This window comes from Bombus pascuorum, chromosome 11 (assembly GCF_905332965.1).
Source record: "Bombus pascuorum chromosome 11, iyBomPasc1.1, whole genome shotgun sequence".
NCBI classification, from domain to species: Eukaryota; Metazoa; Arthropoda; class Insecta; order Hymenoptera; family Apidae; genus Bombus; species Bombus pascuorum.
Window position 1 is genome coordinate 8,059,511 of NC_083498.1, and position 502,856 is coordinate 8,562,366.

The 502,856-nt window shown below is 36.9% G+C and overlaps 15 protein-coding genes, 5 long non-coding RNA genes and 2 other non-coding genes across 31 annotated transcripts in view; 12 read left to right on the top strand and 10 right to left on the bottom strand.

Moving 5' to 3' along the window:
* The window catches only part of LOC132912040 (dnaJ homolog subfamily C member 9), a 12,473-nt gene extending 729 nt beyond the window's left edge, over positions 1-11,744 (top strand). Inside the window, exons 3-4 of one of the 2 annotated variants that reach the window (XM_060969138.1) lie at positions 1-166; positions 11,212-11,744. The exon at positions 1-166 is cut by the window's left edge and continues 1 nt beyond it. In XM_060969138.1, the coding sequence (XP_060825121.1) occupies positions 1-166; positions 11,212-11,475 (430 nt within the window). In that variant the 3' untranslated portion in view covers positions 11,476-11,744. Of the gene's footprint in view, positions 167-808; positions 3,085-11,211 lie in introns of those variants that run through there. The other variant, XR_009659137.1, reaches the window with a different exon arrangement.
* Positions 11,745-18,884: 7,140 nt separating this feature from the next.
* Positions 18,885-22,906, top strand: LOC132911975 (uncharacterized). 2 transcript variants are annotated; one of them, XR_009659132.1, is made up of 4 exons: positions 18,885-20,289; positions 20,423-21,666; positions 21,974-22,129; positions 22,393-22,906. It is a non-coding gene; the product is annotated as an uncharacterized LOC132911975 (long non-coding RNA). The 2 variants fall into 2 exon arrangements; XR_009659131.1 differs by having other exon boundaries at positions 20,423-22,129.
* Positions 22,907-27,722: 4,816 nt separating this feature from the next.
* LOC132912285 (sonic hedgehog protein) lies at positions 27,723-113,903 on the top strand. 3 transcript variants are annotated; one of them, XM_060969644.1, is made up of 4 exons: positions 27,723-28,487; positions 30,328-32,914; positions 105,015-105,276; positions 111,527-113,903. In XM_060969644.1, exons 2-4 carry the CDS (start codon positions 32,534-32,536, stop codon positions 112,210-112,212), a joined length of 1,329 nt encoding a protein of 442 aa, XP_060825627.1. In that variant the 5' UTR covers positions 27,723-28,487; positions 30,328-32,533; the 3' UTR covers positions 112,213-113,903. The 3 variants fall into 3 exon arrangements, with proteins under 3 accessions (XP_060825627.1, XP_060825628.1, XP_060825629.1); XM_060969645.1 differs by having other exon boundaries at positions 30,458-32,914; XM_060969646.1 differs by having other exon boundaries at positions 30,472-32,914.
* An 11,742-nt stretch (positions 113,904-125,645) lies between these two features.
* LOC132911948 (short transient receptor potential channel 4-like) lies at positions 125,646-129,931 on the top strand. Its single transcript, XM_060969002.1, has 5 exons — positions 125,646-126,009; positions 126,415-126,666; positions 127,785-127,900; positions 127,983-128,141; positions 129,203-129,931. Exons 1-5 carry the CDS (start codon positions 125,715-125,717, stop codon positions 129,371-129,373), a joined length of 993 nt encoding a protein of 330 aa, XP_060824985.1. The 5' UTR covers positions 125,646-125,714; the 3' UTR covers positions 129,374-129,931.
* Positions 129,932-148,182: 18,251 nt separating this feature from the next.
* On the bottom strand, positions 148,183-150,346 carry LOC132912042 (max-like protein X). Its single transcript, XM_060969143.1, has 5 exons — positions 149,993-150,346; positions 149,624-149,770; positions 149,160-149,539; positions 148,953-149,066; positions 148,183-148,872 (listed from the first exon to the last, which is right to left on the bottom strand). The coding sequence occupies exons 1-5, from the start codon at positions 150,027-150,029 to the stop codon at positions 148,816-148,818; spliced, it is 735 nt and encodes a 244-aa protein (XP_060825126.1). The 5' UTR covers positions 150,030-150,346; the 3' UTR covers positions 148,183-148,815.
* A 208-nt stretch (positions 150,347-150,554) lies between these two features.
* Positions 150,555-157,516, bottom strand: LOC132912041 (F-box only protein 28). Of its 4 annotated transcripts, XM_060969142.1 has the most exons (7): positions 156,918-157,516; positions 155,459-155,738; positions 155,099-155,347; positions 154,816-155,011; positions 154,339-154,700; positions 153,738-154,161; positions 150,555-152,814 (listed from the first exon to the last, which is right to left on the bottom strand). In XM_060969142.1, exons 2-6 carry the CDS (start codon positions 155,699-155,701, stop codon positions 153,754-153,756), a joined length of 1,458 nt encoding a protein of 485 aa, XP_060825125.1. In that variant the 5' UTR covers positions 155,702-155,738; positions 156,918-157,516; the 3' UTR covers positions 150,555-152,814; positions 153,738-153,753. The 4 variants fall into 4 exon arrangements, with proteins under 4 accessions (XP_060825125.1, XP_060825122.1, XP_060825124.1 ...); XM_060969139.1 differs by having other exon boundaries at positions 150,555-154,161; positions 156,918-157,515; XM_060969141.1 differs by lacking the exon at positions 156,918-157,516 and adding an exon at positions 156,522-156,897 and having other exon boundaries at positions 150,555-154,161.
* Positions 157,517-161,324: 3,808 nt separating this feature from the next.
* On the top strand, positions 161,325-178,388 carry LOC132912301 (carbonic anhydrase 2-like). Its single transcript, XM_060969684.1, has 7 exons — positions 161,325-161,587; positions 171,395-171,436; positions 173,725-173,889; positions 175,117-175,361; positions 176,537-176,773; positions 177,276-177,534; positions 177,712-178,388. Exons 1-7 carry the CDS (start codon positions 161,545-161,547, stop codon positions 177,750-177,752), a joined length of 1,032 nt encoding a protein of 343 aa, XP_060825667.1. The 5' UTR covers positions 161,325-161,544; the 3' UTR covers positions 177,753-178,388.
* Positions 178,389-178,439: 51 nt separating this feature from the next.
* On the bottom strand, positions 178,440-179,135 carry LOC132912321 (coiled-coil domain-containing protein 12). The gene is made up of 3 exons (XM_060969731.1): positions 178,979-179,135; positions 178,722-178,860; positions 178,440-178,651 (listed from the first exon to the last, which is right to left on the bottom strand). The coding sequence occupies exons 1-3, from the start codon at positions 179,104-179,106 to the stop codon at positions 178,457-178,459; spliced, it is 462 nt and encodes a 153-aa protein (XP_060825714.1). The 5' UTR covers positions 179,107-179,135; the 3' UTR covers positions 178,440-178,456.
* A 4,233-nt stretch (positions 179,136-183,368) lies between these two features.
* LOC132912272 (putative mediator of RNA polymerase II transcription subunit 12) lies at positions 183,369-202,171 on the bottom strand. The gene is made up of 3 exons (XM_060969608.1): positions 202,074-202,171; positions 200,939-201,312; positions 183,369-185,692 (listed from the first exon to the last, which is right to left on the bottom strand). Exons 2-3 carry the CDS (start codon positions 200,945-200,947, stop codon positions 183,833-183,835), a joined length of 1,869 nt encoding a protein of 622 aa, XP_060825591.1. The 5' UTR covers positions 200,948-201,312; positions 202,074-202,171; the 3' UTR covers positions 183,369-183,832.
* Positions 202,172-202,235: 64 nt separating this feature from the next.
* Positions 202,236-204,938, top strand: LOC132912283 (F-box only protein 9). The gene is made up of 7 exons (XM_060969638.1): positions 202,236-202,384; positions 202,616-202,837; positions 202,912-203,211; positions 203,297-203,460; positions 203,532-203,723; positions 203,796-204,030; positions 204,119-204,938. The coding sequence occupies exons 1-7, from the start codon at positions 202,382-202,384 to the stop codon at positions 204,338-204,340; spliced, it is 1,338 nt and encodes a 445-aa protein (XP_060825621.1). The 5' UTR covers positions 202,236-202,381; the 3' UTR covers positions 204,341-204,938.
* Positions 204,939-205,323: 385 nt separating this feature from the next.
* On the bottom strand, positions 205,324-208,918 carry LOC132912303 (progestin and adipoQ receptor family member 4). Of its 2 annotated transcripts, none has more exons than XM_060969688.1 (5): positions 208,516-208,918; positions 207,017-207,076; positions 206,526-206,629; positions 206,313-206,450; positions 205,324-206,065 (listed from the first exon to the last, which is right to left on the bottom strand). In XM_060969688.1, the coding sequence occupies exons 1-5, from the start codon at positions 208,700-208,702 to the stop codon at positions 205,838-205,840; spliced, it is 717 nt and encodes a 238-aa protein (XP_060825671.1). In that variant the 5' UTR covers positions 208,703-208,918; the 3' UTR covers positions 205,324-205,837. The 2 variants fall into 2 exon arrangements, with proteins under 2 accessions (XP_060825671.1, XP_060825670.1); XM_060969687.1 differs by having other exon boundaries at positions 206,852-207,076; positions 208,516-208,916.
* A 17,635-nt stretch (positions 208,919-226,553) lies between these two features.
* On the top strand, positions 226,554-232,422 carry LOC132912335 (uncharacterized). The gene is made up of 2 exons (XR_009659173.1): positions 226,554-228,301; positions 232,318-232,422. It is a non-coding gene; the product is annotated as an uncharacterized LOC132912335 (long non-coding RNA).
* An 8,506-nt stretch (positions 232,423-240,928) lies between these two features.
* LOC132912263 (dual specificity protein kinase CLK2) lies at positions 240,929-253,351 on the top strand. Of its 2 annotated transcripts, none has more exons than XM_060969579.1 (9): positions 240,929-243,764; positions 247,672-247,750; positions 249,371-249,437; positions 250,840-250,953; positions 251,544-251,634; positions 251,691-251,870; positions 252,344-252,473; positions 252,548-252,798; positions 252,960-253,351. In XM_060969579.1, exons 1-9 carry the CDS (start codon positions 242,682-242,684, stop codon positions 253,170-253,172), a joined length of 2,208 nt encoding a protein of 735 aa, XP_060825562.1. In that variant the 5' UTR covers positions 240,929-242,681; the 3' UTR covers positions 253,173-253,351. The 2 variants fall into 2 exon arrangements, with proteins under 2 accessions (XP_060825562.1, XP_060825563.1); XM_060969580.1 differs by having other exon boundaries at positions 240,937-243,764; positions 251,700-251,870.
* Positions 253,352-254,504: 1,153 nt separating this feature from the next.
* LOC132912273 (NADP-dependent malic enzyme) lies at positions 254,505-270,094 on the bottom strand. The gene is made up of 8 exons (XM_060969609.1): positions 269,844-270,094; positions 266,940-267,096; positions 257,144-257,302; positions 256,553-256,915; positions 255,941-256,252; positions 255,435-255,803; positions 255,035-255,329; positions 254,505-254,949 (listed from the first exon to the last, which is right to left on the bottom strand). Exons 1-8 carry the CDS (start codon positions 269,891-269,893, stop codon positions 254,834-254,836), a joined length of 1,821 nt encoding a protein of 606 aa, XP_060825592.1. The 5' UTR covers positions 269,894-270,094; the 3' UTR covers positions 254,505-254,833.
* Positions 264,191-266,931, bottom strand: LOC132912340 (uncharacterized). The gene is made up of 2 exons (XR_009659182.1): positions 265,775-266,931; positions 264,191-265,676 (listed from the first exon to the last, which is right to left on the bottom strand). It is a non-coding gene; the product is annotated as an uncharacterized LOC132912340 (long non-coding RNA).
* On the top strand, positions 267,055-267,847 carry LOC132912338 (uncharacterized). The gene is made up of 2 exons (XR_009659178.1): positions 267,055-267,195; positions 267,487-267,847. It is a non-coding gene; the product is annotated as an uncharacterized LOC132912338 (long non-coding RNA).
* A 2,684-nt stretch (positions 270,095-272,778) lies between the features above and the next one.
* Positions 272,779-272,850, top strand: Trnap-cgg (transfer RNA proline (anticodon CGG)). Its single transcript has one exon. It is a non-coding gene; the product is annotated as a tRNA-Pro (tRNA).
* A 56-nt stretch (positions 272,851-272,906) lies between these two features.
* On the top strand, positions 272,907-273,809 carry LOC132912115 (signal recognition particle 19 kDa protein). Its single transcript, XM_060969230.1, has 2 exons — positions 272,907-273,061; positions 273,245-273,809. The coding sequence occupies exons 1-2, from the start codon at positions 272,991-272,993 to the stop codon at positions 273,636-273,638; spliced, it is 465 nt and encodes a 154-aa protein (XP_060825213.1). The 5' UTR covers positions 272,907-272,990; the 3' UTR covers positions 273,639-273,809.
* Positions 273,810-273,914: 105 nt separating this feature from the next.
* Positions 273,915-274,866, bottom strand: LOC132912116 (uncharacterized; the record flags this gene model as incomplete). The annotated part of the gene is made up of 3 exons (XM_060969231.1): positions 273,915-274,089; positions 274,160-274,264; positions 274,345-274,866. Coding segments are annotated over 3 exons (756 nt in total), but the record flags the coding sequence as incomplete, so codon positions are not given.
* An 896-nt stretch (positions 274,867-275,762) lies between these two features.
* Trnah-gug (transfer RNA histidin (anticodon GUG)) lies at positions 275,763-275,834 on the bottom strand. Its single transcript has one exon. It is a non-coding gene; the product is annotated as a tRNA-His (tRNA).
* A 421-nt stretch (positions 275,835-276,255) lies between these two features.
* On the top strand, positions 276,256-486,998 carry LOC132912334 (uncharacterized). The gene is made up of 4 exons (XR_009659172.1): positions 276,256-276,447; positions 293,583-293,730; positions 434,990-435,147; positions 486,696-486,998. It is a non-coding gene; the product is annotated as an uncharacterized LOC132912334 (long non-coding RNA).
* Positions 278,662-280,188, bottom strand: LOC132911665 (uncharacterized). The gene is made up of 4 exons (XM_060968438.1): positions 280,036-280,188; positions 279,665-279,961; positions 279,033-279,302; positions 278,662-278,950 (listed from the first exon to the last, which is right to left on the bottom strand). The coding sequence occupies exons 2-4, from the start codon at positions 279,935-279,937 to the stop codon at positions 278,855-278,857; spliced, it is 639 nt and encodes a 212-aa protein (XP_060824421.1). The 5' UTR covers positions 279,938-279,961; positions 280,036-280,188; the 3' UTR covers positions 278,662-278,854.
* Positions 486,999-502,856: the final 15,858 nt, after the last annotated feature.

Sequence of the window (502,856 nt, forward strand, 5' to 3'; positions counted from 1 at the left end):
TAAAGGAGATATGGATTATATCTTAGAAACTGTCCCATTTACTAGTTGTGATGATGAACCAAGGTTACATAGTATTATCCAAGGTCTCATAGAGAAGGGCGAAGTTCCAGAATACAAAGCTTTTACGGAAGAAAATGACAAGAAGAAGCAACGTAGAAAACGCAAGGTAAGTATCAAACAAGCAGAATTTAAAATGTTACCTACGAATTTTATTCGTATAATTAAACTACAAATAGTTATGCGGATTTATACTTTTATGAACACAAGCAGAAGAATGAAACGTCAGCAGAAATTTAATTTTACATATTAGACATTATAATAAATACTCATTTAGATATCTCACATATTTTTGCGTATCGTGCATATTCTGTCTATTTTGGTATCTTTAAAAATCTGCAGTTATAATCTTATGAAACAAAGATTTCTAATACTTTAAATATTTCTATATGATTACATTTGAAACCTATGTAAAAATTATACTTACATATAATCACTTAACGTAAGTAAGTACTGCGTTTTTTACATACTTCCATTGTGCATACCTAACAAGTGTGATTTTCTCGATGTCAAATTTGTCGAAAGTAAACGGTGTGCATTCGAATGGCTCGTAAATTTAATCGCGGCACCTCACCCCTTCAATTCCGCTATAGATCACTTTAGAGATCCTATGAACAAGTGAGCAGTACGTTATTTTCAAGCTTTTCTATTTTTATCAATACATAGTACTGGTTCACGATTGGAAGCAGTAGTAGGAGGTGGACTAGTAGTACGATTGGGAGGGGGGAATACTAGTAAATAAGTAAAGAGGGAACGCAAGAGAGGATTCAGTCTACAGAACAATTAGATCGGTTCTAGCTGATCGCTAGACGTCGCAGAATTTTCGGCTAAAATCCCTACCACGATGACTGCGATTCTTTAAGTTATTCAAACATATGAGAGCAAAATAATGATATCCATATAAAACTTTAATTAAAACGTATGATATTTTAAACAGTGCAATTGTACAATTATTCAAAATTAACAAAAATGGTTGGCATCGTCGGACTATTCCTATGCGCTTTATTGTGTGCTAGTGTCAGTGATGTACAAGGGGCGTGCAAGCAGTTAAAGAACGACGATATGATAGAATATTCCTGTACGGGTGGACAATTGTCCGATTTGGACAATCTTCCCGCATCGACTGGAAAAATTCGAATTTCTCACATGCCGATTCAACGAATAACTGCGGATACCTTTTCAAGGTTTGGTTTGGATCTCTGGGTCCTAGGGTGTTCTTACTGTGGTATAATGGACATTGAACCGGGAGCCTTTGAACATCTAAGTAACCTTCAACAATTAAGCTTCGACAACAACCGTTTAACCACTATAAAGGTATCTTGGTTCAAAAACTTAAATTACTTGACGTACTTGGACTTGAATTACAATAACATAGAGTCTATTGAGGATGGCTTGTTCAAAAATCTACCCGGCCTTGTTGACCTAAGATTATCTGGTAATCGTTTAGAATGCCTAAATCTTGTAGACATGTCAAATTTAAAGGGATTAAAAAGAATCTTTCTGAGTGAAAATTCTGAATTCAAGTGTCCAAAAGCTGTCAGTGCTTTTCTCGAGAAGCATGGAGTAAGTTTCGATAGCGATCCAGAATGGAGTAGAATTCCAAACGATTTAATTTATCCGGAAATACCATACGATTACGATGAAGAGAGTAGCATAGAGGGACAGAGTATAGAGGAGCAGTCCACGCCACTACCTGCTTATCACGAAAGATTGCATCCAACTATAACACCATCTCCAATGGCAACAACACAATATACCCCACCACCGTTCCGTACAACCGAAGAAGTAGTTTATCGTCCACATAATTCTCCAGATTGGAGAACAACTCCAAGAACAGACGCAGACCCCTACGAAAACAGACCAAAAGCTACAGTTCCACCATACGACATCAACATGATATATCAACAACCAGTCCCAGAGGAATATTGGAGAACAACTACAATCTTGTACGGAAGTGGAGGAGAAGCTACAAATCCGTCATATTACGAAAATACAAGAGCACCATATATTCCACCAAGAACCGTTGCACCAATCGAACGGGTAACATATCCACAACGTGAAACGACGGACTACAGCAGCCAAGACATAACGACCTTGAGTTCTTGGCCAAGAACCTCGGAATCCATTGGTGCCGGTGGCGAATACGAGGTCTATCCACCCCACAGAAACCAAGACAAACATTACACAGAACAGCCGGATTATTCAAACCCACCTAACTCAGTCCTTTTGGCATCGAGCCAAATACCACCTCATGTGGAGCTTAACACAGAGCGTTCTATGGATCCCTACTCTGGTTGGTCTGCAAAGAATAGTATGCCATCAAACGAAAAGTATCCACCTACATCTGTACCCAATATCGAAAACAAAGCATCAGAAATTTCGGTTCCTTCTTTACACACGACTCAATCCATTCACTCTATCCCACATATACCAACTGTAATGGTTCAACCTGCTCACCCTGAAAATGTCTATCAACCGCCATATTACGACCCCGCAGTCACTGTTCATTCACCGCCATCGGTGAATAATTGGCCACAGCAGGAGGAAGGGACATCGGCAATCGTGCAAATTGAAACGACTACCGATAAGCCATTGCCTAATTGTTCAACCAGGAGTTTATCATCGTCAAAACAGAGCTCCATCACGATGATCATCGTTTCCGTTCTTTTTGCGATTCGCGTCCTTGTGGAGGGATTTTAGCTAAAAGTCTCGTTAAACTATTTAATATTTATCTATATATTCCGATGGAATCTCCGACAATGAATCAAGTTTTCGTTGACGAATCGAATGTTTGCGTGAACCTGTGCGGGTGTATTTGCTCTCGCAAGCACCGAACTAGAGTTGAACGGAAAGACGTTTATCTAATCGCAGACTATAAATCGGGTGATTTTATAAGTGCTGTTGGTTTCGTTCGTTTTCGGTTTTGGATCAATCTTCAAGACTTTGTTTATCGCGATTCGCTGTCAGAGGAACCAAACGAATTGATTGATTCTTCAGAAGCACCGCGGAGCCTGCAAAACCCAAAGCGTATGTATAGTATACTGCAATCTTGTCGTTTGTGGTTTCATTGACTTAATTTTGGTCTGTTCTAGACGAACTACGTGATCTTATTGTTATTCTGTATAGGTGAAGAAACTGTATGGTTTGGTACATTAACGTTTTTAATGATGCAATGCACAGGAATGTGTATAATTTACCAAATCATACAGCATCATTGTTATGAAATTACAATGGTGTCACATTGGTCGTGTTGTAGGACCTTAAGCGGTTTATTTGCTAGTTCTGCACGCTCTAGAACGTATCGAGAAGATGTGCATCGTTTGTTTGCCAAGGAGGAGCGCCAAATATGATATCCACGGGGCGCGATGCTGAATATCAATTGAAACAGTAACAAGCGACGAGGGCCAATGCAATGTATCCGGTGTGCTAATGAAATAATTACTAATGTCGTTCAATCTAATGCTGAGCGTTATGTAACGACCTTGACTGGTGTACTTTATCGAGATGTGCTGCGTTTCATGTTTTGTCAAAGAGCTCAACCCTTTCGTATCTGTGGCGAGATATCTCAGCAATATACGGCTGAATCATACTATGAATCATACGTTATATCTTGCGTGTTTCTTTTTCTTTTTTAAATCATTAATGGCCAAAGTAAAGCGAGGAAATTGCGTAAATGTACATGTAATAACTTACATGTTGATTTGTGAGAAATCAGAGATGTTTAGCTAAAGTATTTTGTATAGCTTAAATTAATTACGTTAGGATTAAATTGTCATCTTTCGCAGATCTCAAAAATTTGTTCTTTTTTATATTAGGAGAAAAACTGTGAATCAGAAGTCACTCTAGGTCGAAGGATAAGGGTTAAGTGCAGTGTAGAAATTATATATTGATTTGTACAGGTAAAAAAGTATTAGGATAGTAAATATTTTGCAGATGTTTAATTTATAAGTCAGAGATTAGAACGAGAAAATTTTCATAATTAAAAAAGAAGAGTTTACCATAATGCGATAAATATTTTATGATTTAAATGATTTCCAAATCTTCGGAATAATTGAAGGGAAATGAACGGATGAAATATCGACTCTTAATGGGGCAAGGTACGACGTAACTTATCCATAAATTGGGGTAAAAATCAATTCGCGAAACATCTCGTGCGCAGATGCGAAGGGGTTAACGGTGCTAAAGGTAGAGCATATCATACTGTCAAAAAAAATATTCATATTCGTATTGGATATCAAGGAGATATTCCATCGTAGATTTTTTAAAGAATCAGTCCGTTTTTATACTCGTTCTTCTGGGGTGCTATAATTTTTCTTGCGTCGTTAAGATCTGTTGAGTTTCCACCACAAATGGAATTAAATATTCCATTAAAGAAATTGTATAATTTCTTCAAAATTCAGTGTATTTTATTTTATATTGTTATATTATTACGTTTCTGTAAATTACGTAATAGAAATTAATGTGTAATGTTAATTCTTAACTCTAATATTAATTGCGAAAGAATTAATTTATTAAAACTATATACAACTGGAAAAGCTATTTGTATTCAACATTAAATTCGCGTTCTCTTCATTGCAACAGGTGTACTTCACTCGTGTTAACTGATCGATGCTCTCTTGACAGCCCTAAACAGTAAACAGGCATCGAGAGCGCTTGTCGGAAGTCCCGATTGCGACATTCAAATCTTGAAGCGTATCGGTTGAAGGGTCCATCATGGACTTGGTATCTATCGATCTGAACAACAAGTGCATGCACGTGCATTCATAATGAGCGTAATAGCAATGACGTCGTGAAAACTGAGGAAACTGATAGGAAATGCGAGACAGAGCACAGTACAAAACACGGTTTAATTTCTACGTTTTTTATTTTTTATTTTTTTTTCCCATAGACGTATCAACAATTAATAGACAACAATTAATAAAAGAAATTCTTTTCAAGAATTTTAAAGAATTTCTTTTTTGATCATTTTCCAGATTATAGTTAGCGAGATCTTTCTATGAAATTGTGCAATTTTATATCGATATTTTATATATATTTAGGAGTTTTATAGTATCGTTATCGTAGATTGTAGACTGGTATAAGGTTTTTTAGAAAGAGTGATATAACTTTCTGGTTTTTTTGATCTTATTTTTGTAATCTTCTGATCGATCTGTAAACAACGGTTCTTGACAGATTCTTAGAATCGTTTCCTGCTGAATTTCTTTCAGTTTACAGGTAGATTGACATTCCATTAAGTTGTCAAATTAAACAGGAGTTCGAAGTTTGATGAATTATTTCATCGATCAAATTAAACCTTTCCCCTTTCTTCTAAAATAATAAACGAATCGAATGTCTGTATGAGTAATATTAAGAATATCACAAAGATACACGAAAGCTAATAGCTCATATCGTTTATTTAAAAATTGGAATTTGTTGATTAGATTTTGAATCTAATTTACCAGGCATTTATTGGTACTTTTCGAGCAAATCTCCCATTTTCTGAAGCATCATCGTAATAAATGAGAGATCATTTATTGCAAACAATCATGTTCAAAAATACCGTCAGATGGACGTTGCCAGCATCATTTTTAATTTTCAACTTGTGTGTAGTTTCGAAGAACTTGTAAAATTTCATTTTGTCCATCATGCAATTTAAGAAAGACAAAAACCCGTAAAGAATATAAATCGCAACCTTCGCTTCTATGTAAGAAAATATATGTATTTTGCCAAGATTAAAATATCTTCTAAACTAGTGATTTTTCGACATAAATATTTGAATGCTATTTTGTAAGAAATAATAAACTACATCGATTATGCACGAAAAATTACATACATGATGTACAAATTAAAAAAAAGCGTATGTTATCTTCTATTACGTATACGCGTCCATCTGTGGAACAACTAATTATAGCAGATTGTGTTCCCCTCGAAACCATTCGCTTTCTTCTTTGTCTGAACTATTTCTTTATGTAGCAGATAATTTATCAATAATTTGCATTTATAGATTAAAATTGGACACCCTGTATATACATTACCATCTAGAAGTCATCGGACACTTGCTTACTTTGAGCAAAACGACTGTTGGAGCGTCTACAAATACGATACTTCCGACGTTATGTAATTTCAACATTTGACGTAAAAACTAACTTTAGCTAACTTTATCTCGTAATAAAAATTACATGGTAGTATAAACTCGTGCATATTTTAATTCGACTGACTGACTTATGGGTAGACGGTAAAATCAGTTCAGAAGATCGTATCTACGTGCTAACAATCATTTTGCCCAAAATAAACAAGTGTCCAGTGACCTATGGATGGGAGTGTAAATGGTTGCTCTAATAAAATTTGTCTCGACTTTACGGAACTGTTCGTTTGTGCGATAGCTAAATCGATCGATAATACATTGTAGCGAGTTATTTGCGAATGAAAGGTGTGCCAAAATATCCACGTTTGACGTGCACACGCGTGCATCCGAACGAGTGCAGAGGGTCGCGCTTCCGCAACCTTGAATTACCTCGTCTCCCAGTGTCTAGAGCGAACGATACATCTGGCCGCGAGCCTGGCGCTCCGGAAATCACTCGAATCACGAAATAATTGAAAATAGTCATCGGGTTCGAGGCAGCGCGTACCGTTGCATAACGAATTTCCTTCGAGACCAGTCATCGTTCTGGAATTTTGTGAGAATTAACCCTGCTAACATTCTCGATGATCTAGAGCCATCGATGTTACGACTGCTGCTGCTCGTTCAACAACGCGTTAATATTATCCAGTGATAATGACAGACCTTCGTTTCAATTTTCCTCGATGATGTTTACACGATGTGACGCATCTTTGGCCTTTCTTCGACATGGTTAATTATTGCTTCAATAACACGAGTATGTTTGAAAAAAAGAGAAGAAAAGGAGAGGAAATAGCTATGGTAATTACATGGATTTTATCATCAAGCGATGGTTTATGAATGGATCTCTGGTTTTCTTCCAGATGATATCTCATATTTGATTTCCTTGTTTCTAACATCTGTAATTTTTTTAAGCTGAAAGATCGTTTTCTTACCTTGTTCCATTGTTTGATATTATATACCGTAATTAATATGCACTGTTGGCGGTAAGTATCAGGGCACCTACTAATATTTGGGACAAATTGAATGTCTTTCATTGCTTTTATTTTTTAGGTATTTTATAATATAAGATACCAAATAAAATAAAATCTGTTTTTCAATAAATGTAGTAAGTAGGCACTGTAATCCTTATGGTCGACAGTGTATCTTCATCGTTCTATTCATATTATTCATAAATGTAATTCATTCAAATGTAAACGCGCTTCACAAGGAAGTGAGGACAAACGAGGCATTATGAACAGCTAGCTTCGCATCTGGTGGTCGAGGTTTAACATTGGCATGTATCGAGCTGCATTTCAATTCCTACTAGTAATAATAATAGTTCCTTCGCCGCTTGACGTTTGAATCATGCAGCTCGCTCGAATACTTAAACAAATATATCACAGTCCTTTTAGACTCCATCTTAAAATTGTAACAGAGATGCAGAAGAAGAAGTAGTTCATCACGAAGGAGCCTCATTTATTCCCACGTTACATTTGTCGAGTAAATAAATAATAATTTTTCAAATAAGAGAGAGAGAAAATAAAAGCGAACAATTTACGAAAATGGAATGTTGGTAATATGAGATTGATTGACAAAACGTATGAAATATGAAAAATGTGACTTTGAAAATATTTGAAACTAGAAATCTCATCAGCAAAGACAAATTGATCTTCCATTGCACTTTCTCAAATCATTATTACATAACAAACGTATTTGTTTAGTTGCACGAATCTTTGCATGAAAATAACAATGATGTCAACGGGTCGGAAATAAATCTTCCTATCTTGATCTAAAAATTGTTTCAAAGTGTTCGTATCATCACACGTACAATTAGATCAGACAACGAGAACGAATCTAGGTAAAAGCAACAAGATTTTGCCGATTAGATCACTGCCTAACTGTAGTAATACCAATGGTATTATGTAGTGGTAACCAGAAAGGCTACGATTATAAACTATTACATGATTTAGAATATTTTAGTTAATTTGATAGTTCTTATATTGATTTATGATTCTCCAAATTGTCCTTTACAGTGGATCTATTGAATTCTCGTCTATAGGTAGAATATTTCCTGCATTGAAAAATGAGGTGCTCTATTATGTTTGCAGCAATTGGTACTTATGATTGTTCAATACGTAGAAATCTAAAATTGACTTATTTGCTCACCTTTTCTTCGAGAATGTCTCCTCTTACATACGATTAGCCATTTTTGCATAGATGCAGAAAACGCGTTATGAAAAGGGTAACGGTGGTGCGAGTTTATTGGACAAGTAAATAAATTTTTTTACACAAATTTATTAACCGCTTTGTAAATAATCAAAATATTGGGATTACTTAATAAGCCCGTAAGCAAATTCTAGACTCAGAACTTTATATTTATATTGAATATTTGTATTTATTTATTTCTAAGGTTCCGATATTTCCATTTACTGTTTTAATATCTAAAACTTCGTATAAATTTCGATGTAAAAATATCCGAAGGATGGGAGTTTGCCGCAGTTTCGTGATATCATATATTTACTAGAAAGTAAAAGATTGTAAAAAGAAATATTTGTGCGAATAATTCGCACACTTGATACAACCTTCTGATAAATTTACTATGTATACGAGTCTATTTTGTGTACTCCACACTTTTCATGAATAAACTATATAAAGAAGAAGTAAAAGGAATAACTTGCGTCAGATCGATCTGTCAATTTGTCACTGCCTTCGTAGTTGGACCAGGCCAGTTCTCTAACAATGAATTTGTGTTCTCTCATCGAATTTCAAGTCGAATGTCATTTCGATAAGCGAGTGCATTTAAAATTTCGCGAAGCGTTGTGTAATCGCCTAACATTAGGCCGCTCCTCAGATGTACTTGCCAGAAATTATAAATAACGGAATTTCCTCAGCACCGAATTATGGAGTAGGTCACTGGGAATATGGAACATCATCAACAAGCATGAACCATGAACAGTCGCGTCTACTTTTAATGAGACAGGCGTGTGTTATGCTTCAAAGATTGTAGGAACCCCTCTATTTATAAGGCTCTGTTCCTTTTAACTAAACAACAAATTATATATAGGCAGTTTTGTGTATTTTGGTGCGAACATGAAACGGATCATTCCACAATGCAATTTAGGTTGAATATTGTAATAAATTTGTCGAAACGCAGAGATTAATCGGTTCAGATTGTGAGTGACCTGGACAAGCTATTATATATTGGTATATTGGTTTTGTCGATAATCCACACTGTCTAAAAGAATTATCTTTAACAGTATACTATGTGTGTTATAGGAAATATTTTGAAATTTCGTTAGTACCACAGTGAAACTCGATTGTCATCACTATATTGGCAAGATTTGAAGGGAATCCGAAAATGTATGTAGACGTTCAAAGATATTTATTGCAAGTGTACATTTCACAAATATTTGGACAGTGAATTATCGTATATTAATAAGCAGTCAGTTATATTAATATTATATATTTGAGACAACTATGTTTTCATACTGTATCAATTTTTCGCCAAATTTATGTTTGCAGTAACTGTCTTATGAGTTTTATACACATTCTCAGCTTGTGTTTAAGTTTTACCAATATAATTATGGTAGTTGTGTCTCGTTATAGTGTTAATGAAATTTCAAAATGTTTTATGTGTATAGGTACATAGAAGCTTTTATGGTAAGTGTCCAATGCTTCCATGAATCATTATATATTGATTTATTCTACTGATAGATCGTAAAGATATTTCTTGAATATGTACATATAATACATAAATATTTTTTCAGTTAATCTTAAGCTGTCTAATTAATTTATACACTTCTATAATAATCGTGAATTACGAATGACTGATATTTGCAAGGTGTTCCAAAAAGTTGGAGTCAAATTACAGTAGCATGCAATGCTCATCAGAACAGGCAAAGAAATCTTAATATTTACAAGTCCTAATATCATCAGTAGACTACGGATTTTTATGCATTTATGAAAAATATAAAATTGTAAAAATATACATAATATACAAAAATGTACAAAATATTCAAAGTATAATAGTTGTTATGATATTTAGTGGATAAAATTAATTTCCACTTAATAGACTTCATTTGTTTAATTAGAATTATTTATAGAAATAGAAATTTGCATAAAAAGAGCCGAAGTGTAATCATCAGTCTCGGAATTATAACATCCATTTAATGAGTTAATAAGAAGCTCGATTAACTAGCAGCAGCAGATACCAAGAGATCGATAAATTTGAAGCTGTGCAGCTCCAGTACACTTATTAAATAAGTTAATTACGCGCACTTGACGACACGCGTAACCCTATTTTCGATGCTTAGCCATACGCCTATCCTCGAGATTATCGGAACCGGTTGCCTTTCGACTTCGTTTCTGCTCGTCAGCGAACACAAGTTAATTTTAACGAGGGGTCATCAAAAGTGGAAGATAATAAAGAATCTGGTTCCTCGATTCGACTTCTGGCGGAATACCGACCGTTTCTATTTTCTACGCGAAAATTTTTCAACGGGTCAAGTCCGTGATTTTTGCGTACACTTCGCACTCAACATCAGAAATGTTCAATGTTTCCGATGAAATCATTATTCACTCTCTACACTGTTTGAATAATATTACAGTCAGAGTCAAGAATTAGAATTGAAAATTGAGACGGTTATTATACTTGGCTGAGAGTAGCAGTGTTGGATAAAAATCGATTGCAATTGGACGATAATTGGTTAATTTAAAAATGTGGATCGAATTTGGGGAGAATGAAGTATTCATGAAAACAAGGAAAAAGGTCTTAAGATACACGAGTCCAAATATCATTAGTTAGTTTTTGTCTCTTTTCTAATAAAAATATCTAATTTCTAGACTGTAATAAATACTTTTACATTTTATTATGTTATTATATAACGAAGTATTAAATTTGTGAAAAGAAATGTTTTATTCTTTAAATAACTCCAAATAACAATTATTCCACAAACGAATGAGTCGATTTTCTAACAAAATATATTAAAAATATATGTCAATAAAATATATAAATTAATTGTAAAAATTATTGCATATTATCAAGGAAATTAATGGCGTTCATTTTTTATTTCTAGTGGGCGAAAGAAGCAGAGGAAGCTGAACGTCTAGAAAAGATGCTGAAGATCGAAAACGAAGAAAACGCAGTTGCAAACAATTTGGCGTTGGCGATTCAGAGCCGTAACGAGGCCAGAGCGAGTCAATCTGACAAATTCTTCGATTCTCTGATCGACAAATACGCGAACATGGCTGGAAAATCGACGAAGAAGAAGAACTCGTCGTCGGCTATGAAAACTGTAAAAACCGCGAAAGTTACGAAGAAAACAAAGAGGAAGACGTAGGACGATAGACTTTTTTCGCACGAATCTCTCCCTCCATGTTAGAATATTCGCGCGACTTTTATAACTTAAGTATGAATGATTGAGAAGAGCCATTTTATTGTACATCTTTTTTAAAGGAGGAAGTAATGATCATATTTAAGTTTTGTAAATTTGAACCGTGTATATCATCTTTTGAAGCCATTGTACTGATTAGAAATCCATAAATCAGTGATGGAATTCTTTGTAATTATATGTAGGTATGTCCCACTCAAATATAAAATTTAAATATATATATTAGTTTTAAAATTTATTACGGAAAATATAAAGATATTGAATGTGATTGATAATAAGAATAAAATAAAATATGACAGCGTACACTCGGCCACTATATATAATCAGACAATTTATTATACATAAATAATGTATGTTAATTAATGATTTATTAAGTTAATTTTAAGACAGGTCCTCCTATTTCAGCGGTCGATATTTACAAGAGCTTACCACACTATGGTGATGTGTAATCTACATTATCGACTAGACCTGTAATACGATTTGCGGATTTCTTCCATATTACGCCTCATGGGGTAAAACTGTTTCAGTAGTTCTCATTCCTTTTTAATTGTCAATTTAAATTTCACTATCGATACAATCGTCGATTTTAGATAATATAAATATATTAAAATGAAAACAAAAATAAGAATTTTACAAATACTAACAGGAATCAGGAGCTACTAATGTAACAATACATCAAAAATTCACATCATTCATCTTGAAATAAAGATAAAAACATTTTTATCGATTATGTTAACATCATCATTGAAGTAATCGATCTGTCACATCACTGATCGTTGGTCATTAGTTGTTCGACTAGATCGACCATAGTGTCAAAGACAAATAAGGGAAAGGAGAAGATGAGAAAAAGAAGCAGGCGTTGGCCTACCTGTTTTCTCGCTCTCGTTAGGCTTAAATTTGATAAGCCGTGATAGCGATGGCAGCGAGAATGGTGTGTTAGTGCTTTCTGATCGGTGTTAGTGGACATGGTATATATCCGGCATCATAAGTGGCCACCTCATATGGTCAATCTCGTATTACGTCTGGGCTAACTCGGACAACACACTACACATCGGGTGACACACTTTAAGGTAAACGGTACATCACATTTTTCTTTAGTATAATTCAGAACACTCCTTATGGAGGAGGTGTGTAAATCTATTAATTATGGAATCGTGGATTATCGTTTTGCTAATGACTATTAATGGCGTGTATTCATTATATCGATAAAAAGTTATTAAAAAATAAAGATAAAACACGCATTTTTGACGAAATAAGTTACTCACGAAAAGGATTTTTAAGATCTGCGACTGTTTAAGAAAAATGTCATAAAAGTACCGATTTCCAAAGTTTTGAATTTCGTCACTAAAGTAATATAAATTTCTTCATATTGAAAATTATTTGAAAAGCCTAAAAAAGCTTGATTATATTCAATTTTAGATTACCCTCATGGAATATTTTGAACTATATATTTTGTACAGTCAGGCAGAAGTCGCGGGAATTTTAAATCGTAAATTTCGAAAGGTGTCACCCGTTGTGCACGTAATCGACGCACACCTTCGTGCAATCAGCAACGGGCGACCATCTTATTACGGGTGTGTGGTACAAACATGGGTAGCAAAGTGTAAACCACCATTATTATTAGCGAAACGTGTAATAAGAGACATTCTGCGCCAGTTCGAGAAAGAATACCGAAACACAATGGGGATATTGCAGACGTTGCTTTGAACAATATTTTTCGAGGTTAGGCATAAACATCAATTAGATCCAAATTGTTGCTTTTAAAAGAATAATCCACCATGGATGGCCGATTGTTTCCATCAATATCGATTCGATTTCAATGGCGCCAAACAACGATGAAATTACAAAGCAAAAGGAGAAGATTGGTATCACGCAAAACATCCTGCCGAAGTGGTAAGCCAACGGAGCGTAAAATGAAACATTGTTCGTGGTACCAATTTGCTGGGAATTAATTAAATACAAATTTAACACTTTGAAGGGAAAAGAGAACCCGAAGCCAAAAAACAGGTTAAGTGGTTACATTGTTCTTTGTTAAATGGAATCGCGATGGTCGCATCGATGACGCATCATTCTTGTTACATTTTAACATACACTAATAATACTTTTATTATTTTAGATCTTCCCATCTTTCTTTATATGAGTTATTAATATTTTCTTATTATTTAGTTTATTGTTAGATTTATTATAGGTATAATTTATTATTTAATATATTAATTATTTTTTACTGTTTCCTTCACCATATTTATTTTTTTCATCATTATTAATAAATATTCGCTTTGAAAGGTAGATAAGAAATACATATAAAATGTTGTTAATTGTTAACATTTTTTAAGCTTTGGCTTATATATTTTTATGCTTAAGCAATAGAGATGCTTTTATAAATATACTTTTATAATTATATGTATATCTAAGTTATAATATCCAATTAATATGATCAGTAAGTATTTAACTCTCATATTGAATTTATCACATAAACTTATATACTTATATACTTGTGTGTGTATGTTTCATTGAGAGATGAAAGGAGAATGAAAGGTTTTAAGAATTGAAGCTCTTGGTCAGTGGATTCACATGGTATAAACCTGCTACAGGGAATCCTAATGTTGCACCTAGTGCAATAAATACACGGTAACAAAGCAAGCACGAACGTTTATAGATGAATGATAGTAACAAGATAATGTCACAATGGACCAAAAGGTCTTTGTCGCGTAAAGTTATATAATCAGCGAGCTATAAAGAATTCACGGTCGTAAACCATTGTGCGTGTCTTACTCAACGTTTAACTCTCCCGCGATTCGCGCGTAGTTTCTTGTTTATGGATCAATAAATTTGGCGAAGTGGAGAGGAATGGAAGGGATAAATGAAATCTAACATCGACCATGACATTTACTGGAGTCACACTTTCGGAATTATCGGTTCAATTACAACGCTTTCCCTTCTATTGCTTCTTTCTATCAATTTTCTCAATTATTATTATTTATTTTTAGTATTTATTTAATATCGCAAATTTTCATTTTTAATGGAGAAACATAGAATTCAAACTGTATATTTATTTAGAATAATTCCTCTGTGTTAGCAAATAAACGAAATAAACTAAATTTTCAAACTAAACCGAGTGTTGCAACGATAGTTTGTTTTAGCAATTCCCATGCCTGGTGAGGGATCAGCGGCGGAAAAAAAGAAACAGAGGAGGAGAACGACTACAATGCTTAGACCACGATCAACGCGCCAATATTTTAAACACGGCCCCTTAACTTCGCAGGTTCTTCTTTTCCCATATGCACTCCTAATCACGAGTCGCATCGGCAGATATAGCGTGTACCACGATGCACCCCGTTAAATCTCGAGAGGGAATCAAGGGAGAGAGCGAGGGAGAGTCGGAAAGGGAGAAAGGAAGGAAAGACGAAGAGGAAGAGAGAAGTAAAAGAGATAGAATGGGAAGAGCCGGGGTTGTAAGCGACACGATAGAAGGAGAGAGAGGACATGGTGGCTCGAGGAGGAACGTTGGGCCAACGTAAGAGGAGGAGGTGGTGGCGGTCGTATCGGAGGAGGTGAAGGAGGAGGAGACGGTGGAGGAGCAGAACAGAAGGAGAAGGGGAGAGCGACATTCCAGAAGGCGGCGGCGGCGGTGGTTCTCGTGGGAAACCAAAGAGAGAGAGAGGAGAGAGATCTCGTCTCGAGGAGAGGTTGCGAGCCTTAAGGCACCGTTCTCATCTCCCGACAAGCGCGACAAGACCGCCACAGAGAGACTCCTGCCTCCGATGCCGCCGACAATCGTCGAATTTATGATTTCATAGAGACACCTGGTTTGGCCTGGTAACGTATATACGAAATCTTCTGATCCGCTTAACGAAGAACTAAGAACCTAAATGCACTCTAAAGAATCTAAATGCACGTACAAGTACTTTCACACGGATATATATGTACAGGTTTCGGAGGAGTGTTTGCGTCGAAGACTGACAAGGTATCCGAAGGTAATAGAATTTCAGGCATTCGTCCTGGGAATTTATCGTTCCATTAACTCAAATGCTCTGTAAAGGAAATTGGATATAGCATTATTCAGTGTTCCGAGCCGCGCGAACATTTATGGGTACATATGATATATTAGTGGCAACAAGCGATAGCTGCACCCTCGCATGCGTTCACTTCTTCTGTTTATTAAGCAAGGATCGACTACTGCGTTATTCCTCGCCGATAAAGCGGCGTCGATGCACCGGGTTGGTCGAGCGTAACGTGATTCTTCGCTGCAGAACGAAGAAAAAAAAAAAGAAATGATTACGATAAGGAGCCTGGGCCTCGATCGCGTTGCTTGCAAGAACGAACTCGATCGATGGATCGAGATTACGTCAAACGTGTTGAAACACGTGTATATGTATAAAATAATTTATTTGAAACAAGTTACAGATTCGTTTGTGTCAGGTTTCTTTGTAAGGTAAAATGCTATTTAAATGTGTTGATTGGAGTACATTTAGATTTATACGTTGTACAAGATTGAACGAGGAAGCTCTAATAAGATGTTACAGAGACTCTGTGAATCGGCCCTTAGGGTGAATCTTCACGGAGCACGGGACAAGTGATTTCAAGCCAAACGAACACACGAGGAGAGGATGATGTTTAAGCCCACGAGGTTTTGGATCATCGCGAATGATCGAAGCTCGTCTGTCCCCCGGCATAATTTTCTCACAGGGTTCTTTTCAGGAATGAATCGACAAAAAATTTAATTTTTACTGAATACATAAACCTTTTTGTATGCCATTTATAATTTTTTTTTAGCGAATCTCCATTCCTAGTTTCCAACAAATCTACACGCTTTATTCTACAAAAAGGAAGAATGTGAAATAAGCCGAAAGAAAACAAAATAATTGATAAATTTTACATTACTTAAACAATGATGAATGAATAGATACACATGAAAGACGAAACTAATAACGATAAGGAACAAATTGAATATAAAGAAAACGTCTTTAACACATTTTATTGAAACAATTAAGATAAGATACATGAAACACATCCATAGAACTCGATCACACAGCAGCAACTGTTTGATTCTTAATACATTAATTACTCGTTTAATGTGTGGCTGTATCGTGATAGGTAGCTGGGACATTTCAAATAACAGTCTCTTTATCTCATGCATGGTTATTCGCCATGCAATGACAGCAGAATTGACAACAACTTGTCGTCGTGACGGTTGGATGTTATATAGTGGCAATAAAGCAGCTCATTATTATTATTACGATCGTAAGTCAAACTAGGCGTCTGAACTGCGTGCTTTATAGCACGATAATCGGTCAGCGTGCGCATCGGTATCGGCAACGACATGCACGCGCTTGATTATGCGAAAGGATAACGTCCAGTTAAACGGCGTTCAGAAATTCAACACCGATTCATTGGCGGGAATATCCATTTCTCTGACCGTTGACGTCGCACTACCGTATCCTGAGTCTTCATCCTTGCTTTTGTCGAGTGGCGATCGCTCTGCTCATACTTCCGTGAAACCTTCGTCAGGAAATATTATTGATTATTATAGTATTATTAGCTATTATTGCTATCAATACATGGGAAGATTACTTAATTGGGATCGCATTATTGAAGTTAAGGTGACTATTATACATTGACTCTTATATTGATAAGAAAATATTGACCTTTTTAATAGCATGCTATATTCATTAATTTTTATAGGATTGAAAGCAAGTAGCTGCTAATTATTATATGATTTCTTCAGAAAATTACTTGTTCAAATCTACGAGGAATAATTAAATATTCAACTTGTAATTTGTAATTTGTAGTATTCTGTAAAAAGTGCATAAATTCTACCTTTTTCACTATTCCCTTACATGTATAAATATACTTATATTATATAAAATAAACATAAATTTTCAAATATGTAATCACATATCCTATAAGTCAGTGTGCAAGCACAAAAGGCAAAATAAAACATGCCAAACTTTAATTTATAAAGTTAGATTTATTCCAAAAATTTCATTACTCCAAAGGATACAGGTATTAACAATTAAAAGCTACTAAAGCCTCCAAAGAAATACATATCCTTGAAAATCTAAAATACTACTAACATTCCACGTCGTTAACCAGTTTCCAGAAAGTTCCTGCATCCCTTCGTCAAACATTCGCAGCATTCTCCAAGTCAAGTTCAGGACACGAAGTTTCGTCAACGATGTCACCGGAACACTTCGGACGAGACAAAGGTGTGTCCAGCTTGTGCAATGAACATTTTTGACAAGGGTCACGGTGATACGTGCGCGTGCAGACGAACACCCTGTATAAGGCAGGGCGCAGAGGCACGCCGGGCAGCGCGATGAGATGAAGAAGGAGGGAAGAAGGTGGAGAGTTAATTGAATCCGAGCAGCGTATAAGTGGAATGGCCTATTCCTCCTCTGGTTCGCTCCTCTTATTCTTCTTTCTTCCCGCGTGCCTCTTCTCCTCCCATACCCTTCTTCTTCTACCGTGTCTCCCTTGCCTTACCTCGCGTCGTCCTTCGTAGCTCCTTGTACCCCCTTCGAACGGGGTACCGAGGTAGATCGGTAGGTGGAAGGACGCCGGAGGACGGAGGGAGGAAGCATTCCTTTGTCTCTGCGCGCACGGACCTAGATCATATAGTATATAATGTGTATAATGTGCATAAGGATGTGCAACTATGTAAAGTCCAACTTGACTGCATTGCACGTGTCTCTGGGTACCTGGTTGCGACCAGAATCGCGTAATTTGTCGAGTCGAAGAGAAATTTTGAATTTGGATGTGCTTTGAAGTACGAGGAATAAAAGAAGGATATTTGTAACACCTGCTTTTGTATTGTAGATTATTTCTATTCTATTCTATTTTTTTGTATTGTTTTATTTCTCGACATATAAATCCGATATCCAAATCTTTGTCCATTTTTTTGAAAACATCCTGTATATTCTAAACTAGTTCTCCTTCCTATTTCCAGATACCTGAAGTTCCCTTCGTGCTGTCAAAGAAGCGTACTCCAGTGAGTAAGACATAAGTCATGTTCACCAAATTTGTATTCGTCCTTTTTAAAACGTTCAATATACTCCAAAGTAATTTTCTTTCCCACTTCTAGTTACCAGAAGTTTCCTTGATCCTGTCAGAAACGCGTGTTTCAGCGAGCAAGACGTAAGTCACGTTCACATCGTCGAGGAGTCTGGTACCCGCGAACACCATATCGCGACACAATACCTCACGGTTACACGCACACGTACGCGTGCTTTTAAAACTGTTGTGCCGCCTATATTCCCTCCGGGAAGAATCCAGAGGGAGTCGGTAAGGCTGGCGTGCGACGGGCTTCGTCGCGAATTGGACTTTCAACCATATGTTTCTACGTGTCCTTAAAGATCTTTGGACGTTCTCCACGTAGGACTGGATGCGGGACTCCACACGCCAGCTCCTCTATCGGCAAAAATCCACCCGGTTCTCGGATGTGGACGTCTCTGCAAATGATTTTTGTCGATGACAGTGCTGCTGGGTTCTCACCGTGGGTGCTCACCGGTGAGCATCCCTCGCACACGCACTCCGCGTATTTGCGTACCCCGAAATAGCCGTACCCTCCTCCCTGCTTCGTCAGACGGCCCAGGGGACGAGGATGAGGACGCTGAAGAGGTGGACCAAGCAGCGAGGCCGGGGCGAGGGGGTAGGAACCGAGCGTGTATACCGCAAAACCAGTTCGCTGGTGAGTAAACAAAAAACGAGAAGAAGCCAACGCCGCGGCACGGCCTCGTTGTCCGTCGCGAGGGGAAGAGAATCACTGCTTTATTGCTAATTCGAAGACATTCGCCCGGCAGAAATGAAATTTTATAGTCCGCCTTGCGGACCGGGAGGGGCATCCGCGTCACCGAACATACGTGGGAGCTGGTATACATCGGGCGCCCGGCCCCACGGCTACGCTCCTGCCAGGACAAATGCCTCCGCTACGTGGATCACTCCGACGTGAGTCTCTTCGAATCTCGAAATAGGATCCGTTATCGTTACCTACGCGCCCTTGACATCGACATATAGGTAAACGGTTTGGACATGTATTATAACACTCGTTTTTCAGAAGCTCGAAACTCTCGAGCAAATAAGATCACCGATAAAGCAGAAGGGAAGAGGACAATTGTAAGATAGGAGATGGTAAGGCTGATATTTAACAAAAGAGATAGTAAAATCGTCGGGTTGATGGGTTTTAGATTTTCCGTTTTTGAGATATGTGGAGATGAGATTAGTGGAGACTTTTGCTAGATTGGAAACATGATCATATGTCATCATAGCTTGATTATAATTATCTATATATATTATAATATATATAGATAGATATTGTTTGCTGCCTTATGTTGTTGCTATTCTGTTTCATCTGTTTTATTTTTTCACTGGACTTGTTACTGCTATGCTAAGAAACAGTTATCAACACTAGTAATATGTAATTTTCGAATGTTTAATTATCAAAAAGTACCATTTCGATGCCTGAATCTAGAACATGCCTTTAAATTTCAATAACGTAAAGAAGTACCGAGTCACAAAGTTCGAAGATCTTCGAATTACGAGGGGAATGTTACTGAGAAATCTGACGATTATTTTCTCCGAAATCGTTCTCGGTTTCCAGCACGATCTCGAGCGAGAAGACCCAGCGGGTGGCTCGCGTCACGAGAATGCAGCTCGTAGCGGCGAAGCTCATTACGTTGACGTGTGCGTAAGAACTTCGTACACGCGATGTAATCGCGCTGATGAAACTGACGCGCGGAATGATGCGCTACACGGCTCGTCATATCGGTGAGAAACGTTTGTCTCCTTACTGTTAATAAAAGAAAACTAGACAAACATAAGATAAAATACGAATAAGGTTCCCTTTTATAAACAATCTTAAAGTAATTGGTCCTAAACAATTTGAAATTTTCTTTCTTAGAAACAAGAGAAAAAGGAGGAAAGAAAAAAATGGCAGCGGTGTATGGAGAGTATCTATCTCGAAGCGCGGAACGGTGCTGGTTTAAATCGCGCAGGAAGATCGGCCAGAGATTACGTCGCGTACGGCAGCCACTCAAGTGTCGCAGTTGCACGTCGTTAATGCGAGGCAGGTGCTAACGCGGAGAGAAAGAGACGACAGGGAGAAGGTGGCGGTGAAGGAGAAGAAGAGAAGATGCGCCCGGATCCCGTCCTCCCCCTAATTGACAAATTGGAATCTTATTAGAAGCTCGTGATGCCGGAGGTACCCGAGGCAGGAGGAGCCTCGAGGCCTCTCTCGTTGGCAGGGAAGAGAAAGACCGAGTAGCGTAAAGGAGATAGAGAAAGTGAGACAGGTAGCGACAGAGTAGCCGTGAAAGACGAGGAAAGAATGAGGGGCATAATGCGTGGATGGCACGACACTAACAGGTTGTACGGCCCACGGTGGAACGGAGAGAAGAAGTACCTTATGCTCGGCCTGCCGGCCGGCAGGCGAATGCCACCCAGGAAGCGTTCGCGCGTGCGCGATCTGTGTGGCCTCGGCTGGACTCGACCACCGGGCCCAGCCGAGGACGCACGAGCTGGGCCGATTTAGCACGAGGACGCCCGAAGCCGACGTGTGCTGGCCCACCCGGTAGAGCGCGCGCGTGCCGCGTCCTGTGTGGTCTTACGTTCGCTTCTTCGCTCTTCCTATTCTTCCTTACTGGCTCTTCCCTCTCCGTTACGCTCTCGTCGTGTCCTTTTTCTCGCTCCTCTCTCTCCGTTTCACCTTCCTCCTTCTCTCTCTCTCCCGCATTCCATTTTTTTTCTTACTCCTCGCGTCGTCCCTCTTTTTTTTTCTTCTTTTGTTTCTTCCGCGCACTCTTTTTTCTCTTTTTGTACGGATTCACCGCGTTTTTCTCGTTTTCTCGCTGCTTGCACGTCTCTCCTCTCTTTCCACCATGGAATTCTTGCTTGTTCCACTGCGAGAACTTCTTGCTCAACTTCGCTCTCCTTCCCAGCCGACTGCTGCTCTTCGCTGCTCCGAGACACGGCTACGTGCTCGTCGTCCTTTCTCTCCTGGCGGATCGCGGGGTTCGCCCCCACCTTCTTCTTCGACTGCGACGCTGCTACACATGGTCCACGCTGTCTCTTGGCTCGGTCCGGGCCGCGAAGATGAGGTGGCCCCGAAGACGAACACTGAAGGAGGGTGGAGGTGCTGACAGTGGCGTAAGTAACGAAGGATCGTGTAGATCGCGCGATATTGCCGCCGACAGGACCGCGAAATGGAATTCTAATTAGGTGGCCTCCTCGTTACCAACCACGAAACGGGACAGTCAGCCTGGGAATCTAAACGGCCGCGCCAATTTGTACACGATCATGGAGTTATTGTATACTTTTCCATTGTGTCGCGTCAATACAAGTTGACTCTCAAAGGATTTATCGAATCTGTTTTCTATTAGTAGAAAAGGGGATCCCATTCGGTAGCCCTTTTGTTGTTTTTCACGTTTCACTTCTTCTGTGGAATATTTTTCAGGTCTAACGCGGTGATCTACGTAAAAGAGCTACGCTTGAAAGGGGCCATGCGTCTCCATTATTGCTATTCGTAGCGAGAAACGGTTCCTCGTGTCACGTTCACAAGGGCCATGTAGAATTTTATCTACGTCAGTGGGCAAAGAAAGGAGATGAGGTGGTAAGCCCACTCGACTCGTTCCACCTCTCCTTTCCCGCTTCTCGGTTTCCTTCGCACGGCTCGACTCGACCACGTGCTAACTTACGAGCTACGATCTCTGTACCCTTCCACCTTTCTTTCCTCTTTTATCCTTCTTGCTAGTTGTCTCTTTCCTGTCTCTGTAACCTGCCTCTGTCTTTTTACTTTTCCGTGAGGGAGCACGGCTCCCTCTGCCAGTTTTTTATCTCTGTTTGTCTTTTTATGTCTCCTATGTCTCTCCTTAGGTTCCGATCCAAGCTCTGCGCCGTCTTGCTTTTTCACTCCCTCGGAACTTCTCGGATTATTAATCCAGCGACGAGAGAGGATCCGTGGCGTTCGCGGAGATTATGGGCTCGAGAGCATGGCCAAGGTGCTGCTACGTTAACAAGCATCAATAGGACGAAAGAGGAACGAGAAGGCGCAGGGATCGTAAAATGTGATTCCGAGGATGAAAGATCACGCTTTGCTCTGTCCCTTTATCTACGCGATATCCTTTCGACAAAGTAGCGAAACGGGAGTATACGTGCAAAATTGATCCATAGGCAGAATCGATTTGATTTTAGAAATGGATTTTAGATTCTTCGTTGGCCATGTATGTATTATTTTCTTACTGGTTAGAATTTAGTTTTTCTTTGGTTCTGAGTGAATTCTCTATTCGTAGATTATTGCGGACAAATGTAATGTATTTAGGAGGAAATAACCGTATGAAAGATAGGAGGAAATAACAAAACCATTAAGAAAGATTCTGATAAACATCTAATCCACTGGCGAAGAAATTAGATTCAATTAGTTAATTCTTATTGGATATAAGACATAGAGTTTCATATTATGTTAATTTTTTTTCAAATTGAATATTGTATAATACTTGAACCAAATGGAAAGTCTTCACTTCTATCTGTGTGCAAGTAAGGAATATCCAGTTATTTTTCTATACTCAAATTCTTTCTCGCTTTGTTTTATTACATTTTGTTTCATTCTTACAGAATTGTCTTCGACAATAATTTATCACCTATAACATGAACCAAGAGTAAACAAATAGTAATGTAATATTATTATTCATCATTCTAACGTACTATTACTATTTCATACTTTGATTTAACTTTCCACAATCAGGCTGCAATTTTTCCATCTCGTCCCATTCCATCACTATACATCATCTGAGATTTCCTTGTCATTAACGCAATTCCACGCATACACATTCCCTTTCGTTCACCTTTCACATTCCACACATCACCTTCTTACCATCATAATATCCATACAAACCTATAAATTCGAAACAAATTTATTTCGAAAAAACAATGATGCAGCTTCAATATTTACATTGTATCTATCGGAGAAGAAAGAAAGGTATAGGTTTTTATATCAAAAAGTGCAAAAGTCTATCGTTACGAAGATTAGTCGACTATGAACTTATAACGCGTTTGTAAAAGTGATTTAATTTTGGTTAATGTTTTAGTTGTTTTTTGTTAATTTATTCGAATCATAGGAAAGTGAAGGTGCCTTCTCGTTGCAGCATCCTTTCAATTTCTTAACAAGCTAAGAATGAACAATATATTCGATCGAGCCGCGATCTATCATCGAAACGCGCGAACAGATGCGTTCCCCGTGGCGATTCGCACGGTACGAGCTCTTGTTCGTCTGGATCGCGAGGGCAGCGTGCGCGCGTGACGCGGATAAACTGTCAGGATGGGGCGCGATGATTGGCCCCGGCCCGTAAAGCGTATTTTCGCGTGTAAAATGTAAATGGCGCTGTTCTGTGTTCCTGGATCCGCTCGGCCAGTTTCCCGTCTGTACGTGTGCGTGTGCACACGAGGAAGAAGCGTGGAACTCGTGGAAAGGAGAAATGTAGTCGAGCTTGTCAAAGGAAGAACGAAGAGATGGTTGAAGAAAGAAAGAGACGAAGAAGGTTCAAAGAGCCGACAGTGGTTAAAGAGCCTTCTTCCTCTCTCCATCTCGACACGCACAAGTACAAGGCGCAACCTTTCGAGCTACCCAGAAGAGTATCATCCTTCTACCTTTCTCCCTCCTTCCATCTCGTCGCCCCTCTTCACCGCTTTCCATCCTTATTTATCTTGCTACCTCGACTCTCCTCGTTCCTTATCCTGCTGGCAGAGCAAATTTATTTCACGATCCTGCCTTTTCTGGACCTTTCACAATATTTGGCCGTGCTTTGGCATCCAGCACCGGTCACGGCGGGCACCGGTCACCAGAAGATACGGCTTTGAGCCCTCGGTGATGGATGGTTCGCTCTCCAGCCCGCCACGAATTGCTGCTTCTACTCTCATCCCATCTCTCTTCTGCTTACAGATTCACCATCCTTCTTCATCCATCTAAGTTCGTTCCTCTTGCTCGCACCGTGAGCCCCTTGCCGGGCTCTTCTTCCCTCTGTAGAGGATGCTAGACCGCCGCTGATGGGGTCCAGGGCCGGTCAGTCCTAAGGTGTATACACGTGAAGTTCCTTGTCGTGATCGGTCGATCTACCTCGCCTCTACCTTGGAGGTTTCGGTTATCCGAGCTTAAGTCCCCAACCGAGATTCATTATGTTCGTCATCTTCGATCAAGGTTCTCCAACTTGTTACAAGTTACATTCACGAAGATCACGCGCTACGCTTAGGTGTCAAATAGTTCAGTGACCGCGCGTGAATGGGAAATCGATCCATGCTGTTGGTAAACCGTTTGAGCTAACAGAGAGGGAGTAAATCGAGGTTAAACGCGGTCGAAGAAGGAAATGAATCGTGGAAGAATGGGCCCTCTGTTCGGCTATTGCAACAAGCCGTCCCTGGGTCCGTGGACCCGCAGCCCCGGGACCGTTCCACCGAGTTCGTGCAGGTATATAAATTCTGGTGCTATTATTGGGGTTTGTGCCTTCTCACAGAGCCCTCTGGGGCCCGCGGCGGTCCCTTTGAGCTACTCTTTCTACCTCTGTCGTTTTCCCCTTCGTCTTGCTCTTACACTGTCGTTTCTACTCTCTCTCTCTTTCTCTCTCTACCTTGCTGGCCCCCTCTCCTCTTGTAGACCTTATCCTACCACTACCTCCTTTCCTCTGTCTTCATCCTCCTCCTCCACCTCCACCTCCTTGGATCACCCTTTAACTCGCCCGCCCTACCCTTTTACGTACCCATTCTCCACCTCGCTGCCGATCCTTACACCGCCCCTGAGACTTGTTTGTTTTCCCTTCGCGTCGTCTTCCGTTTGCTAAACGCACCTTAAATTACGCGGCCGATGATAAATATTTGAGCCGTCCATTACGCGAAAGGGCCACTACGGACAGAGGTCCGAACCGGTGTTACCTTCTCCGAGCTGGCGCAGCTTCCTCCGTGGATCGTGTTACTTTGTAAAAGGGACACTCGGGACCCGGATAGCCCGCGATGGTGTCGTCACATGGAATTCTTTTTTTTTTCTCTCGTCTTTCTTCTTTTGGTTCATTGAGGATGATCGTGGAGTTTGTGCATTCAGTTGTGATTACTTTTTGATGTTTGGTTTCTTCTACATTTTGTTAGGCACTGTATTCATTCATTGTACAGTTGTACACGAAACGCAATGTCGATCCTTATTGGCCTAAGTAATTTTAGCCACGTCAAGAGAGAGTTTGCAATTGAGAAAATAGTTCGAATAGACTAATGGTTTAGTAGTTTAGTAGATGGCAATTATCCCGCAAATTTGAAATTCGAGGATTAAAGTGAAATAAAGTTTTCTAACTTAATGTTGATTCTTATAGATTACCTATGATCCAACGATCCAAAAGAAAATTCCAATTAAAAAAGCCATCCACGAAATAATTGAAATCACTATCTCCTGCGTAACCCAATGATGATAACTGAGGGTTAACTCCATATACGAAATGTGATTTCAAATAAGTAATTATCCAAACAGTAATTCAAATAATTGCATTTAGCGTTCGATGGTAATGGTGGATCGAAACTATCCCGCGAATTTCAAACATAGTGCATTATAACGAAACGTTTTCTAACTTAATTGAAATTCATGCAGATTGGCTACAACCCAATGATGCAAACTGAGGGTTAGTTCCAATATCGAAAAACAGATTTCATACAATGATTTTATCGCGTCTGGCATATAATTGCATCGTAATCGTGGAACGAAATAATCCCGTGAAATTCGAATGCAAGGCGTCTTCTAATTTAATTTAAAATTTTGTAGACCGAAGGTTAACTCCGTCTCCAGACAGAATAGTCCCGATAAAAGAACAATTCGAATGACCGCGCGCTAGCGTTCAATAGTATCCGCGGAACGAAATAATGCCGCGAAATTCAAATATAACGTGTCTTTGGAATGCGCGGCAACAGAGCGTTGGTGTTACTCGCGCCTTGATAGCGCACTTTTATTTCCGCCACTGTAGCCGCCACAAAAGTCAAAGTGCCTCGTAACAGGATTATGAAATGTTCCGGAGTAGCGTTCCACGGATGTTTACAACTATCGCGAATACTCGTTACCTTTTATTGCCGGCGGGTTTCAGCGATTCTGGCATCGGCTTCGTTAACGAGCGACGTTTATGCTTTCATTCGGCCGTAATTCTACCCCCTCGTGTCTCTCCCTACGATTCGTTATTCGTTGTACATATGCCTACACATCATAACACCGACTACATATTGCTTTTCCATAGGTCATTCATGCCGATTCATTCTCACGCTTTCGAGGCGAATCCTATTAATACAAGCGTGTCCGTCGATTCTTCGACACGAAAGCGTGTTTGTGAGTTTGATGGGTTCTTAGTTATGTGGTTCGTCGATGGGGTTTGTTTGGCGAACACCGTCTTTATCTACGCAGGTCAGCCACACTAATCTCTGGTCCGCCTGTTGTCTTCGCCTTTGCTTGCTCTAACAGTTGCTGGTGTTGTTACTATTGTTAGAGGATTTCTTCAGGTTGTTTCTTGATGCTTATGTATCTCGACGCTTTTAGTTTCTGGGAAATATACGTATGAAGATTCTGTTGTCTGGTCACGTTTCTAGTTTATAGGGTGGTTTTTTGTCAGAAGAATTTTTAATGGCATTTACATAGCATTGTCTCGAAATTATTATTATTATTCGAGTTTGGAAAAAAATTGAGTGGAAGTTATCCGAAGAAAAATCTGTATCCTCATTCCATATTGAGAAATTAAGCTGTAAATATGGTTATTTTCAGTAGCTCGAGCAACATATCGGTAATGCAAAGAATTCGTACAATTCGATAGAAAGCCTCGTACACAGAAATGTTAAAAATTTTGTCCGACATGTGTAGCTACATGCTGTAAAGTCCAAGAGCAATTGACTATATCGTTCACTAACTCCTAAAGAACATTCTTTCTGTTTGAAAATTTCCTCTCATATTCTTCTTCGAATAGTAGAAGTTCTACGGAATATAATTCCTTTTTGTGCTTGCGTTATCAGAGAAACTATTATTGTTTAATGTTCATCGCAAATCGACAAATTTTTCAAAATTGGTTCACAATAAATCATAGTTGTATAACTACATATTTTTGAAAGAAAAATTTTTAATCGCTCATCTGGTGTTTTTAGTTTTGCATGGATGAATTTCTTATAATTATTATTAATTATTTCCTAATTTATAACTATATAATAGGCTGTTACTTTCTATTTAATTCTTGCGAAATTTTCATTTCCTCTTCTTACACGACTTTTCCCCAAAACAGCGATTTTTGGGTCCCTTAAATCCTCATCTGTTCCAGTCTAAACTAAACAACTCAAACATCATCGCACTACAAAAATTTATCCTTTCTTCGAGCTATTTCAAAAAATCTCTCTGATTCGTGTAACATTAAAATTACCGATCGTTAATAACTAAATAAAAATTAACGTTACTAAAAACATTTGCGTATCCAGTAGTTGCAGAAACGAGAAATTTGATATAAGATCAGTTTCATTAATCTGTTCTTTCTAGTTTTAATACAATCATTACATAAGAATCACGAGAGAAAAGTTCTGGCCCAGACGTATCCAAATACAACTATCTCTATTATCTCTATCTTATTTCCCAAAGGAAAGGAAGTAAGTATTTTCCTGGTAGACGGCGTAAATTCCCTGTTACTATCGACGATTCCAAGGATTTTGTATATACCGTGTAAATTCGGGTATGTCAATGATAGATTGCCGCTGGAACGACTTTGGTGGGGCGACCAGTTATTCACAAAAGATGTTTATTATCAGTAAACCGAACACTTTGGTAGGCCGTGGCTCGTCCCTCTCCTCCTCGTCCTTCGCTAGACTTCGACTTTCATATCAGTTGGCTCATAGCTGTGGCTGGTGACGTTCCACCCGTGGTTCGCGTTTCTCGTCACAAAATTCTTCACGTTCGAGTGCGGTTATCGTCGCGATCGTATCAGGTATATAGTACGTGCTGTTCCACGTTGCGTAGCGCGAGATTCGATACCTGCACGATATTTAGTCACCGGTATTTTTTTTTTCGCTTTCTCCGTTTTCTATTTTTCGCAGTTGTTTTCTTCAATTGATATAAACCGAGTGTTTGTTCGTTGGCAATTTGGAAGAAGTGATTATCGACGCATTAACAAACGGCCAATGTATTCTTATTTTTCTCGTAGTTACATAGTTCACGTAGATTAATTTATCAGTGACTTCGAGGAAAGGGGATTTTCTTATATTTATTTTAACTAATAATAATTAATTGTCGCTAATACGATGCGTGATATCGTAGAACAAACTTCAAATTTTTGTTCGTTCCTTAATTATTTATACGGAACATCGTAATCTTCTCGTTTAATCTCAATAAAGTAACGGCAGAATATTCTGGAATATATATTCACTCGTTTCTACCGTTTTATTCACGTTTGGTACATCGCTTTTCTTTTTTTTTTCAATTTTGGAGCAGATACATGCAATAATCATCTTGAGATTTCTGACTGTACGAGTGTATGCGTAGGAAGCTCTAATTATTGTCAACGTATGGATGCATATCGCTGTTCGAAGTTAAAATGTTAATGCATATTTGAGACGTTGTTTTTGGTGTTTAACACGTTCACTGTGTATGTCTCGGGCGAGAGACGGCAGGCAATCGACTGGAGAGCGGAACACGCGTTAAAAGTCACGAAATTTTGAAGCCTTCGTATTGTAATAATTTATATACCTAAAGAATAAATATATAGAAAGTTTCATTTTAGAAATAGAAATAGTTACACAAAAATTATTTGCTATCTAGTATTATTCTATATATTCTACGTAATTAATAGCGTAGCAATCTTCATCGTGATTTCATTTATTTCATTTTCATAGAATAATATAGAAAACCGTAAAATTTTATGGACACAAGGAAAGAAAGAACACGTTTTAAAGACAAAAATCTGAAGTTTTAATTTTGACGTTTTACACGTGACGGTTATTGTTGATAGAATAAATTAATAAAAATATTATTATTTGATACCAATGCGTTTAGGAAAAATATTAATTTTACAAAGACGTCATTGAATCATACCTGCTGTGATTGTTGGAATTTCGTGCGTTGGTACTACGGCGAGTATGCATATTTTAGAAATACTTGAAAGAAAAGTTGGTCTTAAGAAAGTGTTACATTGTGTAACGCACGAATGCATGACAGATGTTCGGTTACTCACACAGCCTACAAATATCCGTTATTGTGAACTTCATTATTCTCTCGATCTTCCTAAAATTACCCCGTTCTTTTTACAAAATGCAAACCGATTGAAATTAGTGTCGTTTCTTAAATATCTCGAATTATATTTTAATAGGACACTTTATAAGTTTTAGTTATTCTTGACCAGCTACTCTACACTTAATAGATTTCGATAACGTTATTTTCACTGTATATTTTAATAAATTTTGCGTAAATCGATTTATTGTATATGTGAGCACACTGGTCAATAACACGCGAAGATACTCTAGAAAGCAAAGGAAACGGGAGATGTCTTTAAATTAATTCCTAGAGTTGCATTTAATTTTTCAAGAACGCGAATAGCATTCCATTACATTAAAAAGGCCAAGATTTTACGAAGATCATTTTCCAAACTCCATCAACAAACCTCACGATTTTCCTCGAAAAAAAAAGAGGAAAGAAGGAAAAGAAAAATGGAGAAAAACGCGAATAACCTCGCGCGATTCAAGGTGGATCAGCTCGCGGCGTGATTATCTGTGCCGAAGAGCCGATAACCGTAGCGCCACTTATAACCGAAGATCGATCACTTCCTTTCACAGTTCGATCGAATGTTCCAAGTGTACACCGACCTTGGATTCGTTCCATCTATAATAACAACACACGTTTTCAAACTCCATCAAAGCAGAAACGACGATCTATCCGATCTGTATAACCGTGATACACGAGTAGAAGCTTGATTGCAGGCGGAAGATGGACGAAGAATCGAAGAGGTCGTTCGTCACCAGGAACTCGGGGAATCGAGGAGCGTCGCGTTTAATAAGATCCCGGGAGTCTGCCGACACGGCGTAGGAATGTGACAAAAGCGGTAATCGGGCGAAGCAACGAAGAACAAGCAAGCTGGAACAAGCGGCAAGAGGAAAGAAGAAGTAAGACGAAGAAAAAGAGAAGATAAGAATAAAACGTCGAAAATTGTAAAGAAGAGCGAAACTTGACGAAGAAGTGAAGGTCACAGCCCACCCTACGTCTCGAGATGTACACGCTGCCGCCTCGGGGGTAGAGAAGACACGGTCATTGAGAATCTTGGCGCAACGCGCGGTACTTTCTTGGAGCGTAAAGTCCCCCTCCGAGAAGGCGAGAGAGGGAATCTTTTGGAGGAGAGAAGGAGAGGCGAGTAACAAGGTAGAACGTTGTTGCGACGACAACGACGACAACGAAAAGGACGAAAAGGAAGGATCAATCGAACGCGAAGAGGGGCAAAAGAGGAGATCGGTACGTAAAAGGAAGAGGGACAGGCTGCGTGGCAAAGAAGCCGAAGAAACGGAAAGATTCGAAGGAGGAAGGAGCAACGTTGGCGAATAAAGAGCGAGAGGAAGAGAGGCGAAGAAGTAAGAGAGAAGATAGGCTACGATCAAACCGAATCGAACGAGGAGAAAGTTGAAAAGACTCTCTTACTCTCTCCTCCTTGTTACCATCTCTTTTTATATATTCCTGTCTTTGTTTAATCAATTCGATCTCTGTCCAGCGTAGTACACCTGTCTTCGTTTACCTCGCGCACGCCCCGCCCCGACCAATCGAGACTCTTGGGGCCTAGTGACGTCGCTAACGCGCACTACAAGGCCCTGTCGTGGTGGGGCCAGTATCATCTCCCCACTACCTCCAAGATCGGAGGCCGTGAGAGCCCCACGGGGGCCAGCAGCTAGCTGCAACCAGCGCCAGCGGCCCGGCTGGCCGTTGGCCACCTTGGTGGGGGCAGGAAGAGGGGCACCCTGCTGCCCAAGAACAGGCCGAAGGAACAACGCAAGGGTACCTACTGAAACCCATCCCGCATTTCCCACCACTGACTCGTCCGGAAAACGTGCGCCACAGAGCTTCCGGACTACTCGGATATCGAGTTCAGTCAAGTGAGTCAGATCGATCGGGTACACTGGCAAAGAGTCCGACATCTCGGACCGCTATCGTATCGAAGGAAAGTTTCATCTCTGTTTGTCGTCGGTTTTGCGCGTTTCATTCAATTGCGCGTGGTTTGGTCTTGGAGAACGTGGTTCGATTTTGGAGAACGTAGTTTGAGAAATTTTCTTTCTCACGAGGGTGCGTGGTGCTACGGTTAGCCGGTCAAGCAGCATAGCAATGGCTCCTGTTGATTTCTGATGTACGATGAAAACATTTGACACTAAAGCAAGCTTGGAGTATATCGTCGCATTATCGCTGACGCGTGATAGTTAACGCGCACCACCCACAGGTGGACATCGAGCCTTCGTTGACTAGCGATAGCATACACGCACCAATGTCACAACCACCGATAGAAGGGATAAAAAGAGAAAGGGAAGTCGAACAGTGAGAGAGGATCTCCCCCGGAGGCTTTCGTGCAGTGGCTCTCGTTTATAGTTTCTTATCGCGGCGATCGATTACCATCGACGTGTAGTAATCCTTCGTAATCCTAGTGGATTATTTTGGCTCTCGCGTGTGGTGATTAGACGCAGCTACGACGGTCACAACGGTGATAAGAGTGCGTGCAGGGGAGGTGTGTGATGCCCTGGTTATGGTTAAGCGTGAGTGAGGTCAGTGGCAAGAGGAGGAGAAGAAGGACCGGCAGCTCGTCAAACGCGTCGTCTTCGTCGTCGTTGTCTAGGTCGTCGTCGTCGTTCTGTCAGCCGTGGAGGAGGAGGATAGCCGGCGGCGGTGGTGGTGGCGAGGACTCGGTGGTACCGTCGACGTGCTCGACAAACACGAGCGCAGCAGGGTCCGCGAGGTGCACGAGGTACCAGTGACCGAACAGGGTCGTCCTCGAGGCAGAGCCACGTGATTATGGTGCACCATCATCATCGTCGCGGCCTTCAGGCGAGCAATCATTGCACGATTAGGAGGCGAGGAACGACACCCTCGCTGCTCCAGGTGTTCCTGCTGGTATTGTACCTTTGGCTACCGCTGCTGGACAACAGTGGCCTCGTCCTGGCTTGTGGACCGGGCAGAGGCGGTGGACGACGTCCTGGTCTAAGGAAGCTCACGCCTCTGGTGTTCAAGCAGCATGTGCCGAACGTTAGCGAGAACACGCTGCCGGCCAGCGGGATCAGCGAGGGTCGCGTGTCCAGGCACGATTCCAGGTTCCGGGATCTCGTGCCCAACTACAACGCAGACATCATCTTCAAGGACGAAGAGGGCACCGGAGCCGATCGGCTGATGACACAGGTGAACAAACGCTCTCAAACATTGATTAATCTTCGTTTGAGGAAAGCTGGCTCATTTTTATCGCGAACGTCTGATGTTTATTTTACAACGCTAAGGCAAAGAGTTGAATGAAAAGACTTCTTATGCAATAATAGAATCTAGCTGAAAAGTAAAAGATTATCGTAGAACTCCGTTTATAGAACTTATCAAGGGACGAGTTTACGTAACTGGAGTTCATTGATTTTGCATAATACCAGTGATTTTTCTTTCGTATAATGGCAGTTGACGTTCAAATGAACGGAGACAACGAACAAAAGTTCCTCCAATTGGACATTAAAATTTGATTTCTATAAATGGAGTATGGATAAATGGACTTGTATAATTCGATAAAATAGTCATACGTAAATGTAACTCGCAAAGCAAAGACGTGGAATATATGTACGAGCCAAAATTGACCCAGCCATCGCCATCCGAAGGTTAATTGCTTGCTTGTCATGAGTGCTTTATGTCTCGGTATATAACATAGTTTTTAATCCCTGTTTGGGAGAGGATAGTATTATGCGTTTCAATGCGAAGCGCAGGAGACGCGATGGACGAACGTGTTCTCACACGGCCTCGTGGTTGATCGGTACTGTCTACGGTAAACGAACTTTGGGAGCTTCCTTTGGTTTAAGAATACATTTGGGAGATGGTAGCAACGTAAATATCGTTGAGTATAGTTTTATCTGTGTCAAATATTGGTATTGGTGAGGGAGATCGTTTTCAGGGGAACTAAAGTACTTGAACGTTCTGTTTGTAATATTTTTGCGCCAACCGTGAACGTGGCTGCTCCTGTTTCAACCTTAAAAACACTTCATTTGCGAGAAAATGAATTCGTCTTTGCCGAAGATACATACATGACACGTTAAATTAGTATAATACGAGCAAAAAATCGAAGAATTCTCTTTTCTTCAAAATTCATTCGATTCTTCTCGGTTTTAATATGTACAACATCTATTTCTATCATAAATGAATTGATAAATGCAGTAGAATTTCCAATATAGATATTTTATTAATTATATTCGTTCAAATTAAAGAAGAGATTTTGGAATTACCTTGACAGGTACGAGCCCCGGTTCAGATGAAATGTCAAACGTGACTCTGACTGCAAAAGGTCAAGAATAATTGATAAACCGACTGATAAAGACTGTATCTGTAGACAGTACCTAACCAACCCCTACGATTCTTCTTATTCTCTCGCGAAAAACGATATCTAACGACTGTCAATATGTATCAATTGAAATACATCAACGATTAGCTCTTTAGATCAATAATCTTGAAATCGTTGATCACTTCTTATTAGAGCTACGTATAAAATCGAACAGGTCAGTGACGAGACCTATAGCAATCGAAATACTTCTTATTCTATCATGCTCTCTTGGTTAACAAGAGAAACGAGCCGTGAACGTTACGACAACTCGATAACAGTGTCCAGAAGATTCGTCACTTCTGGTCGAGGGTGTTTTCGCCGCGGTGATCGCCGATAATATGTGTCGTGTGTCAGGCAGCGATAAAGATTGTCCTTGAAGGAGCCCGTCGGTAAATCATGACGCGTCCAAGAGTTTCAAGCGTCGGTATCGTCGTTCCTATCGACCTGTAGATTTGGTTCGGCGAGTGCCGATAGCAAATACTCGCGAGAAAACGGCGCGGTATACTCTTTCGATCGCGTTGCTTCACGTAGGAGTAGGGAACTCACCTAGAGGATTCTAGAAAGAGTGCAGTCAGTGACCTTTACGCCTCGAATCCGATAATAGTTGGCTGATTCACGCGCGAATAGGAACGTGGCGTGTTTCGCGTCGAGAAATTTGGTTATTCAGTGAAATGATGTATGGCGGGTTTGGTCATGAATCGTCGAGGCGGTATGATGCCCCATGGGGACGCAACAGCGGATTTCAAAGGAAATATGAATCGGGAATCGGTGATTGATTGCGTTTGTTTTGTAGTCAAAAGGATGGAAAATATGTTTTCTATATTTTCACCGCCGATGCATCGCTTGCGAGGTTGCTATTGATGGATTTCATGAGAAATATCGTGGACCCGCAATCGTCGATTCTATTCGTTGCATTGTAGAAATGATGATGAATGGTGTTTTTTCAATTTTCTCTTGTAAATATATGCCTCACATTCATATACGTCCAAACTCGAATCCTGTCAGTATTTGACACGATTAGTTTGATATCAGTATTAATTTTGTAGAGGTTTATGTGCAGAGGATGGTTGGTCAGTGAGGTTTAATGGACGAGATTGCTCGTTGTTAAAACCGTCGAATATACTTAAGATGATAAATTAGTATACAGATAATGTTCGCAAAGACGCTCGTACTAACCGATTCGCTAAGACAGTGTATAAGGATCGCTAATGACTCGTTAATTAGACCGCTGATAATTTGTTGATAACTGGTTGATAACCGACAACTGACTGTAACTCCTTTCCTTGCGATCGCATCCGCTTATTTATACTGGTCGGGGGAGAGTCGAAAAATTCAAATTCGTCTTTGTTCGACGGTTGCACGTAGCGGCAATATTGTTTTGCTCGGAGTTTATTTATTCTTACATTACGTGTATCTTAACGATCTTGATATTCCGAGGCAAAACAGCATTATTTGAATTGTCCTCTGACTCATGTGTAGCTAAAATTTTTTAATCCTAGAAATTACGGTGTGTCGTCAGTGAAACGTAGAATTGATTACAAAAACTTAGACGTCGAATTTTCTTCGTCAAATCTTTGGTCATCAAATATTTAGTTATTTCTAGAATTTAACACTGGTTGAAGCTATTATTGACGATAGATCTCTGATAAAAGAGTTATATGTACCTAGTAATAAATGGCTTTTTATATAATACGTTAAAAAACGAAGGATCCTTGAGTAAAGATATTATCAGGTACATTCAGGTATATCTCGATTAATTATATCAAGTGATAAATTAATTTAGCGATAAAACCTTATGCTCATGTTCACATTCTATGTTCATTTTCATTAAATTTAATATTTTTCATTTGGCTAAACTTCATTCACGATTAGTCACGAATAGATATGTTTTATCCTATGGAATTATTTTTATGGCTGATTATCAACGATTAGTATTACTAAACCGATGATTATTGTAGATTATTGTCAACTATTTATTAAATAAGATTCTAGAATTTCAGTTACGTTTTTCATGACTTCAGTTCATAAAGTAAATTGTTTAAGCATTACTTTACAACATAGAATATGTGTTCACAATTAACGGATTATCTTATGAAGTAGGAAAAATTTTATGTTAAACGCAAATATTTGAAGTTTTAAAATATGGCATAAGGGCCGTGAATTGCTATTTAATCGCGGCGTTCTTCGTAAAAAGCGGCTCAAAAAAGGCAAACGTATCAAATCGTTCGTGGTCAAGCAGTAGTTCTTGCAATTTCACCTTAATGGATTTATTCTGCTGGCTTTATCCAATAGAGAAAATGGTTTTATTCCAATAATAGTCCGACGTTCCACCGAGTTATCAACTCGTGAACATAAATCCGTAAATGATGGAATCAAATCTCTCAATATATACAGTTTTATATTTTAATATGAAAGAAATATTGAACCGCAAATTTTTACGCGATTAAATATTTCTACAGAAACAGACGAAGAATTGAAATTGGAGTACAAATATCTTTCAAAAACGTTTATTAAATATCTTTGAAACTTTTATTTCGAGTATTAATTACGAAACGGATTAAATTGTATTTCAACAGAGATTTTTAATATCTGTACAGACGTTATGAATGATAAATATTGGTCTATTAATCATTATACTAAAAATTATGTAAATTTCAGCAGCTGTTTTGCTGCAAGACACAACGAAATAGAATAACAAACTTTCACAATCTAGATTTCTATGTTGATTTAACTATTTGTACTTTCTCGGTATCATTATCGGAAAATAGTCTGTTTAAACAGAATTCAGTAATCAAACAACATACGTAATCTAAATGTACATTCATATCTTTAACTCAAAGAAACTAATTTATTATTTCTAGCTAATCCATTACTAGACAATGCTCGCAAGGCTCGTAATTTGCAATCCTTTTTCTCTTTTTCCACGGCACTTTACGAGCAGATCTTGCTAAAATTAGAATGTTAGAACATGCATGGGATATCAAGGATCCTCGATTCCCCGAGGAGATTGATTGCGTTTCTCGTTTAAAGTACAGGCTGACGGCCGCGTTAACCGCAGCAACGCGTGTTATTACTTCAACGCGTGTCACCGTGCTCCACGGCCGTATGACAAATTAGCTACTGCACGTCGTTAAACGTCGGCAGGTGATTCACGCGAAACGCTATCCACCCGATAAGACTGCCTCGATCGTTCTTGAATACGTTTCACGTGCACACAGGACCGATACTCGTTGAAACTCGAATTACGTCCTAGAATTTCACGCGAACCTGCCTTCTGTGTATGTATGCAATTCTATGTGCACGTGTTCTTCTGTCCGGTTTTTGATTAATTGCAAATTTTCCGTGCATCCTTTTGCTCAATTCTCTGGTTTGTCCGTAGAACGTCTTTCTGGTTTTTACTATTTACTTTTTAGATGATACGAAGGCATAGGGGAAAGACGATAAGCAGATTGCGGATTTTTATGAAAGAAGAAATTAAACGGAGATTCGTCTTACTTGTTAAAAATGATAAGAAATATTCCGCTTTGGATATTTTATATTTTTTCATATTATAACGAATTCTGTGCATTTCCGCGTCTTGAAATTTTGTAGAAATGCACGAGAATCCGGATTCTAATAAATTTTTTTTTGTTTTCATTTTAGCGAGTAATTTTAAAAGCCAATACTTCGTTAAGCGTTTAAATATTTCCAAAACTGTCTCTTTATCAAGTTTGGCTATGGGCTTCTGTTAAAAAATATTGAATTTCTCTTTCAAGAGTATATTGATTATCATATTCAATAGAGTTATTAAACTTGCACTTTAACGTCGGAAACGATACCTCCAAAATCTTTCTTGGATCGAAGCAACAAACCGGACAATAGAGCAACTATTGATTTTAGTAGCGTTTCTCTCCTATTGAAAGATTTCTGCCGTTTCAGAAGGATACAATAGAATTATTGACATGTCTGATCGCTTATTTCCACTGTACTTTAAAGTTTGTCCTAAAACGTTAAAAGTTCTTTTATTGACTGCGACGAAAGTAAAGTTAGGATAATAAACATTCAAGGACCAATAACAAGTATCTAGAAACGAAAAAAGACACTGGGAAATTGTTCTTCCACCTGCGTCACGTTTCGTGATTGTTCGTATGTTTATTTCTCAGTCCATGGTGGTTCCATTAGTGCTTTATTCATGCAGTTTTTATCGGTGTTTGCCTTCCACTTGGCGCCCCCGCGAAGCGTGAAACGATTCTCCTAACTCTGGGCCTGTTGTATTCCAATTTGTAAGTCCCACGTTTCGTGGCGCGGCGAACAAAAGAGCGGCTCGGCGCCGGTTTCCGCTCGTAAAGCATCCCCGTCGTTCGAACGTCGTCGACAGGCCGCGTGTTTCGCGTGTTTACCCGCGTTTCTTCGCAAAATTCCCCGGCTGCTCGTTTTATCGGCGCGATGAACGTTGAACAGGCGCCGAATCTATCGCGACTCCCGATTTCACTCGTACAAATATTGCTTCAAGACCGGATAAAGGTCGACTTTAGAAAATAAACCTCTTTACGCGTAAGTTCGTCGTGCAGTTTTCAGGATAATCTATGTCGCCCGAATATTCTGGACGATATCCGTAGCTGGGATAAATAACATCGTAGAATCGAGTATTATCGAGAGTTCGGTATTGGAGTTGTCGTTTGTCAGTATTCTCAAGCATGTTTCTCTTTTCTTTCCTCATTAGTAGTTTAAAGTTGTATCAATTGATGCGATGGGTTATCAGACGTACAATTGAAATTAAAGTTGAGTTTCACAATTTTTGAGAAAGATCGGTGTTTGTTTTAAAGATTTGAATAGCCAGAACGACCAATTAAAATCTTTTAAGGTACGTTTGATCGTATCTAAAATAAGCAAAGTAATGCATTCCTTACCGAAAGATTAGATTTTTAGTAGGTAATAAAACGAATCTTCACTTAGGTTTCGTTTCTTTAACATTATACTGACTATTGATATGGTACTATCGTTAGTTATATTCAAATATAACGTGCACGATATAACATATACCAGTAATACATGATAAACAGTAAGATAATAATATGACAATAATAAGAAAACAGATAACAATATGTATCTATTTTATACATTAGAAAAATCCTAAATCACACGAAAATTATATTCTAACCCAAAGCGTTGTTTTAACCAGTCAACTATCACGTACGAAGCGTGCAAAAGCGACGTTTTCACGAGCTATCGTTCAATTTACGAGAGAGGAAATCGTGATTTTCCGCTCGACAGACGCGTCGATTGATTTGCGGCGAGACTGTAAGTAGCTATGTATAGAAGTTGCCGGCAGATCGAACCGTGTTGTCCAGGCATCGATGTCTCCCGAGTGAAGGGATCCGTCGCTGAGTTGCCGGGGCCGCTCGTTAACGCCGTGTTTTGCGAGCATGAATCTCGTGTCAGACGAGAACACGCTTCTTGGTCGCGATCGTAAAATGACGGTATCCCGGCCAATTAGCTGGGTAGACCGACAAATTTAAGTACAACGAATAGCGAGACGTTCTTGCGATGTTCCTTCGACGTTCGTCCTGTCCAACTTGTCTTACGACGACGTGAAGTTGCAAAAATCGAACGTGTTTCATGACGATGCTGGTTTCTTTATGAACTTGATTACTGACTGATCTATTCTTATAGATTTTTATATTTAGCCATTTCCCAATGATATTTTTTCTCTATTGTGCCATTTATATCGCTATTTTATCGAGCTATTAACGAGATTCTAATAATGTGTATATATATACATCTGGTTTCATAAGTATTGGAACTTGACAAAGATCAGATGCAAAAAGTCTGAAAAATCATTTGGAACTTTTTAATATCTTTATGATTATTGGACCGTGTATGTTTACGTACGTATGGGAAATTTAATGCGTAATACGCATCAAGGAATATAATATTTCAAGCATTTAGTAGATCAACAAGTATTTAGCAGATCAAGCAGAATCTCTGTTTAATTTTCATTTTTATATTTACGTCGATAAAAATAGGAATTTGCATAAACGTGTAACACATAACACAAGTAAGAACGTCATAAATAATTAGAGAAACATTCTGAAATTTTATCAACGCTGTAATGAGACACGACTGTCATGATTATACTGGTCATTTGAAACCAATCTGAGAATGTATATAGAAATTACAAGATATTTACTGCAAACGTATATTCATTAAAAAGTCGGTATACATCATAAATAGCTATCTTAAGGTACATAAGAAGTGCTAAATATGGTCTCGCTGAATATTAAGGCTTCTCAATGTAACGGATAATGACCGGCCGTTCAAAAATACTTTGGGATCTCCGTGAAATATATACTTGCACTAAGTGCCTTGTAAATTGTAATATATATTTTTATATTCGTTTCAAACTTGACCAATATAGTCATGATAATCGAATCTCGTCACAGTGCCAATGAAATTTCAAGACGTTTCGCGTAATACAGCCAATATATTGGGAAAATGTCTTTACAAGCGTCCCATTAACTTTGCGATCGTCTGTGTTTCAACGGTATTAAACTACGTATCTTCCATCGTCGCTATGCCGCGCCAAATTCAAACTATGCCCGTCTTCTTTTCACGATCAACGACAAAGTGAATGTGGGGGTAACGAGAAACGTGGCAAAAACGGCACGCAAGAAACGAAGAGAGGAAACAGGGTAGGCCGGCAAATTGCTGGCAGCTCTCGTTCCCTCTTTTCGTCCTGTTCTTAGCTGTCCTGGTGATCGCGCGGCACTAGGAGCGCCGGTCGCGCGGAATAAATAGGGGAAAAAGCGCGTACCGTGCGCCGGCTCTAAGTGATTGTGGGTAGGTTTATGGCGGCCATAACCGGTGTTTGGTTTGGCGCGTTAAAGCTCCCCCAATTATGGCAAATAAACCTAATGGCCGTGCTACTCGTTCTCCTCTCTCCTGGTCTCTCTCGTCTCTAATTCTCTCTATTTCTCTCTCTCTCCTCTCTCTCTCTCTTTCATCGGCCGATGAACAGCAAATGCTTGGAGCGATTCCTCGATTTCTCGATATCGATCGGTCTGTCATCGAAATTGATCTTCCCGGCGCTGTTGAACGCGGTTTCGACGCACTTTTATCGAGCTCGCCGTGATAAATGAAACGATCGTGCGATCGAAATTCAATATACACGGTGTCGTTTGTCAATTGTGTTGGTTAAACGAGCCGCAGTAACCAGTTAATTGTTATTGATATCGATTGATGTCGATGAACCGTAATTGAGATTTATTTTCTTTCGATATGTGGAAGAGTGGCTGGGTATCGAATTTGTCGTGGTTTTATTTTAAACCAGTGGTTTTGTGGATTCTATGGAGAATGTTTTAAATATTGAACGACGTTAATGAGTTGGAAGAATGCAGTAAAGAAGGGAAATATAGGCTGACCAAGGAGAGGCTTCAAGTTGGTAGTAAAGTCGGAGAGACATTTCTGAATGGGTAGGTATGTTGTGTTTGGAATTTTTGTTTTATGAAGTAAACGAATATGTAAACGTGGATACTATTTGATTATAATATCCAATATCTGTATTGGAGTACTCGAATACTTACTCGAAGGCTTGAGAAATTTTACAGAAGTATTTTAGGGTATGAAAATTTGCATTGAATTAAAAGGAGACTAATGTTTCGTAGTAAAAAACAGCAATAAGATAGCGTACGCTATTATTTTTAATTGTTACAATCTATCGTTAATTTAATCAATAATTATAGATTCTCTGAAGCTTTTTGGTTTAGGGATACATATATGTATTCTGAATATATTCAGAAAAAATTATACTTCGTTTTTTGCGATGGTGCATTATTAGAATCATTTTATGGATCCGATTAATACGAGCGAAATATAAAACTCGTTAGTGAAAGATAAGTTTTGTTAGCTTTTTTGTGGAAATTGACACGTTTTCTAGATAATCATAAATTTTGCAGATTCTAAATCCATTAACTCTCTTATAAATTATAAATGAATAGCAGGTCGAAGCAATCCCGCGGCTAGACCACCATGTGGCTACACCCTTGGACAAAAAGATAGCACATGTGTGCTATCATTAATTTCTCATAGATAGAGTCCGAATTTCCCAAGTTTGACGAATGGCATATAAACAGTACCTTGTAGTAATAAGGTATATGAGCTTGAAACTGTATCTTCGCTATTCCTCTTGTATTTATCAACAATGATTGTGAAATCCGGTCGGCGAAATGATAGCACACCAAGCATTTTGTTTCCATTCCTTAGTATTTCTGTGTATTCTGAGTGGTGTAGACGTAGTGAAAAGTAGAAGAATTTCATTAGAAACCTTACAAATTTCGATTCAAACAATGGGACGTGGAAAACAGCTAAATAGTGAAGAGATTCAAACAGTTTTGAAATTAAAGAAAGAAAACTTTACTATTTCTAAAATTGCAAAAGTTCTCAGTAGAAGTCGGAAAGTCATTTATAATTTACTGAAAGATGTAAATAATTATGGAACAAAAAAAAGCAGTGGGAGACCTTCCGCGATTAGTACTCGTGAAAAACGTGCAATTTTACGTGCCGCGTCAAATTCGCTTCTCACGTCACGTGAAATTGCAGAAAAAGTTGGCGTAAAAACTAATCCTCGGAATGTCAGACGTGTACTACAACAATCCGCGCACATAAAGCGGATGAAATTAAAACGAAGACCAGCTCTAAAGCAGATTCACAAGGAGCATCGATTATATTTTGCAAAAGAACATATACGGTGGAACAAGAAGTGGAGGAAAGTTATATTTACAGATAAAAAAAGATTTAATTTAGATGGCCCAGATGGATTCAATTTTTACTATCATGATGTAAGAAAAAAAAAATTGTCACAAATACGGCGTCAAATGGGTGGAGGTAGCATTATGCTTTGGGCAGGTATTGGGTATAACGGAAAGACTGATTTAATATCAATTCGCAGCAAGATGAATGCTATAACCTATCGTAATTTGATACAAAATCAAATTGCAAAGTACGCAACACATATTGCGAGACAAGATTTTATTTTTCAGCAAGATAATGCTGCAGTTCACACCGCTAAGGTTGTGAAAGAATATTTTTCAACAGAAAATATTGCAGTTTTGGACTGGCCTGCATGCTCCCCCGATTTAAACATAATCGAAAACTGTTGGAGTAAATTAAGCAATGCCGTTTATAGAGAAAATAGGCAATTTGAAAGTATTAATCAGTTAAAAAAGTGCCTTGAAGAGGAATGGAGAAATATATCGCTGGATTATATTAGAAAACTATATCGTTCTTTGCCGAAACGAATGCTGGAGGTGGTGGAGAATAAGGGAGGATCCACACATTATTAAATTTTAAAAGGTTTTTTATTTTTGTACAATTTAGTAGATAATAAACACTACAACTTTTGAAAGTGTGCTATCATTTCGCCGACCGGATTTCACAATCATTGTTGATAAATACAAGAGGAATAGCGAAGATACAGTTTCAAGCTCATATACCTTATTACTACAAGGTACTGTTTATATGCCATTCGTCAAACTTGGGAAATTCGGACTCTATCTATGAGAAATTAATGATAGCACACATGTGCTATCTTTTTGTCCAAGGGTGTATGTTCAATAACCATATAACAGACTCATAATCATAAAATACAACTAGCCACCGTGTCCTGAATTACAGTGTACTGTGTCTTAAAAGTCCGGAGATGACCAAATTATCGAACTGTTCTTCAGACGTGATATTCGAAGATAAAAGTTACAAAAAGAGATATTTTCCAGTTCCGAAAAATATTACCTATTACACATACGTATATCCATTTTCTTTCCCTTTATATTACGCCCTTTTTGCAATTTCTTTTAGGTATTTTAAATTTATTGCAACATCGAATAGTGGCATTCGTCTTGTAACAGATAGTATTTTTGTCATTTTTATAATGATTCAGTGCAAAATTTATCGGCGAAAAGTGATACTATACGATGCAGACTATTATTTCTGAATAATGATCGGTGCTCAACTATTCAAGCACAACTGCGATTGTAGTTACACACATTGTACTTTACGCATGTAATCGACCTGATCGAAACGAGATAAGAAATAACACGCGAAAGCAAATCATAACTGCAGTCGCCCCTGGTAATTTGCAATGAGCGTCTATTTTTCCAAATAAGTATCGATACTTTATTTCTAAAGACTGCAATAGTTGCATGATAGACCATTGTGTGTCAGTTAGATATCCGCAAAAAAATCTTGGAGCTCCTGTAATTTTTCAACAAGGCACGCTATAAATGGCCATTATACGTCAATGGTCGTAATTTTATGACCCGTAATCGATACGATTGCAACGAGATAAGCGATAACATACCAGAGAAAATTGTGACTGTAAATGAAACTACTTGCTATGCGTTAGAAGGCGTATCAAACTACAAACAATTGTCATACCGGTTGTAATAATTTTCCGTCGTTATTGATCATTAATTTGTCAAAGTTACAAAAATACCAGGATATAATCCATATGCAGTATAGCAGAACTTTCAATCTATATTTATATAACCGGCATCGGTTTAGGTAGGTGTCTCGGAAAAGTTTTCGACGTTTCGCAACTGTGAAATCTATGCTTGGGCGACCGTAATATACTTCGATAATTGACATGATCGCTGGATAAGGAGTAGAACACGATCGTATATCATACGTAAATCCAGCCAATTGTAGCGGATTGTAATAAATATCTGCTATTTTGAAATAACCATTAGTATTGAACTTCCTAATCTGATTTGGAATATTAAAAACCGAAATTCACCTCGCGGAGCTTTGATAGAAGACCAGCGATTCAGATTTTTGAATCCTTCGTTCACAATTTATAATTTTCTCGTGCAGAATGGAAAATTATATTCTACGATCCATAGAAACTATGTATGTTTATACTTCACTTTGAGATATCCTATATTTCATGTGTATTATAATTATAGTCTTTGGTAATCAAGATATATGCAAGATAAATAATAACACATAAGGATAAATCATGTTATAATGATTCGACACTACCGATAAGAACGATATAAAAATAGAAATTTATACAAGCGGGTAAATCATTCAGTATCCAGTACTTCACCAAAGACTACTTCAAATACTTTGCTACGATATTTCTCAAAATCCTCTGACAATTCTAAGATAGCTTTTATTTCGCAACGTGTTGTATTTCGCCAAGTATAATCGTACTTCCTATAGTAATTCGCATGATTGTGAGATAAAGAAGACCAGACGGGGCCAGATCACGGTTACAGCAAGTTGCAGTGACTTGCACTGGGTGTCTAATGACGGGCAACGACCAACCAGGTAACCCGATAGGCGCACGTGGCGCTACGTGATATGTTTCTGACTCCAGGAGTGCTCGTCGACAACGTTATCGTTCTCGTCGAAGGATCGAGAAATGGTAGAGGCGTAATCAAGGTGAACCTTCGTCAGAGAATCCGAAACTCGTCCTATTTTCGTTGGGAATTCGCTCCGACGTGTTAACTCTCTAACGACAAATGGTGAATGCTGGTGATCACGATGATTTTGATCCATTTCCAAAGCTGTGAGATTGTATCATTGTTTTATTATATTACAATGTACAATTCGATGTTTGATAAGCAAATTTTATTAGCGCAAAGTGGGAAATTATACAGCTACGAATTTCGGTAAATAATTAAATATATTTGTCTGTCGTTATTGAGTTTTGACTGTAGAGCTTGTAAAAATTATGACATTATAAAAGGTGCTAGGTCGTAATATTCATATCCTGAAATTGTGAAAAAATCAAAAGGGTTATACGATAACGAAAACGATGGAATTATCAAAATTGTACTAAATAACGAAATGTATATTTCCTGAAGGAACTTTGAAGATGCGTTTCTTTATTTCGTTCGATATTAATCCTTTGGTAATGAATGTCTGGTACCCAAATTTTATATAGAACCAAAGAAAAATGAAAGACAAGGAACAGATTGTTAATATTCTGTCTCATAAACTTTACTTACTATTATGTTTCAATAAACATTATCCTTTTCAGTACGTGCCATGTTATATAAATATGACGTACTTATGTACTGTTCCAATATATTCTTTACCAAAGAATCCAAGTCAGATATCCTTCTTTGTAATTCGATATAAACCAGCAATCAGGGTGGCAGAAAATAAACTACGTTACATAAACATTAAAAAATGAATTTAGAAGTGTGCAAAATTAGAACGATATCTTAGAAAGATTTTTGCATGTTCACGCAATTACCACCTGTTACTACTAACTGCGTTATCAGATGATTTTATAACATGATTTATACACGTATCGGATCACCTATTATTTAGATATCTGGTTTTTAAGAGTGTTATTTCATTGCTAACGATAGATAGATTAATGTCGTAAGTATCGATAAACTGGTTCCTGGTTGAAGTAAAATGTCAAACGATCGAACTCGGTGTTGTACAACTATGACGCACAGTCGTTGCTACGTTTCATACATTTCTTACATAAAATGCCTTCATTTGTCACATATCTTCTCGTATCGTGCGTATTTATGCGCCCGTAAGTAACTCCTTCGTTCTGTTTATCTACACGATCTCCGTTCTTCGAGGTATAATTCTCCGGAATGAATCGTAAATTTCATCAAAACATCCACAATTAACCTTTACGAGTAACAGTACTTAAATCATCCCCGATGCCGCGGCTAAACGATTATGAATTCTAGGATTTAGATTAGAGAACTGCGAAATGGATAGCTCGTAGTAGGTACTTTGTAAACGATTATTTCTATTTAATAACATCGTAGCCATTGAGAATTTGTTCGACGTGGGAAGTTTATGACAGGCTTGTCCGCCAACTGCAAATCTCCATAGAGCTCATTTTTCTAGCAGGAATATTATTGTTCACGTTGGAATGGTTTTCGTTTAGATTTATAGAAGGTACGTTGCTTTCAAATTCGGACAAAATTTCAACGAAGGGGCGACATTTTTCACTCGAATTTCTTTTCTTGAAATTTTTAGTTTCGACGAAAAATGACACGTAAATTGTCCAGAATATCTTCTGATCTTTTTGAATGTGTTACAATTTTATGATAATGACGTAACGGGATTAGAATTTTGTTTGCTTATTAGAAAAACATATTGTTCAGTTTAGTAGAAAATTTGACAAATGGAATGAAATTGAGAAGATGTAAATACATGAATACATTACAAGTTTATTAAACTTCTATAATTAGGATTTTATTTGCTTATGAGGGAGGCATAATTTACCACAATTTTTTACTTTGATGTAAATTTCATTAAATACCTACAAGCAAACAGTACAAAATTTATGGACATACGGTTAATGGCTTATTTCATTGATGGCCTATCGCAATTTCACAGTTCAATTCAAAAGTAATTAATTAATCGCAGTCTCAACAGCACTTTGCGCTTGCAACGTGCAATAACTCGCGCTTACGCAAACAAGAAAAACGAGCGTGTCCATCAGTTCAAAATGACGAGTTGCAGTCCGTGAAATTTACGACTTCTATTTAATACGACCGATCGCATAGCCGCGACTATTTATTTTCCAACGATTGTCAAGCATCGACAATCGATCGACGATTTATCAGCGTGCTGTACCTAATGCGATATTTCTCGCCTTTAAAGATAACCAATCAAAACGATCTTGATAAAATGAGAATTTACTCACATTAAATATCAGACGAATCCGTTCGAGGCGATCTGTTGCCTTTGATCGATCGTCGTACGTTGTACATATGGTGTCCCATAGAACAGGACCAAGTCATAACTCCAAGAAAATAGAAAATAAAAAGATTATATTAGGCGAAATTGAACAATGTCGAACAGTACTCGTGAAGACTCGATTTTTATTGATTTTTTAAATTTTTATTTCAATTTATGAGAAAATTAGAGGATTTTAATATGAAAAATCTATTAGATTCATAGGTAAGTTTTGTAAAAATAGCGGACAAGTTAAAATTTTGCAGAAGTCGAGAGCGTAATTATTAAGACGAGGAATATTTGGAAAATTTTGGAGAGGATGAAAACACGTTTTGCTGCTGAATTTTGAAACAAATTCCTTATAAAAAATACGATATGTAAATTACCGTGTTTTTCCTCTACAGTCTTTGCATATCTACATATGTATCAAGTTTGACAAAATTAAAGTTGAAATATATTTTGCCTGAGCATTTGCAGGCACAAATACATTCGGATAATAATTTCTTTATTTATAGACCATATCTTCTCACTATGTATATCTATCTTTTTACCGTATACCTGTAATTGGTTCTTTCCTTACAATAAATTGTATCATTACAATAAATTGTATCTACACTTGCAAAGATTAAAACTGACTCTCGTTCGTCCTTGCTATCAGTTTCTACTTTCGTAACCGTAAGAGTTTCTCGTTAATGAATGATTCGATTAACTGGTTGAACTATTGAAATAGGTATATACAATACATCAAATCACACACTATTCGAAATCATTTAATTTCGCCTGAAAAAAACGTTGTTCTCATCTATCTTCTATTCCTTTGAATAAGTGTCTCTGTTCAATTGCACGGAATATCCTGTTTCTCTATCTTCTATTCGTTTAAAACTATAACTCTGCTCGATCGCATAGAACAACCTGTATGCGCGACACGTACATATTTCAGTTGATCTCTACTCGGATCGATTTTCTACTCGGATCATTATCGATTTTCGAGATCGATTCTGGCTCCGTTCTCGACGTCGTTCGTTGTCCAGCGTCTGAGTTATGGCTGTTCCACGCGGTATGAAATATAATACGAATATCGTTTTGCCAATGGTAATTAGCGGCGAGGGCAGATTTGTTTCGTTTGATTTCTCTTAGCCTCTCGCGCGTTGGAAGCTCGGAGTTAAAACGCTAATTGTTGCTCGAGGCGGGGTCTCTCCCTGGTCGAATGCTGATTTGCCGTCCAGTACCTAGGGGTTTCCGATCGAAGACCGGGTTTAGACCTCGATAAACGTTTCTGACTTCGTTGCTTACTGTCGTCGTATATTATAACGGCGTCATATTATAGCGGCGTCATATTACGCGCGTAATATCGCGCGTGTAATTTCCGAGAGAGCACGTTTATTGCGCCAGTTCAATGGTATATGTTTGATTTATAAGGGAGTTCATTGTTCTTGGAGTTTTATATTGGCTGATCGAATGTCGCTGTAATAACCGACCGATATACGTTCTAAGTACAGATTATATTGAGATATGGTAATATGGTGTTGTTAGGTGTAGTTCGTTACAGTTGAAAAGATCAAATTTGATTTTTTATCGAGGTTTTAGAAAGACTAGAATCGTATAGCTACCACTGGTTTCTAATTGAAAGTGGTGGTAATAATGGATCGATACGTGTTCCAGATAGAGATTATAATATCGAAACGTGGTAACATTGCGTTGGATTGGTTGCCGTGATTTATCACGATTGAAAATGTCAAATTTTTGTTGTATCCAGGATTTATCGAAACTATTACTGGATACATACAGAGAAGTTTGAGAAGTTGCTACGATATCGTGTTACCTATGGTTTCTAATGGAACGGGCAAGAGAGACTGTAAGACTGGGGTGGTTAACGTATGAATAATACATGGAAGTTATTATTGCAACGTTAATTGAATAACCTAAATGGCAAGAAAATTTTATTTACCAAAATAAATCTAGGCCACAAGTAACCAGATGACGTGTTCCTCGTCTATTTCAAAACTTCCACCTGTGGATCGCGATGCCTAAAAGGATTAAGAGGTATAATCGTATTATATGTACATATCGTTATACGAACGCTTCATCGATTATATTCGTTGCTGCGTTCTCCATTCGAACTATGCCGTAGATATATTACAATCCGGTAACGATGCCAAACTTCCTACCAGATGCTACCGAAATCTCAATTTCAACTTCGAGCAGATCGTAACTATGTTTGCCCCGGATTCCCCGGGGGAAGATGGTGAATTATATATAGTATTATATACTATATACGGTAAATTATACGACAAACACAGGTACATGTAAGCTTGCTCTCGCAACTCGCTCACCAATCGTTGGCATCAGCTCGAGAGTCACGAGGGATCGGTTCGACGGTCACGAAAGATCAACGCAAAACGATTTCGCCCGCTGACCGAAAGACAAAGAGGCGAAAGACAAGAGGCTCGCAGGAAGCAGAAGGGAGACGAAGAACGTTGAGCGTAAAGAAGGAGAGGGAAGGAGACGAAGGAGCCAGCGATTTGTCGCTGTAAACGCATGAACGATCGCATCGGGGTTAACGGAGGTAACCCCGACGTCCGGCCGCGGGAAACAAATGCCCGTGGATTTACGGGGTTATGGCCGCGAAGATAACGGCGCGTCGGCCAAGAGAACGGCAGGTAGTCGCACGTTTTAAGGCGAACGCTAATCCCGCGTGGGCATTAGTAAAACGACGCCGGGGCAATAAGTTAGCCGTCGAACGTTCGCCAGCCACCGGCAGCGTTTACAGGATCCTCCACGATATTTATCGAGTATCGACTTTTCACCCGTGGACCGGTTCCCTTGATCGATCGCTGTTGAAGAGAAACCGCGACTTAAGAGCTCGTGGAGCCTCCTCCACCGAGGGAGATTCGGTTGCTTCTGAAGCAATGACGAGGTTTCGTGGCAGCATTAACTTTTAAAAATCGTCGTTGAATTATTTCAACACTTTTTGGGAGGGATGAAATTTCAAACATACGGTATATTTGTTTCTCCTTTTGCAAATCGATAAAGTTAAATAAATATAGCTTTTACTATGGAACCGAGGATTTTTATGCGAATTCTTATTTTTGAGAAACGTTCTCGTTCCATTATTTACATTCCCACGAGATATAAATTGTATATATAATATATACTATACTACTTATATAAGACACTATATTTTATATAGTTTTTTCATATTACGTACATTTCGTGGAATTCTACATTTTCAAATTTCCTATAATCTGAAAATCGGAATGATGAAAATACGCGATGCGTATTCGACGAAAAATTAAGAAATTATAGTTTGCAGTGGATATAAATAACATTGCGTATTTTTCTAATATTAAAGAATATCTCACTCGAAAGTTTGAGTAAGATATAGAAGAACCGTCGTTGGTATACGAGACTTTTCGTTTCAATTTTATAGTAAACGTTCGATTAACACGTTAAAAGTCTTGTTGTTTATTCAAATACGAGTAAAATTGAAGTATAAAAATTCAAGGATGTAATAGCAAGGTTAAGAAAAAATTCAGACGTGAGAAATTTCATCCATGATAGCATTTAAATATTGCCATTTTTTATCCAAAGATCCTGTAGCAGGCAGTTGGCTGTTAATTAAAATAGTTTATTTGAAGTTTTCTGACGAAGACAGCTTTACAACGCATTTAAAAGCAATTATAACCGGAACGAAGCATACGATACTTTAAGCAGAGACAACATAGAGGCGACAAGCCGTACACCGATGTTCTCCTCGATCAAATATCATATTTCGTTGTTTCGCTCTAATGGCTCTTCGCCGGGAATTCATTTGTCAGGGCGAAGCCCGATATGTCAGGTAAAATTTGCCGATTAATTATGTCGTTGATCGTTCAGGAAGAGCTACAACCTCGTTAAGGGATCGAGCGAACGACCAATATTATTTAGTTCGCGCAATAAACGAAACTTAACGCAAATTTTTTTGGCGTTTCATAGTCTATCAGATTCTAGATTAATGATTTTATTTAGGTTTATTTGATTTATGGTTGGCACTTCGCTATACCTTATCGAATATTATTCATAATATCAAATAGTATTCTATTAATATGTATAGCAGTATTCACTGATTTAACGAGGCTTCAAGATTATACAAAATTTAAGATTAATTCTCCATCATGATACCGAGTTTAACACGAGAACCACAAACGAAATCACTGGTACCAAAGATTAAAATAAACTAAAATGAAGAATTATACAAAATATACAACTTCCATCGAGCTCCATTCACGAATGGCGAAAGCAATTAATATATCGATAATTCTTCTATCGCGTTAGAATAAAATTGGACTAAAGCAATGAACGACTTTCCGCCGAATTTTATTCGCAAATCGATGAAACAACTGTCTTCTACGGCACAGTTGCGGTTGAAAGAAAGAATTTCTTTAACGCTAACCTTACCAGGCTCGGTTAAACGACTGATTTGAAAATTTAATTTAAAACTGTACATTCATTGTTATCTGTTCTTTGTGAGTTCATCTAACTCTGTGTAAATTCTTGTATTATTCGATCAATCAGTTTCTCAGTTTTTGTTAGTATAAAGTAAAGTTAGACGAACAAAAGAGACAACGATGAATGTACAATTTTAAATTAAATTTTCAAACCGGTCGTTTGACCGGACCTGAGTTAGGTTGGTGTTAACAGCCGGATACAGGCGCGATTTTCTGTCGTTGTTCGGCTTGATCGAGAGGTTTCCGTGCGAGGCACTGTTATCTCGATGTGCACGGTGCTTAAAGTAGAAACCGCAGACCAGGATGCGTATAGACACCAAAGGAGCACGAAGCGAAAGCCGTCGGTATTCTTACCTCTTTCTCTATCTTCCTTTCTTCTCCTCATCCTCGCCTCGTCCTCTTTCTCGCTCTGACAGCATGTTCGATTATATGTGGGATAATACGGGTGAGAACAAGGAGAGACAAAGAGGCCAAGAAGAGGAAGAAGCCGATGGAGAAAGGATAGAGCAAAGGCGAGAGAACGGGCGAAACGAGGAAAGAGAAAGAGAGAGACGTAATCTGGTTGGTCCACCGAGTTTCAACGGGGCAAGGATGAAGGAAGGGCCGAGGGCCTCGAGGCGGCCGCCATAATGCATCGTGAGAAGTGTGCATGGGGTCAAACGGGTCAAAAGAACGTCATGGCGCTGCTCGTCCCTATGGCGGAGCCCCGTACACGCGTCGAAACCCTCGTCGATGCTCGCTTAACGTCGAACCCTCGGATACGTGACGCCACGACGACTTCATCGCGATTACGCCAGTCCTTCAATCGTAAAAATCCTCTTGTATACTTTGTCACCTTGCTCGATGGATAGCCCAATTTGTTAATCCTACGATAATTCTTGTGAATCCTCTGAGTGTAGTTACAAATTGGATGGAGAATTTTGGATATCGGTCGTGGCTTGAATACGAAGTGACGAATGATTTGCGAATACTGTGGAGGTTCAAACAGTATTGAATTTTGATTGTTGTAAAATCGATATGAGAGTCGGGTATTTGGAATCGATATGTGCATAGAATCAGAAAATTAATCCCTTGGAGAATAAAGATTCTACAGAAGTGTTTTGAGAATCAACATTGAAATCATAATCATCCTCCAAGTTTGAAAGTTACTTTTAAGAAACACCTCGGCAAAGAATTATATTTTTTTAGGAGAATCATATCTGATCATATTATTTAGCTATCCTGTACCAATTTCTTTACTCTTGTTCGTCACCGTGCATTGTTCTGACGATGTGATATTACATCGGGGACAGATACGCCAATGATTGAATGTTGGTGGCGTTCAGTCGCGATTTTAAGGTCTTCTCACGTAATATAAAAAAGCTGATAGTTACAAATTGAAAAGCTCGTTCCAGAAATGACTCGACCAGCTTTTGCAAAACGAAGCACGTTGGTTGCGTGTTGCGTCTGCACGCTGGAAGAGCATGGTACTCTATTGATCAACCACAGACAGACATTCGCTCTCTAATTCCTCTCATCCGACTTAGAACCCATAAAATCCGCAGGTCCGTGCATCATGCAGTCTGCTCGCGGACAGAGAGAAATCGCTTCCTCGACGCGACAGCGAACGACTGATGGCGATGTTTCACGACCTGTTGAAAAATTGTAGAAACGTTCCTCTTCCTATACAGCGAAACACGTACTCGAGCTTTTTCTGTCGCGTGCTCATGTCAAATACCTTCTAATCTTTGCTTTTTCGACGTCGCGTTGGGCACGTCGTGCTCGAGCGATATGCTCTACGTGTATGCTATGTGCACTACGTACTATGGGTATCAATATTTAGAGATGGAGTTGATTTTTATACGAATCTCACAGTAGCGACAGATTGTAAGGTAAATTTTAAAAAAGCCGTGTCTGTAACATCTTCGCCTTTGTATACTTTTTAATGTATGAAGTTGATGTGACTTATTAACTGCTTATAAATTTCTCAGTGGTCATGCAGGAATCTCCAAGTCAATTCTGATACGAAAATTTCGTTTGGTTCCAATTTCAATAGAAAACTTTCGTTTTGTTCCTGTTCCAATATAAAACTTTTGTTCCAATGAGATTCGATGGCAATTCCTCTCATTGTTCCGTTCGTTCCATTTCTATAGATCTATGTCCGTGTTTCTACACTTACGCTTCGCAAACTAAAGAATTCATAATTCTCCATAGCTCAACATCTCCCGAATTACAAAAGAAGACACAAATTCGCATAAATATACAACATCGTATTACACCTTAAAACATTCGGAAATATTCTTCGACGCGCTATTTTCTCACGCTCAACAATCACAAGTCGAATGCATGCCGCGACACGTCTGGAGAAGCGATTCCTAACGATTCGTCAAACGACGTTCTCCATCGGCGTTCCACGCGTTCCCCGTATCGGCGATTCGTGATCCAAGCACGCCACGCGAAGGAAGACGAGGTCGTTGCGTCCGTGAATGGGGTAGACCGCGGCCGGAGAAGAAAGTTTTGCAAAATATGGGACGGTTCTCGCTGTAAAACGATCTTCCCGACCACTTCCTTCCTCCCGTAGCGAGCGTGGGGATCCGATGACCAGTTTGAGGTCGCCGATGACCGACGTGGGAAAGGATCGTCACTGGCTGGTCTTCCTTTGGCCCTCGTGCTCTTACTTCTTCTTTTCTTTCTCTTCCTTTTTTTATCCTTCTTATTGTTTCTCCCCTCGCTCTTCGCTCTTTCTCTTCTTCTTCTCCTTTTCTTGTTCTTCTTCTTCGTCGATCGCCACCGCTGAAGCTGCTACAATGTTGCTCATCGATGTCGTCTTCGTCGTTTCTTCGTCGTGCTACACGTCTACTACTCGTATAACTTATCAATTTCTTGCCATTATCGCCGCCGGGAGTGGCTCGGCATACCTTCGTTAATTTTGTAAATTCGCTACACGGCTCCTTCGATCGTTCTGCAATTTAAGCTGGCTCTCGAGTAAAAGAAGGATAGGAGATCATGGCCGAACGAGGATCGGCTCTTTGATCGATATTTATGTTTATAATGCTATTATACGCTGGCATAAAAATTGCTCGATCTTGTTTGGTTTATCGGGCGACGATCGGGTCGTGCTCGCGCTCTGGCCTCGACACGCTGCTTGTTCGCGATCCTTCACCGTCCTTACCCCTTTCTTGTTATCCCGAGAGAACCAAGGGTCGTGGTAACCGCACACCTCCGCCAGAATGTAATACAATGTTTCGCGACTTCCATACCGTTCGACAGTAATAACCGGTCATACATGTGATTCCCTGCCATAAAAATTGATTGTCGAAAATTCCGCGGGATCTTCGAGGTGCGCGGCGTGATCCTCCGGTCATCGACGCCGGCCAACGGACGGTGTTTTCCTCCGTGTGAAAATTATTCGTTCGCTGTCGGCGCCTCCGAAATTCGCTCGATGAATTACGACAAAGAGAAGACTTGGATTCAGCTTCGATTGAAGTTACTGAGAAAATAACATCGACGTGTCTGACGGACCATTTAAAATATATTTATACGTGAACCTGTTTCAGATGATTACACTAATTAATAATACCTAGCTAATTGACAAGTAACAAGTTGTAGATCGTAGATACCTGTTGCACAAACAATTTCTACAATTTTACAATTCTTATGAAATGTACTTGCATGTAATTTTAATTAAGTCGTTGCTCGTAGAACTTGTTACTCTTATACCAAACAATTTACTCTTTACTTACAATCAGATTCATGAAATTTTTCTAACAGTATGGATTCGGTTGTGCAAGAATTACTTACCTTAACTATCTGCAAAGAAAAACTTTTTCGTAGTCACCTCACGAAGCTTTTTGAATGTCCGAGAAAGGTATCAATCGTTCGACTTAATTGCCTTATTCGATGGGAAGCGTTGGTCGTTTTATTGTAGCGCTTTAACACTCGCAAATTGCAGCCGGTCTCGCGATCCATCGAATTTGAAATTCAACGCGGACGCGTTAGCGATATGGCAGGCGACATTTCTTCGCTCGGAGCGTCGCTTATCGCCTCGATGATTCGTTGGTTACCGGTTTCAAAGATACAAGCTTGTCGGAGATATTAAAGTAATTCCGCGGGCGTTCGACGCTTCGCCTGTGAAATTTCGAGCGTTTAATACGTTCGTGTCAAATTATCACCGACTGCTTCAGGGAAAAGTGGAACGATTTCCTTGCAAATATCCTTGGGCTCCGGTGTGATGTTATTCGCTCTGATGCTATTATTATACTTATTCCAACGTTGGATGACACGAAATTAATCGTTTCCGCTAGAACTAAAATCTAAAATTCTAAGAAAGATCTGGAGCTATTAAAATTTCAACGAAAGTTATATTGATTTATTGAATTGTTAAAACTTACTAGAAATTGACTAGATTGATGGAATACGAAAATTGAGCGAGGATCACAATATAAATGGAGCTCTCAAAATTGATCAAGACTATATTGATATTAATTTTTCGAATTTGAAGAATTGTCCAGGAACGAAGTTTACCTATATAAAATATTTTTAATCTATAAATCCCGGAGAAGAGACAAACAGGAAAGATCGAATAGTCGAATAAAGTAGAAAATAATTTCTTACTCTCGAGAAGTAACTGGTGAAAACGTAAATAAATTAGAGAATACAAGTTGCAACTTTTCATTTGCATTTCGATCAAGCGTCTCTTGCAATCTAAGAATTAGCTAACGTTATAATTAAATCCAGTCCACCCATCATTGTATCTACACTGTACCTACGCCGTATCTGCACAATAGGTCAATTATAGAGCCACGACATGCGAAACAAAGACAATCTCTGTCGGGGGCGATAAAACAGGGACGAAGTAGCAGCAATCGTGAAAATCTTTATTCGCGACAGTGGCATTGGGACCGATCCGATCAATGGATCTTGTTAGTGGCACAAAGCGGCGGGCCGCGCTTAATAAATAAACAAATAGCTGTATAATACGCGTTACAAGCCTATTGTGCATTGTACGGAAGGCAGCTCTACCGAGTTTGAAGCAACAGGCCCCTGCGGTAACACAATGTCCTATCTGTTGCAATGCATTATGGCTCGGGAGCCCGATTCGCTGGCCCGAGTATGCGTGTTACACGTTGCACTACAGGTACGCACAGAAGTATTTGCATTATACGATCGTTATACAACGTACTTTAGAGTACGATTCTGTTGGACGTGGAAGGTTCTTCGAACGGATAACGAACAGAGATTTTGGAAAAAACATAATTGTGCATTAGTATTTTTGAGAATCATGAATGATATCAACAATTTAAGTTAGATTATATATATGAATGTATATTATGATTTTGTAGAATTTGCTTCTTATCCCATAAAATGTAAAATATATATAAATGCGGTTGAACGTTATTAATCGAAGGTTGAGCAACGGGTAGTGAAATATGTAATGTGTAATATTACTGAAAAATGCAAAATAACTTGAACGCTGTTTTATCAAGCTACAAAATATGTAATAGAACAGTAGATTTTATAGAAATCCATTAGAGATCGGATATACAAAGATTTTCATAATTTGGAAGAGTGTAGTATTTATCAAATTGCTACTTCATTTTTATGTTACAACTTTTTATATATTTTTTTACAAAAATATACATTTTCATAAATACCCCTAATTCAATTATTAGTAACAAATAAATTAATTGGGAGAATCAATCGGAAAGTGGTATAAGTGCACCGCATTTTTCTAACAGCTAGACAAATAGTTATTCAGGGAATTTTATTGTAAATTTCTATGGACAGAATGTGTACAAACTTTCACGAGTACTTCGACAGTACGGTGCAGTAAAACTAGAATTTATGTTACTGCAGTTGCCTTCAGTACACGTGATTTCTCAATCAAGTAATACAGGAGCTCGCAATCAGACAAGTAGATTCAGCCCGCAAGAGTTTGATTAAACTAGACACTCTCTGTAGTTTGGCGTCTCTCCCTGAAAGAGACGGCCTTCAGTTTCAATTATTTTGTGAAAGAAGCTTCAATTTATTTAAATGAAAATAGTGACGAAAACATTCCGAATTTTTACGTACTTATTCTATAAAAACGCATCTTCTTTTTAACATTCAATGTAATAGAAATTGTTAAAAAATCGGACATTTCAAAAATTACAATCTAACAGTACCAACACAGGATTACTATACATTTTAACATTTGAAATACATGCAAATTTTATCTCATTAAAAATTTCCGTTCATCTACAGCGTTTTTGAATCGAAACTCTTCGTATTATATATTCGTACAAGCTTCGTATTAAAAGTTGAATTTCATGCATAGTGTTTAAAAATCCTATCATTTCTACTATTTATCTATTGAATTTTCTTCGATAGTCCCGTATTCCCTTGAAAAATGAGCAACGGCCGAGTTGAATCGTCCTGTAGAGGTTCGATTATGGCCTCGGTTTATGACTCGCGCGTGTTCGGCGTAGGTGGGCAAGTAGGAACAAGCGGCGAACAACGCACTTATTCAAATACATTCAATTAATTTCCATAGGAAGACAACAATGGCTTCCACGCCGTGTAATCGTCCTCACCGATATGGCTCGGCCGGTATACGTATGCCTCGCGTTTCCTGAGACCGTACGTAACGGCATTAAATCTTCGACCGTCTTACTTATCTCGAATCTGTTCGCGAAATATTATCCTCCCGCGCTTTCGTCAATAAACTACCAGACCTTTAGCGTGTCATTTGTAATTCTGTATGACATCGTAGATAGATATTAAGTACTTTCGATATCATTGTACGCAAATTCTCGTTACCTGTCAAGTAGAATCTCTTCAGAGAGTTATTAATTCGCGTTCCTTGGTTGAAAATTGTAAATTAATTTGTTCTCGAATTAGATCTTTAGATTTAATTTTTTTATTTAATTTTTAGAAGAACGTAACAAAGTTGATTGTTAGATGGAATATTTTGTTTCCCTTTGGTAATGTGTTCACTGCTGATAAAATTTCAATTTCGTCGGCTGTATGCTAATAGATGATCTTCGTTTCTATATTTTTAATATTTTAATAATAATTTATAATTTTCACCTTTATATTTATCATCCGTATCGTTTCATTGTACGTTTTCTATTTTAAGTAATTCCTGTCCTCGCGTTCTCTCTATATTATCTCTCTTTATGTTGTAAAATTTCACATATGAATCACTTGAAGGCCAGACTCGCCAGCTGTCCGTAAATTGGAAAGTAGCGAAAATTGATGACGTTAGCAAGCATTACGTTTTAAAATTTATCTCGGAAAATGCGTAGCATTCGGTGCTGTTAAATCGTTTCTTCCTTCAATATTTCAATATTAATCGCGTACTCGAGTAAGATCAAATCAATCAACTTGGCTCCCGAATTAAATGATCCTTTAACGACCATCTGCTTGACATGGCGCAGATTCGCTTATTATTATACAAAAATATTTATGACCCTCTTATACCTTGTGAAGTATAGTTTAATTATACAAAAAATCCTGGGGCAAAGAAAATGGAAGACGGTGAAACAGCAAACAAGACTGGCCAAGTGTGTCTCGAGGTACTATATTTGCACGCGATTCATGATTGAAACCCTTTTTCATCGGACTGACTTGTTCTACTTGTAATTAATCGCTGCCTCACAATGTATTCGACGCGGTGGTGGATCGGATCTCCGAGCTTGTAAGGAGGAAAGCAGTGGCGAGAACGGACGAGAGAAAAGGAGAAAGAGTTTTGAGAGGGGCAGAGAATATCGGCGTAGCAAGCTGTGAATGGCTACGCCCTTGATGGAACAGAAAGAGGCTACGGGAGGGGAAGTACAAGAGGGGCGGTTAATTAATGGGGCGGCACCCGACCACTTCCCTTGGCTTTATACGTTTTCTCCTTGCCTCCGCGCGCTGCTCTTCCCAGCCTCTCGTCTTCTGCTCTCCTTCTGATTAGTATTTTTTTAACATCCTCGATTTTTCGCCTTCCGCTCCTCTTCGTCTTCCGCTTTGAACGTGTTCTCCTCGCCGATTGATCGCCGGCACAATTACGTACATTGTACATAATGAGTCGTGATTTTGATCGAAATTGATTTGGCCAGGGTGTATGAAAATGGCGACTCGATTTGGCTTGAGATATCAGGTGCAGAACATCATCCGCCATTGAGACGCTGATTTTTCTCCTGACTTAATTTTGGCGATTTTCGTCTACGGAATCTTGGTTTTCAGGTGGTTCGGCATTTGACTTGTTTAACGTATTAATTTATTGGCAATTTGGTTTTATAAATTGTTTTTATTCTAGCGTAAGTTTGCAGGTAGAATAATTTTTACTGGACAGATATGTTTCTTATTTGCTATTCGATTGAGAATTTAGTTTTATAAGTCGTCCTTTTTTGTGTCGAATTCCTGTTCTTAAGACGAATACAGTTAAGATATTAATGCGTAAGGTCAAATTCTTTATTTCTTCTTTCCTTTTCGTTCATCTTTCGGAGCTCTTTTTTTGCAACGTAATTTTCATTTTTAATTAGTTTTTACGATAGTTTATTCTATTCCATCGATTGTTGCGATCTTCGTTCGGTTAGTATTTTTCATTCAATGTATTGTTAAAACAGAAGCTTAGATTGTTCGTTTCTCTTTATCTTTTTTTCAAATCTTCTTCCTATAAATTTTATTTCAATCTCTTTTAATTCGCCGTTCTAGTTGCTAATTACCATTACGTCTTGCCTCCTCTTATGAATTCATAGAAATCAAACATTTTTTATATTGCGATAGAACGTGTAATCAGAAACTTAATTCAACCTTTCTTAATCTTCCTTTCCATAATGCCGAACACGTAAACAGTAAAAGTAAAAGCTACTTAAATTTAATCACTCTAAACATTAAGACTCGGAATCGATCGTTGTTCGACATTGTCAAATACATTGATTATACACAATCAATCTGCATTTTGTTGCACGAATTTTAATATATTCGCGCGCGTGGCTAACTTAAAAAATTTTCGTAAAGTCGATTGACGCTCGATGGGTCGGATTTTGTTGCTCGTCTTTTCCATAAACTTCTCCTCCAGCCGTCAGAGATTGCTTTCAGGTATACGGCGCTATATAGTTAGTCAGCATCATGGCGAGATCGTGGTAACAGTCAGTGATTAAGGGTATTAAATCTTTCTTCGTGCACCGGCTCATCTCGTATTTTCCGTCACTTTCGAGGCTCGGCCTTTCTCCTCGCGTACATTCGCTACCCTTTCACGAGGTGACGCCTACGCCGACGACGCACCGTGGTTATTTGTCTTTGAAGATACATCGATTACTCATCGAAGACAAACGATATTAAATCGACGATCCTCCTTTCGTTTCACGCCACTTTGTTCTTGCTGTACTCCTCGAGCATTGTTTCGTGATCTTCGCTTACTGATCTTTTTTCCCCACAAGTAATCCAACAGCATTTCGCTGTGAAGTCAAGAATCTTTCCAATCTCCGTAACAAATCGTAAGCTACAGAATGAAATATCGGTGAATTGATATTTAACTATGTTAAATGCAATCGTTTGGACATTCGAAACATTTATAGAGGCCCATGAAAGTATTAGAATTTATGGATACATTGTGTGCGCTATAGGAAACATCTTGACGTTTCATTAACACTGTTACGAGACTCGACGACTATTGTGATTATATCGGTAAAGTTGATGGCAAATCTGAAAACTTGTATAAAATTAATATGCGACGAACACCGTAGAATGACTGGTTCAAATTAACGAACAACGAGCCAACAAACAATAGAAATGTTTTTTAACGTAGACCGGATATTTATCAATTTATGCAAATCCAAAGAATCGGCGCATCTAATTTAAAGATCGTTCGTGATAGTCGAAGTTCGATCGTATCGTGATTGTATGGGTAAAGCTTGAAATATATGGGAAAATATATACCTATAATATTAATAATGTGTCATCCGAATTAATAAACAACGAGGCAAAAGGCAGTTCAAATCCTTTTGTCGTTTAACGATTTACATAAATAGAGAAAATATCGACACATTTAACCGTGATGGGTGATTTGTCGAAGCAAAATCGCTCTAAGATTAGATGGGTCCCAGGAAAGGGCCATTAATATTCACGATCACCGTTAGATAGGTCGATATAATCCGGCACTTGCTGGCAAGATGTATCAAGAACACGATTCCCACGCGATACCTAACCCAAGTATGCTTCTATCCGGTATCATCGGACTCCTCCGGATCCTCGATAACATCGCTGGCATCGGATGCACGGTAATTTGTCCCGAGATGACTTCGAAGTCCATCGTTCTCGGTTATCAAATTCCTCCAAGACGGACACTGTAAAATCTGTTAAATTTACATTCTTCGGAACAAACGAACACTTCTATTCAAGACCGTTGAAGATTTATTAAACGGTTCCCCTATTAGTAACCGCCTTTCGAATTTTCCTCGAAGAACAGGCACAAATATTGATATTTGCTTCCTAGATTTCTCCTTTCTCTTTCCTCTTCTTTCTCCGTTTGCTTTTGATAAGTAGGTACGTATAGTTGAGAGAGATAATTTAAGATATAATTGGTTGTTTGAAATGGCCTTTCGAACAATTTTCTTATCTACTTATCTGGACTGCTATTATATGAACGAAAGAGCACTGATATTGGAGAGGATTATTAAACTTCTATCATATAAATTTTAATTAACACCAGTTTAGTTGACCCATTTTTTCTTTACTCAGTTCCTTTACATTTTATATACGTCGATCCATTGCTAGTTTTCATAAGGAAAGATGTCCCGTCTTTGTAATATAAAAAGTTGGTTACATTTGCTCAAAGCATAGAAACATCGATAGTCGCAAAACTACAAAAGATTATACATGCAAAAGTTCAAATACGTGACTATGTGTGTGAATTGAAATTTGCACACCATGACGATTTTCAGTCTGTCAAACGGTGTTCTTTCGCACTTCCAAATTAATTAATCACAAAATTAAAACGATCGTACGTTTGAAAGCTAAAATATACGAGGAAATTCAAATTTTGGAAATGCAGGCTCGTATCGCTCTGATTCTAAGACCTTTAAATCGACTTCTGTCGCGCTTTACCTTCTCCAAACCCTCTCTGCCGTGTATCTCTCTTTCTCTTATGGTTGGCAACTTATTTTTCTGGTTGGGAACGCGCTTTCTAAAAACCAGCCGTATTTTTCGCGGTAGAGACGCGGTACACGATCCGGGACAGGCTGGAATTCGACGACGCGAAGCCAAGCCGACGAGTGGGTCCCGTGGGGCGGTTTTTCCTCGAGCACCGGGGGCCCCCTTTATTCGTGTCGTCCTAATTCGAAGCGAGCGATCGGGGCGCGGACGACGATGGAATGTTCACCGGCATGCGGTGCCCGCTCGTTCTGCCCCCTCGTTTCTCCTTCCTCTCCAGTCCCCCTGTGTTCGTCGCGCTCCGTCCAGCTGGATAGGCTGCTTCGGAGCTGCCCCGGTAATTAATTTAACTTCTTGCCCCGACGATGGCGGCTGCTAATGGTTTTCTTGTACCCTGCGCGAAACTCTGTCCACGTCGTCTCTTCGCCTTTCGTCCTCCCTGGATCAGGCCACCGCCGCGCCACTGCTACTGCCACAACTTCAAATATTCTTTGCGAAGTACGCGACTTTGGGTCTCCCTTGTTTTAGAACTGTTGTTCCTCGCTTCTCGCTCGCATCGCTCGAAAAATTCTACTTCTTTTGTCAAGATTCTTCGCATCGCACGTTTTGATGAGACACAACGGAGATTCATTTTTCTGAACGGTTTACGATCGCATTTCGCCCATTTTCTCGCTACTTGTTATTTTTCTTCACAGAGGAAGTCGGATCAGCGAATTTAACCGGCAAAGGTTCGGTTAATAGGACGCTAATTTCGTTGTAATAAATCCAGGACAAATAAATAAAGTTCTACCGTATTAGAAAAGTTCTGTAGGGTTTGTTTGTATCGTAGGGGATGTTTTTTTCTGGGTATATGCGAAGGTTGTTATGTGGAAAGGATGTGCAGAGATAGAAGCGAGATCGATGTTAATATATAGAAATAATAGTTAATTGGAAAGATACATTTTCTTTAAAGTATATCGTAATTGAAGAGGCGGGAAAGATACTCAGATTACATGCAATGGTTTCAAAGTGCAGACTCATATACCATATTTAGATCAAATCTGTTTAACCGAGTCTATCGAAGTACTTGTTAGTATTTACGGGCAGTTTGAAACTTTTTAATCAAATTCGAAGTTATTTGCAATACATTCGTACTTAGTTCTATCTACAGTATTGTAGGAATCTATAATTCGTGAGTTTAAGCGTTTTGGATATTTCGTATTGGTATGACAGATTAGATCAAACATGGAGATAATATTTGAGCGATCGTTGATGATTGCAGGCTTGTTAAACGATTAGAAGTAAAAGAAGAGTAAAGAACTGCCGTAGTGCTTTCGAATATTTCTTCAACCGCGTGATTTAAACAATGTTTATTTAAGCGATTTTTTAGATGTCTCGTGAAGACGTGAACAAACATTAAAGACTGTGAAGTTAAATGGTTTCATGAAGCAAATTGCTCGATGTTGTTTTATTATTCTTTTATCGTTCAAATATTGACTTAAATGACCAATGCTCTGTCAACAAAATTATACGTGTCTCCTCGCAAATAATCGAACAATTTTCTAAAATTAGATTCGAGAACTTATTCATCTATAATTTGTACATCTCATCGACTTGTCATTAATATTCAATGTTATTTCTTACCATACTCAGACATTACAGGAAACACGAGTTTCCGCGGATTTACAAATACGTTCAGTGCATAAATTTAGAGAATTCCATTAAATTATAATTTAACAAAAAGAACTTCATCCTTAATTAAACAAATTTTATACCAAGTTAACAATCCTTTATGTTCCTTTAAGATAAAGTGTATGAGCATTGCAGCCATTAGTCTTTCAATTAACACAGATTCCACTAAAGGCCAATAACTTGATAAAACGAAATACTTCAGTGAATTATTCCGTAACTAATCAGACGTACCTGGTTATTTCCACAAACCATTAAACCATTACATACAATCGTACGATCTTCGATTTAAAAGATGTGTACATCGGAATCAATTTGTTCTTTTCTTCGTTTCCTCTATTCACGCTAATCGTTGGAATTAGCACCTTAACGAAGATAGAGGCAGCGTCACGATGTTTATCGACGTGAATCATAATTTTCCGGAGGTGATCAGTCGGGAGTAATTAGTAGTGGCGTTAGCAGAGCGTCATCGTAACACGATATTTCGGTCGAAGAGCTAACAGCTGGGGTGGATCGATGGAAATGACGTAAATAGAAGCAAGAGGTCAGTAAGGATTTTTTTGGCACACCTTTATACTAAGCCTTAAGGAATGTTATTTATATGACTCTAGCGAATGCGTGGAACTCGCTTTGTTTCAAAGAAGTGATCAGTCATCGATTAGTCTTCGTAATGGAATTTATTGAATTTGTTGCTGAATGATCGCCAGGATGATCATCATACGCCAATCACGTAGAGCGATCGTATGGTAAAATGTAAGAAATATTTAAGTTAATGTTGAGAAATATTTAAATAGTATTTGGGAAAAGTGTCTTTAAATTTGTGTTTCTCGAGGTTATTAGAGCCATGATTTTATGATGGCTAAATAACCTGCAAGCTTTTATTCATATGGTGTAGCAAGATATTTATGATAGGCGAAAGAAAATGTATCAACGATAGCTTTTTCACGATATATTTCTATCTTGATATTTAAAATTGTTTTATATTGAACAGATTTTTAATACTTTTCAGGTACTCTTATTTCCTTTCGTTTGTCAAAAATTGTTATTAACTATTACAATCACTGGTAGAGTATTGCAGTAAAGTCTTCAATCCTCTATGGATTATTTTTATAGTTTTCTTCGACACTAGCGTTCATCCTACCTGGCGTTTTTTTTATCTAATCCCTTCGATTCTCAATGAAATATTATTTTCACCACCATGTTGTCTTAGGTATTAAAATAAACGAACGAGATCTGTTCCTTTCGCTCGTCACCTCCATTCCTTCTTATCTTCCGTACGCTCTTTCGACACCTTTTGCACGATAATCCACTTACCGTACACTAAATTGCCCAAGCCCGGCTACGTAATTGCCTTGCAAGACCTTAGGGACTTGCTAAACAAGATCCTACGAAAACACCCATAGGCGATAATCACTCGTCTTATAGAATACGTCTATCAATTTCTATAGCAGGCGTCGATAAGACATTCTCTTGGTGAAACGAATCGCGCGAAGAGGAAAGCTCCCCTCGCGGCCTCCATATTGCAACGTTTCCCTGTTGGAAGAGCTATTCTCTTGGGTTCCCGGAGAGAAGAGACCTTCACCTTCGATGGAGGGAGAGGGCGAAAGGCGGCCGGTAAATAGCTGCGTGTGCAATGTCCGCTCTGGCCGCGAGGCGTTAACGAGGCGGGCAAACACGAAGAGGACGAGATGGAGAGAAAGAAGGCTTAGCGAAGAGGTGCCGGAGGATGGACGAAGAATCGGCGGAGCGTGGAGAGAAGCGCGAACCAAGAGAACGACAGAGGTTGAAAGAGGGACGACGATGTAAAAGAAGGATCGAAATGGAAGAGGAGAGAAGGGACGAGGAAGGAGAGAAGAAGAAAGAAAGAGGAATGGAACAAGGCACGAAGGCGCCTTTTCAAGGCAAGGTGTGAACTCTGCCGCCCTTCGGCTCCCTCTATCAGTCTCTCCTCTTCGTGCATCCAGCACGAAACCACCTCTTTCCACCTTATTAAGACCCCCGACCCTGCCAGCATACAACAACCGGACTCTCTCACGGTTCTTTCTATTTTTCTCTCTTGCTCGTTCTCTTTCACTTTCCTCTCCTGTCTCTTCTTCTTCTTCTGACACTGCGAATGGCGCTTCTTCGTCTTCTTTAACTTCCTCTTCCTCTTCTTCTTCTTCTTCGCCTTTCTAGTTTTTGCCAGTCGGCGGTTAAGGCGAACGCGAGCGGTTTGTGCGCTATGGATAGAATTTGTAATTCTCCACAGGTTAAAATCACTGGAACGTCTCGTCGGTATGTTATCATCAGAAAACTGGGACATTGTTACATTGTTTTAACTGCTAAATGTCATGCGTAGTAGATAGTACTTTGAATATTTTGCAGATTTTTGCACACGTGCATCTCCGCACTTCTGCGCCTTTAAATTTCTCGTAAATGCACAAAAATTCCCAGTCTATCTATCGCGAAGAGAAGTCAAGAATTCGCGAATAATAATATTCAGATTCGCCGATAGGCCATTATACCTTCCATATAAAAGCAATAGATCTATCGCCTTTGAAATACCACAACGCAGCATCTCTTCTATATTTATCCAGTGTATAAGATGGACTCGCTTTCAACGATCTAGGAAGACTTTTTTGTACAAAATTTCTCACATCCCTCGTTCTATGCTCTTTTGTGCAACGCAAGAGAGTATACATCGCGCGTTTCGCCTTGAGGACGATGGAAATTTGTATTGGTCGTAGGTGTGCTTTCTTGGCGGCTCTGTGTGCCTCGAGTTCCGTTTAAATAGGCGTCTCGAAGATATTCTTTCTGGTCGCGTGTTTCTTCGGTGTTGCCCGTGGTTTCGGCCTTTCTTCATCTTTCGTTTCTCCTTTTCCCTTTTTTTCTTTTTTTTACCTTTTTTTGTTGAATTTGTTAACGCGGCGGAATCGAAGGGAAAGATGAAAGGATGCGCTGCTTTCTCGAGTAAACGCGACTTATTAGTGGAAGAGGAAAGCTCGAATATCGTTGGACGTAGCTGTCCGATGGTCCCTGTCTCTTTGACGGCTTTGTGTCTTGAATTAGAAGGAGAGTTGTTCGTTTAAAGTAATTTTCTTTTCAAGAATTTAAAATAAATCGCTGTTTTCTATTGTTATCGATATTTCACCGATATTAAGTCGATTTTAAACATACGTACTATCTTTCAGAATTCATTTTTATTTGCAGTTAGTCGAATGCCACATAATCAATGTTTCGTTATTGAATGGCTGATTGTGTGCCACAAGCGATAAATTGTTAAGATTGGATACGAACCATCCTGTAATAATCTAATACGTTTTTGATATGTTACATACGATGATATAATGCGCAGTGTACATTTGTAATATATTAACTTGTTACTTCCATCTTCGACTCGTTCGCCTCAACGAGGGACCTCGATATTCACAGGATTACAATATCAATAGAGACAAATCAATCTCAATTAAGACTATAAATAGGATATAATTTATCTGCAACAAAAATGCAGCCACACGTAAAAAAGATAGTTGCATATAATCTTTATGTCTAGAAGATGGTCGAGCAAAGATTAACAATAGCGACATACTACAATGATGCATTTATAATTACTCCAGGAGGTACATGAAGTCCTCGAGAGACAATGGAAGAAAAAGATTTCAGGGAAAACACGAACCACGTCGCCTTTCGGCGTTCCATGTAGCTTCGTAATTTCCCTTTTCGTCGGACTGTTGTCGTATTTAATAAGATCGATCGATGCTGGCCAGCGGCATGGAAAAATCACTCGTCGAGGGCGAAGTGGCGAAAATAAAAGTTTGATCAGGCTGGTTGTCGCGCGGGAATGAACACGCGGCTCTCGAGAATAAAACGAAAGTAGGAAGCCGGCTCCGTGAGGCGGCGAGCAGCACCTTGTTTATTTTAATCGAGCCTCAACGTGCCTTGGAGATTGTTTCGTCTCGCGGCACCACGATGTTTAGCTCGCCGTTTAATCGCCGTTAACGAGCGGTTATCGTTCACCAACTGGAAACACGACGATGCTAACGAGGCGATCGACCGGAAGCACGGGGCCTCTCGCGTTCGCTCGCCACGCATTTCTTCTTCCTTTTTTCATTTTTTCCAACGTTCTCCCTGCTCCCCTATCGCTATCGGTATTTTTATCGCGTATTTTAACGTACATTAAATCTTCCTTTTTCCCCTTTCTCACCCGTAAAGAATCTTTATACGCCCATATTCAGGAATTTTGAATTTTTGTCTTATATACGAGTACGTTACGCGTTCGAAGATTTGAAGTTGGTCGAGGCTTTTCTGCTTTGAACGATTAAGTGTGATTTTTTTGGTGAAATTTCAAGCTTACGAGGTTTAGTTTAGTAAGTTGTATAAGCATTCTTTACTAGGAGCCAAACTGGTGAAATTCATTTTTGTAAATTTCTCAATTTTATTATGTCGGCTATGTGATTAGCATTATTTTGTTACTTTAAAATAGAGATGTTATTCATTGGATATAAATAACGATTTTTTTTTATTTCGATATATTTCTGAACTTTTGAAAGAATTGGAGCTAACGAAATTCCAAGTGTCTTTTCTCCATGGAACATGTAACAATTCCAAACTTCGGGCCGGTGTTGTACATCTACGAAATTAATTAGTTTGTTTGTTATAAACCTCCCAATCCTTAAAATCCAACTTTATCATCAAATACACGATAAATGTAACCAAACATTTTCTAGCCCGAAAAATTCAGGACTTAAAATATACCGTTCTAAAACGTCAAAAATTTTACTAGACCATATCGAAAGAATAAAAGCAACGCGTAGAAAGTTTTCTCCCCTCTTCACTTTCGTTTACACGAAGCGACGTCGTTCTTTGAGATATTTTCTCAATGCACGCTCGCATAAACGTTCAACCCTTAAAATCAAATAACGTTACAAAATACACAATAAGTGTAATCAAACATTTCCCAACCTAAACATTCCGAACTTAAAATATACCGTCGTAGACAGTGTTTAGAAAAATGATTAGTTCTACCGAATCGTTGGGGAAAAGTAAAAGCAGCGTGCAAACAGTTTTCTCCTTTCTTCACTTGACAACACGGCGGGACGTTGTTCTTCGAGGTAACCTCTGAAGAATAACGTGTCATCGGCTGGTGGACGCGTCACGGACAGCTGACCGATATTCGAAGGTCGTTTTTGTGCCCTTTCTCTTTCAAGGCTTGCAGTAGTCGACCGGTACCCGGTTTGCAAAACAGAATTCGCGTCACTTCGTGAACAGAAAGGGGCGCCATGTCGGGCTCCTGTTTCAACTGGATTTTCACTGAGTCGTATCCTTCCCTGAGGTGAAAAATACCTCGTAAATCACCGGACGCGACTGTTACAATGCATTTGTTAGAGAAAACAGTAGCAATATTACTGGTAATAAAGGTGTCACAGAAAAGAGATTAGTAGGTGTCATCTCAGCTGTAATAGACGTTCAAATTTTCTTTGAAAATTCTCTCAAAACGTTTCTCTTATCTACACGACTAACGCGCACTCAGATGTACCTGCAAATGTTCGCTTAGGTTTTATTATAGTTCAATCATTGCAGCGATTCTATTTGTTTCGGTTACTTATGAAGCTTCGTTTGCTTATTGTATTTCAAGATTTATTGTACTTCTGGACTGAAACTTATGTTGAATGTATTTGAAGTATATCCATGATTTATTTATTCTGTGTAAAGGATGTTAAATTGTGCAAGGCAACCGGATGATTGAAATGGTTAATTAGCTGATTACTTAAGAAAACAGCAAAATAATTATGGTTCTTTTATTAATCACTACTAATTACTAATAATTAAGGAACTTTCTTTTATGAATAATTTTAATCATCTGTAATTAGAACTTGGGCTGTTTCTGAGAAGAAAGAGTTATTACGTAATTGATGTTACAGCTTTTTTAATTTAATTGAAGATTTAATACGAAATTTGCTCCCTCCGTGTAATATTGTTGGCGATAAACTTTGATATAACTTTGAAACTACGTAAAGTATCTCGTTAAAAAGATATTAAATTCCAAGATTACGTAAATTGTTATCCTGTAGATAGTGCGACGCTTGTTTATCTTTGGTAGAATGGAATTTAATTACGAAATTTACGGGTAAAAGAACTTACTGGATTTATTATAGCTGTGTATAGCAGAATATCATAATGTGATAACATTAATTTTTATAAAGTAATATGCGATAATGAAATTCACATTCGTAATCTTTAAACTTTATAAGAACTACTTTGCTATTTCAGAAGCTTTTCACCTTCAACTAATTCGTTCTCAGGACTATAAACCAAACGAGAAAAATTCCTTTAAATCGATAGAAACACTAATGCGATTAATTCAAGTAATGATCTAAAATTCTTACAATGCTTTATTAGTATACTATATATCGTGCAAATAATGAAAATCATGTATATTTTTTCCAAATCCTGTAATCGTCTCAAAATTCTCACCGAACATACGTCCGTCCACGAACATCAAACGTCCCTAAACACACGATAGTAAACTTCTGAATGTACCTTAATTTATGATTCACTGCTTCAAAAGCGGTCTCCGCCCCCGGTATTTTCCACTGTAACTCATTTATATCTAGTCTAGCTCGTCCTAGTCTAGTCCTATCTACCTCATCCTTGTCTAATCTAGCTCATATTTACCGGCTCTCGAACAATAGAACGCCTCTGTTGCAACCGTGTCGCGGCCACTTAAGTCTTAAAGAAGAAAGGAGGGAATAGGAGGCGGGAAAAAACAAGAAAGGAAAAAAGGATCTGCCGGAAAAATCGCCACGTCCGTGACTGACGTGACTCGTCACGGTTCCCGGTTCGCATACATTCGACGATGCGATTCCTCGGAACCGCCAGTCAGGGAAACACGGCCGTTTCACTCGGACGCGCGACCAATCGGCCCGCACAAATATTTAGGCCGACCCTGCGAAGGTCCCTAACTTCTGTGTTTACCGTTTAACCCGGCCGTCGCACAGTAGTTGGCCCCTTTTCAAAGCCTCGAGCAGGGCCAGCACCGTGAAGAATCGCGAATCTGATTGCGTCCACTTGTACGCTCGGCGATCCGTGACGACTTCTCAATAAATCTGCAAAAGGAACGGCCGCTTCCGTCCCTCCCATTCGTCTCACCTCGAGGACAACGTTGCTTCCACGTCCTTGGAGTTCGATTTTTGTTGCGAATTTGGCTCTGATTCCCCGAGATTTCACGCTTGTTTCGTTATATGTTGCGACATGCAATTATAAAAGCACGATAAATTTTTAATTCTTAGAGAGGATGCAAGGTATAATGGGACAAAATCTGATTAGAAAATCGAACAGTAAAATCGTAAGAGTTATTATCATGATCTCATTTTATCGTACGTTGAGCTCAATTTTTAGTGCGTTTTTAAATATGAAGTACTATGGCGGATAAGAGAAATCTTATTATTAAATAATATCGAATAAATTATTAAATAAATATAAAAATATTAAATCGATTTCTTCATTGAGATACTCAAAAAGGATAGACTGTAGAAATACTTACTACCTGAAATTAATCAGCGTACACGTATCTCCTCTGCTGATTCACGGTTCTCTCTAAAGCAACATCCTCGATAACTAATGAATAGTTATAACGCAATCGCTTCATGAAATTGTCATTGGTATAATAGCGACTGCAGAACGCTTATGGTTCTATATAGAATGGCAGGGAAGAGATAGAACAAGCAAGAGAGGCAAAGAGGGTCGAGGGATATTCTCGATAACTAATTAATAGTTGTAACACAATCGTCTGATGAAATTATTCTTGTTACAATAGCGACTACGAGGCACTTATGATTCTAAATAGAATCAAGAAGGAAAGTTAGAAGAAGAAGAAGGAAGAGAATCGAAATGGGTGAGGCTGTTATGCACATCATGATCGCGTTATGATCGCCATAAGATTTTACAGCGGTCATAACGGGGCCCCAGGCTTTATTGTTGGCCGGACAGCTTGGCAAAAAGCATGGTTGGCCTGTCTTCACGGTTGCGCCGGGGTCTCTGGGTCTCTGTAAATTCAACCTGGTTAGGCGGCGGATCTCCTCACGACCGTGTCTCTCCGACAAATATTACCCCGAGGCCGAAGATAAATAAAAATGTTTATTCTTTTTTCCTTTGTTTTCATTTTTCTTCACTTTGTTCCATTCTCTTGTCTCCCGTTGCCGCAATTTCATTCTGTCTCTCGGACGGAAGACGCTTCTCTGTGTTCTAAAATAGCATAGTCGACGAAGGTGACGAGAATTTAGATTTGCAAAAATATTTGGTGAGAATGAAACATTTACGAATGATCGTAAGATCGCGAATAGAGACGGAGTCTGTTTGGATTCGCGAGAATGTTTTAGGAAAAAGATGAAACATTTGCGAATAATCGTAGGATGAATAAGGGCCAATAGGGAGGATCATATCAGAATTAGACGAAGGTTCGTTTTGGGCGAAAGTGAAATATTTCTAAATCGTTATAATATTGCACGTAGGAATGGGATCAATTCGGATTTAGATAAATATTTGGCGATGAAATGAGACATTCGAGACTCGTATTACGAGTTATTTGTTGAAAAGATCGAGGTTAGGTTAGGTTAGTTTCAGAGGTTAAGATTAGGAGTACACGTTATTACTATATGTAAGAAATCTAATTCAATTTCATTGAATTTGATTACTGCGCGTAAGGAGTGATGTTCCATATTCTTTATTTAAAAAATACTTGGATTATATAAACTGGTTTCTTCTCGAATTGCATAACGATTTTCATGGTAGAGTGTCTTTGGGCATTTTTATTTATCTTAAATTTTAATATTTCATTTATGGATATTATACGGTACCACGATATTCCATAAACGTTTGACACATACATTTATTCGTTATAGCTATCCGATTTACTCTATAAAACTACCTGACTTTATAAAATAATGAGGAATGTGCAAAGTATCTAAATGAATACAGTATGTGAAATATCTTTATAGTTTTCACAATTTTCCCCCAAATATAAATCGTCTAAACTGTAAGATATGAAAGGAAAACATAATACAGAGCGCAGAGTAAATTTTACCCCACCGACTCGTCTATCCGACAAGCTTCAAGGAGAACAATTAATCAAACCCAAAGTTCAACTCTACTCTACCTACTTTGAAAACCACAAAAAGCGTCTTCCACCTCGATCAAATTTAAAGATCACCGTAAAGGCCCGTGACTGCGTGACAGACTGGCGCCAGTCGATTTTTCAAGCAAAATCGGTTATTCGACGATGATAGGGGAGAGAGGGATGGGGATGGGTGACAGGTTACCTCGAACGACGGATTCCTGGACGTCGATCCGGCCACACGACCGTCATTTTTTTATTTACACGTACGTCACAATAGTCTGGCTGGCAGGCGTGATAAATCCTGGTAATGGTCGGTCATCAATCTGGCAGGAATTACGCGCACCGCACGTTCCCTTCGACAATGGGCCCACACGGAGTTAGCTACGAGAATGGCTACCCAAGCTCGACAATGGGCCCTATTAATAAACCGCGGTATTAACAAAGAAACACGGTCCTCTTTGTTATTAAACGGCTCGCAAAGTACCCGGAGTTAACCAAAATCTCTCGATACTATCGATCTCTCATTGATTCGTCCGTAGTACCGATATCTCGTTTCTTGTACACCTAATCTTCCGTCTTTCGTTTCCTTAATTCGATTCGCTTCTTTGTATTAGATTGAGATAATAGCGAATCGATTTAATGAAATAAGAAATAGGTAGATTCGCGGACCTTTCGCCGCTATAGGATTATTCGAATCATCTTCTCGATTTTCATACTGTTTCTTGTTGGACCTGAGGTACTTATACCATATTTTTTTATTGTTTCACTAGTGTGTTAACCCTGTTGCGATCCCCCACTTTTTGTGTTTTAAATTTGCGTTGCGATGGAAAGAAAGACTTTTGATATTTTAAAAAGATCTTGCACGTGTAGTGGAAACAAAAAATCACGTGTATCATCCCTTCTGACCCATAGGACGCAATAGGGTTAGAGCCGAGTGACATCTCGTAATTATTCTCTTGCGCAGTTTCACTGTTTAAAAATGTCCACTTTCCTAAGTGGAAATTTATTAAATTCCATAATAAATGCTTTGCTTTGGATACTTTATACACGAGTACGTTTTACATACTGTATTATATATATATTCTGTAGATTCTTGGCACCTTAAATTCTCCAAAAATGTATAAATAATCTGCTCATAATTATACTGCTATACTTTCATACAAATTTCTATTTTTATAAACCCAATTAGACAAACGGAATCTAACTAGGAACTCGTTTCATCTACCGAATATCATAACAAGTGCTGTACTTTGAATATTTTGCACATCTTTGTATATTGATAAACCTATTGTACATCTTTGTACATTCGTACACCTCATCTACAAATGCTTTTCCCCGCAATACGCAAATCTGGTTATTCCGTGTAAAATACACGATTGAATTCCAAGCCATCCAAGTTCACGTGAATCGAACAACCCTACTTTTCTACGTCCTGAAGAGGCTCTCCGAAAACTCTCATTTATATTCCTCGTGCCTTGTATTGGTATAGTCGCGCGGATTCCTCGCGAGCCGGCGCTCGTCGAATTCCGGGCTGGTGCGTGTGGCTCGCGTGTTTTTCGCGATGTTATTGGCAGTCGATCGATCTTTAACCGGGCTTTACCGGCGCCGAATAGGTAGCCAAGTCTCCTGTTCCGAATGGGAAGGTAGCGAAGCATGGGACGCGCGGCGGGTTCGAAGCAGGCTGCAACACACAGGGGAGAAAGAAGCATTGGCCTGGCAAAGTGTTTAAGAGCGTTATCTTCCCGGCTATTAGTCTTTCTTGGTGTGTGGCCTCCGGTCTCACCGGTCCTCCTGGCCCCGGAGAGCACGAGCTCGTGGAAGGGTTAAGTTTAAGTAGCCCCCCCACCTATCTCGGCTCACCATCTACACCCCGGGAGAGATTCATGGAGAGGATCAAGCAGCCGAGAGAGATGGAGAAAGACAGAGGAAGAACACGGTTAGGGATCTCGCGTGAAGATCGACGGGAATTCCGTCGCGTACCCCTTACGCCGGGGATGCTTCGCAGTTTGATGGAATTTCGCGGCACTCCGCCTGATCAAGTACACGCTGAATATCTACGCTCGTGTATATGGATACTGAAACACACGCTGAGTATAGTTAGTTTTAACTAGAGTAGAATTTTGGAAAATTTGCAAAAATTATTATTCGTAGGATTTGGGGGAGGAACGTGATGAATCGAGGATCATTCGTATTGGGTTTTAATAATTTTCTAATTGTGTTTCCTACGAGCGTCCTGATAGCAATGAAACACGGATCGTACGTGTAAGGAAATGCTCGTCGCCATGGGCTGACTCCATGTGACTTGTGAATGATGAAACGTGGATGGATTTCAGAGGTGGAGAAAGTAAGCTGAAAGATAGACTTCGAATTTGGAGAATTGAATTAACGGAGTAAGAAGAATTCATAAGAATCAGAATGCATTGTGCGATTTAAAGTAGCTCGATATATCGAAATGGAATGTGTGTGAAAATTGAAAAAATTTGAAGGAATTTGGGAAGAGAATCGAAAGAACGATAGAAAGCTTCGAATCGAGTCGCGCAAATCCAATGAAATCATCGTAGAATTTCAACGAACGTATTGTTGAACGTTTTTAAAATATTAATCGAGTAGAAACTATGCATAGTATTACATTAAACTACTATACACGATATTACGTAGAAAACGTGTGTATACTTTCACTGCTACCATTTTAAACACTACACGGGATTATGCAGTCGTGTTTGCTCTGTTAATTCGCGGTATACTTTTAATCACGGCCTCGAATAGGAGAAGAAGAATTTCCGAGGGTAAACATTATTCTACTGTGTCTGTGCATACTCTAATTGGCCACGGCGTGCCAATATAATTAGCGTGATCGGTAAAAACGCTTAAATTAAACTGATAAACAGCGAAGTTTACAGGTAGGATACAGCTACCGTCTACGCTTTACTAGGCTTTTCTACTGTTACACAGAAGCCTATTCATCGTTTCAATTAACGTCGTCTTTGAAAGTAAAGCTCGGCTCCATTAATAACTAACGGGTGAACTTTAGAATCTGTGAACGCCGCTCACGTGATAAACGATGCTTAACCACCGTGAGAATCCTAAGTGCAGTAGCTGGCACGCTGATTTTTCAAACGATTTGAAATATGATTGTTCTACGATTTTACATAAAAGAATACGATCCATTTTCAACTAATTTATAAATATTAAAATGAAACATATTTAAAGTTAAACTGTTTCGTCTGTTATTTCCTCTTACGAGCAGCTGTTCCCAAATTTTCTATAAAATTTAAATTCAGTTTCTTATTAAGCGATAATTGCTGTTATTAATCGTAACTTCTATACACATTTTGGAATTGATCTTTTGACCAATATAATCGTGGTAATCATATGTTATTACGGTGTTAACGAAATTTCGAAATGTTTCATTGCAACACATACGATGTACGCGTAAAGAGTCGATGCAAGAGTCAAGCTAACGTTACGATGAATACGTGTTTTGATAAATAAAACATCCGAAGAAATTCGATTCTCGTAAGAACCTACACGTTTCAGTTGACGTAATTCGTAGTCTTAAACACGAACAAAACTGCGAGATGCGCTTCAACAGCATGCTTGAAACAATCAAACGAATGTAACATAAAAAGCACCAAGATCGATTTAAAATAAACAAATAAATTGCCCGATATAAAAAATGTACAATTTCAAAATCAAATTCTATTATTTATACAAAACTCTTTATCGCTGTAGAGTAAGAGCCTACATAAAACGAAAATGATTCTGAAACACGTTGATACGAAATTTATCAGGCGATTTTATATCACGATCGTTCTATAATTTTATGTAAAAGATCATTTGTATTTCATAAGCGGCTATCTCCGAATCTCCTTTAACATTCAAATGAAAGTTGAAAATTAAAGTTAATCGACCGCGGATGCAGCGATATCAAATTTTTAGTTGCTATCAAGCAACGTAATCTGGGAGAATAATCAATGTACGAGATCGGAGAGACCCCTGTTGCGCTTGGTATCTTGAAAACGCGTCAACTGGTTCTTTTTCACGGGGCCCCGATAGATTACGGCCGAAGGGGAGAGGTTCGTTATAATTCCGCGGAGCCTGCACGAGCGGCATTAATTCAATTCTTCACACTTGTACGAGCAAGCAGGTAGCGGCGCGTCTTGTCACGGGGAATTAAGATTAACATTCAGAAGCGGCGTGTACCGGAGGTCGTTAGCGATATTTACAAGTATGTACGGCCGAGCAATAAACTCGTTACTGCAGTTATCCCGGCCAACTGTAAAGCAATAATCGAGTCGTTATCCCGGTTGTAGGCGAGCATCCGAGTCGTTCACGACCAACACGTCCAAACGATCCGCGATGTCTCCTCAGCGTCGAACGCCTTACGTCACAACTTCGAGACACGTTGTTAAGGGTTCCACAGCCTATTAGATGCTGACGATATCGTTAAGTCGAGTCGACGATGCAGACTGAGATGAACAAAGTGGACGATTATAGGCACAGAAGCTTCTGTGCTGTTTCACTGTTGTTCGTAGATTCTTTGACGCTACAACAGTGTATCGACGATTAAGGCACAAAAACAGAGAAACTCGTGTGTAAGAAAATCGTTTTTATTTAATGCCACAAGGCTTGGACATATTGCGCGTTAGAACTATGAGGAGAAATGAAAGTAGAATTTACCAAGGATTTTTCAGATCTCAAGGAAATATCATTTTAAATATGAATTTCTATAAAGAATTATGAATTGGGTCGTTGTGGTCGCTTTGATACTTGTAACGTTAATATTTAATATGGCTATTCGAACTTAATTAATTAGTAGTCTTATGATAAATGCAACGGCGTGCCAGTACTTTTTGTAGCATACTGTAAGGTTTATGTGTTTGTAGAAAATTTAATCATCATTATTATTTTATTAAAATAAATTACTTGAATTTTAAAGGAGCATAGGTATCTCTCCGTGTCTTGTTTAAAGTAATATCACAGCGGATCATCGTTGAACATGTTCAGTGTTAGACGCGAGATAATACGGAATTTAGAAGCATTTAGAAATTTAACGATAAACGATTGTTCGAGAAAGTAATTGATCTGCTTGCATTATTGTTTCAAATTTATGGCAACATTGAAATTTTGCTTAATTTATTTGTTTGTCATCGGGACAGGCAGAAACGATCCAACTTTCAAGAAATCCTTCACGCGTCAACGTTCTAAATTTAGTCGGTCCTGATCATAAAGGCGTAGCGCCTCGAATCTGTTCTTACATCACCCGAATATACATACATACGTTGACTTCTGTGAAAAGAAATGGAAATAAACTCTGCCCCTGCCATTGAATTAAAAAAACATTTACACGTCTGTTTCGATCGACGCGATAAAAGAAAAAAAAAAAGAAGAAAATGCTTCTTCAAACTGTATTAAAAGATGATTCAACAGCGATTAACCCAGTTCTAGTTTAAATTTAATCCATGCTTCTGACTGTGTAACGAGGTCACGATGTTGCGAAATTGTGGAAAGATCGAAGACAACTTTTTTGAAATGTGATTGCTGTTTTTCATCTCTAGATGGATTATAACATTTCATTGCACACTTCATCGAATCATCTGTCGTTTAATAATCATATATCGGTAACATTGGAAATACGATTCTTAATAATACAAACTGGATTGTTTATGTGAATATCTTTTCCCAATTTTTTAATTCAAATTAATCCTATTACAACAAATTATATTTTGTAATTATTTTCTAACGTGCTTTAAATCATTCTTTATCCAATAGATCAATGTAGGTATAAATTATCTAACATACCCGTCGAATCTAACATTTAGAAAATTTGTGAAGCGAAATACGTTGGTATATTTTGCGATTCTTCCAAGAATATAATTTATATACTGTCTGAAATTCCAAAAGAAAAAAAAGTGTAAAAAATTCGGAAGAAAGAATATGTAAATCAGCGAAAATTTCTTCTCTGAAACGAAATTATCTCCGCTTCTCCGCATTTTCCAAATTTCTCTCATTTCCACAATTCGTCACGCGTTAACAGAGAACTCAAACAAGCCGCACGAAGCAAATTTATATTCAGCAGGAGTTCACCGATGGAGATCAAAGATAGGGCGGTTGATCCTTGGCGATTGGCTATTATGCCGACGAATCTGTCGAGGAGAAACAACAGAAAGAGAACAGGAATGGCCATCGTGAGGCCACCGGTGAAACCACGTTTCACTTTCCACTACCAAAAGCAACATCGTTCATGTTGTACAAATACAAAAGCAACAGGTGGTGAGTGGCTTTGGGTTTAGGTTACCGGTTCAGCTATTCACTTTTATTCATGACTTCAGAGACAGAGAGAAAGAAAGGAAGGGAGAGGAGAATGAGAAAAAGAGAGAAGCTGATACGTACAAATCTACATTATTCGTGGGCCACTCGACCCTTCGAATTCCTTGCTTGGTCCACCTCCGAGACCCTCACAGGTTGCACACCCTGTGGTAATGCCTTTACAATAGAGTTAACGATCGGCTCACAACACTCGAGTGTGGTCGACATCGCCGCGAAACTTATCCGAGGTATCGATATCTGGGCTCTCAGTAGCAATAGCTTTGTGTTTCGTGGACATTTGAAGGGTTGAAATTAAGGGAGGTATTACGTGAGCTAATCAGATGCCAAACTGGTCGACTCCATTCCCTGAAATTTTCTTAATTTCCCTGTCAAAATATATATATGTTTAATTTTTCTAAAACTGAACTATTGATTTCGATGGAGCAGTTTTAAGGTGACTCGTGTAGAGAGAAGATTTTTGTAGCAAGAGTAGTGGTTTTTTACGTTATTGGACGTCAAGGTTTTTATCGTTTGCACGAAAAATTTCGTTTTGCTGATTACTAATAATAGAAGCATAGCATTTTTGGTGTTTTTGTAATGGAGACGTAATGCAGTAAAATGTCCAGTCTTGTTGGTTAATAATTTATAAAATAGTAGTATGTTTCGTACAGGTATCAGCACACATGTTGGTTCATATATATATCGACACCATGTCAAGAGAAAAAATGTTTAGATTTATCACGGTAATTGTCAGTGAGACAATCGCGCGATAAACATGTCCGATTAACACATCCACTACTACCGACGCATTTGGTGCGTCAATTGAATTATTTGAGTAACTACCGACGCAACTGTTTTATTTCAAGCGATGCATGTTTCAAGGAAATAAATTAGAAATGCGGATAAAGAAAAGAGCGCCGTAGGAGACATTAAACGAAGATTACTGCTGTCGTGAAAAACATGCGACTACGAAACGATTATCTCAATCTATTTCCGATCATAGAATCTTTCACACTCCATCTATACCAGAAATTCCAGTCCACCGTATATATCAGCAGAAAGACAATCAAAAGAAGTAAAAAACACGGAGGATCTATCGAAAACAACGGAGAATAGCCCCATCAGATTTGTCGCGACAGGCCGCGTCAGTGGCCCACGGTAGTAACATGATCACGGTCCGACATAATTAAAGTCCTCCGTCATCGGTATCTCCTTGGCATCGAGGAGTGGCTATCTCGTTGCTTTTCGTAAATTTTCGAACAGAATATTCTCTCCGCTACAAAAGTCGCATTTCGTCTCACCTCTTTCATCCTCGCCTTACCATTCCTCCCATATTTCCTTTTTCTCTGGGAAATTACCGATTTCGCTGGGGCCCCATCCGCTCGAAAGATTCATAAATGAATTTATCGTAATTACACGGCTGGAATTTTATGCCCGGAATTAACATATTTATGCGCCGCTTCATTCACGCTGGCCGCGGCTTCGGGCAATTACGAATGTATATTTATTGTTACAATAATAGTCGTACCGTTAACCACGGTGGAAAACGCGCGCATTATAATTTAATCCTTCGTTATAACTGCACCGTGAATAATGGCCGACATCACAATGCCCCATAAAATACCGGAGGAACTATACGCGCCGGAGAAATGTCCGATACATTGTAACTTACGGTTAAACGTAACCGCTCTGTCAGTTTGCACGAGGGAGAGACGGAGATAGATGCGAACGTGGCGAGCGTAACCGAAGTTCTGCAACGCTTTAATCTCGATCGTAATTGAATTTATGGCTAATACGCTAGCGTTAATACGGTTCCCCGAGTTCGATCGCTGGGCCGCGAGAAAGATCGACGCTCTAGACGGCTGGACCATTTCTCAAACCGCAAGGGAGCGTTTCTTTGGACAGGGAATTCGCTGGAATTCTACTTGCTTCGTCAGCTCGTACGACTTCCTAAGAAAAATTTCGAAGTATTTAAGGTGTTATATTGGAAATTGTTCAATCTGGTTTCAATGGAGATTGATTTTAGGTTTGGAAAGGTTTTCGATTGACATTGGAAGCTTTATAGATAGTGGAGTTGAGATTTAGGATAGTGTTGGAATAGTGTTGATACTGTAGTTCGTTTAAATAGCATTTTTTCTTTCTTTTTTTCATTTTTCGAGATACTTATCTTATTTGCCCGGTGTTATTTGTAATTGATTCTTCTAATGAAATTTTTAGTTGGTAAATGAGATGGTATCGTATCATGACGCGAGTAGTAAGTTGGGCTATTGGTTAGATTTTTCAAGATACGATAAATCCCAATTTATCACGATCGTGATTTCGTGATTAATGACAATTCAACCGAGACTTCTCACTCTGTATCGGCGATTAATATGATATATTAGCCCTTGTATATATATATCATAAGGAAATTGATATGTTTGCTTAGGCAACACAGAATCGATTTCTTTTTCTACAATAAAATTTGACGACGTAATTTAACACTTTCATGCTTGAATCTCATTTTTCCTCTTAAACGAGTACAAGCGAAACCTTCAACCACAAGAGAACGGTAATAAAAATATCGTTTTCTTTGTTTAGACCTGATTAAATTAATCTAGACGTTGTTTATATGAATAGATAGCCACGTTATTTCAAGAAAAATAAAATAAAGCGTTTTAATAGCAGGAATAGTCGCAATGCTTCGCTAAATCGACGAACAAACGGTCTATTGACTCTAAATGGAAAAGGACATCGGTGATCTAATCTAAGCGATCGCGGTTTCTTTTCTCCTCGCGCAAAAATACGCAGTTTATTAATTAACACAGCAGTGTTTAAAGGCTGACATTACTTGTTGAGAGACTTCTATCAACGGATTTCTTTCATCGTCGTTGTACGATTGTAGTTTTCTTGCGTAACGGCAGCGTATAATTATCTAATTAACATTATGTGGCTCGTCGAGTCAAGTAAACGGTGGCATGTAAGTATGCTCGTACATAGCTTGAAGAAAAATGACATCAAGAATGATCGTAATCCCCCATTGTTTCAATTCTGAATTGTTTATTGGATAAACGAAAGGATGTGAATTGACGATTATATATATTTTTTTATTTGTATAAAGTATATTGAACAAACGACTCTAATTATTCTTACTTTTTGCTTAATAAGAACACTTTTTGCTTAATGTTATCCCTGAAGTGAAATTATCATTTTGGAAGTTTCAAAAAATTCCTAACAAAACTTCTTTACGAAATTCCCAACTTTTACAATTTCTAAATCTTCTATAAATGTATACGGAAACCTCAAATTTTTATTCTGCCGCGAGATTTATTTCCGTTGCGTTGCGTCATAGGTTGATACATCTAGGATCGCGTACGATCGATAGTTTCAACTCGATATTCGATGGTTAAAAACGTGCGGCGATAATACGTGACAGAATTCAAAATAACGAGCCGATTCGAAACATTCTTTATCTTAACAATCGATCGTATTGCCGGCTTCTGACGCAAACTTTCAACTAGTTCTCGTTAACAAACGTGATTAGAGTCGAGTGACTTACGGGACGAACGAAAGATCTATCGTTTGATCTCTGTTTAACGCACAGATCGTAGGATAGATTAGAAATTCTTGCTTCCGTAAATTTTCTGCCAAAGATTCTATCCTTCTAAGCTTCGATGATGGATCGCAGTGATGCGATAAATGAAAAACTTTTAGCTTTCTGTAATTTGAAAATTGTTATAGCATAATTAAATCAAATAACAATTTTTATTAATATATAAATCGTCATTATAAAAATCAATGAAGTATGAAATATCAAATATTCGATACAGAGAAGTAATTCAGTACGTTATGGTATGTTTATTGAAGACTGAAAGAGGATTAGTATAGCAATTGCTCAATTTATAGGAATGTAAAGGTAGATAAGACGCGTAATATTTGTGGATTGTCTTAGGAAATATCAGTTCTCTTATCGTTTAAATTTTATGGTCTAATTTTAGAGTATTTTAGTAACATTTTAGCTATTTATCGTCAAATATGTACTTTACTGATATATTTATCGAGCAAAAAACGAAACATCGGACGAGAAACACACAGAATATCTAGAAGCCACTTTCCCACGCGACTAAAATTTTTCATATACCAGCTTTATTAAAATCCATCTACTGCATAAAATTTCCTTTATTACGGATAGAATTCGTAACACTGCTATGTAAATGTATTCAAAGTTTTAATTGAAACTCTGAACAAAGCAGCACGTATACGAAATTAAAGTATAAAAGAAGTTAAAAATTTTACAATTTGGGATGTCACATCTTTCTGTTTCATCGTAATAAATATTCATATACGATATCAAGTTTCATCATAACTACCTTGATAGTTAATTAATGTTTACTGGACTTTATGACGCGTGTTCCATTTCATTTGTCATAACTATAACACAGTGCATTTCACCGAGGTATACTTCAAGTTCAAAACATATTAATATAATCCAAATATTGTTTAAAACGATTAGATACGTCCCATTTTCACTTCTCAAAATTCCATTAGTATAAATTTCGCTTCTTATTTGCAGGAAGGTCAGGTTTAAGGAATAGAAAACGAGCTAAACGGCGCGAACGTCGATTATAAACAAAATCGGTAATTAAACTCGATCCACGTTTATTGGATCGATTAATGTTAACTAGCACGAAGCGACTGTAGGATACTTCTGATTGATTTACTGGACGCACGTCCGACTTCAGATGTAACGTTGCAACTCGCGATTCTCACCGCTCTCTTCTCTTCGTCAGAAATCCGAAAGAGACGAAGCTCACCGGTGTGATTCACAGTCACGTGCCTTAGAAGATCTCGACCCGTGGCCACGAAGTAATTACGGGGACGACAAGATAAATAATCGTCCGCCCACGAAGCGCATAATTCCCCTGGCAAACCATAAAACGCCATGTAATTTGTTGACCGCTGCTCCGGGAAACGCTTTCCTGCTTTCAATCTTGACTTAACGTCAAAACTTCCCTAAACTATCCATACACGTACATTTCCAAAAAATTCACACATAGAAACGACTGTTCTTTTTTCGTTTCTCCATTCATATTTTCTTCTTTCATCAATCGTGTTCGTGGCTTGTATAATATAAATTATTGTTAATGAATCTATGTAAGGAAAATTATACGTTTGTCGTTGTATCAATGCTCGATTAAGATTTTGTAAGCTTTTAATTTTACAATATCTTGTGTTCAAAATTATTCAGCTCGGTTTATAAATAGAAATTTTATTGTATCATAGACATTTATACATTTAGATAAGATTTAAACGTAGGAAATTTTACTAGCAATTTTACAGCAAGATGTCCAAGCTGGTCTTTATACGTAATACATACCTTTTTTATAATACAATAGGATGAAAAAAATGTGCGAGATTTATAGTAATTTATTAAGATTTAGAAATCTTGGTGCACGAGACAGATGAACGTTCTATCTCGTTAGTTGCATTCATAAAACTATTTTTAATATAATTAGAAAAACATCCGCAGTGTATTTGTAATTATCTAAGGAATTTATGGAATGTACTTAAGTTACACGTACACAAACGTTCTGATTCATGTTCTGAAGCATGATCTCTGCTATGCTTCGCAAGCAGATCACGTGTTACAGAAACCTTGACAGAGCGTGGCGTCGTAACTGACCTATTGTCATTTAACGTTATCGAACAAAGACATCGGACACTCGGTTTCTGTGAAATGTATCTTACGGGTTATCCGGAAATATCAGGAAGACGCTAGCGTTTTATTCTTCTGTTTGTCAGTTCTTTTTACTCGACGACAAGCAGCTCATTTATACCAGCGATTAATTTCTGTTTTTCGAATCAAAGCGATATCACAACCGGTTCTAATCACTTGCTATTGTATTTCCTCATAACCAGACAATATCTTGATCAGAAACGACTACAATATTTCACGTTTGGATCTGTCGTCGCACGAATCATAGACCTAGATCACTTTCCTTTTAATACTACTCTATCAACTTTCGTATTATATCGTATTCTGTATCGCCATCAGAACTACTCTTTCAAAATCAGACAGCTACTTTTTCAAGAGAATTTTTCCAAATTATGTGCAAAATTTAAAAATATAGAATACTTCGTCGTCGTCCACTAAGATTTACGTAATTTTTAATTCGCTGTCATCACTTTGCGTTCATTCGTCATCTGTTACGTTCGTCTTTCAGGCGTTAAAGAGAATAACAATTTTCAACGTCGCAGATATACAATTAGAAAAGGATTTTTATTTCTATTGAAAATAATTTCAAACGAACAAACTTAACTCAAGCTACAAATTAAAAAATGATGTAAATATTAGCCGCGAGTAGCTAAGAGCAGCTAAACGGCGGAATTAACTGGTGATTAATCCGCGTAATTAATTAGTAGCCGGTCAATTAGCCGCGTCGATGTGTTATGCTGGTCGCAAACGAGGATCACGGGATGCTTAACGTCTTAATTGCCAACGCAGATTGTTGTTCGCACGCTCGCGAACGTTGGTTGCACAGCGAGCCAAAGAACACCAGCTGCGTTTAATGCAACCGTTTACACGATAATGCAATGCACAGCGTACTAGCTAAAGAGTTAATCAGGTCGGCTGGTTAATTGAGTTTCTCGACGATTTTTCACGACGAGCTTTCGCGATTTACGTCGTTTTCGACGCGTATAAAACGTGAAAAGGCACACGATGCAATAAAGTAGCGACGTCTAGGATAGTTAATGCAGTCGTTCGGTCGATAGTGCGATAGTTAAATCGTTTATTGCGGTTTTATGCCACTTGGCGGAATTTAAATTCAGTTTTGATAAGACTCGCTCGTTTGGGACTGAGGTAACGATCAATTTAGATAGCGTCTCTGTGATAAGTTTATTGAATGGTATTTCAATTTCATTTTTATCGCTATTACTCCCTCTCCTTTTTTTTCTTTTTCTTTAATTGTTTTTTTATTGTAAGTAGAAATTGAAAGCTTTTAAATGGACATAAGTCGAACTGAATTAAAAATCAAATCAAAATTCAATTATTTATCGGGCAGTAAAATATCATCGTATCGAATCCTGTTGGATCAAGTTGAGTTAATATTCTTCATTTTCGATATGATTTCGTATTAAATCAATCCTCTTCATAAAATGATGGTAAAAGAAGAATAATTTATTTTCTCGAAGAAAAAATTCCGAAGAAAATAATATATATTTTAATATCCCAAGCAAGGCTAAATAAAACATTGAAACAAGAAAAGAATAAAGTATACGATAACATTTCCTAATCATCTTTAAAGGGTTGAACTTGACTGTTCAATTAAGTTAGATCGATTAAGTAAGATCGAGCTACACGGTGACAACCATCTTCAAATCAATGTCAAACGTTATTCGATCGATCGATGAGCGAAATAAAAATAGAAATTGTGTAACTACTCGTCTCCATTCAAATTTTGTATACCCACAAGGACCGCATTCTATATTCGTGATCCGATCAATGGACTTTACTACGTCAGGATCCTCTTTCGCGCAAGGTCAAAGTCTCCAGTCTTTCGTTTTCATTCGTCACCTGCGAAACAAAGGTCAGTTCTATCGTATTTCGGTGCTGCGTTCAAAGTTTGTTTTCTAGAAGTCGGATTTAGAATTGGCAGAATCCGTTCGACCGTTGTTTTAGAAAACAATCGGCTTTTAGTAGCGGGTTTTAGCACGATCAATCATCCAGACTATTTTCAGATCGTTGACTCGCCAGATGCGAACACGCTCCCCTTGACATTTATTTTCTATCGCTGAATGATGGATTTATCATCGTGATACACGTGTCTTTTAATCTTGATATACGTATTTCGTTACATTGGAAATTCCAAAATTTTGTCGAGGAAGGCGGATTTTTCATCGCTTATTCTAAGATTTTTCTAAACATTTATTATACTTATTTAGCGTAGCATCTTATTAGATATAAAACTTTAAAATATTATGCGTAATTTATATTTAGAGATCTTCGATCTAACGTAACATTCGAACTAAACTTTCTTAAAAATACGATCTGTCTTCATTGTGAAAATATCGAAATAATTCCTGAGTAAGTTACTGCTTTCGATTCACGATGTATCTTTGCGAGCTGCGAGAAAAGTCGATTTTGCTTTTATCGTCGAATGCAAGCTTCAAATAAACGAAATTTCGTACGCATCGATGTAACATGACGCGTTGTACGACACATACGACCAGACAGCGGATGTTTATGCGTCTATAAGAAGTTTTTAGAAGCGCGAAACTACATGTACACGACGCGTACAGTATACAAAAATATACGACATATCGAAAGCAAAGTACTCATTGGATATATTTAGAGGGTGCGATAAGTTTCCACGATATTTAGGTTTCGTTTCTTTGGTTTTATTTTACGTTGACGAAAATGTGAATTTGCGCGAACATCGGCAATCCACGTACGAAAGCTTGACGAACAATGAAAACAACTACAGAGTAATTAAAGATAATGCCGATTGGATAACAAGTAAAACACGATTATACATGCTGATTGTACGTATTTGTAGGTTCGATTAAATCGTTTGTAGAACATTCGTGTAATTGGCCCGATTGAACTTTATCGTTTTGATTTGCATCGATAGGATCGATGTAAATGGTACGTTTCTTGTTGGCCAGTTCCGATAGACTCGATTAAATCGAGTCGATACGGGACCAGTCGATATATCAACAGGTAAAACTGTTGCTTTCACTGGAACATTGATTTCCTGCGCGTAGCAAGCTACATTGAAACGTCGCCTCGAGAAATTTGCAGCCTTGTTCCGTTATCTTCGGCTGGATCGACGTAATTTATACAAAGCATCGTAGCACGTAGATACCATTTTCTGCTAATTACAGGTATCCCGCTGTTTCTGCTTCTTTTCTTCCAGTTCTTTTCTTTTTTCTTAATACGACGTACTGTTTGTATGTTTTCCGATAAGAGGGTGAAATATATTAACAAGTAGCTAGTAATTATTAGGTTGGTCTATGCAGAGTTGGTTATCGGTGCGCGTGATTCTTCGTTTCAATTTGATGTTACACATTTCCTTAAAGTATTAGAAACCTGTCTCGTATGTTAAGATGGGCAAGATTGAAATAATAAAAATTCGAGACTCGAGAGTAGGGAAGGTAGTGAAAAAAAGAGAAAATGAATAAATAAAAGTAGTTAAGAAAGAAAATATTTAGTTATACGGAATAGCCAAGCGACCTCGGCTCCGCAATCCATCTGTTAAGCTTGTGTATATATTTACTGATATATTTACTAAATAGAATTTTATACGCAAAGCTTGTTAGGATTTTCGTATAAAATTATCGTGTGAAAGACAAGAAAGGTATAAACAAAAAGGTATAGACCGCGTTGTATTTCCTTGTCGTTCGTACGATAAGTTTTACGACATCAAAGTTGAAATGTCTTTTAAACGTCAATTTTTGATCCAAGCACCTGAATACATTTTTCTAGAGAATTAAAAAAACGAATCCTACGGTGTATAAAAAGTATAGGGTACCATTCAAAAAAATATAAAATCTCATGCAAAAGAAATGTATTGGCCTCGAGATCATACAGTCATTTCCACCTACAACGTCGCTATATACATACGTCGAAATATTTTTCCCTTGGAACCGAACATTGCTCGTTCGATCAATGTTTTCGTATCTTCTTCAATTTCGGCAGAAACGCGATCGATCATTTTATAAAGGATCACCTGAATGAAGGATGACGATGAATAAGTTTCGCTCGCCAAATTCACTTCAAGGGAGAGAGATTGACCCCATCGGGCTATTTCTCCATTTTGCATTGTCAGTGATACATTTTCTACCACATGATAGCCCCTAATTAAAAAAAAACTTTTGTCCGAAAACTATTTTCCCATCTCTTACAGCTCGCGAATTGTAACGCAAAATCGGAAAATAGCCAGGTTTTCAGAGGTGTCGTAATTTCTCCCCCTCGTAAAGTAAATTTGCGTGCGTAATACATATCCTCCATGTGACCGCAGAATTTCATAATTTTTCGAATGTATGGGTTCCCTTGTAAGGAATCATAAGGCAGAGAAGAAAAAGAAAAGAGAGAAAGTAAGGGTGACATAATTTGGGTATGCGAGGGCACGTGACGACGCTGTGTCACGTGTCTTTGGGACGTCGCGTCTCATCGGTTCGACGATTAAAAGCTCGTTAGGTCGGCCGCGCACCAGGCATTCCTTGCGGTGCGGTGTCCGCGAGAGATTTAAGGCTCGTTCACAGAGTAGATCCCCAAAGGGTCTACACTGGACGTGGAGAAGGACGAGAGATAGGATCAGGCTTCTACATCCTACAGGATCGTGGTGAGGCAGCCTCTCACAAGCCAGCATACGGTATCTAATCTGGCCACTTTCGGAGCCGCGGGTAGCCGTGTTTTGGCCGGGGATCGTGTTAAGGGGATTTACATTCATTTCGATCCTAATAACCCGATCCCTCGGATCCCGATTTGGAACACGATATCCGTCCACTCCGTGTATACGTATACCCACGGTTTTCCTTTTCTCTCTGCTCCCTCTCTTTTTCTTCTTTCGCCTTCGTCTCTCTTCTAATCCTCTTCGAGAAGAGCATGCTCCTTCTCTCGATCTCTCTTTCGTTCGTTTTTCATGGACCGCGAGATACGCGACGAGATTCTTGAGTTAAGGACATTTCGGTGGATCTGTGGTAACAGTGTGTGAATTTTATACATTGTGTGCATTATATTTCTTCCTTTTTTTTCTTTTTCTTTTTCAAATTTATAGCAAGTAATTACGAATAAAGGTCACATGGTGGAACTCTATATTTTTTGATTTTTTTTTTTTTTTTGGTTTTAATGTCGCTTTATGATTAAACAGAAGAATTTTAACGACGTACACGAAAATGGAAACCTGTTTGGTCCGAAGATATAAATCTTGTAAAAGTAGCTGATATATCGACGAAGTTTTGTGGAAGCTAAAGGTATAATTACCAAGACAAATATTTATTATTACTTTTTGCATCCTTCGAGCGAGATGAGAAAATACACATTCACCTGCAAAACTAAATGAAATGGCGATTTTAATAAAGAATAAAGTGCGTTGAGTTTTAATACTGTTTCTTGGAAAACAAGATAGAAATTGTGAAAGTGTCAAAGGTTAAAAAGCGGTGCCACAATAAAATTCATTAACCTCGAATTCTAAACTTTTCAAATAAAGAAGAGACAAGTCACACTCCTCGAATAAATCAACCTTCACAACTGCGTCCATTCATCACGAAACAGGAAACCACCGGACGATTCACCCACAGCCGTTCAAAAAGATATCTCGCCTATCCTCCTTCGCTCAGAACACGCGTCATTCTTTCGACACAATAAGGCGACACAATTACTCAACGAAACAATCACACTAACCAGACGAGACTAACCCAGTCAACCGAGTAACCCTGTCTGCCCATAAAACTCGGATGTACGCGTTTCAACAGCTTTCTCCATTGAAAAAGCGAGGGAAGCCGAGAAAAAAAGTCGGCTTTTAAATAACTCTCACGGGCCAGGTGAAAGGCGTAGGACGTTTCGTGTCCTTAACTTAAAAGCTCGTCGTGTATACTGCAGCTAAAAGATCTTAAGAGTATCCGGACACTTGCTTCTCTTCGATGGAATGTAATTCGATCAAAAATTTATTAAGAGGGGAAACTTGCAATTATTTTTTTCTTTGTCATTGTCACAGCTACTGTTTTGTTAAGTATGTAACTATTTTTAGAGTTATTACATTGTTTTATAGCTATTTTATTTGCAACCTTTTCTCTGTTTTATGCCTAATATTGCTTAGAATATTTTTAATTGTTATTGGATTAGTCGCTCCGTTGATTTTATATGAAACTTTTTTGACTTTTACATTCGCACCAGCGAATCGTTCTTCTCTTTCATCGGATCTTGTGAAAATAATCCGTTTTAGGCATCGAGTAAATGAAAATAAATTAAAAATAACTTTCCCTCCGTGAATGTTACTTATTTAGTTTGTGATTAAACGTACGCTCGTCGAAACGATAAAATTCACGTTTAATAAACTTTCAAGCTACGGTTTACGAGTCGATTCATCGATATTTTAACAAACTTTTATGATAAGAAGAATAATTGATCATCTGGATATATCTGACCTTTGCCCCGCACAATGCCGTTACGTGTGTCAATAATATTACCGGCTTTCTTCGCCGGAATGCGAAAGATGTGTTCCGCCTTTAATGGTCTTCTTGTGTTCTCTTGTTTCGAGTTTATTGCTTTGCTCGACGTTTCTTCCGTGTTCTGTTTGGAATAGAATATTCCAGCATCGAGTAGTTGTTCCCTGGAAGTGTATTCTACTTGACGGCAATTTCTCGATGTTCAGTCCTTTTGTTTCGCTTCTTTCTTTTCTTTCCACTTCCAGCATTTTAGGTGACGGTGAAAGTATTTCGAGGATGCACACACACTCGAGGAACCAAGTGTAAAAGCCTTCTCTCTCCTCTTCTTCGCGCGAGTGGCCGAGTGACGAGTGGAACGTTGGAGACGTTTTTAGAATGCTTCACGTAATTGGAGGGTTTCGTTGACAATTAATGGACTCGATAAATAGAATAACCGCTACCGTAAATAGCCGTGTTAATGTATTTACGGAGTACGGACTGTTTGGAATTTCGAAATAGTATCTCATCTTGGTTATTTGAAGAGCATATAGAACGTGGAATTAGGTGCGAATCGCTTAGATAGAACGCGACTCGAGACTGTAACCCAACACGTTGTGTGTTGCTCAGTTTTATTATTGATTTATTATTCATTTATTAACGTTATACGACTTACCATACGTGCGTCGACTAGAACGATAAATAATTATGACGCTGTTGGACGCTATAATTAATTGACAATTATTTGAAACAGCAGGTAATTTATTTTCAAGAATCTACCGCAAAGAGGTAAGCATAGTAAACAGCTTCGTGAGAAATTTGGAAACACAGCGCCGGTAATTGTCGTTTCTCTGCATTTCAATTTGCCAGCTTCATCGGTATGGCTTTCGACCGATCCCTATGATACCTATCAAGAGAAACATCTTCGAGCCGAATAAAAAAGGATACAGCGTAGGGAGAGGGTGGTGCAAGAAGCGACGCCTAATGCGAGAAATAAATGAAAAGGAAGACAGAGGAAGGAGGAAGGAGCTGAGAAGATTGAGTGACGAGTCAGTGGACGCGACGAGGCGTGCACCGATCGCGCGGTTCGAGGCTTCATCACCCGCGGTCGCGTTCGTCGTAGTTCCTGTCGACGACGGGCGTGATGTGGCCTCAGGGCGAAAACAACACGCCCCTCTTCACCCTCACTCTCTCTTCTTTTTCTACTTTCACGTAGATTTCGGAAGAGTTCAGAGTCTCTCTCTTTCTTCGTATAGTACGTGGTCGATCGTCCCGAACGCGGTGACTCTAACTCGAGCGAACGGTAATCCGTTCCCACAGACAAAAGGGCCTCGCAGCCCGTCGACTTCGATCTTCTTTCCACCACCTCGACTGGTCCGTGCTCGTGATCGTGTCTACCGTGCAGGTATGTAATAAGGATGTAACCCGAGCTGACCGGGACAACGAGTACCACGGCCCGCGATCGGTTCCACGGGACAGGTTCGAGGCAACTTGGATCGCGTACGATCGTTCGATCCACCAAGCCGCTTCCAGGAAAAACGCTCCTCGGACTAGGCTAGAAATTAGAGAAACGATGGTGTTGGAAAAGGCTTTGGGGTGGCTGAGAAGTTAGGGTAGGTGAGGAAGTGGGGTGGTTGGGAAGTTAGGCGGTGTCAACCTTAGGGTGGAAAATGTTAATTTGGTAGGCGTTAAAAAAGGTGGAGGTTCATGCGTTTGTGGGATTTCTGAAAATGCAAAATTGCGATGATACGTAAAATGTATATAGTGCGATTGGTTATAGAGTATCGTTAAAATAATTAGTCAGTGAACGAGTTTTTGGTATCGACTGGAGAAATTTGCTCAGCGGCGAACGTCTGTTGGGAGCTTAGACTTTTTGCCAACTTTCATCTCGAAAGTGTGTTCGGTCCGTTACAGTCGTTGTAACTTTGGTGGTAATCCACTGCAATCACGTGTTATTGCTTCCATCGTAGTAACTATCAACGCAACGCAAGAGGAAGAACAGTTTGTGGGTAGAACTCACGAATTCTTGAAATGGAATTTCTCACTTACTATTTTTCTTCAAATAATTCATTTATTCAAATATTCTCTGTGTGGAAAGGAGGAGGTGGCTGTAATCTTTTCGACGATTTCATGTTCATAGGATTTCCTCTAACTTTAATTAGATAATTGTTGTAATTATTCGCAGTTGCTAAAAATCTTCTCGCGATATTCTTGTTTAATTTTTGATCATCCGTCAATAGCTCGGAATAGTTCATTTATATTGCCCCGTCAAATTGGATCTTCTGAGAAACATCTCACACGTACCAACCTCGTAATTAATAATTAACAATTGGTACTTTTCTGACTTTGAGAAAATATCCATCAGCTAAGAGCACCTTAACCATATCCTTACACAACATGTCCGTCATAAGAATGCTGACATTGACATCGATCAAGTTGGAACGCGTCGGAAGTTCAAAGTTCTTCTCGTTAGGAATCTTCCATGAATTATTTATTCGCTGATCAATCGATGGTCCCGCGTTACGTCCAATCTTCCACGATTGTGTAGCCGTGCAGGTATGCAACAAGGATGTAACCTAAGCCAGGAGGACGTCGACGAGATTCGAGACTGTCCACGAGTCTCGAAAATTCCATACGGAGATCGAAGTTCGCATTCTGTAGGCTTCCAGGAAGTATGGTCGCCTCGTTGTCCGAAATTTAATTCGAAGTTGCCGACAGTGACCGCAAAAATTGTTGTGATCGATCGAGATCATGGCTACGGGCATCTTTCGTGGCCATAAACGAAGATACGAAGGAATTTACCGGTTTGGAGTTGAAGAGCCTAGTTAGAACGCTATCGATTTATAGTCGGATTTTTCTATTTCTGGAAAGAAAGAAAGTTGAAGTTTATGGTTCATCGAGACGCAAGAAATTATCGATTCAGATTCAAAATTTCCAGTTCACCAAGCGATCTGTAAAGGAATTAATGAAACAGAACTTTCGACTCGAAGTCAAAATTCTCGATTCGCCGAACGAATTGTAAACGAAGGAAAGGAAGAGCTTGTTAACGCAAACGCGAAATTCTTTCTTTACCAAGCAATCTCTGAACGAATTTGTAGAAAGAACTATCGACTCAAAGTCGAAATTCTTAATTTACCGCGTAAGAAAACAGAAGAAACAATCGATAGAAAGTGGAAGTTGTCGGTTATTTGCCGTTCGATGCTTGTTGAAGGACTGGTAATCGTGCGCAGCTGAGGTGGAAAGAGCCGAGAGGGTGGCGGGATGAAGATGAAGAAGCGTGAGATAGGTCGTCCAGGAGCGAAGGCTCTTGCTCTTCACCTGGTACCATCTAGAGAGCTCGACAAACACTTGACGGAGCTCGCGCGAGTCTTCTTCAAAACACGGGCCCCATTGTTGCCGTGTCATCTCTTTGGGCCCTGGGCCATTGTCCTCCAACGCGTGCATTACCAATCGTTCAGATCGATCAACCTCGTGCCTGCCATGCTTGATTCAACATTTAAAAACGTCTATTTAAAAATAAGGAGGCAAAAGAAACCGACAGTGAAGATATTCCTATTGGCATACTATCAGAAGATATATCAGTGATTGTAACTGAAGAACATATTGACGTGATAAGGCTACTGTTGATGCAGTTGAATAGGAGAAAACAAGTAGTTAGTTATAAAGATAGAAAAAGAGTTTATAAAGTATAATAAGATACCAGAATTTTACAAAATGGATTTATGTGCAATAAGAGCAATGAATGTAACATATATGCCAGAGTCTGGAGACTGTTATCCACGCAACAAAACATTGTTAGCACAAAAGCTAGTAAAATTCATAGTGTTATCAATGCTAAACTTTCTTTCATCCGCTACCAGATACGTACGCACGATATTCAGCCCCAGAAGCAAATACAAAGGAAGATTTACAAATACGACAGGTTAAAAGTAAATGGAATTTTGAAATTATTTTATTCTAGGAAAAATGAAACTCGTTTTTTATTCCTGACGTCTGGAATTATTCGAACGACGTCTATACTACCCAACTCTTGCTTCTCTTCCGTACCTAAATTAAACCAGAAATCCTATACGGAACCCCTACTTGTCTTTTACGATATCAAAGCGAAGTAAAAACCCTCTGGTATTCGTGAAGAACGATCGAAAGAGCGACATGGCGCAAAATCTGCTCGGCAAAATCTTCAGGAAGCAAGAGAGTGTGGAGGGGAGGAGGGAGGAAGAGAAGAAGAAAATGACGTTTTACGCTCGAGTCGGCGTTTCTGAGTAGCGGCTAGAGGGGGGGAGGTGGGTCGTTTAAAGCCCCATAAAAGAATCATCCGGGACATCTCACTGTCTGAGAATTCGAATTCCCGATGATCAGCGAACCGATAAAGGAGCGCTCTTGGCTGAGCTTGAAGAGACGAAGTCGGAGGTGTCGAGGGATCCGTTTCCAGCGAAGCGGAAGTGACTTCCTGACCGGAGATCAGCTGACGCCTGGGCGGTTCGTCTCTAGTGAATGGAATATCGAGAGCAAAGAGTAGAAGAAGCAGACTGTGGCCGCTACTCTCTCTTTTTTCGGGGCCTCGAATCATGCTGTGAAGAGAGCTTTGGAAGAAGAGGTGGAGGAGGTGACGAGCGAAACGCCGCCTGGTGGGGAGGACCACGAAAAGAAATCGACCACGAGAGGACCAAGAGACTGGGAGAGATGGGAACGTAAGCGGGAGAGAAGAGCGGAACGTGTACGAGGCACTGAAACAAGAAGAACGGAATAAAAGGTTGGTCTGGACACGAAGGTGAAGCTGAGAAACGGGCCTGGAGGTGGAGAAGGACTGGAGAAGAGAACCGGCGGGGGCGGGGCCCAGAGTCTGGATACTGAGATGGAGCCGAGTTCACCATCTTCGTTCATCTCGGGACCCAACCCCCTTTTCAGACCCAAACCTGGCCCATCTTTTCCCTTCTCTTCTCTCTACCCTTCGTTCGTTCACTATCTATGTTCTTCTTCGTCTTCTTTATTCTTTGCGCCTTTCCTTGACCTTCTCACCTCTGCTTCCAGCGATTCCGAGGAACGGCAGGAAAGAAGATTCGAGCAAGGAGCGATACGTTTAAGAATTGAAATACGCGGCTGAATGCGAATTGTCGAAGCGAAAAGCGACTCAGGCCACTGCGATTTTCAGCCCGACATTTAACGCTGAAAACATTAGCAACGTTTCTCTTAAGTACTTGTCTTTCTTTCAAAGTTCTAAAATCCTCGAATAATAATTTTCGAATTCGTCAATGGATCGTTCAATTTCCTACAAATTCTTGCGAATCGTCCATTTGCCGCAGAAGCGATACATTAAAAAAAGACGTAGGTTTCGAGACATCCTTACACTCGCCGGCAAAATATCAGCGTATTTCTTTATAATTCCATAAGAAGTGTCAACAGTGTCAGAAACGTTTTACTTAATTCTTCGATAGTGAAAATGATGAAATAAAGGAGGACGCTTTGATTTATTCTGTCGAATGAAAATGATGCTTGAAACACGTCACGATAACTAATAACGTATCTGATACCAAGCCATAAAAAGTAATAAAGAGCTCTTCGAAGAGCAGTATAAAACGGTGGTATGAAACGGAGCAGACAGTAAACTCATAATTCGCCGATAAAAACTTGGCGTATACGGAATTAAAATTTTTCTCCAGCTGACGACGTAGTAAAGTATCGCTGATATAACCAAGCGATATCTCTTCCCTGTCCAATTCCACGAGGACCATCGTAGAAATGAAAAGTAAAAGTTAAAGTAAGAATCTAACGCGAATGACGCTGTTCGGAAATACGGAATTGAAATTGCTTGGCTAACTCGAGTTGGTTAACCGCGTAGCAGCTGGTCGTGGAATTAACACGGCCGCTCGGTCGTACGAGATAAGATACGATGCATGTAAACCAGGTGTAAGTGATAGACGCTCGATAATTAACGGGTATCGAGGTGAGAGATGAGGCAGAGATAGGTTGCTCGAGCTGGAAGACATTATCCCTGTCGTATCCATCATCCACCGAAAACTTGTTTGCTTTTTGTCTTTTATTCGCCTTTCGTAACGTTCTTCCACTCGCTAGTCGTTCGAGTTTCTTCTTCTTCTTCTTCTTCTTTTTCTTCCTCTCCTTGGCGGTGTGGAAAATTTTCGCGTAAACCTGTCGGCGGCCGTGTTTCACGCGTCGTCGACGATCGGATTGTAATATCGTGAGGTGTGTCACGCGCGTATCGCCATCGAGGAGGAGCTACGCGTCGATACGCGTCCATTCACGCTCCGCTGATTTTTCAGGCTTCGAGACAAGTTGCTCTGCACTTTCACTAACCTTTCGCAAACCAATTTCGGCGAGATCGTGTTTCGTCTGGCGACGCGCAGACGCCTGGATACCTTGGTTTCTATTTTATTGTTTAATCTTACATCGAAATGGTCGAAACTTCTATTTTGATACAACTCTCGTTATTTAACTTTCCAACGAGCAAACTGTGTAACAAGAAGGAAATAGAAGAAGTATGACACCCATAATAAAGCGATAAGTGGCCGCTGATTACAAATATTAAAACACGTGATAATATTCGACGTAGATTGAACGTGTTTCGCTGCTTTTATTTTCCGGTTACTTTATTATAAATCAGGTCGTTTCGTTCGCGTAATACGTGTCTTGCGTAAAATGCCAAATGGTACTTTTCAATAATAATCGATAAACAACAACCATTACGCGTAACCACCGTGATTATGGAGAACCAAGCCGGTAACGTTTCGACTTGCAGTTTCGTCGTTAACATAAAATGAAAAATAAGCGACTATCCGAATATCTTTGAATAGCGTGTACCTGATCGAGAATCAAATGCAAATGAAACTTCGAAAGAGTACTAAGATGACTAATAACCAATAAGAGCACGAGGGAAGATTAAAAGAAGAAAAACAGAAGGGGCATAGAAGCGGCAAGAGAAACGAGTGGGAGGATGGAGGAAGAGCACGAAGCAGGGAGGAAGGAAGAGCGAAAAAGTAGAAGGAGGTGATAGAAAATACAAAAGGTGGCCGGGAAGAATGGTGAAGAGGCCGAGAAATGTACCGGCCGTGGTGCACCATAGGGTGCCTTGTTCACCCAGCGGGGAACCCCCTGAGCCCCTCCCAGACTTTACATCTATTTACAAACATTTTGGCAGACCGGAGATAGAGTGAAACGGAGAATGGTAGAGAATGCACGCGGTCGACCAAAGTCGAGAATGTCGGCCCTTATGAAAATCCATTTCGGCTGAAAAATGGCCTGGTCCGTAATCCATTAGGGGCACAAGGGCGGAAGGGAGGCAGACACGGGGGTGAAGAGGAGGTTTAAAAAAATAAAAGAAAAAAAAGAAGGAAGGGAGAGAAAGAATAGCGATCACAAAGACCGTGCGCGAAATATTTCTCGAAACGAATCGTGATTCTTGACTTGGGTCAACGATCGAAAATACGATCAAAGTATTTTTAATTAACACGCCGTTGAGACGATTTTTCGTAACCTCGTCTGAACGAAAGAAGACTTTCCGATGTTCGTTGTTTAGTCGCGTAACTTTGACTTTGGCTTGTGAGCTTTTCCTTCTTATTTCTGTATATACATATCTGTTTTAATATTTTTCGTATTATAAACAGCCTTAGAGACAATAGTAGTTTTGAAGCTACTCTGCTTAATCTTTAGAAGTTAATGTCGAAGAAAGACACATTTAAACATGTTATCGCAAAGGAAATTCCACTCTTAGTACATTTTCTTTGGATTAAAAATCAATAAAGTCAGAGAAACGTAGTTCCTTTGTTATTTCAATATTCAATGTTATTCGATAGATAGGAAAGTTACCATTTGCAGGAATTACAAATAACATCGTAATAGCGTTTATTATGGGGTACGGTAATATCAAAATAAGTATTCATATGGGAGAAATTGAATTCGTGATAGCGTTCCAGGGTTAAAATAAAAATTTAATAGCAACATATAAATTGTCACAAATCCTAATATTATGCAGTATCCACACAGTAAATTACCAGACAAAACAGACACGTAAAATATTTCCCTGCGAGCCCGAGCATTGACTCTTTTACTCTTTCTCAAGTCTAATGTTTCCCTGTCTATTTGACAATGTGCTCTAACATAGTACACACTGTTGGCCGTGCAAATTATTAACGTCCGTTCAAACACGCGCTTTCTTCGGAAGCGATAAATCATCGGTATGAAAACACATTGTGTTTGCCCTGTGCACTTCTTCGTTGTGTAAATTTGCGCGGGTTCCACTACGAGGAACTCCGTTCCATACGCGGATTCAATGGAAATCGTGGATAACTATGGGAACAAAGGTAATTTTCGAAACTTGGGCCGCGCCCTCGAAACGGCGATTCACGGTGACAGATCGCACCCATGAGTATTCGATAACAATGGGCTTCCCCTTGTGCCGATTATCCCGCGATGAGTGCGCGATTATTCGGAGACACGCATTTTGTTGCAACATATGGCCAATCATTTTGTTCGATCTGTTGGTAAGCGGAAAAGTAAAACGGAGAAATTTAAAAGAATTATAAAAGTAATTCAAAGTTACGATTATGAAAAATATTCCAGAGGGTGCATATACTTATCGATTCGTGAAATGTTAAGTTCAGTTATTTTTACAGCTATATTTAATCTGATATATTTTCTCGTTCGGTTAAAGCCGCAATTTTCTATCGAATGACGTTCTTAGATATTTGTAATTGTAATAATACATTCTTTGATGAAAATCTGATATTCGTGTTATATGGAGAATACTTTACATAAGAAATTTTACCCTAAGGAATAATAATTTACTGTACATAATATAACTAGGTATTATAAAATTTATATAGGCATTCAATATTTATTTTTTAGTAATTTTGTAAAATATTCTTTTACGTACATAAACAATCTGATCTATTTATCTACTTATTATAATAGTTCTACTTAGGCACGACATGTTTTGTTCAACTCCTCCAACATATCCTGAAAAAGGCTCAAACTATCAGATATAGTAATACAAATATCACATCTTAAACATCGTCATACACAATTCCTACATTTTTAATTCCTATCTACCATAAAAGGTGGAAAGCGTATATCTTTTATCTCCAATATTACAAAAGCAAGAATTCCGTGAGACATTTTATTACGCCGTAAAGAGCTATAAATCCCGTGTATTCATGAATTTGCAAGGTTTAATTAAAAACATTATAACTTTTTAATTTTAAATTCAATTAAAATTTCACTGCAAAATTATCTTCACACGTTTTTATATCCAATTCTATTCTATTCTATTTTATCCTATTCTGACGCCAGGAGACCAAGAATCCTTTGTCATTTTATTGCATTGCAAAAAGTTAATATCGCTGATATTCGTGAATTTACAAAATTTATTTTCGAAATTAAAATCTTTTCAATTTTAGATTCCATTAAAACTTCGGTACAAAACCCTCCATCTCTTCTCACCTTCGCATACAATAACCGGCATCCGATATCTATTCTATTCTGACACCAGAAATTTTATTACATTGCCGAAGTTCCAACTGCAAACTAAAGTTGCGAAGCAAAAGTTTCGCCATTAGAATTTCAATGCAGAACCCTGGAAATCCTTCTCGTCGTCGCACATACTCCACCCTACGTATGCCAAAATTCGTGTGGAAATGCATGCGACGCCAGTTGCATCGGAACTCAAGTCGTGCCATTGAAACGATGGTTTAAGAAGGCGCGAGAGGCGGCCGACAATACCCGGTTCGACAGCGGGGCACGAAAACGAGACGAACCTTACAATACCGCGAATTTGCAGCTCTCCTTGCGGCAATTAGCCCCTATTGAGCGGTGCACGACAGCTCGAGGGACCGGTCCCGCCTTCTTCTTCGTTTCGTGCTGCTCGACCTCCCTTTTCCTCCCCTTTTTCGTCTCGCGGGTGAAAAGCGGGCTCGTTGCTCTCGCGGCACGGTGTCACGGCCACGTGCACGCGATCGCCACAAGCGAATCGCACGCCCATCGGCTGTCGGATGAATTTCAATTAAGCGGCACACACGCGGTCCGCCTCTCTCAATGAAACGGAGCTGCACGCCTGGTGCCGTGCCAAGCGTCGCGCCAAACATGTCACGAGATATCGTGCACTGGCTCAATAGCTATCCTTAAATCCTTTTCTCCGTGGCGGAATCGATTCAATGAGAAGAGTTCTTTCGTTGCTCTCGGTTAATGATCTTTGCGTGGGGACAGTTTGATGCAGGATTTTGAAGTTTCGATGTATATCGCAAGAGAGAGGACTATTCCAGATTCAACGTCGTAAAATTCAGAAAATCGAACTTCATACCGCACGAACAGTATGTTGTCGGCGGATTTTTACAGATACAAATTCATATTTGTGTTAATACAAGACATGGAATTCAGATTTTTTCCGTTTATTAAAGGTACTTTTATTTTGGTATTTTCTAATATATTTTTCTGTATTACATACATTATAAATTTCTCATTGATGAATAAAGATCCGTAAAGTTTACATGTCTGACTATACTTGTTGCATATTATGAGATATTAGTATTTAGTTAATAATGGAAGAATTAGAAAATATTGAGTGCTTTAGGTACAGTAAGAAATAATATGGATAAAGTGACTAAGAGTCTACAGCAATTGAAGAATTTAAATCAGTTTTCCTCGAGCCTTACAAGCTTCTTAAATTCCCCGCAAGTGCATGAACCTCTGCGCTGTAACTCTTAAACTACTCGCTGAAACTATCGACTTGCTTGTGTCATAGAACAAACCAAAAATAGTACCTGTAGTTGCCTACCAAGATTATTACATTAAACAACAATTTTCTCGAATCCCCGTAGCTTGCCAAGTGTCTCATAAATGCATAAACTTCTACACTTAATTAATATACTCGCCACAGCCATGAATAATTGACTTATGTGCAATTTACATGTGAAATAAGCTAGACACAAGCCTCGTGGTTGCCTACGAGAATTGTTAAATTAAACAAGATTTACTAAGATCCCCCATAGCTTCCCAAATTTCTCATAAACGCATAAATTTATACACTCTAACTCTTGATTAATGTACTCGCTACAAGCCACGGATAACTTACTTATATCACACAATAAACCGAAAACATCTCCCGTAGTTGGCTACGTGAATTAAACAGGGTTTACCGAAATCTCCATGGCTTCCCATAACCTAAAGTCACTGGTATCCTCGAGCACACTTTCTCGCGCGTTCCATTGACCATCAATGCTTCTCCTGTCATTCAGGTATACAACCACAATACAGAAAGCATAGAGAAGAATGTCTTCTGCTTTTAAGTCGCAAACGAGAGGAAAAAAGAAGAAGAATAAAAAAAAAAGAAGAGGATCGCCGTGACTGAATGATCCTCGATGCCGATCGTATTTATACTCCTGTTTGCCTGCTAATTCGCCACGGACACGACCCTTAAAATCCTGGTGTCCGGCCAACACACATATTCGTTTCCCGTCCTATACTCGTTCCAGGGGCTGTTGGTTTACCTGGCCGAGCAGTTGTACGCGGCGCGACGCCTTTTTCCGCGTGCATCCGCGTGAAATCGCGTAAATCCTCGTCCAGACGCGCCTGTAAGGAAAATCGCGTTAAGCGGAACTGTGAAGGAAAAACTAACTCGAAAGGAGGGTCCAGCGTGGTTCACTGTATACGGAGATGAAAAGAGGAGAAAAAGACCGTTGTTTGCGTTTCACGGATGGAAAACGAAGTCGAGGGATTGGTCTCGCGCGAGAGGGTGCCTTAAATACGAGATAGATCCAGAAGATTTTCAGAGTCATTGGTTTTCTCTGTAACTTTGACGGGAAATTTCGGCGCGATGAGGAAAAGAAATTATTATTCCACGGTTGTGTTAATATATTAGATTGTCTCTAAAGTTTCTTTAGTTTTATAAGGAAACAATAGACGCACAACATTTTTTGTTTTATATTCTTTTTACTGAATTATATATGACACATTTTGTTCTATTGAAACAGACCCAAACTTTTGGCACGACCTAATATTATGAACCTGAAATCTATCTTTAATCAATTATTGATGATTGAAATAACAAACAATAGATATACGAATTCTATTATTCATAGAAATATTCAAATTCTATTATTAATAATAGGAATTGACGATATTATGCTTTTGCAAGCAATAACGTAGTAAAATTCTGGATTTATTCGATTTTTGTTGGATTTCTAGAAAGGATTAGCTTCATGGAAAAATAAGCGCATTTGTCGTTTAGTTAGTTAATAACTTGTCAAGCGTAACTTGTACAACGTAGAAGAGTATTTCTCCTTCATTTTTGTTGCGTCGAATATCTTTAAATTATTTATGGTTTGTTAGCATTCTCGGTTCTCTAATATTTCCATTCATTGTCCTAATGTCATCATTCCACAATTACGGTTAAATTGCCAAATGTTGCAAATTATCAATCGAGTAACCCGAGGGTGCGTTTTGTTACAGAGGTGTAAGGAGAAGCTGAACACCCTGGCTATCTCGGTAATGAACCAGTGGCCGGGAGTGAAGTTAAGGGTGACAGAGGGTTGGGACGAGGAGGGAAAACACGCGACGGATTCGCTGCATTACGAGGGACGTGCCGTCGACGTGACGACGAGCGATCGGGATCGCTCGAAATACGGAATGCTGGCGAGGCTCGCTGTCGAAGCTGGTTTCGACTGGGTCTACTACGAGTCTAGGTCCCACATTCACTGTTCTGTCAAGTCTGGTTAGTATCTTTTATTCATTATTTTCTCTAATTAGATGGTCATGTTAACTAAATCATTTTTCAACTAGAAAAATTACTTCAAACATAAAATTAACTAATTAGATCTATTATAAAAAACGTTCTTCTCTCTTCCTTTTTCTTTTTCTTTTTACCTCAGATGTAGGATAATTTCTAGAAAGAAATTGTACTGAATTTTTGCATACACGTCTCAAATTTCAATACTTTAAAAGTACTTTAGATTTCATGTAATTTTTAGAGAAACGAACTACTTAAAAAAGAAAAAGAAAAAATGAAGCCACGTCGGGTTTCGATGCAATACATTCTAAATTTGTAGTATTTAAAATATTTTAGAAACACCGCTGCTGAATTTCCATTAACTTCTAAAGAAATAAATCGCGTTTGAAAAACGTTTTTCACGTTGAAATATCCTAAGTATTTTAAATGTAGGTATTTATCGATAAGAATGAAGAGGAAGTTATTGATCGATAAAAGCAACCTGCCGAGAAGCTGCAGTCGACGCTCTCGTGTAATTTGTTGTTACGCTCCTTTAATTCGGCGGCTTCGATTAAGTTCCGCGTAAATTTCAATTACCAGAGGCAAGAACGATTTGCCTTGTCAGAACCACCGGCGCAACAACGTTACACAAGTCGGTCGATAGTCTCTTGCATTCTATTTCCACGTTTCGACCGAGGAAAATTAGATTTTTTAATATCGTTATATAAAGTTATTATCTCTCTAGAAAGAAATTTAAAAAATACTTAAGAATCAATGGAATTTACACAGACATTTTTAAATACAATATTTAATATTCTCGTTATAATATTCAGTAAATGAAACAAATTTTTACTCGAATTCTGTTTCTTTAAATTACGTTCGTAAATGAGCAAAATTAAATTGCAGATATCGATGACACGGTGTTACTTGCTAATATTTTTTTCGAGAAACGATGCAATAAAAATTTATTCGCTGGTTCGAGGACATCCAGATCTATCTATCGATGCCCGATAAATTGTATTATCGCTAACAATCAACATTCCAGTGGAGACACGCGTTTGGATGTTCCGCCTTGTCACGGTAACTTCATTCGTCACGCCGAAATAACGTTAGCGAGCCAATGTCTGAGTCACCTAACCATGTTATACGTTTGTAATCGTTTCCGGCACCTAATTTCTCCTGAAATCTCTTTAAATCTCCGAATATCGCCGCGTTTTATGGGATAAACGAACGAACGATCTTCGGCGATCGTGGAACCGTTCAGAAGCGTCAAAGCTTGCAATTTACGATGCAAAGTATTGTTTCTTTTACGTGTTTCACAGTCCTATTCATACATTTATATTATATATTTATATATTATATATATTATATATTATATATTATATTTATATTTATATATATATTTTGTAAAGTTTAAACTTTATTTAAAAATAGTCTTTAAACTTTAAGCCATGATTGCCTCGCGGAATTAGAAATTAAAAATTGTCGATCGAAATTCTAATTGAACGCGGTTCCATATAATATTTAGAATATTCTATTCTATATGAATTAAATTCCACAAGGAATTATATTTCTACTCGATTCTATTTATTTATCTGCATAAATCCACAAATCGTGAAAAGACGTGACTGAACGGAAAGACACAAGATAGAAATAGAAGAACAAGAAGAGAAACCGATACAGTCGAACCTCGGTAATTCGAAGCTCAGGGAAAGAGTTAAATAAATAAGGATCTAACACAAACGAAAATTCGACGTGCGGAAGCTTCGTACAATGGCACAGTTACGCTCACTTTTCCAGAATTAAGCTTCCCCTTGAAACTCGTTTTATTCAACGCACACGTATGCAAAAGTTGACGTTGGCAAAACGAATGGCAAAAGAAAAAGACGCGGAAGATGATGGCAATTGTGCGCTCGACTGACGAAAAACGACTAGCTTCCTTGGATAAGCCCGTGATCGAAAGGCGAAGAACCAGAGGTACGGTCTGGGTCGTCTTGCGTTACTTGAAGCAACCATAACAGTTAAAGGAAAGGAGACGACACAGGATGATCGATTTCTCACATCTTGTGGACGCAGCTTAAGTACACTTCGAGTTGCAAAAGCACTGACGATAGAAGTTGGAGCTTACAGAGGTAAACTTTGATTTGTAGAGATGAACTTGGACTAGTGGAGGTCTGAGTATTCGAAAGTCGAGTTTCAGAAGTAAAAGAATGCATCTATGGATATGTGGCAAATAATTCGAGTTGAAGTAAGTTTTATTGCGACTTGCAAAGGTTTTCGCAGCGGAACGGAAAGCAACGAAGAAAATCGTAGTCTTACAGAAGCTTTCGAGTTACAGAGGTTCGACTGTGATAGAAATAAATAAAAATGAAAAAAGAAACAGTAAAGACGTGAAACTAAATTTGTATTCTATTTCTTTATAGTATCGAGGCTTCTGCTTATTACAATCTCTTCTGTGCACGTTTGATACGTTTTATTTCTATCGTAATCTATTCCTTACAGTTAAGTCTTCATTCATTATCTATCCGAATCTATAGAAATCTAAAATATCTAGCTATATCCTAACTTATCGTTTAGATTATATCGTATAAATTATTATACTTATATCTTCTAGTTCATTTCGTCTCGTTATTCCAAGACATATCGGCTAAGACATCAGCGCGTATATTTCTATGCTACAATGCTGCATGCGAGCATATGCTGTCAGTCCTTGATATTTTATTTCAGTTTTGGTCGTTGTTCTTGCTCTCTTCTCTATTCAGAGCAAGAATCTGTCGACTTCATGCTTTCCTTTGTGAAGTTTCAATATGCGCTTTGCGGTTTTTATTGTTACGATTTCTGTCCATTTCTTATTCCTCAGTGTAGTTGGTCTGATTTCTCTACACACTGTGCAGTCGCTTGGTACATGCCTTTCTATTTTCTGTTTCTCCGGCGTTACATGGTTGACATGATTGGTCCTCTTCCATTTTATATTTCAGTTCATTTTCTGTCATCGTTCTATCAACTTAGTTTGCCAGCTAGTCTTAACCACGCAATAATTTCTTTTATCGACAGCGTGCATATAGATTTAGGTAAAGATGATAAGTACGACAAAGGTAATAAAATGGCCAAATATTTCTATCGTATAATTCAACGTTGTCAATTTTCGTTACGCGACGATACGAGCGAGAAACGTTCACAGAATGGTTGGACGAAATTTCTCATAAGCTACATACACCGCGGGTAGAAAAGGAACGTTAAAAAGGACCAAACACGAGGATTCGGGGGTGCAGGCTCGTTTCGTCGGTTTGGTCGAGGCTCGAGTTTCAAAATAAATGTCAATAAATCTAGGCTTGCCTGTCGGTTCGAATTAGATTCCAGCGTAACAATCGCCGCGAAATCGATACGAGCCGAAAGAACGATATTCGAGAGACCAAGGGAACGGTCAGTTAAGAGAAACAGGTATCGTCTGTGGACGCGAGCCACGCGTATCACGATTTCGACGCCCTCGCTCCATTCTCTGATCCATCTTCCTAGATCGATCGATCGATCGATTTCCTTCCAAGATCCTTTGCCCCATTTGCCGACAGATTTTACCTCGAGACGATTCTCTACCAAATTCCCCAAATATCTCTTCTGTTAAATTTTGTAGTCTGATGTGGTTGAATTTTCGATCAATCGAAAGAAGAAACAGTTAATTCGAGGAAAATCATTTAGTGTGGGTAGTAGAGCTTAATTTTCGTGGAAAATTATTCTTCGTCAAACTATAATGGAAGGATCAATAGAAAATTAATAAAACATGTGATTGTGGGAACGCACGAAGGCTTGGATTGGTTTATCTAAGAAAACTTGAAGTATGGAAAAGATTTTGTTATCGGATCGTATCTGACTCAATATTAGCTGCGTGATATTCACCCCATCGGATGTCCGAGGGTTAATCAGCTTACCCAATCCCTTGGCGACAATTCACGCAATCGCTATTCTCCATCTTTCTCACGATCTCCCCTAAACTTTCTTCCAATCAATTCCATGCTCAACCCACTTGTGCAACGATGTGTTGAATAATTCTACGAACAAGTTTCCACCTCTTTCGAATTCATCCTCTGCTTTACTTCTATATAAAGAAAATCTGAGAATAAAAGAAAAATAAAATTTTCGTAGAACATTCAACCCCTCCAGTGTTCTTAATTTCGTTTACTGAATATTTTATCAACCTATTCCTGGTTATTCTGGTTTGGTGCATTCCGTGTTTTATATAAAGACATTTTACACACAGTTTGCCAACATCGTAAAGTCGAATAAGAAGAAAAACCTTCAAAGATAGCTAAAGATGGTTCGTTCATTAAATAGAGTAGTCACACACACACACACGCATAAAATCTGACGACTATCACTTGAGTTATAAATGAAAACATGCTTTTTATTTGCTGAGAAGGATGATCGGCCAGCTATAGCTTCGCTACCTTCAAATTTTCAGCTTCAAACTCTCTACCGTGCTCTTCATGTTCAACTTCAAACTTTCTATCGATTCCTCATTCTCAACTTCAGACTTTCTACCGATTCTTCGTTCTCAACTTCAAACTTTCTATTAGCTCTATATTTTCCACTTCAACGTTTTTACCGATTACCTGAATCCTCAACTTCGAACAGTATAGCACCTTCAAATAATTTCCATCTTCAAATATCCCGTTCGAGACTGATTTCTCAAAACGTTCGATTTCCCTGCTCGTGTCGCTCTTACAGTAAATTAACGAAACGCAACGACGTTCTCTGGCACGATGGCGATTTTCCGCCGCGAAACGTCGGAATTCATCGGTGGTTGAAGGCCTCGAACCGGAAGGGATCCGGTCCGGTTTGATCAGGTAATCGGATCCGTGGACTGCGGTGTCGTCGTTGTCGACCAGACGAATCGAACACGGTTGAGAACGCCTCGTGTGTAACGAGCTAACCGTGAGAAATTCGTGGTAATCATCCCTTGTCGACTACCCCGTTGTACCTCGTAATAACAATTGTTCGACGGGAATAATCGCGATTTCCCCTGAGAACGTGGCTCTCTATATCGCGCTGTTGCGACCCACCGACGACAGGCTTCATTTGAATTTAAATTTCTGTCCGCGACAACGTCGATACGACTTGTTATCCACGAGGTATCATTCGATGTATCTCCTCTGATATTTTTTTCGCTCTCCCTAATAGCCACGTAGACTGGGAAGATATTTTTTCACGTCAGACGCAGGGAAAATTGAGAGAATTTTTATGGATTCGTAATCTACGATTTGATAGCTGTACGTATTTGTATATTCTTTGCTGCAATTCAGGGTATCATCTATTACGATTTATAACTTGAACGATCTACGCATTCAATACGAGAAGATTTTTTATGGTTTCTAGCTTCCGTGAGGAGAAGATTGAGAAAAATTTCTTTGTTTTCAATTCTTATTTCTTTCTTTCTTTCTTTCTTTCTTTTGTTTTAATCGCTAGAATATACGCTCGATCGTTGAGAAATATTAAAGAAAAAGCAATGTCGATACATTGAACGTATTTCCATATTTTTAAATAAAAGATAATAGTATCGATTGCTGTGTGGGAGAGAAAATTCATCGAAATTTTAGCTCTTCAGTTTTTCTATGCTGTTTCGACAATCGAATCACCCCAAAATCGACGTTAAAATCGCAGTAATCGATACTTCAGTTTCATTAATCTCCTTCGCGCAATTTAATCTACGATCATCCCAAAAAAAGAATCGACTTTCATCTGTTCTATTGGGACCCGCAAGTTTATTCAAGCGACGGAGATTCGATTAAAAGATCGAGATATAGGAAGAATGATTGTCCAAAATAAAATCTTTATAGAACATTTTATACTATAAAAGACTTTCCTAAATATTCTCTTTTAAGAATGATATTGTAAATTGTTCTCTTTTCTCGTACCTGTATCTCATTTGATACTTTTTAATGAAAGTATCCAAATCGAGAAGCATCGAGGAAAAACACGAACATTATTTTTTAAGTATAAGAAATATAATTTTCTATTTTTTATGTTTATAATAAACGATGTACGATAGAACTCCATTTATCGAAGCGAAATTTTAGTTGCAACCTTCCCATTCCTTTTTCGTATTTCGGTGAAATATAATAAAAATATATTCATCATTCATTCGTCACATTCATCGCATTAACCAAACAGCATAAGCTAAATTAAATTAGCAATAAAATATCTTTGTGAAAAACCTTTCCAAAAGCTTCACATTTTCTAACCAACCACTCTCTTCTTTCAGAATCATCGTCAGCGGCGAAATCCGGAGGTTGTTTCCCGGGCAGAAGCTTAGTGCGAACTGCGGATGGTTCCTCGAAGCGGCTGGATCAAGTGCAACTTGGTGAGCGAATCGCAGCCCTGGACTCGCACGGTGACATCGTGTACAGCGAAGTAATAGCCTTCCTGGACCGTTCATTCGCCGAGAGGCGACAATTCGTCCGATTGACCACCGAATCTGGTCGAGTTCTCACCCTGACACCAGCTCACCTGGTCCCGATCGAAGGCAGATCCACTGTATTCGCTGGCAGAGTTCAGCCAGGGGACAAGATCCTGGTAAGAGATCCAGCCGATGAAAACGAGGTTCAGCATCGTCTACGATGGGACAAAGTAATCGACAATAGATTGGTTCTCGAAGAAGGCATTTATGCTCCTTTAACAACGGAGGGAACGGTGTTAGTCGACGACGTGGTCGCTTCTTGTTACGCGTTCGTAGACAACCAGGAACTGGCTCACTTCGCCTTCCTTCCGTACCGAATGTGGAGCGCTGTGAGAACGTTTTTCGAAAGGAGGCTCCTGGAAGCAGAGGACCTCAGGTACACGGATGTGAGGCAGGACTCGAGAACGGGGCAAGAAGGCATACTTGGGTATGCGTCCTTCCTGTATTGGATCTCCTCGTACGTCACGCCATCGAGGATACTGTATCAGTGAGACGCGGTCGATCGAGAGGATTTCTTCTCGGTTTTTACCTTTCTTTTTTTTCATCCAACGGACTGCGAAACGCGTCCGCGAGTGCCCCACGTGGAGTCAGGCGAAGGAGGATTTCGAAAGATGTGGAAGATCGTTCGAGGTCTGTTGACAAGAATGCACGTGTACAGGGGAAAACGATATGGAAGAACTGAGGTGGAATCGGAATGGAGTTGCAGATGTACTTCGTTTTGGAACCCAAAGAATTTGTTCCTCTTTCTTCCTTGAAATATACGACAGCTTTCGACAAGTAGAATACGAAAATCTAATGTAGCTAGAAAACTAGTACTTTTTGGATTCTACTCGTTAACCCTTAATTACAGATGTTGGTGCTTTTAATATTACCATGTACCAATATAGTCCCTTGGATTAACGTTTTATTTATTAAATCTCTCTGTTTTGAATTAGAATTAATTTAATGTAATTATTTTGCTTAATGCACGATGTTTCGTAGAAATGAAACTAAGGGAAACAAAGGACGAAGCTTCTTAGAGTGGAAGATGATCAAGCGTTGAAGCTTTTAAAATTGCATGCTAAATTGTGGTAATGAAAATTTACATTTAGTCTATAGTTGAGAGTTAAACAACCTCATATGTTACGAAAGGAAGCCACAAATTCAGTGTGTCTCAAAACCAAGTTGAACCGAAATGATAATAAAAGTAAGATAGAAAGGAACGAATGGACGAATACGGGACGGCGTGAAAGGTCCACGCACGTGTTCCTGTGCCGTAAAAAGAAGAGATCCTGGTTGTTAATAATGGAATAAACGAATGAAACGATCGTTCGTCTCCTTCTGTTGAATTTTTATTCCAGCATCGGATTTCTTCTTTTTTTATTAATTTTTCATCGAGAAATGTACTTGATGCGTGGACTGTGCGCGTAGCTCGGAGTCGAAGATGCATGCAGAAATGAAGTTTGTTCTGGCCAGTGACCTCCCCTCCATTCATTGAATTAACGTGTAGTATACTAGGTATTATTATCGAGAGGATGGAGTTGAAACGAAGCTTTAGAAGAGAAGAAGCTTGTGCTCTTGGTATAGTGCGTGTATAATACGAATATATAATATAATTATTGTAATTTTCTTCATTTTTGGCTTCCTCTCTGTCTCTGTCTCTGTCTGTCTGTCTGTCTGTCTGTCTGTCACTCTCTCTCTCTCTCTCTCTCTTCCTCGACGAATTTTATTTTTGCGCGCGAATCGTGTTTTTTCTGGATGTTTTACGAAATCCGGTTAGAATGGAACTTTGCGACGAGTTCGTCTACAAGTCGAACGAAAGAGACATAGTGCGTGTTTGAAATTTATTTATGGAACTTTTGTTAGGATGAAAGGGTCGATGTTCGACGTGATGCTTGGAATACTTGAGAAGTATGCCCCGTTTTGTACTTTGTGACGCGAGTGGAAAGTATTTGGCTGAACTTATGTAAAAATATGATTTGTTATTTTTCATGAAATGCGCGATGAAATATTTGTGTTCATTCGTGCCACGTATTCTGTGAAATAATTGATTTTTATGTGTTCACGGTTCTGCGTTTTATCGTTCTCGTAAAATACGTATACGTCCCATAAATTTTCAATGGAGAACAGGTTTTATCATGTTCATGATTTATTTCTTGACGTCTTGATCAAAGTTTTAATAATATTTTAATATTTTTCAATATTTGTAGAAAACGGAGGATTTTAGAGGATCATTTCGCTCTGTGTGTGTAATTATTTTTTGCGACTATTGGAAGTATAAATTATCGTTCATACGGAGAAAATATTATTATATGTACAAAATTTTTAGGACTTTTTTAATTAAAAATTACAGAAGTATAATCTTGATTATTTATTTCTAAAAATATTTACGTAAAACATTTATCAAGTTACGAAGATGTACATTATTCGCCTTAGAATATTTATAACGTAACATAATTCAGTTTAAAAATTCGGCACCCTTTTGTGCTTCGAATATTTCGAAAATTAATTAGACGCGTACTTAACCCAAGAATATTACGTATTACACGTAAAGAAAGATAAAGTGCGCAATTTTTTACCTACGAATCCTTTTAAAATAATAACGAAATTTTGTTAATGAAATAACGAATAAGATGATTCACGATATGTTTCCAATGCCGTTTATGCAAATTACAAATGTACTATCTAAACGAGTTACCGGCAGAAATTGAAATTATTCAGCCAAATCACAGAGACACGTTCATGTTCGTTGCAACATGCTATACCTTTCAATCGATTCTCGCCCCCAATCTTGCCTCGAGAGTAGCGTCGACTTCCATTCATCTAATATGGCATTCTAATGTTAGAAGCAATTTATTTATAGAGACTAAACGTTGACGTTCGTTCGTCGATCGATGCTTTCTTTTCGTGCTTTTGGTGCCCTGTGTATACGTATGCGAAGTAGCAGGAGAAGCTAAAAAAAAAAGAGAAAGAACTAGAAAATGGAAAAAAAGTATTACGTCCCCGTTACCTTTTCCCCAAGTGAACCAAAAGAAGAAGAAGACGGCGAAGAAGAACAGATTAGGAACGCTTCAAAGAAAAGAAGAAAAGCGTAGGAAAAGGAAAGAATCATTGTACATAGTCCGCTGTTCGCCAGTTTCTTTTTCTTCTGTAGAATTCTGCGAGCGCCGCGTTTCCCTCAACTCGATCTTTTTTTAACCGCATCCCCTATAGAATTGCTGCATTTAACGCCACCTATAAACCCGAAACAACGAATTTCTCTTCCCCTCGATGTACAGGAATCCGTAGTGTGAGATATCGCATATTCGATTTTTTCAAACATCATCGATTTATCCGGAATTGGCTGAGGATGATTCATTTTCACGCTAGAAAGATTACTGCATCGACGCCTAAGTTATCTGCAGAAATTTATATATTATATATTATAGTAATTATTATTATTATTATTATTATATTATTATTATATTATTAATATTATTATATTTTAATATTATTATTATTATTATTATTTGTACGTAGCGGAAACAAATTATAAATTATGTATATACACCATCGATAGATTGAATTACATCATTAAACACAGCAGAAACCAATGTCCCATCATTGTCTTCCACCTCCTTCTTCTTTTTTTTTTTTTTTTGCTTTCTTAAGAATTAATTGTTGATAGATATTTTATAAAGTTATTGCACAACGAAGGAATATGATTTACGTATTCATTAATGGAATGATCTTCAGATATACGGAATATGTATCTATTTTCTTCTATTTTAAATTGCTGAATGTTTAAGGGCTCTTTGTATAAACGTAAAAAATAGAAAGAAAATTGGACGAACGTTCATAGGGGATCAGAGTCCTGTATCTCTTTGCGCATCGTTGAAATGCTAATTCCAATCTTGAATTGTTTCCGATTTGCTGTGATTCAAGTTGATTTCGTCCGAAACATCCACGTACGCATTACGTCTCGATTGTAATTATAAAAATATTGTTAAAGATATGGATGAGATAATACGACAATAGTAGAAGATGATAGTATAGTTCGAGGATCGTTTTGTCGCTTTATAAAATTACTTTAAACTATATCTATTTTATTTTTAGATTTTCGAGTCTGATAAACTACAGCCAAACGCAGGTTTAAGAAGGCGATAGTTAATTTATACTCTTAGACATTGCTCGAGGTTGAAATATAATTTAAAAAGTGGCCGAAGATCGAAGCAATCGTGTCTGAATCGATGAGAAAAAGAAGGAAACGCAACGAAGTTTCCTAAAGTCGTTGCTGCTTTGTTCATTCGTTCTGTATGAAATTTACACGTCAAGCTAAACTACATCAAACTCGTTTCACGCAAAACGTGACGAACATCATTTTCTCTAACGTAATTAAGGTAGATCCGTGCTCAGAATGTCACAGGAAGTAAATCCAAGTACCTTACCAAGAGTGAGTATTTTTAAATATTAACTTTACCCTTTAGATTAGGTTATAGGTCCTCCTTTAACGTACAATTTTATTTTATTATTTTTATTTTAATTCATTATTTTAATAATGAATTATTTTAAATAATTGTACGTATCTTTCGATCGTCCTTTAACAAAATATAGAAAATTTAAAAAACCTTTTATTAAATAAAACAAAGCTCGTCCTTCCAGTTTAATTCAATTTAGGATCTTACGATTGTAGAATTAACGAGCCACTGACAGGTTTATTGATGTTTCAGGAATCTGTCGTGGCGATTTCATACTTGCAAGAACTGGAGAAACACTTTTTCGAATTGGTTGCCCATGGGAATGTTCCGGACGTGAGGGAGTTTCTTGAAAATAATCCGCAATTCAATATCAACGCTGTTGACTTTCAGGTAAGATTAATATAAATATATATATTAATATATAATATTATATAATACTAATTATTATATAATATTAATTATAAATATAATATTAATATATAATAATTTTATCAACTTTATCGAAGAACTTAATGGTCGAGTTATTAAATGTCGTGAAGGTTCCGTGTATTTTAATTCCTTTAATACCTACTTTTATGCAGAGTCTCTTTTAATTTTAATTTATCGATCGATCGTAAATTTACGAGTTTTTCAAGTATCACGTGATTGTAATATCGTTACGTGCGAGACATTATCGGTTATACTAGAAATAATTCACGGTAAATTCAATAAATAACTCATACTAAAATCGATATTACATTATACCAAAATTACATTAAACGATCGTACAGAGATATGATTTATTATACATTGAAAAATACGCCACACACATTTTTCGCTTAACATTCTTCACAAAATGTCCCGAATCTCTGCAGTTCTCTGTACCACATTCTGTATCAAGTTATGCAGCCTTATTATGCGAATTTCGTTAATCGGAAAATTATCGATTTGATCAGTACCAAAATTTTCTTCGAAATTATTCCATGATATTACGACGATGACGATATCCAATAATACGCACAATGCGATGATCTTTTACTAACTCTTCTCGTATGCCAGCTGCAAGCGTGCACTTTGAAACGTGTAGCAAAAATTTAGTGGAAGATGGTGAAAAACAGCTTCCCTTTTCGTGGGAGGTCGTAAAGATCGTCGGCTTTATCTGCTATCGCCGGTTTTCCACAACATAACCGTAAGTGGTGTCCGTCGTTCACGTGTCGATTCAGCAGAAGGCCGCAGGTAAAGTGGACATGCCGACTATTTCCTTCGTGTCACGGCTCCCCTTGACCCCTTTTCCCGAGATCATTTCCGATGATTTACACGATGGGTCGTTCCTTTTCCGAAAAGTTCAAACAGCAACGCCGTCTCTTTGTGCAAATCGCGGCAAACTATCGATAAAATTGTGAAACGAGGAAGAGGCAGAAAGAAACGAAGAAATGTTGATAGAAGACAACGACGAAGAAGACAAGAATTGAGAAACATGGATATCACAGATGCAAGAGGGGATGAGGAAACGAAAGCGGAAATGAAGTTGTAGAAGCGAGACAGAGTGGAAGAAGAAATGATAGGACAGAAGAGTACAAATGAAAGACGCAATGAGGAAGAATAGGGGAACGAAGAAACGAGGACAAGAGCAACGATGAAGATAAAATGGAAGATTGGCGCAAATATACAGAGGGTGTTTCCAAGATCGTAGTACAACCGGAGAAGAAACGATTCTTCGAGTAAAAGTAAGTCGAAAACGTAGAATACAATTTTTTCGTATAAAAGAACTTCTCATCTTCTCGGAAACGAAGCTTTGTATTTTTATTCTTACTTTCTGTTTACTTTCTCACGAGGAATCGCTCTTTTTTTTATTGTGTTACGATTTCAGAAACGTCATGTATTACGAGTAAGAGAAAGAAGACGAAGAAACATAGAAAGGAAGACAAGGTTTCACTAGCGATGAAGTCGAAGGAAGAAATACATATAAAGAAGAGCATCGATAATATACGGTGAGAAACAGAGAAACTCCAAAGAGACTGATTTAAGTCAGCAAACGTAAAAAGGAAGAGTATCGGCGAAACACAACAGAAGAAGAAGAAGAGATCGAGGAAACAAAGAAGATAGATTAGAATCGATCAAACTCCAGAACCAGAAACAACAAGATCAAACTAGAAAAAGAACTACAAAATAAGGAAACAAGAAACTAAAGAGGAAAATCAGAAGTCGACGAGTCTACGAAATGAAAAACGAGAGAAAGTGAGAAAAGTCAGGACTCGTACTAGCAAACTGAACAAACAACGTACAGAAGAAAAGAGCGAGAAAGCTGAGGGAAGAAAGAGTTGAAGAAAAATAAAGAATCGAGAAATTCGGAAGAGAACGAAAAACGACAGAAGGTGGGAAAAGCCAAGTTTTATATTATCAAGGAAGCATAGGAAAGAGAAGAACGAGAAGCCAAAAAGAAGAAAGAGTGGAAGCAAACGATGAGTCGACGAAACTCTTACGCAGAAGCACCGTAACCGAATGAGAAAAAGCAAGACGAGGTCTCGTTATCTCCGATCTTCACCCCGTCGAGATACACGTACCCCCCGTGGAATGTTACCCCCTCCTTCGGCAACGTTCGTGTCGTCCTCCTCTCTTCGGGGTTCCCAAAAAGCCCAACCCTCGTTTCGCTTTGAACCGAGGAGACACCGCCACGGCCTATCGAGGACGAAAGCGAGAAAGAAGAAACCGTACAGCGAAAGAGTGGAACAGAGGGAAGAGACGAGCGAGAGAAGTGAAGAGAAGGCCGAAGAAGAAAGAAGAGAAGAGAGGGAGGGGATAGGGCGCGAGAGAAACGGAACGAAAGAAGCGCTCTGGCACCGCTTTGCCTCCGTGTATCTACGGCCATATTTCAGGCCGTCCTTTACAAGACAATGGTTTCAGCCGAGGACCGATAAAAATTATTCAAATGACTGGTCCCGCTGTAAATTCCATCCGGGAATCCCCTTGCCGCCGCGTGTCCTCCGCGAGAGCCATCTTCTTCGTGAACGTGCGCGTGCACTTTGGAAAGAACCTGGAGGATGCTCTCGTTTTTTGCATACGACATAATATTCGTGAAGATGTCAAGGCCAGCTGGAAAATTTGAACGGCAGAGAAGGTTGCTTTATTTCGTGTATTTTTTAAGGCTAAAGACGGTGGTTGAATGGTGTTTTAGTTAGATGAAAATAGATATTGTTAGAAGGAACGTGAAGGAGACTCTTCTGATTTTGGCTACTGATTTAGGTGAAATTTTCTATGTTGGTGGGTTACGGTATTCTATTTTTCATATTATACGAGCAAATTATTAATAGTTTTCGAGACATTTACGATTACGCCAGAATAATCGGTTCTTCAAAAAATCGACATAATACTCGTTGATGAAAATTCAATCGACATTGATATACGATGCGTTCGAATCAAGGTTTCATTTTGATCGATGTGTTAAAATAAGTGGACATTCTCCACGTTCTGTTTATGAGAATATCCCGTTGCAGGAGCAGATACGTAATATTGTTAGAGATATACAAAATTACAACTAGGCGATCAGATACGTAAGAAGGTGCGTAAATTTAACGAGAATTGACGCTTGATGTCCAAAAATGCCATTCAAGCAGGAAAACTGGGGAGAATTCAGGATCATAAATTGAGTTTCGATCAGCCTAAAAATTAATGTCACTTACTCATAACAAAATACGAATATAACGTTGTTGGAAATAACGTGTTTCGTTGCACATTCACAAGCTCTGCTTCTCTCTCAAGTACGATTCTCGCAATAATTCTTCATAACTTGGCAACCATTAATCATCACCAACGACCAAACAATCCCAAACAACAAATCACTGGCTCAAAGAACCTCACCGAAACCCCACAAAAAGAATTCACCAAACATGAAATTTAAATGAACCGCGCCATCGAACCACTCCGTAAGCAATAAATTCCCTTTTCCGCACAAAATCAAGCTATATATTCCCCTCCTCCCCTTATTATTCCCTTATTTGACGTACGACGACTTCCACAAATACTGGGAATAAAACAGTCGATGCCCTAATTGCTTCGACAGCGGAGACTCGTCCGTGTTTATTCTGACGCGAAAAATCGGCAGCTGTGTCGAACTCGATTTTGGAAAAAGGTTCGGAGGCGGCGTATATCACAAGGCGGGATCGTGTCGGTTTCACAATGTCCCCTGGGAGACGGCCGAAAAGCCAGGATATCAGGAAATATTGTGACCGGTGTGTCGGCGGCAACAATGGAGTTAGCCCATTGTCGGTGGCCGCCTCTGTTAAACGCGCCGCAGATGGGCGACAAACGTCGTCGTCCCATTCTTCCTACGAAAAGGGATACGGCTGAGATATCGAGGGCCAGGAGGCAAAAAGGAGGAAGATACAGGAACGAGAGAGAAAAAAAGGGAGCAGATATAGAGAAGTTGGAAAGTCGATTTCACGAGGACCAACAAGCGAACAGGAATTCCGTGATTCCTGTGGAAAAACGTGGAACGCCTTTTTGTGACACGCGCAAGGCGATGGTCGGGGATTTCTGTCGTAGAACGAAGTAGATCGTCGTCGTTGTTGTTGAGTATTATGGACATTGTGTAAGGGAGCACGGAGAACGAGACACCAGTACGTACAATGGTTCACGAGAGTATTCTCGAACGCTTGTATTATAGAAATCTTTCAGGAATGTACCATGCTATAGGATCACGAATGTGTGAATTTTCGTTCTTTGATCGTGCGTAGAAATTAGTCGAATGCCTTTTTCTTCTTCTTGGCTATAAATTAAAGAGACGAGCGTTGCGACTGGACTGCGGAGTTTTATGAAATACATCTGGAATTTGACGATTAGATTCCGGTTAAGGGCAGGAAAGTGTCTATTTATGGTACTTGTATCGATAAAAGGGAGAGGAATGTGGTTTTTACGAGTCTTTTAGGGTCTTGGGAATTCTGTTATTTTAGATTTATGAAATTCTTCTTCTGTGTTCCTCTTTTATGTGTTTGGTAGATTATCTTCTATTAGGAACGGTTATTGGCCTACGAAATTGTGAATGAAATTTGACGAACGCGAGTGAAGATGAAACGTCGAAATTTGTCATTCCTACGTTTTTAAGAAAAATTCGCCAAGTGAAAGCGTGTTGGGAGTCGTCGAGGTGCATCTCAGATCGAGCAAAACGCAAACTAGGCGAATATTAAGCAGGCAAACCTTCAACGTACGAAAGTAACGTGACAGATTACAGAATTGGAGACGCGTCAGATGCATCTCCTGAAAGAAAAGATAAAAGAAAGACATGTGGAAATTTGTATCGTAATGAAATATACAAATCGCAGACCATTTCGACGACAACTCGAATCACGTCATCATCCTCGTTATCACGTCAAAAATTCACGAAACATCGAACATAAAAAAGGCACAAAAACAATTTCAAACCTCTTTGTATACACCTCCGATACACAAAAGAAAAATATATCAAAATTTACAGGTTCACTCTTTTTTCCACTATCACGTAAAAAAGTCCCCAAATCATCATATCAAACCATACAATATCCTCGAATATCAAAATCTCCTAGAAAAAAGACCTAAAAACATCGATTATAGAAAAAAAGCAATTCCAAACCTTTATACGCACCTGCTGCACACCGAAAGAAAGATACGTAAAATTTCGAAGGCTAAAAACGAACGAGATACGTCTGTAACAAGGTACACGTGTGACGAATGATTCTGAGCTTTCTCCCGAGCGAAACACGAGATTTTTTCTTTTTTTCGCTAACGAGAGGTCATGGCCTTTTTTCAGGGTGTCACTGCGCTTCACATCGCGGTTAGTGACAGGAACACGCCAATGGTGGAGTATCTCCTGACTCATCCAGAGATCGATCCGGGTGACACGCATCTACACGCCATCAGGGACAACGAGATAAAAATCGCCATGATTATTTTGAACAAATTGAACGATCTGTCACCCGGATTGGAGTACGCTGGTATAACGCGAAGCGCCGATTTCCCGGACGAAGCCACGCCGCTGGCGATCGCTGCTCAATACGGACACTTCGAGATGATCAGTATGCTTCGAAACAGGCTTCACTCCCTTCCGAAACCTCATCCACCCAGCTGCAATTGCGAAGAGTGCAAGTAGGGGAAAAAAAGAAACAGAATTAATCAATGTTAAAAGTAAACGGACCCCCTTACGCAGAACCCTATAGCAACTCACGATGATTCGAAAGTTAGAGAAAATTTTCGTAGTCGAAACATTTTCATCTTCGATGAGATTCAGCTCCGCTCGCATTGGGTATATTTTATTTCTGCTGTTTCTTCCACGATGCTTCTTCGCCGTTTGTTAAACGTAGCGTGTAACGTAACTAATATCATTTTGAATATTTACTCACTGTTCGTGGATGGGTATATCATTCAGAAAATTCGGCTTCGGTTACGTCCATGTCAGAGTCAAAGCGTTTTGAAGATGTTTGTATCTCCAACGATCCCATCGTCGCTGTTTAAATTGCCATGCAAATGTAAATGATCTGCGAGAACGAGACACCTCGTTTCTTGCAAATTTTTATGTTCTGTCTCTGATATGGAAAACATCGGTAGATTCGGAAAAGTATCCATAGTGTTGAAATATCTACCATGGATAACTTTCTTTGGATTTATTATTTTAAAAAGATTGGAGAATTCAGTTTGCTTGATCAAGTAGTTTGGAAGTTTTCTGCAAAATTGCTATAAGACTAAAAAAAGGTTGTAGCTTGATAATTTTGATAATTTTATAACGTAAGAGCTGTTCTATGAACTGAAACTCTTTAGAAATTTTTTTAGGCGATAACAACATCCTGGGAAATCTGTATACTGCGTTTGACTAACTTTTTGTAGTTTTGTGTGTTGAACAGGGTTCTGCATAACTGGGCCTGATTACGCTTTGCGCTCCGAATTAAATCGAACATTGAATTGTTCATCGTGATTTGTTCATGCTCAGTACATTAGATTCAAAGGCTGCTCTTAATTGTAAATTTCGATAACCAACGATTATACCGTGAATCTTTACGCGTCCATGGAGAATCTGTGAAGAATTGTAGTTTCGTAAAAGGAAAAGGAAAAGAGATTCGATCAAAGAAATTAAACTATGTTCTTGTTCGATAGCGTAGAAGCGAACGAGAGAGGAGCGACATTCTTGCGATAGAGAAGTTGCGATTATTCTCGTACAAGGCGGTAGCAAATCCAGCGTACATATGTCAAATCGTCGACGATCCGATTTTGGAAGCGTTCAATTTGTCCTACGAGCTACGAAAAGCCGCCTCCTTCGTCAGAGAATTTTACCACGATTACATAGATCTCGCTGAGGTTATTTTCCTTTTGAAGATAAAAACCCATTAATTAGTGTATCATTCTCTTAGGATGAATTTATCGTAGAATGTGTCATTCTCTTGGAATAAATTCTTGTAAAATGTATCGTTCGTCTATCGAATAAGTTCTAATAGAATGTGTTGTTGTTTTCATAGAACGTGATGCAGTTCGCGACCGATCTGATCGATTGCGCCAGAAGCGTGGACGAAGTAGAAGTCATCTTGAAACAGTCTACTGGATTTGCCCATTCGTATAAATTTATATACCCGAGGCTATTGTTCGCGCTGCACAACACGCAGAGAACCTTTGTGGCTCATCCTAATGTACAACAGGTTGTAGATAGTAATCATACTTGTATACTACTAGTAGTACTTTAGAAGAATGGCGTTAATTTAGCAAAAAAATTCTTAATTTGACGATGCCGGAAAAATTAATTCTAAATGCGAGCTACGTCAGAGTGTCTTTATAATTATCGAGTAAAATTGTATCGTTTGGCGAGAACAGCGTAACGATTCCAAATAGAGCTGTTTTAAAATAGCGAGAAATATACGTGAAGAATATTTCGTTAGAGATTTTCAAAATCCAAAGATTAATTATTCAAATTAGGAAGTTTTTCCCATTTCCAAACGATTTATATTAATCGCAAGAATTATCAACCTTTGATATATACCTAAATATATTATACGCAATTAGAAAATGAAGCAATATAATGACGAGCATAAATAGCTTCCCGTCCCAGTAAAAGTTAAACGTTAATATTACCATATTTATAAATGCTGACATATTTTTAGTAAATTACAAAAACCAACAATTTCGACCGATTTGTTAATCCTCTGGTTAAAGACACTACGAAATTTCAATTTGCAGTTAATTACGAGCAAGTGGATCGACGGCTGGTACGAATGGAAGATCATGAACCCGTGGATGAAGTCTTTATTCATACTAATGCGAGTCTTCATGCTACCGGTGATTCTGGTAGTGGTTTTGGTCGCTCCAAATTCAAAGAGGTCGAAATTTTGGCAATCACCGGTCAACAAGTTTATTTCATCCACCGCCAGTTACTTGGTGTTCCTGTTGATCGTTTTTCTTCAATCGAACGCAGACAAAACCGAACAGCTTCGTGGACCGCCTAACTCTGGTATACCCTATTACCTGATATCGACAGATCGAACAGAAATCGAACAGTAGCGCCTTGACTTCTCACCTCCGGCTGCTTCCTCAGTATACGTCTGGGTTTTGATAATTTACGTGATGTCGTACGCCTGGTCGTTGATTCGTATGTGCATAATACACGGGCCGAAGAGATTCTTCGCTGGACCGTGGTATTGGTATGACTTTGTATGTCGACTAAATACATCGACTAAATTCGTATTGTCGATGGGCGACATTTAAAATGAAAATTACTTCGTATCACATTTTATTTTCGTTTCACTTTGTAATCGTATTACTTGGTATTACATCGTATTACTTTGTATTACTTTGTATTACGTCGTATTACTTCGCATTACTTCCTCCTGTGTGACTTTTGTACATTAAAATTATCGAAATTTCTCAAGTTACGTCATATTCTATATAATCACTAGACTGCGCTCTTTATGAGATTTATGAGAAGTTTGAAAATGTAAAAATATACAGAATGAAAATAGTATGCAAAGATACACATAAAATGTCCAATGTACAGCGCATGTTATGATATTTAGTGAGTTAAACGGATCTAGATTTAGCTTCCACTCTTTCAGTTGCATTTTAAGAAATCTAAAGTTGCATAGACATTCGCAGTCTAATAACGATATATAATGACAAAAACATGAGATAAATAAGTTGTAATTATTTCTGTCTTATTTATTATCGAATTGGAACCTAAATCTGAAAACTTAAGGAAGTTGCACGTTCTTGTGTAACAACAATGAAACCAAGTGATTTTTATGAATTTTTTTTTAGACTAACTACTGATTATAACTGACCAAATATGTCGTTTAAATGTAATTTTACTTCATTAAAACATTGACAAATATTAAAAATCGAAATTCGAAATATCAAAAGAACTTTCTAACGAAAGCATAACATTTTCTTCATTTTCTATTCTCATTTCTTCATTCTTCTCGCGCAAAACTATTTTCAATTTTCCATTGATTAATTTGTCAATTATTCGATCGTTCGATCGAACGAGGTTCCATTATGTCACACTATTTTTCTAGTAACAGTTCTGTATTACCGCTTTAACGAAAAAAATTTGAAACGATGACAGGTTCGAGATGATCATGATATCCCTCTTTATTCTGACCTTCCTGTATTGGATAACTGCTGCGTTGGACGTGAGAATAAATGGTCAGCTCGAATTGGAGAGGAAATATTGGAACCAGTACGATCCCACATTGATCGCCGAAGGAATTTACTGTCTGGCAACGATAATGGCCTTCCTGAAATTATTGTACATCTGTCAGCTGGACTATCATCTGGGCCCACTTCAACTTTCTCTCGGGCAAATGATCAAGGACGTTGTCAAATTCATCATTCTCTTCAGCATAATCATTCTTGCATTTACCGCTGGTAATACTCGTAATTTATCAAAGTTTCTTTTTCTATAAATCAACGCTTACTTTCTTCTTCGTATATGAGCTATACGATATTTCCAGTTTAAATTTATACCGAAATTAAAAATTATTTCTCTGGAAATATTCAACATAGAGCTTGTTCGATTTCGCGAGGTGAAGTTAAACGAATAGTCGAATTTTCCTCTGTTTAACTAATAAAGCAATTGATGTTAAATAGAAATATATTGAGATTTATTCAGGAAATTTATTAAAATTTATCAAATAGAAAGTTCAAGTTCTTCTAATAAAGTTCGATATATTTAGTAAGGTTCATCTGATCTGTAAATTGTAAGAATAAAATTTGTTCGTTGATATTGTAGAGAATTAATAATGGAATTGTCTGTCATTGTCGTTCCTTTAGGCACGTGTAGACTTTATCAATATTACGAGGATATGGTTCAAATCGACGATGAATCGAAAATCAAGACCCAACAGGTCAACTCGTTCGTTAATTTCTCATCCACCTTGAAGACTCTTTTCTGGGCACTTTTTTGCATGAGCCCCATCGAAAGCGCTGATGTGATAATTGAGAACCTTCCGGGAGAATCGGAGAACGAGACCATCATCAATCATCACATGTTCACGGAGATTATTGGCTACATAGCCTTCGCCGGTAATACGCTTATCTAAATTTCCTTTTCGCTTCATCGGGAAATCCAGATAAAGTTCACTTGAAATTCCAGTCTTTGTCTTCCAGAACGATATTTCCTTTTATTTATTACTTTAAACTTTAACATCGTAGTTTGTAATTTATAACATCACCGATGGTCGTATCGCTTTAATATCTGATAAATTTTTTTTTTATTTTTATTTTGGTTTTTTACAATTTGTCCTGAAGGACATTTGGTAAAGTGTTATATCTTATTGGTGAGAAAACAATAAAATAAAAATAAATATAGCATGTGGGTGACTACCCCCAGCGGGGTGCCAGCTTCGTTTTTTCTAAGTTATATCTTTTATGATCTGATAAATAAACGTAAAATAAAGTGAAATACTCACGACCTAACAACACGGAAAAATAGGAAAAACAAATATGTATCTTTTAGTTATATGATATTACGTTTAATTTTAATTTACTTTACATTTACTTTTAATTTTTGTTCAATTTCTTAGAATAGGAAAATTTGCAATTTTTTCCTTTTGGGAGTAATATTTAAAAAATCTCTTGCTATTTTTCCACCTTAAGTTACTAGTGGGAAATAAGTAATAAACATCTAAAATCTTTTCAGCCAACACAACCTGTAACATACAAAATTTAAAAGAGATCAAAGTACATTTAAAATACGCGAAAGGAGATACCACGCTAAAATGTGGATGACATTATGGGAATGGAGTACAAAACAATTAATTACGGCTTTAATTAAATTTCATATTAAATATCATTCTCCCTCCCAGTTTAATGAAACAGAAATATATGTATGAATTTCGCGTATAATTTATAGGTAGTTATAGGAATCGTTAATGTGTTAAAATAAAGTAAATTTTAGCATTTTCACATATAATATAAATGATAAATTAAGAGAAAAATATCTTCCAAACGTAAATGAAATAAATGATACATATATTATTTCTTTTATTATTGATTTTTAAAACAAAACTTTCATACAAATACTATTTCAATATTCTAAATATCAGTTTTGGAAAATTATTCCTAAAAGTATCTTTTATTTAACAATACATTTTTGTTCTTCTTGTGATCTGAATAACTCCACTGTAATTTCTCTTTTTCAGGATTCACCTTCATCGGCGTGATCGTGATACTGAACATGCTAATTGCATGCATGTCCAACACGTTGACGGAAATCACAGAGAACGTGATCGTGGAATGGACATTCGGGCGAACTGAAGTTCGAAAGACAATCGATAGTTGCTTTTTAACTCGGAAACAGTAGATTCTAGGATCAAACTAATTAAATATCCGCTTTTCAGACTTACGTCGATTTCATGCTCACGACTACGCTCCCACCGCCATTTAACATTATTCCAACTTACGTTGGTATTCAACCGATTATCGAGTACCTGAAAATATGGCTGAAACCAACGTCAAACAAGCGTGCACGATGGGATCCACATCACTGTTTTTATATCGTTAGTAAATATAGCATTTAGTAAAAGTTTCAGCACTATCGGTACAAAACGTACAAAACGTTGTTTGTACATTTTGTATCTTTAACGATTTAAAAGAAGACAAGCTTACCGTTTCTTTAGAAGTATCACGTTGTTCGAAATGTAATGTCTCTTTCCTTTTATAAGGAAATAATGGATGCACATTTTTGTTTCTATTTCCAGCAGAACAAAATGGATCACACGCGATTCAATAAAATAATATAAAGCGAAAGAAGTTGTGCATCTATTTTTGTCTTATAAAACGAAAGAAACTCTTGGGACAACCTGACACATGCTTTTATTATTTGTGACCAAGAATCTTCCACTACTATATTGAAATGAGAAAATCGCAGGTCACTGAATCATTTATAATCGTCATATTTATGTTTTGTAAATAAGAAATTCTTTTTACGAAGAAGATCTTTTAAAGTTTCTTAAACTGGACTTTGAACGAAATTTGAAACTTGTTCTTAATATGTATTTAAATTCGTGGCTGCAAGCTCCTTTAATTTGAGCTTGAGTTTATTATTATTTCGATTATTCTGTTCAGAACACGCAATCCCTTTAACAATATTTATTCTCGATAAAAAATATTTCATAATATGAAGACAATCGATGAATTTTAAATAACAATGATCATCAAGCCGCTTGGCACGAGAAGAAAAGAAAAATTGGACAATCCTCTTGTCTTGCTGTTACAAATGAAGACTGCAAGGGAAGCACATCATAAATCACGTTTTCCATTTTTCACAGGAGAAAAGTTTCACAGTTCAGTAATTCCGTATTACCAAAATTGTTTTCCTACTTGATTCACACTCCATTTTCTTCACAATGTTAAAAAATGACATTTATCGTAATAAAATTAGAATAATTAAATCGTCTTTAAATTACCCTTGGTACTTTACAAAACACCTCCAACCTATCGGCTAATTTGAAAAGAATTACGTCTTTAAAAACGTATTTATGATGCTCCTTCGATCTTCAAATATTTTGCCGCTAAGAGCAGTGCATTCTAACAGAACCGGATCTCTACTTATTGACAGGAAACCTTAACGGAGGAAAACAACGATGATTTCTCGTTAGTGATGTCCCAGTTGGTACAGCGATACTTCCGGAAGAAGGATAAACAAATGGAGGAGAACGAGGTGGAGAAGGTAACGAAAGAGATCGTGGAGCTGAGAAATCTTCTAAGAGACGCTCTCACCACTGTTTGACGAAACAATCAACGAGGCCAAATTGATTTCTATGAGCTTCCCGCCGAGCTACTTGATGAGCATCCGCGACTATCCTAACGCGCAAACAAAAACGTCGTCTTCTCTTCTCGCGCGACACGTGGGCGCGGAATCGTCGAACGAAGATCGTAATTAACAGATAGATCGAAGAGAAATATCACAGCCTTGGGAAAGCACTGGCAATCTGCGCGTGAATTCAATTCACTGTATTGGCGAAGAGCGCAAAGCATTCGTCAAACGAAGAAAGAATTTCTTCCGGCTTCATCGATCCTCGAGATTCCTCGAAGGAATTCCACGCTCTTTTCTCATTCAAGATTCCTGCTTTTCGTTTGAATATCTTTGACGAGAACAGAGATTGAAATCCTGTGAAAGTCGTAGTTAAACGATGCAAGTAATAGGAGAACGATCGAAATTAAGGATAAGGATGAATTATTGTAATAAACTGTAGCTATAGCGGATGTCTTGTGCAATAAAACGTATTTTCAGTCAGTCGACCATACGCTGATGCATTATTCATGCATAAATTCGGCCTTCTTATTATCATAGCACGTCCGGTTGTTTCAGCGGAATGGAAATTTTCCATTACTACGTGACGTTTTCATGATGTGGAAACGCTGAAAATGTTATTGGCTTTGTTACGATGAAAACGTGAGCTCGTTTGATACGTGCCATACATTACGCTGTAATAATATGTATACAGAAGGATACGTGTAATCCGTCATTGGCAACATTCACACTCGCGCGAATCATCAAATTTGCGAATTTTGAACATTACGGAATACCGTTCCTCCTTTCTTGCGATTTCAACTGTTGTCCACAACGTGTAATATCTCCTCCGTTCCTTTTCTCAATTTTAAATTCAAATCCGAAAATAAATCTCTGGCCAGTAGTTTTGTCGGTTTTATATATTTTCTTTTTTTTCCAGTTTCATAACATAAATTCTATAGCGCAAATAGTACTTTAATTCCGTTCGGTGGAATACCGTTGCGTTTTACTCGCATATTCTATTTGTCTGTCCTATTTCGATTTCTGTTTGCCAGCTTCGCAAATAAATTCAGCCGGCGTACACGGCGTCTCGTTGGAAACATTAATCGTGTTGAAAAATCCCATTAACGAAACGGTTGCAGCTTCTGTTACCGTAAGAATTCGCCAGTAGTATCGACATGAATTTATTTAGAACGTCAGCCTCCGCAAATGAAACAGAGAAACCACTTTCAGGATCCATCCATATCAACTAAGTGGGAGGAATCTAATCCTGTGGTCGTTGCGTGAAGCCTATTTCCTGTGGCGAGCCCGTGGATGAAAGAGAACGTATTTATACGAGGTAGGAAAGAACGCGCGTACTCTACCAGAAACATCTAGAAACCCCGTGAATAAGAGGGTTTAACGACCCTTCGCAGTCTTGCGGAATATTCAGGACCCTATGACGACGATTTTTCTGTCCGTCTTGTAAGAAAGGACGGCTTAAAAGCTCTTTCCACTAGAGAGCTTCGCCTCTTCGGTTGTTTCGGTCTTGGAAAGCGTAGCACAGCTATGGGGTGAAATATCCCTGGCGAAGAATTATGAGTAAAGAGCGATAATGTTGGCAGAAATTAAAATATTTGTCAAATACAGCGTGAAAGGAAATAGGAAAATTTATAACGTGCATTAAAATTGAGTGCACTTTTTGTCAAAATTATGCTTCTTAATGTATCAGAGAAGAAAACGATGGAACCATAAAACGTTAACAGAAATTGAAATTTCTCAAGCGGAATATATGTACGTTCCTGATGTTGTAGAAAACATACTTGTCGATGTAGCAGAAAATACAACGGTGGAACCGTAACGTTGACAGAAATTGAAACATCTCAAGCGGAATATACAGTAGCTTTCAGTTGTTACAGAATCATACTTGTTAATGTATTAAAGAATAAATTGATGAGGCTATAACGTTGATAGAAATTGAAATTTCTTAAAAGCCATGTAGCTTTCTTTTGTTTGAAGAAATTAAAATTATATTAAGACCGAAAGTATACTCTTTGGAAAAATTATAGCTCATAGCAATTAACATGAATGAAGAGCTGTCATAGAAGATTTTTCAGATATAATTCATTCAGAATTTTTGTTCTTCTTCGTTAAATTTTAAGTGAATATTAATAAAACAGCATTATATCGAAATGAAAAGCCATGAGAAATAGCAAAGGAAGATATAAAATACGAACTTCGTCGCCTAATCCTTTTATCGGTGAATCTTTCGATCGAACCATTTTCGACAAATAAATTTCTCGCCGGAAGTCGCAATTCATTTTCCTTTCTTCCTTTATTAAATAACATTATTTACCAAACAAAACTCGATGTTCAATTTTAGGAAAACGTCATTAACTTCTTCTCTCGTCGAACAATTCATTACATCGTCGAAGCTGTTATATGTAATTAAATGAAAGGAAGAAACTTGGCTGTGGAAAACTTCTCGCCTCATAAAATATCGTCTCTCGATGGAATCCGTGAAATATTCTTTTAATCCCTGGCCGTATCAAACCGATGTGTCAACGTCAATTACTCAACCCCTTCAACCGTCTCCGCCATGTTGAGAGCGCTTCGGGCGAATTGAAATCAACGTCGACGTAAAATGTAAACACCATTAACTGTAAAACGGTGTAACCAAGGGCAACGTATTCGCCGAGCGAGCAAACCCCCGGAAATCGTATCAATCGATCGACGTCAGGAGCCAGGTAATGATTTGAGAAAGAGAAAGGTAAAAAGTTTAAAAATAGAAAAAACAGATGTAGAAAGCAAAAACGTGTCACAGGAAGCATAATAGGGGGATATAAGAATATAAACAGAGCACTCGAACGAATCGATACTCGAGCAGAAGTGAACCGAAGACTCGTGAGAGAAGTGAACTCGACCGTCTGAAATTGTTCTGGCGTCAGCTTTTTCTTTTTTTCTTTTCTCTTCGTTCTTCGTGACATAATATCAACATTTAAACAACGAAATTGGTCGCGCAGCTGGATAAGCGATATTCGATAAAACGAGACGCGTTCGTGTATCCATTAGCTAGCCGTAATATCGTAGATGAGCTAACGTCATAAGTGACAGTAATCTAGGACGCTCGCCGCTTCCCTCGATTATTGCTTTATCGATAGAGCGTTCTTGACGCGAAAAGTTGCGATGGTTTCGCAATAGTTTGTATTAGATCACCGTTATATACGTAACAACATATTAGAATGATGAAGAAACAGTTACCGATACGGAGGATCATAGTGGTGCAGCTTAGCCCACTACTATCTCTCATAAAATAGATCTCGCAAGATTAACCTGTTTATCCTTCTAAAAGATTATCGTTGTTTCCATCCCTTGAAAAATGAACTATATTCTTTTACCTAAAATTTCACTTCCACTTGTTTATCCTTCTAAAAGATTATTGTTGTTTCCATCCCTTGAAAAATGAACTATACTCTTTTACCTAAAATTTCACTTCCGCACACATACACACACGCACGCTCCTTTATGTCACTTGTCGTTGGAGGATTTAAATAAAAACTTATTATTTAAAAAAAAGCATATTGCGTCACATTTTTTAAACGGGGACGTAAAAATTACTTGAAACAAACTTTCAGCCCTTCGAAGTTTCAAGTTGTTAGTCACATCTTCCCACGGCCACGTCGGAACGTTAACCGCGCTTATAAAATCGAGCGAAAGAGACGAAGAAGAAGAGAGAAATAAGAGAGGCGAGATAAAAAAGAAAAGGAAAGATACAAATTAAAAAGGTCCACGCTGGCGATATTTCTCTCGATGTTATCTCCGATGCACCAGCGATCACGGCAATAATTCTCATATATGAGCAACGCGTGTACGATATATAAAAGTCCGGCCACTTATTTCGCCGTTTGGCGTTCCGATCGACATTCGCGTCGCGCCAGCTTTCGCTTGGTGAAATATAAAACGACCGTAGAAAGGTGCATGTCACGCACGCCGCACCCCAAAGCTTCTCTCACACCCTCTAAATCCCGACCTCGCTTTGACGAGGTCACTACGCGCGCAATTCGAGTCCTCAGAAATTGCCTCTTTTCCAGACGACCACACGATAGCAACGATTACTGTTACCCGAGATAAGGGGCGGAAGAGACGCTCGTTAAACGAGCGAGAAACTATAAACGAGGGATCCTGTTCGGTTCGAGGAAAAGGGAAGAGGGAGGAGCTTGCAATTGGCCAACTTATTGAACTGCACGTAAGGTAATTATGAGAGAAATGGACTGGCATTTTCTTTTGCAATGAGCTCTGCAGATAGTATCGTGGAATTTATTAGTTACGAGATACAGTACCGCGCGGACGATGCTTGCGACTTTACGAAATGAATCGACGATATTGTTAGTAGATTTTTCAAGCGTTCATAGCGATCGGTTGACTTGAAACGAACGAGAGTCTATTTCCGAGAAAGTCAACATGCCACGCTCGAGGAAACTTCGAATTTCAAGCTGAACATTTAACGTGTAACTATTTTTCTAATACAGAAATATCGTACAATGTGTACATTTTAACGAAGCAATAGAAAGTATAGTATATTCCCCACGTTCCGTTCCAATTACGTGTGTAACTGCAGAAATCGTACCAATTGCATGATGTAACAGCTTTCTACAGATACGCGGAGGAATCCTTCTAAAATAAATTTCACCTCCAAATGGAAAGGATGTCGTTCCGCGTCTTCGTTTCAATGCGATGAAAAGAAACACACAGGGACAAGAAATAAAATAGAACACATATAAGTATTCAGCAGCGTTCCTCCACGAAGGACGAACGATTTAAACCGACGACAATGGTCAAGAGAATCTCGACGATCGGTTATAAAACGAAGAAACGATTAATGGATTGATGGAGAACATAGTAGAGCTAAAAGGATGGCTACTGGTCAAAGGGACGCGAATCTGATTCGCTGTTTCTGATAGACTCAACACAGCCATAAAGATAACGTGTGTCGATCAAAAACGTCGGTATGTACAAATAAAACAGTATAGCAACGCGTGACGATAAACGATAGACATATGGCATTATTTGCGTGCCCTTATTGTCCGCCTCATTGGCCATTAATCATCTTTCCAGGCCTGCAGTAATTCGTGCTTTGTTAACCTCGTCAGTAGTATATCTCGTTACTGTTCAGACGAACTCGGCTACATCTAGTAGTAGTGGCTAGTAGAAATCAGACTGGCACGCGTATGTGCCATAAATATCGGACGATGCTGATATTTCCAAGCGATATCGTTCGAATTTAATCGCTGGGAAATCTTAAAAATATTTACGCGGCCTTCTAATCCGACTTGTTTTCATACGCTACGATGCTTAATCGAGTTATGGGATTTACACACATGGTGAAAAAAATAACGCATTTCGTGGTTCACACGAGATTGTTCAACGGGTGATTCAGAGGAAAAATGGAAAAATTGGATGCTTATTAGCGGTAAAGGAAAACCCGAAAAAAGCAGAGAAATAAGAATTAATATGAACGAAGCTGTTATCCACATGGTTTGTGTGGAATTGTTGGCAGTTTATAAATGTGCACTACTGTTGTTTGTATTTTAATGATTACGGAATGTCGTTCGTTTGTATTCTGGCTCCATTTGATTATTCACGAATAATTAAATGGGACGTGGTTTCAGTAAAGCTTTTCAACGTTATGGTTCAGCGATTTTTCGTAATTTAAATTTCCTTTATGAATTTAATCGTATGTTTCATTTGGGACTAAATATAAAAAAAGAAATGTTCCTATTATTTAGAATAGGATCCGAGTATTTTTGTCATAATTAATTTTAATTCTATTCAATTAATATTTTCTTCATTACATTTTTTCAAATCAAATACTTGTCGTTTTAATTATTCAATTTCTGACTCTCTTTCCAATATCAATTTAATATTTTATCAGTGTTATAACTCCAATAAAATTATACAATATATAGAATATTACATATATGTTTACGAGGACTTCTAAACGGACTATAAATAAAAATAAAAAGTGAGCTTGTCACGCAACAAATTTAATTTAAAACAAAGTACAGCTCGAAGCCTTATCGCACATTTTAATCGTCGTAATAAACTTTTACGTGGTTATGCAAGTTCAATTTTGTTTGCATAAAAAACTAATTCCACTCGGCATACTTTTAATGAAAAACCCTGCCAGGAATTCAATCGTCACTTGGAAAATTGATTCTGCTATAGTTTTCGAATTTTTACATTCCACGTAAATATTTTTCATATTAAAGAAAGAAGATAGCAACGAAACATTGAAACTAAAATTCCTGAAACCTCGATGATAAAAAACTTGTCGAATATCGTTTTCGATGATAGAAAAATGACACGGATAACATGCGTGGTTAAATAAAATTTCAATCTTCAAATTAGAATCTTCCACGGAAATATGCAAACGAGGAATTGAATAAAACTCATCGTTGGATCTATGCATTTGCTAATTCTACTTCAAGCATGCCATTTTATCCTCGTCCATCGTTCCTCGCATACCTATACATATTAAAATTTAACGATTCTCGATTGAACCTTCTACGAATTTCAAATAAACCTTTACCGTCCAATGTAATATCGCGAATGCTGTCCAAAAATATGCAAACATAAGTCCAAAATATACAAACACAGGCCATATGATATTAGGTTGGAAACAATCGACGCAAAGTTCTAGCACGTGCTTAATCAGATTAGATGAGTGTAATTAATTACAAACTTTGGAGAGTAATAATTACAAAGTTCTGGCACAAACAACGGAACATTAATCCTAGTTGGATACTAAATTGCTATTTAAATGTCGGATATTAAATTTGCTATCGTACGAATTTACTTTGTCATTAGCTATTATAGCATTGTAAATTACAATTCGAAATTACAAAATGTATCCTATTATGTACGGATGAACGCGTTTAATGTTTCAATATTTTACCTGAAACGTGATGTTAAAACGATCAATCGTAAAATAGTAAAGTCAGTGTAGAAAGTACGTTTATTATATCATAAAATAACTTTTCAATAAAACACGAATTCTGTGAGAGTAGAATTTTCTTCGTTAAGCGTAACATTTTTCAATTCATTCTCGTCCAAGTTCAGGATATTTCAACATCTTACATTACGCGCGATATTACGAGAATCATAGAATATGATAAACTTCATTTAGATAAAATAAATTCATCGAAGTAGTATCTGCAAGATCTCCAAGTGATTTAACGAAAATCCAACTCCAATCAACTATCAAAGCCGTACATCGTTAAAATTTGCATTTTATAATTATCGAACAATAAGGTTAATAAATAATAAATAACAAATAACCAAATAGTCGAATAATTAAATTCAAAGACAACACGAAACTATTTCTTTTCGCGACATTTAACCAGTTAGCTGTTGCGATCACTTTGATAAGTGTGTAGCTAAGATGTGTGGCAAAAAGTAAGCGACGACGAGTATACTCGTCGAGTACAGAGTACGTGTGTCTGTTCTAATATAGAATCAAGTTGCAACGAGATCGCTGACAGGGCTCGTCGTAACACAAAATATTGCCATTTCTTCACGACGACTATACTCGTCAAAAGCAGCTAACTGATCAACGACCATTAGTCGGTGAACATCGATAAATAAATAAATAATATTAGTAGCAAATAATAATTCTTTCCAAATTTTACACCATTCAGTAGCGAACAAAAGTAAGCTTAAAGTTACTATTTATGCATATTTTAGCCATTTTTCTATTAGCTATCTTTCGCTCTATTGCCAAATATATACGTACGTATTTTCAAATACAATTCTGCTCGGTAAAATTATGGTACTTTTGCACCATTTACTATCTAATTACCCTTTTGTCCACTGTCATAGCTATCGCGACGCGCTGTCGATTTAAGCTCGCACCGAAAGAGTTAGCGCCACGAATATTCCGTAGAATAAATTGAGAGAAATTGAGGAAATACGTGAATCACGTTTTCAGACCCGTCTACCGGGTTATTCGTCGATTACTTTCGCAGTTATCCTACGGTGTATTACCAAGGGAGGGATCGAATCTTCCCCAAGAGGATCGTAACGCGTAGTCCTGGGTTCTTCGTATTCGAAAAAGCTTACGACAGATAAGATTCGGTTATGGTATCGTAAATTTGATGTCGGAAAAGGGGCCGATAAAATGCATCTCCCGCGCTCACGCAGCGCATCCGACGACTTCCATGGAATATTTGCTTAAGATCGCTCCTATCTGTTCACCGACAACGGTTTTGTCGAAAGCCATAAAAATTGGAGCGGAACGATAAAGTCTTCGCTGTTATCCCGATTAATTGAAATCGCGCTGGCCTACGAGGAAGTTATTTGTAAATAGAACGAATCGACACTAGTCGAACGACGATTTAATCGACGTTCAAACCGTTCAAAATGACACAGAGGAGTGACGCGTGGTTATTTTGTGTGAGATTATCCTAACGGTACGATGGATTTTAACAGGAAGACGCTCGAATGGAATTCAAGTCTGGTCGAGATTTTAATCGACTAAGTATTTACCAAGTAGAACATATCGAATACTATTTATTAAACAATCGTAATTATCGTATTGCCGGATGAAAGAAGGGCGCGACTTGTAAAATGAATGATAATCGTTCTAGGAGATGACGATTGGTCTTGCTTGGATTGCACAGCCAGCATACTTTTACCAGTAAAAAAAAAAAGATACGATAGAATCAAAATTGATTTATTCGCATCTTAAACCCTTTCTACCAGAGCACGTCGCATATACGAATCGTTTCAGATTCTATCGCTATGTGTATCCCTCTCGAGGGAGGAAGACGGTCGCAGAGGGTGTCAGAGGCGGAAACTGTGAGTGTGAGGATGCGCAAGATAAACCGGTCCTGCCCGACAGTCCTCGCGCGACTCTCGTACTGTGAACATCGCTCGCTCAGCTTCCAATCAAGAACGAGAGTGTCCCAAACACTCGACGACGACGACTCGAAACTTTTCTACGATTCACCGTCCAAAGTAATTTTCACCGGCTTCCACACCCTAACCGTTTTCGCGAGATACTTTGTAAGACTTCGCGAAAACGCTGCGAGCTTTCCACCACGGACAACATGAAGAGACCTATCTCGACGCACGTGACGATGGAAATTTTCTCGCCGATGAAAAGTGAGAAAGAAGAGCGGTCGAAGTTTCAAATACGCACACGCGACGCGAACGAATGAAGAATCTGTCGGAGTAACAGGTCAGTTGATAGGGAGAGAAATTCGAGTGCATACGTTTAGCTCGAGCGATTTCCAAGTAGCTACTTGTATCGGCATATCGGTTATAGCGTTGATCGTCCACGATCCTTGTTGGTCACGTGTTGGTTACTGGTCGGATTTCTTTTTACGGGCAGCAGCAGGTGAGTCGAGTGATTTCGAAAAGATTAAACAGAATTTCGAAAGGAATTAATTACGTTTAGGCAAAATTTGTGTCGTTGTACGTGCTTGGAAGAGCTTGAGATAAGGTTTATCTTGATGTTATTCATCTTTGCTCCTTTCTTTTCTTTTTGTTTCCTTTTTTTTTTTTTTTTTTTTTTTTGTATTTTTGGTTGGATATAAAGCAGTGCGCGGTTATATATTTATAGTTAGAGTGCTGGAGCGTTAGTGGATAAATGTTTAGTTGAAACGTGAAAGAGTCTTGATAGTTGCTAAGAGGAGTGAAATATGGTTAATTAAAGCGGAGTCTAAAATCAATATTTCCACGATAAAACGTAATTTTCTGCTCGCAAGTAACTGAACTACCTGTTAAATACGCCTTGACACAATAAATGTAATTACTTTGATATATATATATACGATTGTTATATAACAATCGATCGATCTTAAGGTCTTGTTAATTTTTGACAAAACGAATCTTCGATCTTCCAGCATTTCTTTCCCCTTTTCTTCCAAAAAGCAGTGATTTTCAGAAAAATCTAGAGAACGAGTCACTCGACGGAAACGAGCAAACTTTCTAAACGAAAATAACAATTTTATCAATACGTACATCAAAATTCTTCTTCGACTTTGAAAAATCTAAATTGCCAAACTATTTGCAACTTCTCTTTGCAAATACTTCTAGGAAACTTGCCAGCTCCTGACAAAATCTATCGAACAAGTTACGCCAAGAACAAATTCCCAAACAATTTTCTAATTCGCACACACCGACTCTCTTACAATTACGAAAAGCTCGTTACATTTTCTCACCAAACAGTCGTAAAGGAAGCTACGCCAACGCTCGATAAAATGAATTCGAGTTCGTTGACCGCCCTGATGATACCTTCCCGAGAGTTAAGAAAGTCAAAACAGTAATTAATGAAACAGGTGTCGATATTGCTCGACGCTAAAAACGGTGTCACGAAAACGAAACGGAGCATCGTTAAAACCTGAAGCGTCTTCGAGGTACACCAAAACGGAAACGATAAATAACCAGCTAGTTGTTGCGATCTCTTTGAAAAGTATGTAAGTTCGTAGCTAAACTGTCTCGGAAAAAGAAAACGACGACGAGTATACTCGTCAACCACAGAGCACGTGTGACTGTTGTAACGAAATGTTGAAAAGAATTAAGTTGTAACAAAATCCCTGTCGTATCGTTTAATTTTATTACTGACATAGCTCGTCGTAACGCAAACATTGTCATATTTTTCATGACGAGTATACTCGTCAAGAACAACTAACTGGTGAAAAGAAGAATGAAAACGAGGTTGGGGAGCTAGAGACTGTGGAGATCCTTCTAGCAGCGTTCAACGCTGCTATATTTCAAAGAATTGAATGAAATTCTCTCGCTGTATGACGCGGCGGAGTATCGCAATTTCGTCGGTGAGTTTACTCGCCAGTTCGTGGGAGAAATTTACATGCAAATGGTCGTACTCGGGTCGTCGGGAAAAGGAGAAGACGCTTCTCGTCAACGGCTAGCCTCGCGACTGATACGCTGGAAATTGCTGATCCGCGTCACTGGAAAATTTTCAGATACGTTACATCGTTACGGCTCGAGCGACTGAATCGAGAAGTTTCCGCTTTTGAAGACGGAAAACGAGAAGAAGACGAATTTTAAAAAACATCCTTCGTGCAATATCAGAGGAATGGATGATTATAGAGGAAATCAGCATTTGAATAGAAAAATCTGTACGTCTCGAGACATGTTCGCAAATATAAGACGTTTGCATATCTTGGTTTCTTAAATTTTCGTTTTAATCGTGTCATTGGAAAAATTTGGTTATACTACTGGCTTAGAAGTTTTAATACGTCTTCTCAATATATTCCTCTGTAGTATTTTTTGAAACCAACACGTGTAATGTACCATTCTGTAACGTTTTGTAGCCTCCAATTTGTACTCTTTCATATTATATATTTCATTTGATTGATTAATTGTATCCTATCTCGTTATTTGTTTGGGAAGGACTATGAAAAATCGAAAATTCCTGTACCTTCTCGTCGCTAATGGAAGCGGAACTTGAAACACTATGCAATTTTCTTTGTCGCTTAATTAATACTGTTTTAAGGGCTACACAGTGACATGTTACTTTGTCCATTCGAAAAGATAGCGCAATTAATATATCACAAGAACGCACGAAATTATGGACCATTCTACTATATTAACCATCACGACAATAACAGAATTATTTACTGAGTATATCGTCCTTAAAATCGAATCTCGTTATAATTTAGTTCAACAAACAATTGATCTTTTATTTAGGGATTAATTGTGCCCCTCGAAATATCCTCGATTTAATAGCAGAATTGGTATTAATTCAAGGACATTCGTAACGAGGACCAGCTTTGTCCATCATTCTCTTCTTCCAAAAACGTACAAAGGCAATTCGATTTTGTAATTTTTCTCCAGTTTCCTTACATGCATTTGAAATGTAACGATAGATATAAAATGCAATTTTTGTGCATTCACGGTCCATGAAACGACAAGCGAGTTAAGACAAGGAGAGACTTGAGTTTCAAAGGAAGAAAAAGGAAGGAAGAATTTCATTACGGTCCTTATCTGGCCAGCCTGAATACAAAAGAATGCAAATACACGTGATCTCGTTACGTAGAATATTGTTCTTGACAGAACTGTCTCTTACTCAGACAATTCCATGCGGGGCGGACGTGACACTGATCGCCTCTATAATTATTAGTATCCCTGAAAACAATATATACGATATTCTAATCCTTAATAACGAAAATAAATATCGAACCTTATATTCTGTTAATTCTACGAGTGAAAGTACTTGAAAATACAACGAAGAACGATCGTTCGTTAAATGGTCTGAAAAATCCAATTATACCGTTATATTAACAATCACGATAACCACGGAATCGTAGGTGAAATTACAATTGTTTATTCAACATACCGTTGTTAATATCGAATCTCGTTAACGAGAATTCAAATTCAAGTTATCGTAGAATACAGAGAAATATCGTGCTTTTTGTCTCCAATTTTAACGAGGGCCTTTTCAAGGTGATTACACTGACCTGTTGCAATACGTTTCAACTTGTTAGCGAAACTACGAATCCGATTATAAATTTTCCCTTCCATTTCAGTCAGTTTAATTGAAACATCGCCGATATTTGCATTCTCGTTACGCTACTGTAATATATTCTTAAATTAAGCAACGCTAACTCCCGCGAACATTTATCTTATAGATATGGAGCCGTCTCGCCAGCCGTCCGAATGTTCCCTAACTTTAATTAATCGTAGCTTTTCGAGAAGAAAAAAGAAACGAAAGCTAACCATTGTTTCGTTACAGGCGAAATAATAGAGGGTATCGAAGCAAACAATTTTTCAACGGTACAATGCCATTGTTGCGTTTGAAGGCTATAGTTATAGAAGCTGGTTTGCATGTCAGAATGGTAAATGCTGGCTGTTAAGTAATATATAGGCTACAGCTATATAGGCTCGTATATAGGAGTAACTGTTCATAAAGGGTGGATAGTTTAACCGATAGTTTAATCGTTCGGGAGAATAATTGAGTATACGACGTGACAAACAGCTACTACGCTTGTGTGCATGTAAAATATAAATTCGTACGAATATATTTTATTTTCGATGTGAAATATTTTTGCATAAATATTCCTGCGAATATCGCATCGCACGCGTGCGTTTTACAGTTTCTCAATTTCATTTGACTCGTCCATCGTAGGTAGTATTATTATCTGTCAGATTTTAAATCAACGAACAAAATTGTAAGGAATTATTAATTCTCATTTAACGCTCATAAGCAAACGAAATTTTAATTACCGATAGGATCGATACGAATACCTGCTACTTTCCAATTATTAAAATTACTCTTCCGATGCTATTCTACGCGATAAGATCATTAAACTGTTCAAGAATTATTTACAACATAAAATCCACGTAAATGCAACATAACATTCGCACAGCACGGAATATACAATTGCAAAAAATCCTCTGAAAGTTGCAAAATCGATCTCTTTTCCTCCCTGAAAAATAGAACGAAAAATATAAACAAACGCGAACAGGCGTAACAACACAGAGTAGAGAGAAACGTAGTGGATGTGATAAACATTGAAATTTAACGAAGCACGGTATGTGGAAAAATGGTAACGTGTGATTCGATTCTGGAGAAAGTAGAACTATATATATAGCTGAACTATATTTTTCCGAGAATCGATCAAACTCATAGAGGATCCATCGCGAAGAAGCGAAACAGAAAAGTGGAGAACAGTTTTCTAATCCGATGAAAGATATTTTAATGCGTGGAATAAACGCGTGGTGTCCGTCTATTGAAGAGGAACTAGAAGGAGAACGACGGAAGCTTTTTAACGTCCATTTAAACTGTGAAAACACGGACAAAATGAGAGGTTCGCAGAGAGACGGAAAATTTTATCTGCTCGCGTTATTACATTAACATGATGCATTCTCCGTGTTATTACATCGTGTTGTCACCTTCTTCGTATCACCCTGCCTCCCTTTTAATCCGCACGATATTAAGCACGAAACATGCCGCGTTCTTGTTTAAACTTTGTACATTTTTAACATTTACCGACTGTCCTTTGTTCTCGCATTTTTCACGCAGCGACTTCCTTGTTTCATAAAACATTTCGAAATTTCATTGGGATCGGAATAAAACGCGACTGTGATGATCATATCGGTGAACTTTGAAATCAATTTGAAAATGTATCGAAGTTTATTAATGTAAGAAATAATCGATTGGTGAAATATTTTTGTAATCTATGCGAAATATATATTCACAAGAGATATTTTGTTGCTTCTATATACATTTCCAAATCTTTTTTCTTTTTTTTAATCGTTTATTTTGCCAAGATTTGTTTTTTTTATACATTTTTGAAACTCACAATAAACAATGAATTTGAGTAAAGTGTGTTAGGCAAAAGTACCCATACGCGACGGAACGACGTGGTTTTACGGTTTTACGGTTTTTGTGTTTATTTTTGTTTTTTGGATTTAAGCCGCAAGGGAGCGGAGCTTTTGTGTATTCTTGTTTGTGTTGTATTTTTGTCCTGAAACTTGGCCGCAAAACAGGACTCTTCGACATTTCCAAATCTGTCTCTGTTGAAGTGATCGCCACTTCTAAGAAAACTCTACATCTGGTTTTCGGTTTTCTCAAGCGCCGAGGTCATCGATAGCGCATAGGCCAAAGCATGCGTCGATGACAGACCATAAGGGGTACACGTACGACGTTGGCTTCAGGGTTCTTTTAGTCTCAGGGTAACATTGCTAGCGTGAGGATCTGGACCAGCTTACATTGTATTCCACACTTTGTACTTTAATATTCACAATATATATATACTTACAATACCTTACAATTTACCCACGCGTTTCTTTAATTCCACATACACCGAATAACTTTAACAGTCTCAAACTGTAATATAAAAATAATCGAGTCTCGTAACATCTCGCAGGGTTGTTAGTGAAAGTCCAAAATATTGTATATAATATACTTATTAAAATATAACATAATATAATTATAATATATTCTAATATATGTACAAGCTTTCGTATTCACGTAACAAGTTGAACTCGCAACAGAGAACAATTTAATATCCCAGACATTTAGTTTGAAATTTCACGAACGAAGGATTTGGTGCGGGTAAACGAACGATGTAAATCCTGGCGAGCTGCGGCACTGTCTCTAATGAGATATGACAATAATTCCACGAGTTAAATTTCCTAACTGCGATCTGAACGCGACGACGTAAACTACGAGTGTAATCCGTTCTAATTAATTAAAGCAACGTTTAACGATAAGGTTCATCGTGACGTTACCGTCAATCTTACTACGACGAGGATGAGATTAATTTAAAATTGGTCTGAATTTATCGAGAAAGTTCGACGGAAGAGAAGCTTTAACGCGAAACTACGAACTTTCCATTGGATTTCATGTGCGTGACATTTTCTTATTTTTGTCCTTTTCCAACATCGAGAAAGTTATCAGCTACAGGCGGAATTCGTCTTAATTTATCGGAGGAAAGCTTGGTATTAACTTTGATTTACGAAGCAATATTAGTTGAAGAAAAACAGAGTGGATTAGCCGAAATAGATTTGCCAGTCGACATGATTTATATTCCAGTTAAATCATTCTCCTTCTGTATCGTATTAATCTCTATACCGATTGTTACATTAATGGTCCCTTTTATTCTGTTATTCTTCTATCGGTCTTCTAAGAATTTGGAGAAGAAACTTGAAGAAAATTTGGTATTTGCTGAAACGTGTTTAAAGTTGAAAGTTATTTTTGTAAACTTGATTTGAAAAATTAGTAATGAAAAGAAAATAAGGTGGAGTGTCGTCGTGGTTAATGAAGAATTTTCATTCGTTTTTTAAATATCGTAGTTACCATTGTAAAAGCTTAAACGTTCTCGTTCGTGTCTTCCCTTGCGTCTTCGACTTTCTCTCTGTAAATACTACTCGTTATAATAATTCTGAAAGGAAGTGAAATATAGGTCACCTAGTATTCGCACAATGATCAAAATTTCTGTCGTAATAATTAGCTAAATTGTGCAATGCATATCGATATCTTGATGAACAGAGAAAACTGATGAAATATCTTAAGTGTATCTAGAATTACATGTTATGTGTTTTAGGGAGCAAAGATGAAGATAGGAAACGTAAAATTACGTACATACGCGTCCTTGTTATTTTAACGAACTGCTATCTCGTGTTATCGAAAAACAACAACGATAAATAAGCGATAAGTTCGTACAAAATTATTTCAAGATCTTAATTAACGCGTTTATATAATTCGTTTTAACGTTATAATGAAAAGATCTGAATTTGAATAGGCCCAAATGTGTTATTACACATGGGGTCGGATATTTTATCGTATAATTGTCATACTATAGGGACAGACAGACCGGTCTGCATTGAAAATCACGGTAATTATTATCGACGACCGAAGTTATACTGCAGCTTTGTACCTGTGTAATCGCTAGCCACAGACAGCATGCTCCCTTGTACGTCGGTTATTCGATGAATACACAGTAATCGATTAATTGTCTGCATAAACATACTCGCAGTAGCAGAAATTGCAAAATAGCGGTCCTGCTGCATACGGGTTGACCCACGCGATGAGGAAATTACATTTCTAGGCAATTTCGAGACATAATTTCAATTCCAGACGCCAACGATATTATTATTTTCCGCTGGATAGAATAATAATTTAGTCAAAATATTCTGGACTGTTAAATAATCTGATAGAAAATAATATTAATTACATGCTAATTTCTTATCGCTCGTAGTGCTTTATTATAATTAGGTAAAAGTCTGAATATTAATTATATAGTTTCAGTAATTATATATATTATCTGTTATTCTATTATTATTTAAGAAATCCTTTAACATTTCTTTAAAACCAATCCTATTGCAAATTAAAAAATGTTACCAATTAAATCGAACCAGTTAATGAGGTTGAATTTCAGTAAATAATACATTTTTCCGTGAATATTAGAACATACGATTTCCTGGATAATTCCAAGGACTGTGTTGGATGTATGTAGTAAAGTTTGTACGAGGTTTCAGCGACAGACTTTTCTTTGATATTAAATTAAAAGATTTTGTAAAACACGAAGGTAAAGCGAATAAAATGGCACGGAAACTTTAGAACGAAGGAGGACTCAGTCGGATGCTCAAACTTTAAAGTAACACGCATGAGAAAGAGTATGACTAACGTAGCGTCAAGTTCATTTTCTAAAGAACGAATGTATCCTTCTCCCTGAAAGTTATATTACTTGCTAGAATTCGTTTATGGAACAATGTAAACGAAATTTTTACTTAGAAAAAAAGAACTTTCGTTTAAACCAGAAGAACAGTAAAAGAAAGAGGAAGTATACGTACGATACATTAAAAACTTTCTCGCAGCAAAAAGAAAATTACAACACGTGCACGTGATTACTTTTAGGCTGATAGCAGGCAAATACGAACTTGCCCGATGTAATTCGCTGCTTTTCCTTACAAAGAAGATAGGATTACAGATATGATACTCGAGTTAAAATTATATCCTCCCCAAGGAGCTTTGTCTTTCTTAAGTTTTCTGCATCTATTGCAGCGAAGATTAAAGGCATATTTCTGCAAGGAGATCCGCAAATTGCAGTGATTATTTATTCATCCGTCATAAAACGTTAATACGGCCAATACGACAAAACTTCGATAGCAAGACCGATTGTAATAGAAAATGTTACAACGTGAATTAACGATATTGAACGGATTTTTATCGCATCGCTCACTTCGTTAGGCTCTTGTAGAACGAACGTGATCGTAAGGATTTTATTGAGTCGAAGCAAGAGTTTCGTCATAAAATCGCTGCCTCTCCGAAGACGAGAATGAGAAATTGCGACGGAAGCTTCTTCAGAGATATACATATTCCGATCGTTTTTCACCGATCATACTGCCAATAAGAGACAAGATATTGTTTCATAAGAAACATATGCAGCCCGTATGAGATTTTTCATCCTCTAAATTACGCTCAATATGGAACACTCATACGGGAGTAATCCGCTCAACTATTTTTCGCACGTACGTGACTATCCAGGAATAAATTGGATTATATGAAGCATGGATTGATCCTCTTGTTTCGTACCCAAGAATCTCCTTTTTCAAGAAGAAGATAGATTTCCATATGAGAATATTTTTTCGTCTATTTTATATATAATATATAAATGTCCGATGTATGTATACAAATCTTTTCTTTTTTCTAGAAAACAGATAAAGAATAGAATAAGCAATTACGATATGATGGACGATTTAATGTTTTGTTGCTAATTGCATCATTCTTTTTTTTTTTTTTTTCTTTCTTTTTAATAGACTACGCTCCGGACTCAACTTTTCAATATCAAAGAATTGAACACCAAATGGAACAGTGGTGAAGAATGACTATTCTGCTCACGTGCTACCTATAGAAAAATCGTGATGTATTCAAACGTCCTACGAATTCATTTTCACTGAAAATTATTTAAATTCTTCAGACCAACTCTGGTGATTTATTCGTAAGAATTAAAAATCAGGTCACGAGTTATATGTATTCATAGTACAAGTTAGATAGTACAACATTGAAGATTGTGTTGCGATAATTGCCCTTAGAAATTAAAAAATAGTCTATGATATTTTCTTTCTGTTGCAGATGGTGTAAACATTAATTAACAAAACACTATCCGAAATATAACATGGGGGACGAAATTTCGATATTCTTAGTGGTGATTCTTGCAATTGGTGGTTTGATGATGATGAGCGCATTGCTAGCCTGCTACGCGTGTATCTTTCGAGATCTCTGCTGTAGACCAGAGGACAGATCAAAAAGGAGACGTGCCCAGAGCCCTCACCATGAACCTGATGATCCTAACAGACCCAGATTGGAGGCAATGCTATTAAATGACATTACGCAAGGAGAAAGTATGCCTACTGAATCTGAGAAAGTTTAATCAAAAGAAACTATACGCGATATGAAATTTATATCAAGGATTATTGAACGTAAATTGATAATCTTAGGAGAAAACTAATGGAACAGAAAATAGGAGCATTTAAAGAATATGTCGTCCACGTTTTTCATTAATGGTTGTAAATACGACGTATAAACGGACATAATTTGATTTTTATTTCAAACTGCTATGTTGCAGATTATTGTATTATGTACATATTCAAATACATTTATATATGTATATACATACATTGTGTATTATATATATGCTGCAAACATCATGTAATAAAAAATCTCTGTTAAAAATATTTAACATAGTTTGGTCACCAACAAACGGCATGCCATATTATATGGCTATATCTACGTCTATAATATTAATATATAAAATAAATTTCTATTTGTATTTCTCGCACAATCATTATGCTACCCGCATTGCATATAACAACACACATACTCCCATCCTTTCTGGTAACTCTACTTAATAATTGGTCTAAGTACCCGCGAAAATGTTTTAGGTTTAAAATATTGTGCAATTACAAATGGTCTAATAATATATATACGACTAGCTGATTTGGCTATTAAGTTGTTGGAGTACGGATAGTACTACTTCACGCAAAGTCTGAAATATTTGAATTATGTTTATTAAATGCTGTATGTTTATTACCAGAAAGATGATAATTTGAGAAATAATTTACTTACCTGAGGTTTACAATGTTCTTCTAACCAACTGAACACGCATCCAGATAATTCTGCAAAATTTGCTACTGAAATATTATTGAATGTTTGAAACAAGCGATCCATAATTGCCTGAAACTATAACAATAAATAAATTACAGAGTATTCCCAAGATAAAATAGTCCAAAACTTAATTTTATGGAACGATTAAATTGTATAGTTCAATCTTACCACTTGGAATTTGGTTTCATCGGATACTCGCATTTCTGCATGACCTGGTTGGGTCTGGTGAGCTTTCACAATCTGCTCATAATTAGCTTGCATGATACGTAAGGCAACAACTTCTTTTCTTAATGCGTTACGTTCTTCTTCCTGCTTTTTCTTTTGTTGCAACAAGAATTGTATATAATCAATGGATTTTTGAAGTACGGTAGCCTTGGAAAGTTTGTAACCCGAAGAATCAGTATGTTGACAAGTAGGAACCAAATCTTGAAGAGAATCATATCCCTTCTTGATAGCATCTCTCCTTTTCTGTTCTGCCTGTGTATGAGCCTCTCTCCTGCGTTCTTTATAACTTATGGTTGAATTTTTATTATCACTATCTTCATCTTCTGCAATTAATTTCATTAAATTTACTTGTAAATTATTGTTATATTTTAAATAGTTTATTCTCACAAATTTCTTTACTTCATTACCTGTATTATGAGCAGATGAGGATGGTGTATTCACTGACCCAGTACTACTACAACGGGAAAAAGTATATTTTTCTGTAGGACTAGATGGTTCCAGCTTCATATCGCTATCTCCTCCTATATTACCTCCACTGCGCATTGCTAAATTTGCTATTTCCATAAAATACATCAAATATAATTTGCAATATCACATTTCAATATGGAACAAATCACTTACATTTTAGAATAAGAAAACATTTAAAACAGGAGATAATACGTCAAAACCATTAAACAATAACGCCTAATATCAGATAATATCAAATGAAAGCAAGATAACAATGTGGTAAAGCACAAACTGATAAAACTAAAGATATAAATTACGATTCCACTCACAGATTTCGTATCTATCTTTGTGCAACGTATCTGCCATCGCGTCAACGATTTATTTGTTGGAAAGGAAGAAATCGAATGTAATTAAAACGCGCACGTGGGAAGGTTACAACACAGTTGCAACAAGTAAGATATGCCAAAAATATATCGTAACAAATCACGGATATCCATAAAGATTCGATCGATAAACTATCACATTAACGAACACACTGACTTCGAGAGACTTCTTATGTCTATCAAAAACACGATCACGATTCCATAATAAACATCATTTCGCAACGATAACGTTATTGTCTGTGGATACTGCCATCTTCGACGGAAATGCAACTGTTGAGAGAATAGTCGACAGTGGAACAAGCAGGGTCGCCACCTATCGAAGCAAAGATAGTACAAACTGTCAAACTAAGCCACGTGCTCGCCTAGCAGACGAAAATGAAAGTCAAGGTTGCATCAAACCAATCGGAGCAGTTCAATCAACTTTCAATCGGAACAATTTTAATATCTTTGCTCTATTTCTTTCTTTTTTATATATAATCGAAATAAAAGGCATTCACAAGAGTACATATTTTTATGTTAAATTACGTTTATTATAAGGTGTATCTAATATATATATTTACAATCGCTTTAATACACGTAAAATTATTTATGATAACTCATTTTTTTTCGGCGGTACGACGTTTCGGGCCGTAACGCTGGCAATTATATTCCTATACACTTCCTCCTCATATGTGTACTTGTGACCCGGAGACCATTCAACCTGCTAATACACAGATATACTGCAAACAAACCATGGTCCTCGGATTTTTCTAATCATGATGAATGAAAATCGACAAATTATCGTTTCTGTGCTCGCATTGTTAACAATGCACAGTACTACTAATTAGGAAATTATTCTATCTCTAAATTGTGTATTCATTGTTATATTCGATTGTATATTCTTAGTAATCCATATATGTAGTACACAACGCTACATTTGTATCGTTCGGGGACGGATAATGTCGGAAAGCCGATGACTGTTAAACTATTTTAAGACCATAAACTGGCAATGTGTATCATCGGAAGTGTAAATATTTCAGTGGGAGTACATTTAGTTATTGATTCATAAATACAATTCATCTGAAGACTGTATACAGGATGCTGTTACATTCAGGGGCCTAGATTATATTCACGTAAAATGTGACTCTCGTTACACAGTTTTCTTTCATATTTTCATTCGTTCGTGTTTCTCTTCTTTTTTTTCTTTTTTATCGTTTTTCCTTCCTCTTACTATTTAATCCGTCAAAACGTATTACTATTCGCGATAATAAGCATACAATGCAAGCATTTCGAAATTTCCGACACAGTGACTTAATTACGCCCGCCCCCGCAATCCTATTCAACATAACATTAAGTAAAATTCACACATTTTTTAATTTTTATTTCATTTCTTCCGTAGCCAGAAACGCCCTACATGTATTTTATTTGAATAAAGGTCACTTTCCCGCAGTTAAATCGATAAAGCATCACATCGTAAATTCTCATTAAGTTTGAATTTAGTATTTCTAATATATATATATATATATCACGCGCACTTATATTCCTCTCGCACAATTTCTCACATACATGCATCATCGTGACGTACTCGTTATCCCGTCCGTTCGCTAAGTTCATTTTTTCCACCTTTTTTTTTCTCCTAATTAATTTTCGACATCGATAAAAAATTATATATATTTCGATAATTATTTCATCATTAATTAATTATTATATCTTATTGTTCCATTAAAGTTTAAACTAAACTGTTCTGTGTGGTATGCATATCCTGGCAAGTACCGCACTCATATATATATATTTATATATTTATAATAAAGTATCATTTTTACTTATTATCAGTATCCTTTATATTTATTACTAGAATCATGAATTGATGATTCATGACTCTATACATCTCACAATATTTCAAACTACAATTCTTTAAGATTAATTAGGATTGGTGCAAATAATATTAATCAATTGAATCTACGCAGTCCGATCATAGAGCATCGCGCACGGTAATCCGTCCGACCTTAAAAGAAATTGCATAAACGTGAACTTTTTTATTGATCTGATTTAATAACTATCGATCTCAATAATCATTCACTCCTTTCTCTCGTATTGTATTTTTTCACTTTTTTGTAAGAACGTGGCGTGAAATTTAATTATTTTTTAAATTGATATGACTGATAAATTAAGAAACCGATGTTTGGGAAATGTTTTAAAAATAATCTAATAATAATTTTCCTATAAATAATTGATCCTATAAATTATTTCCTAGCGCTATTAATATTGCAATATACACCATCTCGTGAAGAAACTCACATGTTTGAACGATGGCGACTTGAAATCAAAATAACATTCATTATGATATTTCAGCATATTTCCACTTTCTCCTTAACCTCGTATTTTTTTAAGGCTCACAAAATTTCATATTATTACAAATGTTTTGATTTCATCTAGGGTGAGCTGCTCTATTAAATTAATCTTTTTAATTACACGTACGTGCTTTAACAGCCAAGAAAGAACATAAATCGGTATATCACATCATTATGCAAAAGCAATTCAGCTTTCAAAATCTTTGACTTTCTTTTTTTTTCTTTTTTTTGTTATTTAATTGAGCAGACAGATAAATTAGACAGAAATTGATATGAATATTGATGAACTTGGAGTACCTGCGCGAACTAGTCTCATTCAGTCCTCTCAGGTACTTATTCATTGATACTGCAAAACAAAATTTGCTAGAATCATGTCTAATGTCCACTCGAAATTTTATACAAAAATTTCTACAAAGACAAGAATATCCTCTTGCCTACCTGAAACAAAATTCATCAAATTTGATAATTTTTGTTTAATTCAGAATTGTAACAAATAGCAAAGTACATAGAAAGATGAATTTTCGCGACTTGAATAGAAAGAATATTTTTTCTTTGTTCGATTATCAAATTTTCCATTTCTGTATTTGTTCTTGTGTATTGTCTAGTAGGTATTAAATTAACTTGTTAAGGACAAAATATTACGACAACAAAATTATATTAGAAACGTTTAGAAAGTAAATAATAAATCAGTGCATGATTTGTATTCAAGGAATACAGAAGGTGAATTCTTGCTTGTCGCTGTATGACATTTAATCTGCTCTATTAGCGTGATATTATTGTAAAATAAACATTTTATGCAAAATTCAACCCTTCCGTTCTCCTTATATATACCGTCACGAGAATAATAATAATTAAATGGGTTCGAAAAAAGTAGCGCTCTTGTTGCTTTACGAACGACACGAATGATCAGCTATCATTTAGAATATTTGTAGACGCCACGGTGTGTGACAAATCCGTCCGTAATAAAATAGGAAAATTAATCGCGTCAATTCCCTTCGCGCGGTAACCAACATGGCTAGAATTTTTCAAAACGAGGTTCGTTGCGCGAAATGCAGGACGTTCAGGAAAGAATTTTGTACTTTTCTAACAAGGAGAGGCACGAGGTATAACACTAATTTTTCGATCAGCTTTTGTATAATGATAGAACTGGAAATATTAATCGTCTGCCCGCAAAATGGAGTACTATATTTCAATATTTTAAATTCCATCATTACGGTAAAGCTTATCGAAAAATTAGCATCGCGCCTCAGGATCTCTCTTTGTAAGATCATTCGCTCGCTAGCGTAAAGGAACATGTTACTCCAAATAGAAAAACCTTTTTCAAGAACCCAGTAAAGATGTTTACACAGATATTTTTGTACCATGATCAGTATCGATTTATATCTTCGAGCGTTTAACCTGACGTGACTTGGCAGTACGACGAGGTTTCTTTCCGGCGTCGCTCGGTGCTTCCTCTGTGGTGGATTTCCGTTTTGAAAGTAGTGAAGGCACAGGAGCCTTTGGTGGTGCCATTTCCACGGTTGGTTGTGGCGGCGCTGGCGGTGGTGGTGACGATGGTTGTTGTGTAACTGGTGGTTGTGGTGCCACTTCGGTAAGGCTCTGTGCATCTGCTATGGGAATGAAGTCTAATCCTTCATCAAGCGTTTCTGGCAATACACCTTGATTCGTTAAAGCTTGTAAATCCTCCGTTGGGGCTAGCACAGATTGCCCACAGACAACACATACGGGTATCGCCGGAGACTTAGATCGCCAATACTGAAGCTCTGTTTTACACTTGTTCAATTCCTATGCAATATACAATCACAATTTCATAAACTATGAAATAGTAGAGAAACATACGAATAATTAGAAATATCATTTTAGATTTTAGATATGTTTAACTAATATTTTTAGCCACATTGGCACACATCTTTTCTGTTGTGTGTTATTTCTTACAAGTACCAAGAGTACCTTAGTAAATACCTGTAGGAGTGTGCTAAATTTACGAGAGGTTTCCTCGTTCTTCTTGTCGTTTTCATCAAGACGTGTAGCATATTCAACAATCTGTTTCTGTTGTTCTGCTATCTTTGCTTTGCAACTCCTCAAATCTCTACGCATTAATGTTAGTTGACTATTATATCGTTTCATGCCTTGTTTAATTTTACGAATCCGTTTTCGTAACACCATATTCGACTGTGGAGGTGACACATTAGATTCTAAGAGACCAGGATCATCCGAAGAGTGTGGAGGGGAACCTTCTCCACTATTGCTTCCTGATTTACCAGTTCCAACAGCTAAAGGTGCAGAGTCTAGGCACATGAATGGCTTATTCACAGTACTAGAAGCTGTAACATTTAAATAAATCGTATACAAAAACGTACAATTAGAAGCAAAAATTACTATATAAAGCAATACATTAATTTTGTTTTAAGAAACTTAAAATTTGTGTTCTTTGCTCACAGGAGAATGTCCCAGCAAGATCTAGGAAATCTGCTCCAAAGTAGGGAATTTCTGGCAATGTTGGTTCAATACGTTCTTTAAAGTACTCCATAGCCATAGTACTTAAATCAAACAGCTCGTCTGTAACTTTATATGGTCTGGCTAATTTTGGAGTTACTTTTATATAATGTAAAATGCGATAAACTTCATCTAAAATCTGAAATATAATTAAAAATTGGAACATATATAAATTTGTATATTGCATATTTTTATCCTTGTAACTCGCAAGAAAAACTTTATTTACCTCTCCAGGAAAAAAACAACAATGTTTACGTTCGATATGCTTCCCAAAACTCATTTGGAGCAGGGTAAGACGCATATGAAGGGTTTCAATAATGTCTGACTCACAAGCTAATGGATGATTACGGCGTGCAGATTCACGTCTAGGCATCTGTGCTTTAATTGCTTGAAAACGACTCAACATTTGTGCCTGAAGCTTTTGAAAAGTAGAATTCAATATCGATCCACAAACACGATCCATCTGATGACAAATCTACAAAAAATAAATGTAACATGAACATATATTTCTTATAAACATCAAGGAAACATTGTGTATAAAATTTTACAAGTTATATAACCATTTCATCCCATGACTTTGACTTACAGGACGTAAATGAGCCACTGTATTATAATCCAAATAGCTAAAAATCTTATCAAGGATTTCAACTGGTAAATCAAGGAGGTTTAAATTTCTATAAGGAGGTGGCTCCGAAACAGATGCTCCGCTGTATGAGCTAGTCATTGCTACGGATTGTTGTCTTCTGGATGAATTCACATCTGTAACTTCGGCAGTCGACCCACCTCCATTACTTCCACCCATACTACTTGACTGACGAGTTGACACCATAATTTTAGTTCTTTTAGCTGATCAACTCCAACAAAATCTAAAATCAAAATTCATTATGAATAAAAATTATCTTTATATAAAAATTATCAGAATATATAAAGAAGAAGGATAGGAAAATATCCATTTGACTTCAGTGATATTAGAAAATAATTTATTCATAATGTAATAAAAGGTAGGATAGTATGGTTAATGATAATGTAAACAATATACTTGTTAACAGATAAATTGCACTTAAAAAATCACTAGCTTCAAAACAAATTATGCACATATACATGCACAGATTCTTCCAGTATTTTCAAAGAACACTACATACAGTTGCATTGATTGAATAAACAATTAGATTTTATTCTGACATTCGTTTATTTACACCAATTGTTCAATTGTATAATTTCTCAAGCTTACTAAAAATTATCGATTCGAATAATATTAAATCAACTATAACAGAGAATGTTATTTTCTCTAACGCTAAATATAACAAAATTTCCCGCTGGTGCAGTTTTATGCTTTCCCAGAAGAAATTCCGAAAAACCAAATAACCAAGAACGATCGTATTAAAAGAAACACCTAAGATTTTGATACGATGAGATATCTACGTGATAACGAAAAAAGACAAATTCGTAATGTAACCTAGGGTCTTGAAGATTCACGTATGCCTCGGTTATTTTCATCGGTTCTTAAAGGACGAAAAACAACGAACGTTAGCAAAGGTGAAAGCAAAAAAATCCAAGAAAAAAGTTGAAACAAAATGGAAACTAAAATTCCCGAGATCGGACTGGAAGCTCCTCCAAGAGGAATCAAACTGACGAATTGAAAAAGGTACCTGAATAGTATGCGACTAGCGAACAGTTCAGCAACGGACGAGTACTTGGTGCATCGGAGGTACGACTGAGATCGCCGAATATCTTGATCGAATTGTATGTACAGTAACCAAGAAATGAAAAATACAAGATAGGCAAAAACAGGAGATATCTATGCTCACTACTGTAACGAGATGGCCGTGGCGTGTTATGCACACTAGTCATACAAAGTTATACAAAGCCCGCTGGAAACAAACAGAGGGAAACCGGGTGACCGTGCGCAATCGATGCATCTATGACTTTTCTATCTTTCAATGAAATAGTCGAGGAAATTGTATGTATTTTTAAACGTAAACCAATAAGAAGGATCATCGTGAAAATGTGAAAAGAATGAATCGAAGTGGAGGAAGATCACATACCCCCTGTTAAACGACGAAAAGCAATCACTGTATTCGCGTTGGTGTTTTCAGCGACATTTTGACGGAGATCCCTTCCTTCTCCTCACGACCCCTGCTTTAACGCTCTCGTTCTCACTTCGTTTCACTATCGAAGCTTTCTCGTTTCGTCTCAAGTATTCCTATCACTCTCGTTCGTTGCTGCTTTTCTATATACCTCTCTCTTTCCGTCTTACATTGAATATAACTCGTGTAACTATGGCGCACTCACACGCGTATAATCCGTACCCGGAAAAAAGCCCGCGCGTGCAGCGAAGAAGAAATGCTTCTTTTCCGTTACTTATTTCGGGACCTGTTTTCTCTCTTTCACCTTCAGAAAATCACCATCAAGTGCATTGGTTTCAGGTCTATAAATACCAGAATAAAGGATAACGATGTCACTATCTTACGAAGCTGTCTTGCTCGCAAACAAGGTTCGGTTAAACGAGACAAATTTTTATTATTTACTTTCTCTTTTTTTTTTTTTATGTGTATATGGTTTGGTTTTATTGGTGCGAATCAGTTTAGTTTCGTTTAGCTACAATCAAGATTAGCGCACAATCAACGCCGACGTCGACGATGACGACTATCACGACGACGACGGCGACCAAATGTACATGGTATATCCCGTAGTATCGTCACTTCGTTCAACGGTTGCTTACATTCCGTGAAAACGGACCCAACGACACACGAACGATTCTCAATTGGTCGACTGACAGGCTAGTTCGCAACGCGCGCTATTCGAACAGCATTTTAATGGCTATTCCACAATCTGTGCAGGTAAGAATCATCTCTGTACGGTAAAGATGTACGTCTGTTACCCATAGTAGCGTCGTGTATAGGAGAGGAACTCGTAAAAATTTTCATCCTCGAAGCTACGCTAGCGACATCTATAGATTGCGCTAATCAAGAAAAGAGCGTATAATTTAAATTTGAAAAGGATGCCAGCCCCATAACCAGGGTTATGTGATCCGATTTGGAGTTTCGATTAACGTTGGAAGTGAAACGTACGTATTATTAAAACATTATAATTGATCTAAGCTCAAATGCAGTAAATAATAGTTTCGTTTGTTTCTTTTTACAGGAATGCGGTTAGATGATTAACACCATAATTTAATGTATATCGAACATTATGTAAATATTAAACTATTAATAACAATGAAAAGAAGAGAAGAACAAAAATTTGTTGTTTAAATTTTGGTCAATCATTGTTCTAGGTATATAGTTTTGTCTTTGCAATAAATTGATCAGAAAGTCATAAAATTGGGGAGAATTTTATCGATAGAAATTTTTATTGTTAAAATTGTATAATATTGAAAATATTCTCTGTATTAAGAGATATTAAATGAACAAGTTCTATCTACATGTATCTTCATACAATATAAAATTTCATGTATAATTCAATCAAATCTATATTTATATCTATGCTTAACTATAAAATTATTTATCATTTGGTAGGGGTATTCCACGATATATAAAATCGTGTATAAATTATTAATATATAAAATATTAGGAAATCCTTATCGTACAATCCTATTGTCTTTTTTTTATGTACATGCTAATATAATGTACATATTAAAAATCTCACGAGATTAACGAATAGCTGAGGTCAACTTTCTTGTAAACCAACCAAGCCATTGTAAGATATATTAATGCTTACATCTTAAAACATTATAATATGATAACGCACGACATGAAAAGATATAGAATTGCCCGATCTATCATATACATAATCGTCTTATTGTGGCTCAAGAATGAATCTTTTTCGAGTTATGGCATATTTTTCTTTTCTATGAATTATTAGCAATAGAAATAAATTTTTACCTAATGTTTTTGTAAAGAAGGCACAGAGCTCTCGAATTTCGGGCCGATTTTATCGAGGAAGAATGCATTTACCGCTTGATTAATTAATAACTTGTCAAAGAGTTAAAAATATGGTTTGTTCTGCGAAATACAAAAATAGCCTGACTAACACCGATACGCTCAGTTAATTTCCGATTGCAATACGTTCCCCTTTTCGGAAAGAGTTGACCTTGCTGCAAAGTGCAAGGACCTAGTCGTCTCATAGATTATGCAGATTTTTCCCATATCCTTTTGTATACGGAATGCCTTTGCGTAGCGTATACCGGGATAAGTAGTGAGACAAAGCGTCAGTCATTGATTCTGAAAAATATGGCTCACATTGCCAATTCTGAATTTGTAAATCAAGATTGTATCACGAAATCAATGTCAACCTTCTTATCTCACATAATGGAAACGTCTTTAATTAAATTATACCACATGTCTTTTAAAAGCAATGTTGGGAAATCATATCGATAATGATAATCTTTTATTTTTTCTACGTTTTTATAACTGTATCACGAGACACTATCATTTGCCCTATTTAATAAAACGTTCCTCCTGCTCCTTTATTTACCTTTAATGCAACATTCTATGAAACAAATAAAATCCAATCGCTATTTAAACAATTATATATAAATATCCTTTCGCGTGTAGAAAAAGACCTATTTCTTTCTATTTATATTTTTATATTCTTTATATTCTTAAATCAATCGAATGCATGTTGTTGTTTTAAAACAGAAAATTATCAAAATGCTGTAGAGTACAAATCGCGTCATAGTCATTCTTGTCGTTTCAAAATGATTATCTCTTTGACCTCAAGCGAAAGAATTCGCCTTTGCCCTTGTCTTCTTTCCGACCGAATAGCCGAAAGATTACTTCAAATATAACAATTCTATATGTGCGCATTGCATAATGCTTGCGAAATCGAGTCGAAGAACCTAGCGGCGGTTTTCTTGAAACTTTTATTCCGAAACGTATCAAACGAGGCGACCTTCATCAAACATTTCGAAGTTTCGTTGAAGCAGCTGTAACTATCGTCGATATTTCATACTGCTAACAAGTAAGATTCAACACGAAAGCAAATATACATACCCTAATAAATACCTTGGCAGTAATCGTAGCTAACTAAGCGTTCTGCCAACTATACCGTTCTTTCCCGTTAACGATTCGTCGCTGACAACGTACATTTGACGTTTTCATTAATTACAATAACAATTTTAGCACATGTTGATCTAGTAGCCTGGAGAATTAAAATATATTGCATAAATTAATTAAAAAAATATGATTTTAATTATGATTAATACGTATGATTAATACGTGATAGTAATGGATCAAGCTTCAGGAGAATTTTTATCGAACATTTTTTCTGTTAGTGTTTAACATGTAGCAGTTGTGTAAAATATATGAAACCTCTTTAATAAGGCCTGAACGCGATAAATAAAACTGTTGAATATAATGGATGAAGCTGCAGAAAAATTTAAAAAATCTCTAACTGGAAACGGTGAGGAAAATGGTAAGCGGAAGCGATCTGACCAAACGGAAGCTGACACATTCAAAATGCAGTAATGGGTTCTTACGAACGTCAAAGTACCGCAAGCTATGGCTCACGTATGTCACGAACGTCTTCAGCACGACTGGTCTTTTCGTTGGGCCCGAAGAAAAGCAATTTAATATTTTGAGTACGATACATCCAAGTATACGTTTGAGAAGTAAGCAGAACAGATGTTATAGACTAATAACATTTTGCGATATTTGAGATAGAATGTCTACAGTGCCAAGTACAATACCTTTTTGAAATATAGTTAAGCGAGGAAGTATTGAAATTTATAAAATTATGGTATTATCTTAAATTTATTCTTACGTACGAGGCTTTGATATACGCTAAGTAGAACAAACTATCGTAAATTAGCATGAAATATTGCAACGATATTATGTACGAAGAAACTATAAAAAGGAAGAACAAATAAACTATTAAAGAGGACATGCTTCATACAGGTATATACATAGATTAAACTTTAATCAAATTATGTCGATCTTATATACAGCGAGTGCATACACTTCTAGTTTTCAATGAAACATTTTTCTTATTATTACGAAATAACACGTTCGTAATTAAATTACTATTTTTAACTCAGTGCAATCGGTACATGCCAATTGTATAGCAAACGAACCGGATTGCAAATACCACAGAAACTGAACAAACTGTATATATACAGTGATTAAATAAAATCTCAATTTTTACAAAAAAAAAATAATTTCTGATTACAAATTATTATAATCTGTAAATAACAGTACCATTTACTACAATGCCATTCTATTAGTTTAGAACCGGAAAAGGGAATAAACAATCGAGTCATTGAATCAACCCGAATAAGGAAGCTAAGACAAACTTTGAAAAACCGTGTCTCTATCGCAATTTCTGTAAACTGTGTTTGTTTCGAGATATCGGTTTGAGGGCCAGTGAATCATCAAAAATCAGCATCGAGCCTTTTATCCCCCTTCCTGACTTTCTTGATATCGCGTTTACCTGACCATCATCCGCTCTTCTTCGTCTCCACTAGCCGGTATATAAATTTGTGCAGAGTCGATAGGCTACCGCAAAATAAAAGTGGTGGTCTCTTATTTAACATAGTCGACAAGCCGGCAGTCGCTCAGTCGACCACCGACCGTAACAGAGTATTCGTATTTCTAAGTTGTCGAATCGGCAATACTTGGGTCGACCCTCGACACCATCCACTTGCAGTGAAAAGTGACAGTTGCCTCTTTCGTCATGGCTTTCTTGATCGTCACGCTGGGGCTCCTATTGTCGTCGAGTAAGTCCTTTTTTTTCTCTTCTTTCTCTTTTTAAACCGATGATTCACGGAAAGGTTAGGCAGTCGTGATTCACTGTGAAACTGGGATTTCGATCTGAAACATCGCGCATCGAACCTTTTTTGTGACACAGACGTTGAAGAATTTTTGTATGGACGTTAGCTTGGAAGATGATCGGGTCCGCAGTGAAAGATTTTTTCGCCACTTCAGGATCCTTTTTAGCTGGAAGCTTGATTATACCTTCGATCTACCGAATCTCTGTGAGAATTTAATGAGAATTCTACCGATGCGATATAAACATCGAGGGATTTTTTTATAGCAACGATAGTCGAGGTTTTGGTTTGAAATTTCACGGTGGTACGAATCCAGGATTTTTCTTTTTTTAGAATCTGCCGCTCCTAAATGCATCGCGAACGAAAATTCTTAGAACGTGACATAAAAATCGAAACATTTCTATAGCAATTAATAGATATTTATGACGAATTTCAGTTTAGAAGTTTGGCTGTAATTCGAGATTTTGTGACAATGTAAGGACCGCATGATTTCAACGATATTTCGGTATAACATACATTCAGAACTTTAGACGTTCGATGTTTACGATATTCAATGCTTGCACGGTCATAATGTAATATCTTTTCGTGTTTTATTTAAGTATTCCTGTTCTATCGTATTTGCAGCTTCGCTTTTCTAACTTTGCAATTTTATAATTCCTACTTTTATTTTCCTCTACTTATTACTACTACGTATCTACGTATTATAGGGCTAACGACCGTTTAATAGAGAAATAAATAAACCTTGAAGACGTTTAAGAAATTTGAGATTTCTCACATATTCTGATGAAAACGCTTTTGACAGTGCGACGTGAATATTAGTGAGTTTTTATGGGAATTTTGCGGTAGATGTAATTGGAGATTTTTTTGACAATACGAGATTAATAAAAATTCTCGCAATTGTTGTATATCTTCGGAGAAATATTTCTGGAACAAGACGAGATTTATTGTGTATAGTAACACAAGTATAGTATTGTGGTCGTTGGAATCTCGTTCATAGAAGTGACAATAGCGGGGTAGATATGTAACGAAATACACAGAGAGATATGAAGGCGCATTTTATTTGATAACGATATCAACAATTGAAGTGAAAGCTTAGAATATAATTAAGGTATGATAAGAAACTAGCAGTCTACGATCGTCTATATATTTTCAAACATACTAATAGTGCTCTTAAAAGTGTAATGCTTGTTCCTTTCTTTCACTTTTTTCGATTAATAAACATTACTTAATTACTTTATAGCACTAGCTGTTGGATAACGTTAAATAAATTATCTGATAACGTTATGTAATATAAAACCGAGTACGATTGTATACTAATATGTAGACTACTGATTTTTATGCAAATCCATATTTTCGAGAATAAAATTTTGAAAAGTAGGACCTCGGTAAAAAATTGCTTTACTTATCAGCTATTATAGAAAACAACTATACTTGGCATATTTTATATACTCACTGATATTGCATGGATTTTTGCAACTTTTAATTCTCTGTGTAAATGTATAAAATGTAGATAAAGAAAAGGAAGATCTTAATTATGATTATTTCAACTCGCCATACATTTTGGCATCCGGCTATAGCTGCTGCTGACAGACTATAGCTAACGCTGAATCAATTATGCTTATTATTAATATCACGAAATCGTTTAAAATTCACGATGGGGCCCCATAGCATGGTCGAAGCGTGTTCAACTCGGCTCATCGGTTGCATCGCAGCGGCAGCGTATGCTAACGACAATTAGACCCGGATTCACACTCGAACGAGATATGTTTGCGTGAAAACAGAAGTAAAAGCGTTACATAAAATTCACGAAAAGGGAAAGCTAAACACCATCGAGGCGTAATTTACGGTTCTCGGATTCATAAGCGTAAACAGAATCGCGAGCCGTTTGTAATTTACGGCGCTGCCTGCCACGTTTATTTTGATTAAAACACCATCGACTAAACTGCCAGAGTTAAATGCAACTTTTATGGTTTCGTTATATTTGCCTTCTTATCGCGTTCTAATAACCCTATATGAAATTTATGTTACCCAGAAGTACGAAAAGGCGGAGCGTTTCCTCTCCAAATTCTTCTGTTCCGATCGAAAAGTTAATCCCGCTGCGATCTTCGAATCTCTTGTATTTGAAAAAAAAACCTGTTGGCAGTTAAACAAACGTAAGATCGATACCGATCTTCCTCTTTTATCATTTTCATCGAACACGAGGCGAGGTATTTCAGTGATAGTAAATATCCGCGAAGTAATCTCGCTATTTTCGTGATCTACGCGTTACAACGGATCGATTGATGTAGAACGCGTCGTATTTCAAGGAAATACTGGCTTTGCCGGAGATACATCACGATTTGTAATTTGGTGGAAACATTTCGCGTGAAAGTGGAACGAAAAAGAAAAGAAAAAAAAAATATATATATATATGTACGTATCAGTAGAAATATTTTCGCATGTTGGTGACAATTTTGTCAAAATACTTCTTAGATAACGTTAGAAAATTACGAGTGGGAGAAAAACAATGGACGAGAAACGATAAGATCGAACAGGAAATTATAATGAAATAGGTGAGAATATGGAATAAGATACAGATCTAATCAATTTTCGATAACTTGCTTGTAATGTGCTGATATTTTCTTACGTAAGAAACACGTGCGACAACTTGGGACGATTTTACAGTACGATTAACGAAATTAATCGTGACGTCCGTGATATATACACGTGATTGCAAATCGCGATAGATCTCGTGGCCCGAAATTTTCCACAGTTATTTGGACGAATAGACCGGTCGTAGGCAGTCAATTAGAATAAAATGAGATAATTTGACGTTCCTTGAACGAGCTTAAGGTTAATTAGCGCAATTTATCGTTTAAGAAATCGAAACTATCAAGTACGGTTTTTGTTGAATCCAGCGTCGCTCGTGCTTATGGCTTCTTTCCTCTCGAGTAAAATTAGTTCGAAGAATTAGTCCTCTGTAATTTACCTGCAATTTGCGAAGAATCTCTTCGATAATTACAACTTAAATACTCCTACTTACGACGGAAGCATCCGTTGTGACATAATGATAAAGAATCAATATCATAAGAGGGGGTAAGTAGGGGTAAATCGTTCAGATATTTTTATCGGAAGACGAACGAGGATCGTTTGATCGATAAAATCTTCGCTTCTTTCGCGATTATCACGATATATACAGTTAACACGAGTGACATTTAACGGTTAATAAGATTATCTTCACCATTATGAAAAGTGAAAAAGTAGAAAAAAAAAAAAAAAAAAAACGAAGAACAGCGTCTGCATGACGTCTTTCGCGTACAAAGTATCGATACGCGAACGTTCTGCAAAATCGAGGACAAAATAGACAATGCATTTGTCACAGTGATGTCTGGAACGCAATAGCCCACTGTAATTTCGATTAAACGATTCCAATCGTAGATAGTGCGACAATAGAGTGACGCAAAAAATTGTCGTACCGCCGTTTACCGTAAAGTTCTAGTTTCCTAAGTTGCTCGATGTGTTTTCCACGTTTCCATCGACTGATAAATAACAACGGTATTAAAGTTTTCGCTCTTCCACTTTATAAACGTCAAACGTTTACGTCGTATATTTTTAAAAAAGTTGAACGACGTAAACCGCGAATCGCGACGACCAATTGGTCGGATTCCTTTGTCAAAAGGAATCTCTATTATTAGAACAGTATCTAACTTTCATTCAAAGTGGCATACTTACTCTACGATAAAAAGCTGCCAATAAAATAACTGCACACTTTCTATAAGATCGAGGCGAGGTTGATTTAGAACACCTTACCGTAATTCGTCAAGTCTTTCGCCTGATTTGCATATTGGACACGTCTGTTATTTACATAAAAAAAAAAAAAAAAAGAAAGAAGGAATACGAGTCACGCGAAGTAAATATATATCGCAAATTTAAAAATTTTCCCAAGGACTTCCTTTCTTTTTTTAACGTCTCAGTATCCTGTGCATCTTGCACGTATCAAGTAACGATACCTAAAAAAAGTTGCATAGCTGTGTTCATCTAATTTTTAAAATACCATGCTTTATTTCCCAAGAATTCGCCAGACATATTTAAAACACGTATATCGGATAACGTACGTTGTACTTAAAGCGCTTGAAGTCCGACGCAACGAATTAGCGAATGGAATGGAAGGAGAAAATAAGAAAGAAATATAGATAATGTAATTAGCGTTTAAAAGAGAGAAAATATGGTCGACGAGACGTTGCCTGTCATTTTTCACTGAAAGGACATGCGTTTGATAAACGAAGCCGACGGTATCGTTGCGTTCGATCTTCGCTACCTTTATGGAAAAAAATTACATATGCACATAGCCCGAGAAGATATGTAATACCCACAAGTACATCCGATTTCACGGCCGCATTTTTTTTCAATTTGCCTCGTGCTACTACGTGTTGCGCAATTTCCTGAAGGAAAAACGCACCGGAAAAGTCGCGGCTTATTTCCAAGGGTAGTGGTTAACGATATTTAGTCGTCGAATTAATTTACGTACGAATCACGTATTTTGATGGTTCATCGTCTTCTACACTTGCGCATATCTATTTTTTATCGAGATTTCGTTTTTCCTTAATCGAACGATTCTTCTTCCGGGATAATTATTTCTAATCGGATTAAAATATTTTTTTAAATAACAGGACATCTAAGAACGTTGGAATAAATGCAACTAGCATTGTGTACGAATCGAACTAGGAATGATAGCATAGAAAATATTTCTCGGGCAATGAATGCGAATGAAAATTGTTATAATACTGAATAAAGTTATATAAATATACGCCGTTCAAAGTATCATCGGTGGGATGTAACAAAAACACGTGGTAGACTTGTTCTTCGTACTATGAATCATTGATCGATAAAATTAATCTACGTACTCGATTATTCGCTATTTAATCCTCCATTTAACAATCTCGATCATCTTTGCGTATGAAAGCGTAACAGCCATTGAATCGAGCGTAGTATCAATGAAACGTTGAATTCTTTATCGTACGATCCTCTTATCTCGTCATTAATCCATTGTAACTTTTGCAGCCTACACATCGTAGCTTACTTTATGTTATAAACTACCAATAGATTCACCGAATCGTAAAATAAACCAGTGATCGATAATTATTTGCTATTCCGAAATATCGATCGTCTTTAGCCAGTAAAGAGTAATAGTAAAAGTCAAAATTTCGTTATTATATAAATTTCCCTGCTGGTGTTAGAATAACAGTAAATTCGCTGCATTTTGTATTTTATATCACTGCTGCTGAAATAGATGAAATATGCAAAGTATACTGCTTGCTCGATTCTTCAGTAGTGGAAATAGATGGTTCTTTAAGTTCCTTTTCTTCAATCAAGAATACAAATTTGTCTAAACATCCGTAGTCTAGATATAGCGGTTTAAACTCGAGAGATTTTCACTGTAGAGTATGTGCAGCAAAGCACACTCGATAGAGTATACTTCGATACTGTCAGGGTCGGGCTATACGTCTATAACCATTCAACATTAACGAATATTACAGACATGTCGATTTTAAGCTCGTGCAATAAACTTTCAACAAGCAGAAGTGGAATTAACAACAAGTAGATGGATATACGTGATGTATCTTTATACATGGAATATTGGTATAAGTAGGGGCGTGCTGTATGAAAGAAAGTAATACGAGACCTTCCATCGCAAACGACCAGCTAAATCGTAGATTGAAACGAACGATGAAAACTACTGGAGTGTCGATGAACGCCGTGTGTTTTATAATGTTTCATCTCTGGCCTCGATTGGAGCAGGTAATTCGAATATCGAAGTGCCTTTGAAGAATGTAAATGAATTTTTTAATGATTCGAATGATCGCTGAATCGCGGGCATTTCTGCAAATTAAATTATATTTATGAACATATTAAATTATATTAGGCGATACAAGTGTACGTCTATAGATGTACGTGTGTCTTTCATCGAAAAAATTTACATACGTGCATCTTACGCTTTTTAAATAATTCTTACGTTCTTTCATAAATAAATCGATCAATAGCGAAGGAATCTACCACGCGGTTTGGTAACTGGAAAGACAAAACTAGGTAGTTCTATTGTTTCATTCACTACATCTGCGAATATTTTGTGTAACGTTGTGTTACTCGCATTCTATGAATATGTGCATTTTGAACGTTTCCAGAATTGAATAAACATCCGCAGTCTAATAATCACGAATGTTAAAAATAGCACAAACTTCTTGCAAGGTAAAGGTGTTTCACAAGTGTGAAGTATGTGTTCTCGTAAACATACATATCACAGGTTACACCCTACAGAGAACAGTGAGTCTCTGTGCAAAAAGATATTATTATTTATTTATTACGTTTATTTATCTAATCTGCATATTTCGCCCTGTGCTTACGATTAGATAAAAATAATTACCGTTGCATTTGTTCGCTATTAACGTTCGTTTGTCAATTTCAAGCTCACATGGCAAAAAGTGAAATAAATCTATAGCACTGAACATTCGAAAAGGATTTCCCGGAAATCGTAATAATATTCTTTAACTCACTGGCATAAATAGTCGCCTGCCATTTCTTTTAACTTAAGTGTTTCTTATTAATTTAAGTGTTCTGTTAATTGCCGTTTTTCTCCTAAACATTTGCACCTCACAAATAATGGAATCCTAAATGAGAACTGCGGACTTAGAAAAAGCCTGTTAAGAGAAATAGTAATATCGGTCGAGAGAGGAACGTTCGACGCTGAAATATTGGTATGCCGATGGTTCGAGCCTGAAGTAATATCCGACTTCGATTTTAACCTAGCATCGTGAAAAATAAAATAAATCCTCGCGATAGAAGATAGAGAAGATTCTCGTCTACAGACCGTGTCCCTTGAAATCTCAACTCTTAAGTAATAACGACTAACACAGGCGATATGTAAATACTGGTATTAACGACTAAAATTAGTCGGCTCCTACTTATCGTTCTCTTTGTCAAACATTCTTCACGTTCGTACGAGATATCTCGCTGTAATTAACTATTTCAGAACGTAATAACGCGATGTTCGATCGTTCGGTGTAGCAATATCCTGCGCAATGGAACAACCAACCCAAGGTCGTCGTCCCTTTAACTTCTCTCCATCGGGAAAAAAGCAGTTTCTCGCAACGATTGCTTCACTTGCAATACACGTGCTCCCATTTTCATCGATGATCCTTGGCGTGAACATTTAGGTTTTACGAGAGAATCAGCAGCGCATCCGTGACCAATAAAATCGAATAAACGTTTCGCGTATCGGAAGGACAGGCTGCTGCTTGTACGTTCAATAGCGATGCTAAATCGGCTAAATTAGTTCATAGTCCTCGAAATGTCGTGGAAAGGACCTCCTACGTGGCTTGGCTGTCCGCCTGGCAATAATCGTCGATCCTGAAACAGAACCGCCTTTTTCTTCGTACGTTTGTCATTCGACGCACGTGTCGAGCATATGCATAGGATCTGGCAACGCGAGTATACGCGCCATATATCATTCGGAGACCGTGCAAGGGCTGACTCGTTAACCGGTAATAATCGAGAAGCGCCTTTACTGTGAGCGAGGAAGTGGCCTATTTCCCTTTCCGCTTGCAACTTCGAATTTATCGAATATATACGTTCGAATCGTGAATAATCCATACGTATGTCCGCGACTCAAGTAACCGCTGTGACATTAAATACATTTTTCCGATAACGTGAAACCTTGGGGCAATTCCTGACAAACTAGACGTTCTTTTTTATCTTCTTGTCAACGTTCATTTTAATTCTATATATTTCTTCCTGCCTTTCTTCCTCATTTTTCTTCTTCTTTCGTACGTAGTTTGCATCTCTATAACTATATCGTGTTGTATATTTCTATTACAGGCTGTAACAGAAATTTACTCCGCTTGTTGTATTTGTTATATCAAATTTTCTCGCTTCACATATAACAGACATAAAAGCACTACGAATTTACGTTACAATCTAATATCGATACGTGTGTGTGTATGCATAAGATGCGTACAATAAATTGTAGCGTTGATACATGTTTTATACGTATTACACAAGAAAGATAGGACAAGAGAGAGAAGAGAATTTTCTCGCTTCATATATAACAGACATAAAAGCACTACAAATTTACGGTATAATCTAATATCGATACGTGTGTGTGTATGCATAAGATGCGTACAATAAATTGTAGCGTTGATACACGTTTTATACGTATTACACAAGAAAGATAGAAAAAGAGAGAGAAGAGAGAGTATCTACATAATGAACCGTTCGTTTTATTAGTTTCTTGTTTCCCTCTAAGAAAGTAGTAATCTGGAAACTAAATTGTAATTTGTATAAATATGTTCTTCTAACTGTGAAAGAGATTAGTAGAAAACCGTGTTATTGCACTTTCCTCGTTCCTTTTATTTCAAATCTTACTTACTGATAATTTCAATTTATGCCACATGTAGTAGAAAGCACGTATTTGCTCGTGGATTCGCCAGTATCTGCCGATCATTAGCGGAATATTTTAACGAAGAAAAAAAGCGGAAGAAACATGAAATCGCCGTATACGACATATAACAGGTTCTTCGCGGCTAAAAACGTACTGTCCTTGTTGCATGCGTTAAACAAGTTTACATTTTATTATTCAACGGCATGTCAGCCGGACATGTATCATCCCAAGTATTTGATGTCGCGGCACGTAACGGTATAATCGGTGCAATCGAATTCATAGAGACGAATCGATATTCGTTGTCGGACGACTTACCATACAGGAGAGTAGCTGGCTTCTATATTTTAATCGACTCGGCTGGAACAATTCATCTGTGACGAGCCGAGTGCAAAAGCAGCACGCTCGCTTGTAGATCTTTCGTAAATCGACTTTCACTGGAGTCTCGCGAAGTTCCCACGGAAGTGTGAAACCGCTACAGATATCTGCCTAACCCAGATCCTTTTATCCTTCTGTTTACCGAGTTCACCGAGTTACATCAAAGTACAGTTTGTTTTATTCACGCATTTTCCTGCGATTTGTTTAATACTCGAGAGACGAGAAATGGATCAATTTTAATCTCTGCGGACAACTATTTCACGTGTATTACTTTATGAATTAGGTCTACGCGTTATTTTAGCAGAATATACCGGTGATTTTGTTTTTTTTTAATATATTCAGTTTGATATAATCGAATAGAGAAAGCGAACAGTATTTACACGTTTACTATCAGACTGTGGAATTTTACGTGTTTGTTAAAAATTTCTTAGATACAGAGATAACGAGAAAATCGCACGTGATATAGAAAAGTATGTGAAACATCGAAGATGTAAGAGCACGCTGGTTGTAGTATGCAATAAGCGAAAGAACCGTCTGTTGGGCTTTCGGTTTTCGAAGAAATGTCAGTCTAAACATCCGTAGTATATTTGTTATTTCTTAAGTTAAATTTAAGTATTTGCATGTGCTAGGTATGAAAACACAAGTATCAAATACTATGAAATTATGAAACAAAGAGGACGAGAAACGATTATTCTTTGTTTCAAGAATAATGCAAATTTCGCTGGATTTAATCTGCTCAGTTAACCGATATTCCTGTTAACAAATAAAATTCATCGTTCTATAGAATTGCTTTTATCTACGTCTATCCACAGGACGATTCATGCGCGAAGATAACGAGGCTCTCACGATTGTCGATTAATGACTGTCTAATTAAAAATGAAATCTGATCAAACCTGCTTATCTATGCGTGTGCAACGACTAGTAACATGTAAATCGACCGGTTTTACAAATTGTTGCTTGCATTTCAGATCTGATCGCCGCCAATAGTGTCAGCTACAGTGCCGCTAAAGGTGAGTTTAACTGCGAATCTTCGCGTAGAAAGAAGCGATTCATAGATACATAAAATTGATTTACGTTGAAGCTATGGGGAACTGTAAGTAAGTTGTTTACAACTTCAACGTGACCAATCAACTTTCTTCCTTAGAAAGCCTCATAAATGTCATCGTTTTAAACGCTATTACTCGTTCAACATTGTAATCTCATCACGATCTTGCTCGTATTTATGACTCAGATATGGAAACGTTTATATAATGTATAATTATTATGTTTTTATGAAACAAACTGTGTAACATTTACTTTATTTTCTCGTCAGTTTGCTCGTCCATAGATTTTGCCATTGCAAGCGATGTTTTACTCCTAACTTTCTTCGAAAACAATTTTTCTTTTTCTTCTATCCAGCATTTGATCTAACGAACAATTAGACGATACAGCAGAGACATCGATAAGTACTTAAAAATTTGTTTGCAATTTTTTGGAAACCTAGAACGGTGAACAAATTTACGTCCGAGATCGTGAAATTACGAAACGTGAAGATACAGTAGCGGACAAAAGATTAAGACGAAATGGAAAAAATAAATAATTGATTTACTTTCCATAAAAAATATAAATACAGTGTTCTACATTTGGTATTAACTAATTAGGCATTTGTTTATACACTTACAAAAAAAATTTCATTTTGATATTTTGCTCAGTAGCGAAGTTACAAAAAAAGGAACGAAATCTGTATAATATTTTGTCGGTCAAAAGTTTAAGACTACACAAAAAATATTAAGTTTTGGTAAAAAAATATGCACAATTTTTGTTTAAATTCAATATTTTGTCCAATATCCGTTATTTCTTATCACTTCGGTACATCTTCTTGGCATTGAATCTATTAATTTTTTACATTGATCTACCGTAATATTACTCCAAGCTGTTTCAATTGTAGAGTAAAGTTCATTCAAATTTTTCGGTTTATAACCTTGTACTGTCTTTTTTATGATGCTCCACAAGTTCTCGATTGGATTAATATCTGGTGATTGGGACGGCCACGGCAGCACGGTGATATTTTCTTCTTGAAAAAACTGTTTCACAACCCGAGCCGTGTGCTTCGGATCATTATCATTTTGAAAAATAAAATCATCACTCATATTGTTGCGTGCAAAAGGTAACATTGTGTTCTTGAGTATGTCCTTGTATTGAAAACGGTCCATAATTCCATTGATACGACATATCGGACCAGGGCCGCTTCGAGAAAAACACGCCCACACCATAACGTTGCCACCACCATGTTTAAGAGTTTTTAAAACGCACTGTGTTTTCAAACTTTCGCCAATTCGACGTCTAACGTACCGTATCCCGTCAGAACAGACGCGATTGAATTTCGATTCGTCAGAAAACAATACCTTTTGCCAATCTTCACTTGTCCAATGCTTATGAGCTTTAGCAAATGCAAGTCGTCTTTTTCGATTCCTAGAACTCAGCAGTGGTTTCTTTTGGGGTTTTCGTCCTCTTAAGTTAAAGTCTTCTAATCTTCTCCTAACAGTTCTAGCACTAATTTGTGTATCGTTTTCATAGTTTATCTCCGCAGCAATATTATTTGCACTACGAAAACAATCCTTTTCGCTCAATCGATGAATCCGGCGATCCATTTTCGGTGTTGTTTTCCGTGGTCTTCCGTTTTTCGGTTGATCGCAATACATGCCTGCTTTCAAAAATTTATACCAAGCTTGCTTACAAGCCGTTTCTGACTTGTTCACTATATTTGCTATTTCGGTGAAGGTTTTACTTTGCTTTCGCAGCCTTACGATTTGTTCCCTTTCGTTTTCAAGTAAATTCTTTGATTTACCCATAGTCTGTTCCTACCTAAATGAATTTTAAGCAATAAAAGGTACACTAAACAATGATTTTGACATTCCAGAATCAAAATGTTCAAAAACTGTACTCGTACTCACGTTTTACACAGATCGTCTTAAACTAATGTCCACTGTTTCCAAGTGCTAGGCGGTAACTAACTGTTGTAACTCCTACATTGTTTGTATTTAACAACTGACTGTCTGAGGTTACGAAGGTCAAACATACAGCTACGTTATTCCAAAGAGACAAACCGAATAGAAGAACAATATGCGTATAAGATGTTTGTAATCCGGTTTACAAATCATCGTCTTAAACTTTTGTCCGCTACTGTATATAGAATCAGTTAATTTGGAAATTAGTTTAATCTTTTGCCACATAATGGGATCGATAAAGTTCGTAGAAAAGTGAATCTTTGATCGCCTTGGTTTTGCTAAAAGTGTATTCTAAAAAGTATCTTTTCCAGCTTCTTCGTTATGGACCAACGACGAAGATGAGACGTGTATTGGGAAATTTCAATCTCCGATTGACATAGAAGAGAACAACGTTGAGCTTGCGTCTTACCCGAATCTGGAATTTTCCGATCTCCAGCAACCCCATAAAGCTGTCATAATGAACAATGGCCATACAGGTATGGAATAACAAGGTCGAGATATCGACGTGTAAATGAACGATGATAGTCATCGTCTATTTCGTTAAAGCGTAAACAAACACGAAAAAGACATTTTACTTTTAAAGTACATTATCTCTCGCAGATAGATTAAACGATTATTAAACAATTCTGACAAATATCGTTTTCGCTGATACTATCAAAGTCTTTTCAAAATATCGTATCACTGCAAGGGACTTATCATGTAAGCAGCTCTATGAAAGAGTATTTCGCACAAATTTGTGAAAGGAAAATAGTTGGTTAAAGAAGAAAATTAGAAAATCGAAATAAACGATCGGAAAGCGTATTGCTGCTATTACAAAGGAAAGTACAGCAGGACAAATTACAGAGACAGAGAACTTTCTGTGATGATTTATTAAGAACATAAGAGGCAATCGAATTACGCGAAGAAACATGGGACATCGGATATCCGACGATTCAAATGAATATACGTTTTGTAACGTTGCGATAGTCCTATAGTCGATAGTTAGTGGACACGATGATAATTTAAAAATTAATAATTCCTTATACGTACCTATCCTTATTCCTTTGCATACTAAAGGATGTTGCATCGTTTAATTAGAATACGAATTTCCTTGTCATTCGTGTATTTTTATATTAAGTTACGTCAGTTTTATTTCCTTTGTTACAAACACGAGCGAATATTCCTATCCGACTGCATACTGAAATACATTGCATTATCTAATTAGAATATAGATTCGTTTGTCTTGCGCGTTGTTTAATTATAAATCTCATCATTTTAATTCCCAACAGCATTCACGCGTTCTTTGATAATGTTGAATCATTCGGCAAATTAAAAGTAACGAGCATCGCGTGTAGCTATGCAAAACCCAGTAATAATCAACGCTAAGCTTTCGTTCAGCAATTGTATGTACATAGTATTGTTTAAGAGATTAGTTGATTAGTTCGCCTATCTTTCCAAGAAGGTAGAAAACTTAGAAATTGAATTAACCCGTGTAGGATCATTTCGATAGTTCTGTGCGTTCTTTGAACGTGACTCTTATCCTTGAACAGCTGCAAATTAACGTCGATTATAGCACGTTGCAGTCATTGTCTTGTCTCGATTAAGATAAAGCTTCGAGGAATCATACGCATTAGAAAAAATGACCTCCAAGAAATAAGACCGCTTCGTTAGATAAATTTTGCAAACACGATAAATTGACATCTGTATATTTTTCACGGTTTTAGTGATGATCCACAATAGCGATTCTAAACCTCTCGAGATATCTGGAGCATCCCTCAACAGCACCTACGTGTTCGAACAATTGCACTTCCACTGGGGAAACAATGACAGTCTAGGAGCCGAGGATCTGATAAACAATAACTCGTACTCCATGGAAATGCACGCAGTTTTCTGGAAGAAGGCATATGGCACCTACGACGAAGCGCTAAAACAAGACGATGGTCTCAGTGTACTTGGATACTGGTATGAGGTATATAAGTATCAAATATTGACAATTATTTATTGCTACGCCGAGCAAGTTGGTATATGCCACTTTATCGGAAATTATCACGAAAAAAATGACAACTCAGCGATTAATTCTCTTCGAAATTTCAGTAAATATTCGACAAGTTTTATCGACTGTCAAAAATGTTGCAAATTTTCTGAGAAAATGTTTCTTTCCGAAAAATATTTCTCGAGAAAATTTTTTTTCTAACGAACATAAAATCGCGAAATATTTTAATATACGATAAAAAGTCGATCTAACAGTGTAAATAAATAGACTATGGATTTCTGTACGTTTATGGGAAATTTAAAGTTCGCAAAAATGCACAGAATATAAATATAGAAATATAGAAAAGTATACTTAACGAACGATATAGATCTCTCCCCCACGCTCCGTTTCTTCAATTAGAATTATAAGAAGTACCAATTTGCATAAAAATTCACAGTTCGCGGTGCAGTATCTGTTACTAATCAAATCGATTAGTATCAATTTCGAGTAATTCCAGTCGAAGACGTAGAAAGAAGAGACTTCGTCTCGCTTTCATGCCTCCGCTATGAATATTTCTGTTTTCCTAAGAGTTTGTATACACGAATTCGCGTACTCTGTACCTAAAATCAGTTATGTAAATCGCGCAAACCGATTCTAACTGGGCGCATGTACGTAATACCTAACGTTATTTCACGTATATTCTGCATCTCTTTAAATGGTTTAAATTGATTGGGAAAACTTGGACAGAACGTTGGAGTGGAGGATAACGCGTTCATAAGTTTGTTTTTTCAAAAATAGAAATACTTTATAGAAATTCTATTCTTGTCTGTGTTTACACTTCAACAAATTCGATCGAAACGCGTTTCTAGATGAGAAACTTTAATGGACGAGAAGGCTATTGTAATCGTATTTCAGTCTGGTAATTTTATTGAGACAAACGTGAAAAACATACATTCACCAGTTTGTTTCTTTTAGAACAGAATCATTTTATGCGAAACCTATTTTTGTCTACGCTCGCATCTCGACAAGTTCGATCGAACATGTTTGATGTTAGTTGGAAGATAAAAAGGATGACTTTAATCGACGAAGAGAATATCGTAGCGAGTTTGGAAAATTCTGGATAATTGGAAAAATTGTTGGAAAAATTTTAACGAGAGAAATGTTTGTTACAGGCCACTAATGAGGCGAATCCGCTGTTCGACCTAATCGTGCCGCAAATATCGGAAATCAAAAAGGCTGGTAGCAATGAGGTATTAAGGGATAACGATATTATAAGCAAATTGATCGTTCCTGATCTTGCATCAGCGCAAGATTATTTCACATACAAAGGATCACTGACCACACCTCCTTGTCTGGAAATCGTTCAGTGGATCGACTTTGCGAGACCTCAACATATTTCCCACGAGCAGGTATTTCAAAAGCAATCGAGTTCGATGTAAATTTCGTTAGTACAAGGGTGCCTTTAGAGTATTTGTCTAGGTTTTAACGTCGTCTAACAGTGAATATGGAAGAATATTGTACAAATATCTTCTACAAACGCTTTCTTTCACGGCTGTCCAAACTTGATTATTAGAAACCTTTTACCGGAGAAAGTAATTTCTTTCGATGGTTAAATAAGCTGCTATTCTTAGTTAAGAAATTGACAAACACGTTAGAGGATGAATGAATTTTCAGTCGTAGATGTGAAATTTAAGGAGATAAGGTGGAGAAGTATTATTTAAAAAATAATTAGTATAAAATGGTAAGAGAGAGGATGAAGAATTATTTTGAATGGCAGCGTTGCAATTTATTTTTAGATCTCCTCAAACATTCTGGAAATGTTTTACGTAAATAATCCTGAAACGTGTTTCCTCTTAACTCGACTGATAGTCATAATTGATTGTCTATATTTGCTTGATTTTTTTTTTACAGCTGGCTGTATTCCGCTCTATTAAAGATTTTGATAACAAAGAAGTAACGCATAATTTCCGCCCAGTACAACCCTTAGACGGTAGAACGGTTTATCGTAATGTCCGAGATGCACAAAGTACCGTAGCTCCTGTTCTTTTCAAGAAACCAGAAATGAGTTCTCCTGCACCTAAGAAACTGAATGCTAATACACTTGAGGAGGCTCCTGTAGATAATAAGAAAAATAATGAACATTCTGGAGCAAGCATGTGGGCTGTGTCACGTATGTATCCTTTTGTATTTAGGGTCATAAATTTCTTTAATTGTATAATTGTATAACTGGGAAGTTAATTTTTATAAAATCAAAGTAGTAATTTAGCGTATGCGAAAGTAAAATATATATTAATCTCGAAAGGTAACATAATTTTAGATATTAAATAATTATTTATTTCTGTTACAGCATTTGCAGTGACACTTGCAGCCACTCTTGCCTTACCATAATCGGCTGAATGTACTGGAAACTCTAGTCAATCACATTGACTATTCTGCAATTTAAAATAATCGATAAGAATTCTAAATAGGTATTGATATAATACATTTTCTTATGAAAAGGTATTATTTATCTTCTTCAGGGCATCTGTATTCAACGGTTTTGTTATCTATGATATTTATTTCTAATCTAAATAAGAATGGAAATAAGTATTTTTTATTTTTATGCTCGCGCAATTACGCGTATATTACCATTTAATTCTAGGGATATATTAAACAATGTACATAAATACTTAAAGAAATTTTACATTGACTGATTTTAAACAGTAGATACATATGATCTTTCTTCACAATGTGACAGTCAAAGCAATAGAAATAGAAAACAAATGATAATTGAACTTGATTGCATTTTATTTGATGAATAAAGATATAGAAGTATTTTATAAGTTTTAAAGCCTACCAAAAATTCTAGTATGTATTTATTCAACAGTTCCTACCGCTGCCATGATAACATACCTTAAACTTACGATAATATACAATTACTTTAATCTTATAGATAATAAGTTCTCTTCATGAATATGTCTATGAAATATATTGTCTTGAAATTTATGGTAATCTAGATGATAATAAATAAAATTATTACTAATATATTTTATTATTGTGTTATACTTATATGCACAAAATTATTAAAATGTTATAAAACGATTTAAAACTTCTTAAGGAAGGTTCTTTGTCTGATCGTTGGTTGCCACATTTACCACAGCAGCCCAATCATGCTGCTCCTGCTTAAGACGATCTCTTATAAGCTCAGCTATTGCTTTCTGAGTCCTCCTTTCCAGTTTTTCTAATTTCTTTGCAACATCCCGCTTCAAATCCCAATCTGGTTTCCTAGGAGCAAGATTGCTAATATCCTAAAAGATTGTAATTAAATAAATATCAAATAACAACAAATACTTTGATCTATTGTAAACAATTACTTACAAGCTCCTCAATGACAACTTTTGTAACTGCAGCGCTTAATTGATCTTGCACTTCCTCTTCAACATTACCTGGCTGTGCATCTTCTAATACTTTGTCCTTGAGACTGTCATCCTGTGGTTTATAACTCCGAAATTTCGGTCTATGGCGATAAAGTAAACAAATACAAAAGTAAGTATCGATCTTTAGAGATTAGTTGAGGTTAAATAAAGTTAGATTTAAAAACTACAATTACTCAAAAGAAGAACAGCGAAACTCACTTTGGTAACGTACTAACACTATCATTTTGGTTTTCTTTGTTATCCTCGGTTTTCTTTTTCAAAGCCTGCAAGCGCTCTTTTCGTTTCAAAGCTTCCTCTTCCAATGAACCAATTTTGTCTTCCGCCATATTTGTTTTGTCACGTTTTATCACAACCATCGTAGATGGCGTTAGTATCTATTTGTGTTACAATAAAGGGTGTAAAATTGAATATTATTTTCTAATTACACATTGTCTAATCCGTCTCAAATGAACAAATAATACATATTGCATGAATGAAATTCGATATTCACAATATGATCTTCTAATTTGTAATAACCAGTTAAGTAAGTTCTTGAATTCTCTGTTATAATAATTTCATTTTAATATTAGATCCTAATAACGTTAGTAAAACCAGAATACCATTCTTTTATTCGACATTGTTCACATTATATCTTTTATTATCAATTTTTCATTATCAAAGATCTATAGAAGATTAAATTTATAAAATCAATGAAAGTAACCTAAAGATTATGAAATTCATTATCATAAAAAAAATTACTTCTTAAAAGAGAAGTTATTTTAATGTTACGTACGAATGAAATGAGTGACATATTACTTTTTTAAACGAATTAGTTTATTAACATTTTTACAAAGGACCGTAATAGTTTGGCGTCAGATAAATTACAAGCAAAACTTGTCGATTACGTCTAACATTATCTATTCTAATGTTATATATTAATTTTTAACATAAGTTCAAGTCTTAACACACGTTGAAAAACAACCTATACATTCTTTTGTTTTTACTGTATAAATTCCTCTTCACTCGTCTCGCATAAAGTGCTTCCCACACATGCTTCGTTTCGTCGTCCTCCTTACAAACAATTCCCAAAATTTTCAACAGAAATACAAACTTAAAAAAGAGGTTATTTTCTTTTATAAATATAGATCTTCATATTTATAATATTATTCGCAAATAATCGCCACTGTCTTTTAGTTTAAATTTTCACGGTTTAATATCAGACAATTATCAAAATTGATGGTTTCAGGGATCAAATAATATTACCGGAGCAAAATTATTACGCCCGGAAGACTCAAGTTTGATAATTCTTTGACATAAAGTACAATTAGTCTCGTACTGGAATTACCAACCTCTAATATGTACTCAACTATGATATATTTACTACAACTGAAAAGATATCTCATCAAATATTATTGTGGTATTTATCCAAATATTTTCATAAAAGAATTACCAATTGTTTTATTATTATCTTATAGTGTATTATAACCCATTTCCACATTTCTTTTTATTCATTTAATCATTTATTTTTAGTAATTATTTTGACTGGTTTGGTAATTCTAGCATTAATATAACAAGTAAGCCTAACTTATCGTTTCCTGAATATCGATTTATATCGAATGTCGGCTCTCAGGTCACACGAGATCCATCGATCCGTACACCAGAGAGAAAATCACGAATCTATGCCAAACGTTTGTGAAATTGAGGACATGCACGTACACACACTTGCCCTGGGACTCTTCTCTGGTGGCATTGTGAGGCGTCTTTCGTGGCGAAAGTTTATTTACAGTCGGCCAGGTATTTTCAATTCTGAAACATGGCTGGATGCACGATTTTACGAGACCCTTGATCTCAGGAGAGTTGAATTCTCGCAGTGCCGACGTCCGGCGGTTTAGATGCTTTACAGAATGTCCGTTTTCATTGTATACACGCTACTATTTCTTTAACTTAACTTGTTGAACGGTTCAGGAAGGACAGATATTAACTGGAATTTAATATCTGTCATTGATATATATGTTACATTTTATAAGAATAGTTGAATGGTATGGAATTATTTGTAAGTCGGATAGAAATACTAATTAACTAAATACATAGCTGTTATTTTTCAAGCAAACGTGTTTTAGGATATTATCACTCTATTGTTTCTAAAGTATGAGTAAATAATATTACTCAAACTAGGTATTAATACTTAGAGGGACATTTGATAAATTTTTGTTCAAAGAAGCAGTTTAATATAAGTTGTTAAACGCGCCTTGAAATCTTTAGTGAATTAGCAAGAACAGGATATATTAATGATTAAAAGTTCTATTTCTACTTTTCCATCGAATGAAATTTTGTACGAAAAATTTTTTCTACTTTTATAGTTAGGGAAATATTAACGCGTATACACTTAAATCGGACACACTGTATGCGTAGTCTGTTGCAAGAGTAACTTCGTAATTTCTTATTTTTTGTCTTTAGTAGATTCGTAGAGGTTCTTTCTATTTTACTGTATATATTATTATAACTTTGCACAGTTGATTATTCACAATTTCTGACCATATACGACTAACGTAGCATTAGACTTTCGTTTTGTTTGTGTTTAGAGTTTAGACCGTAATTGTAACTAATTCAAAAAATATATAAAACTTCAAACACACCCAGTCACATATTTTTCCATTAAAAAATTTCATAAAAATCTATAAAAAAATTCTTTCATCAAATAAATGATATATACTTTTATATAATCAAAACACTTTAACGTGCTTCATATTAATTTACTTAGATCTAATGAGGACTATAAACCTGTCTTACAAGGCAAGCAATCTTATTACTATTGAAACAGACTACATATAACTAGTAAGTACATCTAGATAAATAATGGCCTCGGCCGGGACAGTAGTTATACTGCGTGTTATCGTATATAGTATGATTGTTCATCGTTGCAGAAACATCTTATCTAAACTGCTGTCTTATCGTGTATATTATGGTTATTCGTCGTAGCAGAAACATCTTATATTGACTGCTGTGAAATAGAGACGATTTTAACGCGATGTTCCAAAAAGACTTGACTGCACAAGAATTTTGGCTTTGGCTGTTGTGCAGAGTGGTTATAGGTCTCTTCTGTATTTGCTATTGTTCCTTTTGATGAAAAATCGTGCTCGGCGGTGGAAAACAAATGACTAATTAATATTCACATCTGTGGCATTAGCAATCTGTGGATTTAGCGATTTGAAAACTGTGCCAAGGTTTTTGAAATTTTAGTATGAAACTTTAGTGAAAATTTTATCAGTTTCAAATGGAAGGATATGAGATTTTTTCTAATTGCATCAAACAGTATCAATGAAATCTCTGATTCTATAGTGAATAAAAATTTAATTAAAAAATAGTATTCGTTATAACCTAATATTCTTTATAACAAAAACATATAAGGGGCGAGCTCTATTATATTTGACTTAATCATTTATTTTCCACCACCGACACCACGTTTGACCAACAAATACCTTCCATGATACTCTGCAAGTTACTCGCCATCCTCTTATTCCTTGCACGTCTTACATTAACAATAATTATTACCAGTAAAGCCCCTCGAACACCGTCTAAATCCCTCCACGCTATCTTTACGCCGATCAGTATCCCATCAACGAAAAACTCAGTTTCGAGCCTGCACGCAGACCGTAAAGGAATTTCACGGTGCTCGGTTCTTTACGATTGAGCACATTTCACGGACAACCGTGACGAAACTTGGTAGTATAATAGTGGAGAAGAGGAAAGGAAGATAAAGAGAGAAAGATGAAGAGAGAAAAAGAGGAGGAAAAGAGGAGAAAGAAAGCGAAATTGAGGTTAGGGAATAAGGGATCGTGCGATTATGTACAGAATCTGCGTGTTGTAACGCGGATTTAAGGTTATGTAATTCCCATAATTTATGCGTGTGGTGCAAACGATGGATCCTTAAGCTAAAAATCTGCTCGATTTTAATTAATATCATCAAGATCTGTTAAGGACTTCCTTATTGCGATGACACCGTTGGAAAGTCGCGTTTTTCTTCGAGAATTGTTTCGATCCCACGCACCTTGGGATCAGTGAGTTGTTGCACGCTTGTTATGCGAACGGTTTCGATTCGATTTCACTCGGAATTGCTCGAGATCGCGCTCATGCTCGTTGATTACAGTACACCTGATGCATTCCATCCAACGAAACCTTCGGACAGAAAATATCTTCGCGAATAACCGACGTTATTCCGAATTTTTACTGTTGATCGAACTAGTATCGGTAATTGAATTATTAACCCCCTTGCGGTATATGATTTTTTCCATGAGTATTAGCTATTTATCTCAAAATATTCATATTTTTTGTGTGCAAAATATCGCATGCAATTTGTATCCAGGAATTCTTCGTTTGAAATTAAATTCAGAGTTAAAAGTGGATTTTGGTACGAGTATAGTCTGTATCTTTGATCCTACGAGTGTGACTCGATATTAAGACGCGAGAAGTTTGATTAATCCTTTCATAACGTAGCACGTGATTCAGGTAAGATATAAAATATATTAGTTTTATAAATTCTCTCCTTTCGATAATGAAATATAATATGATAATAAAAAGATATACGAGAAAACGAACGAAAAGTCACAAATAACGCACTGCTGAATAAGTAAACTCTTATCAAATATATGAATTCCAGTTATATGAGCTATTTATCCTCCAATGAGTTCAGTTAAATGAAGTTCTATTATGATCAGTATCTAATCTTTAATATGCATGTACCAATATCAAGAAGAACTAGGAAGAAACCAAATATCTAATGACGACCGGAAACTCAACTAGTAAAACATCTCCAACTTCTATCTATCTGAAGATAAATATGAATACGGATTAACACGTCATTTTCGTCATCACTATGTAGAGAAAAATTCGTACACGATACATATGTTAGATTAGAGATGAGGAAGACGGCTAAAGGGGATAAGGAAGGGAAAAAGTGGGAGCTCGATTTCACCTTGCTAATATCGTCCTGCAGCGATTTACATGACTCGTCTAACTTTAGCCTCCTTCTTCTTCTTTCTTCGCGCGGATGTCTTCTCCAACGACGGTCGTGAACTAATTCTTACTCGGCACGGCGCCCACGTTCAGTGCCAGAACTTTGGAAACGATGTTCAAATCTTCAGGACTTCCAATCCCTTGTGCGTTGTTCGGATCTCCGGCGATTCCAGACTGATAAAGAAGCTGTTGAATCTGCCTGGCCGGCGTGGGAGGGTGTGCTTGAGACTTGAACTGCGTGAAAGAAAAGAAGTTCCCTGGAGTCCTGTGTGGAGGATTAAAGCGAAGATTTGCGGTATTTGCCTTATTATCCACGTTGAATCCGAAATTTCCAATAGAATTAAAGGCTTCCTGTCTATTAAACCTCGACGCAGGTGCTAACGAAGGCTGGAAATCGTTCGAGAAAGAGCCGAAGCTCTGTTGCAGTCTCTGGTGATGCTGGGGTGGCTGCAATTGTTGAGGTTGCGGAAGTTGTTGCAATTGTTGCAATTGCTGTGGTTGAGGTAACTGAGGCAGTTGCTGTTGTTGAAGCTGATGATGTGTTTGTGGCTGTTGTCTGAATGGTTGCAGACGTTGGTCTGGTTGGAAAGTTGACTGGAAAGCTGGAGACGCTCCAACGTTTGGTACTTCCAGAGCTAAACTAGGCTGCAGGTGAACGTTCGATTCAACAGGAGGCTGGAACGTTAAGATGTTATTGCTCTGTTCAAAGAAGGACTGCTTTTGAGGTATAGGACGCTGAGGCTGGAATCTATTCAGTCTCTGCTCCTCAAACTTAAAACGTTGCTCCTCTAACTGTTTGAATCTAGCCTGTTCTTCCAATCGTTTCAGTTTAGTTTGCTCCTCCAACTGTTTGATTCTAGTCTGTTCTTCTAATTGTTTAATCCTAGCCTGTTCCTCTAGTTGCTTAATTCTAGCTTGTTCCTGCAGATAAAACTGGTGCTGTTGCTTCTGTCTCAGTTGTTGCTCATACAATTGCTGTTGCCTCACCAAAAACTGTGTCTGCTGGATCTGTTGCTGCTGAAGTTCCGCCAATTGCTTCTCCAGAAGCTGCTGTTTAAATTCCAACTGCTCTTGGAGAGTCAGAGCTTGTCCATCGTTGGGAGATCTAAATATTGGAACCACGCTTTTGGGTACACCTTGTTCATCCTGTTGCACGGTAAACGCTGCTACCAAGGGTGCCTGGAAAATCTTAACTTCCTCTGTTTTGTCTTTAGAGTCGTTAGACTCAATCACTGTTACGTTATTTCTTGTTGACACCGTAGGAGTGATTTCAGTTGGTTTTGGAGCAACCAAGGCATTGGCAGTGGCAATTCCATTGGAAGCACTTCTTGCTAAACTCTCAGAGATCTCAGTTGCTGGTTTCAAAGTTAAACTCTCCACTTTATTCACTGAAAACGTGGCTTGTGTCGTTTTCTCTTTCTGTTGCACCTTGGGTTCGGTTTTGATTCCGAAGGTCGCTGGATTTTTCACCGGTAGTATCACATTCTGCACATGAAAGCTCCTAGCGTCTTCTTGCGTGGCTTTCTCGATATTCATCATTGGTGTCTTCAAAGTTACGTAATGAACGGCGTCGATGAAACTGGAATTCTGCAGTTTATCTTCGCTCGGTATATCGTCGTCGCTTGGGAAACTCTTGAACGAGAACGTAGTTTTCTGCACGCCGAGATCATCGTTCAGATTCTTCTTTGCAACAATCTCAAAAGCGCTCGTGTCTCTTTGAGCGATGCTTTCCGATTCCTCTTTACGTTGCTCAGCGGATTCGGCCTCTAAGTCGGTCAGGGCTTTCAAGAGAGCTCGGCGAAGGTTTTTGTCCAGTTTTATTGGTGCTTGGGTCACATCCAAACTCTTGTCAGGAATCCCTGTCTCTTGAGAGTTCGTCAGGGTGATCGACACTGTCGCCAATAAAAACACTAGCGTTACCTGCAACGTTACATAAGAATATTGTCCATTAATTAGATTCTAAATTAAAGAAAATGTATTCTTGAAATTTAATAATTATCTTTTACGTCCATTATTGAAATAAAACTTTTTACAGTTATATGAATAACGTAATTGGTAAACAGGTCATCTTCTTAATTCTTAAACTTTCAAATTCCCATAAGAAGATAATTTAAATTACATAAGAAATATTCTTTGCATTATACAACACAGTACAGGTGCTCTATATGAAATTAGACATCCCATGTGCCAAAAGGCAAATTAATTTAGAAAAAAAAAAAAATTCAAGAATTATTAAAAGCTTATTGAAAAATCTCCTAAAATATTCAGGACACTTCTCAAAGGTATATCTCATATTTATTTTAAAATCTTCTATGACTCATATTAAAGTGACATTGAATGCCACAATTTATTAATACAATTTATTAATTAAAGATACAGAACTTACAAATAAGAAGAAAAAAGATATTTCAGCTAAGTAATCTTAACTAATGGACATATGTCACATCGATAAATAGAGAGAATCCGAAAGTTCCTACGCATACGTGATGAGGTAAGCGGAAATTTATTACGGCCGTTTTCGTCTTTTACTAATTGATCGAAGAGCACTACTTTATAAATTCGTACGACATGTATGAATAAATTCTGTTGGAACATCTGGACGTTTCACAATGATTTTCTCTTTTTAGAAATGTCGAACTTCGACAGGACTTTCGTCCCATGAAGAATACGAGACGTAATTCCGTTTTTACATAATTATGGAAGGAATTCCTGTATAAGTGTGTGAAAATTTGTCGTGTATATTACGTGTTTAAAATAGAACAATGAGATATGAACAAGTTTTTGAGTCATCTTTTAACTCGTTAATTGACGTATGCCTCTGAAGATCAATAAACAATAAGTTAATCGTTAATAAATAATAAAAATACTTTATATATATATTATACTTTATTAATTTATTATTTATATATATTATATTATATATATTATACTTTATACTCAATAAAGTATAATACCGTTAATAAAATAAGGCACTAATTATGGAATAATTTATTAATTAACAAAGAGAGATATAATTTACGATTCGATAAGTCTTTTTAGATTTTCTATCTTTTATTTGTTAGATCTTTTCATTCAGGTTGTTTGCTATCTTTTAACATTCTTTAATGTTCTAGAGTTACATATGCAAAGAGAATATTTCTGGAATAATTCAGTAATTAAAAGCAAATACAGTTCATGGTTGAACGAACAATGTTCACACACTAGAAAATATTGAATATTCGCCTTCATCGTTGTTTCCCATTACAACGGCTATAATGTGTGCCACTTTCTTGCTACATGTTTCTACGATACACGATCATTCATATTTCGATTCGCCTATACTTATTCGCAACCGTTTCACGCTATAATAATTCTTAATTCGATCTGAAGCAAATATCACGCAATTATTCAATGAGCCTATTTTCGAACAACGACCGTATTTTCTAATGCTAGAAAGTAGGTTGAAAAGTATAAAATCCACTAGCAATTTCTATTAGAAGAAAAAGAAGATATGGAACAAGGTAAAATGTAATTGAAATTTTCGCTTCGATTATAGTTGATTCCTGTTATTATCGCGGATCTTTATCTGAGCAGGACGCTTGTTACTTGTTATTGAAATTTACGATCGTGAATTATTCTATTTCTCTAACTGAATAGCTGTGTAAAAAAAAGAGAAAAAATTAAACACCAAGTAATTCTTACTGTTGTAGTTTCTTTCGGCATAACAGAGACGATAATTTGCATAAACGCAAAGAGTACGCATGAAATTTCAACGCAAACCTTTTACCCACGCTAGATTATTACGGATAATGACACCACATTCTTAATTTATTTCGCACTTGAGAGAAGTAAGATCCTTCGTACGAATGCTTTTCAACTTCTCAGTTATGTTACATTGTAAGAAATACGTAACACAATTTCGATTTCCATTATAATTATAATTAAAAATGAGCCGAATAAGCGCAGACACTGTAACTGTATCCTGTCTGTACATAATCTTGTTCAATGGTAATAACGTTCCCTAATACAAAATTAAATTAAACTTCCCAAATCAGATTCAAACATGTCGAAATCGTAAAAAGCATCGCGAAAACCTTCCTTGTTCTTTCAGAGATATTAATTTACACATCACCAATTACGATATTGTAAGCGATCGACATAGCTCTAACATACACTGCATCATATTCATTTAAGTTTAGATTAATTGTACCGTATCGCACTGCAATTGCACTGTGTATGATATATGTTCAGAGTGTATATATGTTATTATCTCAATTCGCAATTTTTCTTCGCTGTATTTTACACTTTCTTTTTTAAAATATTCTTGCTATATATTTTGTCAACTGCGATCGCTAATGACCACAAGAATGGTCGACGCATCTTAAATGAAATAAATAAAAAATATATATATATAGGAGAACGATTGGAACGCGAGAGAATACACGTGGACGTAAACAAAGGTGTTTGCCCGGTATTGCACCTCAGTTTGCTAATAAAAAAAAAGGAGAAGAATAATCAGCAATGCTGTCTCACGGTGTAAAAGGTGCAAAGATATAAAAGGAAGGCGGGTTATTGTTCTGATACAAAGTGGCTTTTCGAGAGAGGTAGGCTGTCTTACAGTTGAGAAACAGATCATCCGTTTGAATGCGTTTGAAACCACACCTTCGTTAGGTCGTAAGTTGCCTTGTGTTCGAGTGGATGTTACCTCAGCGGCGAACTTTCACACCGGTCGTTAAAGCAACTACGACCGAAAAGGAAAAGCAATTTTCATTTCTGGCCGGCGAAGGAATGCCTAGGGGGCTCGGGATGAAACGCCTCTGTTCGTCAACGACGTTACAACGTCGGCGTTTCGTGCGTTTAACGAGCCGAGTGTCAACCGCGTGCCCAAAAGAGAAAAATTCAGCTGTACGAATATTGCATCTGTAAGAATACCGTCTTGTGGTATCTCGTGTGACTCTTGACATTTCTGATGAAAGTGCCACTTTGGGAAGAGTTCGCACGCAGATGCATCGAGTAGCGTGTAACAAAGCGACGTGTACAAATATTCGGATCGTGAGATGGGATAATGAAGAATTCGTAGAAGTGGGTTGGTTAATGGTAGCCTTTGTGGTCTATGAATAGGGAAATTAATTCTGCAGGATGGACGTTGATGGCTATTGATATTAGGAGTAGGACACAAGTACCATAAGCTTGGGCAGGATTTTCATTTTTGTATAGAATTGTCTTCCTTTTTTTTTTTTTTTTGTAAATATTTCTATAATTCTATAAACTGCACCTTCGTCGGATTTTATTTTACAAGAGAGGAATTTTCTAGTTTGGTTTTGCCCTTCTCTTCTTCTTAGATTTAATTAGCGGTTTTGCAATTTTATTTGTAATTAATTCGAATATGTAATGTAGGATGTATGAAATCAAAATGTACAGCAAGCAAGCTGATCGTTATGAAATTTCCTTTTCATGGAATATTATTTTAGAATAATATCGGTGCAAATTTGTATCAGAAGCATAATATTGGTATTTGTATTAAAAGTATAGTATATAGAGAATAATGGATTGATTATTTTGAATATAATTTGGAAACTATAAAATAAAAGTGTAGGAAGGATAATAATTTCTCTAGGCTTTCTCTTTCATGGAATTTCATTTGGAATAATGAATGGACAAACATTTATTGAATTGAAATACCGTACTATCGCATAGTATAATATATTCAATGTAAATAATATTGAAATAATAAGTTTAATTACAAACACAAAATTTATTCCAATAATTTCTTCAATTTCTCTTTCATAGAATTTTAGTTCGAAAGAGGAATGTTTTGCAATATAGCTTTGCTGTTGTCTACTTTATGGACTTACTATTAGTAGTCGTTTTGTAATAGTCTAGTTATCTCGGATGTAATCTAGGATGTATAAAACGAAGAAGTTTTGTAAAGTGGTGTATACACGAGATAAAAATAATCTATATAATCTGGAATGCAGAAAACGATGAAATATCTTTAAGTTACAGTCCTGAAATTAATCCTGCGAGTGGAAGATGAATTTGCTTAGAATGTGCCTTCGTGTGAATAAAGATGCTGTTCGTTCGCATTATTCTTCTCTACTTAGATTAGAATTATGATTTCATTATTTTTATTTGAAAGGATGATTTTCATTTGCATTTGATTAAAAAGCCATACCTATTTTTTTTTTTTTTTTTTAAGAATTTCTACAAAATATTGTAGAAATATGTTTCATGGTTGATGGATCTATCAAATTAAAAAAAAAAAAAAATATGACAAAGGGGGAAAGTATGCAAAGAAAGTGATTATTTAAGAATCCTAATTGTGAATTCAGTTTGAGCAGCGTGGAATTCATAAAACGACACGCAACCAGCATGTCCAACATTTGCATTATCGATTTCACTCTTTTACGCTTATGGTTACCATAGAACGTATGCTTCGAAATTTGTCACGCAGCTATATTTATCTTATTATCTAATCTACGACTGACAGCATATTTTAAGCAAAATATAAGTTGTTACTGTTGTATTATGTTGCAGATAAATACCAGAGAAAATAGTCAAGGATGAAGAAAGTTCAACGATGCAAAGGAATATAAAGAGGTGTATTATATTCGACGTCTAACAATTCAAAAAGAATAACATAAACCGAACGATGCTAATTAAAACATAATTGAATTTTTTAATCATAATTGACGATGAATATAGTAACAAATAGCGTAAGATTTAAAGAAAAAATAGTACAAAATAGTACGTAGTATTTTACAAATTTAAAAGAAACATAGTAAAATATAGTACTTCAGAAATATTTTTTTCCCTAGAGTATCTCATATATCCCGATAAAAGCTTGTATAATATACGATGACCTTGGAAAATAGAAATCTGAAAAACCATGACCACACGGATTAGAAAATAAAGATTAGAAGAGAGATTTTGTTACATAACTGGCAAGTACCTGTTTTTATAAATCTAACATATGTACTTCTGAAATACTTTGTTGCAAAACAAACGAGAGCGCGCACACCCCCTTTCATCTAATCTGGCATGAATCTTTAGAAAGTTTCTAAACCGCCGAATAATCTCTTAGACTCGTTTGGTCCAGCATCTCATTAATATTTTCAGCGAACACTCAGAGAACAAGACTGGAGTCGAGTCGAACATGCAGCTCGTCCACACTGTTGACGTAGATTTCACTTTTGAGAATCTTGTCCGGTGTTTGGCCATCTGACACGTGTCATTCGTGGCGTGTACGTGCACCATAAATTAAGCGGTTATAGCTAAGGAAATGTTTTCCCACGATGTTATGACGGATAAAGAATAGTAGCGGTGTAATTTTTGGTTGTTACGGTAATTAAAGATCGTGTTCGATGTCTTAATTACGCGATAAGAAATTACTTGCGAAAATGAATGTTACAGTAACGAAATGTACCACTCTCCTCTTAATAATTTGTCGTACAAGAAGAACTAGATCGTACAGGTATTCTTTGATTTTAAACGATTACAAAAAAGTGTTATAAAATGTTAGAAATTTTACATAGGAATTTATTTTTGTTGTTAAAACGAATATAATTAACGCTAATATAATTATATTGCATCGAGTCATGTTTTCCATAAAATACAGATTATTACATTCTTATGTTGTAGATGATGCAATTATTTTGTTAAACATCTCATTTTCCATAACAGGAATTTTTATTCCGATGAAATAGCGAAACGAGTTACACAAATTTTACGCAGCAATCTAATGCCTCGTAATGTACAGGAGCTCGCGAAAGAAGAATTAAATTATTTTAGCGCGTCTGTGCGTGCGACGTCTTCATTGACAATCGGCTTTCTACAAGCCGATTTTCCAGAGGACGATTCCCCAGTCCGTCATTTTCCTGCATGTGAACGGATCCGATGTGAATTTCTCCACGCCGAGCGAATACCCTGCCTATTAGAAAATAACAATGACACGCAAAAAGGCCAGCGTTAGTTCTTCCTGAAACAACGACGGTCATCTATGTCTAATTACTCACGAGAAAAATGGGTATTATCGACGATAATCTCGTAGATTAATTTGATCATTAAATACTGTTATTTGCAACGTTGAAGAAATAAGATTCGTAATCTTCGGAAAATGTATAATGTTATATAATGCTCTATGCCTCTTACGCGTTTCAAATTTCCTTTCGTTTACACACAGTTCCTTTGCAAAAGAAGTTTCTTCGTTTGGGTTAAGTTCAAAAGATAAGATTCACGATTCTCTAATACTATAAAACTTTTTGCGTCTTTAATCTATTTCTCGTCTATTCGCTCTTGGTTTCTTTAAGAAAAATCAAGATTATCAACGACAATCTCGAAGAACTATCGAAGAAACAGTAAGCAAGAGTAGTGAAAAAGAGAAAGGGAAAGAGTACAATTCCTGATGAATATTTGGACTATGAATATTTATGCAAATTCATATTTTTCGAAAGAAAATTACAGAAATAGAATCTACTAAGATATTTGCTTTGCCTACTAAATGTTACGAGTACACTGCGTTTATGCAAATTAATTAAACCACCGATTTGTACATTTACATTTGTACCTATTACGCGCGTTAATATGCACATCTTTATATCTCGAAATTTCTCACTAATGTGTAAAAACCCAAGATGCAAAATGAAAGAAGAAAATGTGCAAGTTTCACGACGCACAACGGAACGCTGTGCGTCTTTAGTTTCCTTCAAGTTCCGATTCTTTCGCTGGAAATCACCAAGGTCTTCTACAGTGAAACCTGTCCTGTACTTTTATCATCATGATAGCAGATCAATTTCATGCACTTTTCTCCGGCTTAATGATACGAGTAAACGATCTACGTACGTGGAAGAAAAAGCAACTGGTTAACTATAAAAACGTCGTGATTCTAATGGAGCGCGGGACGACGTAATAATGGACTTCCGGAATCTGATGTTCCTGGCATGGAGCACGTTATCCGACAGCAGCCACCATAACTCTTCGAATAGTAACATTCTTCTGTTGCGTCACAATCCTGATCTTACGCTCTCAATGACTGATCCTCGAAGAATAATCCACGTTAATCGAGAGACACGCTGACCGATTGGAGTAATTATAACGCAATACTAATCAAAGCGAGCGAGCCGTGCTCCAATTACGATAATAATTATTCGATAGATACCACGCGATAGCTCGTATTGCGTGATGCGGTCCCACGATTCTCTTTTCTCATTGTTAAAATCAGATTGGATTTCTTTTACACTTATATTATCTTCGTACGTTTCTGTTTCTTAGAGAGAAGAATCGTGGAATTTTAAGCGAATAACGTCGTCGTAGAAATCAGCGCGAGGTATCGAATGATTGTGTATTTCATAGAATCTACGAAAGTGTCTATATCGTTTTAATATTTTTCTCGGTGTTTAGAATAATTGCCAGTATCCTCAACTTTATTTGAACACGACTGTGTTGTACTATTAGTCTTATCAAATTCGTTCCCGAAGAGATTAAATATTCGAGTGCTTCTTGCAACAAGTTTTATTCGCAAAACTATGTATCGAAATATTTTTCAATGTTATTTGTATCGCATAATTCAACTCACAGTAACTAAAAAATTACGTATATCTATATGTCTCCAATATTATCGTTTATATTATATTATCAAATTCGTTCCCGAAGAGATTAAATATTCGAGTGCTTCTTGCAACAAGTTTTATTCGCAAAACTATGTATCGAAATATTTTTCAATGTTATTTGTATCGTATAATTCAACACTCACAGTAACTAAAAAATTACGTATATCTATATGTCTCCAATATTATCGTTTATATTATATTATCAAATTCGTTCCCGAAGAGATTAAATATTCGAGTGCTTCTTGCAACAAGTTTTATTCGCAAAACTATGTATCGAAATATTTTTCAATGTTATTTGTATCGCATAATTCAACACTCACAGTGACTAAAAAATTACGTATATCTATATGTCTCTAATATTATCGTTTATATTCTTGAAAGACACTGTAAAACACGATACGTATGATAATCGCAAAGTATGATATAGCGTTCAGAGAAGCCAGCCGTTTCATTAACTTCTCGCACGTAGGATAATAAATATAATTTTCCAATTCATTTGCAAAAAGGTATTAAGATAGCGTCTCAACCTCCTCCTATACGTATCTCATCTTATGTTTCTGCAAGTTAACAGAGTCTTAAAAACTCTTGCAGAGATAAAGTTAATGCGTAACATACATAAGTAGATACGTGTATGCTTTCTATCCAGCGAGAAAAAAGAAAAAAGAAAGAAAGATATGAATAAATGGTATTCATCTTTCATTCTCTCGATTTTTTAAAGCAAAATATTAGTCTCATTTCTCATAATTTCCATTTGCACATTATCATTGAGGAATGCATCACGTAAATCGAGGGTTAGATGCGCCTGTAACTCCTCGGATTGCTTTCTAAGACATGAAACGCACTTTCTTTCTTTAAGCGCGTGTCGTTGCGTATTTGACGGCCGCGGTATAAAACGGTTGAATTTAAAAACGGAAGTTTTTACCGACGATCGAGTTTTAACGAGAAAGATCGGTAACGTACGATTTATCGCCGAAACGATGCGCTTTCTTTCTTCCTTCCACGATTTTTGAGAAACTTTCACGTCGATTGCGAAACATCAGCTGAAAAGCGTTCTAACAAGCCCCGAAAACCTGTTTCCAGTTTTCATTCCATCGAAACGTATTACGGTTTCGTTCTCTAATTTCCTCGCTCGATGTTATTGTCGCCACTCGACGCTGGTTAATTCAACCGGCAGGAAACCCAAGATAAATTATTTAATAGATACTTTTCTCCATTTATCCGAGTGCTCTTTTAGCTCTAAAGAAATTCTAGACAGAAACACACGACGAGTGTACACAACTTTGGATATGAATTTAGTAAAGCTGCAATAAGGTCATTTCTTGTAATTCTTTTTAGTTGTTGCAAATGTTGAACGAAATATGAAACGATATTGGGAAATATTTTAGATCGTAATACTTCGCATTAGAATCATCGAAAAAAACGATCGAACAACCTCTTTGAAGATGTTTATACGCGTTTGAGATGCTTATGTTATATCCAAACGAAATATCCAAAATAGACTAATTGTAATATTCAGAAGCCGAGCCGAGTGGTATCGTTATCGAAATTCATCTGAATCCACGCTAGTTAGATCTCGTTATATTCTATCATAATTACATAAAACTTGTCTCGCAAATGCAGATTACGATTTATCGCGATCGCATAAAATTCATCCGTGTGAATTGCATCGAATCGTCTGTTTAAATCTCCATCTCGTTAAAACGAAGAATTTTATCAAACGAGAAAAAGAAAGGAAAGAAAAAAGCTTTCGTTTTATCCAAACTGCTGTACAGCTTCCGAATCGGCAGCATTAAGCTACGAAAAAAGTTTCCTGCCGATCGCCCACGCGATAATTACCTCAAACCTTCGAAATCGAGTAATAAGAATCAAGATGTGAACTTTCAAGAATCACAGGCCCCGGAGGTTCGATCGCTTAATGAACAGTTATATGGTAGCGGTCGGTTGAAAGACAAAGTGCCATAAGAGATAGCGTGATACATGCTGGTGTTTGGCCAAGGCGGATGAAGAAAGACAAGGTGAAAGAGAAGAGTGGCCGACGGCCAAAGGCGGCACTTTCACTCGGCAGTGTGTCGAGGATGTGCATGCTCATGAACTTGCTACGCGGCTTCATTCGCTGTGGCGAATGTACAAGCTCGATCACGGCGCATGCAACTCGAGTTTTGTCACGTGCAAGCCCTGGATATCCGTTTGATGTAACCAGACGCATTTGTGACCGCATTTTTGTCGGATCACTTGAAAAGCGAAACTGCTCTCGCGGAAGATAGCAAGATTCCGTTAGTCGTCGTCTGATCAATCGGAAGGTTGAGGCATCTGATAGAGCGGAGTGTGGTTTTTTAACGACAAGCGTTCGAACGTTCGTTCTATAGCGACGAGATGAACGATGGAAAGAGAACTCTTTGCTCGAGTATAATGGCAAGATTCGGTTAATTAGTCGTCGTCTGATCAGGGTTGAGGCATTTGATAGAGCGAAGTGTGGTTTTTTAACAAGCGTTCGAACGTTCGTTTTATAGCGACGAGATGAACGATGGAAAGAGAGGTGACAAAATTCGGTTAAAAAGTAAGATCGTTCGTATAAGACAGAATAATAACTGAGAGCAAAGGTATGCGTGAGAGCAACGTGACGATTTAGGCTACAAGGTATGAGGATTGTGTGGTACGATGTAAAATCTGATGAGAATGAGATGGAAGAAGGTTGGAAGTTATTAAAGCGGAGGAAGCTTCCGAGTGCAAGGCGTGTCCTTTTCGAAGATCGACTTTATATATTTGTAACAAGCTATGATTTATATTTGCAAGGCAAATTTTATGTGATTATAACATGATATAATTTCATTGCATTGGAGCTGGCTTTATCGTAGGTTGAATGACACATTGATATTGTGGTATCCGTCTTATATTGATTTCCTATTCAATCTCTTGAGAAGACCTAAGCGTCTTTTGGATTGCGAAAAAAATTGTTTCTTATCAATTATTAAGAGAAACGCGTGTCTTCTAATTTTTCCATAAAGAAGATACAAATCTGTTAAAGTTAAGACCAACTTTACTAAAGGCACGCATAAAATGCAAGGAAGGAAATAGAGCAATATTCTTCTTGTCCTTTGCTCGCTAAAGTAGACAAAATTAAGGTGAATTGAAGTTAAGATATCGTCTAAGCTAATCGTTTTCAAACACACATATCCTGCTACATTTTACGCAGGATATTCCAACAAAATTGATGTACGTAAACAGAACGTACGTATCTACTCGAGAGAAAAAAGGTTCAGCTATATTTTTGGGACGCAACGTTGAATTTATTACAAAAGTGACATTGTAAATAAAGAAATATAGAATAGAATTAAAAAGATGGGAAATAGACGTATGTGGAATTAGAATCTGAATTAGAATTCCTGTGCCGTTAATCTGTTTCTAGCTCGAAGCAGGGAAAACATATGACTCGTTCCAGTTACGTGAATCACTGCGAAGACTGTTTAAGGACGATGACGGATGCCGATGAACGAGCGATTCACATTTCGAGCAGGTTCACGCAGCAGAAACGCGGAAATCCTGGGACGCGTGAAAGCAGCGTTTCGACAATGTCGCCAACGTGGACGATTATACAACCGAGTCCTTGGCGTTGAATAATGTATAGGGTCCCGATCGGCGCGACCAGGAGATGCGACAGAATGAAGTAAAGTGCAATTAGCTTGCAAAGTACGATACTACACGTCGTATCGCGGGGCGACGAGTGAAAGTCGAGGATGACAGGTTTGTAACGACGCCGAAAGAACGTCCTCGTTCGGGACAATTTATCGGATGAGGCACATAACTCGGATGGAGTCGTCGTCGTCGATTTTGTGTCGATGAGATCGATGGAAAGCGATCGAAGAAGATGGTCCGATCAAAAGGAGAACTCGAGTAATAATATCTTAAACGAAATATAATTTCAAGTATTATAACTAATTATTATACCGTTTTTACTTGCTACTTATCGTTGGTTTTAGCCTTTGGATTTTGTAAATTTAAGATAAATTGTGATAACTTTTCAGTCTCAAGACTGTGTACATTGATAGTGGACTTCTGATTAATAATGAAATTTCTAGAGTTACAGTACCAACGATAGAAACTGGCGTCAGTCGATTCTTCAGTAATGAACAGATTAATACTATTCGTTATTTGAATTTATCAAATAAAATAGAAGGGTTAAGTCTTCCTTGAGTGGATTTTCCCTAAATTTGATTTACGTGTATAAGTATCCCTTTCCTCCAAAACGAAGAGACTGTAAGGCAATTCACCAGAGAGATGCATTTTGTAGCGAGAAACGATGAGTTCTGAATATGAAACAAAAATGATTATTAATGAAATAATAGTCAGAAAATAAAATTCAAGTCGAAAAAATAACGAATAAACCAATGAGCAAATAATACACAATTTTAGTCGAGTAAAGAATAATAAAATTGCCTTTTCTGTTATGAACCACGAATAAAAGTGTTTTGAACAATTTTTCCACACCACTAACAACTCGAATTACTCACGAACATTCGTTTAGGCATCTTAACTATCTTAAAGATATCTTCGATTGTTTCGTAACGATCTCTTAATAAGTTTCGAGACTGGCGATCGGAGGCTGATCTCGCTTTCGGATTGGGTCATGCGTCATCATCGTCGAGAGAAAAAACTTTCTTCTGGCTGAGGATGGAAAAGATGCCACCTGCTTAAGGTTCAACGAACCCATCGCCAAACGAGACGCATAGAGTGTCCACACCCTAATCAGGACTCTTGTCATAAATCGTTTGGTAATTACTTTCTCCTAGAATGTGATTACACTGAGCGGAAACGTGACAAGAGACACCTCGTCGTTGTGGCTACGCGTTGAAACTGCGCGAATAGCCATTTCTTTCAGGGGCTAACAATCCATCGTCATTTGTTTTGTCGACGGTGAAAATAAATAGCACACAGAAATGCAGCCTTTCTCAGAAGAGATGCAAATATACAGATGATTCGTGATTTGTTATTGAACGATACAAAACTTGTGTATAATTTCTGTTTTTAGTGAATACGATATATATTATGTAACTTGGTAGTTTAAAGAAGTAGAAATAGTAAGAGCGACAATAAAATATAAAATGTTGTTAAAAAGGATCATTTCAAAATTGAAATTAACGTTTGAAAATTGAAATTAATATCGTTATTTATGACGTTGTGGGTATATCGAGCTTCTCTTAGCTGCAGTTCCTTTAATTTGTCAGAGAACATCATCAGAGAATATCGTTGAAGATCTATTCACCATCTGTAAACGAGAAGAATTGTACAAAGGAATTTTCAAAGCACCTAGAAGTATCTACTGATTATAAATTGAAAAATGAATCAGATATACGAGATGTGATTAACGTAATATAATTTTTTGCTAAATATCTAAATTTGTGATACTTGAATCGTATTTTCCCTAGAATACCATTGTCTTCTCTGAATTTATATTAAAACATATTTTCTTTAGAATATCGTTCTTGTTTTTAATAAAAATTTGCTTTGATTCCCCAATTCATCTCTGAGGGATCTGTGAAGCAGATCAGAAAAGAAAAAAGAAATATCAATTTCCCTTTACTAAAGAAACACACTTTTCCTATATTTATAGATTCTATCTCTAAGATTAAAAGAAGTGAAACCATTTACAGGTTCCCTGAAGAAACGACGACTAAAACTAAAATGATAAAAGAAAAGTCGTGACCATAACCGCGATATTAAGTTCCCATACGTGTATAAATTATCACTATAAATGGACAATACCTATATCTCGAGTTACGTATCACTAACTTCGAGAAAGTGTTGGTCTGAAATGAAATTCACCAATTTTTCTCGTGGAACGAAGTTCGTTTTACGATTCGCGATCCCCTTGCGTGTTACACATCAGTTAGTAACCGTTGCATGAAGTCAATTTTAATTTCAATTAATCACTCTTGTACTAGATAATAATTAGGTTGTCCAATTTGCAAGTTTGCGAAATATACGTGTTATATTCGTGAAACTTTGATCGAAGATTAATCCGATCTTCTGGATTATTTCTTTTTTTTTTTTCTTTTTTCTCTCTATGAATAATTGAAAATGTAGGCAAATTTCAGGATAAAGATACAGTAATTTTGGATCTTTTCAAATAATTCTAAGGAGAATAACGCGGTAAGAAGGAAAAAGTTGGAGGAAAGCGGCGTGATGTTCGAAAGAAAGTTCTTCGCGATAGAAACGTGTAGCACCTTCAACAGTGAAACTAAAAGTCAACGAGGAATTGAACGATACTTTGAACGCAGTATGTGCAAACGTGGAATAGAAATTAACCCCCTTTATCTAATGATTTGTAAATTAATTTAATATGCTAAATACATAGTTCCAGGCGTATGCACCTGAGATAGAGAGAAATGTAAATTGAGAGAAAAGTATGACAAATGAGATACAGTCTTTTTTTTCTTCGTAAAACTGTCATTTAACATATAAAAGTTCTAAATATGTATTAAAAAGTTTAAATATAATGAATTCTTAGAATGCTACGTTTTATACTCTATACATGAAATTGATTTATCAGATATCATATTTATAATAGAAATATTAATATTTCCTTTGGTTCTATGAAATATATGCTTCTTTATATTTTCAAAGAAACCACTTGTATTGAAAATAGCTCTTATTTTACAGAAGAGTACTTTCATTTTTCACAAGGTTGCTAGTAATTGCATTGATAAAAATAATACTTTTTCCATACTCCAATGTTAAAGGATATAAACAAGAAAGTATTACAGCTTTATGTAAAAGATACTAAGATATAATTGAAGTAAATATTGTTCTTTTTTTTTTAATACTCAACAGCTATATAGAATTTCATTTTTCAATTAACCTAATAATATACCCCTAATTTTTTCAACGAAAGTAAGAGGAAAATGGTATTATTCTCGTATAGGAGGATGACGTTCAATTAAATACCGGTGTAAAAGGAAATTCCAGCCGCGTGTAGACCTGGAAATATTTGAATCGCGGAGCGCACGAACAGAGGAGAGAAGAAAGTCGCCTGTAACAGAATGCTCATCGGGAACTTCTTCAAACTAGAAATCTGAATTTTTCCAGCATTGAGTCGCACGGCACAGGTAACTTTCGATTGCCATTGCGTTGACTGTATTTACACGGCACGCACCGTGACACAGAAAATGTTTCTTTTAATGTAAAACTAGAACAATTATAATCAAAAGCAAATGAAACTTACTCTTATCATCCTGAATAATTTCCAAATAATTCTATGTAACAAGTCCTGGTTAATTTGAAACAAGATCAACGAAATATCAACATTCTTATGATAATCTGTTAGATAAAGAGAAATATGTTGGGACTTTCTTCTCTGCACACAATCGAGTAAAATCTCTCGGACGTCTCTTTCCACTTGCCTTTTCAAAACCAACGGTTAACACTTTTCACTGTCACACGACACGAGACCTGTCCATCACCATCGAAAAGGATATAATGTACACGAGAATAAAATAAAGAGAACCAAAGGCGATAACTATAATGAAATAGGGAAAACTTATTGAAAGAAAGGTGTACAGTGAATGAGTGGTTTCGTACTCACCAAGCTCATGATGCTGTCTGTGCCGACATTCGGTTAGCACGCGGCTTTTACTCAGGAAGATGATCTTCAAGTAGCGATAGTTCCGTGAAAGAGGAGGGGTCCACGATGTTGATCCACGTGTATGAGACGATCGAGCGAGAAACGAGTCGAATTAAGAATCGCTTCCTCCGCTATCTTCCAAATATCGTCGGGATTCGTGGGCAAAAATGTTACGTTCCCATTGTCCATTTCGAGACAGCTTCCGGTATTTTTGACGGAGAAAATCAAAAACTGACTCACGTTTTCCTAAATTTTAGAATATTTTAATCTGCTTGAAATGTTTGAAACGTTCTTCTGTTAGAATGATTTGGACAATTGAGTATTGAGAATTGAATCTATAAAATCAACAATATTATTATGAATATAATGGAACTACATGGAATGATATCATATAGAAAGTGGATGTATTCGTCTTAACAAAAGTTATATTATGAATAAAGAAATAGAAGGTTTAACAAAATTAACTTGACTTTGATAGCTTCCCCTCTGATCGTTGATACTATACTTATAATTGACACTGTTAATATGGCGATATTGTAATCTGTCATTTATATAAATACTATTATGAATGTTAAATATTTTAAGACTTTGGAAATCTCTTGATCGTTACTTCTTATTGTTCTCGATTTCATAGATATAGAAAGAATAAGATTCTAACGTAGAGTAAGAATTAGGGTAAAGTATCGTTGAAGTTGGTTATTGTTTAGAAAACCAAGTGATTTTCAAGTTATGTTATATCTCCTTAACGATCATAGTCCGATGTATGAAAAAAAGAAAAAGAAAGTAAAGAAAGTGAGAAAGTGATTATAAAGGATGAAAGGGTGTGGCAGGAAATATAATCATAGAAGCGAAGGGTTAAAAAAGGGGAAAGGAGATGAAAGAAAAATGGAAAAAGACACATATGTGTTACCCCCAGAAATTAAACTAACACATTTTCTACAAAAGTGTTCTCAAACACTTAGTACGTATTATCTCTCAAGTATTTAACCTTAAATTATCAAGTACTTGATGTTTGAACTATTAACAAGTACTCAACGTTCGGTATCATTTCAAAAAATGTATTATTTATCTTAATGGTGACGTAAAATATACATACCACAGGAAACTGGATTACGTAATCTCCATGTTGTAATTTTTGGTAACATATGTCTTTGATACTTCTCAAAAATCATCGTTTTTCAAAGTAGTACGAATTCAAACTGGATTGCATCAGCTTGAAATACACAATATAGTCTATATCTGTCGGTTCCGGTATGGCCTTTAATTGAATCGCAAAGCAGAAAGGCGAAAACCATGGCGGCGGTCTTGTTGGCGAGATTGTACTTTCGCTGTGTTGTACGCTTTTCTGACCGAGAGTACAAGCGCTGAAGGAATAATACCGTGGAAATCGAAACAGAAAGAAAAATGGTACGTAATATATGGAAAACAATGACTGTCCTTTCATTGTTACCACGTAAGAAGTTACCTACGTCAATATAACCTCAAATGGAGCGGAAAAATAAAACGTCATTTTCAGAATCATTCATAATAAAGCAGCCAAGTAATTGATATAGTCAATTTATTCTTATTTTTGTTATTAATATGTGATTTTAATAGGTGATCAGGTAATTTATAAACATTTGATCGTAATATCAATAGAACCACTCTAGTGAATCTAGCGAGTCAGATGACGGTGGAGACGATCAGGAAGGGTCTTCTTTCTCGGAAACGAACATCGAGGATGCTCTGACTTCTTTTAGAGAGCAATGGCAACGTGAATTAGAGATATCACCGAAAAGGGATCGACCAAGAACACAGTCCACAAAGACAGTTAAAGTTGATGTTTCTAATTCTAACGATGAAGAGTCTATTGAAAGCAAGGTATAATAATGACCGATGGATGTTCTAAAGATATCTCCATGTATGTATATAATATAAGGAAGTAAATATTTCAGGCAAGAAATTTGTTCCTGAAAGGAATTGAATATGAAGAAAGAAGGAAATTCTATGAAGCAATTCAATTTTACAAACGAGCTGTGTTATTAGTTCCTGACATTGAGTTACGTTTATACGAATCAACTAAAGTAAAATCAAACGATGATAATCATGAAGGATATGACAATGACATAAACAACATTGGTGAAAATGCTGAAAATCATAACGAAGAAGATGAAGAAGAAAGCGATTTATTTGTTAAATTATGCAAAATTGTAAATCAAAATAAATGCGTTTGTTTCCCTAAATTTGAACAAACTGTGAGTACCTATACTTAGAATTGTAGGGTAATCTATATTGTTGTGGAACATCATGGGAATATCATCAGGGTATTTCGTTTTTCAGACAACACATATTTCTGCCTTGCCTATGGAGATAATGCTTTATATCCTAAGATGGGTTGTATCTTCAGAACTTGACTTGAGATCTCTTGAAATGTTCTCCAGAGTATGTCGTGGATTTTATATATCTGCAAGAGATACCGAAATCTGGAGACTTGCCTGTGTTAGGTATGTCAATAAAAATCTCTTAATAGATCTCTGTAATAACAGAGTGATCACAAAATGATCAAATTGTATAGAGTATGGGGTGTAAATTGTGGAACCTATGCTCCAAAATATCAATCATGGAGAGATATGTATTTACAACGGCCTAGACTAAGATATAATGGATGTTATATTAGCAAAACCAGTTACATTCGTGATGGTGAAAATAGTTTCCAAGATCGATTTTATAGACCTTGGCATTTGGTGGAATACTTCAGGTACCTGAGGTATGTGATGATACTTGAATATATATTGATTAACAAAAATGTCAATTCTTATATTATTTCTTTAATAAACAGATTTTTTCCCGAAGGAAGAGTTTTGATGCTAACTTCAACCGATGAAGCCCAAAGTTGTGTAAATTTTTTAAAATATCGCACTCCACGCAATCCATCGGTTCTTATTGGTCATTATATATTACGCGATAATTGTGTTATTCTAATGCTCAAGAAACAGGAAATAAAAGGAGTTAGTACATATAGAAAGAAGAAGAAAGAAACTATGCATGATAGTGGGGAACAAACATTTCATATTGTAAATATCAGTGTATATTATATCAAAGTAATTAATGTTAAAAACATGATAAGACGTATCATCAAATTATATTTATGGGTATTTATAGGAATTTGAAATTCAGGATCATCATAGACGGTTAAATTCGCAATTGAAATGGCTGAGTTACACTATATTTACAAAATACAGAAATGGACATGAAGCGAAAATGTGTTTAAAGGAACCATCTGTAAGAGAATGGAGAGTATCGGCTATTGGCGGGCGATACCCGTCGCTTAAATTCAGCAGAGTTAAAAGTTATACTCAAGAAAGTGAAGCTCCTTTACAATAATTGTAATTGAACGCAAAATTATTAATCACCTGAATTGTGTAAGAGTACCTACATAATGGAACTGAAATTTAAGAGAAGACTATATTCTCCAAGCGAACGTTAAATCTTGTACAGATCACTCTTGATGTACATTCAGAGTATGCACGTTAATGTTATATTTTTCCGCTTATAAAAATGTATTATAAACAAGTTCTAATGAAAAAAATACTTTATTTTTAATTTATTATCAAACTATTTCTTAAATAGTTTTTATTAATCTACTGTACAATTCTACCGTTACAGTTTTCTCTTAAATTCTATCTACATTAATTGTAGGTGATACTTACTGAATGATTTAATATATTATTTACTATGCACTTCTACAGTGCCTTATATGCTTTCAACATAGGTGCTTTTATTTTAAAATATACTAATTGATCACTTTTTTATTTATTTATTAATTATGAAATTTTCAATAAAAATAACGTCGGAGATAAATAATTTTAACGCAATACATACATATATCGATAATTAATTTCGATCAGACTATAAGCTACTGCAGCATGCAATGTATACCAACGATCAGATCCGCAAGGACACGTTCATACGCGATATGGTACACTAAAAATATATTTATCTAGCACGCGTACTATGTATTGATAAATTTTCTCTTCAGATAAAATATTTCATTCTTCGAGACATTCTTGCGGCTCTGCTCTTTGCGAATTTCATATAGAAGTTTATCATAAACGTATACATTCAATCAAAGTACGTGAAAGAAACGAAAATACGATTAATATACATATATTAATTAAATTTATATCATTTACTTTCTAATTGTAAGATCTATCGACTGTGGATAACAGGTTAATCTATGCCTGTATGAACTATTTCAAATGTAAATGAACGGATTGTGCATTCTTCGTTCCCGATATCTCTATATGGGCGATGAATTTACGTATGAATAACCGAAACCCCTATGGATTTAAATGAATTCCAATCGATATTTTGGGATAGTTTTATTCGTTTACACGAGTGGTATCGACATTGAGAAACGATGTGTGTCTAATTAAAGAAACGAATGTCCGGGAACACGTCTTATAAATTATTGCGAATCTTAAATTCTTATAATCACAACAATAAACGTATTTTTGATGTGCTTATTCGAGTTGAATTATTTTACTCGAAAAAAATAGAATTACTCCTGATATTCGAATTAACGATAAAAATAAATATTTCTCCATTTATCTTATTCTCTGTGATATGACAAATTAATTTTTGTACTCGTACTTGTACTTCAACTATTCCACGTGCTCTCTTCTCGTTACATTTGTTTTTTTTTTTTTTTCTATATGTATTAAATTTTGGTACGTATACTTATTTCTTTCTTTGGTTTCTTTACTTAAAAAGTGGCCGTCGATTAAACAGAGTGTGTACCTATACACAAAGTAATCGACGGTTGGCGTAGGCTCGATTTATCACAGACTTCATTAGAAGATTTTCACCCACACCATTCGATCACAGTTCATCGTGTTTCAACTGATCAAGGATCGTTTTATTACACGCGGACGAGTCGGAGATCCAAGCAAGATCTTGCAGAGTCGCAGCGTGCATCGAACAAATCGCCAGGACAACCAGCACGTGCATTAAATTATGAGAATTCAACATTAGATCCAGTTTTCCTGGCATCCATTTCTCAGGAATACGCAAGGCGCCTATTATTGCTCCCACAACCGCTACAAAATCCTAAAAGAAAATAGGTATTCTTTCAATGGTTTTATTTTATATTTTAATAATACATAATTAAAAAAATTTACTAATTACATTGACTGATGTTACTAATACCTTTTTATTTAATAGATACATTTAAAACTAAGCATTTTCTCTGAAATGAGCAAATGATATTGTAATAAATTACAATTTTCATTCGCATAAACAAATAAAACTCTAGTTTTACCCTAACAGGATAAAACTAGATCCTAACAGGATTTACCTGTAGTACAATGTGAAGTAAAGCGTCTGGAGAACCACCGCCGATACCTAAGTATCGTAGAGTCATCATCAGCATTCTCATGAGAAAAAGGGGTGCGAAACATAATCTTCTCTCCCAAGGAGATCGCGCGTTCATTGCCTGTGAAATATACTTTCAAGTGTTTAAAAACTGAAGACAATGATTTTTAATTTCTAATAGATAAGTCATAGATACCTTAAGAAGACCCCAAATGCAAAAGAAGCAGTAGATAAACATACAGAAGTACCAATAAATATCAGGCAAACAGTGGATTGTTGCAGCCATCATAGGTATTGCCCCTAAGATTAGGAATGGAATTCAAGTCTATTAGAACTATTATCGTATTATTCATATAGCAATTGAATCATGCAGAAGCCACACTGATCAATCAATTCTTTGATTTCTAAGAAGTAAACGCTAATACTAAAATTAAGAATGTTTCAGAAAGTGAAGTTAATCACTTTCATTTCTAAAGTAATAAGATGATTCAATTATACTGTAATAATGACTTAAATAATTACCAAAACTTTGACACAGCCATATACCGATCATGTCTAATTTTAATAGCGTTCGGTAGAAGATCTCGTCGTAGTTCAAATTCATAAAAAGGTGATAAATAAAAGACCCGATCCACGGACTAGTGGCACCGATTAAATGACACCAAGATAAAACTGCTATGAGAATACCTTTGGTATTCCATGGGAGAAGTTGCGGAATGGTCAATAACATGTATAGGATGGCAAATCCTGTAACATAATATTTTTTAATTAATTTACATTATCAAAAGACAAGATATAAATAATAAACCTAAGAAGGGTGTCATTAACTTGTTAAAATAATTACAACTGAAAATCTATTGATCCTATGCAACAAGTAATTTCTTGTCATACAAATGAATGATATTATCATACCTTCATTGTACAAGTATATATGAAGTAGATCTTTGACTTAATGAAATTGATACTTAATTTGTACTTTAATTATAAATAAAGAGCACTCTCTCTAATTACCTACTTCTTAATTACCTCGTCGTATAAAGTATCTCGTGCAACAGCGAACAACGCTCATTTTTAGAGAATTAATGTTCATTAAATAAATGCTTTTACGTGATGTTCGTGTTTACCTTCACATACGTATAGTCTCTTTTACGCCCATTATTCTTCGGTTATTAATAAACTCTTTGTTGTTTGATATGATTGACGTAACGTGACATTCCCGTTTTAGAAATTTTCTGCATGATATTACATACATACGTAATATCGTAAAATCGTCTTATGGATTGTTTAATCGGATCGTTAAAAATTGATATAGAACATGCACATGAATATTGGATGAAGGTATTTAGGAATTTCTCATGAATTTTTCTTTTCAATATGAGATTACTATTATCAATGTCACGAATGGATCTCCGAAGGATAACGTACGGCTTCGCTGATCGATCTTTTGTTACCCCGCAGTGCGCCGATAGGAACATAACGATTTCTCGTATAAGTTGACCTTGAAATCGCTTAGTTCAAGGGTAATCCAGTTTTCTACTTTATTGAAGCACGACAGCTACGTAACTCTCCCTTTCACACCACATTCCGACATTCTAACTAAAATGATTATATCTAAAAGCTAGATACATGAAAATTTTCATATTATAGCATTTTAGATTTTTCAAAAAATAGCTCTTTCGCTTATTATTTTATTCTCATTTCAATACTGTCTAAACTCATACACGTGTAGTAGTGTCACATGTATCTAGGTAAATGTCTTTCTCCTTTATTCTGATTTCCTTATTTTGAAGTTTGAGAAGAAATGATTACCATGTATAAATGTACAGATGATTTGTATCGATGTATAGATCAATCTGATGTACTCATGAAAATAACTACGTTTCTATCTCACTAAAAGTCAACATTAATCTTGCCAAAAGAACCTGCTTGCATTTAATAATTATAAAAAGATTTCAATGGATTTAGTATCGAAAGAAAATAAAGACACAGGTATGTAACTCTTCTATATCACATAGGTATAGAGGGCTTAATACCAATCATCTGACATTTGATAAAACATTTTAGATCTCCCAATCTCAACTACATCCAGCATTTCACGAAAGACATCCATCCACCATAGCAGAATCCAAGTATCACCACAGCTTCCTAAAGGACTCGCTTTCTATTTTCTACAGCTTAGAACTTACCATGTGTTATGATATTAACAGTCTCATTGTGTATATAAAAGAGACTGCGAAGACACTGTCCGACGGTCATGAGCGGTCTGTAACCAGTGCGGATATGGGGATTGAATTGCAGGTGTTGAGGCATGTCGCTCCATCGTCGCAGAAGGCGAACCTTCGGTTTCTCTTCTTGCGATGGCTCCTCGTGCATTCTTCTCTGATTGTCGTCCTGGCGATAAAATACTTTCGCGTTGCTAATATCCTGGAGCGGAGGATCTGCCGCCTCCGCATGATGCTCGTCGTTTCGAAGCAACGTCGTGCAAACGAAGTGCCCGTGAGGAATGTTAGAAGCACGGAGCCGCACGCGGGGCACGGATCAACCTCTAGGAACGAGTGTCTTGGACGTCGGTGGTGTCGTTACTGCATCAGTTGCGTACTCGATGCTCTCTGTCCACCACCATCCGTAGTTCCGACCTCTCTGACGGTGCCGTTACCACGGAGACCGCATCGATCCTTTTCATTGCCAAAGAGAACGCACCCCTCGAATACACGCGACCAGTTTCCGCGGGCTTGGTCACGGATTTAGCCCAGAAATGCAGTTCAGAGGGACTTGCTTAATTCGTAGAACCACGCCGGTTTTAGAAATTACACGCGTAATGAACGTATGAGGAGAATCGGCTGTGAGGATTATTTCTAAGGTAGAACACGTGAACATGGGTTTTCGATAGAAGTCTATTGAAATGGAATTAAGTGATGAACCGATTGACCGAACTCTTGCCAATCGAATACACTTTCAGTAGCTTGCGAACGTATTTGAACTCTCGCGAAAACCTTTTACGAATATATTGTGAGTGTATATACACTTATAATGAGATTATCTTTAACTCTTATTATACATTTAGAGTGACTTTTCATGCTATTACACTAACTTTCTATCAAATGTATGTTTGCGGTAAATATCATGTAACTTTTTTATAGATCCCTAGATTAGTTTTAAATTTTATCGGTATAATCATTACAGTTGCGTTTCAATGTTAATGACATTTCAAAATATTTTATGTAACACGAGCAATGTTCAAATACTTTCTTGAGCTACTATATATGTATGTATACACGTGGATTCCAGTTATTTGATCGAGGAATCGCATAGATAACGAAGAAAATCAACGAATTATTCTTATATGAATATTTGTTTAGAGAACAGCTTTAAGGAAATCAAGTTGTACCATAGTACTTTTTTGACTTTGCTGATCGTATGAATTTCGTAGAAGTTTGATTTTCTTTGTCGGAAAATTTCTTTATCGAATTACTTTTTTATTTAGTTGTTCACTCGAGTGCCTTTTATAACCGCGATTGAGTTATTTAAGAAATGCATGGGGCTTGATGTTTATACGTGCGATCAATTAAAAAGACACATTACCTTTTTCAATATTTCATCGATGAGTTTGACAACTGTCGATTCGATCTATTTTACTATTGTCATACGGACATCGTCAATATAAATCGCCCTGGAAACGTTAAAATGTCGATATAAATATATAAATATTGATCTCGTTAATAAAATTTAATAAATCCATATCATTTAAAAATCCAAAGAATGGATATAATGTATTCCTTTCATTTTAATTGTTAAAATAACGCGTTACATATTTTTATTTTTATCGTACTTGAAGATCAATTTTTGCTTTCTAAATTGGAAGTGACGAAGCGAAATAAATGACAGACAATATTTTTAGTTTAATAGACCGTGCTTCAGATAAAAAGATGATCTTGATGTAGGGCCAATATTAAACACGATCTGAATACCGTGTAAATCGAAAACGACGGTGCGATACTCATTGACTCTAGATTGTTCTCGGAGTGATTGCCTTTTTCTCGTGAAACGTCATTCACTGTCTTTTAAGGGAAACAGGAAACAAGACCTGACACGTGAACGTGAATTTCACGCGATCTGCCTCCTGCGGCTGCAGCCGTAAAAAAAGATAAGGACAGATACTCGATTCGATCTAATGGACAGTTTCCAACTTGTAAGCTTATATAAATAATTCGTGAATCACAGTCGATTTCATTTGCTATATACGATACAATTGTCCCTTTGTAGCTACTTGATCTATTAACACGTTATACCTATAGAATGATTAAGACAGTTTTAGTCTTTATTCTTTGATTACGATCAAAGCTGTGAAGTCGATTTTATTTCATGTATGGGGTTAGTTAGTCGCGCAAGCGCTATGCGCTAAAACACATTACCCGCATTGAGTCCATTTCGTAAGTTGGATAAGATGGGTGCAGTTTTAGTACAGTGTCTATTATATCGTTTTACTTCAAGAAGCACGTCTATTTTAAATAGCGTATTAAAGGTTCAAAGCAATCGCGATTATCTTTATCGTGGAAGACAGGTATGTCATGTAGAAGCCACGTGTAAAAAGTCAAAATTATAGTTATGTATAATCATTAAATTCGTTAATTCACCTATCATCATTTTCCCTCCTCCATAACACGATTGGCGCAGGTCCAGATGTGTCACGTGGCCTTGTGCACGGGGTAATCACAATCACATCGAGTTATCGACTTGCTCTCATCGAATCGGAGTTCCCTTGTGTTAAAGGGCTTAGTGTAGCTTCGATGGTCACAAAATGTAGTGCACGGTATAACGTTGCCTTTTGCTTTTTGTTTCTTTTTCTTTGCGCATAATTCAGTGGATTTTCATAAAGAGTTTCGAATTATATATGTGTAAATATAGGAATCAGAATTTGTTGGAACAATGATTGAAATGGTTACAGCATTCGTACAGAGAATTATGGACGATCGCAACGAATTTGATCCCTTCTGCAATGATGAAATGTTACACCCAGAGGAACTCTAAATTCATCGAGATTGATTCAACAATAGGGGTAAGTGTATCAATCTCTGCTTTACTCTTAAAATAGTCATTTCTTGAAAATATGCTTGTTTAGTTGTTTTCAATTTTCGCGGTAATTTTTAATTTATCTTACGTAGGCATATCATCTGCTTACATAAATCGTTTACCGATAATGATGTAGTTACCCTCTTGAATATACTTGGGTGTGGTGCCACCTACGATAATATACGGAGGTCATCAAACGACATCAACCGGTCACGGAGAATTTATATGATTACTTCAGAACCTCGTGAACATTGTAGTTTTGTTTACAATTACTTGAAATTTGAGTATGTTCTGGAAGTTAATGACTTTAATAAAGTGTGGTGTCGTACGAGTTATTACTAATCTAATGTGGGGACAGGTATGTAAAGTTTCTCTAATAAAATAAGCGCAACAAGTTAGATTGATATTTTGGAATAAAAGCTAGGTTGTTTTTCGACGTATATTTTGAACAGAAATAGCAAATTTATTTCGTACTGATAATATTTGCATAATAAATTAGTTATTGGGTGCTATTTTTATGTAGATTTTGTACGATATACATTTTCTTCGTGCCGCTTATAAACGAGGTTATCAACGAGGCATATATCGCACATGCCACAAACATCGTTCATTTTAGTTAAACTATTTTGTTTCATTCTCAGAATTTATTGCATCATATATATTTAATTTTATTATTATAATGGCATAATAATAGAATAATAGTTATTAAAGAAAGTGTTTTATTTACTAACACGTGTCGAAATATACGATTTCATTTCGATATTGTTTATAGAATATTTATTTAAAATATAAAAATAAATTAATAATGTTATAATTATTATGTCGATAATTTATTTAGCTTTATAACATTATTTAGTATAATAAAACAGTTATGAAAAATTGTGCAATATACACGAAGTTTATACGACATACATAAATTAAAACAATTTATTATTTAAGTAAATTATAATCGTTTTGAACTTAGAAATATTTTCTTCTTATTAAAAAATAAATTTTGGATGAATTTTTATTATTGTCTGCGAACGTGGTAGCCGGTACCTGCAGGTACAAATTATATCGTTTTGTATCTGCCGCAAGCACATAATGGTTGGGGGGGATTACCAAGGTTCGTTTGTGCGCAGTCGTTTCAGTTCGTTTATACTCGGGTCTACGATTCCGCACGAACATAGTCGAATACCATTCGCCAATCGCATCGATCCGATGTCCACATCGTTGTCACATACAACAGTGTCGTACGTAGCACTCTCATTGCGCTCTTTGAATATTTTGTGTTTGCAAGTATATTTTGGGACCAACCAAGCTTGATTTATCCCTTGAACGTAAGTCTTCTTGTCACAAATATTATCACAGTACGTTAAACTTCGATTACTCAAAATGTCCAGCAGAAATTATGCATGTGTTGCGTTCACTGGTACTTGATGCTTCTCTACCTTCAAGATGGCCGCCGTTTCATGAAAGTTCCCTTATGGCGTATGCTTTGCGGTTGTTTCTCTATTCGTAAATTTTATCGCTTTCACTCTCTCACGATTACTAAATACGTACGCGTTGTACGTTATCGCAATGCACAATCTATTCTTCAAGGATGTTAGGGTTTAAGCTCGATGCTTCGTCCCAACAAGCGAGTATTCCATTGGCATTGATTTTGCTGGTAAGCGTGCCTACACGTACTCGTTACCTCATTTTTATTTTATTTCCCTGCTCTTCATTATATCTGCCATCGTGCGCATCGTACTATCGTTCTAATCGTTTTCTCCTCTACGTTTCCCGTCTAACGTGCGTTCAACGATTTTGGCGGGATTGACGATTTCACATGGAAAATGAATCTTCTAGTTTTCGCATAGGGCTGTATAGCACTCTCAATAAATTTTCTCAAGAGTTATAGGTATAGTTATTTATCTTTTCGGAGTGGGCTGTTTTCTTTATAGTGCTTAGTAAGCTCTTACGATGCGACTGCCCACATTTTCCAGAATTTTTTGAGCTGATGTCTACGTCGTTGTCAAAAAGCAGTGTCATACCACAAGCATCAGCTTCACGTTCTTGGATATCATCCATCTTCAGTTTCATTTGGAACCAATTGAGCCCGTTTGGCCTTCCTGATGTAAGTACATGTACTGTCGTTTCAATAGAAAGGCTCAATAGAAAGGTCCTAATATCTTCCTGAAATTCATGCAATATTTTCAGTTGTGCATTGCATATATCTATGATCTTCGATTCTTTTCTTCAATCCTGATTGTAATGTCACACTAATTATGATAAAACGTCAGAATTTCTCTAGAAAACTGATAAGTCTAGGTCATCTAAAAATTATAGTTAAGTTTCACTTTGCCTGTTTGTTTCGACTTATATTTTATGTAATTTTAAGGTAGTTACAATACAGTAATCAGATAAGCCATATTTGCATGAGTTATACATAAATACATATATTAATATGAATATTTTTGGTTATGATGACTTATTTGTATATTTTTATATCATATATATATATATCGTATATCATATAATTCTTCTTATATATAGTTCTTCCTTTCTGAATCTTTTAATATATAAAAAAATTAATCATCTAATACATTTAATTTGTATTATTTAATTTATTTGTCTTTTATGTACATTATGTATTGAAAATATTTTTAAAAGCAAGCAATGAAGTTACATTTATATTGAAATAAAGAATATATATAATATAACAAATTTATAATAATACCATGCTTTCTTATTATATCTTGAATATTTTAAAACATTTTCAACTATTCCCAAAGGAATTTCTTATGTTACTTAATAATGTGTCATAATATTGAATCATAATTTTTATATCATATTCAATATGTTTTGATCATCATAATGGAGCAGAGTAGTTTAATGAACGTATTATTATGTATATTCTTTAAACTTTCACCATTAGGTTTATGACTATATCTTATCTAAGTCTTCTTAGCTGTATAGGCATTTAGTTTTCATTCATTAATTTCTTTTTACATCTGTGTGTGTATATGAACCCTAAATAATACATTTTCGTTTGTTTCAGATGCCACGAAGCAGGAGGCGTCATCGTACTCGTAGCCATTCAAGAGCACGTTCACACTCTGCAGGATCTCTCTCATATGAACACAAGAGACGCCGCATTGACTATGAAAGTCCACGAAGTAAAGGAACTTATAGGTAAGTAGCAGCACTAAATTATTTATTCTATAACATATATACCATCATGGATCTGACTGAGAATCTAGGCGATTATCTCTTAATTTTATATACAATAAACAAGAAACATTAATATTTCTGTTCAAATAATATAAACCTATGTCTGATACACAATGCTGCTTGACAGTGACATAGTATCTATTAAGAGCATGTGTAAATCAATGACTAAGCAATACGACGGCTATGTTAATAAACATGTATATATTGAAGCAGAAAATTAGGGCAATCAAAACGTGTTTACTATAGCGGACGAAATAAAAAAAGAAACAAAGCTTTTTCTATGGCATCATATTTTGAAAACAAGAGTAAAATCGTTGGAGCGCAAAACTGACTTTTTTTTTGTAAGACTTGCGTAAAAAACATTAAGGGGGAAACAGGGTGGGGAATAAGTGGAGCTACAGCACACGAGACCAATGCCACGAACGCGATCTCCCACTCCGAACACGCCTAGTATGAACCGAGGAGACGATAGAAATTCTCCATGAGATCTTTATGGCTGTCAGTCGTGGTCGGTGCGTTCGAGCTTCCACATACTCGCCGGGGAGGTCTTTCTGCAAGATTTACCGGACGTAGTTGATCCAATTGAGTACCGGAATAAGTCGTGTTGGCTGTTGTCTCGAAAAACGATTCGAAAAACGATTCGAAAAGCATACGTGAGTGCTGATGTGGGTTTTATCCGAAATGATTTTATTTGGAAAGAATTGCAAGCGTGCGAAAGGTATAAATGAGTCGAGGTACAGTGAGGATACTTATTAGGGTTTAGATGTATGTGCATTGTGTAGTTTATATTCAATGTACGTAGGACATGTATGATGTTAGTAATTTTGCGCGTAATTCGATGTTTATAATTGTTGCTTGGAAATGTATAAGTATATACTGGGATTTAGGACAGCAAGAATATAGTAGATTTTTAGTGTTGCTTCCTGTGGCTGATCACACACGTTCTGTAACTATATCCAGAATAGATTTCATGTATTGCTGTAATTGGTAACGATTCCTCCTCGTATGAGACAAAAAAGATTGGAAGCTTATTATCAGACGCTTTATATGTATCGTAATTTATCAAGTATAATGAGTCATGAATAAACGATTATTGTTTGTTCTTGGCGGTTCCGTTTGCGTAAGTGTGTACAGAGCTTTGTTTTACGTGTCTCGGATTGCTACTTAATATAAGGCTTGTTTTGTCGGGCAATGTTTGTTTAGAGGACAAAATATGTCGATGATTAGCAAATTGGTTGGTTAGATACTTTTGTTTCGTAATTAAACAGGCTGTTAAATTAATTTAAAGTGGATAGATTAATTATGGTAATTTGTTTTGGATGAATTGATTATAATTATTCAGAATTGTTAGAAGTTCATTACCATGTCTAATGTAAAACATGTATTATTCAATATGTGTGAATAGTAAGATTAATGAACTATTATACAACTAGCATATCATGAAATTTTATAAAGCATATATCTTGACATTCAGCTTAATCTATGTAACTTTTCAACAATTTTGGAAAGCATATATTTGGTATTAGAAAGTGAATAATTTCAACAAACTATTATTTACATATCTATCTTAATTCATATCATGATTTATATTCAAACTGACAACATATAATATAAATATCTAATTTCACAAGAAATTCTGTCTAAAATTATTCATTGTCTGGAAACATTATATCAAATCTTACAAAATAAATTACCGACTAACATGAAAGAAATTCCATACTATTCACACAATCGGATCTCAGAAACTTCATTGTATACAATAAGAGGTAGTAGCTTCCAAGATATCGATCCTATCGTTTAAATAATATAGTAGAGGTTCTAACACGATCAATATCATGAGATATCCACTGTAAATTTTATTTTCAATGCATCGATCGTCCCGCATTAAATATTTCTCGTTTAGACATTAGATGTTCAGTTTGATTGTATTTCAAGCACCGTGATTTAAAGAATAAATAGATCAGAAAAAGAACTCGTGATCGAACCCGTTGGAGTTGATTTAATTGCACTGGCTCGCCAGAAACGCGGAAGGATTCTTGGACAAACGTGGTATGTCGCAGCAGCGCGTGGATGAGAAGGTGTTTTGTAGAAGTCGTCGCTCGCTGAGATCGCTTAATTAAAATGCCCTTAGATGGCAATTGCCATTACTCTTCTGAACTGCTCTAACGCCGGAAAGTATTATTGAGAAACTGCTAAAGAAAATTTGTCGTACGAGAATTTTATTGATGCACACTTTATTCGTAATTATTCGACCATTTAAAAGGCAAGAGTTAGGCAAGAGGCAAGAATTATATTTAACGACAACTACTCCGGAATGAAAATGGCTGTTAACGTGTTAAAAGATCAGAACAAAATTCATCAGGAGAATTTTTATTATTTGTAGACTCTTCGTTCAAAATTCTAGGAAGTTTGGTAAACCTGGAAAATTAATAGCTTAGACAGTTATTGGGATTGAAATGAAATAAATATTGAAATATAATTTTATTCCTCCGAGTTAAATGCGACAGGATAAACTAATCATTTGGTGTAAATAACTTTGGAGCTATCGTTAGGGGAACAGAGAAGCTTTTATCTTATTTTGATAACTCTTATGGAACTTCGTAACATTTACTTGAGTTATTATATCTCATTTTGCATAGTAAAGGAGCTATGACGTCACATGCTGCTTTAAAGTATCTGAATAGTTGATAGGATATAAAGCGTGCAATCGTAGATAAAATGACTTGCGATAATTTTCTTTATGACCGTTACAACTACGTATAACGTATCACTATGACGCGATAAAAATGGTTTTTAAAAGTTAAGATATCAGAATAAAATTGATGTCCGCTACTATGAAAGCTTATATAATTATTCTGCTTTTTGAACAAGTATTTATCTTCAGATTATTTCATTTTCATATATATGAATCAATGAAAGATATAATTGATGAGTTAATACCAGTATGTCGTTAATATAAACATTTTAGGGAAATTCATATCCATTTAAATGTCTTGATACCTGATATGAGCGAGTATATCTTCTTGAGTTTCTTATTTATGAAGTATATTCATAACTTTAATTATGTAAAGTATCACAAAGTAACATTTTATGAAGAATAATGACGATGGTAGTAAAATTTTATAATGATCTCTAGAGTTCATTAGAACTCCTTATGTAACAATTAGATGTCATTGTGTAATAGCACATTTTGCCTTATCTCTTCTTTTTTTCTCTTTTTCTATTCAGGGAAGTAATGAAACTCTCTTATGAATCTCGTTACATTAAATAATTTATTATTTGTTTATTTTTTCTGGATTTTAACGCAGTTAATTCTACTTAAAATTAGTTTAAATAACAAGCTACTTCTCTGTTATTTAAAATGGCAAGATAGTAACGAATAGAACATGAACAAATATTTGTACATATGACGTAAAGGGCCTTTTCATATTCTTAAACAAACATGTAGAATAATTATGGGAAGATTTAAAAATCCAATTGCTATAAATTCTGAACGAGTAAACAGTGTATATGTTTCTTCCTTACGATGTTCTTCAAAAAAGAACTAATTAATCTTGTAATGGAGAGACTTTAATCGTTGTTGAGAAAGTAGCAGCCAGTTACAACGTGTTTGCGCGTTCCAGTTTGTACACTTACATCGCTAGAAAAACATGCAATTTCTCTTCGTATCAATATATTATAAACTGCGTCTCGTGATGAAGTTATCTCGACTTTCGGCAATTTATGATATTGTAAATCGAATTTCACGACGCTGTAATGCAAAACCTGGCTGCAGAATGTATAGAATTTCGTTAATATACGCGATGAAAATCAACGAGGAAATCGTTATCGCGTCTAATTTTGGAAATCTTTGAAATTGCAGTGATAACCATATCGATGATTTTCTTGGAACTTCTTAATGAATTTGCATTGATTTACCGTAGACAACGATCATTTTCTGAGCTTTATTTTTCGGTGAAGAAAGTCGTACATTGTTTAGAAATAAATTTTTCACGGTAGTTTCTCTCAGAATTTTATTGAATTTTCAGCGATTTGTATTCTGAAGTCAGGTATTTTTTTTTTAGTTAATTCCACTTTTCGTAACTTGACGTTATTTATAAATAAATTCCGTACCATGGATTCTCTTGGAATTTTAATACGTTTACAATGATTCGCTTTGAACTAGAACCTTTTATAATCAATCCTAATTCTTCATTACTGGATGTCGTTCGTAAATAAATATTCACTGTGTTAAGCTATTTAAGTATCCATTACGTGTGTTTACTGATGATTTCGTGGCTACCAGTGGTCTGGGAATCTATTATGTTTGGAATGATTAGATAGCCTGAGACTCGATAAACTATCATAGGAAATTTTACTGAAGATTTTCCATTCAAAGTTTATCAAATCTGTGGCATAAACGTAGTGTTTCGATTTTATCTTGAAGATTAATCGAAAAAAGAAACCAACCCAAGCCTTAGAAAAACGAGGAAGAAATTCAGAGAATAGAAAGTAACAGAATTTTATATTTCCATTGAATCGTAATTGATTCGTTGGAATTCGAGAAAAATTGCATTGATCATTTATAACACACGTTTCAAATTAAACAGACAATCGTGAAGCAAGCTTTTACGTTGAAAAATACGCGGTATTTTCATGGTTGATTGATCGTGCATTTCACGGAAGATTTCGAGGATACGAAACGACCGATACGAGAGTTTAGAGATTAATTAAATGCTTAAAGCTTCTTCGTCCGTTGCCTTTAAGTTTGCATTTAACGAATAGTGGTAATTTCTCGTTGCAGTTATTTCCTGGTATGGCGTGCCGGTCGATGACTGATCTCAATTGCCGTTTCTTCGAAATTATTCAATTTCGAGATTCCAACGCGTTTCTTGATGTATTATACGCCCGATAGCAATTTGTATATACCGACGTTGTACCGCGATTTCTTGCGCGTTTGCAGTTGATCGTGATAAACGATCGGGAATAAGGAAGGAACGACGGAGAAACGTAGCCTCGTAGACGTTTAGTAATGCCAAGGGTCGAGAAGATACCAGTGGAGAAACAGCTTCTCTGCATTTTTAGCTTAGTTAGTCATTTTTTGTTCTTTCTAAATGAGAGGATTTTTGCGCTTCTATTTAGAATTTCATCATACAGCAATTTATGTTATTGGAATTTTTTAATTATTTTATTAGAATCGTTGGAATTTTATTTCTTCCATTTTGATTGCTGATGATATTTCTCTTTTTAAATGAAGAAGTTTTTCGAAAGTTTCTTCAGCAGTTCTACTATTTTTTTAGTTAGGTATACTTGTAATTTTGTGTTTTATTTAAAAACATTGTTCAAGCGTTTACGTTCTAAGAGAGGAAGAGTTTATTGCTCAATAATTTGGGATTAAATTCAATAAGTGGAATCTTGTAATAATTTGAGTTGATCTTTACGCGGTGAAAACTTCGAGAAAGTTTGACAATTTACGGTTACCGCAGGGAATATTTCTCAAAAAGCTCGCTGCTAATGTATATCTAAGCGATCTTATAGCCTGTTTCCGTTGAATCATTTATCAGCACGTTTCGTTTCATCGCTAGATCTCGTTAACAAATGAATTGTCTGTAGGCGAGAGACAATAACGTGCAAGGCTGACCTATTGTAAAATTTCCTTTATAAAACAGGAAAATATTTTTTTCTCCTATTATGAATTATGTTTTAGTAAAAATTCGTAACACACTGGAAACCATCAAGGCAAGTCATTAAAAGCCCCACAAGGCCCACTTAAAAAAAAAGAAATTCCGAGAGTAATTATTTTGAGACGATAAACTACATATTCGTAATCACAGTAAATAATCAAGAGTTTCTACAATTACGTTCTACAAAAGAATCCTTAGCCAGTTGAAGATGCAATTGGTACGCGTAAAATCTAAGCTTCCTAATTATCTCCAACCATAACGCGAGACCGTGCTCTCGAGTTAATTACCTTCGTTACCGGTCTAATTAATTACACAGCTGCACGCGTTTACGCGATTGAACGATAATAAACAAGGCTCCCGATGAAACCGTTTGTACTCTGGCAAATTGGCTACCGCAACGATAAAAATTCTCAGTCCCCGTTTAACGTCGCTATTGTTACGTTACGATCTTTCTTGTGATTTTGTCGTAGCTAGAAAACCTGTCGTCTCTAATGAACGCCCGTTCTTACGCCAATTACGTTTTTGTTCTTCGTTTCTCGATTCTTGGTTTCTTTCGTAACATCGTACGATTCTCTGCACGATTAAGATCTGACGGTTGTGTATGTTGGTCGTTGCTTTGCTTCGAGTAGAGAGTTGGAAAGAGAATTCAAAATTTTTAATGCGTTCTGTTTTTCCATATAAGAATGACATAAAAATTTGTCGCGTAAAGTACACTGAAATTAGAAAAGATTTCAAGATGGAATTTTATAGATAGACTATGAACGTTTGAGCTTGGAATTGTAAAAAAGAATTTAAAATTTTAAATGAATCTGGTTGTTAAATATATAAATGGGACAAAAGTTTCGTGGGTAAAATACAATGCAAATAGAAGAAATTTCGAGGTGAAATTTTATAAATAGATTATGAACGTTTGCTCCGGGGATTGTAAAAAGAATTAAGCATTTATAATGAATCTTGTCCTTAAATATACAAATAAGGTAAATGGAATGAGGAAAGATTTCGAGGTGGAATTTTATAAATAGATTATCAATATTTGAACCGGAAATTATGAAAAGGATTTTAAATTTTTAATGCGTCTTGTTCAATATATAAACGAGATAAATATTTATTGCATAAAGGAAGCTGAAGTTAGAAAGGATTTTAAATGTTAAAAATAAATTATGAGCGTCTTTTGTGCATTTAGTAACAAATTTAAACATGCATGAATATGTATGATTTAATAGAATAATACAAATATACAGGGTGAGCTACATACAATTAAATCTTGAAATAGCTATAATATAGAATAATTTCAAGAAAAGTTCTCCCATTAAGGAAACATATTTCTACCTATATTATATCGATAAAATAACTCCAAGAAAAGAACAGATTGTTTAATGATACTTTATTAGCGTTAGTTTTTTTTGAACCACAGATTGTAACGTATCGTTGTCATTGGAAATGATAGGTCTGTCAAAAGAATCTATTTTTCCTCGCAGCATAGAGCGTGTTAACAATAAATTTAATGCAGAGAAAACCAATCAAGCTTAGAATCTAGGTATGTAGGTCCTTGTTTATTTTCTCCTGGTGCTCTCTTTATTTGCCCATCCATCTGGAGGGCTCGTAAAAAGTTTCGATCAGCCTTGCAATAATAGGGGAATTTCTCGCGAAGGGTGGACGTCAGCGTTTAATAAATGAGCACTGGCTTATGAATAAACGGTGTACGTGTCATAAATTGCTTCTTCATAAGGTCTCGTTTTATCTGGTTTAATCTGGTGATAATTGTGATTCATAAAATTAATTTTTATCAGTGATGGTTTTCTAGAGTTTTAAGGTGTCGACGAAGCTTGAAACGAAACGATGGAATTTCATTGAAACTAATGTAATACGAATTTCGAATATTTGTTCGACGTCTTTTCTACTTTTGTTCGAGGATTTTTTCCGGTTTTTATGTTTTTTTCGGTATGAAATCATTTGTGCTAATTTTAGTATGACAAAATTATTCGGTATGGTCAGAAGACCGTATGTGGTATTTTAAAAGTAGAAATATAATAATAATTTATATATATTCAAATAATAATTAATTAAATCAGATAATGTTTGAAGTGATTTTTAGAAATTCGAAGTTGTAGAATGAGATTGAAATAGATGCGATATAGATTTTTAGTGTCTTTATATTTTTATTTGGAAATTCTTCAAGATTTTTATGCTGCTAATAGTATCAAATAATTCGTGACGATTAAAGAACTGTTGGTAGAACAACATCGACAACGAAATATCTGATAAATGATTATTCGTCCAAGTACCGAAGAACGATATTCAGCTCGTAAAAGGAAACGCTATCGCGAAACTTATAGAAGTATTTCGATAGCTTTCACTGATTTTTAATGCTGCTATAAATTTTCATTATAGTCGGTCTTATTGGAATTTCGAGAGAACATAAAAGGTCATAGTTGAACGTAAAGGAACATACAATTGTTACGGATCGTGCCAGATTTCACGATATCTACCGAGTCGAAAACATTTACAATGCTTTCATATGCTCGTCACATCCTTCACGTTTATATTCATGTCTCTCGTATACTTCAGCCAGATTGGTAAATAAAATTTGAACAAGCGTCCTCATATTTTTACTTGAAATAAAAGTTTTAAAAATACCCTGCCTTTGAGTTACCTGGGTAATAAATTTCAAAAAGTCTAAATATATTATCCTGCTTTTTTTCCTATATGGGTCAGTCTTTTCATAGTTTTATTAGTTCCAGAAATAATCTTCTTTTCTATAAGATTATACAAGGTGTGCTTGCATTAATAGACCGTAGTACGTTATGTACTTTGTCTAACTGGGCGCATTGCTTTATATACATATATAATTAAGGAGTTACCTAATCAATTGATTTTGCCACTCAACGAGGCATCCGATATTTCAAAAGGATTGAAACGCTTATATAAGCAAACATATTACATAAAATTATTACGCTATGCTGGTAGCAGCATCTCCCTCATCTCTGCAACATTTCATCTGTTCAATTACTTTCAATGCTACGTTTGCAATGGTAGAGTTACATACACGTTATTACAGTATATATTATGTCAGTTGACTATTGTCTACTATAGATATTTATTTTCTATTATATGCGATATTCTCTTGTATCTTTGAATTCTCAGGAAAGATGCTTCTCCATACCAGTATTTCCTCTCTAACTTTAATTTCTGTGGATATTATGTACACGTACAATAGCTCTTTTAAGTATGAATTATTTTAGAAAAAGCCTTCTTTCCCTATCTTTCCCTATTCGAGTTTCATTTTATCTTTACTCTAGAGAATTGTAATTTTGTTAATTGCAAGGGGTAAAATATATTTCCGTGTCACGTGCTCCCTTTCTACAAAGCATTTTAATTTTCTCGTTTCAAGCAGCAAAGCCTAACTTCGAATTACCTCGGTAAATAATCCCCAAGATAGTGTAAAATACAAAATAAAATTGTAAAAGCTCTAACGAAGGAGCAAATACGAAAAGGAAATATTTTTCACGTTGGAAATTTTCTTCCGTGGTAATCGTCGATCGTAATCTCCTCAAAGAAGTCTTAATTAACCGCGAGGCGTCTTTTAGCAGTTTCGATCGATACATTTCAATCCAAAAATACCCACATACGTCAGTATATATCTGCGAACGATCGTCAGTGTTCCAAATACGAAAGTAAAAAAGTGACAGCACCTTCGATTCGACTTATCTTTTACAAATGCGACAATGACAAGCTGTTTGTCATATAAGCGGGCAAGTTTTCGACGAGACCAAGGACTTGCTTTCCTTCTTGGGCAAGTTGCGCATAAATCGTCTAACACAGAACAAAAGTTTCAGTTACCAAGACCCGGGGAAAGCTTCTTCGAGCCGCGTTCGACCTTCGAGCTTCTTTTCAAATTCGTCGTTTCCTCTTCCTGCTCGTTCCGCACTACTTCGTTTCGACTTCCTTCTCCTTCAAGGAAACAACTCGTTCTCTTCGAACTTACATTCTACAGAATCTTTGTTCACGTGTAACGTGTGACGCGTGTGTGACGTTGTTAGTTTCGATCCGACGCAAATTTCGCTCGTCGATCAGCCACAAAGTCTTCCGTAATATATTATTTTCACCATAGAAAACCCTATCTATACTTTGGACCGAGTCTGATCTCATTTGCAATTCAGATTTATTAGACACGTGACTTGTTTTCAAGAAGTTCTTATCGATGGTGACTTGAAAGTTTGCTGTTGTTCATTGAAATTGGACAATCGTGGAATTTGCTAAGTATGAATTTGATTAATGGTGGTTTGAGGCTTGGCGATTATTTTCTACGACAATGTGACATATATCCTCTGTCCGAGATTATCTTTGTGGATGCTAAATTCTAAATTGTAAATGTTAACATGTAATAATTTAACAGTTTTCATAACGTCAACATTTTAATAATTTTGTCTCCTTAAATTCTAAATAAGCTACGTAACGAGGAGTTGTGAAAAGGAAATTATTAGATTTGTTAATAATGTTGGAATAATTCGTTTTATTTATAGTTTCTTTGTACCGTCTCCCACTTCATGGAAAAAGTTACAATTTTGGTGATGTCAAAACTTTTACAATCTTGCCTTTAATTTCTTATTCTTCTTGGACACAGAGAAGTAGGAGTTTATAGATTGCGAGTAATTAGATTTTTCATTCGCGCCAAAAATATTACTTAAATCTTGTTGAATAAAGCACAGGTATGGCGCATAATATCAGCGTTCGCTAAATCACATGTCTTGAAGAAACTGTTTCTAAGAACGGGTATAAATCGCTTGGTAATTGACAAGATTCACAACAATGACTTCGCAGTGTTTATCTTTAAGATATAAATAAATCTGTGAATATCTTCGATAGACTGCTTTTCACGGACTACGTTCTCCACGAAGCGAATGACAGTACAAAGAAACTAAATAAAATCAATTACTCTAACTTTGACGATTCTAACAATCTTCTGCGGTTCATAAACCAAAAGTTACAGATCAAATGAATAAATAGAAAAAAAAAGTATGAAAATCTACAAATGAATTTGATCTACAGCTATCATACGTAACACTCTTTTCTTTAACACGTTGAATGCCATGGGGGTCACCCAGATTAGTAGAAATATATAATTTGAACAAATATCAATAGTTATAAATTTTGTATTATTACCATCGTTACTACAATGGTGTGACGAAATTAAATGCAGTATAAAACATATAAAAATAGCTTTATTTATACATGAAATATAGATCTACTGTGTGTGCTCCCCACCAGTGGCTGTCGAACATGGGAAAATCCGCTTTTACCTCAATGAACAATAATTCTAAGGAACGTTTTGACCTGGAAGATGTTTGATGGTAATTAAGGGCCTTGACAGTACAGTGAAAAATATTAAATCTTGTGAGGTTTTTTAGGATTATTGCGGGTCCGAATAGGTATGACCAAGGGATGGATTATGGTTTATGGTAGGTCCTGGGACGTAACAACATAGAACGATTATTTAGCAACGCGAAGGAACAATATGAGGTAATTGATAATCGCGAAGAATAAGTGAATCGAACGAAATTGCACTACAGCTCCATGGGGGTCACTGGTAACCTCCATGATAAATTCATTAATGATGATTATACACCGTAACGTATCTCTTGTAGGTAATATTTCAACATTATATGTATCTCGTAATAAAAAATTTATCGTGGCGCTATAGCCAAACCTTGTAAAACTGGCGTGCCATTCAACGTGTTAACAAGCTTCTACTTAGCTACTCTAATTACTTTAATTAATTACCAAATTTACTATAAACATTAGATATAAGCATATTTTCAAAAGAGATAGTCCATTATATATTTATATGCAGAAGACTCAGGTATAATTTTAATTCAGTCTTTTTAAAAATGAAGAGAAAGAGACTCCCGAGATGACTTAAAATAAAGTTCTCTTCGATGATGTGTCAGTGAAACGAGGACTACAGGGGCTTAAATATAGTAACCGTAACTGAAAACGTTCTCTCGTGTGGTAAACACGCTCGTGTATAACGCACGACGAGGTATTTTTCGCATGCATGAACTATTTCGATCCTACGTTACGTCGATCATCAAGAAATTTGCTTGTTTCGATTCGAACGAACGATAAATCTTCTCTTCGCTCGATCAGTTTCGATCGACATTTGTTCTTTAACATATCGGAAGGCGATGATTCCATAATAATTCAGGCGATAATTCAGGTGACAAGACGGACTGAAGTTAAAGGATGCCGGTCCTCTACGCCTCCATTCGTCGCCCTTCCTGGATACCAAGGTACAGTATATTTGAAATGTCCCCTACAACAGAACCAACGAAACCTGTTTAATAAGCGATTTATCATTGTTAGTCGTTTTATAGGTATCTTGGATGCGAAGAGTGGAAAAGGTTTTGTAAATTATGTTCCACGCTTACAAATGAGAAATGTTTCTTTGTGCGATTAATGTTTCATCTGGACATACATGCAATTTATTTGTACATGTTTATTTATACACAGCGTAGATAAAAATGTGGGCCAGCCTTAACAGAGACACACAACATTTATCGTTTAAATAGGTTGTAATTTGTTAAGTTTATTAAGTTTATTATACAACAACTGGTGGAGCGTGAAAGTTCAAAAACACAATATCGTCTAAAAATTGAAACGAGTAATGTCATTTGAAATTTGAAATTGACGATAATCACGATGATTAGATAACATAGATTTACTGCACATATATTGCTCGCTTTTCGCGTTTCCGAGGGAAAATAGTTTTAAACGATATTTTACGATCGAATAAATACTTCTCGCATTGCGTTTATCTTTGTTAACGCTATTACAAAATTGATTGCAAATCGCGCATTGATCACCTTCAGAAACATAAAGCGACAAAGGATCGTGACAGTGACAAATGGATCGTTGTTCTTAAAATATATCTCTGTGTACGCTAAATGCGATAAATTTGTTGCACATAAAAGCTCAAGTTTCATGTGCAATATATATATATTCTCTGTTCTTCGGGACTTCGATCCTGCTTCTGTCATTAATTTTTACTTTCGTTACTAATAAAAACGCCTATGAACTCCAAAGGCCCAAACCACGAGTATCATGTTGACTAAGGTGTAAATTTAAAATATAAAATGTGCAATGATTACGTGTTTCCATTTAAAACAATACCTGTACTTCTGATAAAAACACAAACACAAAAAAATCAGAAACATCAAATCCTTCTTACATTAAAAAACTACCTCCTCCAAGAAACTTCTCTTCCTTAGTCAACTACTCAAACATTCCGCAACCCACAGCGCGCACAATCGATCCAAGCCACCCTCGTAAACCGCCTACACGTTAACCTTGCATCCCTCTAGTCGACGCTCGTAATGCCAGAGAAAGAAAAAGGAAGAAAGTGGTGCGATAAACCGTAGACTAGACTCCCTCACGCGATTAAAAGTCGCCAGAAGAAATCGAAGAGGGAGAGAGAGAGAGAGAGAGAAACATTGTTTGTTTTCTGCGACGATCCGCTGTGTTTGGCACGGTTTTAGGGGTGGGAGGTAGCGTTGCGGGTAAGAGGGCGGCTTTTGCGCATAATCCTATGACCTCTTTAGCGCGACGATCCTTCGAAAAGGATACACGGAATGCGCTATCAATTCCACCTTCTCCCGTCGGCGTTTTCGAAGGACTGTTTGGCCGTGTTCCAACGCACGAACCAGCAGAAAGCTCGCAGTCAGAGGCGACCATCCGCGACTTTTCGCCGATCCTTATTGGCTTAGCATAGTTTCGTCGCGATGCCGTCTCGGTCCGCGTGATTCTTCCTCTTCCGTACGCTCGTCACAGAGTGATTTACATCGAGAACAACTTCCTCGACGGAACACGCTTCTGAGTTTCGTCCTTTCATTTTCTCTCCTCTGTTTTGTATCCGATGTTCTTCTTGTCTGGAAATTGATGCGAGAAAGGCTGAGAGTTAGAAGAAGAGAATTTTCGCCATTCCACGCCGATCGAGGAGCGTAAATGTTGAACCGTTGCACTCGACACGCACCAAGATTTGTTTGTGGTTTGTACATAACGGATGATGGGTGAGCTCGTATCTTGTGGAATCGTTGCAGCGGTATGTGCGTTGCGTGTGCGTGTCATGTTTGAACGAAGAGTGCATTAGATCGTGTGTTAAATCGAATGGAAAGTTTCTCGATCTTCTATGCGATGCAACTTGTTTGGATATTTTTCTACCGATTCTGTTTTATTCGAATATCGTTACATGACTAGTATAAATATTGTAAGTGTACATTAGCAGTTACAATTATTCGGACGACGTCGAAAGTTGATGGATATTGCTTGAATAATTGTAATTTGAGACGCCGGATTTCTAACGAATAATAAACACGATGAAAACTGTTTCGTTGTTCTGACGAGAAATCGTATGCGTGAACAGTAGCCAAAGGATTTTTTATTAACTTTTATTAATTGGGTTTGGAAGCGTAGTAAAGTATAACAAGTGTCTACACTGTCCAAATAATTATGATTTTCATTTTTCAAAGAGTATCCTCAACTATGAAAGATTAAAGAACACAATTTTTCTTGTCAGTAATGTTGAAACATTCATCGCTTTCCAAGAACAACAAGCTAATTACCCGTTTGTTGTACATTTCAAGAATTTGTTTGATCGACCAATAATTCCAGTATATTTTTACAATGAAACTGTTTGAGGGTTTAATATGATAATAACGTAGAAACTTTCCATTCAGCCAAATAACGTTGTTTTTGATTCCTATCAGTCTGTTTGGGAAGAAGGTATTGTTTGGTATTGAAGGCCACGATGTTAGGACGATGGCCGATTAAAAATCTTGGCAACTTCCTGTGCGTGAATCATCGTTAGTCGCGAATTTTCGAGCCTTTTTTGTATCACTGTGCTTCTCTTCTCTGTCCCACGATTTATTCGTGCGGGAACGAAATTACACTTGCAATTAATATGGCTTGTTAGAAATAACAAACAGCGATATACCTTTCGTCACTATCTGAACATTTCAATGCTTCTAAATTCTGTTTTGTATATTTTTAGTATTTTTGTTAGCAATATGTACAAGGTGTTTCAAGAAGGTCATAAAAATTGAAATATAAGTGCTACACGAGCTGGTAGATTAAAAAGTAGAAAAAGTAGTAAAATTCACATTGAAATTTACAATTATTTATACGATTTTCTATCGACAAATAAACTTCTCGTGTTTCGCGAGGAAATTCACAAAAGTTGAGTTAACTAGTTTGGTTTCCAAGAGACTTATACATATACGTCGAAAGAAGAGGAAAGGTTGGATGGAGGCAATCTGTGTCAAGATGCATCTATACATACTTGCCTTGAATTATACGAAGGATACATTGAACATCTACTTTGAATTCATTTCCGTCATACAAAAGTTAATATTTTTTTACTAGTACGTGTTTATGTAACTTTGTTTTTCCCTTTGACACACATAGACATCTAAGGTACTTAAATATTTGCTGAACCTTTTTAAAATGATTTGTATTTTATATATTTACATTATATAGTGTAATATAAAGTCTTGAACTTTAGAAAAGACTTTAGTGGGAAACGTATTCATAAAGGCTTGGAAATTTGGAAGAAAATTCTTTAGATCAGTGGTTTTACAAGCAATGGTATGTGTACCGTTAGTGGCGCTTAGGTTCTCTTGCATATAGTGTACTTTATCCTAGGTCATAAATTCTTATTTGCATACAAAGCATACTTTTGTCAGTGGTATTAAAATTTCTTAAGTTTTCGCTTCATTTGCGCACAAAAGAATTGGAAGTCGCTGTTCTATAAATATTTCTACAGTTGTGTACTTCTCTTGAAATAAAATATATCGCATCTTATTTTTTATCTAAAATACGCTTCCATTGAATTTCATAAACAATATAGGGATAGTATGAAAGAATTGTTACTCCTATCAGACTGTGAAACCTCATTTTATTGCGATGGAATTTAAGCAAAAAAAAGATTAGAAGATAACAAGATTACGATGTTTTCTTTGTTAGCGGGATATCGTTGTATATGTCTACCCTTTTAGAGATACCTGAAGATTTTACAGCTATGAAACGCAGTGTAGCGATGAAAGATGTAACAGCTGCGAATGTTTAACCTTGAAATTAGGATTTCTGCCGCGTTGGACTCGATCAAGACGTTGCAGAAGGCGTCAGCGAAATACTCTTAAGTGAAATGGTCTATTTGAAGCCAGACACACCCAAAGTAGGTCAACTCACTGTTGCGCTGAAATGCTCCCGTGTACATTTTGCGTAGCAGACAGGCTATGCCTGATTCTCAGTCAACTCCGTTTGTAAATTAAATATATCCTATATTTAAACAGTTTGGAAAATCATATCTAATCATAAACATCATCTTTCTTTTTCTTTATACACAATCACAAAAATCTTCGATCATTTGACTATTTTCTTCTTACTGTATAATCTTATTTTGGAAGCTTGAGATTATTATCTTAGAATCGAATAGTAAATGTTTGTTAAGAATAGATTTCAAGCTATTTATTTGTTTATTGATGTATAATTTTACGTATTGCTTATATATGTTTACACGAACCTTTAAAATGTACCGTAATGTCTTTGAAATATTTATAGATACTTTGTAAAGTTTATAACAATTACCGTTTTGCTTCGAGCGAACTACTATCTTGTATTGTAATTTATTCCAGATAGCTTTTGTTCCTTATCTTTTCGTGTTTATGTTTTTAAAATTAATTAAGTGCTAATGGAAATTTAAAACGTATATAATCTACGGCAAACAGGTAATTTACAATTCGAATGTCAAATAGAAAGGTTTAGAAATTCATTAATCGCCAACTCTGAAGTATAAATAACGATTGATATTTATCGCAAATATCGGTATTTCGTAAATCATTAAGCTAATTACTACGCGTTAATTCATCGTGCGAGATACAATACAAGATCGTTGCGATAAATCAAACAAAGTTCATTCAAGCAGATCGAGATATTTGTAAATTAAGACGTAAATAATTCAACCGTTCTATCAGCTTCCTTATGCAGATTAAGTTACTTTGATATTCTAGCTACGTTTTAAAATATACACCTAATCTCTTAAGCATGTAATTAGAAACTGTCGCTATTATTTGGAGGAAAATGCACGTTGAAAGATCGTAAGATCTCCTTTCTCTCTTTTTTATCAGCCAGCTATGGATGTAGTAGAGTGAAAGCGAGATTATTTCCAACAATTATGCCCGAGTTTCTAATTGTAGATTGCGTATGTATCAGAATTCACTATTAAAACACCGTATAGAATGTTACTTAAGGCTGAATTTCATTAAAAAATTATTACGTGTGAGTATTAATTAGATGCTCTAATTGTTGGAAACACTTTAATTTTCATTTTAATGGTTTAAATTAGTGACAAAGAAAGATAAGGAAGTTGAGGAACATAACTATCTGAGAGACATAATCTTCTGGTATCACATTTTATTTCCAATTCAACTGATTTATTTTTGTTATTATTATCTATTATTGTTTATTCATACTTTACTCACAAGATAAACTTTTAATCCTCTTTTCAAAATTTATATAGACCTGTTAATTATCTGCAAAGAGAAGACCATATTAGGTCAGAATGTTACTCTTTTTTCCATATGAATCGCTTCGTTTCATCAACAGATTCTTTCATTTTACTCTCTCGTGCTTCAAGAGACTGTATAACCACTAATATATATATACATCAAGCACAAGACTTGCCATTAAAGGCCACTAGCAGACGAAACAACCTCTTAAAAAGAGGCTAGTACCAATTGAATACGTAGTTCAAGTATCTGAGTCATCAAAATTTACAGATCACTTTTTCTCAAGCTTTGTATAAAAACAAATTTTCTCTATTAAAAATCACCGAACCATCCATTATCATCAATTGTCACACAATTTTCCTGCATCACCATCCATTCCATCAATTTCTTTCTTCTGTCAATATTCTATTCACGAGCAATATCTCGCAGTGAACAGATTCACACGAATGTCTAACTTAGAGTCTGTGATAAACCTAAGACTAATTAGTGGCAATTTCAGCGGAGAACGCGTGCTGAGGTCGCGTCAGCACGACCGCGGAACCAGCCAGGAAAGACGGTACAAACGAAGCCATCGTCGATCACCGAGTAGCGGTCGCCAGCACGGGCATCGTGATCGCGATCGTGATCGTTTGGCGCATCCCACTTCGTCTCGACGTGCAAGGATCTATCGTCACCATGCTTCGTCGTCGACTAGCCAGGATCGACACAGGCATCGTTCACCGTCCTCCAGAAGTCAGGTGAGTCGAATGGCGCCGACAACCGACGGGGACATCGTTATATTCTGCCCGATGTATCTTTAGATTTCATTTTGTTATATACTATTTGAGATCATATTTACACGCGTCTGATAATATCGTAGAATATTACGGGGACAAAACTCGGATAGATGTTGAGAGAAATCGGTCTCGATTACTGTCGACCATCTCTCGTGGTGTTATTTACCCTAACACCCATTTCCTATAGTACCACGCTCACTGGCAGGTACTGTGGTACTCTTTTGATTAAAAACATAATTGATAGCTTGAAAATATAGTTAATGTAATTAATATAATTTGAGGATGTTTATTGTATGTATTTATATTTTAGAGTATATATATACTTTATATATTCTTTTCATTCAAAGATTAATGGTTTGAAGACTTGGTGGTTCAAGGATATCTGTTTTATATATTCATTGAATATTCTAGGTGTTTAAAGATAAAGGACATATATATGTATGTTTAACGAAGGTTTTACTGAAAGGAAAACTATAATGGTTTTAAATAATTACATCTGCTGCAGTCTGCAATTAACAGGAGCAAAAAGTTCCAAAGTATGAGTAATCTGTCCTAATTTTTTTTTTTTTTTTGTAAATGTCGTACACGCAAGGGATGAAAAGTTCAGTTACCAAGATGTGTACAGACTTGTAAATAGTATTGCGTGTGAACTATTATATCGTGTGTCGCATACTATAACATATTGCGTGTGCATCTTTTAGAAATTCATGCAGGCTGCCTGTAGATATCAGAATCCTTATGCACGAACGCATATCTGTAAATAATGCCAATACAAACATTTACAAATATGTGAATTTTGTATATAACGTTATAATTGTGAACATATCTCTACCTTTTTATTTAAATACACCAATTCTACAAAACGTGAATATAAATTTCTATATATCTGCGGACTATTCATAAAATCCTATGAAGAGACGTATACAAATTTTTGTCCGCTGATGTAGATGCAGATGTACATCGCGTCAAGTTTCTGAATGTCTACAGACTGTTCATAAAATTCTACAAGGCATATACATACTTTTATTTACAGATGTGCGTCACACAAGGTTTCTGTTCGTGAATGGTTACCAAAATTCTACACGTGGTTACATACGCATATAATGCAATACACGATATAATGAATATAGATATATGAACATAGGATGTCTACACATGGTGTATACCTACACGCGCCTTGATTTTTGCGGTTAGTCCATTATCTTTTCGCATTTCGAATTTTTCACATTCCATTCGCTCGAACGTAGTTCTGGTGAATCATCAGATTCACCCCCGCGTTACAACTCGCTCCTCCTGCGTGTCTCCACTATCGGTATCTCTGAAAAGCAAGGATATCCGTGTTGTCTCTTGCGCGTCTCGTTCGATAGACCTCTGGACGATATAAATACGTGGTCATGAGCAAAAGAAACGTATCGATCAAAGAGCAAAGAAGAACGGAATGAAGCGAGAAGAAAAAGTCAAATTCTACATCTATCTTAGGAGGTAGAAGGAGCATAGCGATGGACTTTTGCGGTATTTGAAGACCGTCGATTATCCCATCAAGGAGCGAGCAATGATTTATCATAAATCTGTTAAAATTTCATAAAATTGAAAAATCCAAGTAGACGAAATGGCGACGGAAAAGAAGTTAAGGGAATCTTTGGAATCCTTTCTTTACAGACAGAATGTGATAGCGTAAATTGAGCGAGGAAAGTTAAAAAAATGCGCGAACGTAACCCGAGAGAAAATAGGAAAAGGAGGAAACGATTTAGAGGAAGAAAAAGACTGAAAAGAAGATAGAGGAAGATCGGTACGCGATGCACAGATGGGGAATCAGTCTCTGGAGAAGGCCGCGATGCAACTAGCGCGGCGACGCGTGTACCCGGAGCAAATGCCGATGATTCTTCTTTCTTAGCCAGCGTCGGCTATTTTCGACCGGCGACTATTTTCGAGGGGGACTCGTCACGCGGTTTCGCCGCGGTTTTAGTGCGAGTTTGCGCCAGATGGCCAGCGCAACACCGTCGTCCTCCGCATCGTCGTCGGGAAACGCGCCGGCAGGGAAGCCGGTTCGCCGGAAGCTGAGGCACCCGCGTAAGACAAAACCATTCTTGCTCCTCCTTCGTGTCGGTTCCAAGAAAATTCCACCGCGAATCACTCTGTGGCGGTCGAAGCCGATCGTCCAAACAAGAGGAAAGAAGCCAAGACCCCGGTAATGATCCGGACGTCGATCATCCAGATCTGAATGAAGAGAAATATTTCGTCCATACAAGTGGTACATAAAGTGTGCATTATCAGAGACTGTAGAAAACCAACAGATCTAGAATTTAGAAGAAACAGAGAGATAGAATCTAGAGGTACATATTTACACATCGTCGATTAAGGTAACTCGAGAGATCTCAGCGAGCTGACCCAGAATCGATCACAACCTGGATTTAGAAATACGCGTTGTTCTTGGCAAGATGCGACTGTGAGAGCGACACGAAAGCCTTGTAATCCTACCATACGAAAATTGTACGATTTGCTACGGGAACAGAAAGGAAAGGATCAGACAGTATTGTTCACCCTGGATCATTCTGGAGGCTGGTGTGTGCGTGGCGGCGGCGGTGGCTTGGCTGACGGTGGACCACCCTCGGCTTCGTCCTCGTCGTCGTCGACGATGGCTAGCCAAGAGGTGAACTTGTTGATGCCTGGGAACCAGGTATCGTGGTGGCCCAGGCAGGGATGGGAGCCTTGGGTGCAACGGGGAAATAACGTGGAACCCACCAGGGAACTGGACACCAAGCTCGACGTGACACCAGAGTCGAACGACACATCGATTTCAGAGGTAGCCAACGAAAGAACAAACATTTTTCCAATCTTCATTGGTTTTTTTCAATTTTAGTGAATTTTCGAATTACCGACGGTCGATAATGATGCAGAGATGTTTAATAGGGTTGTTTCTGAGATTTTCGCTAGTCGAGTCATTTTGAATATGGTGAGATATTTGTTGGATATATTTCCTATCGGTCCTATTCATGTGAATTTGTTTTCTCATTTATGCAAAATGACGTGTAAAGCAAAATCATTCAGACGGATATCTCGGTAGGTACATACACTGCCCAACTATGGAGAAACTATGAGCTTTTTTCTACCTTTCAATAGAATATAGATATTTTGTCTCTTGATGCAGTATAAAAGTACAATAAAGTATAACATCCTGTTAAGAAAGTATTATACATTTTCTGTACCATAAATTGATTCTTTAACCTGTTAGAAGGTCAGGTGCAAACGGACCCCCAGTAGAATCTCGTTCTTTTAATCTTATGGAAACAAAAATACACATTAGAATTTTATCTTCCAACTGGAATAAAATATTTGATTTTAATCGAATATTGAAATAAATGGCAGAATCCGAATAGACCCTACATCTGTTTGATGATAGTTAACAAAACACTTTCTTCCTCCATAGTTGCGCAGCATAACTGTTACACCAACACAAAGACATAGGATCGTATTTTACGTCTGTGAAAGGGAAGGGTGGAACGTCGTTGACAAATATCAGGGATAAAACTTACCTAAGCCAGAACTTAGCCTAACACGCGATTCGCCTACGCGTGTACTTGTTTCGGTTGGCCCTCTGCCATAGCGCGACAGCAGCAACGGTGACATGGAACGGGCCAATGAAACAGCCAGAGAGCAAGCGAGTAAAGCGCTAGTTAACCAGCCACTCGCGTTAACATTTAAACGAGCCGGCTGACGACTAGCCCGCCGCGAGCTTTCTAGCTCGCCTCTGCTCTTACGAGGCGATCGTGGCGCACGCGTTTCACGCTTCTTGGTTATATTTGGCAGGCTCGTACGCACGACCACGATAAACACGCGTGCGAACGTCGAGCGGAGAAATACAGTCGGAGATCGCAGTGGTATGGTCGGTTCATCTTCTTTCTTCGCGGCCTTTGTTCTTTCCACTTCCTAGTTGCTTTAGGGATTTGATCCCAAATTCATTGGATAACTCTTTTTCGTTCACAAGTGATCGCTATATGATAGTTTTGGTTACAGGTTTGTTTAATTTCAGGGTATTTGTAATTGTAATTTACATCGTATATACCACGAGGATTACTAATGGCGTTTAAAATATAAAACAGAATTACCAATTATTAAATTGGAATTCTGTCTAGAGCACATGTACAGAAAGAGACTTTATGTCGCAACAATTCGTTCACTTCGGAGCTTGACTTGTATCCATTTGTTGTTCAAATTTATTTTCTCTCATTGGCACGATTAATAACTATGCACTGTTTGTGTCGTTTAAGAAGCATAGGTCGCACGCCGTGCGTCAGTAGCCGTGTCGGACAAATAGTATAGAATCGTAAACAGCGCGTCTTACGATTATACAAGTTTTATAGAACGCATAGAGTGTGTCATCGTTCGTGTCGAACAAGTATATAGGTCGCACGCTGTGCGTCAGTGGCTGTATCAGACAAGTAACACAGGGCCATAAACATTGTGTCCCGTGATTACTAAATTTCATAAGACGCATAGGGTGCGTCATCGTTTTTATCGAATAAGTAATATAGCTTGCACGTTGTACGTCAGTGGCTGTATCAGACAAGTAGTATAGGGCAATAAACATTATGTCCTGTGATCACTAAGTTTCATAGGACGCATACAGTGCGTCATCGTTTGTATCGAATAAGTAGTATAGGTCGCTGTGCGTCAGTGGCTCTGTCAGACAAGTGGTATAGGGCCATGAACGTCACGTCGTTGATTCGATATACAACTCTATAGGACACAAAGAACGCATAATCGATTATGTCGAACAAGTAGTACAAAATTTAGTAAAATCAGTCGAATAACTATGCGCTATACTTATTCAATATCAATTTTTAATCACGCGAAATCAAATATATTTCTCACTGGAAAAACAAGTTCCTTATCAACCCTGTTATCAAGCAGATAAACATCGAAGCTCGAGATTCGGCCATGGAAGCTCACAGAGGAGGAGAACTCTTGTGAGAAAAATATTTTCATTCTCAGAATGTACGTTACAGAATCGTTTCTAAGCCTCTTCTTCGTTGTAACACAGTCGTGTCTATGATGTGGAATTTGTTCAAAATATTTCACTGACTAAATATATATTTGCTACCAATGATTCCGTGGCGGATAGATGTTTTTAAAACTGGATGTGAAAATTTATCAAACAACAGTCACTGAACGAGACAGACATATTGTTCGTGTACTGAATGCTGTCATAAACGTTGCGCTTCTTTGTCGTTAAACCAACGTTTACGCTATATTTTCGCGCTAATTCCACCACGTTGGCTCTAAATCATCGTTTTTTTATTTTCCTCTCTCCCGGAAACGGCCGATGATGCACGCAGGCAGAAACGGTTTCCGTTGATGCCAGGAAAGTTCCGCGCGAAACGCGAACTTGTGGGCGAGAATCGAGCGTGAACTGCGCCGTTATTTTCTAACGCGACGCGTATTTATACCACTATTTTGTAGGAAACCCGCGACATCGATATCATCGAATCCGCGACCTTGAAGACAAAAGGCCCAGACTTTATTAATAGTTCGCGAACTCTTCCACTGACCAACGTACTTCGTTGGTTCGATGTTTAGAATTTAGAATTCGACGATTTTTTGACGAATAGTGTACTTTGACTATGAAAGAAGCTTTTGATCAACGTGCAATTCACATTTTAACAAGAATTTGAAAAATGTTAAGTTTGATTCTTCATTTATCGACGCAGGGGGCTTTTGATTAATAATCGATGACAATGAATCGGTGAATATTAAAATACAGAGAATGCACAATTATATATAAAAATCGGAAGTAGAATACTTGTTACAATACCCAGAAACGGAAGAAAATTTTTCCCTACATTCGATTTCCTTACGTGGGTTTAAAAAGACAATTGTTAAAAGACAATTATATAAAGAGCCACAGTTTATTAATAGTCGGTTGATATACAGTGATTAAATACTTTCCATAAAGTTGTTCTTTGATGTCGTATGATGATTTTTGAGATACAGTATATCTGGTTTTTGTTTGCTTATGGAAGAAGTATCTGGCTGATGAGCAATTGGTGAACTGTTTCATATGACGGTGTCCGGCATCTGGTCATTATATTACGAGAATCATCTGTGATCAGAAAGATATTTTCAATGATACACAGGTTACGATTAGTAGTATCAGGAATAATATACGACGTGGAGATGTATTCACCAGATTTAGATATCACTGCTTGAATATGCCAATATTTTTTCTGTCAGATTAGAACAACCTTCCCTGTCTGACTCATAATTTATGAATCAAACAATCTGAAGATAAAGTACTTTTCAAACCAGAAAAAATAGACCCACATGGTTCGATAAATGCAAATACATTTTTTTAATCATGTGTTAGCCCTTAAAAAGCAATTTTATCGTGATATTCTACCAGCAAGGACACGCTAGTTCATCTTCTACGCGGTACAAATCGCTGTGTTCTATTTTTAATATTTATTCATTTACTGTAAACAAAATTGCAAGACCAGAAACAAATAAATTCATTGCTAGACGAGTAAATTATTGTTGTAAAAGCGCAAGTATTCTCTACGCTATATATCAACTTGTTTTCGTTAGCAGATATAGAAGAAATTGTGTCAATGTTGTTTGACATACCGATAAGTATATTATATTATCGAAGTCCATTGGGTTTTTACGACCATCAATTACTTTCCGTCGTTCGAACTTCTCTATATATGATATTCGTCAAGGTGATGGCAAAATTTGTATTCCTTATCTATTTTGCCTATTATCACTTCGATAGGTTTACGATTCTCTGAATACTCGCATTGTTCATTAGTGGTTTGAGTTTCTTAACGAGTATGTTTACCCCAAGTAGAAACATATCCACACGATGTTTTGACAACGTGGGAGGCCAATGACACGTTTTAGAGCATCATTGAAATTTAGCTTGTGCCTGCGTACAACGATCTCGCAGAAACTGATGGACCGCGTTCTAATTAACCAAAATTAACTTAAAAGTTCTACGAATACCAATGAACATAACGATAATAATAAACATCGATAGTCAAGCCATACCATGCAGCGTCGATAGTTTGCTTCTTGCGCTCCAACATCAAAATCTTCTCGATGGTGTAACGATCTCGCAAAGATCGATTGGCAGCGTTTTAACGATCCAAAAGCCAAACTAGAAATTCTACGACTACTAATGAACACCGATAATGAACACCAATAGTGAAGCCGTCGTGTACTATACAGCATCGATTCTCGCCATCTCTTGCACTCCAATGTCAGAATCTTTTCGATGGTGCAACGATCTCGCAAAAACCGATGGAGCGCGCTCTAATTACGCGCAATACGTATATCCGTCACCGGCGTAGATCGGAATTTAATGCTACGAAAGCTCCGTTGCTCCCGTTCGAACCGCGCTCCTCCTCCGATTTCGTAATTTCTATATGTGTCAAGGTGCGCAGCGGAGAGACAGAAAACGAACGAGAGACTAAGAAACATCAGGCACGCGTGTGCGAAAACGCCCCCCTATTCATACAGCACTTTGTAGTGTACAGTCCATCGCCATCGAATTAGGATCACTCGAAACTTACGGTAGTTTTTACCTTTTTAGTAAAGTACCATAGAGAGGCGCGGCGGAATTTTAATAGGAAATGAAATTAATTCATTTGTATCTTGATTTGCCTCCATTTGAGGATTATACGTTTTTCTGTATGCTTCGTTATATAGGATCTTTATATTATCTTTACTGTCTTGATAAACATTTTTCTTGCCCAAATTGTGGAGAATCTTTGTTCCCGAATCTGATAACGTAACAGTCAAAAATAAGTACAGAGGATTTAATTAGGCTTAGAGATATTTTTAATGACGTTTTTAATGTCAAAATGGAATAATAAATGAAACGCATTAAATAATTGATTGTGTATGTATTTAATAATCATTTTTACAATTCAGGACAATTTGCTTTTTATCTGACATAATACGAGTATATATGACATACACTTGCGCACTGAAATGTCTTAAGCACCTTTTATTCTTCACAAATCTTCGATATCTGATGTAGATCGTGAACTTCGAACGACATAAGTGTACTTTCTAGAGAACGTGTTAATCCATTAATCGGTTCTTTTGTCATACACAAGATACCACATTAGATGGTGTTTCTTTACGTCTTCTAGCGATCATTTAATATTTCTCGATCTGAAGCAAACACGTAATAATTAGCCTGAGACTTCTGAGCCAAAGTTGCTGCGGTTATTCTCCAAATAAAGTTTCTACACGTGGTCCTAATTCGACAGCCCTGGAACTGTAATTAACCGATGAAACACTTGAAAGTGAAATTCCATGCAAACAACCTACGTACAATACAATTTCGATTTCTACGAGATATCGAGTTGGCGAGAACACGACCGTACCGCGCCATAATAACCAGAACCCTAAACGCCATCAGTGACAATGATGCACCGTTAGCTTCCGACCTCGTCGTGCACCAGGAAGCGGTGACGTTGCCAAGACCCGATCCTGAGGAGCGTGCCGAACTTCGCCATTCCGAATAAGCGAGGGACAAATTTACGTAATACTCTACCACTCTCTCCTCTTCGTCTCTTCCTTCCTACTGGTTCCTTTCTGTTCCTCATCGCAGCACGGATTATTCGTTTTCGTACGCGACAGAGAGAGAAATAGATATCGGTATAAGAGAGGAACGAGGTACGAAGAGTTTGAAGGAAGAGAGGCAGAGATAGACGTAGAATGGTCGGAGAGTGTAGCTCACCACCGCTGCCCGGTATTTTTAGTGCGACGAGAGTATTTGGCGGGGCGCACCGAATCCTCCTCCTCGTCTTCGTGAACGGTCGACGTCGGCCGTCGTCTCCGTGACCGCCGTTGTGGTCGTGCTTCTCTTTAGTGCCTTCGTCGGCGTCCCTGTTGCACGATGCTCGCACCTACGGCCGAGTGATGAACCTGCGGCCAGGTCCGCGTCGAAATTCTCCGGCAATCGTCGCTGGATCACTTTTCTAATCTTCCGAGTAATCTGTATAATCCTTCAATCTCTCGATCGTCTTCTGTATATTGGCGCGCGTGTGTGTATGTGTGATTTTGCAATCAAGTCGAATCTGTGAGTCGACTGTTGTTTCTCGCAGCCGTTGTGCGACACAGGGTAAAGATACAACGTCGCTTGTGTCACGCTGAGGACACTCCGCAAGCTCTAACGGCACGACCTTGAAGCCTGTTGTAACCACGGTCCGAAGAGCTGTCTCGCGTTGGATATTCGAGGAAACGCACGCGAGGGAAAACTGACGCGTATCGAATCGCGCGATTCAAAGTGCGAAAACAAACAGAATTACCGAAGGAAGCTGCCGTGTGGAATGTAGTCCGGGAAGTTGAATTCCATTGGATTGTTGCACGAAGAGTTTCTTAGATCAACTTTTCTGAGAGTTGCTATCGAAATCAAAGACTCGGTCGTCAATCAAACATTGGATCGTTGGCTGGAGATTCTCCACGTGGCTTTAGTCGAAATCGAAACTTTGGAATTAACAATCGATTAATCAAATCGTTGGATGAAGATCTTTTTGTTGATTTGGATCGAAATCGAACACTTGCAAGCATCAGATCGTTGAACGAACAGTTTGCTATTTGTTTCTATTGAAATCGAAGATTTGGAAGCAGTGGCCAAGCACCGGATCAATTGATCGAGAGTTTCCTATTTGGTTTCTATCGAAATCTATCGATTAGATTGTTGGACGAAGATCTTCCACTTGGTTTTGATCGAAATCCAAGTTTTGGAAGTATGAACTAATTACTTAGACGAGGAATTTTGTATTTGCTTCTGACAGGTATCGTTAAGCCATCGATCAAATTGCTGGAAGATTTTCTACTTTATTTTCTCTAGGTTTACTAAGATTTTTCATGAAGGTAAAAGGTTTGAAAGAATCAACCAATCGAGTGGATAATTGGACGAAGATTTTCAACTTACTTTTGACAGAAATCGAAACCTTGCAACTGTAGATCGATTAATCGGACTATCGAGAATTTTCCACTTGATTTCCATCGAAATCAAAGGTTTATAAGGATTAATCAGAATAGATAGCCGCGTGAGCGTCGAAACTGTGTCTCGATGTTCATCTTCGCGCCACGCGACAACATGTCGACGTCTCGTCAAGATTCGACGGGTCGGCGAAGTCGATACGCGCGCTCTTCGACCACGACGAGCGTCACTCAGCTCCTCAGCGACTCGTGTTCGAATCTCCTACAACGATTAACCACCAGAGTACGAGGAATGTCTACGGTGAACGACAACGTGGGGAACAAACCATCTGTTACAAGACCATCGCCGATCGTCAGTCAATTGAACAGCGCAAGAGCACGTTTAGAGGACAAGTACTGTACAATCCTGGACAAATATTCGAGAAAGAAGCATCACGATCATACGGATCGACCGTCCATCGAGTACAGACGCACTCGCGAACGAGATCGAGATCACGCTTATTATCGTCGCGAAGACAGCCCGTTTGTCCGCGACGAGAAGACCCTGGAACCTTCGATGACCCGGACCGTGATTAAGAGCCAAACCAGCGTGGTGCTCTCGGAAAAAGCGTATCCCTACGTGAGATCTCCCACCGCGAAAGAGTTCAAACGCGAGAAAACACCCGGTTATCATCGTGTAGACAAACACGCTTTACAAAATTCAGACGCATATCGTAGATACGGAAGACACAAATCTGGCCACGCGGAGACGCGTACGAGAAAAGTGAGACCGTATAGAAACGGTAAAAGCGAGCAATTGGAATCTTCGTCCGCTGCTCTTCGAATAGTTCGGCCGATGAAAGTGGAGCCTCTGGTGTCGAAAGAGAAGGACGATGATCCTGACAAGACACCAACGAGTAGCGTAGTCAGAGAAAACGTCAACGATGTCAGCGTCCTTCCGATCATCGACTCCGAGGAAAGTGATCCGGCGATCTCCGAGAGAGTAGCGAAGAGGAAGGAGATACAGAGTTTGATCGAGAAGTACGCTGCCATGGAAGAGACTTACAGTCAATTGGCTGCAGGAGGTCAAGTGAAGATGAGGCCTAGCACCACAGATATAATCGCCAGCAAGTATAGGAAGAGTACTCGTCAAAGCGAGCGAAAAGACGCGTCGAAGAGCGCAATGGCCGCGAGTGTCGTTAACAACAACGCGGACACGGTCCAGCACGCGATTGTAAGTTGTCGAACCGCGGGTTTCTATGGGTTTCTCTGACAGCTGTCGGTCGTGGATGAACGTTGTTCTGATCAGTCCCCGTTGCTGCTGCTGTGTTGTTGCGTGCCACCTCCTCCTGCCGCACACATTCCTCTCTCACAGCTGTTTATGCGTCTCCGCTCGAGTTAACAAGTCCAACCCTTGGCTGGCGATTCCAGAGCCGCGATGATCTACTAATCGATACTTGTGTTTGTACAGCGTCCATCCGAGAGATAGTTATTGGGTCGTTTTATAAGTCTTTGACGCTTCTTCTCTCATCGATCTTTAACGAACGTTATTCTTTACGTAAGAAGCATGCGGTTTTTTAACTGTTTGCTTCCTTCATCAGGCGTAAATTTGAAGTTGCATCTTTGATCGAAGATCAAACGAAAAAACGGCAACTGAGAGCTTAAATCAAGAGAATTTAGTTTCGTTTAATTTCCTTACTAGTTAACTAAAACAGCGAAAGTATGGCAACCGAAAGCTCGAATTGAGAGCATTTGCGACGCGTCTGTTTTCTGAATGGACACTTGGTACTTAATAGGCGTGAATTTGATGAAGATTGATAAAATAGTGAAAGAATAGCAACTGGGAATCCAATTAAGGCTATATGCTTTCTGAATTATTAAAAAAAAAAGCGAAAGTGAAAATTAAAGATTTTAATCTGATCGTTCTACAAACTCCAGATGTAAAGATACGCTAACGATTGTTTTTCCGAAGTTCTAAGCAGGAAATTCTAAAGCTTCTTTGCTCAAATCCTGAATCAGACAGGTTCGATGAATTAGGAATAGAAACGTTCGTATTTGAACAAAAGAGGTGACAGGAAACGAGAACACGTTGACGATTGAGCTCATAGTACTTTTCTGCAATTTCACGTCAAAGTTTAGCGAAAAAGCGACGAGATTTATAAAACGACCTAATACAATGATACGAATGTTGGTTCGTCATCCAAGAATCGTATTCCTGAATTTTTCTCACGTTTTCGAGCTATCTTATCGAGACTCGTGAGTTACTAGCCTGTCGTTATTAGGAACAGAGAATTAGGTTTGGTATTTGATAGTCATGTGGTGCTTCGAAAGGCAACTTAGAATCTAAAAATTCGTACAACTGGTAAAACAGACGTAATGAGATTATAAAGGTCGATGGAGTAGTTTGAATAGTTGAGATTTTAAGAGACTCGTGCCGTGATCGATATCATAAATTGTTAGTATTGTTTTACTGCCTGTTGGCATTCAGGCATTTTATATGCAGATACAGGTCTGCAAGCAAAATTTGTAAGCTGTATACATTTTTAGTTATTTAAAGCAGCATTTTGAAGCCTCTTGGGTCGCGATTTTCTTCACCTCTGTCTCACGTCGTCTTTGTAGGAGAAAGAATTTTTCTTTTTTTACCTCGCTCTTGAAACAGAAGACGACACATCAGAGTGGGGCGAGTCAACTTTATTCGACAGTAAGGCTCGAACAATACTGATTTAGTGCGTTTCGTTTTTTTATTTTCTACTGGTTCCGATCTAAATATCCATTTTATGTTCGAGTTGTCGGCAATACGCAACAATAAAAATAGATTATTAGAGTTTACAATTAATTTAAATGAAAATATGTACAGCCAGTCTGTGGGTTCCAAGCACCAGTGCTTAGCATGGTTATTTTTATAGAAAATTTCTTCGCAAAGATTTTTAACGCTTATCTATTCCAATATATCTGCATACATTACACTATCAAAGTTAATTCTAATACTGACTTTTGATAAACGAAGGCAGATATGACTTAATTATGTTATCCATGTAACTATCACGTTAGATTAGAGATTATATTCTTCTAGATATTTATTCTTATAGATCTATTCTTAACTATTAACTAATCTATTTTATTTGGCTGTTATAAAAGAGGATCGCCACTTAATGAGAGTTGGGAAACGCTTCTAGAGCATTCTAACTCTTTGAAATATGTCAAATCATCGTAATACTCGGCTAGTGTCTTTCGAAGCATCACTGAATATTCGTACCAGGATGATAAATCCGTTTTAACAAGAAAAGTTAACTATATGTTATAGTTACGTAAGTGAATTTTTTTCCTCTGGCCGACTGACTTACTGCGATGCCGCGTCGGCGCGTTGAAAAATTCTCGATCTCACGCTCGATGTTCGACTAATCCGAAATAATTGCGCGTTGGCACCGTGTCAACGATCCATCGAAGCTGCAGTTTATTCAGCAAGTTGTTATCGAGTTTAGCAAACTGTAATTTGTAACATCTCTTCAAACCATTAATGTGATAAATTTTCTCTAAAACATTTTTCTATACGTACGCGTTCTTAATTAATTAAATGATTAAACCTTTACACTATATTATGTATTTTCAAAATGTGTTTTCGCGATGAAAAACAGTTCTATTTAATCGATAAGGATCGACAGAGTACCACAGTTTTGTCCCCTCGTTCTCAAAAAAAAAAAAAAAAAAAAAAAAAAAAAAAGAATCGTTTCAATTCATGTATAGTAGTTCATGCATCGAGTCAGTTTGAATTCGCGCGTCGATAAGGTAGACTCGAAGTGTCGATCGATCGATCCTCACTGGCGCGCCGTACGAACGCGTCGCGACGGTCGATCGAAACGACGGATCGAGCGTCGTGGCGCGTTCATTTGGCGCATTCACGTAAGTACACCGAGTTTCTATAGATTATTGAAGATTAACATAAATATTGAGAAAAAATATATAGTAGAGAAAAGACGACCTCTCCGAGCATGTTAGAGAAAAGAATAATACGTGACGAGCGCACTCGAGAGAAGCTGTCCGACATTTTTTCATTCACCGATCTTTTTCCCTGTAAATGAATTCGATCTCTAATTCAATGCATATAAACGAGAAAGTAATATTCTATTTCGATATTTACGCGTCTATTTAAATATCCATTTTCGTATATTCCATAGGCTAAAGTAAGACAGCTCCTTCGATGCAATGTACAAAGTAACTAACTTTAACACGAGTTTAAGAGTTTAGGAAAAAAACAAGATCTAAGCAAAAAAAGCAATAGAAAAGATATTTGTATATCTTTAGAAAAAAAAAAAGTAAAAGGTAACAAATGAGACATAATGATCGTAATATAATAATCATATTCGTAAATTTTAAAAAAGTAATAATAGTAAGAAATGACAAAATATGTTCGCTTTGTGCCGATGGTAAAATTCGTAACCGCAACTTTCTGACTTGGCAAACCATTTTGCCCTCTCCCCTTTCTCTCTGATTGTTGGGTTACCATCTCCGTTGTAATGGAATGGAATGGAATGGAAACGGATATGGCACACGGATTGGTCACTATGGTCTCGACTGGGCGCTCGGATCGGGTGGTTCGATGATGACCGATGACGATGATGTATCCCCCTACTTCCTCCCCACCGACACACTCGTACGTTCGTCCGTGCTTACACACGTCCTCTACCGCGTGTTACACGGGTCTCCGCCCTCGTGGTGGTGGTGGTGGATGACGGTGTGTGGTGGCGATCGGTTGATGCGACGGCTCTTGGATGTGGACACTCCAACGTCTCTTCTTCTCGGCCACAATGGGATCTCACGCTCTACCCTGCAACGTCAACGATGACCGACAACTTGGCCGACTTACGTGTGGTGGCCATTGACCACACGCAACCTATCAACGTGCGAACCACAACGACTACGTCTTCTCTGGTCCAACCAACTGGCGAATCGTCGATCAACGTTACGACTGCTGGGGAAATTGGTTCTCTGTCGGGGCTCTTCGTCATGAAACCGAACACATGGGGACTGATCGTCGGACCGACCAATGTGATCCGGACCAACCAAACGGTGCACTCCACACCACTGATTGGGTCCTCTGTTGGCACGCGCCGCTGATACCGATTCCACCGGCCCATATGTAGAGCCCACGACCGCCCTCCGTCGAGGACGACGAAGACGGCCACCTTGTTTACCAATCCGGCGACATCCTGGCAAATAGATGTTCGTGAATACGTGAATACACTCATTGTAGTAGATTTAAGCAAGCCTCAGATCGATTGGTCGATCGATCGATCGGATCGGTTACCCACGGTATCTGCCCATGGTCTCTCTTTGCCTCTTCTCGCCTCTGCTTCCCCTTTCTTCTTCTCTCGTTCTCAAACTTCTGTGTTGTAGAATTTTTCCAACTTGTCTCTATGTATTTGGTTGTGTATGCTTGTTTGGGGTTGATCCATTTCGAAAATTGTTCCTCGATGTCGTTCTACTTGTTTTAGTTTGACAAATCCTTGATTCTTCTTCGTGATTTCTCTGTATGATAGTCGAGAGAAGACTGGATACTTCCTTGAAAATTTTCTGTCTGTTTTAATCGAAAAGGGTTGATTCTCCTTTCACATCGATTTCTGTCCCTTTTAATCATCTTTTTCAATTAATGTTTGTTAATGGGTTTATGGTATAAGGGGTTCCGAAAATGACTTTAGATGGTTGAAAGGTTTGGCAACACGTGTTTGTCGTAGCGATCTTCTTCCTGTTACAAATATTCGTTTTCCTCCACCCTGCACATCGTAATCGACGAGTATATCCAATATATATATAAATAGTGCAAATTGATCAACACTTGCTACCTCAAACATATCCAAACTAGCTCCAACATGTTCAAAATACTCTAAAACGTTACTATGTGACTAATTTTTCTGTAACCACTATTTAAATATCTTTCCCACTATCATGTACTACTTCTAAATACTTATAGATATGCTAGATTTCTCATTAAAGTATACCACTCTTTCAAGTATACTAGAGAATTCTCAGAATCCACTATCCGCATATGTCTCTGAAAGTACAAATACATCAACTTTCTCGGAATACTATTTGCAATATAAATTCCTCTTCTCTTGTACCGAGCTTTCATTCCTGTCATTGAAGATGAAATGTCGGAGCCAGAGAGAGACAGAGAGGCGAAGGAAGGAGGAGAGACAAAGAGAGATCACGCTTGCGCTATCTCGTCGATACGTTTTCTTCGGGATGACGTGTTCCCCTGTCTTTGAACAGGCGCACGAGGACATTGGACATTCGCTCTCATTATTCCAATGGCTTTTCACACAACGTTTCCAATGCATCCAGCCTATTCAAGGCTGGAACAGCGACAGAGAATAGTTGACGTCGGGTTTTACATGTGCATCCGGATGTGATAGTCAATGTTATGTCCTCAGGCTGCCAATTTTTTACGATTAGGGTACCTCGGCCTTTAGGAGAGCAGCAGTTCCGATCGATAAAACATAAAGCTCTAACGATACCGTTTTTTTCACTTAAATCATACATCCGTTCACAACGTATGGCGTACAGAACACACGTCGGCCGAACGTCCAACAGGAAGTGCGTCTCTGTTGCTCTTCTCTTATCTTCGTTAGAATTTTCTTAGAAATCGTTTGATATATATATGTATACGAGATCTATCATCGATGAGACAACGAATATGTTAAATGTTGTTCGAGATAGTCCATCGATGATAAATTTAGGTTTTAGAGTTGAGGGTAGGGCCTTCATAGAGTAACACAGACGATCCTTCCATAGACGCGAGGTCTTTGATGTATTCGGACGCTTATCTACCTTTTTACATTGCAGATAAAGTACTGGCCACCCTAGGAGAGGGTACTTTTGGAAAAGTTGTCAAGGTTAAGGACTTGCAAATGTAAGTGGCAGCTAATGTAACTACTACATAGGTAACCTACCTCGGGTCTGCGTTTTTCTATTTTTCTTTAGTCTCCTTTTTATATACAGAATGGCATGTGAGTTGACTTACTGTTAAGATGTCGAATAAGTTCTTCTTTGCTATATGTGTTAAAAATTTTGTTTCAGGTTTTGGGAATTTATAATGGAAGTATTTGTGGAGCAACGTAAGGCAATATTCGAATTTTGTTTCTCAAGTTCAATGCTGTTGTCTTAAAGTAGAGAATATACATTTTCTATTTTTAAGCAAGGAATTTGCTTGTACAACTAGGAATATATCATTTGATCCGGCAGATTCAGCTAAAGGAGTCTGTCAGTGATTTGCTACGAGAAACCACATCATTCGACTGAGTTTTACCATATGTGATAGAAGAAATACGTAATAATTTCGACGATTTTATATCAATTATAATTTACAAAATTTACTTGCACGCGTTTATCTCGTTACCAAACTTGTTACCGTGCAAGAAGACAATTTATTATCACTGGTAACTTGCAACAAAGCCTGTAAGATTCCAAATTGGCAAGACGGTCTTCAAATGCATGTTCTTGGCTCTTTCCAAATACTCTGCCTGACATATGTATTCAATATTTTCCTTAATACACATCGAACATGATTCTCTATCTTGTTACAAATCGCTGACAAACTCTTGTTGCTGGAGACAACAACAAGCTCTGTGTATTACTAACTTTGTAGACATATTCACGACACAAAACTTAGGCGATACAGTGCTAATTTAAAAAAATGATACTTCGTTACTTTTGTTGCTCTCTAGTAAATGCTTCCGTAATGAATCTCCACTATATAAAACACAAATTTTGTAAAACATTTAAGACACATATGGAAGAATCTATTCCATTCTGATGGTAAAGTAATTTATAGATTATCTTGTACTTATCCTATCCTACTCTAATTTCCTCCAAGTTCTTCCTGATTTTCCTTCCTGGGATATTCTTTTTGTTGATCCTGACTTTCTGTCCACACAGAACAACATGCACCAAAGAAAATCGCAAAGGTGCGTGGCGCGACTCGAGTCATAGCAGAGTCAGAAATAGCCGTGCCGCAGTGTCACAAAATGACGCGCAAGTAGTCGCAATAATAGGATGGCCTTGCACTTTGTTTTACAGGCCTCGACGGGCGAACGAATTGTCACGAAATCGCTTGTCGGGATGCCGATCAGGGGAGAATTTCTTTGAACCATTTTTCACATTCTTCTTTCCTTTCTTTCTTCTCTCCTTTGTCGCGTTTTGGACGTGCGCGCTTTTGTGTTTCGTTATGTATATACGATGATGTTACCGACCATGTGGATTATTGGCGGTCCGGTGGACAGTGTCGTCTAATAAAAGTACAATGACGTTTGCAGGGATCACGTGATGGCGCTGAAAATCATCAAGAACGTAGAGAAGTATAGAGAAGCCGCGAAGCTCGAAATAAATGCCTTAGAGAAAATTGCGACCAAGGATCCGGAAGGCCAACAGTTAGTATTTGCGTGGTTTTTCGACCTGGTGGGGACTGGATCGCGGCGAGTAGAAGAGGGTGATTCTTCGTGTAAAAATAAGCTGAAAATTCTGCGGCGAAATTTCCGCCTACAAAGACCCAATTTTTCTCTTTTTTGTCTGAGGAAATTTAGCTTAAGTTTACTTAATTGTAACTTAAGAATATAAGGTATTATTTGGTTTAGGAATTGTTCAAATTTGTACATATTATATTTAAAACTTTGGTAGCAGAAGGTAATGTAAATAGAATGTTTACTTTTTGCACTATGCTATAGTATACTAGAGATGAAGCAGCATACCACAATCTCCTAATGTTATTAACAGCAGCAATGTTCAAATATGACCAAAATATTATAATTAAATTTAATATTCTATGTTCGAATTTAATATTTGATCTAATTATGTGCAAGTAATATTTTTTATATATAAAAGATAAAGCAGAACAGTCAGTTTATATTTACGTAAAAGAATGGCCTTCTACTTGCTAGCATCATTCTTCCTGCCTATGTATATTTTTACAAATAGTGAATTTGTTTCTTGTGTTCATCTAACATTTTATTGTTACTTTCAGCTTGTGTGTGAAAATGCTCGATTGGTTCAATTATCACGGACACATGTGCATCGCCTTCGAAATGCTTGGTCTTAGCGTTTTTGATTTCTTGGTATGTATAACAAGTTTATTAAATAATGTATCGATTCCATATTCCTAACTGTTTAGTATCTACAGAGGGATAATAGTTACCAGCCTTATCCATTAGAACATGTCAGGCATATTGGATATCAACTTTGCTACGCCGTCAAATTCTTACATGATAACAAACTTACGCACACCGACCTAAAGCCAGAAAATATATTGTTCGTAGATTCCGATTATGAGACCATATATAGTAGCAAAAAGGTGAGCCACGATGAGATTTTCTATATTTTCTATATTAATTTTCTATATTCTATATTTTCTATATTTCTATAATTAATTAGACAATTTATTGTGTCATTTGGAATAGCGTATCTCTATACTTATGAATATTTTATTTATAAAATAGTGCAATTGAATGTTGAAATGCAATTAATAATTGTACTTCATTTATTTTTACTTAACATGATCTATACATTCGTGTCAGTAAAAGGTATGCATGTGTTAAAGTGCATTAAATTGAAAAGCATCCAACTTTCTTTACTTAATTTATTTCAGATCTATTTATATGCTAGAGATATCTGTTTTTAATTCTCACATGTTATTAATCGAACTGTAAATAGATTGACATGATATTGATTCTAAGTGACACTTGCATTATATCAATTAACTAAAAAATAAATGTGGGATCAAGTATAGTGTTCTAAAGTGTGTAAAAGAAGTTTTTACTTTTTAAGCGGAGAGACATTAGGCGCGTAAAACGGACAGATATTAGACTCATCGATTTCGGTAGTGCTACATTCGACCACGAACACCATAGTACGATCGTTAGTACAAGACATTACAGAGCTCCCGAAGTAATTTTAGGCGAGTAATCTTCGTAAAATCAGCTGTTCAGATTACGAAATTATTATTATTGATTCGTTACCCGTTTTCTATAGAATTAGGATGGTCTCAGCCTTGTGACGTATGGTCGATTGGCTGCATCCTTTTCGAATTGTACCTGGGTATTACCTTATTCCAAACACACGACAACCGCGAGCACTTAGCAATGATGGAACGTATACTTGGCACGATTCCACATCGTATGGCTCGTAAGACTAAAACTAAATACTTCTATCATGGTAAATTAGAATGGGACGAGAAGAGCTCAGCCGGTAGATATGTACGTGACAACTGCAAACCTTTACACGTAAGTAATTAGTCATTGTTCTAAATATATTACACTAAATTACATAATTGTCTAAAAGTGTTTATTTTCCTATAAATAACAAAAACTTCGTATGCGGTGAACAAATGTTCTAATTTAAAATTATCTTTAAATGTTAATGTGTTTTCATTTCATATACACAGCGTTGTATACTTTCGGACGATGAAGAGCACCGACAACTATTCGATCTCGTCCAAAAAATGTTAGAATATGAACCTTCTCAGAGGATAACACTGAAGGACGCATTGGCACATTCTTTCTTTGATGCGTTACCTGCACATCAAAGATTACCAGATCTTCGGGCAGCAGGCGATTCTCAACAAGGTCATGAGCGATCACATTCTCTCTCACGATGAAGCTAGGAAAGGGACCGACTTCTGTACTGGACAGACACTCCACTGTCAACGACGTTATTGTCCCACGTCGTTATTCTGATACCTTTAAGTCTTATAAGACTGTACATTTCCGATTACAAGCAGATTCGATGACATAAACCGAATAACTAAACGAATTTAAACAAATAGATAAAAAGAAAGGAGGCTCGAAATTTTATTAGAAAGTATAATTAAATCTGTTAGCAACGATCAACAACGACGTTGGTTAAATTGCAAAATTGTATTGTTTATGAACAATGTAAAATAAAAAGGGAAAAAACAGTAGTACAATGGTGCTGTGGGCCTCAAATTCGATATAATGTATGATAGATTATCGAGAATGATCGTTTGAATACACCAAGTTACCATTCTTATCTCCAATTGCGAGATATGAATATTGGTAGATAATGTAATGTGACTTGACGAGGTAGGTCCCTATTAGTGGCTTGCAAAAAGACCAGTGTGTCTGCTCAGTGTAGCATAACAAAATCTCGGGAAATTGTAAACATTTTCTAAACACTCTTCTGTACATTTTATCCCTTAATTTTATTACAATGTTACTGTAAAACAACGTTTGGAGTAAAGAAGGGTCGCAGTTTATACTCTGTTTGTTATAGATTGATGACCATGGCGTGTTTAGTAGTAAGAAAAAGATTTAGTGTTAAGAAATAAGTAAATATATGCGTACGTGTTGACACTAAGATTAACGAAAAAGAGAAAGTGAGAGCGAGAAAGGGAGGGAGTGTGTGAGAGAGAAATTCATTGGACGCCAATTCATCGTCGTAAAATACACGTGTTAATGTTTTCAGAAACCATAAAAATACCGCATATACGATTTATTTTAGAAAATGCAATAGATCTTTTTTAGGAATTTTTGGATAAAGCTGACGCAAATTTGTTTAAATTTTTTTCTTTTCGGTTTAATAAATATCTAAATTTTTTGCATAATCTAACGATATTACAGACAATCATGTGTGTTTTATGTTTTATCAATCCGACTAGAAGGCTGAAATGGATTGATTGAATGGCACCTCCTAAATACTGAGAATTTTACGCGTGCGTCGCATATAATCCTTAAGAATAAATGCGAACTCACGTACCTAAGAACGCATCTGCTTTTATTTTGTTTAATAGAGGGATAAGTTCTGAAGAATTACGAAGCTCCTACAATGTACATCGTCTCGTTTGACTCTTTCAGTTTTCTTATACATACGATATGACGGAAATCTACCACATTCTGCTGCTCGTACAAAATACGAAAGGAATATGTCTGAGCACTGCGACAAAATGCTGTTTCGAGTAGCAATAAATACGTTTCTTTCAAATAATTATTTGACATTTATTTTTCCAAATAATAAATCAAATTTTTCATCCCAATAATTTAAAGTGGTCCAATACATCGTTGCGTTACATACGTTTATACAATATTTAGACAAGATACTTTTTACAATACACACTCATACATGTTGTTCATACACGCGCACGTAAAGCAGAGTTTTTATATACGAACCTGGTCAACAGGCAATTACAATACCATACCAAATAAAAAAGTCGACATTGTTAGCCAAATGTTGCGTACATTTGTGTAATCGATCTACTCAAATTTTATCAAAGCCTCACATATAAGACGATGACAGTCAGAATTACAATTTGGGCCATTTGTATACTGGAGGAACTGATGGTTTGTAAGTTGTATCGTACAATTGTGCCTGAATAAATTTTTCATAGTCTTTGGGCTGAGGATGAACCGTAGCAAGTTCTGTGGAAATAAAATCAATTCTTTTAGTTTGTTCTAATTACTAAATTCTACATCACACAGGAATGTTAGAAAATACAAATCTTACCATTGTCATAACCATACTTCATAACCTCAACGGCTATTTTCAAAGAACATTTCTGAATGTCCTGGAGTGGCGGATACAAGTTTCCTTTCTCTAAATCTTCCTCAGAAACCATATCGGACAATGACTTGGCAGCAACGAGGAATGTGTCTTCAGGAATAGTACGCATACCACAGCATATGACGCCCAATGCTACTCCAGGGAAGATATAACTGTTATTTCCCTGACCAGGATAGAAAGTCTTTCCATTGTACGTCACTGGTGGGAACGGTGATCCACTAGCAAATACACATTTTCCCTGTAAATGTTTCAAATTAATTACTAAATTTTTTGCTCTTACATACTATAGCTCACACATTGTTGCAGTACAATTGAGAATTTTATAATATTTCTGTAATAATACCTTTGTAGCAGTGTATGCTTGCTCAGCAGTACATTCTGCTTTACTTGTTGGATTGCTAAGAGCAAAAATTACAGGCCTTTCATTGTTATTTGCCATTTCTACCAGTATTTCAGTGGTAAACGCACCACCAACTGCTGCTGCACCAATAAGTACCGTAGGTTTTGCGGTTTTGACAACTTCCAATAACGTATCTATTGGCGCATCATCACGAGCAAAGTGCAACTTATGCTCCGTCAGCCCACCGCTTGGACGATTTTTAACAATTAATCCTTTCGAATCGACCATCCAAATTTTACTCTTGGCTTCTGCTTTACTCACACCTTCTTTCTGCATGGCCATAACACACAACCACGCAATGCCCAGTGAAGCCTACAATATTGAATGAAACATCTTAATTTTAACACTAATTCAGAGTATGTTTATATTTATGATATCGACTTATAGTTTCTTAATACATTTCTTAAAAGTATTTCAATCCATCTAAAATATAAAGTCTTGATATTTACCTCTCCAGCACCTTGGAAAACGATCGTATTCTCCGACAATTTTGTATTCGTGACACGAAGAGATGCCAACAAACCAGCTACAGCAACTGATGCAGTTCCTTGGATATCGTCGTTGAAGGTGCAATAATGATCGCGATACTTATTAAGTAATCTGAACGCATTGGCGTTTCCAAAGTCTTCAAACTGGATTAAAGTGTTTTGTCCGTATCTTTTAACAGCAGCCTGCATAAATTCGTCCAAAAATTCGTCATACTCCTGACCAGTAACACGCTTGTGCCTGTGGCCAATGTAGAGAGGATCGTCTAACAGAGACTGAAACAGAAATTAGTATTTGTTTTATTATTATATTAGTATTATTATTATTATATATGTTTTATTATTAGTATTAGTATTTTGTATAACATTTGTCATCTTCTTTGCGTATGTTTACATATAAATAATATAGTTTTTAGGTCCATCCTATACATATCTTGCAATAAGAAACATTTTCACTTAATCAAGAAGTTGATTACTTCATAATCAACACATTTGTAATCTCCTGACCCGTATATGGGTAGGCAATTTAGACACCTGGACTCTGAACGTTTATTATTTAGAAATCTTTGTACCAACCTGAGTGTTTGTACCAACGTCTAAAGTAATTGGCAAGCACTGATGAGGTTTAATTCCAGCCAAAGCGGTGTACAAAGACAATTTTCCAATTGGTATTCCCATTCCATAGGCCCCTAAGTCACCCAGTCCCAATATTCTTTCACCATCGGTTACGACGATGGCTCGTACATCGTGTTCAGGCCAATTACACAAAATATCATATACATAGCCTTTGTCGTGTATACTTATAAACAGACCTCGTGGTCTTCTGTAAATTAGGCCAAATTTCTGACATGCTAAACCTACTGTGGGTGTATATACCAGAGGCATCATTTTCTCCACATTTTCTCCCAATAGACGGTAGAAAAGTTTTTCATTTCGGTCCTGTAAGAATAACATTGAACGGTTATTCTTCTTCAGTGGAAATGTAATATGGAATAAAAAAATTTAGAAGAATTTCTTTGGATCCTTTAGATTCTCCTTGTACTTTAGAATATTTCAGATATTTGACCGAATAATCTTGACTATTTTAAACAAATTTCTCAATTCAATTTGCCAGTTTATAACTCAGATACTTATAAAGGAAAGCATAAACTAATAATTAGTACGTACCAGTAAACCAATGAGGTATATATATTTTGATAAATCATCGTCATAACGATCTAGATTCAAGCGACAGAGTTCTAGTTGTTCTTCCTGGGTTTTTACAGCTGCTGGCAGTAGACCATGAATACCTAATGTCTGTCTCTCCTCGATATTAAAGGCCATCCCCTGGAATGAAAAGATTATTTATTTTCATAAGCATACATTCTAGACAACGTTTTTCTTAGTTTAAGCAGATCTGGAATAAAAATGATAAAAAATGCTAGTACAATTCATTCATTTTGTACGTCAAGAGATTACGAAAGGAAATTGGGTGAATACGTACACTTCTTTCTCTTATCGATATTATCTAATTTAAATAGCGGGGTCATCAATTTAAACGAATGCAATAAACAGAGACGCATCATGGGGTCAGCCTGATGGTATCCTGACATTGACAGGAATCATTCCATTACTGTCTGGAATGGGTTAATGAGAAAATTCCTGTCGGTTGGCAGTGAACGTGAGTGAAAGGCGATCAGCTGTTGCCTCTGACTCGAGCTTACATCATGGTCTTTAAATAACACGCGCTCAGATGTTTGCAAATCAAAATATTTCGTAACTCGCGTTCAATGATATGATCTATTGACAAATTTTGGAATACTTTGGTTTTATTTTTATACGACGAGGGAAGATTGTTCTCGAAAACATAGAAAAGAGAATTTGAAATTGAAATTTGAAACAGTTTGAAAAGGAATCAAGTACGTACGAGTGTTCACCCTCTTTCTGTTAACTTATTTTTCAATAGGCGTGCGATATTTCTCTTCTCTTTCTTAATCTCCAACCAACAGGAAACATTCATTTCAAAACCGTAAAATTGTCAATTATAAACGACATGATATAAAATCGCGAGACATTAAAGAGTTTAGAAACGAGCAATTGAGATGATATATCACTTATGTACACGGGAATTAACGAATATACCCTCAGGATGTAAATTTCCATGATCCACATTCGGTTCGCTCAAGGATCCACTTACTTGATGGACCAGATGCTTGAAGCATTTAAATCAGTAAAGGAGTCAATAAATCTTTCGACTTCAAAGCAGCACGTACGACGTATACGTAACTTCTTCCATCGATAAGGATAATAACATAATAACTTTGATAATATTAGCAAAAAAAAATTACTTCGCGTCATTGATCAATTTTGTCTCATTTTCGCTGCCATTGTGTAAAAAAGAGGCATAAATAAATTAGTATTGTGTTGTAATGAATAACGTGTCAGATCGTCGAACGTGTTAAAGGACCTACAATTTTATGCAGTAGAAAAGAACAAACTTTTGACTTGCGTACGATCTTTACGTATTCATCTTCGAAAGAGCGAATTATATCTCCATCGAAACCATTCGACTTTTCTCCGAGATATTTTCCCATGTCAGTTGTTTGGAAAATATTCTCGAGGATGGCTTCAAATTGGACACGTTTTATCGTGCTATTAACAATATTAATATAACAATAATAGCGAATATGTGTAACTTGTCTGATTCAGGAACATACTATTTTAACAACCAATTGTTACAAATAACATTTTATAACGTGATATTCTATTAAGTGACATAACTAAAGCTCGTTAAAATTAGGTTCAATTTCCATTGAAGAGCAACATTTAGGGGAGCAACGTTAGCCTCGACAGTCCAGAATTTTTAATTCGATTCATTCGCAAGCTTTTTCGGTGTGCCAACTAGCTAATTAGGCTGACTAATTAAATTCAACTTAGTCAGCATTGATATTATGGCCAAGAGCAAAGAACAGTATACATCGCTATGACCGACGCGGTCATATTATATAATTGCTTTTCTTATTGATTTTTATTTATCAAAACCTATATATCCATCGTCAAGGTCAAAAACATAAAGTTGAAGAGAAGAAAGAACGTACAGAAGATTTTAATATCGGAAGCGTGGAATGTCTGTCCAATATAAATTGGACATAACCAGGTCAAGTGGTAGTTTTAATATTAGAATTAGTAGAATAGGCGAAGTGACTGATCCGAAATTTTATAAATACGCGATAGTCTATTTTCGTGGGATTTGAGAGGATTTTGTTAGAATGTTTGGACAAAAGCTTTCATCAAACCAGCGAAATGTTTTCTCGAAACGCTTTCAAGACACGTATCTCGTTTCAATATTATAAATTTGGTTCGAATTTCATTCGTAAAATGTTTGTATCCTTTCTTCTATATCGACTAATTAATTCGTTTATTTCTACGCCATCCACAGATCCAGATTTTTTTTTGAATTTTAAACAAACCTAAATTAAAGTTAATCTTATTTTCTTTCGAATGCAGAAAAATTAGCTAAAGGTATTTATTTTGTGCATTGAAAAATAATAAACAGATACATAGTTGAATTAGCATGATCTTCGTTCGATTAATAAACAAGGAAATCTTTCTGTAGAAACTTATAACGAAGAAGGTAAAATATTCAACGCATGATTGTATTATGGTTACATTTTCGGTTACTCTAACAATAGAATACCAACACAACCATTGAAGTGTATAACGTGTATGATATCGATTAATTGAGACAATAGCGTGTCTGTTCAAGAGGATTAATGACAATTATAGTATTTGCTCGAACAATACCACTCATTGTTTTGTATATATCATTCGATCATTTCGTTATCTTTCAACACGAGAAAGAGCTTTTTCCTACCAGTCATGCGATATTAATTAGCGTAATTTATCAGTCTCTTATGACGTATCAAGTGTTACTTTTACGCACTCTTATAATTAACAGGTGATTTCTTTCTTATAATTATGATAAAAATACGATTTTAGATACTAGTAAAACAGGTTTATTTTCTTCTTTTTTTTTTTTTTTGAAGTTAACGATGTTAATTAAAGGCAACTTTTTCTAAATGCTATTAACCATACTCTCCCTCTATTTCAATATTATTTTATTATTTTTAATTTTTAATTAAGCTGATACATGATCATTTGTAGAGTTTTATTTCGACGATGAAAACCATAAGGAGCGTCGTTGTGGTGTCAGTGAATCATTGCAATTTGTTAGCTTCGAATATGACGTAAAATACGGATAGAAATTTAATATGAAATGATATTCTTTCACGTGAGAAGGACTTGTTTATTTTATTATGAAACGTCGTGAATCCATAACAATATATATCTCTAGATCAGAATATAATGTAATTAAATATTGAATGATTTCCCTTCAAATTCCACTCATTTTACTATGGGATTTTGTTAAAATTGGTAGAAACTTACGTAAGTTAAGAAATAGTTTAAGCAGCAACTCTACTAGCTCTCAGAGAGTCCTTTAATTTTTAGAATAATTCAGAAAGGTTTCTACATCAGACAAGCATCCAAGCTTTTAAATTGGAAAGCATACAAGCCTCGTGAAATTCTAATCGATGAAACTCGACCAGTTTATCCGAGTTGGTGGACAAAAATCCCATTCTTTTTGGACTATATTACACGCCTCTGGAACAGGATCCTTTCCAGGATCCTTTCACTCTGTGGCGAAGGAAAAACACGTGTAAAATTATTTATCATCGTAATTACTCGGCACTGCATATTTCCATAAAACAGCGCATGTCGCGAACCACAGGGCAACTTTAAAACGTCTATTTGCAATGTAAAACAGTTTTACGTAAGTTTTACGAAATATGACGTTCGATCGCTGGTTCGATGTTTAAAATTATCGACTTGAAAAGTTGAAGCTCGCATTGATTCGTAATAAAACGAAACAGAGAAGGGAAAGTGTATGTTCTCCATCCTCGACCCCTAGTAATTAATAAAAGTGAACTGACGTGGTCGATGGTTGGTCAAGTTGGTACGTTCGACGCATTGTCAACGACCCCAATTGTCGATGGAAAAATACTATACATTCAGAGTGCTTTGACCCTGTGGTATCCGGTTAGTCTCGAATCCAAAGAAGTGTCAATGGAATCTTTCGTTAAGAAAGAGAAAAAAGAAAGCAGAACGATGCTTAGTTTCTGTTAAGTTTCTATTTATTACTAGATTGGAATTATTAGGATATTTATTTAATTGTTTTGTTCACAGGAGATTGGGCAGTACAAGAATACACAGGATGCACGTAATGTGCAGAAATTAAAAAATTTAAAAATCTTTAATCAAGTTCCATTTCTTCGCTTGTTCTCGTAAAAATTTGGATTTGAGAAAAATATCTGTAATTATTATACTTCCGATTGTCTCCAATTTTTTAATTATTTGAATTGGTAGGAAATATCTAAATATGACTAAGTTAGTTACGATTTCGTGACTGACTCGTAATTATGCATCTGACTATTTTGATTCTTGTTGACAATTCGCTGCATGAGTAATCAGCGAACTCTCGTTACGTTACTTAAAATAACCAACCTTTTCTCCGAAGTCGAATAAACGAAACGACAATCATTATGCAATTGACGGTCCATTAAACCAGAAAGGAACTTTCGAAATTTCGTAACGGACCAATGCACCGAGCAAAGGCACGAAAGTTGCAGAATGGAGAACCTTTCGAGATCAACGAAGGTGATTTTCGATGTTGAGGAAAAGACCTCGACTAAAATCTTTCGAGATCTCCACTTATCTTATCGTGTGTTTGCAAATCGAAATGAAAAATGTTGACTCTAGAGGAAAAAAGGTGTCGGAAGATTGATAATATGCAAATATTTCCAGATTTACATCCGATGACATTTCGCGATTGATCTTTGACGCTTTGCCGCTTGCTTGGAAACCAGAAAGTGTCTACAGAGTACTTTGTATATGCAACGAGAACACTTACACGCAAGATGTTCAGCTTCGCGATGGTTGACGATGCCGATGTAAAGATCGAAATATTTTCCAAAAGAGAATGATTGTTAATACCTCGTCGATCGCATTGTTCGACTTGGTGAAAACGCAGTATATTCAAATCAGAAGGCTATTGCAAGTACATCACGAATTACTAAATCTAAGAATCTAAGTCCTACTTATTGCTGAAATAATCGAAGCAATTAAATGTTCAGAATCCGTAAAGCACTCGAGAAGGAAACGAAGAAGACGATATAGATAGATGTTATGTCATAAGAACACCACGAAACGTTGCCTCGATGATGGATTCGAATATCGGTAAGCAGGTAACCGCAGAAAGCTTCTGGTATTGTGGTGAAAGAAGAAAAAGAATCCTATCTAGTTTCGTTGAAATGTGTCGATTATTGAATGAATATTAGACGAAAAGAATGATTCAGATAAATTCGATAAATGAAAAACATGAACGTCATAAAACGAGCGAACAATTGAATAAAAATTGCAGAATAAAATAGGATAATTCGGAATAGATGACAAATACCCTTCCATCCAGAGCGAGCAGAGGTTCAGGAATACGCGCGGTTCTGTGAAAGTCTGGCACGAGGTCCCACCAATCCGTGTCCATTGTTCCTACGAGCTATCCACGGGGTCCTCGAATCCCATGACTAACAAATCCACGATGGAAACGGTTGCCAGGAGTTGTACCGGCTAACAAACGATCGATACGCAACTCTGGAAGCCTTTGGTTACGAAACGAGTCACGACCTACCGCAAGAATCATAATACTTGCTCCAATGCGTATCACGCATAATCCAGGTGCGCCCTTGTAACAAGGGCGCAGTATACTCAACGAGTTAACATTGTAACGCTAAATACTAAACTCGTGTAAATGTTAACTAATAGCGTACGATATATATTTATTTATCTATTTAAGTATCTGTACTTCTTTACTTTCCAAATATTAATTCGTAAATATTGAGATATTAGAGTACATAGATGATACAGAATACGTAATCTAAAATTACTATGAAAATAATAATATAATAATACAAAAGAACGGTCGTTGTAAAAATTTATGTGAATTTTTTGTAAGAATATTCCATTTTACCGATCATTTCTTAATTGAGAATAACTGAAGGTGCTACATTTGTCAATATTTGAATCAAACTATTGAAATTCCTATGATAAAAGTATTTTTATATATTTCACTAACATTTGATTTTTGAACAATACTAAATAATAAGGAAACACCGAAAATTTAATGTGTACGCGCTTGTCTCAATGAGTGAATATCTCAGTCGAGTCTTATTTCTATTTGATATTTAATCTGCTTTGCAATTAAATTAAATCAATGTTCGATTAAATAACAGTAAATCCCTGGAATATCTAAATTCGCAAATTATCGAGGTAACTCGTGCCTGACGAAGAAACAATAGCATATAAATATGAGACAATACCAGCGTCGATATATAATTATTCCTATCAGCTGATTCGTGACAGCTTGTTTCAATAGTCGCGTGATGTGTGCATTTTTTGCATAATTACACAAAAAAAGGTAGGGGAACGAGGGGAGGTAGTATTGTAAGATATCGTCGACTGGAGTTTTCCAGCTCTTCGATGGCACGAACGTTTGCTCGAGTTCATTCTCGGACGAATGACAGAGCACACTAAAATTTATTTTAAATTTTATACTATGGCAATAAATCGTAGGTATTGAGAGATTTATTAGTGGAATTTTACCAGTGCCAGCTATCGAGATTGTCTTTGAATGCGAGTGGATGAAAACTACGTAGAAGTTTAATCGTCGAAAAATTCGTACTGTGTATATATATGTAAATCTTGGAGTGACTATATTTGAATTTTTGTTACATCAAAGGCGAACAAACATTTGAGTTGATAGATAAACTATCTGTCAGTACAGAAATATTTAGACAATACACTCTAATATTATACTCTGTGTAGATTTATACTTTGGACTACCAAAGTTTATATTTTGTAGATTTATACTTTGGACTAACAAAGTTTATATCTTGTAGATTTATACTTTGGACTAACAAAGTTTATATCTTGTAGATTTATACTTTGGACTAACAAAGTTTATATCTTGAATTCTTTGAACGTTACCTTCAAGATTGAGAATTAAATACTACAGCTAAGAGTGTACGTGCAACGATTAAATTTTCGAAATTAATTTCCCTCGAAAATGAAACTCGGATCGTAAAATGTTTATTTAAAAACTCTCAAGATAAAGCTTCTTGAGACTTTCATAGAAATTTCCTTTTTATTTGTATTGTCAAGTACGACCCACCCAGTTCGATTAGTTATTTACAATGATTCGTTCTTAATCATATCTGATGTCATACAACTTCAAGTTTTATATCTATATTGTATCAATCTTATCTCTCTTCTTATTACATCCTATCATTATATCGTTACTTGCCATTTATGTCAATTAATATCCGTCATACTTTCCAGACGAAAAATTGCACTTAACTTTTATAAGTAGAAGAACATTCAACTATAAAGAGTTAATAGAGCGTATTTTAAAACTAGTTTTAAACTAGTAAATATCAGATGTTTAGAAAGTGACTTTAGATTGGTAAAGTTGTTCATGTGTAACTTTTTGATCTTTAACCCACTAGACACTGGAACTATTTATTTATATTTATAATGGAACCACTCTTGTCTTTTTTTATAACCCAGCCATTCCTGCGCTTTCATTTGACTAATAAATCCAAGTTAAATATTAAGATAATTATTCCTATTAGGTTTCTAACAAAACATTTGTCGTTTCATCAAAATTTTATCATTTCTGACCGTGAAATTGCATTAAAAACCTACTAATTTTTTTATTCGACGCATAAACATTGAAATAATAATAATAATGTTTCACAAAATGGAACGCAGTCGTCTATTATATAGACTTAAATTCGCTATTGATTACTCAGACATTGCAGAAGATAATAAGAGATTTACAAGTCACGGGAAAAAGACACAATTGAATGACAGAGAAGAAAATATCGCAAGTCTCGAATTTCCATAGAGAGATACGTGTTACTCTTTAAACGGTAACCTTCGAAGAACGGCTGTTAACCGTGAAATTCCCAGTAAATTTCGTAATCGCAAGCGAATGTTTCCGGAACAGCGACGTACAGTACAATTTGCACAGTCACGCAGAAAATTATTTTAATTTGGTCAATACTACTACGAATCGCGTGGCATTTTTAAACACGTTTCAAAGTTTAAGAATCAGTTTCGTACAATTTGCAACATCACAGTTGCAAAATGCTATACTCTTAAGCTTAGCTAAGATTCTCATTTTGATTCTCTGATTTTTGGTACTTCCAGATTTTTATAACTCGAGACACTTTATTTATATAAAATATTTCCTCGACTTTTAGCCAGTATCCAAGACTAGTATGCAAAATAATATTTATTTATATAGCTATATATAAATGTAAATGTATGAAAAGGAGTTACACGTATTTTTTCCTGTATTCGTCAACTGTTTTTTAAATATTTAGTTGAATTTGTTGGTGTCTTCCTATAGGTATAAATTAATTTAAATGAACGGGTTCTATACGGATATAAAGTCATGTATAAAAACTGTGATAAAGATAACGGCGTTTTATCATATACGTAAGAAGCGTCCATTTCATCATCCTCAGGTTGTCATACCACCGCTTGTTCCGTTTCTTAAGTATGTGCCGTGAAAGTGAATTTCATGGAATCGCACCGGCTACGTGACCTATTGAACGTAACCGCATAATTATCCTTCTAAGGAATATTTCTCATATTTCCCGTATTTTTATTCTAAATATTAATTAATAATTCTTTCATACTCACATTCTTTCATTTTATGTACCTCCGTGTATCTATATTTCTGCACGATTCTTACTAGGTAACGGTAAAATTCTTCTTCAAAATATCAAAGTGTAATTATAATTTCATTTCCGATATTAATATATTAAAATTAAATAACGAGTAATATAAAAGTAAAATAAAATTAATGGGAGTATATAGTAATAATTAAAGTAATAAAAAAGTAATGTAAAATTATAATTCGCTGTCTCAAAATATACAAATATTTGATAAAGACGAAATTGCGAAATAGTGCAAAATATCTTATAAACTGTGTTCAAATTTCATCACAGAGTGATGACATGTACGAAACTTCATAGGTCATTCATAGTACAACAGAATAGGAATTAACTGAAGATCTTTTCATTCATAAATTACTATAGCACTTAGTTCTATGTAAACCGAATTTTTTGTCCTGAATATAAAGAAATGTCTACGTCATTATGTTATTTATTATGTTACGTATTATTTAAATTTATACAATTATGCATCAACCTCCAGATATCTGTATATGAACGATGAATTTGTAATTTTCACAGATTTTGTTAAAAAGCAAACGATCACGACATAACTATTATAATAATCAAAGTTACACGACGTTATAGAGGTAAAATATACGCATACGTTGAATAAAACAACAGAAAGCTTTCCACTACTGTTCAATAAAACGATGACCGTTAAAGGTGCAAATATGAAATGCAAATTTCGCGCCAAAAAACAGCTACAACGTACAGGTTATTTTCACGGATTAACATAGGAAAGTTATCGGTTCGATAGAAGAGCAAATACCTTGGATACCGTTGCGGTAAACAATAGTCAGTCGTCACTTTTTCTCCTCTTTATAATTATCATACGCTAATGAGATGTAATCTCAAATTCTTATGCGAATTCATAGACATAAATAAAGATTAGTACTATCTTTACTATAAAAATCACAAATTATAACGAATACTCTCCTTTAAATATAACCTTTAAATAAATATAATATAGAAATCCACAATCTATATAATATATAATGTACGTTTCTTCTTTTCGGTGAAGTGCATCCAAAAAGCACGAAACACGATATTAGATGTCAAACTGTCAGCGATTATGTCGGCATCGTAAACCGCTATTATATGTTAAATTACAACACGTAACGTTAGCTTACCTTATTCAACTGGGGATTTTTTAGATGGTCAATACCACGTAGTAAACTAGAACAGACGACATCGCCTTGTCCCCGCTGGCCAAGTTGATCCCTTTGAAGGCTCGACATCGTCGAAGATTTACTGTCACACGCTAAATGAGTACTGGAGCTTTGGAGCCTGGAAATAACGAGTGAAGTTTAAAGCTGATTGAGGAGGGATGTCGGTACGGTAGAACTACTGGGTACAACCAGTAGAAGAGAGTAGCGTTGCGACGAGGTGAGGTTAGAGTGCGGGGAGCGAACCTCAGTCACGTATCTATCACATGAGCCAATAATCGAATCTGATTGCGTCTCTTTTTTATTTCGAAATTGCATTCATAATTCAACTTATTAATACGATTTTGTGAAGTAATGGTGTTTACAGTCGGGCAATGATAAGTTTTTCATCGAGAGTTTATCGTAGGGGCGAATCGTCGGTATAGTGCAATAAAATTTTTCTTTCGAGGAATTTTTATTCATTTTCGCTTAAATATAAATTGTTGATCACAGATGCGGTTTTTGCTATCAGATTGTGTCTGTTTTGTTGGAACTTGGTCGAAATAGGAAAATGGGAGTATACATGAACACGGTACACTTGCTACGTCACTGAACATATAACTAGTTTAGCGCAATCGCGGGTATCGCGCAGTCGCGCGACTTCGCCCATCGAACGAAAATTGTTCGCGTTTCGTTTGCTGGCCATGAATTACATCATGGATATCTAATAGAAAAATTAAGTAATTGTAATGTCTACTCTATATCTACTGCAGATTATAACAATTATAATAAACATGTTAGGAATATCTTAGAATAGAGGAAATATCGTTACAGCGAAACAAATTGAATCAGATTGTGCAAACATTAGTTACATGGTTTTTAGTTAAATAAAATTAACTATGGTTCCAGAAACCAAAAAACACTTTTTCCCCACTATTTCCGTATAATTCTTGACGTTGAAAATACTGGAATAAAAACAATAATTATGTACATATCCTATGAAGCTAAATAATTAATTTCAATATTAAATGGTGCAAATCAATGCATAGATTAAAGAGCAAACTATCGGTCAGTACACATCTAAACCATTTTTTGCGATATTTAAAATACGCACGCGTCTGGTAAATTACTTTGTTAAGAATTTGTACATAGTACAATATTTAATGGTAATAATAATAGTAATAACCACAACTATGTAGACTTATGTAGTCGGTTGAACATTCAAAATGGATTTTTACCTGTCGTTAATCTGAACGTATCTGCACTCTGGTTCAAGGTTTCGAGTCGCATAACGTAAGTGACTCGATTGACGGGAAAAGCTAGCAAATTGACATTCTAACTGCCGGAGCAAATGCTTCCACGACATACTCGAGATTTCCGTATGAATTGCCACTGATTCGATCTCTCGATAAACTGTTGTATCGATTGCTAAGAATGAGGTTGGACCGCGCTAGTCGTATAACCTTCGCGTTATATCGATAACTTAATAGTATATGTATGTCACGTGATCATCAGGCAACAATATGAAAGTTCCATTTTTGTAAATATTTATCTCAAAAAATTGTCATTGGCTCAAAAATCTATCTACATTACATCGTATGACTGGCTATTAATGTTTTGAAATAAAAAAAGATATTTTCTTATATAATGACTGTATCAGGATTGGCGTGTAATTTTATGTGATTGTACCTTATATATTTCTATCTATTTTAATTTCAAGAAATTTTAGTATACGTATATATGTTGTCTTTTGTATTTTATAATTTTATATAAATTTGTGTTCCTCTATTAAAGATAATATTTCTAGCGAACTGACTATGTGTTATGAAATTGTAGACAATGTTATGTATGCTTTCATCACGATATTTCTCACGTCTCTATTGCAAAAAGTAAAAACGAAATTGATAGCATATTTATTTGACTTTTTACGTCACAGTAATTGACCAAATATTAATTTCAGTTGTACACACGTGTACGACGTAGGTCGGTAACCTGTCATCGCATAACATGTCATCGCATAACATGTCATCGCATAACCTGTCATTGAAATATTTACGATATTGGAAAATTTCAGCCTACAAGTTACAATTGCAAAATCTAATGTTTACGTAAAGTATTTATACGTTTTTTGAAACCGATGAAACATCATTATCACGCATGTGATATTAAACGTAATAATTGCTCGCGTGTTCCGATAAGAGAGAACTCGTAAAACCGCATGATAAAACAAAAGATGCACATGTCACAATAAAAATAAGCGTGATCAGCGAACGTTTCTGTGGACTTCCATAAGCGGCAAATTATAAAATAATAAAATATCGTGACACATCAATGTTTCCAAGAAATCATCATCTCAGAATTCATTTAATTGCTTCGACATCCGATAATATCCGTATCATTTATTTACTTACGGAGCAAAAATATAAGACTTGTGTTTTACATTACTTTCTGTTTCGGTGGTTTATTTTTGATATCTACACTTTTCTCCGTATTAAGTTTCTTTTTTAATTCGATATGCGAATAAATGAATCGGTTAAAATTTATATGACTTAGCAATCACAATTGCAACAATATCTCTTGTAAACATACAGCGAAAACAATGTGCAATCTATGTTTTGCATATCTTTGTTTTGTCTCGAATTATGTCCAGCGGAACGGCTTTATTTACCACTAACTTTCCCACCGATAGAGGACTAGCGATATAATAAATGCTTCCCATACTTAATTCACTTCTACGACGCGACTACGGTTTATTATCATAATCAAACATACGTATATACTAACATTAAAAACATCCTGTCATTAAGTAAAATATTATATATTCGTCAACACCTGGTTTTTCGCAACTGAATAACTCAACATCCTCAAGAATATAATATGGTCACTCACATTCTGCGACGTACTCCATCACGCATATCCTTCGAATGCAAGGTTCCCATTGGTGATTAATACGATTCAAATTTTATAACGAAACTCGATGAAACTCAAGAATAACGATTGATCATAATTTAGAGGGAATGATAGTTCACTTTACAACAAACACTGTCTGTTTCTGTCGCGTAGAAAATGAAGAACGTTTCCTTTTGAAATCAATTTTGTTCGGTGAAATCGATCCCACCAAGCACGGATAGATCGCAAACGTGACTGACGTACACGCGAGTATGTAGCTAAAGCAACCTGTGTGCGCTTGCTCGATTACTACAACTTCGTCATCATAGAAATTGGTCTTAAGGTCGCTAAGTTTTTTTAAGACTGATCCAGGCCCGAAGGATATGAAATTTCCACCTGTTACGAAATCTGCCGTAGCAAATCATTAAATTGCTGTTTCTTACACTGTAAATAATAACTTGATAACTTAAGATACCGATATAAATTTATAGAAATTCAAACGGTATTATATGTAATGGTGAAAGGATGGTAATAACACGATTTTATAATTCGTGCAGTTGGATCGATAAAGCGTGAAATTCTTATTTCTCGCAATGAACACTTGTCGGATAGAGGGTATAAACATTTACTTCGTTAATTTTCGGATCATCGTTATTCTTTCTTCCTTTCAATGATAGTATATCTGAATTATTTGCGTATACCGTTGAGAAAGACCAGAAAATGATAAAGTTGTAATTATACACATACGTAAGCGATTCCACTTTCCATCGTGGATAAGAAGTACGAAGTCTGTACTTTGTACGTTTATGTGACGGAATATTATATAAAGAATACATTAAATTCAATTGAATATTCAAATCTCATTGAAATGAAAAATTTATAAGTGGAATCTGTAAATGTAGAATTTATAAGTGGAGATTTTAAGATCTTCGAATAGACAATTCTTAAAAATGTAGATTACGTTGTTTAAACATGAAGAAACTTAAAAGTCAACAGATATATGTACCTTTTAAGTGATATATGTCTCTTGTTGTCAACAAGTTGTTAATGATAGACAGCGATACTAGGATCTTCTATTATGAGTTATCAGTTACAAGTTTTCTATCGCAGGCAAATGTAAAGGTGAGAAATGGAAACGTGATAACAACTGTAACGAATATCGTTTTACACAGCAGCCTGACATTATTTTTACAGGAAAATATTAACTGGTTGGATTATTGCTCGATATTGACTATAAAATGCTTATAAACTTATAAATGCTTATTATCAAGCTTTTTCTTTCTATAATCTTCTATGCAAAGAAACATACGTAAATATTATATTAACGAAATAGTAAAATATCAAATCAAGATCGTAGGATTGCTCGGACTATCCTTATACGAATGAATTATGTACTCACTCTGACGAACTTTCGTCGTTGTCCTCGGAATCTGTAGTTTCTGCACATACTGACCTATAATAAAATAAGTTAAAGAAAATCCATGATGCTTCGATGCAATTAATTCACCTACTTGAAGCATTCCATCTTTTTTTATTTTCTGATGCAAACGTCTCAAACGTGACACGTACCAATTGCAACGAGAACCTTCATTTCTTTCTGCATATCGAAAAACAATTCCACTCTGAGAAATATTGTTTTCATTTCTTTTTTATAGAAGTGAATTTTTTTAATTTCTTTAAATATTTAAACACTGTTACAATTATTATTAATTGATCATTAATTGATAATTATTATGTGTACGCAAAAAGAAAAAGTTATGCAAAAATGCGATGCGAATTTAAATTTAATTATCAATTAGAAATTGACAGCGATGCATTGGAACGTACAGGCAAGTAGCCAAATTTTTATTTTAGGATGCGAAAAATTTAGAACATTAACAATAGAGGAAGTATAATTGTAACTATACTTGTGGTTAAACAGACATGTATTCGAGAAAGTTTATGTGGTTTTTACTTTTGTTATTATACATTATTCATATAACTTGTTGTACATCATTCATTCCACTACAATTTATTTATTTATTTCATTGTTTCTCTCTAGAAATATTTGAAATATGCGTACTTATGTTCCGTGTGACCTAATTCTCTTCCTTTCATCAGAGTACTCCTTCTACTTTCAATCGCCTATAAATGAAGATTCGTGTATGTATTCGCACAATGATCTTATTATCTTTTGCTATCTATGCGAAAGTAAACCATGCAGAATATACTTTCACCATTATATGGGATAATTGCTTATTAATCACGTAATCAGTACAGTGAAAGTTGAAACTGCTTGCGGAGAACTAGTTCCTCCTTTCATGTAACATTAATATTTTGCACACACTAATTAATTACTGTAGTATTTCTATTAATGGACCTCATACTTTTTTTTATCAATTACATTTACATACATATGTAATGAAAGATATCGTTTAAGAATATTATGTAAGAATTGTATAAAGATATGAATACATATATATCACGAAAATATTGTTACATTTTCGTCGAATGGAATTTGCACTGATACGTAAATGTTGTTTAGCAAATATGAAATCAGAATTCACGAAATCTAATGGGGATAAATGCGAATCGAAATCCGAAAGCCGATCAATATGGTCATAGTTCAAAATGGTAAACATTGAATGATGAGCGATATTTATCGTTCATTCAGTAATAAAACATTGGTTTAAATATTTCTTAATTATTCATAATTTCCATATATTGATAAGGTATCGCTCTTTGAAAATTGTACTATATTGAGTATCATATTCAGTTAGTATTTTATTACATAAATTATTTCAAAAGTGATCTTCTCCATGTGAATTAATTATTGTTAATTAATGAGAATGTTCATACAGAAATAGTTACATAATTTTTAACATTTTTAAATATATTTTAATATTAACTAATTCTATTTCCTTATTTAAAACATATCAAGACGTAATTGTTACATGGCTCGTTGGTCTAGGGGTATGATTCTCGCTTCGGGTGCGAGAGGTCCCGGGTTCAAATCCCGGACGAGCCCACGTTGATTTAATTTTACTTTTTGGTACAATTAATCTTATTCTCATTATATATTAATATTCTTGTTATTTAGTATTTTAGACTAAATAGTTATTTTATTTTGTAAAAATTAGGGTTTGAATTAATATTATCGATTATTCCATGAAACTATCGATAACATCAAATATGGCGCTCGTATGGAACCCATCGAAGAAACACAGCGATCGTGAAAGGTATATTTATTAAGGCATTAAAGCATTTATCGTATCACTTGGTATTTTACTTTCTATAGAAATATTTAAATAACCGAATTTATGTTAATATACTTTATTTATTATATATATATATATACGAGTAGAATTAGCTGCATAACCTCTCTGACATGAAACTGACAGCTGTATAATAATTTGTTGTAGATGGATTTGTATCTATCCGGTATACCTAAATAGTAAGAGAACTCTAGCAGGAGGTCGAAAACTTCCAAAAGACAAATGCGTCGAAAATCCAACATATCAAGAAATCCGTGATGTTTTGGTAGCAGCTGGTTTCAATGTGGGAGTAGAAAACAAACGACATCCACGAGAACGTAGCAAAGAATTATTATTTCGCGGACGTATTCGCGTACAACTCAAAAATGACGATGGTACTCCTGTGAAATCAGAATTCCCCACTAGAGATTCGATTTTGGCATATGTGGGCATGACCATTCCAAAGTTAAAAACTCGACAAGGAAAGCAATCCGGTGGTGAACAATCTTCTCAGCCGTCAAGTTCATCGTCAAAGAAAGGAAAAGGAAAGGGGAGAAGATGATAAAGATATATAATATCACTAGAACATAAAAATATTTGTTACTTATATATATTTTTGTGTTGAAATGAGAATTATTCTCATGTACAAAAATATTATATTACAACTTGTACAAACCTTTTAAAGGGAATTTTAAATTGAATTCATTCATACATACAAATATCTTAAAACTTTTGTTAAATTCTTTTATTATTCATCATTATTTTGTAATCCTTATAGTTGTGTTAATTGTTTGTTTTCATTTACATCTTGGTACTTTACTATTGAAGGAATTTGTTCGATCGTTTTGAATATTCAAATTATTGTTCTCAGAATTAGAAGGTAATTACTTCGATGAACCAGTTGGAGACTGTAATGCTGTTTCTGTATTGTGTGGTACATAATGCACTATATAACCACTAGGAGGAGGATGAGATACTGGAAGATGTGGTTCGATCATACTCGATAGTGGAACCTATAAATTTAATATAGATATGATAGAATTTTTCCAAGTTTATTAGCGCTTGTAACAAAGTAGTACGTACATTCTTGTGGGAATTTGGTTGAGCTAGTCCTACAATAGGTGGTTGTCCAATTGGAAATGCTAAATTGTTCTTAAGATTTTTCCTTGCTTTTCTATTTTCTCGTGCCTCAAATTTATTAAATATAAGTATTAAATAGAATTACAAAAATATATGAATTACATTACATTACATTTCATATTACTTACTTCATTGATACTTCTAAGAAACGATCCATTTGGGTGCAACATATCTTGAAGCTCTGATCTGGCATTTATTAACTCGCTTACTGGCCCGCTAACTGATTTTACTAATGTACTAGGAATATCATGTAATGTGTTGATATGTGGATGTAAATCAGGGTGTAATACAGATTGTAGAAAATTATTCCCTAGCAAATGTGGTAATCTACTTATTGTATTTAAAGCTGGATGTATAATGGAATTCAAATGCGGAGGAATAGGTAGTGGAGGAATATGTGGTACTGGCGGAATATGTGGTAATCGAGGAATATGTGGTAAAGGAGCCCCAACAATAGAATCGGATGAAGTTGTGTTTGTATCTTGTTCATTTATAAGTAAATCTGTATTAGTCTTAATGGTAGGATTACTTGTTTTTTCTGTATCATTGTCATTGTTATTTGAATCACAATCTCTTACAAAATGTGCATGGCCTTTTAATGGTCCTCCAGTGAGAAAATAGTTTGCAACTTGGTGAGCATCACCTGAGGATTATTAATATATTGATATATGTTAATAATTACTTTTAGTTTTCTTATTGCAATTACCTAGTTTAAGATGTCGATTAGAGCCTGATACACCACGTGAACCTCGCTTTTGTTCAGTCAGTGCTTTGGAGTTGGTATTCAAATCAATTTCCTTCAATTGCCTTCCAGAACGTATATTGTAATCTAACAAAGCAAATTAATATATACAATGTAATACTTTTCTTAAGGCATTACCTTTATCGCCATGGTACGCACTGGAATAATTGAGCTTTATTGATGTAAATGGTTGTAAATTGTGAATTTTAGTACAAGAGACATCACGTGTATACACTACAATATGATATAAAATAAAGATTAATGATATTAAGCTATAGTACTTCATGTTACACGTAAACAATTTGGACACATCAAAGAATTCAATTGCAATAAGCTTTGAAGTACTTTGAAGCGCAAATTATGCACTGGAATCTGATGTGGTTTTACCTGAAATTTATTGATTTTGCAAGAGAAAATTTGCTGACGTTTTATGAACAATTCTTTTCCTTTATCATAACATAAATGCTTACATTAATATACACAGTTGTAGAGGAATTACATCAGATCTTAAACAATTGAGTAATAATGATTCATGTAACATGCATACTTTCATGTAGTTTTTTTATATGATATTATCTTTTTCTTTGTTCAATTTATTACTGTTTATCGCAAAAGTTATTATCTTCTCAAGTTTGTATTTCATCACATTATATTTTAAAAAAACATATTAAAGTACTAAAAATATTATAAAAAATTAAAATTATAGAAAATTATATCTGTTGAACGAATACATATAAAGTGTTATAATGGATGAAAGGAAATATAAAAAAAAAAACCCTTCACCGTGACAATGTTTTTCCACATTGCCGTGACCAGGATTCGAACCTGGGTTACTACGGCCACAACGTAGGGTCCTAACCACTAGACGATCACGGCTATTGAAGGTTGTGGGAATCACACTTATTTTTTTAAACACTAGAAACGTATTTATTTTTCTCTCAAAAGTATTAATTTAATTTATTTATTTTTAAATGAAATACTTTTAGGAGAAATAAAATTCTAGATTAAATTAATACAAGTACGATATATATCGTATTTCTTTTATATAGATTAATGTAAAAATTATCATAATTATTAAAGCTTATTGTAAGTTATCCGCGATTTTTAATATCATTTGATTTTTAATATCATAGAATGGTAATGGAGATTTTTTTCATCGATTCTCTTGTACAAGTAATGATTAGAGCTCTTGTTCACAGATGGAGCCAGATGCAACTCCGATGGTGAAGAAGAAATAACTCCTGGAGTCTTCTGATTTCCTGATAGTGTCCGGTTGTTAGCGACCGTCGTTGCTACCGCGGCGTCGTGGTTTTAGCAATAGTGTGTCATTCGTGTAAAGTGTAAAAAAGTAGCTCATGTAAAAGTGCTCCAAACACGACGGTTTTCGACGATGCTTGACAAGGGGAAGATGCATGGTGCCTGACGACCGTCAAGATGTGGACTTCGAACGATATGTCTAGTCGAAGATTCCCGCGCGAATTCTGCTCAGGTATGTAACTATTTCAGTCAGTCACCATTGATAATTTTACTGAAGTTATGTCAAGTTTTCGTTACGATCTTTAGAAAGCAGTACACTTCAAACGCATTATTAACATTCTACGGACGTTTCTCGAATCGTATGTATACTAACCACTAAAATTTCTGAAAACACACAAGTTTTTCGCTTATGGTTAGTAGCGTTTAACTATTTCTGTATTGTTGAATACTAAATACGCATATATTCCTACGACAAGACGCTCTGTGATGAATAAACTTTGCAAAAACTTAATCGAGTTTAATTTAACATAATTTTTACTTTAGGCAATATGTAAATATCAATATCTAGATATCTTGGAATTGGAAATCACTTTCCTCGCACGAAATTAATTCGAACAGACGTTAAATGATTTGTATATTCGCGAGAAAAACTCGATTAATAATACGCTACATGGAATCTGTAAGTTTACGAGCGCAACATAGCAAACGCGTATTTCACAAAACGTGTTATTACGGTTTCAGCAGTAAAAGGGTTAAACATATGAATTTCCTACATAAACATATAGCAGAAGTTTCTCTAATTACCGATAGACATTCGTACAAAGATGCTCAAGTACAGCCCTGCAAATGTAACCATCTTGTGCATCCTGTTCCCCTGGTAGCGAGTGTCTCCATAAGAGTCTATCCGAACAGCATTGATGTCATTGATATTTCAATATTCTCTCCTTTTATATTCCCTTTATTGTTTCCTCGTATATTTTCAAAGTATTATTCCCTGGTGTAAATTATATTATATTTATATTCTAACCTACTACCTAGAGTAAATTATATTTCATGAAATTTTTTGATATTAGAAGGTATGTATATATCAATTCACAAATAAACGAGTTGCGAATCGTTTTTAAATTTATCAAATATAGGTACATTTATACGTACGTTTAACAGCAAATATAAGAAAATAGTGCTAATAATTTAACTGGGGTATATGTCCCAGTTGACAGGTTAACTAGTACGGTAGTTTTATACATTTTATCCTATGGATTGCATTGGATTACGTATTTGTAGAAATGATAATACGTCATCGTACATTTAGTTGCGCATTCTTTATTTTACAATGTTATCTAGTCATTTTTATTATCCAGAATATTTTATTCCGTATTCATTTTATTTTAATCATCGGTATTAGTCGATATTCATTTTAGATGATATCTGTTCCATTTTAATCATTTCAAAAGATTTATTAATAAGCAGCGAATCGATTTATTCGTCGATTTACATTATCGACGGTTTACCGCGTAAATATCGTATGCCCACATTTGGCAGAGTTTTTACACGCGATAAATAATTATTTGCTGTTTCTTCATGTTGTATAAAAATCAAGTTTATATCTACTTCGTGAATTTCTCAAGAATAATATATTTCTTTATCATATTTAACGTGTGTAGAGATATTTTCAAGAACTATGATCCGCTCTTGTCATTGTGTTCCCAAAGATGATCGATGCATGATAATCAATTTCGTAATGGTATTCGTAAAGACGAACACAATGCAGAATTTCTTTAATTACAAAGCACTATTGAATTCTTCAAACCGTTTTTCTCGAAAATGCCGAAAGTGCAGAAACACACAATATTCGTGCAATAAGCTGTCGACATGTCAAATAAACTTACAATTGTATGTATGTGGTAGAAGCCTAAGCTTATCAACCCTGTTGCTAGGGGAATTGTTTGTTTTCTTTGCCTAGAATTTAGAACTAGACTCTAGATCATCGTCTATCACGTTCATATTAGTTTCTCTACGGACACGTGGACATATGATGCATAAGCAAGTTCAAAGTATAAATGATCTTCCGACAATCGATCTTTCTTAGATGGCCTTTGTGACGCGTAACAATAATTACCGTGGTACCTTTCTTGAAATATTTCATCTGTCAGATAATCATTTAGGCAATTCGATTCTCTTGTTGCCAAAAGTCAATTAATGCAAATTTGCGCTCGGTGAGAAATGTGACGTTTCCTAATGCAACGAACGGAAGGAGTCGAGGATGACTTAATACGTATGATAGCGGAAATGCTGCCAGTAATTTGAGATCGTATCGATCGTCTATTGTCTACGTATAGCTAATACAATATGAAACAAGAATCGATGAAGCGGGCATGTTTATGACATCGTCGATATCAGATATACTTATAAATAAATAAATAAATATATATATATGTATGTATAATTACGTTTATTTGTCTCCATTTTGTTTGTTTTACATTTATTTGTGTTCACTCTGCTAGTTTTACATTTGTCTTTATTTTGTTCGTTTTACATTTATTTGTCCCGATTTAGTTATTTTTACAATATTATCTTATACCTAAGTCCGCTAAATTAATCCGTATTTTTGTTATCATTTATTTACCGTTTTATTATCATCATTGTTGTGCAAGCGCCGCTTTTTCAATGATCTTTATTAATTTATCGATACACTTGGCACACTCTTCCACGTTCTTATGATCGATATCGTGCACCTAATTACAGCAGCGATAAAAATGATAGAATTATCGTTGTTTGGAAAGAACAATAATTGAATCGAAATGAAAGTTTGCATACCCGTTTAGCGAACTGTGACTTCAGTTTCTTGTCTTGGAATATCATCTTTTCCCCTATTCTAAGGTTCTTGAACGTCTTCGCTCGGAGCGGGCCGAATTTTCTTTGAAATTCTTTCACGCTCCCGTGGCAAGTGTTCTCGAGGTTCTGAATCTTCGCATGTATCCTACGCTGTCTTTCTCCTAGCGAATCTACTTTTTTCGTAAACTTCACAATGTCCTTGTAGCCGTGGTAATAGTCGTTTCTCATTTGCAACGTCAACTCTCCTGTTATCTAGACGAAATTATACAACATTATTTTGTCAGATTTGGTATTTTACTTGCGTTACGAATAAAATTCCACTATTTTCCCTTAACAGTTAATAAAATTCCCTAGAAAGTTGTTGAAATTAATACGAAAATTATCTCGTTTGTTTACAGTTATTCACATTAATACTCCGTCACGATACAACGTTATATCTGTATTTCTTGCTCTGTATACGATTTAAATATCGTGTCGTTTATTTTACGTCAACACGAACCATTTACAGGGGAATATAAAAATCGGCCGCGATTTTATACAAGTAATCGTGAAAATCAACCGCGACTGCACGGTCGAACAGTATATGTAGAAATAAAAATGAAAATAATAATTACTTGCTCGAGTTCGTTCGCTATTTTTATTTTATACGCTTCCGGCAAGTCTGGGTGTTTACTGAAAATCCTGTCGATCCGCGCTTGATTCGATTCCATCCACGAGTCGACCTTTTTGTCGATGCTCTCATTACCGTAGTCGATCAGAAACGATTCTTCTTGATTTACGTTGTCGGCTACTCTCGATAGCACCTCGCCACTCCAATACAAAACACGATCCTTTTCCTCCAATAAATCGATCCATGAGTGAGGCATACGTCCTACCGTTTGCCCCATTGTTGTTTCTGTGCGAGCATGTAACTGCCAAAATCCATATGATGGCAAATGATGTATCGGCTCAGCGTCCTCTGTCTAAAAGTCAGGTAAATACTCACAATGCTTACGGTGATCCATTACGCGTCGGATTTGCTTTGTTTTGCACGCGAGATTTAACCGAAATTTGGCAGCATATTGTTAGCTTCGTTCGACAAGGTCGTCAGTTGTGCTCCTTCTAACCTTTGTTATATGACATTTCTCCAACGAGGTTCCTGTCATGTGTACCGATTCAGCAAACCATTTAAAAAGTATTTTAACTTAAATTCTTATTTACATTTCTTTACATTATCAATTCCATTTTGTATACATACACAAATTTCGATACTCATATAATGGTCTAATCTTTTTATCCGAAATATTAATCATGTTATATCCATTATAGCATATTATCTTAATACATTTGATACTCCTTTATTAATTCTCCTTGTATTATTAGTACTCCTTGACCTATCCTAATTTAACTTAAATTCGAGGTTTACGATATCACCTTTTCACACTTGCTCACATTATCTGTTCCATCTTATATATACATACATACAGAGATTTCAAAATCTATATAACAATTTAATCCTTCGCACACTATAAACTACCATCTACTATCGTCTACGAAACTCCAATTGAGTCTCCTCTAATCTCTCCTAATTTACATTAAAAGCAAATCAGGTATTCACATTATCATGCTCTCGGTTCAAACTCCATTCGAACTTTATCCCATCGTATAGTTTGGTTATATCGCGACTAGGCGCTGTCTTAGTTAGCAGTTTCTCGTTTATCGTAAACCGGACAGATGGCGTTGAAAAAAAGAGAGTCGTCGCGTTGTTTTCTTCTTCCTGCAAACGTCTCCATTTTTCTTTTCACGCCGGTGGCGTTGCTTCGGTATTGTTCACTTGCGTGTAAGCAAATAACGCGGGTGGCACAATAGATGGAAACTTGGCCAGGCCGTCACAAAAGGTCGATTCTTCGCGGAGTGTCCACGAGGATTACATTGAGCGTTGATTTCACGTTATCAGACGTGGAAAAAGGAACTGGAGCGGACATCCGGCCGTCTCGAAAGTCCGCGAAATTCAATCGGCGCACGTAGCTAGTGTCGGGGTGTCAATTCAAAGCAACGTAATCTCCGTTCAGTGCGACCAATAATCGGCTTATTGATTTCGATTCGAGGCTAAAACACCGTCCACAACAACCATTGGAACCGACGCGCGAGCTGCTTTTTTCCCCTCTACGTTGCCTGTCTTTTTTAATTGACAATCGAGCTCCTGAGCACTGGGAAGGGAGAGGCCCGCGTGGTTTTCATTTATTTTTAGCGGTGAACGTTCCGTACGCGGTATTTAAAACCGGGTAGCTTGGGAATGGACGTAATTTAATTTTCCTAAATAGAAATGACCTTTTTGTTCGCGCAACTGAGAGCGGTTTGATTGGAAAATGCTTTTTATCGCGCGTACTCTCCGTACCTGTATTATCATTGTTGCTGCTGTTTGATTTGATATTTATATATTGGTAGACAAATTTTGTCGTTATTAAAATATTTCAGAGGATTATATCGTGTAATTTATTTATGCAACTTTCGATTACTAACACTTCCTGATAATAATCCCTGTGTCGTAAGTAAATGAAAATTGGGTTGAATTATGTAATACAAGTACAAGCCTGATCCTAAGTTAGAGCAGTTCACTTGAAGGAACATCGGAAATTTATTAAACCAAATCTCGCAAATTATAATTAGTATAGTAACAAAGTTAAATATTTTCTCTATTTATATACATGGTGTTTTTCGATAATTGTTTTAATCAATTTCGTATTATTATTTGTATGGTATATTTATATATACTGAGTTATGTATGTTCATATATTGATTTGAAGAAATTCCAAAGAAGACAGACTAATTAACCAACGCAACGTGCGATTAGTATTTAGCCATAGTTGTGCTAATTGAATGATATTGTAATTTAATCGCGTAATCTAATTACATTTTACTCGAATTACATGGTAATGATTGCATTTTACGGTAATTCAATTACCGTGTAATAATCATCAATGTAATTGAATTATAAAGTGTGTAACAGAATTTCAGAACTCTGATCTTACGTTCATGTCTTTCAATTACATTATTCAGTTGCACGTTGTAATCGTACTTCAATTGTAATTGCGAATTACGTTGTAATTTAATTTAATGGCAGATTCGAATTATGAATTGTAATGACAATGTAATCGAGCACGATGTAATTGAATCATCTTGTAATTATAACTCATGGAGTAATTTAGTCGTAATTCCATGCAACTCTGTATTTAGCATACAGAAGTTAGTTAGCATTTCCATCTTCACCTAAATTTGCATCAAAATCTCTGGAAAATTGATGCGCCTCGGTCGTCAACATTAAATCAAATTTTGATGAATTGCGAATGAGCCGCGAAGACGTAATTTCGCGACATGAGCTATCGGGCGTTGTTTCGAAAAACAATTTCGCGTAAGAAACACGCACGGCCCGTAACTCGTTCGATACACTGGCCGGGTAACTGCGAGCGCGTAGACGCGAAATTAATATCGGAAACTCGTATCTTACAATGTATTTCAATTTCGTCGGCGAGTTAATTAACCATATGAACTGCATACCTATCGTTTCATTTTCTACCATATTTTGTTTAATTTCCCTATCTACCTTGTTCGCGTGCAATTTGTTCGAACGCTGAATTGCCAGGATTTTTTCCGTGTAGAAAAAGCAGACCTTAACGCGCGCTAATTACTTGCGATTTAAACGACGAAAATGGTAGCGTTTTTACGCACGAATTACGAGCGTGCAGAACTTTTTGCACCACATTTTCGCTACGAACGCGAATGTGTAAACAACGATAGCTTTTAATTGCGTTTAATTACCGCGACGATCGATCCACGTAGTTGCAAATATTCAAATTCCGATGATGTTTTACGTTCGTTTCAGCGTGTATCACCCACAGGATTGCAACGCGAAATATTTCCTCTTTCGTCACTTTGGCTGACGTATCGGGGGTTGGCAAAAGGTTTTGAAAAGCCAGAACGTAGAAACCGTGTGGAGAGCTTTCGCAAACTTTTTCCTTCGACTAGTGTACCGTCACGCGTTAATTTATGACGTTTCAGGCAAGTTACGCATTTTATAGCAACACAGTTAGAAGTGACGTTAATAACGCAGGGAGTTAAAACAACGAGTAATTTATTTACGCAAAGCGTGGAAATTTGACACTAGAACTGCCAACGATTAAAATATAAAACTTGTATTAAAGAAACTAAAGCGCACACCGATGGGACAAAGTTTATAATGCAATAAGAAACATGAGCTTTTATTAATGTATTTTGCGAAGAATCATTGAAAAATGTAACGTTGTACGTGTATAAAATTTCTATGAAAAATTATGAACTGGTCATTTTGTCATCGATCACTCTGGCAGTTTTAGCGTTAAAAATTTGCTAGCATAGTGAGAAAGGTGATATTGTTTTATGACAATTAATAGATAAATTTGTTAAATAATTGTAATAAATACATAGCTTAGTATATCGTATTTTATTTATGAAATTCGGTCGACTGAACGTTCCTCCTTTGCTAGACTTTTAGAAGGCGGTTGGTCCGTGTGGTTTTGCGTTCCGATTTTGGCCGCTTTCGAATTTCGAATCTCATACAACGTTCCATTCGTTGTTTTCAAATACGAATTGACCTATAAACCGCAGGCTTCGAACGATATCCATTTTCGAAAAGAATTCCTCGCTCGTCTGGTTAGCTCGATCCACTCGAAACGCTTAAGTTTTGTCTAAGAATCAGTCGAACGTTCACCAATTTGGAAATTCATTAAATTAATTAGAAAATTAATCGATGACATGTTTTTAAATTCGTACGTTCCACAGAGCACATGACATGCTTCAACTTTCCACCTTTAATTATGTCAACCGCGTTAACTAATTTAACTATGGCACGTTCTAAAATGTCTAAGTCATATAGAACACTTTGACGTTTTTAAAATTTCCACTTTGTATGCAACATTGTGACGTTCTATAGAATACTATAACGTTTTCCAAATTCCTAAGTTCCATACAACACTGTGCCATTTTTTTAAATTCCTACGTTCTACGAAACGCTATACAACTTTTTTAAAATTCTTACATTCTCCGAAGCATCACGACATTCTTGAAATTTGAAGGTCGTATGAAACGCTACAGCGATCTTTTTCGTAATAAAACACTACAACATTCTTTCGAATTCGTAGGTTCACGTATTAAATGATAGGCAGATTGGAAACTTTTGATCAGCGATATTACACTCTAACGTTTGATTCCTGTGGTCCACGAAGAATTACAAGCGAGCTACGTAATTTCGATGACAGTGTGGACATCGCTTAACGCTGTCTCCGACCGACACTGTTATCCTATCCGATACTAACCACACGTTAGCCTACGTCATTTGTGCGTCACACGCGGTTGCGTATGCACCTGCACACCTGTATATCCGTCACACGCGCACACACACGCGCGTGTACACACTCGGGCAACGTAGTTCGTTATACGGCACATGTTGTCCCGTAGCTACACGTAACCCATCGAGATTGCTACTCTTATTGTTAGTCAGTCACTTTGCGCCTCTGTAAATAGCAGTGGATCCAAGGGAAAAACGTTTGACCGTGGTGCAACGCGAATCTGAATAATACAGATTCAAATCGACGTGCACAACCTTTCAGAACCTTAGCCAGAGTGTCGTTTTGATGGTGAAATTAATTAGGAGGAGAATTTTGAGACATTATTTGGCATTATTTGGTCAATTTCGAGAGAAAAGTATTTGCAGGTACAGCGGTGTGCAAAGATATTTTGGTACAGTTGTATCTTGTCCCGTCGCAGGATTAGAGATTAGAGAAATTTCAGTTAATTTTGTTAGATCGAAGTTGCTAGGAATTTTGTATTTACGCGAGATAACGATAGTAGAAAATTCGAACAGATTGTCATATTTACGAAGAGTTCCTTATCCTCTTTGACGAGTGATATGCCTGCGATTAAAGAAATTATCACTAAGATAGATATATTATTAGATATATTAGATATATTATCACAATAGAAAATTGCGCAACTACGGAGGAAAATTTTAATGCATTTCTATTTCACGATGTTTATTCAGATTCTCAGTATCAAAGATTCAACTATACTCGGTATATCCAGGTAGAAGGTAGAACGATTGAACGTAATTTTATCGAACTTCACTACTCTTTACAAACTTTCCGATTGAAATTCTGCGTAAGTCCTTAAATGAAATTTGTAAGAAGAAACCTGGAAGAAAGTTAAGTGACCGTAATGCTTTCTCGAGTTTCCATTACCAAAGGGATCAATCTCTGTCTTGTCAAGACAAGAAAATTCCTACGTGCATACGCGGCTGATACGACCAGACTAATTCACGACACGAAACTGAGCGACACCTTATCGCGGTATTAATTTTTCAGCAGCAATGCCGATATATTTCTCGTCTGGTTGATGTTAGTTGTAACACGGCTGCCACATCAGCTGAACGTCTTAACGTCTCAGCTGAGACGATCTACATCTTTCTTGCTCCCTTTGGAGCTGTTAATCTTCTGGGCGTCTGAATTCACGTCGAATGCGTTATCCGGCTCGTCTGATGGCTGTATCCATGAGAGACGATGTAATTAAGGCAAAGTCCAATTATATCCGTTGCAAGGACGCGGCTGCGGTGTTACCTCTTTATGAAATTCACGAAACACGCTTTACGAAATTCTATTGTGTCGAGAGACGCGTTATCAGACAACAGTTAAGAGGCTTTAGCTTTACACGTTATTGCACATTGGATTTTTAAACCTGCTACGACGTAATAGGTGATACTCTGATGGAAATTGTAATTTCAAAAGATGTTTGCTCTCTCGTACTTTCGTATTTTTTGTGTTGGGTAAAGCGCGAGAATTGTATTCTTTAGAGTGGTATAACAAGTACTTTGTTTCTCTGTGCTTTGGACTTTGGGAGTTTCATTTTTCTGTTGCTGTCGCGTCTCGTAGGAAATTAGCAGAGCTCGTTTGCACAATTCGATTAATAACATGGGTGAAAATTAACAGCATCGAATTTCATAATGAGATCGTCGAATAAATTGTACAAATTGCAAGTCAAGTTTTTGTTTATCGTCAGCTGTACGAACTCGTATGTTATTCGAGTCACGCTCAAGCTTATTTTCAGTCACGCGAACGCGTATCCGCAAGTCGCGAGTTTTGTCTAAGCTGACATACAATTTGACGCAATTTGTGTGGAAATTGTGGCTCGATTTTAGTTATTCGAACGTCAACCTCTATTATCGAAACTCGTAGCAGCAGTTGCTGAAGCCAGTAAGCTTCTATCGTCCGAACTCATCGGTTGTCTGAAACATTTTGTTCCCCGATCGCGCCACCGATTCGAGCAAATCAAGTTTCGAATAAAACTCTAAGATTATAAAATTATCGTATGTATATTACACCATAACATTTAATGTTTGTTAAATATTATATCGTATTCGTGCACCATTTCCTCGAAAATGTTTATCGACGTCATTCACATCGTAGAAAATTTTCCGGTCCATGAAATTTGTCTGTTTAAACAAGCTGAAAATATAGTAACGTAGGTGATCCACTGGGACGACCACTGAATCACCGTGTTAATTGGTAAACTATCGCGCAAGAGTGGCCACGTTGGTCTCAATGCAGTGGAATCCGCTTACTACGGTCGCTTTGGGTCACTTGCAATTTTTGATAAGAAAAACCGGCTGACAACGTTACGTATACAGAGGATGAAGAATTCAATTTATTTTTACCGATATAAATTATCGAACTCAATTTACTACGAACAGTTACGATACTTGTACACTTGTGAAAGAACAGTTACACATTTATCCACTTACAAACAAACTGTTGTATAATAACTGTTTTATTTCTTATAAACAACTGCCTTTGAAGACGACATAGAATTTATTTGAGAAGCTTTGTTTGCTCCTGTCGTTAGCTCCTGAATATAACTCTCATAGTCTTCTTTCCCAACTTTCTCGCAACGTACATCGATGTCCGCGTTTATGTCACTGTAACGATATGCTTTGAAAAGATAAATGTACGCTCGTCTATTTCCGTACCTTCTGAGAATTCTTGCCACGCACTCGCGTAAAAGACAAGCGGTGTGCTTGCGTTAAGGGTAAGTTTCGAAGGAAAGTTGCAGTTTTAGTATGAATCCATTTGTCGATTCCAACAGCCGTTAATTACAGTAGGTGGATTATTTTCAATCAGCTGTATATATAGATATGTTTTGCAATCGATTGATTATGAAGGCAATAACCATAACCATTCATAACGTTATCCGTGATTGCCAATAACCGGATCCCTGTGTACTTATGGTGGCTACAAAAGCTTTTTCACCAAGTCCCACGTTTCATTTTCGCAATATCAATTGTTTCTCTCATTCAGCCTGTGTAGTCGTATGGAACTATTAGGTTGTTGGAAAAGTGTCTTTCTTTACAACGATGCATCTTTATACAAACGTAAAACCTAATCAGTCGAACGTTGTGATCTTTATTTTGATAGAACAAAATGGTTCATACGTAATTCGATAAAATAATATAAAACGGAAAATGTTGTGCGTCCATTACTTCCTTATAAAACGAAAGAAACTTTTCGGACGACCTGTACCATTAAACAATACGAATTTCGACATTAACCTTCAGAAGTCCAATTCAAATCAGCGTATAAATAAAAATACGAATACTAAGATCGGTGTATATCGTTGCAAGCTTTCTAATACGACTATCCACGAGAGTGACGACGAAATGGAAATGCCTTAAACCGAGTGAAAATGGCGTTGGTCTGTAGGCAGTTGATAGGAAAGGCAGGAACGTGGCGGATTATAGAGCGGGACAAGCTTTTTCCACATATCGTGCGACACATTTAACGACGCGACTGGCGTTTAGTCGTGGGTACAAACACGTGAAAATTTCTATAAGCCGGTAACACACACGCCGTTAGGGCTCGCTTTATGGCATCGTTCGAGCGACAAATTGCACTAAAAATAAACGTTTGCGCTCGGTTACCACCTGACTATTCGTGCGTGCGAAGGTGGCCTCGAACCGCTCGTGTGCCGTGTACATGACAAGCTTCCCTTTGAAGTGTAGACGATTGGAAGTCCCGCAGGCTTGCGAATTATGTAGCCGTTACGTTTTTACAGCATGACCTACCTCCACGTCGCGTGAAATTCTCCTCCCTCCCTCCCTCCCACCCTTTGCTGCCCAACTGTGCCTCGATGGATTTATTTGGAGCAACGTCGTCGTCGAGTCGACGAGCCTGCACGACGTATTGGCTCGTCGAGAAATTAACTGTACTCGCCGGGGGTGTCTTCCTTTCGCCTAGCCTTTGTTCGTTGTCCTATTAGAAGCTAGTGAAATCGTACTTGAATAGCCGAATCCTATACTTGTACGTTCACAAGTCTGCCGGTGTCGTACGAAACGCGATATTCGATGCAACGTATCGCCTCATAGATTTTTTTATTTTAATTTCAAGATTATATTTCAAAGGTAAAGGATATGGTAAGTCAGTAGACTCGATGTAGAGGATCTTTCAGGATGTTGGTCGGACTGTTACGAATTTTGGAAAATTTGCTATAATTTGATCATTTAAAAAGAGAAGGAGAAACAGTCGAACGTAGAGTGACGCGCGTAAATATTTGAGCAGAGGTACGTGTCGTATTTCTGCGAGATTAAGGGTTAGAGAGCGGAGATATTATGGTAATCATGCGCGGCTTACACAGTTTTCTAATTAAAATTCTATCGAGAAAGTGTAAGGTATGGTGATTAATAAGCAGAGTGACGATACTTGTATAAATTTGCACTTTTATGAAAACAAGTAGAGGAATGGAATATAAATGCAGATTTGTTGGTTCGTTGTTGTTTTGAGTCACGTCGATTGCCAGATCGTTGGCGGCTGGCGTCATAGAACTGTGGGCGTGAGATTTGCGAGATCGTTGCATTCTGTATAATAAAACGAGTATTTTATTGTGCTCGCTTCGCGCGTATATCTTTGCATATTAATATACACGCACGTTGGTGTTTTTCATAAACACACGAACATCTGCGCTTTAGCGATCACGACATTTACGTCAACGAAAGAAAGAATAGGTTCCATAATACTAAACGTGTTAACGATTTTACACGAGATGCTTTGTATCTTGAAAAAACAAATAGATGCAGTTGATCGAAGGGAGAACAGGCAATTAACCACATTTAAATAATCAACAGAGTCGATCTATGTCTATGAAACAAGAAATATTCGATCACACATTCTATTACACGTTTCTCATTGGGTTCGATCGGCCGGTAGGGCGACCAAATATTTTTCATTTTCGTTGGGAAACACTTGAAACGTTTACGCGAAAAATCACGCGTATTTCGTGCTGCTAGTTAAATATTTTCGAAATATCGCCAGGCACGCGTTATCGATATTATTCGTGTAAATTTGAATAATATTCGGAATGACGCGTAACGAAGTTTCGCAAGCGTATAATGCTTCGTTACGCGCGATGATGCGATGAAATTAATTAATAAAATTGCCGCCGTCGAGTTCCACCGGCGTATGTATTATCGCCTAGCTCAAGAGTGTTTAATCGAAATCAACTCGATAGATTCGCACGTCCGGTCAAGAGGCAGTTAAATTGCAGATCAGATTTCCAGTCGTTGATCCTGAATAAATCCATTTTCTTTTCGTTATTTTACCACGATTTTGTTCTCTTTTTCATTGTTGGAATTTTTAGAGTTGGCATAACATTTATTTTCCCTGTAACAGTTTTTTCCTTTATTTATTTCCAGCCTTTCATTAGTTTATTTCTTTATAGGCAAACGTATTTTTTTTACATTAACTAAACAAACATATGGGATCGTTTATATATACAATCTGCTTTGTCACATTTCTGTGCAACGAGTTTAAACAAATTCTACGATATTTATCGATATATCCAGTTTATTGACAGCAAGTTAACACGTTACAGTCGCTTTTTCGTACGTGTTTTTTCCAATAACATTTTCGTTAAATTACGTTTTTACAAATTAAAACTGCAAACACGAACTGCGTGAATGATTGATGGATGAAAAAGAGCTTGATGGTAAGAAAAAGGTAGTGGGTTATCATCACGCCGGTTTCAACTTGTTAAAGATGTAATTGGTCCATTCTATGGGACTTTCTATATCAATGTATATCGTTTATCAATGGGTCACAGGCCAATCATGTGTATATCATGAAATGCAAAAGCAAAAGATTGCCAGCTATCATCTAATTTTGTATGTATTTGCAATACTATCATAATATATAAATTGTGGAAATTATGTTATACAAGCAACAAGGCAAACGTTTTATGGTGCTTTCACAATAATTACTTTTCGATCACTTTATACGCTCTACGTACATTAGGTCATTGGTAATTTCATTTACGCTTACTTAACCGAATACGTCAAGTGTATTTAATTTCTGTAGGGTTAACTCATTTATCCTACTTTTCTATAAATCTTCCATTAAAAAATCGAAATGTTTACATCGCTTAAATAATTTATTACAACGTGATCGAAGAGTGCTGATAGAAAACACCGCGAGAGTTAAGAAGCAAGCTTCTCAGGATGAAAAGGAAACATATGCGCTAATGTAGTCCCAATTTATGGAAAAGGAAAGTTCTTTCCGTAGAAATTTATTTAAGAAAAGCTCGATGTTCCTTTCTTTTAGATAAATAGCGTAGACAAGATCGAAAAAGGAATTAATTAATGTTTATCGATACTTACATTTTCCTCCATAGAGGAGACGTTGCTCCATCTTCTAGCATTGTTAATAATTATCTAGCAAGTGAAATTACACTTTATACTACAGTATTCTCATCGGTACCTAGAACATTTCCCGATAAAGAATCAAAATTTTTCAATTATGGCACTCCACAAGCACTCTTCGCTTTTAAATGTGAACGAATTTGTTGCCCAATCCAGTGGATACATTTTATTAGATAAAAAACTTTTAAATAACGTGACAAGTTTCTCAAATTTTTACCTTAAAAATAAATTGGAAATTTCATCATATTTTGATCTATGCGAAAAGGCTTGACACGACACGGTAACCGTTGGCTGTCGGCGTTTCGCGATTAAACGAATGAAAATCCACTTTGCGAGCGTACGAATCTCGGGTCGATATCTTCCAGTTCTCCGGTCACACGTCGACGCTTCATTTACGCTGTCAGTTTTTTCTTCCATCCCCCGTGCTGCTGGTGGTAGTGGCGATGGTGGTCGAACGCTGGAACGAAAAGAAGAAGGGCTCGGGCAAACAGGTCCGAAATATCGTTCATTATGTTCACGAGCGGTTACCTTTGGCACCGTCGCACACACGGTGGGACACGATCCTCAACCATCCGATTACAGGTTCGGCTCGCGTAGCTGTATGCCGATGCTCGTTTCATAGCGATCGGATCCTTCCACATGGCAGATCAAAACAGCGAAACCCGCCGAATCGGCTATGCCCAACGAGCACGGGCCATCTGACACGAAAAGAGAGACATCGCTTCCGGTTCTGTTCGCCGAGCCAGCCAGAAAGAATTAACCGGATAACGTATGTACCCGGCCGTGCACTCCAATTCAAAGGCACTCGAACTCACCGTGGTCATCTTATTCCGATAAGCTCGATCCTTCATCCTTCGCTCTTAATTTTCTTAAAGCGTTAGGCACGAAAACAGGGTCAGATTCATCGGAACGAAATGCTATTGTGAAGCGGCTGCAGAAAATATTTGTCACGTTTGTGCAGCGTTAAGGGTAGCGAAAAGAAACTGTCGTTTTTTGGAAGTATCAAATGTGACTTGAAGTTTGTATTGAAGTTCTTCGAGTCGTACGTGAAAGACCTAATCACTGAGACAATTATCATCGTTTTTTGCTGCCCTTTGCCAGCTGGAAAACGGCTTTGATTTTTGTAAAAATCCTTTGTTTCTTCGCCAAGCGTCTTCTTCGCAACTTGGCTTTCGCTACCACCAACTTTTGGAGGATTATCAATCGGTAATATAACGTAACGTAGGATTTGTGTTGATACGTCAATTGTTCGAGGTTTTAGGAATGTTGAAAGTTGATTTCATTTTAATTCGAACTACTACTATCTTATTTGTACTATCGTTGACATTTTTTAAAAATTTCAGGCTACATTTTAGACGATGAAATTTATATCTACGAAAATTTGTTCCATTGTAAGAGAGAACTAAGTATAATTTATTTCTAACTTATCAAAAGCTGTATTCTGTCCTATTCTACTTTTCTCGTTTAAGCCTCGTGTCTATATGTGAGAAAAGATCCACACGAGACAGGACGTGCACTCTATCACTCTATAATTCCTCCTGAGACTTTCCACAATGTCCAATAGTATACCTTTGCTATCCATCTCTTTCTTCTCTTCCAACTTTATATTATATGTACCTCACAGCTAGTCGAATTTTGATAGATCAAACGTATTAGTTAATCTTTGTATTTTTTAGAGATCTTTTGTTATTTGAAATTATCTAGGAGCTATCGTCCAATCTTTAATGTTGAGTTTGAAAATTTATCAGGAAGAGAGAGAGAAAGAGAAATAATATTATATTACCTACATACTTTTGCGGATTTTTCTGCACTTATGGAAAGTTAATGCACAAATGCTTACATAGTATCCATAGTGCGCAAAAATATACGAAATATCCAAAATGAAGTGTTAATTATTGTTAAGGTTATTGGATGTATGTGAATACAAAGGAACGGAATTTATGGATAAATTGTGAGGTAGAAAATATATATATAGATTTTGAATATTAAAGTGTAAGTACAAAGTTTAGAATACAATATGAGCTGGTCCAGATCCGCACGCTAGCAGTGTTACCCTATGACTGAAAAACCCTGAAGCCAACGTGGCATGTGTACCGTTTATGGTTTGCCTTCGACGCAGTCTTTTGAGTGCTTGAGAAAATTAAAAAGACCAGATGTAGAGTTTTCTTAGAAGTGGCGACCACGTCAACACCCTCCCTAAAACTCTACATCCTTACATACAATTATCTCTTTGTAAATATTTGAAGCTTAATTTCGTCAATGCCTTTCTCTTTACCATTCAAATTAATTTATTACTAAAAAAAATACTACAAGAAGACTTAACGGATTATATAGAGTTTTTCCTTTTCTTAGAAGTGGTGACCACTTCAACAATTATAATATGTGGTAGGTTCAGATTTTTATTGAAATTCTATTTCACTAGGTGCGTTCATAAGAATATAAATACACGTAACAATCAGTAATTTCATTATCAATATTATCACATATACTATCATTACATATCATTGTTATATTATCAAACCGTGTAATCTTTAATTTATCCTTATTTTTTGAAAATTTGAAGCATCGCAAAAACCCGCAAAATACACGAAGCGAACAAAAATGCACAAAATATCGAAACTATATCACTTGCTATAATATATAGCAAGTAGAGAAATCGTCCATCATAGTTGCCTTTTTGTAATTATGTTCATAAATATACGAAGAATTTGTGTGAATATCCGCGAGCCAATTACGATATCTGTACGCGTTATATTGTATTAATATATTATATTGTTTTTCAGATTGACGAGGGCATAGCTTAAAGTGGAAGATGATAGCGACGCACGGTGCTAAAATTGATTGACTGGGTTAATTACTTTGCCAAATCGAGGTCTCTCAAGTACAACTCTATTTGCGTATTTGAGTTAGCGAAGAGGCTGCAGTATGCTGGTAAGTTCAATACACTAAAGTTTGTTCAAACTCTGTCGCGAATCCGTGATTGCCAGTTTCTTCGTGTTTTTCCATTTGGGACGACGGCAATCCTCGGAGGTTATTATCGAGCATTCGAAATTAAATTTCAAATTAAAACGTCACAGAAGTCGATGTTACTTTCGCGAAGTTCCATTCAAGGCAAACGAAACGTTCAGAATTATTATGCATTCTGTTAGCGAAATAGGAGTACCCTAACTAAATCTGATTGCGTAATAGATTGTATACCGTGTAGCATGAACGTAATAAGGTAATCATCTGCATTATACCGCGATGTTTGTCGAGGAAAATGCTCTTTAGCATGTAGAACCAAGCATTAGGTAATTACGAGGAATTTAGACAGTAGGTAGTGATATTAAATCAATAATTATAGGAATCGAAGAGTTGAAATTGCGATTAGCATGAAAAAAAAAAAAAAATAGAAATTACGATGTACATCGTTAGAATTCACGGCATCGTTCGTCACGCTTAAATCGATTCATAATTCCTAATCGGTTCATCAGTTTCGTAAAAAGGAAAAAAGAAGCGAGACGCAAGAAAGAATGGCAGCTGTGATACGCGTTTATTGGAACACGTTATTTACTACGATCAAATTAATTTCGTAAAGAGGAAACGTTTTTACGCAAAGACTATTCGTTCTAGAATTTACGTCGATTGAAGCTTTCTCGTTTTTCCTCGCGAATAGTATGATATATGCTTGATGTATCGAGTATCATTTTAACACTGAAAGTTTACGATCTTTTCTCACCCCTTACGATGCACATAAGAATTAAGCAAAGAAGAAAAAGAAAAAAACAGATTTACAAAAGAAATCCAGATAAAATTGCCAAAGTCGAAACAAAAAATTCCTAGCTCCGTTGTTCGTTGTTTGTTGAACGAAATTGCCACAATTGAAAGGCGATAAAATCTCATCACTGATGAAGATCAATGATACATATTCTGCATAATCTTCGGTGAACTTTAAAGGACGATCTGTCCCGCGGCTTTAAAGACGCGACGAATCGCTGTACTCGATTCAATTACCTTTGAAATCCCTTGTCGTCGGACATTAAAGCCAGAACTAATCCCAGGGACAGGGTGCGCGAAGTGAAAGCTACAAGCGGATGCTCTCGCCCCGCCGCTAAGCTTCGCGGAATCCTCTATGGGGTAACGATAATCGATAGGAAAAGAGGAAAGGAAAAAGACGAGGAGTAAAAAGGACGGGTAAAACGTTAACGCTGTCTCCGCTTCAGCAAAGAAATATCTGGCGTCTAGGGTTGAAAAACGTCGTCTGAAATGCGGCTTCATCCCTTTCGTAAATAATACCGTGTCGTTTACGTTGCGATTTAAACGAGTATCGCTTACCCTTCTGCCCCTGATAAACGGTGACTTCTCGTTTTTCACGTGTTTCCGAGGCTCTCGTTCCGCGAAACAATGCTGGATTTACGTCGGTGGTTAATATTAACCTCGTTTGCGAATTCTTTAGCTTCTGTGCTCGGTCGTTGATGTTCCGTTAGCCTGGTTTTAACCCCTTAAATGTCGGCGTGAGGTACGGCCGCGGTTAATTGTTCAAAACAGAGGTGGAACGAAGCTGTTAACTCCTGTAGTTGAAGGTTATTTATCGAAATTTTAACTTTTAAATAATTTCTTTTCTGTTTTGGGTTCATTTTTTAAATTAACGTTGCAACTTTGTCGTAGCAGCTCGATCGTAATTGTTATTTCACGTGGATTAATACAAATTCTGCAGGATCGTACACTTCTGAATAGATATAGAAGGGTGAAATAGACAAGTGGGAAATATTCTTTTAATTAGCGTTGTTTAAGGAATTGAAAGCAGGGTAAATATAGAAGAGAAGCAGTTATTGTGATTTTTATGTAATTATCTTATTTTATTAGGAATAAGAAGAAAACTGAGAGGAAGAAAAATTACCGTTTAGAGTTCACAGTTTAGTTCTACGAGGAATACGTTTTTCAAATTATTTTTATCGGTGCTCGTCATCTTTCGTTAACTTTAAGAAAAACATCGTTTCACAAACTGTCCCACCTCCCTTCCGTATCCTTCTGTACAAATAGAACCTCGTCGATCGGTTCAAGGTTTCTATCCACCGCTAACCCCTAACATTTCCGGGGAATCTGCTTGTCACAACTTTATTATTTTTTTTTTTTTTGAAGAAGGATAAAGGTTCCTGTTTAATTAGAACTATTTTTCTACCTGCAAGCAAATAAAAGTTTCCTACTTACATAAAAATGTCTGGAACAAAGCTTCCAATTAATACACCGAATTTTATAACAGTTTTCTTCAAAATATAAAATACATAAATCTACAGTTATTTCGAGAGCGAATAAAATTCCACCTTAAAACTCAAAGGGGTTGATATTCTTCGACCAGCGATTTTATTTCGATCTCAGCATCTCTGTGTTCTATTTGTTTTCATGCTTATTTTAATTTTTATCGTAGGTAGACGGTATCATAGACGCCGAATACCAAATTCGAACCGATCTTGTTGAATTCTGTTTGAAAATGTTCGAAGCGATGAAGATTTTCGTCTAACCGCGGCAACGATTTATCCGTGCGTTCGTATTATGTACATACCAATTGGCAATTTCCTGTGTTGCCCTATGAAAAGTGGCCATTGACCGAATCACCTGGCATTTTCACGGCTTTCATCGACTTTCCTTCCACGTCATTTCCTACTTTCTCGGCGAATTCCTCGGAACATTACGGTAGGTCACGCGCACTTCCATCGTGCACAATACCTTCAATCTCATCGACTTCCGCCGACCCTCCCTTAATACGTTGTAAGTAATAATACTCGTGTCTCTACGAAAATTGCCATTTTCACTAGGTCAATTGGAAGAGGCTCTTCCTTACGGTTATCGTCTTTCAATTCTTCGAGGACGATGAGTTCACGTATGAATTTAATAAACGTTAGCGGATAATGTTCCTTTTGCAATGTATAATATCCAGCAAAAGTCTTAGAGTATTCGAAAGTTGCCATTTTCGCTAAGATCATTGGAAAAGACTCTTTCTTACGATTATCACTTTTAAATTCTTCGAGGATCATGAGTTCATGTATGAATTTAATCAACGTTAGTGGACAAGTTTCCTTTTGGTATTATCGAGCAAATGTCTTAGAGTATTTTTGAAAAGTTGACGTTTCCAATAGATCGGTTAGAAAAGATTCGTTCTTACGATTATCATCTGTGAATTGTACCAGGAGGATCTTAATCGTAATTTAAATATATTTGAGGATCGAACGAGAAATCGCGAATGTTATCTTCAAACGAATCTATCCCTTTATGATCTATTTTCCATCCTTATTCTACTACCGGTACAAAATTGAACGTTTCCAATGCCAGAGATATGCGTCCACGAAATTCTAAACGCATCTCTAAGCTACCCTACCATCGACCCATCGCCGTCTGGGAATCCCATCTCGGGATGGAGGTTGAAAATCTAAACAAGATACATTTCCAACACACTCCCATCCATCAAACCTTACAAATAATACCGAAAAGTCTTCGAATCTGTTTCAACCTTCTTCAAAAATCTTCGGATTCCGCTCATTCTCCTTTAAAAGTCTTTGAATTTATTTTCAAGTTTTTTAAAGGATCTTCGGATTCCTTTCCATCTCCTTCAAAAGACTTTGAGTGTCTTTCAACCTTTTCGAAAATCCTCGAATGTCTCCCAACCTTTTCAAACAGTTATCGAATTTATTTCTAACTCCCTCTAAAAATTTTCGAATTCCTGCCAACCTTCTTCAGAAATCTTCGATTTTATTTGTAACTTTCTTAAAAGATCTCTCAACCGTCTTCAAAATTCTCGAATTTCTCTCAACCTTTTTAACCAACTTCCGAACATGTCTGTCAATTCTCTTCAAGAATCTACTATTTCCTCCTAACCTTTTAATCTGTCTTTAAATCTCTTCGAATCCCTCTTGACTTTTCCTCAAAGACTCTTTCTCTCCTCTCTCAAGCTTTCTAAAAATCTTGGAATCTCTCACAACCTTCTCGAACAATTTCTCAATCTGTCTCTAATTCTCTCAAAAACTCTTTTAATCTCTCTCAACTCTCAGTCTGTTTTCCGTTGCAAATGTATCGACTCGTCTTCAACGCGTTTAGGTCCCGTGCCATCTTCTTCTTCTTCATCTTTGCACTTTCCCTTTCGTAGTCGTGTCGTTCCACGTTCGATCGGCCATTTCCTTTTTAGTCTTTGCACTTGTTCACGGCATAGAACGAGACAGGAAACGCCGGTGGTCGTGGGTTATTTTCGTGCAGTCGGCTCTCAACGTGCAAGCCATTGTTCGCCGCGGTCCTAGTTTGGCAGTGATCCTCGGTGTCAGCCGGTCTAATAAAAGCCAGGTCGAGCTCGCGAACGGTTGCCGATCAGAGTTGACTATGATTCATCCCTACAGGCTACGGAGCGGCCTGGATAAACGACCTGCTTCGGTTGTACGTCATGAACGGACGACTGTGTGTATCCGTCGCAGGATCGTTCCCGTCAATTTGATGAATCCCCTAATCGTCCGGCAACATCCGACGGAGTTCCGACTTGCAGTTGTTTCCTTAGCATCCGGTCTCTCCACGTCGTGTTTCTCTTTGGCTGATTAATCGTTCTTGTTGCGGATTTCTACATAGACTTGTGCACGTGCATTGGATCACCAATGTACCTCGGACACTTACCGTTAGCGTAGAAAACATTTGCATGTGTTCTATGAGACTTTTGAAATTTCATTGACACTGTAACGAGACTTGACGCTCGAGTGACGAGCTCGCTGATAAAATTTGGGATCAACCTGGGAACGTACGCAGAAATTGTTAGCTGTTTTTATCGACATTTGTTTAGTAAAAATTAGCGTGATAGCGAGGTTTATTAATGTAATGAATAATTGACTTTTGTGATTTCTGCAAGCATATATATGCTTGTACTAGATGTCTTGTATTTTCTATATACATATTTTCAGATTGGTTCCTAAGTGTGACAGTATGGTGACGATACTTGAGCATCGTGTCGAAAATATGCATATTCGTAAAAATTGTCTAGATGAATTGGAGCTAATCCGCGAGTCTGTGCATGTTGTAGAGTTTAGAGTATCGAGGAATTTTTAAATGACTCGTATTGCAATTTCGGGGCTACAGTAAAATTTTGTACGAGGAAATTTAATTGCAAGGAAATTGTACGTAATTTATACAAATTTACGTTACATCTTCTTCTTCTTATTACGTTCCAAGACCAGCTTTTTAGTTAGAAAAAGAAATGTTTATAGAACGTTCCAGTTGTTTTTTGAGTCGATTCGAGACAAATTTTATTTTAAAATAGTTTAGCCGGAAGTTATTGTGTCTCGGCTTTTAAGTTGCGATTTCATTTTCTTAATGGCAGAAATAAAAGTAACAGATCTGGTCAGAACGTATCAGAGATATATATCGGTCGGGGTAGAGAGGTCTGCAACATTCTCAGAAGTAATATCGTCCACATATATTCTTGGCTGGAACATAGTTTAAGGGAGTTATCGGACCTACGATGAGGCTCTGAAAAGTAATATCTGCTCCATGCATCACGCCTTAAATCCGGCTTCACCGGGAACCAACGACGAATTCTAAAAGATAATATCGCCTAGCCGTAGGTTCAAAGGATTATCTGTTAATAGCCACAGTTATGGCTAGAAATTTGACGTTACCGGAAGAGACAAGGATCTTGACAACTATGCTTGTATCTAATTATTCCATGCACCTCTATAGCCCATCTTTACCAGCAAGAAAATTTCACATTGAAGTTGTAGAAATTTCAGAAAATCTTTCGAAAACTATCTCGTTCGATAACATAGATAGCGTTGCGTTTCGATCTTCAATCTCGACAGCTCACCTTAGATACAAACTCGCATAATTACTAAAATGCTAAAAGTTGATAACGACAATGGAATTTCAACAGGTTCCTCCTAATTCTTGAAAATCGTAAATGCGATGGAATCTATCGTACTTGGAAGAGGGTCGAAAGAACACGTTGAAAGCGTCATAAGATCAGCAAAATAAATTATTAGATCCAAGAATTGTCGCGATAGATACTGCGCTAAAGATACCTAAAGGAAAAGAAAAGACCAATAAACGCGTGTCATTACCGCTAGCGACCAAACCGTAACGAATAGCTAAGCTCTCGACATATTTCATGCTCGTAATAATAACGTCGAAATTAGCCGAATCTTCGTGTCAATCCCAGCTGTCTCGTTCTAAATTCACGCTTGCAACCTCGCTGCACCCGTAAAATCCTGATTTCTATCTTCACATCTCGCTCTACTTCGCGTTAGTTCGCGCGCATCGAAATTAGCAGCTTGGTCCAGCGAGGAATTCCGGGCGGGTACCGCGCGAATCCGGCGCGCCAGAGCGAGCCGAGCGTTTTGCCCGTGTTAACGAAGCGCGGAATGCACCCTGGACGAAAAAGTTGGAGGACGGGGGTAGTCGCGCGGAACGGAATGGAATGGAACGATGGGGCCAGGGTGGGACACGCCGCTGGTGTCCGCCAGTATTTATAGCAGCGGATTGTGTCTGCTTGGCAACCGGCCACCGAGCCTAACATCTCTCGAGCATCTTATGGGCAACGTCTTACCGACTGACTGTCGTGTAGCACACGCTATCGGCCAGCATCGATTTCGCGTCGACTCGAGACATTTGACTCTTTGCGCGTCGTGTCTACGGACAAAATTGTATCAGCTTGCTGGGAAATACCGTAGAATGTTCTGTTGCTGCTTCTTGATATCACCGTGGATCCTACACTGTCGTTTAAATCGGACTCGTGTATCGTTAAATGTCACGCATGAAAAAGACAATTTAGTCGAAATGAAATTTTGTGATCTTCCCATCGTTACTATTTTATTTTATCTCGGCTCTGCAGCTTGGAAGTGGATTTGGTTTCACGATATCTTCTGTCACGTTAATTTGTTATTACTCAAATCGTACTGTATAAAAATCCACGCCGATAGTCTTCCAAGTTGCTCGACGTGAACGTTCATAAAACCAACTCGAAGTCGATATTGGTTTCCTTTTAGACAATAGTATAAGATAAACGACTGTTACCAACGTAGTAAGAAATGTGTAGTACAAAAGTTACAAAAGTTACGAGTATCGATTAAAAATTCTTCTGGTCGTGTCTGTAGACATTCTATTTGTCAGTTATTTCTAATATTACCGAAAGTGGTTGCACCTCGTAATAATTAAATTTACCGTGCATAATTTCCTATCGACCTCGTCTCTATCAAAGATCAACAACGTGACAGAATCATACGAATTCTTCCATTCGATCTTTCAAGTTGGTCGATCTCAAAGCTGATAAAACACCACTCGGAGGTGTAGTATTAGTTTCTCAATGGCTGACAGGCGATTCACATCGGGTAAATAATACCGCGCGGCTAGGCTAATCGATCGTTTTAACGTGACACGGGTAAGAAAGGTTTAAGGATCGCGACGCTTGAATCGTAGACGACGCTTAAGTGGAAGAGGGACGGTAGGGAAGGCGAATAAAGGAGAAAGGAAAAGGAGGATGGAAAAGCGGAAGAGAGGAGAAGGAAAAAAAAGAGAAAAACGAGGAAAGAGGAGCGTTTATCGAACGTTATTAAATGTAATGCCGCGAGGCGTGTCCCCCTTTTGGGAACTTTACCGATAACTTCGTAATTCCCTAAAAGGATCCCTGCCACGGGACTTTCAAGACGTTCGCTGCCTCGTCGCGATGTTTCCCTTCGTTCTAGCGCCGCAGCTTGCCGAAGAATGGACCATTATGTTCCTCTTCTTGCTCGTCCTCTCTTCCTCTTTGCTTCTCTTCCCTCGCGTTTCTTTTTTTATCCGTCCCTCGTCAAAATCGATATCGAGCTCTCTTGTTGTCTCAACGTCTGAAAAGTAAGTAGACCTTTCTCTAAACATTGGACACTCGCCGCGCCAACTTCTGCGTCGTCGTCGTCGTCTTAATTTCGCATTCGCCGGGACGAACTCAAGAGAAGAATTTCGAACACCGACAACTCGCAGCGTCCATCTTCGTTTCTTTTCAGATTTCGCGCTGTCTGTACGAGTTATCGAAATGTTTGCCCTTTGTTCTTCCTCAAGTTCGTTATTCCTGCGAGGATTACGTAGCGACGCTGGAAAGTGTCCGGTCGTGGGCGGAGAAACGTTTTTCTTTTTCGAGAAGAAGGTTTTATTCGTGTCGGAAGAGGATTTTGAATCGGACCAAGCTAATTTGCCCTGTAAGTCGCCAAATTCGATTAGCAACAATTTACGTTTCAAGTCTACGTTGCGCTAATCGAATTGTCACATTATCATGAAATTCCCATCCATTTTGTAAATATGTATGCATTTCTTTGTTTCAACTACTGGCCGGGAAATTAGATTTGGTGTATACACGTAAACGAAACTACAGCGAAATTTACACACGATTATGGTAATATAAATTATATCTATTCTTTGGTTATCCTTGTCATCTGGAAATACTCGATCCTCTATAAATACTCCTCTCACTATGCTTCATTCATCCGTTCATTCGCGTTCCTTCGTTCATTCCGTCATTCGTAGCCTGTTTATTATTTTGTAAAAAGAACACCTAAGAGTTGTTATAATTGTCAATCCAAGCATACACGATTTATTACTTTGTTTTATAAACTTTCCTCCCACGAAGCTGCTCGATTTAATTAGCATTTGAATTTTACGCGTTCAAAAGAACAAGGCAAATCTCTGGCCATGTTGCCCTATAAAACGAACATAGTAATCTGAGAAAATCAGCTGTAATGCTTGCAGTATTTAATTGAGATAAAAGAAGCAACGATATTATCCAAGTGGAAGATTGAACCGTAGAAATTAGAATCTTGTGAAATGTTGAAAAGATCCGAACGAAACGGCGGTATAAAATATGAAATAAAATAATCAAACAACCTGACTTTAATAAGATCTCGTAATGAATGATGAATTTCATACCTCAAGATTTATACGATTTTCCCAACAAAGAGAAACGAGCTGAATGTCTTGATTAAATCTTCCCGAGGATTCTAACGTGGCTCCCGATAGCGCGGCAAAATTCAAATTTAAATTCCGCTTAAGTTTTAACTAGTCCCAACACCGTCTGAGAGTCAATTGAATCGGTGCTTCCGCGCATTCGGCCGACGAATAAATTCATTTATACGCACAAACTGCTATGCATTCTCATTTGCCTGAAAATAGCCCCGTTGCCCGACAATGGGAACGGTATAATTAACGAGGGAGCTGGAGGAACGAACGAAATAGTAACGCTGAATTTGCTAATAAACAACGCTTAATTCCCTAATCTCCGTTAATCTAAAGAATTTCCCTTCTTTACGTCCCCTGGACTTTTCGTTTTATTCCGCGCGAGCAAATCTCGAACAGGAAGTTTGTTTTTCTTCGATTAACGCGACTAGATTCGTCCCTCTGCTCCTAATTATAATTTACGTACGCCTGTGCAGCGTAACGTTGTCTCTTATTCAATTTCCAACGCGACCAAGGCGATAAAGTCTCGGTGATATTCATGTGACGTGTATGTTAGTTACGACGTAACATTATACCGGTAATTAGAATCATTGCCGGACCGTCATTAGATTGTTTCAAATGTGCTGTAACGCCGAGCCTGTCTTTTTTACGATCGTCATTAAAGTTACGTAATCAGTGCATATCATTTGATTTTAGAATTATCATCTTGTCGAAGCTTCTCACGGCTGTATTACATTTTTAATTGATATTTTTATTGATAATTAGAAGACATTTTTTCGGATCTCTAAGAAGGGCATAATATGCATACGAGTAATAATATAATACTGCAATATTATTATTGTAATTGTATAAATATTAATTATAATATTAATAGGTATAATTTTGTACGTAAAATAAAATCTAAGGGCAGTCGTAAGGAAAATAAAGACATTTATCGTTTAGTTAATTAATGATTTATAGACTTGTAAACAAGATTAATTAAATCAAGTCTGTTTTAAGTCTCCTCGTACGTGGAGTCTTACTGGGATTGAAAATTGAATATATTCGGAAAAATATGAATAAAATACTGCACCTTAGCGACGAGTTTAAATTAAGTTAGAAATGTAATCAAGAATTTTTTGCTAATTTTAAACAGCAACGTTTCAAACATTTATCGTACAAAGGAAGATATGAATTTTAAGTACGCAGCATTTTTAGAGGAAAGGATTTAATACTCTTTCAGAGGAAGTTCGTAAAAAAAAGACACTCGCGGCGACAGAAATATGACATTCACTTCTATTCTAAATTATAGGTATTATATTTGCGCGTGTATATGTTTCTGCAACTTTTAAAATGGTTTTGTAGCGAGATATGGAGAAAGCGTGGACATTTTTTGCAACGGCTTATTCAGCTTTCCAAAAGCTCTGTCTGAGAATTAATGCGCCTACTTCTACCTGAAAAATACAGGCTAACCTACCCTAATTTTATCATCTGCAATATCTCGCTTGTTTTTGCTAATAATTCATAGATAGCAAGCCCATAAATAATAGAAAATAAGTCCATCCAACCGGACATTCTCGACAAGATAGTATTCACCTAGCATAATAATTAAGCATAATAAATAACAAAGCGTAGAGACTCGTACTCGACAAAAGAAAAGGACAAATTTCCTTGGAAAGCGACAAAAAAATCGAGAAACTAGCGGTCAAGATATACTCGTTCCGTCCTCATCTGACAAAGGAGCATTCCCTGAACGAGACTTTGGTCTAGGGAAACCGTGACAAGCGATTCTTTCACACGGTCGCACGTACCGCGAATTTCCGTGTTCGGAATGAACGATGTACCCATTGGGGTGGCTTTTTACGATCGCACACCGACCAGTTAGTAGCTGAGAAGTGGCTTATAGCGTGGCCGTGTACCAGAGGCGGCGTGTTTGGACTAAATCCGCAGTACTCCGGCTAAGAGCCATGGCGTGTAGCCCTAATGGCAATGTTGACGAGTGAAATTTACCTGAAAATCGCGTTACCCGCGAAGTTTCGTCCGACCAGTGTTTCTCTGCTCTACCGAGAGAAATAGAGCGAGGGCGCGCGCGCACGAGAGACAGAGACAGACATACAGACAGAGAGAGAAAGAGCGCGTGTAAGATTGAGTCTTTTGAGCAAGGAAATCAAGGCGCGCTATATACACAGCACAAGTTAGCTCTAAAATTGAATCGAGGCCTCGCGAGGAAGGAGCGGCATAGTCCATGGGAGAAATTTATTAGGTTGAATGATAAGTTCGTTCACCTTCTAGCGGTGGATATATTTCGAGGAGTTGATTATGAAGATGTCACCTATGTTAGTTACAGCGAATAAGCGTGTTTAAGCGTTCTTAGAGCGCCAAATAAATTGTAGGAGTTAGTTCTCGACGAATTTAAATTTAGCTGTAAATGTGAATGAAACGAGAGGATTACAATTGTCCGTAAATTTTCCTTGCTAGCTGACACGTGTTTGTTGTTTCTGTTATTAGAGGCTAGTCTAACGTGAATTGATTAGAACAGTGGTGAACTTTTCAGTACCGAAACGCACTATGGTAATAATCGTGATAATTCGTTATGATTTGATCTTGCTATTTCTTTTTCTCTTTTCGCGAGGAGAGAAAATACCTTTATGCATACCTGAGTGTCCGCAGTGTCGCGTTATGCGTGGCTCAGCATGGTAATACTCCTAAAAACCTCTCCTCGACTAGTCCATGTAGTGGATACGACCATTTCCTGGCACGGAAAAACTGTATTACTTGAGGGGGTGGTCTTTGTAGCGTCCTACGGTGTCTTCATTTCATCCCCTTTGCCATCTCCTGACCCTCTCAATACCTCTTTCTTTACTCTTCCTCTCTTTATCTCTGGTATTCTCATTATTGTTATGATTTTGTCTACTGTGCAAAATAATCATCCTGATGGTATATATAACTACGACCCATTTAACGAAAGTATATTTTTGCATATAATTCTGCATGTTTCATGTTATAAATTATATGCTATAAATTAGAGGAGAATTTGAATAATAGAATTTACTTTCGTGAAATTTATTTCTAAATCAATGCACCGTGAGAGACGAAGAAAAATTCGTGTTACCTGAATGTTTAAAGAGAGAGTTGATGTACGGTTTTATCTATGTGTTCTCTACATAAAATTATTACGAGTACAGCAGAGTCTCTTGCAGTGGAATTATCCCACGATGTGAATCATTGGATAATGGAAAATTCGGATAATACGAAAGGGTCATATGATATATATATAATCGTAATAAAATCATAAAAAACATTTTGATAATGTAACATTTTACATATATTTAGATTTAATTAATCGTTTAATCGGTCGAAATTCCGATTAATTCGCTCTCACAATAGCCGACTAGTTACACTTCCGTACTCCTGCTGTAAAAAAAATTTCAAAAAGCATCGAGTTAATGCGTTAAAATTCAAAACACCTCGGATAATACGGAACTTCGTTTGTACGAGACTTGAGTAACCCAGACTGTAATGTCCATCGTATACGAACAAACGCCACGATGTTAATACTAATTAGCAATTAAAGATACGACGCAGTAGAACGAAGTAGTTAAATATTATAATATTGAAAAATTATACTTTCTGAATTTATCAGTAATATGCCATAAATCTTCAATAATTGGTTGCATTCGTTTCATTTACGATCGACTGTATCTCTGCCAGCGATTTTGCTCGCTCTGTCGAGCCACGAGACATTCGAACGAGTGTCCTTAACGAAGTATCGCGGTAGAGTGGAGATTGAAATTCAATCTCGCGGCGCAATGACGCCGTCTTTCCTCGTCGTTGCAATATTCCCCGTTGTTTTATGTATACTTGTTCCGTGTCGCGTTCTCGAACCATGTTTTGCGCCGAAGTTTCCGGCTTTTAGTCGCGTAAACTGCTTTCTTTTTTATTTCTCCCCTTTTTTTTTTTTTTTTTTTTTTTTTTAGTACAATCGCGAAGCTTCAGCGTTAGCGAGCCGTCTTTCAAGCAAGACCGACAACCTCTTGAATTTTCAACCACTTTTAGCCGCGGTCTTCCTCCACCATCCTCGACTTATCACGCCCTCCATGAAAGATTTCGCCTGTTTGCTAACGCGCCTTAAGGTCGAGTTCGCGTTCCTTCGGTTGTTCGTACTTAAGTCGCGTTTTGTGACACGATCGCGTACATTTTTCTAGGTTCGTTCATTTTTATTTGGGACATTTTGTTCATTTTTATTTTTTATATTTCATTTTTATTTATTTTATTTTATTTTTATTTCAGTTGCGTCGTTGACATTGAGAATTTTCTCAAAACATGTATTATTATTATTATTATTAATTATTTGATGTATTTTGATAGTATTTTTGATAGTATAAAAAGTACTGTACAGTGTAAAGAATAGTAAAATACCAGAGAAAGAAAAGGAAAAGGAAGAATGCTATACGATAATGAAAAAACCATTTTCTTTCTTCGTAGAAGAATTTTTAATTATTCTGTATATTTTTGCATGTTATGTGCATTTTTGCGCGTTCTTGTTATCTAAAATTTTCTTTAAATACATAAGAATCCGCAGTTTATTTATTGCCATTTTTTACGCATTGTATTACTATGACGAGACAGACTGGTCATTTGAGACAAAGAAGTTAAATTACCAGGCAACGTCCAACCATGTAACGCATCTGACCTGGTCATTTGAGGCCAGAGGGTGAAGTTACGAAGGAGCTATTAATCCTTTGTTTTATGATCTTCTCTGTGCTTATAAGCGCCAGCGGCTCGTTTCATCGTTAATCATTTCAGCTATTCATCGAACGAATTTGTCGTTCTTGTATAAATTTTTATACAAAGTGCAGCGATTATTCGGTATATCTGTAATTGAACAATGGACCGGGAAGAAAATTAAAAAAATTGAAAATCGGAGAACAATAATTTTTAATAAACCTGTGCGTATAACTCGAGATATTTCAATTCTCGTCTCAAATATCTTAATCTTGGAATTAAAATCTTGCACGTTTACGTTCTCATATTTTTCTCACATTTTCTCAGAGTCTTTATTTTCAAAACATCGCAGAAAGCTATTCTTCTGGAATTGATAGGACGGAAAATCGATGCTTCATTACTGTAACAGAGCTGACATTGATTTCGTTTGCCGTGACGCAGGAAACGCAAATTTAACGTCCTTAATCTAATATCGCCGTAACCATGGTGAAATTGCATGCATCGTAATATTGTGCACGCTATATGAATGCTGCGCTGTTTACTGTTTATTTATTTTGTGTCCACTTGTCCCAGATTTTCTTTCCAAGCGCAGCCACTTTCGGTGCTTTTCAGTTTATTACCGTTCCGTATGCGACGTATTTTTCGTAAATATTGTTGCAGGCATAAGCGGTTCCAAGTTTTAGTCCATTTTTACACGGTTGACCTATTTTCTTCAGCATTTGATAATTAGAAAATAGTTTGATATTTAACTTATCAACCCTTGCCACCGGAATGATATTGATTGATCACATAGAACACTCGCTTGCGTTTGACAGCGTTGCTGTCTGTTGAAGTGATAAGGGTTAATTAATTTCACTGATCAATATTTTTAAGGAGATTTAATCAATATGAAAAACATTGAAAATGAATTAATATCGTTGAGAATATGAGAACTTTTATTTAGTTTTTCACTTTAACTTGCATTTTTTTTTAACATAAAAGAGATCCATAAGAATGTATTCGACTTGAGAACAATTTCATTATGCGATATATTATGCTGCTTAAGTTTCATCATTTTTTTTTTAAATAGATATTAGTCAAATTATGCGTCGTGAATCATCAATCAAATGGGCTGAATAATTTCCTTTAACTCTAAATTAACTCCAAAAGTTTAACTACAAATTATTAATAAAGATACTTTACTAAAAATTGATTGTAGAAATTTAATTTCAGCTGGTAAATAAAGCTAAAATTAATCCGTAGAAATCAGAAATCTAGAGAAGCTTGATTTCCTACGATTTCTTATAAAAATTTGATCAATCCAATACATTACGTCTATCGTAGAACCGTTTTAGAATTATTTCAGTTTTTATCATTACTGAAATGTTATTTCACGTTAATCTACAATAACGACATTACCGTTTATTGCTTCCATATTTCTCTTACAATTAACAATTTTGTTTTTGCTAAACGTTTCTTGGAAATTTCCCTCGATAAAAATATAAAAATATCCATAATCCGTTATTACTGATGCTGGAATATAGGTCACTGATTGACCTTTAAACGCCTTCGTTATTAAGGCACCGTTTTTTTAACGTTGCTTTGTACTTTGTACTCGCGTTTTCGAAAAATTGTCGTTCGAGGAAATATCGAAAAATATTCACGACGACGGTGTCCCTGCGATTTATCGCAATTTTTTTAACGAACGGTCATGCGCGTGTGTGCAGCGAATTAATTAATAAATGTAACGCAGCGAATATTTAGAAGTATCGAGCGGAATACCATTATCAAACGACCTTTTAATTAAAAATACTTTCGACAGTGAAACAGAAGGGTCACGAAATAGGTGTTTCAGAGAATCGATTACGTGAAATCGATGCGTTTCGATAGCCTCTATGTACTTTTACTTCGGAAGGCTTTGATTGATGCCAGTTTTCTCGAGTTCGCTGAATTTCAAATCTTTTTTACCACAGAGTAGATCGGTTAATTCTTCTTTTCTACAATGTTGAAATAATAACACGCCCAAGTTTTATTGGCGGTGTCATCTCTCGTCAAACGGAATTTCGTTCTTTGCTATTTCTAGTTAAATGCCTGAAGAATTTTCTTTTTCCATTGTGTTTTCAAGATCGCACGCTTCTCTAAAGATTATTCGTGAGACAGAATGTACGTACAGCAAGTTGTATAAACCAATATCTTTCAGAAAATCTATAGCTTCGTGATTTTTGTTCATCTCTTGGGATGAGGAATGGGTATGTTTGTTTTACAATAGTAATTAACCAGTGATTTGGTTTGTCTGATTAATGGCTCACCAGAACTTTCATTCTACAGAGTTGTACGATTTTTAATATCTCTTTTTGCCCTGCTTTTGGAATTCTTAGGATTTTCAGCTTTTTAAACGAATCTTCGTTTCTGACCTATCTCAAGGCATTAAACATTATTCGAAGTATTTGTATTGTTATATATTAATTACATTAGATATGGTACGTTCCTGTTATTTCCTACAATAATAGGTATATCATAAGTGTAAATGGATTTTATAAACATTTTATATATCTTTGTTTATTCTTCACGAAAAGCTTGGATTTTTTTATTAGCCAGTCAGTACATCTATCTTCTCTTTATTCATATATTTCCAATTATCGTATTCAGTATCTTACTACGCTCTGTTTGTAAAAATTCACGTTACTCATGTTCCTTTGACGTTATTACATTTGGTCAATTTTATTTATTTATTAATTTTATATCGTCAAAGCCTAAATGTAATATGGTTTCATAGTAGACATACAATTAAGTAAAGGAATAGTGACGTGCAAAATGGGAGCAGATAACAACATAGATATTTATTTTTACTTGTCCACCCTTGTTTCTTATAAAATGTTAATTAAGAATTTTTCACGTCATAATGTCGCTAACAAGAATTAAGGAAAATTGCAATATGACGCAAACAAGAATCAATAAGCGTTCGAACAACAAGATTTGAGTTCGAGTAGCAGTTGATCCGAGGATGAATGCTCGTTACTGGATAGATTTCTATTAGCATGGAAGCTTAGCCTTGAATCCCTGCAAATTGTAGCTTGTAGCCCCATCTTAGGAAGCTCGTGTGTCTCTTCTCTTTGAAATTGAAATTCCGAAATTCGCGCTCCACGTGACGCGAGAACGAGCGAGTAAGTGAATCTACCCCTGGCTTAATCGATTATCCGCACTGTTGTGCGACAAACGTATTTCCCGCGATTACTATAACAGGCTTTCACCTAGGTTTTAGGTAACGCCCATTAACGAAATTACGTCGTTTGCATACGGAACAGCAACGTGTCGTTCTCTTCGGTGTATACCTTGAGACTGTTACGAGAGACGTTTACCATAAGCGAAAATATTGTGAACCATATCGTTCCTTTTCATTTTCACTCAGCGAACAAATTGATATCGAAGCTAATACAAAATTTGTATTTTATATTTCTTTGCTCGTGAGAAAAAACTACTACTGATTTTTTCAAATTTTTATTTTATATTTTCTTACTTACTGGACGAACATAGTTATAATTTAGTAAGGAATTAAATTTCTTGTGAAAAGAAAATAGTTATTTGGTAGAGTTCTTTGCTCTAAATAGTTATTTAGAAATTTAATAAAAATTTGAGAACTTCATACGATACGTATGGCGAGTTTGATTAATTTCTTTGCATGTTATTCGAGCTTTTATTGCCTCCTTTTTAAGAATATCATTTCCAATCATTTCCTCTGTACGAAGTTCAATTATTGTCATAAATTAACTAAATATGAAAAATTGGCGAATGTAATTGTTTGCTGATTTTATAAAAAATATTTCACGTTACGATTGCTTAATGAAGGTTGCGTTACAGAAAATAATTAAAACAGCCGCCGTAGAGTGTGTCTGATCACACGCGTACCATTTCTCCTTATTTTCGACTATTTCGTTTCTTTCCCTTTTTATTACATTTCAAACACAGAAGGAACATCTAATATCCAAAGAAGTGCAAAGATATTTAAATATACACAGAACACTATATCCGTCACTCTAAACTATTTAACATGTCAGTTTATTTAAAAACTATTATCTTCAATAATATATTATTTTAAATCGATTTGTTTCATCTTAACATATAGTTACATCTCGTAAATTATCCTTGAAATAAAAATAATAAATTACGTGTTACTTTTTATTCGAAGGGAAATATGTTGGTCGTCAGATTGTGATATTCTTTCTTCACTTTTGTTTCTTCAGGCAGGAAACTCGTTCTCTCATTCGCCTACTCTGTTTCCCTTTCTGAAAATCGGTCGTATGCAATAAACTTTGCCGGAACTGGTTGGGCCGAGTTTATTTTCACGCCACTTTGCCCTCGCGTCTCGTCTGGCGCTAGCGTGTTGTCATTTCCTCTCCGCCTTTTGCTCGTTTTCGGTTATTTCGCCCGTCCTAGCTATCTAGTCGAGGGAAACGACAAACCTCGCGAAGGCGTCTACGTTCATTACAAACGGCCGTTCACTGCCTTTAGAATTAATTTAAGATTTTGCCAGTTATCGGGAGGGAGCATGGAATTTTCCAGGAATTTTGCTTCATCCACGCGTGAGAAATTTCCACGGCGACTGCTTTCGGAATGACGATAGGAATCTATGTCAGTGCCAGGTTATTAGTTTTATTGTAAAGTTAATTGAAATTAACGACGATACATTCGTATTATCGCATAAAAATTCCTCATAATGGTGTGAATAATTACAGTCTAATGATAAATGTTATGACGCGTACTACGTGTGAAATTTGTGAAAATTCATGTACACACCGCAAATGCAGAGAAACAAACAATTAAAGAGAGAGTTGCGTGATGCTTCTAAACGTAGCACGAATAAACTAGTGTATTTTCCAAGCACTTTCGCAAAATTTCGGATAAACAGATGTCCACATAAAGCTAGACAGTTATATTCCTCTAAAACTAACTATGGTTTGGGCACGTTCCAGGAGTAGATCTGAACCAAAATCATTTCGATAGGGAAACATATTTTGTACGTTTTGTCTCTTGCTAACTTTTACGACGTTATGTAAAATAGAAATAGACGAATTTCTAACGACAATCTTAATTACTTTATTTCCACGAACGATGCTCCATTAATACAGATGCAAACGCATTAATCACGCAGAGTTGATTCTTTGTTACTGTACTTCATCGTGTCCTTGTTAAGAGACTTTTTATGCTCTGTAAATAATTAAATAAGATCGCTGTGATTGATGATTCTATAGTTGCTCGCTACGGTATACATATACATGTGCGATGAAACTAGGAAGATATTAGTTTTTGCTACGCTGTGCAAATCTGCCTGTGTCTGACCACAGACCACCCGTTTCTCCTTGTTCTCTAGTAGCCTGCTTTTCTTTCTATGCTCCACGATTCCTTGGAATCTCGCTAATTTCAGACCTTCTGTCATAAATAACCATGTTACGTCGCGAATATTATCGGACTCTATATAGAAATCTGTATATCTTTAAATATTGCAACCAACACTTTGCTTCGTATATTATTATTTATTTCTATACTTTATCATAGATTCATTAGAAATTTTCTAAAAAATTATACTTGCTCCAGCAATTTCCAAATTTCTCATAGATGCAGAAATCTCAGTTTAATCACCATCCTCGTTAATATCGTAGATACGACTATTCTAAAGTAAGACGAGTACCTTTTACACTTGGTTTCAACTAATAGGAATAATAGAACATTCTTAAGACTGATTCTCTCCAAGATATAAAAAATACCAAGTTAAGACAAGCTTATTACAAGAAGCTCCAAATAAAAGTGTATTTTTCGCGAAAATTTCTATTTATCACACGATGAGACGCTTTCTCCGTTTTTCCAATAAGAACCGTCAAGATGCGGGATTCAGAGAAAGTTTCGACCGCAACGTGGCCGCGATGATTTCGTAATCGGGAAATTCTGATCGAGTGTCGGACAATAGCCCGGCCGCGAAGGCTTTAGCAAGCACGAATGGATCCCAAGAGGTATAGTGGTAATGAAGAGCTATAAGCGAACGCGGCCCGGGTATATAGAGACCGGAGGATGGGTCCGGATTAAAGGAAGATAACTGCATCGTAATCTTCAATCTGAAGCATCCCACGGGAAATACCGCTGCGGATACCCCGCGACGTGCATGTACAGAAAGAAATTACATTCTAAAAACCACCCCTCGCCAACCAGCCGGTCTACTTTCTGCGATGGCTGGTAATTTCCGCGTGGCTCCTTCCGTCGAGCATTTTCTATCGTCGCAGACAGGCTACTGGAGCAACGATTCGATCAACTGCCTCTGAACTTAATATAAGCCAGTAGTGGAATTTGTCACGGATTTATTTCCATTGCAGTCGCCTCGTCGACCGATATCTTATTTTCTGGAGACGCTCGTTGCATTTATTTCCTGTTTCATATCCTCCGCGGGCAGGATCTTCGCGTGAATTTGATTTTGCCAGAGGACTTTGATTTCATTTGTTTTTGGGAATTTTACGATTATTGAACATCGCAGAATTCAAATCAGAGAACTCTATGTAAATTTCGTAATTTTACCATATAGACGGATGATTAGTGTTCGCATCTTTGCAACAGTTAAGTTACCTTCATCGGTTTATTCATTGTAAAGAGATGCGTACATAGTCGCGAGGTATAAAGTAAACCTTGAAAAATAGTAATTTATAACGCGTGTAGTATCCATCATTTTCCTCTGCTTCTTAGTTTGTGGAGTTGATCGGTATGGTTTCTGAAAGACTCAATTGTAAGACTATATTTTAATTGTACAGGCTGATTCAGATTTCTCTGACCAATTTTTCTTAGTGTACTCTATAGATGTAAATGAAAAAGCTATGTTATTAGAGCATAGGTTGTTTGACGTTTTTTCCTATTTTTGCATTTAACGTCAAAGAACGAGATAGATCCATTATAATTTGTTTAGAAGCCTATAACGTGTTCGCAATCTAATACATTTTCATTGTAAACGATGATCACACGATGTTTAACTGCAATCTACTTTTTATTCGCCAAATTACAATTGTACATATTTTATCTCATCAGCACGTAACGTCACATTACGATAACGAACGTAATTCAATTTAGTAATACATTTTCGTCTGAAGAACGATCTTCTATTTAAACATTTGCATGTTTTAAATAACGAAAGTTCACACGATCAATTCCATCGTTGGAAACACAAATGGCTATTCCACGCAGTAGTGTATCGTGTTTCTAACAATTCCAATTGTTCGAGTTGGCGTTTGTATCGCCAGATGCATTTCGGCCCACTCTTTGTTACATGTGGCGTTATTTTGCGCATAGTTTATGGCGCAAAGTTATCCCATTTGGCCGAGTTCGAGGCACAAGGACAGTGTTGAATTTTCGTCGATGCTTATATGCATTTACGATCGCGCTGGGACAATGGTCATATTAATGCGTACTCACTTCTAACTCGATGCACCTGAACTTGCTTTAATAACTTGCACTATGAAATCTTAAAGTCATGCAACCGAAGACCAAAGGAGTTTAAACTCTAACACGAAGACGAAAAAGCAATTTAGCAAAAACTATAACTATTATTACGTTTGTAATTAGCGTATAACAACGATACTGCAGGAAACAATTTCAATCTGCCTTAAAAATCATAATCTGAGGAAAAAATCTGCTGATAAATACCATACACATTAAATTCGACAAAATTCAAATTAAAAATCAAATTACAGTACGCGATTTTATGGCGTCGCGACGATAAAATTTCATAAGTTCGATATTCTGAATCGTTCGAATCAAATCGAAAATTTGAAAAACGATATGATGACTTTTACAAATCATCGATTTTACAAATCATAGATCGTGTTTTTTAGTACTCATAACACCCAGTGTTTCGAGTATATTAATACTTACAATATTTATAACAATATCAAACCGTTGCAATTCGCCTGTTCAAAATCGAGCAAACAAAATTCATCGAGAAACAAGCAGATCGTGTAATAATACCCGTGTACCACGAGATCATGGAGATTAGAGGTATGACATTAACGATCGATTGCAAAAACGGAAGTTGGGAACCGAAGGACGCGTATACATAAATACAAATCCGAGAAGCAGCCATGAATACCGATAATAACGTACAACCACGACAATACCTGTACTTAGTGTACGTAGCGGTGGCCAATGAACAATACGCGAACAATAAGTGAAAATGCCAGAGCCGATAATGTCATACGGGCCTCAATACCAGCATCCAGCGATGTCCTACCGCCGTGGACAAACGTTTCGCGTGTACACGAGAACGGATCTATGGATCTCGCGTATCCCATCGTCGGCATGCAACCAATTCAGCAAAGCCTGCCGAGTTTCGAAGTCTTATTTATAGTGTAAGAGCGTGTTCTCGCTCGAGCAAGCAGCGTGCAAACTGGTTAATCCATCGAAGTTTCGCCTGTAGGGTGTGTATTGCATGGACCGAGGGTCTTTAGAAATGATTTCGAACATCTAGAAGACGTTCGTTAATTGGAAAATAGAAATTTAGAGGTTCTCAGTTGGCTTTGCATGTAGATTTCAATAGATTAAGCGTAAGATTATGTAACGAATAGTATATTCAATGGGAAAATAGAAACGAAAGGATAATGGCAATTGTCTGAACAATTCTCTATTTTCTCAAACACTTTCTCGCTCTGTGAATTTTTGGACGATCTTCTTGGACTCTTTAACGATCCTCTCAACGTTCTTTTCGTTTCTTGATAATTCTAATTCTTATCACGTGTAACTAAATTTCCGTGACACGTGATCCTGTGCATGTCACGATCCTCGTGTTCGTATTCTAAGAGTCGCTCTCTTGAGACTGAGGAACTGATACGAGATTGATGACTGACACGTTCCAATAATAACACAATACAGTGTGTCGTACAATTAGTACTAAAGGACTTGGTGGTTTAGAGTACGTGTAAGTCTTTTCGTATACACTCTTAGAGACGCTCTCAATTGGTCGAACAACTGATACCGATGATTGACGTGTTCCGATAATGACACAATCTGGTGTGTCTTACAATTAGTACAGTACTCCAATGTAAAGTACTAAAGAACTTGATGGAGTGGACGTCAATATTTTCATGTACAATTTAAGAGTCGCTCTCAATTGATCTGACATTGACGATCGACACGTTCCAATAGTAACACAATACAGTGTGTCCTATAACTAGTGCAGTACTAAAGAGCTTGGCGATTTAAAGTACACAGTGTCGAAATCAGTCCATTCAACTTGAAGGGATCATTGAAATGACCAGTAAGACGTACGTACGTACATAAGTTTCTTTCTTTGATTTTCTTTATTAAACATTCCTATTAATTCCCACAGATATTTGCATTTCCTGTATCATTTGTTTGTTACTATAGCATGGGGATTTCGGTGCTATTACCGACAATCGCTAGGAAGGTTTTCATTGTTTTAGTTAGAGTGTATGCGTGTGTGATTTGTTAACAATCGGAGATAAGTAAGTCAGCAAGATGTAACGTACACAAGTATACTCGCGTGCAAGTGTAACGATACTAAATGCTTGCGATTAGCTAACAATATTTCGACATAAACACTCGCACAGGTCTCTATCTTTCATCATGGCGCGTTAATCATTAAAGTTTTTACCTTTACGATTTATAACCGAAGAGTTGAAATGGTAAACGATGCAGGATTCTTAACGAAACGACTGCTACATCTTGTCAGAATTCCATTCGTCAATTGTGTAATTACATAGGCAACGAAACGATACACATTAGACAGACTTCAGCCGATTATCCCTGGCAAACTTCACGAGAACTGCTTTGACTAATGGTGTTCCCGGTTCCTGAGCGACACGATCATTTATCGTTATTATCTCGCTATCGTATCTTTTTACTTTTCGTTTCTTTAATGTACCGTACCCGGAAACTTCTGTTCCAACTTTCTCTCAAGCAATACTGCTGCATCGCTGCAAAACTTCTCATACTTCTCTCTCCATTCTCGTTACCGTTCATCGATCTCAGATCGATCGAAGGCTAAGGGGAACATTAAAGAATATTATGGAACACGCGTACTGACAAATGTTTAATAATCCAGGCCATTAGTAATACGACAAGTTTAATTAATCTGCACGATGGTTACTTATTTGCTGCGAATTACAACATTTTTACCTGTGCGAACGATTAATTCTCATTGTTAAACTTCAAGAAAATTTTATCAGGTTTCATTTACGATACAGCTCACTTTTTCGAGATTTGTAGTTCACCATCTTTTCCTATTCATGATATTTTGTTCTCTAACTAGAAGACTCTGAGTGTCCATGCAAATTTATGTTCTTACTTTGTTCTTACTTTTATTAAGAATTTAAGTAGCTATGGTAATATGGATTTGCTTCATCCATTAAATTCTATAATAAATGGCACGTTTGGAATGTTTTATACATTTTTACTTATCATATGCATCTTCCTTAAAGTTTCCACAAATGCGTAACATTCGCAGTTTACTAAATATGCATCAGATTGACCAGTTGCAATCGTCAGCAACAAAATTCGCTATACACCTCGCAAAATTCCCAAAAAAGGACATTTTTCAAATTCTCTTTTACCAATTGATTTATGATAAAAGACTTCTATCGTGAAAAATCGTTATCAATGTGAACGATGATTTCTCTACTGTTAGGAAAGCTCGATCGACCAGTCTGACAAAGGTCTATTAAAATCACTCGATGGCCCCAGTTGGCCGCGAGATGGCGATCTCGATTTGTCTTGCGGTCGGTTCGCGATTGGCCGACGATTTTTCTGGCACTGAATCTAAAATCATTCTCTCTTCCTACGTTCCCCGCTTGCCTCTCGTACCGTTACACGGGTAATGTCGTCTCGAAGAGGAACAGCGCGAGTGCAAAGTGTATTGTGTTCGTCTCCGCTCCTTCGTTGGCCATCCTCTCTCTTCCGTTTTCGTTTAGGCCCGTGTACGGCCCTCTAAACTTAGCCTCTCTGTCTTTCTTTTTTACTCTGTGTCGACGCGTTCCCACTTCCTATTTGCGAGGAGAGCAGAGATTCGCGTTGCTCGTGACCGATTCCTATCCTCTTTTCTTACCGATTTCTTCGCAGACTGACGCACCAGTCGCGTCTAATCTGTCGTCACAGTTCGACGATAATTCTTTATACGTTTCGGTAAAATCCGTAGCGAAGTTCGTGTCCGTGAAAAATTCGGATGTTATTCGTATCGGTGGGAAATCTACCGTAAATTCATGTAAATTGTAAGCGTCGGTGGAAAATTCGCAGCAATATTTTGCGAGATACTAAACGCCAGTGGAAAATTTATTTGAAATCTGACGTTGATCGTATCGCTGGTAAATTCGTTACGAATTCGAATAAATTCCAAGCTTTAGCGGAAAGTTGATCGCGAAATTGGCTACGTTCCAGACCGTCGCTCGTATCGATGGAAAATTTATTGTAAATTCATTGCAAATTCAAGTAAGTGGCAGACCTCATTCGTATCGTTGGGAAATTCGAGGAAGTTCCAATCAATTTCAAGCGCTAGTAGAAAATTCATCGACGATTTCGCGGAAATTTCGTTCGTATCAACGGAAGATTCGTTGTAGATTCGACTAAATTCCGGATATCATTCGTGTCACTGAAAAATTCACCGTGACTTCACGTAAATTCGAGCTGACTCGAAGCGTCGCGTCAGTGGAAAATTCATGGCAAATTTGAATCACTTGCAAGCGTTGTTCGCGTGAGTAGAAAATTCCGGGCAAATTCGACTAAATTGAAGTAAATTCCGAAGAAAGTTTACTGTGTACTCCAGTGAAGTCGAATAAATTCTACGCGTCGTTCGTATCGCTGAGAAGCTCGTGAAAAATTCGAATAACTTTCGAACATCATAGCGGAAAATTCGTAAGAAACTAGAGAAAATTCCAAAAGTCATTCGCATCGTTAGAAAATTCCGGACAAATTCGAACGAATTGAAGTAAACTCGAGGCGCCATTCGCATCAGTGGCAAATTCACCGTGAACACGAGTCAAATCGAATAAATTCTTAGCGTCTTGCGTATCACCGAAAAAGTCGTACGAAATTCGAATTACTTTCAAACGATAGTGGAATTTCAGACAAACTAGGATAAATACCAAACGTCATTCGCGTCAGTAGAAAATTGATAGAAAATTCTCATAACTTGCAGTCGTCGCTCGTGGCAAATTCATTGGCAATTCGAGCAAATTCGAATACGAACGTCGTTCGTATCGGTGGAAAAAAGTGAGCTTTTCTCTGTCCGGGCTATTTACCCTGGGCCACTCGCCACGCTCGAGAAGCCCCTGTGTGACAGTGTCGCGTCGCGTCACATAGTGAAGAAGAAGTGATAGCAACCGTCTCACGGTGTAACGACCTTCTCTGGTTCGCGTACGCGCCGGAGGAAAACCGGCCAGAGACTTGGGGCTTCTGCTCGCTTGTTGACCGAGTGTCTTCAAGCCCAGCCTGGCAAAGAGGGCTTCCAGGCCTCAGGGGGTGAGTACTTCTTCTGCTGCTTCCTCCACTTTTTTTTCTTCCTCGTTTTGCACCTTCTTCTTGCAGCTACTCCTACGTCGTTGTCCTCCTTTTTCTTCGTCGCGACTTTCTCCCTCCGCCCCTTGGTCTCCTCGTGTTTTCTATTTCCCCACTTATCTCCACGGCATCCCCGTCTTAATTTCTTGCCGTTCGACGAGATAAGAGAAGAAGCTGGGCATCTTAGGCGCCGAGAACAAGGGCTTATGCCCTGCCGTTATTGCCACCCGTTCGATACGTTAAGTGGCGTGTATCGATGGTGTTCCTCGTTCTTTGCGTCGTTTCTTTACCCAGACTTGTCGGAGCGAACGAGTTACAGAAATTATTTGAGCGACGATACGGAGTACATTGAAAAGGAAACTTCTCGGAAAGGCGAGAAAAATTAGCGTGAGGAGTAGTGGTCGATGTGAATTCTTCGATTCATAGAATAGACTCGTATGGGGAACGAAGACGTACCTAAAAATGTGGAAAACAAAAATTGACAAAGGGCAGTATTTTGATGTGAATTCTTCGATCGACAGGATCGATTCGTAGATAGGATGAAGATGTATCTGAAGATGTGAAAGGGAAAAATTGGCATGGTTAGTATTTGACGTGAATTCTGCGATTGATAGCGTAGATTAGTGAAGGGAATGAAGATGAATCTAGGAACGTGAAAGGCAAAAATTGACACAGGATAATGTTTCATATAAATCCTTCAATTAGTAGAATAATTTGCAGATGAATGGGATTAAGGGTGTATCTACAATAAATGCCACGTGTCTTACTATTCCAGCAGACAGAAATCTTATAAACTTGATAGATCGTGACGTGTTGTTCACGTATGATTTATTCGCTTATTTTATTATTCGTTTATTCGTACGATATTGCCATAAAGATTTATTTCGGGATAATAGTTACAGAACATACACAGAATGTGGATATAAAAACCAAAGTCTGTAAAATCTCTTCTAAAAAGAGAAAAAAGAAAACACCCCACTGACCTCACTGAAGAAATAAAATAGTCAAACTTGAAGATGGTATGGGCGCAGCTATCCACGTGTTATTTAGCAATTAAGTTAGAAGAATTTATCAAATGTCCAGCTGGACAAATTGTAAAATACAAATTAAATAATATATATATAAAAAAAAATAGAATCTGTTCACGAGAAGATTGTTTGAACGAATTATTTAATTTCTCGTATTCTTAGGCACGCGGTCGTCAAAAGAAGGGACTTAGGCTCGCGCCTCTTGTTGACCGAGTGCCTTTAAAGTCGGCTGCTGCCAGGAAGCCCTTTCTTCTCCGCAAAACGCCTTTTCCTCCGGTACCATACACCGATCTTCTCTCTGTCGCTCTTCTCACCACCTTCCCTTCACCTCGATTTCTTACATGCCGTAAATTCTCCTGTAACGCCCTCGTAATATTTATCATTCCTCTTACGTTTATCAGGCGATGCGTTCGCGATCGTCCTTATAGCGTTGCAACGAGCCGCTTAATGCAGTGATCGTTTTTTCGAGGATGTCAGTTTGCTTCGTTAAGAAGATGGAGCTTTTGCCACACGAATGTTATTTTGAAAATAAATAGTCGGTATATTTTCATCGGTAGAAAATTATGATTTGACTGTGGATTTCTATGCATCTATGGGACATTCGAAAGTGTAATATACGTAGAACGAAAAACACGGTATAATGACCATTGATTAAAACATTTTATAGATGGGACCATTCACTACCTGGGTATTTTAACTTATACTTCTTATGATTTTGTTTACACTTTTATTAATTCGTGCAAATGAGCATTTGCGTGAATATCGGCAGCCTAGAAATTATTTTTATTGTTCTGGGCTTCCAACGCTATGAAACTATGAAACGCTATGTGAAAATATCCTGGCTTGCTTATTTATAATATATTCGTAGTATCATACAATTAAATTGCGTTTTCTCGGATTAATGTATGAAACTATAATCAGTATTAGTCAATTAATTATAATAATTGTAATATAATAATTATAATTAATAATAAACCAGTACGTAAGATGTCAGTTGATATTCTCGATGCAAATTCTGGTTACGAGATCAAAACTGATTTATCCAGCCATTAGAACGTAATTTGGTATAAGATGACGAGGAAAAACGAGATTAGCCGAATTAACGCTTAAGTCGATTCATAACAAATTGCCTGCTGGCTGATGTAACATCATCAGAAGATAAATAATCCTCCAAGGATCTGGAATATTAGCCCTTGATAACTGGAAGGTTAGCAAGGTGATGATATAGGTCAATAGAGGGACTAGGCCCAAGGGGAAGCCAACCCCATATCCACCAATTGTTTCTGTGCTGTATTATGGATTTACGACGTGTCTACCTGAATGCACAGACGTCGCTTCCTAACAGTTCTGTATTCATAAAGCAATCGAAGGCTTGGCAGCAAAAACTTGTCAATTTTTCTGTTATCCCGGCAGTTACAGTGTTTTTTCGAAATTTGAAAATTCCTCGGAATAGCTGTCAACACGGTGTTGACACCAATTTCAAACTCGATTTTTCTAAAAAAAAGAGGTTTCAAACGAAAGAATTTTCAACTCACTTCTATGCGTGTAACAATTTGTAGATTTCCGATATATATTTTACGTATATCTTCAGCTGCATACTGGGTCACGTCTACGTCCAGCAATTTGAAATCATTTTTCATCGTACCCATAGTTCTGTTTGAAGTTTACTTCCCTTTGAAAAATTAGGGTAACATACGGCAACAAAGGCTATTTGATGATACCCTGGAAACTCGAAGAGTATTCGACGAAATTTCGGAGGATTTTTTAAAACTCAGAAACGTAAAATCGACCACGAGCTGCGCTTAAACGACCCAGTATTATGCGGACGTCGTCAGTGAAGATGAGGTTGCAGACAGAACGTTAAGCTTGGACATAAACCAAATGATGCTATCCCACAATTTGGGGATTAAAACAGGGATTAAATATATAGACGCATGAACGTAATATAACTTGCGAATCACGTGTCTCTACAAAAAGTTAAGATGGTCGAATTGGATAGATGGTTGGGTATAGTATTTCAGGTATAATTCCAATTTTGCTCGTCCGTATAATACATTCGAGAATAGATTCAAACTTGGTGCAGTAGAATAGTTGATATAATTGGGATTCGCGTACAATAGGAGCTCATCAATTTTCCTCGCTATCTATTACTTTTCGTTCGTATAATAGGATGGCTTGCATTCAGGTAACCGAATTCAAGTATCAAAAGTTCAGTTAATCGGACACTAACTAAAATTCTGCAACTGTAACGTAAATGACGTTCCTAACGAGACCTCCGAGACTACTAGAGATACTTTCGGTCAAGTTGATCAACAGCGGATTTTGGCAATTCACCGCGGCAGGTGAGTAACGTTCTTGGCAACCGGACGCAAAGCTACGTCGTGGCAATTTGATTGGTTGGGCAAATGTGCGTGCGTACACGAACCACTGGTGACCTGTTTCTGACGTCTGTTTCACGTGGCATTGTCGACGTCGTTTAGGCGAAAATGCGTTATATACGAGCAAAGGTGGAGCCGTGGGAAGGCGAGAGAAGCCAGCAAAGTGTTGTTAGCTTCTCGTTCGGCGCATTGTGTGCCAGTTTTCAAAGGAGCTGCTTGTTTGCACGCAGTTCCATTTCTTTTTCGTCACACGGCACAATTCCATGTAAATTTTTCCCAAGCTTTATTTCTTTTTCTTTTTCCAACGACAGTATTATTCGTATAATTGCGACGAAACGGAATGCGAAGTTGTTCAACGTTTAATGTGACGTATGTTGCACGTATTTGGTTGAAATAATTGCGAATGGAAGAAGGATTCTAGTTAATAGAAACGAGAAATCTCTTCTTGTTACTGGTATTTTCCAACGTTGAAATCGTAGATACGAATTAGGGGCTGAAAATTGTTTCAACGACATTATACTTGTGAAAATGATCAAAGGTGAAATTATGATTGTGTATTATACCAGATTTTAATTGTTACGGTTGAGGAATTCTGTACTTTGTTAAGCTTGTTAGAGTTGAGTGTGTAGCTATGAACTGAAAGTTGATTTGTAAAATTTGAAACTAACTCATCGCCACGTACGATTAAAATATTCCGCAAATCTTGGACATTAACGAAATTGAAATTATAGTTAAGAAACTAGAAACGAATTATAGTTTCGATGATCGAAGGATCGTACGTATTTGAGAATTTTATTCGTGAATTACAAACAAAAATTATTAATCTTATTTTTAGGTGTCGCAATGAAACATTTCTATATTTATATCGTAATTATACATTGAGAATGAATTTCAGTTTTTAGACAATTTACGTATTCGACTTAGGAAACAATTTCTTCTAAAATACGAAGACGATGTTACAATTCGTCTAACAATTTAACGTTCAACTTTATTACACTAATTGAAACTAATCACGTCACGTTATGGAAACTAGCGATTAAATCTTCGTTGATCAAATAAATGTACAACAGAACATCGCGTAATATTAAACAACGCCAAATAAAAAATTCCCATTCTCAACAGAATAACGCAATTGGTCGGTAAATAAATAAATAATTAAATTGCTCAGCTCATAAACATATAATGATTTGGCGCGCTCATCGATCGTAGAGGTTTCGCGATTTGTTTTCCTATTTGCAAATTCAGCGAAAACAATTACCACTTGTATTTACGCGCAATTGTTTGTGTCCAGTTACCAATTAACCAATATTCTCAGCGACAATTTCGTAGCGTTGTTTATTCGTTTAACACACGCTATCAATTATTCAGCAGGAAATTGTATAGCAATTGGGTGCTCTTTAACCCGGTAACCAACGTCATTTTCCGTCCTGCAGTTGATTGTTAACATTGAAATTCGCTGCTTCCTTTAAAATTTCCCTCTCACCCCCTTCTCCTCTAATGAAATTCAGATTGCAAAAGCTTTCAATCGGCTATAACCTTCCAACATTTTCACTCGATTCTGCTCGATGAGAGGACGCTGCTCTGAGGGATTTTGTTCGTATCATACGGCTCTGAATAGCTCGATATATATTCAGCGGTACTTGACAGACACGACGATGCATTTAATAATTAAGCGCCTGTTCCTGTTTCGCTAGAAAATCGCCATCACAGACGATTTAGTTGCGTTGAAATTCCCTGCAAGTTTCTCCGAAGTTGACGGTGTTAAGACTCTTTCGTATAATAATTTATTAACGAACGATTAGATTGTGGATTTTTAGGTAAACAAATAGTTTCGCAGATACGATCGAACAAATGGAACGCGAATGGGAATTTGTAGGCGTTCGTTCTTCACGTTTCTATTTATGGCTGTATTTTTTAATATTACGCGCGTATATTTCGTGTATTTTTGTGTATTTGAAATTTCTGTAAATTCGGTAAAAGAGCGCTAGCGGATCGGCAAATGGAAAGTTAAAATTATAAATTTCTGGTGAAAAGTTTCCGGCAGTTTTATAATTCTACGTCGAATTACTTATCAGCATGTATATTCATATTCTAAATTCATACTTATTCGAATGAGAGGTAAATTTTGGAAGGCTAATGATAAAGGCAACGCGATGACATGCAGAATTTCGAAGTTTGTAACTTCACTTTTTTTTTCATTTTTAAATAAAAATAGCTATTCCAGCGTATTTATATTCATTGGCTGTTACAATTTAAATCTGTCTTTTTTAGGTCGTTCTTTGTTACTCGCAGTGACGAGCTATCCGTTTTATGTGAAAATTGATCTTGCATAAAAACGTCTAGTGAAATGCGCATGGCTCTAGAAATTCGTCACAAGATAGTTCTTATTTTTACATATAACAAATTATATTGGAAAAAGAAACGACCTGTTCTAGTTATTGCAAATAAAATTATACATCAGGAAATATGAAGTGTAAAAAATAAAAAAAGTAGAAAAATAATTTTATCGTTCCCTAGAAATTTGATAATTTAAAAATGATATTTATAGCGGGTATTACAAGAGAAGATCTCGAATTTATTAGAAATTAAATCTCGATACTTTTCGAATATACTCTGATTTAATATTATTTTATTTTGTTTGAATTAACAATAGAATAATCCGAATTAATATGTCAAATTATATTAAAAATAATCTCTCACAGTAAATTCGTAACTGTTACTCTCTATTAATTTCTCTTTAATTACGTTGCATTTGTTAATCGTCAATTAAAAAATCGGAAGTCAAAGAAATATTTATACGATTTTATATAACATTCGTCGAAGTCCTATTTGAAACCAGAGGGATTCTAATACTAATACAGATCTAATCTACTTTAATCTTACACCACGTTGTACAATTCCAAACTATATTTATCCAACTTCTACTTACGCTAAATATTCGCTCTATTTTTCCCAAAATACAGTACCTTTTACACAGCCAACCAATTTCTCACAATCAATCAAAAATTCCATTTCAATCAAAGTGGAATTAAATCCAAATCTGCTTTTTACGCTATGTTACGCAATCTTATAACTTCCATATATAAATGGTCGACTCTATTTCCAAAAAGCAACGCCCTGCTCAAAAATCGATCACAAATCCAACCACAAAATTTCATTTCTTCCGTCATCAGCCAAAATTCATCGAAACGCAACCACGCATGGTCGTATTATTCTAGCCGTCACGATAGGATCGAACGAGCCGCTCCCTTGCCAAGTTGGTTAACTTCACAAAACAAAAAGCAGAGAAGATCGATGCAATTACGCGTATAAAGTAGCTAACTAAAACGAAATTTCAAAAATTTCAAAACGTGTCAGTGGACGCGTCGACTAAATCGACGAATTAAACAAGATTAAAAGAAGACAAATTTCACGGACTAAAGGATTTTCAACAATGCGACTAACTCGGATAACATGGTCAGGGAAATGCGATACAACATTGTAGGATATAAAAATGAAAGACTATGACGCGGTATATTTCTATTTATCGCATCTGCAGAACAAATTCCATAAAATTCGCGTGCCAGTTAACGAGTTAATCAATTTGCGCTGCGAGCAGCTCGAATCGAAGCCGATGCACCGGTCCAGCGTTTTCCTCTTACGCAACTTGCGTGATCGATCCCGATGTGTCGGCTCAATAACCGAAAGTTCCCAATCGAGCGTTCCTTTCCAGCATTTACACCAGGCCGGAGAGAGCGTGCGGAAAATGAAGTGACTGTACGTGAATCGGCTCTAGTGAAAGGGAGACACGCCGTAGAAGGGTGGCTGAGACGAGGGGTGGGAGCAGTTTGGTCGGTGGACGAAGGGTGAGAAGGAGCCACGCGAGATGGTCGTGAGTATAAGGGTAAAGTGAGGGAGAGGGTGGAAGGGAGAAGGAAGAAGGGTTGGATGTTGGAAGGTGGTGGATGGAAGGGACGTATTGCAGAGCCTGGCAGGCACGACGATGCATTTAATAATTAACTCGCTGGATACACGACGATGGATGTCTGACGGGGTTTCGCCGGGGGCTGATGGCGGGCAGAGGGGCGAATCGAGGGGCGAGGGGTCGGTTTGTTGCAGGAGCAAGTATGGAGGGACGAAGGGAAGCAGGAGGAGGTCGGAGGAGAGAATGGTGGTCTGGAGGAAAGTGGGTGGGGCGGAGGGTGGCGGATGAGGGAAAGGGGGTAGTGCTTGGGGTAGGTAGGAAGGTTGGCAGCCGGAATGGCTCTCGTGGATGCTGCGCGACGATCAATACACCACGTGATGCCACGCGTCACGTCTTTCTCTCTCCCCCTTTCTCCAGTTCCTCTCCTTCTCACCGTCTGTCTACCCGGTCCTCTTTTTCCCTTGCTTGTTCTTTCTTTTTCAGTCTCTATTATAGTCTGCTTCCATACCTCTTTCTCCCTTTTTCCATCGGATGCTCTCGTTTCCACTCGCCTCTTGGCTCTATCTTGCAACCCCCTTCAGCCCCCCTACTACCAGTCTTCATCCTCATCCTCCTTCTTCGCCACCCCGTTTCTTTCGTACTCTCGACTCTTCTCTTTGTCCCGTTTCTCCACCTCCTTCTCTATCGTTTTCTCTCCTCGTCTGTCTGCCCGTTTAAGCTTCGGCTCTTTTTTCTTCCTAATTGTAGCGGCGCGGATTCCTTTTCTTTCCTCTACTGGCCCTCCCTCCCCCCTCGCTCTTTTCCTTACCCTATTTAATTCACCCCCTCCGGGTTGCCCTTTTCTTTCCTTGCTTTCGACTTATTCTTCCCAATTCTTCGTCCTCTTTGTTGCCTCTACACTCGTCCAGTGATTTTATTTTTTTCCTGTCTTTCTTCTTTTCTCCTTGTTGTAGTCCATCGCTTCTCGTCTGGCCTTTCTTGCTCGACGTGCGGCGTGTCGTCTCTTTTCATTTCAAGCAATCTCCTCCAGCTCTCGAACGTTCGCTATCTTTGATTCTTGCTTGCCGACGATTTTCTTCGCTACTTGGTTTCTTCCCTTCCTCTCCTGCTTCCACCGGTACACCGTAGCGACCTATGGAAGTGGAAGTCGTCGAATCTCTCGACATGCAACATGCACCATTCGAAGACTATGCTTCACAGTTTTATTCCTTGCTCGCTCGTTTTATTTGTTTCTCTTCGATATTCTTCCATGACTCCATCCTCGATTTTCTAGAAAAAAAAAGAAATAATTTACGCGCAGTTGTATCGTTCGGATTTTGAGAAAATTTATCGTCAACTTTGAAATATCGCCGCTCGACTTCGGCATTGGATACGAATATTCATTTCAACTTTAGGTATTGCGAGTAGTTGAGGTATTTCAACCTTAGATATTTTAAGCGTTTTAAGCATTTCAGTTTCAAGTATCAAGTCACATGCCTCTTCGATGTTCAGGCAAACAACTATAAGACGATTACTATTCACGGAGGCTTCACGCGTTTTTCCTCTCCTTTCTGTCTCTTTGTTTCTATCTTTTTTGATTTTTTCCGAGCCATGATCCACGAGTTAGAGCGAAAAATTGTTCTTCCATGAAATAAATGCTATCCGCGCGTTCAACCAAACTCGTCGCTCATTCGTTTATCGAAAAACGCCGCAATTTTCATTATTTTTTTCTCCTATTTTTCCCGATATCGACCGAGCCTGGCCCATTCTGTGCCCGTCTTCCACGAGCGTACGTTTTCACGCGTCAAAACAGACCGCGATTCGTATCTTGCGCCAGACAAACGACGTCGATCGCACGTCTGCGATTTCCGCCGACGAACGGCTCGAAATTCTCGCGAGCTCGCACCTCTACCATGACTTTTTGCAATCGATAGTTCTCGAGTAGTCGAGCAATTGAATTGGCAACGACGTAAGTGGCAAAAAGGTAAAAACTGACTTTTGACGAGGGTAAAATATGCGGAAGGAAAGTTGCGAATGATGGAATAGCTTAATTTTACCCTTTTGCTTTTATACGGAGGAAATTAGTGGGTGAAGAAGTTTCGGAAGATATAATCAATATTTTTTTAAAAAATACCACCCATACGTTGAATATAGTCTCTCTAAATCTCATTCTTCGCTATTTTATTATAGTGATAATACTTGCTGATAAATAATGATGATAACAATAACAATAATAATATGATGCTATATCCTGGAAATTAGATGATAAATAGTATTTATTGATATATTTCAGTTGCAAAACTTATTTTGAAAAAGACTTAAAACTTCTGAATTCTGAAATTTCGAAATTTTTAATTTTATATAGCTTCCACTTTATGTCTTGTTATTATACTATAGTATATTGTGCAGAATATAAGATACAACGTTATATAAAGGACATTTATGTCATAAAACTAATATCCTACACCGAAGTATTGATCGATCAAGATGGAAATTTGATAATATAATTAGGAGGTAACCATTAGAAGATACTAATTTGAATAGAAGAATAGATGATCTGGTTTCATGTTATTTGTAATCTTGTCGCTATTGAGAAATTACCGCTACATTCTATAGGAATCGATAGTGTCCAAGAAATGTCAGTTCAGAATTTAATAGGAAACGGAATTCTACGAACAAGCTATACAAAAATACATAATCCCTCTAAAAAATACAGAAATTATTTTAAAATTTCAAAAACACGTTCATCTAGAGTCATGTCCATTTTATGATGCAAAAATATTTTTTTTTCCAATATTAATTAACTTAGGAAATAACAAAAATCTATACAGAACACTCATATATGTCACAATAAATATAATAGACGATACTAATGCAAAAGAAACGTTGGATTAGAATTATCGTATACAAACGAATGATCCAAATTTGTCATTAGACATTCTGCTCTCTCGGATTGCTAACTGTTCCGATCGATGCAACGCGCTTTATCCGATATCCATTTCTCCATTTCCATTAGCGAATGAGGTATAAAGATGGATCGACGATTGGATCTACTTAGAGACAGAATTACAGATAGAATTCATCGTTTGTCTGGTGGATGACTTAAAGTTATAAAAATCAACGGCGAATATTTTGATCGAAAAAAATTTGCTGTGTTTTTCTTAAAATAAGCTCCGAGTTCCACTGGATTTTTCCTTTTTCTATTGCTTTCCTTAACAGAATCACAATGCCCCACTTGCGTACACATACTCAACGCAGTATAACGAAATATAGTAAAACGTAGAATCGTCTGTCTTTTATTTCCATGGATAAAATGTCCTCTAGATTTAAACATTAGATTCAGCTAGAACCAAACATACGATAATCATTTATTATTCACGTTATAGTACCACGCCAGAATAATCTACTTATAATTTTTAATGAGCATTGATTGTAAACTACTTCCAAATAAAAAAAGAAAATAAATAAAATGTAAGAGTACTTGGTACGATAAACAGGATCATAAACGATTCGGGCGATCGAAGGTCTCGTATTTCTACGAGAGAATTCTCTTTGTACTCGTGGAGCTTGCCGGTCGTCTTGCGAAGACGATCCTCAGGAGCACGAAGAAGAGGATATCGTTAGTCGTGTCTCGAAGACCCGCAAGACTTTAATTATGATGTAACCGGATCGCCGCTGTTTCCTGGGAAAAGTAGGACGAGCAATAAAGGAATCCGAAGCCTGGAAGTTATCGAGATTCATATTTTCCGTTTGCCGGAGCCTCCTCTCCTCTTCCAATGAATATTAATCAAAACAACGTTTAACGGAAGAGAATTCAAAGCGGAAGAAATACAATCGTTCGAACTGCGATAATTAAAGCGACACGCCTTTTGCATCGGGCGACTCCCATCGATCCAAATGTTTGCATAAATTTGAATGAACAAGGAAAGTACAAATTGGATGGCTCGCTATTCAATCGTCGTCCTTTATGCTATTATTCGTTGTACTTTGTTATACGTTCTTTTAGAATTTGTATAATTTATTTGTGTTATTATTTAGTTAGATGATTAGTCAGTTCGTTTATTATATATATGTTCGTGTATCTGTTACCAAATCGTTCTGTAAATTTTGTCTTTCTTGTGTCCTAAAGATTTGATATGAAAATTGCTCGCTATCGATCGTGTTTCTTTAGATGCTAAACCTTCTGACTTTGTCATCCGTTGTTTTGGGATTTCCTTATCCACCGGTTAGATTGTTATCAGTTGATGCGTCTTTTCTTCATTCGTCGATATTTCTCAAGCTTGTTCACGTTCCAACTCGAGCAAACATAGTCGCGTTTGTCTCAAACGAAGGCAACTAATATCCTTTCTTGGCGCGGCGGTCTCTCCTTTTCCAAACGCTGTTCTAACTACTCTAAAATTCTATTTGCATCTTAATTTCGTCGAACAGAGGATTTTATGCGACGAAATGAAAAAAAGAGGAGAAGCTAGGGGCGAAAAAGAGGAAGACAGAGGGGAAGGGGAGGGGAAAGTTTCATGTAAAATGAAGTAGCCGACAGTTTATTCCGGCTCGTTCGTGCAGTACAAACGCTCCGAAATTGCAAATCTGCTCGATTGATCTCGGATGAATATTTAAGCTGGCTGCAACTCGCGTCGCTCACTTTCTCCCTTTTTCGCCTCGCTTTGACTCGATCCCAGTCACACACTCATATATTATATATGTATATATGTACTTTGTGTGTTTTCCTGTGTACATGTACATCCCTCGTCTGTGTGGCAATTAAATTTTTCTACGAATGAGTCGCGCGTTTCAAAGTTGACGATACGTTTTAATCGTATCGCGTAACTTTGCCGCATTATCTCTACCTGTGTCTATAAAGTTTATCGTAATAATGTTCGAGCCAGAGATATCACGACGTTGATTCTGAGGGGAATAACTCGCAAAATTAACCGACTCTTTGTAGTCGAAGCGACTCGTTTATTTCGCATTGTTGCAGTGTTTTAATTTGATGAAATTAGAATAGATCGTACCCTTGTTGCGAAAGTGTTTCCCGAGTTGTTGTTACGAGACGGTCCTCCAGGGTTATAGATGAAAATTAATTGGAACGATATTTTTATTTGTTGCACGAGTGTTACTCTGTTTGGTGATTAAGTTAATTAATGAAATAATGTGACGTGATTTGATGTGTGTACGTGTTCGTGTGTTATATTTAAAGGTAGATTTTTATATTTCGTATTTTATATTCTGTTGCCTTTTATGTCAATTGCGTAGCGTGTTTAATTTCGATACTCTGTTTGTAAGTATTTTAGAATGTAATTGAAATTTGCAATTTGTTGGATTTGCATATTTCATTAATTTGTACACATTCTGTCAATGTTTATGGACTGTTGCTGCAAATCGACCAGTGTTCAAATAGCTATGAGCGGTAATGCAGGCAATATTATTTAGTAATTTATTTAGCGTCATTAATAACATAACATAGGAATAGTTATGTATCGCTATTAGTTGTTAATGTATTTGCGCACATATTTAGTTACTAATTATCAAAAGTAATTGAATTCGGTTTGCCTGTAAATACAGTGATTGGACAAATACAAGTTCGCTAGTATAATGCAACTGTTGCGTCATAGTTGCGAAGATATAACAATTGAAAACTGACATCATCAAAATAGAATGCGAGTAGGAACATTAACTGATAGTCAGCATATTATTTTAATTCCATTTTTTGCAAATATCTCTAAATATATTACAATAACGTATCATAGTGAATTATTATAGTCATTAAATCATAGAATTAGTATGCGACTCGTGACTTACTGTATTGCTAATTCTAGCAAATTTTCGAGGTATAAAATGATAGTGAATATGAAGTGAATGTGACGACACTATTCAAGATGTGACAGAACAATTCAACACAGAATTATTTTCTTCGTCGACTAAATTGTTTCTACAGGATCAGGTTGATGATAAGATTGATTTTGAATAGTCTGTTTCTAATACTAAATGCATTGCCAGTCACGCAAATATTAGTCGGTAATTATAAACAGTTTAATTAGGTTCTGTAAAGTCGGCCATCGATGATCCATGCAGCATTCGAACTATTTGCTCATTAAGTTTCGGCGTACTGCTGTCACGAGTAAACAGAAGCGTTTAGAGACAGATACACACTTGTCAAAAGCATGATTTAATGAATCGTCAGATATAGGGATTATTGTTTGAGTAAATGACAGAAAGTATGACTCTTTTGATAATACGTTAGAGCATCCATTTATTAATTTATCTAAAGCTTTCCTTAAGACTGTTAAGATCGTGTTTTAACTTTAGACATGTTTTAATAAAAATTATCAAACTATAGGTCCGTATATATGTACAAATTGTATAACATACTGTCACTGAAATGTATTTATACAATACATCGTTACATTGATCTTAGAAATTTTGCTTCATTTACTCAAGTCGCTCGTACCTTTGCAACGCGTTCACTGCTCCAATATTTCATTCTACAAATCCATCTTCGTTCGCGAAAGTCATTGATCCTGAAAAATGACGCGCGTGAAAGTTAAAAAATTAAAGTCGCATACGAAAGGGAAACTTTCTAAATTCGTCATTTGAAGCCATTAACATAAAATGGAATTCGAGAAAAACGTAGAAATATTCCCGGAGAAAAAGCGACGTAGAAGGTACAACACAACAAAATCATAAGTTTCATACATCACGACGCGACACGGTTGTCTAATAAAATAAAATACCATCGACAATAATTAATTAATTATTTGAACTAATCCACACAACGGGACGTGCACGTAGCTTATCAGGTTGGCGAAAATGTTGGGAAACTGTCTCTTCCTGGCTATGTTTCTCTTCATCTTTTTTATCGCAACGTTTATACCCTGCGGTTCGTGCACAGCCGTTGAAAAATCTTTAACGCGTTTATCCGATGTAATTCGTGCGCGGACATCCTCCTCGCCTCCTGAGGGGTAACTTGCCCGATAAAATTTAATTTGCGCGAAGTATCGTGGCTCGTGGCCGTGCGCGCCGTTGCTACATGGGTCCGCCAGGGTGGAAATGAAACGAGCTGCACATCCGCTACCACCAAACGTGTCCCACAATCTCTGCGCTTGTTAAAACGTTGTTTCATCGATCTTTATTACCGTTAGCGGCTTCAACCGAACATCTCAGATACCCATGAGGCACAACCAAGCATACAAAAATTACCCAGCTACCTGGGCATCTCATGGGACACCTGAGTACACGAGATAGTCGAGAGTTTTGATATCCTCCGAGATTAGGCTACTGCACTATGTATATGTAATACTAAGTGTATGTTGTCTTGGATACTCCGAAGGATCATTGCATGTGCGCATATCTGAAAATGATGAAATTTCATCAATTTCAACGGTTTTCTCTTTGCAATTTCTAGCGAATTTGACTCTCGCATCGAGGTTGTCAATCATCTCGCGTATGTCGTGAGATATCTGGGTAATTTTTGTCTACGCGGGTATCTCACGAGCAGGATTGCCGGATTCTTAAACGGATTCTTCAATATTTTTACGATTGTTCATAAAGATAAGCTCGCGTATTGTCCGAAAAGTCACATATACATGCAAGATCACATCGCTATAGGCAATGACAGTGGCAGTGTGGAGGTACCTTGTTCACGAGTAGCCCGGATACCCGGAAGTCCTATAAGTTAGAGGAGTAATTTTTATCGCTAGAAGCTAGCTATGGAAAATTCGTTTGCTGAATTGGCAAAGTAGCCGAATAGTTGCTTCCTCACTGATTTCGATACCTTCGAAGTACGTTGCCATAGTCATCATTCCGAAGACTTTTTTTCTATACGTATATAGAGTGGTTGGTTTTATTCTTCGAGTTGTGCATAAAAGTATGTTTGGCATCATGTATCATGGTATCATGGTGTTATGTCCCATGTTGATATAGTTGCTTCACTGTCGGTGCCATAAAACTCGCGTAGACATAGTTGTTGTGTGGTAATTGGATATGCTTGTAATTATACGCCTTAACAAATTCATCAGTGAGGTATTCTCGGTGTTTTTCCATGTTTTTTTTAACGTCACTGAATTGAAATCACTCGTAAATGCCATTTCAGTAGCCTAACTCCAACCACTTCTTCTCATTTGGAAGTCAGTGCAGTTTATAGTTACTTTTCCCACGACATGCTTTTGTGCATAACTCGAGAAGCAAAATCGACCACCCTATATACGTATGGGAAAGGGTCGTTCGGAATAATAACTTTGCAAACATGTTCCAAGAATTAAATCGTCTCTATTGGATGTTCGTTCTCATTGAATCTTCTTGCTGTTGTTAGGACGTAGCAGACGTGAAATGGATCATGAAGATATTTAAACAATATACATATTCGTGGTTCTGTTATCTTTAACGGTACGTTGTGTTTTGTTCTGGAGTTTCGTGAATCTTGCATCTCACTTCTTCAGGGCAGACCTGAAACTGAAGGTTCTGGATCTTGATGTCACTATTTATCACTGCTTGTAAAGCAATGGTATAAATAGTGACATCAAGATCCAGATCCTTCAGTTTCAGGTCTGAAGAAGTAAAGTGCAAGTTTGGCGAGACGTCAGAACAAAACAACGTACTATTACATACAACGAAACCCGAAGAACCACAAATATATCGCCCAATCATTGTGAGATTGCTTCATCACAACCAAAATATTTCAATAATTGTTATAGAGATGTTTCACGTTCGTGTGATGTGTGTTACGTAAAACATTTTGAAATCTCATTAGTCCAGGCAAAGTTTACCTGTCCATTCTTCGGTCGAAGATGGAATCTTCTTTTGGAAGAGACGCGATGGATTTTACAAAATAATGTCACAGTCATCGAAATTTCTAGAGTAGCTTCCAAAGTGTAGTTTATGACAGCATTGTTCCGTGAATTCGTGCTGGATAACACCACGTATGATTACCTGACATACCGACCTATTGCGAGACAATCTAAAATCTCCCATAATCCAGAAACTCCAGAGTTATATTCTGCGACTTGAACATTGAATATCCCAATTCGTTTGTCCACGGTAATTCACCCGTTTAATGGATTTTCAAGTTGAAATTATTTGTCCGAATTAAAGCCAATTTAATTAGGATCATTCCTTCTCGGGTAATTTTTTCTACCAACGTTTGATTCGTCATTAAAAAAGACGCACATTGCAATCTAAACTTCGTTCTGATATCTCAGTTACGTACGAAGAAAAGTTGTATCGCCTTTAGATTAGATTCGCGATAGGTTTGGTTGCGTTAACTGTTTTTATTAATTCATCGATGATACGAAGATCATAATTGAGTGAAACGAGATAGAGTTAGAATTTCTTCTATAAGAAGTGTCCAATGGAGTTTAGAGAAAGGGAATAATAGAAGAAACGGATCAAGATAAAATTAGGAAAAGAGAAAATATCTAGTGAAAAAACCAGTGTTCTCTGGAGATTCCCCAAGGACTAAGGAAATGTTCTTGGGAATACAGAGACAAGAGGACAGGGAAGTAAAAATGTCTGGAGAAATCTGGACAGTGAAAGTTTGAGAAAGAACAGAAAAGGTGTTATCAGACAACGTCGTAGCTGTCATAGGGGAATAAGGGAAAATGGACCGTGTATGGTCAGACAATCTTGTTCATGAATAAAACGTAGATTTACCTGTATGATGTTGGTTATTTCTACGTATTTCCATCGAACAAGGATCATTTTGAGGATCGAAAGGAGCTTTGTTAAAAATAATTGTTTTTATTTTATTTTATTTTATTTTCGAAGACAGACTTTAATGTGTTTATAAGAAATCTGTTGTATTTTTCCTTGCTACGTTTTAGTTTACTTTTCGAGAACAGTTTGACAACAAATATGACGGAAAGATGGTTAAAAATTTTACAAACAACGATATGCGAGGAACAATAACAGGCGGAGAGCCATATAGACATACGTTTCGCAAAAATATTTTCGTTCGATATTTAACTCTGAATGCCCAATGCCACTCTATGATAAATTTCGTCGAAAATAACTTCAGAGATACATTTTTCAGAGGATCGAATAAGAAACAAGGAAAACGAAATTTATTGAATCGCAGTGCTTGTTCAAGCTACGTGTGTTTAATTGTTACAGAACACGTAATAAATGGACGAATGAAACATACGATAGATTTTATTCTAGCGAGATAATCTTATCACATTGGCAAATTAAATTAAAATTCGTACTTTATCTGTTACCCTCTAGACATGTAACACGTGATATATAAATATACTGTCTAAACACAAACCTCTATATATCTAGGTATAGTAGCATCTTCCTCAAGAAATTGAAAAACGATTATCACTTTCTATCTCCAACAAAATTCATCTCTCAAGAGCTTAACCCTACTGATGTCTGCGAATTTTTTTATATTTCTACTTTGCTCTCGCTTTGGAAAACAAAACAGGTAGCTAACATTGAAACGAGAACTCACGCCTGTCAATAACGATCCTTTTCTACTTTCCTCAAACTCGAGACATCTTTTAACAGCAGAAAAATAAAAATACTTCCGTGAATCGGGTCAGAAACGACGAAACCTCGTCGAGTAGTTTCTCCAGCCACGAATTCCGCACTCTATGACGTTAGAAAAATACGATCGAATCGAACGCGACTGAAAAAAACGCGGCAAGCTTAAACACTCGATATCTGCAAATTCGACGGGACACCCTGTACGAACGCACGCACGAGATTCAGCCGACCGACTCCTTGGCTCGAGGAGCAGCCGCTGCAATTAGAAAAATCAGTGCATCGCGCAGCGCGCGCGAGACAAAGCGGAAGCCTCCGCCTTGTTGAACGTACTCGCATAAACGCCGCTATACGCTCGCGTATATCGCGTCTGTGGAGTTTGTCGGTGCGTCGTTTACCAGAGAGTCGGCTGAATGCACAGCGAAGACGCAGACGAACGCATTCTATACGCTCTCGGTGAATGCATCTGCCGGCGCAGTTGCAACCTGTGTGCCGGCTCTGGTCTCCGGTGTAATTGAATAGAGTAGCAGTGGCGTCGGCGGCGGTGGTGCAGGGGCGGCGGAACAGGGAACGGGGGAACGGCGAGGGTGAAAAGTGAGAGAGATAACTCGTGACAGCGTAGACCGGAACACAGTTGCGCGTAGCGCCGCCTCATTGTTTACGGATAAACCGACGCTGCTGTGTTACGTCGCATCGTGAATGCGTTTATTCCCTTCAGATCGCATTTCCCGCGCGCAACGCTCCTCGTCGCTCGCGTTCCTCGCGAAGCCGGAAGAGCGCGGAAGACCGCGCAATTCCACGCTGATTTCCTCCTTTTTTTTATTTTTTCTTCCTTTTTTGGACAGGTGTTTTGTAGAAGAATCATCGTTGCGCGGTTTGCTTTTGGCAGGGCAGAGCAGACTTGTTTAGACGTCGCAGTGTCCTTTTTGTGGATGGAACCGAACCATCCAGCTGAGTAGACGGTGTTAGTTTATTCGAGCTTCCTAGAAACCAAACCGCTCAACTACGATTCCTGTTCGGGCGACTATGATTCCTTTTGTTCATTCGATTATATACAGTTCAATTTTGTGAAAGACCAACGACCCGTAGTATTTACTAACTTTTGCCCACGATATTTCTTTCTCTGGTGTATTTTAATATATAGGGGATGATATTTAAGCAGATGAATTTTTTTAAATGAGATAGCTATATATTTTTTATATACTAGCAGTTAGGTTATTCTTCGCAGTAAAAAGTATTAAAGTGGGAAAAGATTCAATTGGAAAACGAACACGACGCAAACAGTAAACATCGTTGCTTCGTCTCTGCGAAATATGGCAACACATACAACTTAGATGCTAAGCTATTTCTCAGCTTCTGAAAAACGGATCCAGATGAAACATATCCTATTCTCTTTCCCCGACACTAAGCTATACGACAGAGAATACACCATCAAAATATATACGGTAGGTTTTACGTGACGCGAGTACAAACAGACAGATGAAAATTCTAGAAATTATTAATAATTGATTCTTAAATAATTGAAATTGTTTTCGATTCAGTAGTTTATCAACTGTTTCTGGTTCACTGTTCTTTTTCTTCTTGTTGAATATATAGACAAAACCCTTCCACTATTTTATTACATAAGAATATAAAGGTAGATATAAATATATATATCTACATGTTGGATTATAGATTAGAAAACAAGAAGACTATGTCTCTTGCCTCTGTGTTATCTTGTCAGTCTTCTATTCAATCATGGATACTGGATAATGCAGCTTCACTAGCTCGTCTCTGAATTTTTTTCTTTAGTTTGGAAAAATTATATTTGCAAAAAAAAAAAAAAAAAGAAAATCAGGGATACATTTAGAGTTACATAGGGAAAGAATAATAAGATTACGAGTATTTTTAATTTAAACAAATAAATGAAAAATAATACGAATATTTTTGTAGAATATAACAACTGAAAGATATTATTATCGTAATTAAATACGTTTTAAAAAATGGAATATTTCAGTGTATTTTCAACGACAAATATTTCTTCAAACTTTTAATATATGTCCTTGTAACGCAAATATTATGACGATACCTTTAGGCGACCAGTACTTTCTAGTATTTAAAATGGAACACACGACGTTCTTTTTTCAGAATCTGTTTTATCGCTGTTGCCATAAACTTTCTATGAATGAACAGATATTCCGTCCCATTTTTTCTACCTTTGTCCCATGATGGAATGGTACAAAAAATTTTGCAGTTTTACGAAGCATTTTCAAAAACAAATGGTATTCGTTCCATATCGCCACACTTTGCCATATCTTATTGCATAAATACGACGAGAAATATTGCTGGAAAAATATTAAAAGCAACAGAATTGCTGTAAACGTTAACGTTCATCAGTTTCTTCACAGATCCTTGGCAATATTTCTAAATTACATACGCATTTCATATTTCTAAAAACTCGTATCATCTTTAGTTGCTGTTATTGTAACGAATATAAAAGTGGAATTTCCTTAGATCATTGAATCTGGAAAAGTATTCGATCCATTTCAAGAAGGATGAAATATAATTATCTTCTTATCAATTACAGACGCTTACACCGATTCGCGAGTGTTTCAACATTTGCTATAGAAAATTCTCGTCAGTCTGTCTGTGTCAAATGTCCGTGAAAATAATCGTTAGTCTGTCTGTGTGAAACGTCTGTGAAAATAATCGTTAGTCGGATCTATTTCATTATGGATCGAGATCGTCTAGAGGAGAATACCAAAGAAACGTCCGTCAGAGGATGACTTTATTTCTGAGACGTCGTTTCAGAGACTCAGTTTGCGGAAACGTTTAAGATTGTTGTTCGCTGTTTTCTCTCGTGACGACGGGAAATTTGATTTTCTTCGTACAGGTTGTGCTCGTGACAAGCTGCACGTGATAAATTTACAACATTTCGCGTTTATGAACGATCCGGCTCGTACAGAAAAGCACGCGCTTGCTTTATCTCTGCAATTGACAATGTAAAGCTCGGGTTAAATGGAGAAATCGACATTTCAGTCCGATATGTTACTCGAGAATAATTGATACCGCAAAAAAGTTCGGCGGGACATCGAAAAGCTGAGTGGGATCGTTAATATAGATATTGCCGGAAACGACTGCATTGTTCGCGCCAACATAAACCCGATATTTTTGAGACATGATTGATTACCTGGCTGCCGATTATGTAGTTGAGAAATTGCGTGGAATTAAGCAGCTGCGGCGAATGGTTATTTGATGTAATTAGTCCTTCATCTTTATTGGTGCGATATCACAGCGATATCAATATTCGTCGATAGTTTTCCATAAAAATTCCGTAGATTCGCAACGATGTGTTTTCGAGGATTCCATCGATTTTTCTTATGAGACGCGTCTGCGAGTAAAGTTGTCATTTCCTGCAGGAAAGTATTCTCCTCGGGAACTAAAAATTAATATCGATGAATCCATTTCAATTCTTACAGATGTACAATACTGAAGATTATAAGATCAAAGGGTAATAAGACTGATTTTCATTGAAAAAATCACACCTGTTTGCTTACGATAACGAGAGAAATCTGGATCATCTTCTGTCTAATTAATTTATTTTAAGCGTACGTTCAGGAAGATACGGAATCTCCTTTATTCTCCATTATCGTATAATTCCCCGATCCTAAAGACAATTATAACCAGATTGCGGATGTCCATGGAAAACGATATTTGTATAAACGCAAATAAAACAATGGAACGTATAAAGGGATTTGTTTCGCCTATAAAATTTTATGACGTGTAGTTTACTTTGGACACGTTGCATGATTTTTCGCAATACGCGTATTCTGCACATTTTTCTGCCTTTAAATCCCCGATAAATGCACAAAAATCCACAGTCCAGTTATAACGATCCAGCGAACACTGTACTCGCATTTCCTACACTTTTTTATTATACGTATATTTCAAATTCCCATAGATCCCATAAATATCCATCAGCATTCTCAATCGCGTCATTAAATCGTTACCTTATCGCGCATTATCTCCACATATTATTTATATCCAGTAAATTACTCCTGCGGACCAAACGCGCGTACTTCCCATAAGGAAATCGCCATACACATACAAATGTCCATAAACGCTCACAGATGCCCATAAACCGTGACAATCGACTCGTTAAATTTTTCTTGCGCCGTGTATCATCTCCCCAAGCAAACTCTCTATCTGTCTGTACTCAGTTACTCGTGTAACAGTCACTCGTTCAACATATAAACCAGGAAACTCAGAAATTTCCACGATGCATCGCAACAGACACACCGCACACAGTCGACACCTGATGCACACGTGGTACATGGGCCGGTGTATCCGCGGGGACGTTAATAATTCGCGTCGCGTTGCGTAGGTGCTATTTGCATTCCTCGGCCTGAAGTTGTTGGCCGGCTGAGTAATGCGCGATCTGTGTTACTGGAGATGTATCGATATCGCAGTTACCCGTCTACCACCGATCCTCGTAAGGCTATTAATTATCACGATCTACGGATGCGTTACACGCGTTTCACGTCCATCGGGGATCGAGGGACCGGTAATTCGTTTGTACGAAACGTACCGGGACCAGGCTTCATCGTTTTCCATTCAAGTTGTCGAGTTTATTCGCTATGGTTAACCGACTCGTGTGCGTGCACAGAGCGCGAGGATAATGTCTGGAATTAATCGAGCACTGTTTCGAACGACAGCAGCGAACCTCGATTTACTCATTGATTCTCTGCGTTGGTAATATTGTCGAAATACTTTCCGCAGGATTTAGGTGGTTGGATGTTTGAAGAGATTTGGAATGTACAGAATGAGTTGCGCCTTTCGTAGGAATAAAGGATCGCATAAGATTACAGCAAATGAACAAATAAGAAACAATTGGTAATATTATGGAGCATCGGTAATTCATTGAAATTAATTGAAACAGCTGCAAACAGGTAGAAACTCGACAAGTTGAATGTAATTCTACGTCTATAAATTCTATTGCCACAAATTTACGAATATAAAACTACTTGCAACAATGAGTATAAAGATTGCGCATATTAATTATTCGTCTAAAAATATTCCAATTAACGATGATGTAGTTGGATTTGGGAAATACTTGAAATTCTATTTGCAAGCAAGCGAGAAAATGTTGCATCGAACATGAAAATTCCACCAACTGTGTGTGTCATTTATTCTTCAATATTAAATTAAACTACTGCGAGCAAACAAATATAAAACAGCTCGCAATATCGCACGGCATCGCCAGTTTCCTTAAACCGATCCAAACAGCCTCGAAAACGTAGAAACACGACAGGCGTCTTTGATCGCTTGAGAGAGGAACGAGGGTCACGGTGGCGCGATTTTCGTCGCGGGATTCGTTAGAAAATGAAAAGTAAAAACAGCAGGAAGCATTGGAGACTGCGTCAAAGGGTCGCGTAGCGTTTCTTCGTCGCAGTTTCGTAGACGATCGTGCAACGGCTATGTCGTAGACGGAGTCTCGTGCTTCCAAAGAAATTCTCGAAAGGTAGCCATGGTGCAACTCATGCAATATATCCGACACTTACTTTGTCGATGCTTCGACTGAATTCGACTCTGAGCTGGTTGAACGTTCCAATTTCCTTTTCTCAAATCCTTTTCTTTCAATTTCTCCGCGATATCCTCCACAAACTGTCATCAACATACTCGTACGGATCTAAATAGAATTTTCAATCTTTGGTTCTTGATAGTTCGATTCTCAGGTCATCTTTCATCCAATCGTTCTTATTAATCGAATTTGCCGAGGATAATATAAAAGAAAAAATTATGACAATTAATTGGATCGTGTCCGGATGTTCTTAGACATTTTGCAAATTTTAACTTCATTTTTATTCGACACTTTACTTAAGAAACAATATTTTTCATCTATTGGAATTATTTAGGCGATTATTTGAAATGTTGCAATATCTTCTTCGGCTGATTTTATTAAGAATTTTCGGTATGTTTCACGTGAGAAATTGCTGTTTCCGAGGGTAGAAGCAGAAGGAACACTCTTCAGGAAGGGACTAGACTATTTCAAGTGTGATACAACATTTTTTAAAAAATAATTTTACAAGTGTAAATCTCGATGGAAAAAGTTGCGGGTAAAACTAAGCCGAAAGCAGCGGAAGCGAAGGATAATCTGTTTCTCGCATAAATCTGGCGGATAGATGGAAGTTGGCAACTTATTCATCGGATTGTATGTCAAAGTCGTTTATTTCCACTATTGTCAATTTTTATTATGACGGTGTAGAGAAGAAAGCGCGCAACAAAACGGTGATAGACGTGTAACAGGAAAAATCACTTTCGCGAAATGAATCGAAAAATAAACAAGTCTCCGTTTTATATGCCGCTATATGTACATCGAATCGAGCATGGGAAATCTCGGCGTGCTAGCGAAAAACAGTTTATTGAAACAGTCGCGAACGAACGGGGCGCGATGTTACGTCGTGAAATGAAAAAGCTACAACGGTAAATATTCATAACTTCGACTGTACAGGGAAGACTGGTAAAAGGTGAAAGGAAATAATTCAGGTAAATAAAGAAGTTTCCGGCGACGCGTCGCAGTAAATAGAAAAACGGACGAAGAAAAGCTAAAAAGATCGTTTTTACGGCTGCTGCTTCGAAGAAACACTCGTCATCTAGAAATTATCCTTATTTCCAGACTTAATTTTCTATGCTAATTAAAATACAACCTCTCGTTGATTAATACAATTTTTTCTCCCAGTTATTATCTCTGTCCTTTGAACTGATCTAAAATGTCCAAGATTTTCTACTTTCATTTCGAGATCCATCAACATTACGCTATTGAATTTCCGTAAAACAGTATTCTTGCATTAATGTGTCACTTACGAGGTAAGTTTGGCAATTCGTAAAACTCAACAAACTCTGAAAGTTTGCGCAAACGTAGCTCACGCGATGCTAATATCGCAAGTTTGAGTCATCGTTATCTAGCTTCCAATTACGTCTTTCACTAGTTCTCGAAATTACGAGACACGAAAATGAACTGTGTTGATGAATTCTTCTAATCTCTGCGACTGTTTCCTCGTGCACGTGTTTTCTCATAAATTCTAAGGAATTCAAATCGAAATACAGAGAATGAAATAGACAAACAGGGAAAATCGAACGCGCTTTTATAAGGTGAGGCGACCAACTTCTCTGTCCGAGACAATGATTTACGCGGTCTGCGTTGGAACGAGGGCACACGCAGGTGCGCGTGTGTGATGTTCCGGTAGGCGTGCGCTAGAGCGGCGAGAGGGCTCATGAAACATTCATGCGGACACTGCCACCGTGACACCGCTTAAAACTGCGTGCAAAAAATGCTCTAGCTCGCGCGAGGGTGATATAGGCACGTTCAAACGATTTCGCGGTTACGTGGTTTTCCGCCTTGATTTCTCTCGCCAGCGCCACCCCGAACGCCCCTTCGTTGTTGCGTCGAATTTCGTTACGCTCCCCGTGCTGCTAGTTCCCCTTGTTTGTACTTTTCCTGTCAGCGTTAGTCCCATATCTTTCTTTCTTTTTCATTGCTATTCAGACATGGTAGTATATTTTATTTTATTTCCTTTTTTTTTTTTTTTTTAGAGCTTGATATTTTGATATTTTTACTTTTTTTTTTAAATTTCATTACCTTTTGGAACAGATCGCGGACGAATGTATCGAAGGTAGAAGTTTTTCAAAGATAAAACCGGAATTGTAATTGTGTATGGTCATTCCTCGATTGAAACATTAAACGCGTGCAGATGTTTTGAAAGATTTGTCGAACATGTAGTCATCTGATTTAAAAAATTATTATTTGTGACGTTCAATTACGGAGTTTTAATAAATTTTCAGTTTTCATTCGTCGCTCTCCGATACTTAAGACACGTATATTACGTATTGTCGAAGTAATTTCTTCGAGAAAAACTCTACATCTTTACTTTTGTATATCCTTGGCCTGGAAATCATTGTTACAAAGAGAATAGAATTTAGTGAAACAAAAAAGTTCGAGATAAGGAGCTCTTTTGTTTCTAGACCTTGTAACCCAAAACATAATTTATATTCAAGGGCACAATAATATGTATATTATATGTATAATAATATGTATATTATTGTGCCCTTGAATATAAATTATGTTTTGGGTTACAAGGTCTAGAAACAAAAGAGCTATAGGTAGATTTCTATTTTGTTGCTGTTTCTTGTAGCCTTCAGCTAGAGCTACAGGATTTACTTTTTGGTAATGTCCTTTGCTATAAATATACGAACGTGCTCCCTATCGTGGCTTCTTCTATTGTATTGCAACACTATAAGAATGAGGACCTGGATCAGCGTACACTATACTTATACCTTTATTTATTTCAATATGTTTTTCTATTACAAATTATTAATATCAGTCAACCTCAACACGTATGTGGCAAATTTCTTTCTAATTCCAATCTTTGGAGAAATAATATTTTTGATTATGCAACAATCGATTATTTAAATTAACAATGTACGATATTCATAGGCGTAAAATGTCAGATACCATTGCAAAAATTAATCCCAGTTGATGTCTTATTTCACGTGTTAAAATTTATCATATTTCCCAACCCAATTTCTCTGATATCTTTGCTATTAATTTACGACGGTGTTTTATGAAAAAAGTGGAACGTTGAAGAAGCGCTACGAAAATATCGAACAGAATTACGATCACAGACATAATGCAGAAACGATTCTACATAAATCATCGACTTGGTGGATTAGCTTAAGAAATATCTAGCGGTGAATCGTCGAAAACGTTTTCAATTAGCCCATCGTTCTACCAAACAGAGAAGATAGAAACGAGGAAATTCACAGAGTTGGGAAAATTGAAGTGATTAAGGGGTGAAGTTCTCGAAAAGGCGTACTGGATACCGCTATCAACGGTTTTATTCTCGTGAAACGAGGGAGAAAGAGGGAAGGTTCGAGGTGGATGATCGAGAAGAAGAGGAAATAGTCGATCTCACGAACCATACATTTCCAACGATCAATCTTCTTTAAACCAATAAAAGTGCTCACGCCGCCCTTACAAACGATCCGATGTTGAAAATGAAAGATTCCTCGCTCGTTAGAGCGTTGCTCTAGCAACTTATCGAGCAAGTTGCAAGTACCTTGCATTAGAGTATTCTAAGAACAAAGTTGTTTATCTCAGTCTTGAACGATGTTGGGGTATTTGGAGTTCGAACGAGTAATCGAATGAATTTCGTTGCTTGAGATTTTACGATCTCCCAATGCAGTCACTTCACAATGGCTTTGAAGCTACTTTGGCATCGAATGAGACGATGATTTTATAGTTTCAGAGAGACAGTTCTTTAGTTCGTAGAAAGGAATTGGTCGAGTATGTAATTTTAATAAGAGATATGACTAAAAATTGGCGTTTACTTTTTAATTATATTTCCAAGTTAGAGAAACACGAATTCATTTGTATGATTAGGCAAACAGGCAGAGGAATTTTGGCTGTTGGAATTTTAGAAGTCAATGTATTTGACGTGAAATGACTCGATACTTTCAAATTTTTATCTATTTGTTGTACCAATTATAATTATTTGATCGTGTTAATTCTAAAGAAACACGTGGGCGTGATTGTACACTTTTTGATAAAGAAAGAAACATCTCATAACTTTCCGCAGAATATTAAAAAGACACAAAAGATAAAAAACAGTCTTATAACTTGTGACTCGTGAAATGTCATTTAAAATTTCCAAATAAAGCAGAAAACGAATATTGGAACGCGTATATTTTACCAAAGAGGAATACCTCGAAGCTCCTCTCAAAGCACAAAAATAACAAAAAGGAATCTTGTAACTTGCCACTTATAAAATTTCCTTCAAGCTTACCGAATAAAGCAGGAAAGTATTGGAACGTTCGCTTTTTTCCAAAAAGGAGCACACCTCGGAACTTACTTTGGAACATAAAAATAATAAAAAGAAGTCCCGTAGCTTATGGCTTATAAAACGTCGTTCAAACTTCTCGAATAAAGCCGAAAACAGTATTGGAACATCCATTTTTTACCAAAAATTGCACCTCAAAATTTCCCTCGGAATTTCCCTCAGAACAGAAAGACAATAAAAAAGAATTTTTCGTAGCTTACAATAAAATTCCATTTGAACTTCCAAGATAGAGCAGAAATCAAATATTGGAACGTCCATATTTTACCAAAAAATTGCACCTCGGAATTTCCCTCAGAATTTCCCTCAAAACGGAAAGACAATAGAAAAGAATCTTGCGTAGCTCACAATAAAATTCCATTTGAACTTCCCAGATAGAGCAGAGATCAAATAATGGAACGTCCATATTTTACCAAAAAATTGCACCTCGGAATTTCCCTCAGAATTTCCCTCAAAACAGAAGGACAATAAAAAAGAATCTTGCGTAGCTTACAATAAAATTCCATTTGAACTACCGAGATAGAGCAGAGAGCAAATATTGAAACGTCCATATTTTACCAAAAAATTGCACCTCAGAATTTCCCTCAGAACTTCCCTCATAACAGAAAGACAATAAAAAAGAATTTTGCGTAGCTTACAATAAAATTCCATTTGAACTTCCCAGATAGAGCAGAGATCAAATATTGAAACGTCCATATTTTACCAAAAAATTGCACCTCGGAATTTCCCTCAGAATTTCCCTCAAAACAGAAGGACAATAAAAAAGAATCTGGCGTAGCTTACAATAAAATTACATTTGAACTTCCCAGATAGAGCAGAGATCAAATAATGGAATGTCCATATTTTACCAAAAAAGTACACCTCAAAACTGCCCTTAATACACAAAAACAATAAAAGGATAGTCTCTCGATACGAAGAAACATATCGCAAAGAGAAAATTACTTTGATAAACTTGGTCCAACTTGGCCCTAGCGGAATCGTTTTCGTAGCAACTAAAGTAATTCTAAATTTATCATTGAACATCTGCCTAGATCCTGTGGCGAGCATTAAATGTGCATCAGGAGTCGGAGGTTGAAGCGAATTACGGTCGCGGTCGAGAGGATAGAACGATAGTCGGGGAAGAGAGTCGATGAGAAACTGATCGGTATGCCGAACACGCGATGTCTAAACCGGCGATTATCATATTTATGATGTCTTCTCGTTTGGTGGAACGGGGCGAGGCCGCTGGCTTATACACGCGATTTCAACGTCGATCCCTTCGCGTTTTCCGTTGCGGGACGTTTCGCCCGTGATTGAATAATTAAGCCGTGATCGAATTAAATCGAGCCATTAACGATCTCGGTTTTCGTTTGCGTGTTCGTACGAGAATACGAGAAAACGAAAAAAAAAAAAAAAGAAGAAAAAGAAAGCGGGGGAGGAAAATTCATGGCGCTTCTTTCCGGACTAATTATCACGCAGATGCACAGTACGGCATCTTCTTGAGGTTATTAGATGTATGAACAAAGGAACGCGTGGATAAATTGGAAGGTAGAAAATATATTTTAATACAGAAGTGTAAATACAAGTAGGAATATAATTTGAACTGGTCCAGATCCACACGCTAGCAGTGTTACTCTATGACCAAAAGCCCTGAAGCCGTCGTTTTCTGTTTACTGTTTATGGTCTGCCTTCGTTCCAGTCTTTTGTCTATACGCTGTCGATGGCTTCAGTGCTTGAGAAAATTAAAAGGACCAGATGTAGAGTTTTCTTAGAAGTGGTGACCACTTCAACACATCTGAACGAGGATGCGAAAGAATTCGTATAATGTGCAGTTTCACCGAAAATTGATATCGAGCGATTCGAGGCGAGTTAAAGTTTGTTCATCGAATCTTTGTTAGTATTTTCTTTACGTACCTGCTGCATCGATTCAGGTATCTGGAATATTTATTTCTTTGTTCAATCGCGTTTAAGCGAATAGTGCCGATGCTGCGAACAGTCGTACCATTTTCTCGTCAGTGTCAGTGCAGAAATTGTATTATGTCCTGCCTCCTTTATCATTGTTTCAGATATTATGTTGACGTTTAGCAAAGAATAGAGATTTTGCGCAACTTTCGAGGTTTCCTTGGTAGGAACATGGTCGGAAGTACACTATGTGAGCAAGTCGCGATTACGAATGGATTTCGCTAAAAAAATTGGGAAACATTCGATGTAGCAGTTTATAGCAAAGGAAAATTATATAGCAATGTAATGGAATATGTTCTTGACACAGGGCGGTCAAAATTAGATATCGTAGGTGTTATAGCGTGTGATAGTATAAGGGGCAAATTTTAAAAGTTTTTTCATTAAAAAAATTTGGTTATAAATGATTAAAATTTTGTTGATTGCCGGTAAACATAATCGATGACGGGGATTTTATTTTATTTACGAGTAACCATTATCGATGACGGACATTTTATTTTGTTTACCAGTAATCAATATAAATGATGGGATGATTTTTTGCTTGCCGATAACCATTATCGACGGAAACAAATTTTTCTGCTTATATTCGGCTATCGTCGATTGTTATTAACATTGTCAATAATTAGTACGTATTTATTGACAGCATAAATAATCTGAATTAAATGGTTACGTATTTTATTAGGCGGAAAGAGGATATAAAAATATATAAAACAAAGAGTATGATAAAAAATAGATTTTGTAATACAATATTAATACAAGTATTAATGAAAATATTGTACTACAATATCTTTCATCCTATTCTTTCTTCAACAATGTTAATAGCAATTGACAATAGTCGATCCTAACCAGAAAAATATTTTTGTCGTTGATATTGGTCGGCGGTAACTGAAAAAGTTTTTCGCCATCGATAATGGTTATCGGTAACGACAATAAAATTCGGACTATCGATTATGGTCACTGGTAATCAAAACTAAATTTTCGTCATCGGTAAAGATTACTGATAGCCAAAAAAAAAAAAAAAAAAAAAATAAAAATGTTAATCATACATAATGATTATTCGTAATCAGAAAAACAAAAAATTAATATTCTTTAAACGTTTCATTTTTCGAGAAATTTCTTTATGATTTATTAATAATTGGTATTGTTTAAAATAACTGTTATTTTGGATCTCTGATCAAAATCACAGGATGGTTTGCACCAAATTTTTTAAAAATTATCTTCTAAAGAAGCAAAGAAATGTTTGAATTGGAAATTAGAATTATGCATATTTTTACTCAAATTTTTCATATTTAGGTTTATTATACCTTGTAGCAAACGCTATCTAACATGGATTGACCAACACAAATCTATGATGAACGGGTGATTAGATTTTGATGTACAAACGATTTTTACTAATCCTCCATCGATTTTTTCGAGATCGTTTGGATCGTTTACGTTTTTATTAATTATTTACAGACTGATGATATCATCGAATAATAACATCAAAATGGAAGGACGATTATTTCGATTTTTATACACTGCTTGTCACATTGTGCGACGCACGGATACTTCTTTTATGTTACGTTAATTTTCCGTTAATCACGGACGCGAATCATCGCGGCGATTATCGATTTTTATGTATTCTACTCCGTTAATGAATCAGCTTCGATCAACCGTGAATTATGGCAGTTCTTCACGCTGCTGTGAAAAAGCTTTACGACGTAGTTACAAACTGAAATTTATACCGGCGTTTATAGGAAGTTATTGGCAGATTCTGGCTCCTGATATTGTTTGATAGAGTTTGTGAGCGTTTTAAAGGGTTGAAGTCATAAATTTGCTCACCGTGATTTGTCTGTTTTATTGATGAAACTATCACTATGAATCGTCTCTTTTGTTGGAAATAGTTGGGAACTTCTGGTTGATAATTTCGTTTGATGCAGTTTGAGAGTGTTTGAGAGTGTTTGAGGTGGTCGAAAGTATTTCATTGCAGCTTATTTGTTATTTAATAATCTTTGCAGTTGTTTAAAAGGTTATGGAGGCTTGAAATCATACGTCACTTCCCGGCGATTTGTCTCTTTTATCGGCGATAAAATCATTAAATTTTGTCTGATTGCGCGTTCCTCGTATCTCACCGTCTTAGTTTGCCCTAGTTGCATAATCCCTAAGCAAATAGACAGACTGAGGCATAGTATAATGCATTTACGATATATACACATATCCCTCAAACTACCAGAAACATTCAAAGTGATGTATATGTATATGCAACTAGAACCGAAAGGGTTGGAGGGCTAATCAAACATTTGACTAGCGTAATATTCGAGCGTTTGGATAATAGCTATTCAGATAATGTAGCTATTATGCTACGTTACTTGTTACCTCCAAACAGTTTATGGCTCACTACAAACGCCAGCGACTGGAAAATATCGTCTTGATTTTTACGAATAAATTAATGTTTCAGCCAAACCGTTATATTAAAAAAAATAATAATAATAATAATTCCTAAAATCCGCCAAATAATTTGTCGCAGGAAAAACAGGAAAAACAACGATGTATTGTGATTGAAAAAATTGAAAAATGATTGTAGAAAAGAATGTAAAATTCTAATGCCAAAATTGTAGAATTTTCACTTTTTTCGATACTGAAATGGGACAGTGAATTTTCTCCAAAATTAAGGGCTGACACGTACAAGATTTTCTAGAGATGGATTTTCTGTCGTTTTCACGCATTCGAACCTCATTGAAGCACAAGTTGATAAAAACTTGCTTCTTGGCACTTACACTGTTTTCTACAGCCACTCTTCGATTGATCGCGTGCCAAACCGCATCTATCTCACATATTAATGTGTCTTACCGGCATAAATCAGCAGATACTGTTCGAAGAGCGGCGATAATATAATCCGCTGCGTGTCAGCTTTCCCCTCGGTTTTCCACCTGTCTGCAAGTTTTTTATTTTTAATTCATTCGTCGGTGGTAAAAGTGCCATAAACGATTCGATCGATAACTTGAGTCTTGTTTCTCTTGTCAGTCCGTTCTCCTGTAAAGACAATTTCGTTTAAAATTCGAGCCCAATTTTTCGAGCCATTATTTTTGCCTACGATTTTCCTTATTTACCAGAAAACTTGAAACAATTCGACACCGACACAGAGTGTCAGAGTTTCCCGAAAGTACAGACGTTACGTTGGCTGTTTGAAACTCGTGCAACGCAATGTCGAAACATGACCATGCATGGCTTTGCGCGATGTTTTAGAGTTCTAGAGCTTTGCTAGTACGCGCGAGTTAAACAGAGCGAGAGATAAAAAGAGAGAGAGTGAGAGAGAGAGAGAGAGAGAGTGAAGCTCGCGAGAAAGGCGTGGTAACACGCGAAACGAAGCCGCAAAGTACACTTTGTTTCCACCCCTCTTTCCCTTCTACCCTCTTGTTGGCATAATTAATGCGTCGGTGTGCATCAAACACGCTATTAATGTATTTTCTGAAACATTAATAACTTGGCCCGGTCGCGGAAAGTAACGTAATTGAAATGCATTCACGGCCGGTGATTCCGCGCGTTACAAGGAATAATTAGAATGTAATGGAATTTCTACAGCCGCCGTAGTTCATCAAATCGCATGAAATAACGTAGTTTCGCGTTACTACCGACTTGACGGAACGTTCGTCTCGCGAATCAAGACGTACACAGGCTGACGAAAGTATTCGAACACTCGCAGCCACATTTCACTTATACATTATGCTGTTTCATAGCATAAAATCGGAAACTATCTGCGGAATTGTTTTAGGAAATATTAAAATGCTGTTTTATCTCCGATAAATAAACGATATAGTATTTATTGAAATGTACGTTGAAAATACCAAAACAACAGACAAATTGACAGGTTATTTTATTTGGTGGCTGAATGGTAGAATAATTGGGAGAAAATTTGTTTTATAGCATCTGGCCCCAAATTTCTGGATCATGTATTTGGTAAACTGAACATTCTTCTAATATTTTATTTAAATGTATATAGTATTAGACTGTCATTTAGCGATATCTCAAATGCGAGTTTACATCTCGAGGAATTTTCGTCTTTACGTTGTTAAATGTACTTTTCTTTGGTAAATAGCAGCGCAATGGTATTGTTGCGATACGATAAATAAGATATCGCTAGAAATTAATAGGAAATTAATAGGAAATTAAAAAATTAGCAAATAGAAATTAATTAATAGGAAATTAATTGTCAATAAAAAGTGACTTACACATTCCATTAAAATATAAACATAACGATCAACGATTGATTCCTCAATCGGAGATCGTTCGGCTGCCTCAGAAACAAGAAAAGTACCAGTGTACGCTCGATACCGAACTAAGCACGCCGCGTGTAAAGTTGACGATAACGAGTTAATTAACGCGTCTGAATTGCGCTTCCATTAATTAACATAATTGACACGCATTAACGAAGGATTCGATTGGGCAGGAATGCGTCGCCGCGGTGAGAAGCAGAGAAAATTATTTAACGAGTTGAAGAGCATCAGCTACCACGACAGCAATTAATCCAAGCGAGTTTTCATCTAAACACACGGTCGGAACATTAAGTAGACTGGTAATAAAACGAGTGCTCTCGTCCTAGTTAAAACTGAAATATGCAAAATCCCTATATGAAATATAATTTCTAGGAAATTTGAATATCGTCTGCTATTCAATTTAGAAAGAATCTACGTCAGAACGTATATTGGAAATCATATTAAAAAAGATGAAATTTGTTTTAATACACGTTTGTTAAATACGAAGAAGCGCAGCTGTTCAAAATGTTATCATTTGAAGTTTTTAATGGATTTCGAACTTGCAAAGTATTTACGTTATAAACTATGTTCAAAGTATAAAATTAGTATTTGAAGAGACTCGTGTAAATGTTAGGATAGTTGAATGTTAATTCGTCTTCTCTCATTTACCAACAGATCGACCGGAAAATAAGAGAATTTAATATTTCAAAGCAAAGTGCTTACTAAAAATAATTCGCTACGCTAGTCCGATCATGATTATTCGTTTTCATCGTTTATCCTTTCGTGTTTCGTGAAACGTCCCATAAAAGATACAATCGAATGTACGAATTTAGCGGATGACCTAATAACTGTTAAAAACTATCAAGACGCGTGTCTTTTCCGTCGAATTGCCCGCGACTCACTCCTCGTTCCTCGTGGTTTCGCTCGTTGCCGACGTTCCACCTTCTCTCTGACGCCTCTTTCACCGACGAGAATTAAAAATATTTAATTAAAATTAATGAAACACCTACGTCACGCGTGGGAAGGGAGTGGAGCTCGGTAATTGGAGAGGTCTGAACTACGGGGGCTACGCGCCCTTTTGTCCGCAACCCACCACCCCCTACCACCTATGGGGCACCCCTTTCGTGCACCCATTCCTCTTCTACGTGACTGTTTCGCCGTGTAACTCTTTCCTTCGTTTATTTTCTTTTTTCCCCTCTCTCTTCCCCTATTCTTGCTTTTTTCTAGTCCCTTCCCTTTTTGGTAAAAACAGTAGATTTATGGGAAACGACCCATGCTTGTTTCGTTTTGTTTCTTGCTGTGTACTGTGCACGTATCGTGTATAGTTGAAGTTATATAGGGGCGGCTGTGGACACCGAACGTCGGACGTAGATCCTTGGTTTTTAATGACCGAAATGGGATGCGCTGATTTTGGCAGTCATCTGCTTGAAACGAGTATGTGTCATTGTTCGCTGTCAATGTGTTGATACAGCGACTGACGAAGCATATATAGGGATAGCTGCCAGGCATATTTTCAATTTCAAGCTGAATTGCGAGTTTACTTTCTCTTTTTGGTAATTCGTTGTCTTTCATCAATTTTTATAATTATAAAACGTATAATTGTAATTAGTAATTTCACGTACTCATCATCAGATCTCTCGTCACGGATAACGGAATAAGATTCATAATCTTAGGTGACAAATGCAAGTTCGCGATGTTGGATGGCGGCACAAACATCACGATCTCGGGTGACGATATGAAATTCATAAGTTTAAGTGACCGATTAAAATTCACGATCTCAGATAACAGAGTAAGAGTCACGACTTCAAATAGAAAATTGAAATTCACGATGTTAGTGGCAAATTGAAGTTCATAATCTCGGATGATAAATTAAGATTCACGATCTTGATGCCAAATTAAAATTCCCGATCTCAGATAGCAAATTACAATCCATACTCGTTAGATAACAAATCAAAATTAATAACCTCGCAGATAACGAACTAACATTCACGATCTCAGGTGTGAAGGAAAAATTCGCCATGTTAGAGAACAAACTATTAAATGAGAAAATGAGTAGAACCAATGATACTAATCGCTACTCCGAACCAGTAGCAACTACATACTTGCAAACTCTTCCACCTTGTACTCTTACAACGATGGACAAAAAAAACAGTTAATAAAATAAAAAGTATAAGAGGACATCGTACTTTTGCAAGATGTATTTATATTAATAAGAGGAATGAATAAATGTAATATATTAATTTTTAGTATAAAAACGACCAAAATTCATAGAGTGTTTAAACTTTCTTTTCTTATCGTATATTCTCTAACTACCCTCGTTTTTCTTGCCAAACCAATCCCCCTCTCTGCCAAATCTCTTGCAAAATCTCAAATAAACAAATCGCTAAACCATCCCGGACATTTGTTCCCTGTTTAAACTGAAACTCTCAGATCACAAGGATTCGAGCGGCGATATAATCGTTACGCGTAGCGCGATGGCTTTTCCCCGTGTCTCTCCCTTAAAAGCAAGCGGTCGACGCTGCGAGGCGAGCACGGAGCTGTAATTAAACTTCAAACAGTGCGTGCATCAGCGATGGAAGAGAGAGAGGGAGAGAGAGAGAACGATGGTTGGAAAAGGAGAGAAAAGTAGACGAAGAGGGAACAAAAATTTTTTTAATCACGCCGCGTACATCTCCTATCGACGATCCGCCCAGGGAACTTCATTTTCTTCGGTGGGTCGCGCTCGTCGTTGCCCCGTTGCCGGCAGAAAAACCCAATTTTCCGGCAGTTTTCCACGCGTAGCCGTGCGTCCTCGTCGGATAACTAACCGGTTTACTTCCGATATCGTCGGACATAATAATTACATTTCTGCCATTCGAGGGTTGTTATACAGGGGGTGGACCGTGAACGCAGCTCGAAACTGAATAGCCAATTAAGAGCGCGTCGTCGAATTGATGGGATTATCGCCAGATTTTCGTGCGAAAGGCGAAACTATAGGCATATGTACATATAGAGGACCAATCATCGATACGCCATGTATGATGATGTTTGAGGCTGTATTGGGGCGTTAGGAAATTGATAGCGCCATGTATGTAGGTTTCTAGTGCGCGTTCAGTTTGCAAGATTGGTAGGAATGCTTTTTTGAAAATGACTTCGCTGAATGCTGTAAAAATACGTTGGTTAGATGTTGGTTAATCCACGATGATGTTTACGTGCTATTGGGATATCGACAGCGTGCTGTATGTAGGTTTGTAGCATATGTTGAGTCGAGGAGAATAATTTTTTGAAACTGGCTTTGTTGAAAATTGTAGAAATAAATTGGTGAGATATCAGTTTGCGTATGATGATGTTTGGGACTGTATTGGGTGTTAGGAAATTGATAGTCTGACGTATGCAGGTTCCTGATGCACGTTCAGTCGAGGAGATGGGTAGGAACGATTTTTTAAAAGTGATTTATTGAAATTTCTTTAGGAATAGGTTCGTTAGGTAATATTTGAGAATTGCCTTGGAACTTTAAAGCTTCTTTGCTCTATATATTAATAATAAAATATGTTCCACTTACTATGATGCACGCTGTGTGTTTTTATGCATCTGGACGTTTCGTCGAATCCGACTTGATAAAAGTGAGACTGACTGACTCATCTTGGGATAATGGGAATTTTGCAATTCAAGTTGATAACTAATAATCAGAAACATTCTTATGGAATCGGTAGATTATGAATTTAAATTACATTTAAAATTTAAATATCGCTATCTGTATTAACATTCGAAGACTTTTTAACCTGACATTTAACCCAAGAGCTAACGAGACAAAGAGTTTGCCAGATAACGAAGCAATTTTGTAAAAGTATGGCAATTACAAACGTCAATTTTATAATTCCATGTTGGCTTTGCAAAACCAACTTTATCGCTTCGGAATATTTTATTATCGACGATATTTGACACCGGTATTATTTATCTATCTATCGCTTCACATCGTTTTAATTCAATTCACACAAATTTCCAACGAACAAGTTAACATCATCAAAGAATAAAGTTGCTATTAGAAAAATAAAGAATCTGTGATATATCATTTTGACAAGTTTCATGGCGTTAAATTGGAAAAAGAAAAATCATCAGAACAGTAAGGATAAAGTAAAGGTGGAAGCTGAGAAGAATCATGGCCAAAGAATAGCGCGTTTATCACCTTCTTTCAGGCTCAATCGCTATCGCAACTTAGATGAATAATAGTTAACCAATCCAAGCATATAGGAAGCTGGATCACGGCTATCCTTTCTGTTTCCACAAAATCAGGAGGCAGCCATTAATCATCGAGTTATTACTTCCGATGTGTGTTCTCTCGTCTCTTGATCCTCTTTCTCTCCCTCGTACTCGTTCATTTTCTCATTCACTTACACACACCATCATTCTCTCGTCTCGCTCGTCTGCTTCGCTTTCTCCCTCTATCGCACGCTCGTTTTCTTACTCGCTCGCTTTCTCACCCCCAGTTTCATCCTTGCACTCGCCTGTTCGCCCGCACACTCATTTTCTGTCTCTCCTGTACACTACCCCTCAAAAGTATTCCAGTACTTGCATATTTTTGGCAGAGCATAATTTAATGCCGGAACTTTCGATAGCTGAAGTACGAAATTTATGCTAAAAGCAACGAAAACATACATGAAGCGATATATATAGTAAACGAGAATCAAGATTTTTATCATACAATTATTGTAACAGCATATCATTTAAATTCTTAAAAAGGTTCTTACAACGTGCACAGTATCGTTTCAATTTTCAACAATGCAGCTCAAAGCTCTTTCAAAATGGTACCGTTCTAAATTTTGGAGCTTTTAGAATTTCTGTGACAGATTACGAATTGGTCATTTTCATCATCCTGCTTATTATATTTATTATATTATTACATTTATTTGTTAGAAAATTGTGTTCCTTTCTTCGATGGCAATTTATTTGCGCAAGGAAATATTTTTGTTTTTATAATATACATGCTCATATTTTTACGAAAACATTTGTTTCACTTGCTATATATCATAATGGATATTTCACATTTCGAATAATTTGTCTTTACATTTCATTTACATTTTTCATGTTTTTGCATTTTTGCATTTTCAATTTTTCCGTAAACGCACCAACATCCGCAGTTTAATTATTAAATATAATATTCTCTTGCGTATTTCCATCAACCGCCTATAATAACAAACTTACGAATATTCCCACTAATTCGTATATTTTAACAAATTAACTGTTTACGCAGATTGAAACACTTATGGACGCATTTAGACAAACATAACGTAAGCAGCGACTTCATCCACTAAATACTATAATAATTACATAAATATGCACATTTCATTTAACGTGCGTAAACGTGTACATTTAATTCAATGGTACTTCATTTAATATATTTACTTCACCTAACGTATATAAATAACTTCATTTAATTTAATATACATAAATAAGCACATCTTCAAACTTTCCATAGATGCATAAATATCCACGGTTTGCCAACCAAAATTCCTTGGATTCTATTTAACAGAAGAGCTTCAACTTTGCGAAAATGTAGAAACATCTTCGATCTACCGCTCAAACACCCAGAACTGTATTTCAACGGAACACCTTTGTTAACTAAGCAAAGAATGCAGAAATATCCACCGTCGGCCAATAAAATTCGACTTGCATCTATACGATACTTATGAACGTTACTATATACTCTCTCCCCGTTCGCTTTCCTCCCTTTTTCCCTCTTTCACATTTCCACCCCTCAGTCTCGCGACCCTCGCCTCGTATCTCCGTCCCACTCTGTCGATATGACGATACGAGGCATCGCGAATTCGTCCGAGGCCTGACCCTTTAAGCCAGACAGGCTTTTCTATGGCCTCCACCTGCAAAGCTGTATTGTAGTTCGCTCCCACCCCCGCCTCCCTTCCCCAACCCGTCCCCCACCCTGGCGGCTCGTCGCCACCCTCGCAAAAGAGTTTTTTGCCTCGTGCTCTCGCACTCACACGGCCGCGCGATTATTCCTCTCAATACGCGGGTGCACGCGCGTGCTGTGTGCAGACACAGGCGAGACGCGGCAGACACGCGCGTGTACACACGGCCGCGATATCCCATATCGTTCCGCTCGGGCACAGAAACCCAACCCCCCGGCGAGGAGAGGAGTGCTTTCGAAGCTCGCGCCTCTCGGCCAGACTGTCATTTCGATCCCGAAAGAGACTCAGCGGTTCTCAGCGAGTTGAATTCGCCCCACCACCACAGATGAGTTGAAATAAAAAAAAAGAAGAAAGAAAAAAGAGATGGGAAAAAGAGAGGGAAATCGGACATAGTCTATGGACTCCTGTGGTATAGTCGGTACGTGGAGAGTAGCTTTTCGTGGATCGAGAATTAGTTGGACGTGACGTGCAGCGATTCGCGAAAGTATCTGAACATTTGCTGTCAAAAACGTTGAGTTCGTATCGTACGCCTTGTACAGTATTTCTATCGCGTTTCTACATGTTACGATTTATCCTTTGTAACGAGCATCCTGCTGATTCAACGTACTAAAACAAGGAGAGAAAAGTTCATGTAAAAATATGCCTGACACGTGACCTTGTTTCCGAGTTACAGCTTATTTTACGATGCCAGACGTTACTTGGATCAACGATTTCCTGGCAAGTGAATTGGTTCTGGTATTTCGCTGACCTTATTTCCTGACCAGTTCGCTCACCGGATCCCAATCCATTCGGTTATTAGTTATGGGGCGTTTAAAATTTCCCCTTTATGAAACGTCAGTCGACAGTGCGTCGAAACTCGTCGTCAGCCTGACGACCGAAGTTGCCGACAAATTCGTGTAAGCTGTTCGAACAAGTTCGACGATTTACCACGCGATGCATTCACGCTTCTACCGAAAGTCGACCTGGTCACTTGGAGCAATTTCTCCGAAGGTAGCTGTGCATCTATTGCGACATAGAGCAAGCTGTTACTCGAAAACAAAGATCATAGGATACGTTTACGTGAAATTTTCCTCTTAGTTTAGCCTGGTGAATCAGCTCCTACCGTACTTGCCACGTAATTCAACTCACCCTGTATGAAACATTAAACAATTTTATTACCATTAGCATTAGCTAAATATCGCATTTTACGTACATTTTCAGGTTCGTTTCAAGCTTGTCTAATATCGTCGTGATAGTCGAGTTTCTTTACAGCATCAACGAAATTTCACAATGTGGAAACATAATATTTTTCTTAAAGGATTTTCATAAGCGTTCGACTACTTCGAATCTTGGTTCGTTGGAGCAATGATCTTGTTAGGTCGTTTGTTACTTTGCTTTTTATCACGTCGATCAATAATTTGTTTAGAAATTATTTATTCGTATTTTCTTTAAGTGGCCAGTCGATTCTGGAATATCTTGGAACACATTTTGAACTTGAATGAAACTTTTTGTTCCATCTAGCAAATAAGGAATTCTGCCTGTGCCTGCCTAAGACGAGCATGATCGATTTTTAGCATCAAAATTTTCCGTCCGTATGTAACTTAAAAATTATTTCGTTTAAGACTATGACACACCTTTCATAAAACACAATTTCACAAATATCGTTTGTAGCAACCGTCGCTCTATTTTTTTCATGAAAGTCGTACAACGCGGTGTATCAAAGATCTGCTTCTTATTTAATACCATTTATTTAACTACCACTTCCTATTTAATATTTACGATTCATACGAGCAATTCTGGAATATTAGATAAACACCGACTTAGATAATCGCCGCTCGCCTAATCCTTTACCTACTTCTTAACGCCTGGATATTTATAGTCCAGCTGGAAGCGATAAATTTCCATTGCTGTCCGCGATCGTTCGATAGATTGCGTTCCACTTCGTCTTCCAAGGATCCAGGAAGTTCGTACGCTCGTTGTAAAATTACTCTCGAAGCATAACCACGTGGCCCGAGAATATTTTCCCGGAATATTTTCATTTTATCGACGATTTCGCCAAGATGTACAGACGCGTTTCCCGCGTCGTTTTCATTTCCATGAAACGCGAGGATTTTTATCACCTAGTCTGTTTTTTTTATCATCGTCGCCCGTACGAAAATTCCGTGGAAATTTCATCGGTCGAATTTTTCATAGCGGTTTGTCGGAGTCGTGGAAATAGGTTGGAACCTCGCAGATCGAACGTGGCTGGCTCGTTTCGAAATTACGGCAATTTCGTTTATCTCGATTCGTTTCGAACGATGCGTGTAACGGCTTTTAACATTCATATTAATTTCGCACACGACATTATTTGCACGCGAAACTTGGCCGCTGCTCTCGTTCTACGGACCGGTCATAAACTGCTGTTTGTTGACTGCGTTTACGCGACCGCTCAGCGGTGCAACGTTTCGAAACTATCGTAGAAATAAATTATCACGCGTTCCTGTGTTCGATATTCTCGTTCATCCTAATATCGAAGAACCTGCAAACGTGTAATCTCATTTGTATCAAGGCTCCATTTGTCGTGGTATCTCAGAAAAGGGAGAAACAGGATGAAAAGTGTTATAATAAAGACACGTTTTTTTATTACGCGATTCACCAACGTTTGCTGACATTCTCGTTTAATCGCCCATTTAATTCCAATTGACACGTATAATACCAACAGCTTTTCCACATATCCTCTAAATTTGAGATATGTTTGAACCATAGGAAAACACGACTGTGTGCGTGAAGATCGGAAATGAACGAAAGGATGTGGCAGACCTAACTGCAGCAATATGATGTGATTCGTTTTCAACACAATGTATATGATGTACTCGATGGAAATCACTTTAGAGGCATCATTTGGGAGGAAGAGATCATCGAATCGTAAACATTGTTGTTTCTACATATCGAAAAATGAGTAGCGAAATGGTACATTCTTCCAAGTCAAATGGAAATCCGTGTTGCCCAAACGTCCCTGTGTTGTACCAGAACAAAGCAGTAGAAACTCAATCTTGGACGAATCGGTCCTAAAGCAACAACCATTTGGTATCTGGTTGTTCGACATCTTGTATCAGCTCGTACGAAGTAAATCGTTGCAACCTTTATTAAGTCACGAAGGTACATGTATTTTAACGTAAACACTCGTTTATGTTCAATTAAAGAATTATGTTTCTACTTTTATTTGCTACAAGACGTAGACGCTTGTTATGCGCAACGTGACAAGACGGACACACAGAACAGAAATAGAGAAAGATCAGGTATTTTATTTATTAACTTTTTAGCTTTCTTGGAGACTTAATATAAATGTAAAAAAAAAGAAAATAATAAAAAGATATAGAAAAAGAAACTTGAATGATATTGCTTGGGTTAAGCCGAGAATCCACCAGATAGTTAAGAATACATAAATAAGGAAATACATCAACGACATGTCGTCAAACATAAAATATTGTCCATTATTTCACTAATTAATACTACGCATAATATTTCTAATTATCCTTATTATTATTCTCAATATCATTAATTAATATTATTTATTCGTAAAGCGAAAGAAACTGATACTTTTAAACTTAGCCTTCCAAGCTCAGCCTAGCCTTATTCTCGGAGCACCCGTTAGAGAATCGACGAGCGTATGCAACGAGTGGGCCCGTTGTAACGCTTCAGCTAGTCCCTCTTGCTTCTCCCGCCCCTCGTTGCTGCCCCGTCGACTTTACCCCTCAAGAGAGAGGGTTGGAGGCGGCAAGAGAAGCAGCACCACGCGGAGAGAGGCAAGGGTGCAGCCGTCGAGGGACGCGGGGCGAAGGGATCGTGCAGACACCCCCGTTTTCCCCTCGCAGGCCGCCCACGCCATGATCAATATTACGCCCCAGAGCTACGGCATCCAAACCGACCCCGAGACGGACTTCTTCCTGTTCCAAGCATCCAGACGACCAAAGGGGAAATGCAACTTTCGCGACGAAAGTTCCATCGAAATCGGAAGCCAGAAATTAAGGGAAGGGTGGGACAAGCGGAGGGTGGCTAGACGCGACGAAGCGGTGGTGACCATCGCTGGGAAAAATTTCGGCCAAAAAGTTTTCTGTAGGATAGAGACAAATGGAATGGGTTTCCTTTGTTTCCCTTTCGGATGCTCTTCGCTTTTGCTTCGTTTTGAGGCGAGATTGATGGTTTAGAAAGGGGTGGGTTTAATAGACAGATCCTGTGCGAGTATATTGGAATTAAAAAATTAATTTCAAGAAGATCTGCTTCCTGGACACGTTTCGTTCTTTCTTTGCTTCGGACTATGATTCACATTTTGAGAGCAGTTAGATCTGATAGATAGGTTTAGCGAGGATATATCTGAAAAAATAAATTTCAGTTAGGAAGTTTTCTGTAGGAGAGGGAGATAAATGGAGGAGCTTGTCTTGTTTCCTTTTTTGGGACTGCTTTCTTCTTGCTTCGTTTTCAGATGAAACTGACTTTTTGAAGGAGGTTAAGCTTGACAGGTAGCTTTAGTGGAAATATATTTATTCGAGAGAATTGTGTTGATATACATCGATTTTACGTTTTATTTGGTTCGTTGAAGAGCTGGCTCATCAAGAGGCACGAAAGCCGGATGAAAAGTCGTCGAATCGGAATTAACTATCAAATTTTACAGATACAGCTCCGTCCAGACGGTGTTTACTTTCCCAACAAAGTTTCCATCGAAACGGCCTTTCCTTTCTGCGAGCAAGCCGGCGCGCGAGTTTTCAATTTCCCCTCAACTATGTGGCAACTACAACCGAACTCTATTTTCCAACCGGGAAAAATGGATGAAAGGAAGGGAAGCATTCTCGGTCATCTATTTCGTTTAACTATTTTTCTTCCACCAACCGGATGGTAGATGCAATTACTTGGGCGTGCAGATTTTCCTGGTATTATTAGCTATCGGAAGATACCGAGTCCGATGAATAACTATGAAAATTATGCTGCGTGAAAATAAGGAAATGAAAATATAAAAGGACCAATATGCACATCGTGTAGATCGTTCGTAAATTAAAAAGTTAACGTAATAAATTGTGTAAATTATATACGCGATATATGGCAAAATATTAATTACGCGAGATATTAATTTACGTGATATATTACAGAATATTATGGAAAAATATCGTAAAATATTATGCTTGAACGTAATACTTTAAATTTACTATCAGGGAGCCAACTCGTGCCTTGGTATTCTATTTTCCTAGAAAGTTATTCAATGTTTACCAGAATCTCTTCTAAAAAGAATTGTTATGAAGTGAAGATTGTGCTCGTTTGTATAAAATTGAAGACATCGAGCAATAAGGAAGCATCATCGATAAATCTCAATAAATCTTACGTTCGTGCGATTGCTCGTAAACTTTCGTTCATTAATCTAAATTTAGAGATGCAAGAAAAAGGCGGACATGCACTTTCATCTTACGCTAACTTCTTATTACTGTCTGATACTTCTTAGTGATCGATATTGAGCGAAATAAAGATTCTTTGCAATGAAATCTGATCGATGTAGTAATAATAATACACCGTTAATAAGCGGTTTATAATTTTTGCTCGAGTGAATCGTATGATGAAGTCTTAATGTTATTGGAAGAAATAGGAAACGAGACATCGGCGGTAAAGCAAACTGTTCGTTTTCACACAAACTCATGCGAACGTTTTAAATTTTCACCTGTGAACAAGAATGGAGTTCAGAAATGGCTGGCCCTCGGTTTAATCCGTGGCTGAATGTATTGTCGAAAGTGTGTTGAATAGAAAGGATCCAACATATGGAAGTTCAGAAAAGTGCTTCTACAACGTAATGCCGAACAATCGGTAGGTTTTCGTGAAAGTTTCCAAGGTACTCGTATTCTTCACGGTAAAATAGTGTTTCTATATGATAAGAATCGTCGAAAGGAATGTCGTATTACCGGTGGATACGAGTACTTAGGAAATAGTAATTCGCAAATAAATCAGATATAATATCGTCGAGTAGAAGAAATGAGCAATGGTCATTTATCTTCTGCACTGAAAGCGAAGTACGATGCGAAGAGATACAAGAAACTTAATTACTGCTTTTAACATTTACATATATCTATAATTCTCCCAGACAGAGTCCACTTTCGCTCACATCGATAGATTTCTCTTGCGTTTGTAGTTGATAATCGTTGTCCATAGAAGCGACGTCGTCTGTTGGAAATATCATTATAATATCAGAATTATTAATTATTTCTAATGGACAGACTGCGAATCATTATGCTTTTCTAGTAGATAGAATGCGAGAAATTTAACATCCATTGTAATGAAATATTTAGGACAGTTTTAGACCTTCGTTCGTGTCTATAAAATTATGAGTTTGCATAAATATCAAAGATCTACTAATGAATAATAATCCTAATAGCAAATTTTTATTTTTGAAAAACGAAACAAAGCTATCTACCTGTCGAAATTCGATAGACGGTGGTTCGGTTAATCGAAGCGTATAGCACGAAAGGAAACAAAAGAAAGAAACGAGCACACGATGGAAAAAGTAGGTAAAAATCGTTCGTTTGAAAATTATTCGCGTGTACATAGATTCTTATTGAGGATTACTTTGTTGTTTCAATGGAAACAGAGCTCGTGACTTGTAAAGAGCAATTTCTGTTGCTGCAGCGAATGGCAACAAGCCATTCGGATGGAAAACCGGTGTTGTTGAAAAAAGATGAGGTTTCCGTGACAAATGGGACCCCATCGATGCACGGTCGTCAGCGTGGAAATTTCTCCGTCGTTTATCATGTGGCGATGGGGCAATTGGTGCGCACGTGACGCGACCATAGACAAACGGGCAAAAAGCTCGTCGATTGATACGGCAAAATTCGACTGTGTCAATTCTGCGGTACGCAAAGTAGAAATAGATATGGAACACCATCAACTCGAGGAATCTGCCTTTTATATATTCTATTCGCTATCATAAACATTCTTGGACACTTTAAACCTCCGTGGCTTTAAGTTTCGTCAGCAACATTTTTGTTTCTTGTTGAAATTGTGATTCGAATTTAATTTAATTTGTGTCTCGAATGATATTTTATTCATAGCATCATTGTTAGATTGAAAATAATATCTTGATTTAACGTGCTATAATATTTGACGTATTTGTATCAGGTTAAATTTCGAGAATTTAGAAGAACACCGGCTAAAAGTTATATTAAATCCTATTAATATTAATAAACTTAAAGGTTCACATTGCAAGTTCATAGATCAGCAATCTTATTTTTCGCGAAATAACCAAGTAAGAATCATATAGTACAAACTTAATGAACTTCATGATCCTCCTTTTTAAACGTTTAAGACGATAGCACAAAATTGTGCTCAGCGTATACTACGTGAAAGAAGGAAAGAAAATATTGACGATTAATTATCGATGAATTTTTATAATTCTTCACCTCGCCCCGTTCAGTGTCCCATTTCAATTTTACAAAAATCCTCCAGTAACGATTTTCATTGTTCGAAACTTGTTCCTCCGGCAAGCCACGTTACTTATGGGAAGACCCAAAGTTCAGTTAGGATCGCGTGTCAATTGTAATCCGGCGCGAATATATTTCTCTGGAAAATGAACCATACCGCCAAAACACGCGTGAAACTTTGAAACTTTGAACCAAAGTTGCTCGGCCGTTCGCATTGACTGCAAATCCAAAGCAAAACTGACGTCACTCGCGTCTCGAGACACGGAGGATGCCGGAATACATTCGGAAAGGAAACCGTAAATAATGTCCGCGTTGACGCGAAGTCTCCCGGACTAGGAGAAAAGGGAGCAGGCCGTCTGGTGGCAAAGTGTGGCCCGGTATGCACGCTCCTCTCATAGCCAAGCGACGACAGAAGAAGAGAAAAGGAAGGGTAGCGAAAGAAGAACTCGTAGGGGGCGGCGAAGAAGAGGTTGGTGCAGAAGTAAAGCGGGGTGAAGAGGCGAGGGTAGAGTACGGAAGGGGGCACGGTCGAAGAAAAAGGGGATGGAAAGAGGGAGTCAGAGAACTAGAGGAGTGTCACAATAGCCTGCAGATTGGAGAGGCAGACGGTACAGTCCCTGACCTGGCCGTGTACAGTCCGTTTTCAGGTCTAAGCGAACAGGCATGTGTGAAATAATGCTGCTCCTCTTCCCCTTCCGTCTCTTGCTTCCATCCGGCCCGACCAAACCACGATATTACTACTTGCACAAATACGGATATGCACGATAAACCGAGCTTAATAGGGTGCTGCAATGGAATGAATCGTTTCTGGCTCTCAACTTTCCCGATCTTTGCTTCCATGGCCGAGGGAAAACGAAACGGTCGTGGTGACCATGTTGGTTTTCGTCTAGGTTCCTGGGTTTTCAGATTGGCTGAAGAATGTACGCGTATATGTAGGTGTAATTCCTTGGGATCCAAGGAAAAATTCATTAAGATAGGTATTTGAATTGCTGAATCCAGTGGTGTGTCAGGTTCCTGGACTACATTTTTTAAATTCTTCGTGTTCGACGAAGAGATACATTGAGTTGTGAACCTGAGCTCTCGATGAGATTCTCACAGCATGTTTTTTCAATTCTTGGCGTTTAACAGGAAATACAGCGATCTGTGAATCTGAAGTATTGACAAGGTTCTCGGAATAAGGTTTTAAATTCCCGAGGTCTAAGAAGATTTACATTGAGCTACGAATTTTAACTTTTGATAAGGTTCGTAGACTATGTTTGTTAAATTCTTCAAGTCCAACAAGAAATACACCGAGCTGTGAGATTGAACTTCTGATAAATTCTTGTACTACGTTTTCCACATTGTTGAGATCCAGCAAGGAATACATTGAGCTATGAATTTGGACTTTTGATAAATTCGTAAACTACGCTTTTTTAAATTCTTGAAGTTTAATAGGAAACACGTTGAACTATGGAATTGAACTTTGAAATTTCTTAGTTTTTAATGTTATTGGGCAGCGTTTCTGAAATTCTTGGGATATAACGACAAATACATTGAAGTATGAATTTGGATCTTCAAATTTACTAATTTACACGATTCTCAAATAATATAGAAATGCTATATTGATTTCTGAATTCTTGTCTTCAAGTTTACATGTTTTTAAGATTTTTAGTGTACAGTTTAAAATCCTTGGTTTATAACATTCCATAATCTTCGACCTTATACTTTAGCATTATGATTGTTCTTGAAAATACAAGTACGTAAATAACGTTGATTTATGAAGGATTCTGTTTGTGTTTTCCATGCACTGTGAAGAAAAGGAAATTGCAGAAAATTGCACCCGGGAGTATAAGGTTGGCTGAGTGTGTGAAGTTTGCAGGGTTAAAAAAGCTTTTAGCCACCAATTCTCTTTACGAAGTTGCTGGTTATAAAATGAAGATTATTGCAAAAAGTAAAATGAAATGTAGGTTCTTAGTTTAACTCCTGTAAAGTTAACCTTTACCACCATGACGCAATAAGACAGCCGCCTAATAGAGAAACTTCCCTCGAGGAACGTAAAGCTGTCAGTTTTTAGCATCATTGTTTTAATATTTGCTCCTTCTTGCCTTTTGAATGCATTGAACGAAACTACGCGATATCAAAAGATATGGATATTTCCTATATGAAATTTTCATAAATTTCTACTTAGAACGAATGAACTAAGATTCAAAGGAAAATCGCATACGATAAAATTTTGATATCTATTTTTATAAATTCTGATAAATTCTTAATAAACACATTCTATTTTTCCAACTTGCTACAAAATTTTATCGTATCTGTATTGTGAATCTTGTATTCGTGATAGAAATAATTAAAAACTTGAGAAGATTAGTAGAAAAAAAAAGAATTTTTATAACTTTATTTTAAGTCTGCAATTCCTATTAAATAATTATAGTCTTCTATTTTTCATAATAAATGATTATGAATTTTCCATATTCTATCTTGCTTCCTTCTGCAATGAACTCTATCAAAATAATTACTGAACGCGTCGTAAAGCGACGATTCAGGAATTTCTCTTCCGACTTATTTAACCGGATCCCAGGAGAACGTCGAAGTTTCATGGTTCACGGATGAGGGGTGCTAAAAGTTCTAATAATCATAAGTTACTTACGTAATTTTAAGGGGCGCGCAATCTCGCGTGTACCTCGTTTGATCGTAACTGCATTCTGATGTTAAGATAAGTTAATTAGATGGAGTCGGTGTAGTGGCGACGTTGGTACAGTTCCGCCAAGTGAATTAAATTGTTTGTCGCCGCGGTTAATTCGTTTACACGGGCATCTGGATGCTGAGCGTGCGTCTGGAATTATACCATTCGAAAATACTGTGATCAAAGATCGTTTATGCTAATCACTCCATTGCTTATTTTCTGATTTCTGAAAAAATACCACAATTCACAGTGTAATTTTCCTTATTATATTTTCTTTATACCAATTTTTATATTACTATTTTGTTGCTTCATATTATTATCTGATTATTATTTTACACGAACATTTGAAATATTTATCACTGTTGGTTTATTCTGAAGCAGAAATTTGCATTCCATCTTTCACGCTAGAGAATACGTTCTTCTAACGAATCATCTGATACGTACAGGCATAGACATCGTCCATTTGATAAGAGATAAAGTTTGTTCCTGGACAAAATCCATCGAGGAGAGAAATTTTGTTCGACCATTTTATTTGTAAGTTTCGAATAACGAATGAAAGAACGAATAATATTATCTTATTCATCATTTACAAGTAACGTATGATTGTTTATTAATTCACTGTGATAAAGATAGGCCGATTTGAGTTTTTGGGGTGGGATAGAATATTCAAATTTAAAAGCAGCAGAGAAAATCAATTTCTATTCGATATTCAATTTCTATTTAATTATTCGTTATAATCGAATCAAACTTACTGATCTTTTATTCATGCATTATTGACAGACTACCGGTTTCTGTGTAAATTAATATTTTAGAGAATATATTTCGAAACGTAGAACCTCGATAGAAAATAGTTTCATTTCCCAAATATTATACAAAAGCACTATTTCTATTCTAAGTTTAAGATTTGTACACTAATGAATTTTAGCAAGTTTCACACCAAAATTTCTTTTTGGGAACGATAATTGTCGTCTATTATGTGCCATATATTACACTTGTTCATTGCTCATATTGAAAGTTATTATATTTCTAATAATTGGTATAATTTCTAATAATTTCCTGTAATCCAAAATTGCGGATTTTCATGCGCTTGTAGGAAATTCGAAAGTGCAAAAGTGAACAGAATGCACGTAAAGTTTACAAAGAAAGAATCATAAGAAGACACTATAACTTTGCAAAATGAATTCACAATTGTTTCTTTATTTAAAATTTTGGAACTTTATTTTAGAATTATTTAGAATTTATTTAGAATTCTGTATTTTAGAATTATAAGAAGACACTATAACTTTGCAAAATGAATTCACAATTCTTTCTTTATTTAAAATTTTGGAACTTTATTTTAGAATTATTTAGAATTTATTTAGAATTCTGTATTTTAGAATTATAAGAAGACACTATAACTTTGCAAAATGAATTCACAATTCTTTCTTTATAAACTTTACGTGCACTCTGTTCAATTTTGCACTTTCGAATTTCCTACAAGCGCATGAAAATCCGCAATTTTAGATTACTAGAAATTATTAGAAATTATACTAATTATTAGAAATATAATAACGTTTGTCCAACTCTGTCACAACACATGACACTATACAAACACCTCACGTTCTCGCAACTATTTCTTCCGTGATAAATTCCACTTTTAACAAATTCCAGGTCCATTTTCCCCTGTGATATGTATATATATCTGTAGAGGTATCCGTGCACACTTTTCGCGTGATCTTAATTAAAAATGTTCTACGAAGGTAGCCCGTGAGAACCCACGAAGACGATAGATGGAAGGCGAAAGCGTTGAACGAGGTCCGATAGACAAACAAGAATCCATTAATCTGCGACGAAGTGGAATCGCGACGTTAATAACGCTGGCTCTGATCGAAGATCGAAAGTCTTCGCTGTGGAGATAATGCGGAAAGTAGAATTGAAAGTTCGTGATTCTTCATATTTCACCCGGATGGAGTTGGGAAATGACGGAATTACGTAAAACGGTGTCCTGGCGGCGATAAAACGGTGGACCAGACGTAGGAGAGAGGGTGAAAAGCGTCGTGAAATTCAAAGAACAAAGCACACAATTATTGGCCGGTCAGGAAAGTTCTCCTGCAGCTTCCGGTCGAAATCGATTGCCTTTCGCGGCAGAGACAGAAAGAGAGAATTCCACCGAATTATTTATTTAATCGACTGAAAATATTATATCCGCGGTTGATGACCTTTTTTAGTTGCTCCCTTCTTGTTATCGATAAGTTATGATTCATTTGCTCTTTCTATTTTTGCGAATATTTTCAAAGATGATGTTTTATAATGGGATTAAGAATAATTACAGTTTATAAATTGATGTATGATTTTACGAATTATTTTTCCAATGGAAGAGGAAATTGTTTTAGATAACGAATTGTGGTAAGGAAATGAATTGGTAAAATAAATTATAGCAAATAGTGGATGTAAGGATAATGGTACGTATATCAAGATATGTTATATTTAAAGAGAAGAATAATCGTGAATTATTTGTTATGTAATAGTAAGAATAAACAGTATCAAGATAACATTAAGAATAATATTAGAATAATATTCAGAGAATTTTAGAATAATATGAAGATATAAGCTACATTTAATTCATATTCAATTTATTCATGCAATAAAAATGTGGATGAAATACGAGTCGCAAGACTGGAAGTAGAAATGGACAGTTCAGACCAGACACTCGTCGCGGTCAAACTAAATTTTATAACACCATGTCTCTCTATATATACACGAGTATAATTTCACAAATGTGAATCACGCAAATATTTACCAATTCTTTGATTCAGCAAACATTTTTAAAAAATAAATTAACTAATAGCGTCATTTACGATTTTGCCATAAAACGTGAGAAATAAAGATATTCTTTCTCGTGCTTCTCCAACGCACACAGTACAATAAAATCGTAGCACGCCATATCAGTATCTCCGATATTATTATATTTCACGGTAAAAAGACCGGAAATAATCGTCACTAAATTAACATAGCAGAGCTCCCCTCAGAAATCTATCAAAACTTCATCCAATTCATTGCTGCACGCACAGTCGAGCTCTCGCTTTTAATTTCACGTTTAACCGCGCAATCAAATTTTAATCCCCGGACCCGTTCGTTGTCGCGAGCCACGAGGCCAGGCCGCGGACGTCAGTCGGAAGTCCCATAACCGCGGATTAATTTTTAAGAGGGTTTCCTTGGCCGAGTAACGTCGTTCCTCTTATTTCCAATTTGTAATGTCGAGTTTTCCACAAATTTGCCCACGATTACCCGGCCGGCCGGTCTCGGTTAGCCAATTTCGCGATATAATCTGCGAAATCCGTGCAATCTCACTCGTCTCTCTCGAGTTTCTCCATCCTCTTACTCTGGTTTATCACCCACCCCCTACTTGCTCTCCTACTTTCCACCCCCTCCGGATCACGCTAACTTAATGAAGTCCTTATTAACCGCGAGGTTAAAGCCGCCAGACGAGAGGGAGAGAGAGAGAGAGAAGTCCTCGAAGCCGGCGCTGAATCGATCGATACTTTTAGTTTACAAATTGTCCCCCTTCCGCCGCCCCCTTTCGACCCCCGCTATTTCTCCCTCCAACGCTCGGCACCACGGAATCTGACGCCCTTTATTTGCTAACGAGAAACATTTATCCCCCTTCGGGTCCGAGTTTTTAAGGAATATTGCGCTTCCTTCCCTCGTCAATTGCCGTCAGAGATCTTTGTTTGATCAAACGCTGCCGGATATTTCTTCGCGAAACGTTCACGGAACTTATGAGAATTTCGCCAGGGCATTCTCGAGCGCTTTTAAACACACCCCACCCCTGCCCATCCTGCAACGTTAACGAAGTTGATCGTCGAGGTTTGGAGATTTTGAGATCTAAATTAGGTCGATGATGGATGTTGATATTTCCGGAAATTGTAATTTTCCGATGTTTCAGCGAGTATTATGAATAGGTTGACGCTGCGTTTACATTGGTCCTGTAGCATTCCAGTCCAATGATTCAATCCAGCATTGGGTTACAACTGAAATAACGCAAACAATTCTCACGAACTGGCTATCCGGTGCTGACTGACGCGTACCATTCTTTTATCCTTTTCCTTTTTTTTTGCGTAAAATCACTGCAACTACAGTTTACCACTTTCAACGGTACAAAAGCGATGAAGGTATCGACCGATTTCCAGTCAAACCACTGGGATATAATCGCTTGATCCAGCGATTAAACAGGTGTAAATCCAGCTTGAGGTATTCACGCACTTACGGAAGATTCTAACCCTTGGCGGTCGGATGTCGTGACGGTGGTGGCGCTGAAAATTCGTTTTTGAAGTCGGTAAATATTTATTAATTGAAACTTACTTCGACTCGTTATCCTTTGTATCCGCTGCTTTACGCCGTTCACAATTCAACAACTTTCTCTTGTATCAACCCATTCTGACAATTAACCACGCAGAGAACAAACGCCTTTCAACCCCCTTCGACTCCTACGCGCAAACGAGCTGAAGGGTCCGAGGCAGGAAATCCACAAGCGTTTCGGTAGCGATTTTCGGTGGTGGCTCTCGACTGGTGTCTCATTCGCTATAATTGCGTTGCAGGATCGATCAGGCAGGTGTGTGGCAGACGTACGGAGGACGAGCGTAATTTCCCGATTTAGCGTTTTCCTATTATCGTGTTGCGCCCCCCGGCGCAGCCAAACTCTGATCCGCGTCCCGTTAGTCTGATTGCCGGCAGCTCGAGCCGCTTTGTACGTCGATAACACGACGTATAACGTCCCGTGGGCACCACCATATAAGGGAACATGATCGTCGATCGTGTACACCAGCGTTCGTAAGTCACGGGCCACTTGGTACGCTTACAATAAGCATAAATGGATGCTGTGTGTAATACGCTAGATTATGGACTTCTATGCATTCGCAGGAAATTTGGAAGCGCATCATTGCGCAGAATGGATGTAATAGAAAAAGCAGCATAAAGAATATTCAAGGTATAGTGCTTTGTGTAGTGCTTAATAGATGAGATAATTTTCTATCGAGACCTTATCTTTATTAATTATGTTTAACGAGAATACGAATTCGCATAAAAATCCTTAATCTTGTAATTGCAAAATAAATCGCGATAATATTACCCGTAATACACAAAATATGTAAAATATGGTAGATATAGCATTCGTTGTAATTTTTTTAGGTAGTGGAACAGTCTTTTATCTGGGTCCCATTTTTTAGTAATTTCCATAGTAATGGGACACGTTCCGCATTAAATAGAAACCATATGATACACAAAAATGCTAAAAATATTCAATGTACAGCATTCGTTGTAATATTTAGTGGATGGCGTAATTTTTCATTTGGCTTCGATGTTTTTAATCATGTTCGTACGAGTATGAATTTGTATAAATATCGACAGTCCATTTACAAGGAAACCTAAATCATATTTCATTATGGACCTCCGATAATCTTCTCATAAAATTCAATCTGCAGAATTGTAAGAATATGTACTCGTGCTGGTTTGTTAAAATTTGTTACGTTCAAATATCCAGTTGAAATCGGATGCTCTAGGAATGCTGTGTTAAATAGCACACTCTATATATGTAATTACCTATATATATATTGCACCTATATATTGCAATTATCATAGAAATAGCGGCGCGTGTCGCCTGTCTCTTTGGTATCGACGATGACACACGTTAGTCGTAATAAGAAGCAAAGGGTAAAGGGGTTGGATCGAAAGTAATGGGCCAAGTCACTAGCAACCCTTTTAAGTCACGTGAGTAGAACGGTGCGTGGAGGGCGGTTCCCGAAGGCAAACGACAGGTCGATTTGGGGTTACGAGCTGTGATTGAGATCGGTAGCTAGATAGGAATAGGAGCCAGGGTTTATAGGACTTTAGACGCGTAAGAGGGCTGTTAAACCTGATGTTGATGGAGTGTTTGCTACCCTTATACAGATGTTTCCTATGTTTTATGGGACGTTTGGTAATTTGTTTGTTAAATTACCTTCTCTCTAAAAGATGTACCTTAAATCGTTTGCATCCTACTCTCGTCTTAATCTTCGTCAATCCTCGCAGAAATTTTCCTAACTATAGACAAAACAACTCATCGATTTCATCGATCTCCTAAGCAACATTGTGATCAGCGTACAGCAGAATCTTCATCGACAACACGGTGTATATTATGGCTTAAACGTTTCCAACTAATAGTGTTAATAACAATGTTCTATAAAGTCCTACACAAATTGTAATTATATATATTTCTTTATTTATCATCAAACTGAAAACTAAAATGAACGAGCCTTTATGCACACGTAGAAGTTAAATTACTCGGAATATCAGGACCAGTCAAAACGGTCCGGTTTGCGCTTTTTTAAACCAAAATTTCCCCTGAAAAGTAGCTGTCGTCGCATCGGACCACGGTTTCTCGTGTTCTCGGTGGTGTTCTCGAATACATCGCAGTGGCATGGTCGACAATGGCTGGTTGCTGTCTGGCACGACCTGTTGGCGGAGCATCAAGCGCGAGGCACTCCAGCGTCCTTAATTGCCGTAGACTCGTTGCTAATTAGTTTACATTACACTCTCCGTATCCTCTAGGTCCTGGCCCGCTCGCTCTCTGTCCTTGTGCCTCCTCCGATATTGCGAGAGGCTCTTTAATGTCCGCGTTGATACACGCGCACGTGTGAACCTATGTACTTGTCACGTGTTCTTCGCTCTCTACTCTTAGCGAGCCTTTCGACGTCCTTTAGTCTTCTCGATTTTTAACTTTCGCGATGATTAGCTAACGTATTTTATGGTTCTCGAATCGTGTTTTTATTATCTGTATGTGTTTTGTCCCGACGTTTCGTCAACGTTTCGGTTCGCGTCAAGAGGGTGAACGCTCTTTCGGATGTCAAATATTTCGTTTCTCTTTTTCTTTTCTCGTCTTCTTCATTTTTACTCTCTTTGTTTTCATGATATAGCCAGGATTCTTGACCACCAGCACATTTCTCTTCTTATTCGACGCTACTGTAATTTGTAGCCGTTTAGGGTTCGGCAATGAAGCGAATGTGGTCGAGGTCTGGGTGAGTGGATTTCGTGGTTAGTTGGAACGTTTATGGGATGTGGTTTGCTCTTCTTTTGGATTTCACTGGGATTCTCGTGTTAGGGTGTTAATGAGGTGCTTCGCTTGTATCAAGCATTGTAGTATTCTTTGTTTGTTTAGAGATTTGCTGGTTTAAATTCTCGTGTAGATTGCGGAGGAAGAGGAAAAAGAGTAGGTCGAGGAAATCTGTTTTAATGAAATATCAAAGAATTTTCCAGGTTATCTATATCTAAATTGGTCACGATAATTCAATTTCATTATACGGCGACTGCACAGAGAACGTAATGCTATATTACTTATTTCTTCGAAGATAAAGGTGAGCTACGAATGATGAGATCAGAGATCGGAGGTAAAAATAGCGTTAAAGGATATCGTTGAAATCAAATTATGAAAAACGCGGAACGATTCAACAGGGATTGCACAGATTACCGTAAGAAGATATTGTTTCTACGAATGAATCTCGGAATTTAATAGCCTTCATTGTATTGTATTGTTGGCAATTTAAAGGAGTCGAGTTGCTTCTAAGGATGAAACTCAAGAAAATGAAATAATTGATGTTCTTATTAATTTTTAATATTCTTTAACTCAGCAGTGAAATAGGATTAAAAAATGCTTACATTTTGATAACTTATGAATATTGGGAAGTTTCATATATTTTAATGATAGAAATTTCATCCTCCGAAACGAAGCGTAATGTTACACACATATGACTTTAACGTAGGAAAAATGTTTAAATTGAATTTCGTTTTTCGCATAAACGTGATTACAGATTTTAATGGACGACGAGCAAGTTTCAAAGTTCAAAGGTTACTGGAGTTGACACACATTTCTGAATCAAGGATTTTAGAATTCAATCAAAATGTCATGCACCGTTTACTTGATATTTTCTTCAAGTGGAATGATGTTGTAAATAAAATTGATATTTTTATATCGTACCAATATTTTGATATTTCTTCATGGATTTTTAGATTATGTCGCATCAGGGTTAAATATCGATTTAAATAATCAATTGGATAGAGAGAAATAACAGGGAGACTGGCGTTACATTGTTGACAAATACGGTGGTATTTATTGTTATTAGCAGTCCGATACTTTTCATTTACCTTTTTATACTTCTACCATGTTTTCAAGAATATTTGAAACTTTTTTATATTTATATAAATATTATTTATATATTCCTCTTATTATATCCGAATTACGTTAAAGGAGCAAATGTATTAGGAAAATAAAATAGTAGAACAAGTTTAGAATGTACTGACGTTAAAGCAATTACAATTGTATCATAAAATTCTCATCATAGGTTAACTAAATAATATCTAAAATAGTAGCAATAAAGGAATAGACGTCAGAAAATAATAAAAAGGAAATACAAGATGTGGAAACAATAATGTTTACACCTTAGTATATGAAAGCTTAATATAAAATGTTAATGTAAAAGTTGTTATAATAGTCTCATTATACAAAACTGCATATATTAATGAGATTATAGAACTAGTTTAAAGCTCTTAACATTAAACGTAGAATTCGATGCAGAAAACTAGTCGATATCGTCAAAATAATTAGCAAAATATCAACTTACTCGTATCTATGATATCAACTTTTCATACAAGCTTATAGCTGAGAAAGAGAAACATAACTGAACAACAGATGTGTTAAAACATGATATACCAATAATAATACGAGGATTATCTATCAGCCTAAATAATAATTTTAAACAAAATGTATATATAATATAGATTTCTTCTAGTCCTCGTAATTTACCAGCGATTTAATATTATCAAAATTTACCTTGGTATTATTCCGTTGTGAAAATCGGCTTGTCACGTACACGCCATTTTCGATAATGAACGTATTTTAACAAGTCATTCATGGGCGACGTTTTCCATTTTCAAAGCATATCAGCGAACACAAAGTAGCCGCTTTTCCGATATGCTTACTCGTGTTCTTCTTATTTTACGGCCGAGGTAAAAAAAAGAATAGAGAAGTTAACCGTTAAAAGTCGTGGACCAGAAGAGCGTGGAAGTTTTAGCAGGTTCAGGGAACGATAGGTACTAGGAATCGGGCATCGATATTCAGGCCCGTGGAAAGCCGACCTAGCGAAAAGTTACGTGCCTTTTTCGTCGCCCGACTCTCTCACCTGTTGCCAGGGAACCACGCTTTCGCGTTTGCCTTGTTTTCCTGACGATCTCACGCTCTTGCTTCCTTCTCTTCTTTCTTATCCCTTCGTTCAGTCGCTCTCCAGGGTATGTCTCGATTTACACCGCCTCTGTTCGATGCAAGCGTATTTGCAAAGGGACCACATTTCAGCGATTGAAAAATTTTCACCCGAATTTGTTTCAGAGGATTTTACCTTTAACAAGCGTAGGTAGATGAATGAACGAACCTTTATCAATCTTTTTGTGCTAGTCTGAGTATGATATGGTTTGATTTTTTTATAATATTTTAGTATATTAAATCTATAGGAAATTAATGAAAGATTTATGATAGGACTGTACTTTTAGCGACTGACAATGAACGGATATTTTTATTACCTAGCAGTTTTATTTGGTTCATCGTGCTCCATTTTGTTTATATCGAGTATGATATACTCTGATTTATTTCCTGTATTTCTGTATTATAGAGTATTAAAATCTGTAGAAAATTGATGCCAGATTTATGTTAGAATCATGCTTTTAACGATTGTAAATGGACGAATAATTTTAATGCTTTTGTTTGCTTTATAAAAAACTGTTCCATCGATAATAATTTATTCCTTTTTATCGTTTAATAGACTGGCAAATTATACTTGTGATATCGGTACAGTCAAAAATGGACAGGGTAGATGCATCTAATATCTTTTGTTCTTTCATGTTAGTTTTACGAAAGTAGACGTTGATGTGCGTGCTTGAAAAGCAGAAAATCAGGATAAATATGAGATTTCATATCGTGCTTCCATTTCAAAAGTTTTTGCATTTGCGCTATCGGCCAACAAATATTCCCGTTTTCTTTACCCCGCCGGCTTCCCGCCGGAATAATCCGTCAAGGCTACCTTATGTTTGGCAAAAATGCAAAGTAAAGAATCTCTAGAGTACTAGAATGTTTCTCTCATAACTCTGAGAACTTCCTACCTACAGGCTGTTTGTGCATCTTGCATGCCATCCTACGTCATTGAAAAAGATATGTTCTTTCATTTAACAAAGGTACTTGCAATTTTTACAACCGTCTTATCGATAAAAATGAATTTATTAAAACAGTGATTCTATGGATCATTGTAGGTATTAATTTTTTTAAGAAAAAAACGTCTAAAAGGAGACAGATAGAATAGGTGAAGACATAAAGAAATGTCAGATTCGTCAAATTTCACGTGGAGAGGATTCGAAACTTTTATAACGTTTCACAGTGTAAGAAATGGAAGCTACAGGTAAAACTATCAAATCCTTTCGAATTTTACGTAGAAGTATGTATCAAATATTTATAAAGTTTTATTTGAAGGAAAGCTGGAACGTTTGTAAACTGTCATTCCAAAGAAATCTGAAATTTTCACGTAATACCTCTACAAAACTTCCCCAGCTTTTAGTCTCCAGTAACCTAAAGCAGCCACAAAATATCATTCTAAAAAGATCTGAAATTTTCACGAGATGTTACTTTATAGAGACAAGGGACGAGCTTGGTATTCCGAAAAATATTATCTCAATCTTGTTTCCCTTTGCAGCGAAGTTTTATCGCGTAACAGAGAGTCGAACTGTATGCACATCGAAAGGAAGATCACGGTGTTCCTGCGAAGCGTGCGACCTCACCTGTTGCGACCGACCTCCTCTGTTGATCTTAATCGAGATTCCGCTGGCCAAAGTTCACAGGCGTCATAATCTTTCCTTCCTGTCTCTGGTCTCTCGTACTTTGACAATTCAGCATTAACGTTGCAACATGGATATATTGGTCAGCTTTTTCGAGATAATTTCGACCAACCTACGTTGCTTTTGCATTTATATACGTTGCATTCGGTCCTGTTTGTTCTATCTTATCCTCGTATCTTCCTGTTTGATCGAAAGCCACAACTGTGGAAAATGGAAGTGTATTTTTATAGAAAGAATTGCTGCGACACATATTTTATCAATTTCACGTCAGGAATTTAATGGAAGTTTTTCTAATACGATTACTGTTAGCTAGTTGGTTTAATTTAGTATAAATTAACGTAGCAATAAAATAGAATTTGTCGTGGGATATTTTTTAGTGTGATTTTGATATGACATCGTATTTCTTTGGTGCATAGTAGAATAAACAGTACCTCGGCTTTTTAGTATTTATGTATGTGCAGTGAAATATTTTATCAGTGCGCCTTGAAACGTTAAGATAATTCGAAGCAAAGTGGTTTATAATATATCCCATTCTGTTCGTTTTGTCATAGACTAATACAAGTTCAAGAGAAGGAGAAGAAAAAGCATGTAATTAATTTCTGTGTAACTATAGTCTTCCGTTGTATTAAAACCTTATGCCTGAAAGAAGTCATATAATTTATATAAATAAAATATACTGTAATATGAATACATAATAGTAATTGGTATCGTGGCAGATAAGAGAAAGTTTGGAATTTATACTTATATATAATAACTATACTACACTAATAGTAATTTTATTGTATTAAACATTTTTTACTGTATCGATAACAGTCATCTATATTATATCTATTTATAATTTAATTGTATTTTATAATGATAAATATTATTTCCGCAACTGTAGAGTTTTCCGTATTATTTATACTGTAAACATTCTTCCGTGCTCCATTATATAATAGAATAATTTATGTCATATAGAAGTATATTATTTGAAATTTGGCGCGCGATAGACCATCCCTCTAGTTTGGAAATTCGAGTTTCCCTCTCGTCCTTTATCCCTGTTCCGGGATTGGCTATATCGGTCGGCGCACATGATGCAGCCGGATGCGCGAGCAGGATGCGCATGAAGCGCGCGTGTATACGCGCCCGCGAACAGTGTCGCGTCAGCCCCCGGCCCTGTTACACCACGTACCATCATCCAGGTCCAGAACCTATACCTGTTCTTTCTCTCTCTCTCTCTCTTTCTCTCTTCTCTTTTACCACCGACCGACCGACCGACCTAACCCAATCGACCCATCCACCGACACCACAACCTGGCGAACTTATTCGATTGCCACGTTGTCGAGTCAAAAGTCGATCAATCAGTGTTTCACCGTCGTCGTTGTCGTCGTCGTGGTCGTCGTAGTGGTGGTCTTCTACACGTTCATCGACACGCTGGATTAACCTTCATTGGCAAGTCTAATATCAGTTTTACTTTTCTTAACTTTATCTATTTGTCAGTTTCTTTCGTACGATGTCTTTTATTTATCGGTATGCCGCCAGTATCGATCGAATCGCGGTGACGCGTTTTACGCGAATAAAGTCGAAAGATCTCAGCTGCCATTGATTTCGAACCGTAGTCACGTGACTAGGATCGAACGAATCCTCACGTAACGTATCTACGGTGTTTTGTTTTGTACATAAATTATTTGATAGCGTAGTTTCGGAGACTGACGACGCAGTTAATCTAAAATTGTGACTTGCCACGGTAACAGAGGTTAGATTTTTTTTCGAGGTTGACTCGATGGTATAAACAAGTGTTCACGTGTTATGTTTTTGTCGAGGTAGGTGATGTGTTGTTAGGCCACGTAATATACACGTGTGCTATACTGCTTCGTATAGAGGATATCGAGACGAGGAATATAAACACGAAAGTTATTCCGGAATATTCAATCGTGATTTTGTTCATACATGACATTTGTGAGAATTATTTAACGGGTAACGATATCCAATTTTATTTTCATAATAGCATAGTACAAAAATATTTGTTTTTTATTCTAGTATTTTTATACTTTTTGATACCATAACCAGCTATAATATATATTTGTTTATGCCATCGGAATTAATGTTCTTATTTCAATTACTTATTACAGGTATCGTTATTAGATTTATTATTATTTGTAATTTACAGCACGAACTCTCTTGTGTAATTTACTTGCACATGCAGTTTTAATTTTTATTTTACAATTAATCGAAGATTTTTATCCTAGATTTACTAGACATATACAAGTTGTTTCCAATTTTTAGAAGCAACTACATGTGACGAATTAATATAACAAATTATAGAAACTTAAATTCATAAAACACTAGGCATGTAATACATGTTATACAACGTTGTTCTCAAGTTTATGTTGACGTACCGTAATATTTTAACATCAGAACTTAATTTTACCAATTATAAAGTAAACATAATTATTCGTATTCCACAATATAGAATCTATTACTACGTACCATGACTTTGCAACGAAGTGTTTACATTAAGACTTCATATGAATTATTTTGCTTATTTTCACTTGTAAATTGTTTCTATAATTTATTCAGAGAAATTGGAAATATCCCGAGTGCTGTAATGACTTATAATGACTAAATACATAAATAGTATAAAAATAATAATTTCTACAATTGACTTAAATCCTTAAAAATATATAGTTCAAAAGTTAGTTCCCAAAATTCAATTAAAAAAAAAAAAAAAAATTAACCAATGAATGGAAAGTCGCGGAAAGGGCGGGAAAATTTGGTTTAGTATCTAACGTGGATAAAAAGGAGTATCTAAATTGATAGTTGTTAAGGAGAAATAAAAGAGGACTTTATCCGATTTTTTTCGTATCACCGCGAAACGTTTAATCGAGTTGACCCGTTGTTTTCCTCGCGGCGGGATTTTTCTTTTTCGACGACACTCGTAATTACAAAAGTTGCCGGGCGTTAAGCTTCTTTTTGCCCGTGGCTGTGCCGACATTTACGCAACTTTCTTCCTTTCACTAGGAAATGAAATATATCGCGGCCGCGGCGCTCTTTAAAAATCCCGTGGACCGTAATTTACAACGAAGGAAATGCGCTCAAACTTTTTCCCAGCTCCATTTTTCTCCATTTTTGTTACCTGCAGTTAGATTATAACGATCTGGCCCCCCCCTCTTTTTTTTAACTTTTTAATCGCACACATGTGATCGTATGTATAACAAATACATACAGAACAGAACCTCTTTGCTTATCCTTGCAATCGATGTGATCCATTTACCATCGTAGTGAATGCTAGGTTAGGTAGGGTTAGGTTAGATTAGATTAACGATTATTCTAATTATGAGTAGATTTTTTTAACGATATCAGCTAATACTATATGAAGTTCATGAATATTTAGAGAGATTAGATTAGATGGATAATTATTAAAATTACTAGTAAATAAGGTTCTTCTTTTGATGATTAAGTAATACTTTATGAAGTTCATTAATATTGATATTTTCGTATATGAAGTGCACCTTTAAAACTAATACTGTGTAATTAATTCCTTCAATTATTTTTAGGTAGCTTCAAGCTTAAAGAAGGTCCCTTTCTTAAAAGTATAGAATTTTTTCTGAATAATTGTCCACGTTGTAATTGCCCAAGCTTATCATGCAAAGTCTATTAGTCATCTAGATAATACGCAAATCATGTTTTCGATACGGAAATAGTCGTAGGATGGAAAGACGTTGAATATTCAAGCTTAGCTAAGTATTTATAAACCGCGTAAGCTTTAGCACGATGTTGGACTTACGCACGCATAATAAATGTCCAACAGGGGCCAGTTGCATAAATAATATCATCCGTTTTAATAAAGTGAGACATTCAAATGATAATAGGAAGGAGTGTCGTTGATATTAGAAAATATTCTTATCGAATTTGAATTTGCAATAGACACAGTGGAAGAGCTTGATTAATCCTTAAAGTAGGTTTCAGAAATAGCGATGCAACCCCTTCGTATTAACCCTTGACATTAACTGCTCTGTTTAACTTTGTTAAGTAAACTATGCATAAAACTATATATTATATATACTTGCGGTATATATTTAGGAAAAAGACTATAGATTTATGCATAAAGTAGTTGAAGGTGACCTTGCAGATTTATTAAAAAAATTATATAGAAAAAATTTAAATTCGTTATTTTGGATATTTTCCAAAATCCATGAAATCATTCAATTTATTTTACAAATTATATAAGAAAAATTTAATCTTCTCATTATGAATATTCTTAAAAATTTCTGATATCATTCAATTTATTTCGAAAATTACACATATATGTAAAAAAGAATTTAATGGTAGCGTCTTGAATATTCTTAAAAATTTGTCATGTCATTTACGAGAGAAATTAAGAACAATATTTATTGGCGTATTAACAATGAATATATTAATAGGAGGGTAGTCACGTTATGTGGTTTACCGTCTCTGTATGAATAAATATTAAGTTTCGTATTTGTGCTTCGTTACACGGCGAATCAGAGATAACGAGATACAACTGAACTTCGAACTAGCGCATAATAATAATGAGAGCAATTTTTATTAATGCGGGAATACTCACGTCAAGCGCCTCGTTAATTAATATTTAACAGCAATCGTTGTACGGTGCCGGATAAATCTTTGTTGGCGTTCAATCAACCCGAGAATTAATTAGAAGTATTATTCGAAAGCTAATTTTCGAAATTCGGTTAATAAATATTGATACCACTGGCTGCTATTTTATGCTTGTTAAATTGTCAAATATTTGGCTTCGTTATTTTATCTCGCGCGTTATTTCTTGTACTATATAGAACGCATAGATGCGCGGAAAATTTTAATTATTGAAGTGTTTTCCCGTTAGTGTTTTTTAGTTAATTGTATCCTGGCAATTTTTTTTTATTTCTGTAATTATCTTACTATCGTATTTTATTCCAGCGATTTTTAATTTGCGCAGCTTCGTCACCTCAATTTTCTCATCTTCCATTTTCGCATTTAATCTCTGTATTTTTCTTTTCTCTCGTAATCGCAATGTGTCCGATTTATTTATTTTCCCGATTTATTATTTACGTAATTGTAGCGTAATAATCTTTCTATTTCTCTAACGTTTTGTATTTTCACGACTTTATTCTTCCGATTTCAACTATTCGTAACTTTCGTTCTTATCTTTTGTCTTTGCAACTATGTGATTGAAATAATTTATTTTTTGCAATTGTATGTCACGAATTACGTAATAAACAGGGAATATCAAATTTCGCTTTACCTTTTCTCTTTCGGAGAAAGCTCGTGTTTCGAGAATCTACTATTAATATCACAATGTAGCAGACCCAACAAATGTGTCTATATCTACTTACAAATGACGGTACCTGCTGCAATATTTCTACTATTCCGTCATTTCTTGCTAATAATATTATTGTATCTATGTAACGTTGTGCAAGAAGGATTAAGATAGTATATAGCGGGAGAAATTTAAAAAATCGTAAAACGATTAATGGAGAATCTCAATTTAAATATTATTCTAGTAAATTAAATTTTATTCTTGTTTGTTTATTACTCATTGCCTAGTTTTACGTAAGTTGCTGTAATATACGATCATGATGGTAAGGGTGCGTAAAGTTCGACGAGGAGGATATCGCGTTTACTTCAAAGTTTCACCGACATTTAGTTACATTAGGGTTTAATAACAAAGTTTCAAGTTCTATCTGCAAGAATCTCGCCAAAATTTGCCTAGCTAATTTTTTAATAAACAAACTCGCGTTGAATATTCAAAATGAGCTTATCTACCAGGCAACAACTTTCAGATGATCAAGCATTAACGCGTAATTCACACTTTTCCTTCTACTATCTCAACGAGTCTCTTAACTTACTGTTTTAAAACATTTATTCGTTCCACTGAGAATAAAAATTCTGCGAATCGTCACGATATAAATTCGTTTAGTTACCTTTATCGCAAACTATTACAAGGCAAATTTATCTTTATTTCTTTCGAATTTTCTATTTCCCTATTTAATTACCATATTCTCACGATTACGTCACATTATTCATTTAGTTATCGTGCTCATGTAACACAAATTATATTACTTTTCTAACTATATTATTTTTGTAAATATCCTTATTTTCGCAAGCTTCATCTTGCATTTTTGCATTCCATCTGAAATTAGGAAAACACACTTCAATTAGATCCTACTTTTACTTACCCGATGCCGGAAAATTGCACAGATTTCTAACTAGTACAATAACTTATATTATTTCAAGATACTCCAACAAATTTATAATTACAAATATTTCCATATTCGCAGTTTTTATCATGTATTTTTATATTCTACCTCGAATATGGATACGCGTTTTAATAAAAAATGATCGAATATAAAAAATTACACAAAATTTCCTCGCTTACGTTATTCCAAAATATACGAATAAATGAATAATTGGGAATATTTCCACAATCACGACAATACGAACTTCATCCTACGTTCTATTCTAAAAACCACATTTTCCTCTAATTGAAGCTTACTCGCTGCAAGAAAACCAAAGTTTTCAACTGCAACGATAACCTAGATTATTCGGAAAAAGCGTTTCTCGGTAAAAGACACTCGTCGACCCTAAAATTCCCTGCAGTTTGTGAAAGAGCCCGGAAAATACGAGAGAGACTGAAGTTTACGCAGCCTGAAGAATTTACTGACCACTCTAATATTTCGTTGATGGAGGTAACAAGGTTTTCGCTAGGGTTGCCGGCCGAGTTCTTGAGTTAAAGACGCCCGTGCTCGGTGTACGCTTGTTTGTTGCGGCAAATATTATCGTTAGGGGAACTATTATTACATGCAGACAACAAATGCCACACAGCATCGTCGGCTTGGTTCACCACTCTGCTAATAACTCGCGTTTCACGAAAATAGACACGCGTTAGAGAGGAGTAAATACGCATGGTTACAAGCAAGTGCGTTGTACTTGGGCATCTATGTTGGTACAGTGTCAGTGAGTAATTTCGTCGTTATATCGAGATAGAGATCTTCGAAATTTTAGTACGGGCAAAATTTCCCTCGACAAAACCGGAAATAGATTGTGCTGTATATAAGTCAGAGTTGGTTAGATTCGAAAGAATAGAATTTTATTGATCTTGGTTGGATTTTAGCTGGCAGATATTATTTTTAATTTGTTTTAGAACTTATTGCGGGATTTATTTTTATACGGGTTCCTTTCCGTTAGATACCAGATAAATAGATTTCGCTGATGTTGGTTGGATTTTTATTAGGATATTCCTCTTGTACAATAATTTATCAGCTAATAAATGTCATCGAAACGATATTGCAAGTTATAAACAATTGGGCACAACACCATAAGCTTGTAGCGAAACGAACGCGTACATAAATCGCGTTAGACGAGAACCAGACGAATATTTCTTGCTTTAGATTCGCTCTCTTTCCTCTTAAAAAGTCGCTTACGCTGACTGATTTGCAGTTAATACGGAAAGGCGGGACCAGTTTTAAGATTACTCAATGGAAAGAGTAATGAGAATGGGAAACGTGGGTCGGAGTTTCACCATAAAAGGAGTGCTGATGACAGATCTGCTGATTGCTCGGCAGCACAGATTTAATGAGGATGCTCTTGCTATTGCTTTCATACGCGTTGGATATTCTTTGTCTATGGCAGACGTAGCCGAGTAGAATTGCTGAAGTTCGCTTTGTACTTGCCGGAAAGAGAAACGTTCGAATGTTACAACGGACGCTGTAGAGTTTTATGAAAGGAAAATATTTAATTTGGGATTTCCATGTCCTGTAACGTTAATGAAAGAACCATCCTGCTCTCATCCTTCTCCTGTCTCATATATTTCACACTCTATTTGTTCCTCGAAGCTTCTTCGTTTCAATATTTCATCTGAATTTTTTGAACTGTTACAAGACTTTAAACTTCGTAGCATTCGTGGGCGGGAAATATTCTGTCATTAAACTCAATAGACCAATAATACTTTGTTTTTCTTTCACAAGAACATTCGTTTGGTACTGCAAGGATCAAAAACAGACACAGTATATAATATTAATGCCACCTTTCCTTTGGCTTTTTTATCACAGGAAATGATGCGATAATGGGATATATACTCAGTTGAAGATGTTGTTTTTAGACTACTTTTAGGATAAAAAGTTAAAACGCAGAGTCAGTTTGATATCTAAGGAAAAATAAGATGTTACTCGTTCAAAACTTTTTTTAATACAACCAACAGGTAATGAGTTATTTTAATAAAATAAATAACAGTTACTATTGACTCACCCTGTACACTAAGGGACTTAAAATTTCTCGTATGCGTTTCAAGATATATTTTTATGTAACTACGTACCTCTGTCAGTGCTTTAGTTGTCACATTGTGAATAGATGCCAGGATTTACATTGTTGACAATATGTATTTTCATTTGGTTAATAAAAATTCTATTTCTTTAAATCGCATCGCGAGGTATCGATAGTTCACGAAGCAAGAAACGTGTTAAACGTTGCGGATTATCGGGAGGAAGTTACGATTGATGAAATTGCGTTCGTAGGATCGGAAAAAGATCGAGCAAGAGAAAGAAGCGACAGTGATTTTAACGACGAAAGGAATTAGAAAGTTTTAACTCGACGATTCTGCCGCCAACCAATGAAAAACTAGTTTCGTTGCTTAATTGTTCTTGTTTTAAAGTTGAATCGGTAAAAGTTCCACGACAAAAGGGAAAGTGTATGAAACTCTTCGCTCCCACTATCTGCGCTACCCTTTGTCTATCTGAGACTTAACAGATGATACAATTTTTATAATATTCGATATCGTATGTTACATGTCATGTTTGCATGATACCATCGTATTTATTACGCTACCTTACGTGTCACGCTCCTCTTGCATTACACGATATGTGTATTAAGTGCACGCGAGTTCTTGTTAAATTAATTAACTTTCCACAAGAATAAAAATGAATTAATATACAAGAAGATAAGAAAATATTGAACCTACTGCACCAGTGGGACGCAGAGTCACGCTAAAACAACTACAGTGTCTCACGTAAATTTCCACACTTGTGATTGAAAATTGAACATTATTAATATACCTATTGCGAGCATAATTCTAGTGAAAAATTGATGTAAAGCATGAACAGCATAAACATATAATATAAACATGATCCCTGTTATTAATGCATCTAATAGATAACTGACTGTTTAAATATTTTCGTAATCCCTGCGAAATATATAAAATATAAATAATAATATAATAAATATAATTGTATATAATATATAAAATAAAAATATAAAACTTGTAGGTACTACGCATTAATGATGTCAAATAGGTAAGAAAAATTCGTACGAACTTCTGTCCAAAAATCCTTTACGAAAGATATAAATAATTGTAAGCGTTCAAGAACCAGCAGGAAAGTCGTTCATAAAGACTCAGATACAGAGAATCGCAGGCGATGTTTGTGAGATTAGGCGAAACAGTTGGTTTACGGAAATGCGATAGGAATAGAAGATCAGCTTTGGGAATGTAATGAAAATGCATTTATTACTATTTCTACAACAGAAATATTCGTCAGAGTTGGACAATTAGTTCAACGATTGGAAGTCTGCATATTCGCAGAAGGAAGAAATTTCGAACATTGTTATAGCTGCGAAAACGACGAATAAAAATGTTCGAGCGCTTCTAACTGTCCGATAAAACATTTTCTGGCGCAAGTTTATATCAACTTGTTTCGCCTGCTCGCAGTATAAGTTCTATCCCAAGCTTTCCAGACACCCTGTATACTTGGAGATTTCGTTTCAAAGTCCACCAATACGATCATGATAGCTCTGATCTTCGAAATGTCTCTTGTAACATTCATAAATTGCGCGTCACAATGCATCCGTGAAAGGTGTCTGCAAATGTTCGAATATCTTCGCGAGCGTCTGTACCTACGTGGGAAGAACGAAACAGATCTGAGAGTACAAGGCTAGTAGTCAAAGTCAACGAAATGGAACGTGGTGGCGAGTAGACGGCAATAAATGTCCCTATGAGTGGAGAGAAGCATGACGCGTTAGCACGCTACGTTAGGAAGCTCGTTTCGCCTTCGTCTCCAAGTTCGAAGTCTTCCTCGTTTCCCGTGAACTAGCTGCAATATTAACGCAACACCCTCGAGGAACGAACACTATGCGAGGAGGGGAGAAAGGAACTGTAGTTCTCTTCTATCCCCAAAGCCATCCCACGGTCTGTACCATTTTAATATTGTAACCCTAAAATCGAATAAGTTGTCGATGAACGGGAGGCTGTGCTCTTCTGCGATCTGAAAAAATAATATCTTGGAGCGTGCATAAGAAAAGAAGTGGCTCGTTCACATTTGGCGAGTAATGAAGAAAATTGTGCTGGGACTCGAGATTATAATCCAAACGATGCGACACTGTTGGAATACAACGATATTACACACATAGGCACAAATACTCTTACACAGACACCCACACAGGCACTTGAACAGGACACTTACATAGGTTATATTCATTACTGTATAGAGAGTGGGGTTGGAAATATTTAAAGGGTCATGGGTTACTACCTACGTCTAGTCTGAGAGTAACTGACCAACTATCAACAATCTCCATACCTTGTTAATTATATCACTCGCTTATATACATGTGGTTCTGTAGTTCTGTTTAATAAACATCACTGAATATTATTTTAACATAAACATTGTCTCTTCCACAGATTATTAATCTTAACTTTGAGATTAATGGACTAATGGACACCTTGTCAAACATTTTATCGCGCGAATATTTGGACTGGGTTAAAAATGGAAGGAAATTTCGAATACTTTTGGTTACGATCTGTTGCTTTCTTTGCCATTCGTCTAATTTGTCGCGTTGTTTATCGTACCGAAGAAAATTGAGGATATTGATGAATTATTCTTCAAACGAAGCGAAACCTTGTCGAACGTGGTGCATCCTCTTTTGTAGTATCTATGTATTTGAAGTCGGTGGAAATAGGAGAAGTATGCAAAGCTTTCTCTCGTATTTTTCTCTTCTGTACAAATTTTTGTGTATTTGCTATTTATTTTAACGAAGAAAATTGATCCATTCGATTAAAGAAGTTGTATGTTTCTTTTGAGGCACTGACAAAATTGTACTTCCATAATTCATTTGATTAATTAATATTTTCACTGTACATCGCATATACCCCAAAATTATACTTAAACTCCATTCCCAAAGACGACTAATATTTATCTCGATAGAAATTACTATCTTTTCTCTCAATTTTCTATTATAAAACCGACATAAAGTCAGCTTAAAAAAAAAGAAAAAAAAAAGAGAGAAAAGAAAGGAACAGATCATTGAGATATCCATTGGACGAGAAAACTACCCTCTTCTCTATCGAAGTATCTACCGATAAAATTCTAATTTCATAGGATACGTGTTATCGAAAGCAGATCGTTTGAATTCAGTTGGACGTATGTTCGTCGATTTCGGTTATCGTAAAACCTACTCCCGAGTTTCTTTCGATCCTAACTTGTTCCGTTTACATGGCCATGTTCGTATGTTGCATTTATGCACGTGCCTTTTTCCCATATAGCGTATATTTCGGCCTCTCATAACTACATTCCGTTCACGACAACGCAATATGTTTGATACGAGCACCGTTGTTTCGCTTTCTTGGCTAGCTACGCCGATGCATATTGCATTAAACGTCACAGAACCGGCAGAGGAGACGCGTACGAGTATTTTAAATATTAAAAGTTGACCGTGTACAGAAACGACCAGAGCCAACGTGACGGTCAATTCGTACGATAGTCCTCTGTTACGGGGAGCAATTTAATTGACCGAAGATTTTCTCCCTCGTTCGTGTCACTCTGACTTCCTACGTTCCATATTCATAGGAATGTTGACTCGAAGTTAAAACGACGTTGATTGATATTCTGAATGATTGACCGAGAGAAACATTTCCTATGGATAATATTTTCTGGATTTTATGAGTTTTTTCACCGACTGTCGGAGGATATCTTGGGAAATTTCGAATAAAAATGGTATTTGAAAGAATAAAGGGAAACCAGCTAAAGGGAGTTACTACTGATTATTTGTATTATAACTTAATTCTTGATTATTACAATGAAGTAGTATTAGGTTGTCCGAAAAGTGTCTCTCTTTTACAGACACGTCTTTTACAACGATGCATCTTTATACAAACATGAAACCTAATCTGTCGAACGTTGTGATCTTTATTTTGGTAGAACAAAATGGATCTTACGTCATTCGATAAAATAATATAAAATGGAAAATGTGTATCCATTATTTCCTTATGAAACGAAAGAAACTTTTCGGACGACCTAAAGTAATTTTCTAGCGTGGTTACGAGGTATCGTCAATGAAGAATTTTAATCTCACCTTATAGGTCATGATTATAGATCTCGATTTGATTGTAGATTAATATAATTTAAGTACTTTAAAAATTCCCTTAAAAAGGAAGAAACAAATTAAACAGATGAAACGCGACATTTCTACCCTAATGCTTTAATCCGTGCCACGAACGTTGAAAATCAGATTTGCAGAAAGATTTAAGAAAACAGAAGACAGGGAACGAAGGGTTAAGAGAACCATTCAAATTTAATTTCCTAATTAATAGACCCAAGGCAAGCTTCTGGCACTCCGTCGTACGTTTAATTTGGGAAATTTTTCAATAAAATGAAGCATCCCGAGGTATGCCGCGTACGTTTCTTGTTTGCTAAGAAAACAATTCCAGTTACAGAGTATAACGTTTCCCTTGCTTACGCGGTATTTATAAATGTTTATTGACACAGGTGGCCATTGTAGTCACTGTGACTGCATAAGCTCCGAGGTAATGAATAGCGGATCACGATCCTTTAATTAACTGCAACGATACAAGAGTTAGAAACTTGGAAATTAACTGGCAAATATTGCCCCCGTTAATTTCAGAGCAATGAAATTCTGTTACAGATATGTATCTTGGCGATAAAGTAAGAGTTTGCGATCAATATTTGAGCTGGAAATAATACTCGCCATGCTTTTCCATATTTCACGTCGTAGTCTGATTTTTGTTTTAACGAGACAATTTCTTCTGTGTTTTAAGGGAGGCCTTAGCGTAGAATCACGCGGAAATGTCACACGTGCATACATTTGTAGAAATTGAAATTAATTTTTAGCGATAGAAAATTGTTATTTCCTGCCATTAGGGAATAACAAAGATAATTGTAATCGGCGTTTCCAAATCAGAATGACATCCTTTAATAATAATTTTAACGTACTTAAAATTCCAATAAAGCGTGCCGGATTGAAAATTATGTGCAGTTCTTGTAACTAGGCTCATTTTGAGACTTAGATATTTGGTAAAATGGCAAAGGAAGAATTATACTTTTTTATATAATAATTTTGATATATTTGAAATGTAAATGAAACAAACCGGGTTAAAGATTGATGAAGTGGCCAAGGTGCTTTTGGCAACGTAACTTTTCACGCGCAAGTTGATTTTTCATTTTAGTCTTCCTTCATAGAAAGGGAAGACGTTGGATATTATATCTCTGCAAAAGGAAGAACCGAGGAAATGAAATTAGCTTTTTGCGGGAAGATGTAATTAAGAGAGGTGGAAAGATTAACTTCATTCGCGGAGAAAATTAAGAAACCTGATACTTTAGATGAACGACAGGGAACGTGGAGGATTTTAAACAAGATAATTGGAAACTATTAGCCTGCGTTTAAGTTAACGTATGATGCGACTATTAGTTAATTAATATATTTTCATAGAGTGTTACAACTATATCCATTTTTAAGTAAGGCTTGTAAATTATGAATGAAAAATTGTTTTCTCAATACAAAATACAAATTGTATACTGAATATTAGTAACATAATCAAACACCATCAAGCGTCAAGTAGTTTCTAGCTTTAAATTGGTAAATACAATATTACATAACTTGGTGCAAACTTACTATTCCTATTGTTTAATGAGAATCTTTTACGCGCGAAAGAGAAACATGTTTCGTTAGAGTAATTAAACTGATTTACAAATATGAACGTCGATTTGTGCAAATATAATGTTCAGTCAAGAAAACGCTAATCCTTGTCAGAACACGAATGTAATGCTTCCAAAATTCGATAAAGTAAGTTCAACTCCAATCTTCAACTGATCTCACGCTTTAAACTACAAGTAATTCAATCTAATCTCATTAGAGCTCATTAACAAAATACCATCCCCTAATCAGAACGAATATAATTCATATTATGAATTTCTACATAATAAATTGAAATAATTACATCGACATGAGGATTTAATTTTCTAGTTCTTCTTCTTCCTCTAGATCTTTTAGATCTTCCAGACCTTGTAGTCTAATTTTAGTCTAACTTTAGTCAAACCAGTGCTTCTAATTCTCCCAGAGCTTCCAAATCTTTCAGTTGTTCAAGTTCTTTCATACAAAACTCATGAAATTGGGTGCAACGATCTTTTAACCAGAGAATGTACTGCTTGTTCAATAAAAATACAAACCAATAAAGTGAGTTCCAAGTAAGATCTGACCTGAAAGCCTCAAAGATTCAGTCTCATTCCCTGATCAGAACTGATGTAACAGGTCCTACATAGGCCAATTGAAATAAGCAAAATGACCCAACTCGCAGATCAACGTACACCAGCTTTCTCTAATTTTCAAAAGCAACCATCAACTCAACAAGCAGCCCTAAGCTCGTCATATCGAGTCACCAGAGAGAGCTTCATCCCTTCTGCGCAACTTCTCCTCGCCCACGTTCCAAATACGCATCCGTTTCATCAGACTCTCTGGCGAAAAGTGCATGAATGCTTATGCACCAAGTTGCAGCTCGCCAAGAAACTACCCTTTTCTCCACCCTCTGTCCATCTTGCTTTGGACCTGCCCCTTGAAGAAACTCTAGCAACGTCCATCTACACGCACCCTCTTCTATATATACCATCCTCTTCTCGTTGGACTTACACGTTATCTCTGACGTAGTAGTTGACGCGGAGTACGTCGAAACTTTTGTTCCAGTTGCACGCTGCTGGTATGCGAGTATTTACCATGACGAGGAGAGGCGGAGAAGCGGATGCCGGGGAGTTTGGAATAAATGGAAAAGGGACAGGGCTAGTCGTGTGTCAAAAGAGGCATCGTTAGCGCCAGGGGCGTAATTCCGCTATCTGACTCAGCCCCACGTCTGTTCGTCAGAGGGAAAAGGAAAGGGCTGTCTGCCACGTGCGGCGTGTATCTTGGCGTGCACGCGCCGTACAGAAAGCGTGCTGAAAGCAGCAACCTCTTTGGTTTTTCCTTCAAAATATGAATGGCGGAACGAACCTCCTTTTCGTAGGGTTCTACTCGTTGCCGGTGAATCTGCTTAGAAAAACCGACAGTCCCGGCCACTTTTACGTGCAGTTACCCTCTGAGAAGTTCTAATTTCGTGGTTCCAAGCCTCGGGCTACATGGTTGAGTTTAAGGAGAAAGTACGCAGCTTGTCTTCCACAGTGCACAGCTGAGTTTTATGTATGTACGAGTGCGTTTTCCGCGTTCAGTAAGTCGACGAACTGTTTGTAGGAAATTTTCTATAATTTCAACTTGTGCTATGAAACTGTCTTATGTATCGGTACGGAGATCGTTAATGAAAGAAGACCTGTACGAGCGAGTCTCTGAGATTACTAGCCAGCTCATAGTTCTGTTTCATATTATTTCTGTGAAATTGTTGGAACTTTTCCTGTAATGGTAATAGTGATACTGAATATGATGATTATTGTAGAATATAAGTACGATTATTATTATTACTGTTTGTAGGGTATTTAGGATATTAACAATGATTATTATTAATAATTGTGCGTGAAGCAGCTCAGCTGTTGGTAGGAAATATCATAAATACCAACGTTATTAATTATTAAACTATACTCGTACATAGTCTGATTCAGTTTCAAAGAAGAAAATCCCCAAGAAGGAAGTCTACAAAATTATAGCTATTTAGGAATAAAGTCAGGCGGAAGTTGACACGGATGAAGCCACGAGAAATACGCGAACAAGAATAGGATCGACAAGGGGAATCCGTGACATCGAAGAATTCCGATTTTCTTCGAATGGAATATAAATCGTATCGAAATCGGATCACCTCGTTGTTTCGTTCCATTCCGCGCGTCGTATGTATGTCTCTTCCTGTCTCTCGATCAGAGGGAAGGAAAGTCTTGCCTTGAATTCGGCCGACTCTTCCCTCGGAGGAATCAATTTGAACGCACTCTGTCGCGTTAGGATGCCTCTGTGATATCGGCACACAACGTTATCGGCCGGCTTTATTCGTTATCTTGAAAATTATTCTTCTGGAAACGTGAAACAGCCGCGCAGCAACCCAGTCGCGATTTTCTTTCAAAGAGACTTGTCTCTGTTGCTGATAGAGCCTCGTGTATTCTACAGGAGAAGCTATTCTTGTTGGAATAAAATGCTGAAAAATTCCATCGCCAAGTTAAGTTGTTCTTTATTTATTTAGTCGTTTTCAAGACGATCAGTATCTGTTTCTTTATCATTCGGTACGTTGAAGATTGATTACCAGCCATTTTGAAGTTAAACCGATCGACCTCATGTTTGGAAAAGTTTCTTCATTTTACCAAGATTTTTGTGAATTTGTAAAAATAGTGAAACCTTGTAATAAATTCGAGCTGTCCGCCAGAAATGCCACATTTTCTAGATTAGAGCTTAGTCGCGACTTGGTAACTTGCATAAAGATTGATCGAGATCTCGTGCATCGTGTTTGTTCGAGTTTTACAAGTACACCGTCGGACGATGTGAACTATGAACTTTGAGGTAGCGTTAGTTTCACGAGCATATTTAGTATTTACGTCTCACGAGTACGCGAACCCGTATAATATTTCGAACTAAAAATTACTTTCTCTTTAATGCTTGGAAACAACCTAGAGAGTAAACGAGGTAATTTATTTGAAGCGAACAAATGTTAAAAGTTACTTGATTGCATAATTAAATTGAGAAATACATACGTGTAGTACCCTGCGGAAATTCGGGAAATGTAATAAACCAAATATATACAGATAAGCAACAATTGTGCTAATTAAAAATTGCTGTCTGTTTACGTCTCCGTACGATAAAAGAATTTATAGATGTACAATGGCGAGCAAAAATTTCCAAGTATATATTTCTCGCTTTATATACCAAGAGCAACATGTACAAGAATTTCATCTAACATTATGCAGGGTGTTTACACCATTTTCATACATCGAGTCCTCTCGTCATTCTACCAAAAAAGGTAGGTGTAACGTGACCGAAAACTGATTAAAAGATATTGTACAAAATTAAAGTTAAAGTATTTCTTAAACTTGAATCAGTTTTCGTAAAACGACGAGAGGATTCAATGTACAGAAGAAAAGGGAGGTTCCCATTTAAAAAGATAGTGCAACTACAAAATGCACACGCATTTCTGCATTTAGGAGAAAAATATCGCGAATATGTGGTTCACTTTGAATCATCTATCTTCTGTTTCTTTCATTTTCTCCTCGTACTTGTCTGCAGAACGCCTTGCATGTTATACTCTATATAGTTGTATAATATTAATTAAAATTCTTTAAAATACCACTATGAAAAATAAATATCTCGGGAACTTGTTTCGTAAAAATTCAACATTAAACATCTGGCTACTGAAAATCGAGAAAGCTAGAAAGTGGAGGTTGAGTTAATCAGTTCTGATGGCTCATATATGACGTCGCGTACAGTTGCTCGGGAAGAAACGAGGAAACTTGCATCGCATGCATCTAACCTGACAGTTTAATCAAATTTCTAGCATCTCGCATAAATTAACCGTCCTCTTCGTTAATAACTAAAAACAGCATCAGACGTTATCAACGTCGTCAAATCGCATCCTCTTTACGATGAAATTGAACGTGCTATCCTAAGTACATAGAGCAATTTAACATCGATTTAACACTCCTATAAATTTCATATTCTTTCATATATATTCGCAACGTGTTTTCGCAACGAACGGCGATTCAGTAAACGAGCAAGAAAGATGGATATTTTTCGCGTGGGCAAATTAATTCGCAACGTGACACACTGACAAGGTTGCCTCGTTCCGAATGATCTGTGAAATCTCTGCCAGTAATTCACCGTTGAACATGGTCTGCGCTGCTGCCACCGCTAGTAGACGTTAATTTATGCGAGCTGATATTCAAATTCCGTTGTCAGTCAATCCGTAATCGCGTTACCCACCAAGTATCGTGATTTTTCGATGGATGCGGTTACATCGTTGCAATCCGGCATACTATCCATCTTCTGCAACAGCTTTTGATTTCGCTGAAACTTTTCACATACTTTTATGTAAGTTCGTTACGTACATATTCTTCGATCCTTCATTTTTCCTTCGATTCTCGCACTTTATATCGTGAGAATTCATGGACTTAAATTTGTTATCTACGTTAGCGTTTCAAATTTAAATTTTGTTATCTGTGAGAAGATTGTTTTAATATAGTCAGACAGTAGCGATAGAAGGAAGAGGAAGAAGTAGAAAGAAAATTGTGTTCGATGGAAGTTATCGAGAAATTCTTTCTTTTTATTGTTAAAAACAATTATTAATTACGCTTTCTTAGTTGTAAAGTCGCATCGTATCAATTTCTCGTATTTCAATTTTTCTTCCCCATAGCTACTACTTTAAAATAACTTATGCATTCGTAGTAAAAAGAACTTTCAACAGGATCTAAATCTTTAACAAAGGAGAATACATATTTTACCGCAAAATTCTACAATTATTTCTATCTTGTCTCATAAATACGAATAATCAATTTTCCAACAATCGCCATATTCCACAGATAGAAAGCATTTGTCTTATTATTAATTCTGCTACCGTAAAATTCAATAAAATATTGAATCTTTTACGTCTATTTTCATTTTGTCCTATAAATATCAATGATCGACCTTTGCAAATATCACGAAACGAGAAACTTTGTCTGTATCAAACCAACGATAAACGACACTTCCTAATCCAATATTTTCCAGACAAGTACGGTTATTGAAAAAAAAAATTATTCGATGAAAAGATGTCGAAGCCGTGATTAACAGAATTCCATCGTGAATAAAAGAAATTGGACGCGGGTATCGACGAGCTGCAGGATGACCGTCGTCATTGGCTAGCGCGAGGGGAAGCCCGGTAAACCGACAGCGATTTCATTATCAATTTAACCGGCCGCTGAAATATGGACCGATCGATAATCCATTCTAGTCTCGTTCGTTATCCGGCTCGCGAGTGCCGATCACCGCCAATATTTCAGTGTGAAACTCGCTGTTTCCAGCCGAAAGAAAGGATCTTAAAGGACGATCCGCTATCACGCGACCTCGTCCTTGCTTTTATGAGGAAACGAAGACGAATCGCGATGGAAAAAGGGTCGAGCTTAGTTGAAATAATTTGCTCCTTCTGCGAAGTAGAATGGGACGATCAGACTTAGATGCCTGTTTAAATTTGGAAACGCGTAGAGATGATTTTTATTATTTTATGTTTCACCAATGGGATGTTTTTAATACGAATAAAGATTATCCTGGAATCTTCTTTTTGAAGTTAGTCGAGATATCGATATGAAAATTTAGGTATAAAGCCAAGATAGAGATTAATGATATGATTGTATTATTAGAATAATTATCTTTAGAGAAATGGTAAAATACTCTAGTTACTCGATGAGAAAGATGTTTCTTCGGCAAGTAATTTAACTTATAATTGGAACCTCGTTTTTTTTATTTTAAAGCTTTAAAATTAATTATAGGAAGCTCGCCAGTGGTTCTCGATTAAAAATGTTGTCTTGAAAACTTGCCGGCTAAGAACTTCTCTGTAGGACATTCCCACTAAAATATTCCACTTCTCAAAGATATTAATTATAAATTTTCACAAGCCTATCATTATTCTTACGGCTCTCAGAAAAGAGTAATGATCAGTTTCACGAATTAAAAATACTTCTCGTACAAGATTAAGTACCGCGGCAGTTTCCTAAATGGAAATTTAAAAAAAAAGCTCGCATTTAGAAGCAATTACCAGCCATTAATTTTGCATCTGCAGCTTCGATCGGGCACTGGCGATGACGTAGATCCATTAACAGCGTATTTTCATGACACGGATACGCCGGTTTCTTGCGCTCTTTATAATTTCAGCCCGGCTGGAATTTTCAAAAGCGACTCGCGTTCGAATCGCTCAACTTCGTACGAGTTCTCACGCCTCCGGGAATGAAAAAAAAAAAAACCGAAAAATAAAAAGAAAAAAAGAAGAGAAGCAGAAAGGGGAGGGTGGGAATTATCTTGCACGTCGATTTCCACGAATCGCACATTTCGACGGGAGCACCACATCCATTAGAACAAAAAGCGTTTCCAGGTCATCGTCGACGTTTCTCGATGATTGCGAAGTCGAACGAAGCCGAAGTACAGGAAAGCTAGGATATCGCGAATCGTTGTTCCTGCGTGGCTCCTTTGATCCATCACGTGGTTCAATCCATTTATCAGTGAAATGAAAGCTACCGTGGATCGAAAAAGTCTCATGTGATCTCTTACTTGACTCTTTCATTCTACATCATTTCTCTTCTCTTTTTATATTTCTTTTTCACTTTTCTTTTTACAGTGTACGTACAGTCGCTCGTACACCTATTCGTACAGTTACCATGAGAAAACTTATACGCACATATTATACGTGTGATATTTAGGTTGTCCGAAAAGTTCCTTTCGTTTTACGAGGAAATAATAGACGCACAATGTATTGTCGAATTACGTACGATCCATTTCTGTTGAGATAATCACCGCGACATTTCACAGATTTGGTTTCACGTTTGTATGAAGATGCATTGTTGTAAAAAACTTTGTTTGCGAAAGAAAGACACCTTCCGGACAACCTAATAAATTTCAGTTTGATATTTCTTCAGCACTATAGGATGTCCCGAAAGAAGTGTGAAATATTTTAAGGGTAGCTTCTGCACGTTTAAGCATTCATACAAACATATTTCCTGTCTGATTCTCTTCTCAAATTATAGCGAATTTCATTTTTAATTAACTTTATACCTTTCACGAGAGGCGTTTGAAATAGTTTCCTTATGTTTCGGTGCAAGTTCCTCAATGTTTGTCTTCTTCTTTAGGATATAATATATATATAATAGTAGAGAATAAATGCTCTTTAGATTATAATTAAGCTGTGTTTAATTCTTTAACGAGGTGTTTCCATAGTGTCAATGTTCTATACACGATGGACTTTAAGTGATCCCACAAGTAGAGATGCACCGAATTTAAATCCGGTGAGCGTGCCAGGCAGATGGTGCTCCGAGACCTATCCATTTATTTGGAAATCGTGTGTTCAAGAATTCTCTAGAAACACGGGTGGAATGTGGCGAAGCGCCGCATCGTGCATAAACCACATAACATGCAGTCGGATATCTTGCAACGTCTCGTTCAAATCCCACGTTAGAAAGTTAACATATGATTCCCCAGTCAGTCTATCGCGTAGAAGAAAGGGACCAATACGTCTAGCGAAAGAAATACGAATCGCCAAACAAAATTCGCTGAAACTCGAAAACAAAGCTGAACAGGACATACGTTTACGTGAACTTTTCTTATTCTATAAATGTCCAGGAGCCAGTTCTAAAATATTTCCTACTTATTCTGAGCTATACTCGTATAACGAGACGCGAGTGCCAAGATTAACGTTCCCTTTTCTTTCATTTTTCGAGATCGTTGCAAGATGCATACTTGAAAATGATCAGCTTACCGTAAGTTTGGAAGTGTACAAGCTTGGCTGGATAATTATCGAACACTTAGCGGCGGATAGAAAGTTTTCGTCTTCTAAATAGTTCATAAATTGTTAAGTAATTACTCGGTCGCTGCCTGGACCAATAATAAAGTATCGACTAATTAGCTATGCGCTTATCGAGAGTTCCAGCATCTATATCCCACGTGTATTAAGCACTCTTCCTTCTTACGATCTTCTACGATATACGTACATAATATTAATTCACAAAATTTACGTATACTGTGATCGAAAAGTCGCGAAACTGGTCCGACAGATCGTGAACTATGAGTTTATTTGTCCATACTTTGTTCACTTCGAGATAATCCCCTGCCAGTGCGATACGTTTGTGCCAGTGTTTCTGCCAATTCTAATGAATCACCTTTGCCAATTCTCCATGAAACACATTTTATAGTCGACTTGAGCTATGGCCTTGAGAATATACACCTAAAGTATTCTCTTCTATCGCATTTATCGACTCAAAACGGTGTCCACTAGGCGGTAGCTTTAGCCGAGAAAATAAAACAAACTCACACAGAGTCATATCGGGCTAATGAAGGAGCTTGCGGAATGGTATTGGTTGAATTTTTAACGAAGAAGTTAAGTGCAAGATTCATGAATTTTCTCGCAACGTTTCGGACCGGATTCTTACGGACTGCTTCGCGCAAATTACGCGTGACACTCGAATAATGTTCTCCTTGACAGTTTGATGAGTTGCAAACGAAATTTCGTTCCGAAGATAAAATTTGATGCAGTTTCTTCGCTCGGCAAAATTTGGCACGTTACAATTCGCCGAAAGCACCTCTTTTCGATAGCAAGGCAACAGTCTGTTCGTAAACAAACAGTGGAAACGACGTGAAATTTTCCATAAATGTCAGTAAAAGCACTGGAAACATAAAAAGAAAATAATGAAAAGCCTCTGGAAATTGATGAAACGGGCTATTGAAACGAGACAGTCCCGATACTTTTCGGTCACAGTGTATCGCAGCTCATAAAAGTTGTGTTAGAAGAAAGTGAATAATCAATCGATAAAATGGAAAAGTTTCTAGTTCGATGGAAATCTATAATCGAAGACTGTTCGTAGAAAACACTGTAAGTGCCAAAGTTGAAAAAGTTTCAATTTTTTATTGGGAAACCTTCCACATGCCAATGAGAATACCATAGAATTTAAGTGCAATTTCCCTTTCTAAATAGTTACTAATAACGCTAGAAGATGATGCCGCAACATCGCCTCTGGAGAAAAAAAATTACCAATAAAAATTACCTAATCGTTCCTTTGATTCTTGTCTACGATATCGATCTACACGAATAGAAGATTGAGTTCTCTTTACACGTAAGAGGCGGCACATACGGGATTTTCTACGGATAGGCTTTTCTTTTTTCATGAATTTGAACTACATTAATGCATGAGTTTTCTTTCCCCGCTGAGAAACTTGTTCCTTGGCACTTAGAGCAGTTTTCTACAACCACTCTTCGATTTACATATTTGCAATTTTACGAAGTTTCAAATTCGATGTAACTTGAAGCACCATTTGCACATTTCCATTTTACTTAGATGTACGACAGTCCTCGCGTAACATGTCCGGCAGATTTCTGTATAAATTTCGCTACTCTGTGTCCTGGCTGAAAATAATATCGTAGAATAGTATCGCGTGAAAACACACGAGCGTAAAGTATGCAACGCATAGAACCATGAAAAAGGGAGTAAGGATATTATGGGATCGATGGAAGATTACGTGGTCTTTGGTTACGGTAGGTCGCTTGGTCTATAATTACACGGTGCGAAAACAATCCGTAGTTCATGATGCATGCGTGTTCCACGGATCGACGAGGTAATTAGGCCCGTGGCCAACCGGCACTTCTCTCGAGCTGTGCGCCGTTCGCGAACAATACGCCCATTCGGCTCGCCTTGAGAATTATGTAAAATTAGCGGACAGACACGGTACCCCGACTTGTCGATTAAACCGGCTCCTTTATCGGTGATCGATCGCGCATCTCTCTTTCTTTTTACGGATACTCGATGCAGTCAGTCGACGCCATCAGTCGATCGATCGTCCATCCAGACCTATTTTGGTACAATGGAATGGCTTGGTTAACTGGACATCAATTAGCCGGTCTCGCGATTATACGGGTATTGGCTGGCTGATTGCACGGATGTATAGTTGATAGTCATTCTGAAGACGTTTCAGAACTGCAAAGAGCTATTCTCTTGACATCGACAGATAGATTAATATCGCGCGAGGTAAACGCTTGAGTTGGAGATGGTTGCGATGGTCGTGAGATCGTAGCGTCGTTTAAAGTTGACATTTATACAAGGTGAACCATTTAACTCTGTCATCTAAATTTAACTGTGAACTATTCGTTGTATAAAGGAAGAAAATGTTTGGAACGAAAGTCGTTCGATATGAGCCGTACCGTGCAACGTAATAATTAGTTTTACGATACTTTGCTTTTTTGTCGACGTATAAAAGCTGACCTTGAGCTTCCGCATTAGAACGCGTAATATTTGACGCTGCGACTCGAAATAGTACCGGATACCGAGTAAATGATTGGTAAGGCGCATGGGGCCAGAAACTGATTTATTAGCCAGATATTATCTAGTCGATTTTTAACTCGAGTAATGTTCAAAATTATGTCCACCACATTCAGCGCAAATACGTAGTCGATAAACGAGTGAACGTGACACACGTCGAGAAGTGTTTCCTGAGTTATAGCATTACGTACTTCGATGGCACGTGTGTGTGGATCCTTCGTGTCTTCGTGAGATGGCTCCCGATAAACTTCAGCTTTTAGACGACCCCATAGAAAGTAATCAAGTGGCGTCAAGCGTAGAGACCGAGCCGTTCGTGGAATTTGTTCTGCGTAAACTAGAAAGAGGTATTTTGTTGATATCGAGAGCGACATTAGTACTGCGTGGGACACATGATTGAGTTGAATAGTCGATCACTATGAAACGATAAAGCATTTAGCTTAAAGTTGACATCGATATAAATTAGTCCAACGTTTTAGCGAATAAATCAATCGTCTTTTGACTATTTCTGCTGTCGCGTCGCAGACGTTGTTTTCCTTTGTTTCTTTCAGTTTGTTTCGTTATAAATTTCGTTGCCTATTTTCAACTCACTTTTTCTATATTTTCCATTAAAACGTTTCATTCAATTAACAGCGCTTTATAGTTTACGTTATAGCTCAAACGAAATAGTGTTGAGAACTCAGAGTGTAACAGTGAAAATACGTTTAATACAATAGACGTGTTAAAAAAATGTGATATTTCAAAAAATTACAGAATTGAAGTTTGAATATTGTATCAATTTTCGATGGAACTTTAAACACCATTTACGCGTTGGATTTTACCTGCAGTGCATTTTATGTGAAAACTGTACTGCAGGTCTCTGTATAGAACTGCACTCTTCTACGGCTAAAAATAATACAGTATCGTATAAGAGACACAGTGTTAGATACACGAGCATAAGATACATAGATGTAGTATAAGGACAAAGGTGCTTAAAAGCTTCATTAAAAAATTATAACAAAAATATGGAATACGAAGGAAACGATAATGATTTCAGCTACCATCAAAAAGCTTCGTAATACGTGCCTGAAAGCGTTATGTAGAAAGTTCTTAGTACTCGAAAATTCTTAATTTCCTATATTTTTCCTCCTGTACGAAATATCTAAATAAAACAAGTTCCATTGTCATCGTCCTCAATGTGGCCATTATATTGGGTTGGCAACTAAGTGATTGCGGATTTTGTCATTATCATCTAATAGTTGCCAACCCAATATCTTCAAAATGAATATTTCTCAACACCCACTTTTTCCAAGATTCTTAATTTCTATGTCTCTCAGTTCATTACAAATCCAGTATGAAATTTCTCAGAACAGTGGCTCATGATCCATCAACATCTATTTATTTCTCGATCTATTTCGGATTTCAATAACAGAATAACAACCGCTACTTTTCAGATTTGAGATAAAATAGAGAAATTTCGTCGTTACTAAAAAATGTCACTGCACAAACGTAAGAAATTTTAGCTGTGGAGAGTCGTCGATATGTATTCGTGCATATTCAATCGCGTGGCATACGCAATAAATTTGTCCTGAATTCCTGGTGATTTCATCAGCGAGGACAAAAACAGGATTCGAGTAAAAATGATGCAAAGCAGAGACGGACGGAAAGGGGGATGGGGATGAACGAAACTCGGAACAAGTCGTGTTCCGGCCAAAAGTTGGTCGAGCACTGGCAAAGTTACGACTTACGCGGAACCTTTTGTCTCTTGACAATGGCCAACTTGCTTGCTCTGCGAGACGGTGTTCTGCTCGTATACTACAACCTCCACACTTTCCATGGTTAAACCCTATTCCGCGTGTCGTTGGTGTTTTCTGACTGATGGCAGCTTTACAAACGAAGCTTCTTCTCGTGGTTCCCTTTTATCTTCGTTGCGTGTATAAAGTTTGACGAATAACATCTGTGTACGAGAGAAATCTCATGCCAGTCTATTGTATTCTTATATATTTATTGTATGTTTATACTGTTATCTTGCTTGCTATATTATTTACTATAATTGGTATTAAATTGATGTAAAGATAGATGCTGCTACGGAGAAAGGTTTGAAAGTATTTATTAAGTATTTACGCGGTAGTTGTCGAAATAAATAGTATATATCTACTAAGGAGGGAATAATTCATATATTTAATATAATATGCGGTGAATTTGAAGATAGAGTTTCGAAGACTTGAATATTTGAGAAGAGAAAATTACGAAGATTTAGAGATACGAAAGTTCGAGAGTTTGTGAATTTAAATATTTGAAAACTTGGTAATTTAGGTATTAAAAAATTCGATAAAAAAATCGATAATTTGAAACTTCCAAGATTATTTTAATAATTCTCGTTACTTTGTAATTCCCATATGTAAGAATTCACCTTTAAACACGGTACGTAAGAAGAAAAATTGTCCCATTTCCTCTACCTGTCCTTTCTCATCGATGTTCATCGTCGATCGTTGGCTCTCAGCCTTCCAACTCGCGTTTTATTTCCTGCTCGCGTCAAATTCCCTAAATTACAAATGTACAAATTCCTATCAACTGTAAAAACGAGTCTTCAAATGTTGTAGATTTTTCTACTTGCCAATCTCTACCAAATACCAGTTGGAAAACGATTCTCTCGTGGTTGCGTTCACTCGCCAACAATATCAACAATTCTGTTTGACGAAATTGCACGGCGATGAAACGAAAAAACGAACAAAGATGTGGAAAAAGGGAAAGAGAACAAAGTAAAAGAGGATCGTCGTTGCATATTTAATAGAGTGAATTTACGTCGGGGTTTTAATGTCGCGCGAATAGCCTAGTTTTACGCAAGGGAGCGCGTTTTCACGCGTGCAGACGACATGGAAAATAGGTCGAGCGTGATTTACAGTACATACGTGGTTTCCGTAAATGAATATTAATGCGTCTCGCATCGGGTTCCGCTTTTGCACCTTCGTTTCGGCGCCGTTTATATTCGACCGTGCGGAAACGCGACATCTTCTGTTGCGTACCGTACGATGCTTTGATAGAGGCCACAGGGAAGCAGAGGGACCGTGCAAATCGGAGGGAAGGAATTCCACGTTTGGCAAATACCTCGTTGATTACACGTATCGAACAGTCATGAATTATGCATCGAGCTGGCTGCGGTTTCCATCGTGTTCGCTGCGTCACCTGCTGCTAATTATTTCCATTGTTTCGATGAAATCGAAGGTGGCTCGATTGCAATTCCAAAGGTCCATCGGTGGTCTTCCAAGTGTCATTATCACAGACTATAGCGTAAAACAATTTGATAATTGTGATCCAATGGAAAATCTTGCAGAGTTATTACGTGTATTTGTATCGAAGCTGAAAAATCTCGTTACGTTTTCTTCTAATTCTCCCCATTGTCTGGATGAAATCGAAAGTGGCTCGATTGCAATTCCGAAGGTTTATCGGCGGTCTTTCAGGTGTCATTATTACGATGTTTTGTAGTGCTTTGCTATAGCATAATGTTATAAAGCCCAGTTATTATATTTATTTGAAAACTGGAAGATATATCGTACACTGCGAGAGTCGTACGAAATACCACGACCATAAATGTAAAGAATTAAGAAATCGTCATAGAAGACAAGAAACACGCGAGGTGGTATTCCTATGCTTACGTTATCTTTGTCTTTCATACGTTAAATTTGACAAATTGAAATTACAGCATTCTGCTAAATTAATAGTGTTTCCACATAGGTTAATACATTTTCACCGAAATGGTACCATTAGTTTATTAAAAAACATATGATTCGTTTAAAGAAATGAAATCGGCCTTAAAATCTCCTCCACTTATCGCAAAAAAAAAGAAATAATTTGCGCCGTATGACGTGCCGCTTGGAGCCAAAAAATTTCATTTAAAACATTTTTTTGATGACTTTAGTCCCTCGTGACATACTCTATCGTTTAGGCGAAACACTCCGTAGACGAGTATTCGGATAAAAAAGGTACCTAATCTATTCCATTGTAAACCTTAAAACGAGTACCCAGTTTCTCTCAATTTCTCTCGTCTTTCTCTCCACTCGTTCTACCATTACACCATACGAATCTACCCCTCGAAATTATCCCTTCTTCTCAATTGCCAACGTCATTAGCAGGTCGTCACAGCATAAACGGTCGACTATACCTAACGTATACACACGTTCATTCGCCTATTTTATCCACATCAGGCAGCGGTAACGACTGTTGAAGCTGTTCTCTCATCTACGACTGAATGTACGTAAACTATTCCGCTCTACCTCTCTCGCTCTTATTGTCCATCTCACGCACTCTCTCGCAACGCTTATCTGTAGCTCCCCGAAGCCAGTCGGATGTCATCCTGTCGAGGAATCCATCATCTGGGAAGCCAGCTCATCTAGTCAAGCTAAATTGACTACGTGCACGAAATATCCTATCTGGCTGTTACCGAATGGTAGTGGGTTGCACGTGGACGAAAAGCGGCAAGATTAACGCATCTCGGGGCGAAACGAGCGGAAACGATGGTTCTCCCCATCGGTTTCCGGGGAAATACGTCCGGAATGTCGGCGCCCGTGTAACAGCCCGCGAAATAACGAGACGGAAAATTAAATCGCCTGCCCTGCTACAACTAGCTTCTCCGGCGAAACATTGTCAATTAGTTCGGTTAAGAATTTGATCTCTTCTGCCGTGCACTGGCTCGCACGATGCCTAAAACAATTTACGATAAACGCAAAATTAACCGACAGTTAGAGCGTTAGAATATTCTACAATCCGGACAAAGATCTTGTATCGTTTACGGTGATCGATATCTCGTTGCGAATGAATCGAATTTTTAATGAAATTAGGGCTTGGCTTTACTAAAACAAGTCTCTGTTAGTGAAAGTCTTTACGGAATACGGTGTACATTTAAAGATACATCATTATGCACTTTATACATTGAAGTATTCAATAAAGTGGACATTTTTGTGATTCGAAATAGTTATTGAGAGAAGAAGAATGTCAGTGTCGAAAGTTTCCGAGCGAAAGAAGAATAAACGTTTTTTTAAATATGAAATAATACTTGTCAGTATTTATAATATCTCGTTTCAACCTCGTCTTAACATTTCCCTTGAAACATTCCAAACAGTATTTTCTCTCTATTGAAACGAGAATTGCATTAAGAAATATAAGAATTCAAAAATCGTAGCAGGATTTTAATAATCATCGACCGATCGTTTAAATCACCCTTCTTGTTATCATATCCCGTTCTATTTAACGCACCCCATTAAATATTCTATTTAAGATGGACAAATGGTTCTGTTGGGTGATGGAAATGGTTAACAAAAGCTGTTCGCAATGATTCGCAAGATAAACTAGATGCTCGTAAACCACACGTCCACGATAAATTACCTAATGGTTTTATTTGCTCGGATATTATAATGGCTGTTGGATGTTGAGGCAAGTTTGATGGAAATCCAGTAGAACCTCTGGTTGTCCATGGGAAGACCAACAATGGCCGTCACCGTGCATTATGTCGAAGCTTAAAGTGTGCACGCCTCGTTGTGTTCTTGTTCGTACTTGTCCACTAATAATTTAATCGCACGGCCAAAGGAAACTTTGAACTTGTCCGTCGTTCAAACATGCTAAATGAAATGCATTGTACTTGTGCACTGGTTTGACGAGTTTAAAATTAATTCCACGGTGACATGGCGGAGTTGAGAAACGAGGACTGGGTTACGAAGGGAAATGTGCCGCTGGGGGTCCATTAATACGTTTAATATGGAAAGACAAATATGTATCGTTTAGCTATACTTACACGCGTTCATAGGGACGACGGGGTTCGTAGGGTATTTATGGAAAAATAAAATAAATCCAAAATGTCTAATGACACGCGGTGGAAATTATCAGGTGGAGATCTTTATGCGATTTCACTTCAACTTTTAATTCCATTTAAAACTTATAAGAAATCTCTGTTTGTTTAATCTGTTTGTAAAATCTTAACAATCGCGTGCGAATGAAATGAAAATGAAAATTTTTAATCGATGTTAGTATTCGTAGAAATCGTGGATTATATTTTGAGAAGTAAAAGATACATATGAAATATTCTATAATGATAAATGGGAAGGTTAATTAATGCCTTGTCTATTTTCTTAGTAATTAGATTAATTGTAGGATTTATAGAAATTTTGGATTATATTTCGAAAGGTAGATGTCCGGTGTGAAATTATTTTGTAAACGTAGAAGATGATGTGTAATTCCCTTATCGTTAGCCTAAAAGGCTAAAATAAAACTGTAACGTTCTAGTTTGTTGGAAATAATTTTCAGTTCCATTGTTTTCTATTATTTTATTCTTTAGCGACACGAAAGGAAAGTAGAGTCCGCTGAAATGCTAAAGTGTTCACGAATGTTCCTAAAAGACCTTTAAAATCGACGATCGAGCAAACGAGCCACCTGCTGAGCTCTCATTGAATATATCGAGCTAGTGGATACCATTTTGAGCAATAGCAGCATTTTGTCATTACACGATTAGGGATTCTCTTTACTGCTATCTTCCTCCTGCATTGATGTAGAATGTAGATAAACGATGATAATTAACGGTGCTTGTGGTTACGTGTATTCAATTCAAATATATCAATGCCACTTTTAATTTATTTTATTTAAGTATTGTATATTTAATTTATGCACTCTATTCCTTTACAAGTTTCAGGTTATCGTTAACGTTCGCTACTCGATCAACGTGTAATTAAACTCATCGAATTTATTTTGTTAATCTGAGCAAACGAGATTAATTTCCAACTTTCAGGCTGCATATTCTTTCGCCGAATAAGATATTCTGATAATGTTTGTAGAATATCGTAAAATATTTTACCTTAAATGCTGGAAACGAATGTATAGGCAAAATATATCATGGGGAATCTCATGCATGTCAAATTGCATGCGTTTATTTTTCATTCGCAATGTTCCCTCGACTCATACATAAATTCATTAATAGCCATGGCTTCGATTATCGAACAGTGATCGGGTAACTTTGTTAATCAACAGCGAATTGCAATTATCTTGCGGAAGCCTCTCAATGTCATGGTATTGCAAACTGTGTTATGGCGAATTATTGAATCATCGGGCTGCAGCGTGCAATTGATAATCTTGTCCTAGATATTTAGCATTCGGTTTAGCATTCGAGAAATCTGATAATCTGATTAGCAAAGTCATATTTAATTCCACGAATTTCAACCACCGTATCGTGTTGATCGATAAAGCTTCATTAGTAAATCGTGATGAATTTTCGATACAGAATGTTAACGAATGAAACTTTTATAAAATTGATTTATTTATTTTTCTTAATAGAACGGATATAGATATAGGTAAATACATATACATAAGATAAGAAATAATAAAAATAGAAAAGACGAAAAGAAAAGTAAAAGGAAAAGAGCAACAATTGCTACACAATATAAAGTAGAAAATTAAATATAAATGGAGTTAGAAAATTTCTTTAATTAGAACGTAATATAAACAAGCGTGTAAAACTTCATACAAAGATTTCTTCAAACAATAAATAGAGCTACAGAAAAAATCGATCTTATCTCTGCAAATATATCGATCAATATTGATATTCGATTAATTGGATCGCTTGAACCATATTTTACAATAGCATAGTGAAATGTGATATTTAAAAATGACATTGTAATAGGAAAAAATAGTTCACGAGTAAAGCATCGAAATAAAATGAAGTAGATATTATGTTTAATAAATCTGGGTGTGAATAATTTTCGATTATTTCGATCTCGGTTACAAATAAAATAAAATTCGTCCTCGAATAAATTAATTATTTCTATATGATCAGTGGACCATTTGATTATTTCATGTTCAGAATATAAAATAATTTATTGTACAGAGAAATTGGTCGCCTCTTTGCAGTCGAATTTATAGCTTGGCATTTAACGTCATCGATTTGTTTCAATGGAAACTAGATTTATAGAAACAGGTTTCTGTTCGTTTTTCACAACTTATTTTTCACGTTTTTCAGTCGTTGGATAGTTAACGGCAATTTCATGCGTACTTTAAATGGAGTTTAGGTTTAATCGGGCTGAGCAGATTGTTTATAAAACGAGTTAGTGCGAGATTCTTCTTTTGGGTGGCTATTCGCCTCGTTTCGATGAAATTCAATTTTAAGGAAGTTGCCAGGAATAGAATCACTATACTCTAGGATAAAATTTCAAGATCTCGTGTTGCAGGATTTCTCTCTCTTCTTTTAATGGTTATTTAATCCCTGAAAATAAAACCAAATAAATAATTTGTTGATTAAATAAAATAAAAGATTTAATTGGAAAGGAATATTAAATTCCTTATTAGAAATTCCTTATTGTAGACTTATTTTAATAATTTCGTGTTTATTATGTATTACATTTTATCGTGCTGAAACTTAATTACAGTAGGAGTTTTTCTTAATTAATTTCAACGAGTCTAAAGATTTTGTAAATCTCACATCTGCTGAAGATCTTCGTGAAAAGCTGAAGAAAATGATTGAAATATTTCATTAAATAATCATAGGTAAAATTGACGAACGCTAACTAACCATATCAGGTCCGGTCAAATGATCGGTTTAAAAATTTAATTTAAAGTTGTACGTTCGTCGTTATTTCTTTTATTCGTCTAACTTTACGAACATTTTTATACATATTATCTGATTCAATCAATTTCTCAATTTTTGTTAATATAAGAATTTACATAATGTTAGACGAACAAAAGAAATAACAGTGAATGCAAAATTTCAAATGAAATTTTCAGACCGTTGATTCAACCGAGCCTGGTAAGGTTAGTGCTAACACACTTTCAGAGAAATTATACATCGATCATCAATTTTATCGTACGCCGTCCAACAAAATTGCTGCGAACGCAAGCAATTCTGTCGGAATTTATATTAGATCGAGAAACATTCGAGTAATTTCAACTAATTCGATGGAAAACCGCGAGCCAATTAACCCATCGGAAGGACATACCACTCGTTAACATGCTAATGAGAAATTCACTGTTGCCGTAACGTAGTCGAAGCACGATAATTATCAGTTCACTTTTCCTTTTGTCGGCGCCCTTTTACCACGTAACTTCATCGTATCTTTTTCGTTCGTCGAATCGTCGAAGCAAGCACTAAAATTACGTGCAGCGTGTCGATCATCGAGAAAATTAACCGGAACGAAGGATGCTGGCCGGAAGGACCGGTGTCCTCCTGCCTTCAAACTTAATTATCGTCTGGCAATTAACAGGCGGTCTCTCCTCGTGAATTAGACAGTTTACGAACTGCAGGAAAGTTGGAGCACCGTCATGCCATAATGCAATTGGTCCGACTTGTGTGCTCACCTATGCGCATACGTCGTTGATTGCGTATCCATCCTGCAAATACCCGGACGCCTTTCCAACATTCTCGATCAAGCAGGTCCAACCGGAAATTGGTAAAAGCACCCAGTCATCGAGTTATCGATAAGTTAATTGTACAAAGTGTCCAGTGTCCATCTACGATGGTTATTTTCAGAGTATGATTAGAGGACGAAAGAGCTTCGCTTGTTGGGTGATGTCTCTCCTAACTCGCTTTGCATAGGTTACGAGAATTTTAGCAAAGATCAGACGTATAGCGATTACGAAAAGTATTTGTATTGATTGGTATTGATAGTGGCACAATTTGAAAAATTTCTAATTTTTTTTTTTTACTGAATGGAAGAAGTCTTCTATTGGTAGAAGTCTATTTGTAGAAATTGTATCAGTTTTGTGTGTGAGCGAAGAAATTACTTGCCACTCATGCTGCTATCAACCTGGCCTTCTAGTTTGACGATATTGGCACATGTTCGGTTGTTTCGTCATGCTAGTGGAAGCTTGTACTGCTTCTGGAATAGTGGCATGTCTTGTGTTAAGTGAGCCTTGTGATGTCGTGAAGCGACTCACGAAGATTTCTTTGTAAATTTTAGAAGACCTGTCATTTTCGAAATTTATATCCTTTTTAGCGTTTTTGTAATTATATTCTATATAATACATGATATAAATGTTGTAATAAATGTATCGGCGTTTGAATACTTTGGTGGTCATTGTACTGTATGTAAAACAGTGGTTAATTATTAATATTAACAGTTTTTATTAAACTCCAGTAGACAGCAAGTCCATTTGAAAAATTTTTATAAAACTCTTGACAGCAGAAAAGATAATTTTAGTAGATATTAATAAAACTGTCCTGTACCCTTAGGAAGCTCTTCCTAATTGCGTTTACTAATTGATTTACTCATAAATAGTAAATTAGTGAAAGAATTCGTTAAATTTTACAAATAATGTTAGCTCGATTATTCGTAGATACGAGAGATAGCAAATGAACGAAAAGAAAGAACCTATCAAAATTCCAATTTGAGAAATAGGATTTCTGTCCACTCCTACGTAATATCATCGATGCAACGGGTGAATTTCGCGTTGGCTCATTAATCCCAATCGCATTAGTGAAAATTTTAATGCGATAAATAGCAGGCGAATCGTGCACACATATTACAAACATAACACAACCTCGATTATTTTCGACATATTGCAACATAATCCGCTAAAAAATGTACACCCATACCTCTATCTACTCCTACGTAGTATCATCGACGTAAACAGCGAATCTCCCGTTGTCTCGTTAATTTTAATCGCGTTAGTCGAAATTTTAATCTATAAAATAGCTGAAGAGTCGCGTATATGACGTACACCTGACACGATCTCAATTATTCCTAGCATTCTGCAGCAACTAAGAAATATACCGAATCAAGCAGAAAGTTTCCTAAATCAGCTAAAGAATTTACACCCGTGTTCCTATCTGCTCGCATGTAACGCCATCGTTGCAATTATTAAATTTCTCGTTGGCTTGGGATTCCGGTCGCGTTAGGAAGAGCAGAGCAGCCCCTCTCAAGCTGACAAGAGTTGCTACGTATCGGGGTCGTAGGTGGCACACGAGAGGGGTAAGATGGCAGGCAGAAAGGGAGAAACGGAGTTATTTAAAGCCTGGTTCCCTCGATCGTATTCCTTTGCTTCACTGGAACGTGCGAGGCGTACCGCGAAGCGTCGATATCGTCGCGTGGCCCGACTTCTTCTTCTTCTTCTTGCACAGCCACGTTTTGTAGGCTTTTGCGGCCGGTCGCGCGAGGGCTTCGCCTTTATTGGATGAGCCCGTACGAACGCGGCTAATTATGAGATCCCCTTAAGGCCGCCACCTCGGCGAACCGCGCGCGCGGTCTTGCGCCGCCTCGACCAAAATAAACGCGCACGGGGGCCGGCTGAATTCTAATTAACTGCAATTTACTCGCCGCCGTTTCTATTTTCACGTGGTCGCGCGCGCTCCGCCCTCCTTGATCATCCTCCCCTTTTTTACTCTTCTGTTTTTGCATTTTCTGCCCTGCGCCGCTTTCTCACACTGGTTATTCCGCGACGTCTACCGCGATAACGAGGGGAAAATGTTGATCATGGGTGGATTGGCGTGAAGCATAATTGGGCCACGTTATGCAAAATCCTAGCGACGTTCGACGATCCGAAATCGGGTAAATTTAGTCGGAAGATTTGAAGTCGAGGGAAAAAGTAGCTTCGCTTCTATTGGGCAGGGCAAAGTTCGCTATATTGGAGCACTTGAGAAAGTACTTGCATAAATTGGATACGTGCTGATAGAAAGTTGAGCTGGGAAGTTTGAAAACAATTTTGAGCATTTTAATCGAAAGACAAATCTAATAGAATAGAAATGAAACGTTGCGTGAGGCTGGTTACAAAAATATATCTTCTAAATAGCGCCAATGATTAATCCTAAATTGGATCGTGTCCATTTCTCTTTATCTTGGGTAAGAGATTTTATTTAAATATTCACTTATGTTTTACAGAGAATACTTTTTTATTCTACGTAGAATGAGTAATAACTGTCAAAATTAACGCGAGTTCGAAAAAATAATTAGTAGCTGTCAGATAGGCAAATAGGTGGGTAGTTGGCGCAGCTCAAATGCATCAATTTCTTGCGAGAAAACACAGTGAACCCATTTTTCTCCCGCAATTGATTCCGAAAATGTGGACAACGGACAGAACAAAGGCAATTTTCATTCTGCGCTTCGTTTGAAGAATCCTGTACCATAAACTGTCTTTTTTTTTACGAGATGTATAAGCTTTGAGCAGAAGCCAGATTTTTCTTTTCCCTGGATTCCAGTTCAGCCATAACCATGAACATTTTTGTTCTTAACGTCGATTCCACGGTTTAGCATAGCTTTTGTTACCTTATCTCCCCTAGCTATTTCATTTAAATCTGCGACACCATTTTTATGCGCCGTTATGACCCCTTTCATATTCTTCTCGTCCCATTTCCCATATTTTCCACGCTATGACACCTTTATCCTCGAGAAAAGAAGAAGTTCGATAATTTCGACCGATGTAACTTGACTTATTAAGAATCAACCAATGCTTTGTCATAGTGCGTGATAAAAATTTCAAGATTTCGTTCGTCGTAAATTTTTAAGTTTTGCATCTCATATGGATTTGCCATTTGGCCATAATATCGATAGAATCGTAAAAAGTATCCGTAACGTTAGGGTATCATTCACGAGTTGCTTCCTCTAGATTTATTATTTCGAGAGGATTGGAAAAGTCATTTTCTTCGGCCATAAGGAGTTATGATTCTTCCTTTTCCATCATTATTGGTCGTATTTGTAGTCAAGCGATTTGCAAATTTTCTGCGAAATAACTATAATAAAAAAATTATTTTATAACGTAAGAGTTGTTCTATGTGGGTTGGCAATTCATTTATTTAACTAAATTTTTGTTATTTCGAGGGTTGCTAGGTTTCTGCATAATATCACTCGCGAATGACTATTAAAAAACTAGGAATGTCACACAGTAGATTTATTGAGAAAATTAAATTTTGATTAAAATTAAATTTTAGCACATTAGAAAAGGAAGAGCGTACGACGAACGCAACTAAATATATCGTTCATAAAATAATGTTTATAACCTACATAGATATCGTAGGAGAAAATTAATAAAACATAATGTATTTTTATCTTGTTTTGTTCCAATACAGAGTGAGGAGTTTTTATTTTTTAACCAGTACGTTAAAATATTTCATGGGAGCTTGATAATCTTCAGAAATGTAGACAAAATAATAATTTGGCGATGATATACGTTGCAAACGATAATCAGGCGATTATCTCTATTATCGTTTTATCATCGTAGCGATTTATTTAAGATTTTTAAAATGATATCGTTAATTATCAGAATTGATTTACTTAGGAAGAGTAATGTTTATTTGGTGACTAAAATTTCGGCCTCTCTGATACGGTGTTAATTAATGGCGATGTAATAAACGAGTAATTATGAAACGATCAAAGATAGACTAATTAAAATATACGAAGTTAAGCAAATATTAATAAATTAGAAATCCATCGACTCGTTAATGAATATTAACAGGGAAATGCAGATAAATTACTTAGAATGAAACACGCGCCTACAGTAGCGGACAAAAGTTTAAGACGAAATGGAAGAAATAAATAATTGATTTACTTTCCATAAAAAATATAAATACGGTGTTCTACTTTTGGTATTAACTAATTGTACATTTGTTTGTACACTTAGAAAAAAAATTTCATTTTGATATTTTGCTCAATAGCTAAGTTATAAAAAAGGAACGAAATCTGTATAATATTTCGTCGGTCAAAAGTTTAAGACTATACAAAAAATATTAATTTTTGGTTAAAAAATATACACAATTTTTGTTTAAATTCAATATTTTGTTCAATATCCGTTATTTCTTATCCCTTCGGTACATCTTCTTGGCATAGAATCTATTAATTTTTTATATTAATCTACCGTAATATTATTCCAGGCTGTTTCAATCGTAGAGTAAAGTTCATTTAAATTTTTCGGTTTATAACCTTGTACTGTCTTTTTTATGATGCTTCACAAATTCTCGATTGGGTTAATGTCTGGTGATTGCGACGGCCACGGCAGCACGGTGATATTTTCTTCTTGAAAAAACTGTTTCACAACCCGAGCCGTGTGCTTCGGATCATTATCATTTTGAAAAATAAAATCATCACTCATATTGTTGCGTGCAAAAGGTAACATTGTGTTCTTGAGTATGTCCTTGTATTGAAAACGGTCCATAATTCCATTGATACGACATATCGGACCAGGGCCGCTTCGAGAAAAACACGCCCACACCATAACGTTGCCACCACCATGTTTAAGAGTTTTTAAAACGCACTGTGTTTTCAAACTTTCGCCAATTCGACGTCTAACGTACCGTATCCCGTCAGAACAGACGCGATTGAATTTCGATTCGTCAGAAAACAATACCTTTTGCCAATCTTCACTTGTCCAATGCTTATGAGCTTTAGCAAATGCAAGTCGTCTTTTTCGATTCCTAGAACTCAGCAGTGGTTTCTTTTGGGGTTTTCGTCCTCTTAAGTTAAAGTCTTCTAATCTTCTCCTAACAGTTCTAGCACTAATTTGTGTATCGTTTTCATAGTTTATCTCCGCAGCAATATTATTTGCACTACGAAAACGATCCTTTTCGCTCAATCGATGAATCCGGCGATCCATTTTCGGTGTTGTTTTCCGTGGTCTTCCGTTTTTCGGTTGATCGCAATACATGCCTGTCTTTAAACATTTATACCAAGCTTGTTTACAAGCTGTTTCTGACCTGTTCACTATATTTGCTATTTCGGTGAAGGTTTTACTTTGCTTTCGCAGCCTTACGATTTGTTCCCTTTCGTTTTCAAGTAAATTCTTTGATTTACCCATAGTCTGTTCCTACCTAAATGAATTTTAAGCAATAAAAGGTACACTAAACAATGATTTTGACATTCCAGAATCAAAATGTTCAAAAACTGTACTCGTACTCACGTTTTACACAGATCGTCTTAAACTAATGTCCACTGTTTCCAAGTGCTAGGCGGTAACTAACTGTTGTAACTCCTACATTGTTTGTATTTAACAACTGACTGTCTGAGGTTACGAAGGTCAAACATACAGCTACGTTATTCCAAAGAGACAAACCGAATAGAAGAACAATATGCGTATAAGATGTTTGTAATCCGGTTTACAAATCATCGTCTTAAACTTTTGTCCGCTACTGTATATTCTATTATGCGAACCATTCTTCGTTATTTACAAATAAAATAAAATATCTCACAATTATATTTTAATGTATCTACAATTAAACTCTACAATTTATTGATTACATAAGAACATAGCAATCGCCACTTCCAACTCACATTGCTACCATATTATCACTAGACTGCGGATTGTTTATGTATCTATGAGAAATTTAAATATGAAAAATGTGAAATATAATACAAATATGAAAACACGACATTTCGATTGAAATTTTGCTTTTTCAGCTGTAGTGGTAAAAATCTAAATTTGAATAAACATTTACAGACTAGTTATCGATCGGATCCATCAAACACCATACACGAACAGTGGTACATATTTCAAATAAAATTCAAATTTGAACAGTAGCACATATCGATCAGATATTCTTGGCGTATCTCGATACAAACTACAAATCGCCCATCTTCCGAATTCTTTTCTCCCTTTTTCGTCACTCCATGTATCTTCACTGTATTCAATCGACCAACCTCCATTACCTTCTAACGCTAGCATCAAACTTCGCCTCTTCTTCCACGCGATATCCACCCTTCTACGCCATAAGATAAAACAGTTTACCAAGTAACACTTCACAGCTCTGTAACGCGTCCTTAAACCGAGTCGCGGCACCGTATAATAGCTGCTTCGTTTCCTTCGGACAAGTATCACGCTTCTTGCTCATCTGCGTGCGATCCACGCTTCATCTACCAACTGTCTTCTACGCAACCTACAACCCGCGTTATCATATTCGTCCGATTTACCTTCGCGCTTTTTCCACACCTCGCAATCTCCGCCTTCTTTCTTTTTCTTTTTCTTTTTTTTCGTCGAGACAAGCTAAAAAAACTAAAGTGACGGAAGCTGGTCGTGGATCGCTCAGAATTACAATTCTAAAAGAAAATTTTTTAGAAAGAAGCGATTTCTCGATCGAGGACGCGGTTAACCAGCCACTTGAACAGCTATAAGATCGTTTTCGAGCGATCAATCGGCTTAACGATCATCTTGCAAATTGATAGCTATTCGAACATCTCGACCAACAAACGAATCATCGACGAAGCGCGGACCCCCGTTTATTATCCTGTTCTATCGTTAGGCTCACGTTTCTATGGAAATAAAGCCTGCTTGCTCCTTCAGTCGAGAGGAATAATAGAATATTCCGCGTTCAATTATCGAACAAGCCTTGCTGTGTGCATAAGCTGGAAGGGAAAAGATGGCTTGAAATTGGTTGAATTGCTCTTTCTCCGACCTTCTCGGCGATCGGAAATCCTCATTCTTTTGAAGGTGGCTAGAGCACATTCGAACGTCTGATTTGGTTGCTTCGTTACGTGCTCGCTGCAGATCCGATTCCTACGATGCTGTGCGCCGCGGAATAATTTTCCTGGAATATCTGGCTTATTGCATATTATATATTCCGCATATTTTTACGAGTGCTACATGCTTCTGGGCAGTTCCTGAAACATCCTGTACAGAGAGGGGGAGAGAGGGAAAGAGGGAAAGAGGGAGGTTTGTGATACGAACGGATTCAATGTTTATGGTGGTCATAAAGTTTGCTCTGCTAGCTGTGTTTCTCGTATGCGTCGCCTATATTTTTCACGTCACGACCGTATCGTTCCATTGCGATCGCTGTACGATCGAATCTTTCTGACGTTTTGCGTTTGTATAACATTATCGTTAAAATTGTTTATGTATAACGTGACTCGACTCTTTCGGTTATTTGTAATTACTCTATTTTAAAAGCTTCATGTTGTCACTAAAACAAGAAATGAATCAGACGAGCCTGTTAAAAGAAACTAACGTGGTTTCTACCATTTTATTAACAAACTGATTGATTTTACAAACATTTTTCTTGGAAATATTTTCTCGGTTTAATTCGCTCAACGTTGAAAATTGCGCAGAAGAGTTAGACGAGCTGCGGATTAGATTTCGCACAGAAGCTTAATAATTTAAATGGCAAGGACGATTTTACAACGATGGGATTAAAAATGGTCACATTAGGGTCACGCGGCTTTCACCACTCGCCGGAAAGCATAAATCCGGAAAATCCATTTTCGTCACGGTTCATATATCAAGAAACACGGTTCTATTAAACGAGATTCCAAGCGTTTCCCTTTCGTCCTCTCGTCTATTTGGCTACATTTGCCTTTTTCGTGAAATAAAAAAATCTCTCCCCGAACGACCGTGCTTTATCTCTTTTCGCCCATGCGTTTCGCGAAATTTCAAAGAAAATCCTACTTTAAGTAGATACACGTCCTCGCTGCCTTTCAACTCCGTAGGGAATCATACGAATATAAATCGTTTTATCGCTGTCTCGCTTCAACGCGATCACATCGACCCTCGTCTTCGTTTCGCAATTATGCATGAAAAGTTATGCTTTGCAATTATTTGGATTGATACTTTTCATGCAAGAATTCTCATGGAATTTAATGGAATTACGGACGGTTGACACGAAGGAACGACTTGAATAGGATTTGTCCACGTTAACAATTTTCATCGATACGCATCTTTAAGAAATGTTGTTTATCTCCGAAACACTTCAATGGAAATTTTCAATCTCGACGAATTCTACTCGAGTCAATTTCTCCTTCCTGTCTCCTGTATCTTATGTTGTTTATCTACGAAACATTCGGGTAGATTCGAGTAGAATTCGTCGAGATTGAAAATTTCCATTGAAGTGTATTTTTAGGAAATGTGGTTTATTTATATCCGATCTAAAGGATCGAAAAGTTAGAATAAAATTATAAAGTAGATCGTGGCTATTTATGCAAATTAGTATTTTTATGAGTATAGCGAAAAACATGGAGTTTAGGTAATTCGTATAAAATCATTTTGTTCGTTGAATATTATTAGGAGACTATACTTTGCATATTTCATACATTTCTATCGTGTGTGTTCGTTTCTGAATTTTCAAATTTTCCACAAATACATAAGAATTCATGGTTCAATTATTAAATTAATATTACATGATCGTACATTTATGAGAAATTTACGTGCTCGTAAATTCATGAGCTGTAAGCACGCAATATATGAAAATGCACAGAGTGTCTATAGTACTCCTTGCAATATTTGCAGAAATAAGACAAATCTCTGTATTTCACTGGATTCATGAAAGCAGGGATTTTCAGCGGCCACCCATACGCGATAAAAATACAACTTCTGGAAAACATTCACGATTCAATCGTCGCTTCTCTTAACTTTCCAACTTTGAACAATTTCAACTTCTGAGTGGTTCACATAGCTCGTATTTACTTGCTGTGCTTACGTGTTCGCCGAGGAAAAGATGTAGCAGGATGAAGAGAACAAAGCCGTGCTCGTAATTTTCATCGGTCCGCACATAAATTCGTAGATACAGCTATTGCCGGGTGTAACAACGTCTAAAAAGCTCAGGGCGGGACGAAAGGTTTATAAAACGTGCTTACCCCTTTCGCCAACCGAGTGACATCATAAAACGAGGAGGGTGCACCGTGAAATTCGAAAGGGCGACGGAAGGCTTTTTAGCAGAAGCCGCGGCTGTGTTGCTGGACCTCGAACAGTTGCTCGTAAAATACCCTTTTAGACGAAGCTCCATCGTCGGGAAAGTAGAATGAACGTCGCCGAATAGTCAAAGAAACCGATGCAATTGTACGGAGGATCGTAGGTCGTATTTGTTAGCAGGTTGATTAAAATTATTTAAGAGAATTGTTTTGCCGTGAGACGTAATTGAGTGGAGGACTTGGAAGAGAAACTGATGGACTGCATATTTTGTGAAAAAATTCTTGATTTTATTATGTTCTTTTTATTTTTTCATTTTTAGATACACAAAGTCAATACTCGCTTCTAGGAGAAAATTATAAGATTTGTATAAGATCGTTTATCCCGCGAATGTGGCACAAATAATAGAAAATGTTCAGAATTGCAAAGCATCTCGTTACCCTATCTGACATAGAGTCTGAAAATTGTGACTGAGAAGTCTATCGTACGACAGAGCCTTACACAGAGAGAAAGTATCAACACTTGCAGAACTTTCCGCTAATATTCCCATCTGCAATGAAATATCCAAATCTGAAAGTCATCGAGCTGTGGGAGCTTTAAAAAGGGAGCATGGAATTTCCAGGAAAATCAAGAGCTTCGAAATGGATACTCGATCGGGGACGATCTTGTACAGGGAAAATGTGTCAGTTTCCAGGACTTTGCAGCAATATCTCTATCGACTTATCTCCAACCAAATATCCAAATCTCGCCATCCACGAGCTGAAAGCTCTTAAAGGAAGAATCGCATTTCCAGGAAAATCAACCGGTTCGAAATGAATACTTGAGCATGAAAGGCGAAGGCAATCGCAATCCGTTGGAAGCAAAACGCTCGAACGAGCTCCGGCGTATAGCCGCAATCGGCCTGGTAACCCATAAAGTACCACGCGAAATTATACGATCGTTTCAGCGCGAAAATCGCGGTCGAGATCTATCGACCCTTTCGTACGGTCTCGTCTCTGGGACATCGAGCTCGGGTTTCGTTTCTCTTCGCAGAAACTTTGAGTATTTCGACGCGAGGATCACGGTCGAACACGACGACGAGGCCAAGAAGGCAAAGATATATCGACCCGTCGCTTCCGTTCTCCAGAGTACGGTCGTCAGATACGCTGCAGAACGAACTTTTCTGATCTGCCATTGTGTCGCGAGAGCCCTTCACGTTTCGCGAGAATTACCTTCCCTCTCGACCTTCTATCCGCGCCTTCTCCATTGGCTCTTCTCTCTCTCTCTCTCTCTCTTACTTTCTTGCCTATTTTTGCCACGAAGTGAAAAAAAAGGAGAGAAATTGATAGATGCCACGATTTTGTTTTACGTAGCTGGATCACGTTCGATGGACTTGAGAAAGTGGACAATTTTTTTTTACTTTCCAACACGTTTTTTATGTAGGCAAGGTAATATTATTAATTAGAAATAGTATACTAAAATATATATATATATATTTTGCTTATCTTCGTAATAGGACTGTGGTTATTTATGAAAATTCATATTTCTATGCATGTAATTAAAAAGGTGCAATTTTGTTGGCTATATTTTGTTATAGATGATTGTTTTATTTATTAAATGTTATAACTAGTGCTATAGGTTCACTGTTCTGTATAATTCCGCGCATTCTCCCACTTAAAAATTTTTTATTACAGTGCAGCAAAATTTGTGTTCCAGTTACAACTAGGAGAAAAAGCTGACATTTGGCAATTGTCTACTTCTCACTGTATTCGAGTATTTGTCGATGGAAGTTCATAATTTGCAATATCATCGTTGCACGATTATCCTACTTGCACGATTTTACCAAATCCATGGGTCAGAATGGGAAATAGAAGCTCGTTTTGGCGTTACGTATACCTGCAATGGCAAATTCTATTTTTCTTATTTTTCGTTCACTATGAGAACACTTAATAAGTAGAATTTTCATCAGGCAATCTTTTTGATAAACCAAGAGCAATTACATACCTAGAAGGCTAAATATCAAATATACATTTTGTAGGCTGCTTTTTGCACAGAGTTTTACAATTAATTTAACAACACGTAACAATTTTTATACGTAAAACAATTTCCTATGTCTCTCGTGAATTCGTATCTTCGTTAATCCGATCCTTTTCTAAATTAAAACTGCACGTTTATAAAAATCATCTATCCAGCAAACGGACAATATTCCGTGCTGCCTTCAGACACATTTTAAAACACGTCCTGAGCACCGTCGATCACCCACCTGTCATCGACAGCGAGTCTCGCTGAGTCGCTCGGCGTTTCGATTGTTCCGCCAACCATAATTGTCTGGCTCGCATCCACGAAACTCCCTAGTCCAACGTTCGCTGGATCGTTTAAGCGTAATTAAAGGAGAAGCAGGGGGGAAAATTCGCGGACGTCGAACTCGTTCTATGAACTTTGTTTCGGGGATCGAGGTCCCCAAGACAATGGGCGGACGCGGGCGATAAGAGACGGAGGAATTCGAGCTTGACAAATTGAAACGACTGAATCTCTGTTTCACGGTCGAAGGTGTAAGAATAATGAAATATAAAATAAAGAGGCAAAGTGCGGTGGTAGCTGGACGTGAAACTGTATTGTTAAATGGCGGAATTGTTTTAGGGGCTGAAGCATGCGACGAAAGTTTTGCGAAACTAGTATCGAAAGAGTAGGATTAAATTAAATTAGGAATGTGGATTAATTATTATCGATGAAATTCGGAGAGACTTCATACAGAAAATTCTACTGAAATTTTTCTACAAAATGTGCTAGCTAGACGCGAGACTGTGTTGTTAAATGGCGGTATTGTTTTGGGGGATGAAAGTAATAAGAGCTTGGAGAAATTATTATGGAAGATTAAATGAAATTAGTAATATGGATTAATTATTATCGATGAAATTCAGAGAGACTTCATACAGAAAATTCTACTGAAATTTTTCTACAAAGTGGGCAAGCTAGACGCGAGACTGTGTTGTTAAATGGCGGTATTGTTTTGGGGGATGAAAGTAATAAGAGCTTGGAGAAATTATTATCGAAGATTAAATGAAATTAGTCATATGGATTAATTATTATCGATGAAATTCGGAGAGACTTCATAGAGGAAATTCTACTGAAATTTTTCTACAAAACGTGCTAGCTAGACGCGATATTGTGTTGTTAAATGACGGAATTGTTTTGGGGATGAAGGTAATGGAGAAATTATTATGGAAAGAGTGGGATTAAATTAAATTAGGCATGTGTATTAATTATTATCGATGAAATTTGAAGAGATTTTATATGGAAATTTCTATTCGAATTTTCGTACAAAATGTGGAAAGTGGGCGTGAACTGGCGGAATTGTTTTCGCAGTGAAGTTCATAAAAGTTTGCAGAAATTATTATCGAAAGAGTAGGATTAAGCTATGTTAGGAATGTGTATTAATTTCTGATGTACGATGAAAGTTGAGGAGATTTTGTAGAGAAATTTCTATGCAAATTTTTGTGCAAAATGTGGAAGCTGAACGAGAAACTGCGTTATTAAATGATGGAATTGTTTTGCAGAAGGTAATTGAATTTTCAGGGAATTATTATCGAAGAAAGAGGATTAAATTAGATTAGAATTGTGTATTAATTTCTATTAATTTTTGATGCACGATTAAATTTCAAGAGATTTTAGAAAGAAGTCTCTGTACGAATTTTTGTAGCCATTTTATGCAAATCTGTAATACTTGATTTTACTCGAATCTCGAGATATACAGTAATCATCAAGAAAATAACATACATTTAAAAAAACCGGAATATTTCTTTATAATAAATAGAAATATATGATTGAAAAATATCAATGAAAAAAATTAAGCGACCAGGGAAATATTTATGTAAATGTTTAAAATATATGCACAGTAGAAATTAGGAAGCTTCGCAGAAGCAGAATTTTCTGAAGTATATTCCAACCTACTTGTGCAAGCTTCAGACCTCTGACATTGTTCCACTTAACAGCGAACCCGAAATACATACTGCTTGACATAATTAGAACTCCACTTCCATAGAACAAACTAAATTTCAAATATTAAAAAATAAGAACATTCACAATTATAGAATTTTTACCAAATATTTCATTTATCAAAGACAATCTAAAATTACAACAAGCTTTATTCCATTTAATTTAGATGTATCATCTCTACAAACATTTCTATCATCAAGATACCAACACAATTTTTGAAATTCTAAGAAACTTTATAAAATCTTTCATTTATTTATAACCGATACACCGTATGATTGACGAAGTATCACCGCATTGCAATTAATCCAGCTCTTTCTATATTTTATTCGCGCCAAATATTATTTTCATTTTGCGATCTGTGATTAAAATTAAATAATTCCACAAAAATCTGAGTCAGAAACGCGGCGCGCAACGTTTCAATCGTCGTTTTTGCCATCGAAGAAACATTTGAACCCTAAAAAACCATTCACCGTATATTCCGGTGGAAATTTTTCTACGAGTCGCTCGAGCTTTCATCCAGCCGGAATATTTCGTCAACGAGAGACGGCCTGTCCCATTGAAATTTATCGGCGAGCGAGCCTCGCGGAATCGTTTCACCGTTCGTTAAAGTCGAAACTCTAAATCAGATTTGGCGTGGAACGCGCGTAACTCATAGGCAGCCCGTGAAAGCCGTGCGTCTCTGACCCGTTTCTTTAGAAACCGATTCCTCCGCCGATATCCACGAATTTTCATCTACCGGTTAATTCGACATGGCGATAAATCTCCGCCATGCCGAGCTCAAAAGTTCACGAATCGTTAACATTGTGAGTTACGAACCGCGTTTATGATGCAAACGTTTTGTCTGTTTTTCGGCTTGCACATCCATTTCCTACTTTTCGTCGAGGATTTTTGTATTTTGTTCTCTTTTAATCGATTATTTACCATCATATTACCTGGCTATAAATCGGTTTGGGTTCAGCTTTATTAGTATATTGCAGGCTATAGGTATTTAATAAAGCGATATTAAAAGGTAGGTCCGGTTTTGTAATTATCGGAAGAAATTTGTTTATTTTAAGGACGTTAAGAATTTTAATGTTCAATTGAAGTTTCCTAAGTTATCTTCCAAACTGTACAATGTTGGTATCGTTAACGTTTGATCCTTAAAATTCCAAGCTCGTAAGTCTACAATAAACCGAGTTGCATAACGTTAAATTCACTTTGCTATCCCTTAACTACTCTTAATTTTCTGTTTCGAATTTCGAGCTCTTTGCGTGAAATTCTGGATCGAGAACTCGGCGAGTAACGATCTTGAGAAAATCTTTTTTCGAAAGTTAAACCTATCGATCGTCCACTTATTCGTACATTTTCACCTGTAACACGTTGTTTGGCTTCTTCAATGAACAGCCATTGATAATGAATTATAATTGCGATAAATATTTTTGTTAATTTTCAGCGTTATTTGTGTAGATACACTTGGCGCGAAAACCAGCATAAACAAAGAGCTTTCCCGTTGTCGAGCATCCCTTCGCTTTGTTCGCGACAGATTTGGAAATCGAAAATCGAGAGATGAATGGAATCGTTAACGTTCGGCGAATTAACTCGTCAGCTCAATTAGTAATTAGGAAAATCCGCGCGCAAGAGCGGCGCGTGCCAGAACAATGCGGAAAAAGCGGCGGCAACGTTCAACAAAACAGAGTTTTCAATCTGTTAGATCAGTGGGCTGACACACCACGCTCGAATTAAATTTCATGGTTGATTGCTGCTGAAATTACCTCGCGGTTTACGCTCTGTTTTATGCGTGAATACAAATCGCGTTTCCTGCTATTATTCAAATTATTTCTTCCCTCGCCTCCTGTTATTTCGATCTCCTGTTTCCATGAATTTCGTTACCTGTCCTTGTTTGTCTACACAGGATGGCTCATAAAAGTGTTCGAACACTTGTTGACGCGTTTTACGAATTCCTATATTACGTGTTTTATACGAAGCGTTCCGAAATTTTATTAGCAATCTATGAAATTTAACGAAGCTTCACTGTCGTGATACTTTTAGGGGAACTGTGGTAAAACCGATGGTTTAACATTAGAACTATCGGTAGTTAACACGAAGTTATTTCTACCAAAACCAACCAAAATGACTGGTCTTTAAAAAATACGTAATAATAGAATATTTTTATATTCATTGATTTATTACTTTCTTACAGAAGGAATTTCATGTCACGTAGTACATTTCTGGTATTGTTAATCCATCTGAGACTATGGTTTCTAAACGAGGCTTGACAAATTTATAAAATGGTAGAACCAATCATTTTAACTGCTGTGGTGTTGCTAGTGTTTGCATCTAGCGATTTCTAGCTTTTCCTGATAACTGACATCATCGTATCGAATGATACGCGGTAAAAATTTTCAAAACGTGTGGCAAGTTGTACAAAACGAGGAAAATGGTTAATTGGGGTTCGATAAACAGGTTGCAGCATTCTTTTACATTTTGACAAGTTCCAGTCGTTTTGGCTGGTATTGGTATAAGTAGCCTTGGTACAAAATTATTTTGAGTTTGAATACATAAAAACAAAATAAAATTCATTATACTATTCTTTTAATTATCGTTGCGAACGTCATTACATCATTGGGGGAAAATATATAACATGAAGTAGGAATTTTAAAATAAAATTGTAAAAGCAGTCAGTTTGTCCGGTGTGGTAGTTCTAGTGTTAAGCCTGCACCGTCCCCCATTTTCACGACTTAACGCGCCTCTCGCGTGTCAAATTGATACGGTGGTGAAGTATGAATGAAGTGAGGAGATAAATAATTAATTTTGCTCTTTGTCATTTGCATGCGTTCACACAATAGTTCTCCTTGAAAGGTATCGTGTCTCATTGGCACGTGAAAGTCAGAAGGTTTCAGAAAAATTGCTCTACAAACGATGGAATAATATAACAATTTAGCTGAAAATTGTGCAAAATTGATACGAAGCGTTAGGAATAAAATGGCATACGTATGAAACTAATGCGCTTGACTATTTCGCTAGTGCCGTTTAAGGAAAAGTTCGCTGTTCACGTTTCAAATTCTCAACACGTTACATAGTGCGACAGACATTTTCACGGACACGCATCTTGTCTATTCTAAGTGGAAAAACCGAGTGTGCAATTTTATTTCGATTTTGTTATTTATAGAAATATATAAAATATAGTCTATAGAACGTGTAGTAGGTGAAGCTCTATTTTTCATACGTTAGTAATAGTTAATATTGTAAATATAAATTATGGAATAGCTTATATTTAGTAGACAAGACTAGATTCCATTTTTTTTAATTTTATTCATAAAAACTCGTGGCTTTTTCACGTAGAAATTCACAGTCTGCTTGTAAGTGATAGCGCGTGCAGTACGAAAAAACATCTTCAGTTTACTCGTCTGGTACTGAACAGAAAGAAAAGGAAACAAATCTAAAAGAGGAAATCAAACGCTGTCGAAACGTAGTTTCCAAAAGAGGGAAAAAAGCACACGCGAATATTTCGTAAACTTTGTGAAAAATATCGAGGATTCTCGATTCAATTTGCAGCTAGGAGTTAATATAGAGTGGCGATAGACCAGGTACGCGGCGCTATAAAAATTAATCTCCCGCCACGACACCGCGACGATGTAATTTCATATAATCTGATGGAATCTGATAAAACGCAGTCGGTCAGGAGTTTAAGCAACCAACCCTCTGTCATCGCGTATTTCTCACGACATTATTTCTTGGATTTGTCTGCGTCTACTTATTGCACGAGTTTACATGTATTGCATAAAACATTTTGGAATTTCGTTTGCACGAAAGACGACTATGATTATTGTGTTAGTAAAATCGAAAATTTAAAACCAATGCAAAAATGCACATAACAGTTACAATACACTGTGCGTTCTGTCTCTTTAATTATTTCCATTTAAAATACAAAATCTACTCACAACTCGTGGTTAGATCGCTGATTTTCTGGTACATTTTGTAAGTAATTCTATAATATCTAAAATGTGAAACAAATTTCTATTTTTATTATATTTAGGAGCTTGAGATTCTTATTTCCTGAATTATCGTAAAGGTACAAATTTGCACAAAAATCGCGGTCCATTCGCGACTCGTAATTATATCGAATTTATAAGAAATTATATCGAATGCGTATGACACCTACAAATATAAAGAAAAAACATGGAAAATGATAAAACTATGTAGCATCTAGAGTGTAAAATAAATTCCTATCTAACTGCTATCTCTTGACTTGCATTCATTAAAATATAAATTTGCATGAAACTGCACAGCCTGGTCGTAACTCATAGCTCATCCGCTTCTTCTTTCAACTTGAATCGAATCGCTTTACATTCAACACCACGCGACTCTTCTTTAACCTCGACTTCTCGCTGTTAATTTAAAAAGACACCGGCTAAACGCTTACAACTCGTGGCACGGTGTAATTAACAAGGCGCGAGTCAGCCCTGTAGTGACTGTGATTACAAGCTCGTCTGTTTGATCCTCCTTTCTTCGTCTCGTCCTTTTTTCCCTCCTTCTTTCTTTTCTCCTTTTACTCTCTTTTCTTCGTTGCTTGAACGATACCGGGCTGTAATTATACCATAAATTTTAATCGTGCCCCGTCCACCGCCTTGCACTCTTTCTTATAGACTTACTCGTTCATTTATGCCGTTTCATGAACGACAACTCGCCACGACAGTGTCTATCTTGCTTGCCATTCGCTTCCCGATGAGAGAGGATCTTAGTTGAATTATGGAGGATTTAATTAAAAGTAGGAAAGACACGCTAGTGTAATTGTGCGAGCCTTTGCCGGTTCCTCGTCATTTATGAGATCGTTCATGATGAACAGAGAAGAGTTAATCCGGTGTCGTTCTTCCTCCCCCTCTTCTTTTTTTTTTTTTTAGGGGGGATAATTACGTTACGTTGTGTTTTGATACGCGTGGTGCAAGAATAAAGCGACTTCTGTACTCTTTAGAGATTTTAAAGAAGCTGTAGTGAGTTTAGTAGAGATCGTAGAGAGTTTCTTAATTTAGCATGAAACCTTAATTTTATCACAAGAGGTGCTGTATCGTTGATAAGTGCAAAAATCGAAGCGATCAAAATCCGAGAATTCTTTGGTAATTATAGTCGAAGTTAAAGAATAGAAATGAATTTCTTTGGCATTGATAAGCTTTTAAACTGAAATGTTACGTTTAACCACAACATAGTACTCATCTCATAACGTGTATGTAGTATATAGACAGGCTCACTGTATAATCTATTATACATTACACACACGCAACACAAATTACAAGATATTTAGTGTATCAAGTATGCGCATATTCGACAGAGATCACGAAAATATTCAAATATTATTGTAAATTTATAGATTATTATCAATAAACCTGGATATTCAATGGTGCCATTTTTTAATGCATACCATGTGTTTATGATGCTGTATACTAACTGTTTACTACATATACGTTTATAACAAATATCTCGTGACTTCTATATACATTTTTAAACTTTACCGATATGATCACGATAGTGCTAATGAGATTACGAAATGTTTTATCTAACACGTGCAATTGTATCACGAAAGTTGCCTCTGATAAAGGTTCGAATACTTTGGCGAATCATTTCGTGTACGTGTTCCGGGCGTTAAATCGGTGTGCAGATATAGCCGTTTAAAATTTCAATGGAGATCATGAAACTTAATTATCCACACAATGAAAATCCTCTCGATCACCTGCGTAATTGAACGAGCAAACTCGACGAGCCGAGTAATCGTGATTCCGGGAATAATTAATACCAAATACGCACGGCCGACTCGTAGCTTACGAGATCAGCTTATGATATCGTAAGGAAATAAGACTAGATCGAGGCGAGGGCGAACGAGACTGTCGACAGCCAGCAAAGTTGCTAACGACTCGTTCGATAACGAGGTTTACTAAGCCGTTTTAATTAACACCGTTTGCGTCGTACCGTGTCACCGGTCCCGTTAGCTTCATCCGAGACTGGGAGGATCGGTTTCCGCGAGAAAATCCGGAAAAATTCATAATTAGCGGCCAATCGATAAGGGAACATGGTCTGGCTAGAACCAGGTGGTGAGAATCGCGAATGAACGAGAAGGAGGCAGCCTTTTCTTTGCTTCATTTTGGCAAATAATGAGGAAAGCAATTAATTCGTTAGGCTGGTTCTTACTTATAATATTTACAATTTATCAACTGTTGTACCTGTTACATTTATTAAATATTAAATAGGTATAGTATAGGTGTGTAGGTTTATTAAAATGTAGATTTTTGTTCTTTTCTTCTTTTCTTTATTGATAAGCAACGAAGAAATTAATTGGTTAGATTAATCGTTACTTATCTTATGTAGAATTCATTAAATGTCATACTTGTTACATTTATTAAATGTGAATTATTATGAAAATGTATTGAATATTTTGTACATATTCATGAATTAATTATATCTGTTCACGAGGAAATTAATCGCATTAAAATTTTTATCGATTATCAGTTTTCTCGTAGACAAAATTCGTTGGAATTTTGATGATTTAATATCATGTAAGCTAAATTTAATATTATTACATTTTGAATATTCACACGACTAATACTTAATAAATAATTGGTTAAAATTTACATCAGTTAATTTGGGAAATTTTTTCTTATGAATTGTAAAATACATATAAATATTGATAAACATTTTAATGAAATTAGTACATTTATCTTCGTTTGGGTTTCATTTGATTGAATACAGTTGTAGTTGAGTATATTCAAAGCTGGTGGATTTAAACCATGTCGTTCTGGCAAGTCTAACGACGTGTCATTAGATCCCTAGCGAAGCTGGGTGTAATGCCAGGGAAACGTTGAAATTCAGTTCAAAAGGACGTGGATTACATTTGAAGGCAGCAAGCACTCTAAATCCTGTAATAATACAACCTTCGAAATTCAAATATCTCGGATGTTATCGTTCTTAAATTAATCATTTGCCACATGAATATCAAATACATATTTACCTGCAACGATGAGTTTTAAGAACCAGTGTATATTTTTAAATTCTTAATAACCGCGAATTTTAAGCCTCCGAGGCTTTTAGAAATGTAAACCTTAAGATCGTTAAAGGGCTGAAATTTCACCCCATGCGAATTTTTTTAAATATTATTTTGAAATATTATTTTTAAAAATATTATCTTCCAAATAATACAATGTTACTTATAACTGCTGCAAACGATAACATTTTTACTATTCGTTTAATATCGAATATAATTATAATGAGAATTGGCGGATTTTTATGCAGATTCATATTTTCATGAACTCGACAGAAAATATAAAACTGAAATTAAAGTTTGTTTCATCCGCTAAAGATTATTTTAAATATCTCGTATGTCTATTCGGTTGCACGTTTACAAATTTTCCATAAATGTATAAATAGCCGCAGTTTAGTGGTAACAGCTTCTAAGTATTAAAATCGATATATTTAGCGTAAATACTAATTATGTATCTCTTTGAATCGAAAGTGGGTCAAACGATATAAAACACTATTGTCGGAAAACATACATATGCAACTATATCTATACGATATTTTATAAAAATAAAAAGGTGTTTATCACGATTGTGGGATAAATTGTTTAATACAATTGTCGATATTTGAAGTAGATTTTCTAATTTGCTCGTTTAATTGCAGGTTTGTGCGTTGCGCGTGCTTACGACTAGCAAGACCACTTCCATGCTCATCGTTCGAAGAAGCTTCCATGTTCTGAAGCTTAGCTGAGGACGATCTATTTGTTCTTGTGAATACATTGTGGACCAGGTGCATTAATTCGCGACGTTTAAGGTTTCTACGTGAGTACAAATGCTGTTTTCAACATTAATAATATTAATGATCTGCATTCCGTTAGCACGATAGACGCTGTATATCCTAATTTATGTTGCATATTATTACCTGTTTTCACGTCAAATATATTAAATTGTTAGTCTTCAGAGAACATTCCTTTGTTATTACGTAATATGATGTAAATGGTGGTCATTTATTTTAATTATTATATACTCGTTACGATATTGTATTTTATTTGAAATTTCTTCGCATAGAATACAAAAAACTATTGTTCGGAGTTTATTAATTTCTCGGTAAATTTTCACTAAACTTTTAGATAATTAGAAGATTAGAGTTTCTATAAAATCGTTTCACAGTTAATTTGAATTTGCATTTATCGAAATTTGAGTTTTCTTCGTGGACAGGTTAAATGTCATTTTATTTTGAAAATCAGTCACCTAATTACCACTTGAGTTTCACAACTTCACATCCTTAGACAACATAGAGTTCGAATAATCAATATTCCCTCATCACGGTGACACGATTTTCCCTAAATTATTGAAATTGGTGAACTTAGTAGCGGCACAGTTTTCTCAAAGTTGCACCTAATTTACCAAATTGATACGTTTAATCACCCCGTGAGCTTTTGAATAAAAATTAAACGATTCTTCGGAATTTTTCTCGATGTAACTCAAAATAGCTGTTATCACGGAACTTTTACAACAGCATTGAAGTGTTAACGTTAATGAAGTTGAGTTGAAATAGAAAGTAGGATCATTGAAAGATCAAAAGCTCGGTGAACAACTTCCATTTAGAAAAGTTAACCGTTTCGTATCCTCGTCTGATTTAAACTTTAGAATTAAGACAGACATCGTCCAAAAAAAAAAATAAATAAAAAGAAAATGATATCGTATCAAAAGTCGTACATTTCGCACAGAATTGCAGGAAATTTTGGTCAAAGAAAATCCCTTTGGTACTGTACGTCTCAAGTTACGCGAGCCAGTTGAAAGACGTTGGAACGAAAAATTGCTTGCTGAGGAGTGAAACACGTCGAAGAATGATCGATCTAATTGGCCGCCGATGCAAATTCGACTGGTGAAACGTATTCTTCCGGTCGAACGGTTTATAGGGTCAATCTGAATGCGGCGGAATAGTCGATCGGGGGAATTCGCGAAGTTTAGAAGCCGTAACTACGCGGCGAAAGTCGATATCGGAAGCGGAACTGAAAGCGACGTTGATATCGCCGCGCGACGTACGAATTTCCAGCGACGATTAAGAGCGATCGATTATCGAACGGTTGAGAAGTCGCGATTTGAACCGTGTTACCTTCGGTACGCTGGATTATTTTATTCCAGGACGCTTGAAATCCTGTAAACGCGGCTTTTCATTACTTAGAAAATCGACAACGTTCGTGAGATTAATTGCGAAACTAAATAAACCAGGTTAAAGGTCACATATGGAACGAGAATTTTATTTATCAGCCATTGTCTCTGTTTTTAATAGATATTGAATTATCCGATCTGATTGTTTTGTCGTATGAAACATGACGCAATTTTTTTACTCGTTTTTCTTTTCTTTATTTATTTATTTATGGACAAACAATTTTCTCGATAAATTTCCAAACTTTTGTACATGTATGAAGATTACCGGAGGAAAATTAAATATGATGAGCATATTTTTGTCCAATGTTACTTTACGACTAAGATATAGTACTTTAATTTATGATCGTAGCGAAATGAATATCGTTAAAAATGAAAGGATCTGTTAAGATGAAAACAGTAAAAGTAGCTGATTGATGACGTTTTGTAAAGAGAATTACCAGGAAGCAATATCTTGATATACAACAAGATGATAGAGGAAATGTGAAAACTAAACGAGAGGAAGATTTTGCTAACAGGAAATTGATCCGCATCGTACTGAATTTAAAAACTGCTCTCGTGTAACATTCTCGTGTTCCTCGCCTTCGTACATTTAAAAGCATACAGATTTTTCTGTTAAATTGTAACTTTATCCAGAGATTAAATGAAAAATTCTGTCACTTAGGTTACTTTCAGTGGAATTTTCAAATTTCTCACTATGAATATATCCAAGCTTTTATAAGTAACACGTACTAACATAGAGTAAATGTTCAATACACGTACATACAAACCTTCTTTACTAAAGTTTCACTCGACCTAGAAATCAAATTAAAAGCTTTAATCAAAATCAAATACGACTCAAAAAATAATCAACTTCTTAATATATTTATGAAGCCACGTGATTAAATACGAAATAAATTTCACCGAGAAAATTATTCGAACATCAAATTATTCGACATCGTTGTAATCTGTGTTTTATTTAAAGCAACCTTGTTCGCGACGCAAAGAATTCGCGAATTAGTCGTGGAAATGTCCCACGTTTAACTGGATCTTGGGAAAGGACGGAGGGCGGGTGAATTTTACCTGCGCAAGTAATAGTTGCGTGTTTCTGCAATTAAATTTAATTGGATGATCATCTGGGTTAGCTTTTTGTGGTAGTAAAAGTAAATCCTCGTAAAGCGTAAAGCGTCGAGAGCGGCTATATCACTTGCTACTCGAACACTTCTACAGTTATAGTACTCTCCAACAAATCCAGATGTCCAAGTGCTTTGCAAATGTTACGTGTTCCATCGTTGACGTAGTGTATTCTACGCTCTATGCTCGAGTAGAATCCCTGCAACTTTGAATCGCTGACAACGCGATAACGTTTGCAAAGTACTTAAAACTGTTGTGCCCGAAGAGAAAGAGAATGTAAAATGTCGTCGAATTATTACGATAGAATCGTTTCATTGAAAACTCTGTCGACCGGTGTAATTTCACATGCTAGTACTCTGCCTCTACCGTCTTGTATTGAATTTTCTGCTAACTTTGTTGGTACATCGAAATTAATTTCAGACATCTCGATGTTAGTTTTCTCTACTTCGTACGAATTCTTTTACTCAATACTACCGCATACGGATGGAAGAATTCTAGTTGGACTTTGTTTCAAATTCTTGAATTTTGCCTGGAATATTTTATGATTCCAAATGTTTGACTGCTAGTGAATATACATATACACTGAGTAACAGTTTGTTTTTACAACTGGCGTAAAATATGTACCGCTTTTCCTAAATTGATATCATTATACCGTGGAATACGATGTTATACTAAGAAAATATAGATTCGATTATTCAAAATATATGTAGAATAAATAAACGACAAATAGTTCCAGCTAAATTATCAGTAGCATTTTTATCTATTTATACAAGTTCGCCACTCTATGCGTATAAATAATAATCAACGGTTTTCAATCACGGTATAACATCGTTTTATTTTTCAGACAAGTTTTCAAATAAGATAGAGATCTACTACCTCAGCACAGTACCTTACGAGAGAGATGAATTGCAAATTTAGCCAACCAAATATTCTCACTACGCTTCACTCGACAAAAACCCAATCGCGCTACTTTCTCCATACGATTACTACGTAAGCCACACATCATGTACAGTAGAAATACGATTCCCTTCGTTTGGTACGATATTTGATTAAATTAAATTTCCGTAACTTAAGGAACAATCTCGTGGAACCTGGTATGAACTGGTTCTCACAGACAGCGACCAAACACCGGGAGACATTATTCCCCATCAAACAGATCTCCGTCCGATTTAATTTACCTCGAAATTACAGGAGAAACGCAGCTATTTGATCTTCGATCGGTTCTTCTTCTATGTGGTGACTCGGTAACAGATACGGACGATCGTTTCGACGTACCTATCGGCTATAATAATCTGGAAAACGGAATATCTGCGAACGAAATACCAATTACCCACGGTCAATCGTTGCTGTGTAACGTGTACAAACAGATCTCAGCGGATTCGGCGTTTCCCAGAGCCGTTGAATTTCTACCAGGCGCCGGATTACCATCACCAAAGACTGCTGTCGTTCAAAGAACCGACCGTCAAGAATCACAAGCTTATTTGCGTTCCCTCCGCTTCGAAATGTTCTGTTCAAACGTTGTCCAGGCTACGATTCCGATCATTCTCTCATAAGACTTTCGAAAGATCGCTCGGCACACCGTCGTTTGCTTTGTAAATGTTCAATGTTTCGACTAGACACAGAGGATAGAACTCAATTTTCTTACGGTTTGAACAGAGGGACATTGGGGAATTGAATTATCTCAATTTTCCTTTCGCCTGGATCGATCAGATGACTAAAATATTTTCTCTTCCTTTCTCTCCGATTATCGGTTGATGAATAGCAACGATAGTGTATATGATAGCTCGAGAGTGTGTGGACACTTGCTTAGTTTTTGGAGAAACATCGTTGTTTCGACGTTGTAAATGGAAATGCTCGGGATTTTGCGTACTTGCGACAGGATAAAGCTTACCTTTAAGAGTCAATGTAGTTTTATTATTTATGGAGATCGTTTGTCAGCTCGTTTGAGTGTCAAACTATATGTAGATACCATGGAGCGGATTCTTTCAGATTAATGAAGAGATCGTCGTATTTCTATCAAGAATATTTAAAGTTAACGCGTGGACGTATTGTTATCTCGTGTTGAAATACCATCGATAAGATTTCACGTACTTTACATTTCATATAATGCAGACGATAGCAGAAGAAAATAGTAAGAAATGCATCTGATCTTTAGTTTGCCATTAATTCGTTCTTAGTGATATTTATTCATTTACTGTCGACTGATACTCATTTGCGACTACGATAAAATTACGTAAGTTAGGACAACCCTTGATTAATATTATGTGTCTATGTGTGTACATACAAATGTTTAAACTAAAGTATTACGACATAGCACATTGATTTATATATCTTAATGATATTTTTGTATCATTATTATTAAAAATCGACGGATTTACTTGTAAGCTATAGTTTGAGTCAAATATAAGGTGCAATTTTAGTTGCATTATTATAAATCGACTACCAACTAAGTTTCCAATATATTCTAAGAAAACAACATTTTTTTTAATGCTAAAAAGAATGGAATTAGCACTTGGGTTTATGCAAACAATTCTCTTGGACAAACTCTATTGTTCTCTTCCTGCTTCTTTCGATCTTCTTCCTTTTTTTTAAATATTCCATACAGTCATTTTTCCTGGTGAATCCACATGAAAATGAACATAGAACGGCGAGCTAGAATTTTTTCAAACAAAACTACGTTTTCCATCTCGTACAATATCGAAAAATTAGGGGACACGTACGGTCGCCTAAAAAATTTTCAGCTTTTTCACGGTCGATTCTTGGATCGACGACGCACAGTGTGAGTATCGAATCGAAGGCATTGCTTTTTGTGGATGAGGCCAACTAGATAACCCGGGCTATCTGGCTCGCGCAGAGTGATCGTAATTGAATTTTTTGCCTGGTCCTGGCTTTGCTCGGATTTAGCCATAAGCCAGTTATTGAGTCGTCGTTACAAAAGCCGTGTACCGGCACGTTCATCGATTTATAATTGTCAATTATCCATATATAAAAACGAGTCGAGCGATTCATTCGATCCATTTCGACGGACAAAATGTTTCTTCGATTGGATGCTCGAATATCCTGTAATTGACGTGGAAAAAGACTTTTAGTTAACGTAACTCGCCATTTTGACGAGATTCGGTTCGCTATTTTTCCAAATTGAGAAGCTGCGACGAAGATTTTCACCGAAAGAAGAAGAGAAGAACAGGGATCTCTGTTTATTCTGACTGCTTGTATTTAATTTTTATCGATTCTAATAAATCCATGCTGCATGTTGCAATTAACTCAACCAGGCGCGAACTTTTAATAATATTTTTTATAACAAGATATAACGATATTTTCCAGCTATCTTCGTATATTGACTGTATTGCATCGTTGGTTAATTTTGGAAGAAATAACAATTCATAGGTACAGTAATTATGTTACTGACAATAAATATTAATACTCCTATCGGTATTTAGTACAAATTGAATGTTTCTCATTGCTTTTATTTTATTTTATTTTATTATGAGTATGCTATTTTGTTAGCAGTACACGTGTTTTATAGATAAACGTGTAAGATACTGCACAAAGCAGAATTGGTCAGAGTTTTCCAAGAAATATAAAGAATAGATGTTCTTATACTACTTGTGGCTGACCATATACGACTCTCTCTCCTCCCATTGCTCCTCTGAGCTTTGCTCTTGTTTCATTCGCATCGAACATGTCTTGTAATAGAGCTGAATAAAATAAAATTTCTTAGAGTTTTCCAAATTTAATTTCCATTAATAAGTGCCTTTACATTAGTTATGTCTGTTCACGTATGTCCTAATCTCTTGCCAGCGACTCTGATAATTAATTAATCTTGCTCCTATTTTATTCGCATCATACGTTCTTTTCATAATGTAAGATACAAAATAAACGAATATCGCAAATAAGTAATTTATTATAATTTTCCAAGAAGTATCACCTACAGGATACTATTACCTAGATGTTCTAACACTTATGGCTGATAGTGTATGTCGAAGCTAGTAACATGGATTGTTTAAGAGAGCGCAAACAGCGCTTGAGAAAGTTTATAATCCGCTAATATAATTACAAGTATGTTATACTAATTACACATAAATTGAATTAAACTGAAAACTATTAGAATATTGAATTCATTACTATTATTATTATTTCCTCTGACTTTGTCAAAATCAATCAAGTAAACCAAATAATATAATAACTTTGTAACAATATATAATTTATTTATATTTATTGTATCGATAATACTCTTTCGTAATGAACGAATAATTAACGATCAATAACAAATCACGTATGGTGCGAGAATAGTGACACGTTTCTCAAAACACGAGCAGCGTTTAAGCAGAAGAAGTCGAGACAGAATTATTCCAACAATATAAACAATACAACAAAGATATTCTAGCGCCTAGCACCTTCAATCGTCCTTACATTAAGTACAATAGACACCTGTAAAAATCTGCACAATATACAAGGCTTTTGACCTCAACCGATTAATCCGAAATAAGATACACCTGCACGCTTCACGGATTTCCCTAATTCCCTTAAACACCCTGTACATCTTCGATTCGCGTACGGCTCTCGACGTTATCCTATTACCCAACCACGTCTGTACAGTCGAAAGTATTGATCATCTATGAGTTTGGCTTTCAACTGAATCTCACTGCATCTCCTTCCCTCCTAAACGTCTTTCCTCGTTCCTGTTCTTCTCTTTATCCTATATCCATTCTCTCTGCTCGCTCCTTTCTCCCGCTATGGTTCAGAGAACCTCGCCATTGAAATTCTCAACGCTGCATATTAATGCAGGCGCATAAATCCCGTCGCTAACCGCCCTCTTAGTTTACGTAGACACTGCTGCCGCTTCTCTTTCCCTATCTGTATCACTGTCTCGTTCCAGAGATCACGTTGATCGCTACTTCGACGGATAATCGGCTTTTGAATACCCGAAACTCTCTCATTTCGGAGAATCGCAAGAAATTCTCCATTCTCTTTCACTCACTCACTCACTCACTCATTCTGTTTTCCTCTGTGATACGATGTCCTCTGGGACGACGATAGGTGCAAAAATTCTGGGTGATACGTTAAGCAGGGTTTTCTCGTGGAATTCTGGTAGATTCGGAGACGTCTGCACATTTTTTCGCAATTTTTTTCCTCTTGGTTTGATGAGTGAGATTCTTTTAATGGAAGGCGGTTGGTTGGAGTCGTCAGAGGGTTGGTTGTAATTTGGAGAGGAATTGCGTGGAATTAGCAGAGATTGCGGTTTGGCCATTCTGCGATATGTTTTCTGGGACATTACGAAAGTGGAAATTGCTATACTTTTTGGATCGGTGAGTTATTCCTGTTTTCTGGAATTTGAGGTTTAAGCGACAGAGTTTTATTTTGCTGCAATCTTATTTTTACGCTTCACTGTGTCTAGTATCATGTAATGTACGTAATACATTAGTAAAGGTGAAGCGTCGTGCTTTTATTTTTGTGTTTACGTCATCTGGAAATTTTTTCAAATAGTAGAAAAGTATGTTAGTATATAGTATCGTTTACTGTAACTTCCATATTCCTCTGTTTTATTCACGAAGAACGTAAAAATGTTGCGATTGAAATTAATTTTCCTAATCTGACAATTCTGAGAATGAAACTACGAAGAGCAGATATTATATTCTTAAATATCACAGACGGCTTCACGGAAGTTGCATTGTATATTATAAATAAATAACATTGAATTAATTTCATTTTTACAAGCATCTTTAACATCTTTTTTACATCTTTACAATCCGCTTTAGACATCTACGATTGCTTATCTAATTGAGCAAATTATGAAATGCATTTGCGAAATATTTAAAAACACGCATAATAGTAAGAATATAAAAAATGTCGAAGGTGAAGTACTTGTTACTATTTAACAAACGAGATGAATCTTCCTGCAAGTTCCATTTCTCTCTTAATTACTTAGATCCAAATATCCATTCGAATATTCCAATTGATCTTGCAAATCATAAGTTCCATTTCTCAATTTCATTCGCTGTGAGAAGATTGACGAGAAAATTGAAACCAATCGCAACAAATAAGCTTGGTAAACCGCAGCGGATCTTTTCGTATCGTCAGAGCACGCGACTTATTCAAAGTTGACGATCGTAATATCGTTCGCGGAGCTGGAATCGTACGAAATGACGCGATTCGTCGATAGAAAATTAACCGGACTTGCTGACACCGGAGGGCTGTCAAAGTGTGGATGGAAACGGGTCTGGAAGTTACTCTTTCAGCCGGCGGAACCGTCGGCCCTTCGCTTATATCGGAAACACACCAGGGCCGAACTCATTTGCAAGCTCGTAAATCGATTTAGATTCTCATTAGTTTCGACGAAAGCGGCCGCGTGAGCGCGAGAGCGAAAACAATTTAGCCGGTGCTAGTTGACGTGCAATTAGAGCTTCTAATCGACCTATCAATGAATAATATTGTTGACAATTTGTTCGGCTGTCGAGCGTTGTCGTCGATCGATTTTCCAAATTTCGCGTGATTGCGCGCCAAACCGATTTCTAAACGAATAGATAAATAATACGTCTCTCGCATAAAAGCGAAACTGTTTCTTTATCTACGAAATTCTGTGTGTATTCAGATTAGTTCGGATAACCTAAGGTTCTGTCTTGAGGTTCCATATTATTAAATTAAAAAATCAGAAGAAAAGTAAAAAAAATTTGAAGCAAAAATAAGTTACACTTTGAAAAGTAGTATACCAAAATCCGCTTGAGAAATCGTGGAAATTTATTCACCGTAGCAGAAGGAGAAAGGAGAAGGGAGTCCCATCCCTGGAGTAGTAGCTAAAAGGCATGAAATTACCGGTGCTCTCGAATCTCATTGAGAGGACAGCTCGTAAACGGGCAGATTCCAGCGGTTAGATCGCAGTCAAAGACGGAGGATGGCTTTGCTAAGAGGTCGATAGGGGTGGCAGGGTGACATAATAGCTTACTCAGGATCCACTTGTGGTCAGTAATCGGATTGGGCAGGATCGACTCCGTGCTTAGGTATGATGATCGACGTATGCCGTTCAGGATGAATTTATTTTCCTTAGAAAACCTTCTCTTCCTTGCCTCACTTCCTTCTTCTTCCTCCTTTCTGTTTAATAAACCTCCAGTTGAATTCAAAGGAGTAATTATACACGTTTGTATCGATTATTGGATTAGTTAGACTCTGTTTAGAAGAAATCTAGAGGTGCAAAAATGTAATAAAATGTATAAAGCAGCAATTAGATACAGATATTTTTATATCGTTTGCTAGACCTGTTAGATTCTGTTTCTAGGAAATTTAAAAGTGTAAAAATGCAATTGAAAGGAGCAATTAGATACAGATATTTTTATATCGTTTGTTAGACCTGTTAGATTCTATTTCTAGGAAATTTAGAAGCGCAAAAATGTAATTCAAAGGAGCAATTAGATACAGATATCTTTATATCAATTACTAGATTAATTAGATTCTGTTTTTAGGAAATTTAGAAGCGCAAAAATGTAATTCAAAGGAGCAATTAGATACAGATATCTTTATATCAATTACTAGATTAATTAGATTCTGTTGTTAGGGAATTTAGAAGTGCAAAGATGTAATTCAAAGGAGCAATTAGATACAGATATCTTTATATCAATTACTAGATTAATTAGATTCTGTTGTTAGGGAATTTAGAAGTGCAAAAATGTAATTCAAAGGAGCAATTAGGTACAGATATCTTTATATCGATTTCTAGATTAATTAGATTCTGTTTTTAGGGAATTTAGAAGTGCAAAAATGTAATTCAAAGGAGCAATTAGATACAGATATCTTTATACCAATTACTAGATTAATTAGATTCTGTTGTTTGGGAATTTAGAAGTGCAAAAATGTAATTCAAAGGAGCAATTAGGTACAGATATCTTTATATTGATTGCTAGATCAATTAGATTCTATTTATAGGAAATGTAGAAGCGCAAAAATGTAATTCGGAGGAGCAATTAGATACAGATATCTTTATATCGATTGCTAGACCTGTTAGACTCTGTTTGTAGGAAATGTAGAAGCGCAAGAAGCTAATTCAAAAGAGCAATTAGATACAGATATCTTTATATCGATTGCTAGACCTGTTAGACTCTGTTTCTAGGAAATGTAGAAGCACAAGAACCTAATTCAAAAGAGCAATTAGATACAGGTTTTTGTAGCCACTGTAAGACTTACCTGGCTTCATCTGTGGGGAACTAAGACATGTAAAAATGTACACAATGCATATAGTATAAAAATATAGGAACTATCAAAAATAAAGTATACACTCGATATCGCGTTTGAAGGTTCTGTAATGTTTAAGATGCTGTTTAGGTTCCATTCCTTTGACTATTTAAGTGCTCATGATGCAACTGTTGATGTTTAAAACCTATATGAAAAAGAAATCAAGAAATTAATGAAGAAAGATGTAATTAGCAATTACACAGGCGGTCCTAGCGATGATCTTTGCGTTAAATAAAGTAAAAATTTTGTCAAAATCTTTTATCAATAAAATTATCGTCAATCACGAACGCTACTTATATTTCTTACGTTTTTGCTTGGTGCGGCCAAACGTTTCCTGTTCGACGATTAATCCGTGCACTTTCGTGTGCCTCGATCCTGTCGAGTACCGGTGATTCACAGCGAATTTATGGGTCGATTTCAAAGGCAGCCATAAAGCAATCCGTATATATTTTAGCCGTTTCCAGCCTCGCCAACTAAACTTATTTCCTCCGGGAAATTGAGCGGGTTCAAGTAAACGTAAATCACGTGTTTCTCAGCGCTGCTAGCCACTACTTTCTTTCCTCTTTCTGTCTTTTTTATTTCACTTTCTTTTTTCATGATGTTGTTCCGACATGATTGTTTCTGACCGCAACACCTCTCGCTGTTCTTTTGGAATGCCGAGATTCAGCGACTTCTAATGCTGTTGGTATCGATCAATCATTGGTGTCTTCTTTTTTTTAACGTTCCTTTCACCTTGCTTTTTGTCGAATAATTGCTCCTTTTCTTTTTTTCCTACTTTTTAACGTTGTTTCGTGGTGTTTCCGGTTTGAAGGATTTCTTTAAAAAATACATGTATAATTATATACGCCCTCGTTAAGTTTATGTGAAAGATTATCAAGAAATTATCAAAACGTTTAAGTTACTGTCTCATTTTAAACTTTAAATTATGAGAACTGACACATACGAATAAGAATAATTTTAGTAATTTGGTATAATATATGAAATTAATATATTTTTGTCAACATATATCTATTACCCCAAATAGTTTTTAATTTCATCAATGTATTTGTTACGATATTTTAAATGATTTTACAGTACAAATTCAGATTCTGAACTCTCGATTCGCGAATACCTTTCATAAGTTTGCCGCTGTAATTTGGAAACTTTTTGAAGCAAGTATAACGCGTTCGACTCGAAAGCAAACCGGAGCTCGTAACGAGAATTAATTGATTAATTAATCAGTTCAAATCGTATTTCACAGACGCATACATTCGTAACAGATACACAATAGTAGACGAGCAAAATACACATTCAATTTCGACTCATTAAATACAACATAGAGAGTTTAAACGTGGAACGTGGCGTTTCTACAATTAATTTTGCGTGCAGCGCGACTTTTTAAATCCAATTTTATGATCAAAGTTTTTCACGCGCGAATGGTTTCCATTAACTAAATGCAAAGAAACATCGCAACCGAGCACACGGCCGACTTTCATTTTTCAAATTGCACCCCCAAACGTTGCATCCTCGTAATACCATTTATTCGGGGATTTTCATTTGCCTGATCGATCCAGATAGTCATATTCACGTCATACTTTAAAGTCTTTTGCACATCTCCGAATAATATTTTACGGCGTTATCGTTTCTCATATTTTTCCTTGAAATTTTTATCTTTGCTCCCAATGGCAGCTGGTAATGGATTTTTTATTATAAATTTCCTACTATATTAGTGGTTTTTACCATTCAGAAATTTTACGATTTAGTTAAATTTACAATACGATTAAACGTTACACAACAGTATATCACTTAATGTCGATCTCCAAGATAATTTGATGTTTTTTAAAAATATTTAGCGTATACTCTTGATTCTTGTTTAATGTCGCTTGCTGTGATAAATATCAATGGTTACGTGCGATTATATCACCTGGAATTGATCAAATAAGCGCAATGCGAACAATAAATGCTATGGAAGTTCATTACACAGTGTCATCGATGTAATCTCTTTATTAATTACTAATTTATGCAAGCGTTATCATCGAACAATTATATAATTCAAAACGTTTTATCTTGTTACAACGTCATATATGACCTAGATATTACACAATACTTGTACATACAGAATTGTTCTACCCATCGAGCTACGATATGTTTCACCTACCAGATATTATAACGAGTAATACTTTGCATGGAATATTTCATATACTCTTGCACATTATATACCTTGTATGTATTTTTGCATCTTTAAATTCTCCCTAAATGTACGAAAGTCTAATCTGGTAATATTAACGCTGCTGCCACTCGTTTCTTATATTTTCATGTTTCAATTTTATTCTCATCTTGACAGACAAAAAGAATTTTCAATGTTTCGATAAGAAGATATTTGGCATATCGTTGAAACGAGAATGTACTGCATACCGTAACGATTTCAGTTTTATTTGAATCTTAATAAGCAAAAAGAATCTGAAATTTCACAGATGTTTAGAAAGATGTTTTTCATGAAAACGAGAAATCATAACAATTTGTTCGTATTTTATTCTAACTTTGGCATCTTTGTTAATGTTAGGAAAAATATTATATATATATATGGAAGATCGTAAATCTTGGGATAATTCAGGTGATCGATTCTGAAGTCTGAAAATCGAGTTTTATTCTGAAAGTAATTAGATAAAATACGAAAATAAACAACAATTGATATCCGTATATAACAATAAATAACGATAAATTACATAAACGAGAAATAACAAGTTCTGTACAATGTTTACCTGAAAATCGAGAATCGATTTTCAACGATTTTTCTGAGCTACCGATCTTTCTCCGTCAGTCTTCAAAATTTTAAATAATTATTCTGTGATCTCTGATGTTGCTCTCTGTCCGTCCGTTTGGGAAATGAGTGTCTCTCAAAAATGGTTGTCCGTAAAACATAAGAGTTCCAATCCCACGTGAACTCTAGGGAGTTTACATATATGTATTATATAATTTAATAAATTAATATAATAAATAAAGTTAATGTTTGTAATCCAGTTGCGATGTAAAACACAATTAGGTCGGAAACGATCGGAACAGCAGCGACAACAGGGTTAAATAAATTGATCAAAAGGAAAGCAAAGCGTACGGAAGATGGTAGCAGGATGTATCATATTTATACAAACGTTGCGAACATATACTCCGTGTACTCGGTCATCCCGATAATAAACATTCAGTCGTGCGTATCGCCATATTAATGAACAATTAACACGACTATATAGCTGCATACATAGGCACAGCATACAGCTGGTTGTTATCTGTCAGAGTGCAGGCACCGCTGATCCAATAAAGCCGACCATCATTTTCGACAATTTATTATGGCGTTGATGTGACGGTGATCGTGTAACCGGAGCTCAATTCTACCCCCTCCCCCTTTTCTGACTAATTTTACAAAATTATTCAACGTACGTTGGAAAATCGATATTTATTAAGGTGACACAGTTTTCGATATTACGCCACTTTGCCACGCCACTTTTCGTTATTAAGCTGACAATAATATCGTTTGACGATTTCAATGTGATTGAATTTAGAAGACGCAATTTAGACTCGCGATATTTAACAAAAGCAATTTATAATTTGATTTGGAATATCTGTTTGAGGGATTTAGCTGAAATACAGGTATCCAGAATAGCCTAAGGATTAAATTATCGATATAGAAGCGTTTCATAGATGTATCGTGATATTGTTTAGTTTCCAGAATTTCAAAGTACTGTAGGCAATTCCAATTGTCGATCCTTTGCAGTTTACGAGTAAATGGTCTCTTAATTAAACGATTGTCGATCGAGGAATCTAGTCAGACAATAAGAGGGTTATCTTGAGCTATTAATTAATAATCGAGAAATACAGTGCATCGTGATGTTATGTATACTTCAACTTCTGTGACCCTTTCAGTGCGAAATACTTGCAGCACGTTGCATGTAAACAATAGAAATGTATAATACTTTGTAAAACTACGATTAAATAAATTTCTCAGTTCGTAAACTCTATACGCGCAAGCATAATGCCAAATTTCGCAAAATTATCAAATGAAGGGAATACCTGTGACAATAATACACGTAAAACGAATCTCTCAAATTCCCTTTCATAGCTAGGATATTGAGAAACAAAATTCAACAAATTGGACTGATAGAAGACGATGATAGATGAAACGTTGCATTAGCAGAAAATCCTACTCTTAATAGATTGATCTTCCTCTTGGAAACTCTCGATAAAAACGATCCACGATAGAAATAATTCCAATTAGCCCTCTAAAACCTCACCCTCTGCGCTTTCGCTGCAGTTGGAAAACGATCAAATCGCGGAAGGCTATCTAAAAGCCTGTTTCACCCAACTGTTACACGCCTAATCCAACAATTAACCAGCCTCTCGTCCCTCTGATCCAGCGATCCACCCCTAAACTCTTGGGACGGAGAGTAACACCCACGCGAACAAACGCTCGGAACCAATAACACATCACCGTATTTCATCCCCTAAAAGAGCGGCCATCGGGACGAGCCAAAAAATCTCGCTTTACATCTCCATCCATCGAGGCAATTCGCGTATCGCTTGCATTTAATTTCTTTTGTCCTGTCACGACCTCTCCCTCTCCCCCCCCTCTCTCTCGTCTGTACTGGACGATACTCGATAGTGGCGGTAATTAAAGTTCCGATTTCAAGACCATTCATATTTGTCATCGTTGGTAGAAGGGTCGAAAGAGAGAGAGAGAGAGAAAGGGTGGATTGAAGGGTATTAGAGGGAAAAATCGCGCGTCCCGCTCGAGGGCCAGAGGCTTTTCCATCGGATTTCAATTTTCGCGTAGCCGCCACGTCGAGCGTATCCGCGAATTAGTCCGGGGCTATGGAGGCGAATACGACGACGTCCGTCTGGCCGAAACGATGTTATCGGACTATTGAAAATCGAAAATCGAGAAGTATCGAGCGATATCGAGTTTGCGGTGAGACGTCCTGTCGCGCGGCCTATCGTATTACAAGGGGAAAGGGAAAAGGCTGCGTACGTAGTTTTACCTAGTTTTCTAGATAAAAAGAGAGAGAGAGAGAGAGAGAAAGAGTGGAAACGATAGGTGTAGAAACGAGTTCTTTCCATTTTACAACTTCCGCATTGCAGAAAGATCGCAAAGAATTCATTTCTACGCCTATTATCATTATTATCAGACTGCGGGTTTTTACGCGTTTCTAGGAAATTTGAAAGTCTACAATCGCATAGTGTGCGCATTATATAAAAAGATGTATAAAATAGCCGAACTGTGATGCTTCCTATAACGTGCTGTGAGTATAACAATTTTCTATCAAGTCTGTACTTTTTTAATTATCTTCTCAATGATACGAATTTGGATAAAAATCTGCGGTGTGATTGTGTTAAGGTTATTCGGTGTATGTGGAATTAAAGAAACGCGTGGGTAAATTGTAAGGTATTGTAAGTATATATATTGTGAATATTAAAGTACAAAGTGTGGAATACAATGTAAGCTGGTCCAGATCCTCACGCTAGCAATGTTACCCTGAGACTAAAAGAACGTCGCACGTGTACCGCTTATGGTCTGTCATTGACGCATTCTTTTGTCTATGCGCTATCGATGACCTCAGCGCTTGAGAAAACCGAAGCCCAGATGTAGAGTTTTCTTAGAAGCGGCGATCACTTCAACAGATTGTAATATAAAATCCGCTGTCTAATGACGAATCTATACCACGTTCAATTATAAAACGGAGCAGAAAGTTATAAAGCTGATAAAGACTAGATACGGAGAAAATGACGAAGGGAAGGTGAAGCAGAAAATGCTACAAAAAGGTAGTCAGAGGAGAATAAAAAAAGAGAGAAGGGCGAAGATTACAAGGGAAGAAAGAAACAGACGATGAAGATGAGAAAGGAAAAAAGCGTGATATTATACTCTCGTTCATAAGTCACAGGATACTTCCTAATTCTAAGTATAAACCAAAATAAAATAGATTCGTAACAAAATCCTTCAAACACAGTAAACATGTAATTTTCCTTAAGATACTATTTTGTAATTGTAATATTCACCTACTAAACGTACTTCGCTATATCATTTTACGTATCGTATAATTACAAGAGCAAGTGTGATGGACTGTTAAGGCGTGTTGAAAATCATCGTAATAATAAAAAAAATGTTCTATAATTTACAATTCGATCATGCAACTTGCTTAGGCCTGTGTATCCTAACGCGACAGCAAGAAGCAACCGTAGATGAAACGAGAGAAAATAGAGCACCGATTGGAGCTGAGCTGCCCTCCGAAAAGTCTATAAAACCCGGTGATTGAATGCAAATATTCGTTCTTCCTCGTTTCAGGCTGCAAGTTTTTCGAAACTTTGCCCGCAAACTTCCTATCATTTCTGCTGTGAGTCACTAGCCTCGCACCTGCTGTTCGTATCCTACCAACACCGGCGTATAAAGAGCTTCTGTTCCCAGGGGACACTGCATGTGTTTCTCGTGTCAATATCGCAGTACCACAGTATGCTGTAAAAAGAAAAGAAAGAAAGCAAATGCTCGTCCTTCTTACGTACTTAGATGCTGTCGAAACTCGTCAAGCATGAAATAAAGCGCTATTCTGCAACAGTTCTCGACTCAACTCCGAATAAACCGCTCGCGTAAAGTTAACTCGACGTGCGAGATATCGTCGACGCTCGTTCAATCTTCAAGATAAAAAGAAGGATACGCAACGTGAACAATAGCGCGTGTAAGGACGATATGGATAAGAAAATAAAGTAAGATTAACGCAAAGTAGTGAGAAAAGCAAGACATAGGAAAGTGAAGCAGAAGAGCGAAAGCAAGAGAAGAGATAACAAAGGAGCGGAGGAACGAGAGCGTGATAAACAAGGGAAAGTGAAGAAGAGTAACGAGGAGACAAGGACGGAGCAGATGATAAAGGAGATCAAAGTGGAAATGATGGTAAAAGAGAGGAAGGGTGATGCGTAGTCTAGCGTGCTCTATTGATCGGCAATCCATGTACAAAGAGAGGAAGAAAGAGAGAAGAAAGGGAAATGAGAGAGACATCGTCTGGTGGATGGTTTAATCGACGGTGCAGTACTGTCGGTAAAATTTTGAAAGTTAAAAGAAGATAGAAGAGAGAGAGAGAGAGAGAGAGTGGAGGTGATTGTCGATGAGAGAACAAGATCCTGATGAATGTGATGAGTTACGTGAGATTAGCCGATGTATCGAACGGTGGTACTGTACGAATTAGAAAGGGTTTTAGAAAGGGTCGTTGGAAAATCGTTCTGGATTTTTTGCCGATTCGGAGAAGGTAGGAAAATTCGATCAGTTTTTTATTCGTTACGAGCGAAGCTTTATTTAACGTTGATTCGATATCTGTTGATGGTATTGGCCTGATACTGATCAAATCTGCACGGAAAGTAACGAAATATTGCTTTATTCGAGAAAAAATTCTCAACAAAAAGGTCTATTACTTTGGATATTAGTTTCGATACTTTTTAGCGCCAAAGAAATTCCTCTAAAACCTTCTTCCCTAAAGCTTGTCAATTTTTAACGAAATTGGAAATACTGTGCTTTATTCCTGGAAAGAAATTTTCTTGACACAATCGAAAGTCAAGCAACTATCGTGAAAGGTACAAATTACCATTCTCCGTTACAAGGAAATAAAAAATCATCACTGCTTATTATTTTTATTATTATCTTCGTTAGAATCAAAGAAACTACTCTTGGAAAATCGATTGTCAACAGAATCCCAAATAAATTACAAACGAATCTCAACACAAGAATCGTGAAATGGACCGACTAATTCCTTCGATCTCCTAAATCCACCACTGTGCGGCGGTGTTTTCTTTGGAAAAACAAGGCGCGAAAAGCGACCGACTAATTAGTCGTGGCATCGAGGACTAAGCCTCGTTCAATAGCCCGTCCAGGTTTTCGGCGGTTTTCGTCGGCCTGCTTACACCGTAAATACGCGGTAAACGAAGGACTCCGTATCTCGAGACCGTTTGGATTCAATTTTCGCTAACTGGAGCGTGGACTAATTAACCCGACGCGAATAGCCGCTCGAGAAACAATGGCCGGCTGGCTGAAGGGGATATAGTCGGCGCGCGCGCGCCTCGGTCGCGAAGGGTTGAGAGAGACAACCACACTGTGTATGTGGCTGTGCGCGAGTGTTTTCAGGGATAGAAAGGGTGATGATGGGTCGATGGGCTGCACGTAGGAATCACCGAAGGAGGACAGGAGTAACAGATGGCGACGGGAGAACATTTTTTTCGGCGTTTTCACTTGCTAATGAATCTAGACGGAGAGAGATCATGTGCTCGTTTGCCAACAAAATTCAGATGGAAGAGCGGCAACAAACGGGAACGAATAGATTATGGTAGAGAAGGATGATTGCTTCGTGTGTTTCTTACGGATGGACTTTTGGAAAATTTGTTTTGCTTCGTTGGATACTTGGTGATTGGTTTCTCAGCAGAGTCATTTTTTAGCGGTCTCGGATGGTTTCAGGTGGTTTGATGCGTAGAATATTCTGAAATCTCATTAATATGTTATTCATCATAATGCAATAAGATTGTCACAGTTGTATTGGTCAAGTTTGAAACCAGTTTGAAAATTTGTATATATATATAAGTTACAAGCAATCGTATATTTAATTAAAAAATTAGTATGTAAGATGGATATATCTATATGAAAGCCATCTAAAATATATGTATGACGAGTATGAATTATGGTCCCGGTGAATACTGAATTTTATTAATATAACGAACGAGTGGTTGCTTAATACATCTGCGATCTCCAGGAAATATATGTACTTGTACCATACAGCTTGTCATTTCTGTATGCATTTTCGAATTCGATTCATCACTTTTGTGATCTCTGCGAAATAGTACATATGTACAGCGATGTGAAAAAGTTCTCGCAACTTCTCTTCACGTTGCAAGGGGTGCAGAAATATACGTAGTACATATGTCACGAGCTGTAGAGCTTTTCAACGACAACACATCTGCGATCGATTGAAAGATTTGCTTTTTTTTCTTTGCTGAAAGATTACTAAAGAACAAACATTGATATTCGTGTTTTTTTCGGTTTTTATATTAAATATACTTCGTATTTTCTCAATAATAATAGAAGAGAATGATTTACTCTATACTTCCATCGTGTAGTACAGAATTAGTCTGCATCAGAAGTCAGATAGAACTGATTTGTGAGCTCTCTGCTAATATTACGATCGAATCGTTTCCGAAAATTTGTTCATACTTTGTTAACGAACGATTACGCTTTACCCGATATTTCTGTCGCAGTTGTGTTTAATAATTAATAATCGACAGAACCGTAAATGAGAAAACACTCTGCATATTTAAATGTCTTCTATTCCTTTATTCATCGTACTATAAAGGGAAGTTCCAAAAACGTTTTTCTACCACTGTCAACATTCCTTAAACACCTTGTCGTTTCTATCTACATTCTCAAACTCGTTTCACACTTTACCGACGTACTCACTGCACCCAAACGTCGTAAGCGCTGTTGATAAAATGCCGAAACGTTTCTCCCAGCACACACGCGCACACGTGTAATTCATAAAGAGTATCTGCAAACGTTCGAATACTTTGCAATGCGAATATCAACCCGTACAGATACTCTGTAACCAAGTAAATAGCGAGTGCATTACAAGACAACCGATCCCTGTTTCATATCACCCTAAATCACGACGGTAGTGGTACCTAGCTTTATCAACCCCCTCGAACGACCCTCTCGAACAACAAACCCCGGTGAAGGAAGAAACACGAAAAGAATCCGACGTGGACGTGTAAGCGATAGAGAAGGGAGAGACCGAGTCACAACAAGCGAGTCGAACGTTGGCGAAAACACGATTTTCCCTTTGGTCGACGAGGAGCGAGAGAGGCGGAGGGAGAGTCGTTTGAAAGAAGGGAAAGAAAAGCAGCGGTAACGGCGGCGACGACGGCGACGACGACGACGACGGGAGACCTGTTTCGCCCTGTTCACCGGACCTGGACAAAAGAGGCAAAACGTTGAAAGGAAGCAACGGAGAATTCCGGCTTCCTTCGAGCACGGTAAACTGCACGTATCTGGACAGAGAGAAAAGGGGAGGGGGTTGAGGGTGAGTTCGAGGCGGGATTAAACTACGAGGAAAAGTGGTTTCCAAGACGGTAGAGAGGCAACGTGGCCGACGAAAGCTAAAACACCTGAACGGTTCTCCTTGGCCAAACCTGGCAAACCTCCTCGTCTCTCTCTTCGCTTTTATCCGTGTCGTTCTTGTGCCTTGGGCTATGGCTTCGTCTGCTCGCATATGGAAGTTGTTCGCGATCGTTGATTCGTCCACGTGAAAGGAACCGTGTTGTTGTAAATAGTTGTAGTAAATCGTTAGGGGATGCAATGATTCTCGAGGGGAATCAGAGATCTGGAAAGGATAGGATAGTAACTAGTTCTAAAATACAGGGACGTTAGGAATAAATTAAAACACGCGCGTAATGTCCAGCTAGCAAATTGCATAGACTGCGTGTATATTAAAAAAAAAAAAAAGAAAAAGTTACGAAGCCACACGTCGCAGTCTGTTTCTCTGTCTGTTCTACGTCTTTCCTGAAGGAATATAATTTGCATATTTGGAGAAACGCGTTGTATTAAACTAGAAAATTGTTTGCGGTAAAGTTTACGGCGTAATTTGTGCTCCTGCTTACATACTGGGGTATACACGTACGTGTGAAACTTCATTGAGGTGTTTATCGATAAAAAGGAAAGTGTCTAGTATTGTTTCGCTATTTAGAAGCAATATTACAACATTCCAGAGTCTAATGAATTTGTTACAGAATTTAATCTGAATATAATGAACCTAGTAGAAAATCCAATCCGAATATAACGAACTCGCTATAGAATTTAATCTGAATATAATGATTTGTTATTAAAGTATCGTAGCATGCACGTACACGAGTATGGTGTTTGCGATTAAGCATATGAGCTCTAAATATGGAAACTGGGAAGATAAGGGAAATGTAACAGAACTGAGAAAAATACACAGTATCGGGGAAACTATGGTCTCGCAGAAAATATATGATAATTTAGCAGTTCACAATATGTAGAATTTTGAAACATTTAAGCAACATTTACCCTCAGAATATTTTGAAATTACGTTAAATAATAAAAAAAGATATTAGAGAGCAGAACATGTTGCTTCTACTTGTCACTTTTATCGACCCGCTACCAGAAAAACGTTTCTGATAGCGTGAAGTTCAGTGAATAAGCCCGTAATCGGACTTTGATATCGCGTTAATGTCATGGGTGAGCATTTTGAACGCCTTTTTGGAGTGGATGACCGGAATAATGTCCTTTCATAGATCGATTTTTTGTCTATTTTTTAGCAACGATAAAGGTGAGGTGCTTCTAAAAATAAACGAACAGAAATATCTGTACAAAAATTATTTTATACAGGTAGACAGATTTTTTATTAGAAATAAACTAAGCTTTCGTTCGTTAATACTTTATAATTACCATGAATTCAATCTGCATTATATCACGAATATTTTTATAGTACGCATCATTATATTGTTAGTATTGCTATCATTATATTGCATTATAGTTCCTTCGTTGCATACTTTTGTTACAAATTTTTAACGAAGCTTTAGAAAACTACATGGATCTATACCACATTCCTTTCTACTTTATTTCACCTATGAAAAACAGTAGCATAATTTTTATGCAAATTTGTACAGACACCTAATAAATTGTATCATTGAAGAATAATAGAAATTAATTGACAAACTATCAAACTACTTCGGAAATTGCAAAATTCACCAAAGATAGAGGTCGAATAGAATCTCTAAAACGCCAGAGCAACGTTTAGATTAGCCTGAAGGGTAATTAAGGCTAACTATCTGGTAAGATGGATCCTGGAAACAGGCCTGGCAGCTCACGCTAAACCTTGGAGGCATTCTCTCGAGCTACCAGCCGGAAGTTGGAAAGCTTTCAGACGTCCCAGCCCATGGTACAGGCGGTGGTACACGTGTAGACGTCGTGTAGGTGTATCAATAGGCGAACCGGCGCGTATCGAACCCAGTGCAGCCACATAACTCACCTAGCCGACTGGCTAAGCGTCGAGTCGATACTGCCGGCAGAGATTTTCATTTCCGTCCCTGGTAACCTTCCCTCGTCATTAAAGGGCCCAGAAAAATCACCTTTTATCGGCCATTCCCTGGTAAATGGGGTTTATCAAAGGCAGGAATTTCTTTTTCGCTTCGGGACGATTGTGAATTATTGTTCGTAAATGGGATACTTCAAGAACGTAATTGTGTGGCCAGATATATATTTCACTGGTGTGTCGGTTGAATTCGATACGAGATTGTTGCAGTCGGTATTTCGATATTTGGGGAATTTTAGACGGTAGATATTTCTGACGCGATTAAAAAGACTGTATCTTAGAACTTTTCTTTCGTACGATGGTATAAATCAGAAATACGTGCCCGATAGAATTTTTCAATTTGACCAATTTAGCGTGGAAGATTATAATCGAATGTGTTAGAGTGTATCGATACAGTTTACGTCGGTTATAGAAAAATATATTTTCGATGGAATTTTTCAATTCGAACAGTCTAGTGAGGGAAATTGTAATTACGTTGCATATGGAAAGTCATAATTTATTGGATGTAAAATTCGCTAGGGAAATGGCAACTATGGTATACTCGTCTTCGGTTCTACTTAATTCATTCGGACCTTCAATTATTACTTCAAACAGAAAATTCCGCTGAAATACGCGGAGCAGAGATTCATCGGAGGCGTTGGTCGCGTAGCCGGTTATGTAAACCATGTAAATGATTGGAAATTGAAAATGGCATCGCGATAAAATTGTTCGCCAGCGTGTATAAAAAGGAAATAAAGGGGAGTTTCATACCAGCTACGCATGAAGATCAATATTAGAGTAAAGGTGATAGGAAATTGCACATCGTACATTTTAAATATTTCATTTGCCATTGTTTGAGAAATTCTTTGAATAAAATATCCAATTTTTTTCTAGAATTTTTAATTAAAGTTCTATCATAGAATTGTTGATACATCGAAATTAACATTGAAAACAAAGAAGCAAACGGTAAAGATTATTCCCTTTTATGAGTAGAATTTTTTATTTCACGAAATAAAAATCGAAGTACCGATATGACACACGTATGCGTAAAACTGATTCTTATTCCTCCCATTTTTGCACGTCTCATAGTTTATAAGGTTTTTATTGCTTCTACCTTTTACAGTTCTATTCTTTGGCTCGTGAACGACAACGTGCTTCATAGATTTTCACGTTTCAACCTTATATTTTACCAGCGACGTTTTATAAATAAAATTCAATGGAACGAGGTTACCTCCTTGGCACGAGATGTTTCAAGATAAGTAGTATAACAACAATAGAAAAGGAAAGGAAAATTATGTGAATGCTGGATACATGTACTATGTTAAAATTGATTGATAAATATTAGATTGAGAGAGAAAGGTACTTGATTGTTTCGATGTTCGTTTATACGACACGTGTATAATTAAATTCGAGGATATGACATTTAAAACGTTGAAATAAATTTCAATTTGTCTACAAACATCGACAGACTTAAGTGGTATATTTTAATTAGAAGATAGAAAATTGTTAAGAGACATATATTAAGAAAAAACAGATATGTATATGAAGCTTTAACATTTGAAAGTTTTACACAGATTTCAACGTAAAAATATCCAAAGAATTTCCAAATATTTGGCGATGCTTTTACTAGGATAAATTAAATCCGAAGCTTTTACATAAATGTTCACACAACTCTAACACGAATAAAAATCGTTTATTTTAATTCCAACGTAACAATCTTTAACAAAAGATAAAGAACCTGAATGATTTCAAATATTCCCATCGAAAGATATGATTGTCGGAAGATAAAATACAGGAAAAAACGTACTGAGAAATATAAAAAATAAAGAAACCCAATTTACGTAATCCCAATCTATGCTTCAAGAAACTTTATCAAAAAAGAAAAGAAAAGAAAAAGAAACAACTCAATTATTTCGCACGTTTCGATGCAAATAAATCTTCTTGCAAGAATCTAAACACCACGTGGCCATCGTCACCTTCCATCCCACTTTCGTCCCTAATTTCTCGTTGGTGAACTCGATCCCATCTACGATCACGGTATTTCTGGCAGAAGTTCGTGTCGAGAGAGCGCGGTCGCGGCTAACAGAGAGGATTAAAAGTACGTTGAAGTGTCTTCTCCCTATCCTTGCGCGGGTTCGCTGGAAATACAGCGGTTGTAATGAAGCTTATTCCCCGTGCTCGTGCTACGCCGCGGAAAGCGGCTTAGCTTTTAATTGCTATAAACCAGTCCGGCATAATTTCACCGTCTCTCAAGCTTGCCCTCGTAATTCAGACTTCGGCCAACTTCACCAGATACTCCCGCGGATCTTAATGGGAGAGTCTCGCGAATCTCTTTCCCGTTGAAATTATTCCTCGTTTCGCCTTCTTTTTCCTCTCTTCTGATAAGATTTTTTCTCCTTCCCTTTTCCCATTATTCCTCTTTCTGTCCAGACGATTCGATCGATCAATTCGATGCTCGTTAATGATCTATATATATATATTTCATCCGATAATCAGTCCTTCGAGGATCCAGCGAGGTTGTTTCTCACTGGATTAATTCTTTGTCCTGTTTCTTTCGAGTGGAAGGATGTGTAAACGTGGACGAGATACAGAATATACATTCTAGATACAGAGGACACGACATGTAATACTTTTTCGTGCCCCACGTTTCGAGGGTCACCTGAGCCCCTTACCATTTTCGTGTCACGTGCGACCTTATCGATTTTGTATGTGGTACCGGTTTGAATTAATGGAGTCTAGCACGTATGAAATTATAAGTAAAATACGAAGCAGGATGTCCCATGGTCGTAACGAAGTATAGAATTCTATATACTTCTACGATACTTGAAGAAGCATTACACATTATCAAAATGATAGACAGTTGTGGGATAATGGTTAAATGACTGGTTTATTTAGTTTGAGATAAAGCTGTAATTCCATGTAACTGAAACATAAAAATGAAGTGAAGTTTTTAATCTTGTCAGTTTTCATCTTAGTATTCTGAAATCAATTATTAGTTACACCTTAGCGAGTGTAGGTAGTGATCGATATCTACGCTTGCGAAATCAACTCGCAATTTATCGATAACCCAAACGGACAAATTGCGGCCAATAAAAGGAGCGAGAGGTCAACGAAAAGAGCAAAATGATCGTCAAAATCTTGTTTCTGTGGATAAATAATCTTTGAAAATACGTTCAAATTAAGGTTTCAAACAAACGACACGACTTCAAATTGAAAGTTGATAATAATTCTTGAAATTAACGACACAACTTCGAACTAGGACATAAAATTAATGTTTACAGCTAGGACTTGAAAACTAATGCTTAAAACTTAATTTTAAAATTAAGGCCTAAAGCTTGGACTTAAAATTAAGGCTTAAAGCTTGGACTTAAAATTAAGGCTTAAAGCTTAAAGTTAGACTTAAAATTAAGGCTCAGACTAAGCTTTGAAACTAAGATTTAAAACAAAGAATAAGTTGCTGCTCGTCCTTCGCCCGTCTTCGTCGTTCAACAGCGAGGCTTAAGATTAACTTAATCAAGTTCTTAGAACTAAAATTTACTGGAACCAAAGCACGTTAGATCGCGGCCATACCGACTGTCTTTCGCATCAGGGACATAAATTTGAAGCGAAATTTTAAAACTAAAATTACAAACACTTGGATGTGTTCTCTCGATTTTTCGCTCCAAAATAGACGAAGTATCTACAAAAAGCACGCGCGATATACTTAACCTGGATATATTTATCTCAAACTTAAAACTAAAACACAAGCATCCCATGGTGCCTCTGGGATTTTCTACGCCCCACGGGAGATGCTAATAATCTGCTAAGGTATTCAGAATTACTAAGCTATAGCATCCATCTTATGATTAATTCAAATTAAGACGTACACGTCTAACCATGGCTATCTCAGCCATGACAATTGAAACTAATATTCAGAAGTAAAACTCGAAAGTAGGCAGATCTACTTAGTTGAATCGTTACAAATTAAAAAACTACTTTACACCACGTAACATTCATTCCATAGAATAATTACACAGATCGCTACAAAGATTACTGAGACTAATTAAAACTAAGACGTATCACGATGGATTGTCGGTCCAGTCTAGATCATCAAAAATCTCCGAAAAGAATTTTGGATGATCCAAATGAGAACTGCGTTGTCGTAGTTGTTACTTTGACGTCCATCTTCCAAAGATTAATCGATCGGTCAAGCAAGTCAAATTGGTGAAAGGAAGAAACCAATGTAATAAAGTGACGCGAGGAAAGAAGAAAGAAAAATTAGTGCGAGAGATAGCCTGAAGATTGATGTTTGACAAACGGTGCCAAATAGCAGGTTTCACCAACAGCAGGTGACTGCGTACGAGATCCGCCCGCCTATGAGTCACTCAAAATTACGCATAAATCTCAACGTTCGAGCTGTTAGTAAGAACGTCGAGTTCCGACTCTACATGCTCACGAGCCTGCGTAAACAGAGATAGATATCTCGTAGTTGAAGCTGCGAAACATTTATCTCGCACACGGCGCTTACATGGATCTCTACATACTTAAAACAAAGCGTATACCGCGCTACATCTATTTTCTACACAGCGCTCGCATGAATCTTTACAAACTTGAAGCAAAGCATACATCGCTCGACGTGTATCTCATACAACGTTTACGCGAATCTTTAGAAAACTGAAAAAAAGCATACACCGCGGAACATCTATCTGCCACGGTTGTTAAATCGATCTATACAAACATTGTAGAGAGATTCACAACCCTAACAGCAGCATTCGTGGGTACCAACGATACATTTGACTAACTTGGAACCCGACAAAGGGAAAGAAGCTACTGTCGCTTTAGTCATAATTTTATACCGTTATATTATAACCATTAACAAAATTCCAAGGTACAACTCGATTCTCTGCTACCAGAAGGTCTAAACTGAAGCGCAATTCGAGCTAAACTCCGGCAGGACTTTGCTAAACTTCCCTTAAAAATGTGAAGACAGGAGCAGCCGCGATCTAACGGAGAATAAAACAAGCCAACTATAAACAAGCGCGGCTCCCCATGGCAGGGACCAGTGAACAGGATTACGAGGACATGTTCCAACTGAACTAGTGGAATCCACTGGGAGGAACCCATTGAACAGGATTACGAAGGACATCAAATTACAGATTCTAACCTTCTCGGAATATCGAAGTAGCGATCGGGCAGAACAGCAGATCCTCGAGCGGATTTCGCGAGCATCATCGGCGCGATGACAATAGCCGCGAGTCGACGCAAACAGCGAACGTTATCGAGCAGAGTCTTTGCAAAAAACAGAGAGTAAAGAATATTATCAAAGTATAACGGAAATTAGTATTATTTATTCGTAGGATATGTATCTTTTATACGCATTATTACGTCTTAGTAATAAGATTATTAATTATGATTTATTTTCTGATCCGTTGAACGGAGTGGGGTACAGCACTGAATGCCAGTTTATGACAAAAATAATTGCGCTATAATCGACAAACAGGAAATTGACCAGTGGTCGGGGATTCACCCGTTCTAGAAGAAAAAGAATTTACATATATAATATTTCAATTTTTCTAATTTACTGGAATCGCTTAAAGTTATGTAGTTAATGTAGGAACTTTTCATATTGTATAATGTTGTATAAATCGATGACAGTTGCGATGATTAAACTAAACACTGATGCAAAGTCGCCGATCTAGTGGATGATTTTTTTGACGAATTTTTGGACGTCGTTATTTGATTTAATTATATATTTGCGATCCACGTAGTCGTACTATCTGCGTAGGACCAACGAAATTGGGTTAAGGGATTAGATGATAGCAAATTCTACGTTGTGCCCTTGGAACGAAGATAGGTATTATCTTGTGACATCAAGCTCTAAATTAAGGGATGGGAAGCATAATGATTCAACCATGTTTACCCGGATAGCTAACGAGGAAGAGATGCTGCGTTTAATATTGTAATTAACATCTAATATGACACATTAGTGTCTGTGATATCGAGCTTCTGCATTTTCGTAATACTATTACGTCGTTTCGACAATCGATAACTCTAAAGAAAGCAATAAAACATAGGGTAGAATTAAAATTGTAATTAGAAATTAAACGCAGAACACAATAGAATAAGATTTCTTATCGGACGAATATAATTCTCAGTCAATTCCGAATAATTGTTCGGATGGAAATGATTCCTGTTTCAACGAATAACAACGTACCACGTATATATTATCGTGAAATTTTCATTTTAAATTACAAATCGTATCTTTATGGTAATAAACACGTTAATCGGTGCTTTATCTGAATATTCAAACACAATCGACTAATAATTCTCTCTCGTTTACCAATGCTTTTACTAGGATCTTGACGATTAACGCATAAACTTCAATTGAAAAGCAAATGTTCGAATCTTAGCTTGCAGTGTAGATAATGGAAATGTAATTCACTTTTCCACCTTTTGTTTATGCTCCTTTAAGCCGTGCGAGACGATACACGGGAATTATACGAGAAACTTGGCCAAAATTCTCTGTATAATCCTCCGGTGCTTTGTAACCGATAAATGTCGTCGAAAATGCAAAGTTGCTTCGGCGGAGCACGCCGCAATTTCCGGCGGACGCGAAAATTGGGATTCAGAAACTGGAAGGGCTGAAACGTCTTTATCATAGCGGCGAAGTTTCCGTGACTTATCTCGTTGTCTCGGCATAGTTTCGATGCAGGTCGCCTCGATCCGGCCATCATCGTCGCTCGAAAAGAGAGTCATTGAAGCTAAAGATACGATATCTGCGAGAAAATTACGAAACCACCTGACTTACTTTTACTTTTTATCGCGGATATAATAGGATGATGATCGTGGATTTATTCCGTGAAAGCACCGCTCCGATATGAGTACTTGCTCCTCTTTGACAGCATTGCACGATTTAATCGCCCTGTTTTCCCAATTCGTATTTTAATATTAATTTCTTTTCTTCGGTCTATTTCGTTGGGTTTTCTTGTTGTCAGAATCTTTCTCTCGGTATTCTCTCGTCCCCTTCAACCTCTCTCGTTTAATTCTCCTATTTTCAGAATGTTTACTTCAATTCGCGAACATCAATTCTTTCTCTTTTATTTCTCTAGTTTAATCGCATACTCCGGCGAATAAATCTTTTGATACGTTTTAATATTAAATTGTTCGATCTGTCTCATTTCGTTCCTTTCTCTGTGAATGTTTCTTACGATAGCAACTCCTTTTCTCACATTTCTCTCTATAATTCTTTTCTTTAGTGAATTTTCCATTTAATGTTCTTTCTTGTTTCTTCGATTTATTTGCTCGGTTCTGTTCTCGAGCGAATGTTTCTTTTAATAGCCAAAGTTAAATTCACGAATATCGACGTTCTCAGCGAAGTTATTACGGCGTATCTCGCAGCAAGAAATTCCAGGAATTTGTTAATTCGATTAGCACGTGGACACGTGTCAAAATAATCGAACGAATCCCGATACTGGCTCGAAACTGACGATTGCCCTACGCTTGTCGATATCTACGTGTAATTTGAAATTAGTACGCGTCTAGTTAATGGAATTTCAATCGGATGTATCTCTTCCAGCAGATTTATTTCTCCGATAGAATTTAAGCCTCGAAAGTGTTTAATAGCGTTTCAATCAAATCTCGTTGCCATTAATTTGTGTGAATATGATATTCTGATACGATATCATATGATGATTGATATGATAAAATACAAATTCCGACTATATCATTTTTTTCATTTATACATTTTTGTAATACCGTATCTGCTTATATTCGATTTTTAATTACCTCGACACACGTGATCTGTACTAAAAGCGATGGTATTACTGTTTGCTGTATAACTGAAACTAGCCTCGGCAAACGAACAAGTGAATTACTATGATCTCTAAACTTTGATAAAATATTCACATCGTATACACTGGCGGATAAAGGAAAGTCTAAGATCTATGATTATATTAGGTTGTCCGGAAAGTGTCTTTCTTTTGCAAACATCTTATGTACAACGATGAACCTTCGTACAACCGTGAAACCAAGTCTGTGAAATGTCGCGGTGTTTATCTCAACAGAACAAAACGGATCGTACGTAATTCGACAAAATAATATAAAATAGAAAAAGGTTGTGTGTCTATTATTTCCTTATAAAACGAAAGGAACTTGTTATTTCTATATTTAGAGGTAGGATCACAATAGCTATTGTTTTATTCTTTGGATAAATTTATCACATCGTTCTGAACCGAAAAACCTACATTGCGCATTCTTACGTGCACTAGGGATAAAAACAAAAGAACATCTTAAACCTATCGATTGTGTTTAGAACAATCCTGTAGTTGCTATTTAGTGTAACTAGTGCATCTGCATATGAATGGCGAGCACGAACTCACGTTGTCGTTTTTAACAGATCTTTTCGGACAACCTAATATCGGGAAGATTATATTTGTTCATTGTTCTTATTAGATACAGATCTATTCCGTAATATTATGATTTTAATTTTATCAATTTTTTTCCGCTACTGTATTTCAACCGATTTAGATAAATAACGAACGAAAAGCGATATCTTCGTTAAAATAACGAACTATTCGATTTACGTTATTAATTAGATAATCGCGGAATAGGATCGATTATTCTTCAGGGACAGTATTTGAACGTTAGTTTCGAAACATTAAACCAGTATGGCATCAATTTCGAACCTCGTTATTGTATGCACTTTCGAAGCATCGATCTAGTCTTTGATCTAATTTATAATGTATTTGCCATGGCTAACAAACTCTGAAATCTAAATATTAATATATGTATATATCTAGATAAAATGTATACCCGCTACGAAGTTAATAATCGACTTCACGAAACGTGTATATTAGATTATTTATGATTTAATTTCTTTGGCTACGAACTATACGATGCATAAACTGACGTGACGTCATTCAATTAACGATGATAACTAGACAGCAGATTTTTATGCGAATTTAGATTTTTCTGTACATGATTAAAGCAATAAAATAAGCATTCTTTTTATCCTTTAATTATGACAAATAATACTTTATTTTGAATATCTTGTATATTCTTGCATATTTTACTTGTTCTATGTATTTTTTCACATTTCAATTTTTCATAAATGCATAAACATCAGCAGTCTTTCGATATAATCAGAATAACGCCAATACGCACAAAAATAGACTACTACGCTATTTTTATATTGTTCGGTTTATTTTTTATTTCATAGCAATGTAACTATTCACGTGGTTCGAGATTTTTTTAATTAATGTTGTTTATTATCTCATAACAGTAACGTTAACTATCAATGATCATTTTTGGCAATATCAACAGTGTTAAACACGACGCTTGTCCAAACGAATTTTCCAATGAAATTTGAATATTGGTTAAGACGCTAATTAAAAACGTCAGCGGAAAGTTACCTGTAAATATTAGACGAAACAAGATAATTAAGTACATTGGTGTGGTCGTGCGATTCCTCGTATCGCTGTTAATTAATCTCGGTAAATAGAAGCAATCAGTGATCGTCGATTTTCACAATCGCGGCGTCCGTTCATTTAACGTCGAAACGGCGGTCGCGTCGTATGGACGTTCCGCGAAACTGAATCGATTCCAGCGAAATCAGCGTCGCTCATAAAATTAGTCGGGAACTTCTCATTAAACTCATCGCTCGTTTTCATCGAAGAAAATCTCGTTTTTACGTCCGGTACAGTATCCCAGACTCTAATTAAATCCTCGTCGACGAAAGGGGAAAAAGTGAAGAAAAAAAAAAAAAAAAACAGGAGAAAGGAAACCGCTCGTCCGATTCGCGAACGTCGCGGTTCTCGTTCGTTTCCACGCGAAAAATGAACTTTTCGAGTACGATAACCGGCGTGATACAGCGAGGTTTCGAATTAAAACCATCAATTAATAGTATCGATCGACGAAAGGGATACTAGAACCTCTGTGCGCTGTTTTATATTCTACCTTTTTTCGAATTCGTTACTTTTAGAGATACATGGAATTAAAATATAAGAAGATACGATATCATAATTAGACTGCGGATTAGATCAGGTGCTCGTGCATTTATTGGAAAACTTCACACAAAATTCATACAATATGCAAAATTATATAGAACGTTCAAAGTATAGTAATTGCTATAATATTTAATGGATGAAGCAGATCGCGGATCAGATTGTAATTTTTTAGATACGTTCGTGAGAGCTTTAATTTGCACAAACGTCCGCGGTATAATCATATTAGTTTGTCCGAAAAGTGTCTTTCTTTCGCAAACGTGTTTTTTACAACAGTGCACCTTCATACAAACGTGAAACAAAGTCTGTGAAATGTCGCGGTGTTTGTCTCAACAAAATGGATCGTACGTAATTCGACAAAATAATATAATATAATTATAATATAATTATTTCCTCATAAAACGAAAGAAACTTCTCGGACAAGCTAATAATATACGTTATCCAGTAGGGTGGCTGGCTATCGTACGTTTTTATCGAATTATGCATGTTTATTGACTCTCTCGTATCGCATACTTTTACATTGAAGAATTTACTTTGAAGAACCACTATTTTCGATTACTTATTTTTAGCGTAGCTTTCATCAAATATATTCTTTAATCGTCGTGATGCGCTTCAAGTATCATTTTTGGATCTGTAGAATAAATCACGGTGTTCCTTTCTCGCCATTCGTGAAAAATTACTCGAGATGTCTGTTTCCTTTGTGCTCCTTCGCTTTCATAATTCGCGATAGCTTATCTTCAACATTCCAAATTGCGTCTCATATATGTTTGACAGTGACGAACACAAAAATGTTCAATAATGTGAATATCTTAGATATTAGTATTAATTTAGACTTAGTAATAAGTACTATGGTTTATGTTACATATCACTAATACACAAATATTATATAAATAATATCACATAATATACATAGATACTGTTATTAATTAAGCGTTACAGCGCAATATATTTCAATCTATTGGTCTCGCGACAACATACATAGAATATTTATCTTCTTTATGAGATCTGTCCAATGGCAGTCACAATATATGCCACGTGTTCGTTTTAGTCATTGAAAAGTGCTCTTACGAACCAATTAAACGTGGACAGTTTTGGTAGGAAGTCCGATGATTCTCTCCGCGTCTCACGCTGACTCACGACGTTATGGTCCGCTCAAGGACCATAGTATCCGCCATTCAATCAGACATCACAGCTGATTAGCATTGAAATTCCAAGCCGACGACAGGCTATACTCGATAACGGTATGCACGCGGCCGCGTGTCAGTGTCGATACGCGAAGGGATGGCGAGTCGGACACAGATCAGACAGAGATGCACGAATAGGATGCACGTTGTGGAAAGAGAAAGGCACAGAGATGTCGGCTATAGAATAGAGAGAGAGAGAGAGAGAGAGAGAGACGGAGGATTGTCGGATCGTGAGTGCGGCCGAGGATTCCATTGCCTGATTGATATGTGTCAGGCTTGCCGCATGCACCATTGCCTCGCGGCCAATACCCCTCTGGATTGTGCATCACGCGTTATAGTTCCATCGTCGGTTCGCGAATCGTATTAAACTCGTCGCGAGCGGATTCGCGTGCGACCAGCCGCGGAGAGGCCGGCCCAAATAAAACACGGAGAAATCGTACCAATTCTGCGATCCTCTGTTCTGTTGCCTTTATAACGCGCGTGTTTTATGCACGTGTTATACGAGATTCAACCAATGGTCGAATGGTTTCGGATTTGTACATTCTGGTCTTGGCAGTACCGAGGTTTGCGAAACGTTCAGCGAGTAGAGTGAGTAATTGCAGGCTTTGGCAGGATAGCGATATGGTTCTCGAATTTTTGTAGATTTTGATCTTACGAGTAACGAGGTTGCGAAACGTCTGGCGCATCGAATAATCAGTGGGTTTGCTGGAACAGTGATACGGTTTCGAATTTGTAGGTTCTGGTTTTCAGCATATCGAGGTTGCGATGGATGGAATGATTGGAGGGTTTGCTGCAGTACTGATATGTATTGAAATAGCGATTTTGAATTTGTAGATTTTGGTCCTGCGAATAACGAGGTTTGTGGGACGTTCGACGAATCGAGCGATCGAAGGGTTTACAGGAAGAGCGACGTGCTTCCGAATTTGTAAATTCCGGCCTTGGGAATATCGAAGTTGCGAAACGTTTGCTGGGTAGAATAATTGAAAGGTTTGGTGGACGAGTGATGTGGTTTTGTATTTGTAGATTCTGGTCTTGGGAATACCGAGGTCGTGAAATACTTGCTGAGTAGAATAATTGAATGGTTTGGTAGAAGAATGATACCGATACAGCTTCTTCAAGAATAAAATAGATTTAGAACATGGTCATGTAATAAATACAGTAGCTATAGAAGGTGTTTGTACACCATCGTATTTATCATAGCATTTACAAGTACGTGGATGCTGTTAGTTGGTGAACTAATTAGCTTCAAATGTTTTTTTTTTTTTTTTTTTTTTTTTTAAATAGTTTATTTAGCCAATATTTGATTTTTTTGTACATTTTTGAGATTCACAATAAACAATGAATTGAGTATAGTGTGTTTAGGCAAAAGTATCGATACGCGTCGGTACGACGTAGCCATGGTCTAATATGTGTCGTGGATTTTCGGTTTTTGCGTTTATTTTTTTGTTTTTTTGGGTTTAAGTCGCATTGGTGCGTGATTTTTGTGTATTCTTGTGTGTGTTGTATTTTGTCCTGAAACTTGGCCGCAAAACAGGACTCCTCGGTGTATTACTTTTATGCGTTGAGGGATTTGGGGGGGGGATGAGTGGGAAGGGGAGGGGGGTGTTAAATTATATTATTTACAATGATTATAGTATTTACATATTTACAGTTTAGCTTCAAATGTATTAAGTTTTGTATGATTTTGCGATACTTTCACGTGACTACAAACATTTTGTGCTATGAAAATGAAATGTACGTGGAAGCTGACAAAAAAAAATTTGTCATTGTGTAAGATTTTTTATGCAGAGGATTCTCTCTTTATGAACTCTTCTATCTCAGACTTCCATCTGAGAGATATATAAGAATACTTGTTCATTTCGTGGTACAATCGTTAAAAATTCCTCTTAAGCGTGAAGTTTGGCTATTCTACGTATGAATGATTGTTTAAGAATGATTGTTTAAGTATGGTATTCCTGTGGGAGATTCGTATGAAATGATAGAGATAGAGAATATTTCTATTATTTCAAGTGTAGCTTGTATAGTTTAACGTGGAATATGTTACTAAAGAAACTGAATCCCTTTTAACCCACTGTACGTATCCCTGTTAAAGTTAAAGTAGGACTTCTGTTATGTAACTCTCGTATTCGGACACATTGTTATGTGAATAAGCTGCTATGCTGTGTTCCATCTAAATTTAATATTAAAATTAAGCGTAATAATACGAATAACAATCGTAAAAAAAAAAGAAAAAGAAATAGATACAGATATGTAAATCGTCAGATATTCGATTCTTCGATTCGAAACTGCTTTTAATTTTATGGCAAGAAAAAGTAGTTAGTAGTGTAAAATATTTATGAATTTATCATAATCGTAGTTTTATATGAATTTGAATGATCAACGAGCAGATTAAATTTTATAAGCTGAAGACGGTAACGATGTTCGTGATTACAATATTATGGTATTTGGTATGTAGCTATGGAATACGAGATGGTTTAATACACTTACTGGTGCACCAGCTATGGAATACAACATTCACCGCGCGTCCATAATCCTGGTCGAGTGTTGGCTGTCCTCAAATTGAAATTTCAATACTAATCAGTTGTGGTGGTTGATAGGCTGAATGATATGGTCGTTTTCAGATTATTGATCATGTGGTCGCGTCTATACTGTGGTAATGTAAAATTTCATCACATGTAATTACATGTCTCGATAAGAAATTTTTAAAAACATTCGTTCTGATATAAAGATAGTATCTTCGAATGTACATTCTTCAGATTACTATCTTTCAAATGATACATCACGTAACAAAATCATGTAACGAAAAGGAACACACGCTATCGTTGGAAAATATCTATCATAGTTCTTGTTTATCAATTTATAATCTTGAGTATATCTCAATTCTATTTCAATTCTTTATACAGATGAATTTAATCTGTTCTAATTAATTACATTTTTTGCAAATTACTAGACTTGCGATGTTTACGTAAATTCATATTTTTATGAACGTACTTAAAGAAATGAAACCTAAAATAGAATCTTATTTCAGTCTTTAATTATTCTAACGAGTATTTTGTTTTACGTTCTATACATTTTGATATTTCTCGATTTCCTACAAATGCGTAAAAATCTCCAGTCTACAAATTACCCTTGCATAAAGCAAAGTCATTTTCAAACACGTTTCTATCATTTTATAATGCTGTCTTCGTAACGAATACACCGTAATTACATTGCGCGTAATACTCCTCATAACTACACTGTAGATATTCGAGCAAATTCGTATTGTTGCGAACATAATCGAAAAGATGAGACCTAGATAGAAAATTCTTTTACCTACTAGATATTACACAAAGTACTATACTCCACATACCTGGTATATATTTTGCATATCACGTGCATTTTCTTTACACTTTCTCCTACGTACAAATCCATAGAAATTCACGATCCAATTACAACGATCATACGACGGATAAACGACGATTAATCGAAAAGGATTTATCGAAAGATTCAAAGATATAGTGAGAGATGTCCGCCATGCCGAAAACCGAGACAGTTAAAAAACTCTACTATTAATACTATACAACGCATGGCTTTTGGCCACAACCTCATGATCGCTAGCCAATCTGAATCACTCGAAATTCTTGGAAAATTCTATTCTATTATTTAGTTAACTGCTTTGGCCAATTTCGGTCTCGCCGCATTTACTCGAAAACGATATTATTGCACCTTGGCGAAATCTGCTTTGTCAGATCGATCGCCGACGCACCTTAGCCAGGTCAGTAATCTATCTCAGCGATTGCGATGGTCGATCCGTTGCTGCAGAACCGTCCTCGAGCTGGAATTTCAGTGGTGATCAATTACCGCGGCCCGTTACCTAATTGCCAATCCCTGAGAGTGGCTTTTAGCCTACTAACGTAACATTTCCTTTGACAAACGAGTATTTATCTCGCTGGTCAGAGGCGATTAAAGGATAACGGTGGTGTTCCCGATGAATTTTATTTATCGTCGCGAGACCAGCTTCGCCATATTCAGCTTCCCTTCCCCGTCGTCACACGTTTATTCCACGAATTCGCCTCTTAAATGGCCTCCTTCAGGACAGAGCTGATGTTCCTTGGAATAGTTGCGAGTTAATAAAATTTTAATTGTAATTTAGTCGAGCGTTTTGAACTTGCACGAACAATTGAATATTTTCTCGTCTTTCTTCCGATTTATTATTATTCGCGTTATTAGTGATAAAGGTTCGTTTACTTATGTTTGCCAAATCAGTGGAAATTATAGGTATCGAGGGTTTAATTCCTTACATTACTTTATCCATCAACAATTGTAATAAATATTATACTTTGCATGTTTTGCATATTTTTGTATGTTATATGCATTTTAATAAATGAAACTCCGCAGTCTAATCGCATTGAGAAACAATTCCCGTCTTCCTAAAAAAGGATAGATTATATTTACTGGAAGAAAGGAAAATGTGAGATAAGTAGAATCAATGTGAGAGAATATGTCATCTTGCAAAAGTTGTAACAACGACCTGTGTAAGTTTCTTGTGTAAGTTACTTCTAGCTACAGGACATGGTATATTTTTCTCTCATTTTACGACGTACTTATCTATTCAAATTTATTACTCTGTAATTTTTCATTACCCGAAGAACCAGCATTGGAAATATAATAATATAACAGTGACAATAATTTATTTGTACTTTAGGCCCACGGTCTATTCGAAAGAAATTGTTGCATTCTTATTCCTATTTCCCAGTTACATCGATCTCTTTGTCGCTATATTTTATTCAACGTCGAAAATATTCAATGAAATTTCTTGGAAGAAGAATTTTCCACTTGCTGTAGTAGCAATGTTCGGTCTTATAAAAGATACATTTTTTAAGTATCATGATCTCAGATAGTGTCACCTGTGTTCTCGCAAAATTATGTGTCATGGCAGGAAATTTAGGTTACAAGGAGCTAAGTAACATTTATTATTAAGCGACGTTTCGTCTTGCCGCATCTATGGCCATCGTATTTCTCGACTTGAACGCGAACCAAAGTGGAAGTGTCCAAGTAGTTTAGGGGAACGAGCTAAGCTGAACTTCGTTTAAATATTCAAAGCAAGTCGAATATCATGAATTTCGAAATAGTTTGATTATTCAGAGGCACTTGGAAAGAGTCTAATCTTTTCGAATAACCTTGCATTCAACTTGCTGCCATCGTGGCAATGATCGAAATTCATTGCCAATGTTTGTAAAAAGAATGAACTTTATATCGAATTTTAATTTATTTATTTCTATTCCTATTTGTTGTTCCCTTAGGGTTTCACAGTTTCTAACATTTTCAGGCAAAGATAGCTTTATTCCCATTTTCGTCGTTACTTTCAAGCTTTTCTATGAATTGTTTTTTATTATTTCTATAAGATTTTACATTGAATTTTTTCACTAAGATGTCACCGTACCAATAAATTATTAACTCGCTGCGAATTTCCAAACAACTCGAAATGATTCGAGTGAGTCGTCGGAATCGAACCAACTTGGACGATTACAACGAGACAATTGAATGTTTTCGAAATGCTGAAATCGAATTTCAAGTACAACGACGTGTAATTTGCGAATACGATGGAATACACTTGAAAAGACGATTTTTACGCGGCTTGAGTTCCAAATGCTTGAATATTCCAAGTACTTGCGTAGATACTAAGCCAAGGACCTTCCCGTGGCATGATACCATCAAATCCTGATGGGCTACATTCTTGTCTGGTGTGCAGATACCCGAGAGAGAAACACTTGGCTCCGATATCTCTATTGGACTGGTTTCTGCGTGCACTTCAAAGTGAATAAATTGCGCAACCGTGATCTCGATACCGGTGGATCTTGTTAAGTCGTATAATTACGACGAATAAATTCAATATGATCGAGCGAAGCGGATGCTTCGTCTCGATTTCCAACTCATCAACGATACGGCAAAAGTATGTTCTTCCTATTGAGATACGGAGATTATCTTGCTTCGTTTATATTTGAAGTGTTTAATCATGCAACTATCATGGAAAGAGTGTTTATATAAGTGAAGAGTATGGATTATATGAAAAAATGCTTCTCGATAAATGAAAGAGGATTGGAGTGAAGAATATCGAATAAAGAAATATTTCTCGACTAAGGAATTGGTCGAATGGAAAGTATGGAATTTATGAATAGTGTGGAAGAATTGAATATCGATCGAAGAATATTAATGTACATTGAATCAACAAAATAATGTACTTATATTGTATGCTAACTACTCTTCTGGGATTAAAATTCCTGTCTGCAACAATTTTAAACAGCCCAGAAAACTGAAGTTCCTGCAGCTATCATGGAAAGAGTGTTTATATGAGTATTATATGAAGGAATATTTATTGGCAAAAGAAAGAGGATTGGAGTGAAGAATATCGAATAAAGAAATATTTCTCGACTAAGGAATTGGTCGAATGGAAAGTATGGAATTTATGAATAGTATGGAAGAATTGAATATCGATCGAAGAATATTAATATATATTGAAACAACAAAATAATGTACTTATATTGTATGCTAACTACTCTTCTGGGATTGAAATTCCTGTCTGCAACAATTTTAAACAGCCCAGAAAACTGAAGTTCCTGCAGCTATCATGGAAAGAGTGTTTATATGAGTATTATATGAAGGAATATTTATTGGCAAAAGAAAGAGGATTGGAGTGAAGAATATCGAATAAAGAAATATTTCTCGACTAAGGAATTGGTCGAGTGGAAGTATGGAATTTATGAATAGTGTGGAAGAATTGAATATCGATCGAAGAATATTAATATACATTGAATCAACAAAATAATGTACTTATATTGTATGCTAACTACTCTTCTTGGATTAAAATTCCTGTCTGCAACAATTTTAAACAGCCCAGAAAACTGAAGTTTCTGTTATTTCTTTGTGTCACCCTTTCTTCTCTCGTCTTTCGGACAAAAATATTGAATCATTATCTCTGAATGATGATAAGTTTCCTGAAAAGGCGCAAAATACAAGAGAAGCTGAAATTTCAAATATGAAGAGTGCAATCTAGACAAAATTTACAAAACGACCACCATCTGAATGTCAATTTTACGAATTATCAACGACCATACTACACACTCCTCGGGACTATCCTAAATTTTCACTTGAAAGAAATAATTGCAACGTGGAAGCCGGTATGAAGTTTAACTCGAATGGTTTTGAAAGTATTCGTAACGCGATTGACTTCTTATCAGACGGATAAACGTACTCGATTCCGTGTAACTAAATATCGTTTCTTCTTGTAAACGTGTAACCGCGTATTGATTTCGATGGTCACTAACGACTTTATTATTAATAGGACCATTTTATACTAAACTGGTAAAGAAATAAATAAAAGCAAAATTTTTGTCAAAGAATCAGATTCAAAGAAAACCTTGAACGTGGAGAGTATATAGTTTAAAAAAATTTCGAACATAGAATGCATAATCGAATATAAAGAATTCTTATCGAAGAGTTAGATTCAGAGGAAACGTCGAGTGTAGAGAATTTAGTTTGAAAGGAATTTCGAACATAGAATATATAATCGAATATAAAGAATTCTTATCGGAGAATTATATTCAAAGGAGACTTTGGAATTTGGTTCTTGGATGGAAACTTTGATCTAGAAAAGATTTTTAACATAGAATAATATAATTGAACGTAAAGAAAAATACATTCGTGGAAATATTACGTCACTCTGCATGTTTTTGGTTCTAGCACAACACTTTCTCCATGTATAGACATATTTCATCAGACCTTTCAGTCGGAACCCCTCGTTTCAAGCCCCCGCTTATGGTCGGAGCTTTGAAACACACGACACAAAGACACGCGCTTGAAAAAAAAAAAAAAAAAATCACAAAAGGAGGCAGCCCCTCCTGAACGTTAACGCGCTTTCAAAGTGTGCGAGCATGATACACATTCTCCCCTATGGAGAGGAAAGTCGCGTATCGAAAATCTATCGCTTCAATAAAACGCGTTTTAAACGCTCGGCGTATGCAAGGCGGGTTATGAAAAAAGATCCTGAATTTTCACAGCGAAATTATTATTCGTTGTATATATATGCGATATTAGTTGTTCGTTAATTAAAATCGTCGGGTTATAGTTTATCTATTAAAACTGCGATTGAAGATTGAATTATAGAAGAAACGGTGGCAAGTTGGTACTTTTTTTGGTTTCCAATTTTAATCATTCTTATTCGAGTTAACTATAGTATTTCAGTAAAAAAAGTCAGTAAAAACAGTGATTGAAGATCGAATTATAGAAGAAACGGTGGCAAGTTGGTACTTTTTTTGGTTTCCAATTTTAATCATTCTTATTCGAGTTAACTATAGTATTTCAGTAAAAAAAGTCAGTAAAAACAGTGATTGAAGATCGAATTATAGAAGAAACGGTGGCAAGTTGGTACTTTTTTTGGTTTCCAATTTTAGTCATTCTTATTCGAGTCAACTATAATATTTCAATAAAAAAAAGTCAGTAAAAACAGTGATTGAAGATCGAATTATAGAAGAAACGGTGGCAAGTTGGTACTTTTTTTGGTTTCCAATTTTAATCATTCTTATTCGAGTCAACTATAATATTTCAGTAAAAAAAAGTCAGTAAAAACAGTGATTGAAGATCGAATTATAGAAGAAATGGTGGCAGGTTGATACATTTTATTTTTTGTTTCCAATTTTAGTCATTTTCATTTGAATTAATTATAGTATTTCAGTAAAATAAATAATTAAATAATTTGTTGCTTTTGGAGGCACGAGGCAACTTTATGAACAAAATTTCGTATAGAGAAGACTATAATCTTATACTAAACAACTTTTGTTAATAAAGTTCTTGCATATCTCCAAAACAAACAAAAACACTCGAGTGCTATGGTAATTCTTAATCGAAAACGAGAGTGTGAAAGATGAAAATTCGACGATGTTAGGTAAGTGATTCACGTTATTGAAAATTGTTCAGCCCGCTGCAACTGAAATTTATCTTACTTGAATCGTTCGAAGAAATTTGGTAACGTGGGTGGTTACAAATGGCCATTGCGACCATCGACGTATTAAAGTTCGATAAACTCCATAATGTAGCGATCATCTTTCTTCGCGTGGAATTTCATTTCGAACAAACGAAAAAGTCGACAGTTTCCGGGCCGATACTTTAAATAGAAAACGCGGTTTCTCGTTTTATAGCCGTGGAAAATGTTAAGCGGAGAAGGTGGCGGGCTGTCCCCGTGGCGCAAGCGGCATGAAACTCGCGAGAAACTTTGAATTCGCAATTTACCCTCCAAAGAGACTAAATTCGCATGCTCCGAAACGAATTCGAACTTGTAACGGGAAAGATTTGCCGTGCAAACAGAATTACCAACTACTGCGAGGTGTCGGTGATCGCGTGGATGCCTGTGTCGAGTTTTCTGTTGATTTTTCCTCGGATCTCCTTCCACGGCTAACAACCACGTGATTTTTTCTCGCATAACATCTATGTTTAACCCTTTGCTTGAAAATTTTCCCGTTCAAAGTTGAGTATTATATTTGATGCGAATAAATCGAATCGATATATCTATCGCACGTATTTCGATCTGATTATTCACGTTCGATCCATTCATAAACAAGTGATATTGGTGTGTCGTAGGGCAGGAAATTTCCAATTTTTTCCGATTTCTGATAAATGTATTAAATTGATTTATAAAATGACATATCTGCAAACCGAGATAGTATAAATACGGATAAAAATAGTATCGGTTTATTCATCGTACACTTTCGTTTCATTATGTATCGGTGATTGTGATTTAAATTGAAATACAATGCTGTCTGATCAAAATTCGACGATGAAGCAAGGTTCTATATATATTTTTATTCGTCGTGAAATCGTCGAAACCGAGAGGATGAGATTTATGTGTGCAAGGAAAGTGTAGAAGCGACGAAATTTATTTCTTATTAATTTAGATACTGATATTATCGAGTAACAAATTATTTTCAGTTCAACTGAAAAACAGTATTAACAAATGGATTTTACTTCGAAGAATAAATAAATAAAAATTACGAGGTACAATAGAAACAAATGGAATGAAATTAAAAATTGTATCAGGTAGAAATTAACACGAATACAGTAGGTACATATTTTTATAATCTTGCACGTTTCAGTGTGAGAAATGAGATCTTAACAAGGCGCGAAGAACTCGCGGCAAAAGCTGCTATTTAAAGGGAGACTACGTTTAATTCACTCGAAAATGTCTGTCATTTAGCAGCAGGAAACTAGGAAACAGACACCGGTTCTCTATCTCGAGAGCTCGTGAAACTTTCTTCCCCAACCGAGTTCCTTCACTTTCAAACTTTTCCCTCTCACGCTTTTTCCCGATGACTAATAACCGAGATTTTTTCGATTGTTTACGAGCTAAACGTGCACCAACTTTTCCTTAATCATGTAGATTAATTATTCATCATAATTAAAGAACTTGCCCGTTCCCGGCGAAAATTTATCTTTCGTTGTGTTATCTGCGTTTTCTGTTTACGTTACAGCCAAAGTTCTTTGGAAAATTGAAGTTGCTGTTCGAGATTAAAATTTCTAAAGCAAAAAGGAGAAATGAACACGTTGGAGAAAGCTGCTTGTACGATATTGAATAAAATGTTGCTGCTTGTAAGCTAACGTTCAAGAAAGTTTCGAATTTTATCGATCTTATTAATATTATTTATTGAAATCTGTATTTTCACATGGATTTTCCGTCCACGTGTTTATTTATCGTATCATATAATTCGACAATATATTACTTGATATTTCTGCGAGTAATTGCTACAATTTTACGAGTTCTAGATTATTTTTATTTGTAAATTTTATAAAATGTAGTTCGTTTGCTATTCAAAAAAAGGAACTAGGTGCGTCGCTTTATTCTCTATTTCTGGAAATACTGCTTTTTAAAGTACAGCTTGCAATATTCTCCGCGTTGCTTTATCTTTCCACATATTTTCGCTCCTTTCTTCGAGACGATTCTTCTTCAACGAAAGTGATTCTCATACCCAGTCTGGAGGTGGAATTCCTACACGATTCAGCCTGAAAATCGCCGAAAATATCGCGTACAAAGTTGCCACGTTCTAGGAGTACGACAGACGAATTTATGACAAGTTTCGCGTGCGATCAAACTTTGTGCTCTAACTTTCAGGAAAAGGATCAGATAGGCTCGGCGAAATATTTGAAAAAAAATTCGTAAGTATAAGTGCATTAAAGAAATTGCAATATTTTGTCGTATATTTTATTCTTTATTCGATGAATTATTTAATTGCGCGTTTATTATCGCAGAGATCTTTACAACCGATAAAAGTATCTAATTCTAAAAAATTTATCGAAACGATAATTGAGATCTATTGGAACAGAATCTGTCCTTTACTCTTTTTTTCTTTTTTTGCTTTCAATTTCCCAAGCATCCAATTTCAAAAAGTTTGGCAATCTTCGTGATAGATAATACTTCAAATTCATGGGAAAATTCATTTCTATTAAAAAATCAATCCTCAACAGGGACCCTAATATTTCTTACGCCTTTGAACATTTCCATCCGCTTCTTTAAAATATCGAACTTTTTTAATATAATCGAAAGTATCAGAAGCAATGGTTGCAATTGCAATAACTTTGGCATCGTTTCAATATGGTCTAATAATTTCCACAAGAATCGCTTTTCAACACGCTCTAAACATATGAAAAATCATTTCCAAATATTCGAAGAACCGCAATTTCTTCGTTCTCGACATCTCGGTGAAATTGAAATTTTAATAATTCCAATAATTCTCAAATATTCGACAAAACAAACGAAAAATCATTTCCATATATCCAAAGCAGCCCGATTCAAACAAGCTCGTCGTCCCGAACAGTTTAAAAAGCGATAGCCGGGGTCTTCCGGAAGGACATTTCGTTTCGGCGACGTGGAATCGCAATATAAATCCGGAGGAGCTTCGGCGAATTCAAATGTACACCGACTTCCTGTGACATCTTGCCGCGTAAATATCCTCGGGCGTCCCGATCGCATTTTACCGTGCTCGCCCCTTGGAATAAAAATTGCCGGCTCTGGAAGCGGCCGGTCGCCACCCCATCCAGACTCTCGATTATCTCTGGCTGGATTTTTACACGCGCCTGGCAACGTTCGATCGCTTCGTTCGTTGCATATGATTTGTCGTCCACCTGCTGTCACGCCGTTGGAAAAATCGGCAGACCTGTAACAGCAACGAACGTTGGGAAACGTTGCAACGTGATTTGCGACGCGTTTCTCATTTCCTCCCTCGCCTGTTCTTCCAAAGATTTTAGATGCAAAGTTTCGTCTGTTCCTTGCGTACACAGGGTGGTCCGTAATTAAGGGCAAGATTGGGTTTTGTGGATTGAAAAAATATGTCGAAGACACGGAGTAAAATTTCCTAGTTTCTGAGGAAATCGAGTTGGAAAATTTACCAAGTATATTTCAACTGTGAAAGCTAAGATACGAGTGAATAATTAGCAGAAGGTTATTGTGAAGATAGCGAGATGGAATTTTTCCGATCGTAGCCTCTTTTTCAAGAGAAAAATAAAGTTTGAACGTGTTTGGTTGAGAACTGGTTTGGTATAAGAGAAATACGACGCTGGGAGTTTTATGGGAAGAATTTTTATAAACCTCGATTGTATTCGACGAGAATGATTAATAGATACAATGTATCGTTACCTACGTATTGATAATTGCCGACTTAGTAAATGATTAGGTTGAAACATATGTAATTAATAATTAGTATACTGTACGATTATTGCGGTTATGCAAAATGTACGTGTTACGTAGTTTGATGTTTTTGTTCAAAATTACCTGTGATATTGATCGACACTCGTCTAGATTATATTAATTAAAATCAAATAGATGTCAGAGATGTGATATTAATTATATCTCAAGAAGAAAAAGAACATATTATTCGTTCCTTGCTGATGAAGATTAAAATATCAATCTTCATGGATATTTTGACTTCCTCTAGCAACAAATATTCGTTGAAATTAATTGCGCTCAACGAGACCGGTGTTTAACGAAGGAAAGGAGAGAAAAATCGTGGGCAAATTTATTTTCACGTTAAAACTACAATTTCTCTATTCGATATATATTTTTTTTACATCATTCCACGTTTATCTGAGTGCATTAAAGAGTCCGAGGTCCATGGAACTCTTCATTTCCGGCAGCATTCGACAGAAAAACAATCTTCTGTGCCTCTCGAGACTTTCTCGTATTCTCTGAATTTTACGACCAACTAATGGCCATCGTTATTCCTTCTCTTTTTTCACCTCGGAAAAATCACCAAACAATACAAATGCCCCGTACCACGTACTATATACAATCGGAAATAAAAATAAATGAACAGGTAGCGAAAGTAGAGATACCAATGAAACGTAGTCGAACTAGCACTAGCATGACCCACTTTGTCAAGTGATCGTACATCTAAGAATATTGAAAATGGTTCGCATGAACGTATGCTGTATTTGTCTTCGTTTATGAGATATGTATAACGAGTTTTGCAAATAGAGCGTAAATAGATCGATCGGAAACGTTGAAATACTAAGGTTTGGAATCGAAGAAACTTTGCAACAAACTTGAGAAACACCAAGAAGTATAGAGAGCGTAACCGGATCCATGACAAGACGCCTACCGGGTTGCCTTGAAATGTAAAATGATCATTTGGAGCATCTTCTGTAATTGTATTTAGATAACACAAAATTGGAACAGCAACTTGGTTACATCTCGTAAACGCAAACAGCCGGACCATGTGTCTATATGAACCTTTTTCATCGTTTTTAAATATACAATCATCTGCTGGAATAGGTTCTATATATTCTCTCACTTTCCGTATATCTGTAGAGTATACTACACAGTATATATAAATTGTTTAATAAATAATCGAAGATAACGTTGACATTTTTGCGTAGACAAAACGTACATTTAACGAAACTTCATCGATATCTGTTTCCAACTACCACCTGCTCATTTTTGTGCCACAGTGTATTGAAAATTAAATAGATAACATATCGACTTTACACTGTATAATGGATCCCTACGTTTTTCCCATTTTTTTTACGTTATTAAACATCAAATTAGGGATTAACAGCATACACCATATCGTGGATTGTTCTGCCAATCTCTGCAACTTTAACATGACAAGTTTTCTTAACTGGATCGACCGATTTAAATAGATGATTGTTTATACGTGGAGAAAGTTGTTCCCGTTCATATTGCATCTTAAAATACATTATATTAACATTATTTGATCAAAGGAAATCACGCAATACCATTAAAAGATCATGTACCACTATGAAGCATATATATGGAAGATGAAATAAGACTTTCCTGTTTTATGTGTATCATGAATCTACCTTACTATTAACAAGTATATGTATAGATGGTGACATCTAAACAAACATCCTCCCTCGTAGTTTTCGTTGATGAAAATTTCGCTGGACAGGTGAATTTCTCTGCTCTTGATACCTCGTCGTCAACGATATTTCGCGTTTGAGATGCTCGGCCAGCCTGTTCCACCCCCTTGGTTCCTCGAGTAATCTCAGTAATTCCCGAACAATTCCGTCTGGCCTGCCGTGTCTTTATTCCATCGCTGTCCAATTCCTTTTCTCCCTGAAACAATTCTTTGACTGCCGGCTCGAATGAACGAAGGATTTCAGCAACCAGGTCCCTTCGAACACGCTTTGTGCACTATGGCATTAGGAAGCTGCATACAGTCACTTTGAAATAATTGGCGCAAGTTTAATTAATCGCCTTCTGTCGCCATACTTTTACGTAAGTGATCGTGGTAAGACGAGGACAAGAGTTGGCTGATGCGATTTGCAACTTATTGGATATGGATATTTTGTACGATTTACAGCGAAGATCGGATTTGTACGTTATTTAACCTTTTCGCTACCATGCGTCACACACGTGTGACGCACTAGTTGCTTTCCACAGCTGCTGCCAAACGTCACACTCACGTGACGCATTCTAAAAGCCGCTTCGATTGCCTGCTAACCATTTTCTATCGTTATATATGTAACAATATGTGCCATATTATGCAACACGTGGAAGATTTAATACTTGAGCCACCGTGAACAGCCACATTTTTCTTAAGGAAGCGTTACAACATAATTAAGCATCGAGTGGTAAAGTAATGCATAATGTGTCAATAATTTACATATTGTTTTGTTAATGTAAATGGTATATTAAAGTTCAAATATATCGCGTGTCGAAGTATGTTAGAGCTTAAATGATATTATACGACCGAATATTGTGTCAACCCTTTGAGTTCGGCGTTCTGTATATTTGATTTTATTCATCTTGTTGCTATTAGTTGTTTATTTTAGTTATTTATCTGTGAAATGCGCTGGGGCAATTCGGTGTTGGTCCTAATACTGGAACTGCGCACTAATTGGTAGGTTCTTAATTGTATCGAAAATTAATCAACATGGAGATGGAAAAATTGTTGTATGCCGAAATTCGCCAGTGGGTTAACGTTCGCCAACAAGAACTATACATAACGCGAGAAGAATATCGTCACGTCCATTAGAGTCACGTTGAGCAAATACAGTTCGCCAATGATATGTTGCATAATTATTTGAAAAGTGACCAAAGGAATGACAAACTCGTTCAACAGCGCATCATCTCGGGGCGAGAATAGAGTGGCGATGATGGCGCTATGCGGCGTCTGGCGCGTAAATCTTGCGTTTGAGGAACCGGAAGCGTCGTCGGTGGTCTTGCAATTTTGAATCAAACTCGCCCACTGCCAAATGCCGTTTATTGATTGTGCCAAATTCCACGCGCGTGCGTGCCCCTCCTACCTCCCCCCGCCTTTGTTTCGGGGCTTTTTGATGCGCGCGTAAACCGTCGTCGGTTTTGCATTGCCAAATCCTTGATATTCTACCGACGATGATGAAATTCATTTTGCAAATCCTACGTCATTCTTACCTTTTCGTGGGACCAACCTTTTGTCCTATTTATTTCTCTCTTATTTATTATTGAATAATTACTAGATTATGGATATTTGCACATTTCTGGACAATGTTTGGAACGTGTTAGGATAAGAAAACGACGACTTCTTAAGCAAATAGATATTTCATGTATTGAGAAGAAATTGAGAAGTGCAAACTGTAATACTAATATTAATGAAGAAACATATAAAACGTTGAAGGTTCTTTCTAGTAATATTTGGCAGGAAAAATAATTCTCCATAGAGATTTTACTTTTTCCATTGCATTCTCGAAAACGTGAATGTTTATAAAAATCCGCGATCTAACGATGATACTCTTATTCGTCGAAAAAATTTACGAAAAATTTGTCTCTTTCGAAGACGATGCTCCAAATCTTTGAGCGACAGTCCATAATATGTGAAAATCTACAGAATGTCAAAAATAAAATACTCGTGACAACATTTAGTAATATTTCCTCCCCTTAAGTTATAGAGATAAAAATTTGAATCTTCGTAATAGTCCACTGTCCGGATAAATTCTCGCATCTCTGTATTTTTCAATTTTGATGTTGATTAACGTTATAAAACTATATATCAAACCTATATTTAATTTGTACGTCAAATCGCTTAAAAACACTTTTCTTTTTTTTTTTTTTTCTAACACGTTATGAACTTCCGTGTATTTTATTTTTCAAGATTTTTGATTCAGCAAAGAGCTGTCGTCGACCACGCTCGGACTTGCGGGAATTTTTTGGCAAGCGGAACAGAAATCGTCAGATTAAACACACGTGGTGTTTTTTCAGCGAATTGAAATTCGTTAGTCGAGATTCGAGCTGTTTCGCGTTTATTGTCGATCGAATTCCCATTCTTTTTTTCGTTCTTTCCTTTTCATCCCCGTGCCCCGCGCCCGCCGGATTATCGAAACGGTTGTTACCGCGAGAGAAAACTCGATAACTTCGATTTCCTGTTCGATGTAAAACGAGCCACGTTTACCACCGAGTTGCTCTCCCGCGAAATTTCCTGTTCAATTTCGTATCGACGCTTTCGCCAAACTATTGTTTTCCTCCGCCCTTTTTTCCTTTTCTGTCTTCCCCGTTTATCCTTTTCTCTATTTCTCCTCGTTTTTTACTTCAATTTCTTTCTTCCTTTTCTTCATTCGAATCACGAAACACAAAAACGAATTGTTGGAAAACTAAAGTAAACAATGTCGCGAAGAGAACAAACCAGACGCGTGGAAACGCGGCACTTTTTCACAAAGAAACCTGACGAAAATGTTTACCGACTGAGAGCCTGCAGTTGGTCTTTTTTTCTTCGTTAAAGCGATTAGGTTTCTGGGCGACGTGTACTTCGTTAGCCAAAATAAGGAATTAAAGGGCACGCGAAAGGAGGACGATTCTCTCTCCACTGTTTAACGTCGAATGCAATCTCTTCGAACGCATGTTTGAATCTCTTCCGTGAATTAAAAATCATAAGAAGACAGTTAAAGTACAATTTTAATTAAATATTTCAGACTTTTGAAAAGAAAAAGATGTTGAGGTAATTTAAAAAAATTAGTAGAGTATCGATATTGAAACCTGGAAGAATCTCTCGGACAAATAATGTGGAGAATAAAAATTGTTAAAAAATAAAAATAATGTAAATTAACATGGTTTGACTATTTTTTTTTACAAAAATTAATACAACTTTTCCCTTTTCTTCTTTCAGATATCTCTATCGTACAAGAAGATCGAGTCATCGTGGTAAGTGTTTTATCTAAGCAACTGAAAATTCATATGTAATGGCTTTTTCATTTTTCCTGAACAAAAATGGCGCATGCCGTCGAATTTTTCCACCTAACGTCCATCTTCGTTTGTAAATATTTATATGAATAACATATTAAGATCTTAAGTGGAACTTCTTCTTCAAATTCTTCTTCTTGTCTAAGGAAAGTAACTCGGTTCTCCAAAATGGAAGAATTCGACAATCTAAAAAAAAAAAAAAAAAAAAAAAAAAATGAAGTTAAAATAATCCCAATTTCGGTAAAGCTGGACGATATCGTACGAGCGAAACTGGTCTTCCAGAAACTACAGAGAAATTCAATTTTCTCCCCATTAAACGGATCGTCGTGAATTACGGAAGAATTCGATATGGTTTGAATCAAACAAACGTTCGGGAGGCATGCGACTAAATTCGATTCCCATCGAGTTAAATAAACTTCCCAGAAGCGAACAAGAGGATTCGATCGAGAATGGTTCGCCAAAGGATCTCGAAATTTCTTTAAATTTCACGTGCACGTTAATTTTTTTGGAATAAAAAAATTCTGTTGTTAACGAAAAAAGTTGGTAAATTAAATTTTGATTGAAAGTGAGAGAAATTAGTTGTCGCAGTTTATAGATCTTCAATCTGATCTTCAACTTTAGGGATCATTTTTATTTTATTTTATTTATTTCTCTTTCTGTTTTTTAAAGAAAGTTTATTTAAAATATGGAGATTAATTATGAAGAATAACGTATGGAAGGTTTTACAGTTAAACCTGTTGTTCGAATATTAGCAGAAAACTACTGTACTTTTTAATTCTCGTTGTTTAACCTTCATTATATGATTTATTAGCTATCACAGAGAGACTGTTTTAAATCATTTAAATAACTGGAAATTTAATCGATATTCATATATTCAAATGTAATTGTATAGAAGTCAGAACGATTAATCAGAACGAAATACAAACTGTATATTTACCAGTTTTATTTAACAGAATCCGCTCTGGGAAAAAGAATAAAAATGTTCTCTGCTTGAAGCTAAAAGTTCGTGCAAAAAAGATGACGTTTAAATTTAACAAACCTCTGCTGTTGTTTAAAAATACATTTTTATTAACAACTACATAGATTTCCGAATACTTGGAGCTGCAGCTTGGCTAAAATTCTAATTCTTTAAAAGCAACAGAAATATTTTCGTTCTCCCTTAACCGACTATTTATCATTTCTATTACGTTCATAGATTTTCTACTGTAGTATCGTGGACGAAAGGTCTAAGAGATACCGGGTGAACCATAAACAATGTCGCGAGAAAGCCTAAGTGCCGAAAAGACAAAGGGATGCTAAGAGAGAAAGACGAATTAACAGTCTGTGTTAATTGAGAAATGAGAGAGTGTGGACCACGTGAGAGAGAGCGTTGGAACCGTAGTGACGAGAGTTGCAAATTAATTATTTAGTTGTCTAAATTATACTACGTTATTGCATTTAGTTCGCGTTAAACAACCATGGTTTCCTGTTTAACCAACATCTGTTTAATCCATTTGAAATAAACTAATAAATAATAAAGATCCTACACCAGTTTTGAACAAAGTGTACGCGGTAGAATATCGCAAATATTAATTTTATTGCGCGTACTGGATATTTCCTGCTTGAGATATTTGAATATCTGTATTTTACGCGATCAATAATCCCCCTTAAACAATCTTAAATATCGTTTTTCGCGTAATATAAAACCGGGCTTATTTCGCGGACGTCATTTTAGTAACTTTTCCGTTCGCTCGATAAATTCACTATTTCCTAAACGAGAAAACTCGATTCGAAATTGGGTTAACACGAGGTCGATATCGAGCTGAGTGAAGCGCGTATTAACATCGCCAGGCACGTAATGCTTTGCCGATCAAATGTTGTGCATGCGTGTAATTACTAATAAAGAGCGAGCCGCGTTTATTCAGTCGGCGCTTCCCTGAAAAATTCCTAGCACGACGTTTAATATGGATCAGGGGATCTGATATTCTGTCGCACGTCGTTTAATGGAAACATCTGCGTAATTAATCCTAGTATAATGCACGCACGAAACGCGTGAATTACGATGCAACGTAGCATCTCTAATCAAAAGTAATATCGAAGATCTAGGCACATTTTGCGTAGGAATGATTTAACGCTAACCTTACCAGACTCGGTCAAGTGATTGATTTGAAAATTTCATTTCAAATTATACATTGATCGTTATATTATTTCGTTATGGAAAATTAATGGTAAAAATTGCAGTTATTTTTCAATATTTCGATATATTTCAATATTATATATTTATATAATAATTCGTCTTATATTGCGCTGCAGGGAATTCATTTGAAATGAAACTCGATTAAATTCTTGAATATTTGAAATAATGATATTTTCATATGCTTGAAATATTGTTTACGGGATAATTGATAATGGAAAGTTATCATACTCGCTACAGTTATAATAAATTCGGAAGGATCGTAATAAAAGAATATAGGGATTGCGTCGTATCGCATGGTTGAAAAAAATATGCTGGCGTTTAAGTGTTTAACAAATTTAAATGCGAGCTTACGAGTAAATTAGCGGAAATTAGATCGTGATAAATAAGATGCTGTCGAGGCGAGAGCAAGCCATTTTAATTCAACCTATCCCATTATTCCGGATTAGCGTTTGAAAAATGAAAGAGATGAACGTATCGTATAGGGAAGGAGACAAAATTTTATTACAATTAAATCCTTCTAAAGAAGAGAATTTTTCTGTTGAAATTAATATTAAAGACAGAGGGAACGGTACACATTTTTCCTATTTTGTAGCTCGAACAGAAAGCGTAGATTATTGCTCGCTTGCTAAACGTAGACTTAAACGCTCGAATGCAAATTACTTTTGTTTTACACGTCGGTAAAAAGTAACTGTAACATGTAGATACACCCCTCTGGACTAGAGAAAATTTTATATCTCGAAGTTTCGCATGCATCCGTAAATATTTTTCATTACTTTGTTTTACAGAGTGCAATTACAATTAACAAAGAAATATTTTTCGCAAAAGAGAAGCTTCAAAGATACGTGCATCTGTTTTCGGTACATTTTAAATGAAATTCTTTTCCGTTCTTCCTCTCTCCCTCTCTCTCTCTTTTTGATATATAAATAACTTTGTTTAATGTGAACTTTGAGTTTTACTAAGTACACGGTGCACAACATTTATCTGTTTGGAGCCGATTCGGAACAACTTATAGGATTTCGGGTATTATCTTCAGTTTCGTAGCATCGGAACTTTTCTTTAACAGAATCTGTTAGAATTACACCGAAGAATTTCAAGGCTTCCCCATTGTTCCCAGAGATCTAATTACCTCTTCGGCAAGTTCACTTAGGAAGAGTTCACTTGTTAGAAGACGCGCAATAATAACGATTCAGCGGCAGTTTCTTGAATACAGAGCACCTCGAAGAAAAGAAGTACGTAGTAAGTACGAAACCCCGGCTCTTTCTTTCTGATAAATTCAGCAGCAGTATCGGATATCGGAAATCTTTTCTATTCATTTCAAATAATTCAATCTTCATTAAGCCACAAATTAAATTCGAGCGTAATTTTTACTTTCGTTCGCTGAATATCTTGCGCGTCTTTAAATGATCTTCTCAATGTTACGAAAAAATATTCCATGATCGCTATAAAATTGTTCGTTTATCGTCTATAAAAATGTATGGAACCTGTTAAAATTGATTTTCTTTTATCGTTTGTAAATTTCTTAGCGCTTCTAAAATTCGAAATATTAAATATTCGAGGAGAGACTAACAGGAAGTGTTGGCAGAAAACTTCCATTCCCACAAAAATAATTTTCGTTCCGTTTCATGTTCGAACTAAACCAGAAACCTTTTCCACTTACCGAACAACTCTTCGATCTCAACTTCGTGTCTGGAAAAATCTTCGTCAAGCGAGTGATCTTCTCACCTGACTCTGTTCTTTAAATTGAGACTCGATTTCGATTACATTCAGAAAAATCCCATCCCCACAAAAACAATCCTCCGCTTTCTATCTGGCTTGCATTCACCTTTCCCACGTTTCATACTTTCCGGTTCGAACTAGCCAGAAACCCCGTGCCACTTACCGAACGACTCTTCAACCCTAACTACGTAACTCGAAGGATGTTGATCGAGCAAGCGATCCTTTCACCTGACACTGTTCTTTAAATTTAGTCTCCGCGTGGATCAGATTCAGAAAATCTCCATTCCCACAAAAGCGATCCTGCACTCTAATATCCATTCGCCTTTCACACACTTGAAAAGTTCAAACCCTCGCCGAACAACCCCTAACTTTAGCGCCCAAAATCTTCGTCGAACGAGTGGCCTTTTCGTCTGACCATATGACGCTGCTCTTTTTAGTCTGTTTGCCGTTTTAGCCGATTAGTTGCTCACGTGGCAGAGCGACCGTGGAGCGTCTGAAAAGCTTGGAGTATCCGGGCGAATCTGCGTCGATCTATAAACGGTGAAAAATAAACAGACTCGTTCTCCCTGGCCAGTTTTAATTAAACCTGGCAGGAAGAAAAGGCCACGTTCCGGATACAATGGCGTCGCGAGACAGTCGAGAGGAATCCTCGGAGTGGAGTTGATGCTCGCCGAAAGAACAGGGAAGATCCACTGGGAACCGGTCCTCCACGTCGGTTAATTATCTAATCGACCTCTTCCACGGACAATATCGCTCGGCTTCTTCGTCCGGTTCCTCGGTGAACTTCCGTCATCTAGCGGAACAGCCGAGCCTATGGCAAATAAGAATGTTAATTACGGAGATTCGTTGGTCGGAGGCTGCTTTCATTCGCCGAATGCCGCCACTCTTCGCAAGTTCTTTGTACACAAGGTGAGTTTCGCAGCCAGAGAGAAAGAAAAGAAGGGATCATCCTGGCTTTACGCGAGCGACTCTCTTACGGCCGCTTTAGGCTGCTGTCACACGGAGATACGCGTCTCCTGACACGTGTATGACGTATGATAGATAGCAGGTGCGCATATGTTCATCGTAGATTGGACGATACGTTAGATTCGTGAACGCGGCCGGCGTATAGGAATTTGCGAGTCAATATGAAGCAAAGATAACGAAAGGGAAAAGGTGACGTCACTTGTAAGCGAAAGATAATTCAAAATGATACTGCATGAGACACGTGCACGCGCGTATCTTCGATAAGAATGTAGAATCTAAACGCGTTATACGTTTAATCGGAGATTTCACTCTACGATTCAGAGAAATTTGAGAGAAATCAAAGATTACGTACAGTGACAAATAAATGTCACAGAGAGGAAGAAAGAAAGAAGTGATAACATTGATACGTAGAAACCATTGGACGACGCTGGCTAATTTTTCTAACGCGGTATCAATGTGAATTGAAGAATAAGATTATTCATTTTCATGGGTAACTTGCGATTAACTGGAGCAATTATCGAACGGAGGAATAAAGTCCGGAATTAAAGTTGTCTCGGTAGTCGATGAAACGATAAATCATATAAACACAGCAATCTGTGGCTAAATCTTGCAAATCCGACGGAACCATCATCGTTGGTATTCATTGTCATCGGTTGGATAATCTGATGCAAAGCCTTGCAACCATTTGCATTTAGCGAAGCAACGAGAAATTGTATGCAAGCCATCGTGTAATCATATGGTGAACTGTCAACATGCATAAATTGAAAATTCATAGTTTCCAAGTTTCCTCGCATTTCTCGGACTTCGTCAAATTAGTCCAGCCAGTGGATAATGGATATTTCAGTAGGCGCAAGGCCGATGTTTATCGTCGATATTCACATTTCACATTTGAAATAAAATTCTTTTATAGATTTATTTTACAGATACACGATACAAATATGAATTAAAGCACGAATTACACGAACTGCTTTAACGTACAATATAAGATAAAGAACTAGACTTCGATAAGATTATACCTAATACATATACACGTTACACCAATAAGATTATACCTGCACGTGAAAGACGCTCAAACAAAGAGATTTTTCTTGACCTTTCGAGGGGGAATTTTTATGAATTAAAGCAGAAAGAGAATTCTTGCTACACTGAACATTAGCCTTTTTCTAGACTATGAAAAACGTTGTTAAAACTTTAGATTTTATAGGGAGCTCCACAGATAAAATGTAAGATTCGTCTGAATTGAGCAGAAAATGGATTACAACGTGGATGTTTTACTTCATTGTAATACAAATGAAGGTGGTAATTCGCGGGCAATAGTAACGAAGAGGAAGAGGAAGAGAAATAATTCGATAAGTACTGGAGATGGCAGTTTATTTAGCATAATTAACGTTATACTAAATTGTGAATATTTAGCCGTGTGAATTTCTACAATATTTATGTAAATTCTCTTGGTACAATTACCACGTCTACTATTATCATTCCCTTTTATCAGTTTTACATAGAACGTATTTCTCAACGAGATGGGTAATGAAAAATTGTAAAATGAAAATATCGACGAAGACCAACATTTCAAACGTTACAAACCAACTGTAAAATCGAAGAACCATATAAATATCACCAACGTCCCATACAGTTCCAGTCAACCAACCAACCGATACGTCGCAAAACGCAAAATTATATCGAACGTACTCTGCAGGCGCGTTCAAACGCAATCTTAACGCACGAGCTTTCGAAAAGAAGATGCGATGCCGTATGATCCCGTGGCGAAGTTCACAACGACCGCAGCTACAACGATAAAAGACAGGTGTACGTATTCAACGAGGGCAGCCGGTTCTTCCGAGTTAATTCAAATTATCCGACGCGAAACGAGATGAGCTCGTCGGAGCGCGAAGGGTCTGCACTCGAGACGGCGGTCCCGTTATACAACTCGTTCGCGGCCTCCATATCGGCGGCTCTGTCGATCTCTTCCTTTTTTTTTTTCTTTCCTTTCATTCTCTTTTTTCGGGGGTTGCCACGTGTAATCAGCCGAAATTCCGCGCCGTAAATCAATACCCAAGCCCCTTCTGACGGTGCACCCCTAGCCAACCCCCTACTCTTCCGCCCCTGGCCCTTTCCATTTCCGAAACTTCCGCCTCATCGTCTTCGGAGGCGTTATTACCCGGCAGCCGCGGGCATTCTCATTTCCTAGCCGCCGAATTTTCCATTTTCATCGACCACCTCGTCTCTTCCGCGAGACTCGCGGAGAAGAGATTCCGGCTGTTTCCGCCAGGGATCAGGATTAATTGCCGCGTTCCTTCGCGCCAGCGGACTGCCTTTCGTTCGAATTTTGCGAGACCGATGTGGTGATCGAATTACGAGGAAGATGGCTGATGGAGGAAGATCCGACGATGGAGGGTCGAGGATGAGTCGTTGATGGTTGGCGAGGAATTTTCACATCGCTAGCATGAAATTGTTTTGGTAGCTGGAAGAACTGGCACTGAATTCGGCGCTGCAATTGTCAGGACTCGTTCGTGAAGATTATTGAAAATTTTGTAAATTAGTTGAAGTTAGGGTACTGTTGTTATCGCGAGTTTGTAACGGAATTTAAGTGGAATTCAGAGGTATGTATTTTCGTAGAACCAGTGTTTTATCGAATGACATGGGTAGCGTAGCCTTGGTTTGAATTTTGCGGGGGTGAGTGGTGATCGAACTTTAAGGAAAATTGGTGGTGGAGGAAGATTTGAAGATGGAGGGTCGAAGAAGGCTTGTGGATGGTGGACGAGGAATTTTAGCACGGCGATATAAAATGGTTTTAGTATTAAAATGACCACTATGATTATCTTCGCCCCCGTTAACGAAAATTGCTCCATGCTATTACCGTAAATTTATAGCGAAATTTAACACAAACTTGCTAGCGATACTTTATCATAGAATTACTCGAGTTATTAATTACCATTTCTCGTACAGTTAATGTTTTATCGATTCACTCGAATATAGTTTCGACTTGATCTTTCGCGACGGTAATTTACGAGCAAATTCTAAGAAAAATTGGCGATAGAGGAAGATTTGAACGTGGAGGCTTAACGAAGGCTTGTGGATGATTAATAAAGAACTTTATATCGGTAATATAAAATGCTTGTAACGCTAGAAAGTTCCATGTGATTATTTTGACTCGATAACCAAAATCGGTCAGTGCTATCAGCGCAAATTTTGCAACAGAATTTCAGATAGATTTGGTGACAATATTTTTTCTATTATCAGAATTATCCCTCATAGAATTAACGTTTCATCGATTGACACGAGTGCTTAGAATTTTGTACGGCTGAGATACGATGGAATTCTTAGAAGTATCGTCCTATTGAATATCACGTGTACCATTTCGCTGCATGACTTTCCCATCTATAGCTCGCCGAACTCTCTTCATCGGACGATAAGATGTAAGCTTAACTGCTACAATATCGTAGCACATAGTAGGACACAATATATAACATATTATCTGCTACAGACCTTTCCCCGATATTCAAATGAAAACCAGTCCGTGGATATCCTTTCACGAACTTTCAACGTCGCCCTTTTCCCTGCTCTGACCCTCTTGCCGAGATTCTGCCAGCCAACCTTTCTTCGACTCGCGATAGACGGGTACAGTCAGTGAAAAAGATGCGGTTATTCCACTTGTACATTTTCATTTTTGTCAGAAGCCTCTCTAGACGACGACCACTGTTCATCGCTTTTTTACCTTCTTCATTCTAATTTAATTTAATCCTAATTCCACCGTAATATCACCGAAACGGTTGCGTCGTGTCTTTATATTCGATCATCACGGATCTTCGTGTTACATCTCAATACCAATCTTTCCGTGTAAGATGATATCGTCCACTTGTACGAAAATAGTATAGTAAAATTTAAAAAGAATTTTCAGAAAGTGAATATTATATATAATAAATGAATTCAAAAACTAATACTTTGAAAATTTCAGTGTCTGTACGATCAAGGATCATCAATTTTAAGAGATCAATTTTCTAGCAAAAGTTGACTGTAAAGATGAACTGAGGATTACTGGAAGAGGAAACTGTAACATTGAAAATCTCAGTGTATCGCTTCCACCGACTGTACGATCGGTCAGACAGAGCTGTTAACAGCTGTATGGAGATCTAGCTGGATTATTGGCCGTTTCTCCGGCTCGACGAAGACGAAACCAGGTCGAATGGTATTTGTTAATGTGCCCCTGCAAGAGGTTTTTTCGCCAACTCCTCCGAGGGAGAGCTTTGGCCCAGCTTTTCGTCTACAGATTTCCTGCAGTCCCTTAAAATCCTTGCCTCCTTCGTGGGATATGTCTTGCCAGTATTCGACGTTCTATGGATGTACTTGTTCCACTTTGGATATGTATCTTCTGCTCGTTTTTTACGTCGTGTACGGAGTATTTTAGTTGGTATTTTCCTTTGGACAACGTTTGGGTCGAAAGAAAGATGGGTTTCCAGTGATGAGAATGTTGCTATTTCTACTACGTGTCCATACGTATCTGTATACCAATACGTTGGTGCACCTGTGTTTGGCAAATTTATTGATCGGATTTACGTATATTTATACATAGGCGAAAAATATAGCGAGAAGGTACGTTTCAAATAAAAGTTGTGCGTCGAGTTTAATTGACTTTAAATCTAATTTGATTTTCATATGCATCTTTTCAATAGAGGTTCGATTCGGTACATCGTGCGTGTGTATGCGATGTTTTAATATCGATTTTTATGAATTGTTGATATCGAAGAATTAACTTTTTTTTTTGGGACATTTTTTTTTATTTTATTTTGGTTATTTTACAATTTGTCCTTATGGACATTTGGTAAAGTGTTATATCTTATTGGTGAAGAAAAAGAAAAATAAAATAAAAATAAATATAGCATGTGGGTGGCTACCCCCAGCGGGGTGCCAAAGAAGAATTAACGTGGCAAAATATTCGAAATTTCTCGTACATGTTCGATGCTGTTTCAAGAACAAGAAGAAAATTATCGGAATACTTTTATCGTTAAAAAATAACATCCAAGCAATACTTTCTTTCATCGTAAAAAGGCTATGGTACAACCATCGTTCTTTCATCCTTACGAGACAACGTTCAACTTTTTTCTGAAGTCTGGACTCAAGAGCAAACAAAAGTGGCCATGTCTCCAGTGCATTATTAAACTCTGCGTGTTACACTGTTCACGTAAGAAATTCCTCGTCCGTCGTGTTACACGACTGCTTGGAGAACAATATCCATCAACAGGAGACTTGCAGAGCCAAGACTACGGTAGTTGAAGAGAACTTCGCTTCGAAGGAACTTTTAATGCAACCATTTAGCCGCAGAAACATCTTACTCTCGAACCGAGTATTCCAACTGGAAATCTTGCCCTCTGGTCAACATGAAACATTGTCGATTAATTTGTCATAATGAAACGAGGAGTTACGCGTCTTTAGTCTAAGTTCGCGACTTCACTTCCGAAAGATCTCGGTTATAGGTCACGCACTTAAAGTACGCGAACTAAACGGTAAAGTAAGTGAAGTAGGTAAAGTAAGTAAAGTAGGTAAAGTACGCAACTAAAGTTTACATGGTATACGTGGACAGATCGAACAGGAATCGGGCAGATTTCCGGAATGACGATGACAGTAAGAAATTACGCAACTCCTAGCGACGATTCCGGAAACTTTCTAATCTGGCTTCGTAATAAAGTTTATTCTGTGGAAATGATAAGAATCGGTATTATCGCTGGTCGTATTATATATATTTTTCTAGGAGCAGATTTTGCTAAGATTAATTAAGAGAATTTTTTAGGAAATGTAGATACGAGAAAGTTCTTAGACCATCGAACTTTTTCATTCTAAAAATTTTGATAATTAATAAACAAACGAAAAAATTCGTAACTCTTTTATTTATCAAAAGATTCCAAAGAGATGCAGAGAGGAACAGAAGATATGGTTACCATGAAGAAATATGATCTTTACTTTCAAATAACTAAGACACACAAATTCTTCAAAAAGTTCCAAAACCAATTAGAGAAACAGGAGACGTAACCGCTACGAAAAGATGGTATCTTTGCGTCCTAATTACCAAAGCATACAAACTCTTAACGCTTCTTAGCATTTCTATTTGCTAACTAAAAATTCCAAATCCAATCACAGTAACAGAAGACGTAACCACTATAAAAACAAACCTACAATTTTCACAGCAAAATTACCAAAACACACAAATTCACAACGTTCCTGTTCACTTAAAAAGGAAAAAAAAGAGAGAGCGAGAAAATATTTTTATGAATTGTTGATATCGAAGAATTAACTTTTTTTTTTTGGGACATTTTTTTTTATTTTATTTTGGTTATTTTACCATTTGTCCTTATGGACATTTGGTAAAGTGTTATATCTTATTGGTGAAGAAAAAAAAAATAAAATAAAAATAAATATAGCATGTGGGTGGCTACCCCCAGCGGGGTGCCAAAAACAATCAGAGAAACACGTATTCATTACAGAAAAAAAAAGAAAAAAGAAGATTAAAATACCAAATTCGTCACTCTCTCCTATTTATCAGAAAATCCCCCTCGAACCAGAGAAACAAATTTTCCCAGCTCCGTGTATCGTCCATTTTTTCTTCTAATACTTCACGTCGTCGTCTAATAAAGTAAAGGAATTTCGTTCAGGGGTAAGCCGAGTCAATATCAGAAAGAGATCCCTGTTTGTTGGTGTACTCGTTTAGCTACCTTCTGTCAGCCGCGTGAACGCAGGATTTGTTGGACTAAATGACGCTGATAATCGGAGTTTACGGGTTGCCCTTAAGTCAAACGAGCGACGAAGGAACCCATTCGAGCATCGTACAGTTTACTTGCTGGATCTCTCTGTCGACGGCGGTATTAACCTTGTAAATCCGGGATATAACGCGGATGGGATTGCGATTTCGCCTTTAACCCTTTCGCAACATTCACGGGGAAACAACCGTGGATTTATGGAAATTTGGACGCTGTGGTGATATTTAAATTACGCAGACAGATGGTGGTTTCAAAATTGGGAGGACTGAGCGCTCCGGAACATCCAAAAAATCTGACCTAAGCTGACCTGATTATACCTTAGCACCGTTAGAATCACGATCCTAGGCATATGCATATGCAATTTCATTTTGAATCGCTTGAATCTGAGTAAATGTAACGTAACCAGCATCATTTTCTTTTTCTCGTAACTTTTGAACCTCGAACCTGAGCCACGACTCGGACCAAGCTTGCTCACCACCTTCCCTATGTCTGCAACATATTCGAAATTCAAGAAAATCGATGTTCCCTTTTCCATGCTAGTTCTGGGAAGCTGGGAATTACTGGGACAGCCGATATTTCGATATCTTCGATTGGAAATTTTTAAGCGCATAGAAAGCGCGTGCATAATTGCGAGGTCGAATGCAAAATCAACGAGGAAGTTTGGTGGACAACGTAGCGAATCGTAAAATCGTTTCCCTGTGAAAACTAGGAAATGCTGTTTATAAATGTTCACCTGTGATTTGTTTTTTATTTCTACGCAACGAGTTTTGCTCGAACGTTCGAATGTTCGATGGCTCGTCTCAGCTAACTACGAGGCAGCAGTTTCGAATAACTTCAACCCCCATCGGCGTATACCGACACAGCCACGCGTTCAAACAAGTATCCCTTCGTATAAACTCATACACTCGGTGGTCTTACATAGGCTGAAGCTGCGGTGTTCAACTTCATCTCGTGGGTCCCGAAGGGTAACCCCCGACTGGAATTATTAAATTCGCCAGAGTGCGTCGCTTCCTTTTCGCCGATAGACGCGAAGGATTTCGTCTGCCTTCGAAACGGACGATCTCGAGGCTTCCATGTCGACACGTAATATTGCCAATGATAGTAATGGGGTGTAGAGTGCATTGAATTGGGATTATCGTTTCGTGTACGATACATTTTAGTAATGGAAAGAACGAATTCGTGGGAAATGAAGATTAACGAAGTTTTGATTTAATAAATTTTCGTTTTGGATTGGTGAAAAATAATGGATAAAAGGAAACGTTTGTTCCGAGTTCCTGCTAAATGATAACTGATACATTTTTCATTTTGATTCCTACGATATAATGAACGATTGATTGGCGATTGCTGTGCAACGTTGACTCGTGACAATCTATAAATTTCACTGAAAAAGTTTGGAGCTAATTGAGTGGAAAACTGGAATTAAAATCTTAGATTGGCAGATATGTTTGAAGTCTAAAACCAAGTAACCATAAATATAATAACAAAACTAGTAACACGAAAGTGGATCGGATGAAAAGGAATTTAATTTAATCGTAGATTAATTAACAAAGATTCTTTGTAAAGAGTTTTACATTGCGAACGTGCCTCGTGTCAAGATTAATGATAATTATCATTATATTTTCTATGAATAGTATCGAGTGGGGTTACTATCCCATACGGAACGTGTATTCTTCGTTATTAAATGTTTCATCAATTATTCACTGATTTACGCACGCGGTTGAATATAAATTATTCATTTTCCAGTGACGATATCTATTTGCGAAATTTCAATCGAATCGATGCTGATCCGTATAGTTTCTTCATCGAATCATCATACCGACATATCGATATCAATAGCATGGCAAAATTTATTCCAACGAATTGCTACAAACAGCGAGATCTGCGAGTCATTCAATGATGCGATGTCTACTTTTTAAATTCCAACGGTTGTCAAATATAATTTTGTTTCAACGCCGAAGGAAAGAGCTGTTTGAAAGCATTTATTCCAAAAATATGCGTGTATTAGTACGATTTGTAGAAGGATATAAAAATTTTCATTTTTATTCGCATTTCTTCGTGTAAAGACTTTTAAAATATTATTGACATAATTATTCATATACTCTTACATTATCAACTACCGTTGTATTTAAATAAAATGCAGACTACTATATCGCGGAAGATGATGAAAGACATTCGATTTAAATGGAAGATTTTGCATATTGTATTAATGAAACGTGGATAGAACGCGATTCCACGTCACAGAATTTGATGAAAATTTTTTTTACCACGACTAACGATAAATTTAACTATCTGCCGTCTAAAACTAACCTTTCGAATTCCACAATGAGGTCAGTCGTGACGTAATATCTCTGTTTCACTTACGAATATTTCTGTCCCGACTTTATTTAACCATCGAACTGCAACGAAAACTTTCAAACTCTTCAACATCCACGAAAATTAATAATTTAAAATCGCTAGCGAAAAAACATCAGGATTTATATTGGTTGGCGCACAGTACATTAAAATTCGTGACGTGTTAACGATGATGAATAATGGAATTATCGACGAATTGAGTCGAATTCACTTCGCCTCCATAGCATTTTAGGATTTTACCCTTTGCCTCGAGTTAAATTCGCGAAATTAGATTAACGCATCTGAAATGTTAAGGGCGATATTTAAATTTGCCGATGGTTTGCGGCAAGCTCGGTGACAGTCGACGTTTCGCTGGAAATTGCAAGGATCTGCCAACGAAAATAGCTTGGAAACTCGAAACACGATTGACGCGACATACAGTGACTGACGTTATAGAATACCACGCCATTTGGTCACACGCGAATCGTTACTTGCGTGGAAACGTCTATCGATAATCGCGGAAGTGTCTAATTAGTCTAATTAAATAAAGTTTGATCAACGGTTCTTGATGGACGAAGTCGAAAAGCTCGTCTCACGCCTGTATCCATCTTGTATTTCCAACGATTCTATTTAGAGAAATCACGCTTAGAAACTTGTATTTTTGACAGGAATTTGATTCGCGCGGTTCCGTTTAACGAAATTGAGTTGTAAAATTTGGAATTTGGTGGAAACTTGTTTCGCGCGCTTTCATGTAAACGAATTGAATTTTGGAATTTAATGGAAATGTACTTTCTATAGCTGCGTTTAAAGAAACCGAGTTTTGTAATTTGCAATTCGGTTTGATTTACTCCATACACTTTCGCGTAAAGAAATTCGATTTTGAAATTTGCGATTTGATAGAAATGTAATTCGCGTAGCTCCATTTAAACAAATTGAGTTTCGTAATTTCGAATTTGCTGGAAATCTGATTCGTGCGATTACGTTTAAAGATATTACATCGGTATTGGTCTGCTTAAATAACAATTTTTAAAGAGTTCAGGTACTTGAGTAACTTTACGAGTAACTATACGATATCTTTTGTATCTTCGATAGCCAGACAAAAATAATATTAAAATCCGAATTTAGATAATAGACAAGTAAACATTTCACACCTTGTCATCGCAAAATCAAACGTCTCGAGTGTCGGATGTGACCGGATGTGACAAACAAAATTGAAAATTAAATTCTCTTAGCAAATGTATCGTAAAACATAGATCGCAAAATAAATTTATTTTTAATCACATTCCGAATATATCGTGAAACACAAATTATTAAATAAAATTCTTTTACCAAATGTACTGGGTGTATCATAGAACGAAGACAAGAAGATAAAATGTTTGGCCTAAATTTATTCTATTCTTTGGTTTAAACAGACGTTGAACGATTAATCGCTAGGTTCGCAAGAAATAAACGTCTTGGAGCTGTTAATTACCAATGTCAGTCAATCAACACGCATTGTTCGAGTGGAATCTCGCGATGGAGAAGACGAGTCTCGGGCAGAACGGGAATTCCAAACTGCAGATACGGTTAACTGGTAAAATTTGCAACTAAATACGTCAGGCGTGCAGTAAGTCGTCGCGCCATCGTCGTCTTCGCCGTCGCAAAGTTTCGTGTTCCGGGCGAAATGAACTTTCCATGGCGTAAACACGACGATACGAGTCGATACTAATTACTATCTTCAAACCGGCTAACAACGCCAGTTAGCTTTGCTTTAAATTGCCGGTTTCCACGAAGAAGATCGACAACAGGACAACAACAGGGCTTGGAGGAAAAACGCTTATTCTACGTACGAAAATAAATCGTCATAAATGTGGAGTACAATTTTCTTCATTCGGAGCTTCGTTTTCGAAATATATCGAAGCTAATGATTTTCAGAATAGACGCGCGCCTGCGTGTTTTCCACCGGATAGGGATACGTGAGTCAGCCAGAAGATTATTCTGTGTGCAAAAATAAGTCGAAATTTTCAAATACAATTTCCTCGTTTTCAGGGAAATCGAATTTGACAGTTTTTCGGATACGCGTGCGGTTGGATAATTTTTTCCGCTGAACGAGGGTGGTTCTATCGGACAGGAGATTGTCCTAAAAATGAGTGGGAACTACGGGATAAAA

Excerpts from the sequence above, each read along its gene's own strand:
- LOC132912273 (XM_060969609.1), bottom strand. The coding sequence starts at position 269,893 with ATGGGAACCTTGCATTCGAAGGATATGCGTGATGGAGTACGTCGCAGA. Across the intron at positions 255,804-255,940 it reads TTTTCCAAGGTGCTGGAGAG|GCTTCACTGGGCATTGCGTG; the intron begins GTAAATATCAAG and ends TCAATATTGTAG. Across the intron at positions 255,330-255,434 it reads AAGCATACACTGCTACAAAG|GGAAAATGTGTATTTGCTAG; the intron begins GTATTATTACAG and ends AAACATTTACAG.
- LOC132912285 (XM_060969644.1), top strand. The coding sequence starts at position 32,534 with ATGGTGCACCATCATCATCGTCGCGGCCTTCAGGCGAGCAATCATTGC. Across the intron at positions 32,915-105,014 it reads CCGATCGGCTGATGACACAG|AGGTGTAAGGAGAAGCTGAA; the intron begins GTGAACAAACGC and ends GTTTTGTTACAG. Across the intron at positions 105,277-111,526 it reads TCACTGTTCTGTCAAGTCTG|AATCATCGTCAGCGGCGAAA; the intron begins GTTAGTATCTTT and ends CTCTTCTTTCAG.
- LOC132912283 (XM_060969638.1), top strand. Across the intron at positions 202,838-202,911 it reads AAGAGTCTATTGAAAGCAAG|GCAAGAAATTTGTTCCTGAA; the intron begins GTATAATAATGA and ends TAAATATTTCAG. Across the intron at positions 203,212-203,296 it reads TCCCTAAATTTGAACAAACT|ACAACACATATTTCTGCCTT; the intron begins GTGAGTACCTAT and ends TTCGTTTTTCAG.
- LOC132912263 (XM_060969579.1), top strand. The coding sequence starts at position 242,682 with ATGTTCATCTTCGCGCCACGCGACAACATGTCGACGTCTCGTCAAGAT. Across the intron at positions 243,765-247,671 it reads ACACGGTCCAGCACGCGATT|AGCCCACGACCGCCCTCCGT; the intron begins GTAAGTTGTCGA and ends GCCCATATGTAG. Across the intron at positions 247,751-249,370 it reads CGACATCCTGGCAAATAGAT|ATAAAGTACTGGCCACCCTA; the intron begins GTTCGTGAATAC and ends TTTACATTGCAG.
- LOC132912115 (XM_060969230.1), top strand. The coding sequence starts at position 272,991 with ATGAAACTATCGATAACATCAAATATGGCGCTCGTATGGAACCCATCG. Across the intron at positions 273,062-273,244 it reads AAACACAGCGATCGTGAAAG|ATGGATTTGTATCTATCCGG; the intron begins GTATATTTATTA and ends AATTTGTTGTAG.
- LOC132912301 (XM_060969684.1), top strand. The coding sequence starts at position 161,545 with ATGGCTTTCTTGATCGTCACGCTGGGGCTCCTATTGTCGTCGA. Across the intron at positions 171,437-173,724 it reads CAGCTACAGTGCCGCTAAAG|CTTCTTCGTTATGGACCAAC; the intron begins GTGAGTTTAACT and ends TATCTTTTCCAG. Across the intron at positions 176,774-177,275 it reads AACATATTTCCCACGAGCAG|CTGGCTGTATTCCGCTCTAT; the intron begins GTATTTCAAAAG and ends TTTTTTTTACAG.
- LOC132911665 (XM_060968438.1), bottom strand. The coding sequence starts at position 279,937 with ATGGGGCAAACGGTAGGACGTATGCCTCACTCATGGATCGATTTATTG. Across the intron at positions 279,303-279,664 it reads TAGCGAACGAACTCGAGCAA|ATAACAGGAGAGTTGACGTT; the intron begins GTAATTATTATT and ends AATTTCGTCTAG. Across the intron at positions 278,951-279,032 it reads AGTCACAGTTCGCTAAACGG|GTGCACGATATCGATCATAA; the intron begins GTATGCAAACTT and ends TGCTGTAATTAG.
- LOC132912041 (XM_060969142.1), bottom strand. The coding sequence starts at position 155,701 with ATGGTGTCAACTCGTCAGTCAAGTAGTATGGGTGGAAGTAATGGAGGT. Across the intron at positions 155,348-155,458 it reads CAGTGGCTCATTTACGTCCT|ATTTGTCATCAGATGGATCG; the intron begins GTAAGTCAAAGT and ends TATTTTTTGTAG. Across the intron at positions 155,012-155,098 it reads GTTGTTTTTTTCCTGGAGAG|ATTTTAGATGAAGTTTATCG; the intron begins GTAAATAAAGTT and ends ATTATATTTCAG.
- LOC132912303 (XM_060969687.1), bottom strand. The coding sequence starts at position 208,702 with ATGCACGAGGAGCCATCGCAAGAAGAGAAACCGAAGGTTCGCCTTCTG. Across the intron at positions 207,077-208,515 it reads TGTTAATATCATAACACATG|GATTTGCCATCCTATACATG; the intron begins GTAAGTTCTAAG and ends ATTATGTTACAG. Across the intron at positions 206,630-206,851 it reads ATGGCTGTGTCAAAGTTTTG|GGGCAATACCTATGATGGCT; the intron begins GTAATTATTTAA and ends TCCTAATCTTAG.
- LOC132912321 (XM_060969731.1), bottom strand. The coding sequence starts at position 179,106 with ATGGCGGAAGACAAAATTGGTTCATTGGAAGAGGAAGCTTTGAAACGA. Across the intron at positions 178,861-178,978 it reads AGTGTTAGTACGTTACCAAA|ACCGAAATTTCGGAGTTATA; the intron begins GTGAGTTTCGCT and ends TTATCGCCATAG. Across the intron at positions 178,652-178,721 it reads AAGTTGTCATTGAGGAGCTT|GATATTAGCAATCTTGCTCC; the intron begins GTAAGTAATTGT and ends ACAATCTTTTAG.
- LOC132912042 (XM_060969143.1), bottom strand. The coding sequence starts at position 150,029 with ATGGCAGATACGTTGCACAAAGATAGATACGAAATCT. Across the intron at positions 149,771-149,992 it reads CAAAGATAGATACGAAATCT|CAAATTTAGCAATGCGCAGT; the intron begins GTGAGTGGAATC and ends TTATGGAAATAG. Across the intron at positions 148,873-148,952 it reads AAGAACATTGTAAACCTCAG|ACTTTGCGTGAAGTAGTACT; the intron begins GTAAGTAAATTA and ends CAAATATTTCAG.
- LOC132911948 (XM_060969002.1), top strand. The coding sequence starts at position 125,715 with ATGATCATGATATCCCTCTTTATTCTGACCTTCCTGTATTGGATAACT. Across the intron at positions 126,010-126,414 it reads CATTCTTGCATTTACCGCTG|GCACGTGTAGACTTTATCAA; the intron begins GTAATACTCGTA and ends TCGTTCCTTTAG. Across the intron at positions 127,901-127,982 it reads GGACATTCGGGCGAACTGAA|ACTTACGTCGATTTCATGCT; the intron begins GTTCGAAAGACA and ends TCCGCTTTTCAG.